At 44.4% G+C, this 515,247-nt stretch overlaps 21 protein-coding genes, 3 long non-coding RNA genes, 1 other non-coding gene and 2 pseudogenes across 98 annotated transcripts; 12 read left to right on the top strand and 15 right to left on the bottom strand.

Moving 5' to 3' along the window:
• Positions 1 to 8,239: 8,239 nt before the first annotated feature.
• Map3k12 (mitogen-activated protein kinase kinase kinase 12) lies at positions 8,240 to 15,711 on the top strand. 2 transcript variants are annotated; one of them, XM_023567740.2, is made up of 14 exons: positions 8,240 to 8,577; positions 9,075 to 9,556; positions 9,992 to 10,175; positions 10,352 to 10,543; positions 10,800 to 10,958; positions 11,095 to 11,253; positions 12,254 to 12,362; positions 12,596 to 12,705; positions 12,826 to 12,942; positions 13,047 to 13,184; positions 13,329 to 13,950; positions 14,129 to 14,199; positions 14,293 to 14,566; positions 14,975 to 15,711. In XM_023567740.2, exons 2-14 carry the CDS (start codon positions 9,112 to 9,114, stop codon positions 15,071 to 15,073), a joined length of 2,679 nt encoding a protein of 892 aa, XP_023423508.1. In that variant the 5' UTR covers positions 8,240 to 8,577; positions 9,075 to 9,111; the 3' UTR covers positions 15,074 to 15,711. The 2 variants fall into 2 exon arrangements, with proteins under 2 accessions (XP_023423508.1, XP_023423507.1); XM_023567739.2 differs by lacking the exon at positions 8,240 to 8,577 and having other exon boundaries at positions 14,293 to 14,558.
• A 471-nt stretch (positions 15,712 to 16,182) lies between these two features.
• Pcbp2 (poly(rC) binding protein 2) lies at positions 16,183 to 53,275 on the bottom strand. Of its 28 annotated transcripts, none has more exons than XM_005006445.4 (15): positions 40,963 to 41,097; positions 38,648 to 38,789; positions 37,703 to 37,726; positions 37,577 to 37,609; positions 36,780 to 36,896; positions 34,469 to 34,600; positions 32,518 to 32,646; positions 30,848 to 30,922; positions 28,913 to 29,005; positions 27,779 to 27,820; positions 26,485 to 26,557; positions 25,946 to 25,984; positions 24,987 to 25,042; positions 23,076 to 23,245; positions 16,183 to 16,728 (listed from the first exon to the last, which is right to left on the bottom strand). In XM_005006445.4, exons 2-15 carry the CDS (start codon positions 38,714 to 38,716, stop codon positions 16,692 to 16,694), a joined length of 1,089 nt encoding a protein of 362 aa, XP_005006502.1. In that variant the 5' UTR covers positions 38,717 to 38,789; positions 40,963 to 41,097; the 3' UTR covers positions 16,183 to 16,691. The 28 variants fall into 28 exon arrangements, with proteins under 28 accessions (XP_005006502.1, XP_003476305.1, XP_063110923.1 ...); XM_003476257.5 differs by having other exon boundaries at positions 24,987 to 25,039; XM_063254853.1 differs by having other exon boundaries at positions 30,848 to 30,935; positions 32,519 to 32,646.
• Prr13 (proline rich 13) lies at positions 50,317 to 55,007 on the bottom strand. Of its 3 annotated transcripts, none has more exons than XM_063254866.1 (4): positions 54,913 to 55,007; positions 54,341 to 54,379; positions 53,087 to 53,463; positions 50,317 to 51,016 (listed from the first exon to the last, which is right to left on the bottom strand). In XM_063254866.1, the coding sequence occupies exons 2-4, from the start codon at positions 54,357 to 54,359 to the stop codon at positions 50,978 to 50,980; spliced, it is 435 nt and encodes a 144-aa protein (XP_063110936.1). In that variant the 5' UTR covers positions 54,360 to 54,379; positions 54,913 to 55,007; the 3' UTR covers positions 50,317 to 50,977. The 3 variants fall into 3 exon arrangements, with proteins under 3 accessions (XP_063110936.1, XP_005006504.1, XP_063110937.1); XM_005006447.4 differs by having other exon boundaries at positions 54,905 to 55,003; XM_063254867.1 differs by lacking the exon at positions 54,913 to 55,007 and adding an exon at positions 54,729 to 54,874.
• A 29,317-nt stretch (positions 55,008 to 84,324) lies between these two features.
• On the bottom strand, positions 84,325 to 93,504 carry Amhr2 (anti-Mullerian hormone receptor type 2). Of its 4 annotated transcripts, XM_003476025.4 has the most exons (11): positions 93,297 to 93,485; positions 92,828 to 93,010; positions 92,404 to 92,586; positions 92,036 to 92,110; positions 91,739 to 91,851; positions 91,405 to 91,635; positions 88,684 to 88,798; positions 88,369 to 88,541; positions 88,028 to 88,175; positions 87,468 to 87,604; positions 84,325 to 84,825 (listed from the first exon to the last, which is right to left on the bottom strand). In XM_003476025.4, the coding sequence occupies exons 1-11, from the start codon at positions 93,343 to 93,345 to the stop codon at positions 84,517 to 84,519; spliced, it is 1,716 nt and encodes a 571-aa protein (XP_003476073.1). In that variant the 5' UTR covers positions 93,346 to 93,485; the 3' UTR covers positions 84,325 to 84,516. The 4 variants fall into 4 exon arrangements, 3 of the variants coding, with proteins under 3 accessions (XP_003476073.1, XP_063110904.1, XP_013014595.1); XM_063254834.1 differs by lacking the exon at positions 92,828 to 93,010 and having other exon boundaries at positions 93,297 to 93,491; XR_010049294.1 differs by lacking the exon at positions 88,028 to 88,175 and having other exon boundaries at positions 84,637 to 84,825; positions 93,297 to 93,504.
• Positions 93,505 to 94,437: 933 nt separating this feature from the next.
• Positions 94,438 to 140,885, bottom strand: Sp1 (Sp1 transcription factor). Of its 2 annotated transcripts, XM_003476026.5 has the most exons (6): positions 140,630 to 140,885; positions 139,441 to 139,601; positions 137,522 to 139,031; positions 111,484 to 111,652; positions 106,359 to 106,558; positions 94,438 to 106,063 (listed from the first exon to the last, which is right to left on the bottom strand). In XM_003476026.5, the coding sequence occupies exons 1-6, from the start codon at positions 140,634 to 140,636 to the stop codon at positions 105,750 to 105,752; spliced, it is 2,361 nt and encodes a 786-aa protein (XP_003476074.2). In that variant the 5' UTR covers positions 140,637 to 140,885; the 3' UTR covers positions 94,438 to 105,749. The 2 variants fall into 2 exon arrangements, with proteins under 2 accessions (XP_003476074.2, XP_013014769.1); XM_013159315.3 differs by lacking the exon at positions 140,630 to 140,885 and having other exon boundaries at positions 137,522 to 138,887.
• LOC111753373 (U6 spliceosomal RNA) lies at positions 124,493 to 124,554 on the top strand (annotated as a pseudogene).
• Positions 140,886 to 150,379: 9,494 nt separating the features above from the next.
• Sp7 (Sp7 transcription factor) lies at positions 150,380 to 184,242 on the top strand. Of its 5 annotated transcripts, XM_063254837.1 has the most exons (9): positions 150,380 to 151,742; positions 153,598 to 153,701; positions 156,487 to 156,512; positions 157,367 to 157,455; positions 163,207 to 163,336; positions 171,284 to 171,436; positions 175,347 to 175,605; positions 176,093 to 176,120; positions 181,367 to 184,242. In XM_063254837.1, exons 8-9 carry the CDS (start codon positions 176,100 to 176,102, stop codon positions 182,630 to 182,632), a joined length of 1,287 nt encoding a protein of 428 aa, XP_063110907.1. In that variant the 5' UTR covers positions 150,380 to 151,742; positions 153,598 to 153,701; positions 156,487 to 156,512; positions 157,367 to 157,455; positions 163,207 to 163,336; positions 171,284 to 171,436; positions 175,347 to 175,605; positions 176,093 to 176,099; the 3' UTR covers positions 182,633 to 184,242. The 5 variants fall into 5 exon arrangements, with proteins under 5 accessions (XP_063110907.1, XP_063110906.1, XP_063110905.1 ...); XM_063254836.1 differs by lacking the exon at positions 153,598 to 153,701; XM_063254835.1 differs by lacking the exons at positions 153,598 to 153,701; positions 156,487 to 156,512.
• A 5,344-nt stretch (positions 184,243 to 189,586) lies between these two features.
• Aaas (aladin WD repeat nucleoporin) lies at positions 189,587 to 200,749 on the top strand. Of its 2 annotated transcripts, none has more exons than XM_063254830.1 (16): positions 189,587 to 189,885; positions 190,504 to 190,631; positions 193,089 to 193,144; positions 193,429 to 193,520; positions 193,666 to 193,712; positions 194,220 to 194,318; positions 194,634 to 194,777; positions 198,529 to 198,649; positions 198,954 to 199,078; positions 199,215 to 199,275; positions 199,389 to 199,479; positions 199,652 to 199,745; positions 199,819 to 199,886; positions 200,124 to 200,205; positions 200,309 to 200,393; positions 200,504 to 200,749. In XM_063254830.1, the coding sequence occupies exons 1-16, from the start codon at positions 189,763 to 189,765 to the stop codon at positions 200,720 to 200,722; spliced, it is 1,635 nt and encodes a 544-aa protein (XP_063110900.1). In that variant the 5' UTR covers positions 189,587 to 189,762; the 3' UTR covers positions 200,723 to 200,749. The 2 variants fall into 2 exon arrangements, with proteins under 2 accessions (XP_063110900.1, XP_063110901.1); XM_063254831.1 differs by lacking the exon at positions 189,587 to 189,885 and adding an exon at positions 191,087 to 191,200 and having other exon boundaries at positions 190,295 to 190,631.
• A 593-nt stretch (positions 200,750 to 201,342) lies between these two features.
• On the bottom strand, positions 201,343 to 208,279 carry Myg1 (MYG1 exonuclease). Of its 2 annotated transcripts, XM_003476028.5 has the most exons (7): positions 207,926 to 208,199; positions 207,660 to 207,772; positions 204,176 to 204,335; positions 202,201 to 202,350; positions 201,942 to 202,064; positions 201,674 to 201,855; positions 201,343 to 201,553 (listed from the first exon to the last, which is right to left on the bottom strand). In XM_003476028.5, the coding sequence occupies exons 1-7, from the start codon at positions 208,139 to 208,141 to the stop codon at positions 201,370 to 201,372; spliced, it is 1,128 nt and encodes a 375-aa protein (XP_003476076.3). In that variant the 5' UTR covers positions 208,142 to 208,199; the 3' UTR covers positions 201,343 to 201,369. The 2 variants fall into 2 exon arrangements, with proteins under 2 accessions (XP_003476076.3, XP_063110902.1); XM_063254832.1 differs by lacking the exon at positions 202,201 to 202,350 and having other exon boundaries at positions 207,926 to 208,279.
• A 118-nt stretch (positions 208,280 to 208,397) lies between these two features.
• Positions 208,398 to 212,846, bottom strand: Pfdn5 (prefoldin subunit 5). Its single transcript, XM_003476261.5, has 6 exons — positions 212,672 to 212,846; positions 212,351 to 212,453; positions 212,068 to 212,099; positions 210,557 to 210,631; positions 210,344 to 210,449; positions 208,398 to 208,752 (listed from the first exon to the last, which is right to left on the bottom strand). The coding sequence occupies exons 1-6, from the start codon at positions 212,801 to 212,803 to the stop codon at positions 208,676 to 208,678; spliced, it is 525 nt and encodes a 174-aa protein (XP_003476309.2). The 5' UTR covers positions 212,804 to 212,846; the 3' UTR covers positions 208,398 to 208,675.
• Positions 212,847 to 212,999: 153 nt separating this feature from the next.
• LOC134477319 (uncharacterized) lies at positions 213,000 to 217,543 on the top strand. The gene is made up of 2 exons (XR_010049293.1): positions 213,000 to 214,446; positions 215,113 to 217,543. It is a non-coding gene; the product is annotated as an uncharacterized LOC134477319 (long non-coding RNA).
• On the bottom strand, positions 215,345 to 247,498 carry Espl1 (extra spindle pole bodies like 1, separase). Of its 6 annotated transcripts, none has more exons than XM_013159373.3 (31): positions 247,263 to 247,498; positions 238,874 to 238,965; positions 237,649 to 238,710; positions 237,289 to 237,393; positions 237,019 to 237,139; positions 233,466 to 233,602; positions 232,001 to 232,194; positions 230,468 to 230,707; positions 230,114 to 230,258; positions 229,852 to 229,990; positions 229,546 to 229,685; positions 228,049 to 228,183; positions 226,661 to 226,780; positions 224,848 to 225,019; positions 224,352 to 224,480; positions 224,062 to 224,218; positions 223,449 to 223,558; positions 221,339 to 222,327; positions 220,504 to 220,876; positions 220,183 to 220,335; positions 218,911 to 219,124; positions 218,624 to 218,814; positions 218,021 to 218,148; positions 217,769 to 217,891; positions 217,286 to 217,441; positions 217,048 to 217,218; positions 216,859 to 216,963; positions 216,561 to 216,676; positions 216,303 to 216,386; positions 215,995 to 216,159; positions 215,345 to 215,708 (listed from the first exon to the last, which is right to left on the bottom strand). In XM_013159373.3, exons 1-31 carry the CDS (start codon positions 247,279 to 247,281, stop codon positions 215,507 to 215,509), a joined length of 6,387 nt encoding a protein of 2,128 aa, XP_013014827.1. In that variant the 5' UTR covers positions 247,282 to 247,498; the 3' UTR covers positions 215,345 to 215,506. The 6 variants fall into 6 exon arrangements, with proteins under 6 accessions (XP_013014827.1, XP_013014829.1, XP_063110899.1 ...); XM_013159375.3 differs by having other exon boundaries at positions 220,183 to 220,296; XM_063254829.1 differs by having other exon boundaries at positions 220,183 to 220,296; positions 220,714 to 220,876.
• Positions 247,499 to 247,669: 171 nt separating this feature from the next.
• Mfsd5 (major facilitator superfamily domain containing 5) lies at positions 247,670 to 250,361 on the bottom strand. Its single transcript, XM_003476263.5, has 2 exons — positions 250,001 to 250,361; positions 247,670 to 249,454 (listed from the first exon to the last, which is right to left on the bottom strand). Exon 2 carries the CDS (start codon positions 249,439 to 249,441, stop codon positions 248,089 to 248,091), a length of 1,353 nt encoding a protein of 450 aa, XP_003476311.1. The 5' UTR covers positions 249,442 to 249,454; positions 250,001 to 250,361; the 3' UTR covers positions 247,670 to 248,088.
• A 2,592-nt stretch (positions 250,362 to 252,953) lies between these two features.
• On the bottom strand, positions 252,954 to 257,615 carry LOC134477318 (sperm mitochondrial-associated cysteine-rich protein). The gene is made up of 2 exons (XM_063254826.1): positions 256,799 to 257,615; positions 252,954 to 254,091 (listed from the first exon to the last, which is right to left on the bottom strand). The coding sequence occupies exon 1, from the start codon at positions 257,593 to 257,595 to the stop codon at positions 257,080 to 257,082; it is 516 nt and encodes a 171-aa protein (XP_063110896.1). The 5' UTR covers positions 257,596 to 257,615; the 3' UTR covers positions 252,954 to 254,091; positions 256,799 to 257,079.
• Positions 257,616 to 260,379: 2,764 nt separating this feature from the next.
• LOC111753360 (U6 spliceosomal RNA) lies at positions 260,380 to 260,486 on the top strand. The gene has a single exon (XR_002788167.1). It is a non-coding gene; the product is annotated as a U6 spliceosomal RNA (small nuclear RNA).
• Positions 260,487 to 266,578: 6,092 nt separating this feature from the next.
• On the top strand, positions 266,579 to 288,479 carry Rarg (retinoic acid receptor gamma). 7 transcript variants are annotated; one of them, XM_063254821.1, is made up of 12 exons: positions 266,579 to 266,806; positions 267,218 to 267,400; positions 267,554 to 267,620; positions 267,731 to 267,841; positions 270,801 to 271,126; positions 282,182 to 282,330; positions 282,548 to 282,689; positions 283,380 to 283,540; positions 283,732 to 283,908; positions 284,458 to 284,662; positions 285,423 to 285,581; positions 287,205 to 288,479. In XM_063254821.1, the coding sequence occupies exons 5-12, from the start codon at positions 270,943 to 270,945 to the stop codon at positions 287,393 to 287,395; spliced, it is 1,368 nt and encodes a 455-aa protein (XP_063110891.1). In that variant the 5' UTR covers positions 266,579 to 266,806; positions 267,218 to 267,400; positions 267,554 to 267,620; positions 267,731 to 267,841; positions 270,801 to 270,942; the 3' UTR covers positions 287,396 to 288,479. The 7 variants fall into 7 exon arrangements, with proteins under 7 accessions (XP_063110891.1, XP_063110892.1, XP_063110890.1 ...); XM_063254822.1 differs by lacking the exon at positions 267,218 to 267,400 and having other exon boundaries at positions 267,557 to 267,620; XM_063254820.1 differs by lacking the exon at positions 267,218 to 267,400.
• Positions 276,290 to 277,008, bottom strand: LOC134477317 (uncharacterized). Its single transcript, XR_010049292.1, has 2 exons — positions 276,885 to 277,008; positions 276,290 to 276,639 (listed from the first exon to the last, which is right to left on the bottom strand). It is a non-coding gene; the product is annotated as an uncharacterized LOC134477317 (long non-coding RNA).
• A 3,102-nt stretch (positions 288,480 to 291,581) lies between the features above and the next one.
• Itgb7 (integrin subunit beta 7) lies at positions 291,582 to 308,509 on the top strand. The gene is made up of 16 exons (XM_003476029.5): positions 291,582 to 291,679; positions 298,995 to 299,042; positions 299,417 to 299,620; positions 301,546 to 301,747; positions 301,827 to 301,997; positions 302,670 to 302,911; positions 303,270 to 303,428; positions 303,731 to 303,826; positions 303,953 to 304,042; positions 305,531 to 305,674; positions 305,958 to 306,157; positions 306,592 to 306,815; positions 306,994 to 307,213; positions 307,359 to 307,567; positions 307,901 to 308,061; positions 308,234 to 308,509. The coding sequence occupies exons 3-16, from the start codon at positions 299,420 to 299,422 to the stop codon at positions 308,312 to 308,314; spliced, it is 2,400 nt and encodes a 799-aa protein (XP_003476077.1). The 5' UTR covers positions 291,582 to 291,679; positions 298,995 to 299,042; positions 299,417 to 299,419; the 3' UTR covers positions 308,315 to 308,509.
• A 478-nt stretch (positions 308,510 to 308,987) lies between these two features.
• On the bottom strand, positions 308,988 to 321,613 carry Znf740 (zinc finger protein 740). Of its 3 annotated transcripts, none has more exons than XM_013159219.3 (7): positions 321,431 to 321,613; positions 320,106 to 320,616; positions 316,353 to 316,502; positions 314,648 to 314,737; positions 314,073 to 314,196; positions 313,675 to 313,793; positions 308,988 to 312,238 (listed from the first exon to the last, which is right to left on the bottom strand). In XM_013159219.3, exons 2-7 carry the CDS (start codon positions 320,112 to 320,114, stop codon positions 312,149 to 312,151), a joined length of 582 nt encoding a protein of 193 aa, XP_013014673.1. In that variant the 5' UTR covers positions 320,115 to 320,616; positions 321,431 to 321,613; the 3' UTR covers positions 308,988 to 312,148. The 3 variants fall into 3 exon arrangements, with proteins under 3 accessions (XP_013014673.1, XP_003476078.2, XP_013014672.1); XM_003476030.5 differs by having other exon boundaries at positions 320,305 to 320,616; XM_013159218.3 differs by lacking the exon at positions 321,431 to 321,613 and adding an exon at positions 320,851 to 321,019 and having other exon boundaries at positions 320,305 to 320,616.
• Positions 320,925 to 353,948, top strand: Csad (cysteine sulfinic acid decarboxylase). Of its 8 annotated transcripts, none has more exons than XM_003476264.5 (15): positions 320,925 to 321,023; positions 340,000 to 340,136; positions 340,533 to 340,659; positions 340,744 to 340,834; positions 341,723 to 341,829; positions 342,229 to 342,344; positions 342,790 to 342,869; positions 343,169 to 343,223; positions 350,581 to 350,697; positions 350,774 to 350,838; positions 351,085 to 351,166; positions 351,516 to 351,715; positions 351,840 to 351,891; positions 352,023 to 352,112; positions 353,206 to 353,948. In XM_003476264.5, the coding sequence occupies exons 2-15, from the start codon at positions 340,011 to 340,013 to the stop codon at positions 353,377 to 353,379; spliced, it is 1,482 nt and encodes a 493-aa protein (XP_003476312.1). In that variant the 5' UTR covers positions 320,925 to 321,023; positions 340,000 to 340,010; the 3' UTR covers positions 353,380 to 353,948. The 8 variants fall into 8 exon arrangements, 7 of the variants coding, with proteins under 7 accessions (XP_003476312.1, XP_013014667.1, XP_013014668.1 ...); XM_013159213.3 differs by having other exon boundaries at positions 320,944 to 321,050; XM_013159214.2 differs by having other exon boundaries at positions 321,007 to 321,191.
• Positions 353,949 to 365,515: 11,567 nt separating this feature from the next.
• Positions 365,516 to 366,975, top strand: LOC100728167 (large ribosomal subunit protein uL6-like; annotated as a pseudogene).
• A 20,536-nt stretch (positions 366,976 to 387,511) lies between these two features.
• On the bottom strand, positions 387,512 to 403,538 carry Soat2 (sterol O-acyltransferase 2). The gene is given in 17 exon segments (XM_063255573.1): positions 387,512 to 388,211; positions 388,467 to 388,493; positions 388,496 to 388,592; positions 389,368 to 389,460; positions 389,860 to 389,957; positions 397,149 to 397,278; positions 397,473 to 397,509; positions 398,144 to 398,180; positions 398,183 to 398,227; positions 398,920 to 398,994; positions 400,069 to 400,152; positions 400,155 to 400,187; positions 400,190 to 400,311; positions 402,008 to 402,115; positions 402,415 to 402,477; positions 402,760 to 402,896; positions 403,524 to 403,538. Coding segments are annotated over 17 exon segments (1,545 nt in total). The 3' UTR covers positions 387,512 to 387,867.
• Positions 403,539 to 405,263: 1,725 nt separating this feature from the next.
• Positions 405,264 to 410,172, bottom strand: Igfbp6 (insulin like growth factor binding protein 6). Of its 2 annotated transcripts, none has more exons than XM_005006452.4 (4): positions 409,051 to 410,172; positions 406,416 to 406,582; positions 406,195 to 406,314; positions 405,264 to 405,598 (listed from the first exon to the last, which is right to left on the bottom strand). In XM_005006452.4, the coding sequence occupies exons 1-4, from the start codon at positions 409,382 to 409,384 to the stop codon at positions 405,476 to 405,478; spliced, it is 744 nt and encodes a 247-aa protein (XP_005006509.1). In that variant the 5' UTR covers positions 409,385 to 410,172; the 3' UTR covers positions 405,264 to 405,475. The 2 variants fall into 2 exon arrangements, with proteins under 2 accessions (XP_005006509.1, XP_003476314.1); XM_003476266.5 differs by having other exon boundaries at positions 406,443 to 406,582; positions 409,051 to 410,150.
• Positions 410,173 to 418,930: 8,758 nt separating this feature from the next.
• Positions 418,931 to 432,693, top strand: Spryd3 (SPRY domain containing 3). 2 transcript variants are annotated; one of them, XM_003476268.5, is made up of 11 exons: positions 418,932 to 419,082; positions 420,516 to 420,662; positions 421,804 to 421,879; positions 422,305 to 422,429; positions 422,710 to 422,845; positions 423,656 to 423,841; positions 429,369 to 429,518; positions 430,151 to 430,208; positions 430,829 to 430,948; positions 431,032 to 431,204; positions 431,468 to 432,693. In XM_003476268.5, the coding sequence occupies exons 1-11, from the start codon at positions 419,060 to 419,062 to the stop codon at positions 431,600 to 431,602; spliced, it is 1,329 nt and encodes a 442-aa protein (XP_003476316.1). In that variant the 5' UTR covers positions 418,932 to 419,059; the 3' UTR covers positions 431,603 to 432,693. The 2 variants fall into 2 exon arrangements, with proteins under 2 accessions (XP_063110888.1, XP_003476316.1); XM_063254818.1 differs by lacking the exon at positions 423,656 to 423,841 and having other exon boundaries at positions 418,931 to 419,082.
• Positions 432,694 to 432,895: 202 nt separating this feature from the next.
• Positions 432,896 to 449,294, bottom strand: Tns2 (tensin 2). Of its 9 annotated transcripts, none has more exons than XM_063254808.1 (29): positions 449,137 to 449,294; positions 444,719 to 444,827; positions 444,229 to 444,266; positions 443,316 to 443,354; positions 443,020 to 443,058; positions 442,826 to 442,875; positions 442,469 to 442,640; positions 442,159 to 442,209; positions 441,581 to 441,703; positions 441,433 to 441,497; positions 440,530 to 440,613; positions 439,540 to 439,652; positions 439,391 to 439,451; positions 439,020 to 439,095; positions 438,654 to 438,783; positions 438,476 to 438,541; positions 438,287 to 438,400; positions 436,921 to 438,120; positions 436,624 to 436,774; positions 435,930 to 436,516; positions 435,730 to 435,819; positions 435,056 to 435,181; positions 434,770 to 434,862; positions 434,517 to 434,594; positions 434,285 to 434,362; positions 433,978 to 434,146; positions 433,816 to 433,884; positions 433,676 to 433,722; positions 432,896 to 433,523 (listed from the first exon to the last, which is right to left on the bottom strand). In XM_063254808.1, exons 1-29 carry the CDS (start codon positions 449,212 to 449,214, stop codon positions 433,150 to 433,152), a joined length of 4,470 nt encoding a protein of 1,489 aa, XP_063110878.1. In that variant the 5' UTR covers positions 449,215 to 449,294; the 3' UTR covers positions 432,896 to 433,149. The 9 variants fall into 9 exon arrangements, with proteins under 9 accessions (XP_063110878.1, XP_063110879.1, XP_063110881.1 ...); XM_063254809.1 differs by lacking the exon at positions 449,137 to 449,294 and adding an exon at positions 446,358 to 446,564; XM_063254813.1 differs by having other exon boundaries at positions 433,176 to 433,523; positions 433,676 to 433,705.
• A 3,918-nt stretch (positions 449,295 to 453,212) lies between these two features.
• Positions 453,213 to 482,890, bottom strand: Eif4b (eukaryotic translation initiation factor 4B). 4 transcript variants are annotated; one of them, XM_013159158.3, is made up of 15 exons: positions 482,707 to 482,890; positions 473,645 to 473,782; positions 472,946 to 473,154; positions 472,464 to 472,580; positions 469,177 to 469,231; positions 468,454 to 468,588; positions 462,613 to 462,756; positions 462,155 to 462,328; positions 459,843 to 460,071; positions 459,193 to 459,305; positions 457,799 to 458,012; positions 457,326 to 457,381; positions 456,286 to 456,388; positions 455,927 to 455,999; positions 453,213 to 455,461 (listed from the first exon to the last, which is right to left on the bottom strand). In XM_013159158.3, the coding sequence occupies exons 1-15, from the start codon at positions 482,717 to 482,719 to the stop codon at positions 455,381 to 455,383; spliced, it is 1,854 nt and encodes a 617-aa protein (XP_013014612.1). In that variant the 5' UTR covers positions 482,720 to 482,890; the 3' UTR covers positions 453,213 to 455,380. The 4 variants fall into 4 exon arrangements, with proteins under 4 accessions (XP_013014612.1, XP_013014613.1, XP_013014615.1 ...); XM_013159159.3 differs by having other exon boundaries at positions 456,286 to 456,385; XM_013159161.3 differs by having other exon boundaries at positions 459,208 to 459,305.
• Positions 482,796 to 497,044, top strand: LOC134477316 (uncharacterized). Its single transcript, XR_010049290.1, has 3 exons — positions 482,796 to 482,860; positions 493,182 to 493,423; positions 496,097 to 497,044. It is a non-coding gene; the product is annotated as an uncharacterized LOC134477316 (long non-coding RNA).
• The last annotated feature ends 18,203 nt before the right edge of the window (positions 497,045 to 515,247 follow it).

Here is a 515,247-nt window from a genome sequence, read left to right as displayed (position 1 = left end):
CCCCCACCCCACATTACACCTGGGAAGGAAGGCAGACATCAGCTTCTTTGGGACTGTGCTGGGGCAACAGGAGGGCACTGAGTTTCAGGAGTGGTGGCCACAGAGATAACCTGTCTGATTCTCTTGCTCCCAGAAGACTTGGGGTCGTTCATGTGTCAGGGAGGCAGCAGGCCTGTTCCAAGGAGAGAAAGGACTTTCCCGAGGCAGCCCTTGCCCCTTTGGCTTCTTTCTTTGCTCTTCTCCTTTCTCTCATTTCCCCTGCACCCTTTCTGCCTATAACCTCTCTACTGTGGCTTGATTTGAGGAAGAAAGGGGAAAGAGAAGGAAATCACTTTTTTTAAAAAGTCTGCTACTTCGTGTTAGACTCTGCCCATTGGGCTGCTGTTTATAGGGGGCTTCTGTGTGCCAGGTGCTGGGCCAGGAGCTTTATTTCAATTACCTCAGTAATGTTCATAGTGAAACTAAATTAGTGTTGTCATTTTCGTTGCTCTAGGATGTGGAAACTGAAACTTGTTATTTATTCAAAATCAAATCCTTAGTGTGCAGCAGGAGTGAGGACTTGAACTCAGGTCCGTCTGACCTAGAGCAGTGTTCTTAGCTGCCGTATTGTATCTGTACTACCAGAGACAGAGTCTCATACAGGCCCAGGGAGGTGGCTCAGCACCCCTGGGGGAGCGAGGCACAAGAAGTGCAAGTCTGAGCCCAGCTTGGGCAGTTAAGCAATTTAGCAAGAGCCTGGCTCAAAAAACTGAAAAAGGGCTGGGATTCAGGTTCAGTCCCTGGCAAAAAAGGAAAAGCAAAGTAAAGCCACAGAAGGAAGGAAAGAAGGAGTCCGTCTTACAGCCTCTGGGCTTAAGTGGGAGAATCAGAAGTACAAACCCAGCCTGGTCAGTGTTAGTACGTAGCAAGACTTCATTTCCAAAACAGAAAGAAAGGGCTGAAGATCGGAGGAGGATGTAATGAAGGCCCTAGCCCTCCCTGGCTTCAATTCTCAGTATTGAAAAAAAAAGTCTCGGACAGTCAGGCCCTGTAGCACATGCCTATAACCCCAGGAGAGTTTCGAGTTCAGCCTCTTCAACGTGGAGAATCCAAGGCCGGTCTGCACTATATAGTAAGATCAGTTCCTACTCCACCCCCCAGCCCAAAAGTGGGGCTTGATGGCACATGCCTGTAATCCCAACATTTATGAGACTTAGGCAGGAGGATCGCTCTGAGTTCAAGGATGGCCTATGCTCGCCATCCCTGAACTCAGGGGATATGACTGGGAGGCACAGTGACTGCCTGACAGGCACACAGCCTTGCGTTTGATTTCCGGTATGAAAAATTAATTAAAATATATTTTATATCTTAACACTTGGGAGGCTGAGGCAGGATGAGCGCTGAGTTTGAGGCTACCTTGGGCAATACTGAGTTCAAGGGCAGTCTGGAATATCAAGACCCTGTCTAAAGAAAGTAAAATATATTTGGCACAGTGGCAAATACCTATGATCACAGCTGCTCGGAAGGCTGAGGGACAAGAATCACAAGTTCATTCCTTCCTGGGAAATTTATTGAAACCTTAGCTGAAATTTTAAAAACAAATAAAGGGCTGGGGATGTATTTCAATGTAAAGCACTCTTGGATTCAATCCTCCAGTACTGCTAATTAACTGTCATATTCTAAAAGCAATTCGAAACTGGGCTTGGGGACACACATCTGTAATCCAATACTCTGGGAGGCTGAGGTAGGAGGGTCACAAGTTAGAGTCAAGATTGGGCAACTTAGCAAGTTAGTGAGACCCTGTCTCAAAAGAAAAAAGGCACAGGAACTAGAAATGTAGTCAGTGAAAAGGTCTTGGATTCAAACCCCAGTACCACAAAGTAAATAAATGATATAAAAGCAATTCAGAGTTATTACTGAAGTACTAGAAAATGTAAGTAAGCCAAAAGAAGAAAACTAAAAACTTCTGTAATTCCACCTATATAGCAATGTTATACTTGGGTATCCTTTCAGGATTTTGGTGGAGTTTTGCTTTGTTTTGTTTCGTATCGCTTTTGGTAGGTTGGGTTTTGTTTTTGTGGTGCTGGGTCTTGTAAGATACTAGGCAAGTAAGTACTCTATTTCTGAGCTGCATCCCCAGCCCAGATCTTTTAAATGCACATCCATTTCAGGAACTATTAAAATGTACATAACTTCGAGCTTCCATAATGGATGGCTGGGTGTGGTGGTGCACACCTGTAAATCTCTGCACTTGGGAGGCTGAGACATGCGAAGGACCACAAGTTCAAGGCCCACTTGGGCTACATAGTGAGTTCAAGGCCAGCCAGAACTACATAGCAAAACCCAGTCTCAAAAAAACAGAATTTCTTACCTCACAGCCACAGGAGGCAGAGCAGCAGGCTGCAGAGCAAGGACAGATGATCTAATAGGGAGCAACTGCAGGCTCTAGCACAACCTCTACCACTGTGACCTGGTTCCACTGAAAAATTGCAAATGGTTCTGTGAAGCAGAAGCTTGGAGACCAAGCCTCCCCTTTTCTGGTCATGCAGAAGAGATTGCTGCTCCAGGTCCTCAAAGACAGCTAATGTCCAGCCACCTGGGAAGACAAAGCCGAGGCTGGCTCAGTGTATCAGGGCCCCTCACCTCTGGGGTCATGTTAGGAGTCAGGGAGGTGATGCTCCTTAAATAGTGGGTGGCACTAGCTCTACTCTCTTCAAATTCAAAGCTTGGGACTAGGCATGGTAGCACACCTGTAATCTTAGCACTCTGGGGGATAAGGCAGGAGGATTGCTTCGAGTTCAAGGCCAGCCTGGCTACATAGTGAGTTGCCTAGCCTGAACTACACAGCAAGACCCTGTCTGAGGGAAAAAAAAAAAAAAATTCCAAAGCTGATTCAAATTTTTAAGCAGAACTGCCCTCCCTGAGCCCAGTGACCCACTCTACTGGAAGAGGTGTGCCACCAGAGGTCTCAGGGCCTGACTTGCTGGAGGCTGAGGACGTGGGTTTTGGGGTAGCTCCTCTTCACAAGGCTCTCAGGGGAAGGCAGGCAGGCCCCCCCACCCCCGGAGGCACTGAGAAGCACTGTGGTCCTTCCCATCCTAGGGAAGTTCTAAAAGAAAAGCTGTGGCCAAGTAGACAGGACCCATGGCTGCCACCCTCAGGCCTGCACCCTCTCAGGATTACCAAGGCTTCCAACTCTAGAGAACAAAAGGAACCCTTCCTCCTTCTTAATTTAATGTGTGTGTGTGCGTGTGCGTGTGTGTGTGCGTGCGCGCACACGCACATATGTGGGGTACTGGGAATTGACCCCTATCTGCACCTCTTGTAATTTTTTTTTTGTTTTGTTTTTAGTACCAGAAATCAAATTCAGGACCTTGTCCTTGTCGGACAGGCACTTATGCCACTACGCTATATCCCCCGCCCTTCATCTTGTTATTTTGAAACAAAGTCTTGCCAAATTACTCAGGCTGTGCTCAAACCTGTGGTCCTCCTGACTCAGCCTCCTAGAGAGCTGGGATTACAAACGGATAACCATGCCTGCTGTTCTCCCCTTTCCTAAGTGGAAAATGAAGTCAGACAGTGGAGAGCTTTCAGCGTATCAGCCTGAGATTTAGGCAAATCGCTAGGCTCCTGAACTGAGCCTCCCAAGACGAACAAACAAGCAGCCTGGCCCTGAGATTTAGCTATTAGATCAGGAAAGAGCCAGAGAGCATTCAGAAGGTTCACCTGCCACAGGCCTCCTTGTCTCACAATAAGAACAGGTGGAGGTGACTTCCTGTTCCCCTTCCCCACTATCACAGTGCATCTCTTTGGGCACTGCAGGGACCACCTGCAAGGCAGAGAGCTCTCCCAGCTGAAACTGAATTAAGCGCTCCAGGGGTCCACAGAGCCTGCTACCTTGCAGAGACCACTGTGTCCCTCATGCATCTGAAGACATGCAGTCAACACTAGGTAAATATGGTGGACAGAATGATGAACAAGAGATACCACCCCTCTGATCACATGGCTACCCTGCCCCGCCTAGCTCTCCGTAATTGATGGCCAGGGAGACAGCTCCCCTCCCCCAGGGTGACAGAATGTCTGGGCCAGGGGCTCTGATCCCTGCTATCCCCCAAAGCCCTGGCGCCAAGGCCTAGCTGTGGGGGCAGTGAGCCCCAGCTGGCAAGTCTGGAAAAAAGGCAACAGGATGGGGTGGGAGTGTTTACTAGGAATGAGAAATCTCCAATCTACTGTGGCTCCCTGTGGACCCAGCTCCCCCACCCCCTTTCAGGTCAATCTGGAAGGGCTGTCTAGCCTGAAATGGAGTGGGGGTGGATGGACTGGGCTGGATTCTCCACCTCTCCTGTGGTTCCAGCGCCTGCTTCTTCAACTACTTCCCACTGTCCTAAAAGCCAAATAGGTGAGCCGGCTTCTGGCCCCAGCTGCTGGTCTTGGATACCAGAGTGGCCTCTGGGGAAGCTGATGAACTGGATGGAGGGAGGCTTGCTGCGAGTGTCCCTGAGCATGTCACTCTCTGTGTACCTAGACCTAGTTGCTCAATGACTAAGTGACAGCTGAAAAATGCCTTTAAATAGCTAGATGTTGTGCTCTCCAAAGCTCATCTTCTACATAGAAAACAAATTGAGGTGGGGACAGGTGATCCCGTGTTTTTTGGTACGCTTTCATCTCCATTTTCTAAGGGTCCCCAGCCTTAAAAAAAACAAAACAGAAAGAGCTTTTCAGCCCATCCTTCAGGCTTGATCTTCCTGCGCCTCACGCTGTTGCCCTGTGTCTTCCGCTACTCCTGGTCTGGCTATGCTCTTCGCCCTTTCCGTGTCCTCTGGTCATCTCCGTTGCCTGCCTTCCGGTTCTGAGTGCATCCCCCCCCAATCCCGTCTCCCCAGCCCCTGTTTTGCCTTCACCCCATGCCCCAGCCGAGGATCTCGGCAAGCAGGACAGGGGACAGGTATAGGAAGCAGGGCAACAACTACGCGCATGCCGTGGGAACCCCTCTGCACCTGCTGTGCCCGCAGCCATCCAGGCAACCAGCGGCGGGCGGCTCGGAGCGGGGCGGGCTCAGGTGTGGCCCCGCCCCGGCTCGGTCACGTGACCCCGGACTAATCTTGTCCTGGTGACTTCACATGCCGCCGCGGGCCCTGGTCGTCATGGTTACTCCGCAGCACCCAGCGCTTCCCCTAGTCGCTTCCCCTAGTCCGCTTTGCCCCCTCTACTCGGACCCCCCTCCTTCTGGCGGCCTGCCACCGCCCCCCAGCTCAAGCCACGTGACTGTCGGGAAAGGGGGCGGGGGCGTTGTGGTCATAACGCCTTCCCATGAGCTTCGAAAGGCTTGGGGTCCATTATTGAAGTCCTAGCTGTCCCTCACTAAGCGCCCCAGTTGCGCCTGCAGCCCTACTCCCTGGTTGGCAGCCCAGAGTCTCAGCCTTAATTCTGAGGGTCTCCAAGGGAAGCCGAGGCTTGGGACCCGAGCAGGAGATGCGGAAGGCCTCAGGTCCTCCCTCAGAGGAAATTTTCCCCTGTGTCGGAGCGAAGCTAGGCCTGTGTTTGACTGTAATTTGCACTACGGTCAACATCTTCGCTCTCTAGCTGCAAATACATTTCAGGGGATGTGTTGGGCTGAATTTGGTGGTTTCTGCCTTTTGGGCCTCAGTTTCTGAAAAATTTAAGGGAACCAATGAGAATACTCTCTTTGGCTGGGATGTACTAAGGATTGAGTTTATATACTTAATAGTGCTTGTGCGATCCTGAGGCAGTCCCGGGCAGGCAGGGGAGCAGGTCCACTTTACGCTGCGGCGGCTGCTGCCGCCAACAGCCCTGGGTACCAACTGTGTACAGTGTATCGTGTGAAATCGTTCTACAGAGGTGCAGGCTTGACCACACTCAGCTTCCACGTAGAAGCCATGATGGAGGGAGCACAGCCGGGTATGTAACAGCTTAGAAGTCTGGGCTGGTGAGCAGACTTCCAGGATGATGTGAGACTTAAAAGATGGGAGAAGCCCTTCTGCGTGACTAGCCTGAGGGTGAAGCTTGAGCTTCTTGCTATGGCACCAGGAGCAGGGTAATACTTCTGTGGCTTGATCTGTAAAGTGGGACTCATCATTTGACGATTAAATGAGCCAATACACGTATACCAGAGGCTAACAGGTATAGTAAATCTTTCATAAAAGTTAGCTGATGACAGCCACACAGGCAGTGGTGCACACCTGTAATCCCTCAGCTGCCCGAGAGACTAGGAGTTCAAAGTCGCCTGGACAAGACTGTCTCAAAATTTTAAAAAAATTTTTTAAAAAGTGGCTGAGGGCATAGTTCAGTGGTAGAGTGCTCCTGACTTCACCAGCATTGCCAAAAAAGACAAAAAGGAAAGGCTGTAGTCATTGAAGACTGATACAGCTCGCTATCAGGCTATTATGTTCAGTTCGGAATGGCAGGGGGCCCCCAGCATGGAACAGAGGCTTATGGGGGTCAAAAGCAGTGGGCTACTAAAGGGTCTGACACAGAAGTTGCTGGCCAATTTGTTTCTTAAGTCCTTCTGAATTGTCTTGGGCAAAGTGACAACAGCTAATGAGGCTTGAACTAAGCACAAAACTAGTGAGATTAGAGCTAAGTGTGACAATGGGCCAACTTTTCAGAATCACCTGGGGTTCTTGTTAAAATATGCAGACCTTAGGCCCACCACCACACCCACTGAAAGTCTGGAGGAAAAAGCCTGGAAATTGTTAGGGGAGCTGAAACTATGTTTCCCAAAGCCCCTTGCCCTTTGCCTCCTCATTTGAGCTTTTTTTTCATGGTGGGAAAGTACTTGTTTGTGAAGCCTGAGGACAGCATCGTGTGTGATCAAAAGGCCCACCATGTATGGTGGGGATTGAACTCACAACCTTGTGCTTGCCAGGCAGGCACTTATTATGCTGCTGAGCTAAATCCCCAGCCCCTTGTTTGAGCTTTTTTTTTTTTTTTTTTTTTTTTTTTGTCTTTTTCCTTTTTATCGGTACTGGGGATCAAACTCATGACTGCCTGCTTGCAAGGCAGGCACTTATGCCGCTGAGCTAAATCTCCAGCCCCTCTTGTTTGAGCTTTTGTAGTTGTAGATCCCTATCATTCTCTTCCACTGATGCAGAAAGTACAGTGATCAATCCCCAGTACTGCAGGATCTTGGAAAAGGTCGTATTTGAGGATAAAGGGATAATTTTTTTTTCCTCTGAGACAGGGTTTCACTAAGTAGTTCAGATTGGCCTAAAACTATGTAGGTTGGCCTCAAACTTAGTGATCCTCTTGTCCCAGCCTCCTAAGAGCTGGGATTACAGGAATGCATGGACCACACCTGGCTCCTGGAGGGATTCTTGTTCTCCACAGTCTCAGGATTTGCTAACCAGCTAGATGTAGAGATAGGAGACTAGGATGACTTTTTTTTTTTTTTTTTTTTTTTTAAATGAGAATCAAAGCTGGTACTTGCCAAGCAGGTGCTTGTGCTACTGAGCTATATTCCTGGCTAGGATGATTCTTGGTTTCAAGTTCTAGAGAAGTCTGGTGCAGATCTGCTGTACATTCCTTTGTCTAGCTCTTCTATAGCTTGCACAAGGTCACACAGGCACTGTCAGAGACAAGTTGTAGATACACAGGTGCACAGATGTGTATTGGTGTATGTGTTACTAGGGATTGAACACAGGACTGTGCGCTGACCTCCATTACTAGCATTTTTTTAAAAGCAGAGTCTCCCTCTTTTAAGTTGCCCAGGTTGGATTTGAATTTATGGTTCTCCTGCCTCAGCCTCCTAGAGTGTTAGGATTACAGGAATGCACAAGTACACTAAGTTACTTATTTATTTCCAAGCTGGCCTCAAACTTGTGATCCTCAACCTATTAAATAGCTAGTATGTCAGGCCACATACAATTGGTTAGTGGACTGATATTTTTTGTGATGTGAGGGATCAAACTCAGGGCTTTATGCATGCAAGGCAAGAGCTCTACCACTGAACCACATCCCCACCCAACACCAGTGGTTGTTTTTTAAATAGCACACATTACTCAGCTGGATCTTGGTTTGCAGACCTGAGGATGGGGCAGCGGAGAAAAAAAAGAGGGGCTCCTTTCATCCCTGGAGAATGACTGGTGTAGCGCACTGGTGGCAAACCTATGGCATGTGTACCTTGGCAGATTGTATCACTGAAACCTCTAAAAGGTTCGCCATTACTGGCATAAAGGATGAGGCAGTAGGCACAGCTTGTCTGACACTGCTTCTGTGTCTCCAACAGATGCTTTTGTTATCAGTTGTGCCAGGGGATAGTAGAATTGTGTGGTTCGACTTTGCTTCAGAGAGGTCTGAGAGCACCAGGATAAAGTGGTCACCTGAGTGGTGTGCTCCTGAAAGGAGTGTAGTGTGCTCCTGAAAGCTCCTCAGTGGAGTCACGTGGAAGTACTTGTTTGTGAGGCCTGGAGGACAGCATCTGAGTGTGTGTGAGCAAAAGGCCCACCATGTATGTGCCTACATGTGCATCAATGTGAAGATCTAGGTGTGTTAGAGAACTTCGCGTCTCACATGCTCTCGTTCAAATGTGAACCTCAAGTGAAAGAGGCGCTGCAAGGATTACAGTACTTGTATAAAGAGGTCAGTAATCTGTTACTACTATGCTTGACCATTTTTTTTTCTTTTTTGATATTGTGGATTGAACCCAGTGAGCTTTCCACTGAGCTATAGCAGTATGGCCCTTTTTCATTCTTTGAAACATGCAGTCCTCTTGTCTCAGCCTCCTAGAGTGCTGGTATTACAGGGGTGTGCCACCACACCTGGTGATCTTGTTTTTGTTTTCATCTTTGAGATGCTGGACTTTGTGCATGTTAAGTACTCCATTCTACCAATGAGCTAGTCCCAGTCCCACTGGAGTTAAGAGACGTATTCTACCAGCACTAGAAAGGGCTGTTCCTTACATCTACCTAGTAGTACTCAAATACATTACCTGTAGACAGATTACTATTTGTATTAAAAGGAATTGCAGGTCACGTAGGATGGTTACTCGAGGGCAGAGTTCAAGTGTCGCCTCCAGCAGGGCATTCTAAGCTCAGTACCCAGTTCTGACTGCGCCTCCCCATTTCGTTCATTTCCAGGGCCTGCTGCTCAGCACCACACCAAGGCCCAGAGGACATGGCCTGCCTCCATGAGACCCGCACACCCTCCCCTTCCTTTGGGGGTTTTGTGTCTACCCTAAGTGAGGCATCCATGCGCAAATTGGACCCAGACACTTCAGACTGCACACCTGAGAAAGACCTGACCCCCACCCAGTGTGTACTTCGAGATGTAGTGCCTCTTGGTGGGCAGGGCGCGGGCGGACCCAGCCCCTCTCCGGGTGGAGAGCCACCCCCTGAGCCTTTTGCCAACAGCATCCTACAGCTACATGAGCAGGATGCAGGGGGTCCAGGGGGAGCTACTGGGTCACCTGAAAGTCGGGCATCTAGAGTTCGTGCTGATGAGGTACGGTTGCAGTGCCAGAGTGGCAGTGGCTTCCTTGAAGGCCTTTTTGGCTGCCTGCGCCCAGTATGGACCATGATTGGCAAAGCCTACTCCACAGAACACAAGCAGCAGCAGGAAGGTAAGCCAGACCCCTGTGGGCATCCACCTCTTATCTCCCTGGGTCCAAGATCTATTGGACAAACCCATGTAAGTCACCCAGTGGTCCCTTCCTGCCTCATGGCCCAGACCTTGCCCATCCCATTCCATCAGCCTAGCTTCCTGCCCTTTCTTCTCCCCCTAGGGGGGTGGTATGGGGCAAGGGACCAAGGTCCTCATACATGCTGAGCAAGAGCCCTACCACTGAACTACTACACTCCTAGCTTCTTTTAAAGTCACCCAATTACTTCATGCTGTCCCCTATACCTAGTCTTTTCAGCCTAATTTGGCTACCTTTCTTCCCTACTCTTGAGTCATTTCAGCCAACCCCATGCTGTCCTGACCCTGGCCTTGAGTGTCACAAGACCTTGAGTGAAGCTCTTTCTGAGCCTTGTGGCACTGTGCCTCCTGCCTACAGACCTTTGGGAGGTCCCCTTTGAGGAAATCTTGGACCTGCAGTGGGTAGGCTCAGGGGCCCAGGGTGCTGTCTTCCTGGGGCGATTCCACGGGGAGGAAGTGGCTGTGAAGAAGGTTCGAGACCTCAAGGAGACTGACATCAAGCACCTGCGAAAACTGAAGCACCCCAACATCATCACATTCAAGTGAGATCCAGGGCAGGGGCTTGGGATTTTACACTAAGGCCAGGGACCCTCCTGGGCAGTGGGACCTACCCGATCTTCCCCAGAGGGGACCTCCCCTAGCATGGATGGGAACTAAGGTTCCAGGTGCAAATCAAGTCAATGGTGAGCTGAGGGTTTCATACCATTATCTGCCCCAGGGGCGTGTGTACCCAAGCACCATGCTACTGCATCCTCATGGAGTTCTGCGCACAGGGCCAACTGTATGAAGTGCTGCGGGCTGGCCGCCCTGTCACCCCTTCCTTGCTGGTTGATTGGTCCATGGGCATCGCCGGCGGCATGAACTACCTACACCTGCACAAGATTATCCACCGAGACCTCAAGTCTCCTAAGTGAGTAAGCAAGCAAGCAGGGAAAACACAACAGGCCCATGATTGCCCAAGGCAGTCGGTACCTTCAGACCTGTCCTAAGTCCATGTGCCCATCTCAGAAACCTCTTCCAAGTGACAGACCTATCGTGGAAGGGCTGTGGTGAGCATCTCACCTTAGGATGTCCCAAAGGAGGTCAAACAGGAAGGCAGAAGAGCCACATGGTTAGAAGGGTGTGAGGAGGGGATTAGACCCCAGCTCACTACACTCTTTTATCAGCATGCTAATCACGTATGATGACGTGGTGAAGATCTCAGATTTTGGCACTTCCAAGGAGCTGAGTGACAAGAGCACCAAGATGTCCTTTGCAGGGACAGTAGCCTGGATGGCCCCTGAGGTGATCCGCAATGAACCTGTGTCTGAGAAAGTCGATATCTGGTAAGGGCCAGGCTGAGGACTAAATTGGGTGGCCAGCAGGGGAGGAGGTATTTTCAGGAATTCAAGAAAATGGGTCTGTGGCAGCCAGGGCCTCTGGAGGGGCTCCCTCCCAGATGATGTCCCATCTGATCTGCAGGTCTTTTGGTGTGGTGCTATGGGAACTACTGACTGGCGAGATCCCCTACAAGGATGTAGATTCCTCAGCCATCATCTGGGGTGTGGGAAGCAACAGTCTGCATCTACCTGTGCCCTCCAGCTGCCCAGACGGCTTCAAAATCCTGCTTCGCCAGTGTTGGTAAGGATGGACCAAGAGACAATCCCTGGCAAAAGTTGTGTAGCAAGGGAGTTTTGCTAGAGGATGGCCAGCCCTGAGCAGTGAGGCACCTAGACCCAGAATCCTTACTTAACAAGGGGTAAAAGCTCCTGTTTCTTAACCAGAATGGCTGGGTGTGGTGGCACATACCTTTTGGGAGGCTGAGGCAGGAGGATCACTTAGTTCCAGGCCAGCATGGGCTGTATAGTGAGTACAAAGACAGCCTGAACTACATAACACCTGGTCTCAAAAAACAAAACAAACCAGGGTGTAGGATGTGGATTAAGAGAACTGTAATGTAAACTAAAGGTTGGACTGCACCTTAATTGGCATGGGTCGTTAGACTGACCTGAATCTAAATGCAAGTATACTACCTTCTGAGCTGAGGAGCATCACCCCTAAACCTGCTTCCTCATCTAAAAAACATCTGCTACCTGGAGTTGCTGTAAGGCAACATGAATACATAGAAGTACCAAGAAAGAGCATCAACACTAAGTAAAAGTAGCTCAGGTTCAAAGACAGTTTTGGAAGGCAGGAGAGAAGGTTAAAGATTTAATCTTTTCCCAAAGTTTTTCTTTTAATGAAATTACTCAAAAAGGTTTTTGTCAGACAAGTTAGAAAACGGGAGCTAAACATATCTCCTTACCCCAGGATGTTGATGTACCAACAGACATTTAGGAATGTGTGACATTTCCTAGAGAGTGGAGCATGGAGTTTTTTTGTCATAGAATTCACACAGTTCCAGGTGTCCTGTATCCCAACCCAAATTGGAGAATCATGGTGAGGGCAAGGCCAGCCTGGGCTACACAGTGAATTCAAGGCCAGCCTGAACTTTGCAGCAAGACTGTCTCAAAAAAACAGAAACAAACCCAAAAACACAACCAAAATTCAGTCTAGGACTAGATTTTCTGATACACTTTGTGAAAGGATGATCTGGTTCCTCTCTAATCTGAAATTTCTCCCTCAATTCCATTCCCTTCAGGAATAGCAAGCCACGAAATCGGCCATCATTTCGACAAATCTTGCTACATCTGGACATTGCCTCAGCTGATGTACTCTCCACACCCCAGGAGACTTACTTTAAGTCCCAGGTGTGCTGTGGGTAGGAAAACTGAGTACCTAATTCCCCCTCTTTACAGAGATGATGATGCACTCTAAAGAGGGAGCTGGGAAAAGGGTTGATTTGAGAGGATGATACCCTTGGACAAGTAGCATACCATTTTGGTACCCACTCCTTCCTGCTCCAATATAACATCTGCAGTGTAGTCACCTTTAAGACCCTAGAAATAAACACTAAATCCCTCTGCATTCTTTCCACTCCCAGGCAGAATGGCGGGAAGAGGTAAAACTACACTTCGAAAAGATTAAGTCAGAAGGGACCTGTCTACACCGACTAGAAGAGGAACTGGTGATGCGAAGGAGGGAGGAGCTCAGGTGTGTGCCTGCCTGGGGAGGTGGTTTTACTACCTGGGTAGACTGGACATCACCAGGTCCCAGACTTGGGACTGTTGTGGTTCCAAATGTTATCATTTAACCTGGAGGTACCCATTCCAGACATGCCTTGGACATCAGGGAACACTATGAACGGAAGCTGGAGAGAGCCAACAACCTGTACATGGAACTGAATGCCCTTATGTTGCAGCTAGAACTCAAGGAGCGGGAGCTACTCAGGTAACACCACCTGCCTTATTGCACTGACCCTACCACAAGTCTAAATGGAGCTGGCTGACCTTCGAGGATCCCTTCTTGTTTGTATCCCCAACATGTACCTTTAGGAGGGAGCAAGCTTTAGAGCGGAGGTGCCCAGGCCTGCTGAAGTCACACCCTTCCCGGGGCCTCCTGCATGGAAACACCATGGAAAAGCTCATCAAGAAGAGAAATGTGCCACAGAAACTATCACCCCATAGCAAAAGGTAGGGCTCAAATTCATAAGACAGGTTAAGCAGGCAGCAGGGTTGCTGGAGCCTGCATGTGATATACTTGCTCTGTCCAAGTTTAAGAAATACTTTGGAGTATACGAATTCATTAATCTCAACTTTGTACTTTTCCTCTACCAGGCCAGACATTCTCAAGACAGAGTCTTTGCTACCTAAACTAGATGCAGCCCTAAGTGGGGTGGGGCTTCCTGGGTGTCCTAAGGGCCCCCCCTCACCAGGACGGAGTCGCCGTGGCAAGATGCGTCACCGCAAGGCCAGTGCCAAGGGCAGTTGTGGGGACCTGCCTGGGCTTCGTGCAGCTGTGCCACCCCATGAACTTGGAGGACCTGGAAGTCCTGGAGCCCTAGGAGTGGGACCCTCAGCTTGGGAGGCCTGCCCTCCAGCTCTCCGTGGGCTTCATCATGACCTTCTGCTCCGCAAGATGTCTTCTTCATCCCCAGACCTGCTGTCAGCTGCACTGGGAGCCAGAGGGCGTGGGGCAACAGGAGCTGGGGATCCTGGTTCACCGCCCCCAGCCCGGGGTGACACCCCACCAAGTGAGGGCTCAGCTCCAGGCTCCACCAGCCCAGATTCACCTGGGGGAGCCAAAGGAGAACCACCTCCACCAGTAGGGCCTGGTGAAGGATCAGGGCTGCTGGGAACTGGAAGGGAAGGGACAGCAGGCCGGGGAGGAAGCCGGGCTGGGTCTCAGCACTTGACCCCAGCTGCACTGCTGTACAGGGCTGCTGTCACTCGAAGTCAGGTAAGTATGGAGAACTTCCTATATTCTTCCCCTTTTTCCTTACCTCCAGTATTCAAGGCTCACCCTCCATACTACATTCAATCTTAAGCCATGCCCTCTCACCCTTTGTAACTATGTTCCTTTCTGCATTCTTAATGACCTCTTCCCATTATTGACTACAGCCCCCTGTCTCCTGCAGAAACGTGGCATTTCTTCAGAAGAGGAGGAAGGAGAGGTAGACAGTGAAGTGGAGCTAACATCAAGCCAGAGGTAAGTGGTACAGTACCAGTAGTAATGATATTCTTTTGCCTTCCAGGCTCCAAAGGGCAGAAGCTGTGAATGCCCTCCTTCTCTAACTCTTAGGTGGCCTCAAGGCCTGAATATGCGCCAGTCATTATCTACCTTCAGCTCAGAGAACCCATCAGATGGCGAGGAAGGTACAGCTAGTGAGCCTTCCCCAAGTGGCACACCTGAAGTGGGCAGTACCAACACTGATGAGCGGCCAGACGAGCGATCTGATGACATGTGTTCCCAGGGCTCAGAAATCCCACTGGACCCACCTGCTTCAGAGGTGGTCCCTGAGCCTGAACCTAGCTCCCTGGCTGTCCCACACCAGGACCTACTCAGAGGTGAGCAGGTAAGTTAAGAACCAAGAATAGGTATTAGGAACAACCAGAAGCATCTGCATAACCAGTTGACAGTTTTTGGGAGACATGCACAAGCCAGTAAGATTTCTCAGTTTCTGAGCCAGTTTTTTCCCTCTCCAAAGAAACCAATATCCAACAAGGTAGAATACAAGGCTTATGGTAGTGAGCAATTGATAAAAGGGTCTGGCACGTAACTTGCGTGACAGCTATTAAATACTGCTATGGAAGGATCAAAAAACTAGTCTGGTGCCTTGGCAATTAAAATCTAGGAGCAAGAAAAATCAGCAAGTCAGTGGCTATTTAAAAAAAGATGGCAACAAGGAGCCCTGAAGTAAATCTATTTGTAATACCAAGAGATGCTGAGCCCCATCTCACTGCACGTCTACTCTTTCTCACAGGGCCCTCCCAATTCTGAGGACTCAGACTGTGACAGCACTGAATTGGACAACTCCCACAGCGTTGATGCCTTGCGGCCCCCAGCCTCCCTCCCTCCATGAAAGCCACTCTTATTCCCTGTACATAGAGAAATATTTATATAAATAATATATATGCGCCACATAATCAACACAGAAAGATGGGACTGTCCCAGCTTTTAAGTCTGACTTGAGGGAGAACTGACTCCCTGACCAATTCACCTGATAAAAACTCTACACTGGCAGCTGGAGATTACTGCCCTAGAGCTGTGCGTAAGGAGAAACCGACCTTCTTGCTTCATCCCATTCCTTATGTACTGCAACCAACTAGGCAGTAGAAAAGCCAGAATTGTCTCTTAAGCTCTTAACCCCTACACAGCTGGGGGGGAGAGGGGCAGGAGAGGGAACCACTAAAGACTGCACTTTTGTTTTCTGTTTACACATTTTTGCACTTAGGAGGAGGGAAACTAAGGTTGGATCCTCCCCCCTGAGGTTTCTCAGGTGGCAATGTATCTCATTTCTTTGTTTCTCCATCTCTGCCTGAGCCCTGACTTAGGGCCCAGGGGGAGGCTGGGAGACTGATAGCATGTGGATGGCTCAGGCTGAAGAACTGGGGTCCTGTTGAAGTCCCTGCTTTTATCCTGGTGCCAGATTGGGGTGGGGACTGTCATATTGTAACCCCTGTGAAAAACCTTCAAATATAACCACTCCATGCAGGCCCAGCTGTTGAGGGTTTTCTTGGTGAATAAATGGGGTACCACATACGGTTAATTTAAGTAGGGGCCTTGGATTCAAAAACTTCTGAGAATTTAGGACCAATTACTTTCTACCTTTCCTCACCTAATAAAAATTTTATCAAACCAACTTCTTAAAATTATAAGCATGAATGGCAGCAACCACTTTCTAAATGATAGGAACAGAAGTGAAATATTGTTGTAAGACCATACATGGACAGTTATTAACATCAAAATACTAAAGGCTTTAGTATTAAAATAGGTAAGCTTGAAAAAAGGGATGGACTACTACTACATATATGCAAGGGGAACCCCTCTCTAAAAGTGCTTGCCCTAGTCTACAGAGCAGTCCTAAAAATCTAATGCTGACTCTGGGCATAAAATTTTATAAGGGCCAACTAGTATAGGAAAGAAAAGATAAAGGGCGAATAAAAAACATGGAAGGCTAAAACAAGAGAATTCATATTGGAATAAAGGCTTCTATTCAAAACCCAATTAGGGTCCTGTGAGGGATAAAAGGTACAAAAATAATAGCAAGACAACAGGAATAAAACCCACATGGATCACTGTGGCATCCAGTTTCTATTCACAAAGAAAAAGCTCCAGTCCATCTTTTAATTTTTTTGAAAAATTCCTGACATTACAGAACTAAACTGAAATGTATTAATATTCCACTCTTACATTTTCATGACAAACAGAAAAATTCATGAGCCAAAAAAACAAATGGAAAAAAAAAAAAAACAGGGAGAAGCTTATAAAACTAAATATGGATCTCAGCATTAACAGCTGAACAGAGAAAGGAATTAAAACGCTTTAATTAAAAAATCACGAGTGGATGATAAAGTGTGTAGAAACTGAAAATTTACAAACTATTTAAAACCTGGAATCGCTGACTGTTCAGAAACTACACAGATGGATCATGGGTGGTGGTGAACAGCAGAAAGGGTTATGGATGAATCTGCATTGTTCTAGCTGCTCCCCATGCCACCCGTCTCCGAGGAAAGCCTGTAACACAGAAACAGACAAGAACTCCAAGTTAGTTTTCCCCGTGCCCAACTACCCTTCACTTCTAGAACTTTTAGCCTGCTGGTAAAATGAAAAGGAGTACAAATAAGCACCTCAGTATCAAGGAAGACATGTCAACATTTTCGGGATTAACCTGAATATGCCATGATCCTTTTTAAAACTTGTACAATCTAAGAACAGAAGGAAGAGAACCATGGAGGAGTTCTTCAATCTATGTTCTCTGAAACATCTACTAAAGGCTTTCTGAAGACAGCCACATTATTAACAAAGGTCATTTTTGGAGGATGTACATATATAAATATGATGCCATAGATTTATTTAACTTTCTCCACACATCCCATTTTGGAAAGAAACATCTGAAAATAGGTTTGTGAGCTTAATACTTAAGATATCGCCAAAAAAAAGCCTTTAGTATAGTGCCCTATACTTCTATCAGGATGATTTCTATTACTATGAAGATGTGATATAATTTTAAATGCTAAGGGATATTAAAGAGGGAACAGCAAGTACAGTGACTATAGGCCAATAATTTATTGTTCTCATGCTTAGATTAGATTTTAAGACTGAAGAGTAAGAGAAAAAATTGTTTTAATACTCTAGAACTCACTTTCAATAACTCCTTAATCTACGGTCTTGTTGAGCCAAATTCTCCACCCAAACGCCTCATGGACTATATTTAAAATACAATCATTCCGTTCTTAAACAGAGGCACCTTCTTAGCCAGGTGTGGTGGCAAAGTTATGTAAACCCAGTATTCAGGGAAGCTATGGCAGGAGGATAAGGGAGTTCAAAACCAGCCTAGAACACTGTGAGACACTTTCTCAAAAAACAGAAATCATACTACAATCAAAACAATGGGGTTGGGGGCATGTGCCGTTCAGTGACAACTGAAGAAGGTCCAGGAAGTTCCAAGAAGATGCTAGCACTCTTCTAGCCCGAGTTCAAAAGAACTGTCCAGAATATACACCAATCCTGAACGGGGTTTTGGATGGGGAGAGTATTAGGGCAGGAGGCAGGGAAAACAAAAAGCCCAATCTGAAACATATTAAAGACCTGAGAGACTATGACTCCCTGGCAAAGCACTTGCCTTGTAGGCATGAGACTCCAGGTGGACTCCTCAGACCACCAACAAAAAAGAAGCACAGTAAGGACTCTTAAGACACTAATCTTTTAATCAGAAACTGGGTAACATTTAAAAAGACCAAGCCCTGTCGGGAGAGAAAGGTAGCATCAGTATACCAAGTCCTAATTACTGAAAGAATTCTGGGAGACCATGATACAGTAACGACTGGAGAAAAAACTTCTGTTTGCCTCTCCAATTCTTCATTCAGACTTACAGCATATACTACTACTAATATTAATAGGCTTAATCTGTGAGTGAAGAGCCAAAACACAAAACAATGAGATAATATATTGGACTCTTAGTGAAAGCTAAGTTTTTTTGGTACCAAGAATTGAACTCAGGACCTTGCACTTGCTAGGCAGGCGCTTTGCTACTAAGCGTACATCCCTGGCCTGAACAGTTAGGTTTTAACAACGAAGATCAAAGGTGATATGGGAAAAAGGTCATTGGAGGGAAAATTCTGCACACCAAGTTATTTTCTCTAATACCAAGAACATATTTTTTCAGGACCTTGCAAATAACATACTCTGGGTGAATAACAAAAATCAGACTCTGTGTGTGTGTGTGTGTGTGTGTGTGTGTGTAAAAGACAGACAGACAGATAGAATGAATACTGGCGATTAAAACCAGGTGTTCATACACTGCTAGGCAAACGCTCCACCACTAAGCTATACCTCCATAGAGACAGACCTGTGCCATCTCAGAATAAGTAAACACGCAGCTGAGTGTGCTACTCAGTAGTACATTGCAAAAAGTTCTCACTCGGGGTCAGGGGATAGCTCAGTGGCACAAGTGCCTGCCTGACAAGCATGAGGTTGTGTTCAACACCCCCCAAAAAACAAAACAAACAAACAAAAAACCCAGTTCAAACCTTAACACCAAAAAATAAAGAAAATGACAAACTTCATGGAAGTAACACACTGAGTAAAAGCAAAGCACCAACTGAAAACACAAACTGAACTGTTAGCTCCTTCTAATAATAATGATCTATAAATTTAAATTCCCCTATGGCTCTTTTTTTTTGATAGGGTAATTCAGGCTGGCCCTGAGCTAAGTAGCCCAAGTTGGCCTCAAACTCACTGCAATATTTTTGCCTCATCCTCCAGAGTGCAGGATTACAGATGTGCATAGATGTGCACCACCATGCCCAGGGGTTAGCTCCTTCTAATCATATAATCTACAAATTTTTAAATTCCATCGCGTTTTTTATTTTTATTACAAGGGGATGATTTGATGAGTTATAGAATGGCTGATCCCTAAGATTCCTTCAAATCAAAACGTAATTTCCCACTTATGATAGTGTTCATGGGAAAAAGGAGGGGTAGGCAGGAAATAATAGGGTACAGGAAATTGGCTGACTATGCAAGAGTTGGTTTAGGATGACCAGTCAGCATCTGAGAAATTCTGGGCAATGTCACAAACTGGATATTCAAGATCTTCCTACTGTCATAAAAGACGGACAGTACTCATTCCCAGCAATGTGGACTGACCTACTGAACTGATTTAGCCAATCCCACCCTACCACTCTGGGTAGAGAAATATGCTCTTTGTATGTATGCCTTGGAAGAGATCCTAACAATAATCACTCCCCAGAGGAAATAGCCTGGGACAGACATCCTTGTTCCCTGCTATGATTGGTAGGTAAAAATTCTGAGAAACTTTCTACCTGGCTGATTATCAGTTTTAAAGGACCTTTTACACCTACCTAGGCACTCCTCTGAGGGAATATTGACAAAGGATTATAAAAGTAATCTGGGAAACTAAAAGGTCAAAGCCAGTTGTGTATACTTCCTAGTTGAATAGCCACAGGTATAAGTTCCCACCCCTTTACCCCCCCCCCCCCGCACAGCACACCATGAACTAGGGTTCTTACTCTGTCAACTTTATTACAGCTAGAAACACAAATCTGGCCAGGAAGGCCTGTCAATAGCTTAACCATTAAATAATTTAAAAAAAGTCATCGAAGAAGCTTTTATTCATTAACACAGAGCCTAACACATTGTTATATTGCAAGGCAGAATAAAGCTACAAAAAAAGATAACAACAAGAAAGGAGATCAAGAACTGTGGCTCTAGATAAAGAATTTGACAAGTCAGACTCTGAAACAGGCACTCAGCTGAAATGGCCTAAACCTAAACAAAGGTTTACCATTCCCTCCCCATCCCCCACCCAATTTTATCCCAAGTAGTAAAAAGAAACCAGTCACAAGCTCACAATAGTTTGGTTCTCGACAGTATTAACAAAGGAAAACAAAATGAACCAACAACACTTGAGGATGTGCCTCAAGATATGCGCTCAGTAGGGGGAGAATCTCTGTTTCTCACTTTTCAGTTTGTTAGTTACACATGGCACCGCAGAAGTGGTGGTGGTGGTAGCTGAAGCCCCGGTACCCTTAGCAGCAGACACAACATTTAGAGCCAGGAGAGGGATGGGTTTCATGCCAAGCAGACTGGAGACACAAGGGGCGGTCGGAAGAGGGTTGGGGAGGCTGGAGGGTGCGTCGGAGGTCCCCGCTGTGGCGAGCGAGGGGGTGGTGGTGGAGGAGGAAGAAGAAGAAGAAGAAGGGGTGGAGGGTTGAGAGAGGTTGATGCTGAGGTGATCGGGGATCGTGACGGAGGCTGCCTGGGAGGAGGGTTTAGCGTTTTCTAAACTGTAACAGAGGAAAAAAGGAACAAAAAAAAGGGTGGGTGGAAGGGAAGACCACAAAAGGGAAAAAAGTACAGGACAAAACCTCTTCAGTTCTATCAGTAAGTGCCTTTGGCTGCTAACTAAGAAGACTTAATATCAACTGGTGACAAGCTCTCTCTTAGACTCTATCCCACCCTCTAAATATGTGTAGTTTGCCACCTTTCATTCCACAATGCTATTTAAAACTCCTTTAGCCAAGAAAAAGCTGACAGGTTGACAAAAATCATACATGGCATACTTTCTAGTTTTGACACACTGACCCAACCCAGAAATTAGGAGTGATTTTCGGCAGAGAATGATTTCAGGAAAAAATAAAAAAGTACTCAATCTCCAAACAGGGAGGAAAAATGCTTCACTTACCAATCAAATGTCAATTTTCCATTTTAAAAGAAAAACCAACTATCAAGTAATTACTTGCAAAGCTCTGATGTTATGTGGAGTCTTAAAAATTGTTTTTCTTTGTAGGTAATATAGAAAGATGGCAAGAGTTCAAAGTAGGTCACTAATTTCAAGGAATGTAGCATTTTCAAAGAAAAACGCTGAGAACACAAGTGTAGATAAGAACTGGAGCTATTCTAGTAGGAGGTGGCAGAATATAAAAGACTCTTTGTTTTTACTGAACATACTTCTAATGTCTAATGTTGCCTTTAAGAGAGCTGGAAAAAACTCAAGCACTGCCAAAACATTCATGTTTTTTAAAACAATCAAAAATAATGCTTCTACTCTTAAAATATGCTCCAAACAACAGTAACTCTTCAAGAGCAGGGAGACTCCTCTTAAAGATTCCATTTTGTTTATCTTTGTTCAGAATCAGTTGCAACCCATAAAGGCACAGTAGTTAACTACAGAAAGGCCCCAGACTACCACCATGAAAACTAGAGAGGCACAGCAGAAATGTTCAGAATCCATTAATGAAAGATAAATCCTTCTTGTCTAGTACTAATACAACCAGTCAGATTGTTACAACCAATTTGGGCCAAGATTAGAAGATGAAGACCAAATTCTATGTATACATAGTCTTTGTTTGTTAAATGAAGCTTTGAACGTTCTGACACAAAACCACAGCCTCAACGGTATCATTAAAGGAGATGATTCTAAATAGGCAGATATCAAATAAGAAATAACACTGAACAATGACTCCAAGCAAAACTTTTCTGCTTCTTTACAGTATGGTCATTAACTTACTGTAACAGCAACCAGGCAAGCAAGTCACAACTAAGAAGTCACAATTCAAACTTATCTGGTAATACACTAAAAGGCAAAAAAAGTCTTCTGAAAGCAGAAAACACTTCATAAATTCCAAGAACATGATTTTTGGCACCTAAAACTCCCCTCCGCCACTCTATAGTTAGAAACAAGAAAGGTAATTCTTCACAAACAGCCTCTGTGAGAAAGCTTACTCCATTTTACTCTAAATATTAAGGACTGGATATGCTTGGTTGGTAAGCAAAAAAACAGATCTAGACACAGGAACATTTTCTACATAAAGACTAACAACAGTACCTCAAAGAACAAAAACACATAAGGAAACTCAGGACCACTACTGGGGAACTAATAGCATTTTTAGCTAGGAATAAACACATGATCAATATAAGCATCGGAATACAGACCACAGTTAGGAATTCCTTTCCCCTGTACTAGATTTAGGAACTCACATAAAACTTTCATGATGAAGAAACTGAAAACTTAAGAGAAAGGCTGATGATGAAATAAAACTCCCTTAAAAAAAAAAAAGACAACTGAAGCCCCTAGGGAAGTGGGCTGCTAACACTGGCTTGAAACATTAAACAATTAAGACTGTGACTAAAGCATGTAAACTGAGAGAATTAAAAAAAAAAAAAAATCCTGAAGATGTGCTCATCTAGGACAACTGTCCTACAACCTGAGTGTAAACATTACCTTCATATGGCCTAAGGAAAACAACACCTCAGGAAGTGATAGAGATGAGACTGAAGGAGTAAGAAAAAAATATATCTGGTATTTCTGAAACATTTCCATATTTCTGCCTCCCCTTTCCCACAAGTTCTGAATAACAGAACGTACTTGCAATTTGAGAAAAATAGATATTTTCAGAATAAATGGTGTGGATGTTAAAAATAAAAATTAAACTGCTCTGATGTCTCTTTACTCCTTTATTCTTAATTAAATATGCTCTGGACTTTAAGTCAAACCATTGAAAAATATATTGTCCTATAAAACATGAGTAACATGAGAAATGCTTATTTGGGTTTTTCCAGTATTACTGCTGCTCTAGCCAGAACACTATCCTATTAGTGAAGACATGTCATCCTTTCCACTCCCCAAAACCCCCAACCAGAAAAATCAAATGCAAGCAATCTATACCACCCCATGCAAACTGACTGCTATCTTTTTACTGCTACACTTAGGACAGAATCAAAAAAAACTAGAGCACCCACCCCTGAAACAATTCCATAGATGGTAATCTAGTGCAATACTCTCCAACACACACATTATTGTGTTGGCATTCATAAGGTAAAAGGCAGGGCAACCTTACCTGACATTGATTAGATACTGAGCCAGGCTAATGCTGGCAGCAGATCCAGTGATGGTAACCTGCCTATCAGTAGATCCTTCCACTGGGTTCGCAATTTTGATCTGCGCCCCAGACATCTGACGGATCTCATTGATTTTGGCGCCTTGACGGCCAATTATGCAGCCAATCAACTTGAGGGAGAAAAAAGAAAACAAAAAAGGCACACCAAATTAAGATTCACAGAGACTACATGAAAGAATCACATTGCATCTTTTAGAACCTAGGCCTAAGAATATGAGAATAGAAACTACCACTTTCCCCATAAACTCCTGATCAAAACACTTGAGTTGTAGATCCCAATTCAATTCTTCACCCATCCTTCGGACAACTTCACATCACAGCCAACTGTGAACTTCTAGACCAAGTATTAGCTTTTCATTTCTTTTCTCAAAGTATTAAGTCCAAAGACAAAACAGAATCAAGATGATACTATAAACTAGAGAAAAAGCTTGGAATAAAAAAAAGCATCTTCAGTTTTGGCCATTAACAATTCTTTTTTAAACAGATATTATTGTAGTTTGTTCTTAATTGCCCATATCTAACTATGACATTATTTTATGTATCTTTTGACTATACTTTTCTTTTTTTTTTTTTTTTTGTCTTTTTCATTTTTATCGGTACCAGGGATCGAACTCATGACCGCCTGCTTGCAAGGCAGGTGCTTATGCCGCTGAGCTAAATCCCCAGCCCCTATACTTTTCTGCTGAATGTTCAAGACCAAGTTAAACTGAGACCTGTACTAATTAAAATTAATCTCTAGATATCTCTGATCAGGAATCATAGAACCTCTCAGTTCTTGACAGTGTCAGCCATCATGATGAGTCACAGCCACTGCTTGACCAAACTGCTCTCTGTGAAAGCTTGGGACATTTTTCTTCTCCTGGTGACTCTCCTTAGGCTGACATTGTCATATTATAGATCACTTTTTTTGTAGTCCCATTAACAATTCTTAAAATTCAACCACCATTGTTAACATTTTACTATACTTAGTAGAAGAATTTTTTTCTGTTTTTTTTGAGAGAAGGTCTTGGGGCTGGGGATTTAGCTCAGTGGCATAAGCGCCTGCCTTGCAATGCAAGCGCATGATGGTTAAAAAAAAAAAAGTGGTCTTGCTATGCTGGTCAGGCTGGCATCAAACTCGCAAGAGTCTTTCTGCCTCATGCTCCCAAGTGCTGGGATTATAGGCACGCAGCACCACATCTGGCAAGAATCCTTGCCTTTGGAAAAGAAAATTTACTTCAAATTTGCATTGTCCAATTCTATAAACAGTAATACTTGGTCTCTGTACACCTGAAAGGTGTTTAGTGAAAGTGAAAAATTCTAAATTATTTTTGCCATTTTCAAATAGTCAGGTGGTCCGTAACTATCATGCTCAACAGCAAAAATCTACTGTTCAAGGTCCACTATTCCCAAAGACAGAGCTTTGTACCTGAGAGACAAAAAGGTTCTTTCCATTTCATGATAATCTCTACAAAAGTTTTATCCATTTTCTCCATGAAGTTTGTGATCAGAATTTTGTACTCTTTGTTTTTGAGACACGGTTGGTCTTGCTATGTAGTTCAGGCTGGCCTCAATTTCAGTGATCCTTTTGCCTGAGCTTCAGTGATGGGACTACAAGTGTGAACCACCCAGTCTGGCAGAGCTCTATAGTCTCGTTTCTTTCCAAAACAGTCCAGGTTGGCCTCAAATTTGCAGTGATTCTCCTGCCTCAGTCTCCCAAGTGCAGGATTACAGGCAAGCACCATCATGCCCGGCTTAAATTCTTAATATGATGTCTAAAACTTCCAATTCTGTTTTCTTAGGGCGTAACAGGACATTTCTGTTTAAATCCAACTCTCTTGTTTTCATCCCACACAATCCCACTACACTTACATCATTTGGAATGGTGAGTTCGTGAGAAGTAGTCTGAGCAGAGGCATCCAAACCTGCTAAAAGACAGAAGAGAGCAAGAAAGTTCAATGTACAGCACTCAAAACCACATGATTTGCATATTAAACTAACAGAAAGAAATTAAAACTGGAAACCCAGCATTGGCTGTTGGGATTCATCACTACCTTGGAAGCCTCCAAGGAGAAAAAGATGGGGAGAGGGGGGTGTAGGAATAATGCTGCAATGTTCTTCTGTACACTCAGAAGAGCTGATTTCATGCCATTTCCTGCAAAACCCAGTCTATTATCGATACGGGGATGGAAGCAAGGGGTCAGGGAATGTGGTATCCTCAAACAGGACCAAAATCTAAACATCAAGTTCTTCTGTACTTTCACCCCTTATCTGCTATTGTATTTTATCACACCCAACGCTCACTAGCACCTATGCCAGTATCATGCCTGCTATTGAGTACCATGGACTTTTGGCACACATACGAAGTTGCTTTAAATATACCTGTATCAGATTAACATCCTCCACCTCTATCCTCCCAACATAGACTTAAAAGGTCAGAAAAAATGCAAGGGTTGTCAGGTGAGGGGAAGCTCATTTCTCCAGATTCATTCCATCTTTTGCTGAATTTGTTCTGGCTTTTGTTTGGTTTTCCAATGAAAAAAGAAAATCCCATCAGGAAATACCCATACCCATCTGTAATGACACTTGGACTGGACCAGATCAGTTGGCTAACGCTTACAATCCCAGTCCTGCTCTCAACTATATTTTAAAAGGGGGGTGGCCAGATCCATCAAGGGACCCTCAGGGGCACCAGGCCCACCCCTTTGCTCTCTCAGCTCCTCTCTGCCATGTGCATGTTGCTGGTATGGTTCATGGGCAGTGAAACAAGACTCCCACCAGTTTATTAATATAACAGTAGAATACTACAGATTTTTTTTTTTAATCATTACCCCAATAGCCTTTCACCTCTGGAGAGCTGGATTCAATGCCTGTTAAGATACAAGTGAAAATGAGTTTGGTGGTCTCATCCTAACCCTATCGGACAAGTTATTCCTTATACAGAAAAAAAAGCCCAAAAAACAAAACAAAACAAAAAACAAAACAAAACACTATACAATTTGGCACAATGGATTGTCTCTACCCAGTTTGTGAATAGCTGGTGGAGAGAAAGGGGATGCTGATCAGATCAAGGGGGCAAGAGTTAGGACACATTACAAGAAATATTAGCCTACCCTTTGCCTGACAAGCATCCCCAGACCTCACCCCCAAACATTCCGGGCCTTTTTTTTCTTTTAGAATAACTCACCCCAAATGAAAACCATGTTAACAAACACATTACCTCCTTGGGTTTAGCCATGGACAGGCTAAGTTTAAACCAGCAGGATGCTGGGTAACGAAGTTTGTTTTAAACAGATGTCAAGCTGAGACCTTGGGACTGGCCTCTTTCTTGAACTACACCTTACAAAAATAAACACTGAGGTATCCATACCACTGAATCCGGTGTTGCCATGCGTCATGGGAAAATGAGACTGTTGCATTGCCAACTGGTGCAGCTTGGTCAACTGCAGAAAGGAATACGAGAGGGTGGCATTAGAAGAGTTATAAAGCCAGGGCTCAAACATGTTAAGTGTGAAAATGTAGAGCTCCTGATCCAAACTCTTACTATTACTACAACACAGGGCAGGTACCGAGTTTACAATACAATTCTAGGGATGGGCAGAATATGAAGAGTAAGGGTTAAAACAAGTATAACTTTAAAAAAATGAATGTATTTTGGGTACGTGAAAAAAAAAAGTTAACAGCTCCAGCCCAACAACTGTCCCCTTGTGGGCTATTTAATGAAGGTGTTTGCAGCCATTGCAACAGTTGCCCGAGGGACAAGCAGAGACAGGCTAGGTAAACAAATTGTGCAGTGGTGCTAGGGAAAACACACCATGCAGGGTTCTGCCAGTATTAGGGATAGGGAAGGAAATGAGGAAGACAGGGAGACTGCAAGAAGAAAATATAGGAAGAAAGCAAACCGGGTTTAATCTACACCACTGATGTGTATAGCTGTTTTGATTCACTATATAAACTGTCCTACTGTAAAATAATCCCTCCTCAGGTCTACTCTCTCTCTCTCCTGGGGCCAACCACTAACCAAGAGCCAATCTCAACTTTCCAAGTCTAATGCTCAGCATCTGAAAAGATTAGTAAAAATAAACGAAGAGTGCAGGAAGAAATGTCCTTAAACAAGGTCTAAATACCAATACTTTTAAAAAAAATAATAGTTTTTAGTGTCAAGGAAAGTTTTACTGAGTCGAATCCCCACATGTTCAACTTCCTATCTTGCCCTGGATCAGTAAGGCCCTCCACCCCCACCCCAAACATTTTTTGTTACCTGAGATAGAGGAGTACCCAAAGGCACATCCAACAACATCTCACCCCCCCCCCATGCAAAGGAAGACTCTATTCAAGGAAGCATAGTTCACTGCCAACTTAAACTATGCCGAGATGACAAATGACAATATACCATGGAACATCTTTTAGATTAAAGTAATCTGAAATATGGAAAAAAGTAGAAGGCAATAACTTCCAGGGATTAAATGTCAAAAAGCATACAAAGTTTTACTAAACACTGGTTAAAAATTACTTAAGGGACAAAACAGGTGGTTCACCTCCAAAGGATAACAATATTGCTAATATTTAAGACCCAATTCATTTCGGGATACTTGAGAGAAAGGAGTCAAGACAGTTTTGGATGGGAGAGGGAGCTTTTCAAAATAAGTAAAAACCAAACTTACATCTGGCTGTGGAATGGCATACTGTCCTTGAATGGTATAGGCCTACAAGAGGAGGAAAACAATTCCTATTAAAAACCAATCACGGACAGCCACCCAGTGGGAGGGGGAAAAAGGGGACAAGATTTCAACTAGCCAGGAAGCCAGAGTTGAATTAAGAGAATGGAGAGCCAGATTGAGGCAGCAGGTAGAATCTCACATATATAGTCAGACCCAAACTGGCTTCTTTGAATCCTTAATGACTTTATTCCAGGGATCCTATAAGGTAGCCAAATTCCCAGCAATCAAGGCAAAATATACTGATGTGCTTTTTAATGACAATGTGGAAAGGTTAAGCAATGCCTTGATTGATCAAGCCCCCCACCCTCCTCCCTACATAAAGACAACCTAGGAGGGAAAAGTTCTTTCTTCCCCACCCTAGCCCTTCTACCAATTGTGGTGCTGTGAATGATTTATACCTGCACAAACTTACATGACACATTTTGAAGTACTTCCCTTTCTTCTATTTTTTTGTAACATCTGCCTAATGACCCTGAGTACACTAGAAGCTAGCTGGATCCCTAACACTAGGGAGCTAACCACAGAACACAAAAATCCCTATGCTCTAAATCCTGACTTTCCCACCTCCCCTCCACAAAAGGCACTTGCAGCTCCCACTAAGCCCTCCTCCCACCACACCATGACCTCCCGAAAAGGGAGCTGGGTCTTCAGGGCAATGGGGTGTGGGACAAAGAGGGAAAGGTAAAGGGGAGGGGAAGGAATGAATGGCTGATTAATAGGATGTGAAGAAGCTTCTCACATCACCATGGCCAGTATCCCCACAAGTGCACCCAGGTAGGGGTGGGAAGAAGGTGAAAATAGGGTGGGAGGAGTGGGATGGGGAGGAGGGGTTGAACCAAAAATAAAAAAAAAAAATAAAAAAATAAAAATAAAAATAAAAAAAAGAGAGTTGGTGTTACCATCTGGTGGGCTACGCGGCCTGTGTGAAATGAGGTGGGGGGGTCAGTCCAGGTCCCCGTGGACAGGTGGTGTCCACAGCACAAAAATCACCAGCGCCACTGGCCCCCCCGCGTGTTGGCAGTCTCGGCTGAGGCGGAAGGATTGAGTGAGCCTTGGAGACTGAACATCCCCTCTCACCTCTAGAGGTGGTCCCTCCAGGTCAGGGTTGAGGCACATGGACGGGGTGGTGTGGGGAAAGCTCGCACTGTCGCTGCCTGTGCTGTACCTGTCCTGTGGATAAATAGAGGATTTCAGTCTCCAGGGCTGTCAATCCGGCACCTTGTCACCAGCATGAAATTCACACAAAAAAAGTTGTTTATTTTTTCCTCTTTCCTTTAAAAAGGAGCTCACGACACAAATTTGAAACGAGCTGTAATCAATAAATTAAAAAAAAAAAAGTTACCTAATGGCAGATTTCACACTGCACAATTTTGGATTATTTTCAGTAAGAATGAAGGGATGGGACAACAGCCGATGCCAGCTCCTGGAGTGTGGGACTAAGTTGAATCCCTACAGAGCTCACTTTGCCACAAAGGAACAAAAGATACAGGTCCATCAGTGGACACTGTATGAACTGGTCCGTACAAAAAAGGCCATGGGAATGACCCATGACAGGGTAACTCATGGAAGAAGCTGCCAGCTTTCTTAGAGGGTGGTCAACTGAATAAAAGGGAGGGTAGGGAAGCAAAGTGGTATAAATGGGGAAGAAGAAAAGGAAAAGGAAAAAGTGGTATAAATGGGGAAGGGAAAAACTTAAGTATAAGAGGACTACTGCCACACAGTGTGGGACTTCTTTGAATTCCACATGGGAGTGGGAGGATCCTGCAGAGCAGGAACCTGGAGTTCCAGGTGAAAAGGGAAAATTCCTAATGCTAACCCTCCTTGCTACACTGACTAAGCCCTTGCTTATTCTACCCAATATATACAAAATGACAGCCCTTTCCCCAAACCAACTTACACAAAGCTACTGCTAATGCAAAGTATTATCCTGCCTCAATAACACCGTCACACGATTAACTTGTGATAGCTCCCAGAACTATATAATGAACTTAAATTCCCCAACAGTTTTATGCCAATTCAGTTAAATGTGGATGAAGTGGACTTCAAGTCTATGCTTCTCTCCTAAATAGCTTCTGGGTCAATATATTAAAGGTTCTTATTCTAACAGTCTAGATAGACCCAAGTGAGAAAAGGCACTCTGAGCACTGCATTTGCTCATGCAGCTACCAAAATAAAGGTCACTATTACAAACTGAATCTCCGTATTTTAAAAACTGACCTACCTATTCCTCAAATACTAACCAAAGCATAAAATGACCATGGTGCTTCTGCATGTTGTTGTCATACAAATCTAATCTGAGAATAAACCATGTGTCAAAGATGAAGAGTTTAGGCTGGTGAGGAAGGAACACAGGAAGTCAAGGGTATGCTTTGGTGTTCTTGCTCTAACACCAAAGGTCACAGCACCACAACCCAACAAGCTATCCCCCCTATTCTGGCACACTGAATTTTCACCCCAGCTGATTTCAGTTATGCCAAACGGGTTCAAATGAATGTTTACAAGAACCTGAGGAACAACACACTGGAGTTTGGGAATGAAGGGGAAGGAGTAGGGGAGGCGAGGTGCAAGGAAGGGGAAGTTTGTAGGGCACTCAAGTTCAGGAGTCCCCAATTTGAGACCAGCATCCAGATCTCCTTCAGAGGTCCAACTCTGCTACATTTACTCATACCTCTGAAGATTACCCCATACATACAAAAACACGGACAAAGTGGAGGCAGGGACAACAGTGACACAGAGGCAATTTAACTGTGCTCTAAATCATAACCCACCTTAAATTAACAGGTTAAGTTACCTCTTCTGAGTGCCTACAAAACTTCCAATGCCTGCTAAAAATTAAGGGCTTGGCATTCAAGGCTTTCTCCAGTACAAAACATGAAACTATAAGCAAGTCACACTATGGCCAGAATACAGGTCTCAGCAAGCATGCAGAGTGGATTTGGTGTACTGCTGGCAAAGTTGACATTTCAAATATAATCTCTGTTCATTCTAGCCCATCAATAAGAATTTTCTTACCTGACCACCTGCAAAGATGACTGGAGAACTTGATGGCTTGGGCCGGTACGGGATGGTCACGCCCTTCGGAGGGGACTGGGAGAGAGTCAGAGGGGGAAAAAACAAAGAGAGATAAGGTTTCAAAGCTGCTTCAGCTGTGTGGCTTTAGCACACACAGTTCAGTTAAATTAAAAACTTTCATCCCCTTGCCTAGCAAGTTATCTCCAGCTAAATATAACCTCAAATTACACGTATCTCCTCAACCTTTCTGGTTTTTGAAATAGGCTCTCACCTTTTCCTTTTAGTTCTGATTGGTTTTAAACTCTTTATGTAGTCCAGACTAGCCTTTAACTCCTATGATCCTTGTGCCTCAACTTCTCAAATGCTAGGATTATATGCATATGCAACCACACCTGGCCTAATATTTGTCTTTAAGATGTAAAATGGTCCATGCACTACAAAGCTTGCATTTTTATATTGAGTTTTATTCATTGTTTTGGTCTTTTTTGAGGCAAGGTTTCACAACGTAGTCAGGCTGGCCTTGAACTCAATTATCCTGCCTTAACCTCCAGATTGCTGAGATTACAAGCGTGTAATTCATACCCAGCAAACCTTACACTTTTTCATAAAAGTAAACATCCCGGGCTGGGGATTTAGCTCAGTGGCATAAGTGCTGCCTGGCAAGCATGAGGTCATGAGTTCGATCCCCAATATTGCCAAAAAAAAAAAACCATAAACGTCCCTTAAATAACGTTAACACCACTTCATATAGTTTTGGTCAGGAAAAACTTCCACATGCACATTTTAGTTGGCAATTTTTAGGATCTTATATTTTATACTGAACAGGAAATAAGGAGCCCAAGTGTTACAGCTTGGTTGATAGAATACCATCTATAAATAGCTCAAAGACTTCAAAGACTATTTTTCTATACTTGGAAATTAAAACTTTTTCTCTGAAAGGACCAACTCTGTGGAATGCTAAAAAGAAGCTTAACTGCTCTTAATTTCACTCTTCTTTTAACAGACTAATATTAGCAGGAACTCATAAGGCATTTAAAAACAACACTATGGTAGCATATGCTTGTAATCTAGTACTCTTGAAGGCTGAAGGGAGGAAGAACACAAGTTCAAACCCAGCCTGAGCTACACTACAGTAACTTAGCAAGCCTGCCTCAAAATGGGGTTAAGAGGGCCTGGGCTTACTGTAGTTCAACATGAAACCCCTGGATTCAATGGGGGACCAGGGGGTGATGATGACACATTATGGACACATTTCTTAATTCAATATAACTGCCATTTTGACTAAGTCCTGCTTCAAAATAAAAATTAACAGATGTGTAAAAGTTTCTTAAAACCAAACACTATAAAAGGAATTTAGCTTCCCAAGAACCCAAAGGCATCTTTTCTCCAAAGTAATCAATCTTTCCATCTTCCCCTACCAAATGTTAGAATTGCTATGAACCAAAAGTTCACTGATACTTAGCCTTCTCTATTTTTGCACACAGACCGTTAAGTAAAATCAAAAACGAGGGAAGGAAAATATGAACTTAGGAAACCTCTTTCCTTACCCCACCCCCTCCATTGGAAGCTTCCAACAGCTTCACCTAATTCTAGTCTTACTAAATTTAGATCAGTTCTTCTGTCCTCCAAATCACCCTCCCTCCACTCCCAGCATGAGCCTGAGGGCTTACCTCCAACATGACCACGCAGATCTGTTTGACACACTCAATGATGGACTGCGGGATGCCAGCAATAGTGATGGCCCGCTCAGTAGAGTTGGGAAGCATATCTCCTGCCACTTGGACCTGAGCCCCTGTACTCTGTTTAAGAAAAAATTGAAAATAAGAAACAATTCATGTTTTTCCAATTCCTTCCAGTAACAAATTTATCCCATCTCCTTCTTCCTATTATTCCCTTATTTCAGACAATAGTGGAAGTTAAAAATAAATTACCCTCTGAAAGACAAGACTACTACTAAATAACAACCTAAATTTAACCTACTCAAGAAAAAGGTCTTGGACAGTTTTCTCTCAGCTACTGATATGGGCCAAACCAGGCATGGTACAGTCCTGTCATTATGATACTTAAGGAAGCTCAGGCATGTGGATCACTATAAATTTGAGGCCAGCCTGAACTACATAGCAAGAACCTGTGTCAAAAAATATTTTTTGGAAAGGTAGTTTTATGGGAAAACAAAATCCTCACAAATACTATTTCCCTTTCATTTGTTTATCAAACAAATACTGATGTCAAGCCTATTCTACATATCAGGCAACATTTCAAGTACTTTCTGACATTAATTAACAAAATCAAGACCTATTCTTACATTTAAAGGCTCCCAAGGTTCTGATTAAATTTGTTTTGTTTGGATACTGGGACTGAACTCACAACCTTGCACTTGCCACGCAGGTGGTGAGCTAACCCCCCAGCCCTCTGATCAACCACTTAAGGCCTCATCCCCACACCAACTCTGGTAATCCCTGGATACAATGAGAAACATCCACAGTTCAATCCAACTTTCATTATTAAAAAGGGAACAGAATTACAACTATATATACTATATGTCTCCCTTTCTCCTTGGTGCTTAGTTTGGCCAAGAAAAACATTGATACAATTACATATCAAACTATAATCACTTTTATTATGAAAAGTATTATAATCTCATAAAAAAGTTACCAAACTATGCAAAGTTACAAAAGAAATGGAAATTACACGCAAGAGTTGGAAGTTTTGGCTAGCTTTCCCACATTTTGGTCACTTTCTGTTGTTTTGATAGTGGGAAGTGAACTCAGGACTTTCACACTCCATTACTATATACCCAGCCCTTTTTATTTTTGAGACACAGTCTTGCTAAATCACTAATTGCCCAGCCTGGGCTGGAATTTACAGTCCTCTCGGGTAAGCCGCATAGAGAACAGGTGTGTCATGACTCCCAGCTGTGGCTATTAAAACTTATGAATTGAAAAGTCTGACATGGTGGTGCATCCCAGCACTCAGGAGGCTGAGGCAGAAGATCGCTCTGATTTCAAGACCCATCTAGGCTACACAAAGTGAACTCATGGCCGGCCTGAAAAACGTTAAGTGAGATTCTGTCTCCAAATACATACATATATAGAGAAACTTGATGAACTAAGCCAGGCACCATGGTGCTAACATGGTGTCTCAGATACACAAGAGATTGAGGTAAGATTGTTTGCTTCCAAGAGTTCAAAACTGGACTAGGCCACGCAGCAAGGCACCCTTTTTAAAAAGGGAGGGAAGAAAAGGACTGAGGGTTAAGTAGCATAGTACAAGAGTGCTTACCTAGCATGCTTAGGACCTAGGTTCAATCTCCAGCACTACAAAATTAATATCTATGAAGTATGTTAAGAGTCATCAATTGTATAACTCTTTCATTATCAGTATACATTGTAGTCCTCCCAGCCTGTTACTTTAGTAAAAGTCTTCTTATCTAATGCTAACTATTCCTACCTAGCTACTTTAAGAGTAAACAAAGCCACATTTGGAAGAAATACTAACAGGCATGGTGATGCATTCCTGTAATCTTAGCACTTGGGAGGCCGAGATAGGACTGCCATGAGTTTGAGTTCAAGGCTACCCTGAACTACAGTGAGATCTGCCTCAAAAGAAAAAAAGGAATACCTCTCTTATTTCCTTGATCTTGCAACCGCCTTTTCCAATGAGAGAGCCACACTGACTAGCAGGTACCACCAGCCTCAGAGTGACTGGAGGTCTACTGGCAGCTGTGCTATTGGTCATAGAGCTGCTGATGTCCTACAAAAAGAAAAAATTAGGATACCAGAGAGACATACAAGCCAAAGCAGATCCCCAAGAGCCCATGGCTTCTATAAAGAATCATAATTGTGTACAAGTCACATCATTAAACTGACAGAGGTTCAAATACCAAATTTCCAACTAAATGAAGATAAAAACTTCTACGAACTTCCTCAGAAATAGCATGTATTTTCTTTTATTCTGGGAAAGCGCACTTGGATAAAGAAAAAGCAACTATTTTACAAATTATTGGAAAAGCAATGGGAAAAACATTTATGTTACCATTAAATCAATGCCAGGTGTGGTAGCACACACCTGTAATTCCAGTACTCAAAGACATGGAGGCAAGAAGACTGCCGTGTGTTCAAAGCCAGCCTGGGCTACATAGTGAGTACAAGGTCAGCCAGAATTGCATAGTGAAACTCTGTCTCAAACTTCCACGGCAAAAGGGAAAAAAAAAAAAAAAAAAAAGGCAAAACATTAAATTGAACAGTGAAAAAAGATAAGCTGAGCTTGCTGATGCACGTCTTCAATCCAAGCACTCTAGAAGACTGAGGCAGGAGAACTGAAAGGATTACAAATTACTCACCTGGGTAATTTTACAAGACTGTCTCAAAATTTTAAAAAAAAGGACTGAAGATACAGCTAAGTGTGAGATCCTAGGTTCAATCTATACAGTATTACCAAAAAAAAAAAAAAAAAAAAACCACCACCACTACATACAGGGCATGGTGGTACATGCCTGTCATCCCAGCACTTGGAAAGCAAAGGCAGGAGAATCATCATGAGACAGAAGCTACCCGAGGGTACCTAGTAAATTCAAGGTCAGCCTGAACTACCTAATGAGACCTTGACTCAAAAAAACAAGTAACCTTCTTAAATAATCTTCTTAAGATTATGTGAAGCCAAGAGTAGGGTCATATGCCAGTACTCCCAGCACACTGGAAGGATGAGGCAGGAGGATCCCTCAAGTGTGAGACTAATTTAAGACAACTTTAGTGAGATCGTTAAGTCAAAATAGCAAAAAAAGGCTGTGAAAATAGCTTAGTGCAAAGGACTTCGGTTCAATCTTGAGTACCAGGACAAATAAAAAAAGATTAAGTGGGTTTAAAGACCACTTCTCAGCCTCCTCTTTGGGTAGCAGTTAGACCATGAAACTGCTTAAGCCCCTGAAATTAAGGATGTTTCCTTCTTAAATAATAGTACATTTTCTAAGCCACCAGCTCACAGGGTCCTGCATGTCAAAAGACAACCTTTCTAGGGCTAGAATATAATTTAGTGATACTGCACTTGTCAGCATGCACAAGACTGTGGGTTTAAACCTCAATTAAAAAAAAAATTTGTTTCTGATTTGGGTAAGATTTCAGGTACCATTAAGTACCAAGCACCTACCATGTAGTACTTCTGCCTCTGCTATTAGTTGCACAATTAGCTGCATTACAACAGAAGGGTGAGAAGAAAGCTGAGCGCAAGGAGGTTTGATGGGGACAGAAACTTTTCTAATAAAATCCCTGGCACGGTTATTTTGCTCGATTAATCTACTGCTCTCTATCCAAGCAAAATCTTGACACATTACTAGTGTCTACATTTTTTTAAAGAATAGACATATAGGGGCTGGGGATTTAGCTCAGAGGCATAAGCACCTGCCTTGCAAGCAGGCGGTCCTGAGTTCAATCCCCAGTACCGATAAAAATGAAAAAGACAAAAAAAAAAAAAAAAAGACATATTTTTTGTACCAGCACCCAGTTGGAAGTGTATTTGTGTTTGACAGGACTCCTAACAAAAGTGCATTAATTAACTTCTAAATTAGCTGGTATAAAGTTTGCCAAAAAAGCAATGATTTATCTTCAAAACCACTGGCCAAGATATTTAAAAGGGGAAAGAAAAAAGAAATTTAAAGGGTCTGGAGCTCTCTGTGATGGACCATGTGCATAACATGTGGGGGCCTCCAGCCACAATTTAAAAAATAAAAACTAAAAACAAAACAAGGAGTATCAGGGAAAAAAACAAAGGTTACCTGTTATGCTGGATAGAGTGCTACATTCTTATAGTTCCAAGTATAACAATAATAATAATAATATCAATTAAAACACAACTACAAACAACAACAAAAAAACCACAGGGAAAAGGAACAAAAACAATAATAATAAAAAAAAATATATAGCGAGAAGGAACAAACCTCTTCCAGTTTGTCAATGATCATAGCAAAGGCTTTGAAGATGGCATTAGTGGGTCCAGCCAAAGTGATAATTCGCTCAGGACAATTCCCTTCTGAGATGTTAATACGTGCACCACTCTGGATAAGGAAAAGTAAAAATATCTTAACAATCTGAAAAAGATCTGACAGTGTACAGGATAGATACAAGGACAAAAACTGCCTACATATAGAAGTCAACATCATTTCTACAACTGTTCCATGTTTGTCACTGAATACATCTAGACCAGCTGCCTCAAGGACTTGAATTACTTTTGAGATTTGTCAAAGAACTGTATTTCCCAGTATACTATTTGTCATTACAAAAATCCTGAGCCATCACTGAGTGTGGCAGCACATGCCTGTAGTCCCAGTACTCAAAAGACTGAAGCACAAGGATCGCCCTGAGTTTGAGGCCAGCCTCAGCTATGAGTCCCTGCCTCAAAACATTCCCTTGGGGATTTAGCACAACAGCACCAGCATCTGCCTGGCAGGCACAAGGTCCCAAGTTCAATCTCTGGTACAAAAAAAAGGAAGAAAAAATTTCCCCTGCGCCCCTTCTGAAAGAATTCTTGACAGAAGACTGAAAATACAGCTTAGTGGTACAGCACTTGCCTAGCATGGTTAAGAGCCAGGTTTAATCTTTAGTGTAGTAAAAATAAAAAACCAACGGAACCAGAAAAAGATAGGCTTTTCCTACTGAGATTTCCCCACAGAAATCTCACTTGTGGTTAAAGATTTTTCACTTCTCAAAGTTAACTCTAAAGTCTCTCATAACTTACCTCCTCGCGCATCTTCTTAACAGACTCTCCTTTCTGCAAAAATAAAAGTCAAACATGAGCTCCAACTGCTATTTCAAACAGAGGTGACTATAAATAGTTATTTGAGTTCAAGAAAAGTTTCCTTACCTTTCCGATGATACTGCCAACTTCCTGCAATGGAGAAAACTAGGGTCAGTAAGTAGAAACTCAGAAGTATTCATTATTATGAAAATCAAAAGTTATTATGAAAAGTAGTTTCAGACAGGCATGGTGGCACATGCAAGTAATTCTAGCACTTTAGAGGCTGAGACAGGAGGACTGCTGAATTCAAAGAACTATATACCAAGAACCCTGTCTCAAAAAAATAGGGAGGGTGGGGACTTCTAACTGTTCAGCTAACTGCGGCCTGTACTAACTAAATACTACCTTCAAGGAACAAAATGATTTTAAAATATGTGGAGAGGCATCTTGTTTTTTTTCTTCACTCAAGATTTAAAAGTGAGCCAATCATTAACAGTGAAATTGTCTGCTTTGTGTAGTGTACATGCCTGTAATTCTCACATTTCAGAGGCTGAGACAGAAGGATTGCTGCCAGTTCAAGGCCAGCCTTGAACATAGTGAGTTCAAGGCCAATCTAAACTGTATAGAGAAATCTTGCTTTAAGGACAGTGGAGGGGAGTGAAGCTGTCAAAGAATTTTGAGGAACCAACCATGTAAGAGTGACTAAATATATACTTTTGTATTTAATATAAATTATTTCTAAAATATCAACTAAGTCTCTCCCCTTTCAAGTTTCTTAAAATTATTTGGGAAATCTGTTACAAGCCATAGCAAGTTCTATTGAAAAATTTCACCACCCAGGTACAAGGCAGTCTTTGGTTTTAATCTCTAGCTAAGCCTTTCTTGCTCAGTGGACCTTCCTACTAAAATCTGTCCATTTCCCCACCACTTCCACATTTATTTCACTAGAGGACAGTGCTTATAGCCAGACACCCCACAGGGCTAATCTGATGAGCTCCAAGATGCAGGTCTGTTTTTCCTGGCTCCTCCCATAGCAGTTACTATGACCCAATTTCCCAAATTGGTGCATACCTTCCCATGCATAAGTAGCCGGATGGTGAGAGTGACATTTAATCCACCTTCAATCACACCGGTGTCCATGTCGAGTATTATGGGGAGCTGGACTTTTTGAGTGGTCAAGTCTTTGGTCACTGGTGGGGGTCAAAGCCAAAAACTGAAATGCAAACATGACCAAAATCAAAGAAGAAAAATAGGTATTATTTCCCAGTTATTTTCACCATAATCAGTATTTTCCAATTGATTACTCTCCTTAACAACCTACCAAACTCAAATACACTCAACACAACTGCACAACATTACAGGTTCTGTTACAACATAAAGAAGACAACTTTCCAGTTTGCTCTCACTTAGTTTCCACTGACTCTGAGGATGAAGATACTCCCTTCACTGGCAATAGTTCTAAAGTAACTGCTGAATGTGCACCCAGTTGTCCTTCAGCAGAATAGACTTCAAAAAGGATTCAGAAATACCTGGGCAAACCTCTAACTAACTACAGTAGGAAGCAAAAATCACCTTTGCTCCGCTATTGGGCAGCAGAACAGAAAGCGGAGGAACACATGTAAATTTTTTTAGTGGTACAGCAATTTCTAGATAAATTCAGATGTATCCCACATTATAAATTCCAGATAGTAACGGATAATATTAAGCTTTTAAAAATTTAGGTCAACCACCTCCCTGAAAAAGGCATTATCTGTGATATCACCTATTTATGCCAGAGTTCTGTACCGTCCTTTGGGCCATGACACTATATAAGTACAATTGAGTCCTTTGCTCCTAAACCAACTTGACTGTCAAGTCATCTTCCTTGCTTTTGTGTACTTTCATTACCATTCACTTTTTATTCAAAAATATTAAATCTTGAACCTGTTCCCAAAGAAAGCAATCAGTACTGATTATAATGCAATGTTTTTCCTATCCAGGACAGTTCTTTCCCCACTCATCTTCTGAAACAATGTTCCTAAAAGTTCTGCTCTGGAATAACTTGTGATGTGCAGAAAGACATTTTGGGCATTTCTTTTGCCTTCCATATTTTCTTACACTTAATCCTGATAACTGTAAAACAATCTCTCCCAAGTTGTTAACTTTCTCCAACACCATGGTAAATTGCCATCCCTTCAAAACTGAACATCAATGACCTCTCTCCCTCTATAGCTAGTTTCCAGCTTCACAAAATTAAACTTTCAACTGGGCTGTTCCACAAAGTCCATACCTACTGCATATGCCAAACTGTGCACTGGCTACTGTAAGTGATTATATAAGTACATTCCTGAGTACACCATTCCTAAGTACACCATTTCCCTACTTTTCAAAATAGTTAATTGTTGCCAAAATCCCACAAGCGGCACTTTTCACTCATGAAAAAAAAAGTACTTTTCACTCATGAAAAAAACAATGCTTGGCTGCAAGTGCGATTGTTGGGTCTATCGGTATTATTTTCTTTTTTTAATAAGACATGGTAAAAATCTGGCAGGTCAAATCCTGTTCTTTCAGTTGTAATAAGCAGCATTTATAAATACAATGCTGCAAGTTCAAAAGCACGAAAACTGAACATCTGAAGCCCTTTCTTGGACATAAACCACAAAAGTGGCATTTTTAACTCTGAACTACGTAAGTACTCCAAGAAATCTGTCATATCTCTCCTGACTAGGTCAGTATACGTGTATCCCGTCCCAGGAATCTAGCTGTTAATTCTGCAGTCAATTACTCTTCTATAAATAGCTCGGTTTGGGTTTCGTAGGCATTTTGTCATTTCCAAATTCGTTACCCAGAATGTCCCGAATAACTCGGTAAGCAGGAGCCCCCCTCCCCTCGGTCATCCAAGCATTTTCCACATAAAAAAAAAAGCTCCCCCTTCCTCCGACTAGAAAAGAGAAAAATAAACGGTTCGGTCGGGGGGGGGCGCTGCGATCCAAGGGGAGGGGCCGAGCGAGTAGCGCCTCCTCGTGTGGCTGCGCCAGCGCCTGACCCCCACGGGGAGCCGCGCTCACCCGCCTGGCCAGCAAGCCGGCCATCGCCTCCCCACCCCCCTCAACCAACAAATCCACCGCCGCCCCCCCTACCGCGCGCGCGCCCTCCTTGACTCCTGCGCAGCCGCCACCGGGAAAAGGCGGGGGGGGGAGGGGGATAGGCCTCACGCGAGGCCTACTAGGCCGCGCCGGAGCCGGGGCCTCGCGTGAATGGCCAGCCAGGCAGAGTGAGGCGCTAGGCGCATACACCGGACTACGAGAGTCCGGGGCTCCTGACGAAGGCCAGAGACCACTAGAGAACACGGCACGAGAGGAAATAGGGGCTATAGCTGGAGGCGAAGGGAAAAATTTTAAGCTTACCTGCAGGCGCGAGGCGACTGAGGGGAAAAGGGGAGCGGGCGGGAAGGGGAAGGGCGGGAGGCCGGGGGCGGAACAATAGGGGCGGGCGGGAAGGCAAGGGGGGCCCCGCGGGCGGGCGGAGGAGGAAGGGGGGGGTGGAGGAGGAGGAGGAGGAAAGGGGAAAGAGACCCCGGGGCGGGTGGAGGGCGGCGGAGGGCGGGTGGAGGGCGGCGGAGGGCGGGCGGGCGGGCGGGAGAGGGCGCAGGCTGCGGCTGTTCCGGCTGCTGCCTCTGCTGGTCTGGGAGGGGGACGGGGCGGAGCGGCCCGCTTTCAACCCCGCGCACCCTTCGACCCCGGAAGCGCTAACCGCCCCGGGGGCCGTCGAGGCGACTGCGTCGTCCAAACCTTCCCCACGCGATGTGAACGGGCCTCCTGAAAGCCTAGAGCGGCTCCGTGGATGCGCCAGTACCAGCGAGACCACAACCGGCAGTGAACGATAAATTGTTAGATAGAGTGACAGCGTGAGTGCGTAAGGGAAGCTAGTGGCCCCTAGCGACCAGGTTGAAAAGCTCAGGCGTAAGTGCGCAGAGAGGTGGCAGTCGCCATGGACTAGGGAGAGGAGAAAAAAGGAATGGGCTTTGGAAAAGAGCTGAGGAAAACCTATTGAGTCTATAATAACACTCAAAAAAAGAAAGGTTAAAAAAAACTAATCCAACACATTGAATGACTATTACACAAACTTCTTACTCTGAAAATTGGTAGTTAAGAAGAAAAAGTAAGCATTTACCGTTACTTTTTAGAAAGTACTATAGTTAAGTAATTGATAGGGCAAAGCCCATTTTATGAAATATCCCATCTAGGAAATGTAGAACTGAATGAGTTAGTAGTCACCATCGTGAAACCAAGAATGTAATAAATGAAACACTATTGATTCAAGCAAATATCATTAAATTTTTAAAATATTATTAATGAAAAGTATTATGATGGCCAACCTCACCACAAAGATTACTTGCAAATAATCTTTTTTTAAAAAAAGTAAATTCAAAAGGTGAGTTCAGACAGTCACTACACAAGTGACTGAACTTCATCACTAATAGTAGAAAAGTTTGACATTACATGTTTTGGATAAGATACAATAAGAGTTACACAGCATCGGGGCTGGGGATTTGGCTCAGTGACATAAGCACCTGCCTTGCAAGTAGGCAGTCGTGAGTTCGATCCCCTGTACCGATAAAAGGAAAAAGGAAAAAAAAAAAAAGAGTTACACAGCACAGGTTGGCACAGTCCTACAAGCCTATAATCCCAGCACTTGGAAGCCTGACGGAGGGGGATAAATGCTAGCTCAAGATTAGCCTGGGCTACAAAATGAGTTCAAAGCCAGCTGGAACCACATACTGAGACCCTACCTCAAAAAACAAAACAAAACAAAAAAAAACCCAGCGTGTTTAGAATTAAACTATTAGATCTAATAGATCTAATTTGCCATTTACAGAGGATGAAGGAACAAGTTCAACAGCAACACAATATTAAGATGTAAACCCAAAAACGAGGAACGTGCCACAAAACAACTAGGCCTAGTCACTTCACACAAGTGGCCTAGTCACATCAAAAAGGCAATGAAATATGAAATAAATACATAAAAGGAGGCCAGGAATAGTGGTCCACACCTATAATGCCAGCACTCTGGGAAACTAGGCAGGAGGATCTTACATTTCAGCTGAGCCTGGAACTTAGTGACTTAGTGAGACCCCAAAACAGTGGAGGCAAAACAGGACACACAAGACCCCTCTTTATTGGTACATGAGCCTAGTTGGCTTAGGCCTTGAAAATAGGCAGCTAAATTATTTTTCAAATCTGAAAATCCATTTAGAAATTTCTGGTCGGGGATACAGCTCAGCTGCACAGTGCCTGCCTGGCAAGCCTAAGGCTGTGAGATTGAACCCTGGTACCAAAACAAAGAAAGGAAAATTCTACATTTACAGACAATCCTACAAGCCATCAGAAAAGGTACAAGGAATTTTCTAGCATTGTAGCAGCTTCAAAGGAGAATTTTAATATATTTTATACAGTTCCATAAGATGGAGACATCCTTGTATTTTAATCTCCAGATAGTCAAATTTCAAGAACTTGAAATTTCCTGCTTATTCTGGTTAGATTTTGGAAATCTGGGAATGGAGCTATTGGAATTTCAAGAGAACTCTATCTGGAAAAATAAACTCTATGACTTGCATGCAACACTTGAGAAGCCAGAGTGTGAAGGAAGGACAAAGGACAGTATGGTTGGTAGTTCTGAAAGTGAAGTCCTTAATATGTGGAATTCTCTGTCAAATAATTTTAAATCAATGAAAGCACTTGGGATTGCTTTTCTTACTTTGTTTGGATCAGCTTATGCTTGTGAGCACCTGTTTTCACTTTGAATTATATCAAATCTGATACAAGTAATAGACTAATAGATAACCAGAATGCTGCATGTGTTGCACTCAAACTAAGGAAGCATGAGCCAAGGTTTGACAGACTATCAGTGTGCATATACCAGCAACGCTGAAATTTATTGTGAAAAGCATGACAAATGCAGACTTTTACCTTTCAATAAAACATGCCTTGTATCACTGAAAGCTCTGTTATTGGGCTTTTTTTTTTCTTGGTACTGGGGATCAAACTGACAACCTCATGCTTGCCAGGCAGGTGCTTATGCTGCTGAGCTAAATCCCCAGCCCTGAGCTTTTCTTATAATACAAAATATTCTAACATATAAGTTGCTTTTTCTAAACTAAAATCTCAGTATTCAGGTTTAACTGTAGTGTTGGCAATTTGTGGCAATGGGTCTCTAAAAGACTCCCTATAAGTGCCCTAAGGCAACTTAGCAATTAGAAAGACCCTATCTCAAAAATCATGAAAAGAAGGGGCTGGGGATTTAGCTCAGCAGTATAAGCGCCGGCCTTGCAAACAGGCAGTCGTGAGTTCGATCCCTGGTACCGATAAAAATGAAACAAACAAACAAACAAAAATCATGAAAAGAGCTAAGGGTTTAGCTCAGTGGTATAACCGCCTGCCTAGAAAGTGAAATGTCCTGAGTTCGATTCCCAGTACAAAAAAAAAAAAGCATCATGAAGAGGGGCTGGTAATATAACTCAGCAGCATAAGTGCCTGCCTGGCAAGCACAAAGTTCTGTGTTTGATTCCCAGTGCCAAGAAAAAAATCATAAATAAAAAGTCTCAAAATAAAAAATAAAAATGGGCTGAGGATCTACTTATAATTCAGTATAAAATCCCTAGTTTCAGTCCCCAGTATGGATGGGGGATGTTCAGGAAAAAGGAAGAAAAAAATCTGAAAGGCAATAACAACCTAATATAACGTGTGGATTTTAGTTGGAGGAAAGAGCTGTACAAGACATTTTGGGGACAACTTAGCAAATTCAAACATGAACTGAATAAAGAGATAATATTAAGAAGTATTAATTTTCTTAAGTGTGATAATAGAATTATGATTACAAAGCAAAATGCTTTATTTGGTTTGGTTTGATTCTTTTCTCTTTTGTTTGTTTATTGGAGGGGTTGTTTTGTTTCTGAGATAGGGTCTCACTATGTAGTTCAGGGCTGGCCTTGAACTCACTATGTATCCTAGGATGGCCTGCAACTTATTCAATTCCTTCTACCCCAGCTTCCTGAGTGCTGAGATTACAGGTGGGCACTACCATCCCCAGCTGGAGAAATGCTTTCTTAAGAGTACATAATGAGCCTGGCTCGTTGGCAAATGCCTTTAATCCCAGCACTTGGGAGGCTGAGACAGGATTAAAAGTTCAAGACCAGCCTAGGAAATTTAGTGAGACCCCTCTTGAAAATAAAAAAAGCCATGCACAGTGGAACATACCTGTAATTCCTGGCCCTGAAAAAAAAATTTAATAGACTGGCCTATCTCAAAGTCTCAGAGCAAAATATAGCCATGGACTCCCAATTTTTCAACCTCCATTTCCTAGAGCAGTGTATATTAAGCCTGTAATCCTAGCACTCTGGGAAATTTAGCAACTTAGTGAGGCCACACTTCAAAATTTTTAAAAAGTTGGGCATGGTGGTAGATAGTTGTAATCTTGTATTCAGAAGGCTGAGACCAGCCAGGTTTGGTAGTACACGCCTGTAATCCCAGCACTTAGGAGGCTGAGGCAAGAGAATCATTGTGAGTTTGAGGGCAGCCTGGGCTACAAAGTGAGCTCAAGGCCAGCCTGAACTGTACTATGAGACCCCGTTTCAAAAAGACAGGAGAGAAAGAAAGAAAGAAAGAGGAAAAGAAAAAAGGTTGAGATAGGAGCACTGCTGTGAGTTCAAGACCAGCCTGAGACTACATAGTGAATTCATGGCCAGTCTGATCTATACTGTGAGACCCTTTCTCAAAAAAATTATTTTTAAATTTTAAAAAGGACTGATACACAAAAATTGGTTGAATATTATTTTGAGTATTATTAAAATATACATCTACACATACTATGTATGTATATATGTGTGTATATGCTTATAGTTCTACATATCTACACACAGTATATACATATAGTCATGGATTGCTTAACAACAAGGAAATGGTCTGAAAAAAATGTCACTAGGTGATTTCAACCCTGTGGAAACATTATAGGGTCCACTGACACAAAGATGGCTACCATGTCACTAGATGATATAATCTTTGTGTGTGTGTGTGTGTGTGTATAGTATTGGGATTAAATCCAGAGTTGCCTTATGTAAGCAATTTAAGACAATATAATTTTTTTTCAGCACAGGAGATTAAACTGAACTATGTCACACCCTATTTTATTTTTTTTGAGACAGGGTCTTGCAAAATTGCCCAGGTTGGACATGCAATCCTCTGTGTCTGGCTGAAGCAGTATGTTTTGGAAACATCAAAGTATGTAGTCTATCCTTGACTGAAATATCATTAAGTAGCATATGATTCCCCTCCATCTCTATCTCCATCTTTCTGTGTGTATATGTGTATATTATATGTATGTGCACAGAACCCATTCTAAGTAAATGAGAAAATTTTAGAAACAAAACAGAGCCAATAGCATGCTCCCATTTGCTATAAAGCAGAGAAAGGAGCAATAGTAACAATGTAAGGTAAAAATGAAGAGGCAGTTGACTGCACAGAATAGCTGTGGAGGTTTATAAAACAATCTGGTACTCATGGTTGCCTTGGAGAGAACCTAGGGTGAGAAGAGAACCTTATTTTTTGTTGAACATACTATTTAAAATGTTGCAGGACTGGATAGTAGTGCAGCTCAACAGGAGAACACATGCTTACTATGCACAAGGCCCTGGGTTTACCCTCCAACACCACCCAAAATGAAAGAATGAAGAAAAGAAAAAATTGTAATTTTCTTCCCAAGTGAATGTACAGTATTACTTTTTTAATGGGGTGAGCTTTTTTGAGATAAAGTCTCTCTGGTAACCCAGGCTGGTCTCAAACTCACAGCAATCTTCCTGTCTCAGTCTGACAAGTGCTCCTACTAAGATGTGTACTAACTACCACACCTATTTTATTTTTTTGCTTTTTTTTTTTGTCTTTTTCATTTTTATCGGTACCAGGGATCAAACTCACGACTGCCTGCTTGCAAGGCAGGCACTTAAGCCGCTGAGCTAAATCTCCAGACCCTATTTTTTTGCTTTTTAAAACTTGAGTGCTGATACAAATTCCCTATGTTGAATATTCTTATTTATTTATTTCTTGGTACCAGGAATCAAACTTCCGACCTTGGGCTTATCAGGCAAACTGAGTTATTTCCCCAGCCCCCTATGATGAAAATTATCACTATGTATATCTAAAGTATACCAATTTAAAAAAAAGTTGAGAGCCATCTGTAACCCAGCACTTAGGAGGCTGAGTTAGAAAGATCCTTCCTAAGTCAGCACTTAGGAAGGCTGTCACAGATCACTGTGAGGTTGAGGCCAGCTGGGTGACACAGTGAGTTCAAGTCCAGCCTGAACTACATAGCAAGGTCCTATCCCAAGAAAATCATAGGAGAGAGAGAGAGAGAGAGAGAGAGAGAGAGAGAGAGAGAAAGCAAAAACCAAAAAAAAGTAAAGCACTCTGTATAAGGTTCAGAGATGCCAGTAAGGAAGCTGCACTCTCCCATTAGAATTAGGTAGAAGGTCAGTGAATTTTCTTCCTAACTTCTCTTTCTTATGTTTATTTATCAGAACCCAGGGCCTCACCCATACTAGACAAGGGCTTTAGTACTGAGCTACACCACAGCCCCTCTCTCTTCCTCTTTGGGATTTCTCCTAGCTCCCTCCCATTGCCCATTTCCAGCTTATGTTTTCAAGGTAGGCGCTTATGCCGCTGAGCTAAATCTCCAGCCGAGCTTATGTTTTCAACATCTATTTCTCTTTACCTCACAATCTCCATCCCCAAGTCCATATCTTTGTTCTCAGCAAGGAAGAGCTGATAAATGAAAACACATTAACTAAGGGGGGAAAATTAGAATTGCAACCAAATCCAGGACACTGGAAGAGAGGGTATTTGGGTTGGATATTCTGATAACATTACAAGGCCAGAGTGGTGGCATACGCCTGTAATCCCAGCACTTGGGAGGCTGAAGCAGGAGGATTTCCTTGAGCTCAAGGCCAGCCCGTGCTACATGGTGAGTTTGAGGCTAGCCTGACTATATAGTAAGACCCTGTCTCAACAACACCAAAAAATAATAAAATAATTAGAAGGCAGCTATAAAATATAGTAAGACCTCTACCATGGAGCCTGGTAGTGTGTGGCTATCGTTCTTCTGCTCCTGCCTGAACCATTACTGCCATACACAATGTGATCTTCAGCTAGGAATGGAACACAGGTGTTCACACTCACCTATAATACCCACCCTTTTTTAAAATTGGTATTTAAAACAGGGTTTTGCTAAATTTCCCAGGTTGAGTTTAAATTTTCACTCCTCCCACATCAGCCTTCCACAAGGCTGGGATCATAGGAGTATACTACCATAACCTATTTATAACCTCTTAATAGTTCAATTTCCCTCAACTACAAAATGGGAATACTTCGGCCTACTTCAGAGAGTTGCTGTGAAGACAATGCAAGTTACAAAGCATGCAGCACCTGGCACGACATAAATAGCTGATATTTAGTGAACAGGAAACTCCTGCTCAGCAGAGTAGACCTAGCTTATTCTCTGAGACTAACACTCCTCCCGTTTTGCCTTGCTTGATTCCTGTCCTTGGAGGTTCTATATTTTCATCCCATTTGCATGTTTCTCTGCTCCATTAGATCTTTTTTGGATTATTTATTTTTGTTTTGTTATGTTCTTTTTGAGATGGGGGTCTTGCTATGTAGTTCAAACTGGACTTGAGCTCACTTTGTAGCCCAGGCTGGTCTCAAAAAAAAATTTTTTTTTGTACCAGGGTTCAAGCTTATGATCTTGTGCTTGCTAGGCCAAGTGCTTATACCACTGAGCTAAATCCCTAGCCCATGGTCTCAAATTTGTAAGATCCTCCTGTCTCAGCCTCCCCAGTGCTGAGATTATAGGCATGTGCCACAACACCTGGTTTCCATTAGATAATGCAGGTAACAAAGAGAAGGGACCATTTTATTCAGCTTTCTATCATCAGCACCCAGAACACGGTATTTTCCTCAGGAGACAACTTTCCAGGAATCCAGGTTTTCTCCTTGAAAACTTCCGAAACATGGGTTACCGGGACTTCCTAGACATGCTATGGAGTTCCATGACTCTACCTGAACAATGGCTTCTTTAATCTCTACCATTCACTTGGTAAGTCTATTTTTAATCTTTTCTATCTATACTTTTCACTTAACAGTCAAGAGGTACAAACTGGGCACAGTGGTGTAAACCTGTAACTCCTGCTACTTAGACGGTTACCAATTCAAAGCCAGGAGCCAGGAATAGTGGTAAACTTCTGTAATCCTAGTACTCAGGAGGCTGGAGCGGGAGGATTGTCATGAGTGCGAGAATGAGTAGGACCTAAGAGAGGACACTGGGCTTACAGAAGGGAGTTCAAAGCCAGCCTGCACTACATACTGAGACCCTGCCTCAAAAAGACAAAAGAGACCAAGAGGTTGTCAAATGTCTCTTTTTCAGGTGAAGTCATCTCTGTTGCTTTCCTCACTTCTTAGAATTGTTATATCCTTCTGGTACTTTTTCTTCCTTTTTTCTCCTTATAGTACTAAGGATGGAATTCAGGGGCTTGCACTTGCTAGACCACTATTCTACTGCTGAGTTACATCCCTAGCCCAACTTTTTGAGATTCACTAAGTTGCCAGTGCTGGCCAGGAACTTGTGATCCCCCGCTCCAGTTTCTTAAATAACTGGGATTACAGGCATACAACACCCCTCCTGTTCCTCTGGTACTTTGAAGAATCTGATTTTATTATTTCTCATATGTGACTTTTCCCTCCACTCAACCAATCTTTAAGAACCAAATGAGTAGGGGGCTGGGGATTTAGCTCAGCGGCATAAGCACCTGCCTTGCAAGCAGGCAGTCGTGAGTTCGATCCCTGGTACCGATAAAAAAAGGAAAAAGACAAAAAAAAAAAAAAAAAAAAAAAAAGAACCAAATGAGTTGCCAGGCATGGTAGTACTTGCCTATATCCCAGTCCTTGGGAGGCTGAGGCAGGAAGATTGCTGTGAGTTTGAGACCAGCCTCGAATGTAGAGTATCTCCTCCCCTCAAAAACAGCCAAACTATGTGCTGAGGTCAGTCTAGTCCATATAGCAAAAACAAAGCCTCAATGGGTAGAACTGTGTATGTCATATAATCAACCAGAGTTCTCCCAGGCTTTTTTTTTTTTTTTTTTTTTTGAGACAAGGTCTCACTACATAGTTCAGGGGTCTTAAACTCACTATGTAGTACAGGCTAACCTCCAATTTATGGGAATGATCCTTCTGCTGCAGCCTCCTTGGTGCCAAGATTATAGGCATGTGCCTCCACGTCTACCTTGATTTATCACCCAGTTTCTTTAAAGTACTCTTTTGTTGGGCCATATCTATAAAGATTCTTATTCAGTAAATATGGACCTTAAATTACTCTTCATAGTCGATAGGCAGGCAGCAGTGAAAACCTGTGTATCAGATTGAAAACAAAATTCCCAGCTATTTGGGAGGCTAAAGTTTGAGGTCATCCTGGGGAACTTAGCAAGTCTCTGTCTTACAAGGGCTGAGGACATAGCTCAGTGGTAGAGTGCCCCTGGGTTTGATCCACAATATCAGAAAGGGAAAAAAAAAAAAAGGAAAGAAACATAAGAATCACATGATGTCTTCCTTACTGATAATCTGGTTCCTTACTGTAAAGACTCATATTCTGTGAGAATCTTCAGAAGGATAGCAAAAGTAGTCCAATCTGCTGGGCCCAGCCAAGGTAATGGTGAACAGAGACCAGGAGAAATAGCTTTATTTGCACTGAAAGCTGGAGTATGAGCAGGACTTCAGAGAGTATACTGAGCTAAGGATAGAGATCAGCTTCTAAAAGGGCAGTCAGGAGCTCATCAAGTAGACTGCTTAATCTCCAAGCAGGCATGTGGTTAGTACAAAAAAGGGTGCCAGGTGTGGTGGCACAGCCTGCAATTCCAACACTCAGGAGGCTGAGACAGGAGGACAGCTGTGAGTTTGAGGCCAACAAAAGACCTGCTGGGAAACATATTTGTCACTAAATCACCTAAGTGTGCCACCATTACAACAAAGGTACAGGTTTTCCATTATAATGAAATTTCCCCCAAACTTCCCAATTGTGTTACAAAAGAAAATGTGAAAAAGATCTCATTTTACAGATTTTAAGCTTGTCTTCAGCATTCAGCTCAAAGATCTCACCATCTTCAAACATTGCTCCCTGCTACTCTTCAGCTACGGATCTATCAAGGAGCCTTTGCTATCCCATGGGATCCACTTCCCACGTCCCTAGAGGACAGGGCTGAAGAGCAGGGTAAGGCTCGAGAAGGCAGGGGACAAGAGCTAATTCCCCCCAGCACAATGCACGGCAGCTGAAGCTTGATGGGAGAGCAGGGCTGGTGAGACTTGAGGGAGGGTCCAGGCCCTGTATTCAGTCAGAGTCACTGCTGGAAGAGGAGGAAGAGGAATGCTGCAAGGGGAAAGGGGAGAGGACATAGCATCAGATCCAAATGACCTTCGATCACTTCCTGGGCCATTCTCAGGTGCCCCACCCCTCCACCCAAAGAGCAAGAATCTTGAGCAGACTGTCCCTTAAATGGAAAAATCCAGGGTTTCCATCAGCAGTGAGCAATTTAGGATTGGACTAAACCATCCTACATCACTGTACAGAATTTAACATATCTTTGGATCAAGTTTCCACATTTTCATACCAAGGCAAGGAGTACATTATAGGCACAAGCACAGTATGATGTTAGAAACAGCTGTTACCTTATAAATGCCTAGAGATTAGTTGCATGCAAAGTCCCTTCCAATCCAACAAATTAGATCATAGGACTCTAAAATGAGTACAAATGGCAGCTGGATGTGCCGATCTCTATTTTTACCCTAAGCCCCAACAAAAGAAAGTGGGGAAAGTGGGAGAGAAGGCTGGGGAGTTCCATTGAAGATTCTTTACAGACATACTCTCATCAATACTACCACTACATTTTTAGCTGGCCATGATGATGCATGCCTGTAATCCCAGCACTTAGGAGGCTGAGGCAAGAGAACTGTGACAAGTTCAAGGTCAGTATGGTTACACAGGAAGTTCAAGGCCAGCCTTGCAAAACCTTGTCTCAAAAAAAAAAGGAAGGCTGAGGCAGGAGGATCTTCTCAAGTTTGAGATCAGCTTGGACTATAGTGAGTTCAAGACCAGCCTGAACTACACAATGAGACCTTGTCTCAAAAAACAAATGAACAAAAAGATTTTTTTGTTTTGGGTTTTGTTTTTGTTTTTGTTTTTGTTTTTTTTGGTACCAGGGATTGAACTCACGGCCTAGCAATCACAAGGCAAGCATTTATGCCATTGAGCTAAATCCTCGGTCCCCAAAAAAGATATTTTTTTTAGGCCCTGCAGTATAACTTTTCCCTCATTCAATATGACCTTCTTCTTTCCTCATCAACTTTTCAACCAAAAAGATCCAGAATCAGGAACTAGAGCCCAAGCCCCTTAGGATGGCAAAAGCCTGTAATTCTGCATTTCAGAGGCTAAGGCAGCAGGATCACCATGAGTTCAAGCCAGCCTGGGATACTTAGTGAGTTTAAGACCAGCCTAAAATCCACAAAAGGAGTGTGGAACTTCAAAAACTACAAAATCCGGGCATGATGGCACACACCTGTGATCCTAACACTCAGGAAGCTGAGAAAGAAGGACGGTCCAAAGTTTGAGGCTAGTCTGGGCTACATAGTGTACTCAAGGGCTGGTCCACATTAGCAAAACTCTGTGTGTGCAGGGAGAACAAAGAAGGGGAGCCCAAATCCACAAAGCAAATAAGTACTGAGTGGTAAAATATAGTTTAAGCCTCTTCAAGATTTAGGTTGGTTTCTTCCTTTCCTAAATCCTCAGAGCTGCTCCTATTCTTGCCAAAGAGCACTCCTGCAGAAAGAACATACTTTTCTTTGGGGCTGAATATGAAACCCCTAAGGCTAGGCTTTGTTTGAGGTTGAGTCATAAGTGGGACCAGCCTATGTACTTAGCACAACGCCCTGAGAACTTTGACAGAGAGAAGAGGATCAGGGCCAAATTATTATTGTTAATTATTACATAAGACTTTATCAAAAGACTGACTCATCTGTCATTTGGACAATTTTGGTGGGTGTGTCCAACTTGCCAAAGCCTGTACCTGAGAGGGGGGCAAAGTTCTGAGCCAGTAACACAACTGAGACCGGCTTTTGACTGGGCCTACCCATTCTAGGGTTTCCCATGGCCCCTTCCAGATAGGAGGGGGCCCACACTGTATTTCTTCTCAAGAAAGAAAGAACAGGGCCTGGGGTTTTAGCTCAGCAGCATAAGCTCCTGCTTTGCAAGTGCATGGTCATGAGTTCGATACCCAGTACCGATTAAAAAAAGAAAAGAAAAGAAGAACAAATTTCCAAAAGAACACAATTGCCACCTGCCATAGCCACAGACTGACTCCACAGACTGAAAAATAAATAAGACCCAACCTGCCCCTCTGGAGGGCAGCACCCTTCCACCAGCCAGACCCCTGCAGACACTGACCTTGCCATGCTTGTGGTGTTTGTGGGCCTTTTTATGAGCTTTCTTCATTTTCTTCCGTAGCTTCTTGTCCAACACCTTATCAAGGCCCACAGGCCCTGGAGGAAAGGCAGGGCCCGGTGGGGGGCATGGAGGAATGCCAGGGCCAGGTGGGGGGCATGGAGGATAGGGACCTGCAGGTGGGTATCCTGGACCCGGTGGTGGTGGGTGGGGCACAGGACAGCCAGGCCCACAGGGTGGGAAAGCCGGATTCCCCGGGGGAGGGCCTAGAGGAGGTCCTTGGGGAGGAGGACAGGAGCCTGGAGGAAAGGCTGGATTGACATGTGGTGGATGCGGTGGACAGGTAGGATTGGGTGGATATGGGCTTGGCCCTTGATGCCCTGGTGGAAGAATCAGAGAATAAGGATTAGAATTGCTCAGAACCTCTGACAAAGAAAAAAAAAAATAAAAGATTGACTTTTTAGATAGGCATGGTGCATATGCCTGAAATCCCAGCACTCTGGGAGGATGAGGCAAAAAAAAAAAAAAAAAAAAAAAAAAAAAAAAAAAAAACCAAACCAAACCAAAACAAAACAAAACAAAACGCAAGTTGAAGCTTAGCTTGGGAACACAGCAAGATTCTGCCTTTAAAAAAAAGGGGGTGGGGGCAGGTTTAGGGATGTAGCTCAACAAAGGCCCTGAGTTTAATCCCCAGTATGGGGGCAGAGGGGAGTGGAGTTGACTTTCTCACCTGGTACTTAAAGTGAAATGGAAAAGGTCAAAGACAAATCTGAGTTGGGGAGAAAAAGGTAAATGTTCCTGATAAGGCCTGAGAGAACTGGGCTGAGGAGAGGACTCTCTATAGTGAACTCCACAAAAGTGAAAAACGTGGTAGCAGTGGTCTAAAGACTTGGCTTTTACAGGTTTGAGAAAGGATTGGGGGATGACACAGAAATTTCCTGTTCTGTAGTCCACAGGAAAAAGATGGAGCCGGGTGGTGGCATAGGCCTATAATCCCTAGGAAGGCTGAGGGCAGAGGATCACGATGAAAATGCCAGGAGTGGTGGAGCACACCTATAGTCCCACACTTGGGAGGCTAAGGCAAGAGGATCGTTACAAGTTTGAGACCAACCTGGGCTACATAGTGAGTTCAAGGCTAGCCTGGGCTACACAGTTCAAGATCAGTCTGGACTGTATACCGAGATCCTATCTCAAAGAGACAGCAAAAAAAATTTTTTTCTTAGTGGATTGTACGGCAGAGATCACCCAAATACTCACCGGCATTGGGATTCCACATGTTCAGGTGTATCCCCCAGTCTGAGGAGATAAAAGAGGCAAACAGCTCACAAATTTGGAGGTGAGAAGGGAATTTAAAGCCGAGCACAACCCCGGCTTCCGCACCTCTTAGGGAACTACCACAACCTCCACCTAAGAATGTTTCCACTTCTTCACATCCTACTCTAGTTCCAGTTCCCTAACCACAGGAATCTAGTTCCCAGGGCCCCTCCACCTTTTCCCTATCGCCGGCCACACCCGTAGGTGTCTAACTTCCAGCAAAGGAGCGGAGTCCGAGAATCTCACATCCCCATCTCTCCTGTCCCTGTCTCTCGGCCCTACCGCCTACAATGTTCTCGCAAACCTTATGGCTCATTGGAGAGGAACCCACCTCAGGCTGAGACCAGCCCCTGGAGGAGAAGCGGGAGGAAGGAGCCCAAGATCCTCAAACGCTTAAGTAAGCCGACACGCCCCCTTTCTCCAAAGAAAGGGCAAAGGAGAGCCTAGCCCATAGACTGCAAAGGGACCCCTAGCCCGCAAAAGGGAAAAATTAAAGGTTGCAGATACCAGGTCACCTTTCTACCTCCGATCTGGTTCAACCCGTCCTTCTCTACAGTCTCAGCTCTCACTTCCTGGTCACCCGCAGCTTATACTTCTGCCCCCGCCTCTGTTATCGCCTACTTAGCCACTCGGCAGGATGATTGGAAAACTGATCTGTCAATCACTGTGGTCCTACTAGACTAAGAGGAAACGGTTGCTTGGGGCGGAGTGAAGCCCTTTAGGGCTAGGTCTGCACTGAGGAGCCACCCAGGTCGAAGCCTCTGGGGGCGGGGGCGAGGGCTGGGGCTGGGCTCCAAGGAAGTCGATCGGGCGTCAGGCAAAGTCCAAGTGATGCCAAAAGGAAATTCAGTCAATGGGTGTGACGTAATATAACGTGACAATACCAGAGTAGGTGCCGTAATACAGATACTCACAGATCTCTGTAGAAAAAGAAAGGCAACTGCTGAATCTCAGCCCCAGCTCCCCCCTATTGTGTCCCACAAGAATCAAACACCCTTGGGGAAAAACAAGAGATTTCCTGATTTCTCCCAGGTATTTTTCTCTGAGTTGCACAGCGTTGCTACAGTGAAGGTCCCTAACGCAGACCAGGAGGGTCCTTTCCAAAGCCTCTTTCCTTCGCTTTTCCTTAGCCCCAACCCAGCCCCAAAGCCACACCATTAATTAATCCTTTTTTTCTCCTAATACTTGTGGAAACCCACTACTTCTGTCTTCTCTGTACCCACCTTACCATTACCTCTCCTGGACTGCTGCCATGGCGACCGTAAAAAGAACACCAGTACTATAGTGGTAGTAAAGGCCTGTAATCCCAGCATACTGGGAGGCTGAGGCAGGAGGATCCTTGCAAATTCAAGACCAGCCTGAGGTAGAATGAACTCAAGACCAGCCTGAACTGCATAGTGAGATCTTGACTCAAAAAGACAAAAAAATAAATACATACATACAAAAACAAACAGGGCCTTGGGGATTTAAGTCAGTGGCATAAGCCCTTGACTGGCAAGCGTGAGGTCGTGAGTTCGATCCTGAGCACTAAAAAACAAACAAGCAAAACAAAACAAAACCTGGGCCTGGTGGTGCATGCCTGTGGTTCCAGCATTCTGGATGTTGAGGCAGAAGGATCACTGTGAGTTTGAGGCCAGTCTAGCTAGACAGTGAGCTCAATTTCATCTTGGACTAAATAGGGAAACCCTGTCTCAAAAACAAAAACAAAAAACCAAAGGCACACAGAAAACTTGATTTAATGAACATGCACAGAACTATGCACCCAAAACTTAAGAATTCTTCCTCTCTTTTTTTTTTTTTTAACACTTTTCGTCATTACACATTGTAACCGTGGGTGTGTCACACCTGTGTTTATTCTTTAGAATCTTTTTATTGATGAATTATTTATTTTAATTTTATGAGTTTTAATATGTTAAACAGTAAGTGCTTCACATGAGAAAAAAATCATAGAAATAAAGTATTTTTAATATTTATTGAGTTTATAAAATGTAAAAATTTTCAACATTGGCTTTGGTGTACAAAGTGTAAAAAAAACAACAGAAATAAATTCCTTTATGTATTTATTTTTAATTTTTTGTCTTTTGAGACAAAATTTCACTATGCAGTTCAGGCTGGGCTTGAACTTACTTTGTAGCCAAAGGCTGGCGTCAAACTCACAGCAACCCTCCTGCCTCTGCCTCCTGAGTGCTAGGATTACCAGCATGTGCCACCACACCTGGTCAAAGTCCTATGTAACTACAATAAAAACACCAATAGCACTCTTCTTTAAAAAAAAATCTTTACTTCAATTATTACACCTAAAACAGTCTTCACATATGACAGCAGCATTTTACACACACGTGTATCACTTCCACTGACAGCACATATAGTTTGCTTTCCTGGCCTTTTAGTAGGACATAGTTGACAGCTTGCTAGTCTTGCTGTTTTGTTTTTGTTTTTTTGTTGTTTTTTAATTGGTGCCGGGGACCGAACTCACAACCGCCTGCTTGCAAGACAGATGCTTATGCCGCTAAGCTAAATCCCCAGCCCCTAGTCTTGCTGTTCTGTAAGAAGGTACTCCTTTTTTTTTTTAAAAAAAAAGAAGATTCGTATCATATTATGTAATGTGTAATTAATAGGAACATATCAGTAAAATAAAGTATTAAATTCTTAATATGGGCCAGGTGTGGTAGCACACAACTGTGATCCCAGCACTCAGGAGGCTGATGCAGGAGAACTGCTGTGAGTTCAAAGCTAGTCTGTATTACATAGTGACACCCTGCCTCAAAAAGAAAAACAAACCAACAACAAACAGCAAGGGGGACTTTCTGGAAGATGGCAGACTAATGAGCAGTACAGAAAGAGCATTTCAGAGATTTGGTGTCCAGATTCTGGAATATATCAATGTGAGGAAGAGAAGGAAAAAGGTGGATCATTGGGACTCCAGAAGGGTCTGAAGCAAGAATTGAAGCCCACAAGGAGAAAGACTTCAACTAAGAAGATGGAGGTAGCTGATGGTGCTTTCCCCGTGAGCAGGGACTCACAATGTGGCCTCAAACCTGCAGGCCCATAGTGGCCACTGGTGACTCCAGAAACCTCTAAGGAGAAATGCACCAGTGGAATGGAGCAGTGGATAAAGCAGACTGCAGCAGCTGGTAAGTTATTCGGGTTAAGATGTCACCCAGAAGAAGGCACTTGTCCAGGGTCAGTGCAGAGCAACTGCTGGCTCTATCTAAGCAGCTCCCAGTGTAGGGTAAGGGAGCCAAGTTCAAGTTAGCAGGAAGTCATGAAGCTAAAGTTGAGCTGGAAGGGACCCAAGTTCAAGCTGTAGGGGACACCCAGACTGCTGCAGATTGGACAGGTGTGGTTCCAACCTCATAGCCAGAAACCAGAATTAAAGGCGTAGTCTCACTGGCATTATCAAATAAGTCTTGCTGTTATTAATCAACTATATCTGGACTCTGGCCACATTTCAGTGGGATTGCATTGAATCTTAATAACAGTTTTGAAAGTATGGCCATTTTCACTATATTGGTTCTTCCTACCCAAGAGCATGAAAATCTCTCCATTTTCCAATATCCTCTTCAATTTCCTGTTTCAGAGTACTGAAATTTTCAATATAAAGGTATTTTACATCGTTTGTTAAATTGGTTCCTAGGTATTTCACTTTTTTGTATGCTACTGTAAAAGGTATTTTGCCCTGATTTCTCTCTCAGCCAGTTTATTATTCATGTACAGGAAGGCTCAATAGCCTTTTTGAGTGTTGACTTTCTAACCAACTACATTACTGAATTTTCTTATTAAGTCTATTATTTGGACTGAGGATTTAGCACAGTGGCATAAGTACCTACATGAATTCAATCCCTGGTAATAACCAAAAAAAATCTAGTAATCTTTTGGTGGAGTTTTTGGGGTCTTCTAAGCAGAGTATCGTGGCATCTGCAAATAGCTATAGTTTAACTTCTTTCTGTCCTATCTTCATTCCTTTTATTTCTTTATCTTGTTTCATTGCTCTGGCTAAAGTTTCCAGGACTATATTGAATAACAGTGAAGACAATGGACATCCTTTTCTTTTTCCTGATTTTAGAGAAAAAGCTTTCAGTTTTTGACCATTTAGTGTGATACTGGCTATTGGTTTGTTATAGGTGCTTTTTATCAGATTGAGATAAAGATCATCTATTCTAATTTTCTGTAGGGTTTTTATCATGAATGGGTGCTGGACTTTGTCAAAAGCTTTTTCTGCATCTGCTGAGGTGATCATGATTTTTATCCTTGGCTCTGTTGATATGGTGTATTACATTTATTGATTTATGTATGTTAAACCATCCCTGCATCCCTGGGATGAATCCCACTTGGTCATGATGTATAATCTTCTTGATGATTTGCTGCATACTGTTTGCCAGTATCTTACTGAGCATTTTTGCTTCAATGTTCATTAGGGAAATTGGCCTATAATTATCTTTCTTAATTGGGTCCTTCTCTGGTTTTTGTATCACGGCAGTGCTTGTTTCCAGGAATGAATTTGGAAGTATTGCTTTCCTTTTGATTTCATTAAAAAGTTTGAGAAGTAGTGGTGTTAGGTCTTCTGTAAATTTCTTGTAGAATTGAGTAGTAAATCCATCAGGGACTGGGCTTTTCTTTGTTCATGGATTTTAAATTACCTCTTTAATTTTATTTATTGATATTGGGTTATTTAGGATTTTTTATCTTCTTGATTCAGCTTAGTAATTCATATGTATCTAGGACTGTGTCCATTTCTTCTGTCTTTTCTATATTATCAGATTGCAAATTTTCAAAGTAGGTATAGATGATTTTCTGGATTTCTTCAGGGTCTTTTGTGATTTCACCCTTTTCATTTCTAATTGCATGGATTTCAGTCTATTCTTTCCTTTTTTGATATGATTGGATAAGGGTTTATCAATTTTATTTAATCTTTCAAATAACCAACTCTTCAGGCCAGGGATTTAGCTCAATGGCACAAGCACCTGCCTGGTAAGCATGAAGTCATGAGTCCAATCCCTGGTACCAAAAACAAAACAAAACAAAACAAAAAAACCCGAATTCTTCAATTCATTTATTCTTTGTGTTGTTTTCTTAGTCTCCAGTGTGTTAATTTCTGCTCTGATCTTTATAATTTCCTCCCCTGCATAAACTTTTAGCTTAGCCTGCTCTTCTTTTTCTAGAAGTCTGAGGTTTAACATTAAGTTGTTTATATGTGCTTACTCTGTTTTCTTGATATGGATATTTACTGCTATAATTTTCCCTCTTTTTATTATTTTATTTTAAAGAGGATAAAATCAAGGAAAATAAAATAGAATAAAACCAATCAAAACAATGTAAGTTATACAGGACCTCAAAACAATACAAAATCAACAATAGTTACCATAGTGCCTTTTGTTGTTGTCAAAATAGCTGCAGATACCTTCAGACATAGTAAAAATCAAACAGAACAGAACAGAACAGAATAGAACCAATAAAAACAAAATAATGAATATAATAAAGGACTTCAAAAAAAGACAATGAGTCCAAAATGGATACCATAACATATCTTGCTATCTATGAAATACCTGCTCATGGCATCAAATATAACAAAATCAAACAAAACAAAAGAGAATAAAACCCAACTCAAGGCCAAGGGTTTAGCTCAGCAGCATAAGTGTCTGCCTGGCAAGCGTTAGGTCATGAGTTCAATCCCCAGTACAAAAAAAAAAAAAAACCTAACTAAACAAAAAAAAATGAAAACAATAAGGACGACTCCAAAACCAGACAGTAGAGAATCACCAGTGGCCACCACCGAAGGAGATCCCTCCAGATGCCACACTGAGTACCACTATCTCCTCAAAAGACGACCAGATTACTGGTCCCAGACTGGTAGGTCAGGGAAACACCAAAACACCGCAAGCATCAAATTGCATTTCACTTTAATAGCTATCATCAAAAAAATACCTATCATCACAGCATGTGTGTCTCTGGATCAGCTGGTTGCTTACAGGGGTGCGTGGTGGGGATTGGCTCTTCTTCTTTGCTAGCCCACACACTGGAAGGGGCTGAGGTCTGATGTCCCCACCCTGGTGCCAGCCCATGCATGGTGCTTGTTTGCAGGTGGGGCTTGCTTCTTGGTGAGTCCTTGTTCTCTGTCCCCACAGTCTGTGAATCTAAATTTCCCTCTTAAGATTGCTTTCATTATGGCTCAGATGTTCTTTTATATCATATTGTCATTATCATTCAGCTGTAAAAATCATCTAATTTCTTGTTTAACTTCATCTATGACCCATTGGTTGTTCAGTAGGGTGCTTTTTTTTTTTTTTTTTTTTTTTTTTTTTGCACTGGTAATCAAGCTCATGACTTTGCACTTACCAAGCAAGGGCTTGAACCACTGAGCTAAATCTCCGGCCTTTTGTGTATGTGTGTGTGTGTGTATGTGTGTGTGTGTGTGTGTGTGTGTGTGTGTGTGGTGCTGGGGATAGAACTCCCAACCTCACACTTGCCACGCAGGCGCTTATGCCACTGAGCTAAATCCCCAGTCCTAGTAGCATGCTATTTAATTTCCATGTGTTGGTGATGTTCTTGTGATTTCCTTTAGCATAGATTTCCAATTTCATTGCACTGTGGTCTGATAGTATGCAGAGGATAATTTCAGTTCCTTTGCATTTACTTAAGCATGTTCAAGGAGCCAGTAGATGGTCTATTTTGGAGAACATTCCATGTGCAGCTGAGAAGAATGTGTATTCTGATGTGGGGTGGAACACTCTATAGCCACCTATTAAGTCCATTTTTTCAAAAGTTTGATTTAGTTCTAATATTTTTATTTTTTTGTCTTTTTCGTTTTTATCGGTACCAGGGATCAAACTCACGACTGCCTGCTTGCAAGGCAGACGCTTATGCCGCTGAGCTAAACCCAGCCCCTAGTTCTAATATTTCATTATTGATATTTTTTGTGTAGTTGATATGTCTTTTTGTGACAGTAGGGTATTGAGGTCTCCCAATACAATTGTATTAGGGCTTATTTGATTTTTCATGTTGATTAGTAATTGTTTTATGCAGTTGAATGTACTGGTATTTGTTGCATATATATTTATGATTGTTATCTCTTCCTCTTGATTGCTCCCTTAACAATGATATAGTGACCTTCTTTATCTCTCTTAATTAGTCCTGGCTTGAAATCCACTTTGTCTGCAAACAGAATAGCTACCCCTGCTTTTTCCTGGGTTCTTTTTGCATGGAATATTGTTTTCTATCCTTTGACTTTCAGTATGTGAATTTCTTTATGAATCAATGTATTTCTTGTATTCAGCATATTGGTGGATCTTGTTTCTTGAACCATTCTGCCAATTTGTGTCTTTTGATTGGTGAATTGAGGCCGTTAACATTGATGCTACATTGGGGCTGGGGATTTAGCTCAGTGGCATAAGCACCTGCCTTGCAAGCAGGCGGTCATGAGTTTGATCCCCAGCACTGATAAAAAAAGAAAAATTGATGGTTATAACTGATATGTATTGATTTATCCTTGTCATGCTGTTTTCCTGTTGTTGGCTCTTCTCTCCCCCCCCCCTCTAATTGTTTGCCTTCCCTGGTAGATTCCTTCTGTTGGGATTCATGAAGCTGTAGTCCTTCAGAACATTTATTGAGAAGACTTCTGTAATTCTGATGGGCTTTCTTTTATAGGTGATCCGTCTCTTCTCTCTAACAGCTTTTAATATTCTGTTCTTATATTGAATTTCTGGGATATTGATTTTTTAAAAATTTTTTTTTTGTCTTTTTCATTTTTATCGGTACCGGGGATCGAACTCACAACCACCTGCTTGCAAGGCAAGTACTTATGCCGCTGAGCTAAATTCCCAACCCTTGGGATATTGATTTTTATATGTCTGGGTGTTGTTTTATTTTGATTATGGCTATTTGGAATTCTACATGCTTCACTTATCTGTATGTCAATTTCCATTCTCATGTTTGGGAAATTTTCAGCTATTACTTATGTAAATAACCTCTTGATATCATTTGTGTTGTCACCTTCTTTTTTGTTTATACCTATCAATCTTATGTTGCTTTTCTTTGCATCATCTTGTAGTTGTTGAATTGTTATTTCCTGATTCCTTTTATTTTTTAAAAGATCTTTCCTTTCCTGATCACGAGCTGCAATTTTGTCTTCAAGTTCTGAAATTCTGTCTTAACTTTCACTGAGGCAGTTTTGCCAACTTTTGATGGAATTTTTGATTTCTTGGATATCTCTTTGAATCTGCTTCATGCATTCTGTTTGTTTCTTATATTGTTCATTCAAGGTTTCCATCTTTTTGCAATGTTCCTCTATTTTTAAAAATTATGTCTTCTTTAAATGTGTTCAGCATTTCTTTCATTACACTTATCATTTCTTCCTTTACTTGGGAAATTATTTCTGATCTGAGTTCCTTTATAGCTTCCTGGAGTTGTTTCTTTACTTCAGTCACTATCATTTCAGGGGTTTTAGGTGTATGGCTTACATTTTCTTCTATGTCTATGTCGCCGAGGCTTGCTTGGGATGGATTGGAGATTTGAGATTGTACTTTTGCTCTTTCGTTTTGTCATTTTCTTATATTTCCTTAGGGAAACTGAAAACAAGGTCTCAGTTGTTTCTTGTATTACGAATATCTGTCCAAAAAAAAAAAAAAAGAATATCTGTCCATACTGCAGGGAGTTTCTCCAGCTGAGTGGAGGTTCTTAGACAGGCCTTACCGGGTGGCTCATGAGCCTCATGAGCCTACATAGGCTAAAACCAATCAAAACAGAATATTAAATAAATCAAAACAATTAGTCAGAACAAAACAAAACAGTTAAAACAATACTTGACTTCAAAGACGAGATAGAAGAAAATCCCCTATATATTTACTATATTGCATACTGTTTTCCTCCTAAGACATGCTCAGACTGCTGACCTCAGACCTGTATAATCAACCAAACAATACAAGCATTTGGTTGCTTTATATGCCTTAGTTGCTATCAATTCAGCCTGTCTTCCAAACCGTCCGGTTGCTTATGGGGGCGAGGTGGGGGAGGATGGTGTTTGATTCTCAGCCCATGTGCCAGTAGGGTCATGGGAGACAATATCTGACTTTTCTCTCCCTGGAACCCATGCATCTTGTGCAGCTTGCCAGGAGGGCTGGCTACTTGATTTCCTGCTTGGCCCCCCAAGTCCCCACATCTCTCTATCAATTTTGAAAGATAGTTTTTCAGGGTACATCAGTCTGGGTTAACAGTTGTTTTTCTTTAGAGCTTGGAGTACTTCAGTCCAAGCTCTCCTTGACTTGGGAATTTGTGCTAAGTCAGCTGTAGTTCTGATGGGCTTTCCTTTATAGGTGATTTGTTTCTTTTCTCTAACAGCTTTTAGGATACTATTCTTGTGTTGAATTTCTGGAGTCTTGACTATGTTATGCCTAACTGTAATTTTTTTTAATCATTGCTAACTAGAGTTTTATATGCCTCATTTATCTGTATATCAAATTCTTTTTCTCTGCAAGAAAAGTTTTCTGTCATGATGTCTGGGAACCTTTTGTTTAATATTATTTATGATATCACTTGCTTGTTCATTGACTCCAATTAATCTTAAATTATTTTTTTATGTCTCATCTTGTAGCTGCTAGATTGGTATCTTTGAGAAATCCTTCTTTTCCTGGTCACTGACTGCAAGCCTGTCTTTAATATCGGAGATCCTGTCCTCACATTGGCCTAATCTGCTTGGAATACTTTTAGTGGAGTTTTTGTCCTCCTGGATATCTACTTGAATCTGCTTTATGGATTCCATTTATTTCCTATGCTGATCTTCCATAATTTTCTTAAGTTTGATTTTTAACTGTGTCTGCTCTGATTTTATCTGTCTGCTCTAATGTCATTAAGCATAATGTGTATTTTGATAATCTCTATATTTATCTGAGATTATTTCTGATTTCATTTTTTCTTTTTTTTTTTTTTTTTTTTTTTTTTTTTGTCTTTTTCATTTTTTATGGGTACCGGGGATTGAACTCAGGACTGCCTGCTTGCAAGGCAGGCGCTTATGCAGCTGAGCTAAATCTCCAGCCCCATGATTTCATTTTTTCTAGAGCCTCATTCAATTGCTTTGTTGGTACCACTTCAGAGAGACTTGGTAGGCGGCTTTTGGATTGTCCCAGCTCATTGCCCCTTGGATTTGCCTTTGGTGAACTGGATGTCTGAGGTTGCATTTTACTTAAGTGTCTTCTTTATTTTATTTTCTCTCTTTCTTTTTTTAGTTAAATTCCTGGGGTGGTACTTGTAAATTGCCTATGGTGGGTTGCTTTATTGGTAGTATTTAGGACATTTATGTGATGATTACTTGTCTGAGATATCTTCTAGGTGTAGATAATATATATATATCTTTTTTTTTTTTTTCCCAGTACCGGGAATCAAACTGACAACCGCATGCTTGCTGGGCAGGCACTTATCCCACAAGGCTAAATCCCCAGCCAGTTAGCAAGATATATTATGGTAGGCATTTTAGATTCACTGTTGTCTTATTTTGAAGTCCTTTATTGTAGTCATTGTTTTGTTTTTATTGGTTACATTCTGTTCTGTTCTGTTTGATTTTTACTATTTCTGAAGATATCTGCAGCTATTTTGAAGACAAGAGGGATTATGGTAACCGTTGTTGATTTTGTATTGTTTTGAAGTCCTGTGTCTCTTATACTGGTTTGTTTTGATTATCTTTATTCTATTTTATTTTCTTTGGTTTTATTCTCTTTAACATAAAATAAATGAGTTCAATCCCAAGTACCAAAAAAGAAAAGGATTAAGGAGGAAATAGAGAAGTGGAAGATGAGAAAGAGATTAGAAGTAAGGTTGGATAGGCCAAGGATTTAGCTCAGTGGCCTAAGTGCCTGCCTGGCAAGTGTGAGGTCATGAGTTCCATCCTCAGTACCACCAAACAAACAAACAAACAAAAAAGAAATATGGTTGGAGGACGAAGGGGGATCACACCAACTTGGAGAAACTGATGCAGAAGACTGAAGGAAAAAGGAGACGGGAGGGATAGAAGGAAGAACAGAACAGAGCCACACCCACGAAAAAGGTTAGGAGCCAGTTTCACACTCATATAAAAACAATAAAGGAGAAAGAAAAAGGAAAAACAAATAGCCCACTTCCAAGATTCTCTGTGGCTTCACTAGTAGATAACCTGTGGAGACAGAGTCCCAAATCATGTGGATCTATCCCAGCAGGCCAGCAGTTGGTTTACAGTGAAGTAGAATAACCTCAGGAGGCCTGCTCTGAGACCAGACTCAGTGGGCTTGCCACACTCCAAGCAATTTCCACGGGTCTGTGCCCAGCTAGGAGCTGCTAGAGAAAGCCAGCAGCAGTTCTGGATTCTGGGCTTAGTCTTCAAGTGGCTCCTAGCTAATGGCTTTCTCCCAGCAGGAGGACTAAGTTCTCTGCACCCACTGCCAGCCAGTGTAGTCCTCCACATCTGCCACTTCCCTCCACTGCAATGTCTCTCTGCAGAGCTTCTGGGGTCACCAGCCATCACTGTCACCATGAGCATTCATCCCCAGGTTCAAACATTTCCTCTCATGCAGTGAGCCCAGCCTCTGGGCGAAGGCACAGCAGGCTATGCCTTCTTCCTTGAAGTTTTTCTTTTCACTCTCTCTGTGGGCTTCAGTTCACACTTCAGAGTCCTTCTGGGTGTAGGGAACCCACTTCCTTCCTTCCTGTCTTCCATCCAGCATCTGGATGGTGACTTGCAGAGAGGCTGTTTTCTCTGCTGCTTACCACTCTATCATCTTTCCATGATGCAATGTGACAGCAGAAGTACCAATTTATTTTTCTTTGCCATATACGAGCCCAATGTAAATCTTTCTGAAATCCAAAGATTATACTATACATTCTCTGTTTTGAAATTGCAACATCTCATTTAGAATTTCTGCTTTGTTCCTGCCTACATTTCCTGGGCTGATCAACTTGTACTCTGTGAGCAAATGTAACATCAATTGGAAACTGGTAAACCAATAGTTGAATGTCATATTCTGATTAGTTTAGGAGATGGAAGCAACAAGTCTCTTCAGAATATCATCTGCTTTTTGTTTTGTTTTGTTTGTTTGTTTTTTAGTGTTTGTTCTGTTTTGTTTTATCTTTTTTTTTTTTTTTTTTTTGTCTTTTTTCCTTTTTATTGGTACCGGGGATTGAACTCACGACTGCCTGGAGGCAGGCACTTATGCTGCTGCAAGGCAGGCACTTATGCTGCTGAGCTAAATCCCCAGCCCCCTTGTCTTATCCTTTGAGACAGGGTCCCACTATACAGTTCGATTGGCCTTGAGCTCACTTTATAGGCCAGACTGGACTTAACCTTGCAACTGTCCTCTTGCCTTAGCCTCCTGACTGCTGAGATTACAGATGTGCACCATCATGCCCAGCTCTTTTGTTTTGTTTTATTGAGACAGGGTCTCTCTATGTAGTGAAGGTTGGCCTTGAACTTGCTTATGTAGTACAGGCTGGCCTCATATTTATGACAGTCCTTCTGCCTCAGCCTCCTGAGTGCTTGGATTATGGGGATGACCACTATGTCTGGCCATTGTTCAGTTTATTACTGTATGAATAAGGACATATGACTGAGTTCCAGGATAGATTTCTAAACTGAGAACATAATAGTTCTTCAAATCTACAAGGGCATAAGTTTTTATGCCATAAATTTTTATGTCAAAACCCATTTCTTTTCCATAAATCTTTTACATTCCAGTGATTACCATGAGAAATCCCTGATAAGTAACAGACATGAATGCTTTCAGTTAGGCTAATGAGGTGCCATAATAAAAACAATTTTTAATGGCTATTGGTGCATACAGAACATTATACTTGTATCTCACCCTTTGTGTATTTCACAGCCCTTAGAAGCATTGAATCATTCCACTTGGTTGTGCAACCATTTTGCAACAGTTTGACTAGTCAATGTAGTCATATTGTTTTTTGTTTTTTGCTTTTTTTTTTTTTCACCTGAATCAAAGAGGTCTGCATCACCTGTGTCTGTATCTTGCTCTGTTCCATTGTCACAGGAACTTTGGCTCATATTGCCAATGCCAAAGTCATCATTATCATCATCCACCCACACCGCTCTTCTGCTGTAAAAGCTTATGGTTCACCATTATGGATCATTCTCATCATCCATGCATGAGTAATCTGATGAGTCACTTTTGACTGCCTCCATCCTTGTAAATCAGTTTTTCATGTGCCACTGTACTTAATTGGCCTTCATCTATTACAAAAATCAAAAGAAAGGGGCTGGGGATTTAGCTCAGCGGCATAAGCGCCTGCCTTGCAAGCAGGCAGTCATGAGTTCAATCCCTGGTACCGATAAAAAGGAAAAAGAAAAAAAAAAAGAAAGAAAGAAAACTTATTAAAACTCAAAAAAAAAAAAATCCTGAAGTATGTGGGTGTATTATACCCTCTGTCTGTGATGCTCAGGTAACAAAACAAAACAAAAAAACCAGTTCCATGGAGCATAATGTGAATGTAAATCTTGGTCTGACACTTTTGCACACATGCACACACCTTGACTTTTGTTGTACTACATAGGTAAATCCAAAGATTTCCTCTTGTGTCCTTCAGGGAAAGGTGCTGAGACACACAGATGGCTACTATTATGGTAAAGCAAAATTTAAAGTAGAAAAGTATGGGGTGAGAAAGTGGCCCCCTCTGTTATGCTTGGTGGGTGTAAAGACAAGGTCTTGCTATGTAGCTCAGGCCTCGAAGTCACTAACTCAGTATATATCTCAGGCTGGCCTTGAACTCACAGCAATCACCCTGCCTCATTCTCCCAAGTGCTGAGATTAAAGGCCCATACCACCATGCTGAGCAGAGTGCTCATTCTTCTTAAGCACACCGAGAACATTTTAAATAAAATCAGTCAGATTTTAAGCCGAGTGACTTAATCAATTTAATTCAAATTCCAGACTTTTTAAAAAAAAGTCTCACTAGGTAATACAGACTGGCTTTGAAATGCCTACGCAGCCCAGTGGGCTCAAACTCAGAATCTCCCTGCCTCAGCTTCCTAGCTAAGCAGTTTAGCTAAGTATTGTATAGTAGGTACTATATTATTGACCACAGTGTTAAATACAATCATGTCCCTATAATTTAAAGAAAAAAGAAAAGAACTGAGCATAATGCTTACTATACCAGTACTCTGCAAGTTTGAGGCAGGAAGATCAAAAATTTCAGCCCAGCCTTAGGCAACTTAGTAACTTGCAAAAATCTACCTCAAAATTCAAAAGTTTTAATAGAGGGCTGGGGATGTGGGCCCTGGTTCTACTCCTTAGTACAAAAATAAATAAACAAATTGAAAAAGAGAGAAAAAAAAAGAAAAACATCTTCCAAGTAACTCAGTCAAAATTAAATACCTACAACTAACCATATTAAAAATATCATATACAAAATTCATGAGATATAAAAAAATAAATTTTAGAAAAAGTCTTTATTTTAGGTGGGTGTGACAGCACACATCTCTAAGCCCAGGATTTTTGAGGCTGAGGCAAGAAAATCACAGTGAGTTTAAGGCAGCCTGGGCTCCATAGTGAGTTCAAGACCATCCTAAACTATATCACTAGACCTCGTCTCAAAATTGAACAAAGAATATGTCATCTTAAAATAATGCTTTTGGATCTGGGCATGGTGGTGTATGCCTGTAATCCCAGCATTCTAGAGGCTGAGGCAGGAGGATCATTGCAAGTTTGAGACCAGCCTGGGCTACAAAGGCTGGTCTGAACTGTATAGTGAGACCCTGTCTCAAAAAGACAAAAATAATAATAATAATAATAATAATAATAATAATAATGTTGCTTTTGGTCTGGGAATATACATCAGTGGTAGAGTATTTGCATGGCATGAGCAAGACCCTGGATTCAACTCCCAGCACCACAAAAACTAATGTGTGTTGTGTGTGTATGTGTGTGTGTGTGTGTGTGTGTGTGTGTGTGTGTGTGTGTGCGTGCGTGCTGGGGATTGAACTCATGACCTCATGCTTACCAGGCAAGCGTCTGAGCCACTGTGCTAAATCGACAGCCCATAAATAAACTTTTGATAATTTTTTTCCAATGCTGGAGATTGAACCCAGGGCTTTGAGCATTTTAAGCAAGGACTCTACTACTGATTTTTTTTTTTTTTTTATCGGTACAAGGGATTGAACTCACAACCACACACTTGCAAGGCAGGTGCTTATGCCGCTGAGCTAAATCCCTAGCCCCATACTACTGATTTATTTTTTTTTTAATTTTTTTCTACTACTAATTTATACCTTTAACAATACAATTTTATGAGGCCGGGGATATAACTCGGCAGCACAAGCACCTGATTAGCAAAGTGCAAGGTCATGAGTTCAAGTCCCAGTACCAAAAACATATATATAATTTTATGTTAGTTTCATACTAAATATTTGATATTTTTTTTATACCAGGGATCGAACTCATGAGCTCATGCTTACCAGGCAGGCACTTATGCCACTGAGCTAAATCCCCAGCCCTGTATGTTTTAAATATATATTCTTTTTTTCTTTGTTTTTTCTTCTTGAGACAGGGTCTTGCTATGTAGCTCAGACTGACCTTGAATTCACTATGTACCCTAGGCTTGCCTCAGCCTCCCAAGTGCTGAGATTACAGCATTGCACCACCATACTGGAAAATACTAACCAGGCCTGAGCCCTCTTAGCTTCAGATATCAGACAAGAGCAGGTGCATTCCGGGTGGTATGACCCTAGATGTAGTATGGCAGTAGACTTCTTCCTTGTAAAGTTATATTTGAAAGAAACATTGATGGGTCCATTTGGGTATGGTGATTTCAGAAGCTAAATATTTCCAACTATTTCTTTTGTTTTTTTATTTAATTTTTGTGCTGCTCCTATCAAACTCAAATAATCCTCCTGCCTCAGCTTCCTGGATAGCTGAGATTATAGTTACTATACATAGAGTATTTTTGTTTTGTTTTGCTTTCTAGTATTGGGACTGAACCTAGGACTTTGCACTGAGTTACGTCCCCAGCTGTCTTAGTCACTTTCTCATTGCTATGACACAATACCTGACACACACAGTTTGAAGATACGTGTGTTTCGGCTCATGTCCCTAGTTGCCTGGCACCAAGGCAGGTAGGTGTGACAGAGGAAAGTTACTCACATCAAAGTGACTGGGAATTGAAGCAAGAGGGAAGGAGCCCGAGAGGTAGCTAGGCACTTCCAGATTATGCCCCTCAGCTACACATTTTTAAAGAGGCCTCATCTCCTAAAAGCAAGTCAGCCATAGCTCCTCATAATTCAGGCACCTTTCAAAGCGCCGCCTCTTAGTGCATGAGGTTTTTGGGGGACATGTAGCTCTAAGCCATAACATTCTGTCCCTCCTCCCACAAAACTCATGCATATCTCTTTAGGCAAAATGCATATATTTAGTCTACCTCTAAGAGTCCCAAAAGTCTTAACAGTTTTAACAGTGCTGAAAAGTCCAAGTCTAAAGTCTCTGAAAATTGAAAGTTGTGAACCTCTACAAAAATCAAAAAGTCATCTGGGCATGGTGGTACACATCTGTAATTCCAGCACTCAGGAGGCTAAGGCAGGGGGATTGCTGCAAGTTTGAGGTCACACTGGTCTATGTAGGGAATTCAAGTCCAGCCTGAACTGAATAGCAAGATCCTCTCTCAAAAAACAAAGCAAAATAAACAAAAATAATCAAAAAGTTAAACAGATAATATATAATGGTACAGGATAAATATTCCAAAAGGAAAGAATAGGAGCTAAAGCCAGTGGGACCAAAGCAAGACTGAAATGCAGTAGGGCAAACATTAAATTCTGTAGATTCATGTATAGCATGTGGGCCAAAGATATGAACACTAAGGAGTTTGGGTGGCCTGACTCCTACAGCATTGCTGGTAGCAGTTCTCATAGATTCTCTCTCAGACTGGCTTGGCTGATTGCCTGATGCTTCCTCAGATGCTCCACATTCCTGGCTTCTCCACTGTACTTTCAGCTTTCCTTGCACCTCCCAGGTTACCTTCTAAAATCTGGGTGGGAGCCTCCCTGATGCCACAACTCTTGCACCTCTCTGCCTAGAAAATCAGCACCACATAGATGGTGCCAAGCTCTGCCATCAGTGCCTGAGGCCTTTGAATCATGGCTCCAGTGGCCCCTGAGTGCCTAGATGGCTGAACTCTGGGAAACATTTTCCTCTTCAACCCAAAAAGAGCAGAGTCCCAACTATGAGCACATGCAGGGCTCTAGATAGAAAACCATATCTAGATATAAAACCATAAAACCAGACTTTTTAATTTTTAAGGGACTTCTGGGAAGATGGCAGGGTGGTAAGCAGCAGAGAAAGAGCCTCTCTGAGAGTTGCCATCCAGACACTGGAATATAGCAATACAAGGAAGACAAGAAGGAAAGAGGTGATTCCTCTGGATGCAGAAGGATCTGAAGTGAGAATTGAAGTCCATTAATTAAAAAAAATCATAAGGGAGATATTGATAAAGGGGAAAAATCAAAAAAATTAGCAGGATATATTATGGTAACTTTTTTGATTTCCTGTTAACTTGATTAAAGTCCTATAATACTCCCACTATCTTGTTTTGACTGATTAGACTCTGTTCCATTCCGATGATAGTATCAAGTTTGAGGGTAAGGCAACTACTTTGAAGGCAATAAGATTCACTATGATGCCCATACTGGTTTGACTATTATCTTCTTTGGAAGTCCTGTAATGTTTATAAGGTTTAGGTTTTATTGGTCTTATTCTCTACTGTTTTGTTCAACTTTATAGGTAGACAGTTCTTTCTTTCTTTCCTCTTTTTTTTTTTTTTGTCTTTTTCCTTTTTATCGGTATCGGGGATCGAACTCACGACTGCCTGCTTGCAAGGCAGGTGCTTATGCCACTGAGCTAAATCCCCAGCCCCGACAATTCTTTTTAAGGAAGCAAGAGGCATTATGGTAACCATTGTTGATAACCTTGTACTCTGTTTTTACATCATGTGCTATGTCTATCCTTGGTTTGTTTTGTTTTGTTTTGTTTTGTTTGTCTTTTTCCTTTTTATCGGTACTGGGGATCGAACCACAACTGTCTGCTTGCAAGGCAGGTGCTTATGCCACTGACCTAAATCTCCAGCCCCTATCCTTGGTTTTGACTGACAGTTTTGTTTTGCCATATTTGACTTTATTCTCTTCCAAAAAAAAAAAAAAGCAATAAGAACCAAGGAGTAATAAAACCCAAAATGTGTAAATTTTGTTGTAAAAAAGAAAGGGAAAAAAAAGTGCTCTAAAGGATACAACTGCAAATGTGTTTAGGGGTGTTAAATAGATGACCATATTAATGTTTTTGGTTGGATCATTGAACACAATTGTTTGCAGTCTCACTGTTTGAATGTCTACTTTGTATGCTTTGATACTGTGACTTGAGCAACTATCTCTAAGATGATAATGTGTAATCTATTAACTGATGATTTCTTACTATTTTTTTATGTAGTTCTGTATTACTTATACCCTTACACCGCTTTGTTTTGTTTTGTTTTTCCTTTTAAATAAAATAAAATAAAATAAAGTAAGAGAATTGAAGCCCACAGGGAAAGAGAATGAAGAAACTTTAATGAAGAAGAAGGAGATATCTGGCACAGTCTTCTACCTGAGTTGTGACCCACTGTGTCAGGGGAGCAGGTGGACACATGGTGACTGCTGGCAACACCAGAGGCCTCCGCAGAGAGATGCAGCAGGGGAAGAGAGCAGTGAATATGAAGGGCTGCACTAGCCGGGAGTGAATGCTGAAGGCTCGGCTGTCCCATGAGAGAGAGAGAGAGAGAAAGCAATTGACTGAGAGCCATCTTGGAGAGAGGCCAACTGAGCTCAAACCTCAGAACGACTTCTGTGTCCATCTAGTAGCTCCCAGCTGAGTTCAAGCCTGCAGAAGGTATGCTGATGACTGCAAGCTGGCTTACTGGGATAAATCAACTCAGATCTGGGTTCTGTCTCCACATGTTGTCTACCAGTGGCAGCAGAGACAAACCTGAGTAAACATTTTTTTTTCTTCTCTCTTTTCTTGTTTTTATCTTTTCTCCTTCATTGTTTGATCTTGTGCGTACATGAGTGTGAACATGGTTTCTAGCTGCCTTGCGGTTGTTGTTCTGTTCTTCCATTTATTTTTTCTTTCTCTCCTTCCTTCCTGTCTTGTGCACTGGTTTGTGTGATCCCTCTTTGTCCTCCAGCCTTGCTTCTAATCTCTTCCTCTTGCATTTCTCTATTTTTACCTGACCCCTTTAAAATTTTTCCCCCTGAAGGTAAAATTGGCTTATGGATGACTTATTCACTGCATATAATATTCTGGTTTGTTTTAGATTTTGTTATATAACCACAAATCTAGTTCATACAATTAAACATGGAAAATTGAGTGTTAACTCAGTTTGTCATTTTCTAGGTGTGTTAGATGCTGTTGTTATTGCTGATTGTACCAATTTAGCCAGTGACATAATTGTTCTAACCAGTTGTCCTTCCTGGCACACCAACACTGAAGTTGTCTAAGGGTCATAAAAAATACTATAGACCAGTGCCTAAGAACCAGGGGCTTGGGATAGGGATATAGCTCAGTGGTTAAGTGCGTTCCTGGCAAGCAGAAGGTACAGAGTTTGATTTCTGGTACTAACAAAACAAATAGAGGCTGGGCCACATAGGCAGCAACTCCTCAGCCTCAGTAAATTGGAGAGGTAGGATCTTGCAACAGATTCAAATCTCAAAAACCAACTATACCTGGAAGACACCTCTTAGAAATAGTCATTTCCTCAGGGTTCTAAATATTAGCAATAGAGCATCTCACTGTAGGCAATTTACAAGCATCAACCCAGGAATTAAACTGGAAAAAAAAAAAGAAGAAAAAGAACAAAATGAGAAGACACTTAAATATGCTGCAACCCTAGACATCGAGTTCACCAAAGGCAAACCAGGGAACAATGAGGTGGAACAATCGGAAAGCCACAAACCTGGACTCTCTGAAGTGGTGAGAACAAAGCACATGAATGAGTCTAAAAAAATCAATTCAGAAATAATTTCTCATATAACTACAGAAATGGTAACCACAATGAAAACCATGCTTACTAACTCTACAGAAGATACAGCAGATTAAAAAAAATAGAGGAGCTTAGGAAACTGATGGAAACCATGAATGCCCAACATAGGAAATAAAGGGAATCCATGAAACAGATTCAAACAGATATCCAGAAGAATAAAAATGCCATTGAAAATATATGCAGCAAAAAAAAAAAAGAAAGAAAGAAAGAAAGAAAGAAAAAGAAAATATATGCAGCAGAATGAGCCAATGTAAAGACAGAATCTCAGATATAGAAGACAGGCTTGTGCTTAGCACTTATGAAAAGAAAGATTTCTTAAAAATAGCAAGGGACTATGAGAATCAATCTAGCAGCTACTAGATGATACAAAGAAGAATAACATAAGATTGATTGAGTTGAGCCAAACCCAAGCCCATCTCTGTAAGTCAGCACCATTTGTGGACTGAGAGGGGAGAGAACAAGGCTTCATTAGGAAGTGATCCCTGCCTGGAAACCATATCATTTTCTTTGTTTTGTTGTGTTGGGTTTTATTCTCTTTTGTTTTGTTGGATTATGTTAAATCTGATGGCAGGAGCAGCTATTTAAAAGTTATCAAGACATATTATGGTAGCCATTTTGGATTTACTGTTGGCTTGTTTTGAAATCTTTCATTGTATTCATTGTTTTGTTTTGTTTTTGTTTGTATTATATTCTGTTCTGTTCAATTTTTACTATGTCTGAAGGTATCTGTAGCCATTTTGAAGACAACAAAAGGCATTATGGTAACTATTGTTGATTTTGTAAGGTGTTGAAGTTTTGTATCGCTTGTACAGCTTTATTTTGATAGATTTTATTCTGTTTTATTTTCCTTGGTTTTATCCTCTTTTAAAAAAAGATTGATCCCTACTTTTTTCTTTTTTGAAATTCTAAGTTATTTCTCTCCTTTTCATCTGTTTTTCTTTTTTAAAAAAGAGATTTATCAAGTCAATGAAAAGCAGGAGATACCATAAATGACATTATAATATTTCACAGATGTCATGGCAGAAAACTTCTCTGGCAAGGAAAAAGAATTTGACATGCAGATAAATGAGGCATAGAGAACCAATTAGCCATGAACCAAAAAAAAAAAAAAAAATCTACAGCTAGGCATATTATAGTAAAGATTCCAGAAATCCAACAAAAGAACATAGTATTAAAAGCTGTTAGAGAAAAGAAATAAATCATCTGTAAAGGAAAGCCCACCAGAATCACAACTGTCTTCTTAATGGAAATCCTCTGTTAAGAAGAGGAGAGCTGGGGCTGGGGATTTAGCTCAGCGGCATAAGTGCCTGCCTTGCAAGCAGGCAGTCGTGAGTTCAATCCCTGGTACCAATAAAAACGAAAAAGACCAAAAAAATAAATAAATAAATAAAAATAAAAGAAGAGGAGAGCTTAGAGGAGGGCTTAGAGTAAAGTATTTTAAGTCTTCAAGGAAAACAACCTCTAATTCAGACTGATACATCCTGCAAAACTATCTTTCAAAATTGATGGAGAAATAAGATACTTTCATGACAAAGAAGACCTGAGGAAATTCATGAACACCAAACCAGTATACCAAAATGTCCTGAAGGACATTCTAGAAAGAGATAACAAAAATTACATCATTAACCCAACAGAAAAAATCCACCAGGTAAGGCAAACAATTAAACAAAGGGGAGAAAAGGGAGCCAACAATAGGAAAATAACATGATAAGGATAAGTCAATACATATGAATTATAACTGTCAATGTTAATGGTCTCAACTCACCAATCGAAAGACATAGACTGGCAGAATGGATCAAGAAACGAGATCCACCAATATGCTGCACACAAGAAGGATATTTAATTCAAAAAGAAACTCATAGACTGAAAGCCAAAGGATGGAAAACAATAATCCAGGCAAAAGGAACCCAGAAAAAAACAGGGTAGCTATTTTATTTGCAGACAAAGTGAATTTCAAGCCAAGACTGATTAAGAGACGTAAAGAAGACACTATATCCTTGTAAAGGGAATATTCCAAGAGGAAGACATAACAATCATAAATATATATGCAACAAACACCAGTGCACCACTATATAAAATATTAACAGACATGAAAAATCAAATAAGTACTAATACAATTATATTGGGGGTTCTCAATACCCCACCATCACAAATAGGCAAATCAACTAGACAAAAAATCAACAATGAACTATTAGTACTGAACCAAATCTTTGAACATGAAATTAGTAGATGCCTAAAGATTGTTCCACCCTACAACAGAATACACATTCTTCTCAAACACACAAGGAAAATTATCTAAAACAAACCACATACTAACTCTTAGAACATGCATAAATAAATGCAAAGAAATTGAAATTATCCCATGCATATTATCAGACCATACTGCAATGAAATTAGAAATCAATGGCAAAAGAAACCACAAGAACTTAATAAACACATGAAAATTAAATATCACTCTACTGAACAAACAGGTGTAATTAAAGAAGAAATTAAACAGTTTCTACAAGTAAATGATAAAGACAATACAACATATCAGAAACTACAGAACACAATGAAAGCAATCGTATAAGGGAAATTTATAGCTATGAATACCCATATCAGGAAAACAGGAATCTCAAATAAATGACTTAATGTTTTATCTTTTTTTTTTTTTATCAGTACTAGGGATTGAACTCACGACCATGCAAGGCAGGTGCTTATCCTGCTGAGCTAAATCCCCAGCCCAAATGACTTAAAGTTAAAACTCAAACTTCTATAAAAAGAAGAGCAGATCAAGCCTAAAGTTCATACAAGGGAGGAAATTATAAAGATCAGAGCAGAAATTAATGCATTGGAGACTAAAATAAAATATAAAGAATCAAGGAACCAAAGAGTTGGGTTTTTGAAAGATCAAGTAAAATCAACAAACCCTTAACCAGTCTTATCCAAAAAAGGAAAGAAAAGACTGAAATCCAAGAGTGAACAGGCCTGGCTATCTGTCAAGTGCGCTCCCTATCTGGCCTCAGCCCAGTGAATCTATGTCAGTATGACCAGTGAGTAGAGGCTGGCCCACCTAATCAGTAAGGGGTGAAGCCCCAGCCTAGGGTAGGCCCAGATGTTCAGCTACAGTGCTTGTACCTGTGGTGCATCTGCCCCATGGCTCATCAACTTGGCACAGAGAAGTATTTCTTGGGGTCACGTTCATATACTGGTTTTAGGAAGGCTTGGGACCTTTGAAACTCAGACTCTGCACAGAACCTCTCTTACAATCTTTTCAGAAGCACAAGCAAGGGCCTGGGATTTAGCTCAGTGGCATAAGTGCCTGCCTGGCTAGCGTGAGGTCACAAGGTCGATCTCCAGTACCAAAAAACAAACAACAAAAAACCTCACAGAAACACAGGAATACTTTGCCTCAAAAGATGGAACAAATGAAGAAGTCTCTGGAGATAGAAATATGAAGTCAGTAAGTGAAAGAAGCAGTAAGAAATCAGGCTCTGGGAATTCTGGGAAAGTGGAAACCAGCTGAGTTGTCCTAAATGTGGTGACTTGTACACATATCTTGTGTGTAAATTTTACTTCATATGATGGTCCTTTTCTCCATCTCTTCTGTAAGTCATTAAATGTATAAAAACATAGAAGTTATATAAACTGACTTTTCATTTTAAGCTTAAGTGATTATCTTAATGTTCAGTAGACACTAAAAATCATATTGATTGGGGCTGGAGATTTAGCTCAGCAGCATAAGTGCCTGCTTTGCAAGCATACAGTCGTGAGTTCAATCCCCGGTACCGATTAAAAAAAATCATACTGATTGTTAATACTTTGCACTGTTGTATAAGAAATGAATTACAACTATTTACCTCTTTTAAAAAAAGGATTCAAATTCATGAAATTAGGAATGAAAAATATGAAATCACAATGGATCCTGCAGAAATCCAGACCATCTAGACCTACTTTGAGAACTTATAGTCTAATGATAGAAAATGTAGAAGAAAAGGACAGATTCCAAATATACATGAATTACCAAAGCTGACTCAAGAAGATATAAAAATCCCAAATAAACCAATACCAATGAAATCAATTAAAAACTATTAACCAAAAAAAAAAAAAAAAAAAAAAGCCCAGACCCTGATGGATTCACTACTCATTCTGCAAGAAATTTGGAGAAGACCTAATACCACTACTTCTCAAACTCTTTAATGGAAGTGAAAGAGAAGCAATACTTCCAAATTCATTCCTGGAAGCAAGCATTACCCTGATGCCAAAACCAGAAAAAGACACAACTAAGAAACAACTGCAGGCCAATCTCCCCAGTTAACACTGAAGCAAAAATGTTCAAAGGTACTGGCAAAGAGAATGCAGCAAATCATCAAGAAGATTATATACCACGACCAAGGGAGAGTCATCCCAGGAAGGCAGGGATGGTTCAACATACATACATCAGTAAATGTAACATACCATAATAACAGAGCCAAGGACAAAAATCATATGATCATTTCAATAGACACAGAAAAAGCCTTTGACAAAGTCTAGCACCCATTCATGATAAAAACCCTACAGAAAATTGGAATAGATGGTCTTTATCTCAATCTGATGAAAGCCATCTGTGACAGACCAACAGCCAACATCATACTAAATGGATATCCAGGTTTGGTGCCCAACCTGTTATCGCAGCACTTAAGAGGCTGAGGCAGACAGATTTCTGTGAGTTCAAGGCCAACTGGGGCTATCTAGTGAATTCAAGGCCATCCTGCTGAACTACAGAGCAAGATTCTGTCTCAAAAAAAAATAAAGCTTTCATTCTAAAATCAGGAACCAGACAAGGATATTCAGTGTTACTACTCTTATTCAATATAGTTCTGGAAACTTTAGCCAGAGCAATTAGACCAGAAAAAGAAATGAAAGGAATACCATAGGAAAAACAGAAGATGAATTGTCATTATTTTCATATGACATGATATTCTACATAGAAGACCCCAAAAACTCCTCCATCAAACTTCTATATTTAATAACCAAATTCAGTGGCATAGCTAGATATAAAGTCAAGACTCAAAAATCAATAGCCTTCCTGTAAATGAATGACCTTCCAGTTCATTGAGAGAGAAATTAGGGAGACAATACTTTTCACAGTGGTATACAAAAAAACAATGAAATATTAGGAATCCATCTATGAAGGAAGTAAAAGACCTTTACATGGAAAACTATAGTACCCCAAAAAAGGAGATCAAAGAGAATATCAGAAAATAGAAAACTAGCCAGGGATTTAGCTCAGCAGCATAAGCGCTTGCCTGAAAAGCTCAAGGTTATAAATTCAATTCCCAGTACCAAAAAAAAACCATATCCCTTGCTCTTGAGTAGGAAAAACCAATATAGTGAAAATGGCCATAATTCCAAAGTGTTATACAGATTTAGTGCCATTCTGATGAAAATTGCAACAGCATATTTTACAGAATAGAGAAAACAAACCTAAAATTTATTTGAAACCAAAAGAGACCTAGTTCTTTCTGAAGTTACTGGAAAAAAAAAAGGGACCTAGAATAGCAAAGGCAATTCTGGGCAACAAAGGCAAAGCCAGGGGCATTACAATCCGTGACTTGAAATCATACTACAAAGCTACTGTGACTTTTAAAAAAACAATATGGCACTGGGGGAAAAAACACCAAAAAACAGACCCAGGGATCAATGGAACAGATTAGAAAATGCAGAAACAAATACAGACACACTGGGGGCTGGGGATTTAGCTCAGTGGCATAAGCGCCTGCCTTGCAAGCAGGCAGTCGTGAGTTCGATCCCCAGTACCGATAAAAAACGAAAAAGACAAAACAAACAAACAAAAAAAAACAAATACAGACACACTAAGTCATCTTATCTTTGACAAAGGTGCCAATCTCATTCATTGAAAGAAGGAGCTTCTTTAATAAATGGTGCTGGAAAAGCTGACTTTTCGTATGATGAAGACTAAAATTGAACCTATTTCTTTCACCATGCACTAAACTAAAGTCAAAATGGGTCAAAGATCTAAATACTTAAACAGAAACATGAAATCTGCTGGAAAATAGAATAGGTATTAGTGTAAAATAGAATTAACATTGGTGTAAGTAAAGACTTTATGAACGAAATCCACCTTGATCCCACAGGAACTATCACAAAGAATCAACAACTTGGACCTCATCGTATTAAAAAGCTTCTGCACAGCAAGAGAAACCACAGAGTGAAGAAAGAACTGACAGTGTGGGAAAAATGTTTGCCAGCTTTTCCTCAGACAAAAGATTACTATCAAGAACATACAAAGAGGGGCTGGGGATTTAGCTCAGCGGCATAAGCACCTGCCTTGCAAGCAGGCGGTCGTGAGTTCGATCCCTGGTACCGGTAAAAATGAAAAAGACAAAAAAAAAAAAAAAAAAAGAACATACAAAGAACTGAAAAAAAAATCAGATCCCCCCAAATTTAAAAATCCAATCCAAAAATAGGCGTCTGAGATGAATACACACTTCTCAAATACAGCAGTACAAAGAGCAAATATATGGAAAAATGTTCAATATTACTGGTCATTGGAGAGATGCAAATTAAAGCAACACTGAGTTTCCATCTTGAGAAAGAATGGCTACTGTCAAGAAATCAAACAGTAACAAATGCTGGTGGGGCTGTGGAGAAAAAGAAGCCCTTCTCCCCTGTTAGTGGGAATGTAGACTGGTGCAACCCCTGTGAAAATCAATATGGACATTCCTCAAAAAACTAGAGGACAGGACTAGAGGTTCTGTTTGACCCAACCATTCCCTTCCTAGGTATCTTCCCAAAAGAATTGAAAGCACTGGCTTATGGGTTAGTTTAGTGGCATAAGTGCCTGCTTGGCAAAAGCGAGGTCCTGAGTTCCATCCCCAGTACAAAAAAAAAAAAAAAGAATTAAAAGCACCATACAACATAGATATATGCACACGTATGTTTATAGCAGCACAGTTTATAATAGCCAAATCTTGGAAATACTCCAAATGACCATTAACTAGTAAATGGATAAAGATGTGGAGTTTAGGGGCTGGGGATTTAGCTCAGCGGCATAAGTGCCTGCCTTGCAAGCAAGCAGTCGTGGTTTGGATCCCCGGTACCGATAAAAAGGAAAAAGACAAAAAATTAAATTAAATTAAATTTAAAAAGATGTGGAGTTTGTTTTTATTATAATGGAGTACTACTCTGCCATAAAGAAGGATACAGTCAAGACATTTCTAAGAAAATGGATGCACCTTGAGACCATACTCTTAAGTGAAAGAAGTTAGATACACATGTGTAAACACTGCAATGTTTCTCTGGTGTGAGAAACCAAAAGTGTAAACAAGGACCAAAATGTGTAATGGGTATTGTGAAATAGGAAGAAATGTTCAAATGGGAGGAGAACGAGGGAGAGGAGAGGGGGAATGGAAAGACGGGAAAATAAAAAAAGAAGGAAAACATGGAAATAAAGCTTTTGCAAATGGAGAGGAGAGGAAGAGTTAAAGAGAAGATAAGGGAATGGGGGAAAATCGAGTTAAGTCATATACAGGTACACATTCTTTATGATGAATGTGATCTTTATGTATATTCAAAAGGTAACAATAAAATCTGATTAAAAGTAAATAAAATTTTGAGCCAGCATCTCACTAACTTCCAAAATTGTCCAAGATGAGCTCAAACTTTAAATCTTCCTTCTTCAGCCTCCCAAAGTTCTAGAATTATAGGCCAGTGCCATCATCCCCTGCTTGTATGTGTGCTTTGTTACTTGCAGTATTTGTTACAGAGCTCAGGAGCACTCTGCCACTAAGCTACATTTCAGCCCTTTTTATTTATTTTTTTAATCTTGAGACAAAGTCTCACTAAATTGCCCAATCTCCCCTGGAATTTAAGGCTTCTCTTGCCTTAGCCTCTCAAGTAGCTGGAATTATAGACATGCACTGTGCACCTGGATTAGGTTGTTTTGTTGTTATTGCTGTTGTTGAGACAGGTCTCATTGTGTGGTTCAGACTGGCTTCAAACTTAACCCTGTTCCAGGCTGGACTGGAACTCATCCTGCTTCTCCAGCTCCTGAGGGCTGGAATTGCAGCCACTACACTCATCTGGTTCTTTCTCTTTCTCTCTCTCTTTCTTTCTTTCTCTCTCTTTCTTTTTACTCTTTCTCTCTGTCTCTTTCCCTCTCTCTCTCAGCCCTCTCTCTGCCTCTGTTTGTCTGTCAGTCTCTCCCCCACCCCTTGTAGTAAGGATTAATCCCAGGGCCTTTACACAGAGCTATGTCCCCAGTTCTTTTTTAAATTTTTTAAAAGTTGAGATAAGTTTTCACTGAGTCGCTAAGTTGCCCAGGTTGGGCTTGAATTTACGGTCCTCCTGTCTCAGTCTCTCAGAGTTCTAGGATTACAGTCATGTGCCACTGCACCTAGGTGGTGGTGGTGGTTTTAAATAAAGCTTATTTTTTACAGTCTTAGAAAAATTACAGAAGTAGTATAGTTTCCATAAACCCCACACTTATTTCTCTTTATTAATAAACTTCTCACAGCACTAAGAAAGATATGTTTGTTACACCTAATGAACCAACTGTGTAGTGTTGGGGATTGAACCAACTGCCTGGAACATGCTAAGCACAGATTTCAACACTAATGTCATCCCTGGCTCCAATGAACCAATGCTGGTACGTGATTATTAATGAAACTCCATTCTTTAGTCAGCTTTCTTTAGTCCCCTTTCCACAATGATATTCCAGAACAATCCAGCCCTAGTCCACGTGCTGTAAGACAGAAGAAAATCTAAGGCTACAGAGAGTGCAGTTTGTTGAGGGACTTCCTGAAGAAAGTGTAGTCCTGAGTGGTCAAAAGATCAGCTGGGTCCCTGCAGTTTAGATGGGAAGGAAGGGAGGATATTTGGATCTATGACAAAAGTAACTTCATACTAACTCTAATGTACCAGGTTTATCTTTCTTGTCTGTTTTCCGGGGCAGAGTCTATTTGTAGTTCAGGCTGGCCTTGAGCTCACTGTATAGCCCAGGCTGTCAAGTGTTGGAATTCCAGATGCACGACTACACCCAGCTGTACTGGGTTTAATTTAAAATAATATTAAAGAAGCAGGCACATGCCTGGGGTCTAGGTCCAGTTATAAAGTTCCACATACCACAGGAATGGTTTTGTCCATTTATAGCTCACTAGGAAACTATGCAAGAAAAAGTAAGGATTATTCCAGAGCAGTCATGGCAAGATATCTGCAGCCAGGCCAATCCTTTCCATTACTATACTGTGTTGAGTTGTCACACCTCCTCTTGGTTGTGATAACTTCTCAGACTTTTTGTTTTGAAAAACTAAACAAACAATTTTGAATAGTTAGTTGGGCATTTTGCAAAATGCTCCATATTGGAATTTGTGTGTCTCTCTTGTGATCATAGATTTTTGTTTGGTTAGTTGGTTTTGATTTTGTTGTGCTGAAGATTCCATCCCAGGGCCTTTACACATGCTAATACTGGTGCTGGTCTATCACTGAACTCTATCCTCAGCTCTTATTTTGAAACAGAGGCTCCTAAATTGCTCAGGCTGGCCTGGAATCTCTTTCCACTTTGCACTTTTGCTACCCAGTTTACTTGGGGTCTCTTCCTGCATTGCATACTGCTCTCCCCTCCTTTATCTCCAATCCCATTCTCAGAAGGCCATGGACTCCCTACTGACCTGGGAGTTTCTTGAGAAAGTGCTATGCAGGCACAAGCCAGCTCCAACCTCCAGCGCTGGGCTCACCTTACACTGCACAGGAGCTGAAAGTGGGAGCTGCAGGTCCCTGAGCACCTTCAGGGCAGTTCCCTCATTGTGTTTATGCTTTTTTCTCCAGTGCTCCGGGGGAGATCCCACCATTTAAATGCTGGGAGGAGGGAAGAGTGAGGAAGGCCTATGGTCACAGGAAGGGTGGAAAGCTGAAAAGAAGAGTCAGGAAAGCTGACTTTATTCTCTTTCCTATGCATGCAACCACTATATTACTGGTCAGAACCACTGTGGACTTGATACCACAGAAGAATCCAAGGGTTTAGTGAGTGGGAAAGCCATGAGGAGGCAAACCACACAGTACATGCTAACCACTTTTGCACTCGCAGGTACACAGATTCCACATAAACTGTGCGTTTACACATGAGGGTTAGCATTGGCAGGCTGAGGATTCCTGGAGCCAGGGCCTTGCTGAACCCTAGAGTACACATTGGAGTGGCAGGCACTTAGCTGAGGCATAAAGGGGAGGATGACAGGGGCAGGAGGAGAGGGACAGTCTTCTGGGCAGAGAGGAGCACAGCTGTGTTCACAGCCTTCTGGGAGGCAGTCAGCCTCCCCAGGATAGGTCAGGGTTGCCAGACGCTGCTGCACACACTCAGCTGTCAGCCGGGCTTCTGGGTCTGCATCCCAGCAGTCTTCTAGGAGCTCTCTCAGCCCACCGGGGTCCTGTTAGGAATGACCAGGAGGCAGGGTTGACCCTGGAATCTCTTTTTTTTCTTTTCCAATACTGGGAGTTGAACCCAGGGTCACTGTACTACTAAGCAACTCCCCAGCTCCTTTTTTCATTTGTTTGTTCAGTTGTTTTGTTTTTTTGAACTGGGGATCAAACTCAAGACTTCATGTTTGTCAAGCAGGCACTTACACCGCTGAGCTAAAACCCGGCCCCTTTTTTTTTGAGACAGGGTTTCACTATGTATTTCAGGTGGGCCTTGAACTCACTATGTAGCCCAGGTTGGCCTCAAGCTCATGAAAATCCTCCTGCCTCAGTCTTTTGAGTGCTGGGATATAGGTATGTACCACCATGCCTGGTCATCCCAGCCCTTTTATAAATATTTTATTTTGAGACAGCGTTTCCCAAACTGACCTAAAACTGCCAAGCCTCTTGCCTCAGCCTCCCGAATAGCTGGGATTATAGGTGTATACTACTGCACTCACCTAAACCCAGGATCTGGAGTGGACTCCAGCTTTAAGGGCATCTTCAGTGTTCACTACTCCTGGGTTTTGGTGGTTTGGGGTGGGTTTTGCTTCTTTTTCCCAGTACTGGGCTTGAGCCCATAGCCTTACACATGCTAAGCACATGCTCTATCACTGAGCTATCACAGCCTTGTTACTCCTGTTCCCAGCACTCTACTTCTGACTCTTCCTTGAGTCTCCTTCCCCTCCCCACCCTGAAATCCAGCCCTGAGGCTCATTCACTAGGAAGGGGGCTTCCTGAGTCCCTTGCATTGGGATCTGCCTTCTCCTTTGAGGAGCTAATTCAGGCTATTTAACATGCTACTGAAAAGTTACCCTCTGTTACAGCTTGTGTCTAGATGTCCCCCCAAAGCCTCATGAACTCATCGGCGGAGGTTTTCAGAACTGGCTGAATCTAGAGCACGTCATACTAGGATTAAGCCCCACATCCCAGCAGTCTTCTAGGAGCTGGGTGTAGGTGACACCAATCAATAAGCTTGAAACCTGTATGGAATGTAAAGGAACAGAAAAAGAAGGCTTTGCTGTTTCTTACCTGCTTTGCCATGCATTATTTGTCCTGTGCAGTGCCCCTCTGCCATGCCATGCTCTCTTGGAGCTAGCTGACTAGAGACTTAAACCTCCACAAACTGTGAGCTGAAATAAATTTCTTTTAATTTTTGGTGTACATTAGTGGGGCATGATGGTACACACCTGTACCAGCACTTGGGAGGCTGAGGCAGGAGGACTGCCAAAAGTTTGAGGTCATTCTCCTGGACTGCATAGTGAGTTCAAGGACTACCTGGACTACACAACAAGACCTTGTCTCAAAAAACAAAAAGAAAAAAAGAGAAATTATTTGTGCCACTGAACTTTGTGAGGCTTCTGATCTAACCCTTCATACATAGAACTAGTTTTAATGGTACTTCAGATTGAACCAAGAGGCTGCATCATGCTAGGTAAGCATTCTACCACCAAGCTACATTGCCAGCACCTTAAAAAAATTCTTTTAATTAGTTAATTTTGTTTTGGTTTGTTTTTTTGGTGTTTTTGTTTTGTTTTGTTTTGTTTTGTTTTTTTACCGGTACCAGAGATCAAACTCACGACCCCGTGCTTGTAAGGCAGGCACTTATGCCACTGAGCTAAATCCCCAGCTCTGATTTTTTTTTTTTTATGTGTGACAGAGTCTTATTATGTAGTCCAGGCTGGCCTTGAACTCACTGTGTAGCTTAGGCTGACTTGTGGCAATCTTCCTGCCTCAGCGTCCCAAGTGCTGGGATTTCAGGCATGTACCATCATGTTTCACTAAAAAAATTTTTTTTTCCTTTTTCTCTTTTTATCAGTACCAGGAATCAAACTCACGACTGCCTGCTTGCAAGGCAGGTGCTTATGCCGCTGAGCTAAATCCCCAGCCCCCATAAAATTTTTAATTAATTGCAATAGTGGTGATTGAATACAGGGAGTGCAGAGCTCTATCTCAAATCCTTTTTTTATTTTTATTTTACTTTTTGTGGTGCTGGGGTTGAACCCAAGCTTTCACACTGAGTTCATTTTTACTTTTTTTATTTTGGGACAGGTGCTTGCTGAGTAGAAAAGGAGCCTGGGCTGGGCTCAAATTTATCTTCTTGCCTCAGTCTCCAGAGAAGCTAGGGTTACAGACATGTTCCACTGCATCCAGCCTAGAACTGGCTTTACTTATATCACAGCAAAATGTAGTACTGAACAAGAAGTCCCTGGTTGAGTTTCTGGGCTTGGCTGTATCAGGAGAGGCACCATCGTGAGGACAGACCTCAGAGAAGGAACAATCAGGGAGGGTTTCCTGGAGGAGAGGACTAAGAAACTGGGCAAGTAATGGTGGGAGAGGACAGTCTGGTCAAGGCTGAGCAGGAAAGTGGGTGTGTCTGCTGCATGGAATGGGCATTGTGTGACTTAGGGAGAAAAGAGTGAAAAGAAGGCCAGTGTAGTTTCCCTACTTCCAGGAGTGGTAAAAGAAGGGAGGAGGCAGGAGTAGGTAAATTGACCCAGGCAGAGAGGTCTCTGAAGCCCATTAAATCTCTCCCTCTTTCTCTCTCTCTCTCTCACACACACACACACACACACACACACACACACACACACACACACACGCTGGCTCTTACCCTGATAGAGCAGCCCCAGGTGGATGGGATGTAGGGGCGCCTCCTCTGCTCTACTGCCAAGGCCCAGAGCTCACAGGTGGTGGGGGCACTGCCCAGCTCTGCCTCATAGGCCAGTTGGAAGGGTGGTGATCTGTGGTCTGTGGAGAGGCAGAGGACTAGGTGTCAGCTTGCCCCAGGGGTTGCCCCCCACATCAAGAAGCTAGAGACAAAAAAAAGAAAAAAATTTAAAAATAAAAGAAGAAGAAGAGGGGCTGGGGGTTTAGCTTAGCAGCATAAGCACCTGCCTTGCAAGCAGGCGGTCGTGAGTTCGATCCCCTGTACCAACAAAAATGAAAAAGACAAAAAAAAAAAAAAAAAAAAAGAAGAAGAAGAAGAAGAGGAGGAGGAAGAGGAGGAAGAGGAAGAGGAAGAGGAGGAGGAGGAGGAAGAAGAGGAAGAAGAAAAAGAAGTAGAAGCAGCAGCTAGAGAAGGTGACAGCCTCCTGGAAGCAAGTCAGGAGGTAAAGTGAGCCTAGAGTGGGTGGTCCCCCCTAGACAGGGGACTAGGGGCAGGGACTTTACCAGGGCTTAGATCTGGGCAGCGGCTCAGGATCTCCCATAGGAGCAGAGCTAGAGAGTAAACGTCTGCTCGCTGGAGGGCTGTGCCCCAGTCCTGTAAGTCCAGAGTCTTGTCCAAGAGCTCTGGTGCCATGTACCTATAGGTGCCAGCCTAGAGAGAAAGGTGTAGAGGACCATGAATCACCTCTGTGGTGACCGTCACTGCATCCTGGGTCCACACAATGCCCTCCCCACTACAGCATGGGCTCAGCAATGTCCCTGCAGTTACAGGCGCCGCTGCACTAGTGCAGATTGCCCCAGAAGCTCCACCATCATCCCTGCCCAACCACATCCAGAGTACTTACCTCCATGATGGCAGCTGGGCCTCGGGGTGGAGTAGGAGCCCAAGTGGGAGGCTGGGAAAGGCCAGGGAGCGCTAAGGCAAGGCCCAGATCTCCAATGACACATGACCGGTCTTCCCGAATGAGCACATTTTGGCTGCTCAGATCACGGTGGGCAATGCCTGGTTTATACTGGCCTGTGGGGAGATCCAAGGCTGCAGGCACTCGGGTCTTCTGCTCATTTTTGGACCTCATCCTTCCCTTCCAAGCTAAGGGAGAAGTAGACACACAGCCATTTGGCTCCTGAACCCCTTGGCTTCCTGCAGCCAGCTTACCCACCATGCTGCCAGCGCTCCTCATGCAGAAATGCCAGGCCCTTGGCCAGGGACAGTGCCATCCTCAAGGAACTTTCCCAGTCATTGGTGTGCTGGGTCAAGTAGTGGCACAGAGAGCCCTGGGGGAAAGCAGAGAGAAAAGGGACACACAAAACTAGAGGCCACTGATTTTGAGCCCAGAGAGCAAAGTTCACTAGATAGATTCTCCCCGTTCCCTTACCCATCCCCACAGACAGACATCCTGATTGATCCAGGTCAAGACAACTGACAGGGGAAGAGTAAGGAGGCACAACAGTCAGGTGGGTGGGAAAATAGTGACCCTAGGTCCATTGTCCCAGGCAGAAGCTGTGACCTACATTCTCTGCTTGCAGCCTTTTAGGTCTCTTCTTTTTTTAAATTAAAAAAAATTTTTTTTTGGTACCAGAAATCCAACTCATGATCTTACACTTGCCAGGAAGGCACTTATGCCACTGTGTTATAACATCAGCTTTTTTGTTTTGTTTTGTTTTGTTTTTTGGTGCCAGGGATTGAATTCATGACCTTGCACTTGTGCCGCTGAGCTAAATCCCTGGCCTTTCCTCCTCCTCCTTCCTCCTTCTTCTTCCTCCTCCTCTTCCTTCTCCTCCACTGCTGCTACTACTACTACTACTACTTTTTCTTCTTCTTCTTCTTCTTCTTCCTCTTCCTTTTCTTCTTCTTCTTCTTCTTCTTCTTCTTCTTCATCTTCTTCTTCTTCGACGGGATCTTGTCATGTATTTCGGTTGGCTTTGAACTCACTAACTCAATATGTAGTCCAGGCTGGCCTCAAAGTCCTGGCAGTCCTCCTGCCTCAGCCTCCTGAGTGCTAGGACTACCAACATGGACCATCACCTCCAGCTTTAACTTGATTCATTTCTGTGTCTCTTGCTGGTCTAGAAAACTTGTAAAGGCAGAGACTGTGTGTGATTTTCTCAGCATCTAGTGCAGTACCTGCCATATAGTTTGTAAATGTCTGTAAAGTGAACATATGAATGGTTGGAATGCTATACCTAGAGGTATAGGGTTTTTTTCCCTTTCTTCTTTGGGCAGTACTAGTGATTGAATTTAGCCCCTTCTCACTGATCTACATTCTCAGCACTTCTATATTTTATTTTGCTTTGAGACATAATCTCACTAAATTACTAAACTGTACAACCGGCTGGACTCAAATTTGAGATTCACCTGCACTACCCTCCTGGGATTATAGTATTGATCTGCTACACCCAGCCTTTACCTTTTTAAAATAACATTTGAAAATTCTGAGACAGGGTCTTGCTAAGAGTAAGTTGCCAAGGCTGATTTTTGTTTTGTTTTTTGAGACAGGATCTTGCTATGCAGTTCAGTTTGGCTTTAGTTTCACTACATAGCCCAGGGTAGCTTTGAACTCAAGGCTATGCTGCTCTCTCAGCCTCCTGAGTGCTAGGATTACAGGTATGTGCTACCTACCATGACTGACCTCCAGACTGATTTTTTTTTTTTTTCACTAGAGGTGGTTTGTTTGGTTGCTTTTTGAAACAAGTTATCACTATATACAATATTCTAGCCTGGCCTTGAACTTTCTACATATCCCAGGCTGGCCTTGAACTCATGATCCTTTTGCCTCTGCCTCTTGCATACTGGGATAACTGTCATGTACCATCACACCTGGCTTCATATTAATATTTATAATCTATAAAATGCAGATAATGGAAGTAGGACATGCGTGGGATGCTTGCAATCCCAGTACATGGGAGAGTGAGGCAGGAGGATCACCATAAATTTGAGGCTAGCCTGGGTTACATACTGAGACTCTGTCTCAAAAACCCAAACTTGTGGGGTTGGGGATTTAGCTCAGCGGCATAAAGCGCCTGCCTTGCAAGCAGGCAGTCGTGAGTTTGATCCATGGTATCAATAAAAAGGAAAAAGACCAAAAAAAAAAATAAAAACTTGGCAGGCATGGTGGCATACTCCTATAATCCCAGCACTTGGGAGGCTGAGACAAGAGGATTGTTGCAAGTTTGAGACCAACCTAGGCTGCAAGGTGAGCCCAAGGCCAAATTGAACTGCATAGTGAGACCTTGTCTCAAAAAGAAAAAACAAAAACAAAAACAAAAAACAACCAACCTAATAATAAAGGCTCAAAAAAAAAAAAAAAAAAAAAAAAAAAAAACAAACGATCCAGTGTGGTGAACACCTGTAATGTCAGCACTTAGGAGGCTGAGATAGGAAGATCTCTATGAATTTAAAGCCAGCCTTTGCTATATTGTGAGTTCAAGGCTAGCTGAGCTACATAGTGAGACCCTGTCTCAAAATAATAATAATAATAACAACATGAACTGAGCAAGTGGTAGTGCATGTATAATCTCAAATACTTGAAAAGTTGAGGAAGGGGCTCACTTGAGCCCAACAGTTTAGGGACCAGCCTGGAGAACACAATGCCACCTAAACTCAAAACAACAACAAACATGTATTGCTTCTATAATGAAAAAATTAGAAAACAATAAAAACTGGTTTAAGTGTCTAGAGAAGAGAAATCCTAAAGCAAAAAAATAAGTGTGGAATCTCTGTACTCAGGAGACTAAGACAGGACAATTACTGTGAGTTAAAGGCCAGCTGGACTACATAGATCCTGCCACAAACAAACAGCAAAAAAGAGTAAGTGTGGGTAGAGCCCCACCCTTATTTGCTCTAACAGGCATACACATAATATACATTCTTTACTCCTCACCTTAGGGTATAGTTCCAGTACCAGCAGGGGCCCAGGAGGTAGAGGGCCAGGGCCTCCCTGGCCAGCAGTGATAAATCGGACAATGTGGTCGTGCTGTAGGCCTGGAAGCTCGTACATTGCCTTCTCAGACCGGAATTGGGCCACAGCCCTTGGAGGGAAGGCCTTGATAGCTACCAGCTCACCCTGCAGCTGCCCGGCCCATACTACTGCATGACCTCCTTCCTGGATTACCTGGAGGGGACATTGTGCTAGGTACAGGCCTAGGAGGTGGACTAGGCTTCCCAGCACAACCTTAGCAGGGCCTAGAGGGTCCCTTCCTCCTGCCCTGGGGCACCTGTGTGAAACACAGCTGGGGAAGCTCCGGCAGCTCTTCACTCCAGTCTCTCTCTGAGTCAAATTCTGGCTCTGGGCCACCTTGCACACTGTGGGCCTTTCGTTGGAGTAGGGCTGGGTCAGAAAAGGACCTTCGGGTCAGAGTCCATAGGCATAGGGATGGGGAAGGGAACCATGGGCAGGGGGCTTTGAGCCAGGTAATGAGAGGCAGGCTGGGGGGGGGGAGGGTCCTGGAGAGGTGTCAGTATTTTGGGGCAGGATCTTGGTGTAACAAGGGAAAGGTGGGACAAATTAGTACCCAAGACAATACTGCCCAGCAGCAGCAGGAGGAGGAACAGCCCCAGGATCACCAGCGCCATCCAGATGGACTCACCTGGACATCAAAGCAAGAACACAGGTGGGAAGCACACTGTCACAAACAGCCTTTGGCCTCTCTCCCCTTCTCAGAGAGCTTGCTTTGCAACCACCCCCATTCTGGTCACAGCTGCCTTATCTCCTAGTCACCAGGCAACCAACTTCCCAAGGTCAGGAGGAGGAAAGCACAGGACGGGTGGAACAGGACGGGGGCAGGGTGAGAACCGGCCTTGATTCTCTCTCTCATTCTGGCTCCATCCCCTGGGCTCCAGCACCCCCACACCCCCACATCCTCCCCCCACAGGCAGCTACCTGGGGCAGCCTGGGAGCCAGGAGCCCCCAGGCTCCCTGGAGGAGGCAGGTGACTGTAATTGGCATTGCAGAGGTCAGCACCACAGGAGCAGGTGAAGAGAGTAAAGCCAGGGCCAGAGTGGGCTCGGGGTCTTGGGTCACAGTGGAGGGACTCACAGCCTGGCTCATCACTGTCTCGGCATCCTGACGGAACAGGATTAGGAGAGGAGGAGAGAAAGAGGGTGCAAGCACAATAGGGCCTGGGAACAGGGAGGACAAATCCCTTCTCTATCAGAGGCATCCCTTCCATCTCACAGGGCTTTCTCCCTGTTCCCTTTTCTCATATGTTCTGCTTTTCCCCTTGCCCCTTGGCTGCCACCCGTATACCCCAGGACATGTTTGTCTCCCACCCTGGCTATCACCTGCTGTGTACTTTGCCATTCACCTTGCATCTCCACCTGGGCCCGGCCTTGGGTCAGGTTCCAGATCCCAAAGCAGCAGCGGCTGTAGAGGCAGCGGATAACCCTGGGGGGCCCTGCTCCTGCATCTAGCAGCTCCCCCAGTGTCTTTGTGCTTCCCTGCACTCCAGGGGCCTCAAAGAACACACAGGTCCGCCTGTTTGGGGGTGCTGAGGCCCAAGATGAAAAGGGAGGATTCAAGAAGGGAGTGAATGCAGGGACAAAAATAGTAGTCTAAAGGATAGACGAAACATGGTTTTCATATCCCAGGGTCAGTAGTAAAGCCAGAGGAGGACGCCCAGATGCCCAGACCGCAGAGTAACTTGACCGCCCACCCCCGAAGACACATGGCTCTCTACCCTTCACCCTCATGCATCCAGCCTCACCACAGTTCCAAAGGGTGGCTGCTGCTTCACTGGGTGGAGAAACATCCTGCCCCTCCTTATGGATGCTTACCTTGCACAGATACAGGAAGCCAAGTCCAAAGCCCCAGTGTCCCCAGCATCCTGATGAAGGATGGCTGGAGGAGGAGGACCGGATAAACCAGGACAGCTGCCCCTGGCCAAAGCTTCTTCAGATACACGATACAATGGGGCTTCCAAGCCCAGTCCCCAACTCCACCCTCTCTGTCCTATCCCAGTTTCTGTGGGAGAGATGGCTGCTGTGGGGGAGAGGGTGGGTGTGAGGAAAACAGGGAAAGACAGGGAGGAGCAGAAAACCAATCTCATATCCTCCTCTCTTTAGCCACCTCCTCTTTTCTCTGCAGTGCAGGAGGAGGGGGCCTACAGGCTTTGTTTAGAATCTAGAGATATCTAACTTCAAATTTCTGCCCTTTGTTGACCTTAGAAGGAGGTGCTAGAAAGGAAAGTTAGGTCAAATGCTTTGAGACATTCAGCTCTGCCCAAGATCCCACTTTTTTTTTGAGGGGGAGGACCAAACATTGAAACAGGGTCTTGTATATAGCCCAGGCTGACCTCAAACTCATGAGAATCCTGCCTTAAGGGCTGGGGATTTAGCTCAGCAGCACACGCACCTGCCTTGCAAGCAGGCAGTCGTGAGTTCGATCCCTGGTACCGATAAAAAGGAAAAAGACAAAAAAAAAAAAAAAAAAAAAAAATCCTGCTTTAGCCTCCCAAGTGCTGAGATTACAGGTGCGTACTACCACACCTTGTCCAATATCTGTTGTAACACATACTACTCACGCCTCAGATCTGTAGCTCCCTGGGCAGGAGACTTCACAATCCATTCTAGAGTTGACTTCGTTTTCCAAACTCAAGAATCAGAAAGTATACACTTAATTTCTCAGAGTTTAACAAAAATCACATCGAAAATGGTTATAGAGTTAGGCATGGTGTCACATGCTTGTAATCCCAGCACTCACTTGGGAGGGATGAGGCAAGAGGATCACCATGGGTTTGAGATCAGCCTGGGCTACAGAGTGAGATTCTGTCTCAAAGGAAAAAAAGTTACAATGGCAAATTTTTTCATGTATATTTTACCATAATCATAATAAAAACAGCTGGACATAAACCTCAGTGGTACAGCAACTCCCAGTACCACAAAACGAAGACACACTGAGCAAAACGAAGACACACCATTATTGAGGTTATAACAACTCTTTATTGAGCACCTAGTGTGTTCTAGGGCACATCCAGGGTTATGCATTTTACAGTTATCTACTTCTCCCAATGAGGCATTTATCTTACAGATAAGAAAACTCAGGTTAGGTAAATCGCCTAAGGTCATTCTGATAGAAAATAGCTGAGGTGTGACTTGAACCTGGATAAATTTAATTCCAAAACCCTGGATGTGTTCTCACAATGCTACCTGAAAAAAAATACAAAATCCAGCAATGAAAAATATTTTCATTTAATACAATATTCAAATTTGAATTTGTATCCTTGACAAAATATAAAGGATTATCTGCCAGCAGACCACTTATTAGAAAGGAAGCACACAGTTCAAATTTTCACCACCAGGGGTCAGCAGATATAGGAACTCGGGTTGTGGCAAAGGGCAGGAAAAAACGCCTCCTCTGATGACTGATACACATAGTATACCTCCTATTAAGCATTTTTTTCCTAGTAAGTATTAAATTGCAGGGCTATAAAATGTGAAAGGCGGGCATAGGGTGTGTAAAGGGCACATTAGCACGCAGATGGAAGAAAGGCTATGGTTTGCATTGCAATAGAGACAGAAACCCAACTCCGCCAGATTCTGCCCCAGAGTAAGAAACCATAGTTATTTCCACCTCTGTGAGCAGCTGGTTCCCATAAAAATTAGAGTTCTGTGTTTTCCTAGCTTTCTGTCCCTCTAGCGGCTACCTGGAAACCTTTCTCAGAATGATCTGGTTTGGGCCTGGGATGAAAGTCTGAGGACTACACTGAGTCTGATGCTGGATTTTTTCTCCTGGGGAGTCTGCATGAAAGGAGGAAAGAAAGAGAGCTCCAATAGTTGTAAACAGCAGCTGGAAGAATGACTGGAGCTAGAGACAGCTACCCATCCTTCCTGCAGGGCCATGCCTGGGTCGGAATGTGGTGCTTCCTTCACCAGCTCTCAGATCAGATAAATCTAGGGTGGTGGTGATGGGGGAGCTGAAGATGAAATAGCTTTTTTGTCTGGAATGTCTCAAGAGACTGTCTCCTTTAGAGTGGGAGCAGGGTTAGGCTGAAGCAAAAAGGCAGGGTCACCTCAGCAAAAGCTTTGAATAGCTACTCCTTTGGATGATGGAAACAATCCAGTCAGGTTAAGGGGAACTGCTCTGCACAGTTAGGGTTTAGAGTAGGAATGGTAGGTTTGGGGCCTCTGTGCCACTCTGTGGCAAAGTGCTCCCCTAAAAACATATGAGGTCCTGGGTTCAATTCCCCAGCACTACATAGAGTAACAATCTGAGAATTGAAGGATTAGGAAGGTCCTGAAAGAGAACCACAGCTTAGAAGGAAGAAAAATGTGACTAGATTCTACATACACAGTGACTTTCATGAGGGCCCCTAATTCAAGTCAGCAGGGACCCAATGATTTACCTTTGATCCTGCTGGCTGCAGAGCTAAAATAAATTCTTTATTCAGTTAATTCAGCAAATATCTATTGGATCCCAGTCTGACAAATGTATTTTGTTAGATGCTGGACTTTCAAAGATAGAAATTATTTCTGCCTTCCAAGATCTTGTAAGTTAGAGAGGCAGCCTGGTGTGGTGGCACAGGCCTATAATCCCAGCACTCAGGAGGCTTCAGCCTAGGGCACATAGTGACTATAGTGAGTTCAAGGCCACAGAGCAAGACCTCATCTACAAAAAGAAGGAGGAGGAGGAGAACGAGGAGGAGGAGGAGGAAGAGAAAGAAGAATAAAAACATATATCAATAAGCAACCAGAAAATTATGTGTCCTACTAGGGATATGAACAAAAACTATACAGGAAGAAAACTCATATAAGCTAATTATGTCTAAGACATAGAAGATAAGGGAAGAAAGATACCAGGAATACTTTAGAAAGAATGGATATTTAAACCAGGCATGGTGGCACACACCTGTAGTCCCAGCACTTGGGTGGTTGAGGCAGGAGGATCACTGTAAATTTGAGACTAGCTTGGGTTACAATATGAGTTCAAGTCCAACCTAAACTGCACAGCCAGATTTTGTCTAAAAAAAAAAAAAAGATATTTAAATCATCTCACATAATGATTTTAAGAGGAGGTGGTGGTTTTAAGCAAAGGGGACGGTAAGAGTTAAGGCATAGAGAGGTAAATGCAAAGCATGTATGTTGGGCAGTGAGGGGGTGAGGAGGAAATAATAATGGGATATGAGAAAGGAAATCACCATAAAGATAAACTGGGACCAAATTAGAAAGGTTTCCAATTCTAAACCAAGAGGCTTAGAACTTTCCCAAAAGCAAAGGATTTTAGGCAGGGACCGTGGGGCAGTATAAAAGATGGACAGCTGGGTTTTAGGGAGATTAATTACAAGACCTGACCAATAACCATAGTACATGGGACAGTGGGAGAAAAGGATGAAACCAGGCATGTTCCCAGCTACTCAAGGCTAAGACAGGAAGACTTAAGTCCAGGAGTTCAAGATCAGCCTGGGTTTGCTCTTTTTGACAGAAAAAAAAAAAAAAAAAATAGACAAAAAATTTGAAATGCATTTTACAGGTAATATCGATGGACTGGTAATTGAAATGAATGTTGATAGGCAAGAGAGTAAAAGATGATTCTTAGGCTTCAAGCATGACTGATCAAGGGGTAGGCAATATTGTTAAGAGAGATGTGGAACAGAAAGAATTATTTCCCTTCTAATATGGTTTTTTTTTTTTTTTTTTTTGACTGGGAATTGAACTCAGGGCCTTCCCACTGTAATAAATCTCAGTTTTGGTTTATTTTTTTATTTTTGGTACGGGGGACTGAATTCACAACTTCATGCTTGCCAGGCAGGCACTTAAGCTTGCTGAGCTAAATCTTTTTTTTTTTGAAGACATGCTCTTGCTAAATTGTCTACACTGGTATTGAATTTGTGATCCTCCTGCTCAAGTCTCCCAGAGACTGGTTTACAGGGATGTGCCTTCACCTTGTTTTGCTTCTTACATTCAATTTAATTTAGTGTCCCATACAAATTTAACTTAGTACTTCATACATAGTAAAGTCTCAATAAATGTTATGTAAATGAATGGATGATGCAATGATTAGGAACTTAGCATGCAAAAAGAAAACCACACACACACACACACACACACACACACACATAGTAGAGGAGTAATTTTCAATAAGAAGTAAATTCTCAAATAAAATCAAATATTAAAATGTTATATTGATGGAGTTAGAGGTGATAGTGTACAACTGTAATCTCAATACTCAGGAGGCTGAGACAGGAAGATCACTTCAAGTTTGAAGTCAGTCTGGGGGATACATAATGAGCTCAAGGCTAGCCTGAACTAAATAGCAGATCCTGTCTCAAAATATAACATTTTTTAAAGCCTTTTTGCTGATGGATATAAGATTATCAAGCCAGGCATGATGTCATGTACCTGTAAACAAATGACCAAGATTTCTCTGTTAGAAAAAAAGTGAAACCATAGCTTGATGGGGAATGAGGAAAGCTGTCAGAATAACTTAAACTCAGAAGAGGCTTGAATTCAAATTTAATGTTAGAGACTGGTATTAAGCATAAAGTATGTTGGTGCTAGATATTGGCTTCTAAATGTCATTACTCCAATAAAAGAAACTAAAGGCTCCTAGGGCTTGGACAGGGAAAATACAAGAGAATCAGAAACATCTTATATATTAGAAAGCAAGAATATAGCAGGGCATAGTGGCACTTGACTGAAATACTAGCTACTTGGAAGGCTGAGGCAAGATCATAAATTCAAGATCTGTCTGAGCCATTGAGTGAGACTCGAATTGTCTCAGGAACTGGGGGAACATAACAAATACAACACATGCAGTGTTGTACCCTAGAATGTATCCTGAAAGAAAAAGAAGTCATAACCAGACATAAAGGCTAAGGATGTAGCCCAAGTAGTAGAGTACCCTTGGGTTTGATCCTCAGTACCACAAAACAATACAAGAAAGTGCTCAAAAAGGCCAGGGATTTAGCTCAGCAGCATAAACGCCTATCTAGCAAGCTCAAGGTTGTGAGTTTGATCCCTGGCACGGAAAAAGAAAGTGCTCAAAAACCAAAGCAAGAGCCACACATGGTGGCACACACCTGTAATCCCAGCATTCCAAAGGCTAAGGCAGGAGGATCACAAATTCAAGGTTGGCATAGGCTACAGTGAGTTCAAGGTCACCTTGAACTGCATAGAGAGACCTTGTCTCAAAAAAACCCAGCCAACCAAAAGGAAGCGATGTGTGGTGGTATATGTTTGTAATAACAGCATTCAAGAGGTTGAAGCAGGAGTTTAATTTTGAAGCCAGCCTGGATTAGTGAAATCTTCTCAGGAAAAAAAAAAAAAAAGCAAGAGATAAAGGATGTATACATACTGTAGATAGCAGAGGAATACAGGAGTCAACCTAAAAGAGCCCATTATCCAAATTTGGTGACAAATTGAATGACAAAGTAATGTATTAGATTATAACCCGAGTGAAATAAATACCCATTAACATACAAATATAAATAACAGACTAAATAAATGGGAAGAGATAAAAATTCCTTACAGAATTCCAAATACTAGATGTATACTATTCTCTTTAGAATGTGAAGTTTAATTCCCATCAATCCCATTCAGGTTTGTCTAGATTTACTAATTCACTAAGAGTAGGGAAAGAGAAAAATATTAACTTTCTAGTGGAGAAATCTAGCAACACTAACATTGTAATATCATGTGGATATCATACAGCTTCAGATAGGGTTCCATGAGATGGGTACTCTTTTATCTCTGTTGTGTTCTTTAAAACAACAGCAACAACAACAACAACAAAAATAGTGAAGGTATGGCTGCACACACCTGTAATCCCAGCACTCACTTGAGAGCCTGAAGCAGGAGGATCACTACAAATTAAAGGCCAATCTGGGCTACAAAGTGAGATGAAGGTCAACCTGAACTGCAGAGCAAGACCCTGTTTCGAAAAGACCAAAAAAAAAAAAAAAGCCAGTCTGGACTACATAGTGAGTTCAAAGCCAGTTTAAACTATACAGTGAGATCCTGCTTACAAAAACCAACCAACAAACAAACCAAAAGCTAAATCTGACATTGCACAGACATCAGATAAACCCAGATTCCCTTCCCATCCCTGATGCAGCCAGGTTTTTTATACAGGAGTGGCCTCTAACTCACAATCCTCCTGCCTCAGCCTCTCAAGTGCTGGGATTACAGGCTTCAGCCACCATGCCGTTAAGTCTAGGGGCTGTTCTACAGGTTATTTGGCCAATATTCCCAGGTCATCTAAGTCATTAAAAAAAAAAGGAAAAAGAATTGACGTTTTATATACACATACCAACTCCCCAAGAATGTAATCATTATGTATGGCAAACACGTACTACTGAAAATTTCTATTTTTAAAAAATAGTTTCAGAAAAAGGAAAGACTAACAGTCCCAGAGGAATTGGGAAAACATGACAAGTATATGCAGTGCAGTACCCTGGAATGTATCCTGGAAGAGAAAGAGGACATAAACGGAAAAATCTGAGAAACTCATAGTCTGGAGATTAGCTCATGTACCAATGTCAGCTTCTTTGACAGTGTACTGTGGTTAACACATGAAGAAGTGAGAAAACTGGATAAGGGTTCATGGAAACTCTCAATACTATCTTTTAAACTTTTCTAAACCTAAAAATTACCCCTTCCCCTAAAAGAAGGAAAAAAATACTCCAAAACAAAAAGTGTATTTTTAAAAACGTTTAGGCTGTCCCTGATCCTCCTGGACCTTTTTTTGTTGTTGTTGTTTTTCCTTTTTTCCTGGGTATCGTAGCTGGGATCAAACGCAGGGCCTGTCACTAAGCTATGCTCCCAGGTATTTTTTGCCCTTTTCTTACAATACTGAAAATCGGACCCAGGACCTTCACACTAAGCTATTATCTCCATCCTACACTTTTTGACACAGACACTTTTGTCTCTAAATTGCTCAGGCTGGGCTGGAACTTCCAATCTTCTTGCCTCAGCCTCCCAGAGTGCTGGGAATATACCTCACCATGGCCAGCTGGCCTCCCACATTGCTATATAGTCATGACATACTGATCTGATCATAATAACTACTTGGGGTTAAAGTGGAGATTAATTGCACTAATTAACATATATGAGAACAGTGTAGTGCATGGATGGGAACCTCTACTGGGTTCACAGGGAGAAGTTATAACTATATATTCCCCATTCCCAACCCTCTCAATACACCAGAGACATGGCTTTTTATTAAAAAAAATTTTAATTGGTTTACAAAGGAGCTACAGACTACATTGAAACTAGTCTTTGTACAAAAGGCCCCCCAAGAGCGCCCAAACACCCAGAAACAAAAGATTGTGAGAGAAACAAGACAGACAGACACAAAAAGAACAGGAAAAAACTGAAGAGACAAGAGATTAGCATCATACATACACAAGACTAAGGGGAGAAAAGAGCAAAGATGGGAGCATTTATTTATCCACACAGCCCTGGTGGTAACTAGAGTGGAACCAACAAACACAGCATGAGATTATTAAGAGGCTGAAAGGCAACAGTGGTATGGAGACTGGTTATTGCCAGTGTTAAGGAAACATTTTTAGGCACCAGAAATTGGAGCACCACCCCTTGCCCCAGAAGGATGACAGACTTGGGAAGAGAAGGCAGGCCCCAGGGCAGCTACCATCAGTGTGTGTAGAATAGGTCTCTCCCCTCAAACCAATCTCATCATATTCTCCCCGTAGTCTTTGTACCCTAGACTCTTAAGGACCACAGGATGTCATCGGAGAAAGGGATGATCAGAAATATGAAAAGCTACCCTTGCCCACATTGTTCAAGAGCAGTTATTTACAAGGAAAGGTGGGTAAACGAAGCCCATTCCCCTATGGAGAAGGCACAGTGTGATTACTGAAGGCAAGAAATAGGAAACCCGCACACACCAGGGGTGAGGGTCAGGTGTATCAACAAAATTCTTACTTCCTACAGCCCAGTCTAACCCTATTTCTCTCACTTTTTTCTGACACTGAGTTGGAGCTTAGGAGAGTTGGGAGACAGATCATGGCACCTCTGCTCCCTAAACCAAGACAAGGAAGGTAGGGCTATTTGCTAACAAGGTAGGAGCAAATGGGGGAAAAGTACTTTCTCTTAAATGTTGTGGAGAAAATCCTTTTGGGTTTGGAAAAGTCAAGAGGGGAGAAGACCAAGGAGAGGAACAAAGCCAGGGACTCCCATTTTCTTTTCCCAGTCTTCAGTCTAAGGCGAGCAAGCCAACTGTGGAAGAGGGAGTAAAAATTTAAGCTTAAGGCTGCTTAATGTCTTCCTGGGGGCGGGTGTTTACAGAAGGCAGACAAAAGGAATAGGTCAATCTCAAAGCTGGTCTGTTCATCCTCCTAGAAGTCTGTACCCCCGGAGTAGTGCCAAGAGAGGCACCAGAGAGAACAGTCTCCCAAATAAAATAACCTGTCCATTTTTTATCAGCACTTTTCAAAAGCTAAGTTTTCCGGAGTTGGAGAAGTGCCATATCCGCTCCTCCCTTTCCCCAAAGCTACTGCTGCCACCTTTCATCCTTATGCGTAAGTTATTGGCTGTCTTCTAAAGGAAGATGAAGATTTGAGATTTCACGTTTCTCTTCCTAACCTCAAGAGGGTACCCAGTTTGGGCTAGGGGGAGAAAGCTATGCAAAGAGCCTCTCATTAGAGGTAGCCCGACTGTTCTCATTTCCTTGGTACCTATCTCTAAACCCTTCTGATCCCAAGGTCCAAAAAGGCATCAGGGTATTTACAGCTGAATGAAAATAGCATATAGCACCAGGGCTCCCCTCAAGCTAAATGGGGCTTGATTAGCACCCCCAGAACCCCTTAAAAAGTATGTAAATGTATTGCGTCCTAGCAAAGATCTGCAGCTTCCAGTATTCACACAATGTGAACATATTAACAATACAAAATATATTCTGAAAGTCAAACACCTGCAGTTCATAGTGCTTTCTCAGATTTGTTAAAAAAATACAACGCTTAGTTTCCTATATAGGATGTACAAAAGCAAAAAAATATATATATATATGTGTATAGTAGAAATAAATCAGCCATATTAATTTACAGCTTTTGTCTCCAACCCTCCCCCAATCATAATCTTTATCCCATACTTTAGTCTTTATGTTTCTGGGATCAAAGGTTCTATTTATTCTGAAATCAGGCTGAGAAATATTCATTAAATTGTACAGCACCCACAGAATGCCAGCCAGGAAGTCCCTGAAGGAAAATGGTGTTGGTTGTTCTTTGTGTAAAAGTTAGAGGGTCAGATGTTAAGCAGATAAATGTGAATGGGCATCCTGAAATGACAAGGAAATGAATGTTGTAGTATTACTATTCCTGGCCATCACCCACCCTGCAAGCTTTGCTCATTAAAACATTTTTTAAAACTTGTGAAAAAAAATTTTTCAGAATCAATGTGTATCAGCTACATCACTTTCTGATGGCCAAAGAGGTTCAGGAAAAGGAGATTTTCAGTAATAGGCTCCTCCTGACTCAAGGAATATAGTCTCCTAACTTCCCATGGGAAAGACTGAGTGACTCACTGCTGCTGATACAGAAATGGAAGAAGCTGCTTCCATTTGGGGGCTAAAGAAGATACTGAATCTGGAGTTTCCTTTATAGAAAAGAACTGTAGATACAGTAAATTCACTTACGGTCAGGCCAATGAAGGAGTGCGGAGAATAAACCAGCAGCTTTTCACTCAAACACTATCAAATAAGGTTATATAAAAGCTTACAGTTCTCAGCATCATTAAGTTGCTCTGTATCTAATAATTTCATACTGCAGAAGATTCTTTTAAACATTCTAGAAAATACTGCCATTCCAGTGAGTCATCCTGCCCTGTTCCTCCAAAAGATGTCAAAATACATGATTACAGACATAAAATAACGATTTCTGAGTTCTTATTACAGTGGAATAAGGGTGGGATGGTGGCTGGGCACTGGTGACTTTTATTTCATCATTAATAGAAATTGATCTGGGGAAAGTTTCTTTGCAATAATTCCTGAGTGTTGAAAACAGTATTACATCTGCAGAGAAAGGACCAAGTGGCATGGCTATTGTTAACAGCTATGTATATTTCAGGTTGACATCAATACAAACTTACCCAAAACTTAATTTGGTTGGATTTTATATAAAAGGTATAGTAGAACCACAGCATCATCTCTTTGTAGCCAAAATAAAAGCCTTTAGAACAAGGACTCTGCTATATATCTGGATGTTCATTTTACTTTCAAACACAAAAATAGTTTCTTCTTCAGAAAGTGCAATAGAATATCCCCCATTCATAATTGCAAGTGTTTTACCATAAGCAGAGAAATGACCTCAGGAACATACCTAGGTTTTAAGAAACTTCTAGGTAATGGCCTAAAGTCATTTTGATCTGAATTTATTTTCTAACAATTTCAAATATAATTTCTCATCTGTACGCAGATATATACAGGCACAAACATACATTCATTCACACACACTGTCATGCACAAACACTTCACTTTCTGTCAGATCAGGGTAATTTTTATTGCAGGTCTCTCTTACTATTGGCTAACAGAAAACCTATCCCCAACCTAACAGATTACACACATCCACACAGCCATTTCCACACTTCCTCACAGTGAAAAGCTCTCTAACAAGATACCAGTAAATCAAGAGAGACAATGTTTTTAATGGCTGGGCCTTGAGGACAATTCTGGTTTCATTTAAATCTCAGTATCAAATGCACTGAGAGTTCCCTGCCGCTACAATTTTTGAATCAGTCTCTTCTGGAATCAGAACATGGAGAAAGCAAGATGATTTCTCCCAATCTCTCCTATAAACCACAGTGGTAAGACAAGATTTCTTTTTGTTCTGGGCTATCATTCCCATGATCATGTGCTTCCTTTTCCCTTAGGAAACACCCAAGTACATACAAGGAAGAGTTACAGGAGGAAAAAAAAAAAAAATCAAAAAACCACTGTCTTGCCATTAGCAATGCTCTGGAGTTCTGCAGAATGGAAACCTCAAACAGATCCACTGACTGATGCTCTTCAACAATTGAAAAGAAACTACTGGGGATGTTCAAAAGAGGAAGTATACTTTCTTTCAAAGTGTGTTAACTCAGAAGCCCATTTGTCAAGGCTTAGAGCTACCTTGGAAGACTATGGTAACAAAGTCTAAATACTCCAGTTACTCCTGCACCCAACTACCAGTGACTTCCTCTTCTGAGCATATCTTTTTCTCACTTTAAGCCCTTACCTATTTGACCATTTTTTGATAGTTTATACAAACAGATCCGAGATTGTTTTCTTCAAAGGAACTCTTGGACATTTCTACAGAAAGACATCTAATACTTGATGCTTACAGAAGCTCATGAAGGGCGATGCCTTTGACTCTCCAGCACCAAGGTGCCTGCGTCGTTAGTATTTTAAACATTCCCCCCACAGCTATTTCAAGCACCAGGCTGGGCTTCAAGGTTTTCCACTCTGCTGCTGGGACTAAGGTCTTACAAAGACTGACAGAAGTGCCTTATCCAGGGATCACTGCCAAAAACAAAACATGAAGTGATTAGTGAAAGAAGGGAAGACAGAAAGGATTGAGCCAGGAAAGGAGTACAAGAAGCTGATCCCAAATAAAAAGACAAAATTAAGAAAGGAAAATCATTATGTATGTACTGTATATATAAACTAAAAGCACAGCATATGAATGCTTACTCTGGTGGGAAGCCAAGACAACATCTAGAGAAAAGCCTGATGTGTCACAACAAGGCTCAGCCATAGGGAAATAAGGCAATATATATATATTTTAAAAAAAAATGACCAAAGTATTTTGATCACAGAATGGTCTCCTTCCTCCTCCCAGCCAACCCCTCTGAATGCATCTCAATATATCTTTATATATATATATATATATATAATATAGAATCTGTTTTTTGTTAAAAAGTATTTCAATGATCATATATATTTATCAAGGCATGATGGCTTTAGGAAAGGGAAAATCCACCATGGGAGAGCTGAGAAGGGGAAACATAGGAAGGGGAGGCTAGGGTAAGAAGTATAAGAAGAAACCGGGATCAAATGAATGCTCATCAAAGGATGGCACCAACAGAATTTTCACTAATATTTCCCACCTTCAAGGAGGCACTGATGATATAGTTGGGTTCTAGGACCCCATCTCTTCTCTTGTATTTCTCCCCCAATTCCCACCACCATGGATTTTAATGCCTCATGGCTCTCTTTCCCACACGTCTCTTGGACCCATGCTAACTTGCATCCCAACGTTGATGGGTATTAGCCCATAATGTCTCTTGCCCTGGTGCTTCATTTCAGAAGCCATTGCCGCTGATATTAATGGACTGCAGATCTGCGACCTGCATGACATTGATGCCACTGTTGGCAAGACGAGCAATACCCTCTGGACAGATGGCTTCCATGGCTACCATGTTGGTGGTAATAAGAGCTGAAGGAGTAGCAGTGCCACTGCCTTCTGAACCTGTTCCACTGTCCAGGGGCAAAGTGCCCACACTCAGGGCTACACCTGGGCCTCCTTTTTTATTCTGATGGGTCTTGATATGTTTTGACAGGTGATCACTCCTCATGAAGCGCTTAGGACACTCAGGACAAGCAAACTTCTTCTCACCTAGAAAGAGAAAGAAGGTAAGAAGCTGACATGCCAGGAAGTGGGAAACCTGTCTAATGTACCACCTTCCAACTACATTATCAGAAGGTGATAAGAACAAGAGCAATCTGGTTAATTCCTTTTTTTGGTGGGGGGAGAACAACTCAGATAAAGGTTGGGGAACATGCTGTAAGGACAGCAGAACTTTGCAGAAAAGTAGGCAGGACAGAGACTAAGAAAAGTAATGGGGTCATTAGCCCTCCTTAAAACCTGGCTCCTTCCTTGTTATTTCTCTTTTCCCTGCTCTTTTGCTCACCGGTGTGTGTGCGCTTGTGTCTCTGTAGCTCATCCGAACGTGTGAACCGTTTCCCACAATATGACCAGGTACACATGAATGGCCTCTCGCCTGTATGCCAACGCAAATGTGCCCGCAGATGTGAAGTCTTGCCGTACACTTTGCCACAGCCTTGGATGTGGCAAATATGCTGCTTCTTTTTGCCAGGATCCCCAGAACCCCTAAAAGTTACAACACACTGTTACTCAATCTGGAAAGAGAAATTAAAGAACCACAACGTATCAATAGTAATTACTTAATCCACTCAAAACTAACCTAATCTTTAATTTTTCCAGTACTCGGAAGGGTATCCAGGGATCATGCACACTACATAAATGCTCTACCACTGAGCTATGACCACGATCTCAGACTCTCAACTTGCTTACTCCTTGTTTCCTTCCTCCCTCTTTCCCTCCCTCCATTTTTTGAGACAGAGTTTCACTATGTAGTTCATTTTTGCCCTAAACTCACTATGTAGTCCAGGCTGGGGTTGAACTCTTTATTCTTTTTTGATTTTTGAGATAGGGTCTTACTAAATTGTTCAGGCTGGCCCTGAGCTTACTATGTACCTCAGACTGGTCTCAATTGTGGTGATCCTCCTGCCTCTCCTTCTTGAGTAGGGGATTTACTGGCATGTGCCAGCACACTTGGCTGGGGCTTTGATCCTCCTACCTCAACCTCCTGAAACCTGGAGTCACAGGTGTATATCACCATGCCCAGGTCCCAAACTTACATTAATTAATTAACTTACTTATTGGTTGATTGGGGGTTTTTTTAGAGACAAGATCTCACTTTATAGTATAGGCTGGCCTTGAATTTGTGGGGGATCTTCCTGTTTTACCACCCAAGTGCTGGGATTACAGGCACATGCCATCATACCCAACAAATAAATCTTCTTTAAAATAAATAAGTTTGTGCCTGGCACAGTGGTACATGCCTGTAATCCAAGCACTCAAGAGGCTGAAACAGAAAGATCTCTCTGTGAGTTTGAGGCCAGCCTAAACTATATAGCCAGACCCTGTCTCAAAAAATTCAAACCAAGGACAGGGGATTTAGCTCAGCGGCATAAGCACCTGTCTTCCAAGTGTGTGGTCTTGAGTTTGATCCCTGGTTAAAAAAAAAAAAAAAAAAAAAAAAAACACCAAAGAAACAAAGGACACATTTGTAGCTGATTCTAATTCCAATTTTTTGGGGGGGGCCATATTGGGGATCAATCTGGGCCTACATTTCCAGTCCTTTATTTTGGTTAATTCCCCAAACTCTAGGTTTCCTCTCTATTGTTCTCCTGCCCTTAATGAGTCATATAGTGACTTGGAAAGTTTCGAAGTATGTTTTTGTATTTTTCTCAGATGTTTTACTTCCATCCAACTTTTTTCCAAAAGAAATAATGACATTGGGCTGAGGATTTAGCTCAGTGGCATAAGTACCTGCCTTGCAAGCAGGCAGCCATGAGTTCAATCCCTGGTACCGGTAAAAATAAAAAAAAAAAGAAACAATGACATAGGGGGCTGGGGATTTAGCTCAGCGGCATAAGCGCCTGCCTTGCAAGTAGACAGTCATGAGTTCGACCTGGTACCGGTAAAAAAGGAAAAAGACGACACCAAAAAAAAGAAACAATGACATGGAGACATGGAGATATATCTTTTTTTTTTTTTTTTTGGTCTTTTTCTTTTTTTATTGGTACCGGGGATCGAACTCACGACTGCCTGCTTGCAAGGCAGGCGCTTATGATGCTGAGCTAAATCCCCAGCCCCCTACATGGTGATATTTCTTCCTTTCCTTTCTTTCTGCTTCTCTCTTTTTACAGTAATAGGGATTGAGCCTAGAGACTTTCCACTAAACTAATCCCGAATCTTTTTTTTTTTCAGGTAGGTCTCACTAAATTGCTATATCTGGGCTGGGACTTTATTTGAGACAGAGTCTCACTATGTAGTGCAGGCTGTCCTCAAATTTTTGAGAATCTTCCAGGCTCAGCCTTCTGAGTGCTGGGATCACAGATGTGCGCTGTCACACCCAGCTAGAATTTGTGATCCTTCTGCCTCAGTTTTCCAAAGTGCTGGAATTATAAGTATGTACCACTTCACAAGATGACATGGTGAAATTGTTGGCTAGAGACTTACTGAATGAACACAGGATCTATCCTTTTAAAGACTGATAGAGAATCTTAAAATAAAATATAGTATGAGTATTTTATAATATGAAAACTTTTCAGCCAGGCATGATGGCACACACCTGTAATCCTAGCACTTTGGAAGCTGAGGCAAGAAGATTGTTGAGAGTTCAAGACCAGCCTGGGTTACAAAGTTCAGGGCCAGCCTGAAACATATAGCAAGATCCAGTCTTAAAAAGCCAAAAAAAATAAATAAAATTTTTCTATTAGATTAAGAGTCAATAGTCTTATGTTACAGATTAAAAGATGAGTAGCTACAGCAGTCTCACAGATGCAAGAATGGACTGGATAAACATTAAGAGAACAGTCAGTTTGATGGCATATATCTGCAGTCTCAGCTAACCAAGAGGATGAGGCACTGAGCCCTGAAGTTTTAGGCCAGCCTGGGTAATATAGCAAGATCCTATCTCAAAAAAAAAAAAAAAAAAGAAAGAAAAGAAAAGAAAGAACTGGGGTGGAGTGACAAGGATCTTAATTAAATGAAGGGGGGAAAAAAAGAATTCTTATACAAAGCAGATCCCAAGCTCCTCTGAGGTATCAATTCTCAAAATGTTTAGTTGACAAACCAATTTCTTCTATGTGTCATCCCCAGTGGACACTGGAGAAATACCAAGAAGGAATTTTCTTGGGTTTTAACAACACATGTAAGTAGTACATATGAGCAGAGAAAAAAATGTAACAGAAGTGAAGTTATACTTAGGTAGAATCGAGAACTTCCTTCAAAAATGAGCACTTGCCACTTGAAGCTTTGTTAAGAGCTACACGTACTATACTCAGTGCTTCTCACTTCACATCTCATTGCTTTTCCTATGTGACACAGGATAACCTGTTATTAAACTCAAATTATTTTCTTTTTTGGTATTTTTTCTGCTTTTCTACTTTTGTGCTTATTTTATTGAGACACCACCCAATTTTTTCAAAGGCACTTAAAAGACTAAGTGACTTTCCTACTCTTTAAAAAACTTTTCCTCTTTCCTCCTTTTTTTCTTGTCTTTTTGAGACAGGGTTTTGCTATGCAGTTCAGGTTGGCTTTGAACATACTTTGTAGCCCATGCTGGTCTCAAACTTGCAGCAATCATCCTGCCTCCACCTCTTGAGCACTAGGATTACAGGCATGCACACACCACCATGCCCAGCTCTACTCTGTTTCAAAAGCAGTGGCTTCAAGGAAAAGAATATAACTTGCCAGAGATAAACAACAGGTGCAATTAATGAAAAGTCTGTCAGAACTCTGCTCTGTAGGACAGTTTAGAACTACAGTAAGCATTATTACTGTGTGCGTGTGAGGCTAAACCAAGGTATGCTCTACCACAAAGCTACATCCCTAGCCAATCCTCACTTCCTCTCTTCCTCCATTCATGCTGTGGTACACAGAAACAACCACAAGGGCTCTACCACTGACCTACATCCCCAATTCTCTTTTTATTTACAGTGGCTCCTCAAGTTATAACTGGTCTAACACATAAACAATGTGGGTTATGACCAGAGCTTTAACTTACAATCTAACTCTTGAATTATGACCGGCATGCCAGCCACTTGTGCTTCCAGATGGTCTCATTTAACCCTTTAAGAGAGTTCTGGAAGAAATATTACAACATTTTTTTTTTTTTGGTCTTTTTTTTTCATTTTTTTTATCGGTACCAAGGATCGAACTCACGACTGCCTGCTTGCAAGGCAGGTGCTTATGCCACTGAGCTAAATCCCCAGCCCCTATTACAACATTCTTTTCTGTATGGGGTTAATCGAGAAATCATAGGCTATTGTCTCTCTAAGGACACTGAGATCTGCCTGTATACAGGAGAGACTTTGAAGGCTTTACAGAGGAGCCAGAGCCTTCAACTGAGAACCTGAACTACAACCAGCCCTCAGGAATGAACTGAGTTCTTATATCAAGGGTCCACTGTACTCAATTTATTTTTTGAGATAGAATCAAAATTTTAATATGTAGTCAGAGCTGGCCTTAAACTCCCAATTTTCTTTTCTTCATCCTCCTGAATGGTTAGCCCATTTTAAAAAATTTACCTTGAGGAAGAGTCTTGCTAAATTACTGCTAGGCTGATCCCAAATTTGCAATCTTCCTTCTTCCTGTCTCAGCCTCCTCCTGAGTAGCTCAGACTACAGATGTGAGTCTCTTAAGCCTGGTGCTAAATTTAAATTTTCAAAATTACCCTTCATGTCAGGTGTAGTGGCACATGCCTGTAACTCCAGCACTTGGGATGCTGAGACCAAAGGATCACTGCAAGTCTGAGACCAGTATAGACTACAAAATGAGCTCAAGGCCAACTTGAACTGCATAGTGAGACCCTGTCTCAAAAACTAGCACCCGGCTGCTGGGAGAAACCAGCACCTCTACCAGGCTAAATGCATACAGGGGGGTCTGGTGCCTAGTGAGTGTCCTGCCTCTGTGCCTGTATGGTGCACCTCCCCAGGCTGCCTGCCAAGTCTGCAGCTGCTATGTTGGTGGAATACAGGAGATGTACGTGTACATACAATATTGGATGGTCAGGCAGGGAGATCAGACAGCAAAGGGATTTGACGAGAACTGGCTTGGGGCTGGAGCTATATGGGTTTAAATTATGGTCAAGGCGTAGTCATGGCATACAAATGAACTTCACCTCAGGTAACTGTGACAACCATGGACTTGTAACTTAGCTGTCCAGTTAGCTTAACTTCATAGTTACAGGACAGCTGTGAAGATGAAATGACTTTTGCAGGGTAACTTTCAGATTTTACAGTTGGCCTTAAGTGAATGTTCACCTATGTTGAGGGGCAAGGGTGCAGAAGTGAAGGAAATATTTGATGCGTGGATATTAAATAAATGCCCAGGATTAAAATGAAAAAAAAGAAGAAGAAGAAACAAAAATTACCCCTTTTACTTTTACCTCCAAGTTCTTTAGTTTTCTTTTATGCTAAGAAGAGTCTACTGGGTCAACTCACCTTCCTTCACTGTCTTTACAGTAAGGACAGGTGCATGCTTCTCGCCGGGTCCTCCGACCAGCTTGGGGTTGTGGATCTGGGCTGTTCTCTCCTTCCTCTCCACCTGCTGTATCATCATGCATCCCATCACCACCTGCTCCATGGAGGCCCAGCTGAGCTCCATGATCACCTAAAATTAAAAGAAAAGGGGGTCAAAGTACAAAGTGGTAAAGTCCTGATGTACAGGCATCTCAGTGACATTTCTCTTTATCCTGTCTCTTTGGACACAGGATCTTACTATATAGATCAGGTTGGCCTCAAACTCCAAGGTCAAGTGACTCCTATCACAGCCTTAAAAGCAGCTGAGACTAAAGGTGCTGACCATTGTGCCTGGCTCTTTCCAGGCTCCAAAGCCATGTTCAAATAGTAACACTCATACCTGAAATCTCACACTGAAAATCTAAACAGCTAGTACACAAGCGAAGATCTAAAAAATCTCATTCAGTATTTACTGGAGGTGCAAGGGATAGAACCAAGGACCTCACACACTAGGCAATTAATTATGTGAGACACAACAAAAGTTATTCTCATAATTTTAAAAACGACTCTATAATAAATTTTTAACTTTTCACTTATTACATTACCACAAGTTATAAGCCCTGATAATACTGGCACATGGAAGGACCGAGGAAAACAGACACTTTAAAATATAGATGAAATAAATTCCCCCAACCTGCGTGTATGTGTATAGTGCTAGTGATGGAACCCAAGACCTTGCACATGCCAGCAAGCACTCTACCACTAAAAAAAATACCAGTGAACACAACTTTTTAAATTGTAGATATACATGTACTTTCAGTAAGCACTAGCCAGTAGATATATGCCTAACTATACAAAGACTGTAAGACAATTACATTTTCTGCAGTTGTATAACAAGAAAAAACAAAATATTCAAAGTGCTTCAAATTTCCTTAAAGAAAATAATTAAGTAAATTTCGACAAACTTTTCCAAAGGACTACTGAGCAGTGACTAAAAAGAATGAGACAGCAGGCTGGGGTGGACAGAGCTACAGGCCATTACAGAAACATGTCCAAAAATCCTTATTCATTATTCTCAACTATCTCCAGAGTAAAATACGATGGAAGTGACTGCAAATAAGACTTTAAAGCGGGACAAGCCACGCATGGTGGTACACTCCTGAAATCCTAACACTTGAGAGGCTCAAGCAGGAGGATCTTTGCAAATCTGAGACCAGCTTGAGCTACAAAGTGAGCCCAAGGCCAGCCTGAACCACACGGCAAGACTGTCTCAAAAAGACAAAAAAGTGAGCTGGGGATTTAGATCACTAGCATAAGCGCCTGCCTTCCAAGCACGCAGTCATGAGTTCGATCCCTGGTACCAATTAAAAAAAAAAAAAAAAAGACAAAAAAGAGAGAGTTTAAAGCTGGGTGCATGTGAGTAATCCCAGCACTTGGGAAGCTGAGGCAGGAGGATCATGAGTTCTAGTCTAGCCTGAAGGTACACAATGAGACCCAGTCTCCAAAAAAGTCTTTAAAGTATTAACTAATTAATTAGCTTATTTATCTTTGCAGTACTGAGAGCTAAACCCAAAGCTTTTATGTTGAACCACATACCTGGCCTTTTGTTTTATTTTATATTTTAGACAAGTCCTCACCATGTTGCTACATTGTCTACACTACCCTAGAACTCCCAAATCTCCTGCCTCAGCCTTGATAGCAGCACTGGTGAATCTATGTAATGTGTGCTTTAGCAGGCTATTTGTTATCTAGAAGGTTCGCTATAACAGAATTATAGGCTTGCACCACCATACATGGCCACTTTATTTTACTTTCTTTCTTTTTTTGGGGTGGGGGGGTAGGTACTGGGGATCAAATTCAAGACCTTGCACTTGCCATGCAGGTACTTATGCCACTGAGCTAAATCCCCGGCTTTACTATTATTTTTTCAGACAGGCTCTTGCTATATAGTTCAAGGCTCGTGTTAAACTCACTATGCAGCCCGGGTTGGCCTCAAACTTAATGTAATTCTCCTGCCTCAGCCTCGCTAGTGCTGGGATTAGAGGTGTGTAACACCATGCCCAATTCCAGCCACTTACTGTCTTGAGCTTTTCTAGACAGGATCTCCCTTTGAAGTGCAGGATGCCCTTGAATTTATTACGTGGCCAGGCTGACATCAAACTACTGGCAAACACGTGTTACCATGCCTGCTTTCCAGCCACTTTAAAGAATTCTAAACTAGAAACTACAAAATCTGAGAAAGTTCATAGGGCATATAGTATAGAAGGGAAACTTTCTGAAATGAATCAAAGCCATTCTGAAACCACACATATTTATAGTATTATAAATTCTGACATGAAAAAAAAGGCCTGAAGTCCAAGTTAATTCTGTACAGCTAGCTATCCTACCCAGGAAAAATTTTAATTTGGGACTATAGTCTTTTCAGAATGCTAGAAAGAAATTATTAAACTGAGATCCTATTACACCAGCTAATGGCATTTGCCTGTTTTCCTTTATAATACAGTGTTGAGGATTAAACCTGGTGCCTCACCAGAGCTAAGCACAAGCTTTATCAATTAGCTTTGCCCTAGCCACTTATTTGAATTTACTGGGCTAGCACTACTCAGAGGCTGAAGCAGGAGGATCACAAGTTCCAGACCAACCTGGACAACTAAGTTAGAACCTAACTCAAAATAAACTGTAAAAATAAGTAATGATGCTGCATATCTGTAATCCCAGCACTTGGGAGGCTGAGGCAGGAGAAGTGCCAAGAACCGAGGCCAACTTGGGCTACAAGTGAGTTTAAAGCCAGCCTGAACTACATAGCAAGACCCTGTCTCAAACAAAACAAAACCATGTAAAAAGCAGAGGGGGGGATGGGATCTAGCTTAGTGATATAGTACTTTCTAACACACAATGAAGCACTGTGTTTAATAACCAGCACTCTAGCAATCAAAAGAAAGAAAAAAAAGAAAGATGGGTAGATAGGTAGATTTGTGTAAATCACATTATAATTTCTTTTCTGGGCAAACTATTAAATACTACAAAGTTCATGGCCTGTGTTTTTAAAACTTTCAACTCTGTAATCTATTATATATACATAAATGGAAAAGAAAAGCTTCACAAACAGTATGTACTCTCACTATAACATATAGAATTTTAAATTTTTTATTATTTTTTGTGGTACTGAGGACCAAATCCAGGGACTATGAACTGAGTGGTACCCCAATCTCTTTTTTTTGAGACAGAATCTTACTGTGTAGTCCAGCTTGGCCTTGGACTCATGGCAATCCTTCTGTCTCAACTTTACAAGTGCTGGGATTACAAAAGTGTGCTTTTTTTGGTTTCTTAAAATAGGGTCTTGCTATGTAGTTCAGGCTGGCCTCCAACTGATGCCAATCCTCCTGCCTCAGCCTCCTGAGTATAGGCATGCATTACCATGTTCAACCTTTTATTCTTTTAAACAATAACTTTACTAACCTGATTTCCTAGTCCAAAGTCAATCAGAAATAGAAAATTAGAAAAGGAAGAGACTAGATGAATTATACTATTTCTTCTTCCATACCCAGTTTGGCACTGATGCACAGGAGCTTATTATGTACTCTGCCACAGAGCTGATTTTCAAGCCCTTTAATTTTTTTTCTTCTGTGATAAGTTCTCAGTAAATTGTCTATGCTGATTTCGGACCTTTGATCCTCCCACCTCAGCCTTTTGAGTATCTGAAATTACAGACATGTGCCACTGTGCTTGGCTGAAACTACTCTTAGTGACAGAGAAATAGACCACTGGGAGTACTAAAATGTAATGTCAAAAAATTCATCTTGGCCACACATGGTGGTGGTGCACACCTGTTAACCGGCACTTAGGAGGCTAAGGCACGAGGACTACTCACAGAGGATTGCTCAGGAGCCTGGGCTCACAGTGAATTCAAGGCCAACCTAAACTATCTAATGAGACCCTGTCTCAAAAAAATCAAACAAACAAATGCCAAATACTTCACTATTGTGAAATAAAATTAACACAGGAAAGAGAATAAATGCTTAATGATAATTAACAGTTTTTTAAAAAATCTTCTAGCGGGTTGGGGATTTAGCTCAGCAGCATAATAAGCACCTGCCTTGCAAGCAGGCAGTTGTGAGTTCGATCCCCGATACCGATAAAAAGGAAAAAGACAAAAAAAAAAAAAAAAAAAAAAAATCTGGGCGACGGATTTAGTTCATTGGCATAAGTACCTGCCTGGCAAGCACGACATCGTGAGTTCAATCCAGGGTACCAAAAAAAAATAAAAACAACCTTCCAACAATGAACAATGAGGAATTTTTTTTCTGAAAAATCATTTATTGAGTTAAAATTCACATCTGGCAAAATTTATCCATGAGGTAAGTTAGATTTGGAGTTATTTTGCTGTATAGGAGACAGCTGGCAATGTCAGAAGATATTTCTGATTATCACAAATTTGGTGACTACTGCCACTAAGCTTGTTTTGTTACTAGGGACTAAACACAAGGCTTCTGCACTATGGCACACACCTGTTACCCCAGCACTTGGAAGCTGAAGCCAGAAGACTGCAGTTTGAGACCAGCTGGTTTACAAAGTAAGCTCAAGGCCAGCATGAACTGTATAGTGAGATCCTGTCTCAAAAGACAAAAACAAAAACAAAAACAACTGGACTGGGGATTTAGCTCAGCGGCATAAGCACCTGTCTTGCAAGCAGGCGGTTGTGAGTTCGATCCCCGGTACCATTAAAACAAAACAAAACAAAAACAACCTTCTGAAATAACCTACATATCCTTTTTTTCTTTATTTTTATTTTGAGATGAGGTCTTACTAAGTCACTAAGTTGCCCAGGCTAGGTTGGAATTTATGATCCTCCTGCCCCATCCTACCATACTGCTAGGATTACAGATTTATGTCACCATGCCTGGCTAGGATAGATGTTTAAAGAAGAAAAACCAGGCTGGCCAGGTGTGGCAGAACATGCATGCGATCCCTTGAGAGCCTGAGAGACAAGGATCCCAAATTTGAGCTTAACCTGAGCAAACTACTGACTTAACCAAACTGTTTGAAAACTTAGAGGCCTGGAGGCCTGGGATTTCAGCTCAGTGACGTAAATGCCTCCTTGGCAAGCACAAGGTCATGTGTTTGATCCCCAAAAAAAGGGGGGAGGGGCTTGGAGCCACACATGGTGGTAAATACCTATAATCCCAGAACTTGGGAGGCTGAAACAGGACAATCTCACCCTGATTTTGAGGCCTACAACTACTACGTTCAAGGGCCACCTGAGCTAGAGCTAGAGTGAGAGCTGGTCTTTAAAAAAAAAAAAAAAGGGCTAACAGCCAGGTATATATAGTAGTGCATGCCTGTAAGCACAGCATTTAGGAGGCTAAGACAAGAGGATTGCTGTCAATTCAAGGCCAGTCTGGGCTACAAAGTGAATTCAAGGTCAATCTGAACTGCATAGTAAAACCCTATCTAAAAAAGACAAAAAAAAAAAAAAAAAAAAAAAAAAAAAACCAAAACAAAAAAAAAAAAAAAACACCAAGAAATTTGCAGATGTAGCTCAGTGCAAAGGCCCTGGGTACAATCCATAGTACTGAAGAAAAGAAAAGACAAGACAAGACTAGGCTTTTCCTCCTTTATTCAAACTTCATTCCCCCAATCTTTATCTTGTCTAAAATGAGGGTATAATGTATAATGACCAGAAATGAAGCAGCTCTTCTTGCAAGCATGACACTGTTGTACATTAAAAATAAAATTACAAGAGGTCAGTGATTCTACATTAAGCTGCTATTATCAACTCTGAATTGACTAATATCTTAACGTCATGTAAAACAATAAACTTTCAGCAAGTATACTAAGTTTTATGATACATGCTGCTAAATAGATTCCCTAGCTATGCAAAAAAGAAAAAAAGTTTATTTATTTTTTTTACCAAGCACTGAATATTGCACCACTCATGACCTGAGGTATATTAGGCAAGAGCTCCTGCCACTGAACTAAATCCTTAACCCTTCTTAAAACCGTTATCATTAGGCCAGATGTGGTGGCACATGCACTTGGGAGACTAAGGTAGGAGGCCAGCATGGGCAACACAGTGAGTTCAAGGCCAGCCTGAACTACATAGTGAGAGCCTGTCTCAAAAAAATAAATAAATAATTAAGTTTTTATTTTCAAACTGTGATGGTACATACCTGTAAGCCTTGTAATCCCAGCACTCAGGAGGCAGAGGGAGGCAGATCTCCAAGATTTCAAGGCCTTCCTGGGGGCTATGTAGTATGTTCAAGACCAGCCTGAGATCTTACTTTGAAAAAAAAAATTTGTTTTTGCTGGGGATTTAGCTCAGAGGCATATGCATCTGGCTGGCAAGCATGAGGTCATGAGTTTGATCCCCAGTACCAGAAAAAAAATTTTTTTTATTTTAATTTTCAGACCGATTATCATTGAGTTGCCCAGGCTGGCCTCAAATTTATAATCTCCTTTACTTCAGCCTCCCAAGTAGCTGCAGTTACAGTTGTGTGCCAATAAGCCCAGCTAGACTGTTTTTCTTAAGTAAGTTATTACAATACTGGGTCTATCAAATGCTCCTGAGCACTCTACATCTCAGTGTGTCCTACCAGTTGCTATCTATATGTTAAATAGTTAAGACCTTTCATTTTCTTTGTTCAAATGCCAAAATTATGCTACAAGTAGGTACGGATCTCAAAAACATTTTGAGATAATTTTTAAACCACATGAAAAAATAAAATAAAATATACCACACAAGACCAGGTAATAGAGATCAAAGACTGATTTCCTTCTGTTCTACAAGTCAAGGCTTTGTCATTCATCCATAATTTGTGCTATATTAAAAAAAAAAAATCTGTGTAGCCGGGAATACAGTTTAGCGGCACAAGCACCTGCACGGCAAGGGTGAGGTCATGAGTTCAATCCCTGGGGTACAATCCAGGTATAAAAATCCTGGCATAAAAAAAAAAAATGTAAACTGGGCACAGCCCAGTGGCATATGTCTATAACCCCAGCAACTCAGCAAACTGAGACAAGAGGATTGCTGGGCGACTAACCTGGGTTACAGAGTAAGTTTAAGGCCAGCCTGAACAGCACATGAAAACTGTCTCCAAGAAAGAAAGAAACAAAAAATATAACTCAATTCTAAACATTTTCTTTTGATGGTGCTGGGGATAAAACTTGTAACTGAATTATTGCCAAGTGCCAAAGTGTTTGCCTAGCATTACTGGACACTTTGGGTACAATCTCTGATACCAGAAAGAAAAAAAAAATCTACTGAATTCACAGCCTAAATGTAACCAAGAAAAATGTAAACATATATCCAATCAAAAACTTGTACACAGTACATGGCGGCATGCATGTGTAATCTCAGCTAGTCAGGAAGCTGAAGCAGAAAGATCTAAAAACCAGGCAAGCCTGGACAACATGGAAAGACCTAGTCTCAAAAGCAAAAAGCAAAAAAAAGAGAAAAAAAAAAAAAAAAAAGAAACAAACAACTATGCCTTAATATTATGTGTAGTAGCCAAACAGTAGAAATAACATAGGCAACAGGCAAGTGCAAGGTCCAGGGTTTGATTCCCTGTACAAAAAACAAAACAAAACAAAAAAGACAACCCTATTAGACAAAGAATATGTGGTATATTCAACACAACAGAGTTTATGCAATGGAAAAGAATAGAGTACTGATACATGCTACAGCTTGGAGGGGCTGTAAAACATGCTAAATGATAGCCAGTTAATCAAATAATATATGATTCTACTTTAGGAAATATGTAGAACTTAGACATTTATAAATGTGGAAACTAGATTAGTGGTTGCCTTGGGCTTGAGGTGACCATCATGGAAATGAATGCTAATGGAAATGGAGTATTTAGAGGGTGATAAAAATGTTCTTCCACTGTGACAGTGGTAGCCTAATTCTGAGAATATACTAACAATAAATGAAATATACATTTTAGTTGGATGAATCACACAATATATAAATTATAGCTCAATAAAGTTATTTCGAAGAAAGAAACTAGATAGTATGCAGGCAGATGCCCATAATCAATCCCATACCATCTGAGACAGCAGATTGCCAAATTCAAGCCTAAACTGGGCAACTTAGAGACTGACAAAATTAAAAAAGGACTAGGGGCTGGGGATTTAGCTCAGCGGCATAAGTGTCTGCCTTGCAAACGCATGGCCGTGAGTTCGATCCTTAGTGCCACCAAAACAAAAAAAGTATTCTATAAAAAAAAAAAAAGGACTAGGGATGTAGCATAGTGCAAGGGCCCTGGGTTCAATCCGAAACAGTGAAGGAGGAAAAATCCTGGAAAAATAAAGTTCAGTTTCCTGTTTCAAAAAAAAAAAAAAAAAAAAAAAAAAAAAAAAAAATTAGCATTTAGGGCATTGTGGTGCATGCCTGTAGTCCCAGTGCTTAGGAGATTGAGGCAGGAGGATGATCGCTCAAGTTTAAGGTCAGCCTGGGCTACAGTGAGACTCTGTCTCCAAAACAACCCCATAAAATAAATAAGGGCTGGGAATCATGTACTTCATAGGAGAGGTTTTTTAGAACTGCCTATATCGATAGCATATGATGGGGGATGGGCGAGAAGGAGGGGAAGGATCAGAAATTAAAAAGACTAGTTTCTTTAAATGATAAAATTGGCATTTAGGCCAGGGATTTAGGTCAGCGATGTAAGTGCCCACCTTGCAAGTACATGGCCCTGAGTTCCATCCCCGGTACCAAAAAAAAAAAAAAAAAAAAAAAAAAAAAAAAAAATGGCATCTAGGATGGGGATGTAGTTTAGTGGTAGAGAGCACTTGCCTAGTAAGTACAAAACTCTAGGTTCAATCACCAGCACCACAAAAAATTCAAAAGATTGTTATCTAGATTTTCTTTTATATTAATAACAAAAATGCAAGGGGAGGGAGTTAAACAAATAAAATTTATCAAATTTTTAGAAAGCATTCCAGTGTTATATGACTTGGAGGCAGAAGGAGCAGGGATTTAACCCAGTCTTTTGTTTTGGTTTTGTTTTTTGACACTCGGAGTCTCGTTATATAGTGCAGACTAGTCTTACTGAACTCACTATGTACTATGCAACCCAGGCTGGCCTCAACCTCAGTGATCCTCCTGCCTCAGCCTCCTGAGTGCTGGGATTACAAACTTAAGCCACCATGACTAAATTTGAACACTGTTCTTCACACTGAGTTATATCCCCAAATCTTTTCAGTTTGAGACAGTGTTGTGGTTCTCTAGACTGGGCTGGAACACATAACCTTTCTGCCTCAACCCCTCAAAGTGCTAGAATCACTGATTTGTGCCACCATGCCTGGCTAAACTTTTAAAATTCATCAAAGGAAGGTGGGCATGGTGGTGGACACCTGTTATCTCAGCACTTGGGAGGCTGAGGTTAGGAAGACTGTTACAAGTTTGGGACCAACCTGGGCTACACAATGAGTTCAAGGCCAGCCTGAACTATATAATGACACCTTGTCTCAAAAAAGACAAAAAAAAAAAAGGGAGGGCAGGGAGAGTGCACAAGAAAAAAACCATCAAGGTAAAGGAATATAGCTCAGTAATAAAAGTTTGCGTTTGGCAGGTCTGAGGTCTTGGGTTTAAACCATAGCATAACACTATTAAGAAATCACAAAACAGAGGCTGGGGGTTTCGCTCAGCAGCATAAGCGCCTGCCTTGCAAGCGCGTGGTCGTGAGTTTGATCCCTGGTATCGATTAAAAAAAAAAAAAAAAAATCACAAAACAAATTCATTTCACACATAAAAATGAAAGGCTTCTGTATTCAAAAAAGCAACAGCTAGGGGCTGGGGATTTAGCTCAGCGGCATAAGTGCCTACCTTGCAAGCAGACCGTCGTGAGTTTGATCCCTGGTACCGACAAAAACAAAAAAGGCAAAAAAAAAAAAAAAAAAAAAGCAACAGCTAGAAGTATAGCTCATTGGCAGATTACCTGCCTTACCTATGCGAAGTCCTGGGTTCAATCACTGTGCCACAAAATAAAAGTGGGAAGGGGGAAGTATGAAAAAAGCAAGTAAGTTATTGCTGGTCTTGAACTCACTACATAGCCCAGGCTGGATTCAAACTAGAAACAGTCTCACACAAGCCAAAATAAAATAACAACGCCACAGCAAGCTAATTTGGCTCTTTTTTTTTTTTTTTTTTTTTTTTTGGGGTATGAGGGATTGAACTCATGACCTTGCATTTGCCAAGCAGGCACTTATGCCACTGATCTAAACCCCCGGCTTTTTTTCATCATTTTAAAAAATGTCAAAAAATATACCCAGACAAGTTTTTCATATTAGTAATTCCACACCAGGATATAACCCAATGGCTACAATTTATAAACCAGAGGAACATCATCATTCAACCCCACTAGTAAACAAATACACAGAAACTTAAACTTTGAGAAAAGGTTAGGATCCATAAAAATGTTTATCAATAAATAATAGCAGCAATAATGTACAAGAAAATATAAACAATAAGAAAATTGCTGGGGCTGGGGATTTAGCTCAGCGACATAAGTGCCTGCCTTGCAAGCAGACAGTCATGAGTTCGATCCGGTACCGGTAAAAACGAAAAAGACAAAAAGTAAAAAAAAAAAAAGAAAAAGAAAATTGCTGGGTAACTTGATAAAATATTAGGTAGGCAATGAAATATACGGTAAATGAAGTATAACAACTTATGGATTTTCTTTTTTTTTTTTTTTTTTTAATCTTTTTGAGACAGGGTTTTACTATGAGTTCAGGCTGGTCTTAAATTCACTTTGTAGCCCAGGCAGGGATAGAACTTGCAGCATCCTCCTGCCTCAGTCTCCCAAATGCTGGGATTATAGGTATGCTTCACCATGCTCATAATCTCAGTACTCCAGAGGCTGAGACAGGAGAATCGCCATGAGTTCAAGACTAGCCTGTGCTACAAAGTGAGTTCAAGGCCAGCCTGAACTGTACGGTGAGACTCTGTCTCAGATAAAACAAAACAAAAAAACTTGTACTAAAAACAAATGAAGGCAACAAACTACAAGCATACTAAGAATTAAGTTGTGGGTTTTTTTTAAATTTAAATCTATGCTTAGAATAAAGTAAGATACACATTAAAATTTAAACAAAGCAGAAAAAAAACACACCACTGAGATAGTGAGTATAGTTTTTTCACTCCCTTTTTTATATCCCATGTTTTGTATACTGTAGCTACATAAATTTTCTCATTAAAAATATCTTCATAGTGCCACGCATGGGCCACTGGGGGGACAGCCAGATGCCAACCTTTTCCTGAGCCACTGACATTTGCATACTGCAAGGGAAGGGAACAAGAAGTCACCAAGAAGCATACTTTCCCTGCATATCAGCACCATGCTCAGACCACTGGGGGGACAGCAGGATGCTGGCTCCTTCTGATATACAGGTTGAGAAACAAGAACCAACACCTTCCACCTCCATCCCACCCCACCCCACCATAAGCAACCGGCTGATCCAGAGAAACATAGGCTGCAATGATAGCTATTGAGGTAAAATACAATTTAATACTTGTAGTGTTTAGTGTTTCACTGACTTTGCAGGCCTAAAGCAGTAGTCTGATCATCTATTTAGAGGATAACAATACATATAGCATCTATGGGGGGATCTCCTTCTGAAGGTGCTGGCCACTGTTAATTCCCTCTAATCTTGTTCTGAAGTCTTATATCATTTTCACTGCTTTACTGTGTTGTGTTTTATTACATTTTGTTTTGTTCACTTTTATTATATCTGATGACATGGGTAGCTATATCAAAGATGACAAAATATATTACGGTAGCCATTTTGGGTTTACTGTTATCTTGTTTTGAAGTCCTTCATTGCATTCATTGTTTTGTTTTTATTGGTTCTATTCTGTTCTGCTTTGTTTGACTTTTACTATGTTTTAAAGTATCTGCAGCTATTTTGAAGACAAGAGGCATTATGGTAACCATTGTTGATTTCCTATTGTTTTGAAGTCCTGTTTCACTTACACTGATTTGTTTTGATTGGCTTTATTTTGTTTATTTTGCTTTGTTTTATTCTCTTTAAAACTGAATAAAATAAAATAAACCAAACATTTTCATATCCTGGTTTGGTGGTGCACGCCTGTAACCAAAAGACTCAAGAGGCAGAGGCAAGGGGCCTGGGAGCACAGTGGAACAAGCGCCTGCCTTGTAAGTGCGCAGTAGTGAGTTTGATCCCTGGTACCAAAAAAAAAAAAGAGAGAGACAGAGGCAAGAGTTCAAGGCTAGTCTAACTACAAAGCAAGACTCTGCCTCAAAAAAAGACCACAAAAAATAAAATAAAGCAGTCCAGTTTTCCTGAAGTAAAAAGGCAATCAGCACAATAATGACAAACCCTCACACCAGTAGGTGTCACTGTAAGGAAGTGAGAGGAGTTTTGAAACACCACCAACCCAGGCAAGTGTTTTAAAAAAGGAAAAAATATATGAATTTATTCTTTCTTTCTTTTTTGGTACTGGGGATTGAACATATGACCTCGCGCTTGCCAGACAGATGCTTATGCCGGTAAGTTAAATCCCCAGCCCAAGAATATACAAATTTAAACAATACTACAGGGGATATCCCTTCATCAAAACTAATTTTTTATCAGCTTTGTTAACCTTTCCTTACTAAATACTCTAGTTTTGTTAGTCATCATAAACCTAAAGACAGAACCAGGAATTTAGCTCAGCAGAGTAAGAGCCTGCTTGGCAAACACAAGGTTGTGAGTTGAATCCCCAGTACCAAAAATAAATAAATAAATAATACAGATTGTTGTAAAAAGCATGTAAATATATTGCATATACATACCAGAGAAAAATTTGGGAGAGGGGTATAAAAGTTAAAGAGAAAGGGCTGGGGATTTAGCTCAGTGGCATAAGTGCCTACTTGGCAAGCACAAGGTTGATCCCTGGTTCCACAAAAAAAAAAAAAAGTTAAGAGAAAACAGTCACTTTGGTTTAGTAAGGATGGTAATATAACAGAAATGGGAAAGTAGGACTGGGGATTTAGCTTAGTGGCATAACAATACTAAAATTGGAATGATACAGAGAAGATTAGCATGGCCCCTAGCTAGGGTTTTAGCTCAGTGGCATAAGCACCTGCCTTACAAGTGTGCTGTGGTGAGTTTGATCCCTGGTTACTGATATTAAAAAAAAAAAAAAAATTAAAAAGATTAGCACAGCCCCTGTGCAAGGATGACATGCAAAGTCAATGGTAGAATTTTGAGGGAGATTAGTGGCAATGGGTTTTTTACCATAATAAAATTTTTAAGCACCATATTTTTCTATCATACCTCATTTTTATGTATCTATGAATGTATATCACTACGAGAAGATGAACAATCAGAATATGCATCTTCATTCTATGAATAACAGAAGTGAAGAAATTCTGTTGAGCATGGTAGTGCACACCTGTAATTCCAGCACTGAGGAAGCTGAGGCAGGACAGTTGCAAATTCCTGGCTTCCATTGTGAGTTAAAGAGTAGCCTGGACTATATATGGACAACAGATGTTGCTTATTTGTCCTCTGCTTTTTAGCAGAAGACAGAGACAGAGACAAAAAATTCCAAGATCACTAAATTCAGTTTTGACTTAAATTTTTAACTTTTCATTTTGCACTAGCAGATTACAACAGGGATATGGCTCAAAGGCATAGTGCCTCCTGCCTGATAAGCGAGGTCCTGGGTTTGACTCCCAGTATCTTCCCCCAAAAAAGAGATTAAAGCAAACAAGTGTATACAAATACAAGCAAGTCATTATTTGACAAGATCACATAGTTTAGAGGCATATGCCTATAATATCAGAAGGCTGAGGCAGGAGATTTATAAATTTGAGACCTGTGTGGAACATAGTAAGATCCTGTCTGAAAACAAACAAAAAGAACTACGTGTGGTAGTCCATGCCTATAAACCCAGCACTCAGGAGGCTGAGCCAGGAGGATCAACCAAAATTTGAAGCCAGCCTGGGCTACTGAGTGAGACCGTGTCTCAAAACAAAACAAACTAACAAAAAACACAGAACAACAACAATAAAAACCATATAGTTCAGTAGCAATGAATGAAGAAGAGTATCTGTAGGGCAAGTTCTGAGGCTGCAGCTTTATGAGAGTACTTGCATAAATTCAGAAGGGTTCAATTCCCAAACAACAACAAAAATTAGGGAGGGCAGATATTTTGGGGGCTTTACTAGTATTTCTAATGTTTTAACTCTAACATGAGTAAAAAAAAGTGTCTACTGTGCTGGATACTGTGGCTCATTTCTATAACCCCAGCACTTGAAAGGTTGAGGCATAAGGATTAGGGAAAGTTTGAGACCAACCAAAAAAAAAAATTATGTTACCCTTGATAATTTTAACTTTTTTTTTGAGGTACTGGAGACTGAACCCAGGTCTTTACGTTAAGCCACATTGCAGCCTTTCCTACATTTTGAGATGGGGTTTTACTAAATTACCAAGACTAGGCTCAAATTTGAGCTCCTCCTGCCTCAATTTTCCACAGTGCTCAGATTTTAAGTGTAAGGGGCTGGGGATTTAGCTCAGCGGCATAAGCGCCTGCCTTGCAAACAGGCGGTCGTGAGTTCGATCCCCGGTACCGATAAAAAAGAAAAAGACAAAAAAAAAAAAATAAAAAATAAAAAAATACTGTAAACTCCCAAGACGACAGAAAAATAATTTATTAAAAAACTAATGCTGGGTGTGGTGTTGCATGTCTGTAATTCCAGCACCTAGAGGTTGAGGCAGGAGTATTACTGCCAGCTCAAGGCCAGCCTGGGCTACAAAAATAAGTTCAAAGCTAGCCTGCAATACACTACATAGGGAGACCCTATCTCAAAAAAAACAAACACCTGAGAAATTAGATTACCAATGATGGGGTGTCAACAAAATGTTCAATAAAAAAATTTGCTAGCAAAGGGACTGAACAGAAAATGGCATACATGGTAATATGCTAACAATAACACTTCAGTCAAAAGCAAATGTATATACAATGGTATAAGTGATGCAAGCATATATATACATACCATCTAGGTTTGCGTAAATACACTATGATGAAACTCTCTAATGACACATTTCTCAGAATGTACTTCATCTCTAAATGACATATAACTTACTCTGCACCTAGTTTACAAACAGGCCACTGAGAAAAAAAGAAATGGAAACCCACAGTTAATCTTAAAATCATCTACTGTCAATAGTCATTCTTACCAGAATAAAAAGACCTCTAGAAAAACAAAGCATGTTAATTGAAGCTTACTTCCTCCCATAGTGTGGTGGCCACATAGTGTGGTGGCTTAATAACAATACCAAAGAACAAGGAAAGTACAGGGTGGTAAAGAATATAAAGGATTTTTCTATAACTTGGCAGGGCAGTCTCAGGGTCCCATATCCTTTTAATATGAGCAAGAACTTAAAGGAATAGAACTTTCACTGATGAATGGGTATCAGTGTGTTGTACACATACTATATGCCCTTATGCACCTCAACCCTAATAATCTCATAGAGGTGAACAGTAATATTAGCCCTCTTTTACAGACTTAAAGCAAAAACGCTTTAGTTTTCATATGATGTGATAAACTTCTTCACCTAAATCACACAGCTAGGAAGAAGAAAAGCTACGATTTTGGAACCTATTGGATCTGCCTACAAATTCCATGTTCTTGCTCCCCTCCCCACATATTAAACAACCAACCAAAATAAGCTTTTTCTTTCACAAAGGATTTCCATTAATTACTACTAGTTTCAGAGCTGGATTTACTTTACTTTTTCATTCCATCATATTAAGGATTATACTGTACTGAGTTAAACCAATTAACCATGTTAAATGGGACCTAATACATTTATCCAAGAGTGGATTATATAAAGAAAGAAAAATGTATTTTGGGTTTAAAATCACACAGCCAGTCATGGAAGTACACACTTATAATCGAAGCACTTGGGAGGCTGAGGCATGAGGATAATCCCCAGCCTGGGCTACCCAGTGAACTTAAGACTGGTCTGAACTACATGGTAAGACCCTGTCTCAAACAAACATCAAACACTCATCTGCAACTTTAAGAGAGTAGTACTAAGCAAGTAGGAAAATTCATTCCTACTAATTTCCCATCAAAGTTTTACAATGCACTTTCAAAAAAACCACTTAATTTTTCCTCAGTGAAATTAAAAAATAGGGGAGTAGTGCTCTTTAACAAGTTCCTAAATTTATTCATAATATCAGTATCACGTAAGTAAGAACAAAAATGGAGGGTAGGTGAAAACAGGAGAGTAAACAAAAACAGGAGGGTTGGGGATTTAGCTCTGTGGTATAATGCCTATTTTGCAAGCAAGTAGTCATGAGTTCTATCCCCAGTACTAAAAAAAAAAAAAACAGGAGACAAGACACAATACCATTCACTTATAAACTGAACCATTCATGTGCAGTATTATAATTTCATTATTAGTCATAAAATTTTAGCAATCAGCTCTGTGGGCCTTATTAGGGCTTCTGAACAACCTAAACTAGAAAAGCTTCTAAACTTGACTTCTAAATCAAACAGAGAACTAGATTTTTCCATGCATACCCTTTAAACTTTTATTAAAATAAAATAAAAAGGCTGGGATATAGATAGCTCAGTGTGAATGTCCAGGGTTCAATTCCCAATACTACCAAAACAAAAGAAAAAACCATGACAGAACCACAGAAACTTGGTAACTTGGGACTTCCAAAGTTAGGAGCTTTTTTAATTCCTTGTTTTTTGTTTTAAGTCAGGTCCCCACCATGCAGTTTAGGCAGGCCTTCAATTCACTATGTCGCCCTCAAATTTATGGTGACCATCTCACCTCAGCTTTCTGGAGCGCTGAGACTACAGCACGCACCACCACATTTGTCTGAAGTTATTATCTTCAAAAACAAACTGCAGGGCTGGAGATACAGCTCAGTGGCAGAGTAATTGCTAGTACATGCAAGGCCCAGCATTCAATCTCCAGCACCACAAAAAAATGGTACATATTTACTGTTTTAATCATTTTGAAAAGCCAGTCAAATATATATCAACTATCAGATTTAACTGAAATTATACTTAGTGCGCTGTTGTCACATCACTAATTTGTACTGCATGGAAATATTGCTGCTTAAATTTAGGTAACTTGTTACTGGTAGTTGTGGTAATTAACAAAATGAATGCCTCTTGGACTGAATGATTCATTTGTTTTCATGTTTGCATGGTTCTTTTTTTTTTTTGCTTGTTTAAAATGCACCTCATAGGGGCTGAGGATTTAGCTCAGCGGCCTAAGCACCTGCCTTGAAAGCAGGCGGTCGTGAGTTCGATCCCCGGTACCAACAAAAATGAAAAAGACCAAAAAAATAAATAAATAAAATAAAATAAAATGCACCTCATTTGTGTTGAACTGTCTGGCAAGTCTTTGCAAAATCTGTGATGACCGACCAAGGTTATTAAGTGTACCTGAGCTGAATGGACCAGAGAAGACTGTGACAGCCGGCAAACATTGTACACCTAAGTGTACACATACTGTTGTGGATAATGTTTGGATACTTTGAAAAGCAAAAGGTAATTCAGTATGTTTTGAGGGGTTTTTTAAAAGTCATTTAAAACTATTCTCTGCCAGTAAAACTGCAAGGAAGTAGTTTTCTATGTCTGCTTTGTTCAGATATAGTCTTTTTTACCTATAACTTGATATAGTTCTAAAACTTAAAAGCTGGTGTTCTAAAGGAATGTGGGAATGTTAAAATGACTGCAGTTATGCGAACATTTTAATGCTGTTTTCTGCACTGCTGTTTTTAAATTTATTTAAAAATTTTATGAACAATATTTTGGTTAATGCTTTTATGATGAATCATTAAAATTTGTTCTCTAATGCAAAAAAAAAAATGGCACATATAAAATTAAACATCTTTTTCCAGCCAGGCATGGTGGTGCACGCCTATAGCCTATAATCCTAGCACTCGGGAGGCTGAGGCAGGAGGACTGTTGTCAATTCAAGGCCAGTCTGAACTACAAAGTGAGACCCTGTCTCAAAAGAAAAGACAAGGACAGAAAAGAAAAGAGTCAATAAAACCAAGTATGAGAGTACATGCCTATAAGCCCAGCACTTAGGAGGTTGAAGCAAGAGAATCACCACAAACTACACCTACAGGGTAGCCCAGGCTATATAGTGAGTTTGAGACCAGTGTGAACTAGAGACCCTGTCTCAAAAAACCAAAAGGAAAAAAAAAGTTCAACACAAGCTGGGTCACTTATCCAGACTTTGTCTCAAAATAAAAAACATTACTGGGTCTTTTTTGGGGGGTCCGCAGTCCCAAAAAAGTTTAGAAAGGGCTGAGGATGTAGCTCAATGTAGAACACTCCTGGATTCAGTCTCTAATAACAACAACACACACACACACACACACAGAAAGTTGTTAATTAACTCAACCATTTGTCTTACCATCTATCTTAGGCTACAAAATTAAGAACCTTTCAAAATAACTGAACTGTGATGTGGACAAAATGCATTTGAACACCCGACAAAAACCTTGATAATATAAAGCAATGTATTAAGTGTAACGTAAAGGATACTGATACTCAAGTCAAAAAGACTTAAGAGGTCAATCCAAAAGTAAATAAATAAAATACCCTGTTTGACGTGTTTTCAAATTTTGTTTTCTTTTTTCTTGAAATAAAATGGATTTAAAAATAAATAACAAAAATAAAGTGTGAATGACCTTTGGCAAGTCAAATCTTTCTACACTTTAGGTTCTGTCAAAGTAAGAAGTACTGGAAGCTGGGCTTGGGGACACTTACCTGTAATCCTAGCACTCAAAAGTTGAGGCAGGAAAATCACTGGAGGTTCAAGGTCTACCTGGGCTGCATAGTGAGAACCTGTCTCTCAATCAATCCATTGATGAGTAAGAAAAAAGTATTGACAGGGCTAGGGTTGTTAGGGAGTGTAGCTCAGTGCAAAGGCCTTGGGTTCAATCCATTGTGCCAAAAAAAGGACAAAAGAAATCAATGTTTTGTGTTTTTTTTAATTTCCAAGATATACAAATTTGTAATTCAGTTCTCCTTTCTCTTGAAGAACAAATCTTTGTTTTAACCTTTTTTGGTTTTTTGAGACTGTCTCCGCTATGTAGTACAGACTGGCCTTGCACTCACTAAATGGCCTAGGCTGACATTGAACTTGAAAGGATTCTCCCGCCTCAGCCTCCCAAATGCTGGGATTACAGGCATGTGCTACCACATCCAGTTTATATTTTAACTCTTTCAAAGTAGTTAAACCAATTTAATTAAAGGATTCTACAAAAGATTGCCATATTCTTGTTTGTACCGGAAAATTGCCACAGTTGTGTTGGTCACCTGATGCAGTTTGCAAACAAAAACAAAAACAAAAAAAAAATTTGTTTTTTTTGTTTTTTTGAGACAGGGTTTTGCTACACAGCTCAGGCTGGAATTGAATTCACTTTGTAGCCCAAACTGGCCTTGAACTTGCGCTTTTTGCCTCAGCTTCCAGATGCTGGGATTACAGGCATGCGCCACCATGCCCAACCAAAATCAAACTTTTGCCAAACAATTGTTTGCTAATCAAATTATTTGCAAACATAAGCATTTGTGAACCAAGGTACCACTGTATTATTAATTTTGTACATAGGCAAAAAAGGCAGATCCACATACACAATAATAGATACACAGATCAAACCTGTTAAACTAGTAGTACTGCCTTGTTTCTACAAGCCATTCAGAAAACACTAAAGCAAAAGCACAAATTCAAATTACAACACAGAGTTGCAACTAACTCTGAAATACTTAAAAACTTTCCTATAGGGGCTAGGAATTTAGCTCAGTGGCATAAGTGCCTGCCTTGCAAGCGCATGGTCATGAGTTCGATCCCTACTACCAATTAAAAAAAGAAAAAAAAAAAAAAAAAACTTTCCTAGAGTTAGGTAAATGGCTCAGGGCTATAGTCCCAGCACTTTGATAGGGTGAGGCAAAAAAAGTCACAAATTTGAACCCATCTTACCAGTTTAGCAAAATATGGTCTCAAAATATTATAAAAGAAGACTGCTGGGGTGGCACATGCCTGTAATCCCAGCACTTGGGAGGCTGAGGAAAGAGAATCACTGAGAGTTCAAGCCCAGCCTGGGTTACAAAGTGAGTTCAAAACCAGCCTGAACCAGTCAAAAAAGATCAAAAAACAAAAACAAAAGAATTTTAAAAGGCTGGCAATGTGCCTCAGTATAAATGCCTTATGTTCTATCCTCAGTACCACCAAAAAACCAACAAATTCACCCCACTCCCCAAAAAACCACCATAACACTAACAATATAATCACAGTGTGAGGGGCTGGGCATGGTGGTGCACGCCTATAATCCAGCACTTGGGAGAGTTAGACAGGAGGATCACTATGAGGGCTGGGGATATGGCTCAATTGCACAGCGCCTGCCTGGACAGCAGTCATGAGTTGATGACTGTGAGTTCAATGCCAGCTTAAACTGTATAGTGAAACCTTGTCTCAAAAAAGACAAGAGTAAAGAAAGACGTGTCCAGGATCTTTTACATTAAAATGATAATTTTGAAGCTATTTTAATTATCTAAACTTTCTTGCTACTAATGTTCATGTGACCTAGCCAAAACACAACTTTTTAACAATTTAGGTCTCAGCAATCTGACCCCAAGTTTAGTAACACTACTGGAAAACTAATCTTGGCATCATATTTAATTTAACTTCTAAGAGAAGACATTTTCCTGACCCCAATAAAACCTAGCAGATGTTAATTTTTTATTTTTAGTGCCTGAAATTTATTTCTTGAGTGAATTATAGCCATGAAGGAAATGTTTTATTCTCCAGCCAAAGCCCAACCCTGCATTCTTTATTAGGCAAAACTCCCAAGAAATCATCCAAACTCAGTTTTTCAAACACCCCATCTCCAATCTGGGGCAAATTTTCAGTTCTACCCCAGAGCGATGGCCCATGCCTGTAATCTCAGCATTAGGGAAGCTAAGGCTGAAGGATCATGCATTCAAGACCAGCCTCAGCTATACAATGAGTTCTATGCCACCTGACCTACATAAGTGAGACCCCATCTCAAAAAACAAACAATAGGGGGCTGGGGATTTAGCTCAGCAGCATAAGTTGCCTGCCTTGCAAGCAGGTAGTCATAAGTAAGACCAAGAAACAAACAAACAAACAAACAAACAAACGTTTTTATTGCTGTGCATTGCAGTCCAGCCCTGTAATCCCTGTACTTTATAGAGGGCGAAGCAGGAGAATTACCATAAATTCAAGGCCAGGCTGGGCTACACAGTGAGCTCATGGCCAGCCTGAACTACATAGGGAGACTCTTGTCTCAAAAAGAAAAAAAAAGAAAAAAAAAAACAGGGTCAGAGATTTAGCTCAGTGGTGTAAGGGCTTGCCTGGCAGACACAAGGTCGTGAGTTTGATCTCCAGTACCAAAAAAAAAAAGCCACAAAACATAGCGCCTCCCAGGCAAGTGCAAGGTCCTGAGTTCAATTCCCAATTGGGGGGGCCTCCAATTACTGATGTCTTAAAACATTTTTTAAATATAATCAGGAGCCCACAGATCATTTTAGTCTTGAAAATAAAATCAGTTAATCACATAGTCTTTCTCTTATTACCATCTATTAGGGAGGACATGGCCATTAAAATACAAGAACACAGAAGGAGCTGGGTTATTTTGGTTCTAAATATATGCCTTCACTTGTATATTCATCAACAAACAAAACAGAAGTGAACAGGAGAACTTCAAGACTTTCTAAAAGATGATTTAAAATTGTCCCAAAACTGCAATACCTCATTTTGTAAAGTAAAATAGTGAGGGATGTGGGGGTACATGCAGCTTACATGATTTCACATTCAGTATAATTTCTACTACATCATACTGCCAAGAGGTTGAACATATTACCAAGTAGTTTAATTTTTCCAGTAAAATAATAGGTCATAAGTTGAGGATATAGTTCAGTGGCACCGCACTTGCCTGGCAAGCACAAAATCCTGAGTTCCAATTCCTGGTACCAAAAAATAAAATAAAATGTCAGAAAAAGAGATGAGATCTTCCATAGCTAGGTAACAGCTGCTGAGTCCAAGATTCCAGAAAATGATTTTATTATCTCAGTATTCATGATTCAAGGGGAAAAAAAAGATTAACAATTATTACTAGCCAAAAAAAAAAAAAAAAAAAAAGCACTGGAGAGGCTAAGGCAGAAGGATCACAGTAAATTCAAGGCCAGCCCGAACTATATAGTGGGATCCTATCTCAAAAACAGCAAAAAAAGAAACTTTTATCTTCAAAAGACACTGGTTTTTTGTTTTGTTTTGTTTTGTTTTTTGTGTGTGTGTGTACACTCAGGTGTCTGTCTTTTTTGAGACACGGTTTCACTGTGCACTTTAGGCTGGTCTTGAATTCATTTTGCAGCCCAGGCTGGCCTCAAACCCACAGCAACCCTCCTGCCTCAGCCTCTTGAGAGATGGGATTATAAGGATGTGCCACCACATCCAATTCAAAAGATACTGTTAATACAGAAATTTTCTTAATTTTTACAAAATGGCCAAAAATGAATGCATTTCCTTAGTTCAGAGACCATCTAGACCAACCAGCTAGCACTACTACATGACAGTTTAAGTGGTCCACTTTCCTAGAGCTTGATTTAGCATTGACAGTGTCACATAAGTGTTCTCTAGTACCTAGTAAACCTTTTAGAAACTGCAAAAATCCTTATTATTACCATGAATAGTGTGACTCAGTCCTGCTTTCCTCTGAAGTGCCAAACTGCTATATAAAACAACTTTAGAGCAATAAAAAAACAAACATTCTGATGTAGATTACTCAAGAGTATCTTAATTTTCCAGGCTGTTAAATTCAGTTCGTAATACTTTTCTCATTTCTATTTACATAAATTTGTAATCTAGGGCTGGGGATTTAGCTCAGTGGCATAAGCACCTGACTGGCAAGTGTAAGGTCATAAGTTGGATCCCTGGTACCAAAAATAAATAAATAAATAAATAAATAAATAAATAAATAAATAAATAAATTTGTAGTCTAAGCTGGGGAATTAGCTCAGTGGCATAAGAGCCTACCTTGCAAGTACATAGTTGTGAGTTCGATCCCAAGTACCAAAAAAAAAAAAAAAAAAAAATATATATATATATATATATATATATATATGTATATTTTCAATTTGTAGTCTAACAGGATTGCAGGATTGTCCTAGACAAAGAGAGCTAACATAAATCCCTGTCTCTGGATGTTATCTCATTACTGAAGTATTTCTTTGTATCTCAATTTCCTCATCCAGAAAATAAGGTAGTTGTACTAAACAACTTCTAGCTCTAACTTTCTACTCCAAGTTCTCCAATTCATCATAAAACAAGTTAAACAGATAAGATGATGCACACCAGCAATTCCAACTATTCCAGGAGACTAAGGCACCAGGATCCCAAATGTGATTACAGTCTGGGCACGCAGGAAAACTTAGTCTAAAAATTTAAAAATAACTATAAGGAGCTGGGGATTTAGCTCAGTGGCATAACGCCTGCCTTGCAAGCAGGCAGTTGTGAGCTCAATCCCCGGTACCGATAAAAAGGAAAAAGACAAATAAATAAATAAATAAATAAAACTATATATATAGTAAAAGGGCTAAAAGTGCAGCTCAGTGGTACAGTACTTGTCTAGCATGCATGAGAACCTGGGTTTTAAGCCAGGAGATAGGAAGATTAGGTAGATAGGGAGCAGATCCTGAATAGTTAAAGTAAAAGTTGGGCTCCAGTAAATTAAAACATAGAACAGACTATCAGGGCCTAATAAAATGCAAGAAACAAAGAAAGAATAGGTCTTTAACCAAATGGGAGAGACAGACCTTGGAGGAAATGAAATACAAATAAAGCACCTTGCTTTCCAGACATCAAAGGCCTACTAGCAACAAGGAGCACCCCTGCTTTCTGTCATGTACACCAGCCCCAAAAATTGTATAAAAAGCCAACAGAACTAAACATCTGTAGTGTCTGCCTTATGAACCTCTACACTTTCCAGACTAGCAGGAAGCTCCTCTTTTATTCTAACAAAGGCACACTTGCCTAATCCTCACCATTTGCTGTTTGCTGTTTTGTCAGTTTCAATCTTCCTTACCCCAAAACAAGGATCTAAGATCCAGTTATGGTACCACAAAAAGCAAACAAAAAATTGTCTTGTCAAAGCTTAAGATGTAGTTATTTTATTTTATTTTATTATTTTTTAAAGTGTAGTCATTTTAAATATATAAGAACTGCCAAGTGTGGTGGCATGTGCCTGTAATCCTAGCACCTGCAGAACTCAGGAAGCTGATGCAAGAGGGACTGACAGGAGTTCAAGGCCAGCCTGGACTATACGGTGAAACAAAACACTAAAATGCGTAGGTAAGTACTTAAGAATTGAGAAGTTAAGGGAACTTAAAGAAAAAAAAAGAGAGAGAGAGAGAGAGAGAGAGAACTTAAACAGACCTCCCCTCCTAAAATTTTCAAAACTCCAAAAGACAAGAACTATGGTTATCCCCATATTTGTTACCCCTGTTTATATAACAACCACTCAAAATGAATGAGAACTTTAAAGTAATTCCAATCAGGTATGGCAGCCCATTTCTATACAACCAGGATCTGAAAGACTAAGACAGAAAGACTGCCAAGTTCAAGACAAACCTGGACTACAGTATGAGATCCTGACTCAAAACACAGAAGACAACCAAAAAAAGGACATGCCTATAATTCTGGGATGCTGAGACAGAAAAGTTACAAACTGAAGCCCAGCCTAAGCAATTTAACAATTTAGCCAGACAGTCTCAGAATTAAAAAAAAAAAAAAAAAATTAAACCTTGATTTACCAGTTTGCATATAATGCAGGATTCTGATTAACTAATCAGGAAGGACTGAGGGCACTTGGGAGGCTGAGTCAAGTTCGAGTTCAAGGGCACCCTGAGCTACAAAGCGGAGACCCTAAATAAAAAAAAGGAAGCGCTGAGAGGATATAGCTTAGTGTCAGCACCCGCCTAGCATGCACAGGTTCCCCAACCTTCCCCTCAACAAATACCCAGGGTATTTGTGTCGCAAAAAATTTTTTTGGAATCATTAGATCACTTGTCCCTTAATTACGAGTTATACTTCATAGGTCATATCTCAACATTTAAAAACTACTCATAAATATATCAAATTCGTAATAAACTTTTTTCAGTACTGGAGGTTGAACTGTGAGAGCCTTTTAGAGTTAATCTCTAGCCCTTTTTATTTTACTCTGAGACAGGGTCTTGCTAAATTGTTACCATATTATACAGAATACACAATCCTCCTAACTCAGCCCCCCAGAGCACTGGAATTTTTATAGGCAGGCACCATACATCCAACTAATAATCAGTTTTTACGCTTAAGAAACACCTCAGAATATTTATTTACTTACTTACTTTTGTTGAGTTGGGGACCGAACTGAGGGCCTCACAATGCTACAAGAGCTATACCACCAAACTCAACTGTAGCCCTAATTTTACATTTAAAAAAAAAAAAAAAAGCCTATGCATAAGTTTGCCAGCTTTGCTCTGGAGTATGAGACGCACTACAAAGTACATAAACCCCAGGACACTGACCACAAGTATATATTCTGCTGTATCAGATGAACTAAAAAGTTTTTGTTTATTCAGTTCCAAATTAAATAAAATTATAGGTACTTTTTGATTCGCTTGTCTAAATGATTAGTCCTTGAAAAAGTGTCACCCAATATATACTTACATTCCCTCTTTTGACTTAATAATTTCAGCTAAGTGCTAAAATCAGTTCATAATAAAAGCAAAAGATTAGGGCTCAGTGGCATAAGCGCCTGCCTGGCAAGAACAAGGTCATGAGTTCGATCCCTGGTACCAAAAAAAAAAAAATTAGAAGCCTTGCTGGGCATCGTGAATCCAGCACTCAGGAGGCTGAGACAGGAGAAACGCCATGAGTTTTGAGGGCAGGTTGGGCTACATAGGGAGTTCAAGGATAGCATGAATTACATGAGACCCTGTCACAAGAAAGAAAAAAAAAAAACACATCTTACCTGGGGTATTTGCGATAGCTGCCAATGGCAGGCCTGGAAGCTGGTGCACCTGGATTCCTGGAGTACCCAATGCGCTGAGGTTAATGGTCTGGAGGCCTGGCATGGAGGAGAGCTGAGCAGCATTCACAGTGACTGTGCCGGCAGGGATGGAGGCAGCTGAGGCAATAGGTGTCAGGGTGGTGTTGCTGCTGCTGGTTTGACCCAAGGAAACACCTTGCATTGGAGCCAAGGTGATTGTCTGGGCTTGAGGGTTCTGAACCTGGAGGTTTTGCAGCTGTAGAGTCTGCCAGCTGACCTGTCCATTGGGCCCCACTGTTGGCGTCCGGATGATGATGGGGCCAGAGTTTGGAACAGCTTGAAGCTGGAGGTTCTGGAGAGTTTCCTGGGAGATAGCTTGAGTTGTAAAGCTCTGACCTGGCAATGGTGCTGTTTGAAGGGCCTGAAGGGCTTGTCCCCCTTGAACTAGCTGAGGCTGAATAAGAATTTGTTGCTGTGTCTGCTGGTTTTGCTCTCCCTCCTTCTGCTGATTTGCTTGCAGTGAGCCTCCGGATGTCTGGTTCTGTTGGATGTTCAGAGCATCAGACCCCTGCAACCCACTGACCCTCTGGGATGTCTGGCCTTGAGAGTTGGTCCCTGATGATCCGCTGGTGGTAAAGTTCATAATTCCCATGTTGCTGGTAGTAGTAGTTGTTGAGTAGCTATTGGCATTGGTGAAAAAGGAACTGGAACTGGCTTGGGATGATACCAAGCTGGCAGAACTGCCAGTCCCTGAAGTGACAGGCTGTGAGCCACTTTCCTGGGACCCAGAGCTGCTAATCGTGACTGCCTGAGAGCTGGGAGTCAAGGTAGCTGCAGAAACACTGTTGACAGGTAGCAAGGTGATGTTCCCATTCAGGGCCACTGGTACATTGGTCACATACTGAGTCTGTCCTGAGAGCACATTATTAGTCAGGCCTTGAAGAGGGACAGCCTGCTGAAGGAGGTTTGGCATAGCAGCAATGATGTTGCCGCCACTTCCTCGATTTGTAATGATCTGTTGGTTTGCACCTGGTATAATCTGTATTTGACCAGAACTATCCTGTTGCACTTGGGCTCCAGTAGTGGCAAACTGCAGCTGCTGTCCATCAACTGTCTGGAACTGTGGTATTACTTGATACTGAATGTTAGGCATCACTCCAGATAATCCTGTCAGAACTTGCTGGTTCTGTAAGTTGGGGGTAGCAGCCACAACATACTGGCCACCAGAGACTGTGCGGTTCTTGGAAGATTCACTGCCATTACTGCCATTGGTACTGTTGCCACTCTGTTCCTTTGAGGTAGGAGTAGCCCCAGAGGAGGAAGAGATGATTTGCCAGCCATTGGCACCCTGTGAAAGTTGCGTAGCTGTGAGGTCAAGCTCACCTGTGCCCCCTGACTGGCTTGGGCCCTGGGAGTTGTTGCTGTTCTCATTGGGTGACTCAATTCTGCTGCAGGTTGCTGCCAGCAGAGCCAAAGGGGATGGCTGGGATTCCTGGCCAGGAAATAGAGGAGAGGAAAGGAGTTAGTGACACCCATCTGCTAGCCTAGGGGGCAGTATACAACAAATAAACAGCAACACAATGCAAAAAAAGGAAAAAAATAAAAGAAAGACCAGAAACAAAAATCTGACCTGTCTGGGGCTGGGAGTATAACTGAAGGGTAAAACACTTGCCCACAGAGGCAAGAGGCTCTGGGTTCACCAAAAAACAAAAGCTGACCTTTGTGTATTGCTGAAACTCATCCCTGGGGAATTTCCAATTCATGTGTCTCTGGGCTTACTTCCCTATTTATTTGGTTATTTCCATCTTTTCCTAAAAAGTTTCTATTAAGACTCAGGCAATTTCTAAGAATATTTATATCCTCTCAACACCTTCCCTACTTTATGATGATCACTCACTCACCTGCCCTCCTCCTCCTCCTCCACTGCTGCTGGTACTGCCTGTGCTGCTGCTTCGAGTCTGAGAAAAGGCACCACCACCATTACCACTGCCCCCATTATTGCCACCAACTCCTTTCTCAATCTTCACCACTGGCGTCATTTCATCCATGGAGTGATCTTGATCTGAAAAAGAATTAAAACATGAACAATTTAAAGTGGGGGAAAGAAGAAGGATTAAGTCAGAAAAGATAAAAGGAGGCTACGATGTGTCAGTAATGATTAACAGGAAGAGGATCGGTGCAACTATAAAGAAAATGAATTGATGCAGGGCAAATCCTAGGGATACAAGACACAAATGGGTTCAATGGTGGCAAAACTGGGCCTTAATATTCCCACAAACAAAATAAGACTCAAAAACCATTGAACAAGTCCTTCAGGTATAGGAAATGCGATAAGTGATGGGCAGTGCTGAGTTTTAAAATGAGAAAACATATTCTTGGGAAAAGGATACATAAAGCAAAAATAAACATGTGAGTGGACAGAAAGTATGCTGAAATGAAGGCTGAAAGGGTGGAAAATACAACTGTAGAAAGTAACAAGAGGAAAAGAAGGGAAAGAGGAAAGAAAGAAACATTGCAAGGAGACATTTGTGAATACTGGTAAGGGGCTAAAATGTTCTAGAGGTTGGCAATCAGATTTCGGGGCCGAGGCAGGGCGGGCCCTAGTGAAAAAGGGCGGTTTCGGGGTGAGGGGCGTGGAAAGGGCGGGACGGTGGGGGGGAGGGGAATGCATTGGGTGGGGGGAGGAGGACCTTGGGGCAGGCTGCGACCAGAGGGCGGACTAGCGAGGCGGTTGGCCCGGGCGGGGCTTGCGCTGTTCGGGCCACCCCCGCGGCGCCAGCCCCCGTCGGGAGGAGCCTCAGGCGGGCGACCGGGTACTGGGGGGTAAGGCCCGTCCCCCGTGGCCGGGGCGGGTAGGGGGCGGGCGAGGCCACGCTGCCCCCTCCCCCGGGGCGGGCGGCCCATCCCCCTCCTCCTCGGAGGCCCCGCCACTGCCCCTTCTCCCTCCCTTCCCTCCGCCCCAGGCGGGACCAAGGCCGCCGCCGCCGCCTCCCGCCCGCCCCCCCTCACGGCGGGGACCGCCCGGTCGGCCCTCGCGCGCGCCCCCTCACTCCCCTTCCACCCCTCAGTTTCAAGTGGACTCATCCTTACCGCTCATGGTGGCAGCTGAGGGACGAGCTCAAAGGGGTCCTGTCCGGGGGGGGTGGGGGGGGCCAGGAAAAACGCGGACGCTGACGAGGCAAGCTAACCCGGACCGGACAGGGAGGGGGGGGTAAGGAGGAGGGAGCAGCGCGCCACAAGCCCGACCTAGGCTCCACCCCTCCACTGCTGCCCCGCCCAATGAGGGAGGGGGAAGGGAGGAACTTGCAGAAAAAAGGCAGGCAGCTTGCCCAATGGCAAAACTCATTCCTTCTCTAAGGCGTGTAAGACAAAATTGCGTACCTAGTGTACGCCCAAAAGGGCCGCCCTCTCAGTTTTAAAAACCAATGAAGTATATAGGAAGTAAGGAAGGGCGGGATCTGGAAGTGATAGGCTGGGCAAGAAACCAGTCAACCGCCAGGCGGGATCACCCAACGACAGGGATAGGAAGCGCTTTGATAGGAATGACAGAACAACGACCAACCAGAACTTTGGACATGCCTGGGCAAAATCCTGGTTGGGAGGCGAGTACGAGGAGAGCAGGAACAGCGTAGGATCAGGCTGATCTAAACCAATCCGAAATCAGGCGGGCAGCCAAAAAAGTTATGATTGGATTAACACTGAAAAGAGGCAGAACAAAATTCATATTGACGTGAGCTAAAAGCCAATTAAACGCCGAATGAACTCTGAGGGCGGGAACTTGGAATGTGTATAGAAGAAATGGCTTCTCCCTCAGGTACTTAGTCCAATGAAAGAGCGAAGTAAAACTGGTACCTCCTCCAAATTAACCAATGGGTGGTATTGGGGCCGCCTATCAGGAGGGAGGGATTAGGGCAGTGCCAAGAGAAGTCTGTCGCCATATTGGCCCTCCTCAGGGGATGGCTTAACAGCATTTAGATGATGTACTTCCGCAGAACCCTGAAGTTCAACAAGTGTCAGGGTCGAGGTACTTGGCGTGCAGTTCTGCGTCAGTCCCGTTTTCGCCTTCGCGTAATGGCTCTCAACAGAGTACTTTTCGAGCCTCGTCTCCAGCCCTGGTGGTTGTACAGCCGGGCGGATGCTTCTCAGTGTGGGCGTAAGCCTTGCGAATACGGATGGGACGAGATCTGGTGACAGCGCTCGCAAACTCAGTTCTGTGCCGGCCCTTTCTCAAGGTTTTTGTAAGACACAGTAAACGCCATTTTATTAAGCTGTTCCAGACAAAGGCGCTATCCATTAAACTTAAGCCAGTTAACTTTTCAGGGGTTCGTTGGAGAACGTACTGGAGTGGAAACACTTTCTTTTCCCCCCACATAATTGTAAATACTGCCTAAGCATAAAGCAAAATAGCCGAGTTGTGCGTTTTGCAATCACGAAGACTTTGACCTCCATTTTGCTCCTTTATCCTTGCTTTAGTGCAAGGCTTGTCGATGATATGTCATTCTCTTTAGCATCAGTACTGTACTTTATATGCTGTCTTTTCATTACCTACAATTCTGCTCTTCAATATATATTTACATGTTACAGAATCTGGAGTCTCCCAAGGGATCATAAGCCCTTAAATTAGGAATGAGGCCTGTGTTGCTTCAGGCAGGGCCTTAGAAAGGTGAAATGGTTACTTACTGGGCCATGTACCTAAATTAGAAGTTTGGCATTCTTTATGTCATCCTTATAAGGAAAATATTAAGTATTAGAGATATTCTGTATCATTATAATTGAGGTTTAGGAAAAGAAGTTACCAAGATCACAAAGGTAATGAATTGGATCCCACAAAGTATTGAATCTTAAGTGAATAAACAATATCTTGCATAATCATTTACTTAAATAGGCTTAATAAAAATTTTTATTTAAAAATTGTTTTTCCGGGGATTTAGCTCAGCTTGCCTGGCCTGTGCAGGGGTGTGAATTCAATCCCCAGTACAGAAAAAAATTACAGTGTTGGAAATAGAACCCATGGCATTATGCCTGTTTAGCATATCCTGTACCACTAAACTACATCTCTAAAACAAGTAAGATTAATATCTATTGATACCTTCTAGCTCCTGAAAGAAAATCCTGCCCGGACTCAGGACAGCTCAAAATTTTTTTTAAAACCTCCATATTTTTCTTTAAAATTTTACTGGTTTGTGCCAGGCGTGGTGGCCGGTGCCTGTAATCTCAGCACTCAGAACCTCAGGAGGCTGAGGCAAGAGGATCACTGAATGTTCAAGGACCAATCTGGGCTACAAAGGGAATTTAAGGCCCACTTGAACTACACAGTGAAACCCTGTCTCAAGATACATATATATTAGTTTGTGTTACAATAAATTACATCAAGGTTTTTCAAACTGCCATTCTATTCCCAGCATAACAAAAAAAAGTAATGAGGGAATTTTTTTTTTTAAATTAGTACCAGGGATCACAATCACGACCACATGCTTGCAAGGCCCGCCGCTTATGCGCTGAGCTAAATCCCCAGCCCCAGCTTTTTTTTTTTTTAAACTCTTTTAATAGGGTTTTTTTTTTTTTTTTTTTTTTCAGGCAGGTTCCAAGAATCACATCCCAGACATTATAATAAGTCAGAATCTCTGGAGTGGGACTTGAACCCAGGGCTTTGTTAAGTCTTTTGTTTTGTTTTGTTTTGGTACCGAAAACCAAACTCACTACTTCACGCTTGCAAGGCAGGTGCTTATGCCACTGAGCTAAATCCCCAGGCCCTTTTCTTTCTTTCTTTTGGAGCACAGTTTCCTTAATTCCTGAACTGCCCTTGCTGACCTCAAATTTGTATTGTTCCTGCTTCAACTTCCCCTATAAAGGACTGGGATTACAGGTGTGACCACCACACCCAGCTAGAACATCTATCTCTAAATAGCTTCCCCCTGTGATGCTGCTGGGCCTGTAGATCTATGCAAAGCTGCAGTATTGGGTCTCTAGTACCCATAAAGGTTTGTTAAAGTCAAAAATAAGGCCTACTTTAAGTGACACCAAGTTTAGAAAATAAGAGGGCAAAACTGATTACTATCTCCAAAACGCTAGGTGATCCAGGACAAAAATAAGTACAACACACTTAACATAATAGTTGGTGTAACTAAGGGAGGTATCACTTGTCAGATTGAGGATGATAGTCTATGCAGCATATACACACGAACTACGGAAATATAGAGTGTAAGCTGACCTAACAAATTATGCTGTAATATTTTGGTGGTACAGTGGTGAGCATAGCTGCCTTCCAAATTATGCTGCAACAGGCCTACAAGTTTCTCAGTAGGTTTGGCATGGATGAGCTACATGAAGACCAGGTGGAGGTGACTGGAGATGAATACTAAAAGGGTTTTGGCCCAGATGGGACACTGTAGCCAGAAAAGACCTCAGCCGGAATCAGGGAGCTCCTGTCTCTCCCACCCCTGGAGATTTACCTGTAACTCTATATCCCCCCAACCTTTGGAATCTGCCCCTGGCACCAAACGTGTGCCAATGAAATACCTGTGCATCTCTAATGGCCTTAGAGCACTGCCCTAAGCTTAGGCTGCTTATATCCCCCCCACGCCACGTGTCCACGAGAGAGATCACCAGACTTCAGCGGCTGGGGTGCCAGTCATCTCTCTCCGTGTTCTCAGAATAAAGGCCTCTTTTTGTTTTACACTTCTCATCTTTTGGAAATACTTTTCATCTTTTAAAATAATCAAATAATCAAATACAAAGTAGAAAGCATTGATGGTCAACTTAGTGCTTTCACCTGCAATTTGGATGCAGGCCTTTACCGAACTACAACTGATAATACATACAGCTTTGGGAGCCCTGAAGGCAGGCGCTTATGCGCTGAGCTAAATGCCCAGCCCCTATGGATGGAAGGTTGTTTATACCTCACAGTATCAAATGATTCCCTAGTTAGGTTCTGAAAGCAAGGAGTTCAGTTCAGCAGTACATCATAAGCACATCATGGGTCAGGGCATTACAGGTTATATGTATTACCTAATGGAAGACAATAAAGATGCTTACGGGGCTGGGGGTTTAGCTCAGCGGCATAAGCAACTGCCTTGCAAGCAGGCGGTCCTGAGTTTGATCCCTGGTACCGGTAAAAAAAATAAAAAATAAAGATGCTTACAAGAAACAGTTCTCTCAGTAATAAAAGAACAATGTAACTCCATATATAGAGGAGATGTATAAGAAAGCACATACTGCTATACAAGAGAATCCAATTTCTAAAAAGAACCTGGAGAAGTTAAAAAGTAGAACTGTACCAAAATGTTCCTTGTCTAGAAGAATGATCAGGTAGCTCAAAAGAAGGCAAGCTTCCTCAGACCTCAGGAGTAGACTGCTGAGAGTTAAACCAATTTGTTATTCCTTGAGCTAGGTTCTCATTATGTAATTTGGACTGGCCCAGAGCTCACTATATAGCCCCAATTTGTATCAATCCTCCTGCCTCATCCTCCAAAGTGTACACCCATCATAAACCAAATTTTCTATGAAGTTTTTCAGATAAAGATCATTAAACTTTTTTTTTTTTTTTTTGTCTTTTTCGTTTTTATCGGTACCAGGGATCGAACTCACGACTGCCTGCTTGCAAGGCAGGCGCTTATGCCTATCATTAAACTTTTTGTTTGTTTGTTTTGTTTTTTTGTCTTTTTCCTTTTTATCGGTACCGGGGATCGAACTCACGACTACCTGCTTGCAAGGCAGGCGCTTATGCGCTGAGCTAAATCCCCAGCCCCAAAGACCATTAAACTTTAAAAAAAAAAAAAAAAAAAAAAAAAGACCATTAAACGTGTACTACACAGGGGCCAAGGAAAGGAAAGGAAAGGAAAGAAAAGGAAAAAGTAAGGAAAGGAAAAAGGAAAGGGAAGGAAAGGAAAGAAAGAGGGGGCTGGGGATTTAGCTCAGCGGCATAAACACCTGCCTTGCAAGCAGGTAGTCGTGAGTTCAATCCCTGGTACCGATAAAAAGGAAAAAGACAAAAAAAAAAAAAAAAAAAAAAAAAGAGGAAAGGAAGAGAAAATAAAAAGAAAGGGATATGGGGATGTAGCTAAGCACCAAGGCCCTGGATTCAAATCCTAGTACCAGGGGAGAAACAGAGAAAAAGAAACATCGGTGAAGAAACTGGCAAGAAGCCTTCGGAAGGAAAGAAACTTCTGGGAAGATGCTGCTACATTACTTATCCTTGTAAACCAAACTCAGAGGATTCTAACAGCTGTTTAGTATATTAAGCAATAGGCTACACCAAACTCGCTAAGGAGTGATGGGGGAGAAAATAACTCTGGAGCTATACTCGAAAAGCTTCATGTTGACTGACTATTCTTTGGGCAGATTCAAGAGACTGAGCTGAGTGATATAGCTTAGTGCAGAGCAGTTGCCCAGCATATGCAAGGCCCAGTTTTTTTGTTCTTTTTTATAGGTTCTTTTTTTAAATCCGTACCAGGGATCCAACTCATGACTGCCTGCTTACAAGGCAGGCGCTTATGCTGCTGAGCTAAATCCCCAGCTCTTTTTGTTCTTTTTTAAAGCACGTTTACAGTATAATGATTATATTTATCATTGAGTTGATACATGTACACAACTTAATTTTTTTACAGTGCTTTCTTTTACCTTCCTCTCTCCATGACCCTAAATTTGATCCCAAACACCACCAAAAGAAAAGAGCACAACAGTCATCCTCAGAGAAGGAAACTGAGGGTCAGATGCCTAAGTTATGACTGCTCTGTATTTCCAACGCCTCTGTTTATCCATTTTTTTAGATTCCTCTATGCCCAAAATTGGAACTAGAGCTTTTTTTTTTTTTTTTTTCTTGAGACAGGGACTCACTATGTAGTGCAGACTGGCTTTGAACTCACTTATATACCCTAAATTGGCCTTGAATTCACTGCTGTCATCTGCCTCAGGCTCCCAAATGAGGGATTATAGGCATGTACCACCAGGCCCTGCTTAGAGTTTGCTATTATCCCAGATATTAAGAAAAATGCCTAGATTTAAAGTAAAATTTGTGGGGGCTGGGGATTTAGCTCAGCAGCATAAGCGCCTGCCTTGCAAGTATGTGGTTGTGAGTTCGATCCCTGGTACCAAGAAAAAGACAAAAAAAAAAAAAAAGTAAAATTTGTGGGACCGAGGATATAGCTCAGTGATACAGTGTGCCTACCTGGCAAGTATGAGATTGTGAATTGGTACCAAAAAAAAGTAAAATTTTCTGGGCATGCTGTGCGCCTGTGATCCCAGCACTCAGGAAGCTTGAGGCAGAAGGATCATGGTGAGTTTGAGGCCAGCCTGTGCTACACAGTGAGACGCTATCTTAAAAAAAAAAAAAAAAAAGCAAAATTCAGTAGCATTATCCTTTTCACAATCCTTTATCTTTACTATTCCAGGACAGAACTGTACCTGGCTATTAAGGTATGTGCTAGATGTATGCAGTTTACTGACAGTCCTTGAAAGTAAAGGGTTCTAGCCACAATCATCCAATTCCTCTGAAAACCTGAACAAATTTTCTTTAAACCAAAATAAAAATAAAGGATCAGATTTAGCTCAGTGGTGTAAGTGCCTGCTTGACAAGCATGAGGCTGTAAATTCAATCCCTGGTACTGAAAAAAAAAAAAAAAAGAAAAGAAAAGAAAAAAGAAAAAAGAAAGGACCAGTGTAACTCACCTGACCAGTAAGCACAAGGCCCTGAGTGTGACCTATAAGGAAAAAAATAATCTTTTTTTTTTTTTTTTTCTAAAAAAAGAAACCAAAATTGTTGTGGTGGTATATTCCTATAATCCCATGAGTTCCAGGCCAGCCTAGATTATACAAAGAGACTCAGTAGGGACAACAAACCAACAAAAAAAGAAACTAAACCAGGTATGGTGATGCATGCCTATAATTTAGGAGGCTGAGGCAGGAAGATCATCTAGAGTTCTAAAACAGCCTGAGATACAGAATGAGTTCAAGGCCACCCTGAAATATATAACAAGACCTTTCCTCAACATCCAAAATAAAATAAAAACTGGCTATTGTGAATACTCAAGATAACCAACCCTGTGCCTCCTGGGTATATATATATATTTTTTTTGAGACAGCATCTCAGTATTTAGTTCAGGCAGACTTAGACTATATTGCCCTGGCTGGCCTCAGACTGGAGCCAGTCTTTCTTTCTCAGCCTCCTGAGTGCTAGGATTACAGGTATGCATCTCTGAGGTGTACTTTTATCTTGATATTTCCTCTTTTACTAGGCCCAACTTTACTCTCTAGAGCCAGTTTCTCCCTCATGCTTCACATTTATTTTTTTTCAAATAAATCCTGTCACCGTTAAATAAATAAATTAGTAAATTAAAAAGAAAGAGCTGGGATGTAGTTCAATACTCCCTAGGTTAAAAAAAAAAAATACTCCCTAGGTCCAATCCCTGGTCCCACAAAACAAAAGCAAGACAAAGATAAAAACTTAGCAGTATGAATTGTGTCTGTCATTGATGTGGTATACCTCATTTGTGCTAAGTGGGAACAGTCTAGAAAGACAGTCAAGGGTCTTAATGATTTGCCTTAAACTTAACCAGGCTCATGGCCATTACTGTCCACTGTGCTTTGTTCAGCGTTGGAAGCCATGCTTTCTTGGGACTTCAAAATTTAAAACTATAACCCACTTCACTCGGCCTGTCTTCCTCCTGGACAACCCCAATCTTACTTTTTTCTTTCCTTTTTGTACTGGGGATCAAAACCAGAGCCTCACTCATTTTATTTTTATTTTATTTATTTATTTTTCTCTTTTTCATTTTTATCCGCACCAGGGATCGAACTCACGACCGCCTGCTTGTAAGGCAGGTGCTTATGCAGCTGAGCTAAATCCCCAGCCCCACTCATTTTAGGCAAATGCTCTACAACTGACCTACAGTTGTAGGTCTGCAGGCTTATCATTTTTTATTTTGAAATAGGATCTTTTTTTTTTTTTTAACCTCAACTTGTAAGAATGGAATTGAAATAGGATCTTGCTAAATTGCCCAAACTGACCTTGAACTTTTGATCCTCCTGTCTCATCCTCCCCAACAGCTGGGATTACAGCTGGGACAGTCATCCTGCCTTGCTAATCACACTCTCCCTCTTATCTTTGATAAGAATGAAGTTTTTCCAGTCCAGTGAGGCAGTCCATACCTATCTACAATCCCAGCATTCTGGGAAGCTTAGGCAGGCAGACTGCAACTTTCAGCCCAGCCTTGCCAATTTTTTTGAGAATTTGTCTCAAAAAATTAAAAAAGGGTTGGGAATAGAGCTTAGTGTAAAAGTGCTGGGTTCAATCCCAAATACTGATAAGAAGGGTGTAGGAAGGAACGAAGTCTTTCCAGTTTACCTCAAAGTATAGAATATTCTGACCACTGTGCTCCTGTCACATACAGGTGCTTACATCTGAAGTATCTAATGTCCAGTCCTACCCTCAACACCTTCCCTAGTGCCTTAGCTGCACTACACATTTTGAGGGTTGTGTCTATGTCTTTTTATTTTGCATTCTCAAAGATGGACATATATTACATATAGTACATACCTGTTAAGTGGAAGAAGAAGCCTAGTCCTAAATGTATTTCCAGATACTGTAGTAATGATGGCTGGTCTTTCAGCCTTCATTTGGTTGCCATTGATTATTGAGACAAAATCTCACTATGTAGTCCAGGCTGGCCTTGAACACACTGTGTAGCCTAGGCTAGCTTCCAACTCATGGCACTCCTCCTGCTTCAGCCTCCCAAGTGCTGGGATTACGACATTGTGCTACCCTGCTTGGTTGCCTTTTACAAATTAAATCTTTCCTCCTAACCTTGAAACCTCTTTTCAGCTTTCATAAATTTCCTAGTTAATCTGATGAAGAGTAACACTGTATACATTAATAGATTAGCTGCTCAGGTGGCTAAAACAGCAAGATCACTTGAGCTAAGTGTTCAAGGCCAGCTTGGTAATATAACAAGACCCTAAAGAAAACACACACCCTCACACACACACACACAAAATAAAGTAAAATAAAATAAAAACTAGCCAGGTAGGAGGTTGACGCAGTGTGATTACCTTGAGTTAAAGGCCGGCTGGATCTACATAGCAAGAGCCTGTCTCAAAAAGCCAAAAATAGGGCCGGGGATTTGCTTCAGTGGCATAAGTGCCTGCCTGGCAAGCGCAAGGTCATGAGTTCAATCTCCAGTACCGCAAAAAAAAAAAAAAAAAAAGCCAAAAATAATAACAATAATAATTGGGCAGGGAGTCCCATTCCTGTAATCCCAGCATTGGAGGAGGCTGAAGTAAGAGGGTCACAAGTGAGAACCTAAGTTTAGCAATTTAGGAAGGCCCTGTCTCAAACAGTAAAAGAGCTGGGGATGTATCTCACTCAGCACGAAGACCAAGGGTTCAATGCAAGGCAAAAAAAAGAAAGAAAGAATAAAATACATAGTTGAGCTAGGGGTGGTGGGGCATGCCTGTAATCCCAGCACTCAGGGAGGTTGAGGCAGGAGGATCACCATAAACTGCAGACCAGCCTGATCTTCAGAAGTGAATTCAAAGCCAGCCTGTACTACACTGCAAAACCCTGTCCCAAATATAAAATACACAGATGATTCCCCAATTTTTTCACATCATCATGAACTTCCTTCTCAGTAAACTGTGAAGTATTGTACAACTGTTAAGCAAAAAATAGATAAACTGAAATTTCTTTTATCTGTCCTACCTATTGCCTATAGGATAAAGACTAGCTAAGAAAAAATAAACTAGGTGCATATTTGTAACAGCAGTGTAGCAACGCATCATCATGCCTCTTTCACATATATAAAACCCCAGCAGGTGGGAGGCTAAGGCAAGAGTTGGAGGCTAGCCTCAACTACACAGTGAGACTATGTTTCAACAAAACAAAATATAGTAACCAAAAAAAGTGAAAAACCTTTGGACTTTTGTGAAACCAAGAATTTATGAGAAACCCAAGACCAGGTACAGACAGTCTTTGTAATTATTATCACGGCCCATTCTCCAGTCTGACTTTCGTCTTTTTTGCTTCCCTATCTGAGAAGCACTGTGACTCATAGCAGCTCACACGGTAACTGGTATTAGAAAAGGATTCAGTCCTTCAGATAGCCAAGGGCAGGTGGTCTTTTAGGCCCTGCAGAAGGATAAAGGCTGGGGCGTTGGATGTTGTGTCAGGGTTGGGGCTGAGTCAAAGAAAACAATTTAAGTTATTGCTGGAGCCAAACTCTGGCCCAACCTCCTCGAGAATGTTCTCTTCTGAAAAGGGCTGTAAGACAGCCCTGACACCAGGCTAATGGTCTCTGAAGCTTAAAGACCCTTTCCCTTATAAAAGCCAGAGTGCCTGTACGGTGGAAGCTGAGGCAGGAAGACAGCTGAGCCAGAGCCAGTGCCAGGCCAGCCTGGCTACATAGTTAGGCTCTTGGGGGTGGGGGTGGAGCAAAGAGGAAGAGAAACTGTTGAGAACCTCGCAAGTTCAGGATCCATCTGTATTTCTGAAAACTAAAGAAACCAGGAGAGACAGGGACGTAACTAGACCAAACAGCAAACGCAAAGGCTTTCTGAACATTTAAACCCCTGGGGATTCCAGTTGGGAAGGAACACCATCAAAACACTTCCCTTCCCCCAAAACCCCAAACCCCCTCTGGCTCCTCAGGGAGCCTAAGCTCACCGCGACAGCTGGCGTCGCTTCGCGTCATGTTACCCTCCCTGTCACGCGCCCACGCGCTCAGGCCCTGAGGGTGACCTGTGCCTTTGTTTTTTAAGTTCCTCCTCCTTTAACCAAAATTGAGCAGCTCTCCCGCCTCCTTCCTCCACTCCTTAGGCACCCCTGAGTCCTCCCCAGAGCCCAGAGTCCAGAGCGGGCGACTACAGCCCCGCGGTCCCGTTCCTGGCGCCCCGGGCCAGGCCGCGGGACAGCAGGGGGCGCAACGCCGGGCGCCCGGGGCAGCAAGGGCGAGGCCGCGGCCGCCGCAGTAAACAAGCCGGGCCGCCACGCGGCGCCCGGAGCAGCGGGGCGGAGCCGCCGTCTCTCGGCCTCCCCGCCCCCCGCTTCCGGCCCCGAGGCGGCGGCCGCCCGGATCGCGAGCGCCTGTTCCTGGAGTCCCCGGAGCAGCTGAGGCCTGAGCAGGCGGAGCTGGAGTCTCCACCGAGCTCTCGCTGCTGCCCGGGAGGAGAGCTCGAGTGGCCGCACGACCTGGGGCAGTGGCAGTGGACAAAGGTGGGCGAGGCCCGAGTTCCGCAAGCTTCGTACCTTCTCCTGGGGCTTCTGCGGGGGCGGCCCGCTGGTCATCAGCGCAGCTGGACAAAGGTCTCCGGCAATCTTCCAAGAACAATGGCTTCTCCAGCCCTGGCAAGACCTTAGGACTGTATCATCTCCCCATTTTTTAAATTTTATTTTCTTGGGGGCTGGGGATTTAGCTCAGCGGCTTAAGCGCCTGCCTTGCAAGTGTGCAGTTGTGAGTTCGATCCCTGGTACCGATAAAAATGAAAAAGACAAAAAATTTTTTAAAAAATTTTATTTTCTTGGGGCTGGGGATTTAGCTCAGCGGCATAAGTGCCTGCCTTGCAAGCAGGCAGTCGTGAGTTCCATCCCCAGTACTGATAAAAAGAAAAAAAAAAAATTTTTTTTTTTTTAATTTTCTTGAGACAGGATCTTGCTGCATAGTCCAGGCTGGCCTCAGCTTTCTTGAGGACCCTCCTACCTCAGCCTCCATGGTACTGGAATTACAAGGCGTGCTCCATCATGATAAAATGAGAAAATAAATCCGAACTTTGAAATGTATGCAATCAAAGTCTCAACACTCTAATTCCTCAAAAAATTAAAATTAGGGGTTCCCTTTGATCCAGTTACTCTGTCTTATCTTCCCAAGAGAATTTAAAAGCATCCACAGTGATGCACACACACTCATGTTTATGGGGACACAGTTTGTAATAGCTAAATCTTTTTTTTTTTTTTTTTTGTCTTTACTCAGGACTGCCTGCTTGCAAGGCAGGCGCTTATGCCGCTGAGCTAAATCCCCAGCCCTGTAATAGCTAAATCTTGGAAATAACCCAAATGCCTATCAATACCCGTGAATGAAGATGTGTTTTTCATATACAGTAGTGTATTACTCAGCCATAAAGAAGGATAAACGAGAGATGTTTCTAGCTAAATGAACCTTGAGACCATTCTCTTGGGTGATACAAATTGGACACATGTTTAAATACTGCCTTGTAAAAAAATACTGCCTGATATTTCGTGTGAGAAACTGAAAGTGTTAATAAAGGTCAAAATGCATAATGGATATTAAATGGAAAGAAAATGTTCAAATAAGAGGAAGAGGGAAGGGGGAGAGGGAAAGGAAAGGACAAGAAAAAAAGAAAAAAATAGAAACAAAGTTTTTGTAAATACAGAGGGAAAGAGTTTGAACCGAGGGGAGAGGAATACAAAAAAAGAAGCAAAATATATCATATGCAGGTACAAACTTCTTTTGGTGAATATTCTCTTTAGATTTTTTTTTTTTTTGGTACCGGGCATCGAACTCCTGACCTTGCACTTACCAGGCAGGTGCTTACGCTGCTGAGCTAAATCCTCAGCCCAGAATATTCTCTTTTATCTAAAATGTATCACTAAAATTTTCACACACACACACACACACACACACACACAGGCACAAAAAGACTCACTGGCTCTAGTTCCACTTTTACAGCATTTTCCAAAGTATGTGTCACTTAATACTGGTGGAATTGGATTATTTCTGTATCACAGTTGTGTATTTTTTTTTGGGGGGGGGGTCCCAGGGATCAAACTCACAACCTTGTACTTGCCAGGCAGGCACTTATGCAACTGAGCTAAATCCCCAGCCCAGTTGTGTATTTTTTGGTTGATATTTTTGTTTATGGCTTTTGTTTTGAGACAGAGTCTTGCTTTGCAGTTCAGACTGGCCTTGAACTCATTATGTAGCTCAGGCTGGTCTTAAATTCATGGCAATCCTCCTGCCTCAGCCTCCAGAGAGCTAGGATTTTAGGCATGAGCTACCAGGCCTGGCCTACAGTTCTGTATTGCTGTTCTGTTTTGTTCTGTTTTGAGACAGGATCTCACTATGTAGTTCAATCTGACCTTGAGCTCACTGTGTCACCTAAACTGGCCTCATGGGGCAATCCTCCTGCCTCAGCTTCTCAAGTGCTGGAATTGAAGGTATGTACCACCACACCCAATTTTGTGGATTTTTTTAAATTTAATTTTTTTTTTTTGTACTGGGGATCAAACTTATGACTTGCAAAGCAGCTAAATCCCCACCCCACCCTTTTTTTTTTTTTTTTTTTTTTTTTTTTTTTTGTCTTTTTGAGACAAGGTCTCAATGTGCAGTTCAGGATGGCCTTGGGCTCACTTTGTAGCCCAGGTTGGTCATGAGTTTGCAAGGATACTCCTGCCTCAGCCTCTGGTGTCTGGGATTACTGCAGTGCGCCACCACACCTGGTTTGTTTTTCTTTTCTTAAAACTGAGTCTTGTCGGGGCTGGGGATTTAGCTCAGCAGCATAAGCGCTTGCCTTGCAAGCAGGCAGTCGTGAGTTCGATCCCTGGTACCGATAAAAACAAAAAAGACAAAAAAAAAAAAAAACTGAGTCTTGTCAAGTTGGCCTCCAACTCGTGGCAATTCTCCTGCCTCAGCCTTCTGAGTGCTGGGATTACAGGTATGCACCACCATGCCTGGCACAGTTAGGTTTTTGTTTTGTTGTTATTTTTAATCTGTGCATTTTACCCCTGTGCTGAGACATAACCACTAGTCCCAAGGTGGTATGCAAGCGGTCTGCCACTAGAGGCTGACATCTCTAGCCCTGGTTTTTTTGTGTGTTTGGCCCTTTCCCCTGAATGCAATGTCACTATTTTACTCTGTTTGACCTCAGACTTCTGGACTCAGTCCTCTGCCTCAGCCTCCCAAGTTGCTGGGATTCCAAGAACATGTGTCACCGCCCCTGGTTTGTCATATGTTTTTCAGTGACTTTAGAAAGAAATTGAACTACACAGCAGAATACCATTTCACAGGGCTTCTAGTTAGGGTAAAGAAAAATAATAGTATATCATGGAACAAGCTGAGCCAGGCTAGGATAAAGTTACGAAGGTGGATTGTGACAGATTGAAGCCAGGGAAGGAGTTTCTCAGTGAAAGGCTAATCTTACGGTCGTCAAAGTTCCTTCCAGCACTTTTTTTGTGTACTAGTATTGACCGCAGGTCTTTTATGCTAAGCTACACTCCTACCCCCTTTTTTGATTCTTTATGTTAAAACAGGGCCTCCCTAAATCACTAAGCCTCAGGACAAATTTGCCATCCTCCTGCCTCAGCCTCTCAGTGTTGGAATGATAGGCCTGTGCCACCATGACCTGTTCAGTGCTGACAGTCTTTGTTTTTTTTTTTTTTTTTTTTTTTGAGACAAGCTCTCTCTATGTAGTTCAGGCTGGCCTTGAGCTCTCTTTGTAGCCCAGGCTGGTCTTGAACTCAGTGATCCTCCTGCCTCAGCCTCCCGAGTGCTAGGATTACAGGCGTGAGCCACCAAGCCTGGTTGGTCTTTTTTTTTTTTTTTTTTAAGACACAGTCTTGCAAAAAAAAAAAAAAAAGAAAAAAAGACAGGGTCTTGCTATGAGACTTAAACTCTCTGCATAGCAAAGGCTGGCCTCCAAAGCCCAGCAATCCTTCTGCCTTAGTCTCCCAAGTGTGCGCTACCACAGTTAGGTACAATGACTATTAAGTACCAAATTTAAATCAGCTAATATTTTAAAGTGGTGCCTATAATCTCAGCATATGAGAGGCTGAGGCAGTAGGATCACAAAGAGTTTAAACTGATGAGCTCCCCAGGGAGCTCATAGCCAGCCTAGACTACGTATCGAGATCTTATCTCAAAAAACTAGAAAAACTAATGAGTAATAATTAAAATGCCCACTGGCTCCTTTCTCATCCCAGGTCTGAAGCCTTTCCTTTCCGCAGTCCCTTCTCAGCTGCCTTCTCTTTCCTTCCCTGCCCTGTCTGCCCAGATTACTTGCGGAAGACAGGTCACCTCTTCTTGCCCATTTCAAGGACTGGAAGGTTTCAGTTTCTTACGGAGAGGGGGGAGGTTGGAGGTCTGTCCCACAGCAGGAGCCTTTGGAATCTATTTCTGGATAGCAGTAACAGAACTGGGACGAGACCCTTTTCCAAATCCTAGCTGTCAGCTGCACCCAACCCAGAGAATGAGAGGATTCAGGGAAAAGTGAGCAGTTTCCCTGAGGCAGCTTGTGACTCTGGGGCAGTCTGCAGAATTTATACTTTTCAACTTTTCAACTTTGTCTGTCCTCATCATTCTCCCCAAACCTGATGAAAGTCACCTTTCCCTGTCCACAGGGGGCTCTTTTTTTATTTTTATCTTTTTGGTTATAAAATGGTTTTAATCATTTCTTCCTTTTACAAAGCATTGGGGCCAAGGGTAGGGGCACACGCCTATAATCCCAGCATTTGGGAGGCTAAAGCAGGAGGATGGTTGAGAGTTCGAGGCCAGGCTGGGCTACATAGTGACACCTTATCTCAAAACAACAAAACAAAGCCCTCATTTTTCCGGATGAGAGGTGTACTAAACGGTCAGTTAAGTACTTGCCTGGCATGCGTAGGGCCCATCCAAAACCACAAAAACAAAAAACAAACAAGGCCTTGATTGATGACTTTAAAATTTTGTTATAGTGTTTTTTCTTCTTCTTCTTCTTTTTTTTTTATCCTACCAGGGATCAAACTCAAGACCGCCTACTTGCAAGGCAGGTGCTTATTCCACTGAGCTAAATCCTCAGCCCTTTATTTTTCTTTCTTTTTATCTGTGAATAAATTGGATTTTTTAAAAAAGGGGAAAATCATTTATTCTTCTAATCTTAGATCAAGTTTCAACTATGCAATCTTTTCCAGAAACATCTCTCTGTTCCCAGTTACAGAGACCAAAATTTTTTTTTTTTTTTTTTTACAGAGACCAAAATTATGAAATTATAAAAGGTATGTCTTCCCTGGATTTTTTTTTTCTTCCCTTTCCTTTCTTTTTTTTTTTGGGGGGGGTGTCTTTTCCCTTTTTATCCGTACCAGGGATTGAACTCACGGCTGCCTGCTTGCAAGGCAGGCATTTATGCCGCTGAGCTTTATCCTCAGCCTCCTCCCTTTCCTTTCTTTTCCTTTTCTTTTCACTTGTTCTCTCTCTTGCTCGCTCCCTCATCTTCTTTTTTGAAAGCAGGGCCTAAGCACTGAGCTATGTTCCCTACGCCCTTTTCTTTTTAATTTTGAGACCAAGTCTTACTATACTGCCCAGACTGAGCTAGAATTTTTATCCTCCTCTCTCAATTTCCCAAAGTGCTGGAATTATAGGTGCATCACTATGCCTAGCTCCTAGCTCTTTTTAATTTTAATTTTGACACAGGATCTCATTAATTGCCTAGGTTGGACAACAAGGTCTTTTTTTTTTTTTTTTTTTGTCTTTTTCGTTTTTATCGGTACCAGGGATCGAACTCACGACTGCCTGCTTGCAAGGCAGCCACTTCTGCCTGCTGAGCTAAATCCCCAGTCCCGGACAACAGGTCTTTTCCCTGCTCCTCCTCCTCCTCTTGCTTCTCTTTCTCCTCCTCCTTCTTCTTCTGGTTCTGCTTCTTTGTCTTTGTCTCTGCCTTCTTTTTTGACAGGTCTTGTTCTGCTGCTTTTGAATTTACCATGTAGCCCAGGTTAGCATTGAACTCACAGTGATCCTCCTGCCTTAGCCTCCCAAGTGCTGGGATTACAAGCATGAACCACCACATCAGGCTTTACAATTTGTTTGTATAGATTGGATTCATTCATCTTTTTTTCAAATCCTTTTATTCAAGGATAAAAAGAAAGAGAAAAAGAAGAGGAGGAGGAAGAAAAAGAAGAAACTACAACAAAATTTCAAAACGTGAATCAAGGGGCAACAATGGTACATACACTTCCTTTTGTATCTTGAGTTGCGTCTTTTTGTTTTTGTTATTGTTGTTGTTGAGTTGAGCTTTATTTATCATCATATCCCCACTATGTGGATGTTATGGGCACAAAAAAGCAACCCAATGAGTACTTAATAACTCCATAAATGTGAGAGTCCCACTGCTATTCTGATTACAACACCCTTCAGACAATGTCCCCCAATTTAACTTGGTCATCCAGTTTTCATCAAGTGTGACCCCTGCCTTCTCCTTTCTCTCCTCCATACATTTTTTTTTTTTTTTTTTTTGTCTTTTTCCTTTTTATCGGTACCAGGGATCGAACCCACAACTGCCTGCTTGCAAGGCAGGCACTTATGCCGCTGAGCTAAATCCCCAGCCCCCCCATTTACCTTTTATTTTACATTCTCTCTCTCTCCATATATATATGGATTAAAATATATATTTTATATTATATATTGGATTAAAATATATTTTATATATATAAAATTATATATAATATATTAAATATAATATATATATTATGGATTAAAAACTGGTGGTCAATTTAACATCAGCTGAATTAAATCAGCATGGTGCTGATTGTAGATGGCCCACCTGAGGATAGTTGCTGCCATAAAGACATGTGGAGAGGAAGAATGGCCATTGTAAGTTCTCCTAAGTGTTGTTGGTTGGAGCTGCTGGTTCTTCCCTGATGTGGATTCAGCCATTAGGAGTGTAGGAGCTCAGGACCTTGTCGATGAAGATGACTGCACTTTACTTTGGGGAGCTCTGGTCCTTACTTTGAGCATTTCTTCCTGGCTCCGGATGGGAAGATGTGTACTGCTTAGTCTCCAGAAGTTTGTCACGCTGGCTTCCTGATGTGAACCTGGCTGTTCTCATCGTTGGAGGAGTGCAGGACCTCACTGTCACTGAAGATAGCTGTGGAACTTTTCAGGGGATCCCTGGTCCTTGTTTTAGCATCACTTCTAGGCTCCCGTGTAGAACCCTAACCTACTGGCACAAATCCTTCGTTCAGCTGACACATTTTCAAGCTTCCACGGCTGACCTTTTGGGCCTTCCCAGCACAGATCTGTAAAACAGGACTTGCATGAGTCATTGTTGTGGGCTCTAGGTTTCCAGCTAGACTCCTGCAGGACATTGCTGTGGGATCCAGGCCCTCAATTAGATTTCCTTGGGTCTTTAGTATTGAGCATAGATTTCCTGCATTTTCTTGTATTTACCTCTGGGTGACCATCATAAAATAATGCTATAAATTCTTTTTTTTTTTTTAATTTTTATTTAAGGACAAAAGAAAAGAAAGAAAAAAAAAAAACAGTGAAGGGGTACAAGTTATACAGATTTACAGAAGAAAAAAATGCGCAGTAGGAAATCACTAGTTAATGGATTACATATTGCCATCTTAGAAATAATTGTTCCAGTCACAAAATTAAAGCTTGTAGAGTGAACATTCCAACAATGATACTGCAAACAGTTCTGTTCAATGATCCAATAAAACTCTGTGATATCATTTTCTATCTTATACATTTAAATATACATGCAGTTATATAGTTTAGAGCACTTTCTTTTCCTCTCTTTTGTACAGTGACTATTACACATTTTGGGTTTCATTGCTCCCACGGTTTGTATTGCTTTTTTGGAAGAGAGTAAAACCAAATGTGACATAACAGAACAGAATCGGTCAAGTCAAAAGGGTGGACATAATAGATATTATAAAAACATAATACAAGATGATCAACAATGGTTACCATAATGCCTCCCGCTATTTCTAATAGAATTGCCTATATCATTAGTTGTAATACAATTGAACAAAACCGTAAAGAATAAAACCGACAAAACCAGAACATTGGAGATATTGTAGGTCTTCAAAAGTAGATAAAAGTCAACGAGAATGGGCGTTATAATGAATCTCATTATCTTAATGCTATAAATTCTGTGTCCTGTATATAATTATTCCCCTTGCAATCTCTGACTACTATATATATATATATATATATGTATGTATATATATATATAACATATAGGTTTCTTATATAGAATTCATGTGATATTTATGCTTGTGTATCTGATTTATTTCACTTAACTTTATGTTCTCAAAATGCATCTCTTTGCCTACAAATTTGCCTTCCAGTTTATCTTCACGGAAGAGTGGTACTCCATTGTGTATATTCATTCTCTGTCTCTTTCTCCCTGGGGGAGACGGTTTTGTTTGTTTGTTTGTTTTATCGGTACCCGGGATCGAACTCATGACGGTCTGCTTGCAAGGGCAGGTGCTTATGCCACTGAGCTAAATCCCTAGCCCCGGAGAAGGGATTTTGCGACAGGATCTTCCTATGTAGTTGAGACTGGCGTTGAACTCCCAGCGATCCTACTTCCTCAGCATTGAAAGTGCTGGGATTACAGCTATGTGCTGCCATGCCTGGTTTGGACTGGTTTGGATTGCGTTCTTTTTTTTTGGTGTCCAGAATCAAACTCACGACCTCACGCTTGCCAGGCAGGCGCTTATACCGAGCTAAATCCCCAGCCCCCCCCCTTTTTTTCCTGTCCTTTTAAACTACTGTATTCTACATTTCTAGCACATTCATGGGACACAATAGACACCCAGGGAATTTCTTTAAAAGGCAGGCAGGTAGACAAGCATATCCATATCAGACAGGAGTAGAGGAGCACTGCTGAATTCTGGCCTAGGAGTTACAGGAGCTTTGTGTTTTTGTTGTTGTTGTTTTGTTTTTTTGAGACAGGGTCTCCCTATGCAGTTCAGGCTGGCCTTGAACTCACTTTATAGCCCCAGGCTGGTCTTGAATTTGCAAGACTTCTCCTGCTTCAGCCTCCCAAAAAATGGGATTACAGACTTGTGCTACCACACCGGGCTAGATCAGGGCATCTTTGGACCTTTGTTTTTGTTTTTGTTTTGTTTTGTTTTTAGTCTTTAGGGATCAAACTCACGACTGCCTGCTTGCAAGGCAGGCGCTTATGCCGCTGAGCTAAATCCCCAGCCCCCATCTTTGGACCTTTGACAAGCGCTTCACCTTCTCTGAGCCAAGGGTATGGGAGGTTAGAGCCAGTAACATAACACCTAGTCTTTTTTCCCATCCCATCCTTCGCCTTCACCCCAAAAACTCTGTCAGTGTTCCCTGCAAAGGTGCCAACGCTCTGCGGAAGTCCGGAGCGTCAAGGAGAGCACAAGGGAGTCGCCGAGCAGCTCACTGCTGCCACCTGCTGCTTCTGAACAATATCGCTCGGTCTTGTTTTCCAAGGGAGGGACTGGAGGAAGGTGTGTTCTGGAAAAGGGTGGGAACGTTTTTGTAAGTTTTTTCCCTCCCCTCTGAACTCTTGTCTTACACTTAGCTTACCTAGACTTTTCTACTATCCCATTCCCTGAGCAGAGACACGAACTTACGACCTTTTAAAGACTTGATTTTGGCCAGGAATATAGCTCAGTTAGACAGCTCCTGCCAGGCAAGCATGAGGTCTTGAGTTTGATTCTCCATAAATTACCCTCTTCCTGCAAAAGACCTCATCTCTCAAAAGACTGGGCTGCTCTCTTCTACCATGAAGGCTTCAAAACGGAAAGAAAACTAAAAGTGAAATAAACCTAAATAAGGATGAATCACAAAAATCTGTTATTTTCTGCCTGACTTTTTGTTTGTTTTATACCAGGAATCAAACTCACAATCTCACACCTGCCAGTTAGGCACTGTGCTGCTGAGCTGTATTCCCAACTTCATGACTATTTTAATGATTTTATTGTGAAAAATATTAACTATCAAACGATTTACTTAAAATTTCTGTTGTAAAAAAATTTTTTGTTGTTGTTGTCTGTTGTGTTTAGCAAGCAGCCTGGCTTCAGTGTCCTCTATTCTGAGCTCCTGGTGCTGGGTACCACTGAGTACCACAATGGGACCCCCACTTTGGAAAAAGTCTTCCAGGGCCAGGGATTTAGCTCAGTGGCATAAGTGCCTGCCTGGCAAGCACAAGGTTGTGAGTTTGATCCCTGGTACATCTAAAAGAAAAGAAAAAGTCTTCCTGATGTAAACCTGTACTTCCATAGCCAGGCTTGGTGGCTCACGCCTGTAATCTCAGCACTCAGGAGGCTGAGACAGGAGGATTGTTGAGAGTTCAAGATCAGTCTGGACTACAACTTGAGTTCAAGGCCAGCCAGAACTGCATAGAGACCCTGTCTCACAAAATAAATAAATAAATAAAAATAAACCTATAGTTTCCTGCTTAACTGCTGGGCTGTTATATATATAGTCTTTTTCCTTTTTATCGGTACCAGGGACTGAACCCACGACTGCCTGCTTGCAAGGCAGGTGCTTATGCCACTGAGCTAAATCCCCAGTCCCTTGGGCTGTTACATTTTATAGCTCTGTCCTACCTGGGATCTCACCCTACCTAGGAATTAATAGGAGACAATAATGTTTGGTTGCTACCTGAAATGAGGGGCTGGATGGCTTTGGGGTTAAGAGTTCATTTTTGCCTTGTCACAGCCTTGCCAACGGCCAGCTCCTATGTGTTTACCTCTCTATGTCTTTAGTTTTTTTTCTTTCAAAATCAGAACATGGCCCCCCTCCAAGAAAACTTATTTCGGCTCCAAGGAAGGGTCCCAATATAGTTATCCCTACCACTTGTTGAATATTGTTTTTCCTAGTGGGTTTATTAAGAACAGACATCAAGGCCAGGGGTTTAGCTCAGTGGCATAAGTGCCTGCCTGGCAAGTGTGAGGTTGTGAGTTCAATCCCCAGTACCAACAGACATTAGCCTATGATGACACACCAACAATCCCAGCACCATTGGAGGTTGAGACAGGAAGACTGATGTTGGAGCCCAACCCTAACAACTTAGTGATTTAGCAAAAATTTGTCTCAAAAAGCAGGGCATGGAAGCACATGCCTGTAATCCCAGGACTCAAGGAGGCTGAGGCAGGGTAGCAACAAGTTTGAGGCCAACCTTGGCTAGTGAATTCAAGGACAGTCTCAACTACATATTGAGACTATCTTTAAAAAAAAAAAAAAAAGAATTATTCTAGCATCCCTGAGATAAATCAGGAAAAAAAAAACTTAGAAATCACTGAGGTCAGTGGTTCTCAAGTGTACACAGTTTTGCAAGCTCCAACTGCACTGTGTCACTGGTGCCAGCTTAAATAAAGTGCTCCTTTTTCTTTTCAAAGACTTTTTGCCCTGTTTTTTTTGGACGACATCTCAGGGTCTTATTTTTGGGATACAACATCACTAAATTCTTTCATTTTCAGACAAAGAAATGGAAGCATTGAGGATAGACACAGTGGCACACATCTATAATCCCAGCATTTGGGAAGCTGAGGCAGGAGGATTGCCACAAGCCAGCCTGGATTACATAGTTAGTTCAAAGCCAGCCTGAACTGCATAGAGAGACCTTGTTTCAAAAAGAATAAAAGCAAAACAAAACAATGAAATGAAATGGTGGCATAGAGAAATGAAGAGTCATCTATGCTTTTAAACATGATCTGTGGTATTTTCATGTGTCTCTTCTCTACCCATACTAAAGAGCAAGGACTGGGGGTTGTATGTGTTATTTGCTCCCTAGTATTTCACTCATGGAGCTACTTCATGAATGCTATTGACTACTGAATTAAGTACCAAGCTTTTCAGGCTGGGGTTTTAGCTCAGTGGCATAAGTGCCTGCCTCACAAGCACATAGTTGTGAGTTTGATCCTGGGTACCACTAAAAAAAAAAGTACTAAGTTTCTTTTTTTTTTTTTTTGTACTAAGCTTTTCTACCGCAACTAGAGCAAAAAGTTACTGGCTAAAATAAAGAAGAAAGAAAGAAAAAAAAAAAAAAGAAGAAGAAGAAGAAAGATGACTGTTGTACCAGCCAATGGACTTCTGGATAGTTGGAGAGGTAAACCATTAACCAGGTCAGGAAAGACATCATCAGGTGTCAGCCAGGTGAACTTAAGAGCTGCAAGACTGAGGAGAGAACTCAGTGACTTTGAGGCAGCTCAGTAAGCTTTGGTTCTTCTTGTAATTTATGTACCTTCCTATCCCTCTAAGATGACCTTGAATCCCAGATTTTTGAAACTTTGGAACTTTTCAAATTCAAATGTTTCCTCTAAACCAATGAACGGTTTCAGAAAAAAGAAGACTATGTTCTTCTACCCTCAGCTTTTCTTTTTTCTTTCTTTCTTTTTTTTTTTTTTTTTTTTTTTTTTTGTCATTTTCCTTTTTATCCATACCAGGGATCGAACTCATGACTGCCTGCTTGCAAGGCAGGTCCTTATGCCGCTGAGCTAAATCCCCAGACCCAGCTAAATCCCCAGCCCCTACCCTCGGCTTTTCTGTAGTTCTATCCCATGCTGTATCCATGCACAAATTTTCCCAGCAAAGATAAACATGGGGAGCAAAAATGAGTCACCTTTCCTGGAGAGATAGGGAACAGAAAAGGGTGAGAGTGAAACACAAGCTGAGCTGGGGACACAACCCTTACCCTCTTCTCTATCACCAGGGCTTCCACAGAAGAGGTATGGCGAAGGGGCTGGGAATTTAGCTCAGCAGGCATAAGCACATGCCTTGCAAGCAGGCAGTTGTGAGTTCAATCCCTGGTACCGGTAAAAAAAAAAAAAGAAGAGGTATGGCGAGCAACAGAGAGGAGTGGACTGTCACTGGCGAGGCCACAGTACCTGGTCCTGGCTCCCTGCCTATCCCCAAGAGGTAGCCTCATGGTCATCTGAGTCTTCCAGGTCCCCAGTATTGCCTGCAACTACACATTCTTGTCCACTATGTCCCCCAGCCATCATGAGTGAACCTAGTGAATACCATACCATAGACTTTTATAAGAATCTGGAAGTAACCAGAAAGTACTCTTTCACCCAGAGAAGTGGCCCAGACTTCCTCTACTCTGCTTCCCAGATCCTGCGGAGAGGAGTCAGACCTGACCCAGAAGAGGAAGTGTGTGGTGGGCCACATTAGATATCACAATCCCCTGTTAATTAAGGCTTCCCTGCTGTCCTACTGTACTATATGTATTCTTAGATTCCTAAGGTCTCCTTATTTGGCAAGAAAGGGCCAGGCCTGAGGAGAGTTTAGAGGGTCAAAGGTTGAATGTAGGAAGTGTGATCATCTCTATCTCTGACTGTGCTGACTTTGTAGGTCTCTAAGATCTGGCCTCTATGTTCCCATGAATGCCCATGGGTCTGTGTGATACTGGCATGGGGTGAGTGCCTGTGTCAGCCCTTGTGTGACGGGGCTCCCAGTGGTGTGCACATGGGTTGGGAGGGGGTGATGGTGAGTGCCTGGTTCCTTCTTCCTCCCCCATCCCTGCTCCCATCTGGCCTTGATCAGCCTGTCCCTAGGGAGGGAGCCGCGGTTTCGGATACAGGAAAATGTTCCAGGAAGCGGCCACTGTGCTGAGCCCTACTCAGGCTCCCCTAGCGGAAATTGTTCCAAGAGGGAGGAGGGAAAGGAGTGTTGAGATAGGATTAAGGGAGGAGGAAGGATGCCTCTTGGCTACCCTCTTCACGGGATAAAGCTGGATAAGTTAATGGGAAGCCCAGGTCAGCAAGGAACCTGAATGCTACTACCTAAACAGAAGGAACTAAAGCCAGAAAGAGAGGGTCCCCTTTCTTCTCTGGCTCTCTCCGTAGTGAAGTTTTATTATCAAAATGTTGGTGGCCCTTGAAGGTCCCTTTTCTGGACCTACTATCTTATACATGAGCTGAGGACCAGGACACCTGGGTCTTGTCTGAAAGTGGTGTGGTCTGGGAGGGCATGGAGTCAGCCCTCTCTTCTCCCCACTGAGGGGGCTTTGAAGCTTGGATCCAAGACCGGGAGAGCTGCCTAATTGGTATAATGGAGGTTAATGGGGCGCCTGGAGGGGGTGGCCACGCTCCTAGATCAAAGCGGCCAGCTCCCCACCACCACCCGACCACCACAGCTGGAGGTCACAGCTGGAGGGGGAGGGGCAGGGCTCGCGGCCAGCCAGCAGGGGGTGCTCTGGGCCCGGAATGCTGGTCCTCTCCAGTCTCTGATCCCTTCTTTTGTAGCTGTAGAGAGTGATCCTGGAGGACGTGGACATAAAGGACGGGAGCTCTATGATCTAGACTCCTCTTTGGGGCTATGAGGAAGAGACTAAGCATGATAAGCTGGCTGCCTGGCATTAAAAGGATGTCAACGCCTTCGGGACCTCAAATTCTGCAGGGTCCAAAGGCAGAAGCCTTAGCAGAAGGCTCGGCCATACCAAGGCTGGGGAAGCACGATTTGGTCGGCCGCTGGGGGCGCCGGTCAGGGCGGAGGTTTCGAAAGGGGCACCGATCTCCCCTACCGCCGCCCCCACCCAGCCTGGCGCTCCTTCTCGGGCTCTAATCGGCGCGGCGGCCGCAGCGGGCAGAGTCAGCGCCGCCAGTCTCCGGGACGCGACTCCCAGCAATTGTGGTCGGGACCGCAGATATGCAGCTGCCTCCTGCCCGGGCGCCTGGCCCAGCCGGCCCCGCCCGCCCCTCGGCCTGCCCGCGCGGGGACAGGGAGGCTCTAGCAGGAGCTCGAGTCCCGCGTGGCTCCGAGCCCTGCTTTGGAGCCTGAGGACCCACCGGTCTGAGGGTATCTATCTCCACGGCGGCTGTCACCGGGGCTGAGACCTCCGATCTTGCCTTTGCTTTAATAGTGCACCCTGACTCAAACCTCTAAGCCAAGCCGTGTTAGAGATTCAGATCCAGAGGGGTGTGCGAGGGTTTGTGGGGAGGAGGGATTAATGGTGGGGACCGCGTCCTAGGGTCGTTCATTAACCCAGGTAGTAGGAAAAGGAAGGCTAGCGAGGGGGAACCAGGTAGGCTCCAAACAGAGCTTTCTTTGGGGATGTTCCTTCTAGGGGAGAGGAAGGAGAGAAAGGGATTAGGCAACAAAAGGGAAGACAAATGGTTCTCAGGGATTAAGACAATGCAAGGAATCCTCAGATCCTGTGCTACCCTTCACCCTGTGTCCAGACCCACCAGTCCCAGAACAAAGACCCCAAAAATGCCTCCTGGCCTGCTTATTCCTCAAATCCAATGAGGCGGTAGAGATGTCTACTCTAACTTCTAAACGTCAAGTTTCAGTTATTGCTTACCTTCTCGGCCTGCAGGCGCATCTTGCTGTTCCCCGGACTGCTTCAACAGATTGGTCTCCTTGCCAGTGATTTTTTCTTCTAGGGTACCAAGACACCAACAGGCACCGTTTATGGAGCAACTACTACCTGGCAAACACTGTTAAAAGTCTGTGTGTAAAGGGTTGGGATGTAGCTCAGTTGTACAAGTCTCTCCTAGCATGCACGAGGCAGTGGATTCAATCCCCAGCACTGGAAATAAAGAGTCCAAAACCAGGCATAATATGTGTGCCTGTGAGACCAACACTGTGGGAGACTGAAGCAGGAGGATGCCAAGTTTAAACCCTGCCAGGGCAAATTAAACTAAAGAATAAAAAGTACTGGGAGGTGGTTCAGTACAAAAACCCTGAGTTCAAGTCCTAGTACCAGAAAAAGAAATTTGAATTAAAAAAAGAAGAAAGTGGGAGCTGGAGCTTTAGCTCAGCGGCATAAGCGCCTGCCTTGGAAGCAGGCAGTTGTGAGTTCAATCCCTGGTACTGATAAAAAGGAAAAAAAAAAAAAAAAAAAAAAAAAAAAAGAAATTTGCATTTTTTAAAATAGTATGTTGGATCAAACCCAGAGCCTGGCACACATTAGCCAAGTTCTCTACCTTTGAGCTACACCCTCAACCCTTATTTCTTACCTTTATAACAACCTTAGGAGTTGGCCATGTTGTTTTCCTTTTACTTAAGCAGAGGACTCTTAGGCATCAAGGGTGAAATAACCTGCCTGAGCTTGCACCATAGTAAAGGATTGATTTACCCAGAACTCCCTGGCTCTGAGCCCTTACAGTATCTCATTCTCATCTCTGCAGCCACGGTCATCTTTCTAATACACAAATGTTCCCTTGTTTTCCTCTTAGGGTCAAGCTCAGGCCCCAGCATGGCTAATGAAACTTTCTCCATAGCCTCCACTGTCTATGGTCCAGTCAACTATTGGCGCCTCTAAAGTGTTGCTAATCCTTCATGCTCTGGACATTGCATATTCTTCCCTTTATAGGTTACCATTCCTTTTGTTCTGTTTCTGAGATAGGGTCTCTCTATGTAATTCAGGCTGGCCTTGAACTCACTGTGCAGCCCAGGATGGCCTTGACCTTGTCTTGATCCTCCTGAGTCAGCCTCCTGAATGCTGGGATCACAAATGTGAGTCACCATGGTGGGCTAGGGATTAATCTTTCAGCTTCTTTATGTAGTCACCCTTTCTTCCAGAAAGCCTTGCTCAACTCCCCCTACACTGGCTTAGGTTCACTGTGTCTCCATTAAAATCCTGTATTTACTGAATCGAGCCAGAAAAGGCAGCAGGATCACAAGCTTGAGTCTCGCCTGGGGAATTTAGCAAAACTCAGGGGGCTGGGGATTTAGCTCAGCGGCATAAGTGCCTGCCTTGTAAGCAGATAGTCGTGAGTTCGATCCCCAGTACCGATAAAAAGCAAAAAGGCCAAAAAAAAAAAAAAAAATTAGCAAAAAATAAAAAACAGGGGCTAGACATGTAGCTTAGCACTATGAAAGTCCTGGGTTGAGTCCCCATGCGCATGCGCGTGCACACACACACACACACACACACACACACACACACACACACATATATATACACACACACACATACCACCACTCCTACCACTTTCCCCTTAGCCATAGTGGTAACCATCTCAGAAAAGATGGGTATAGGGCTGGAGATGAGGCTTAATGTGAACCCTGAGTACTGCAAAAAAGAAAAAGAAAAACAAAAACCGATTTTTCCCTTCTTTTGTGAGAGTTGCTGGTTAGTACTGCAGAGGACTGTCTGTCTTGTTCTTGGCTGCATATTCAAGTCTAGCTCCGTGTGCCTGGCACCAAATAAGTGCTCCCTGAACATTTGTGGAATGAAGGGATGTTGTAGTGGTCCATTCCATATCTCATAATCTTGTGCTTTCAAGAATAATCCAAACTGGGTGTGGGAGCACATACCTGTAATCCCTGCAGTTGGAGGCTAAAGCAGAGGATCAGCAGGGAATTCCAGGCTAGCCTGGCTATTGTAACAAGAACAATCAAGCAGGTCAAGAGACAACAGGAAAATGTGTTTATCTAGGATTTTAAAGGAGCATTCCCAGCTGGGTATAGTAGCACACACTGTAATCCCAGTATTCTGGAGGCTGAGATAGGATTGCTGTGAGTTTGAGGCCGGCCTGGGCAACACAGAGTTCAAGGCCAACTTGTACTATATAGTGAATGAGACCTGTCTCAAGAAAAAAAAAAAAGGTTATTCAGTCCCATTCCTATGGATAGATTGTATGTTCAGGACTGTGTCACCCTAAATTTTGTTTGTTTAAGAAAACTTCTTTTCTTTTCTTTTTTTTTTTTGGTCTTTTTTGTTTTTACTGGTACCAGGGATCAAACTCACAACTGCCTGCTTCCAAGGCAGGCGCTTATGCCGCTGAGCTAAATCCCCAGCCCCAAGGAAACTTATTTTCTAGGCTGGGGATTTAGCTCAGTAGCATCAGTTCCTGCCTGGCAAAGGCAAGGTCATGAGTTTGATCCCCAGTACCAAGACAAACGAACAAACAAACAAAAAACACTATTTCCTGTATCAGATTCCAGATTCTTTCTTTCTTTCTTTATGTGCTATGGGGGCTTAAACCCAGGACTTCATACAGAACTACATCCCTAGTTCCTTTTTATTGTTTTTTTCTTTTTTTTCCCCCAGTTCCTTTTAAAAAGTTTTAGAATCATCATCATCATTTTTTTTTGTCTTTTTCCTTTTTATCGGTACCAGGGATCGAACTACATTATCCTGTTGGTCCCTGCCATCCTTTCTCCCTCTCTTCTTCTTTTTTTGTACCAGGAATCAAACTCACAACCTCATACTTGCCAGTCAGGTACTGCTAAGCTATATCCCTAGCTTTCTCTCTCTTCTTTTTTTTTTTTTTTTTTTTCTTTTTTCATTTTTATCGGTACCAGGGATCAAACTCACGACCACCTGCTTGCAAGGCAGGTGCTTATGCCGCTGAGCTAAAACCCCAGCCCCCTCTCTTCTCTCTTCTTATAGCACCTTTTTTTCTGTATCTCTGTCTCTCTCTCTCAGACAGGGTCTCACTGTGTTGATCAGGCTGGCCTTGAACTTGCTTATATAGCCCAGGCTGGCCTTAAACTCATGGCAATCTTCCTTCCTCAGCCTTCCAAGAACTGGGACTGGGACTTACTCTTTTTTTTTTTTTTACACAGGGGCTCACTATGTAGTTCAGCCTGGCCTTGAGCTTTCCTCCTTACCTGTGTTACCGGCTTGCCTCCTAGATCCTAAGCTCATTGAGCCTAGCTTGTGAATGCTGGGTAGGGCCCAACAGTTTTTTAATCCTGGGCCACATTTTGTGGATCTTTGCTGGACCCACAACTCTCCCTGGTCACCAGCCCTTTGCTCTTGGAGGACCCTACCCAACAGCAGTTGTCCCGCAGGTCTCCTGTCTGTATCCCACCATCTCTACTTCCCCTTGTCTCTCTCCCCTTATCTTTCTGGATGCCTTCTTTTCCATCCTTTTTGTGTTCTCTGTCACTAGAGCCACCACAGGAGATGAGAGGGCTGGGCCTGAGTGCATATTGTGGGGGGGTAGTGGCCAGACCGGGCCCGGGACATGAGTGCAACTTTCCAAGCTTCTCTTCCAGGCCCCTGTGGTTGGGGAGCTCCACAGAGGGAGAGATGAGTCAGCAGGGTTGAGGGAGGGCATGGGGAGGTGGGTACGTGCCGGGGCTCCCCAGGGCCAAGGAGTTTGCTGGGGCCATTGAGGTCTCTGAACTCTGGTAGGAGTGAGGAGTAAAGGATCAAAGGTGCCCAAAGGTACACTAATGGCTCCTCAACTAGTAAGAGGTGCAGGCATCAGTGTTAGGACTGGAAGAAGCCCCCACATGACTTCATCTCCAGATTTTTGTAGGGAGAGGGGTTCTCAAATACCCCTCAAGAAATGTCCAGAGCTGTAAAGTTGTGATGATAGGCCTGCATGTATATTTGTGACATTTGCCATGTGTGGAGACGTATTAATATGAGTCTGTGTGAATTCCTAAGGGGAACTAGGAGACTACAAGTGCATCATATATGTATACTGGTGCATGCTTTTGGTTTTTTTGGGAAGGTTTATTAGTAATTGAGCCCAAGGTCTTCACGCTGTGTTACATCTGCAGTTCTTTTATTTTATTTTAAAGAAAATAAAACCAAACATAATAAAATAGTATAAAGCCAATCAAAACAAAATAGTGAAAGTGATACAGGACTTCAAAACAGGACAATAGAGGCTGAGGATTTAGCTCAGTGGCGTAAGTGCCTGCCTGGCAAGCACCAGGTCATGAATTCAATCCCTGGTACCAAAAAACAAACAAACAAAAAAACTCAGGACAATAGGAAATCAACAATCCAGCCCTTTTGTTTTTATTTATTTATTTATTAGCCCTTTTATTTTAAGAAAGGGTTTTAGTAAGCTAAATTTCACAGGCTGGGTTTGAGCTTCCAATCCTCCTGCTTCAGGCCTCCCAGAGTACTGGGATTACAAGTGTGTGAGTCACCACACCTGACGATGCATGCATTTTTATGATGGAGGTTAGGAGGTTCTGGGGTAAGCATCATGTGTACAAGACACATACGTGCCAGAGGTGTCTGCATAGGACGTATATGTGAATGAGTTATGTGTTGCAACATATGTGCAAGTATGTGTATCTGAATGTGTATCATTCCTTAGGGACATATTAGAGTGTGTGTACATCTCTATTTCAGGAGTTCTGTTTGCACTGGTGATTCTCTCTTGCATGACCAAATCTTCAGTAACACCATCCAGGGGAAGCCTTGAAGTCCTTGGGATTGGAGGCCTGAGGCTCAGAGGGAGCCCAGCCTAGCAGAGTGGATAGAGGGCAGTGGATATGGAAGGAGGTAGGTTCCCAAAGGAGCAGGAATAGAGGTCTCCCACTTGGCCCAGGTTTTTTTCTCACCACCACACACTCTGCTTTTCAGAAAGATCCAAAACAATTGGAGAGAACTGAGGCAGGTTCCAGATTCAGCTCCTCTAGCCTAGGAAGCCCCTCTAGCCTAGGAAGCCCATCCGGGGTTGTCCTAATGGAGGGAGGGAAGGGAGTGGTCCCTGCGGTTCAGCCCAGTCCTGGCATTGGGAGATCAGAAAGACACCACCCACTCCTTCCTTCAGGGACATCCATCTCATAGTGTAGTGTCTGGGTGGCCATGGGCGGAGGCTGAGGGGCCCCCAGGGTGGTGGTGGGGTGGATAGAAACCAGATGCCTAGGGGGTTTATACTGGAAGGACCAGAGCCCGCAGCCTCTACCCGCCCCTGCCACATGGCGCCTCTTGGTGGGGGGGGGGGGTGGCTGCCCCACCCCCTGGGAGGCAGGGTTGAAGGAGGCCAGAGAGGGTGGAGGTAGGTCCTTGCTAGGGATGCAGTTGCTGCCCCAGTTCCTGAGGGACCTGGGAAGGCGGGTGGGAGCAGGACCCAGGAATATCAGGTCTCAGCTGGGTTGAGGGCTGTCTTTAAAAAAAGGTATGGAAGAAGTCAGCATCTAGCACCACAGCTGGGCTGAGGGCTGAGCTGGAGGCCTTGCCTATGTCTCTGACAGGGACCCTCTATGTAGCTGTGGCTCTGCCTCTGTAGTTACTTGGCTGGGGTTGACACAGTAGGCATACTCTTTTTCCTGGGACCAGGTCCTCCTTTTTTCTGTTCCCTAGCACTCTGGGTTTGAATATTCCTCCTTTCCTTTCAGGTAGAATTAGGGATGAAACCCCAAGAGGGCGGTGAAGAAGGTTGACCCTTCTCCTCATGTCCTCACTCTAGCCCTGTCCCTCCTTTCATTTTGCATCCTCCTTTTTCTCCTCAATTTTTTTCTTCCCCAATCTAATTTGAATCCCAGTTCCCTTTTCTTTTCTTTTCTTTTCTTTTGTTTTCACCCTTATCTGCTGTCTTTTTTTTTTTTTTTTTTTTTTTTTTTTGTCTTTTTCATTTTTATAGGTACCGGAGATCGAACTCACGACTGCCTGCTTGCAAGGCAGATGCTTATGCTGCTGAGCTAAATCCCCAGCTCCTGCTGTCTTTCATAGTCTAGACTTTTTTACTCTGCCTCAGTTTCCTGCCTGATCTGACTGATCTCAAGCTCTTCTATTGTCAATACAGTGATAGTTTTTCTAAAACCCAACCTTCCTTTCTCTCTTCTTTCTCCCTCCCTCTTTTTCTCTCTCTCTTTCTTTTGACAAGGTCTCCCTATGCAGTCTAGGCTTTGAATTTATAATCTTCCTGTCTCAGCCTCCCAAGTTCTGGAACGGCAAGCATGAAGTATGTGACATCATGTTCAGCTTCTAAAGTTTGCTTTTCTTCCCAACTTCTGAGTTAGGGTCTCTAGAAATCCAAGCAGCACCTCAGGCTTAGACTGCCCCCCACCAGGGGGAGACTGCGAGGTCACGGGGACACCCCACCACGGGCACTTCCTCTTGGGCAGACGGGCGGGGTGGCCCTTGTAATTATGGGCTATTTATACTCCATCCCTGCCCCCCACCTGCTGGCTGCTTAACCCTCCACCTCCTCACTGACCTGGCCAAGCCTCTAGCTATTTTCTCTGTCCTTCTGAAGCCATTGTCCCTGTTCCAGTGGGCCTGTTTCTGCTCTTTTTTCGCTTTTTTCTTTCTGTTCTTTTTGGTTCTTCCCAAGCCATATATCTGGTCTTTTGTTTCCCTCTTCCTCTCTTTTACTTACAGCCTCTAATGGTTCCTGATTCCCTTGAACTCTTCTACTTTTTGCTCTCTGTGTCTTTTGGTCCTAACATGTTCTTTTCCTATGTCGGACAGTTACCTGTTCCATGACCCTTTCTCAAATATTGTGTTCACAGGGTTCTTGGGGGAAAATCAAATCCTAGAAGTGGCACCTAGAACTCCTGAGTCCTACCCTGAACTTTGTTCCTGCCTGCTGTTTAAACTGCTATGTAAAACAAAACAAAACAAAATTGCTTGTAACTCATCTCTCCTCTCCATTCCTTTCACCTCCCAGCTTTTTTTTTGTACCTGGAATAGAACTCGACCATGTACTTGCAAGGCAGATGCTTATGCCACTGAGCTAAATTCCTCCCCCCTTTTATTGACACAGGGTCCTGCTATATAGTTCAGACTGGCCTTAAATTCACTGTTTATGTAGCCCAAGCTGGCATGAAATTTTTTTTTTGTTTTGTCTTTTTCTTTTTTATCAGTACCAGGGACTGAACTCACGACTACACACTTGCAAGGCAGGCGCTTATGCTGCTGAGCTAAATCCCCAGCCCTGGAATGAAATTTGTGTTCTTCCTATATCAGCCTCCTTGAGCACAGGCATGCATCATTATACCTTCCTGGCTCTACCTCCCACTTTTCCTTTGGAAAGCCAGGAGAGTCAAAGAAGCTGAGGACTTGGGTGCTCAAGAAAGAAAATGAGGGCTCTTGAGGAGTAAGGAAGGAGAGGAAAGACAGGTAGGGCAGGGAGCAGACAGAGAAGTATTTAAGGGAATAATTTGCAAAACAACCTGGTGTCCATGGAACAGACTGTGGTCCTACCACCTGCCTGCTCAGTCCTTTCTCTCCCTGGCAATTGGTAGTGGACCTTGGGGGATTCCTTCTCCCAACTTGATTGACCTTCTTTCTTCTCTTTTCCATTTTGGTGGAAAGTCAAAGTTGGGAATTCCCATTAAGTTCTTTTTTTTTTTTTTTTTTTTTTTTTTGTCTTTTTCTTTTTTATCGGTACCGGGGATTGAACTCACGACTGCCTGCTTACAAGGCAGGTGCTTATGCCGCTGAGCTAAATCCCCAGCCCTCCCATTAAGTTCTAACTTCAGTTCTTTCTCCTGTGGAGGGAATTACTGCTTGGTAATAAGCAAGGGAACTAGGAGCCCCCACTAAGGGAAGTGTGGTCACTCATGGGAAGAACCATCTATCAAAGGTTGGAGATTAAATCCTCCAGCCAAGAGGGGCTTGGAATGGTACCTGGGTAACTGGTAAGGAATGATGGAGGCCAGGGCATTTGTTTTTTGAGGGATTAGCACAAAGGGGTTAAGTGCTGGCATGAATGAGCTGACCCAGTGACCTCTTGCCCCGACCCTCATCTTACTTTCCTTAATTTTCTGCCAGTGATATGGCTCAGTGATACAGCACTTGTCTAGGATGTGCAAGGCCCTAGTTTTGACCTCCAACATTGCAAGAGAAAAAGTTGCTTTCTCAAATTTTTTTGTCTTATATTTTTTCAGTTCAATTCCAATTCTGTCATACAAAACAAAGTAAGCTTAAATATTGTTTCCCAGCAGTGAAACTGAGGCACAGGGAAAAAAACGAAAGGACCCCACACTTGTGCTAAGTCCCGTGCCACTCTCCTCCCTTTCTTCCAGGCCTGGCTCTGCAACCTGCCTCAGTGACCCTAAAAGTTTGGGAGCAGGAGTCTCCACTACTGGATATACTTTTCCTCCCTGTCCTGAGTGGTATCACACACACACACACACACACACACACACACACACAGCTCTCTGTGTTGTGGGTGAATGAGGAGGCAGGCCTCTTCCATGGCCAGTGTGCATGTGGTGTGCACCCAGCATGTCACTGTGTCCCTCTGTGTGTGTTTGTGTTGTGACAGTGGCTGTACTACTGGGTAGTATAGCATGTGTGTACGTGTGCATGCATCATCCCCCGTGTCTGTCCATGAGTGTGTATGTCAGTGTGTTCCAGTCTGTCTGTGTGAGTGTCGTCCCCGATCCCCCATCCCCCCAACCCTGGATCTCTAATTAGTGGTTTGGGGTTTGTTCCTTTTCCCTCCTGTTCCTTCCCTCAGCAGCGGCGGGCGGGCAGCAGCAGCCTCGGCAGCAGCAGTAGCAACAGCAGCAGAAGCAGCCGCTGCCAGCATCGGTGAGGACACTGGAGCCAGAGTAAGATTGCAGGACCAGGATCGCAGCCCGTGTAGGAGCCAGAGTGCAGCTGGCCTGGGAAAGGAGTGGATCCTTCCCAGCACCCGTAAGCCACCGGTTGCCTGCTCTCTCCCTGCCAGACCTGCCGAGAGGAGAGCCTGGGACAGCCAGCCTCAGGTTCCCCAGGTACGGGTGCTGAGGAGCTCTGGGAGGGCGGCCCACACATGCCTAGGGGATTGTTGGGGGTGTGGACACCTGGACCCACCATCTCCTTAACCTTTCGCCAGACCCCTCCCAAGCCCTGACAACTTGCCCAAGCTCCTATGCCCCTTTATGCTTCCCATCTCTGCCCTGGGTGCCCCCTTTTCTCCTCTCCCTCCCAGATCCCTTCTTTGGGGAGCTCAGCAAATGGAGCAGGAAATTTGGACCCTCTGCCTCCCTCTCTCGCCCTCCTCATTGGATCCGAAGGCTTCTCCGCTGGGAAAGCTGTAATTAGAGGGTGGATCCCTACAGACAGAGAGCAGCCCCCCCACCCCCACCTCCCAGTCCCTTCTAACTTTAGATCTCTTCTCTCCCATTCTCCCATTTTCCCTCCCTCTCCCCTCTCCCTCTCTCTCCCCGACTCTGGCTCGACTCTCTCCATCTGCCTGGTTCCTTGGGACCCGGTCCCCAGCCTCAGGATGGCGTCCTCCCTGCTTGAGGTAATGGCTCCCTCCTCCCCCTAGAAACCAGTCACAATTTTAAGGTCCTAATCTCTGCCCATCCCACCCCTTCAACTCACATAGAGAGTAGCTGTGATGCTTGTCACTTCTAGGGTCCTTCTGAGGAGGAGAAGGTTAGGAAGAGGGATGAACAGAGGGTAGAAAGACAGGGAAAGAGAAGAAGGCCAGCAGGCAGGGCCTTCAAAGGATTAGGTCCAAAGAAGGCTCGGACCCCTAAGGTCAGCTGAGCCACTAACTGGGAGGAGTGGAGAAGCAGTAGAGAAAGGAGGGAGAAGACAGGGCCAATGGGAAGAGAAGGATGGAAAGAGAGAGATTCCACAGTAGCAAAAGGGCAGAAAAGACAGGGAGCCCACTAGTTGACTGGGCTCCCCGGGGGTCCTGAGCCTGGGACTCCTATCCTAAACTGGGTCTCCTCCATCTTTGTCAGGGAGGCCTGGCCTTAGAGCGGGTCTGTGAAGGAAAGGAGGTTGCCTGTGAGGGAGAGGAGGAGGGCAGCCTTGTGTGCAGTGTGGCCGGGCTGACCAGAGGAACTGAGCCCAGGCCTGAGAGGGAACCAAGGAGGAGGGACAGGGTCTGAGGCCTCCTGCCCAGCTCACAAATATTTAGCTTTCAGCCAAAGACAAACTCAGCTCTATTTTGGGAGTGGGAGGCTCCAGGGCGGACTGGGCCATTTCCCTTTCAGGCTGGGACCCTATCATCCCTTGCCTCTGGAGCAGGAGACAAGGGAATTAGGGTACTGTTGGGGTTTGTGGTCTTGAGAAATCACTGGCTCAACTAGGGTATCTGGAGGGCCAAGGCACAAAATTCAAAAGTGAGAGCCCATGATCACTCAGAACTGAGTTCTCTGTGGCTTTGAGTCTCTGATGCTGTTTCTGTCACCATCTCTGTCCTGCTTTCTGGGTCTCTGCAGGATTTGGGGGCTGGAGAGCCCTGTCTTAAAGGTCAACCTCCTGTTGTGGCTTTGAATCTTTCTTCTTCTCTGTTTCTAGTGACTAACTAGGTCTCAAGTCTCAGACTTCTTGTCCAAATAAGACAAATTTGCCAACCTTTGGAGAGGTGTGTGTGAGATGGAGCAGGGGCCTTTTGACACCTGTGTCCTCTGGCCTGCATGTGCTAGGCAATGGAGGATGCCTACATGTGGTAGAGTACAGATGTGTGTCTGGGTGCTAGACCATCTGACTGCTCTTAGTTCAAGTGAGGAATGGCATCTGTGTGAAGCTGTCAGGTAGTCAATTTATGGCTGAGTTTGAGAGAACAGCATACAAACCAAGGGATGGACATCATGCTTCTTGTCACGCTCTGTGTCCAGCCAGGAGTCCCCAAGTGATGTACACTACCCTCAGCCACAATAGGGGTACACTGTCATCCTGTCTCTTTCCTCATTAGATTCTATTGAGCCATCATTGAAACACTGGTCTTGAGGAAGCTGAAAGCATAAGGGATGTGGAAATCCTGGGTCCACCCAGGGCAGGGGCAGTTTCAGTGGGCATAGGCATCATGCCAGCTTGCCAGCGTGGCACTATGCTTGGAGGAGGGGTGGCCCAGAGGCCTGGTGGGAAGACATGGGATTGGGGAAACACTTGGGAAGAGGAGTGTGCTGTGGAAGCTAGTCTTAGAAGTCCCCTCACTCTCTGAGCTGGAAGTGCCTTTAACACAAAGGGAATCTAGTCCCTCCATTCCTTCTCTCTCCTTTCAACTACTTTTGGGTTCCTGAGCCCTCTTTCCTCTATCCAAGCTCTCAGGCAATGGGAAGAACATGGTGGATCAGAGAGGGATGTTTGACGGGAGGGTCACCTGGATTGAGCAAGACACAGGGATACAGAGAAGGGAAACAAATGGAGCAGGGGCTAGATGGAAATGGAGCCATGGGAAAGCCTGATGGGGATATAGCTTACTGGTAGAGCACTAGCCTAGCATGTGCGAGGCCTGGGTTCTATGTCTATACTCCATACCCAAAAACAAATAAAAGAGAAGTCAGGAGAATGAAGAAAGTTGGGGAGAAGGCTGAACTAGGGACTCTGGCACTCAGAACCAAGGTCAGCCAGCTGTCAGATGTGCAGCAGGGAGGTGTGGGGAGCACTGCACTGTGAACTCTGAAAGCGGGAATCCTCTTGCTGTCTCCACAGAGCTGGGACAGCTCCTGTCTTGTTCTTCCTCTGAAGACTCGCCCCTCCAGTACTGCATGTTTTGGTGGCTATTGCTTTTCTTTTTCTTTCTTTTTGTAAGGATGATGGGGTGGAGGTAGAGGATGGGAAACAACTAGAAGGTGGGAATTCTGGGTCCTGGCTGATAACACATTTCATCAGGTATGGGGACAGATGCTTAGACCCCTTTAAAGGGGACCCTCTCCCCTAGTTCTCAGGAAAGAGCAATCAGCCAGAGAAGGAAACTGAGGCAGTTGTGAAACTTAACCATATGCCCACCTCTTCCCCAGATCCAAGTCTGAGTAGGTTGGGTCTCTGGCTTCTCTTTCCCTGCCCTGGCGCCCCGTGGGCCTCTCCGTGCCCGGCTGGGGTCTCCTGTTGGCCTGAGGCTGGCTGCCTTCTTTCACCCCAACCTCCCTCTCCACTGCTGGGTGGGGTCTCTGGGCTTGGCTGAGGCCCCTGTGGCCACAGTGTGAGGGCTGGGCGGGGGGATGGCGTCGGCGTTTTTAAAAATAAACCGACCGCAGGGAAACCATCGGAGCCGGAGCTGGGCCGGGCTGGGCAGAGGAGGAGGGGGTGGTCAGGGGGAAGAAGGGGGGAGTAGCCTGGTCTGGGGGTTTTCTGAGGCCCAGCGCTAAGGTGGCTTTTCTCTTAGGGAGAAAGTTCGCCTTCTCCCCCGCGGCCTTTCTTTCCCTCATCTTTTCTCTGTTCTCCTTAGCTTTCCTAGCCTAGCTCTTCTCCACCACCTCTCCTTTGTTTATTTTGTTTTCCTCTGTCTCTCTTTCCCTTTTGTCTTTTTAACTTTCTCTCTTTTAGGTCCTTGCCCAGTTTTGCATCTTAATGCAGGTTTTCCTTTTCCTGGTCTCTCTTTCCCTGTCCCCATAGAGTTGTTATGGTAGCTACTCATCTACTGCAGGGTTATTTGCATCCCATGTTCCTGCCTCTCCTGCTGTGATTTGACTCCTGCCCACCAGTTTTGCTGCCTTAGTTCACATTCTGTTCAGAGAATCAGAGGAAACCCTGACTGGGAAACTCTGGGTAGAAAGCTGTCTGTGGCTGAAGTTTAGGAGCCTGCGGGGTCAACAGGACCTCAGGGATGGAGGTAACTAGGCAGGGGAGCAGCAGTCATGATTGCAGGTACCTGCCTCTAGGCAGGGGAGCAGCAGTCATGATTGCAGGTACCTGCCTCTCTTTGCAACCCTGAGAACCTAGACCCACTTCTAGGATTGGTGTCACACACACATAGCACAAACTAGGAGCTGCTTGGTGGGTCTGAGAACCCTGAATTCTTGGGTTCTTTTTTTTTTTTTTTTTTTTTTTTTTTTTTTTGTCTTTTTCATTTTTATCGGTACCGGGGATCAAACTCACGACCGCCTGCTTACAAGGCAGGTGCTTATGCCGCTAAGCTAAATCCCCAGCCCCTTGGGTTCTTTTTTTAGCTTTACTAGGAAGATACCAGCCACTTGACTTTTGAGGCTCCCAACCAAGGAACTATACAGAGACAGCTTCACATGTCCTTTTTTTTTTTTTTTTTTTTAAGATAGGGTCTTGCTATGCAGTTCAGGCTAGCTTTGAACTTACTTTGTAGCCCATGCTGTTCTCAAATTCCCAACAATCCTCCTGCCTCTACCTCTCAAGTGCTGTGATTACAGAGGCGTGCGCCACCACACACTTCAACAAGGCATTTTTAAATGGAATTCTTAGTAACAGATGTTGGAGGGCATCTCCTGGGAGCATCTAGGGCTGAATGAGGGAAGGGTGGATGTCATGAGCTCCTGAAGGGTGGTGGTCTTCACCTGGAATATGGGGTGAAGGCAAGAAAACCTGGAATGGGGGCAGATAAGATCTCTTAATAGTTCTTGTCCCTCTGCTGGTCCGGCTTGGTAGCAGCAGCATGATGGGACTGAGGAGATATCACTGCATTTCTGAGTCTCCCAGGCCTCATGTACACATCTTTCTTCCTTTGTTGCCCTTGAAGTGTGAAGCTACATAGCTACACATTTGGAGACACTGAGGCATGAAGGGTGTGACTGTGAGAGAGTATCCTAGCCACCCCAATTCATGCCTTGGAGGGGCTTGATGGTTTGGGCTCTTCCATTCACCCCAAGGGGTACCAGTTGGTACCACAGATCAGGAAGTGCCCACTGCCCGCTTGAAAGACATTTTTGCCTCAGCCACAGTCCTGGCTTGGCAGCAGCCCTGTTCCCTCTCAATGTCCCAGTGTCTCTGCCATTGCTTCTTTTTGCTCTCCAGCCCAGAAGTCCCTGCCAAGAGATTTCTTACCAGAGACAAGCAGACTGGATCTGAGGGAGACCAGGCCACTGCATTAGTCAGGAGCTGAAGCAGAGACAGGAAGTGGAATATGGGGCGAAGCCAAGAAAATCTGGAATGGGGACAGATAAGATCCCCTAAAATTTCTTGTTCTCCCTGTCCTGTTTTTGTCCCTGCCGCCCACTACTGGGGATTGAAATCAGGGCCTTCACCCTGAGTTCTTTCTTTTTTTTTTTCCATTTTTTATTTTAAGATAGTATTTCACTAAGTCATTAAGTTGCCCGGCCTGGGTTCAAACTTGTGACCTTCCTGCCTCAGCTTCCCAAACTTTTGGGACTACAGCCAGGCATCCCCACACCTGGCCCCAGACTGCCCTCTCTGCTCTTTGAGTGACATTTTTCCCCTTTGAGCCCCTGACTGTGGCTTCTATTTTCTCCAAACTCATTTTCCAGGGGTCAGGACCCTAACTGTCCCCTCACCTGGGTGCCTGGATGCAGCTGCTATCCCAGTTCTTCTCATAGCCCTTTAAGGCCCTCGAACACCTCTAGGAACTCCACAGTATGCTCGGATGTTGCTGGGTTGAGGGAGCAGGCCATAGTCTTGTGCTCTGCTCTTCTTCTAAGACCCTGTGTTAGATGTGCCCTTATGGCAGGCCTCACCAGCACAATCCGTTCTCTAATTCCCTGTCCTCTTCAATTCTTCCCTGACCAATCTGTTCTACTCTCCACATCTCCAAGTCTGTCCTAGAATTTTGCCCTTCATTTTCCCTCTCTTTCCCTCCCCCTAAGCAGTGGTTACTTCTTTTCACAGGAGGAAGCTCACTATGGCTCCAGTCCTTTGGCCATGCTGACAGCAGCGTGCAGCAAGTTCGGTGGCTCCAGCCCTCTGCGGGACTCAACAACGCTGGGCAAAACAGCCACAAAGAAGCCATACTCTGAACTTTCAGCTCCCAAAACCATGGGGGATGCCTACCCAGCCCCCTTTTCAAGCACCAATGGGCTCCTCTCACCTGCAGGCAGTCCTCCAGTGCCCACGTCCGGCTATGCCAATGACTATCCGCCCTTTTCCCACTCTTTCCCTGGGCCCACAAGCACCCAGGACCCTGGGCTACTAGTGCCCAAAGGGCATACCTCTTCTGACTGCCTGCCCAGTGTCTACACCTCTCTGGACATGGCACACCCGTATGGCTCATGGTACAAGGCAGGCATCCATGCAGGCATCTCACCAGGCCCTGGCAACACTCCTAGTCCTTGGTGGGATATGCACCCTGGTGGCAACTGGCTAGGTGGTGGACAGGGCCAGGGTGATGGGCTGCAAGGGACACTGCCAACAGGCCCTGCTCAGCCTCCACTGAACCCCCAGCTGTCTACCTACCCAACTGACTTTGCTCCCCTTAACCCAGCCCCCTACCCAGCCCCTCACCTCCTGCAGCCAGGACCCCAGCATGTTCTGCCCCAAGATGTCTATAAGCCCAAGGCAGTTGGCAATAGTGGGCAAATAGAGGGGAGTGGTGGGGCCAAAAACCCCCGAGGTGCAGGGACAGGAAGTAGTGGCAGCTATGCGGGTAGTGGGACAGGGCGCTCCTCCTGTGACTGCCCCAACTGCCAGGAGCTGGAGCGCCTGGGGGCAGCAGCAGCCGGGCTGAGGAAGAAGCCCATCCACAGCTGCCACATCCCTGGCTGTGGCAAGGTGTATGGCAAGGCCTCGCATCTGAAGGCCCACTTGCGTTGGCACACAGGCGAGAGGCCCTTTGTCTGCAACTGGCTGTTCTGCGGAAAGAGGTTCACCCGCTCTGACGAGCTGGAGCGGCATGTGCGCACTCACACCCGGGAGAAGAAGTTCACCTGCCTGCTCTGCTCCAAGCGCTTTACCAGAAGTGACCACCTGAGCAAACATCAGCGCACTCACGGAGAGCCAGGCCCAGGCCCCCCTGCCAGTGGCCCCAAGGAGCTGGGGGAGGGTCGCAGCGTGGGGGAAGAGGAGGCCAGTCAGACACCTCGAACTTCGGCCTCACCAGCACCTCCAGAAAAAGCCCCTGGAGGCAGCCCTGAGCAGAGCAACCTGCTGGAGATCTGAGCTGGGTGCAGGGTCTCCAGCCAGAGGCCTTTTGCCAGCCTCTCTGGCTCTGTGGACCACTGCTTGCCCTCATTCCCTTCCCTATGCATGCTGTCTTTTGGGGCTTTCTCTGCTTCTTCTCAGCATTCTGGCCTGGTGAGTCCTTGCATGTCTCTTCAGCTCACTTCCTCCATGTGCCAGGAGCCCAACTCACTTCAGGCCCTCATGTTGTATCTGATTCCTGACCTCTGGCTTCCTAAGTTTTTTCTTGGTCCCTGTTCACAGCTTCTGTCCCGGGTCTTGCTATACCAAACCACTTTTCTTCCATCTGGATTCCCAGCACTATTTCTCTCTTACACAAACTCCATTGCATCCTTTCTGCTTTCCAAGCTTATTTAGTGTTACCCCTCAGCTTCCAGCCCTTATCTTCCCAACTTCTTACTTCGCTCTCCACCCTCCAGAGCTTTTTTCCCTTTTCACAAACACAGCTGATAGTGATTATTTATTGCCCCCTGGTGGCCTCTTCATTAGGGACCAGTTTTAGGGGGATTGGGGTTAGTGACCTGGCTGGGAGCAAGGTGCCAAGAGGGGGGCAGACCAGTGGGGATCTGACCCCAAAAATGGGATGACCCCAGGGTCAGGGAGGCTGCCCCCAGGCCTGTACAGTTAACCCCTGTGCACCAGGAGTAATGAATAATAATAATAATAATAATAATTCTATTTATCTAAGTTATGATGACGGGTCAGGTAGAGTGAGCTGGGGAGGGAAGGGGATCCATTTCTGCTATGGAAATTCTAGCCAAATGCATCTCTGTATAGACAAAGTGATAGCAGAGGTCATCTTAATAGAATTTCTATCATCAGGGTTCAGTTAATGGGGTTTCTTTTTCAGTGAAGTTTTTACAAATTGGGTTGGTTAGCTAGATCTCTGTAAGAGAGTAGATGTGGGTATTTCTCAGTGAGGAGATCCCTAATATTCCCAGCCCCAGCCAGAAGCTGTGAAACCTCAAGTCCTATGTGGGGAGGACTGGAGTGTACTCCAGCTCCCTTGACCCCAGAGCAGGTCCTTCCACTGCCCACTTCAGACATCATGACCCTATCAGGGTAATACCCTGTTGCCATGGTTACAGACAGCTTGCAGCTGCCATCTTAAACAGGCTTTTTGGGGAAGCCCATCTAACAGGAGGACATTGGTTTGAAGGTGCCTCTCTTAAAGAATGGGTGGGGAAGACTCTCTGGGACCAGATTCAAATAAATCAAGTATTTATTGAGTGCCTACTTTCTACAAGGCACTGTATTAGGCCTGGTGCCTAGAAGCCATGAGAAAGAATTTTACAGAGCTAGGAGGACAGAGGTCCCCAAACAGATTTGGGGGTGTATCCACAGGCCCCCCCAACCTGGGACTTCTGACTCCACTTCCAATGACTTTTAAAGCCGCTTGTGCCTTTGAATGCTTTTCCTGAGACTTTGGATCCTCCTTTTCTATCCCCTGCTCCCTCAGAGCCCCAAGTTAAAGAGCAAAGCCGCTGGAACTTGGGGTGAGGGTAACATTGTGGAGGGGAAGAAATCATCCCCTCGTGGTCTTTTTTTTTTTTAATTTTTAATTTAATAAATAAAAGTTTGATTTGAAATTGTGTCCTGGTGAGAAAAGGAAAAGAGGAAGGGGCAGAAGATGGGCCACAAGATTTTTGAAATTCTATTGTGCACGTTTGCACTTCAGGCTTGCAGTGCACCTAAGTTCGTTGACCTCTCCAGGGGAGATAAGGTTTTTTTTTTGTCTTTTGTTTTTGGGAGATGAGTTTTGAACCTCCCCAGTCTGGTCCATAGAGGCAGGAAGTCGGAGTCGTTGCTCCCAAGGCCCTTTCTCAGACTGCACCACCGACCATGGCTGGTCCATTGCTGGGCACTGCCGTGGCCGCGTGCGCTAGTGCGTGACCCCAGCGCCGCGGAGATGCGGCACCCGGCGGGCGGGCTCCTCCTGGCAGGTCACCCGCCCGCTGGCCTGGGCCTGCAATCAGTTGTGCCCGCCGCAGAGTTAGCGGAGGAACAAAAGCCACTCTGTGGCGGCCCTTGCAAGGTCACAATAGTGCTTTGTGCGGCCCGCGCCCCCCAGGATTCCCCCGCTAGGCTAAGGGGGCCTGACCCCGGTGCGCGCTCCAGCTGTCCCGAGAGGAGCAGGAGCCGGCGGGAGGGGGTCGGCGGCCGGCGGTCCTGGAGCCGCTGCCCCACCGCTGCCCCTCCGGCGGCTGCCCAGGTGCGAAGCTCCAGCCCGCTGGTGGGCGGGCGCGCGGCTTCAAAGGCGCTTTGAAGAAATCGAATTCGGGCGACGTCTCTAGTGGCCGGGGGCAGCGGCGGAAGGCAGATCCAGGAGACAGGGCTGGGGCGCCTAGGAGCCGAGGGCCGGGGGGACCCTCCACCCCCACCCTCCCCGCCGAGGCAGCTCCCCAGACCCCCCAGGGTCTGGCCCTTTCGCCTCCCGGTCTCCGCCTGTCCGGTGCCAGCTCCAGCTCGCCGCAGCCTCGCGGTCCTCCCCTCCCCGGCCCCTCGGCTCCTTTCATCTTCCCTAGACTCCGCTTGGGGTTTTGCTGGTTTCTGGGAGATAAAAACCGCCTCAAATAGCGGCGGCGCGCTGCCAGGACAAACAGGGCCGGGCGGGCCATGTGCGCCTGGTTACCGGCCCCGGCCGGGGCGCCGGGGTTCGGCGGGCCGAGCTCCAGGGACCCAGGTTCCAGCTATGCCTCCCAAAGTGTGTGTGTGTGTGTGTGTGTGCGCGCGGGGGGGTCCCTTTTAGAAGTCTCTGGCAGCTGCCTCGGTTTCCCGCCCAGGTCCTAGGGAAGCGGCTGCTGGAGACCTCCCGCTAAGCTGTCTGAGACCTTGGAGCGGCGGGTCACAGTCGCTCTGTCACCGGGGCCGTGGCGCCCCCTGGTGAAGTTAGTGAGGATAAGTGCCTTTGGTTTTTTCCAGAACCCCCGCAGCTTATGAAAGCTACTCACTAGGTAAATAATAAGTATGAAAGAAGGGGCATTACTTGGGCCAGGCCAGAGTGGGAGCAGGCACCAGAATAGCCCTGTTCCTTCCACCCTGTTACAGGGTAAAGAGGCAGGCACTTAACCGATGATTATAACATACAGCCAGAGGCTGTGGAAGGCACAAGGAGGAGTGATTTCTAGTATATGTCTTGGGTCAGATGGCATTATGATAGAGGTACAAAGTCTTTGCCTGTGGGCCTCACTGCTGTCCACTAATCTATCAGGGTCCTCGAATTTCTTTCCTTTAAACTTCTTTCCCTTCAGAGGGTGCGCTTTCCACGACAGGTTCCCTCAACTGCCCTCTTTACACTTGCTGGGACATCCTCAGTGACAGTGAATTACTGTCATTTTTTAAAAAATTCTTTTTCATTTTTATCGGTACCAGGGATCGAACTCTTGACTGCCTGCTTGCAAGGCAGGTACTTATGCTGCTGAGCTAAATCCCCAACCCCTAGTGATAGTGAATTAAAGTAACGAGTTAACCTGGGTAGTTAAAGACTTAAAGCAAGAAAGAGTAAAAGCTTGGCTACTTAAAATGTGGTCTCTGCAGTATCGTAAGGATTCTCTGGAACTAAAACCTTTAGAGTCACCCCAGAATGTGAATTTTAAAAAGCCTCTAGGTTCCCAGGATGGTAGTCGAGGACTGAATTGTAAGTACTTTGGGAAGCTGAGGCCGAATACCCTTGATTTCTTTTCTTTTTTTCTTTTCCTTTTCTTTTTTTTTGAGACAGTCTCAGTATGTAGTCTAGGCTATCCTCAAACCTCACTGTGTAGCCCAGGCTAGCCTCAAATTCACAGTGAGATTCCTGTCTCAGCTTCCCAAGTTCTAGGATTATAGGCTTGTCCGCCATACGTGGCATTATTACCTCTATTTTAAAGTCAATTGGGTTGCAGTATGAGGAGGTTTTTTTTTGTTTTTTGTTTTAATCTGCTGCAGAATGAGCTCTGCAGTACAGCATCAGCCTGGCAAGTGTGAGACCCTGAATGTGAAGTCCTGAGTTCAATTCCCAATATCCCTCCCCACAAAAAAAAAGGGATACACACCAGTAGTCCCAGCACTGGGGAGGTTGAAGCAGGAGGATTGCAGGGAATATGAGGCCAGCCTGAACTATATAATAAGTTCAAGGCTAGTCTGAACTACATAGTGAGACTCTTTCTTTTTTTTTCTTTCTTTTTTTTTTTTTTGTGAGATCCTTTCTTTAAAAAAAAAAAAAAACCCAAGTAACTCCTATGTTTCTTTCTTTTTTTGGTACGGGGATTGAACTCATAACCTTGTGCCTGACAGGCAGGCGCTTATGCTGCTGAGCTAAATCCACAGCCCAACTCCTATGTTTCTTAACATTTTTTGTCTTCCTTTCATTTCATTCTCTCTTTCTCTCTTTCTTTTTAACACTTGAGTAGTATTAGGTTTGGGCAAACCATCTGTTTTCTTTTAGGTAAAATGCATTTTTAGGAGCCTTTAGTCCTTTGTTTTTTAGCCCAGGAATAACCTTTTTGGAAGGAACTTTTGGTAGAAAGAAGGGGCAGATACAGGATTTAAGAAGACAAGAACTAGAAAGTCTTCTAGATTTTTTTTTTTTTAATCGGTACTGGGGATGGAACTTACGACTGCCTGCTTGCAAGGCAGATGCTTATGCCGCTGAGCTAAATCCCCAGCACTCTTTTTTTTTTTTTTTTTTTAATTTTTTTGGTGGTACCGGGGATTGAACTCATAATCTCACTTACCAGGCAGGCGCTTAGGCCACTGGGCTAAATTCCTGGCCCCTCTTTTTTTAAAAAAATAATCATAATTCTTTTTTTCCCCTGATACCAGAGATTGAACTCACAACTTCACACCTGCTAGGCAGGCATTTATGCAGCTGAGCTAAATCTCTGGCCCTGGCCTTGGATTTTTCAATGAGCACTGGCAGCTTTTGGTATAGGGACTGTGTGCCTTAATATAACTTTGATTTTTTTCCACAAGGAGACTGAACTCAGGGCCCTTGATATAGCCCTGTTTTTTGTTGGTATTTTTTGTTCTTTTTGGGGGGGATTGTTACTGGGAATCACACTCAAGACCTCACACTTGCCAGGCAGGTACTACACCACTGAGCTAAATCCTCAGCCCTTGTTTGTGTTGTTTTTGCTTTCACAGATTTTTTTGTCTTTTTCATTTTTATCAGTACCAGGGATCGAACTCACGACTGCCTGCTTACAAGGCAGGCGCTTATGCCGCTGAGCTAAATCCCCAGCCCCTTTTCATAGATTTTTTTAAAGACACGATCTCCCTAGGTTGCTAAACTGCCCAGGTGGATTGGGTTCAAGTTGGAGATATTCCTGCCTCAGCTTCCCAAAGTGCTAGAATGATAGGCATCAATTACAGTGCTCAGCAAACTCTGACATTTGTATAGAACTTTACAGTTCATCAAACAGCTTCATTTCCATTATTCTGTATGGGAAACAACAATATATAACTAGGACAGTCTGTATTTAAGGAAAATGAGATTCAAATAATTCAAGGACTTTTCTAGTCACTCAGCTATGAAATGAGGAGTCCCCATTTTGCCCCAGACTCCAGATTTTGTTTTGTTTTGTTTTTGAGACTGGATCTCGCTATGCAGTTCAAACTGAATTTGATCTCACTATGTAGGGCAGGGTGACCTTGAACTCACTACAATCCTCCTACCTCAGCCTCCCAAATGTTGGGATTATGGGCATGCATCACTACATCTAGAGAGACTCCGATTTTAATACTATACCTTGGAATTAGAGTAAGATAAATTTGCCGTGGGGAATCAAACCCAGGGCCTAGCGTATGTATGCCAGGCAAATTCTCTGCCACTGAACTATACCGCCAGCCCCTTCCTTTTTGTTCTTTGGATCCAGGGTTAATTTTCCTGGGCCTCATTTTTCTGATGGTAGTATAACAGTGCAAGCACTTATGGTAAAGTGCTCAAAAAAATGCTACTGTTTTCCAGCTGTCCTCACCTTCTCTTCTGGGATGCCTGTGGGCCCTGGATTCTGGGCAGCACAGCATTATCCCTCCCAACAGCTTTCCTGAGCTGCCAGTCAGCACTACTAGTGACATGGTCTGGATTTTTCTCTGGGTAATGCACAGGGCTGAGAGGGGTTCATTAGGTCTAACATGTGAATTAGATAAAATACTGTAGGCAGTCAGACAGGGCTCAGCCCTCAAGTCAAGGCAAAGATGAAAACTCATTACAACTGTGGCTGGAGATGCATCTATTGAAGGCCAGGCCTCAAGATAAAGAATGACCAGGTCTGACATAAGTTGTAACACCTGATCTAATGAAGTCTAGGTAGACATCAGTCATCTCGATGGATGAGCAAGACCCTTTGACACATCATTTCCTAAAAAGTTCTTTATTCCTTCCATGTGCACTTGCTATGTGGCCTGCTTCCCTACTGGCAATACTAATAATCTTATTGGTTGATCATAGGTGTAACCTAGGTTTGTACACACCTGGTTATGCTCTGTAAAACTTCCCTTGAGAAGCAGAGTCCTTGGCAACCCACTTTCAGGTACCCTCCTGCCGTTCAGGAGTCATATCTGTCTCCCTCAATAAATATTTCCTACTACGAACCTCTGTTGTTCCTTAGAATTCATTTTTTCACTGTGGAGAACACGAACTCAGAATATGGGACATCTAGCAGGAAGTTATAATATTTACCTTTTATTTGCAAGTCCTGATATCACTTGCATATCAGTGCTTCCCTGAACATGGCTTATTTTAGGATTCCTCTGCTGAAAGAATGAGTGGGAGACGGTGTTGGGGAATTTAACGTTGGAAAATAGAATAGTCTGTCTCAGAAGAAACAGACCGCTCCGCTCTTAACCAAAGGTTGGCTTTGTGGACGTGTATGCGCTCCACAAAGCGCATACACGTCCGTTTGCTCGCCAGGAGGCGCGCGAGGAAGCTCCGGAAGTCTATTGCGGGACTGCGCGCCGCCGTCTCCGCGTGATCCTTCTCTCGCATCCGTTGGGCTTCGCGTAGCCGTTTGTCCTGCGCGGCTCCCCGTCCGCGTACGAATCTAGCCCGGGAACCAAGAGTCGGAGGAGCGTGTTCTGTGCGGTCGCTAGCTGGGAACTTGCGGACTCTAGACGTCGTTGGCATTGGCAAGATGTGCACGCTAGGATTGTTCCCCTCGCCGCCTCCTAGGGGTCAAGTCACTCTATATGAGCATAATAACGAGCTGGTGACAGGCAGTAGCTATGAGAGCCCGCCTCCCGACTTCCGGGGCCAGGTGGCCTGGGCGAGGAGGGAGGGGACCTGCTGGATGGGGATAGAGTCGGAGAATTTGAGGGACAGAGGCAGCGTGACGGGGATGAGGTCACAAAAATTGGTGGAGTAGAAACAGCTGTCTGGGCGGGAGACTAGAAGAATGGGAGTACATTTTAGGCCTGGTATTGACTTACAAAGGATGCTGCGGTGCTGTGGGGAAGTCCTAGGGGAGATGGAGAAAAATCACCGCGCAGTGTGAATCTATAACTGACGGTGCTGGAGCCTGATAAATTGAGAAGAATGTCCAGGAGAATAAGGAAGTCAGCCTGGGACTTTTTTTCTCCCTTGCAGAGTTCCTGAGAAGGAAAAGAAAATGAAGTTGACATTTACTGAACCTTTACTATGTAAAAAAGGGAGGCTCTAAGGCAGGTGTTTTCTCAAGTGACTCCTGTAAAAAATTATTCTAGAGCTAAGACTTGTTTACTTCTCTCACAGATGTTAACTTTGTGGAAATGGGAAACAGGTCTATGGAGTCCCTTAACGCTTAGCCCAACCAGGGGTTAGAGTTGAGATAATGGGTTCATGGAAGATTCGGGGAAAAGATTAACTCATTGACATACTCTTCACTTCTGGGCACTAGTGGATCAATCTTCCAGTACTACACCTGGCTAAGGATCCCCTAAAGACCCCTGGGAGGCTGGACCATGGCACGAGAGTTGCCTTTATCCATCACCGGGAGCAAGTGTGGAAGAGGTGCATCAATATTTGGTGAGGAAAAAAAAAAAAATACTTGGTGAGGCACGACAACGGGTTTCCTGGATCATGGTTTACAGATGCTGGAGAAAATGATTTTTTTTTAAATTTAATTTTTATTTTATTTTATTTTTTTGTCTTTTTCATTTTTATCGGTACCGGGGATCGAACTCACAACCGCCTGCTTGCAAGGCAGGTGCTTATGCCGCTGAGCTAAGTCCCCAGCCCCGAAAATGATGTTATTACTCCCTTACTTCGGGTTGCTTTTCAAAAAGCTGTTTCATTTGGGCTTTCTCCTCATGAGAATTGTATAATCACAAATTGTATCAGATTTTCAGTCCTCATTTTGGCCCTCAGGACGGTACACCAGTACTTCCATTTCTCACCTTGCTTTCTGGTTGGTTATATGAACCTCTTCTTTGCACCATTTAATGTCATTATTACTTCTGAACTTTTTTTTTTTTTTGCAGAACCGGGAATTGAACTCAGGACCTCGTGCTTGCCAGGCAGGCACTTATGCCACTGAGCTAAATCCCCAGCCTTACTTCTGAACTTTTATCTGAAGCTCAGCAAGGTTATCTGCTGTAAGGCTGAACTGGTTAACCTCATACGTAGGTCCTTCATTTTGCATATGTAGGAGAAGAGCCACACTAGCTGTGTTTAGGTTTTGGCTGTTGCCACATTTTAGCTGTGTGGCCTTGGGCAAAGTACTTAATTACTCTGTTCCTAAATTTTCTCATTTTATAAGATTACAGTAATGATTAATTGAGTTAATAGGAGTAAAACACTTAGAGAACAAGGTTGGTACATACTAATCTTTTAAAGAGTTAGTAATTTTCATCATCATTATTGCCATTATCATACCTCCCCCCCCCCTACTGGGGATTGAACTCACAACCTCATGCTTGCCAGGCAGGTGCTTATGCTGCTGAGCTATATCCCCCGTCCTGCCATTATCATCTGTAGGAAAAATTCCTAGATGTGTTTATTTTATGAATGGGCTAGGCATGGTGGCAAATGCCTGTAATCCCAGCACTTGGGAGGCTGAGGCAGGAGGATTGTGAGTTCAAGACCAGCGTGGGAAGGGGCTGGGGATTTAGCTCAGCGGCATAAGCGCCTGCCTTGCAAGCAGGCAGTCGTGAGTTCGATCCCTGGTACCGGTAAAAACGAAAAAGACAAAAAAAAAAAAAAAAAAAAAAAAAGACCAGCGTGGGCTACCAAGTGCCAGCCTGGGCTACCAAGGCCAGCTTGAACTGCATAGTGAGACTTTGTCCCAAAAAGACAAAAAAAAAAAAAAAAAAAAAAAAAAAAAAATATATATATATATATATATATATATATGGTGAATGTTATCAAATAGTCCTCTGTCAAAATTGTGCATATGTATGGTCCCACAGGCAGTAAATGTATGAGTGCCTGATTTCCAATATAAGGGTTTTATATTATTTATATATGTATATTTAATTTATATATTTATTTCAGTGCCTTGCTATATAGTCCAAGTTGACCTTGAAATTCCTACATAGCCTAGGCTGACCTCAAACTCTATTCTAAGCCTCTCAAGTGCTGGGATCACAGGCCTGTGCCACCCTTCCTAACCCTAACATAAGTGTGATCGAGTTTTGGTATTTGGAGGCCAGGCATGGTGGCACATCCTGTAATCCCAGCACTTGAGAGGCTGAAACAAGAGAGGATTGGTTCAAGTTTGAGGCTATTGTGGGCTACAAAGTGAGTTCAAGGCCAGCCTGAACTGCATAGTGAAACCCTGTTTCAAAGAGACAAAAAATATATATACCAAATTTTAATATTTGATGTTATAGAACAATTTAATTTGCTTTTTTGGGGGGTAGGTGTTTTTAGACAGGGTTTCACTATGCTGTTCAGACTGGCCTTGAACCCTTGTAGCTACTGTGGCCTTGAATTTGCAGTGATCTTCCTACCTCACCCCTACCTCACCTCCCTAGTGCTAGGATTATAGGCATGTGCCACCATGCCTGTTTTTTTCTTTCTATTTTGGTCTCCTCTCACCTCAGTCTAGACTTCTCTTTCTAATTTATCTTTTTTTTTTTTTTTTTCCTGGTGCTAGGGATCGCAAGACCTTGTGTTTGTCAAGCAGACACTTACACCCCTGAGCTATACCCTCAGCCCTTTTTTCTTTTTAATTAATTAATTTTATTTTTAAAAACTTAAATGCTATTGTGATTAACAAGTTCCAATTTTTGATTGGTTCAGAAGGCCCCTAAAGACTCCTGAGCCTTAGTCACCTCATCTATGATGGGCAGAATGAATTTTAAAAGATTAGTGTGATATATAACTATAAGATCAATACACAGTGTAAAGTGCTTGACCTGTAGTTGCCACTCATTAAATATGCATTTACTTATATGTTTATTGAATGAATGGATGAAACTTATAGAAGGGGACTGAGAGAATCAGAATACTATCTGATTCACAACTTCCTCTCCTTATCAGGCGTGATATGGGCCTTTTTGGGGTGCTGAATGAAATTGCAAACTCAGAGGAAGAGGGTAAGTGTTTTGCCTCCAGCCTTCTCTAGCTCCATGCTTGGTCTTTCCCCTTCATATTTTCAGGAACTCATCTGAAAATCTCTTAGTCTAGTCTCTTACCCTTTAACCCTGTTTTTTCCCATTGTCTTCTCTTTTCCTTTTACTTCCCCAAATTCCCAGAGTAGGTGTATACTTGTAGGTAGGTGCTGGGCAAAAGTATCTAGAGAGTACTTGTCCTCACCTAAGAGGTACTCAGTAAGAAACCTGTGAATGAATTACTCAGCGCTGTTTCCTCAACCCCACAGTGTTTGAGTGGGTAAAGACAGCATCCAGATGGGCCCTGGCACTTTGTCGATGGGCCTCCTCCCTCCATGGATCCCTCTTCCCCCACCTGTCTGTAAGTTTGGCTTCTTCCTAGCCCTCCCCGGGAATGTTTACCCCATCCTCACACCCTGCTTATCCTTTCCAGTCAGGTTGGGTGGGATGGTTGCAGAGGGATGGTCTCCTCTTTGTCCCTATGTCCCCATATCTTGTTCTCCTAGCTCCGGAGTGAAGATCTGATTGCTGAATTTGCTCAAGTCACAAACTGGTGAGTACATAAGCCCAGGGCCCTTGTGGAAGGGAAGTGCTGAAACTTGGAACTTTTGAGGGGAGAGGAAAGTCAAGGAAGAGACACCTTTCACACCTTTCCTGACTGCACATCACTTTTTCACTCCTACCTTCCACTCCTCCTGACAAAAGAGATAAAAGAAGCAGAGCAAAATACTTAATAAAGTATTACGCTCCTGTGCTGTGGTTGTCCTGTGTGGTTGTACACTCCTGTGATCTCAGCTATTCAGGAGACTCAGGCAGGAGGATTATAAGTCCAAGGCTGTCCTGCACCATGTAGTTAGACCTCATCACTTAGAGAGACAGACAGATAAGACCGAGTAGAGTGTAGCTTAATGCTACAGTGCCCCTGGCTTTGATCTCCAGTACTGAAAAAACCCAGACAAAACACACAAACCCAATTATATCCTTATGTGAAAGGGAATCTTAGCTTCTAAGGTGGGTATGGGAAGAGCAGGTTCCAACTCTGTACTTATGTCTGCCTCAGGTCCAGCTGCTGCTTGCGGGTCTTTGCCTGGCACCCTCATGCCAACAAGTTTGCCGTGGCACTGCTGGATGACTCCATCCGAGTGTATAATGCCAACAGGTATGTGGGTATAGGAGGCTGGCCTCAACCTATCAGTCTCTCCTTCCTTTCAGCCTTGGTTCCGAGGGAGTCCCAAGAGTGTCTGTAGGTCAGGAACCAGGTCCCGTGACTTCCTCCAATATGGGGTTAGAGGTGCTCCATAAACGGAGGGGTCTTTTTTTCTAACCTTTGTCCTGTCTGTCTGTCTGTCCCTCATTACCCCTAGGAAATGAGGGCCTTGGATGGGGTGGTTTTCTTCTTTGTGTCTTTCCCACTTTAAATGTGTCCAGGCTCAAAGGCTTAGCATTTTAACTCAGTGCCCTGCTTCTTCACCAGCACTATAGTCCCTTCTCTGAAGCACCGGCTACAACGAAATGTGGCAGCTCTGGCCTGGAAGCCTCTTAGTGCCTCTGTCTTGGCTGTGGCCTGCCAGAGCTGTATTCTTATCTGGACCCTGGATCCTACCTCCTTGTCTACCCGGTAAGTCCTGGCAGCTGTCTTGACTTGGCTTGAGGCTATGGCTATGCCAGGGTGGTGGGTGGTGAGGGGAAATTTTTGTCCTTGGCACTTCTGAGGACTGTGGGAAGAGATGAAGGTGAAGATGGGGTACTGGGATATTCTTAATCTAAAGAACAAAACAGAACCAGGGGCATCTGGATTGTGGGAAGTCACGGGAAGGAGAGTCTTTCAGAGGAATAGAGATATAGGTTTATTTGTTTTCTTTGATTTTTTTGGACACAATGCTCTGTTACATACTTCAGGCAGGTTTTGAACACAGGTTTAAAAAAAGAGGAAGGAATAAATACCCATGAGAGTAGAAGCCACCAAATTGGAGCTGGGCTGGTGGTGTACTCCCATAATTTCACACTGTGGGAAACTGAGGCAAGAGGATCAAATGTTCAAACCTTGACTGGACAATTTAGTGAGACCCTGTCTCAAAAAGGTGGTGGTGGCAGTAGAAAGAGGTAGGTGTAGCTCAGAGAAAGGCCCTGGGTTTAATCCCTGGTAGTGCAAAATAATACAATAAAATTTTAAAAGGGTGGGGATGTAGCTTAGCATTCTAGCTCAGAGCTTACAGAGTTCAGTCCACAATATATATATATATTTTGTATCAGGAATCGAATTCAGGACTTTGCACTTGCCAGGATGCACTTATGCCACTGAGCTTATATCTTCAGCCCCACAATATTTTGAAAATAACTAAGTAAAGCTTATACGAATAAATGCTCTTCAAACCAGGTGTGTTGGCACACACCTGTAATCCCAGCACTTGACAGGCTGAAGCAGGAGGGTTGTTGGGCAGTTTGAGACCAGCCTGAGCTACAAAGTGAGCTCAAGGCCAGCCTGAACTACATAGTGAGACCCTATCTCAAAAAGGAAGAAATAAATAAGTAAAATAAATGTTCTTCTCAAAAAGCAGACATTCCGGTTGAAAATAAAAATAAGAATATAAAGAAATGAGCTAAACATGAGTAGTTCCTCAAAATTAATAGTATAAAAGAATGAACTGCAAAATACTAAAGGTATTTCCAGGTAAAAGAAAAGCCAAGTGTGGTGGCACACACACTTAATCCCAACACTCGGGAAGATTGAGGCAGGAGAATCATGAAGTTTGAGCCCAGCTTGGGTAATTTAGTAGTTTAGTAAGAACTTTTCTCATAAAAAATAAGAAAGGGCTGGGAATGTATTTCCATGTGAAAGCCTGAGTTGAATTCCCAGTGCCACCAAAAGAAAAAAATTTTTGATTATATCCAGTACTAACAAAACTAAGAAAACTAGTACTGTTATGTCAGGTATTATTGGACAGTTGGTGAAAAAAATATATTGTAATACAACTTTTCCAAAAGATAATTTGTTGGCCCATTCACCCATCCATCCATCCCTCTTTTCATCTATCTAATTTCCATACTGGGGTTTGAGTTTAAGGCTTTCACATTGAGCTACATCTCTACTCCTCTTTCGAGACATTTCCTTAAGTTGCACAGGGTAGACTCAAACTTTCGATGGTCCTTTAACCTCTCAGGGTTCAGGGATTATAGGCATGTGTTCCCACACCCAGCTGTTCTTATTGTTACTTATTTATTTTTGATTTTCTTAGACAGGGTGTTACTATGTAGTTGAGGCTGGGTTTAAACTCACAGCAGTCTTCCTGCCTTAGCCTGCTAAGTGCTGAGATTACAGGTGTGGGCCACTGCCCCCAGCCACATCCGAATTTATCTTAAAAAAAGATGTAGTAATTTTTTACTGCATTGTTTACAGTAACAAAAAATTATAGCTGGATGTGGTGGCACATGCTTATAATCTCAGTTACTTAGGAGGCTGAACTGGGAGGATCAAAAATTCAAGGGATGGAGCTGGATATAGAGGCTAATGCAAGAGGAACTCAAAGCCAGCCTGGAATACATAGCAACATCCTGTCTCAAAACAAACAAAAAAAAAGTTTAAGGGTAGCCTGGGCAACTGAGACTCTGTCCCAAAATCAAAAAATGAAAAGAGGTGGGGAATATAGTTTGGTGGTGGAGTCTACCTGGGTTTGATCCTCAGTATTCCCAAAATACATAAATAAAAATAAAGGGGTAGAGGGCTGGGGATTTAGCTCAGTGGCGTAAGTGCCTGCCTGGCAAGCATGAGGTTGTGAGTTCGATCCCTGGCACAAAAATAAAATAAATGGGTAGAGATGAAACTTAGCACTAGTGCACTTGGCTAGCATGCACAAGATCCTGAGTGCCACAAAAAGGAAGATTTAAACATTGCAGGCAACCCCAGTGCCCACTTGGAGAAGCACAGCTGGATAGGATTTATATACCCAGCAGAGCCATTGAAAAGAATGAAATGACCTGACTTGGAAAGATAGCTGTGATTGGGGCTGGGGATTTAGCTCAGCGGCATAGGCGCCTTGCCTTGTAAGTGTGTGGTCATGAGTTCAATCCCTGGTACTAATAAAAAAGAAAAAGACCAAAAAAAAAAAAAAAGATAGCTGTGATTTGTTGTAAAGTTGAAAAGCACTGTGCATGTGACCAAAACCTCACCAGAACCAAAAGGAAGCATTAGGAGGAGAGGCTGTCAGTAACTCAGTAATCCAGGCCAAGTACATGGCTCTGGCAACAAGCGCTGAGACACAGCAAGTGCTCTCAGGTGGTCCCAGTCTAGGTTCTGTCCCCACCCTGCATGTTTGTGGAAATCAGAAAACAATATGGGAGCACAGAGGAGGAAGGTGCTGTGACACGAAAGGCAGAAGGGTAGTCATAGAGCGCACAGTGTTTTGGGAAGGGTAGGTAACTGGGAAGACGAGAGCTGGGAGTCTTGGTCCTAGTGATGTCAGCACAAGCTGCAAGGCCGGCTGGAACTGAACTGTGTTTCAGGATGCAGCAGGTTTACCAGTCAGGTGTTGCCTCTTGGAGACCGGAGTGCAAGCTTAGTCCTTTTCACCCTGACCTCAACATTGCACGTCATCTGCTTTTTTTCTGCAGCCCTCTTGGTGACTTCATTTCCTCCGACCCTTTCCCCTTTGTCTTCCATAATTATTCCTTCTCCCCTAAACTAGATTTGTTCTCAGAGGAGCCACAGGAAGTAGATTTTATTTATTATTTATTTTTGGTCTTTTTCATTTTTTATCGGTACCAGGATCGAACTCATGACTGCCTGCTTGCAAGGCAGGCGCTTATGCCGCTGAGCTATATCCCCAGCCTCAGGTTTTATTTTTTTGGTCTTGTTTGTTGTTTTTTTGTTTTTGAGATGGGGTCTCGCTATGCAGTTCAGGCTGGCCTTGAGCTCACTTTGTAGCCCTGGCTGGTCTTGAACTCACAATGATCCTCCTACCTCAACCTCCCAAGTGCTGGGATTACAGGCATGAGCCACTACAGCCCGGCTATTTTTTTGGTCTCTTTGAGGCAGGGTCTCACTATGCAGTTCAGGCTACCCTTGAACTTACTTTGTAGCCCAGGCTGGCCTCAAACTTGGAGCAATCCTGTGCCTCAGCCTCCCAAGTGCTGGGATTACAGGTGTGTGTCAGGGAAGTAGGTTTTAGAAATGAGAATGTGGAATCATAGGGCTTATTGCTATCCATTTTTTTTTCTTTTTTCAGACAGGGTTTTGCCATGTAGTTGAGGCTGGCTTTGAACTCATGGTGATGTTTCTGCCTTAGCTTCCCAAGTGCTTGGATTACAAGTGTGCACAACCACACCTGTGTTCTTGCCATCTTCTAACTCTACACCCTGTTACTCTTCTGCAGACCCTCTTCTGGCTGTGCTCAAGTGTTGTCTCACCCTGGGCACACACCTGTCACCAGCCTAGCCTGGGCCCCCAGTGGGGGGAGATTGCTCTCAGCCTCACCTGTGGATGCTGCTATTCTGGTGAGTGGTCCCTACCCCCTAGTCATTTCAGCCACACCTGTCTTGAGGCAGGAGAGGTCTTCACGTAATATTGGAAAATACCAAGTAGGATCACTGTCCTTTTCATTCTGCAGCTTACCTGGGGCATCCAGACTCCTCCTTAAATCTACAACTGTCCGTTGTCATTGTAAACGTAAACTCGTGTCCATGTGGTTCAGTCCCTTTCTTGCCTCTGCCCTGATTCTTTGTACGTGGAAGAGAGTAGCCCACTGTGAGCTTATAGGGTACTTGTGCTTCTTTCTCTCTCTCTTGCCCCCTCTCATAGGTATGGGATGTGTCAACAGAGATCTGTGTCCCTCTTCCGTGGTTTCGAGGAGGTGGAGTTACCAACCTGCTCTGGTCCCCAGATGGCAGCAAAGTCCTAGCCACCACTCCTTCAGCTGTCTTCCGGTGAGTGGGAGAAAGGTAGAGGTAAGACCTTCGAGAAAGCCACTTTGCTTCTGGAACCTCACTGTGGACTGCCAGAGGGAGGCCAGGGCAGGTTTTGGAGTTGTAGGCCCTAATCCCTTTGTTGCCCATGTCTCAGAGTCTGGGAGGCCCAGATGTGGACCTGTGAGAGATGGCCAACTCTCTCAGGGCGCTGTCAGGTAAGGGGGCTGTGATTCACAGAAGCTGGGAAGAGGTGATTCCAGTGGGCCCTATCCTCAAGCCTGGCTTCCCACCTCATCTACTTCCTGTGGCCTCCTTTCCCTAACCATAGACTGGCTGCTGGAGCCCAGATGGAAATCGACTGCTGTTCACTGTATTGGGGGAACCACTGATTTACTCCTTGTCATTCCCAAACCAATGTGGTAAGTTACAGCATCACTTCAGAAAGCAGAACATCTGGGGTGTTCAGAGCGAGGCAGCAACCCATACAATACCACTTTGAGGAGCCTTCAGACACACTGATGGTATAGTAGGGCTGACCAGACTGGCGGGAGGCCTGTTTCCTGCCCTGAGAACCTCTGCTTTCGCCCACAGCTGAGGGGAAGGGGCATGTTGGAGGTGCCAAGTCGGCAACAATTGTGGCAGATCTTTCTGAGACAATAATACAGACCCCAGATGGTGAGGAGAGGTGAGTTGAGTGTGGGAGGGGTGAAAGGTAGAGTGGGGTGGTCACAGTCCTCCTAATCTGTTCTGGCTTACAGGCTTGGGGGAGAGGCCCACTCCATGGTCTGGGACCCCAGTGGGGAGCGTCTGGCTGTGCTCATGAAAGGTAAGTGTTGAGGAGGAATGGCTTTGCTCAGGCCAAGGATGCCTGCCCTGAAAATGTGTGTCCTTGCTCTAGCCTGGGGTTTAGCTCTGCGCCTGCCATGTGACTGTCTCCAGATTTCCCCTACTTATAGGCTTTTTCTGTGTGTGTGATGCTGGGACTGAACCTAGGGCCTCATACATGCATCAAATGTTCTACCACTGAGCTATACTCCCAGCCCAAACCAATGTCTTCCTCCAGGAAACTCCCAGGTCCAGGATGGGAAACCAGTCATTCTCCTTTTTCGTACTAGAAACAGCCCTGTGTTTGAGCTACTTCCCTGGTAAGTGCTGGGTGGGCACCATGCCATCTTCTCACAGCACACCCTCCCCCCACCACTCCTGACACCTCCAGGTGCCTTTCACCTGTCCTTCTGCTTCTCCTAGTGGTATTATCCAGGGGGAGCCTGGAGCTCAGGCCCAGCTCATCTCTTTCCATCCTTCCTTCAACAAAGGGGCCCTGCTTAGCGTGGTAAGTAAGCCAGGCTATGGCGTTGGTAGGGAGTGAAATTTAGGTGCTTGGCTGCTGCAGACCTCTGCTTGGGCCCACAGCCTGATACTTTGCTTTTCCATTCTCTGCAGTGCTGGTCTACAGGCCGAATCTCCCACATCCCTCTGTACTTCGTCAATGCCCAGTTTCCACGTTTTAGCCCAGTACTTGGCCGTGCCCAAGAGCCCCCAGCTGGAGGTGTAGGCTGTATGCCTGACCTGCCACTGTTCACTGAGACAGCCTCAACCTCTGCCCCTTGGGATTCCCTCCCGGGGCTGTCACCTGCTCAGTCCCACTCCCCTCACATCTAATAATTAAAAAAATTGTTCTCCATTCAACTGTGTTTTCTGGAGAGCTATATTGGGGTATAGTCTGGAGAGAGGTAAGGCATAGATTTTAGGATAAGATTCCACCCTAGAGGCTGAGAATATAGCCCAGTGGCACAAGTGCCTGGCTGGCAAGGGAAGGCGATTCCCAGCGTCAAAAAAAAAAGATTCCACTTTTTTTTTCTTTTTTGAGACAGGGCCTCACCACATAGTTCAGGCTAGTCTTGAAATTGCCACAGTCCTCCTCTTTACCCTCTCTAGTCCTGGGATTATAGGTATGTACCACTATACTCAGCTCAGACTTTTTTTTTTTTTTAAATCGGTAGCAGGGATCGAACTCATAACCATGCGCTTGCAAGGTAGGCACTTATGCCGCTGAGCTAAATCCCCAGCCCCTGAGACTTTTTTTAAAAAGCCTTGTGAATTTGGCCAATGTATGTAATCCTAGGAACTGGATGACTTTTAAAAGATTCAGGAAGCAAAACTAAGAAGTTGGTGGTGAGGAACATACCTAGCATAGGGGTCTCATAATAGATGTTTCACTTTTGTCAGTTTGAATAAGTTGTCAGGATGGTATAAGGCAGTAATAGGTCAGAGACTGGTCATTAAGAGATAAGAGAAATTTTATTGGACTAGGGATTTGTGGCAGCGACTGAGTGTTGGGCCAGGGTGGCACGGGCCATGCTCAGTGCACCTTCTCGAGTGCGGTGCCCACCAATGAAGCCACTGGCATGAACAAAGATGCCTCCAGGGATCCCACTGACTTGGTCCAGGGCTTCATCCCGAAGGCCACGCCATGGCTCTGGCAGGGGCAAGCTACAAGTGAGCAGAAAGAGGGAACTGAGAAACCCACGGAGCAGAGGTCAAAGTTGGCAATTTGTTCATACTGGGCTGAAGCAGGCCTGAGAGTGTGCAGGGTGGTTCTGTGGGTCTTACCGGCTCTGAAAGGAGTGGAGCTCCTTGGGTACACACTGGACTCGCCACTGTCCAGCCTGGTCAGTGTAGATAACAAAAGCAATGGTCCCGGGTGGGGACAGCACAGATTCCAGGTGGTATAGATGTTCCTTCCATGGGCACCCACCTTTTGCCAGTTCTACTATCTTACCACTTGGATCCACCTGAAAGGGAAGTGTAGGGTGTGGCTATGTTTAGGGGAAAAGTGGGATCTCCCACTGACCACCTGTCCATCAGCTATCAAGTTTACCTGGAAGCGCTGGGCTAGGGCCTCTTCCACTAATGCCCGGGCTGGCAGCCAGCTGTGCTGGTAGAAGTCTAGTCTCTGCAGAAACTCCTCTTGAACCAGATCCATTGCACGCCTGAATCCTGCCTGGGGATGGTGGAACTCAGAACCATGGCTCTGGCCCAAACTTTACTTTGTTAGGGCTTAGGAGAAACCAGTTTTTCTGCTTCCTTCTCTAGGTTCTTATGTGTCTCAGGATCTCTTTCCTGGGGTTCCTCCTTACCTCAGTGTCCTGGTTGGGTTGGTTCCAGGTGGGATTAAGTCGAGCAACTCGGGCACTCAGATTAGTGGTCAGGGCATAACGAGGCTCCCCCTCCCACTGGGAGATCCCATTGTCCACTGCATCCACCTCCTCCACAAAGTTCTCGTATATCTAATGCAGCAGCAGAAAAAATGCTGTTGAGGACACCGACCATTTGTGCAGTTACCTAGGTTTGTTTTTGGTGGTGCTGGGGACTGAACCTAAGGCCTCGAACATGCTCTACCACTGAAATACACTGAAGCCCTTTGTCAAGCTTTCACTTAATTCTTACAATAGCCCCATGAGGATCCATGTAACCAGCTACTGGACAAAGTGAGGGAGAAGTGGGATGTTCGGTGGCTTGCTTAAGATCCAAGAACTAATAGTGCTGAGACTGGACTTCAGGGCTCATTCCACTGCACAAAGTTCAAGCCAAGCCCAGCATGTGTTTCAGGGGTGCTGCTGACTGAACTAGGAAACCTCAGTTCCCAGAGGCCCTCATTAGAGTGGATCCCTGTGGCTAAGGGCAGGTAGATCTCTAGGTGGGCTAAGTAGGCCATTCAGGGGCACACTTAATTAGGTGGGTCTGGCTAAACATACATTACATGGGAAAGAACTGATTTCTAGGGCAGACACTAAGAGCTGAGATGTGGAGTTTGGTTTCCAGGGCAAACTGTAATATGCCAGGTGACACTGGTAGCTGTGTTATCTTGTAAGCCTGAAGAAATGGTAGAATGATTCCTTGGGAGTGTTGCAGCAGAAATAATTGTGAATATTTTATGGAAAACCACCCTAAAAAAAAAGGCCTTCATGTAGTTATATGCTCAGTACTGACCATGGCCTGAGGATTTAGCTCAGTGCAGGCATAAGCACCTACATGGCAAGTGCTATGTCATGAGTTCGATCCCCAGTACCAAAAAAAAAAAAAAAAAAAGTACTACCCAGCACCTCTTGGATTAGACCCAAACCTATTAACCTTGGTTAACACTGGTTTAATTTAGTTAGCCTCTTAGAAAATCTTAAGTAGTGGAAATGAAAACTGTTCCATCTAAAATCTTGGTATCTTCAAAACTCTAGTGTTGAATGCCATGTTGTAGGGCAAGCCATGCCTGGACAATGAATTCAAAAGCCTACCTGCAAAACAGCTGATTAAATCTAAGATCTGTCTTGTGAACTTCAGAAGGTCAAGTAGGTGCCCTCAAGTATTACTTGACTTGCTATTTGAGAGCCAAGTTCTGTTCTTTCCCCAATAGGAAGCTGCTTGCAGGGGACATTGGTAGAATACCATGATTTCATAGCCAGTCCCTTCCCAACTGAGCTCCCAGCACCTGTGTGTTAGTGGTACCTAAGATATAGTCAATCTTTAAGGCAGCAAGAAACTCTAAGCTCAATGCTGTCACATAAGCACTATTCTGTTAACAAAAAGATACCAAATAATTGCTTAAATATATGTTAAGACTACAAAGTGCTTTATGGTTTCCAAACCCTATCTCAGAAAGGTGCAGTGGCACATGCCTGTAGTACCAGCACTCAAGAGGCTGATGCAAGAGAATCACTTGAGCTAGAAGCCTGAGCCCAGTCTAGAGAACAGAGCAAGATGATATCAAAACCAAACCAGACTGAAAGGACTTTCTCATATAGTATGTCATCTACTGCTCATACCCACCTAGGATGTAGGTGGAGAGATCACCATTCCTTGGCATAGGACCGTTGGGTCCCCTATTTACTAGGAACCCTGACCTGAGACCCTGTCCAGAGCTACATGTGAGAGCCAGGGATATAGCTCAGGGGCCTGCTTGGCAAGTGCAAGGTCCTGAGTTCAATTCCTGGTACAAAAAAATTAAAAAACAAAACAAAACAAAAAACCCCCAGAGCTTCATTAGAGTCATTCCCAGCTGACTTGCTGGAGGGTGTGTATGTGTTTGCAGGGGGGGCGTCTCTGTCCTCAGGTCCCCACCTTGTCATAGAGGGTGCCCACCATGCTGTCCTCTTCGTTAGTGCCCAGCAACTGGGCCAGCAGCTTGTGCCCGAAGTGCAGATAGATGAGTCCTGCACTGCTCAGCTTGGTCTGCCACGGCTTCCCAGGGGATAGGGAACTCATGGTCTCTGTGAAAGACCTGAGGAGCACAGAGAGGCAGGACTGAGGTAAAGGAGCGGGCCCAGTTAACCCAGAGAGAAAGAGGGAGAGAAGGAGGGAGGGAGAGAAAAAGGGAGGGAGGGAGACAGGGAGGGAGGGAGGGAGGGAGGGAGAGAGAGAGAAAGAAAAAGAAAGAAAGAAAGAAAGGAAGGAAGAAAGTGTGTGTGTGTGTGTGTGTGTGTGTGTGTGTGTATGTACATGTTGGGTAGGGGATAAGGAAGACTGCCAGAGTTGGGGTGGGAGAGCCAGAAGGGAAAGGCTTTGGTTTTTTCTCAGGAGTCAACATAGACTGTCACTTGGCATCTCTATTCATCCATTCACTTAATAATAGTTAAAGTTCAATGCCTGGTTACTGTATGTTCCATTTTGTGTTTAGAAGTTATGGAGGAAAAAACAAGACCCTCAGGCCAGGGATTTAGCTCAGTGGTACAAGCACCTGCCTGGCAAGTGCAAGGTCGTTGAGTTTGGTGAGTTTAATCCCCAGTACCAAAAAACCAAAAAACAAACAAAAGAAAAAACCAAGACCCTGTCCTTGCCTTTCTAATTCATCTGCTAGAGGCAGATAAAAAATAAGCAAGTACAGTCCAAATCTAGGAATGGGGTATTTGCATGCACAACCTTTTTATACTTAAACCGTCTCAATTACTTATAATGCTTAATATAGTGTAAGTGGTATACAAACAGTTGTTATACTACATACTATTTAGGGAATAATGCCAAAAAATGTCTATGTATGCAACACAGGCTCAGTTTAAAAACATTTTCTGATCTCTGATTGGTTGAGTCTACAGTGGTGGGATCCACTCTAGCCCTAAAATTCATAGAACTGTAAGAAAGGCAGCTTCTGGGGCTGAGGATGTAGCTTAATGGTACAGCACTCATTTGGCATGCATAAGGCCCTGGGTCTGATTACCAGAGATCTAAATGGCAAAAGATAAAGCTGTGAAGGGAAGGAAGGGGCCAACCTACGGAAGGCTTTGCATGCCATGTCCTGAAGTCTGGGCTCCATCTGTAGGTAGTGGGGAGTCTCGGGGGGATTACATAGACAGGTGCACAGTAGAAAGAACTGCACCAGCTAGCCTGGACAACAGAAGCAAGGAGACTGCCTTGCAGTGGTCCAGGTGAGTAAGGCAGAAATCTGAATTTGAATAGCGGTGACGTAGATAAGACTGGGAAAATGTTAGGATATTTTAGGAAAATAGACATTACAGCTCTGGTGTCTAATCAGGAAACAAATGTTTGGGGAGCCAGGGATTTAGCTCAGTGGCATAAGCGCCTGCCTGGCAAGCCCAAGGTCCTGAGTTCGATCCTTGGTATAAAAAAATGTTTTGGGGGTTAACAGTTAAGGATGGGATCCAGGGCCTTTTTTTTTTTGTCTTTTTCATTTTTATCGGTACCAGGGATCGAACTCACGACCCCCTGCTTGCAAGGCAGGTGCTTATGCCACTGAACTAAATCCCCAGCCCCAATCCAGGGTCTTTTTAAGTTAAGCTTGTGTTCTACCTGTGAACACAGCCCCTCTTCAGCTGTGACTTCCAAATACCAGTTCATCTCAGAATCACTTAACAAGTTCATTTTTAGTTTTATGACTTTCATTACTAAATACTGAGTAAATAAATACATTCACAAAACATTATACTCAAAAGGTATAAAGACAAACGATAAAAATAACCCGTTAGGCAAAGTTTCAAAAGAAACAAAATGAATACACTGTTGATGAAAATAGACCTGTACCCAACTATACATGAAAACAGAAGTATGAATTTATGTTTTCTGGCATTTTGGGTTTTTTTAAGGGCCTTGTTATATAGTAGCTCAGGCTAGCTTGAAACTTGCTTCTAAGTGCTGGGATTACAAATGAGTACTACATGCCCTACTAAAATTTTAGATATTAAATTTAGACTATTAACTGGGTATGGTGGTACATACTTATAATTCCAGCATTCAGCAGGCTGATGGCAGCAGAAGTGCCATAAATTTCAAAGGCCAGCCTGGACTCCAATAGCAAGACCTTCTCTCAAAAACCAAATATGCATGCCTGTAATCCCAGCAGCACTTGGAAGGCTGAAGTAGGAGGCTCGCCATGAGTTCAAGGCCAACCTGCACTACATAATGATAACCTGTCTCAAAAAAAAATTAGGATATTGCTTTATTTTGTGGAAAATGGGAATGGGATAGGTAAGAAGCACATAGGAATAGCGATTAAAGATAATGGTAATATTTTAGCTATTAGGTTGAGAGACTGGTTCATGGATATCCATCTTATGTTTGATATTCTGAAAAATTATATTTTCTGTATCAAGTACTTTATACGTGGCTGTAAACAAAGCTACCTGAAAAAATGAATTGGTCAGGACAAGGGACTTAGCTTAGCAGCATAAACACCTGCCTGGCAAACCCAAGGTCGTGAGTTTGATCCTTGGTAACAAAACAGAACAAACAAACAAACAAACAAAAAACCGAAAAGAAGAATTTGTCACTAATGCTAAGTACCACAAAGGGTCAACTCATGTAAAACCCTGTGCTGGCCCCTGGTTTGGTCCTGACATCCTTAGTACTCTTTCATCAGGCAATGCCAGTGAAGAGACTGGGATACAGTGTGCTAGAAGAGAACAGGTTGGAAGAAAAAGGTGGAACCAGGGACAGCTAGCTACTCTTTCTATATTTTGAGATATGGTCTCACTATGTACCCCAGGCTGGCCTTGAATTCATGGCACTCCTACCTCAGCCTTCTCAGGGCTGGGATCACAGGTATATATCACCACATGCAATTGCAGCCATTCTTTTGAATAGTAGTGTCAAACAAGGGTGAGAGACTAGGGATTCTTTATAACATAATTTATAGAAGTAAAGCTGGGTGTGGTGGCGCGTGCCTGTGAAAGCCTTGGGTTCAATCCCTGGTACAGGACAAAAAAAAAAAAAAAAAAATCTATTTCATTTCAAGGAGAAAAAGAAAAAAAAACCCCAAACTGCTCACATCTGAACTGTCATCAACTTGACATAATTAATATGACCCCCAGCAATCTAAGATGGGGCTGCATAATCCCACATGGGGTATTGGGGTGATGTTTGAGTTGGTGGAGAAAACCTGACATAAGCCATGGAAGCAGAGGTAGGAACCTAGGGGACCAACCCGGAGCCAAGGTAGGTCTGAGGCCATAGAGACAGTGAAGAGCAGATACTGCAGTTCGAAAGGCTGCAGTGGTCCCAAGAATTTGATTTCCTTCGCAGTTTCCTTTGCTGACTAGAACTTTAACAGCTGATGGCTGAATTGGATTACAAAACAAAGTCAAAGAAAAGTCACCTCTGGTGATGGTCATATCGGTGTCTCTGAGGGTCGTACTCGCCACCCACGTCCACTACGATGTCACATGAAGCCAATTTTTCTGGGTCTCGAGTCCGCACTATCTCAGCATCCTGCAAAGTACAGTCAGTCAAGAGGTTGCCAGGCAAGGGTCGCATGGGTATTGGATCAGTGTTGGGTTTCTAGGTAACCTGATGCGGAGCTCTGACGCTCCAGCTACCAAAGGGACCCAGGTAGGAACACAGGCTGTCCCAAGGTGCTAGTACCTGGTATTCCGGCAGGAGGCGAAGCAAGGCGCATGCCAGAGCCTCGTCGCAGTGGAAGGTGCCGTTGTGCGTCCCGATTCGGGGCGGTGCCATGAGATTGCTACGGGGCTTTTTCTGCGGCGGGACTGACTCCGGGCTGAGCATGCAGTGATGGGTTCGGAGCGGTGACGAAGGTAGCAGGAGCACCAAGAGACCTCGAAGGAAGCGCTGTCCCATGTGGCTCCCCCCACCCGTGAGGCGCGAGCACTGACCCGGAAGGGGAAGCTCCCGTGCTTGCTTCAACTTCCGCTTTCCTTGGTTCCCGTAGCAACCAGCAACCAAGCCCGCAACCATTTCAACTAGCTTCTAGCTTTTCACTGGAGGACTGGGGCCTCCACGGGCATAGGGTTTGTTCCTGCCTATCAGACTCTGAGCTGGGGCGCACCAGCCATCTCATCACCAGTCCGTTGCTTAATCCAAGAAAAGACCCATATTCTGCCCAGTAGGCACCTTTATTAGCATTAAACACAAGATGCTTCCTTCAGGACACCAGGAGGCCACAGTCACAAGGTTCCAGACCCGCAAAGTGCCCCTCTGCCCCATTTCTTCTTTTTTTATGGAAACGGTCTCACTGTATTGTTCAGGCTGGCCTTGAACTCAATTGTGGAGTCCAGACTGGCCTCGAACTCGTAGTGATCCTCTTGCCTCAGCCTTCCCAGTGCTGGGATTATAGGTGTAGGCTACCCTCTGCTTCATTTCTACAACATACTCTCAGGCCTTAGCAGTAGCCTGAGCTGCCCCCAGGGCTGTGAGTTGCTGAATCTTCTGGCTCATCATTTCCATGACAGCTGTGGAGAAACAGAATTACACCATGTGAGCTCGAGAGAGGACCTAGAGTTAAGAAAGAGTGGCAGGTGGATAACCAACTCTGATTATTGATTAAACTTTTTTTTTTTTTTTTTTTTTTGTCTTTTTCCTTTTTATCCGTACTGGGATCGAACTCACGACTGCCTGCTTGCAAGACAGGCACTTATGCCACTGAGCTAAATCTCCAGCCCCCTGATTAAACTTTTTTAAAAAAGTGATGCACTGTGGAAGATACACACTAACACATTTAGATTCTACAATGTATCAACTAGCCACTAGGAAATAAAAATGTATCTTACTAAATCAGTTTGAGAGTTCACTGAAAAGAAGGATTTGTGCTGATATTGTTTGTTTGAACAATTGAATGCAGATGTTTTGTGCTCTGTAATGATTTGGGGATGATAATGCTCAATATATATATCACTGTTGGCCCTGATTGATGTGTTTTGAAAAAAAAATTTTTTTTGGTACTGGGGATCAAACTCCCGACCTTATAGCAGATGCTTATGCCACTGAGCTAAATCCCCAGCCTGATTTTTTTCCCCTCTCTTTGAAATAAAATGAATTTGAAAAAATAAGTCAGTTAGAGATAACTGAAAAATAGTAATGTAGAGATTTCTAGAGGCTGGGGGTTTCAGCTCAGCAGCACAGCACCTGCCTAACAGTCACAAGGATTTGGGTTCTACTCCAACTGTCACCTTCAATTTTTTACTCCTCTATATAGTCTTCCATCTTGCATAATAATCACCAGGTGAATTTTTCACATTTGCAAAAATTTTTTTGTATCAGAGATTGAACTGACAACTTTGTGCTTGCCACGCAAGTGCTTATGCCACTGAGCTAAAACCCTGGATTTTTATTTTTTACTTTTGTTAATACTTTGAGACAGGAACTAAGTCATCCCGACTGGTTTTGAACTTGTGATCTTCCCATCTCAGTCTCCCAAGTAGTACCTTTATTAAAAAACAAACAAAAAATACACCCCAGGGATCACTCCCCATACCCCCACTTCCAAGTTGAATGGACCCAGTCTTTCCTTGGAAATTTCCTAAAGGATTCCAATGTGCAACCGGGGTTGAAATTTCTAGTACTTATTTAGTTAAGTTTAGGTTTCCTTCCTGTGTTTATGTATATCTCATATCCCATCCTATCCTTGTTAAATAAACAGAAGCTTCATAAAAGCAGTCATGACTTCTTTCCTCCAAAACGTCTGAAACACCCAAATCAGGAATCTACAAATCATGGGTATGTAACACAGAATCTAAGGAATAAGATAGCAAGATATCAAGATACCAAAGACAAACATGGTTTTAACAAGTTCATGATGGGAATATACTTCATGTCTGGCTGCCAGGTGGCTTACCCCACAAATGGTATGTACGTGACTATCCCATCAGGCAGCTTGTACCACTGGTGGTAGAAGCAGGACAGTCATGTGTACTCAATACTAGTGGATCAAGCCAGCAGGAATTTGTTAATCCAGCAAAGGGAACAACCTCAAGGTTTCTAATACAATCTACGTTCTTTATTATAGAGCTAGAAAGGATAAAGAGGTGCCCAGGCAGAACTTACCTTGTTTCATGGTGTGCTTCTCCTGTAGAGCTGGCTGGATTTTCTCCATCTGCTTTGTGAGGAAGTCTATTTTCCTCTTGAAGAAGTCCTTAGCATCCTCGGCTGTCTGCAAGATTGAATAAAGGGGTAAAAGGAGCCTGTCCTACCATGTAAATTGTCCTTAAACTTCCTTTCCCTACTGGAAGGGACATTCACATGCTTTCTCACACTCACCTTCTCCACATAGTAGCCAGTCCCCACATCGATGAGCACATGTTCCACATCATGTAGCTTCCCTGGGACATACATCTGAGAAGCAGCAATTAAGGGAAAAACTAGCCCGGCATGAGACATGAATCCCCGAGACATAAATCCCTGTCAGACAATCTGACAGCCTGCATAAGACCCTCTTTTGCTCAAAGGCACAAGATATGAGGACTAAATAATCTAGAAGCCTTAGAACTGTTAACTCCAAATGTTGAGAGACAGAGAAGTTGGTTCCTCATGCAGAAAATGATGTATGTTGAACGCTCTTGTCAGGATCCCACCTTTTATGTTCAAGCAGTTCTTGTAATTAGCCCATCCAGAAATGCCAGAAACAATGTTTCCTTACTGCTTTGGAACAGTGTAGGTGAAAAACCAGCCTCCTTTCCCCTCAACCATGAAGTTGTAAGTCTTTTTTTTTTTTTTTTGGTACTGGGGATTGAACTCACAACCTTGTGCTTGCAAAGCAGGCGCTTATGCCACTGATCCCCAGCCCGAAGTTGTAAGTCTTGAAAAATTTAATATTTAACCTTCTCCATTACACTGCCATTTCTGCACTATGCTACCATTTCTGTTTCTCTTTAGCCTCTCAGTTTTGGTTTGTTTTTGAAGTATTAGAGATTCAACCAACAGCCTTTCCACAACGCTATGTCCCCAAGCCCTTTTTAAATTTTTAGACAGGAGCTTGCTAAATTGTCCAGGAGGGACTTGAACTTCAGATCATCCTGCCTCAGACTCCCAAAGTGCTGGGATTACAAGTATGTGTCACCATGCCTAGCTAGCCTCTCAGCTCTTTTTTTTTTTTTGTCTTTTTATCGGTACCAGGGATTGAACTCTCGACTGCCTGCTTGCAAGGCAGGTGCTTATGCCACTGAGCTAAATCTCCAGCCCCAGCCTCTCAGTTCTTAAGGCTTAACTTGTTCCTTTAAGTAAAATGTTGCCATAACTTGTTCCTTTAAGTAAAATGTTCAACAGATGTACACAATCCAGGTTTCTTTGTGAAAGTAATCAGAAATGAGCCACAGTTAAGCTGAAATTCAGTATTTACTAAATAAAGTCAACTTTTCCATTTGTATATACTCCATTCTTCTATTGCTTGTCTTCTAAATTATTAGTACAAGTGTACATTCCAAGTTCACCTCCATACTAATTAATACCCTCAAGCAGCAAAGGGAAATATCGCACTTCAACTCTACACTCTTTAGTACTCATAATATGCAGAAAAGCGATGAAGCAGGGGCTGGGGATTTAGCTCCGCGGCATAGCTGAGCTATGCTGCCTTGCAAGCAGGCCGTCGTGAGTTCGATCCCTGGTACCGATAAAAATGAAAAAGACCAAAAAAAAAAAAAAAAAAAAAAAAAAAAAAAAGAAACGCGATTAAGAGTAAGAGTGTTCTCAAAATTACGGGGAGACTGACTCTAGAATAATCAGAGTGGGGGGTGAGGGAGAAAGCAGGGTAGTGGTTTCTGTGGAAAGGATACAGAACTCGTCAGTGGGACGAGTAATTCTTTCCCTGTGAAAGCAATTAACATAAACACCCGCGGAAGGCTGGTGGCAACCATGCCAAGACATTAAAGGGGGCTCCACCAGGGCACAGCGCCCACAATGTGATGAGAACTGAAACAAGTGACAGGAGCAGGGAAAGGTCCTGTACATTTCAACTCTCCATAGGCAACGTGCAAAGGCTGATGAAGCGGCACTCGACACGGAGGGGATTGCCCTCGCCTAGTCCTCCCCAGGCTGCCTTCAGCCCCTACCCCATACCCTCGTTGCTCTTGTTCAGCACGTTCAGACAGTCCTTGGCTTCCACGTACTTGGTCTGCACCACCTTGAGCTGGGCGATGGACGTGGACAAGAATTCCACTTCCTGCAAAGGTCAGGAAAGAGGGTCAGCGCGGGAGCCGGGGAGCAGAGGGTCACCGCGGGCAGGGGCGGGGTTGGGGGGGCGGGGGCGCGGGCTGGGGCCAGCGGGGGTCTCGCAAGGCAAAGGAGACCTCCCGAGCTGGGACGCAAGGGGGCGAAGGTGTAAGCTTGGGGAAGGGGTAAGTGAGGGGCGAGAAAGTTGCCTCTCGTGCCCGCCCCAACCTGGTCCAGCTGGTTCTTGAGCATTTCTAGTTGTGGCAGATTCAGCTCCGTGATGTTAATCGACTGCGCCATGTCGGTAAGGAGGACTGCTGAGGCGACTACCGAGGAGGAAGTCGGCTCAGCGATCAACATTCTAGCCGCCCTCGGCGCATCTCTATGGCTGCGTCGGGAGGTCGCGCTGCGCCACACGTCTCTATGACCTAGATCTTGGAGGGTGGGGCGGGGGTAGACCAGAGATTGAAGTGGATAATCGGAATCACAAAGTATCCTAAACCTAGGGGAGTAACAGTGTAGCTACCGTTACTTCCGCTCAGAGGAATTAAAATCTTTAAGTCCTTAGAATTTAACTACACTTTCTTTAGTTTTTTGAGACAGAGACTTGCTCTGTAATTCAGGCTGGCCTTGAACTCACTGTGTAACCCCGTGTGGCCTTGAACTCAGCGATCTTCTTGCCTCAGTCTCCCGAATGGTGAGATCATTGGTGTGTATCCCTACACCAGACTCAACTACCATATTGTAAAGCAATGTGTGCTGCTCCACCTGGGTGGTACTGTTGCCCGGACAGTTCTGGGGAAGTTGGCAAAAATGAGATTTAGGAAACCACCGGCCACCTCACCAGTAGAAGAGGACTGCAGGTTCATTTGTCGCAAAGAAAAGAATTTCAAGATGCGTCAGTAAGAGGCTCAAGAAGGGTTTATTAGGCAGAAAGCGGAAGTTTCGCAAAGAAATAGTGGGGTATGAGAGAGAAGGGCAAGAGAGAGAGAGGGATTAAGATCATTTCCTGGAACAGAGGATAGCTATGCTTCTCTTGAGGGGGTGGAAACCCTGAAAAAAGTGGCCTATCCCCTATTCTATTCTACATAGTTAAACCCAAGTCGGGTTTTATTAAAACAAGTAGTTCTGTCAATCTGTATCATAGGATAGGACCCTCAGCTCTTTCTCAATTAGGCCAGTTTATGGACTTTCAGTGCCGAGGAATTTCGAGTACGATGAATTTTCAGGGAAAGGAGCCTAAATTTAACCCAGGGAAAGTACGTATGGATCACCTTGGGTGACTTTAGAAATTTTATTTATTTATTTATTTATTTGTCTTTATCCTTTTTATCAGTACTGGGGATCAAATTTACGACTGCCCGCTTGCAAGGCAGGCGCTTACGCCTCTGAGCTAAATCCCCAGCCCAATTTATTTTTGTTTTTGGTGTTTTTTTTTTTGTTTGTTTTTGTTTTTGGCTTTTTCGTTTATCGGTACCAGGGATCGAACTCACGACTGCCTGCTTGCAAGGCAGGTGCTTATGCCGCTGAGCTAAATCCCCAGCCCCAATTTATCTTAAAAGCATAATTTTTGTGTTTCTTAGTTATGATTTCCGTGTTTCCTTTTTACCTTTTTTTTTTTTTGCTTTCCTCAGTCCAAGCCTAATGGCAAACGCCAGGCCTGTGAAGTTCTTTGAGCCATGAGAAGTGTGGAAACAGTACTTTGGGTAGATGAGGTGGAAAGAAAGGTAAGGAGTCACTACTGTCAGCCACCCAGCACCACGCTCGTGTACTAGGACCTTGTGCTAGATGTGGCAGCACCTGAGAGTGAAAGGGCCAAGCTTCCCTGGAGTTTAGGAGTTTAACGTTTGGTTGGAGACACACACCTGGCACCAGAACCCACAGAATGTGCTGCTCAGGGACTGGCCTTGAGGATCCAGCGGCTACAGAAGAGAACACTGCATGTAACCGGGCCTTTAGAATAAGGCTGAGCAACTGAGGCATGAAGATAACTTCAACAAAAGGTATTGTGAAATATGGGGAAAATGTTCAAATGGGGAGAACAAGGGAAAAGGGAGAGGGAAAGGAAAGAAGGGGAAAGTAAAAAGAACGAAAACATGGACTAAAAGGGGATTTAGTTCAGTGGCATAAGCGCCTGCCTGGCAAGCATGAGGTTGTGAGTTTGATCCTCCATACCAAAAAAAGAAAAGATAGAAAACATGGAAACAAAGCTTTTGAAAAATGGGGAAGGTAAGGGGTTGGACTAGAGAGGAGTGGAGAAAAAAGCTATATCATGCACAGGTACAAATTCTCTGATAAATGTGATAATTATGTGTATTTAAAATGTACCAATAAAGTCTAATTTAAAAAACCCTCAACACATACCACTGCCCTTTCTGGGACCTGTTTCCACTTCTACTTTTCTCCCTGATGTTGGAGATTGAACCTAGGCCTTTGAACTTACCTATATCATCAGCCCTTTTAAAAATTTTGTTTCATTAAGTCACTAAATTGCCCAGGCTGGGCTCAAATGTACAATCCTCCTGCCTCAGCCTCCCAGAGCGCTAGTACAGGCATGCGCCTCCATATGCAGCTATTTGGAGCATCTTGATGGCCCTCTCTCCTTCAGCTTGGTTTGCCAAGGTTCAGCCGGTTCAGCTTTATTCTGTGGCTTTCTGTTTCTTCCCAAGGTCTCAAACTTGAATCCTGCAAGCTGTTCCCATCTGCCTACAGTAACATGTGAGTGTCTTTGTGTGTGTCAGTCTTGTCTTTAGATGTTCTCAGGTTTACTACATAAACAAGAATTAAGTGATATAGGGCTGGGGATTTAGCTCAGCGGCAGGCAGGCAGTCATGAGTTCGATCCCTGGTACCAATAAAAACGAAAAAGACCAAAAAAAAAAAAAAAAAAAAAAAAAAAGAATTAAGTGATATATCTTTATTACATTCAGGTTAAATTGAAAGTAAATATTTCATATAAAACACAAGGGAAAATAACTTTACAATATTTATCCTGAGGGTAAAATTTAAGATTGGATGTAGAACAGTCACAATGATTCTACCAGCAATAAGATAGCTCAAAGTGTCACCGAAGGAAGACAGGTAAGCCATAGGCAACAGGTGCAGCTCCAATAAGAGACTTGAGTCGGGGAGCCTGGCGGGCCTGGCTGACATAGTGGAGCAGAGGGGCCCCTGGGCCTGCTGCAAGCCATCCCTGCAGGAGAGCTTCTGTGTAGCGGTCAATGTCACGGTCAGTCACATCCCAGAGATTTCCCAGAAACAGGGGGCTGGGAAAAAAGACACCCAAAGTGAGGGCCCTGGAACAAATGACCCCGGAAGAGAAGCAGTAGCAGCAGTGGGTGAGAGGGAGGACTGAACCAACAAGGAACTCCCTTAGCTCATGGTTCGAGAACAGAAGGGGATCAAGGGTACAGGGCCAGGAATGCTCAGGGAACCAGGATGGGAGGAAGGTGAGGCAATACAGGAAGGAGTCAAGGCTTGGAGCTGGGAAAGAACTGGGGTAGGTGCAGGGATTTTAATGTCCTAGGACAGGTCTCGCCCCTCGAGCCTCACCAGCCAGCCATGATGTACTTGAGCACAATGCCAGCCCCCTCCAGGTTTCCATGCACGGCCAGGGCTGCGCTGCTGCAGCCAAACAACAAGGCCACTGCCCGGCAGCTTAGCCGCAGTACTGCCTGCCCATCAAGGAAGCGGGCACCAGCCCCGTGACCTGCATAGCTAAGGCAGAAGGAAGTGAGATAAGCACTGATCTAGCAGAAGAAGCCTCAACCTGCAAGTCCAGAGGCTCAAGGTGCCAGAGCAATCCATAGTGACACCATCCTCCGGGCTGCCCCTCTCCTCAACCCACCCTACACACTCACATATATAAGTCGTTCTTTGTCAAGGCCATCTGCATCTGTTCTGGGCTTGGCACCTCCCCGACCACCCCTCTCCAGCCAGCTTCACTGCAAAGAAAAGGCAGGAGTAAGAGTACAACCTGTACAGCGGTGATCATGCGGCAAAGTAGGCAGAAGGTACAGCAGAATGAAGGCGCTGCAATGCCTGAGTCTGCACAGGCACAGTGTCCTAGCAGGCTGTCTATGCTTCACCACCCGCCTCTGTGCCCTCACCCCTCTGACCTGCTAAACTTGGCTCGAAATTGCTCCTCTGTGCTTGCCAGGTTATTGTGAGGGTTCAGGACGTAAAATGTGCTCCGAGGATCCACCCCCTGGCTCAGCACTGATGCAGCCCCAGCCTGAGGGGAGACACTGGTTATCAGGACCTGGTTTTGCTGCAGGTCAGACCTTCAGCAGGCTCCAAGCTGATTTCCATATCTCACTGCTCCTGAGAACTGCTGCTATCCCTCAGGTCTCTCCAAGTCTCTCTTCAGTTCCCCTCCAGTCACCAACTCTCCCCAGACTGACCCTGGCATCCTACCTCTTTGAGGATGAAATAGCTGAGCAGGAAGTGGAAGGAGGGCAGCCGGGTGACAGGCAGTGCTCGCAGGCAGGGTATGCTTTCCCATGGCAGCTTCTGCAGGTCCTGAGCAAAAAGTATTCCAAGGTTACTATCCTTAGCCAGGCCCCAAAGATAAGCTGGTGCCCACTATCCATTGCCTCCTCTTACCCTGTCCAGCACCAAGACAAGATGCTTATTGCTTGGTGCTGACTGCCCCTGTAGACGCCTGGCTGCCTCAGTCAGGAGTTCCTGGGCTCTGGCTGGCTGGGTCGGGCACAGCCCATAGGCCAGGGCCTGAATATCCTGGGTTGTGAGGGTGCTGGCACCACTGAGCAAGACCTATGGGGGAATGGGGTTAGCAGGTGCCGTGTCCAGCAGCTTCCCCTTCCCTGCTTCCTGAACTCACTTTTAACAGAGTCGGGTCGGGATACTGCCAGCCACAGTCCTGCAGCAACTCCTGCAGGCGGGTGGCCTCATGCTCAGGGCCAGGTTCTTCACTGGAGGGCAGCAGCAGCCCTCGCCAGCAGCCCAACACATGCTTCTCCAGGGAAGTGATGAGGTCCTGGGAGCAGGGGTGGAGCCCTCAGTCAGACAGAAAGCCAGACTCCCAATCCTCTTGGCTTAGCCTCCTGGAAAGTTACATTAAAGGCCTGCACCACTGTAACTGGCTCCTCTGTGAATCTTTTTATGTTCCACTGCCATAACTCCTTTGAAGTCTGGTGCTCTTATTATTTAAAATCTTCCCCAAATGAAGTTGTATTTCTTGAGGCCTACATTTCCAGAAGGGACTAGAAGTAGCTGAACACTGACCTGAGCCCTTTGCTGGGGAAGATGCTGGCACCCCAGGGTCACTTCTGGGGAAGCCCTGAGCACTACCCCCAGCACCCACCTCCATTCTGTGGTCCAGGGCCAGTCTGCCTGTCCACCAGGCTCGCTTGTCAGTGCAGCTGCTGTTCTCTTTCTGTTCCTTCTGGATAGCGTCAAATTCTCTCAGGGCTGAACTCAGAGGGAACTGTGGGAAATAGGGTTGTGAGCTATTGGCTTAGCTAGCAATCACCATCTCCATCCCTAACCATAGGATGTGAGTAGCCTGACCAAAGGCCACCATGGCCAACACTGCTTCTTGGTCCTGGGGCCCTACCTTATCCTGGGCAGTGGGGATCTGCACAGTGACTGGGGGGTTGTCCTTTTCCAGTCTTGTCAGTAGGAGAGTGTTGCCCACAGTTCCAGGCTGGAGGGTGGACACAGCCAACATGCAGACAGTCACCCCTGACACAGAGGACACACCCAGAATCATGTTAAGAGGAATTCCCGGCCATCCTTAGCAAGTCGTCCCTATCCATAACTCAGGACATCTCCAGCTGGGTTTAAGGAGCCTTTTGCTGCCCTTCTGGCTTTCTGAGGACAGGCAGCCCCCACTTCCTCACATCCCTCAACACAGCGAACAAGGGGCCCACGCAGAGTGAGGCACTGGGATCCTATGCCAACGGGCCTCATGGTAGTATAGGAAGACAGCAGACAGCTGAACAAGAACTGAATTTGCTGTTAACAACTTTGAGGGTAAGCAAAGCCTTGTTGACTCAGCATATGTCTATCAGGTGAGAAAAACATGGCTCACAGACACAAAGGTATAAACACAAGGGGCACAAATCTACACAAACAATCAGTATCTCAACTCTACCACCCAGTGAATTCAGAAAGATGCAATCAAGGATAGAAGAGCCAGCTAGAAGCTACCCCATACCCTTGGGGAGCAGCACCAAGAGCTCCTGGAAATGCTGCTTCTCGGGCTGGGGAAAGGCACCAGCTCCTGAAGCCCTGAAGGAAAAGAGGCGCTGGATGCGGGCCAGAGGGACATCATCAGGCATCTCCTGGAGGGTTAGCTGCTGCAGCTGCTCTGTCAGTCTGAGTGGTCCTTGATGCTTCTGGGCCTTGCTGGAGGCAACACGAACAGGGGTGAGTCCCATCTCTGAAGCTGGGGCCCTCCTCACAGCATCACTGACATGAGCCCCAGTAATGGCGAGCACTTACCTGAGCAGTCTGTGGAGGTGAGTGAGTAGCTGGTGGCGACAGGTAATAGAGATAGACTCGGCAACGAGGAAGGCAGTAGCATAGGGATCCCGGTGGCCCAGGCACAAGGCCAGGAGGCGGCAGAGGTGGGCATAGAGCCCACTAGCAGGGCAATGACTGACCCCACGGAAAGCAATGCTCAGAGAGTCGCGCATGGAATCCAGGGTAGAAGAACCTAGAGGAAGGTTAAGACCCTCACTAAAGGTCAGTCTCCTGTTTTCTTTCTTTTCTTTTCTTTTTTTTTTTTTTGTGGTACTGGGGATCAAACTTATGACCTCACGCTTGTCAGGCAGAGTCTCCTGTTTTCAGTGGACAGAAATTTCCAAGGAATCCCAATCTGTCTCCTCATGAAAAAGAAGCTACTCTTTATGAAGGGATGTACCAAGCAGAATGATATGCAACTAAAAGGCATCACCTCGCTCCATCTGCATCCCTTCTTTTTTATTATTACTATTGTTTTTTTGAGAGTCTTTTTCTTTTGAGACAGGGTCTCACTATGTAGCTCAGGCTGACCTCACACTCACAGTTATTCTCCTGCCTCAGCCTCCTGAGTGCTAGGATTACAGATATAAATCAGGGTTTTTTTTTTTTTGTTGTTGTTGTTGTTGGTTTTGTTTTGTTTAGACAGTGTCTCATTATGTAGTTCAGGCTGGCTTTAAATTCACTATGCTTATGGCATAGTGCCTCAGCCTCCTGAGTGCTGGGAATTATAAACCTGTTGGGAGCTGTTAAAGCTAAAAACTGACCACACATGCAAGGCTGCAGCATGACCATCCCCCAAAAAGAGCATCCTCCAGCAAGCCTTGTGAAGAAGCTGCTTCAGCCCAGAGAACACCTGGCCCCAAGACAATCTGAACAGTGGGTTTCTAGGACAACATGGTGTCTGTCATATGACAGTAAATTGCTAAAAGGTATAAAGAAAGGCCCCTACAGTGAAGGGGCAGTTCCTTTCCTCCCCTAAGGAGAATAAGGGCTCCACCTGTCCCCAGCTTTGTGTCTTTATTTTCTCATCCTCTTATGGTCCTTCACCTCAAGAACCTCAAGAGCTGCACTGGTTGCTACACAAACCCCATTCAACAGTGAAGGAAACAGAATCTCAGAGAGATTACATAACTGCACAGAGTGCTAAGATTTAACCATATTCTAGACTACTTGATCCATATGGAGTCTCAAAGCCAAAACCATACACAGACTACACAGACCCAAATAAATGGACGTCAGTAGCATACTCACCAATGGTTACGGGGGGTTGGAGCCAAGCACCGACGTCCCTGTTGCTTTCCTTGCCTGGTTCCAGGATGGGTAGCTCCTCCTTGCTGGAATCCCGTCTCAACACCTCACATTCACCTACGGGGGGATCAGCACCTGGAACCAGTGCCTTCCCACCTGAGCAAAGAACAGGACTTCCTCACACAGTTCTCCCCTGCCACCTGCTCTGGACCTTCTACACATCAGCTCTGCACAGCCAGCACTGGCTCTCTCCTGGACCCCCTTGGCACCAATTATCAGGGACGTCCCCACCATTCCTTTTCCCACTCACCCTTGTCACCCTACCTGAAGCTGAGTCTTCTCTGTCAGAGGCTCCAAGGGTCTCAAAGCTCATTTCCGTGCACTTGTCAGTCAGTTTCTCCTCAGGGATAGTCCTCATGAGCTCAGGGCCCAGCTTGTTCTGGCCACAAGGGGCTGTCTGGGGACCCTGCTCTTCACAGAGCCTTGATGCCACCTTCTTGGTTCTACGGTTCTTACCACTCATTGGGGTATTACCTGGAGCAGCCACTGTACCTATCGCCAAGCTTGGGCTCTTCCTAGCCCGGCCCCGGCCCCGGCCCCGGCCCGAGGAAGCAGTGCCCCGTCTCTTAGGTTCCTCAACAAGCGGTATCTCAGCAGAGACAGGGTCTTCCAAGTCACTGTCATCGCTGAAGTTCACCTGGGATCAGAGGAAGGCAGAAGGGCCTTTAGAGATGGCTTCTTCTGACAGCAGGTGGCGCTGTAGAGCCATGAAAGGAACCATCATAAGGGAAGACAAGAATTTCCCATTACATCAGCTTTTACTTATTTATTTTGTATGAGACAGGGTCTCACTATGCAGTCCAGCTGAACTCCTAGCGCTCCTCCTCAGCCATGAGAGCTGGGATTACAGGAGTGCACCACTACGCTTGGCAACACCAGCTACTTTCAGTTCCAGCGATGGGTCCAGTGCGAAAGGTGAAAGGAGGAAGAGAAAATAGGAAGAAGCACAAGCAAAGACACCAGAGTAAAGGGACATGTATAGTCCTTCAATAGCAGATCAAGGTTCCATTCAGCCCAGGGAGCTCTTGCCAAGACCACTGCTCTTCAGAGACTCTTCCACCCTTGTAACCAGCACCATCCAGCCACTGTCCCACCTCACCTTAAGGCGTGTCTGGACCCTCTGATGTACCCGGGGGGCCTGGGGAACCTCGGGCTTGTTCTTCGTAGGGCAGTCATCTTCAAACACAGTGAAGGGGACACGAGGGCCAGCCGGCCTCACTCGGCCTGCAGGCTTAGGTGTACAGGGTGGTCCACCACCTTCTGGGCTTCTGTGAGAGGCATTATGGAGGGGCAGGGGAGCAGAGGCTACTTGCTGGTGGCCTCGTCCACTATGTTTTTGGCTCTGGATCTTAGAGGACTCTGAGCCCGGGGGGCTTTTGATTAATGGTGGCTGCCAGCCCCAGGAGCTTGCAAAAAGTTGGGTAGTACAGGTGCTGAGGCCAGCCAGCTTTACGAGGGCCTGAATCAAGAGCAGGCTGGCTCGCCAGGGCTCCAGCTGTTGGATCCGCGCTGCTGTGAACTTCAGCCCTGACTCTAAGATCTTCTGCAGGCTCTTGTTTGATGGCTGCTTCAGGCCTGCCAGCGCCAGCTGTGTGTATGCCTGAGCCAGGAGCTCATCAAGAAGGCTTGGGTCAGGAGAGGCAGGGGCTCTGTGATTCAGGGAAGCCTGGAGAGTTTGGGTGAGGCGCTTGGTGGCTGCAGGGCAACCCTTTAGAACAACCTGCAGCAGCTCTAGACCCTGAGCCTGATGGCCTGTGGCCAGCCTCACGCCTGCTGTGACCAACACCCAGCGCAGACAGACTGCTGACAGGACAGGGCTGGCACAGATCGAGCAGTCACATGAAGCAGAGTGAGACAGGAAGCCGGGGCGGGGTTGGGGCTTGGTTTTCAGGATGGGGGAGGAGTTTGTCGAAGGTGCAATGGGCCCAGGTTCCTTGGCTACAGTGGCCACCAGCTCCAGAGCAGGACCTTTTAGGAAAGGCTCCTCCTCCAGGAGCTGCGGGGGCCAGGGGACCCTGGCCTGCTGCTTCCCCTTCTGTAGGTGGACCTTCTTTATAGTATCTGGGTGCTGGGTCACTCCGGCAAACTCTAGGGAGAAAGTAGAGTTAGAATAACAAAACCCTTGGTGTCAAGTCCTTCCTGAGCTATCCTAGGGTTCAGCTCCCTAATATATGTGTTATTTATCTACAAATTATTCACATGTATTATTGTATAAAACTCAAGTCATATCAGTGCAACTTACTAGCTTTTAAAGAAATTCTCTTAACATTTTCCTCCCATCCAACAAGGAATCAACAGCACACACGATCCACACCTGCAGCTCTGAGGACTATGGCTAGAAGAGCACACTGGCAGCACCAGGAGACCCATTATAATCCTGCCTTCACCCCTGACTGGCCCAAACCATTGAATTTCTCAATTTTTTTTTCTCTAAAAAAAATCTGAGGGCTGGGGATTTAGCTCAGTGGCATAAATGCCTGCCTTGCAAGCATGAGGTCATGAGTTGGATCCCTGGTACTGATTTAAAAAAAATCTGTGCGTCCACCTAACTACGTAAGAGTTTTATGGGGGCAGCAAATGAAGTAGAAGTTCAAATGGCTTAAGGTGGACATGGTGGTACACGCCTGTAATTCCAGCACTTAAGGAGGCTGAGGCAGAAGAATAGCACCTGAGTTTATTATGAGCAGAGTACTGAGACCATGTCTCAACATGCAAAAAGTTAAAATAAAGGGTTGGGCATATAGCTCAGTAGGAGAGAGCTCTTGGTTTGGACTCTAGTATAGAAAAAGAAAAAAATTGTTAAGAGAAAATGTACCACAAATATAATGTTTCAGTCTTAAGCCGCCCTAGAACACTATACTTGTCCTATCCTATATAGCAGAGCTACATATGCCACTGAGCATGTAAAATGTGACAAACATGACTGAGGACCTGAATTATAAATTTTATTATTATTATTTTATACCAGGGATCGAACTCATGACCTTGTGCTTGCCAGGCAGGCACTTGTGCCGCTAAGCTAAATGCTTGGCTATAGATTTTATTTAACCAAATTTAAATTTTAAAAGCCCAAATAAAGTGGGCAATGCTGAAGACAAGAATCAGGGAAGGTTGGTAAGGGGCAGGCCATGTGGAGGGGGGACACTGACAGTATACTGAGGACAAGAGGTGCTGCCTGGTAGACATGCATGTCACACCCTATTGCTTACCCGTACAAGACTCAAGCAGGAACAGAACCTGCTGCAGGTCCGACTGACAGAGGTCAAGGTCGCTGCGGGCCAGTTCCAGCTCACCTTTCAGCACCAGGAACAGGGCACACCTTTTTGGAAGAGGAGATGAGAAGCAGTCAGTGGAATACTGTTTTCCTGCCATCTCTCTCCTTGCCACTTTGACACACGGTCATCACCATCTTGTGTCCAAAAGGCCTTCCTCATTCCCTAACGTCTTACAGGCTCCCTGGGAAAAACCCTCTGTAATTCTCTCTCTCATCCCAACTCATCCCTGTGCATGACAGGATTTTCTAACTGCAATCCTAAAAAAACAAACAAACAAAAAAAAGAATCCTGTCAGCAAATAAACTTAGGAAAATGCAGTACTAGATATTTTAAGACGTATAATTCTATTAGCATTCTGAAAGACACGTGAAAATTCCACTGAAAATAAAAACCTCTAACCTTGATTAAACTTAGCATTCCATGGAGTGCCTTCCACCGACCCCCTAAACATAATGCTCCTTTCCAGGATGGTATGGGCATCTACGATCTAGAATGGGTGGCTGTCTAGGTCAGTCAGAATAGTGATCCTCTGGGGCTCTGCACTCACTGGCCCGGGAGCTGCAGCTTTGTCGTCAGTTTCAGGGCATCCAAGCAAAAGGCCTTGGCTTCACTCACACTCCCTAAGTGGCCAAGAGAGCAGACCAGCTTCTGTGAGCAGCTCAGAACCTCTGACAGAACCTGCCATTTTTGTACCAGATTTTCACCTGCAGCAAAGGAGAAAGAGGAGACCTTATCACTTAATGATAGCCCAGGCCACTGGAGACAAAACTGCCAGCCCCACCTTCACCATCTAGCCATCCATCCCTGGCAGGGCTCTACTGTCCTCCTCAGACTCACCACAATCCAGAAATGGTGTCTCCACAGCTGCTTTCTGTAGGGAGAGGACATCGCTGCCCATCAGCAGGAGGATGATGCTTCGAAGGAGCTTATGAGAATCTATGAGTGCTGTCTCAGGTGTCTGCCAGCCTGTGGGGAGTGAGGAGAAAAGAGGGTAGGTGATGTGGCCTGGCTCTCCACCAGCTACTAAGACAGCAGGTGCCGAGTCTGCTGGGGCTCTTCCTTTTGGACCTGAGGCAGACAGAGCAAGTCAGGCATAGAATTCTCCTCTGAGACCCCATGGGTTCTCAGAATTCTTTTCGGTCTGGTCTTCCAAGCAGTTAATGGTCAATCAAAGAGGTGGTGGGTGAGACCTGTTTGCTACCCCAGGCGTCTTCTGTGTAGCTCCTGGTTTTATGCTGCTCCACTGAGCTGGGCAGCCGTGGGGACGAGGGTGGGAAGAGCTCACAGCAGACAACACACCCATCCTCCAAGAAAGACATGTCCTCTCTTTCACCTTGAGCCCAAAGCTGCTCTCGCAGAGCATCTGAGAGGCTGTTTGATGAGAGGTTAAGGTAGATGGACAGTAGTTGCAGAGCCTGGACTCGAAGCAAATACCAAGCCTTGGATGACTTCTGGAGGGCAGGATCCCGAAGGACAGTCAGCAACAGAGAGACACCCTCAGTCACCTGAGAAACACAAAGAGTGGATGGGGAGCAGTCAGATAATGCAATTCAGAGCTTGAGATCCACCTGAAGTCATGGGGACCAACCCTGCTCTTTTGTTTTGAGACAGGATCTCTGCTATGTAGTTCAGGCCCAGGCTGACCTTCAACTCATGGTAATCCTCCAGTCTCAGCCTCCCAAGTGCTGATTACAGGTGTGTGCCACCATGCTCACGCTTTTAAAAAAATGAAAAAACTCTGAGAGAAGAACTACAGCCCGAGAGGGTATAAGAGCTGGCCTGCCTATAATCCCAACACTCAGGAGAATGACAAATTTGAGGCCACCCTGGGCTATCTCATGAGATCCTATCTCAAAAAACTTAAGATTTGGCCAAAACACACAGCTAAGCAAGGCATAATGGCACACACCTATAATCCCAGCACTCTAGGATACTAAGGCAGGAGGACAGCAAATTCAAATTCAGCCTAGGCAGCAGAATGATTTAGCAAGACCATATCTCAAAACAAAAAACAGCTAAGGATGTAGGTCAGTGCAAAAGCCTTGGATTCAGCTGGGTGTGGTGGCAACCCTGTGATCGCAACACTCAGGAGGCTGAGGCAGGAGGATCTCTGTGAGTTCAAGACCAGCCTGGGCTACAAAGTGAGCTCATGGCCAGCTGAACTGCATAGCAAGATCCTGTCTCAAAAAGACACACACACGGGCTGGGGATTTAGCTCAGCGGCATAAGCGCCTGCCTTGTAAAATAGGCAGTCGTGGGTTCCATCCCCGGTACTGATAAAAAGGAAAAAGACAAAGAAAAAAAAAAAAAAAAAAAAAAAAGGATAGTCTTTTGGAGCTGGGGATTTAGCTCAGCGGCATAAGAGCCTGCCTTGCAAGCAGGCAGTCGTGAGTTCAATCCCTTGTACCGATAAAAACGAAAAAGACAAAAAAAAAAAAAAAAAAAAAAAACATACACACACACACACAAAAAAAGCCTTGGGTTCAATGCTCATTACCACAAAAAAAAAAAAAAAAAAAAAAAAAAAAAAACAGAAAAACAAAAAAAACACTTCACTCAAAGCTAGTTTGAGAGAAAACTCAGGTCTTTTGGATCCTCCTAATTTTCTAGTCGAGGACTCTAGCATTTTCCCAGGATCACTGTCTTCCTGATTTCTGGTTTCCACTGCCCCTGTGGAAACTGGAAAAAATGAAAAGGATAATATCTCTACTAGAAGATGAGTGACACAGGGGCAAAGTCAGGAAATTTCCACCACTTCACAGGGTCAGGAATATTCTACTCCAAGGACAGATCAGAACCCAGACAAACACCCTGAAAATCCTAAAATCCTCCTGATGCACAGAACTTTAGAAAGTGAAAAAATAAACTGGGGACATAGCTCAGCAGCATAGGTGCCTGCCTGGCAAGCACAAGGTCCTGAGTTTGATTTCCACTACAAAAAACAAAATAAAAAGAGTGAGAAAATGAGATCTGGGGATATAACTCACAGACAGAGCACTTGTCCAGCATGTGTGAGGTCTTGAGTTTGATATTCAACATTAGAAAAGAGAGAGAGAGAGAGAGAGAGAGAGAGAGAAGGAAAGGAAGATTGAGACAAGGAAAGAAAGGAACAAAGGAAGCAAAGAAAGAAAGAAAATGGGAAATACCTTCTGTTGAGTCCAGCAGAGCTGACTTCGAAGGAGGTGACACGTCAGAGAAAGCAGCAGTCGTGTGTCCGTGGTCTCACTGAGATGCATCAGGGCGGATTCAGCCTCTTCCAGGTAAAACTAAGGAAGCAGTCAGCAGAGAGCGGGTGAGCACTTGGCAGCAGAAGCCAGATTTTTCACATTCAGATGGAGTTGACCATGTGCAAGTCAACTCCTGAACATGACCAATTAAATATTAAATTATTTCTAGTTTTATAATCTACATAAAAGTTATTACCATGATGTCCATTTAATACTTTCCGTTAACTATCATCTAGAAAAACAAAGCTAACTAAAGAGCAAACAAGCTGCTGTGTGACAGATGCCAAGGAGCAAGAACAACACGGGCACATCAACTGAACCAGACAACTGTGCCACGGCCACTGTCCTAGGGTAGGAGGATCCAGAAAGTAGCTGGTAAGGCCCTGAGGAAGCAGGTGTAAAAAGTGCTTCATGAAGGAGGCAACAACTGAGCCAAGGCCTTGAAAAGAGCATAGAGGTTTGCAGAATGAGAAAAGGGGAAGCAGGGAGAGGTGTTTCCAGTGGAGGGACTAAGCCAGAGACAGAAAGGTACATACAGGGAATAAAAAGTAATAGGTATGAATTGGCATAAAGTACATGGTAGCAAGTGGCAGAAAAGTTGAGTGTGGACAGCATGCTTCAGGTAAGGGAGAAGCAAACCACAGAAATCTTTCACATGGGAAAGAGGCAAGATGAGACCTGTGCCTCCAAGTGGTAGTTAGAAGACGAAATCAGAAAGTGAAAAACTGGAGCTGAGTGTGGTGGCACAGTCCTACAAGTCCAGCATTTGAGACACTGAGGCAGGAGGATCACCATGAATTCAAGGCCAACCTGGGCTACATAGTGAGTTTAAGCCCAGCCTGAACTGCATAGTGAGACTGTCTCAAAAAGAAAAAAAAAAAAAAAGGAAAAAGGGAGAACCTGGGACTAGTGATTATAGTGATTGTAAGTCAGTGGTAGAGCACTTGTCTAGAATGTGTGAGGCTCTGGGTTTTGATTCCCCCGTACCACAAAACAAATAAACAAAAAAGAAGAAAAGCAAGGAGACTAACTAGGAGACATTGTGACAGCTGCATAGAAACAGCTGGAAAATGCAGCATGGACAGCAGATTCCTGGAGCAGAACTGTAAGACCTTACACCGAGAAGGAGAAAGAAGCCTCCTCTTCCCATAGCTGCCTGCCACCACTCCACACCCTCCAGTCCTCTACCACTGTAGGGGCAGGAGGCAAAGAAGCTGCCCCTTCTATTTCCTATCTTGTCAGAGGGAAAGATGGAATTCTAAACCATATGTGAACCCAGGCTCCAGGTGCTGCTTGCTGCCACTCACCTGGGCATAGGTGGGACAGCCGAGGCTCAGGAGGACCTGGGTGAGGTGGCAAGAGGAGCTAGCTGCCTTTGCGTGATCCTTCAGTCTTTCAGAGATGGTCCGCAGGAGCAGGAGAGCCTCCAGGGCCTGCAGAGGCTGGCCGGCCAAAAGCAGTAAGTTGACTCTGCTCTTAAGCAAGCTTTCATTTCCATCCTTTGCCCCTTAGCCTGGATGGAGTGTGGCTACACACAGAGAGATCATCATCTGCAAAAGCAGCCTGCAGAGCACCTGCCCTTGTGTTTAAAAGTCTAAATGCCAACCATCAGCAGCAGCCAGGACTTACTGTGCCTATTATGTACCAAGCACTTCATCAAGAGGCTACGTGCAACCACTCTCATTTAATCTACAGAGAAACTCTAATTCCCATTTTTTTTTTTTTTTTTTTTTTTTTTTGGTGCTGGGGATCGAACTCACAACCTCAAGTTTGCCAAGCCGGTACTTATGCCGCTGAGCTAAACCAGCCCCTCTAATCCCAATCTTATAGCATAGGAAATAAGAACTCACACAGGTGCCAGGCGTGGTGGCTCATGCCCGTAATCCCAGCACTCGGGAGGCTTAGGCAGGAGGATCGTTGTGAGTTTGAGACCAGCCTAGGCTACAAAGTGAGCTCAAGGCCAGCCTGAACTGCACAGCGAGACCCTGTCTCAAAAAGAAAAAAAAAAAACTCACAGGTGAGGTTGCTAGTCTAAGCTTGTTTTTTCGTTTGTTTGTTTTACCAGTACCAGGGATCAAACTCACGACCACGTGCTTGCAAGGCAGGCACTTATGCCGCTGAGCTAAATCCCCAGCCCACTAGTCTAAGCTTACATATCAGGAATTTGGTAGAGCCAACATTCAAATCTAGGGCTGAGGTACCTTCCTAGTCTCCCTGTGCTAGCATATGGCCTAAAGACCACATACTCAAACCTTTATGTGAAACATTTTTTGTTTTTTGCTTTAAATTTCCTACTGCAGGGTCCAAGAAACAGCTCCACTGAGTCTATAAAGCTCCCTGAAATTGTAGGTAAAACTGTTCATTTTTCTAAGTACTTAGGCCAGAAGTTATCTCGTTATTAATAATTCCTGCTAACATTTGAGTCTTCCGTTTATACAAAACATCTTCCATGTATTACTGAACTGAATAACAATGCCCTGAGATAGTACCACTATTGCCCCTCTTTTTTTGGAGTAGGGCACCAAGAATCAAACTTAGGACTTGCCAGGCAGGCACTGTGCCACTGAGCTAAATCCCCTTATTGTCCCTCTTTTAAAGATAAGGAAATTTGGGCTTAGAGGGTTAAGCTACTGGCCTGAACCCATTTATTAATAAAGGATAAAGACTGGATTTAAAGTTGGGGAGCCTGGTGATGAAACCCAGCTCTGAATCAGAGGGTTACTGAACTTCTCAGCAGGTTCAGAGGCTGATGAAGGGGGAAAGAGCTCTGTTTCCAGGTAAGCCTTCGACACTGTCCATGTTACCTTGGCCACCAGCTGATAGAGGGCCACAAGGATCTGCAGTGAGGCTGCTGTCTGCTGGAGACATCGCACAGCTGGGAACTGCCCCTCTGTAAGGACCTCCTTCCACAGAGCCAGGGCTTGGTCCAGGGCTTTAGAGTGAGCTGTAGGCCAGAAGAAATGAGCAGTCTATCTTCATGGGCTATCTGGAGAGAACTTGGTTTCTCCATAACATCCCCTGCTCCTCCCAGCCTCTCCCACACCAGGGGGCTCTGCTCTGCTCTTAGGACACAGAGGAGACACCCAAGTCAGGCTCATTACTGCTCTTACCTGCATCTGCAGCCAGGTTAAAGGCAATGTTACTGTACAGGAAACAATCTTCCTGGAGTTTATCTTCATAGTTGAGATCATTAACTTCAAATTCCTCCAGGTTACTAGGAGCCTGGGCTCTCCGATCCCGCTCAATACCCTGCAAAGGTAAAATAAAGATTAAAAAACAAACAAACAAATAAAAAACAACTCAGCTGGTACCAGCTTTCAGGGATCTCCGGGAAAATTACTGCTACACTCAGTTCTGTTCAGCCAGACTCACTTCCCGCATTTTGGCCTCCAAAGTGCAGATGTAGAACCACAACAGTGCCTGTGCTTTATCGTCCAGAAGCCGATCCTTGGCCTGGGCCTCTGGCTTAACAGCCTCCAGAAGCTGCAGGGCTTCCTGGATAGCATCCAGGGCAGAGCTGTAGAGAGAAGGTGCATATAGCTGGACCCATTTCAGCTATCATGCCCTGGGAAAGGCCTGCTGCAAGACAGTAGGTAGCAATGAATGAACTTTCCTGGCCACAAGACAAATGGGGCACTCAGCAACATCGAGAGGGAAACTGATCTCCAAAAGGGTAAGAGGATGTGGAACAAGGAGCAAGAGTATCCTCCCCAGCTCCCCACTCACCAGTCTGTCTGCTGGGCAAAGTCGTGGTAGCAAAGCACCTGAGCCAGTTCCACCAGGTAGGTGGCTCGAGCCCAGGCCCCAGCTGGTGTCTCCTCAGGGCTCAGCTCCAGCAAGTCACAGATGACATTGAAACGTTCCTGCCCAGTGTCAGCCCGTACTGCCTTGTAGGCCTGCAGCTCCTCCCTTAGCAGGAGGGTCAGGGTCTCTGGGTTCCAGTCACTCAGGCTGTCTCGCAGAGTCCTGTGAGAAAGCAGGCTCAGCACTGGGGTACAGCCTCTGTTCCCATGTCTGGGAGCCCCAGCCCTAGCCTAGAGCTCATTGTGTCTAAGTCAGATTGCACCATTCTTCTGTTTAATACACTGAAATGGGCTGCCACTAGGAACTGCATCCAAACTCCTACTAGAGCAGCTAAAGTTGGATGTGGCCTGGGCCCCCGCCCACCTTACCTACCACAGTGTATCAGTTTCCAAGCCTGAGCCCTCATCTTTCCAACTTGCTGGCTTTCATAGCAGCCTCCAAGCACCTTTCCACCTTAGAGATTTTATGTTTATTATCTTCTATTTTCACTTTGAAGAATTCTCCCCAAGGTGTTTGTTTGTTTATTTATTTTTGGTACTAGAGATGGAACCCAGGGCTTTTGCACTGAGCTACATCCTCAGCCCTTTATTTTATCTTTATTTCACTAAGTTGAACAAGCTGGATTCAAACTTGTGATCTTCCTGCCTTAGCTTCTCAGAGTGCTAAGGTTACATGCATGTGCCACCATGATTTTCCAAACCCCAGTATCATTAAAAAACCCCAAACTAACCAAACAAAAAAACTGGGCTCTCTAAGTAACTCATATAAAGTTGCCCCTCTTCAGATCCCCTTGTCTTCATGAAGCATATATGAAATGTACTTAGAGGACTTGGAGATGGGGGAAGAGGAAAGGTAAGCAAAGGGGAAGTAAAAGTGATTATCATGCAGTATCTATCAACGTCAGTACCCTGAGATGGAATTACGTATCACAAGAATATACTAATTTTGGGGCTGGGGATTTAGCTCAGCGGCATAAGTACCTGCCTTGCAAGCAGGCGGTTGTGAGTTCGATTCCTGGTACCAATATAAAGAAAAAAAAAAGAATATACTAATTTTGAAAAAGAACAAAATTTAATTTTTATATCTCCCCAAGAAAAATATAAACATGCTGGATGCCGGGTATGCACCTGTATCCCAGCACTTGGCAAGCTGAGGCAGGAGGATCACCATAAGTTCGAGGCCAGCCTGGGCTACATAGTTAAGTTCAAAGGCAGCCTAAGCCTAAATTACAGTGAGACTATGTCTCAAAAAACCAAAAACCAAAACAACGCCTGTTACTGCTCTAGCCCCAGTACCTAGCACAGTGGCTGGTACACAGTAGGTACTCAATAAGTAACTAATGAAGGAAGGAAATCACTGCCTTTTCAGACCTAAGTATTGAAGAACATGACCATAAATACAACAGCCACCCTATCCACAGGGCAGGCATGATTGTCTTTCTGCCCACCAACTCACTTCAGCTGTAGCTCCTTGTTTCCAGCCCTGGTCGCATCCATCTTTACCCGAACCCAGAAAGAGACGGGCTCAGCCATGTGTTCAGGGTTGCAGGGCTGTAGAGCCGCCAGCCACAAGGTCACCATCTCACAGCCCTGTGCCTGTTTACCCAGTTTCTTCAAACTCTCTACGTGTAGCCGGAAGTACCTGTGCAACTGATCAGAGACAGGAGACAGACCAGGCTGGAGCGAGGAGCCAGAGTGTCCACGGCACACACACAGCACGTGATGAGAGGCTGACAGGAGGCCCCTTACCTCAGCCCAACACCTGGTCACTCAGCCTCCAAGGCTCCCACCTACTGGCCCAATAGCTATCATTCACATCCTCAGAGTGGCTTCTCTTCCTCTAATCCTTCCTCAGCAACAGGCACTGTTCTAACTCAGCACTGCAGGAACTTCCTAGCCTTTCTTCTCTCACCTCCTTCCCAGCCAGTTACTCACCAGGTTAAACCTTGACCTCCTGTGCTCACACACTTTTTTCTGTCCCTCAACAGCTGGTTCAGTTCAGCCCACCCTTTCCTGCCTGGGCAGCCACAGTGGCCTGATTACTCAGTCTCATTCCTTCATTCCACTCACCACAGTGCAATGCAAATGCCAGTCTGAGGTCACACCTCCAGTCAGTCCTTCAGGGCCTCACCAACTCACTGGATAAGAAACCCCAGAAGCCCCCCCCCCCGCCCACTCTTCTCTCTTGTCAATCCAGTCAGCCCATCATTTCACAGGGAAGCCTAGTTAGGACTCTGGTTCTCACTCTGGTTTTGCAAAGGCCCAATTTGAGGGGAATATTTATTTATGTTTCTAGTACTAGGGCTCAAACACAGGGCACTCTACTGCTGGTCTACATCTCCAGTTCCTTTTTAAAAACTTTGTAGGGGACCTCAGGATTCAAACTTCTGATCCTCCTGTCTTAGCCTCCCTCAGAGCTGGGATTGCAGGAATGCAACACTGCACGCAGCTGGGAACTTTTAAAATATATGGCTGCCCTGGGCTCCTGGACTGGAGATTTGAGATGCAACTAAGTTGAACCAGGAATTAGAACTTTTTAAAAAATTCACTCAGGTGACTCTAATGTGTAGCTAGGTCGCAAACCACTGACTTAGAGATAAGGCTAAGTATAAAAAAAAAAAACAAATCAATCTAAATAACAAGATGGGGGCTGGAGATTCAGCTCAAAGGCACAAGTGCCTGCTTGGCAAGCACAAAGTTGTGAGTTCAATCCCCAATACCTAAAAAATAAATAAAAAGAAAAAGAAAAATATAAAGAAAGAGATGAAGCAACAGTAAAGGTGAGGAAACCCTACCCTACATACTAGGATCAAAATGAAGTTCCTAATCCTCTACTGAAAAGTAGGGTCCTGCGAGAATCTTTTGCACTAATCCACCTCCCACGATCCAAGCTCCCCACCTCCCTTCTGATGCTCTCTTACCTTCTCAGAAGGCACCGCATGGTAAGTGCCTGGCTTAGCAGAGCCCAGGTGCTGACAGAGTGGCTCAGAGACGGCACAGGCCTCGGCGTACAGCTTGTGATTGTAGAAGCTATAGGCCAAGTTACTGGTGTAAGAGGCTGCAGAGAGAGAAATGTCAGTTGACTAGAGGAATGGTTCCTGCTACCCTCTCCTACAGGAAAGGTGGTAGACAGGGACACAACCTGGAGTCAGCCCAGCAGCTTGCACATCATCAGGTACTTGTCCCATCACCAGGAAATGAGGGAGGAGCCCTCCTTTTCCTGTTCAAGGCTAGCCTCAGCCTTCCTTCCCAATAAGGTGACCCTCACCAGCCCTCCCAATCTTGTTTTATAAGGACTAGGCACTCATTCCCACACAAGGTCCATCTCTCCTCAAAGCCCAATCTGTCTGCATTTTAGGGGACCCTGGCCTATCTCTCACCTTCTCTCTCCCTGTGGCCCCTAAAGCCACAGTGGTTTTTCCTCACTATTCCTCAGATACCAGACCTTCCTCTACCCCAGCACTGACCACTTCCTCTGCCTGGAATGTTCTTTCCCAGGCAGCTGTATGGCTGACTCCTTCAACATGCTCCAGGTCTTTACTCACATCACCAGAATGAGGCCTATCCTGATCAGGCTAGGAGGACAACTTGCTCCTCACTTAAGCTAAACTCCTAAATCCCTTTCTAATCTTGCTCTACTTTTCTCCCTTCCCCCTACATTTATCTCTTTCTAATATATTGTTAATTCACTTGAATTGTCATCTTTTCATCTTTTTCCCAAAACTAAAATGTAGCGCCATGAACCCAAAGATTTTTTTTGCGGTACTGGGAATTGAGCCCAGAGCCTTTCCACTGAGCTGCATCCCTGACCCTCAGGGTCTGAGTCACTAAGTTGTCCATGCTGGGCTAGAACTTGTGATCCTAGTACCACAACACCCCAGAGTGCTGGGATTAAAGCAGGCACCACCATGCCCAGCAGGACTTTTATTTTGTTCACTGAAATCCAAGTACTCAGAATAGTGCTTAGCACAGTTTTGTTGAATGAATAAATTCCATAAACTTGTTTATTGTAGCTTTTTGGCTATTAACAGAAATGGCTGGGAGAAAATAAAGTCAGTCTTCAGACTCCATGGGAGAATTTTCATAATTAACAATTTTTGGGAAGCTGGGTGCGGTGGCACATCTCTACAGTACCAGCTACTCAAGAAGCTGATACAAGATTAGCACTTAAAATCAAAATTTAAGACCAGGCCTGGGCAACACAGTGAGACCTGTTTCAAATAACATTTTTTTTTTTCTTTTTGGTTTTTTAAGACAGGGTCTGTGTAGTTCAAGCTAACCTTGAACTCACAGCAATCCCCTTGCCCCAGCCTCCAGAGTGCTGGAGTACAGGAATCTACAACCATACCCAGCTCAATTGTTAATGATACTTTCATTCCTATGAGTAGTGTCAAAACTGAGAATATGAAAAGTCCCAAGCTGGGCATGGTGGCACACACCTATAATCCCAGCACTCAGGCGGCTTGAGGCAGGAAGACAGTCGTGGATTTGAGCCCAATCTGAGCAACAAGGGAATTACAGAGAGACCCTGAATTAGAGAAAAACCCGATCTCAAAAAAAAAGTAGTATCCAGAACTGTCTCTTAACTAAACTCCTTGGCATTGTGTAATTTAAAGTGGAAAGGCCATGCTTTTTTAAAATGAAGAGGAAACCAAGTGTGGTGGTGTACTCCTGCAATCCTAGCACTTGGGGGGCAAGGCAGGAAGATCATTTGAGATCAGCCTGGGCTACAAAGTGAGCCCAAGGCCAGCCCAAATTGTATAGTGAAATCTTGTCTCAAAAAGACATTAAATAAATAATACAATAAAATGAGGAAAATAAATAAAATAAAACCAGGGGTTGGGGATTTACCTCAGTGGCACAAGTGCTTGCCTGGCAAGTGCAAGGTCATGAGTTCAATCCCTGATTCCCACCACCACCAAAAAAAAAAAAAAAAAAAAAAAAAGAGGAGGAAATGTGTTATGAAGTACTAAGTTAGGCAATGCTGTAACAGTGGTTGCTGTTGAGGTTGGAGACTGGGAGGGGACACAAGAAAGGTGTTTTTCTGGATCTAACTCATGGTGTTACTTGACCTAGATGTTGGTTACAAATGTGTTTGCCTCATTGCAATCCCCTGGGCTGTATACTTACAATCTATGCACTTTTCTATACGTGTATATCAATAAAACAGGTGGAGAAAAGTATACGTATGTATTAGTTTACATACACACAGAATATCTCCAGAAGGAAATATAAGAAATTGTAATTAGTAGCCTGTGCAGGGGGAAACTTGGGGGATTAAGAGTAGGAATTTTTACTCTATGTCCTTTTTTACAATTTTAATTTTGAAACATGTGAATATTTTACTCAGTTTAAAAATATTTACATCATATATATCTTTTAAAATATAAACACAGGGTTGACTTTAGCTCAAGTAGTTACTTCCTCACACCAAACTATCCAACTGTCTAAAATTTAAACATAATAGGAAGGGATGGGAAGGGACAGAAAAAGAATTAAAATGTTAGGAATATGTACCAACTATGTACCACAGTAATTACTACTGCAAACATGTACTAACAAAAACAAAAATGTTAAACAATTTCAACATAAATTGGTATGATCAGTTAACATGTTTGGCTGTTAATTAAAAGGTTGAGGGGCTAAGGGACATAGCTCAGTAGCATAAGCATATGCCTGGTAAGCATAAGGTTGTTTGATCCCCAGTACTTAAAAAAAAAAAAAAAAAAAAAGAAAGGTTGGTGGTTTGAGGCACTCAGGGATAGGTGTATCTACTGACAGGCACCAGTTATACATGCCTGTGATCCCAGCAACAGGAAGATTACCCTACAAGGTCAGCCTGGGGCAGAGTTCAAAATCAGCCTAAAGTGTATAAGACACTATCTCAAATAAACAAACAAGTAAACAAGAAAATAAAAGCTAGGCATGGTGCTGTACACTCGTAATCCTAACTACCAGGAGGCTAAGGTTGCAAGATTGCAAATTCAAACCCAACTGGAAATGTAGGAAGCCCTGTCTCAAAAAATAAAACAGGGCTGGGATGTAGTACACTGTGAGGCTCTGGGTTCAATCTTTAGTATCACTAAATTAAATAAATATATTGAGGTCATAAAGTTGCATCTCAGGCACAAACTTTTTTTTTTGGTACCAGGAATCGAACTCATGACCACACACTTGCCAGGCAGTCACTGTGCCGCCGAGCTATGTCATTGGCTAGAAGCAAACATTTTTGGGAAATACTTATCAAATTGAATTTCAAAGTCAACGAGGAAAAACTTAGTGCAGGTTGCTAAGTTAATCCAGTTACTTCTCTACTTAAGTGTTATAGTTCGGCTGATTCTATAAACATCTATTTCACTGCCTCCCTAAACCACAAGGAGCCCCTAAGCATGAGAGCATCACCCAGCAAGGACTATTCTTCTAATGAGTCATGACCTCCAAAGAACCTCATTATCTGATCCCCAAGAAACTAACCAGTCATGGCCATGTAGTCAGTCAGCTCCAGGCCTGACAGGCCTTCCAAGGCTTCCAGCATCCAAACAGCAGTAGATCTGCAACTGTCCACTAGTTGAGCCAGGTCAGCCAAATCAGCTACCTACAGAGACAAGACATTGACAGTGAAAGGCATCACGCTAGGTCCACAGCCCACCCCACGTCAAAAGCCAAAGCAATTCCACAATTCCTCCAAGGAGCAGCCCCAGGCTCTTGGGCCCAACACAGCTCTCTGGGATTCCTAGGTAATACCTGACAGCGCTGGGCAAAGTCATAAACCATCATAGTGTAGAGGTGAAGACCCTGAAAGTGCGTCTGCACCAAAGACTGCTGCTGTTTGGGAGAGTGCACACAGGCCTGAGGAAGAAAGCAGGAGGTTGGGTTGAGGGGCAGAATCAGAGTAAGCCCGAAGACTGCCCATATCCTAGAAAGCTGACACAGCCAAGGGAAGATGAAGGAGGACACTGGGAGGGGTCACTGGCTTCTCAGGCTAGACTAGACTGATTGCCAGGCACAGTGCAGGAGCAGCTTACCAAAGGAGAGCCAGGGTTTCCAAGGCTTGCAGAAGACTCTAGAACTACACCCCACCTTATTTCTAGGTCCTTAACTCACACCATCATTCCGTAGCTGCTGGATAATTAAGCAGTATCCTCCAAGAAAAGTGAAGAGGCTCCCAATAGCATCAGGTCCAGAGTGTCTTTTGATGCCTCGTTCCAGGCCTGAAAGGAGGAACTGGGAGGTCTCAAACAATGCCCGAAGTGGAGGTGATGGGGCCTTCAAACTGTTATTCAAGACAGCTGATGCCTTGATGAGAAGCTGGGCCACTGCCTGGGATCCTTCCACCCCAACATGTAGCAGCTCAACCCCCAACTGGCATAGCTGGAGGCTGGAGGCTACACTGGTGTCCCTTAGGTAACCACGAGCCTTCTCAACTGCACTGGTGGCCTTGTCATAGTGGTGGCTAAAGCAGAGGCGACGGCAGTGTTCTAAGGTGAGCTCCAAGAGGCAGAGGGCCCTTTGGGAAGAAAGAGGACTGGGAGAGCCACTTTCCTCACCCACCAAGGTTCTGATCACATTTTTGGAGAGCAAATCATATAAGAAATCAGCATCTGCTTTGTTTATACCACAACCACTGCGATCAAACAGCTGATAGGCAGCTACTGCTCGACAGGCTGTTGGAGAAGCAAAGTGAGGAATCTCACACGGGGTACTTTCATCCTCCAGGAGGACAAGGAAGCTCAAGGCCTTCATCCGCGCTGAGAAGGCATCTCTCTGCTCCAACAGTGCTTCTGCTCCCTTCCAAAGCAGAGAAAAGCTGCCCCAAGCCACAGCCTCATAGTCCTGTGAGGCAGCTTGGCGAGAGCACTGAACGAAGCAGGCATGGAGAGGCTGGGCAAGGTGGAGCATGGCCATGGGGCTTCCCTGAGCAGCAACATTCCGTAGTAAAATGAAAAGAATGCGTTCCAGGTAGAGTGGAGGGCGCTGGGGAGTGGACATCACATAGCCATCACAGGCCAGCTCTGCCAGCTCCAGCAGGCTCCCCAGGTGTTGAGGGCAAGACAGCTTGGCCGTCAGCTGTTGGTTGCAAGCCCTCAGGATGGCATCACAAGTTTGTCTCCTCTCAGAGTCAGATCGGCTACTGGGAAAACCTGCTGGAGGCTTGGACAAGAACTCCTAGGAAAGAAAGATAAATGGAGTTAACTAAGACAGAGATAGGGAGCACAACTAGAAAGTTGCTCAGAGAAGGGTCTCCTTTCCCATTTCTTCAAAATAAGACAGAACTCAAAACAGCTGTGCTCAGAAAGGCAGGTGTGTCCTGACCAGAGAGGACCCTCACCTTCAAGTCAGACAGCAACTCTTCAGCATCCTTCTGGCTTCTAAGCAGAGTTCCAAAGTTGACTCCTTTGAAGTTCCTCATAGCACAGAAAACTAGGGAAAACCAGACGGATCAGAGAGAGCAGGGAATATCTGCTAATTGGAGAATCTGCTAATGCAGTAAACTAGAAGGAGGTAGAAGGGCGTCAGGGGTGTGGAAGGTGGCAAAGAATCTCATCAGAAATCCTATCTGGCCGAGTGTAGAGGCACATGCCTGTAATTATAGTACTCAAGAGGCTGAGGCTGGGGTTGGGGGTTTAGCTCAGCGGCATAAGCGCCTGCCTTGCAAGCAGGCATTCGTGAATTCGATCCCTGGTACCGATAAAAAGGAAAAAAGACAAAAAAAAAAAAAAAAAAAAAAAAAAAAAAAAAAGAAGAAGAAGAAAAAAAAGGCTGAGGCAGGAGGATCATTGCGAGTTCGAGGCCAGACTAGGCTACATAGTGAGTTCAGGCCAGCCTGAATTACAAAGTGAAAACAAAACAAACAAATCCTATTTGAAAAATACTCATACCAGGATGCAGGGCTCTGGCTCCTGTTATAAACTGACGCTTCTGCTCTCCTTTCCTCCAGGCGATTCCTGCGCTACTCCACCACCCCACATCCCAACTCTGGAGGCCTCTCAACCCTTTTTGGAGCTCCCACGAAACTTCTCCACATCCTCTCTCGCCGAGCCGTCCCGTCTACCCGCAAATCAGCGCTAGGAACCCCACTCACCCGGGCGTAAACACGGACTCGCGAGAATATCCGAAAACCTGCTTCTTTGCCAGGTCTAGGACTTACTCCAGGATACTCCAAAAGGGTGATCGTTTTTCCGCGCCAGCCCCTCCTTTCAAATGTCGCTAGCGGCCAATCAGTGAGAGTGCGTACCGCCGGCGGGCCGCGTGGCACGCTGGGAACTGTAATTTATAGGCCGCTCTTCACCACGTGACGCTAACGAGGGCGGACCAGCTCTCTAACACGAAGGCCTCTAGGAGGCGCGAGTAGGCCCCTTTTCCCAGCCAAGACTGTGTTCCTCGGTCGCCAGTCACCGCTACTGAGAAAACCAATATCCTGTCTCCTGTACACTTTTTATTTCTGAGCTCAGACAGGAGTTTAAATTTCAAGAGAAGAGAACTGGACTGGACACATGGAACAATTTACTGCATTCGGAAACTCGTGCTCTTTGAGTTACGAGAGTAAGAGGGTGTAACCTTCTATGAAATTAAGACAGTTATTTGGAGACACCGAAATAAGTAAAATGACAGCATCCAGCCCATTTAGGCGCTACTCTCTCTATGCTTTCCAGTCCTACTCCTTCGATTGACTGTGGATTAAAATAGGATCTAGAGGGCTGGCTTTAGCCCAGCGGTTCCTTCGAGTCTGGCTTCCCAACCGCCCGGGCCAATTGGTCCGGTGGTTCGAGACCCGCGAGCGCTCTCCAGTCCTTTTGAAAAAAAAAAAAAAAAAAAATAGGATCTAGAGCTGGGCATGTTGGCACACTCCTGTAATCCCAGCACTTGGGAGGCTGTGACAGCAGGATCGTTGCAAATTCGACACTGGCTACAAAGTGAGTTTAGAACTGAACTGCATAGTAAGACCTTGTCTAAAAAAGACAAAAAAAAAAGGGGGGGGGGTCTAGCACTCTAGTGCTCTTTGGTGAAGGATAAAGGGTAGAGTTGAGTGGAGACTGATAGAGAACTAGGAAAATTTATTCAGTGATATCTTTTAGTCATGTGTCACCACCGTCATCCCACTCCCTGCACTGGGGTTTGAACCCTGGCCTTTCACACTGAGCTATGTCCCCGGACTTTTTTTATTTTGAAACAGGGTCTTGGTCATGCTAAATTGTCTACGCTGAATTTGAATTTGTAATTCTCTTGTCTCAGCCTCGCATAGTACTAGGATTACAGGAGAGCTCCACCATGCCTGGTTTTACATAGTCCTTAACAGTAAGTACTAATCACTTCCCCAAACACATAGATTGTTGGCTCTGCTTTTTTCCTTCCTCCTTCAAAGAATTCAGCTCAAAACTGTAGTCTTCCAGTTAGCTTTTCCCTGATCAACTCTACCAGATAACTTCTCTGCTCTTTTAGAGGCTGAGAATCTGGCAGGGAAGACTACTCATGAAGAACAAAAGGGGAGGGGGAGCAGCCAGAAATTGGTGGCACATGCCTGTAATTCTAGCACTCCGGAAGGCTTAGGCAAGAGAATCAATCTGAAGCCAGCCTGGGCAATTTAGCGATTTAAGGAGGCGGTCTTAAAATAAAAAATAAAAAAAAGGTTGAAGTTGTAGCCCAGTGGAAAGGCCCTGTGTTCCATCTCCAAGTACAGGAGTGGTGCACATGATAATGATATCACTAATGAATCTCAGCACTGGAATAATAAATTTTGGTCTTTTTTTTTTTTTTTTTTTTGTCTTTTTCGTTTTTCCCGGTACCGGGGATCGAATTCACGACTGCCTGCTTGCAAGGCGGGCACTTATGCCCCTGAGCTAAATCCCCAGTCCCATGATTTTCTTTTGGTCTTTTTTTTTTTTTTTTTGGTCTGGAATAATTAATGTAGCCAAATGTGTGTCACAGACATTTCATGTTTTTATCTTGTTAGGGAAAGGGACACAGGACACAGAAAATGCCCATAAAATTTTTTAAACCAATAATTACCAATTTTTTAAACCAATAATCAATTCTCTCAGTACTCATTTCCCTTTCTTTACATTTTAACATCATGTGCTTTTACATTTTTTAAATTCAGTGTTCAAGGCTTTTTTATTGTTGCTGTTGTTGGTACTGGGAATCAAAATCACACATGGTAGGCAAGTGTTCTGTCACTAAGCTGCACCCTTACCCTTTATTGATTTTTTTAAAGTTAATTAAAACAGAATCTCACCCAGGTACCTGGTTTTGAACTGACAAGCCTTCTATCTCAATCTCCCAAGTATCTGGGATTACAAGTGTATAACATCACTCCTGTCTATTTGTTCTTTCTCTAGGAAAGGACAGCATAGGTTGAATATTCCCTGTCCAAATGCTTGGGACCAAAGCTGGGGATTTAGCTCAGTGGCATAACTGCCTGCTTGGCAAGTGCAAGGTCATGAATTTGATCCCTCATACCACACACACACAAACAAACACACACACACACACACACACACACACACACACACGCAGTGCTCGGGACCAGAAGTGTTTTGTATTCTGGTACTTTGGAATATTTGCTTGCATGCAAGCAAATATATATGGAGAGAGACAGAGGCAGAGCAACTGAAAGAATCAATTTTACGGGTAGTGCCCAAGTCTAAACACTGATTTTCTTTCTTTCTATTTTTTTTTTTTTTTTTTTTAGCTAGACTTGGTTTTGTAAACATTGATCTGATTTATTTTCAATGCTTGGAATTAAACCCAGGACTCATGCATGCTATACCAGTGCTTTATCATTGAACTGCATTAAAAATATTATCTAGGGGCTGGGGATTTAGCTCAGTGGCATAAGCGCCTGCCTAGCAAGCAGGCAGTCATGAGTTCGATCCCTGATACCAATAAAAAGGAAAAAGACAAAAAAAAATATCATCTAAAATTACTTTTAGGCTATGTGTATAAGAAACAACATGTGAGGGGCTGGGGATTTAGCTCAGTAGCATAAGCGCCTGCCTTGCAGGCAGGAAGTCATGAGTTCGATCCCCGGTACCGATAAAAATGAGAAAGACAAAAAAAAGAAAAAGAAACAACATGTGAAGCCTGGGATGGTGGTGCACACCTATAAGGCCAGCACTTGGGAGGCTGAGGCAAGGAGGATCTCCATAAATTTGAGGCCAGACTGGGTTATACAGTTCAAGGCCAGCCTGAACTACAGTGCCAGGCCCTGTCTCAAAACAACCAATAAATAAATAAAGAGATGAGGGCTGGGACAAATGTGTGTATGTGTACTGAAGAGTGAACCCAGGGCCGATTGAACTACATTCCCAGTCCTTTTTTATTTTTTGTATTTTGAGACAAGACCTCACTAAACTACTAAATTTCCCAGGCTGGGCTTGAACTTGTGACCCTCCTGCCTCAGCCTCCCAGAATACTGGGATTACAGGCATGCACTACCATGCCTGGCTGAGACTTTATAACTTTATTGTAAAAATAGAACATCAAACTAAATATATTTTTACACTTTTTTTTTTCTTTTTTCTTTTTACCGTAACCAGGGATCGAACTCACAAACCGCCTGCTTGCAAGGCAGGTGCTTATGCCACTGAGCTAAATCCCCAGCCCCACTAAATATATTTTTGAGGGGCTGGGGGTTTAGCTCAGCGGCATAAGCACCTGACTTGCAAGCAGGCGGTCGTGAGTTCGATCCCCGGTACCGATAAAAATGAAAAAGACAAAAATAAATAAATAAATAAATATATTTTTGATAGTATCAGTTCTGATTCTAATCATGACCATTTTCTTTGCTTTATATTTCCAGTCTGTTGTTCTGTGGGATGATGGTGGTGGAAAATAACCAAAGGGCCTGGCATCATAGCTCAGTGCTTGCCTAGCATGTGGGTCCAGGGATAGAGCCCTAGCACCACACAAAAGGAAGGAAGGGAGAGAGAAAACTGGCATGCAGTGCACCTGTGTAGTCCTAGCACTCTGGGAGGCTAAGACAGGAGGAGCAGAAGTCTAAGCCCAGCCTCAACAACTTAGCAACTTGGTGAGACCTTGCCTCAAAATAAAAAGGTCTGAGGATGTAGCTCAGTGTGAAGGCCCTCGATTCAGTCCTCTGTACTGGGGTGTGTGTTAGCAGGGACAGCAATGAGGTTAGAGAAATGCAGTGCAGAATGGGACCCACACCTAGCTGATCACCAGCTGGCAACAGCGCTCTCCCCTCACACAGCAAAGACTGAATTTCCAAGAAGTCGCAGGGGCAAGGTGGCGCATACCAGTACTCAGGAGGCTAAAGCAGGAGGATCACTGTGAGTTCAAGGACATTTTCGGCTACATATTGAGACCTTGTCTCAAAAACAAAAGACAACAAAAAACAGCAAGAGGTTGTTCTGTAAACCACATAACCAGCACTGTCTCAAGCCCCAGTCCTGCTTCCTTATCCAGTGGCTCCTGGTTCCATGGGATGGATGTTTCTTTTCTGTCCTCAGATCACTTAAAAGCTACAGTTGGGAAGCAGTAAAAGTGATCTAGATAGCTTTTTTTTTTAATGGCTTTTTGAGACAAGGTCTAACTATGCAGTTCAACATGATCTTGAGCTCACTTTGTAGTCCAGGCTAATCTCAAACTCACAATGATCCTCCTGCCTCAGCTTCCCAAGTGCTGGGATTACAAGTATGTGCCACCACATCTGGAAAAAATGATTTAGATGTGGTATGCGTATCTATCAAACCCCAAAACTGAATGTAATCACTCTGTATTTTAAACATATACTAATAAAAATGTTTTCTGGTTTGTTGAGACTGTCTCACTATGTAGCTCAGGCTGGTCTTGAACTATGGGCCCAAACTGGCCTTAAACTCACAGTAATCCTCTGGTCTCAGCCTAAATACTGGTATTATAGGCGTGGTTCACCAAGCCTAGCTAAAAATTTTTTTCTTTCAACTGCAGATCAAATAATCATGTGTTTAGCTGGATGGAAATTGAAAAAATCAGGAGCTTCTTAGTGAAAGATGATATATAACAAGTCTGACCCCAAAATGACTTTCCCACTTGAGGAAGAGGAAATAAGTTCAAGTGGAACATACTGACACCCAACTCAGCTGCTCACATACACCCAAAGCAGAGGTCCCTCGGACAGCCTGACACTTCCATCTGGGCCAGTGCCAAGATAAACACTGCCGGGAATCCCCCTGCCATGGAGACATGTTGGAAGGTTCTGCACCCCATCTGCAGCCACATCCACTCACTTTTGCATCCAAATCCAGACAGACTTGGCTAGATTGGTTAGTGAAAATACAAAAGCAAAAACCAACCACAAGGCTGGGGCTCAGTACTAGAGTACACACTTAGGAGTGTAGTATGCTTGATGCCCTGGATCTAATCTTCACCACCACCATCAGAAACAAGAAAAACACTTCTATCATGTTTATTCTGTGGCCCCAAGTACTGTCCTAAGCCCTTCACTATAGTAATACATTGGATCCTCCGGAGAGCCCTGTGTATTATAGGGCAGAAGCTGTACCATCTTCCATTTTTTTAGATAAGGAAACTGAAAGATGGAGAAAGATGGAGTCAGATTTAAACCAGATAGTTGAGGCTGGATCTGTGCTTATTATTGTTGTTTTGCCCCTTTAGTGCTGTGGATCAAACTCAGGCTACATCATACAGAGCATGCAAATGCTCTATCTTTGAGGCACACCCCAGGGGTGAATCCCTGCTCTGAGCCAGCTCCTTATGCCGTCTCAAGCAAGCATCATAAGGAGTGCTTCATAAGCAGTGTGCAGGGCATAACTGGTGAGCCTGGCAACCTTGGCTTCCTTTTTTTTTTTTTTTTTTTTTTGCAGGGTTGAGGGCCAGTGTCTTACTATGTAGTTCAGGCTCATTTTGATTTCACTGTGTAACCCAGACTGGCCTTTTGGCAACTTCAGCCTCCTGAGTGTTGGGATTATAGGCATGGGCTACCATCCCTGGCTCTTTTGAACCATAAAGATATTTGAAAATGGGCCGAATGCCCAAAGCTAAATGCTCCCACCCTCTTGCCTATCTCTAGGGACAGGATTTGGGGGTTGGGCAAGGCTTGAGACTAAAAATTCAGATAGGACACAGGCAGTATGTCAGACAAGGGGCCTTGGTCTGGCAGCAAGTGGTAAGGTTCAGTTTGTGTTGCTATTCACTTGCTACAAGCCCTTGGGCAAGTTTTTCTTAAAGTGGATTTTCCTTTAAAATAGGGGCTCCTATGTAGCCCAGGCTGGACTTGAACTCCTGGTAACCCTTCTGCCGCAGCCTCCTGAGTGCTGGGATTATAGGTATGTACCACCATACCTGGATCTTTTGGGTTAAAAAAAATTCACCAGTATCTAATAATATAATGCATGGCATATAGTATGCAGTCAATCAAAAAAATTCTTTAATTTTGAAGAGAGATCCTTAAACTGTCTTCTAGCTCTCAACACACTGAATCTGATAGGAAAGAACCCACTCTGCTACCAGTCCCTTTGTATACTCCACAGGGACAAAACTAAAAAAACTTCATCAGTCTGTCTCTCCTGCCCTCTATTTACTTATCAGTTAGGAATGTGAGGTCCCTGCATGGCTCCAACAGTAATTACTGTCATCCCAAACAATAAATCATTAAGTAGGTCATAGATTCTAGTCTAATAGACTTCCACAAGGGTGGCTCTGTCTCCCCTCCAGACATATACTAAGCTCAGCCACAGGCAGAGCACCCCCTTTTGCATACACATATACAGTATATGGATGAGAAAGTTTAGTTTGCTCCCTTTCTCAAGAAGATAATAGTATCGGGGCTGGAGGTTTAGCTCAGCGGCATAAGCGCCTGCCTTGCAAGCAGGCAGTTGTGAGTTCGGCAGTTGTGAGTTCGATCCCCAGTACCGATAAAAAGGAAAAAGACAAAAAAAAAAAAAAAAAGATAATAGTATGATACGATGACAGGAATGTCTACAAATAACCATAAAATATACCTTGGCCAGGGCCGAGGATTTAGCTCAGTGGCATAAGTGCCTGCCTGGCAAGTACTGTCATGAGTTTGATCCCCGGTATATATATATATATATATGCCCAGCTCAACAAGGCAGAAAAATGAAGTGAAGTTGCTGCAACTGACTGTCTAGCCTTAAAGCAACAGGGGAGAAAGAGACCTGTTTTCTGTACTTCAAGTGGGAGGGAGAACACAAATTTTCTGTCCTGAGTACGAACGTGAGACCACTGTAATTCACCAGCCTTCCCCTACAAGAGTCCTTCTACTGCGCCTTCCTCCTGCACCAGCTGATGCTATCTCTCTATACAGGCTGATACCTGCAGGGCTTAGGACATCCACAATCTTCCTGTCCCGGAGTAGTGTGAGGCCAAGTAAAGGTTCTCAATCCCTTTGCAGAACAGGTGGATCCCCCAAACTGTCTCAAGCACATTCCAGGACACTCCCTTGAGCTACAACCCCACCCTTCCTAAAGCTGGCTCTGCTTTGTTTGAGAAGTCCAAGTTTTGGTGGGAGGAGGAAAAGCAGATAGAATCAGAGGTGAGGCAGGGAGGGGCCCACTTAACTAGTGTTCCCACTGGTAGCATTTCCTGCCCCTTGGCTCCCTTGCTGTCACTCAGACTGGGTGGGGGAAAGTCAGGTACAGAAACGACATTCTGGTTGCTCAGCCTTTCACTTAGGCTTTATGCAGGGACACAGGACCTGGTGGGCCCAGATAATGCTGGACAAATGGTGCACTTACAGCCACAGGGGAAGCACATATGTGCTGAGCTGCAAACTTATTCCTGCAGGAACTGCCTGGAGTTTGCCTTAAGGTGTAGTCACAGCAGCAGCCAAAGCATCTGGAATTTGTGTTCAGAGACCTGGCACACTGGGAATTTACCCTGTGCTTTCTGGAGATCTTCTCATCCTAGGTGTGGAGGAAGTGTTTTGCTTAATAACTCAGGAGAACAAGAGATGAGCTTCAGGCTCTTTTACCCACTTCTTCTGAGGGGCAACCCCACAGTTCTCAGCTTGAGCTACAGACTTGAAGAAATCAGAAATCCAAGCCTTTTGCTGGTAATCCAATGTGTATCTCAAAATCTCCAGCTGCCCACTCACCAGAACTACTCACGTGGGTACGGGTGAGGCTGAGTAAATCAAATCAAGGTCTGTTAAAAAAGTGTTTATTTAAATGGTGAGGGAGAAGGGATGACAGGATCAACTTTTGGCACATTCTTTCCAGTCCATCACCCTTCAGTCCTTCCCAACACAAAGCACTGGCAGGAAGAGGTGCTGCGAACAGTCACAAAGTGAGTCACAAAGAGATCTGTAAACCCTGGAAGGTGGGATTCAAGAGTCCATGCCAAGTCAGGCATGTTGGTGCACTCCTGTGATCCCAGCACTCTGGAAGGCTGAGGCAGGAAGGTTGCTTGGCAACATAGCAAGACCCTGTCTCAAAACTAAAATTTAAAAAAAAAAGGTCTGGGGATATAGCTCAGTGTGAAGGCCCTGGATTCAATCCTTAGTACCAAAAAAAAAAAAAAAAAAAAAAAAGTCCATCTCAGAGCCTATGTCCTAGAACAAGCCTAGAGCTCAGGGGCATAGGGTTCCCCAGTAGGTGAGGGTACCCGAAGCTCAGCATCATGCCTTACCACGGTGAAAAGTCCCACCACAGCCAATAAAGCCATCACCATGACGGCAGAGCAGATGCTGAACATATTCCGAGTGCCTGTCTTTCTGTCACTGTCATGGAGGACAAGGAGGCCTAGGCAGGCCAGTAAATGCAGGGGCACCCGGAACCAGTTTAGTACACCAGCTTGCTCTGTCTCAGGGATCACTTTTCTCCGCAAGAAACTCATGCTGGGAAAGTACAGCCCACAGGCCAACTCAATAAGAAGAAAGGCAATGAAGGACTCCGCTGGACTCTCCTGGCCTGGGCTGGTGGAGAAAGTCAACATGAAGAGAGAGAAGACAACGATGAGGACAGCAAGGGAGAGCAGGTGCATGGGCTGAAGGTGGTACCTCTTGGAGGTAGCGAAGCGGTACAGGGAAGAGCCCAACAGACTAGCTGCCATGAAGCTGGAGAAGACAATGCCCAGTGGGGCTCCATGTGGGTCCAACACAGGTGTCCAGAGGAAGACAAAGATGAAGATGACACTCTCAAACAAGGCCTGTATGGTACCCAGCAGCAGCACACGGCGGTCTGATAGGAGGCAGCGCAGGCCTCCAGCGCAGGTCCTCGAGAAGGCACGCTGCCGGTCATAGTTCTCTCCCCAGTTTCGAAGGATCAAGGCCCCAGCCAGAGCCAGGAGAGGAATGGCAGCCACAAAGGGTGCTACAGGCCCCAGTCCAATCCAGCTAGCCACAGCCTCAGCTGCCACACCTGCTACCACAGCCAGCACATGGTTCCAGAAGGCGGCTCGGGCAAAAGTAGCTGGGATCCACTCAGCAGGGAAGTCATGCCGTTCCACATGTTCATGGATGTACCAGGCCTCAAAAGCTGAGAAGAGGAGGGCAGTGGACAGCCCACCAAGTGCTCGGCCCACCAGCAGCACAAAGTAGTCCTGAGAGAGTTTGGTTAAGCAGCACAGAGAGTAAGTGAGGGAGAAGAGAACACAAGACTTCTTTCGACCCAGCCAATCCACAAGGGAGGATGCTACCAGGCCAAAAAGGACTGTAGAGGCAAGGCCACAGACGTACAGGATGGCAATCTGACCCTCCAGGAAGTGGTAATGCTGATAGAGTTTATACAGGTAGGGAGCCTGGAGCCAGTCAGCTGCCAGGGCCAGGAAGTAGACCTGATAGAAGTCCAGTTGAAACTGAAGGAAGGAGGGATTGCTGCAGGCCCTTCCAGGGGGTTTAGCACGGCATCTTGATAGCTCCAGCCCCAGGCAGAAGGCCAGGAGGCCCACAAAAGCCAGGTAGGCAGTCACCAGCATGGTGGGCGGGGGCCTGGGGAAAGATAGGGGTCAGAGTCACATCCAATGACTAGATAGCAGAGTCAAGGGGTTGAGTGTCTAAGCAGAAGGCAGCTCCACCCAGCCCTCCTTGCCAACTTCACCCTCCCAGAGCTAAAACTCGAGGGACCAGTTGGGTGGGTGGGAGGAGTGGCCCCACCTGAGCGGTCTCCTAGGACACTGCGGGGCAGGGAGGGGTAAGAACGAGAGGGGAGAGACCTGAACATTCGTCCCACGCTTGCCTGCCATAGCAAGGAGGGAGTCCCTTCAAAATCCTGGTCCTGCGAGTTCTAAAGGGGCTGCTGCCCTCTTCCACAACAGCTTCTGCACGCTTCCTTCTGTTACCTTCCATCCTCGCCAAGGATTTGCCCTCAACAGTGTCTCGACATCTATCCTAGGCATCCTCCCCCTCCCCCGCGCGCGAGCCTCTCCAATGGCTTCACGATCACGCGCGTGCATCTCAGATTCCCCTCCTTCAGGTCATCCCTATGCCCTGGGCCTCCTATCCCTCACCCAGCACCTCGCTCAGTCCGCGTCTCACCTGCTGCCCCGGTCTGCGGGGACACCCCGGACAGGTCCGGCTCCAGGCCGCCGGGCAGCCCTCCCAACTCTGGCTACGGCTCAGCTCAGGTTCCAGCAACGCGCCCGCCCATCACAGCCCGCTTCCGGGAACCCGCCAGGCCTCCGGCCGCCGCCATTGCCAGGCGCGTCACGTGACGCGGGCGCCCCTCCGAGACCCCGCCCTCGCCCCGCCTTCCCGCCGGAGCCCGGCACCTTCCTGCGGGAGAGTGGCGTAGGGTACTACAGAGTGGCGTAGGGTCGGGAAGGGGCGAGAGGGCGCGGCAGCTGCTGCCGGTGCTGGTGACGTCTTTCCTCCTGCCTTCTGGTGACTCTTAGATGCCTGCGAAATAAAAGCCCGTATTCTGTTTTCCTCTGTGTGTTGTCTGGGAAAGATGCCTGGGATGGGCTTCTTAAAGAACTCCGCTGCCCTGTGCCAAGATGGTTTGCCTCTGCCACCACGGTGACCTCCAGGCAAGAAGGCAGTATTGTCCAGACACCCTGAAGGAGGCAGTGTAGTGTAAAGAATTTGGACTGCGGACAGACCAAGGCTCCAGTCCGACCTACTAGTCAGCTGTGTGGCCTTAGGCAAGCCACATAATTTCTCAGCGACCCAGATTCTTTTTATGAAGTCAGAAGAGAGCGGTGCCCAAATAAAGAAGGTTAAAGTTCACTGGCAGCACAGGGTTAAGAATTTAAGCTCTAGGAAAAAAAAAAAAAATTTAAGCCCTGGAGCTGAACTCCCACTTTCTGCCACTTGGGTGCTGTCCTACCTTGGAAAAGTTACTTAGCCTCCCTCTAGCCTCAGTAGGTCCCTGCTCATAAGGGTGGAAGCCAAAATCTTAACGATAGTCCACGGAACCCAGTCGTCTGGCCCTGTTATTTCTCTATGGCATCTCTACCACTCTTCTTCCTACTCCATCTACACTACTAGCTATCTGCTTTGACACACCCACATGGTTCCCTCCTTCACTCTCTCCAGTTTTCTGTTCAAATGTCACCTTATCAAAGGCCTTCCAGGGCCATCTTTTTAAAAACAACATGACCACCTCCAAAACCTGCTTTCCTTCCAACTTTATTTGCTTTTGCTATTTTTGTCTCAATAGTGTTGAATATCATCTGGCACACTGTGTTGTTACTTATTTACTGTTTCTTCCCCCTGCAGATATTTATGTTTTCTTCACCACTATATCCAGTATTTATTTAAAAGTCATTGGTGGGCTGGGGATTTAGCTCAGCGGCATAAGTGCCTGCCTTGCAAGCCGGCAGTCGTGAGTTCGATCCCCGGTACCGATAAAAAGGAAAAAGACAAAAAAAAAAAAAAAAAAAAAAAATTAAAAAAAAAAATTTAAAAGTCATTGGTATATAATAATTCATAAATATTCTACAAATAAATGAATAAATTAATCCATATAAATTACTATAGAAAGTATTGGCCCATGTAATTACTAAGATTTGTCAAACAATTGGTCTGCCAATGGACCGGGGTTATAGTTTAGCAGCACAAGAGCCTGACTGGCAAGTGTGAGTCAGGCAGGCACTTACACCACTGAGCTAAATCCCTAGCCCCCTGGATCAACTTTTTTTATAGATAATATATCTCTATCTCTAACAACCTTTGGGCTGGGGATTTAGCCCAGTGGCATAAGCACCTGCCTGACAAGCATGAGGTTGTGAGTTCAATCCCCAGTACTACAAAAAACAAAATAACCCCCCCCCCCACAACCTTAAGGTAATGAGTACTATTTTTAGCCCCCAGAGTTGGACCGGCTAGGTAACATGTCCAGAGTCCCATGGTAAGTGGTAGAACATGAATGGGGATCCAGTTGCATTTCCATACTCATATGGTTTCTGAGTTTAAATGAGTTTGGTCATCTGTATAGGAATTAGTAAATCTGATTTTGTTTATACTAAAACATGGAGAGTATAGGATAGGAGGATCTGGGATTACATCTGAAAGAAATATATTCTTTTTTTTTTTTTTGAGACAGAGTCTCACTATGTAGTTTAGATTGGCCTTGAACTCACTAATGTAATCTGGCCTAGAACTCACAGTGATCCTGCCCCAGCCTCCTAAATGCTGGGATTGCAGGCATGTGCCACCATGCCCACCAGCTTCTGAACACAGGACATTAAATTGTTGGTGGATTTGAAATGATCTTTATCATAGTACCTATTTAAAATATGTACACTAAGGATTTTAGCTTAGCAGCATAAGCACCTACCTCAAAAGCACAAGGTCCTGAGTTTGATCCCAGGTACCCAAAAATAAATAAATAAATAAAATATGTACACACTCTTTTTTTTTTTTTTTTTTTTGAGGGGGCAGTACAGGGAATCAAACTCAGGATCCTTGAATTTGTGGCAATATTGTAAAAAAAAAAACAAAAAACAAAAAAACTCAGCATCTTGTGCTTGCCAGACAAGCACTGTGCCACTAAATTGTATTGCTGGCCCCCTTTTTCACTTTGTTTTATTTTGTTTTGGAACCAAGGATTGAACTCACAACCTCATGCTTGTCAGGCAGGTGCTTATTGCTGCTGAGCTAAACCCCCTGTTTTGTTTTAAGCTAGGGTTTTGCTATGTAATTCATGCTGGCCTCAAACTTGCAATGATCCTCCTTGGCTCAGCTTCCTGAGGGCTAATACTACAGATGTGCACCACCATTGCCCGCCAAAAAAAATATGTGTACTCAAGGTTGCCCTGGCCTCTTGGAAGGGGGAAGCACAGGTGGGAGAGATCCTGATGGGTCATTTGTCAACAGAGAATTGGAAGGAATAGAGTACCCTGTGAGCACATCCATTCTGGGACCTGCTTTTGGTGGCAAGCAGGGCAGCTGTGATCTGCATGAGATGAGCCATGGAGAAGTCTTGACTTGTAGCACAGATGGGGAGAACACTCTAGGAGATACTAGAACCCATTCATATCAGAGGAGCTTCATTTAAAACTTTTATTACAAAAACGTTCGAGGGGGCTGGGGATTTAGCTCAGCGGCATAAGCGCCTACCTTGCAAGCAGGCAGTCGTGAGTTAGATCCCAGGTACAGATAAAAAGGAAAAAGACAAAAAAAAAAAAAATGTTCAAACATACACAAAGGTACCATAGTTCTATGAAACCACCACTTAATTTAACAATTATGGAATTTGTGACATTTGGTCCTTGTGGTCTTTTTTGTTTGTTTGTTTCCTCTGCTGAAATTAAATAGGTAACTTTGCTCCATAGTTGAACCTACATCTCTAAAAAATGAAGACTTTCCATTGCATAACCTCAGGGCCATTTTTACATCTAACAAAATTAACACTGCTTCCTTGGCATCATAAACACCCAGTCCACAATTAAATGTCTCCAACTGTCTGAAAATGTGTTTTTACAAGTGGGTTCTCCAGTCCCAAACCAAAGGAAGTCTACATGTTGCAAGTAATCATATTTTTTTGTCCCCCAAACCTAGAAATTAAAAAAAAAACAAAAAACTGGAGATTGAACCCAGGGCCTTGCACATGCTGTGTAAGTGTTCTACTGGGCTTATCTCACCACTCTCCCAGTAGTTGTTTTTATAAGTCCTTTCTCATTTTGCTTGCCTGTTGACTACTTGAGGAGATTATGTAGGATTTCCTCAGGATGTCCCACATTTTGGATACGTCTTCTTATTTCTTCATGTCATTCACTTCATGTGTTCCTCCATCTGCCAGATTCCCATTAAATAGAAATGAGCACTAGAGGTTTGAGTAGATTCATGTTCAGTTCCTTGGTTGTTTCTTTCTCTAGCAACAATCCTTCCTCAGTTGTGCTGAATGCTTCAGATTTCATTATATCCAGAGCTACATGATGTCTATGAGTATCCTTTTTTTAGGGATCCTGAGATACATCAATGGGCTTAAGTGGCAGCAGCTTGGTTTGTCCATAAGGTTCTCTATCAACCATCCTCCTTGATTCATCCATGTGTGATTCTTGATTCGATTATTTCACTAAGAATTGTAAAATGCTGGTTTTTCTCACTCTATAATCCTTTCACATTACCTGGAATTCTTCTTTAAATGTGAAATTGTCTCCACCAGTTAGAACCATCTGGTTATCCTGAAATATAGTTTATATAAGAACAAGTAGCATAAATGTTTACTTATTTTTAAATACCAAATTTCATATCAAGAAGTTGAGAGAAAAAAATTTTCGTATCAGGAATTGAACTCAGGACTTTGTGCTTGCCAGATGGGTGCTGTACCACTGAGTTGTATCCCCAGCTCAAGAAATTTTATTCATTTATTTTGCATTAGTTTTGTTTTTTATTTATTTATTTTTTAACTTTTTATCAGTACCAGGGATCGAACTTATGACCGCCTGCTTGCAAGGCAGGTGTTTATGCCACTGAGCTAAATCCCCAACCCCATTTAGTTTTATTTTTTTTGGAGGGGGTTGGACCCAAGGATTTTTCACTGAGCTACATCCCTTTACCTTCCATGCCTTATTATTATTATTATTATTATTATTATTAGGTACTGGGGATTGAACTCACAACCTTGAGCTTGCCAGGCAAGTGCTTATACCACCGAGCTAAATCTTTGGCTGTTGTCTTGCTAAATTATTAAATTACCTAAACTGTAATTAAAATTGCAATCTTTCTGTCTCTGCCTCCCAGAGTGGTAGGTTTACAATCATGTACCATCATGCCTAGCTGGAAGTATCTTTCTTTTTCCTTTTTTGTTTTTTATACAGGGTGTTGCTATGCAGCTTCAATTAGCCTTGAACTCACTATGTAGCTAAGGTTGGCTTTGAACTTGAAGTGATCAGCTTGCCTTAGTCTCCTGAGTGATGGAGATGTGTGCCACCATCCCTGGCAGAAGTACCACTTTTTTTTAAAGTTGTGGGCTTATAGTTAAACAGAAAGGGATGACATGGAGAGTAGGGGAAGGAAGGGATACACTGACAGCTGTGCCTACTCCTAGCTCACACAGGCTGTGGACTACATACAAGACTGACAAACACTGAACTGTGTCCTGGACCTTGGCTAGCAAGAGATACATTTCTTTCGTAACCTGGTGTGCTGACAGCTACAAAACCTAAGAGATTCATAGGGACACAGAGAGAGAGGGAAGGAAATGACAGAGAGAGGAAGAGCACACCAGATATGGGGAGACAGAGAGGCATCAAGTGAAAAAACATCTGGACGGGCCAGGGATTTAGCTCAGTGGCATAAGCATCTGCCTGGCAAGCTTGTAGTCATGAGTTCAATCCCTGGTACAAAAAAAAAAAAAAAAAAAAAATCTAGACACAGAAGACAGGAAAAGAGACAAAGACAGAAAAGGAGATAAGGGGGTGGGGGTTTTAGCTCAGTGGCATAAGCACCTGCCTTGCAAGCAGGCAGTCGTGAGTTCGATCCCCGGTACCGATAAAAAGGAAAAAGACAGGAAAAAAAAAAAAAAAAAAGAAAAGGAGATAAAAATGAAAGAGAATATTCTGGAAACAGAATAGATCAAAACAGAGAGATAAGAGGTGAATCAAAAGACCAAGGGAAAAAATAATCATGAAGACATGGCTTAAAACAGGGAAAGGGGAAGACAGGCATGGTGGCACATGCCTGTAGTCCCAGGACTTTGGAGATTGAGGCAGGAGGATCATTGCAAGTTCAAGACCAGCCTGAGTTACAAAATGAGCTCAAACTCAGTCTGACCTGCATAATGAGACCCTGTCTTAAAAAGACAGCTGAAAAAAAAAAAAAAACTGACAATGACAACAAAAAACAAGTAAAGGGAAAGAAAAAGCAAAAGCCGGGGCTGGGGATTTAACTCAGAGGCATAAGCGCCTGCCTTGCAAGCAGACAGTCGTGAGTTTGATCCCTGGTACCAATAAAAAGGAAAAAGAAAAAAAAAAGCCATATATATGTTTAAATTAGGACAGGGGTTGGGTTGTGACTCAGTGGTAGAATGCTTGTTTGCTTGCTTAGCTTGTGTGAGGCCATCGGCTCAGTCCCCAGAAATGATAAATCAATCAATAAATACATAACAAAAATTTTTTTAAAATACATAACAAAAATTGAGAGAGGATAGAGAGTGGAGAAAACATATGTAGTGATGAGTTAGGTAAAGGCAAAAGCTCCCAGTGGTAGAGAAGAGAGGCTTGCAGAGAATGAAAGATAGGAAGGAAAAGAAAGAATAAGAACAAAAGTTCCTAAATAAGAAAACTGAAACAAGAGGCAGAAAACTTTAGAAATGTGGAGTGGGCTTAAGGACATGGTCCTAGGAGACAGCTCACTTCCAGCTACCTGTTGTGGTTTTTCCCATTTCCTGGTCCCACCTCCAGAAATAGGGCCTTCCACACGGGATTACTGGGAACTCAAGTCAGGGGTTCCTAGCTTCTTTATACCCATGCCAGATGAGCATGGATGTCACACATGGGATTACTGCTACAAGATTGAGGTCAAGAGGCCTAGAGAGCGCTCAGAGATTTGAAGACAAGACATTTCGGCAGTGTTCCTGGCTAGAAGCAAAGTACCACAAAGACTGTCAAAGCTATCCAAGTGGAGGGAGCAGCCAGAAGCCCTCTGCTTAGCCACATCTTCTGGTCCAAGAGCCACTGACCTTTTCCTGACTTAAGATGAGAGGTCAGGGGTCCAGAGATTCCCGGGGCAACCAAGGATATGGACGAGTAGGTCCAAGGGGCCCAAAGTGCCCTCTGGATAAAGGCTTCTCCACCTCCTCTAGAGGAGGAATCCACCTTATTCATGCAAAGTGCAGAGGGGTCTCCATGAGGGGCTAAGTAGAATGAAGGAAAAGGCCAACTTGCTCACCTTCAGAAGTTACGAGGGCGACTCTGAGAAGAACACTTTCCATTCTAGAAGTTGCAGATGAGGAGGTTCTGGAGCCAGCAGGAATAAGACCAGAAACTAACTTCAGAGAAGATGCCCTCTGTCCCCAGTAGGACTTGTAGGAAGGTGCTCTGTGTAGCTGCCTCTCCTTCCTGGGGACAGGGTCCAGCTGATCCCTCTCCCCCTCCACTGAAGTGACCTCCTGAGAAAGGTTCTGGAAGTGCTCCAGGAGGCTGGCAGTTTCTCAGGGAACAGCAGTCTGCCTAGACTATCATACAGCACCTCTGAGAAGTGCGCTGTCCCCTGAAGCAGAAGTTGCAGCAGCCAGTGGAGCCTTGAGATACCCAAGCAGCCCCTCGACTACAGCTACAGCGGTCACTACAGCCCAAGTAGGGGCTCCGACAGGCAGCTTGGCCCTCGGAACAAGGGTAAATGGGGCAAGGTGACAGGTGGCAGCAGGTCGGGTGTGGACCAGAGCAGCTGACACAGTAGGTATGGGGACAAGTCAAGGGAGGACAGGCAGGGCAAGGAGAAGAGCAGGTCCAGGGTGGGCCGGGGAGGATGGGACAGAATGGGCAGGTGGCTCTATAATAGGGACAGCCAGTGCAAGGGCAGGGGGGAGGGGGACAGCCAGGGCAGGGACTGGCACAAACAGAGAGCGGACAGGGGAGGCAAGGAGAGGGAGCTGCCAGTGGGCCATGCCCAGAGGGTGTAGGGGGCTGTTGGTGGGCAGCTTTCGTGTTCCGAGGCCCTAGGCGTAGGCCCAAAGAGAAGTCCATTCAGCTGCAGGAGCAGGCAGGCTGGGGGCTGGGTGCAGGGGAGGGCTGGGCAGGAGGGGGCTGTGGGACAGGATTAAACCAGAGACACGCTGAGCCTTGCTGATCCTGCAGGGAGCTCAGACCTCCTTCTCCACCCTTCCCCCTCAAGATCTGCCAGGCAAAGCTCCTCTACCACCCAAACGTCTACCTGTCCCAGACCAGAACATGTCTTTGAAGAGGACGTGCACTTTCATGCCTCCATTCCTTTGTTCACACTGTTCCTTCTGTTTGGAATGTCCTTTCTCATTTCACCTGGCCAGGCCCTGTCATTTTGGAAGTCTTCCCTCTATGTAATCACAAAGCATTCTTGCACTGTAAGTCCTGACACCTGCCCAGGTCCCTCCAACCTTAGCGGTCAAGGCTATAGCTGCCAGCTGCCAGCTCCCAGAAGGGGTCAGGTAGGCAAACCACAGCAGCAGAAGCTGCAGGGGAATGGGGACTGAGGCTCCCTGGGTTCTGGGAGTTTCCAGAAAGGAGTCCAGGGGGGGGTGGGGGTGTCTGGCTGTCCGGGAAACTGACAGCCAGCCTGGGCAACTATTATTTGTGGACATTCAGACACATGCCCATGGTAGTGACAAGTGGGCTGAGTTTTCTTTCTTAGGGAGCTCCATAAAAGTGAGGGGTGGAGAGCTGGGGACTTAGCTCAGCGGCATGAGTGCCTCCGTGGCAAGCACTCAGGAATGGCTACTGTGATTATCACAGGTGATTTGATAAAAGGTGACTGGTGTGGAGCTGGGGATTTAGCTTAGCGGCATAAGCGCCTGCATTGCAAGTGTGTGGTCCTGAGTTCAAATCCTGGTACCAATAAAAACCAAAAAGACAAAAAAAAAAAAAAAAAAAAAAAAAAAAAAAAAGGTGACTGGTGTGAATCAGTTGGAGGGTCAGATAGACAACCCCAAGCAGTGAAGTGCTACAGCCCCCAGGATTTGGAGGGGATGCACACACTTGCTTAGGACTGGGAGCTGCCTGGGGCTGAATGGAACCCAGACGACTGGGTTAGGGACAAAAATAAAGCTGAGAAAAGGACAGCAAGACTCCAGTTGTGGTCCCCAGTATAAAATAAAACAAAAGAGAAAGAGAGAGAAACAGAGAGAGAAAGAGGAAGGGGAAGGGAAGAAGCAAGCTGTAGTCTCAGATTCAGTGGTCAGGGAAAGACCCGAGAGAAGGGAGGGAGCAAAGTATGAAGTGTCCTTTGGAAGAACATTCAGCAGCTTGCAAAGGGGAGGTTCCTAACTGCACCAGTCAGGGAGTAAGGCCGAGCTCCCATCATGCCTGCTGGCTTTGTGAGCCAAGGTAGGGACCTGGATCTCATTCCAAGTAAAAGGGAAAATTACTGATGGTTTTAAACCAGAATGTGGGTGGGTCTTCTTGCTCCAGTCCCTCCTTAGAATGTTTCTTTCTTGCTTGCATTTTTTTTTTTCCAGACAGGGTCTCAGTATATAGTTCAAGCTGTCCTTGAACTCACCATGTAATCCAGACTCCCCTTGAATTTATCGCAGTCCTCCTGCTTCAGCTTCCCGAGTGCAGAGATTATAGGCACTGAGATTGCAGATATGCTAGAATGTTCTGCTTCCAATGTAACATGGTCATTTTGGAAAACACTGTGGTAGAAAGAAAGAAAGAGAAAGAAAGAGAGAAAGAAAGAAAGAAAGAAAGAAAGAAAGAAAGAAAGAAAGAAAGAGAAAGAGAAAGAGAAAGAGAAAGAGAAAGAGAAAGAAAGAAAGAAAAAAGAAAGAAATCCCAGGAAACAAATTCTTGCATGTTTGTACTGGGAAAATGTTGTACAAGAATGTTCATAGCCATATTGTTTATGACAACTTCAATTGAAACAATTTAGAATTCTACCAACAGTAGAATAAAAAAACAAATCCTGGTGTTTTCAGCAATGAACACTACGCAACAAGAAAAACAGCTCTGTGCAGCAACTTGGATGTATCTCACAAACAAGAAGGTGAGCAACATAAAACAGAAGAGTCATACAGTATCATTTCATTTATATGAAGTTCAAAAACAAGCATAGCCAAGTGTGGTGGTACAGGACTGCCATCCTAGCACTCAGGAGGCCAAAGCAGGAGGGTCCCTGGAAATTCCAAGTTAGCCTGGATTGCACAGTGAGTATAAGTCCAGCCTGAGCCTACCTGAGCAGTTTTTTAGGGATGCAGACACAAGTGCTAAGACTTTTTAAAAATCAAGGGGCCAGGAATATAGCTCAGAGGCACAGCACCTGCCCGACAAGCATAAGATCCTGAGTTTGATTCCTAATGCCAATAAAATAAAATAAAGGTAGAGTCTGCAATCCCAGAACTTGGAAGTTGAGGCAGGAGGCTTACTGTGAGTTTGAGGCCAGCCTGGGCTACACAGTAAATTCTAGGCCAGCCTGAACTGTAAAACCCTGTAAGTAAATAGGTGTATACCAAGGGAGTTTCTTGTTTACAATTATTACCAAATTTTATTATTTATTTAGGGGAGAGAGGGAAAAGTAGAGAACTTCAGAGTACAGGAGAATTTCCATTTCTTAACAGGATGATGATTAAATATGTTTTCTTTTTTCCAGATCATTTTTTTGTTTGTTTCAGACAGAATCTTGTTGTGTGGCTCAAGCTGGCCTTGAACTTAGAGCAATCCTCCTGCCTCAGCCTCCCATGTACTGGAATTATAAGCATGTACCACCATGTCCAGCTTTTCCAGATCATTCTATACACTGTTCACAATATATTTATGTATTCCATAAAGGAAGAGAAAACTGTGCTCACTTCAGCAGCACATGTACTAAAATTGGAACAATACAGAGGATATTAGCATGGCCCCTGTGTAAGGATGACATGCAAATTCGTGAAGCGTTCCATATTTTTTTTTAAAAAAAAGGAAGAGAAAATTAAAATACCTCTTTTCTATGCTCCATGTCACTTTGATCCAATCATGCTAAGATTTGACACTTTCTAGTTCATACACTCATCTTTCTTACCAGACTTTCTCTTTATTTCTGGTACCTATCAGTGTCTGGCATATACCAAATCCTTAATAAATGTTTTCTTAATTGTACTGAATTAAATTTCCCAAGTCTCTCATCCCCAAGAGAGGTGGACAGTTACAGGACAAAAGTAGGAAGCCTGCTATGGTGAAGAGAGCTCAGGATCAAGACCTGAGTTTCTGTCTTATCTCTGCCACCTCCTAGCCATGTGATGCTGGCTGGGTCACTGATCTCTTGTGAAGCAGGGAAGGAATTACTGTTAGTCTTAGCTGCCTTTTCTGTGGATTAAATGGGAAAATGTATATGCCTAAAAGTAGGTTCTCAACAAAAGACAGCTTCCTCCAAGCCTCCTCCCTCAGAGCCATAGCTTTTCTTCAAAAGAGTTCATCAAAAGGGGCAGCCAGACATCAAAGGTGGTCCCAAAAAGTGGGCCTACATTCTCAGGGCTCCTTAGTGCCAACACAAAAATATAGTTTGGCAGAGGGCTGGCAGACAAGGAGATGTGGTTGAAACTAAACTGAACCCAGGCAGCTGGTGGGAGCTGGCAGAGCAGGCAGGCAGAACGCCGGGTCCTGGGAGTTTCCACGCAGGGGAAGTCCCAGCTGCAGGTGCAGGGGTGCCAAGCTGGCCCCACCCAATACCCTGGCCTCAGGGGATGTGGGCACAGGGAGGAAAGTGGGTCAGAGCAGGCCTGGAACTTAACATAGGTCTCCTGACCTCTCAGCCAGCTCCAAAGGAGACACAGCCAAAGAAGCCTGTTCCCTTCTCTTTCAAAGGGTCACCAATTCTTTTTCTTCAGAAAGGAAGAACCTAGGGAGTTGGGGATGTAGCTCAGTGTTAGAGGACTTACCTGGCATGTGCAAGGTCCTGGGCTTACCTCCCAGCACTAGAAAAGAAAAAAAAAAAAAAAAAAAAAGAGAAAGAAAGAAAGAAGAACCTTAGAATTTTGGTGCCTGGGCAGGAAGAATTGGAAAGCTCCCCAGTGGATAGAAGAGAGAATAGGGAACCCACTACCCCCTCCCTAGTAGTTCTGTACAAAAACAGACAACTACACCCACCCACATGCAGGCTGGCAGACACCAGGAGCATTCACCTCACACACACTCTAAGCAACCGTGGAGGCAGACATGCTAGCTCCTGGGAGTGGGACAGGTCTGGGCTGGATCTATAAAAGGGGGAGGGTGCAGGGAGGAGAAACTGCAGCTGGGTAAATGTAAGACTCTGCACCCTGGTGGATTTGCCAATATGGAGCCTTGATTTCTGTAGTATAATCTCAGGCCTAAACCTGTAATTCTTATTCCCACTCTGTGTGTCAGTTTCTGTTTTTGGAGCAGCAGATGCAGGAATGAATAGAATCATTCTAGGACAAAATCACCAGGAGGCCCAGGGCCTTGCTTTGGCCATGAGAGATTGCTTACTGTCAAGATCCAGGTGGACCACAGGTGTGGAGTGTCTTTTTCTTTCTTTCTTTTTTTTTTTTTTTTTTTTTTTGTCTTTGAGACAAAGTCTTTCACTACACAGTTCAGGCTGGCCTTGAGCTCACTTCATAGACCAAGCTGGTCTTGAATTTGCTACAATTCTCCTGCCTTGTCCTCCTGAGTGCTGGGATTACAGGTGTGTGACACTTCACCTGGTGCAAGGAGCTCTATTTCAGGACCTTTGCACACACTGGTTTATTATCCTCCTCTTCACTGTCCTCCATTTCTTCTCAGAAGACTCTTGAGCTGGGGCAGTGGTGCTTGGGAGGGAATCCTAAACTCCATCTTCATGGCACCTCAAGCCTTTCCATATTGGTTGTCCTGGTTGCCATTTTGTGGACTCTTGGATCATTCCCTGGGCCTAGCAGAGTGCTTAACACATAGAGGATATTTAACACAGATTTACTCAGTTAATGAATGGTGCATGTTCAGGAAAAGAATTCCTAGAGCTGTGTAGGCTACTCCTAAAATCCTGTGTTCAAAATCAAGGTTTTATTCTACATGGAGATCTGGATAGGGCTGGGGTTAGATATACCTTCCACACACAAACTTTTTCACCAGGAGGGCTAACAAGCTGGTAAACAGCAGAATGGAGTTGGCACAAGGGGTAGAACTGAGCAAGCACTAGGAGAAGGGCTGGCATCGGATTTGGCACAGAGCAGGCCTAGGGGAAGGCAATGGGGGAGGAGGGACAAGGGAGGACACGTGTTGTACAAAACATGTTTTCATCATGCTCTCCCTGGATGCCCTGGTCTCCAAGCCCCCATGGCACTTCTGTGTCTTAATGATGTCCTTGGGGGCTGTAACAGAGCTCCCCCATCCCCCACACACATCTGCCAGCTATCTCTAAACATGGCATGGGACATCCAGCAGAAGCAGACTGAGTATGGGGAAATGACCTATTCTATGTCCTGATGCTGGTGGGGAGGAGGCAAAGGTGCAAAATAGGGATGGGTAATAAGGCAAATCGAGGCAGCAGGACAGATTCCTATATCCTTTCCCTCTCAGTAAGTTCTTTTGCTCTTTGCTTTGTGTTGAGGGGAGCAAAGGAAGCCTGGTCCTAGGGTACCCAAGATATCATTTCTCCAATTTGTCAGGGTGGTGCAGCCACAGAGCAAAGCTCAGAAATAGCCAGTTTGGGTCAAGGATTTAGCTCAGTGTCATAAGCATCTGCCTGGCAATCATGAGGTTGTGAGTTCGATCCCCGGTACCACAAAAGAAATAGACAGCTCTATAGCTGGGCATGGTGGCATGTGTCTGTAATCCCAGGTCTTAGGAGGCTGAGGCAGGTGGATTGCTTTGAGTTGGAGGCCAGCCTGGGCTACAAAATGACTTTAAGGCCAGCCTTAACTGCACAAACAAACATATATATATATATATATATATATATATATATATATTCAGCTCTGAGCAAGTACTTTATTTTATTTAATTAATTAATTAATTGTTGGTACTGGGGATCAAACTTGTGACCTTGCACTTGTCAGGCAAGTGCTGTGCCACTCAGCTATATCCTCATCCCTGAGCAACTATGTTAAAGATAACAACATGAAATGTATTATCTATAGGGTTGGGGATTTAGCTCAGCGGCATAAGCGCCTGCCTTGTAAGCAGGCAGTCGTGAGTTCAATTTCTGGTACCAATAAGAAAAAGAAATGTATTATCTATTGTTATTCTTCTATTATTTTGTTATGAAATTTTGTTTTAGCCTTTTTCCATGGGGGGGGGAAGGAAAGAAAGAAATAGCCAGGTGTAGTGGTACACACCTATAATCCCAGCATTCAGGAGGCTGAGGCAGGAGGATCACCACGGACTCGAGGCCAGCCTGAACTACATAGCAAAACCCTGTCTCAGAAAAATAAATAAATAAACCTAGAAATAGGCACAATCTCAGGCAAAAGAATACAGGGCATGGGGCTGGGGATTTAGCTCAGTGGCATAAGTATCTGCCTTGAAAGCAGGTGGTCGTAAGTTCAATCCCTGGTACCCATAAAAAGAAAAAAAAAAAAAAATAAGAATAGAGGGCAGCTCCTTCTACCATTTTGCAAATGGGAAGTCATCTTTCCAAAACTTCCTCCTAGATTCCCTGAACAGAAACCTAGCTGTAGTGGAAGACTAGAGGTGGAGAGAGGGGAGAGGATTCTGAACTTGTCTTGTTTGTTCCCTAATCTGCTCTGTTTAGGTTGACTGCCACACTGTTGCAGTGTACAGAAGGGAGTCCCTGGGTAGGACAGCAGAGGGAATGGGGTGGAGGTGGTGGCAGCCCAAGGGGAGGGGACTGCAGAGGGTGGGTCTTCCTGGCTGCTGTCCTTGGTTGGGGATCAAGAAGGAGCTACAGGGGGCTGGAGATTTAGCTCAGCGGCATAAGCGCCTGCCTTGCAAGCAGGCAGCCGTGAGTTCGATCCCCGGTACCGATAAAAAGGAAAAAGACAAAAAAAAAAAAAAAAAAAAAAAAAAAAAAAAAAAAAAAGAAGGAGCTACAGTTACTCCAGACAGATGGATGGACAAATGCCCACTAGAGACAAAGACAGAGCAGACTGGACAAACCAAGACAAAAAGGAAGGCAGTCACATGGAATTCTAGACACTCTCTCCCAACTGTTTTGTTTTCTGTTTTAGCTTCTCTGTCCCCATCTGCTGCCACAGCCTCACAATCTCAGAGCTCCAGTTCTTGATCTCTGGGACCAGCCCCTGACCTCCTCTAAAGGAGAAATGAGCTGAGAGAGGTGATGCCCATCCAGGACAGCATTATGGGGTGGTGTTTGGGTCTGTGTCAGAATGCCCAGCCAGGGAGGGAGTGGTGCCCTTGCCTGGTTCTTGAGGACAGGAGTCTCATTCACTGTAAACCAAGTACAGATGTGCTGGAAGGAGGAGGGGAGATTAAGGCCACATTCCCAAACCGCAACTGGGCCTGCCCTGCTTCTGCCAACCACCACCAGGGAAGGCCAGGAGGGGTTAACTTTGTAGCCTTCTGGTAGGATCCCTGCCACACAGGCAGGGTGCCATCCCACCCCAGCCTGGACATCATGGTCCAACTCCCTGACACTGCCCCTCCCACATTGCTAGGAGTTGCTCCCAGGGCAACCAGCAAAGTCAACAGCAGCCAGGCCACCTGGGGACAGGGCCCTGGAGTACCTATTCCCAGATCTTTCCAGCCCTGGAGTGAAAGAGGGGGCTTATGTGTACCCCATTGACATCTCTGGTCTCCTGAGATAGCCACAAGATCCTTCTTCTTTCACCCTCATCTTCACTTAACTCTGGCCACCAAAGGTAGCCTTTCCCTCAGAGAAGGACACTGGGTCTGAGTGAGGCCAGAGGAGAGTAATGAGATGTGAGGACAGAGCAGAGTAGTTCCAGGATGGAAAATGTGAGGTGGCCCAGGAGTCCATGCCCCAGATGCTGGCCACCCTGGGAGCACTGGTGGAAAGGTCCCTCGGGTTCCAGCTTACAACTCCTATAATGTCCCCTTTTCTTCTCTTCTTCACTCCCAACCACAGTCTCTGTGGGAGTGGTTGGGGGTCCAGGAACAGACTTTGGACTTTAGACACTTTTCTTTGGCTCTCAGCTCATCAGAAAGGGCTGAAAGTGCCGGGTTCCCATTCTAGGGTCAAGTCTGTCTCTGTTGGTCAACTGAAGTCAAAGAATATCCCATCAGACACAGACGCTTGGCACATGGAGCACAGAACCTGGCAAGCCACTCTGGATGAAGCAGACACACACCCTTGCCTGGGCTTTCTCCCGGCACCCAGCCTAAGGCTCCTCCCACTCCCAGCCACAGCTCCTCCTGCCCTCTTCTCAGCCTCTCCCTCTCCAAACCCAAGCGTGAAGGTGGGGACCATACTGGCAGCCAGGGTGCCAGTCGCCCTGATTTTTGAAGCTTGCTGCAGGCAGGTGAGAGGGAGGAGATCTATGAACCCACGTCTCAGCACCCCCACAACTCCACTAGTTAAACCAGTTTGCTCCTGGGGCAAAGGACTGGGGCGGCAGGGAAAAGGGAAAGACTACTTCGACCTGCAGGTGGAGGCTCAGTGAAGGAGAAAACAGTGACATCTTTGACTCCTGCCCCATCACTCCACCCTTGGGAGGTTTAGGACACAGCCCCCCTGCCTACCCTGTGGCCATGTGGAACACAGCCTGGTTAGACACAACTCAACTAGGTTCCCCAAATGGCAGAAAGGTGAAGGGCGCCAGAGTGGAAGGGTTGGCATCACAGGGCGAGGACACTGACCTCCTCTGCCAGCCTAGCCCGGCCTCCCCGGGGATGGAGCCACGAAAGCCAAGCAAAAAAGGAGGGGCAGAGACCTAGGCGTCCCGGGCCGCCCCGCCCAGCCCCCCACCCATCTCCCGCCCCCCCAGCCCCAGGGCACCAAGGAGGGACCGGGCAGGGGCAGGCGGCAAGGAAGGGAGGAGCGAGGGCGGGAGGGGGAGGAGGGAGCCGGGCAGGGAGGGAGGTGGGGGGGTAGGGAGGGAGAAAAAGAAAGAAAATATTTTCCGTGTCCCCGCCTGCAGAGTCAGTGTGCGGTTTGGGAGAAAATGTGTCGGATATTTTGGGGCGGTCACGTGGGCGGGCGTGCTCCGAGAGGCCCCGGGACAGTCCCAGCCTAGAGCCGTGCCCCCCTGGAGCCCCCATTCCCGCAAGCCCCGGACGCGGCGACGCTGCGTCCCGAGACCGCCCGCGCCCGGATCTCGGGGCTCCGCGGCCTCCCTTCCCCGCCCCCCTCCAGGTGAGTCAGGCGGGGAAGCCGGCTCACCCGCCAGGTTGGCCGCGGACGCCCGGGTCGCCGCCAAGGTGGGCTGGGGGCCTGGCCGGCGCCTGTCCCCCCGGGGCTGCTCGGGCTGCCGTAGTACTCGAGGGGGCGCTTCCCCACCTCGGACTTGGGATCAACCTAATGTGAGACGGGAATGGGAAGAAGGTAGTCAGACTGAGGATGGGTTGCCTGCCCTTGGTGTTGGTGAGTAATGGGGAAGGGCATTTGGGGGAGAGGCTGCAGGCGTGGGGACATCTGTCCTCTCGGGCTTGGAATGTGAGGCGAGACCCTGTTCCCCCTGTGTGGAGAAGCGGCTGAGCTCTTCCCTTGGGGGCTCTGCTGGATGGATGTGACGGGCCAAGCTGGTCCAAGTTCCGCCTTCCACAGTGGGATAGCAAGCCTGGACGTCAGAAGGGCAAGAAAGAGATCCTGTAGCAAGTGACCCTGGCTGTCTGGGCCCAGGAGTGGTGAGGGACAAGTGAATAGGAGCCGGGTCTGTGAAGTTCCCTTAATCTACCCCTTCGGGATTCCCTCGACACAGACACATCCAGACACATCCCCAACCACTTTGTAAGTTGACGTCTCCAGCCAACTTGGGAGGGGGAACTCTCCAGTATTTTGAAGGGGAGCTGGAGTGGAACAAAGGAAGAGCTGGAGGACTGGGACAGGGACCCAGGAGTGCTCATCCTGGAGTGCCATTGACGGCTGCTTCTCTGTCTTCAGCAGTTACTGCCTAGTGCCCCCAGCCTGACCCAGCATGTAGGAGGGAATCTCTGCAGGTGGCTAGAGGGTAAGAATATGAATGGCTGCTGTTGGTGGTGGTGGGGGTGAGTGGGCAGGGGCACCTGAGGAGGGGTCTGTAGGGCAAGAAGCTGGAATTCTGTCGTTGTTTCCCTTTAGGGCTTGTGTCTGGGCAGCTGGAATCCTGGTCCTCAACTCTGAAGCTCCAGTCATTACAGTCACCTCCCATGCTGAGGAGTGGGGTGGAGGAACACAGCCTATATCCTTGAGGCAAGTGGAGAGAAAATAGGGTTGAGGGGAGTCTGTACGACTTGGAGCTTGAGTATCTCAATTAGATGTCACACACACACACACACACACACACACACACACACACACACAGAGTAGCTTAGAGCCTGGAAGGCAGCAGCAACACGGGGCACGCCCCCCCTTCAACCCCAGCACACCCCTGGCTCAGAAAGCCACCTAACTGGCACCTCCAGTTCCCCCCTTTGCCCCACCCTGCCCGTGCCCTCCGATGCCCACACACATTCCACTGGCATTGCCTGCCTGCCTCCTGGGTACTGCCCCTCCCTGGGGCGAGTGGGGTAGAGGAGGGAGGGCACCTAGGGATGAGAGGTGGAGACTCAAGGGTCTGTACTCCCCCCAGGGTGGCACAGGGCCAGGGAAACCAGGCCCATGACTGCCTCCTGGGGAGCAGGCTGGGGGCCCAGGCTGGAGTAGAGGGTGCCTGGGTTCTCTGCCCAGGCCGGCGATGGGGTCATGGAAAAAGGTGGTCGTGTTTATACAGAGGGGAGGGGGGCAGCCGGTGGAGAGCAGCTGACAAGAGCAGCTTTGTTTCAGGCTTCGGAGTGGGCAGGGCAGCAGGGAGACGCCCCCCTTCATCCAGCAGCCCCCTTCATCCATGCCTTCCCCTCAACTCCACCTTAAGAGAAGCAGCTTTGTAAGAGCCCCTCTTCCTTAGCCCCGCATCCCACCTCATCACCCGAGTTGGCATCTTGGGAAGAGTGAAGAGTTCTTCCCCTTCCACAAGTCTCCCCAAGAACCAAGACATCAAGGACTTTCGTTTAGGATTTCCTCTGACTTCTTACCATCTTCATTTTTCTTGTTCTCTTCCTTTCCCCCCCCGAATTGAATCCTCTCCCTTTCCTTCCCAGCCATAGCAGCAGACAAGGCTCAGGAAGGGGAGGCATCTTTGCCCCCTTCCTCACTGACTCATAGGTCCCCTCTCCAGGTCCCTTCTCCCAGCAATATAGGCAGAGGGCCAGGGAGAGTTGGCTTGTCCTCTGCTCATTTACAGTCTCCTTTTTAGAGGAGTCTGAGCATCTCTTTCTGGGACCTCTGCTGAAGATCTACTCTCAAGGTCTCCTTTCCAACTGCAGAGAGACAAGAAGCCCTGGAGCAGAGGACTGTTCCCAGGCTAAGCAGAGTCTAGGGAAGGTGTGTGTGGGGTGAGGAGGCTCTACTAGCTTCTCACCCTTGGCATTGGAGGGGTTAATCCACCTGGAATGTGGCCCAGCCTGTTGAGCTATGGCCCAGGGGCCTCAGGGGCCCGAACTCCTGGCTCTACCTGGGTTTAACCAGGATAAGCACTTCACTGGAATAAGGGAAGGAAAGAAGGTGGGACCTTGGGAGCTTGGAGTTCAGACTTTTAGGGCTGGGGAGACACTGTGTTAGAGTTGGGGGGGGTGTCCTAGGGGCATGGGTAGCACCTGGTGAAGGGCAGGGGCTAGTTCATGCATGAGTCTGAGTGAAGGCTAATGGTATTGGGGTATGAATTCCTGTAACCTCCATAATAATTTACATGAAGTCCAAGGTAAACAAGAGAAAAGAAAAAAAGGTAGGAGTAGGGGAAGCAGAGGTACAAATAAATAGAGATGTTGGTTTGATCCTAGAAGCAAGTAATGATGGAAAAGTTCAGAAATGCTCATCACCTGGGGCTCCCCACCCTACTGGGTCTCTGTGCTTAACTCTTGTGGTTGGTTCTTTTCTGCTCTTCTTCATGTTGGTCATGAGTCATAATTCTGACTAGAGGAGGGATCTAGGCCAGGGTGACCACCCCCATCCCCAGCCCATTGGCTTCTTAGAGGAGTAGGTGGTTTTCAGGCTCTTGGGAAGGCCAACCTTCTCCTTGTCAGAGCTTCAAGAAAGGACCACCTGCTAGTTCTGGGATTCCCATACATCTCTTTCCCTCCTCTTCCTGCATTTAGGTTAAAAATCTTGGAGTGTGTTTGTGTGTGTGTATGTAGGGACTGGCTCAGTGGTAGAGCACTTGCCTAGATGTACAAAACCCTGGGTTCTATGGGGGTGGTGGTGGAACATACCCTGGGGGTGGGGAAATCTGAAGGAGAGAGGATGCAAAAAGAGCTTTCCAGAGACAGGCAGCCAACAACAACAACAAAAATGAGCTGGAGAAGCAAAGTAAACTGAGGGCAAAAAGAGGAGTTTTCTGGGGTCACAGTTGTCTAGTTCTATCAATGTCCCTGATTTGAGGGAGAGATTAGGGAGTGAGGGATGATTGGTGACAGAGACAGAATTGGGAAGGAAGATGAAGACGTGTTGAGGAAGACTGAGAGAAGGAAATACTAATTAAAAGATGTGTGAAGAAAGAGAAGGTAAAAGACAAATAGTATGAGACATCTACCTAGCGTTCATAATGGGCTCTATATTACTCTAAACAGAAGTACCTGTCTCCAGGTGGAGACAACAAATACTTCTTTGTTGTAACTTTGGGACCATGCACAGCATATATGTTATAGAGTGTGTGTGTGTGTGTGTGTGTGTGTGTGTGTGTGTGTGTGCGAGTGTGTGCATACTGGAGATGAGACCCAAGGCCCATATATGCCAAGCAAGTGATCCACTCTGAGCTATATATACCTTCTAGCCTGAGAGTTTGAAGTTGCCTTCATCACTTATAGCCATGTGACTTTAAGTTAGTCAACCTCAGTTTCCTCAAAAAAGGAGTCACAATTTGCAATTCACAGGACTAATGTCTATCCCAGTTCTTGCGGTGCTTATGATCACTTCTATAGAATTCCTTCCCATTAGAAGTCCTCATATCACCTTTCCCTAGAACTAATCTGGAGAGTTTCTGAGAGTCTGAAAGACTGCCTACTCTGCCCTCTGGGCCATACTGCTAAGGCAGTATAGACTCATCTGGGGAGGGTCATGAGGTTTGGAACATCAGAGTGACCATTCTGTCATCTTCTTTTCTTCTCTTTCTCCCTAGGACCCTTGGAGTCCCAGTGGGCCAGCCAGGCAAGGCGGGCACGGAGCCTCCCAGGCTGGGGCAGTGGGCATGGGCAGGGGCTGTGGTTGAAGACCAGCCCCGCCCACTGCAGACCCCAGGGAACTCCCACACTGCAGCTACCATGGCCACCAATAAGGAGCGACTTTTTGCAGCTGGTGCCCTTGGGCCTGGATCTGGCTACCCAGGAGCAGGCTTCCCTTTTGCCTTCCCAGGGGCACTCAGGGGGTCACCACCATTTGAGATGCTGAGCCCTAGCTTCCGAGGCCTGGGCCAGCCTGACCTCCCCAAGGAGATGGCTTCTTTGTGTGAGTCTCAGGGATCTTGGGGGATGACGGCGAATGGAAACAGGAGGGGATTGGGAGAGTGGTTGATATGGGAAATTGGTGTACCAGTTAAGAAGGTGGGCAGGGGGTGGCATTTGTTCTAACCAGTAGTGGTGAATAGTGGGCTGAGGAGGGGTTTTGAATGTGGACTAAAGAGGAGTGTTTGCAAATGAGAGTTCTGCTCAAACAGGATGAGCAAGTAGCAAACCTAAAATTGGGAGGTCTAAAACTGTCTCCTAAAGTCAGTCAAGTAGCAGAGGGGAACACCTTTGTTGGGTGGTCAAGGGTGGCCCTGGTACAGTCTGAGGCTGCAAGTAGAAACCAGTCAGCTGATTCTGTGATCAAGAGGTGATTGTTCTGAAGCTGCAAAAAGAGGAAGACATGTAGTGCCAGGTGCCCAAAGATGCGTGGGCTCCAGAGGTGCGCCTGCTTGGTTCTGGGGAGGATGGAAATAGCCACAAAGAAGGTAATCCTTAAGTAATCCAGAGAGGTGGAGGGGGTGTTGCAGAAGCGTGGTTGTGGACTCTTCCCCTCCCTCCAGGCTTGGCAGAGTACCACATGCCATGCAGATCCCTACTTGTCCCCCAGGCTTGCCCTCTGTGGGTTAAGCCTTTGAGTGTCGACAGCAGGCACCCTTCTCTACCCATTTGGTTGTTGTCACTCCTGGCCAGGCTGTTCCAGATGGGGATGCCCCTGAGCAGGATCCTGGGGAGGGGGCTCTGTAGGGTAAAGATCAGCGCATAAACTGGTGAAGGGAAGGCCTCAGCTGGAGAAAAAGGAAGCTGAGTAAAAACAGAGAAAGGGAGAGACACAGAGGCGAGAAGGGACAGAGGAAAAGATAAAGACATCCTTTATAGGACTAAAAACTCAGAAACAAAAATGGAAAAGAGGAGGCCCTGCCTTTAGGAAGGGGCACTCAGGGTTATGTGTAAGGAAGGGGTTACTGGATTGGTAGCTCCACTGGAAAGAGTATGCTCATCTGGAGAAGTGGTGTGTGTATGTACATATACATGTGTGTATGTCCAGACTATAAGGAGCTCTGTGTGCATAGCATCACTAGAATATATAGAATTCCAATGTGTGCAACAAAGAGTCAGTGTGAAAAATGAGGGGTATTTAGTAGGGGGGCTGACGATGTGTCTGGTGTTTAGTGAGCCCTTGTGAGGTCGGGAGCCCAACAGGCGTTACTGAGTACATGCAGGTGAATGAGGAAACACAAAGCTCCCTTTTTGGAAATTTCAGCTAGGCATCCCCCTACCTCATTTCTATGCCATGAGTCTGTCTTAAGAAGGAATCACTCACTCCTCGGGAAGGAACTCCTTGCAGAGAACCATACCACTTAGTTTTGGGATTTGATTTTGCCAGGTACTCAGAGAAGCAACTTCAGGAACTGCAGTAAAGAGGGAGAGAAGAGAGAGGGTAGTAGTAGGGAGAATGTGGAGAACCAGTGGCCAGTCCTCAGTGAAGTTCTCCTTGTGCCTGTGCATGCTGGACATATAGGAGATCAAGGTCAGGGTTCAAAGTGAGGTCAAGGTCAGAGACTGGGGCAGGCTGGGTTCCACCTTCAGAGGCTGCTCAGAAGGAGGGAGGCTGAAAGGAGAAATCCCAGGGAGGAGCCAGAACCAGGGCAGGTAGCTGGGGAGGGTGCGGCTAGCATGGAGGGACAGGCCTGGGCAGAGAGGTGGCAGGTAGGGTGGGGAGGAGGGGAAGACTTGGATCCAGACAGCTTGCTTGGGGGTGGGGCAGGCAGCACCTAGTGGTCGAGTAAGGGAGAGGAAGAACCCTGGAGTCTGGGAAACCTCCTGGAATGGGGCAGTAGTTGAAGGGTGAGAGTGCCATCTCCCATTTCCCTAACCTGCTGTCTCTTTTTGGATGGAACCTTCTAATGGTAAGGGACTAGAGACTAGAGGCTTAAATTTGATGCCAAAGTCATCCTCACCTTGAGTCTGTGTGTCTCTCATGACTCTTATTCTCACATCCCATACGAGGGTGAGCTGGGCCTTGGCACACACCTGGAACTCCAGCACTCAGGAGGCCGAGGCAGGAGGATTGCTAGGAGTTCAAGGTTAGCCTGAACTACATAGCACAGTGAGACCCTGTCTCAAAAAAGAAAGAAAAAGAAAAAAGAAAAAGAAAGAAAGAAAGAAAAAGAAAAAAGAAAAAGAAAGAAAGAAAGAAAAAGAAAAAGAGTTGATGAAGAACTCTGGAATTTCTTCCAGGATCTTGGATCTTGGCATTTAATGCAGAGTCTCTGGCACCTTAGGGACATCTTACTTGAGAAAGGAGGTCTTGCTCCACCTCAGTGGGTGAGGCAGGCATCTCAGAACCTCGTGGTGGTGGAGGGGAGAGGTGAGGGGAGCATGTGCTGCCAAGGCAAGCATGGGCCTGTGTGTATGGAAAATAGGTGTGTACGTGCATTCGCCTGTGTGCACACCATACATGCATGTACATGAAAGCCCTGTTGCCTATGTCCCTGTGTATCCCTTGTGTATCAGCTTTACTATGTTATACATTTGTTTTATCAAGGCTACAAGGGACAGACTGTGCTGGGAGGGAGGGGAAGCTTTGCCTTTCTTCCTCTCTTTTTAAAATTAAGTTTATTGGTACATTTTCGATATATATAGTGATCACATTCATCATAGGGAATTTGTACCTGTACATGATATATCTTGCTTCCTTTTCCCCATTTACTTCCTCTCCCTTCAACCCCGATTCCCTTCTTTATTTACAAAAGGTTTGTTTCCATTTATCCTTTTTCTTTTTTCCTTCTTTCGGTACTCTCTCCCCTGACCCTACGCTCTTCCTGTCTTGAAGAGATAGCTGTAGTTCTTAGTATCTGGCCCAATTTGTCCTCTGGCCTTGGGGACAACTGTCCTGGCCATGGGGCTAGAATTGGGAGCCCAGATTTCACCACAGTCAACTCCAGGGGAAACTGGGAGCAGGCTGGCAGAAGGAGAAAGAGTCTTATTTGGAAGAAACTGAGACAGAGAGACTCCTAGACCTAGAGATGAGGGTCCAGACACAGAGAGCCCAAACACTGGAAGGAAGAAACATGGAGAGCAGGCAGTGGGTAAGGGTGTGAACAGACAGCAGCAAGGCCTCCTCCAGGAAAAAACCCAGTGACTGCCTCCTACCCCTCCCTTCCCAGTCTGTCCTCCTCCGGCTCCAGCTCAGGCTCCAGCTCCGGGCGGGCGGACACAAACGGGGCTTTGATTGCAACAGGAAACCTCTCTGGTGTGTGTGGGGGTGCAGGCGGGCAAGCACCGCTGCTGGGGCCCAGGCTGTACCCCCCTCTTCTGGCCCCCTACCCAGTCCCAGCCCCCATCTTGCCCAGCACTCTCACATCCTCCCTTTGGGCCCCATCCCATATTCACACCTCCATATTCCCCCTTCCTCTGCACCCCCTCAAAGACCCTTCCCAGTGCCCTTCAGGTGGGACTCAGGATTTACCCCTCTGGGTGGGGCCTGTTTCACTTTGAAATGCTGCTTCAGCTTTGTGAGGCAGAGTTTTGGAAGAAAAGGAGAATTTAGCATGAGGAATTCTGAGCCAGTTATCCTCAGCTCTCATCCAGAAGGTGGCAGGAGGAGGGAGAGGAGGAGGAACGTATAAGGAATTAGCTATCCTGGCTACCCCTAATCCTGGCCAAAACTCATCCTTGCCAGGGTGGTAGGGTTCTGACTCTGAGGGTTGACTGCTCTGGTCTGTGGCAGTTGTCTTGGGGGATGGGGTACACTCCTCTTGCCTTTGAGAGTGTTCCTTCGTGGGGCTCTAACTAGGAGGGGTGTGCCCTGGTGATGGGGATCCTAGGGAAGGGGGTGAGTCAGGCAGCAGCACCCCCCACTCCCACCAGGCTGGCGGAGAACATCTGGTTCCCATGAAATGCTAGAAGGCTAATGGGTCTAATTGCTGCAATAAGGGCTAGGGGGACTTTGGGGAAAAGAGGGGGCACTAGATCCCCCCATCTTCTACCCAAGGCTGTACTAAATCTGTCTAGAATGGAGGGTTGTCATTGATGGGCAGGGTGGGCATGACACCTTAATGCCTGGTCCTAAGGCTCCCCTCCTTGCAGTGGTTGGGAAGCACACACAGATAGGGTGATGAAGAGTGGGGTGCATCTGGTAAAGAGAAAGGGGGGGCTATTGAAGACTCATGGCTTTCTGGAGCCCTCCCCCCATTCCTCCTGTGCCCTTCTCCCAGCCCCCTCCCTGTGGCCTGGCCACTTCTGGTTCTAATTACCAACCAGGCAGGCCTGACTTAATTGGGACCTTTCAGATTTTGGAGGAGGAAGGGGGGGGGAATGACAGCCTGAAGTTGACTAATCAGGGTTCTTTCCCCCTTTTTGGGGGGTGCTCCCCATTTTGTACTTTTCTTGGTTACTGGCCAGATTCTAATTCAGAAACCTATCTCCTTGTTTTTCTTTTTTTCTTTTTTGGAGGAGGAGCAGCAGTTTTCACAAATTGGGTATTGAGGTTGGAGCGTGAGGGGTACGTAGCTCACATTGGGTTGGAAGAGCCCTGCATTCCCTCTCTGTTCCCAGTCAATCCTGCCATCCCAGCCCCCCACCCTGCAATTCAGGCCCTACTTCCCAGCCCTGCCCCCCACCCCCAGTCCCTGGCAGCCACCCGGGCTCCTCCTCTGCTCCCGCCTTCCCTGCCTACTCTGGCACCCCTTCCAGCTCTTTATTCTTCAAACAGGCGCCCCACTCCTGCAGCACCCTAGTGCGCCCCCCCACCCGGTACAACAGATTCTTAGAAAAGCGCGCCCCACCCTGGCCCAACCACAGCCGCCAGGAGGGGGAAGGGGTCGGGCCGGGCGCCGCTGCTGCTCCCCCGGCGCTACCCGTGTGAGGGGCGCTGACAGAGCCGGCTGGGCCGGGCGGCCGGGTGGCCTGCGGGCGGGGCGCGGGGGAGGGGGTGGTTTCCGGGAGGCGCCGCCGCCGCTGGCGCTGTCCCGGGGCCAGGGTCCCGGACTCGGCTCGGCCTGGCAAGGGCAAACTTCTGACGTGGCCGGCCCCCCTCTTCATCCCCTTCGCGGGCGAGGGCGCCCAGTGTGCCGAAAGGCCAGAGGGGCACTCAGTGTGGCACTAGAGAGGGGAGGGGGGCAGTTACTGCCTACGATGGGGGTATAAACGACCCTGGGAACGGTTAACGACTAGCAGCAGCGAGGTTTATGGCCCAGAGGACTAGTTGGCACGGCAGAAACTCCAAGGGAAAGGAGTTGGCATTTAGGGTCAGATTCATCGGAGGTGCAATCGGCACTGCAAGGACCATTTGGGGGGTAGTTTTGTGTTTTAAAAGTGAGGGTAGGTTTGAGGGGATGGCAACGAGAGAGGCAGTCGAGGCGCTCGGGGAGTGTCAGTCGCGGGATGGGGATTCAGGGACTTGGAGGGAGGCGGCCCCGGACGCGGCGGAGGACGGACAGCTCGGGCTAGAAGGGGTAGCCTCTCGGCAGCGCTGAAGGGGGCGGGAGACTCCGCTGCGGCGCTGGCGACGGCCTGGGCGGGGTGGGGCGGGGCCGGGTCAGGAGGAGGTGAGCGCGCCCGGCCACCCGCCCCGAGGGGGGTTCCCGGAGAGTTCACGGCGGGAGCGCGCTCCGGCCCTTGGACCGGGGGTGGAGAGAACGGGAAGGAAGGAGGAGGCTGCGCGGCCCGAGCCACAGGAATGTACTGTTCGGCTCTGAAGCGCGCGCGCGCGCAGGGTGAGGGAGGAGCCAGGCCTGGGAATGAGGGGGGTGGAGTACCTCAGCGGAGCCGCAGCTCGCCGGCACCTCAGCGTTCCCCTCTTCCAGTCTTCTTTAACACCCCGGCTTGTGTTGACTTGTGTGAAAAAGGAAGGGTCTAGGGGAGGAGGAAAATGCGTGTTTTAGGTTCCTCAGCTCCTTCCTCCAAACCGGGACCTGGGCACGCGCCTAAGTGCAAGTGCGTGCAAAGCCTCCGTGCTGTGGAGAAAGAATGCTTGCAGGCATTTTCCCGAGCCAGGTGTGTTTGCACGGACATGTGTGCACAATGAATTTATGCGTGGAGACATGCATGTGCACTGTTGCATATTTACAAATGCTTGCTGCCAGGACAAATGCATGCACGAATGTATGTCTAAACAAGCTCGCGCGCCGTGCAGCGAGCATATGTATGTTTTTGTATGTGCTTTCCATTCCCAGCTCTGTTCTTGGTGACCGGCCCCCTTCGCGCTCCAAGCCCCACCCCCACCCCTTCAGGCTCCGCTTTTACAAAAGGTTTCCCCGTTGCTAGCTGCCGAAGCGCCCAGAGTTAGCCTGACCAAAGCCGGAGCTGCAGCCCCGGCTTAGCGCCCCGCCCAGTCCCTTTCCTTTGCTGGGGATCCCCTTCCCCGCCCACCCCTTACCCCCCATGCAGCCCAGCGCCCTATGCTAGCCCTCCCCCTCCCCCTCCAAGAGCGGGGCGCCGCCGGGGGAGGAGGGGGAATCGGCAGCGGGTCCTTGGTGTTCTAGCACCCAGCTTCCCTCCAAGTCGGGTCGCAATGTACGACTGCATGGAATCGTTTGCCCCGGGTCCGCGACGGCTGTATGGAGCGGTCGGGCCCGGAGCCGGCTTACTGCGCAGAGCCACCGGCAGCTCCTGTTTCGCAGGACTTGAGACTTTTGCCTGGCCGCAACCCGCCAGTCTGCAATGTAGGTACTGGAGCTTCGGGGTGAGGTGAAATGTAGGAGAGGGTGGATTTATAATTTCTGTGTGTATATAGCGAGCGAAGATTCTAGTCTTTTCTTTGTAAGGTACTGGCCCTTTAAATACGGGGGCTTCACCATCCCCTTGCGTGTGTGCGGTAGTATTTGAAGTGTGTGGTTTTTTTGGTGGGCGTTTAGTTAGGGGTTGTGGTTGGTGCCATGCCAGAGTTCTGAGGACTGGGTGAGATCGAAGTGTGAGGGTAGTTGATGCCCTCCGGTGCCTGGCCTCAGAGGGATATGGCACCCAAAACTGCTGGTGGCGTTTATGAAGTTCATGTGGGAAGTTGCGAGCGTAGAAAATATTATTTGCAGAGCATGTGGATTCCTGGCAAGCGCAGCACCCTATCTAGGTGGTGTGGGAGGGGGAGTAGAGGTCTTACGCGCTGTCTCCCTCCAACAGCGTGGGCGGCTCCGCGTGGGCCTGCGTGGGGATGTTTGTGGCGTCAGGCCGGGAGGGCGTGTGCCCCTGTGTGGCTGCGGGGGCGGCTCTGGAAAGTGCTGCGTCCCGGAGTGCATCCTGTGTGCTCTGCGTGTGGAGACGAGGACTCCTGCGCGTGAGAGGAGGTCGGGCTCTGCCCTCTCCCGCAGGGGAAAGAAATGTTTGGGAATCTGTAATAGACGGGTTGTATTCGAGGGATGACTTTTTTCTCTCTATGGCTTCAGCACAACTTTAGCAAGAGGCAAAAAAGTTTAAAGCAAAGTCTGTGTGGTGGTGGTGAGATGGCCGTGAGGTGACAGTGGCAGGGGAAGTACGACTACGGTGTCCCCAAATCTCCATCTTTTCCCTCTATGAAATGGGAGATGCCAGGCCTGGGGCCCTGGAACCCCTTTGCAAAGCAGTAATAAAAAGCTGGGGACTGAGAGGCTGTAAAAATGAAGTCCAGATGAGACGCGGCTTTGAAGCCTTGGGCTGCAGTGCTCCGGGGGTGGGGTGTGGGGAGGGGCCAGGAGGGGGAACCTAGAACACCCCCCAAATTTACCAGAGACTGAGATTGCACTCCCAGCCCGGGTGCGGACTGCTGGGGACCCGGGGCTCGGGGGCTCGCTGGGAGGGAGCGGGGGGGGGGGGCGGGCGTCGGGCGGTGTGGCAGGCGCTGGGGGAGTGCGCACGCCGGTCACCGAGCCCCCGCCGACGCGCCTCGCTCCTTGGCACTCGGCAGCGCTGTTTACAAGTTGGGATTTTTTTTTTTTTCCTGGTCTTTTGGTTTCAGGGCAGAGCTGCTCAGATTTAACAACTCAGAGACTGGAAGAGGGAGGTGGCAAACAGGAGACCATACTTTGGGATGGGGTGGGGCAAGAAGTAAAGTGTGCTATTTTAGGGGTGGAGAAAGCATGGAACTATTGCTTTGCACCAAATCCCTGTAGGATGGGGAATTGGTTTGGTTTAGGTTAGTTTGGTTTTTTAAAAATTTTATATATAAGAGGGAGCGGAGTGTTCCAAAATGGAGAGATTTTCCAGGAGGGATTTGGAGCACTGAGGGGGTGGGGTGTTGGTCAGGAACCATGTCCTTATTCAGGCCCATGCAAACCCCTTGGGCTTGACTGGCAGGATATTTTTCTGCGCAGTAATTTGGACCAATGATTTTGGCTTCTAGAACCCTGCTGGAAGCACAGAGTCAACTTCAGGCCTGTCTCCACGAGACAGAGAAAATGGTTTAGAGAGGAGGGCAAGATGGTGTGTTGGTGTGTGCTTGGGGGCTTTGGTGTCCTGGTGCTGTGCTGGCAGGCTGTGTTGTTCGATGCTGGAGCTATTCGCTTGTAAAGGGGTAGCTGAGTGCTGGGTGTTGTGTGTCTGCTTTGTGACTTGACCTCTAGCTCTAGTGTGGCTGGAGTAAAGGTGCCTGGATGCCTGCTCCTGAGTCCTGTGCCAGGACAGCATCAGGGTTAGCAGAGTGCTCCTGTGCCCTGTGCATGTTGGCCTGTGGGGGTGTGTGTGTCCTACGAGGTGTGTGCTAGATTGAGTCTTGAGTCCAGGCTGCTCAGGTCTGGGCCTCGCAGCTGGGAGCGTTTACAGCCGGTTATAAAGAGTTTGTTTGAAGCTCCGCTCAGCCTGGCCAGGAATTTCCTCAATTTCAGCAATTTGGGCTTTAAAAGGAGAAAACCCCAGAGCTCACCCTCCTCCTGCCCAGCAGGGTCCCTTGCCTAGCCCAGGAACAGCATCTCAATGATGGGGTCTTTGCCCAGGGCTGAAGAGGGTATCGGGTCTGGGGTCAGAATTGACAGCTTCCAACACCCCCACCCCTGCTAGCCTTACAGCATCTTCCACCCAGAGATTGACCTGAGTCACTGCCCAGCACTGCACTGCAGGGTCAGGTTGCTGGGGTGTGCCACAGAGGTGTTGAGAGTGGGTGACAGTACAACTTTAGATGGGAAATGCTGCCCCTAGGCCTGTCTCCTTGGGGCCCCCAGTCTTTAGTTGGCTGGCACTGCCCCATGCCAGTCTGACCGCACCCAGGTCTTGCACAAGAGAGGAAATGAAGCAGCGCTCTGCGGGCAGGGAGGGAGGGTATCAGTGCTGCAGAAAGCACCGCCCCACACATTGGTCTGTAGGCTGGACACAGATGCCCCAGAGGACAACAGGGTGGGCCTAAGAATCAAGGAGAGGTCCTGAAAGGCATTCCAGCCCTCCCCACATCTCTCAGGGCTAGCTCTGCTGGAGTCCCCCACCTCCTGTCTTCAATAGAATCCCAGCACCCTTTTCCTCAGCCCTCCTTTCAAGAGGAATCTTTCTCCAGCAGGATTCTTATGCTAATTGAGCAAGTGTGTGCTAGGGCCAGAGAGGGCTCCCCTCCCGTGGGGTGGGTGGAGCTGTCTTAGAACCCCCCATCTCTGGGCAGTCCTTGGCTCTTTTGACTTTACCTTAGAGTGGGCTTGTAACCAGGTGGGCTGCAGAGGATAAGGGAGGAGGTGTCCATGAGGTAAGTTTATGGAAGGTCTCTTAGGGAGGGCCTTAGAAATTTCTTTTTTCTTTTCTTTTTTTTTTTGAAATTTCTTGAAATAATTTGGGCTCAAGAGGCATGGTGGCGCACACCTATAATCCAGTGCTTGTCAACTGAGGCAGGAGGATGGTTGCAAATTCGAGACCAGCCTGGGCTACAAAATGAGCACATGGCCAGGCTTAACTGCATAAAACTCAAAAAGACAAAGACAAACAAACAACAACAACAGGAAAAACAATTTGGGCTCTCCACGTTTGAGCAGGTCCTACAATTTAAATAATGTATGCAGCGTAAATAATAATGTATGAAAGCTCTGAGTATCAGTCCCACACTTACATAGGATTGACTTAGCAACATTCTGTATGAGGCCCATTGTGTGTGTGTGTGTGTGTGTGTGTGTGTGTGTGTGTGTGTGAGTGTCCTGCCTACCTGAGACACCTGTGCACCATAGTGAGGCATTTCTGAGGCAGTTCAGGAGTGAAGTCAGCCTCTGAGAGGATCTGGAGCTTGGTCCCCTCCCCCACTGTCACTTGACTTTCCAGTTTACCACCTTCAAACAGCTTCTAGACCTGAGAGTCTGAGCAGCTACCTCAGTCTCCCTCTTCCTCAGCCTTTTTCTCTCACAGCCACAGAGATCTGGTCACAGGACCTGAGGGCCTTGGCTGCACCATCATTTGGCAGTGTGGCACTGAGCCTGGCATGGCCTTGTCAGACTTGGCCTCAGTTCCTGCTAGTGTGAAATTGGGCTGATGCCTGTCCTCTAATTTCTTTTTTGTTACCTGTGCCCCATGCTTTGCAGTCTTTGAAGCTTCTGAAGAGAAAGATTTGGGTGGGGGGGGGGCTGGTTTGAAGGAAAAGGTGGAGGATTATATTATATCTCCTGTACCACTTCAGAGAAGGGAGGTCCTGTTCTGCCTAGTGAGTATCCCAGTATTTCATTTAGCCAGATGCAAGCTGCAGGTGGTCTGCAATTGCCCTATCTACTCATGTTTTACCCTTCTGAAGAAGAAGGGTGCTGGTCGACTGACTGCCTGACAAACATCTGCCACCGGGAGGATTCATAGGTGCAGGACCCTAACCTTTCCACCACACTCACTTTATAGTTAGGGAAACTGAGGCCCCAAGGAATTAACTCGGAGAATGACCTGGTCTGGAGACATGAACGGTGTCGTGCAGAGCTAGGGCTGGTGTTACTGTGGGAAGTTGGCCAGGCCATGGGAGGTGCTAGGGTCCTGAGTAGTTGCAGTGACAGTGGCTGCCTGGGCCTTTCTGGCATTGTCCACTGAGGGCTGATGTACTATGAGGCTTTCACTAGTGGGCCACAGGGAGCAGTGGGGGTATGTGTTAAGGGGTCTATGAGGGGCTTTCCCCACCCTCACACCACTGCTTCCCCTGCAGCGGTGGAGACACAGAGCACGAGCTCAGAGGAGATGGTTCCCAGCTCACCCTCGCCCCCACCGCCTCCTCGGGTCTACAAGCCGTGCTTCGTGTGCAATGACAAGTCCTCTGGTTACCACTATGGGGTCAGCTCATGTGAAGGCTGCAAGGTGTGTAATGGTGAGGTGGGGTGGATTGGTTACCTGGGAAAGATCAGAGATCAACACAGGTGCTGTGTGTGAGTGGGTGTGCGTGGAGCTGGAGGGGGTCCCTGGCACACAGGCAGTGAATAGATGGGGTCAGGTCTGAGGTCACCCGTGTGGCCTATGAGAGGTTGCTCTTCCCAGTATCCTGCTGCATGACATTCCACCTACCCCCCAACTCCAGGGCTTCTTCCGACGTAGCATCCAGAAGAATATGGTGTACACATGTCATCGGGACAAAAACTGTATCATCAACAAGGTGACCAGGAATCGCTGCCAGTACTGCCGGTTACAAAAGTGCTTTGAAGTAGGCATGTCCAAGGAAGGTAGGCTTCTATAGCTGGTCTGAGCAGAAGCACTCATGGTCCTACTCTGTGGTTTCCTGTCTTCCCTATAGCCACCCCATTTCCTTGACTTCTGACACCTAGCCTGCCTGGGGTGCTGTGTCCTCCCAAACCAGTCCAATTTGATTAGCTCCTTTCAACCAGGAGGCTCCACCCTTTCCCATTGTCCCACTCCTTAACTCTTCTTCTGAAGGAGTGAATGGAAGTTAGGGTTTCACATTCCCATGTTTCAAGGGGCAGAAGGGTGGGCTTGCCAGTTCCCTTCCCTCCCCTGTTCCCAGGGCCAGCCTGAGATGGATCTAGGGTGGCCTCTCCTTTCCATCCCCCCTCATTGTGCTGCCAAGGCTATAAGTGGATATCCTGTCCCTGCATATCCTGCCCCCCTCTCCCCAGCTCCTGCAGGGTGACAGGAAGGGCAGGATGGAGCCGAATGGCCTGGGGAGGGAGCAGGGGCTGCAAGACCTGGGTGGGGTTGAAGAGAGCCAGCCTGGGAATAGGAGTTAATGAAGGAGATGGAGAAACTGAGGCACTGTGCCCTGAGGGCTGGAGTACACTGGTGTCAGGAAATAGATAGTCATGACAAACACCAAGCACATTAAGCTAGGGTGAGAGAGGACATCGAAAGGGAGGTTCTGAGGGTCTTGACCTTCTCCTTGTGCCTTTATCCCCAAGCTGTGCGGAATGACAGGAACAAGAAGAAGAAAGAAGTGAAGGAGGAAGGGTCACCTGACAGCTATGAGCTGAGCCCCCAGTTAGAAGAGCTCATCACCAAGGTCAGCAAAGCCCATCAAGAGACCTTCCCCTCGCTCTGCCAGCTGGGCAAGTACACCACGGTGAGGAATAAGCAGAGCCCCATTGAGGACTGCCTTTCGGGACTGGGTAGGGGCTGTGTTGGAGGTTGTGCTCTGATGCTGGGAACAAGGAAGGCATCAGCATGGAGAGGAGAGCCTGGGGTATTGGCAAAGAGGGGAGCCCCAGGGTGGCCTTCCTTTGTAGTCTAACCTCTGTGTCTTCTTCCCTGCAGAACTCTAGTGCAGACCACCGGGTGCAGCTAGACCTGGGGCTGTGGGACAAATTCAGTGAGCTGGCCACTAAGTGCATCATCAAGATTGTGGAGTTTGCTAAGCGGTTACCTGGCTTTACAGGGCTCAGCATTGCTGACCAGATCACTCTGCTTAAGGCTGCCTGCCTAGATATCCTGGTAAGTTAGGCCCAATGGGCTGTGCCACAGCCTGGTCTGCATAGGTGACTCCTTCCTCAAAATCCTTCAACCATCTGAGACTCCACATGATTTATCCAAGGTTTTTTACCATTTTCCCCCAGATCCTGATCTGAGACTGTGTATGTGTGTTTCAGGCTTTGAACCAAGGGGTTTTGCAATGGGATACATCCTCAAATCCTTTATTATTATTATTATTTTTTATTTTTGAGACAGGGTCTCAATAAGTGGCTAAATTGCCCAGGCTGGGCTTGAAATTTTGGTACTCTTGCCTCAGCTCCATAGAGTGCTGGGTTTACAAGTATGCAGCATCACAGCTGGCTTAATCCTAGACTTCCAAAACCCTTGCTGTATCCTGATTTCTGCCTCCACCCCCAAACCTTCGGTCTCACTGTCTTCCACTCCATGTCTACTTCACGTTGCATTTATTGCGCTCTATCTTCATCACTAGTCTTTCATTTTCTTTTTCTCCCTCTCCTTATGAGCTCCTCACCAGAGGCAGCACTAACCTTCCTTCTTCTCCATCTCCAGATGCTGCGAATCTGCACGAGGTACACCCCAGAGCAAGATACCATGACCTTCTCTGATGGACTGACCCTGAACCGGACCCAGATGCACAATGCTGGCTTCGGGCCCCTCACAGACCTTGTCTTTGCCTTTGCTGGGCAACTCTTGCCACTGGAGATGGATGACACAGAGACAGGGCTGCTCAGTGCCATCTGCCTCATCTGTGGAGGTGCGAGGGCGCCCCCTGGTGTCTGCTTGGGCTCCTTTCCCACCACATTCCACATGTGATCTCTGACCAAGTAGGGGACTTTGGTCTCTTCTCCTGGGATTGTTTCACCTGGCCCCAGCCACAGACTTCTCAAATCTGTACAGGCAGCCGGGCATGGTGGTCCACACCTGTAATCCTAGCACTCAGGAGACTAAGGCAGGAGGATCACTGTGAGTTTGAGGGTAGCCTGGGCTACATAGTGAGTTCAAGGCCAGTCTGAACTACGTAATGAGACCCTGTCTAAACAAAACAATCACACCATATGGGCTTCCCAGAAACCTAGAACATAGGACTGAAAAAGGGGAGCAGAGCTGGGGTGGTTGAGCCACTAGGTACTGGTGCTGAGATAAGAGTAGTTTACCAGAGAAACGCCCTTGCTGAATGGGAGAAGGTAGAACTTACGGTCCTGGATGAATCCTAGTGGGGCTTAGGGACAATAAAGAAGGGACTGACGGGAGAAGAAAAGTGGAGTCTGAGCCGAGCATGGTGGTTCACGCCTGTAATCCCAGCGCTTGAGAGGCTGAGGTGGGAGAATTGTTGCAAATTTGAGACCAGCCTGGGCTACAAAATGAACCTGAACTGCATGGTGAGACCCAGTCTCAAAAAAGACAAAAAAAAAAAAAGAAAAGTGGAGTCCCGAGGCTTATAGCACAGGGACCATTGAGGATCAGCCACCTGTCACCGTCTTGCTCCTCTCATACCAATATGTTTCTGCCCATAGACCGCATGGACCTTGAAGAACCTGAAAAAGTAGACAAGCTTCAGGAGCCACTGCTGGAAGCCCTGAGGCTCTATGCCCGGCGCCGGCGGCCTAGCCAGCCCTACATGTTCCCGAGGATGCTCATGAAGATCACTGACCTCCGTGGCATCAGCACCAAGGGTTAGTCACGAGTGAGCCTTCCTTCTCTGTTTTCTCAGGGCTGCAGGTCTTCTGGGCCACACATGTGGACAAGCAGAGACAGGAACAGTGTGACTGAGAACCAGGTGACCTACAATGGAGATCTAGTTTGGCTCATCCTAGTGGGGAGAAATTGGGCAATTTCTTTTAGGGATTGAACTCAGGACTTCGTGTGTGCTCAGCAACTCCTTTACTTTTTTAGTGTGTCTTGTTTTCCTGTTTGTAAACTAGGTTCTAGTTATTCCTATCACATACACTGATAGGACTAAATGAGTCCATACACAGTATGCTTAGGAATGTGAATTAGTTTGGTGGTGTATATTTGTAATCCCACCATTCTGAGAGACTAGGGGATCAAAAGTTTCAAGCCCGGCCTGGGGAATTTAGCAAGACCCTGGCATGGTGGCACATACCTGTAATCCCAGCACTTGGGAGGCTGAGGCAAGGGAATCGTTGCAAGTTTGAGACCAGCCCAAGGCCAGCCTGAACTGCATAGTGAGACCCTATCTCAAAAAGATACACCCCCCAAAAAAAGGGGAGGAGGGGAGAGAGAGAAAGAGAGGGAGAGAAGAACTGAAGATTTATTTTTTAAATGTCTATGAAGTCTTCGTTTAATTTTTTTTTTTTTTTTTTTTTTGGTCTTCTACAGTTGTCATAGTTTTAGATTTTATGTTTTGTTTTGATAGGAATTGAACTCAGGACCTTGTGCTTGTCAGCAGGCATTGAGCAGCTGAGCTATATTCTTTATCCTTTTTTTGGTCTTTTTGAGACAGGGTCTCACTGTGAAGTTAGTTCAGGCTGGCCTTGAGCTCACTTTGTAGCCTCCAGTTGGCTCAAATTTGCAACAATACTCCTGGTTCAGCCTCCCAAGTACTGGGATTACAGGAGTGTGCCATCACGCCTAGCTGAGGACCTATTTTAATGTGAAGATCCTGGGTTTAATCCTTACTACTACAAAATAAGAAAGGGGAGAAGAAATGTGAATTAAAGCCATGTGTTGTGTGTACCTATAATCCCAGCTACTTGAGATGCTGAGGTAGGAGGATTGATAATACAAGGTCAACCTGGACAATTTAGCAAGACCTTATCTCAAAAAAAAAAAGGGAAAAAAGAGCAGAGATGGTAGTGCATTCCTACTATAATCCTAGTACTCTAAAAGTTTGAGGCAGGAGAACTGAAAGTTCAAGCCCAACCTTGGCAATTCATTGACTTAGTGAGACCCTGTCTCAAAAAATAAAAGGGGCTGGAGTTGTAGCTCAGTGGCAGAGTATTTGCCTTGCATATGTAAGGCCCTGAGTTAAATCCCTAGGACTACAGGGTGGTGGGGAGGGTGGTGTTAAAAAATTATTAAAAATTCAGCCAAGTGTAGTGATGCATACCTGTAATCCCAGCAGTCAAGAGGCTGAGGTAGCAGGATCATTTATGCAACTTGGAGACCAGCCTGGCCTACGTAGTGAGACCCCATCTCAAACAAACAAACAAATAAAAGGTCTGGGAATGTAATTCAGTGTGAAAGCTGGGTTAAAAAAAGAGGCGGGGAGGGGGGTGCTGGTTCAAGGGCCATGTGCTTCTGCCCTTCTGAGATTCTTTGCCTGTTTGTTGTAGGTGCAGAAAGGGCCATTACCCTGAAGATGGAGATTCCAGGCCCGATGCCCCCACTGATCCGAGAAATGCTGGAGAACCCCGAAATGTTTGAGGACGACTCCTCACAGCCTGGTCCCCACCCCAAGGCCTCCAGTGAGGATGAGGCCCCTAGGGGCCAGAGCAAAGGGAGCCGGAGTCCCCAGCCTGACTAGGGCCCCTGAACTCCTCCACTGTGGGGTTGGGCTCCAGGCAGCAGACTGACCATCTCCCAGACACCACCAGTGACTGGGAGAGGACCTGCTCTGCCCTCTCCCCACCCTTCAATGAGCTCCTTGTTTTGCCAAAGTTTCCAGGGGTGCCTCTGAGTTCATCCCTTTCTGTTCTGATGGCACCCCTCCAGTCCTGGGAGCCTGCCCTGCTCCCAGCAGGAGAGAGGGTAGAGGGGTGAGCCTGGGTCTGGATTGTAAAATTGCAGCACTGCCCCTCAGATCCCAGGGACCCTGGCTCCCCAGGGTAGGAGGAAGGCCCTGTTATCCCACAGCCCCTTCCTCTGCTCTGTGCTTGGGCCTCTTCGAGCAAACAGGAATTATACAGAGAGCACAAGGGGGCCAGGTGGGCTGAGCCCATCCTCTTGCCCTGCCCTTGGTGTCTAACGCTGTGTGATGCACGCTGCCCTTGTGCCCAGTCTTCATGCCAGGTTGGAAGGCTGGGGGCAGGCTGGGCCCTGCATTTCTGGAGTGACACTTGAGGATGAAAGGGCCAGATGCAGGTCCATTCTGCACCTCTTTTCTGGGGTGCAGTGTTTACCCATGGCCTCCGTTACAAACCCCTCTCCCAGCCTTGTCAAGTGCCTTGGGCTCTTCCTGACCCCCATCTCAGCCATTGGGCAGGGACCCTCTACACTACAGAAGGGCCAGGGATCCCTCTCCTCCTAGTGCCTTCCATCTTACACCCCCAAAGCAGCTTGGCCCAGGAGGGGAGTTGCTGTTTAGCTGATCCCACCCGGACCCAAGAAAGCCTCTTATTTATTTATTAGCTTTTGTTTACACCCTGGAAAAACCCCTTCCTCTAGGGGTCTTGGGAGGGGGACTCCAGGACCTCTGACTTCTTCCTTCTTCCTCTAATCCCCAGTTTGTATTTAGCTGCCAAATAAGATTCCCGCTGGCTCCCCTTTTTCTCTGGGGGGTCAGGGTGCTGTTCCCCACCCCTCTGTTTACATCTCCCCTTCATCCCTCTGTATCGCGTCTGCATATTGCTGAGTTTTCTATTTTTGCAAAATAAAGTGATAGAAACTCATTGGATGTGGCTCCCTCTAGGTGCAGTAGGCTAAGTGGTAGTAAGGGAAGTGGCCAGTTGAGCTGGGGAGGGACCTAGATGGGAGAGAGTGAGTTCCTAATCTGCTAGACTTTGTAGTTTTAGAGGAGTAAGGAAATAGGATGAGGAGGGAAGGAAGGGAGCCCCAGGGCCAGACATGAGTGCCTGGCCTTCCCCTGGCCCCCAAGGGTGTTGCTAGGCTCTGATGGGCCTTGTGCTATGTGTATGTGCATATCTGCCCTCTCTGGAGAGTGTCCACTCAAGTTTCATTTGATGTGCGTGGTTGTCACTGGCCTCAGAAGAGACAAACCACAGCCTGAGTTTAAGCTACAGTTTAAGTTTCTGTGTGAGTTCACCCTCAGTGAGCTTTCCTATTCTTTGTGACCACCTAGGACCCTACTACTTGCTGCCTCTACCCAACATCTCCACTCACTCCCAAGGACACACAGTGACTTTCTAGCATCTCTCCCTTTTCATCTCTGCAGCACCCTTTTTAAAGGCCCTGCGTATTGTATTGCTTTTCACTTGCCCTCTGGGATTTCCTCTGCTGCTGCTCCCACTTTGGGATGGTGCCTTGTATTGTAATTCCAAATACTGTGTACAGTCATGCAAGTATGATAATCCTTTTTCTAGTTTTCCTCACAATCCAAAAGGTTATATTTGTAATCCCAGTGAGATGTTATTGGATTTTTTTTTTTGTCTTTTTCCTTTTTATTGGTACCGGGGATCGATCTCACGACTGCCTGCTTGCAAGGCAGGCGCTTATTGCCGCTGAGCTAAATCCCCAGCCCCAATGAGATGTTATTGGAATCCCAGTAAATTAATTTTAATCTACCACCACCAACGCATCCCATGGCAAGAGTATAGATACCAACGCATATTCCAAGTGAAGGGCAGCCAAAGGGTCCTAAATCCAATCCCTGTGAGGGTATAGGGACAAAGGCCCTGATCCTAGGCCTCTCCCAGAATTTATTATCTTGTGAAGAAATGGGTGGCTCAGCAGGGGTGGCTCAGGGATGAGTGACAGTGAGGATGGTGGGAGTAACTTGAGCTGGCTATCCAGGTAGGGAGAAAAGCATCCTGCAAAATGGAGAGATAGGGCTGGGGATTTAGCTCAGCGCATAAGCGCCTGCCTTGCAAGTGTGAATTTGATCCCCCTTATGATAAAAAAAAATGCAGAGATAAGGATATGCAGAAGGATCAATTTGCATAATTCAATTAAGGTAGCAACTGGATTGTTTTAGGAGGCTGTTGCTTCAGTTTCTGATATGTAAATTTTTGTGCCCTGGGGAGTCATAGCCTCTTTACCTTGAAGCTCCTACCCAGTTGACATTCTGGGAGCTGTTGGCTCTAACATCCCGATGTGCTCATATCCTTTACAGAGGGCACTAAGGGAGGAAACAGGACTGTCTGTTGGCTATAGAGATTGCATGTTAGCACCTCTGTGAGCCTTATTTGCAATGCTTAGAGCCAATTGAAGAGAGAAGGAAATACCATAGCCAGCTCTGTACATATTAGTATAAGGAAATAAGTCTCCAAATAATCAAAGTTGCAGCAATTGTTCTCATTTAAGGGGAAATACTGGAGTTGTCTCCCACACGTTGCCTACTTTGTCCCTGGCTTGCTTGCCTTTTTTTTTTTTTTTTTTTTTTCTTTTATTGAGAAAAGGTCCCTGTAGCTCAGGCTGGCCTCGAACTCACTGTGTAGTTCAGGCTGACCTCAAACTCCCGGCAGTCTTCCTGCCTCAGCCTTCTGAGTGCTGGGCTCCCAGGTGTACTTCTGTCATCCTTGGTTTTCTTCACTGGTGAGCTGTGTATATGGGACAGAGCTGAGAATGTAGGATAGGAGAGGAGTGAAGGAAAGCAGAAGAGGAAAGTGAAAGAAGATTAAGAGGAAACCAAGGCCTGTGGGGGAAGAGGGTCATTGCTATGGTAACAACCTCCAGTTGTGGGGGAAGGGTAAAGGTCTTAGGTGTCCAAAAAGCCTAGGGACACCCAGAGAAGGGCCCTCCCGGCAATTCCACTTCCAGAATCCTTGCTGCATACTAAACATCTTCTGTGAGACTGGCACTTTGCTAAGTGCTGTGGCTACAGCTGCCAGCCTCACGGCCCCTTCTTGCCCCTGGTAGTGCTCCTGGTAGGGGAGAGAGCTCTGTGAACACAGACTTCTGTCCAGGAACCTCTTAAGCTCCCTGTGGCCGCGCATGCTTGTGACAAATCCCATACATATCTTCTGCAATCAGTTCCTCCTGCTCCTGCCTCAGCTTCAGTAACTTCTTGCATGCTGCTCCTTTCTCCTCCACCTTCCTCAGGTGCTACTACCCTTGTTCCTTGGCCCCATATCATATTCCCCAAGCCTGGCCCTGTGCCCCTCTTCAACTTTCCAGGTGTCTGGACCACAGGTTTCCCAAGCCTTGCCCTTTTTCAACCCTCTTGCTTCTCATTCCTGCTAATTCTCTTACAGAGACACCAGTATATGCCAAGTACCCTTGTGTAATGGATATGCATTATCTCATTTAATTCTCACCACAGCAGCCACAAGAGAGGTTAAGAAACTTGGCTAAGGGCTTTACTAACTTGTAAAAGAGAACTGGGATAGAGCTTCGGCATTTTGGCTCCAGAGCCTGTGCAATAAAGCACATGGATACAATCAGTGGCCCTTGCATTTTAAAAATGCATAGTAATCTCTAACTTCCCCTCTTTGCAGTACTTGTTGCCTCCATATTGCTTCCTATTTTGGTCTTTCCTACCATATGAGGAAGTGGGAGATCATCAGTGTTGGAGAGAGGCAGACTTGCTTGCAAATCCAAGACCAGCCACTTGCTAGATGCTTGACCCTGGGCAAAGTTCTTTACTCCTTGCATCCAAATCCTCAATCTCTGCATTTATAAATTGGCGTTGGGGAGAGGGACTGACCTCTGTCTACTGAGGTTGTTAGGTCCACTAACTGCAACATGACACTGCTCACACAGCAAAGCCTCACTAGCTGAAGAGCCTGCTTCTAGATCCCTGTATCATCCACTCTTGGTGATCTAGCCTCTCCCCTATCTGCTCCACTTTCTCTTAGATCAGTCACCCAGGGTTCCCCCACCCCAGGGTGTGTCACTTCCTCCTCTGCAGCCTTCCGATCAGTGCACAAAGGCTGTGGCTGCCACCAGAGGAAGGGCTGCTCTGCACACACCTGTGAGTACTAGGGCCCTGGGCCCTCCTGTCTCCTCTCCTTTCAATCCCAGCCACCTGGTCCCAACCCCACGGAGAGAAGGCTGTAATCTGGATATCAGGATGCTGCCTGTCTTGAGAAGGGCTCTGACCTTTCTGCATTTCTAAGATTCCTGCTCCCTCCTCTTAATTTCACAGATCGCTTCTTTGGTTGGTTTCCCAAGAGAGAGGCTGCAGGGAAGGGAGAAGATGAGAATGTGTGGTGCTATCCTTGGTGCCTGCTATGTGCCAGGGTTATGCAAAAGTAGGTTCCTCCCACATTCCCCCAGCTGCCATCCCTGCTGCCAAAGCTTTGTTCTTAGCTCAAGTTGTTAGTCAGTGCCTTGGCTGCAGACCTCACACTCCCAGGGGTCAGTTCTGTTCCCACTTTGTGACTCTGAGTGGGTTCTATTTGGTGTGGGAGATGTGGATGGCTTGGGGAAAGCCCTGTTTCCCTGTATCTGAGGCATATTACAGTGGCTCATCCAGGCTGGCCTGGTTCCCCAGTAGTGAGTAACGGTTTTACTTCAAGGGTTATGTTTCTTCCAAGAAGGACAAGTGCTTTTATCCTTTAATCAAAGAACAATCCAAGTGAGACAAAGAGTTCCTGAGTGAACTGGTTTATTGCAATGTATAGAAAAGTGGGGTAAGCGAAAATTGCTAAAGGTGGTATATGAAAATATAGGCAAAAGTAGATTTTAAAAAAAGTAGATAGAAAATTACTGTGGTGCAGTGTTAGTAACAAACCAAACACTTTGCATCTATGGAGGAAATTGTCCAAATGGTCTAGGCGGCACTTTTACCATCTTGAGTGCCATCCAGCCAACAACAATGAAGTTAAAGCACCCTGCTCTCAGGCAAGGTCTCCAGTGGCCACCACCTCTTCCGAGTGTGTATCTGTAAAGAGTAGGGTTACCGCAAGATATGCTTCAAGTAGCTGTCTGAAGACACTGGTATTAATAGTTCCAGAGGATGTGTTAGCTCAGCTTCCAGATGTCAATTTTTGGAGGGGAAGGTCCTGAACACCACTTGCTTATTTACGTACTGGCACACAGTTGTCAATGTAGCTATAGGTCAGCCAGAGGACTGTCAGCCAACCACTAGGTCTGTTACAGCTTGTGTTACAAGAGAAAGCTCAAAACGGACTTAGTGTTATCAAAGGATATTTGTATTAATCATTAAAGTGTCAATTTATGAACTGGGGATGTAACTTAGTGGTAGAACAATGGCTTAGTATGCATGAGGCCCTTGGGTTCAATGCCTGGCACCAGAAAACAATTTTACTTTGATTCAGGAGTCATAGCAAAGCAAAACATGTGTCATAACAGGGGGCAATGAGGTATATACTGGAAGCAGAATTGAGTCCCGGGAGAGAAGGAAACACTGATGACCCCCAAGAAAGAGAAATGGATTAGGTGGAGCCCACTGAGGTGAGTGAGTAGATGACACCCTAGGATGGTGATGGTGCTGGGGTTCGAGAGGAGCAAAGCAGCAGATGTATACAAAGGCCCGACTTGTTTCAATCCCTGATCTATTTCCTGTTCACTGTGCGACCTTGGTTTGCACTTGGGGACTTAGGTTTCTTTCTGAAAAAGGAGGAGGTTGAAGCAGAAGATTCTGCCATTCTACAGTTAGGATCAGACAGGAAAAGGAAGTAAAATAAAGAACTGTGAAGAAGCAGAGAAGAGAAAAGCCACAGAGAGATGTAATGGATTATATTTTTATTTTTTGAGACAGGGTCTCCCTATGTAGTTCAGGCTCGCTTTGAACTAATTAGCTTAGGCTGGCCTCGCCTCAAACTCGTGGAGATTCTCTTTCTGAGCTGCCCGAGTGCTAGAAGTACAGGCATGTACCACCACACCCAGCTAGAAGTTTTGAATGAATAGGAGAAAGAAGAAAGAGGGAAGAAGAATCGAGAGGAGAGGGCTAAGGAAGAGCAGTCTACAAGTCCAGGGCCCCTTTCAGGGACATGGGCAGGCTTGAGATCTCTGGGTTTGCCCTCTCCCAGCAACCCCTGAGGCAGTGGGGCCCCACCTGTGAGATGAGTCAAAGCTGGGCTTTGTGCGGCAGCATCTCCAGCCTCCCTGACCACAACAGGCGAGGCTAACAGGGTTGAGGTTACACTGGGCTGGCTTCTCTCCGTGGGCGGAGCTCCGTTTTGTATCTAACCTTCTTGAGGTCGGGGGCAGCAGGGAACAGGATGGGGGTGTTCAACGACTCAACTTGACACCCCACCCTCTCCCCACACTCCAGGCATAGAGTCAGTGTCTCTTCTCAGGATAGAGGAGATGCCTGCCTATTGACCCCACAACTCTTTCTCCTCTGGGGATTTATCTCACAGAGTCACTTCCACGCATGTAAACTGATAAGCACGCTATTTTTCCTTGCAGCATTATTTGTAATAGGGAACAATTATAAACAATTTAGTTGATTACTTAGTTAAGATTTTTTGGGTGCTGGGGATGGGACCCAGGGCTTTGCACTCTACTAGCTACATTCCCAGCCCCAAAACAATTTAAATGCTCTTCATTAACTACAACACGATGTGCCCATGCAATGGAAATCTGTACGGGTGTGAAGGTAAAAAAGTGGACAGATCTTTAAGAAAAGTAGTAAAAGTATAATACACAAAAGGCAAAATTGTGTATGTTCTATCATTTGTAGAATTCTATCACTTGATCATTTGAAAAGTATAGATATTAATATCTGTAAAAAAATTTCTAGAAAGCAAAGAGAATAAGCTAGAGTAGGTGTAAAAATGGGTTGAATGGGTCATGAAACTTAACTTTTTAATTTTTAATGGTAAAATATACACTGAAATTTATCATTTTATTTTATTTTTTTGTCTTTTTATCGGTACCAGGGATCGAACTCAGAACTGCCTGCTTCCAAGGCAGGAAGCTTATGCCGCTGAGCTATACCTCCAGCCCTGAAATTTATCATTTTAATTATTGTAAATTCATAACCCTTTAAACCATTCCTAAAAGAAACTGCTCTTAGCTGACAATGGTGGCACACATCTGTAACCCCAGCATTCTGGGAGGCTGAGGCAAAAGAATGACAAATTCAAACTCAGCTTGGACAATTTAGCAATTCAATGAGGCCCAGTCTCAAAATATAAAACTAAAAATGGGAACTCGGTGTGGTGGTGCATACCTGTAATCCCAGCACTCACTGAGTTTGAGGCCAGCTCGTCCTATACATAGTAAGTTCAAGGTCAGCCTGAACTACACCAGTAATACCTGTCTCAAAAAAAAAAAAAAAAAAAAAAAAAAAAAAAAAAAAAAAGAATGAGTTGAGTAGCCAGGCACAGTGGCTCATGTCTGTAATCCCAGCATTTGGGAGGCTGAGGCAGGAGGGCTGTTGTGAGTTCGAGACCAGCCAAACTGCACAATGTACTCAAGACTAACCTGAACTTCACAGTAAGACCCTGTCTCAAAAAGAAAAAAAAAGAGAAGGAATGAGTTGAGGATGTAGCTCAGTGTGAAGGTTCTGAGTTCAGTGCTCAGTATTGCCAAAGGAAAAAATAGAAGATATTAATCAGTCACGCTGCATTCCCCACTCCTCCATGTGGTTCCTTGGTAATCACTAATCTATAGAGTTTCTTAGGTTGGATGTTTTCATACAAATGGGATAATAGAAAATGGAGTCCTTGGGGCTGGGGGTTTAGCTCAGCGGCATAAGCGCCTGCCTTACAAGCTGGCAGTCGTGAGTTCGATCCCTGGCACCGATAAAAAGACAAAAAAAAAAAAAAAAAAATGGAGTCCTTGGCTGGGAGTTTAGCTCAGTGCATAAGTGCCTGCCTTGTAAGCCTGTGGTCGTGAGTTCAGTCCCCAGTACCAAAAAAACAAAGAAAAAAGGAAAATGGAGTCCTTTATGACTGGCTTCATTGCACTTAACATACTATTTTCAATATTCATCTATTTTTTAAAATATTCATCAATTTTGCCAGGGACTTAGCTCAGTGGTGTGAGCACCTGTCTGGCAAGCATAAGATCATTAGTTCCATCCCTGGTACAAAAAAAAAAATCATCAAATTTTTTTCTTTTTTCTTGGTACCGGGGATAGAAATCATGACTGCCTGCTTGCAAGGCAGGTACTTATGCCGCTGAGCTAAATCCCCAGCCCCCCAAAATCATTAATTTTGTAGCACACATCAACAACTTTTTGTTTCTTGTGGTCTAATAATATTATAATAGATATACAATACCTCTTGTTTACCCATACACCAACTAATGGATAACTGGGTTGTTTTCCATCAGATAGCTGTTTTGAATAGTGTGGCCATGAACATTCAAGTACACATTTTTGTCTGAACACTTGTTTTTTCTTTTTTTGAAAGAGGGTCTCACTATGCAGTTCAGACTGGCCTTGAACTAACTGTGTAGTTTAGGTTGGCCTTGACTCACAGTGATCCTCCCACCTCTGCACCCCCAAATGCTAGGATTTACAGGTGTGGGCTGCCATGCCTGACTAAACACTTTATTTTGTTTTTTTTTTGTACCAAGAATCGAACTCAGGGCTCATGCTTGCTACATAGGTGCTGCTTGAACACCTGTTTTCAATTATTTTTCCTTTTCATCTTTTGCTTCACAAATGACATATATTCAAAGAAGGAAAAATTTGACAAGATGTCCATTCCATGGCTCCTTTTCCTCCTCCTTCCTGTTGCTCCTCAGCTCCCCAAAATTGAATTGTGATTGAGGGTATTTCAGTTCTTTTCTGCTTTTTTTTCCTGGAGATTGAATCCAGGAGCTGATGATGCATGCTGGAAGTGCTATACCTGGAACTCACAAGTGAACCTCCTGCCTCCTGGTGCTGGGATTACAGATGTGCGTCATCAGGCTTGGCCTTTTCTAAGAGTTCACAGTTTTAGCAGTTATACTTAAATTTTGACAAAAATGATTTTTAGTTAAGTTTTGTATGCTATAGAGTTCTAACTTCACTCTTTCATATATGCCTATCCAGTTATCCCAGCACCTTTTAATGAAGACTATTATAGTCTCATTGAGGTTTTTGTCCACTTTGTTGAAAATTGGTCATAGGTGAATAAGCTTCCTTTTAGGAATCAGACTCTATTCCATTGAGTTCTGTGGTCTGTCCTTATGCCAGTACAACATTGTTTTGATCAATATGGCTTTATAATAAGCTTTGAAATTGGGAAATGTGAGTACTCAATTTATTTTTTTCAAGATTTTTTTTAGGGGCTGGGGATTTAGCTCAGTGGCATAAGCACCTGCCTTGCAAGCAGGCAGCCATGAGTTCGATCCCCGGTACCAATAAAGACAAAAAAAAAGATTTTTTAAAAAAAGGGCCGAGAGTATAGCTCTGTGGCGTAAGAGTCTGCTTGGCAAATATGAGGTTGTGAATTTTATCTCCAGCACCAAAAATAAATAAAATAAAATAATTAAGTTTATTGGTACATTTTATATATACATAATGATCACATTCCTTATAAGAAATTCAGACCAGTACATGATGTACTTTGATTATATTTTTCCTATTTCCCTCCCCTCCCTTCAACCCCTTTCCCCTCCTTATGACTACTTGGGATTCTGTGTACTTCCATTTGAATTTTAGGGTCAGCTTTTCTGTTTCTCTCTTTTTTCTTTTTTTTGTTGTACCAGGGATCAAACTCATGACCTGTGCTTGCCAGGCAGGAGCTTATTCCATTGAGCTAAATCCCTGGCAGTTTTTCTATTTCTGAAAAAAAACAAAGACCCAGTCGGATTTAACATTTTGATTTTTGAAGCATGGTAATGAACTATCTAGTCAAGTGGGATTTTTTTGTTGTTGTTTGTTTGCTTTTTTGGTACCAGAGAATCAAACTCAGGACCTCGTGCTAGCAAGGCAGACACTTAATGCTGCTGAGCTAAATCCCCAGCCTATTGTTGTTTTAGAGACAGGAGCTCACTATATAACCAGGCTGGCCTAAAACCAAGAATACTCCTGCCTTAGCCTCCAGAGTGCCTAGCTTTTGTCATTTTGTGGTGTTGGAGATTTGACACAAGGCCTTGTGTGTGATAATCATTCTTTCTACCACTGAGCTACAATCCCAGCCCTTTAATTATTTTTTTATTTGTCTTACTCTGTAATTCAGGTTGACCTTAAACTCATTATATAGCCCAGGCTGGCTTCAAATTCAGTGATCCTCCTGTCTTAGTCTTCTTTTTTTTTTTTTTTTTTTGGTGCTAGTGATCGAGCTCATGACTTCGAGTTTGCCAAGCAAGCACTTACGCTGCTGAGCTAAAGCCCCAGCTCCTCCTTCTTTTTTTCTTCACCATAATATTTCTTGTTTTCTTCCAAATAGTTGTCCATGTCTTCATATATGATAATATCAAACATAACAAAATAGTATAAAGCCAATCAAAAGAATGAAAGCATTATAGGACTTCAAAATCAGATAACAGGAAATGAAAAGTGGTTACTTGTTTTCTTCAAAGAAGTTGTCCATACCATAACACATAATAAAATCAAATAAAACACAACAGAATAAAACCAATCAAAACAAAAGAATAAAAGTATTATAGGACTTCAAAATAAGACGATAGGAAATCAGCAATGGCTACCATAATGAGTCCCAGCCTTCTGTGTGCTGGGATTACAGGTGTGTGCCACCATGTTTGGCTCTAATTAGGTCTTTTTTTTCTGATTATTTTTTTAAAAAGTTTTTTTTTTTTTTTTTTTTTATCGGTACCAGGGATGGAACTCATGACTACCTGCTTGCAAGGCAGGTGCTTATGCCACTGAGCTAAATTCCCAGCCCCTCTGTTTATGTTTTTAAAAATCAGGAACTGCATGGTTTTCCTAGAGGTCTTCCCAGGAATTACCCCATGTCCAGGTTTTTTGTAACCTAGAGTTCATTTGTGCAAAGTACAGAAATGAGGAAATTTTACCAACCTTGGTATTCTTCCCTTGTCTGGGACCTTTAGGAAGTTCTTCACCAGGCATGGTGGCATATTCTGGGAGACTGAGGCAGGAGGACTGAAAGTTCAAGCCCAGTGTGGGCAACTTAAGTGACTTGATGAGACCCTGTCTAAAAGTAAAAAGGGATGGGGATGTGCTCAGGTGTGAAGGCTGTGGGCTGCCAAATAAGCAAAAATGGAAGTTTTCCTGATCTAATCTTCTTTCCTCACCAACAAATAGAACAACGATTGCCTGACTCTCACACAGTCCATCTGCTCCAGCCTTTTTTCTTTGCCTTTCTACATAGCGACGTGCTTTCTTATTTAGAATCCAAGACTGTGCAAGCAGTGAGGCTGTCAGCTTAGATTGTTTACACAGCTCCCTCACTTTACAGATGCAGACGCTGAGGTCCAGAGAGAAAGCCTGAAGTGCCATACATCCAGTGAGTACGTGGGCTGGGACAGCAGGACAGATCTAGTGTTCCAGTGCTCCCTGCGGTTCAGTTCTACTTCTACTGTGGTGTGGAGTCTTGATGGGGAGACTCAGGTGGGGTCCTGGGTGCCTCCAGCCCAGCCCTCAGATCCTTTGGGGTCTGTGTCTGTGAAGTCTGCACACAGGAAGGACTGGTCTTCTTGAAGGCTGCTATCCTGGCCTGGTTCAACCCCTTCCTGTCATTTTGAAGAAACTGCTGAATCCACAGGAGAATGTAAAACTGAGGAGAAATAAACTTTTGGGAGTGGAAACACAGTGCAGTTTAGAGGACTGAGAGCTTAGTAATCCTGAGGATCCATGTGCCCCCTTTCTATCCTTGTACAGGCCATGGTGGTTTGGTCAGTGTCTCTTGTTTTCCTGCTGGTGCTGGGCAAAGGTGAGAGTGAGCTGGATGACAAGATCTCCCCCCGAGGGAAGGCTACAGAATGGGGGGATCCTGACCTGTCCTTGCCAGAGTCCTGCCAGCCAGCCCCTTCCTGCAAAGAGTGTATCCTCTCACACCCGAGTTGCGCATGGTGCAAACAACTGGTAAAAATGGGCCTGCAGCCTTTGAGTCATGTGTCTGTGTGTGCATTGCCTAGATGTACATATGTGGCTGTGTGGGCATACATGTGTTTTTTCTGGGTACACTGCAGTCTCAGGTATAATTGAGTGTGTGCACACAGGACTGCTATATGGGACTGTGTGAATTTGCTTTCACATGCTTACAAGTTTCCTGTGCATGCATGATTAGATTTATATGTTTATTGTGTATGTGTGTGTGAAGAGCTTATGATTCTGACTATAGAAGGGCACATGTCTGTGCGAATTCATGCTTGTATATAGATAGAATGGCCTGCTGTGCCTGTATACATGTGAAAAAGTATGTTGGCTATTTCAGGGTGCCATAGCAAGATACCACAGATTAGGTGGCTTAAATCATATAACCCAGGTTGGCCTTGAAGTCATGGCAGTCTTCTTGCCTCAGCCTCCAGCATGCTGAGAATTCAGGCATGTATTACCATGCCAGACAAGAAATATTTCTTTCTTTTTTCTTGGTACCAGGGATTGAACTAATGATGTTGTGGTTGTTAGGCAAGCACTTATGCCACTGAGTTAAAGCCCTGGCCTTTTTATTTACAATCTTTTTTTTTTTTTTCTTTTTGCTTTTTATCGGTACGGAGTTTATTTACAATCTTGAAAGACTGAGAAGGCCAAGATCAAAGTGCTGGCTGATTTAGTTCTCTGGTGAAGACCCCTCCGCCTAGCTTGTTGTATCATTATATAGCAGAGAGAGACAGGCCCAGGTTCTCTGGTGTGTCTAAGGACACTAATCCCATCACAAGGGGCTCACACTCATAAGTTGATCTAAATCTAATTACTTCCCTAAACCCCATCTCCATGAACATAGGAATTTGGAGGAGAGTACAGTCTAGTCTGTAGCAGAAAGTGCCTGGGTTCCTCAGTCTCAGTTCCTGGATGTATTCCTGAATGTGAGCAGGAGGAAGGGAAGGCCCCCACAGCTCTGTGTGCTTGTGGTGGAGTGTGCAGGAAACCTCGAGCTCAGTGGCTAGCAGGCTGCAGAATAAAATCTCCTTGATTATTGTTGCACAAGGATGTTCTTTGTGGATACAGTAAAGAGGCATGGTTCACAGTAGAGCCCTCCCGGCTACTAAGCTGGTGGTGGTGGTGGTGGTGGTGGTGGTGGGGGACAGGACCACTATCTCTGTCACAGAAAGATGAGTTAGATCAGTGTAGGCTCCTGCTATGGGGGAGAGGGGCTGGCAGATTCAGAGGGCCATCAGATGGGTCCAGGAGAAAGGCAGGTAGTGTATCTGGGAGAACAGGGAGAATAGACACAAATTCAGGTCTGCAGGAGGCAGGGAACCAGAGGTGCCAGGCTGCGGTTGGGAAGATGAGCCTCAGGACAACCAGGTCTGCGTCTGCCTTTGCCAATCCCAGACCAGAGGCTGGCACCCGGGCCAGCTGAGAAGCCACTCTAACCATTTCCTTCCCCTGTGGCTTGCCAGTCAGTGCAGGGGGACCAGGCACACTGGGGAAAGGCGGCTCCTCTTTGACCCTGTCTGCCTCTCCAAGAACCCTGGGTCTTACTTAGCCTGACCCCTTCTCATTCTGATCTGAACATGCAAGGGACTCTTTCTGTGGTAGTGAGGTCAGAGATCTCAACAGGAAGTTTGTGCTCTAGGGAGAGGGGAAGGATGGGTGGCTGGGGGAAGGGGGAGGTAAGGGGAGACGGGGAAGGACTGGTCTAGGAAATGGGGTCTCTGAAAAGGAAAAAAAAGGCCAGAGTTCAAGGTCAACTGTAGAAGAGGGAGGAGGGAACCAGACGGGCTCTGGGAGTTGACTAATAGCTGAGAAACAGGCGACTGGGGAGACCAGGTTCTCAGGGTGGTTCTGAGGGCAGGCAGGGGCCGACCACACTGGGTCCCGACACGAACCTCCTCGCCGCCCAGAATTTCACCGCCTCCGGAGAGGCGGAGTCGCGGCGCTGCGCGCCGCGCAAAGACCTGCTGGCTCGGGGCTGCCCAGCACAGGAGCTGGAGGAGCCCCGGGGCTGGCAGGAGGTGCTGCAGGACGAGCCGCTCAGTCACGGCTACCGCGGCGAGGGGGCCACGCAGCTGGCGCCACAGCGGGTCCGAATCACTCTGCGGCCAGGTGAGTACCAGGCGGAACGGCCGAGGGAAGGTCCGGGCTGGGGACCGAGTGTGTTGGCTGATTCGCGTGCACCCGCCAGGAGAGCCCCATCAGCTCAGGGTCCGTTTCCTCCGCGCGGCGGGATACCCGGTGGACTTGTACTACCTTATGGACCTGAGCTACTCCATGAAGGACGACCTGGAACGCGTGCGCCAGCTGGGTCACGCCCTGCTAGTCCAGCTCCAGAAGGTCACCCACTCTGTGCGCATCGGTGAGCGCGCGGGCCATCCTAATCCTTGCCTCTGCTGCTACCTTCCGCCGTTGCCTGAGCTTTGCCAAATCCTAGAATCACAACTCCACCCCCCTGCTCTCTCCCAGTGTTTAACAGACTTGCCAGGCCACGGGATTCTCACTTCTTTCCATAGAAACACCATCTTTTAGGTCATTCATAGCTGGAGAGGTCATAGACTGTCCAGTAGGACCCCTCACTTTACAGGAGGGCTGAAGCCCAGTGTTGGAGCAACAGTGTTCACACAGCTGCCCAGCATCATACAGCTGCCCTGGACCTAACAAATTGGACAGTCCTCTGATGCTACCGTCTCAGCCCGGACTCCTGGCAAGGCCTTCCTGACACTGTCCCTACTTTCCATTCTGTGTGCACCTCTCCTGCATTCCAGAACCTCTGCTTTGCCTCCAGCGACTTCTGTGTCCTACATTCTGGGTTACCTCAGCCTTTTGGAAGCCCCTATTTGCCAGTTGTGTCCTCTTTTTAATTCCCCTGCGCCATTGCCAGCCCGGGGGGTCTCACTCTTTCCTGGATACTGGGTCCCTGATTTCTAGGTGCACTGCCCATTGCTTCTCTAGGACCAACCTTTCCCTTTCCATGGACTTTTCCTTCTGAGTCACCTGTGATTCCTGGCACAGCCTTTTTGCCCATCCCCAGGTTTTGGCTCCTTTGTGGACAAAACAGTGCTGCCCTTTGTGAGCACAGTGCCCTCCAAACTGCGCCACCCTTGCCCTAGCCGGCTGGAGCCCTGCCAGTCACCTTTCAGCTTTCGCCATGTGCTGTCTCTCACGGGGGACGCTCAGGCCTTTGAGCGAGAGGTGGGGCGCCAGAATGTATCTGGCAACCTGGACTCACCTGAAGGCGGCTTTGATGCCATTCTACAGGCTGCTCTCTGCCAGGTGAGGAGGCGGGCTGGGAGAAGAGTCTGAATGACTATCATCAGTAGTACTGCCCCGGTGGTTGTGTGGTGCCTGATTCTCTGGAGGTGCCATTCATATCATCTTCACTGTACTTTGTGTATTTATTTTAATAACTACTTGGTGGATTGGAGTGAAACATGGTACCCTGAAGAAGAGGCTCCTTTTTCTATTTCCCTCCTTTAATAGTAGCAGCCCTGTTTTGGGAGTGGGGAGGGCAGAAGAAGCAGGGAGATGGAGGTAGAGAGATGGACAACTGAGATATCTGTGGCTCCCAGGGCTGGCTGAAGTGGTTCTAGGACTGTGCACAGGTCCACAGCCCAGTGCCCCCTTACCACAGGAGCAGATTGGCTGGAGAAACGTGTCCCGGCTGCTGGTGTTCACTTCAGATGACACATTTCACACAGCTGGGGATGGGAAGTTGGGTGGCATTTTCATGCCCAGTGATGGGCGCTGCCACCTGGACAGCAATGGCCTCTACAGTAGCAGCTCAGAGTTCGTGAGTGCCTCCTCACTCCAGCCCTCTTCATTTGAGCCCCTTTGGCCCCTACTTCCCACCCCTTGGCCTCCCATCCTCATTGTCAACCATCCTATAGACATCCTCCTGCCATCTTCCCTTGTAGATCTCGATCCTAGGGCAGGAAGCCTGTGTCTCACACTCCTTACCTCTTTTCTCTTTACTAAGCCTCCAGGACTCCTCCAGCTGGTGGAACCCTGGGTCCTGGGTTTCCTGAGCTGAGGGCGCCTGGCACATTGTGGGGAGACCCATGGCACTCATCTTGTCCCCACTCCTTGCCTCAGGACTACCCCTCTGTGAGTCAAGTAGCCCAGGCCCTCTCTGCAGCAAACATCCAGCCTATCTTTGCTGTCACCAGTGCCACACTGCCCATCTACCAGGTGAGAGCTGAGTGCAGACTTTCCCTGTCCGCAGCCTCCTCATTTCTTCTACACCAATCTCTACCCTGCCATGTGCTTCCTTTCTGGGCCACTGGTTCTGTCCATTCCCAACTTATCCTAACTTAGGAGCTGAGCCAGCTGATTCCCAAGTCTGCAGTGGGGGAGCTGAGTGAAGACTCCAGCAATGTGGTGCAGCTCATCATGGATGCTTACCACGTGAGAGCCAGTCGGTGGGGGTGGGGTGGCGAGAGTAGGCACAGGGGTGAGGTGGAAAGGAAGCCTCAGCTGAGGTGATAGAACCAAGAGCCAAGAGCATTCTTTTTTTTTTCTTTTTCGTTTTTATCGGTACCAGGGATCCAACTCACGATTGCCTGCTTGCAAGGCAGGTGCTTATGTCGCTGAGCTAAATCCCCAGCCCCACCAAGAGCATTCTTGATAGATGTGTTTTGAAATTTTGTTTTCTTCCTCTTTGTCTTCTTCCTCCTCCTCTTCTTTTTTCTTTTTATTCTTGAAATAAAATGGATTTGAAATATGAAAAAAATAAAAAATCAAGGGCATGGCTACTTTTTGATTCTACCATTCCACAGCTGCTCCTGCAGTTTGCATGTGACTGTCATGGGTAGATCACTGTAACATTCATAAATTTTGTTTTTGTTTGTTTTTGGTTTTTTTTGAGACAAGTCCTCACACGTAGTTCAGGCTGTCCTTAAACTCATGGTGTGCTTGCCTGTAATCCCAGTACTCAGGAGACTGAGGCATAAGGATCACTGTGAATTTGAGGCCAGCCTGGGTTGTGTGATGCCTGAGTCTCTGGAGGTGCCATTCATATTATCTTCACTGTACTTTGTGTATTTATTTTAATAACTACTTGGTGGATTGGAGTGAAACATGGTACCCTGAAGAAGAGGCTCCTTTTTCTATTTCCCTCCTTTAATAGTAGCAGCCCTGTTTTGGGAGTGGGGAGGGCATAAAATGAGTTCAAGACCTGCCTGAACTGCAGAGCAAGACCCTGCCTAAAAAAGAAAAAAAAAAAAGTAAAATAAAAATAAACCCATAATTATCCTTCTGCCTCAGCCTCCCAATTGCTGAGATTGCAAGTGTGCACCACTGTGTGGTCAGAACCAGAGACTTTTGTAAGTGGAATAAAAAGTCCAAAGTATTCTTTAGACCTCGGTTGTATTTTTGCATCTAGATCGTAGGATTCTTTTTTTTTTGTACTGGGAATCAGGATCTTGCACCTGCCAGGTAGGCATTGTGCCACTGAGCTATATCCCTCACCCTAGGTTTATAGGGTTCTTGACAGGGGCCACATCCTAAACAATGGTGAGAGAATTTCTGAGACAGCATTAGATTTCCCAAGGCAAACTCCATGTAATGAATCTGCCTTTAGACCACATATGCTGTGCACACAGATTACATGTCCTGACCTGGGGTTGACAAATAGCCACTATATATTTATGGTGCTTGACAACCTGTGGCCCTTGCTGGCAGCTGGGCTGCCATGCTGTAGGAGAGGTTCCCAGAGACCCAGAATTCCTCATTTCTCTCAAGGTCCTCCTCTAGAATTGTCTCTTCATTGGGCAGGAATGGAAGGAGCTGCTGGTGGCAGGAGGCAGATTCAGACAGAACTGAGAATCACTATCGAGGATGGGGGGTATGGTCAGGAGTTCTGCTCTTACATGGCTCCTTCCTCTCACCTTGCAGAGCCTGTCATCCACCGTGATCCTTGAACACTCTTCACTGCCCCCTGGGGTCAACATCTCTTATGAATCCTACTGTGGGGGTACTGAGACGAAGGTTGAGGCTGGGGTCCGGGGACAGTGCAACCACGTTCGCGTCAACCAGACGGTGAGCACCAGCCAGCGGTCGCCAGGATGGAGGTGGGGAGTGGGACACTGACGCAGGTGGTGAAAGATGGGGGCAGGCACAGAGCACGTGCAGGGTGGTCTTCCACTGGACCTTTCTGAGGGGCTGTAATGCATGGGTTTCTTCAACTATGTATCTGGGAGATGGGCGTTAGCATGATTGTGTATGTTAACATTTACTGTGAGGTGGTATCTTGCACCATCAGGGGCTTGGGCTCATGTGTGCATGTATCACTTAGTCTTGCTCCTGCCTGCCCTGTTCTCAGGTGGATTTTTGGGTTACGCTCCAAGCTAAGAGTTGCCTCCAAGAGCCCCATTACCTGAGGCTTCGAGCTCGGGGCTTCTCGGAGGAGCTGACTGTAGAGCTGCATACTCTGTGTGATTGTAACTGCAGTGACACCCAGCTCCAGGATCTGCACATGCACTGCAGCGGCGGCCAGGGGCAGCTTCAGTGCGGGATGTGTAGGTGAGGGCCTCCTTGTTCTTTCACCCAGCTGATTTGCATAGTGACCTCCCTTCATGTTCCTTCAGTTCTCACTCTACCACTGGGGTACCCTAGACCCGTAGGACTCCTGACTACTGCGCCCGTTTCCCTGATATGCCCAAAGACCTGCTTGGAGCAGAACTCCTTCACTCTTCCCTGTGTCCACCCTTGATGCTCCATTGGGTTCTGGCACTTCAGCCACTTGTCTTTTTCCAGCACTTTCAAAAACCTAGACTTAGCCAGGCTTGGATTATAGCACATGCCTATAATCCCAGCATTCAGAAGGCTGAGGCAGGAGGATCTCCATGAGTTTAAGGCCAGCTTGCACTACATAGGGAGACCTTGTCTCAAGAAAAAAAAAAATCCGGATTTACAGGAAACCTTGGACACAGGTCTCTCCTGCCTTCTCTTTCCAGTTGTCTCCCTGGCCGCTTGGGTCGGCTCTGTGAGTGCTCTGAAGCTGACTTGTCCTCCCCAGACCTGGAGTCTGGCTGCCGGGGCCCCAATGGGACAGGGCCTTTGTGCAGTGGGAAGGGACGATGCCAATGTGGGCGCTGCAGCTGCAGTGGTCAGAGCTCTGGGCGTCTGTGTGAATGTGATGATGCTGGCTGTGAGCGACACGAGGGCAAACTCTGTGGAGGTACCTAGATCCTTTGGGAGGAAGGCAGGGTTAGGGGGTCTTCCTGAGGGCACTTGACTCTGGGAATCTCAGGCACTGGGGGCCTCAGAGATTATGGTGTGTAAGTTGGAGGATGTGCCTGGCATACTTGAGAGGAATTTGGTGCATGGTCTTCACCCTGTGGATGGTTCCACCCCAGGCTTTGGCCACTGCCGATGTGGAGTGTGTCACTGTGAAGCCAACCGCACAGGCAGAGCATGTGAGTGCAGTGGGGATATGGACAAGTGTATTAGCCCTGTAGGCGGCCTCTGCAGTGGACATGGACATTGCAAATGCAACCGTTGCCAGTGCTTGGATGGCTACTATGGTGCTGTATGTGACCAGTGCCCGGGCTGCAAGACACCATGTGAGAAACATAGGTGAGGGCTCAGGTCTTGTCTTGGGAGCAGATCAGTATGGCTTGCTGAGTACCCTGTACCCCACCTGTTCTCCCTCCTGCACGGGATGTGAGGGCTAAGGGGTAATAACTTCCCAGTTAGTAACTTACTGGCATCCACTGGACAGGGACTGTGCAGAATGTGGGGCCTTTGGGACTGGTCCCCTGGCTGCCAATTGCAGCATGGCTTGTGCCCATGCCAACGTGACTCTGGCGCTAGGACCCATTTTGGATGACGGCTGGTGCAAAGAGAAGACACAGGACAATCAGCTGTTCTTCTTCCTGATAGAGGACGAGGCTGGTGGTCGAGTTGTGCTGACAGTAAGACCTCAAGAGAGTAAGTGAAGAAAGGTGCCTGGGACATCTGTAACAGAGCCTTCGAAGTTTAATGGCAGGGCCTTGGAAGTGGGAATGGGGCTGTAAGAAGTGAAAGCAGAGCTGTGACTCCTGGACAGAGGCAGAGATGATGCAGTTAAGGCTCTGGGCTAGAGATGGCAGACCCTTTAGAACTTCCAGTGGTAACAAATGGTCCGCTACAGCATGTGCACCATAGGTCGGCCACCACTGGGAGGACCCTACTGGTTTTCCTCTGAGTTCGAAGCTGGAGATGCTGTAGGCAAATGCTGACATGTCTGGGCCGCCAGCAGTTCAAGTTGTTTCTTCCTCACAGAGAGAGAAGACCACACCCAGGCCATTGTGCTGGGCTGCGTAGGGGGCATTGTGGCAGTGGGACTGGGACTGGTCCTGGCTTACCGGCTCTTGGTAGAAATCTATGACCGCCGGGAATACAGTCGTTTTGAGAAGGAGCAGCTGCAACTCAACTGGAAGCAGGTGAGGAGGCCCCCTCCTATCCCACTGGGCGGGTCCCTTCCTTGCTGCTTTCCCACCCCATACTTGGCCCTGACTCTGCTCTTAGGATCCCGCAAGATCCAGGCTCTTAAAGACTAGACAAAGAGGAGGAATCCTGAGATTTGCTCTCATCATTTACCCCTTTTTCCCACAGGACAGCAACCCTCTCTACAAAAGTGCCATTACAACCACCATCAACCCCCAGTTTCAAAGAGCAGAGAGTCCTGTTCTCTGAGGGGGAATTTACCCAAGCTCTGCCCTCTGGAATGACAGAATGGAGGTGGGACCTAGGAGGCAGCAGCCTGGCTGGGGACTAATCTGCCATCCTACTTCGGTTTTAGTGACAAAGAGCAGCTTCCTCCTGCTGCAACCCTGTTCTTCCATGCCTTGTTCTTCCATCCAAGTATTCAATAAAGTGTCTTACTCCAAACCATAGCTGTCTTCTCTACCCCATCAATGCTTTCAGTCTGGACTTCAGGAAAGGTCAGGTCCACTTCTTTGGGCATCTCACAGCATGAGATCCAACTCTCCAGGTTTGCAGTGTGCTGTACTCTCACATGAACAGACTGCACCAACAGATAAGCCTTGACTGGTATCTTTCCTCAGAACTAATGCCCTGTGTTTGCTTCTACTTTGTTGCTCCTTGGTGGAGAAGAGGGAATTTTATTTTATTTTATTTATTTATTATTTACTTGGTGGTACTGGGGATTGAACTCATGACCTCAGGCTTGCCAGGCAGGTGCTTAGGCCACTGAGCTAAATTCCCAGGCCCCGAGAAGGGGGAATTTTAATAGGGTGCTGGAAATTGAGGGATCAGTCATATTAGGGAGAGGAAATGAAAACCATTAAAACCACTCCGGCCCCTAGTGAAAAAGCTTCACCAAAGGATAGTCTTCTCAAAAAGCAGATGGAATGTAGAAAAGCCCCCCTCTTTTTATTTAAATATCCTAAATATATCACGAAGGAACGTACACTGCACTTTAATAGTAAAAAGATACAAGTTTATAACATCTTATAAAAACTACCATTTAAAAGTGATCCTGTTCATTTAACAGTCCCTTCCCCCATAGCAAAATAAGTATATTAAAAAAAGAAAAAGGTGGAGAGGGAGGGTAAAGGGGAATTCTTGAAGACAAAAGCTCCAGGGCCACAGCAGAGGCAAAGAGCATCTGGGAGAGTTAAAAGTTGTGGTGGGCTCCACTCATTTAACCTCTCCAATACCAAGCCATGGGGCACATCAGTAGCTAAGTGATGACAAGAGGCTGCTGCAGACAAAAGAAAAGAAAAGAAAAGAAAAAAGATAGTGTGCTGGGAAGGGCACAGCTGGTTGGGCCTGGTACAGGAATCCACCCAGAAATGGGCACTATCTTTCCCAGGCCCCCCAGCTGCATGTCCTGCTCTCAGAGGCTGCCCTGGCTTCACTTCTCTGCACTCCAAACACCCGCTAAGGCATCTTTCCAGCTAAGGAAGGGTGGTCCTGGTCTGTGGGTTCTCTGGGGTAGAAGTGGGAGCTCCTGGGTCTCCTCACACACCCATTGCCCCAGAACATCAGCACCTGAACTGGACTAATCATCTGCTCCTGAGCCTTGGCAGGGCCAGCACTGGTACAGCCATTTACACGCATGCTCAGAAGCTCTACCCATCCACCAAGGCAGGAAGTTGACGTCCTCGGGAGCACACTCGGACTCAGCACATTCATATACTTAGGGGTACAAGTCACTCATGATTCTCTTCACACACCCACCATCCCAGAAAGATCAGTTCTAAGTGGCAGGGACAGGGCTTCTACTTTCTTTCTTTTTTTTTAATTGGTACTGGGGATCGAACTCACGACTGCCTGCTTGCAAGGCAGGTGCTTATGCTGCTGAGCTAAATCCCCAGCCCTAAGGGCTCCTACTTTCAAAAGCACTTTTGGGAGAATAACTTTCTCAGTTATCCTCCTTCCCAGAGTTGAACGACAGAACCATAGCCTTAGCAGAGCCCTCTAATAGGAAGGGGGCTGGCTCACTTGCAGACATATGCCCCTGCTTACAAGGACCACAAGCGGATCCAAGAACCAGGGTGTAGATTGTGGACATTAAATAGGAGTGTCAACATAAAGCTAGAACACATGGCAGCAAACATTCCTCAGCGTCTCCTCCAAAGGAGCTCAGATACCATCAGAGACAAGCTATAAAGGATACCACATCTCCTCCACTCTTCTCTGAAATATTTCTCCCTCAGAGGAATGATCTCTTCTCTACCCTTACGAATCCCTAGAATGGTAGAGCCAGGAGTTCACTGCTGTTGCCTATTCCCTACATTTTCTAGGCGATGAATCATACTTCCTGGTGCCATTTCAGATACCATCAAGAGTTTGGGGCTCAGGTTTAACCAGTCTCCATGATTACTCTTAGGACAGTCCCCCACATCACCTGTGAGGGTAAGCCATAGGGGGAGGTCAACCAAACACTGGAACCTGTTATAAGGATCCTTTTTTTTTTTTTTTTTTAGTAGGAAGAAAGAGGGTCTTTTATTTCATCTTAGAAAACTCACACACGCAAGTTCTGGTTTGGGTCATAAACACCCACCCAACTAGCCTGATGTACTGATCTGAAAAAAGCCTTATTGAACAAAGCTCTTCTGCTCCCTAAATGAATTCTTCAGCTCCTGCTGGCACCTCAAGCTCCTTTCAGGTGTGGGTGGGAGGCAGCTGTTTAATGTTCATCTCCCTTAGGCCAAGGGCCAGAGAAGGGTCTGGTTCCTTTTGTATCTCCAAGCATACAGATAAGAACACTCATGTTCCATACAAACACCTGATCACTTTTCTTGGGGGGACATGGTGGTGGTTTTGGAGCAGAGAGGAACAAAGAATATGATTAAGAATAAAACCCACATTAGGTTTTCCCCTCTGGTCCTTTCTCTGCAACACTCTTCATGCCCCATTCTTTGCTGGGTGCGACAGCTGCTAAAGAGGTGGCCAAGTTCTTGTTTTTTGAGGCCAAAGGCCACATCCCTACCTCCTTTACCTGAATACAGTGATAGGACTTGGCAGGAAGAACTGTACCTACTGCTCAGCAGATGGTCAAGGGCTGCCAAATTTGTTTCCTAAATAGCTGTAAGCCAACTTGGGACTAGTCCTGGGTTGTCTCTAAGACGGTACAAGGAGAGAACTCCTTTGAAAATGACTCCTTGCTCAACATCTCTGTCTGGCTTTAGGAGTCAATGACAGTGAGGTAGCCACAAACCACATCCAAGACCAATGGCCCAGAGAGAAGGAAAGGGCTTTGTCGATCCCTCTCACCCAAGTTTCCTCCAAAAGGCACTTGAGCTGACCTTATCGGGTACCAGTGTGGCACAGGCCATTACAACACCCATGGGCACAACTCTTGCTCTTCTGAGGAGGTAAGAGGTACTGCCCACTCTTCTTGGATCCAGCCCTTGTCTGCTCTTCCCAGTTTTCCTTTTGTTTCTACAGTGTATATGAAGGCCAACTTAAGTTCGGCTGCCATCCCTGATCCTATTCTCCCTCAAAAAGGAGATGAGATGCAGGTCTGTGGAATACTGAGATCTACTGCAACTAAAAACTCAATTTGGGGAGAGGGCAACTATAGTCCCTACTTTGGACCAGGACTTTATGCCTCCAGATTACCTGCATCTACAGTTTACCTGCTGAACCTAAAGAGGCTTTTGGATAAACAAAACAAAACAAAAAGAAGACAACAAACTCCTTTCCCCAATTTTTTCCACTTCAGCTGCCAGCTGGAGTCCAATGTTGTGGGAGCCACACTTTAGTCTTGGTCCTACACCATTAAGTCCCCATCTATGACCTCAGCCAAGGGTCCAGGGACTAGCTCCCTTACACCCAGGAATGCCGTAGGAACTTGCCGAGATACTCATAGTCTCAGATTATTTACAGAGCACAGGCTCTGGAGTCACTGTCCCCCGAAGCATTCTTCTGGCCTCCTGGGTCCACTCTGCCAGGAGGGGGACAGGTCAGATGAGGTGGTGGTGGGACCATCAGACCAGAGAGGGTGCATTCTTCAGTAGGTTCTTCTGATCACTCCCACCACCCAGGGCCCCTTTGCACCTATAGAGAAAACTGCCCGTCGGAAGTCTTGGACTGACACCCTTGGCACATCCGTTTGTGTCTGAGTAATCGATCTGTCCGAGAAAAACACTGAGAAGAAAGGACAATAAGTGCCTGAGAGAAGAAACAGCTGTCTGTTAATCAGCTTATACCTCACCCATGCAAAGCACATGTGTAACATTCTACGTTCCCTTAGGATGTGCATAGATGCATGAGCACAAAGTGGTTAAGAATGTAGGTATAGGGCTGGGGATTCAGCTTAGCGGCATAAATGCCTGCTTTGCAAATGCATGGTCGTGAGTTTGATCCCTGGTACCGATTTAAAAAAAAAAAAAAAAAAAAAAGAATGTAGGTATAGCAGCTGGGTATGTTGGTGCACACCTGTAATTTTAGCCCCCAGGGGGATTACTGCGAGTTTGAGGCTAGCCTGGGCTATATAGTGAGTTCAAGTCTAGCCTGAACAATTAAGACTTTGTCTCAGAAAACCAAAAACAAAACCAACCAACCAATAAGACACTGGAGCTAGCATGCCTGCTTCTATCATTTAAGAGTGATCCTAAGTAAGTTAAAGGTCCTTACTCTGTATGATCACCTGTAACATTAATCCCTACTCACAGCAGAGCTGCTTTTTCAATGAATACTGAGTATCTATCTCAAGCAGATATAGTTCTTGGAACTGAGGACTGAGTGGAGACCAACAGACACAAAGCTTTTCTCAAGGGAGTTTCACTCTAATGCTCTGAAGATTCAGTAGGAGTGTGAAACAAAGCTTAAAACCTAGAAAAGCAACCAGAAAGTATCAGCTACTATTATTTCTTATTTCTTATCTTTCATTCTTATCTTATTTTGATCATAACACCATTTTCTAATCAGATCAGGCACTGACCCTGAGGGCAAAGATTCTATCTCCTCTTCCAAACTACATGAGTTCCAATGTTGGATTGAATTCTGACTCTGGGTCTGCAGAGTCCCTAAGAAGCTTAACTTTTCTGAATTCCAATTTCCCCATATGTCAAATGAAGGCAATACAATCACCTTATGGAGCCAATATGAACTTTAAAAAAAAAAAAAAAATCTGTGAGGCTGAAGATACAGCTCAGCTGTGTAAGAGTCTGCTTGGCAAACACAAGGTCCTGAGCTCAATTTCTGGTGCCAAAAAACAAAACAAAATAAAACAAAACTCAACACTGATTTGCTAAAAAAAAAAAAAAAAAAAAAAAAAAAAAAATCTGTGCAAAGCACGTTCTCACAAAGCCTTCCTCAAAGGAGTTGCACTCTAATCTTGTGAAGATTCAGTGTAAGAGTGTGAAATAAAGCTTAAAACCTACATAAGCTTAGCAGTGTTTAAGAAATGCTATTATTATAATAGTCCCATGACCCTATTTCTATGATCTGTTGCACACAGTCAGAAATGCATTTCACATTGAGATATAAATCTACTATGCCAGGTGGCCCCTTCAGACAGCAACAGGGATGGAAGTTTATGTGTGGTGCTATAGTGGAGATGGCTGATGTGTAAGCTTTACCTGATGACATCGTTCACACTGGTAAGGCTTTTCACCACTGTGTACACGCTTGTGGCGTTCCAGGTGGTACTTCTGGATGAAGCGCATATCACAAATATCACACTCAAATGGTTTTTCACCTGGCCCAGGTGGAGAAAGAAATGTCAGGAGGTATATATGACAGGGATTGCATCCCAGTTATCTTCCCATATACCTAGCCTATCATATATGTGGAAGAGTCCCCAAAGCTGCTATCTTGAGATAGTGGCACACAGTCATGCATTTTATTTCCTTTGCTTATCCTCTTCCTCCACTTCTAATATTTCCCCTGGAAAATAAATCCAACTAGGCAGTAACATATCCACATGAAATACAAGCTACAGATTATCTGCCCCTTTGAATACAAGCTAGAGTCTTACCAGTGTGAATAAGGATGTGCCTCTTCAGGTGATAACTGCTCCTAAAGGCTCCAAAGCAGTGCTCACAAATAAAATTTTTTGGAATCTTTACTTGGAAAGAACCATTTTGTTCCACTACCACCACCTGGGGGCAATAATCAGGCATGTTATGTCATGTTGGTGTCTTCCTAGAGACCACTGTACTATGGGTTGACTTTAAGCTGCCAGATGAAGACTCACTCTGATGTGATCCAAAGGGGCTACCATCACTCATCTTCCTTAGAGTTAAAAGCTCTTCCGGGGAAGGAGGTGGAGTAGGTAACCTGCCTTCATCTTCACAGCCAACACGCTGAGTGTGACCTCAGCTTGTGCTGGCATACTCTTGCCATAGGGCCACAGTGCAGACACAATCCTAATCTGTAACCTGTACCAAGAATGTTTCAGCAAGGGTAGGTATCAACTACCGAAGTGGTCTCTGGCTGAAATCGAGGGATACACTCACTGGCTATGAGGGACCAAAGTGTTCAGAGAAAGTTCCAGGGTGAGTCAGTAGGAAGATTACCCCAGCCCAATTGGCAAAGTACCCCATTACCTGCCTTTTTAACAGTCTTTTTTGAATGAGAGGCCTCAGCCAAGCTGTCATCATCTTTGCGGCTCCGGGACTTATCACTGTCTTTTCGGTGGCCCTTCAAAGACAAATTAAATCTAAACTCACAGTCCATTTTAGAAAAACAAACCAAATGCTTCTTTTGCTCTTCTCCTTTTGTTCTTGTTGCTTTTGCTGTCTTCCACTGCTATGAACTGTTGCCTCTCTGCCATGTGCCACCCTGCCTTGTAGTCAGCTGATTATGGACTGAAACCTCTACAAACTGTGTTTGAATTGTAGGAGGTCCAAAATAGTGATATCCTGGATGATGAAGTGTCTGTGCCAAATGCTCTACTCCTGTCTATAGACTGCAGGTCCAGAAAACGAGGGAGTATTTAACCCACCTCCTCTCAGCTGGGCAGCCCCACTCCTTTGCATAGGTAATTCTTTAACTGTGATCCATTGGGAAGGTATGGGGCTTAGTGTTCCAGAAAGATACCCTGCACTTCTCTGAACTGCTGGGCTTGTCTATGGCCATACCACCCTGAACGCGTCCGATCTCATCTGAACTGCTGGGCTCAATGAGTCCTTTAATAACAGCTGGAACAACACAGGCTAAGAATTGTATTCTCAAGTGTATAGTCTATTATGTCTTCTTTCTTTCTAATACAAATATTAAAGTATTCTGAAACTTCATGAAATAAAAATCTTACAAATATCTAATGAGATACAAATATTTAATGAAATGAATATTCATTAAAGAAACTGTCTACTTCCTCTTTCTCTAAGGAAGTGTATCGAATCTGCAAGCACTGATTAGCAAGTTCTCATCTATCACACTAGTTCTTTTCTCTTAGAAGAATGGAAAACATACACTATATCATGGAACCAAAATATAAGTAAGTTATATCATTGATTGTTTTTAAGTATTTTCAGCCAAGTCATACTCAAGTATCAATTTTCAAAAAAAATCATCAAAGCATTAAGCTTAGATTTGTAACTGTACTTTGAAATTCATTGTTTGCTGTAAGTCTGAAAAATCTAAAATTCTATATTCAATATATATGTACACGTGTGTGTTATATATATACATATATATTTTTTTCCCTCAAAGCACTGAAATTGAATGTTTATTTTTTATTTATTTTTTTTGGTACCAGATCAAACTTGTGACTTTACGCTTGCCAAGCAGGTGCTTACACCACTGAGCTAAATCCTTGGCCCTGAATGTTTTTTTATTTTTTTATTTTTATCAGTACCAGGGATTGAACTCATGACCGCACACTTGTAAAGCAAGCGTTTATGCCCCTAAGCTAAATCCCAAGCCCCTTCAATGTTTTTTTAAAAAGTGACTTTTTTCTCCCTTTTTTTATACTGTTCCATATTCAAATGAAAGATTCAATATGGTACAAAGAAAAAGAAACCAAATGTTACTGACAATTTATAAATGAAAACAAAGCAGGAGGCCTAAAGATGAAGAGCAAGTACTCATTCACCTCCGTTCTGTGTGCCCTAGCTGCATGTAGGGGCTGGGGATTTAGCTCAGCGGCATAAGCGCCTGCCTTGCAAGCAGGCAAGTCGTGAGTTGGATCCCCGGTACTGATAAAAAGGAAAAAGACAAAAAAAAAAGAGCTGCATGTGGAGAGATCTTCCTTCACTCTCTAAAATGCCATTTACTTGCTAGCTGGCTACCATATGGGACTCAAGTGCTGTACCTGGCTTGAGCACCTCAACACATCAGGGCTGCCTGCCCGCTCGCCATTCTCAGTTTGCTTGTTGGCGATTGGGCTGAGCATCATCTTCTTGCTGGCTGCAGTAGGGACCAAACTCACTCCTGCCAGGCCTTCACAAGCCAGCAGACTTGCCTGTGTGAAAGAAGATGAATATAGGTCAGGGTCCTGGCGGGGCGGGGTAAGACCAATTTCACACCCAGCATCTCTCCAGGAAATGTCCCTCCTCACCAGCTAACCTTGCACTCTGGAGGAGTTATCCCTACTTCATCTCACCAGGATTCAGGGTTCCTTTCTGTTGTAATGACCACTGAGCAGTTTGAGTTGATAATCAAGGGGTATGGGTATTATCTACCACTGGTACTGTGACAGTACAGTGTCTGGCTACACATTCTTCTGAAGGCGTTTCTACATTTCACCTGTAAGTGGGTACAGGGTCTGTCCAGCTGACCCACTGAAACGGGAGACTCCTCAGGGATTCTCCTCCTCTTTCTTATAGTCCTCACCTTTGAAATGCACTTCTGACTGGTGGACCTTGTTGGACTGGTGGACATGTATCTGTATTTCTCACCCACCTTCAGATTTTAAATTCCTTAAGTTCTTCTGATTACAGCTGATATAAATTTAAATTATCTGGAATGACTTTGGAGTTAACACACAATTTCTTTTGACCTCTTTAGGTTATTACTATGTGCATGTATGCCTACATTTTTTCCCTTGCCCTACCTAAAACTAAAAATATTACTTAAGGGTTTGAGACAGGGTAGCCTTGAGCTTATTATTTAGCCCAGCCTGGCCTTGAACTCAGTCATCCTACTGCCTCAGCCTCCGAGTACTGGGACTGCAGGCCAATGCCACCATGCCTGGCTACTTAAGGGATATTTAAACAAATAATATAACCCCTTTTTACTACTACTGTCTTCAGACTTGTTTAACTATCTCAAAAGCAAGCAAACAAAAAAACCAAAAAACCAAAACACAAACATGTTAGTAAAAAAAATGTTTTTTTGGTACTGGGGATGGAACCTAGGGTTCTGCACTGAGTTACACCCCCATCACTTTTTAATTGTATGTGTGTGTATTTTTTTCCATTTTGAGACGAGGTCTCACTATGCAGTTCAGGCTGGCCTTGAGCTCACTTTGTAGCCCAGGCTGGTCTCGAACTCGCAAGGATCCTCCCACCTCAGCCTTCTGAGTGTTGAGATTACAGGCGTGAGCCACCACGCCTGGCTATGTGTGTGTATTTTTGAGACAGGGTCTCTTTATACAGTTCAGGCTGACCTTGAACTCACTTTGTAGCCCAGGCTGGTCTTGAACTTGCAATGATCTTTCTGCCTCAGCCTCCCAAGTGCTGGGATTACAGGAGTACATCACCATACCTGGCTTTAGAGTTGGGGTCCTGTTATGTAGCCCAGGATGGCTTTGAACTTCTGGCAATATGTCTGCCTCAGCCTCCCAAGTGCTGGGAATTACAAGCATGTGCCACCATGCCTGGCTTCCCCAAGGGTTTTTACAAAGCTTAATTTTTAGCCAGGTATGGTTTCTCAAACCTATAATCCTAATGCTCAGGAAGCTGAGACAGGAGCACCCTGAACTATAAATTTAGATTTTTATTTTTTTGAGACAGGGCTGGCCTTGAACTCACAACTATCCTCCTCCCTTAGTTTCACAAATGCTGGGATTACAGGCATGCATCACCATGCCCTGCTCAAATTTAGGTTTTTTTTTGGTACCGGGGATTGAACTCATGACTGCACGTGATTGCAAGGCAGGCACTTATGCTGCTGAGCTAAATTCCCAGCTCTCAGATTTATATTCTGAGACAGGGCCTTATTAAATTGCTCAGGCTGGACATGAATTTGTAATCTTCTTCAGCCTCCTGTGATGCTGGGACTATAGGGATGATCATAATCAGCTGAAGAAAAACTTTAAAATGTATTTTTTCTTTTTTTGATACCAAGTATCACACTCAGGGCCTCACTCTTGCCAGGTGGGTGCTGCACCAGCCCAGGAGTTGAAAATCTTAATTTTGTAATCTTGGATGGATTATTCCATCTTTTACGCTTCAGTTCGCCTAAATCAAAGATGCCTGTCATAGTGCCCATCCTCACAGGGTTGATAAGAATTGAACTGAAGATGTAAAATGCTTAGCAGTGCTTAGCACAAGGCTAGTGCTTGATGAAAGGCAGCCTTTTCAGAGCAAGGTCCAATGGAGTTGGCTGCACACAGACAAAGGAAAAAGCCAAAGGGTTGCTACGTGTGTGGAGAGGAGGAAGCTGTATATGCAGAAGCAGCTGGAAGAAAGCCAATTACATGATAATCAGGCTGCCATCTTGGTGAGGCTGGTAGGGACATTCCTTGGAAGAAAGCTAGAAGCAGCTCTGGGGATATGTACCTAGCAGCTTTTCTGCCCAGAGGACTATAATAGCCTGTGTGTCACCTTGGATCACCAACTCAGTTCTCTCCACAACTGATCGCAAACTGAACTGGACCAGAACTCAATCAAATTTCTCCATGAAGTCATCAACAGTGAATGTGATGCAGTTCTCACTCAACTCAGTTTGTGACCAGAATTGTGGAGAATCAAGTTTCTGAACTGAAGCACCACTGTATTTTGTTACCTTGTCCTCTAATCCACCTTCCACCTCCATGACAATACTTTCTTTTTTTTTAATGGCAGAGATTAAATGGATTTTTTTATGCAGAGATTAAACAGAGTCTTATACACGCCAGGAAAGCACTCTGCCACCGTGCTATACCTTTAGCCCTTTTTGAGATGGCGTCTCATTATGTTGTCTAGCATAGCCTCACACTTTTGATGCTTTTCCCTGTCTTAAGAAATGAAAACTGCAAGTGTGCAGTCACTCACAATTACCTTCTAAATACAAAGATTTGATATTCTGTTGCTTAACATTCTTTGCAGAGCTTCTTTTTTTGTCTTTTTCTTTTTTATCAGTACCAGAGGTCAAACGCAGGACCACACACTTTAAAATCCCCAGCCCCTGCAGAGTTTCTATCTCCTACAAAACCTAATTTCTTAGCAAGGTATAAAAGGCCTCTGAATTACACTCTGCCTTCTCTCACCAAGAAACAACTCTCTTGCCCATTATCACAACTGCCATTACATATTCCATTGAACTACCTCCAGTACCGTAAAGCTCAGTGCATCCTCCTATACCTCTAAGCCTCTGCTCACAGTTTCCCTTGGGTGAATGACCTTCTCTGCTTGTTTAGAAAAGTCCTATGCATCCTTCAAACAACTTCTCATTCTTCCATCTAGGCAGAAGTGCCATTCTGTAGTATATATAACTCTACTCTTACACATTCCTTCAATCAACACTATGCAAGGCCTTGTGAATATAAAAATAAGTACATTATCTTTCCACTTCTCAACTCAGCTAGCCTGGAAGCTTATTGGGAATTAGGACAATCTTACTCATCTTTGTAGCCTCACAATGTCTTGCATGTAACAGTTCAATAAATTCTTGTTAAAAAACAAAAAACAAGGGGCTGGGGATTTAGCTCAGCGGCATAAATACCTGCTTTGCAAGCAGGCAGTCATGAGTTCGATCCCCGGTACCGATAAAAATGAAAAAAAGACAAAACAAAACAAAAAATGAAACGTATACCCAACTATCCACCACTCCCTTATTCCCAACATTTAATATACCAAATGGACACTGAGTACATGTTGCTTTGCCAATGTCCCCCCAGTGCCTGTGATGCAGTATGGCCTACCTCCTTCATTTGACTGGAAGCTCCCTGAAGGCAGGGGCTGTGGCCTGTCTCCTTTCCTTCCTCTAGATTTCCCCCTGGTGCTTAATACAGAGCTTGGCTCACTGGGGTTGGTCAATATTGTTGACTAAGGCAGCATTCAAGAGTGAATCTGCAAACAGGCTTCCCAGTGATCTTGAAGGAGGACTCTAGAGCTTTTTACCTGAGCCATGCTGATTTTTCACTTAATGGAACCCAAAAGTTCAGGAGTTCCTTGAACCAGCTTTCCTTAAGACTCTGCTGTTTGAAGAACTGTCACCAAATCACGGTAATAGCTCCATGTCCTTTCAGTCCTGCTGCCATATTGACCTGCGTTTGTCTTCCAAAAGAACTTAAGTGTCCTCTGAAGGGAAAACAGGTGTTTCAAGAATCCCTAGTTTCTGTCTGGTTTCTGCCTATTGTTTGAAGAAAGCAAAGACTGTCTTGGTTTTCCAGTTAAATTCTCTTGATGAAGCTCCTGATGTGTTCCAGAAACCTGAAATCAGAAAGGGAGACAGGTCCCTGAAATGCAACATCCTCAGGTCAAAAGCCCTGTAACTTGCTTTTTTTTTTCTGGCTAAGCACTCTGTGATGTTCAGAAAGAGGACTAGTTAGGAAGTTTCCTTTCTAGGTCAGGAGGTCTCCTGGGCAAGGAGACTCTAACAGAAGCAAAAGTAAGTGGGTCTTCCTATGGAAGAACTCTGCCAACAGGCCAGCTGCTTGGATTTACCATCTTAGGACTTGAAGAAAGGGGCGGAGGCCCTTCAGCGTTTTTGTGCCAAGTGGGCAGGTCTGCAAAGCTGGTACTCCCGAGAGGCGGGCAGAGCCGGGGTGGAGGAAGGTTCGGGGGCCATTGCTGGGTGCCGAGGCGGTGGGCAGACAGCGGACTAGCAGTGCCCCCAGGTGAGCGTTCTCCAAGTTCACCTGAAGGTACGAAAATTCGCTGCAGAGGTGGAGGGCGGGCAGCTGAAGCCGAGAGCTGCGCGGCACGTCCCTCCCTCCTGCCAGCTAGGCAGCCGCAGGACGGGCCACGCCGATCCGAGAGCCAGAAAACGCAGAGCACCACGCGAGGTGCGTGCTCGCGCCCGCGTCCCCTCCAAGCGAGCCCCCCTTTCCTGGGCCGGGGACGCGGCGGCACGCGCGGGCGGGCGGGCGAGAGGCGGTGCGCGCGCGAGGCTCCCTCCCTTAGCCACGCGCCCTTCCTCTCTTCCCCTCCCCTCCCCCTTGCCGCTCCGTGTCCACGGCCAGCGAGCAGCTGAAGCGCTGCCGTCCGCCCGGAGGACGCTGCGCTTCCCGAGGCTTGCGCCTACCTGCCAGGCGCGGCCTCTCGCTGTCTTCCCCGCTGCGCGGCGCCTCCTCCAAACCCCAGCATACAGTGCCAACCCCGCCGCCGTCGCTGCCCCCGCCGGGACCGAGGCAAGTTTACAAACACCAACCCGGGGCCCGTTTCCCCGGAAGCACTTCCCCCTCCCCTTCGTCCTCTCCGCCGAGCGGCAACATCCACTTCCGGGCTCAGGAGCCTGGACAGGCTGGGGCAGGCAAAAAGGAGGTGAGGTTGGGGACACGCAGAGCGCTGCAGCTGGCGAGTGGGTGGGGCGGCGCACGGGAAGATGGGAGGGGGCGTGCTGAAGAATTGGCGCTTGCGCAGTGAGGCGGACGAGCTCTGACCGCCATTTTGAATGAGGGCAATAATTAAGGCCCGGAAATCTCTGGGCACCAGAGGCTGTTCAGTGTGGCTTAAAGGTTGGGGAGCTAGTGGAAACTCCTGAAGAAGCTCTATTTCTCAGCCTTCAATCACGGGGCCAGACGCCCCAAGTAGAAGCCAGCATAGTTTGTACTCTCGATTTTTTCACTTAAATCTGCAGGGTTGTCATCATTCTCTAAGCTTGCCATTGGAATTATCTTCTAGATGTTGAGGTCTGCTAGTGCTTTTTTTTTTTCAAAGCCCTGCCCATTGCGCTCAACCACAACCTGAAAATGAGTGCTTTCTCAAGGGCTGTTCTTCAGTTTTCCGAGGCTGCCCAGTTTGTGTCCCCACAAAAGCTAGAAGCCTCCTACATTTACACCTTTATTTCAGGCTGTCTGGTTGTGGTCTCCTCACTGCAGCCCTCCTGCCTGCGGGACTCCCCGCAATAGCAGGCTACTCTTGTTGGAGACTGCCCTGCAGGTTGGACTGTGCCAGCTTGCACTGGGATAAGGGAAAATTGAGCCTATCTCACCTGTAGGCCTTAGGAGGGGCCCTCTTAGAGATGGAAGTGTCGATTTAAGTTCCAACTTCTGCTGTAGATGGTATCATGTTGTGAGTTTAGCAGAACTAATGGTAATATTGAAAGAAAAGTAATTTTAGCCGGGCGTAGCGGCTCGTGCCTGTAATCCGAGCACTTAGGAGGCTGAGGCAGGAGAATCGTTGCGAGTTCGAGACCAGCCTGGGCTACAAAGTGAGCTCAAGGCCAGCCTGAACTGCATAGAGACCTTGTCTCAAAAAGACCAAAAAAAAAAAAAAAAAAAAAAAAAAAAAAAAGGAAGAAAGGAAAAGTAATTTTATAATGAAAAAAGACAAGGATTTCCAACAATATTTTGTACCCAAATTTTGTTTTCCTAAGCCCTGTACACTGGTAAACAGTGAAAGGAATTTTCTTGTGCTCTTAGGATCATCCTAAAGTTGAGACAAAATGAAAAGAGAAAGAAAAGTCACCACAATTTTTTTTTAAAAGATGGTCTTGCTATGTAGTTCTTGTTGCAACTTGAACTCACTGTGTTGTCCAGCTGGGACAACTTGCTGCGATTTCTCCTCAGCCTCCCAAGTGCTGGGATAACAGGTGTGAGTCATCACACCTGGCTAGAAATTAATTGAAGAAAAAGTTTATACGTTTACCAGTCCAGTAAAAAAATATAAAAGCTAAAAATGTTTATAATCTCCCTATTATTCTATGCTTCTGATAATCTTGTTAGCTTGATATACTCTATACCAGACTTCTGCTTATATAAAAACATTTTTTCCTCAGGGATATTTGTTGAGTACCTATAATATGCCAGTGTATTTTTAAATTTTTTTTTTTTTTTACTTTTGGGAGGGGTTCTGGGAGTCAAACTGAGGACCTTGCACTCACTAGGTAAGTGTTTATGCCACTGAGCTATATCTCTAGCCCTGTGCCAGTGGTATTTTAAACATGTATACCAGTTCTTTCCACTCCCAACCTTTTGTGGTATTGGAGAGGAACCCAAGGCCTCTCTTGTCTGCACATGGTGCTAGGACTGTAGTCCATCAGTTCACTGTTTCTTTTTCTTTTTTCCCCACCTGTGCTGGGAATGGAATGGTAGGAATCAATCCCAAGCTTTGCTGATGTTAGACAAGAGGTCTGCCACTGAACTATATCCCCAGCCCCATGCATAATTTTTAAAAATTATTTCATAGGGGCTGGGGATTTAGCTCAGCGGCATAAGTGCCTGCCTTGCAAGCAGGCAGTCGTGAGTTCGATCCCTGGTACCGATAAAAAGGAAAAAGACAAAAAAAAATTATTTCATAACAAGAACTGAGCAAAGCTGGGACCGGTTGAGGCAGGAGGGTTTTTGAACCAATGAATATGGGCAATATAGTGAGACTGTCTCAAAAAAGACAAAAAATCTGTAAAATTGTACAGAATTGGCTAGATTAGGGTAGTGCACACATGTAATTCCAGCACTCAGAAAACTAAGGCAGAAGGATCTCTGTGAGTTCTAGGCCAACCTGGTCTTCAGGTAAGTTCAAGGAAAACTTGAGCTACATAGTGAGACCCTGTTTCAGAAAGTCAAAAACAAAAAGAATTGCACACATTTCCAATTTATGTTTATTTTATTTATATAGTTTCATCTAATGAACTTCTAGGTTCTTGTTTTTTTCTTTTAAACAATGCTATAATGAACTTCCATGTATAGTTTTTAATTTTTTTGTATTTGTAGATATTGCCTTTAAAATTTTAAGAGTCTGAAATTGAATTTCAAAAGTTTGTAGCAAAACTGAATGTACACATTCATTTAGGACCATGTGTGAATGTCCCTAATTCTACTAGGTTGGCAATATTGGATGTTGTGCTTTGTGTAGACAGTTACTAATTTGATAAGTGAAAATACTATTTTATTGTTTTAATTTCCATATATTTAATAGTGAAGTTAGCCATCTCTTTTCCTACCTGCCCCCCAATCAAACCCAGGACTGTTTGCCATATAGCTACATCCCCAGCCCTTTTAAAAAAAAATTTTTTTTTTTTTGTGGTACCAGGGATTGAATTTATAACCTTGCACTTGCCAGGAAGGCGTTTATGCTACTGAGCTAAATCCCCACCCCCTCCTCTTTTAAAATTTTGAGATGGAGTCTTGCTGAGTTGCTTAGGCTATAGCCTTCAACTTGTGATCCTGCCTCAGTCTCCTGAGTAGCTGCTCATTTTAATTGTTTTTATAAACTGCCTGTTTATATTCTTTGCCCATAAAAAAAAAGAGTAGACTCTGTGTTACTGATTGACAAAAATCCTCTTTATCTTGTACCTATTACTCTTTTTATCTGTCTTTCAACTTCTTTTATTTATTTATTTTTCTTTCAACTTCTTTTGAGAGCAGAATAGGTGGGGTGGGGCTGTGCTTTGGGCTTTGAATATGCTAAGCAAGTGCTCTACTACTGTGTAATCCCCAGCCTTTTTTTGTTTTTTCATTTTGAGACAGGGTTTTGCTAAGTTGTCCAGGCTGGCTGGCCCCATGCTTGTCATCCTTGTGTCTCTGCTTACTGAGTAGCTGGAATTACAGGCTCCTGGTATTTGTTTTTTGCAGTACTGGGGATTAAACTCAGGGATGCATGCTTACTGGGCAAGTACTATACCACTGAGCCACATCCCCAACCCTTAAACTGGTTTTTAAAATTTATATTGGAAAGGATTGCAAGGAGAGCAAAGACCATCTTTGTGTGTGTGTGTGTGTGTGTGTGTGTGTGTGTGTGTGTGAGAACTCACTATGGAGTCCAGGCTGGCCTTGAATTTGTGATGATCCTCCTGCCTCAGCCTCCCAAGTGCTGAGATTACAGATGTGTACTACCAAATACTGCAACCTGCACCTCACCTTTTTTTGGTCTTTCTGAGACAAAGTTTGGCTGTACAGTTCAGGCTGACCTTAAACTCCCAGTAATCCTCCTGCTTTAGCCTCCCAAGTGTACCACCATGCCCAGATCTGTAAAGACCATTTTGAGAACCACTGGGTAAAATGAGTGAGAAATATAAAACTGAGAGTTATCTTCAACCATTTTAATGCTGTCTATCCTTAACACAGAAATTTAAAAGTTTTATGTTGCTAAATCAGCCTGTGGCTTTTTAGTTTTTTTATTAAAACATTTCTCTGTACTTCCTTCTGATAGTTGTAGATTTTCAGTGTACATCTTCACTTGATCATAGCAAAAGGCTGAGAAGCAACTCAGTGTACATCTTTGTCATAACCATAATTTATTTTTGTACATGTGAAGTAGTGAGAAATGTCATATTTATTTATTTACTTATTTTAATATAACAAAAGATATTTTATTTGGGGAAAAAGATGAGAAAAGAAATTGAGCTTCAGAGCTGAAAGCCCCGAAATGTCAGCTTTAAAAGTGACCAATACTATAGAGATCTGAGCCTAGAAGTGAGAAAATCTGTGACCTAGGGTTGCTCCATGCCACTTTGTAATCTTGGACAAATTAGTTCATTCTTTCTAGCCAAGAGGCAGATAGGAATGAATAAATAAATATTTATTCTAGCTATCTCTAGGAATTTTTTTTTTTTTTTTTTTTTTTTTTTTTTTTTTGTGGTACTAGAGTTTGAATCCAAAGACTTCACTTTAAGCTATATCCCGGCCCTTTTATTTTTTGAGATAGGACCTTGCTTAGTTGCTAAAGGCCCAAGTTGGGCCTCCTGCTGCATTAAATGTACACCACCACACCTGGCTTCTAATGCTTTGTGAGGATTAAATGAGGTAATGGATGAGAATAGGTTTTTTTTAAAGAGAAAAAAAAAAAAACAAAAATCAAGGAATGAACAGTTAAAAAAAAAAAAAGCAAAATGACAACAACAAAACGATGGCAATATAGGATTTCACAATGCAGAGTACTAACCACTATATGATCATGGCAGCAATATAGGATTTCAAAACAAGATGATCGATGATCGGAATTTAACAATGGTTGTTATATTGTATATTGTTCTCAGAGTAATTGCTCAGGCTGAGAAGAGTTTAAATAGGAAAAAAAATCCTTCTCAAATCTAAGTTACTGTTAGTAGAGATTCTTGGTTTATTTAAATCAAATTTAAGCAGAATGGAACATTATTTTCAGTTTGCCTAAGTATGTTCAGCAAATGTTTATAAACTACCTTCGTGCAAGACCCTGAGGGTAGGTTGTATGCACTAGGAGGCTGAGATAGGAGGATCACTGCAAGTTAGAGACCAATCTAGACTACATAATTCAAGGCCAGCCTGAACTACATAACGAGACCAAAAATCACAACAACAAAACAAAACAAACCCTGGGGGAGGGAAGAGGAGAGTGGGGAAGATGGAAACTAACATTTTGGGGGATGCCTATTTCAAATTTGGTGCTTTACTCAAAGATACTCCGTAGTCCTTATTTCCTAGGAATGTACCCTTTAGAACTGGGATAAACCTGCGCATAAAGAGGGTGGTGGGGTGTGTGGATAGTTAGCTAGCACAGAGGCCAGTGTTGGATTTTTTGGTACTGTTTTTTAGTGCCAGGCCTTATGCATACTGAGCATGTACTCTTCCACTGAGATGCACTCACACCAGGCCCAGTGTTTTAAGTTTTCTTTTCTTTTCTTTCATTTTTTTGCAGGGTGGGGGTGAGATAGGGTCTTGATGTGTAGCCCAGGCTGGCCTTGAGCTCATCGTGTAGTCCAGCCTGGCCTCTTAACTACTGAGATTCTCTTGTCTCAGCCTATTTAGTACTGGGATTACTGGCAGACCAACTCTTCACATTCTGATAGACCTGGTTGAAAGCATTTATGAAGCTGAGTGTTGGTGATGCACACCTATGATCTCAGTACTCTGGAGGCTAATGCAGGAGGATTGCCTTGAGTTCAAGGTCAGCCTGAATTACATAGTGAGACCTTGTCTTACCCCTCCACCAAAAAATAAAGCACTTAAGAGGCAGCTGCCCACATCCTTTGCTGCGGGCAGGCTCCCCCTTCTGTGAATGTCCCTATTCCATCACTTACTCCAGTAGTGGTATAATGACTTCTGACCAGTCTTCAACAGACAGCCTCTCTTTGCCTTAGGGAGAGCCTGAGTCTTTTCTCTTGGAAGCCCAATCATGGAGCAGAGTGCAGCAGTCCTGCCAGTCTGTGTGGTGGCATTCATGCCTTCAGTCTCCTTGAAGGCCTCCCTTGCTCGCCAGCTAGCTGCAGCCCCAGGCAGAAGCAGCACCTGGGGCAGTGCCAGGCAGGTAGCAGAAGTAAGCAGTCTGTGTTTGCTGAACAAGCTGAACTCTTTCCCCTCGAGTGTCAGCACAGATTGTGTAATAGAAACGAGCAGGGTCCGGCTCCCTTTGATACTCGTTAGGCCTTTGATGATGGTGGACATTTGTGAGCCTGGCAATGTGTATATTTTGGCATTGTTTTCTTTTCTCTTCCACTACTGGGGATTAAACCCAGGGCATTCTGAACTACACTCCCAGCTCCTCTCATCCTTTTTTGAGGCAGGGTCTCAATAGACAGCCCAGGCTGGCCTGAGTAGCTGGGCTGGTACAGGGATGTACCACCATGCCTGTGTTATATTTTGGTATTTTTGTGGCTCCTTAATTATTCTGTGATCTTTTTTGTTCTTGTTTTAAAATAATCTTGTTTTAAAATTATTTGGTGCTGGAGATTTAGCTCAGTGGCATAAGTGCCTGCCTGGCAAACATGAGGTCGTGAGTTCGACCCCCAGTACCAAGAAAACAAACAAAAAATTCCTTATTTTAGTTATACAAAGTTATTGTATAAAAATTATAAAAACATGGACGTATATAAATAAAATTACAAATATCTATAATTCCAATACCCAGTAACAACCACAGTTAATATTTAGAAGTCTTTTGATCTTTTAAAAAACATGCATGGCAAGTCCCTGCTGATAGGCCTGGTTTCTTCTATGGCTGATGAAAATGTTCTGGAATTAAATTGTGGTGACCAATGTACAACTTGGGAAATACACTAAAAACCACTAAATTACTTTTAAAAAGTGAACTTCAGCCAGGCATGGTAGCACACGCCCATAATCCCAGCACTCAGGAGGCTGAGGCAGGAGGATCATTGCAAGTTCGAGACCAGTTTGGGTTATAATGTGAGCTCAAGGCCAGCCTGAACTGCATAGTGAGACTCTCTCAACAAAAACAAACAAACAAAAAAGTGAACTTCATGGTAAGTAAATCATCTCAGTAAATTTATTCTTTAAAAAGTATAGCATTGTCTTTAAACTGTCTAAAACTATTTCAGACATTCTGCTCTTTTATGGCTAAATGTTTCAGCATATTTTTAAACAATAGGAATATTCTTTTGCATAAGCACAATATAACTGTCAATTAGGATATTAACACTGATTTAATATTGCATAAGCAAAATACAATTGTCAATTAGGATACTAACACTGACTTAATACTAATATTTATGATACTATCCAAGTCAGACTATGTACCAGTTTTTGTTTTGTTTTGTTTTGTTTTGTCTTTTTCCGTTTTATTGGTACCGGGGATTGAACTCAGGACTGCCTGCTTGCAAGGCAGGCACTTATGCCGCTGAGCTAAATCCCCAGCCCCATATGTACCAGTTTTTGGAATGACTTTTTTTTTCTTTGGTTTTGAGACGGAGTCTCACTGCATAGTCCAGGTTGGCCTGAAACTTATAACCCTCTTGCCCTCATCTCCTGACAAACAGTAGTCTTTTTTTTTTTTTTTGTACTGGAGATCGAACTCATGACCATGCACTTGCAAGGCAGGCGCTTATACTTCTGAGCTAAATCCCCAGCCCCCAACAATAGCCTTTATAACAATTTTTTCTTCTTTGTCTAGGAGCCAATCTCAAATTTCAGGTTCGTTTTGGTTGTAATACTTCTAGTTTCCTTCCATCAGGAACAGATATTCAGCTTTTCTGCTATTTTCATGACTTTTTCGGGGTGGTGCTGAGACTGAACCCATGGCCTATCCCATGAGAGACACATGCTGTCCCACTAAGCTACATCTTCTGTCTCCGACATGGATATTTTTGAAGAGGACACGCTAGTTGTTTTCTAGAATGATTCCTCTAGTTTGGGTATAGCTATTGCCTTAGATTTGGATTGTTATGTCTGTGGCAGAAATGTTACGCTAGTGATGTGGTTCTCTGTGCCTCACAAGGCCCATGGTGTCAGTCTGTCCCACTGTTGGTGACGTCAGTTTTTTTTTTTTTTTTTGGTACCGGGGATCGAACTCATAACCTCGAGCTTGCCCAGCAAGTGCTTATGCCGCTGAGCTAAAATCCCCTGCCCGGTGATGTCGCTTTTGATCATTTGGATAAAGTAGTATCCACTAGGTTGCCACAGTTAAAGTTACCATTTTCCCTTTGAAGTTTTTTGTTTGTTTTAAGACAGAGTCTCTCTATGTAGTTTAGCTGGCCTTGAAGTTAGTTATGTAGCCCAGGCTGACCTCGAATTCACAGAGATCCTTGTGCCTCAGCCTCCCAGGTGTTGGGATTACCCACATATACTACCATGTCCAGGTCTTTGAAGTATTTTTAAGAGGAAAAAAATATTGCAACATAGTTCAGAGATAAAAAGTGAAGCCTTTTCAGGTTTTTGTGTTGTTAATGATAGATTTTAGGGTTGTGCTGAAGGACAGAAAGTTATAACATCCTTTGAAAATTAAATAAAAAGGTTAAATGAAAAAGACCAAGGGCCAGGATATTAGCTCAGTGGTAGGGTGTTCCATTAGCTGGCAGGATGCTCTGGGTTCCATCTCCTATCACATGCACACGCATGCATGGATGGACACACACACACACACACACACACACACACAGAGGAAAAAAAACAGCTAAAGATCAGTTAGACTCTGGTTTGAGCAACCAGTAGGAGTGTGCTATGCACCCAGCTGGAAACCTGGAAAAGAAGGGTGGGTTTAAATGAGCTGTTTGGGGTTGGGAATGACAGGTGGCTTTAGGGTTCTGGGGCTCAGGAGAATGATGTGAGACTATTGCATTACCTGCATTCGGCCTGGCAGGGGAGAGATTACCTGGTGACATGTGTGGAGGGTAGAAGAGGTGGGAGACAGAGCCTGGGGGACACTAGCATTTTCAGGAGGGCAGAGGAAGCCAGGTATGCTCAGAGAGAGGGACCGAGCAGGAACATTTCAAGAAGAAATGTTGAAAGAAACATTTCAAGAAGATGTGGCACATGCTGTCAGATGGTTTCGGAGGGGTCACAGAGGATGAAGATGAGCTGTGTCCGTTAGGTCTGGAGGCAGGGCAATTCTTGGTGACTGTGATGGAGGAAACTGCATGGTACTGGACAAGAAAACATGAGAGAAGTAAAAATGGTGAGTCGTGATACCTTTCCAGGATGTGAGCTGTGAAGCAGAGGTGGCTGGGGGATTGCTGTGAAAAATGAGCAGTATAAAATGCTGTGAGGCGGAGGTAGAAGATGAGAGTTGAAGAAATGAGAGGGTATAATGAAGAGATATCCATGATGGTGGCACTTACGTGTAATCCTAGTAACCCAGCAGGCTGAGGCAGGACGACTGCAAGTTCAAGGCCAGCTTTGGCAACTTAACAAGATGACACAGAATAAAAAGGGCTTGGGGCGGGGGCTGGGGATTTAACCCAGTGGCATAACAAGCGCGAGGTCATGAGTTTGGTCCCCAATACCAAAAAAAAAAAAATAAATAAATAAATAAAAGGGGGGCTTTGTATATAGCTCAGCAATAGAGCTCCTCTGGGTGTGTGTGGGTGCCCCTGAAGGAGAGAGAGAGAAAAACTTTGTTTTTTATTCCTTTAATTTTTTGACTATTTATTTATTTTTTATTTTTTTGGTCTTTTTCGTTTTTATCGGTACCAGGGATCAAACTCACGACTGCCTGCTTGCAAGGCAGGCACTTATGCTGCTGAGCTAACCCCCAGCCCCAACTATTTATTTATTTAAAAGAATTTTTTACCTGTATATGAATTGTTTTTCCCCCTCATCCCTTACCCTCCCTTTATCCTCTCCTCCCCTCCCCATTTACAAAAGCTTTGAGAGGAAAACCTTAGAGCAGTGGTTCTGATTCACATACCTACTGGGCCAGGGAGGGGGGTGCACACATGAGCTAGGATAGACTGAGGTGGATCAGAAAGCAAAAGCCCCCAGGGCCTGTGCCCAGCCGTCTCGGCAGGAGATTTCAGTCCTCATCCACTGCCATAGGCTTTTTGGTGCCCTCTTGCAGAAGGGGCACACACCCTCATCCTGCTGTTCAGGGATCAGTGTGTGACTTAACAAAACATGCTAAAATGCCAAGTTTGAGAGAAGTTTTAAGAGTGAGTATTGGGCTCCTCTGCTTTTGTCCTTTCCCCTTCACCATAGTAGCATGCCCCTGACAGGGGCTGTTCTTTCAGCCTGGAGCTTGGAATAACATATCATGAGTCCGCTGCAGTTGTTACCTCTACCACTGCAAACCAGCTACTTGGTGGCTGAGACAGGAGGACCACAGTTTTAAGTCCAGCCTAGGCAGTTTAGTGAACTCTGTCTCCAGATTAAAAGATCTGGGCTTTAGCTCAGTGGTAGAGACCTTGCTTGTCTCTCATGAGACTATGGGATCAGATCCCCTAGTACCTCAAAAACAAATAAGCAAAACTGTACTGGGATATCTTTTTCTTCCACACAGCTGGGGCTCAAACCTAGGGCTTACATCTGCTGGACAAGTTCTAACCCACTAGCTTCTTTGTGCCCTGAGATATCATTTGCCACCCCTCAATTTTAGAAGCTGAACAGCATGCTGTTTTGGGGAGGGTGAGGGCACAGGCATTTTCATACATCAGTAAAAGCTTAATGGATGCTGGTAACCCTTATATAACCTAGACATGCAGATGGTGCTGGTGAAAACATAGTCATGGCTATCAGTAAGGATGTGAAGAAAAAAGAACCCCCATGTCTTGCTGGTGGGAATATACACTGGGGCAGCTACTTTGGAAAATAGTTTGGCTGTTCCTCAAAAATGAAACATACAAGCCAAGTATGGTTAAACATTCCTGTAATCCCAGCACTCAGGAGGTGAAGGCAGGAGGATCACTGAAAGTTCAAGGCCAGCCTGGCTACACAGTGAGTTCAAGTCCAACCTGAAATGCATAGCCAACCCATGTCTCAAACAAAACAACAAAAGTTGAAACATAGAGTAACCTTATGACTTAGTAATTTTTTTTGTCTTTTTTTTTTTTTTTTTTTTTTTTTTTTTAATCAGTACCGGGGATTGAACTCACGACTGCCTGCTTGCAAAAGCAGGCGCTTATGCCGCTGAGCTAAATCCCCAGCCCCATGACTTAGTAATTTTGCACTGGGCTCTACGCAGGAGAATTGAAGACATACATCCTCCCAAGATCTTGCACACAAATGTTCACAGCAGCATTCATACTAGCCAAAGAATGGAAACAATGGAAATGCCCATGAACTGATGAATGGATAAATTAAATGTAGGTTATTCACACACTGGTATGACTCAGTCATAAAATGGAAAGGCACACTGACCTGCTACAGCCTGAATAAACCTGGAAAACGTGTTAGATGAAAGAGGCCAGCCACGAGACACCATATGCTGACTTCTTTTATGTGGTGCATCCAGGCAAATCTTTAGAAATAAAAAATAGTTAGTGGTTACCAGAAGTTAGGAGTGGAGGGTACAGAACTCTGTCCTGGGATGAGGAAAATGTCCTAGAGTTAGTGACAGTGGTTGCACAGGTTTATGAATATTGGAAATCCCCTGAATTGTACACTGTAAAGGGATATATTGGGCCAGGGATATAGCGCAGTGGTATAGTGCCTGCCTGGCAAGTGAAAGGTCATGAGTTCAATCCCTGGTACCAAAAAACAAAAAAGAAAACAGGATATACTTTGTGCTATGTAAATTATATATCTCAGTAAAGCTGCTAAATTTCAAAAAGAATGAGGAAGCCCCCACACACACATATAAAATCACCCGTATTTTGTTAACTGAAAAAAAGAATGTACAGAAGAATGATAATGTCTTTTGTGTGAAAAGGGAGAAATAAGAATATCTATTCATATTTATTAAAATGTGAATCAAGGCAAGGTTGTAGCTCAGACAGCATAAGCACCTGCCTGGCAAGCGCAAGGTGTTGAATTCGATTCCTGTCACCTAAAAATAAAAATTAAAATAAAATAAAATGTGCATTAAAACCTCTGGAAGAAGCTGGAGATTTAGCACAGTGGTTATATGCCTGCCTGGCAAGCATAAGGTTATGAGTTCAAGCCTTGGTACCAAAACAAACAAAAAGAAAAAACAAACAACTAGAAGGACATCTAGGGAACTAATAAAAATGGTTAGCTGTTTGAGTTATAGTGAGAACTGGGGATGTGGGGTGGTGTGGGAATTGGGTTTATTACACTTTTTTCTTTTGGTACTAGGGATCAAATTCATGACTTGCCAAGCAGGTGCTTGTGCCACTGAGCTAAATCCCAGCCCTGGGTTTCTTGCTATATTAATATTTTTGTGTTTGATTTTTGAACTGTATGATCTTAGAAGCTCCAAGTATAGCTTCTTGTGTCTGTTTATTAATTCAGGCTCATTATTGCCGTGTCTTCTGTGTTTTTTTTTTCATAAGAACTTGGGTGTCATTTTTTTCTGAAATATCTTTCATTATTGATGTTCTTTTTTATTTTTTTGATGCTTTAAACAATTTATTTAACTGACATGGACTTCCATTTATTTAACTGAAGTGACTTCCATTTTATTTTGATACACCTTTTCCCCATGGTGATTTACAGGATCTTCAACCAAAATAAAAATTTCATAAATATTTGTCCATTTGGGTATATACCTACACAATACCTCAGCAGTATCTCTTAGCAAGAAAAACACTGAAGAGTAAAGACCTGACACAGTTAACTAGATAGAATGAAAATCTGCTCCAAATGTTTGTTTCTGAGGTAAGGGCACCACACCTGTTCAATTAAGAAAACTATCCTTATAACACAGAATGATTTTTTTTTTTTCTTGCAGTACTGGGGATCGAACTCATGACCTTGTGCTTGCCAGGCAGGCACTTATGCCACTGAGCTAAAAGAATGACTTTTTTATTTTAAAGTAGGGCCTAGAACCCTTAGCCGCCAGTTAGGTACCTAATGGCCGGGCTCCATCCCCAGCTTATGTTGTGAATCCATAGGGAACAGATTCCAACAACTCAGGCTCCTTCCCATTGGTCCTCACAAAGTGCGCTTCCCTGGGCGGGGCAGGCTGGTGCTTTAGTTGATCTGGGTGCCTTTCTCTTTGGCTTCTTTCTTTTTCCTGATCATTTTTCTTGACATGTTTCAGGAAGCTATTGTGATTCTTTGCATGTTTAATATGCTCAATACACACATGAATCCTCTTGGCTTAGTATCTTTCCCTTAACTTGCTTGTGTACAACAGTGCCAACAGCACGCTGGGTAACATTGTAGATTCTTACTGTTTTGCTATGGTAACACTTGTGTGGCTTTTCCTTTGCACAGTACCTATTTCCTTAATGTTTACAATATCACCCTTTTTGTAGATTCACATGTATGTGATCAGAGGAACAACTCCATGTTTTCTAAAAGGCCTAGAGAACATATACTGGGTTCCCTTCCTCTTTCCTTTTATGTTAATCATTTTGACAAATTACTGGAAAATGGTAGTTCAGGCTGAAAGGTCTTTATTATTATTATTATCATTATTTTTGTGTGTGGTGCTAGAGATCAAACCAAGGCCCTCCTACATAGTAGGCAAGTACTGTACCACTGAGGCTTTTTGAAGGTCTTGCTGTGTAGTTTAGGCTGGCCTTGAATTCACCATATAACTCAGACTGGCCTCAAACTCACAGCGAGCCTCCTGCCTCAGCCTTCTGAGTGCTAGAAGTACAGATGTGTGCAGAATGAGTTTTGATGGCTTCGATCTTTTGTATAAAATTTGAGAAATGAGGGAAAATTTCTGTGAGTCAGTAATTCAAAAGGTATGGACATTTTTTTTTTTTTTTTTTTTGGAGCTGAGGACCGAACCCAGGGCTTCCAGCTTGCTAGGCAAGCGTTCTACCACTGAGCCAAATCCCCAACCCCGGTATGGACATTTTTTGAAATAGCCACTAGCATTTGAGAATTTCAGCCGTCAGCTGGAATATAGAAGTGTTGCCAGGTGGTATTGCATTTCTGGCTGAGTAGCCACTACTCTTCCTCTGAAGACAGTTACTAACTTTATTACAGTCCTGGGAATTCTCTCACTTGTCTCCATATTAAAATGAGAAAAATGTGATCCTCTGATCGTCTGTCCTTTGCTTGTTACCTGGTATCTGTTTTGTCTTGAAAAGTCTTTGGGGCTTCAATGGTCTCAGGAAATCTTGGATCTCCCATTGTCCAGAACTGATACTATAATCTGCCTTGGGTAAGGGAGACAGGAGGAGGAGAATGAGAGTCTGTTCCAAATAGATTTTCATCTAATCTCCCCAAGGTGGACAAATAAGCAAAGAGCCATGAACAGAATTAGGAACTTCACATTGGTCCCCAGCTGAGAAAATGCTAGTAGGACCAAGAAATGTTTGTTTTGTTTTGTTTATTTATTTTTAATTTTACTAGTGCATGTGTTCAGTTTGTGCAATTTGTTTGGTTGTAAAATGAACAAGTTTTTTCTGGCTTATGGGATCTCTAGCCCGTATTTGTCTAGCCACAAACTTCCTCATATCTTTTCTAACTTTGTATATCCAACCTAAATTGCATGATCCCTTATTTTACCCATTGTCTTCCCAATATGTTGAACTCCCTGGTCCTACTGTCCTTCCACCACCCAGCCAGCCAAACCCCCATCCAACTGGCTCCTCTTTGTCTCACCAAGTTCACCAGGTGGATGATACTAGGAAAAACCATCCACTGAAGCCAGGTGTGATGGTGCATACCACTAATCCCAGCATTCTGGGAGGCTGAGGTAAGAGGATCAAAAGTTCTAGCCTGTTCTATTTAGGAAACTTAACAACTTGGCAAGACTCTGTCTTAGAATAAAGAAATAAAAAAGGGCTGGTGATATAGCTCAGTTCTGTCTTTTGTGCTGAAATATAAAAAATAATACAGCAACATAAAATTTCAAACCTGTATCATTATAAATTTGTGCTCTATGTACTTCTTCCAGTTAAACACAGCAGATTACATATATAACATCTGCCACCACTCTTTCTAAAAGCTCACAAAGATTACACCAGCAAGAGTTTAGATCCAGAAAAATAAGGTAAATGAGAAAAGAGATAAGAGGCGAGAGAGCTGTTAGTCATCATTGAAGACAGAAGGCGGCGGCAAAGTGGTACTTGGTTTGGTCCACAGCAGGAAGTCAAGGCTGGTACAGTGTATCTGCAGGGGCCCAGTGGGAGAAAAGCTAGTGCTTTGAGAAGAAGGCTAGAAGGATCAGGAAAGAGAGCACTAGCTCTGTTGGAAAGTAGAAGCAGGACACAGTTAAACAAAAGGATATGACGTAAGGCAACAGAGCACGACGGTTAGAGGCCTCAGAGCCAGACACACTTGTGTCTCAGCCCAGCTCTGCTATGTACTAACTGTGGGACTCGTACAGAGTACATGGTATCTCTCTGGAAGTCAGTTTCCTTCTTTAAGTGCTAGTAGGAAGTTGACCCTAAACAGCTGTGAAGATTAGCATAGTGTCCTCTAAGTACAGAAGGTGTCGTATGGTAAGGACTGAAGTGGGACTCATTTTTTGTTTGTTTTTACAATGCCAGAGATGGAACCCACTAGCCTCACACTAGCAAGGCAAGCTTTTTACCACTAAGCTGCATCCCAGCCCATAGGGCCTATTTATATTTATATTTTTGTGGTGGTGGGGATTGAACCTGGGGCCTTTGCACTGAGTTACATCTCCAGATCTTTTAAAATTTTGATGCAGGGTCTCACTAAGTCTCTAAATTGCCTTTCCTGGGCTCTATCTCACACTCCTCTTGCCTCAGGCTCCTGGAGTGCTAGGATTACAGTCTTTTTTTTTTTATTTAAAGATAGAAAAAAACCCAAAACAAAGCAGTAAAAGGGTACAAATAATACAGAATTTCAAGAAAAAAAGATACAGTAAGAAATCACCAGTTAACAGATCACACATTGTCATCTCAGAAACAGTTGTCCAAATTATAAAATTAAAGCATACAAAGTGGACTTCATACAGTGAGATTGCAGACAGTTCTGTTTAATGATCCAACAAAAACTTGGTAATATGGTTTTCTATAGGGTTACAGTCTTGTTCCATCATACCTGATTTATTTTTATGTTTTTCATATACTGTGGACTGAACCCCAGGATACTCTCCCACTGAGCTATCTTACCACCCATTTTTATTTTGAGACAGGGCTGGCCTTGAACTCACTAAGTTGCTCAGGATGGCCTTGAACTCCGGTCTCAGTCTCTGAATAGCTAAGATTACACACACATGCCACCAGGCCTGGCTCCCCATGGGCGAATCTGTATTGGCCTCTTGACCTCTACCATCATCAGGGGCACTGCCCTGATTGCTTGGGAAGGACTGGCTTCATTCTCAAGGCCTGGGCTGGTGCTGCAGTTCTCCTCAATCCCACCAGGCTTCCTTCAGCTGTCTTTCCTCCTAGCATGAGTCCCAGTAGCTGTAGCTGTTGCCAGTGGACTGTGTTTGTGCAGCCCACCTGTTCTGGGTCTCTCCTCTTGGACAGAGTCCTCCAGACCTGGTGTTTTCCTGTCAGTCCCCACCATCCCTGCTGATGGGTGGAACCCATCCCAAAGCTCAGCTACCCCCGAGTCTCACATTCGTGTTCCCTTCGTGTCTCAACAGAACTCTAGGCCTGACTTTCCCCTGTGACTATCTATAGTCCCAGAAAGCCTCCACTTGGACAAATATTTCCAAGAAATCACTGTTTCATTTTCCATCTAGTTTTTCCTTTCTGGATTCGTATTTTAGGCATACTGTTTTCCCAGTCACCCAGGCACAAAACTCCAGTGTCACTGTTGACTCTTTTCTTCTCTTTCAACATAGATTCTAAAATATGCCCATGCACTGGGTCTGGTGGCACATGCCTGTAATCCCAGCACTTAGGAGGCTGAGGTGGGAGGATTGCTGCAAGTTTGAGACCAGCCGGGGGAACACAGTGAGTTTAAGGCCAGCCTGAACTTCATAGGAAGACCCTGTCTCTTAAAACAAACAAACAAACAAAAAAACCACCTTAAATGCAATTCAGAGAACTACCTAGCCTGTAGTTGCAGGTTCTTCTGTGTGCTATCCTACCCACCCTACCCTCATGCAAGTGTGGATCATCTCTTCCTGTTAATTCTCCTGCATCCTGCTACTATAAAGCAGTCCTCTGAAAGTACCCATTTGATCACATTATTCCTTGACACAGAATCTTCTTGGTGACTTCCCATTTTCTGTAGGTTAAAATTTAGATTCCTTAGCCTGGCTGGCATGTAAGACTCACCACAGTCTCAGGCAGCTCTGCCCACTCTGCAAGGGCTCCCATAGTCCTGCCAGTGGCACCTTCATTGACCCCAGGACCAGCTTTCCTCTCTTGCCCTGAAAGGTTACAGCAGACTGATCCCTACCCTGCATGCTTTTTTCTCCCTTTCATCTGTTCTATTTCTCTTGCTTGCTCTTGAGACTCTGCTTCCATCCTGCTGTGGGTCTTCCTCTTCAGTTTCCTAGCTTAGCTGAATTTTGAGGATACAGGGTGTGAATTCAGACCTGCCCTGGCCTGTAACTGCCGTGCATGACCTGTATCCTCAAGAGACAAGAGTACTTGGTACCAGCCTAGATGGCCCAGGATTTGTGTAATAAAATCCATCCTCCATCTGATTCTTTCCTTCCTCCTCTAGGAGAGGGCCTTAGAAATCAGGACAGTTGGGCTGGGGATTTAGCTTAGCAGCATAAGTGCCTGCCTTGCAAGTGTGCAGTCGTGAGTTTGCTCCCCAGTACTAAAAAAAAAAATCAGGACAGTTGTGAAGACTTTGGGTTGGGGTACAAAAGATATTGCCCTCTAAGGACTGCTTAAGTTGTTTTATCTGAGTCAGGCTCCCTCCCCCAGTATCCTGGGCAAGCTGCTGGACCTTGTCCTCCAGATGTCTCCCGTGCCCCACTCTGGGTGCCAGCATTCACATTGGTAGCCCCTCTTCTGTGCTGCACACAGGCCCCCTCCCCGTCTTGACCTTGAGGTTAATGTGCTACCTGCCCTTTTTTTTGCCTTTCTTTTGTTCCCTTCTCTTCTTCTGTCAGCTAATGATTACTCTGGGAACTTAACCTACTATCCCTGTCTCAAGTCTGTGAAAGTTCTCTTTTGGGGGCAAGGGTCATGGGTGTTATGCCACGGCCATGTGACAGCTGGCTTTTCCTCACTCCCTCGGCTGTCTGGGTCCTTGTGGTCTGGGAAGCTCATTGTGTACCTTGCCTGAACAGAAACCTGATCCTATAGGTAAGCTTTTCCTCGCTGCCTCAGGAGGACAGTGGCCACTCAGTCCACCTGCTTGGCATTAGCTGCCTTTTCTCTCCTGGCTATTTCTACTGGTTTCCCTCTGGATGTTGTCCCTTGCCCTTATCTGTGCACTGAAGGGCAGGACTCAGCTGCAGGCTCTGGGCCCTCTGGCTGGTTGGGGTGGAAGGTGTTCTTGTTTAGGTACAGCCTGAGTAGGAAGTGTCTCTGCTCTACAGATTTTATCCTAATGGCTGACTCAGAACCACTGCCCTCCCTCGATGGGGACCCAAAGGCTGCAGAGGCCTGGCTTCGAGATGTGTTTGAGATCATTATGGATGAGGCTATTCATAAAGGGACTAGGACCTCTGAGAAGGTATGTCCTTGCTCCCTCCACCTGCACACCAAACCTTCCCTTTTTCTTGAAATCCTGGCTTAGAACTTTTCTCCTTTGATGTGCTGTTCCCTAGAATTCATCCCTGTCCCTGTGTGTTTCAGGAATTTGTATCCTGTCTTACACTTTTTACCTTCTTTTTTTTTTTTGTCTTTTTCATTTTTTATCGGTACCAGGGATCGAACTCACGACCGCCTGCTTGCAAGGCAGGTACTTATGCCGCTGAGCTAAATCCCCAGCCCCTTACCTTCTTGTAATGCATCACTTCCATAATGTTCTTGAATTGTTAGAAGTACAAGTTGGTGATGTCTTGAGCTGTAATTGGGGCAACCATTCCATAAGGTGTGATGTTCCTGAATCCCTGGCTTTTTCTCCTAGGTCTGTGAGTGGAAGGAACCTGAGGAGCTGAAGCAGTTGCTGAGTTTGGAGCTGCAGACCCATGGCGAGGCACAGAAGCAGATCCTGGAACACTGCCGGGCTGTGATTCATTACAGCGTCAAGACTGGTGCACTGTGGGTTCTGGTGGGTGGATTCTGGTGTTTGCACCTGGCTCCAAGCTGAGTTCTCTTTTCCCCTTCCCCTTCTCCAGGTCACCCCCGGTTCTTCAACCAGCTCTTCTCAGGGTTGGACCCCCATGCTCTGGCCGGGCGCATTATTACTGAGAGCCTCAACACCAGCCAGTGAGCCACCCCAAAACTCCTCCTTCCATCCCGCAGAGGACTTAGGTTTGCTGGGAGGTGGCTCAGGGGTAGGAGAGGAGATTGGTTTTTGCCCCTGTTGTTTTCTGGGAATGTCTGCTGGCAGTATTTTCTGTTCTGTCCTTTGAGCTTCCATTCTTCAAGTTTCTGTGGCCTCCTGAGCCTGGGTTTTTCTCATCTGTGCTTGCCACTGCCTCTTTCTGCTTCTCCTCCTCTTTTTTTTTTCCCTCCAAAAAATTTCCTCTGTTGGCCTAGAAGAATCTATCTCCCACCCACCCTATTAGTCTGTTCCCACAGTCAGCTCATGAGTTGTTTCTCCTCTGCCATGTACCTCTTCCATGCCAACCTATGCAGTGAAATGTAAGATGAAATAAAGCTTTCATCTCTGAAAAGAAAAATTTCCTCTGTATTCTCAAAAAAGTGATTTCCTTCCTGCAGGCTTGAAATCCAGCAAGTCACAATCCTCTTTGCCCAGCCTTATAATCTGTGGGTTTGTGAGGTGACCCCTGCTCCAGAGGCCACTCCGTCTATAAACCCCAGACTGTGGCCAGCTTCCCAAGTCCAGAGCAGGTTCCGGCTCATGTTGGTAAATGGAGAAGCAGTCAGACCACTGGTCTCTGCTGGATGTAGGCAGCGGGGCAGAGGCTCAATGCCGTCATCTTCAGATCCAGCCACCTCTAAAAGCCACACCTGCTGGCCTGGCCTCCCGGCACAGAGCGCACTTGCCTGCTTCTTTGTCACCAGCTAATTCTCGGCTGGGACCCTTCCTTCATTTTTCAGTGTCTCCCCTTTCTGACTCCTGTAGTTGAAGGGCCTGGCTTGGAAGTCACTCGTGTCTCTTTGCCTTTCTCATCGGTGCTCTTCTGGCAGGTACACATATGAGATCGCCCCTGTGTTTGTACTCATGGAAGAGGAGGTGCTGAAGAAACTCCGGGCCCTGGTGGGCTGGAGCTCTGGGGATGGGGTCTTCTGCCCTGGTATGTGAGAAGGAAGGGGCCTCTCTTAGGCCTTCTCAGGGCTCCTCCTCCCCATGGTTCTTTTGCTCTAAGCAGTGGGCAGGGAGTGGTGATTTCTCTCTTTCCATGGGCCCAGGGCCAGACCACAGAGCAGGCCACCCAGTCCCCTTTATCCTTGTATTTGCCAACAGCCACTGGCATGTGTGGTTGAATGCCTTCTCTCAGGGTGGGAGGCATCTCTTGGGACAATACTGTGGTGGTCAGGAGGACCTGCTGATCTTGGGCCATTGTGGGTTCCTGTGCATTTGTATAACCCTGAGATTCACAACGGGGGAGCCAGTCACCCTGCTGCTTTAATCGATGTGTGAGCCCCAGTCCTGATTCGTAAATGCTCCCTTTTGCCATCCTTCCCCGTGACAGGTGGCTCCATTTCTAACATGTATGCAATGAACCTGGCCCGCTATCAGCGCTACCCAGACTGCAAGCAGAAGGGCCTCCGGGCACTGCCACCCTTGGCCATCTTCGCATCAAAGGAGGTGGGGAAGAGAGAGGTGCAACCCCAGGCTCCTGATTCTAATCATGAGGCAGCTCAGTCAGAGACCCTTCAGAGCTTCCTCCTGCCCCTTTCCACATCCCTAAGTAGATGCGTTTCTTTGCAGTCAGGGAGCCCATGCACACACTGTCTTTTTGCCTTCCAGGTGGGGGAGGGCAGGGGATTCAGAGTGTGGTCTCTGCCCATTGCATCAGTGCTGCCTGGGAGCATCTAAGAGACGCGGAATCTCAGGCTCATCAGAACTGAGTGTGCCTGTGCGTGTTAGTTAGCCTCGCAGGCACTTTCTGCACATGCACATTTAAGAAGGCCTGGCCTGCAGGTCCTGTCTACTGCAGCTCACACTTAACCTTTACCAGTCTGTCTTCTCCTTGTTGCCTTCTTGCCCCTGGCCTGGGTCTTGCTAACTTGCCCTCTGTATTCTTCCACAGTGTCACTACTCTGTCAACAAAGGAGCTGCTTTTCTGGGATTTGGCACTGACAGTGTCAGAGTGGTCGAGTCTGACGAGAGGTGAAAGTCCTTCTGCCAACATGACCCTGACCTTGGCACAGTATACCTTCCGCTGCTGAGAGGATGCCTCAGGCCAGGCGTCCTTGTGACCTTTTCTTCCTGCAGAATTGCCACTCCTGTCTCCCAGTGCCTGACAGTCGCCCACTACCCTAGTGCCCTGAGATCTATTGCATTCCTCTTAGCAGCCATCAGCATAAAGGCTGTGCATTGCTGGCCTCCCACTGCCCTGCCTTCCTCAGGGTGATGCTTGGTACGCAGGGTGCCTGTGTCTTCTCTGCTCACTCAGTTTTCTTTTTCAGAGGAAAAATGATCCCTGGCGACCTGGAAAGGCAGATCAAGCTGGCAGAAGCTGAGGTAAGTGAGCAAGGGGCAGCGGGATGAAGTGGGACCCCTGGAGTGCTGTTTGGGCTCTCCTGTCTGTCTTGCAGTGGCCTGAAGCTTGGCTTCAGCCATCTGGGAAGGTGGTTTAGCACTATCTGTACTTAACTTTTGGTGGTGTTGTTGAGAATTGAACCCAGGACCTTGCATGTACTGGGCAAGCTCTCTGCCACTGAACCACATTCCCAGCCCCTCTATACTTTTTAAAATTTTTTCTTTGTACTAGGGATTGACCCAGGGCTTTTCTACATCCCCAGCCCTTTTTAATTTTAATTTTCATTCATCTATCTATCTAGGGCTTTTTTTTTTTTTTTTTTTTTGAGACAAGGACTCTGTGTAGCCCAGGCTGGCCTTAAACATATGCAGTCCTCTTGCCTCAGCCTCTCAAGTGCTGGAATTACAAGCAGATGGCACAACCCATGGTTTATACAGTTCTTAAATACATATATACCGATTCAGAGTTCCACTACTTAGAATTTATGCTATAAACCATCTTCACACATCTGTAGAATTCTGTGCATGAGAATGTTTCCTGGAACAAAGTCTAAATTTTTTTTTTTGACTTTTTGCTTTTTATCGGTACCAGGGATCGAACTCACAACTGCCTGCTTACAAGGCAGGCGCTTATGCCGCTCAGCTAAATCCCCAGCCCCAAACCCCAAAGTCTAAATTTTTAAAAAATTTAAATGTTCAACAGCAGATAAAATGAATTATGGTATATCTGTTTCAGTTTCTTTCTCTGTAAAATAAACATATGTAGAGTTTAAAGAATTAAAATAAATTCATATATAAAACCCTGAGAGCCGGGCATGATGGTGCGCACTGTAATCCCAGCGCTTGGCGCCTGAGGCAGGAGTGAGGCCAGCCTGGGTTACAAAGTAAGTTCAAGGCCAGCCTGAACTGCATTGTAAAGCCCTGTCCCAAAACCAAAGGTTATAATAATAATAATAATAATAATAATAATAGCCCTTAGAACATTGCCTGACATGTAAATGCTCTGTATAAACATGAGCTGCCATGTGCCACCATCTATTAAGTACTATGTAGCCATTTAAAAGAATAAGACAAGATATATATATATATATATATATATTTGAATATGAAAATTTCTCTAATATATATCAAATATATATTGCAATTTGCAGTGTAGAATGGATACTATGAGCCTATTTTGTTTTGTTTTTTTGTACTTCAAATCAAACTCAAGACCTTGCACTTAGCAGACAGGTGCCATACCTATATCCCACTGAGATATATATATTTGGTACCAGGAATTGAACTCATGATCTTGCGCTTACTAGTCAGGTGCTGTACTCTGAACTATATCCCTGGCTTCTCCTATTTGTTTTGTTCTTTTTCCTTTTCCTCACTGTAGTTCAGGCCTGTCTTGAACTCATTATGTAACTCTGGCTGGCACCAAACTCACAGTGATCCTCCTGCCTCAGCCTCCTGAGTACCAGGATTACAGGCGTGTACCACTAACGCTCAACCTCTTGTTTTGTTATTTAGCACAGCATGCATTTATTGAAATATGGCTACTACCTCTAGGTGGCAGTACTGATAGCAATTAGAAGAGTGGAGCTCTGCTATTTTTGTTTTGTTTTGCTCTTTTTGTGGGATACTGGGACTCAAACTCATGACCTTGCACTTGGCAGGCAGTGCTGTGCCAGTGCGCTGTATCCCTGGTTCCTTGTTTTACTTTTGAGACAGGGTCTGGCTGTTTAGTTCTGGCCTTAAACTTACTGTGTAGCCAAGCTGGCCTCAAGCTACAGTGATCCTCCTGCATCAGCCTCCTGAGTGCTGGGATTACAGGTGTGCACTTCCTTGCCCAGCTTGCCCATTTTTATTATATAAACTTATTTGTAGTTTTGTGGTACTGTAGATTGAAAACAGAGTCTTCACATGAGCTGCATCCCCTGCTTTTTAAAAATTTTGATATACTGAGTCACTAAAATACTGGGCATGAATTCATTTTCCTCAACCCTGCAGAGTTCTGGAATTATAGGCATATGCTACCATGCCTTGCTTGAACTTCTTTGGTAATAGTTATATTATTGAGATATAATTTATGTAACAAAAAATGTGGTACCACTGTGTTTTTGTAGCATATTTACAGAGTTGTACCATCATCACTATAATTATTATTAGAACATTTTCATCATCCCCCAAAGAAATGCCATATCTGGTAGCCACCACTCCTGTTCTCACTCACTGACCTCTCAGTTGGAGGCGACTGGTAATTCTTTTAATGTCTCTAGGTTTGCCTGGTCTGGAATCTGGAATCACACCATACATGGCCTTTTATGAAAGGCTTTTTTGTTTTTTTGAAACAGGGTCTTACTATGTAGTTTAGGATGTCCTTGAACTCACTTTGTACCTAGGCTGGCCCAATCTCACAGTAATCCTCCAGCCTCAGCCTCCTGAGTGCTGGAATTACAGGTGTGTGCCACCATGCCTGGTTTGTGATAAGCTTTTTTATTTAATATAATGTCTGCAAGGTTCGTCCATGTTGCCACCATACCACTTTGTTCTTTTTTCATGGTTGAATAACACTCTACTTTATGAATGTACCCGATCATTAGTCAGGGGACATTTGCTTTCTTTCCACTTCTTGCTTATCGTGGATAAACTGATGTGAATACTTGTTTACAGGCTTTTATGTGAACATGTTTTTCATTTCTCTTGATCATATACTGGTAGTGGAATTGCTAGGTGATATGTTACTCTATATGCAACCTTTGTGGAACTTCTAAATTGCTTTTCAAGGTGACTTCACCAGGTTTACTTATTTATTTTGGTACTGGGGATTGAACTCACGACCTCTCACTTGAGAGGCAGGCACTTAGCCACTGAGCTAAATCCCTGGCCCATGTTTTTTGCTTTTTGAGACCAGATCTTGCTATGTAATTCAGCTGATTCTTAAGTAAAGGAGCTAAGTTAGTCAGTATCCTAATTCTTTTTGTTGTTGTTGTTTTTGTGGTACCCAGGATTGAACTCTCGACCTCTTGCTTGCCAAGCAGGTGCTTATGCTGCTGAGCTAAACCCTTGGCCCCAGTAGCCTAATTCTTGAAAGCTTGCTCTGAATGTAGTTTTTCAAAGTTTTTACATTTTAACTGTCATTGTTTATGACTGTTTTGGCTACCTGTTCTACAGTGCATAATGCTGGTTTCATAATGTATCTCTTGTGCTTGTCTTTTTCATGAAACGTTTTTGTCTGTTTTTAAAGGAAGCTTTATATATATATATATATATATATATATATATATATATATTTTTTTTTTTTTTTTTTTTTTTTTTTTTTTTTTTGGTCTTTTTCACTTTTATCGGTACCGGGGATTGAACTGACGACCGCCTGCTTGCAAGGCAGGTACTTATGCCGCTGAGCTAAATCCCCAGCCTCCAGCTTTATATTATTTATGATCTGGGTTGAAAGTTATTTGCTATTAGGGTTTGAAACATTTCATTCATCCCAGGGTATTCTGGCATGTCAGTATTGCGTTGAGAAGCCTGTGTAATAATCATAGGTTTACCTTTATGTGTGATTTTTTGTTTTTCTATGATTGCTTTTTAAATTCTGTTCTGTTTTGGTGTATCTGGCAGTTTAATGAAGATATTCTTGGTCAGGTTTTTTTCATCATAGTTTGACGTTTTGGTAGCTCTTTTACTTGTGTGTTGAATTCTTCTCATATCTGGGACATTTCCTATGATTTCTGTAAACATGTTAATTCCACATGTCATCTTCTAGCTTCCTTGTATCTCTAGTTAGCCTTAGCTTGGTCTTTTTAGTGTCTTCTAGTAACTGTTGGATGGTCTTTTTTTTTTTTTTTTTCTTTTTTTCTTTTTCCTTTTTATTGGTAACCGGGGATTGAACTCACGACTGCCTGCTTGCAAGGCAGGTGCTTATGCTGCTGAGCTAAATCCCCAGCCCCCGGATGGTCTTTTTTTGTCGTCTTTATTTTTTCATGGCTTCTCTGAGTACTTCATAATTTACCATTTTGTTTTCCATTTTTTTTTTTACATTTTTTTTCTTTTTTCTTTTTATCGGTACCGGGGATCAAACTCACGACCACCTGCTTGCAAGGCAGGTGCTTATGCCGCTGAGCTAAATCCCCAGCCCCTTGTCTTCCATTTCAAATACTTGCTCTTCGTATCAGTCATTTTGACAATTTACTAGTTCTATACAGTTTTTATTTCAGGTGTTTCTGTCTGGCATCTTTTTGAGGACTGTAAATCTTTCCTAAATTTGTCATTCATGGTTTGAACCAAAATGAACTTTTGGTTCATTTCCTTTTCTTTATTTTTTTGGTATTGGGGATTGAACTAACAACCTCACACTTGCCAGGCAGGTGCTATACATATCACTAGCCCCAGTTCATTTTTTTGAACTTACCTAATTTATTTATCTTTTCTGTAATCTTTTCATATAGTTTTACTATGTGGTATTTTGCGAGATCTTGGGGATCTTCTGTTGCCTTACTTCCCCATGTTCCTGTGTGAGTGTACACCTGTTTTTATTGCTTATGATCCCCAAAATCCAGATACTAGCATAGAAGAAAAAACCATGTGCCATCTACTATTGCCTTATTTCTCCCCCAAATAAGACCTACCTGGAAAATAAGCCTGAGCATGGTTTTTTTTTAAGGAAGCCTGTAATGTAGACCATATATTGACAGATCCTGGGAGCCATTTGCGAACACTCCTTAACCAGAACTAAGAGGATTGTGATTTTAGTGGAGACAGTTACACCACCTGTACATCGACCTGTTGTACTCCAGGCCACCAGTAGGCAGCAGTGCCACAGCAAAGCCATCACTAGGCTGAGTACCTTCTCCTTCAGGATCTCTCCAAGCTTGGTCTCCCACAATGGAATACAGACCCTATAAACTTCTGGGTCTGATCACAGGCCTCCCAGGGCATTCCTGGAGATCCCTTTTGAGCTCTCTCCTCTCTGAGCTTGTCCCCAGGCTGTCTCTGAAGGAAAACACTCTTCCTGTTGGTGATTTCTTCCTCTCAGTCAGGTGTTGGTTGACACCTCTGTTGCTCTGTATTGAGGAGACCCTAGGAACAGGGACAGTGTCAGCTGGGGGTGTTGCTGTGGAATTCAGATTAACCTTGAACTCACTTTGTAGTCCAGGTTGCCCTTGAGCTTGTGATCATCCTCCTGCCTCAGCTTTCCAGGATTATAGGCATGTGCCACCATGGCTAGCATAATTTGCGCCTGTGGATTTGAATTTCACGGTGGTGGTGGTGGTACTGGGGTTTGAACCCAGGGTCTCACACATGCTATGCAGTTACTCTGCCATTTACATTTCTCTATGGTTAGTGATGTTGAGTATCTTACCTTTTATGTATTAGGCATTTGTGTATCTTTGGAGAATGTTTATTAAGATTCTTTCCCTAGTATTTCAAATTAAGTTTTTAAAATTATTATTGATGGGGCTGGGGATTTAGCTCAGCGGCATAAGCGCCTGCCTTGGAATCAGGCAGTCGTAAGTTCGATCCCCGGTACCGATAAAAAGGAAAAAGACAAAAAAAAAAAAAAAAATTATTATTGACTTGTAAAGAGTTCTTAATGTGTTCTGGACATGAGACCCTTACAGAGATATGTGATGTGCAAATCTTTTCTGTTCTGTTGATTATCTTTTATTTCCCTGGATGATGTCTTTTGAAGCACAAGTTTAAATTTTGATGAAGTTCAAGTTTTCTATTTTTTTTTTTCCTTTGATTGTGGTTTTGGTATCATCTCTAACCTAACTCAGGCTCACAAAGATTTACTGCTGTGTTTTCTTCCAAAAGTTTAGGATTAAAAAAAAGAGTTTTAAGTTCATTTTGGTTCTTACATTTAGGTCTTTGTGTATTATGAGTTAATTTTGGGATATGATGTGAAAAAGGAACTAAGCTTTATTCTGTAGATGTGGGTACCCAGGTTTCCCATATTCTTGGGTTGAAAAGACTGTTTTTCCTCCAATGAAGTTTTTTTGTATCCTTGTTGAAAATCAGTAGACTGGGCTAAAGGTATAGCTCAGTAATACAGTGCTTGCATTAGACCTAGGGTTATTCCTGGCTCTGAGACAAAACAAAACAAAGCACAATCAATTACCTGTGAATGCGAGGATTTATTTCTGGATTCTCAATGTTATCCTATCATTCTACATGATATGTCCTTGACATTGTCTGTAGCTTTGTAATAAGTTTTGAAATTGGAAAGGGTAAGTTCTCAACTTTGTATTTTTTTTTTTTTTTGTCTTTTTTATCGGTACCAGGGATCAAACTCACAACCACACACTTGCAAGGCAGGTGGTTATGCCACTGAGCTAAATCCCTAGCACTCAACTTTGTATTTTTTAAAGATGGCTTTGGCCATTCTGAGTCTCTTGAATTTCCAAATGAATTTAGGATCAGCTTCTCTTTCTTGCTCTCTCTCTTTTTTTTTAAAGAAATTAGGATTGTTTGTTTTTTGTTTTTCGAGGCAGGGTCTTGCTATACACATAGTTCTGGTTGATCTTGAAGTCATTTGTAGCCCAGGCTAGCCTCAAACCTGTGGCAGTCCTCTTGCCTCAGTCTCCCAAATGCTAAGATTATATGCTACCATGCCTGGCCCTTTTTGATGGTCTTTATAAACGAGAGTGTATCTTCTCAGTTTTATTTTAAGAGATCATTCATTTTAATAGGAATACAACTAATTTTATATATAGTGTTATGTTTTTTGAGAGAATTTCTTAAATGTTGGACAGAATTTATCAGTGAAGCCAGCTAAGCTTGGGCTTTTCTTTGTGGTAGGGCTTTTTATGTTATTTTCCCCTAATTCAATGTATAAACTTTTGTAGCCTTTGAATTTTTCCAGTAGCATTTAGATCTTCCAGTAAGACATTAAAATTTTTGACAGAGCACAAGCTTTGGAAAATTGACAGACCTAGGTTCAAATTCCATCCCTGGAGCTTCTGCTTGAATCTCTGAATCTTAAGTGTCCCTCCTTGAAAAGAGGGCAGCAGTGCAGTATTGTAAAGCTGATAGCCCAGGTTTGTCATGCAGAGAGCTTACAGCTGGGCCTCAGTACCAGGCCCTGGGTAGTTTTTTTTTTTTTTGAATGAGGAATCCAGCTCAGGACCTCGAGTTTGCCAAGCAGGTGCAATGCTACTGAGCTATATCCCTGGCCATTTTGGGTTTTTTGTTGGGGGGAGGGAGGGTTTCTTTATAGAGTCCAGGCTGGCCTTGAACTCACTGCCTCAGGCTTTTCAGTGTTGGGATTACAGGCATGTGCCACCATGCCTGGCCCTAGGTAGCTTTTGAGGAGGCTCTGAAACCTTTTTCTTCTTCCACATTTTTGCAATAGGGTGCTGTGCCGTTCCTGGTCAGTGCCACCTCTGGTACTACTGTCCTGGGGGCATTTGACCCCCTGAATATAATTGCTGATGTGTGCCAGCGCCATGGACTGTGGTTACACGTGGACGTGAGTAGGACCTGGGCCTGGGGGTGAGATGAGCTGAGCCAAGGCCGAGACCTACGTTGTTCCTCCTGCTCCACAGGCTGCCTGGGGTGGGAGCGTCCTGCTGTCACAGACACACAGGCATCTCTTGGATGGGATCCAGAGGTGCATATAGCTCCCTTCTTTCTTCTCCCATCCTCAACCCCTTGATCCTCAGAAGAGTCAAGGACTGTGGGGCTCAGAGTTGGGGTAGAGAAGGTGGGTGGGGTGGTGGGCCCAGGCTGGGAGATGTATTTGACTGGGGCTTGGAGGTCAGATGGGGGTGGGGTGAGATCCCCTGCTGGGTGTCTGAAAGAGGACGAGGGCAGTGGGAGGAGGAGCCTCTGACCTGGCACTGCTCTGCCTCACCAGGGCAAACTCCGTGGCCTGGAACCCCCACAAGCTCCTAGGCGCAGGTCTGCAGTGCTCTGTTCTTCTTCTCCAGGACACCTCGGTGGGTCTGCCCTGCCTCTGCCCAGCCCCAGCCTACCTCTGTCTCTGGAAGCCTGTCTTCTTCCCTAACCCGCTTAGAGGGCATCCAGGCCATACTGTATTCCCTTTGCCATCCCATCCCTAACCCCTGCACAGGCTCCCTCACTCTCCCAGTGGCCTGGCCTCTCCACACAAAGGAAAAGGCTTCTGTCTTGAAGCTGTGGCCCAGTTCAGGAAAGAGCTGTGGGTGCTTGGCTCTGCAGAGGGAAAGGGTGGGCCAGGCTGAGACCCCCCTCTAATGCCCTGTGTGTGCTGGGAGAGCCATGGAGAGTAGTGAGGCCAGGGTTTGACAGTTGCCTGCTCTCCCACAGAACCTCCTCAAGCGCTGCCACGGGTCCCAGGCCAGCTACCTTTTCCAGCAGGACAAGTTCTATGACGTGGCTCTGGATACTGGGGACAAGGTGGTGCAGTGTGGCCGCCATGTGGACTGTCTGAAGCTGTGGCTCCTATGGAAGGCACAGGGCGGGCAAGGGCTGGAGCGGCGGATTGACCGGGCTTTTGCCCTTGCCCAGTAGGTGTGGGGTCCCAGTTCCCCCCTCTCAGAGACCACGCCTCGCCTTGCCTGCCCTGAGGGTCACCTTCCTCTTGGTGTCCCTGCCTTTCATTCATCTGTCATGTGTCTCCTCTGACCCCAGGTACCTGGTGGAGGAAATCAAGAAGCGGAAAGGATTTGAATTGGTCATAGAGGTACGACCATAGGCTCTTTTGCATCTCCTGCCCAGGCCAACACCATACAATGAATCCAGGTGGAGCAAAGGGAACATGTGAGGAAAAGTGTTTCCCTCTGCTGACATCTTACCTTGTCTCATTTCCCTTAGCCTGAGTTTGTCAACGTGTGCTTCTGGTTCGTGCCTCCCAGCCTTCGGGGAAAGCAGGAGAGTCCTGATTACAGCCAAAGACTGTCTCAGGTAAGTCTCTCCTCCCAGCTCCTTTGAGAGCTGGTTCAGTAACTGATAGAGCTGGTGCTTTTCTGCCCCCTGCTGGCCTTGACTGGTATGGCAGGTCCTTGCACAGATCTCTGGTTCCTAAAGTGGCATCAGCTGGAAGACAACAGTTTGTCCTTTTTTGTGAGGGGAGGGACAGGGAGCAAGATGTATCTCTTTAAGAGAGAACAAAGGAAATGTTACAGGAGTGAGAGAAGTCACTAGGTGGAGAAAAAAGACTCCTGTGCTGCGAGTTGTCCTGGGACAGTGCTGACAAACCTGTGGCATGCGTGCTGCAGCAGGCTGTTTGTATCATTGAAAGCTCTAAAATGTTGGCCGTCACTGGCCTTGGAGCTCAGGCTCAGTGAAGAGATGAGAGGTATAAAAAATCAGGAAGACCTCTGTCACTGGCGCTGGAGAGGTTACTCTGTCCTCGGACACACTTGCTATAAAAGGAGGTGTCGTGTTTTGGTCGCAAGATTGGATTGATACTAGGTGCTGTGGATGACCAGAAAGGATAAGTATTCTGGCCCTTGTGCAGATGTATATAGAAAGCAAGAGTTACCTTTTTTGGTTTTTAATTTTACTGGCACATATTTGCAGTACAGTGGTTATGTTCATCGCAGGGAGTTGGTACGCGTCCATAACATCTAATTCTTCTTGCTTCCCCTCCCCCTCCTTCCCCTCCTCAGAGAGTTATCTGTTTGAAGCCAGTGAGCTCAAGGCAATTTTGGAAATTACCTGCTAGATCAGACTTCACAGATCAAAAATACTACAGGAATTAAAAGAGAGGAGAAGGTGTTTGAGATGATTAGGACTTGTAGTTACAATTGAAGTAGTGTTGGGAATCAGAAGATGGCCCCTGCCATGGTTTTTTGGGAATAGGAGAAATGAAGAGTAAAGCAGAAGGCAGAGAAGGCCCAGCAGGTTGGATGTGGTAGAGAAAGTAAGCTGGGACAAGGTGACAGTCTGAGCAGAGTGCTACCTCAGAGAGCAGAGGGCAGGCGGGCAAACAGATCTGGGAGCACCCCTTCCCCACCCGCGCTCTGGCTGCAGCTGAACTCTGCCTCTCCCTCAGGTGGCCCCTGTACTCAAGGAGCGCATGGTGAAGAAGGGCTCCATGATGATCGGCTACCAGCCCCATGGCACCCGGGGCAACTTCTTCCGCATGATCGTGGCCAACCCCATGCTGACCCGTGCCGACATAGACTTCCTCCTCGACGAGCTGGAGAGGCTTGGCCAAGACCTGTGAGCCTTCGCCCTCTTGTGGCTGCCTAGATGCCATCCCCGCCCCAAGTCTGCACTGTCTCTTGTGCTTTCCAAATAGCCTTTCTAGGAAACAAAGTGGCCTTAACCATGTTTACATGCTTTGACCCTCTAACTCTCTTAACTAAACAGTTGTTATTAGGAGGATGTTTAAACTATAGTATATAATTATGATGGACTGTTACTCTTTCATTGAGATATTTACAAACAGAATTTTTATTGATAGAAGAAAAATTAATATAATGTTATATGGAAAAAGCCAAATATAAGACTTTATATATAGTGATAATGGAGATATATTAAAAACATAGACAGGGACAGGTGTAGTGGCACACAACTGTAATTCTAGCCTTGGAAAGGCCAAGGATTTGCGCAAGACCCTGTCTCCAAAAACTATGAACTGTGCCAAAATTTTAACAGTTTTCCCTGAGTGGGATAATAGGCAATTTTAAAATCTATTTCTCTATATCTTTTGTGCTCCTCTCTTTTGATATGTAAGGAATATGAATTACTTTGTAATAGGAAAATAATAAAGTTAAAATTTCAAATATTTTACTTTGGTGTATCTTGAAGTTCATTACTCTCAGACCAAATAATGGATAACTTTACTATTTAAATTTTTTTTTATGGTACTGGGCATCAAATTCATGAACTTGCATCTGCCAGGCAGGCACTTACGCCACTGAGCTAAATCCCCAGCCCCAAACTTTATTTTTAAAAAATGAACAAAAAACAGGTAAGAGAGGATAAATACAGCTATAATTTTGTTTTCCAGAAATCTTTAGTGAGCGATAAAAAGTCCAAAAGTACAGTCTCAAACTAATCATACTTTGGTGACATTGAAAACAAAATGGATGGGGCTGGGGATTTAGCTCAGCAGCATAAGCGCCTGCCTTGCAAGCAGGCAGTCGTGAGTTCGATCCCCAGTACTGATAAAAAGGAAAAAGACCAAAAAAAAAAAAAAAGAAAAAAAGAAAACAAAATGGACACAGATTAAATCTTTAAACCAGATCCTTGTTCATGCACTTACACTCTAGAAAATAAAATCCTTACCCCTTACCAAAAAACAGGTTGTTTAGTAACTTAAACAACAGAAGGCAAATTTGAAAAAAAAAAAAAAACAGCAGCGACAACATATGATAATCAAATCACCATTCAGTCCTCTGGGATTGCTGCTGTTTTGCCTGAAAACATTCACGAAGGGGTGGGATGTGGCTCAGCGGTAGAGCTCTTGCCTCACATTCCTGAGGCCCTGGGTTCAGTCTCTAGCACGCCCCTCCCCAGATCCCAAAGCAACATAATTCCTATCCACGTTACACTTAAAATCCAGCCTGTTATACTTCTCCGTCACTTTTGGGGAAAGAGGAATTTAGCTACACAGGCTACTATGAACAAGTGGCAAATCTACCAGAACTTTTTGTTTTTTCCAATCCCTAAAAATATCGTTCGTGAAAACAGTAATGTGGTCATGTAAAAGTCATCCAAAATTACTTGAAGAGGCAAATACAAGCTGTGCAAATCATAGCAAAGGAACATCCAAATCTCAGGCACAGTTCTCTTGATCATTTGCACAGCAGCAGCGGGAGGGGGAACTTTCCATTAATAAATTCCTAGTAATTCCCCAGTAAACTTGTGTTTTTTTTTTTTTTTTTGGTCCTGAGTATTAAACAGGGAGCCATGAACATGCTAGGCAAGTGTTGTGCCACTGAGCTATACTCCTAATCCCCGGAGCCTAGTCTGAAAGAATTCTGTGTGCCTGCAAAATGTCTCAAATGTAGTTAAAAAAAAAAAAAAAAAAAAAAAAAAACAACAACAAAAAAGAGGGATTCTGGTTTTTTTAACTTAAAGCTATGAAATCAAAATTTTCAGGTTTGTGCTTCATCTGTACTTGAAAAATATTTTTAAGAGCAGGTCGGGGCTGGGGATTTAGCTCAGTGGCATAAGCGCCTGCCTTGCAAGCAGGCAGTCGTGAGTTCAATCCCCGGTACCGATTAAAAAAAAAAAAAAAAAAGAGCAGGTCAGAAGAATAAGACACACAATCGATTAATCTACATTTTAAAAAACTTCATAAAACCGGTGCTGCTTCTCCTGATCCCAAATGATCCCAAATTCCAGTTTCATATCTCTCTACCCACTTCCTGGTGTAGAGCTCCTGGTGTGCACGGCTCTGTCCTGCCATCTTATGTCAGTCATCCCTTAGCGGAGTGATGTCCCTGCTCCAGGGTCTTGCACATCTGGTTCCTTTTGCCTCTGTGTTCCTTCATCTTCTACCTTTAGGTTTTTGTTTGGATGTCACCTCCTCTGTGAAGGCTTCCTTGACTACTTAAAATTACATTTTCAGATAAGGGATATAGCTCAGCGGCATAGCGCCTACCTGTCAAACACAAAGCCCTGAGTTTTATCCCTAGTACCAAAAACCAAAATGAAACAAAAATTACATTTGAATCTCTTGTTCTTGCATGTCCTATATCCTTATCTTCCTACTTTTTCTTCATAAAATGTGTGGGATTTGTCCTACTTTAATTTTTTTGGTACTGGGACTGAACTCACAACTTTGTGTTTACCAAGTAGGCACTTACGCTGCTGAGCTAAAGCCCCAGCCCTGGCCTACTTTAATTTTTGTTAGTTTTACATTTTCCGTGTCACTCAGTGAGACTGCAAGCTCTCAGAGCAGAGGTTTGTATTGCCCCCCCCCCCCCCGCCATGGTGCTTAATGCTTCCCATGGGGTACTGGTACATGATCTCTAGGTACTAGTTAACTTGCTTTTAGTCATGTAACTTTTAAGTGATGGAATCAGGAATTAAAGTCAGACCTTACCCTGGTTCTTAGCCTTGGAGGTAGCCTGCTTCTGTTAACAGGTGTACATAATTTGCAGGTGTTAAGTGTTAGGACTGCTTTACTCACCATAGATATGAAAATGATCGAAAAGGAATAAGCTAGTTAGGAGATTCTGACATACTCTTAGGAGTTCTTAATTACCCTAGGTCTTCACTTACCTATTTCTCCTCGTTTATGTACCTTTAAAAACTGGGGCTGGGGATTTAGCTTAGCAGTATAAGTGCCTGCTTTGCAAGTACATGGTCGTGAGTTTGATCCCTGGTACCAGTTAAAAAAAATTTATAATTTCAGAGCCAGGTGTGGTAGTGCACACCTGTAATCCTAGCATTTGAGAGACTGAGACAGGAGGATCACTGTGAGTTTGAGGCCAGCCTGGACTGCATAGCAAGGCCCTGTCTCAAAACAAAACAAAAAACTATACTTTCAAACTTATAGAAATATTGCAACAACAGGTAGAGTCCTGCCATATACTTTGTCCAGACGTACTAATTTTCACATCTTGACTATATTCATTTTTAAAAATTCTTTGAGGCATATTGCCCAAGTACAAGAATATTCTGTTATATAATCACGATACAATTATCAAAATCAAGAAATTTTTTTTAATCAAGAAATTTAACATTGACTTTCTAAGTTCTATGTTCTAGAATTGTGAATTTTATCTTCCAGTTGAAACCTCACCCAGCATCACAGATTGGATTTTATTGCATTTTAGATCAATCCTTTAAAATAGTTCTGCAGGGGCTGGGGATGTAGATCAGTGGTAGAGCTCTTGCCTTCCATTCATAAGGTTCTGGGTTTGATCCCCAGCACAAAACAAAAATTAAAAAAAAAAAAAAAAAAAAGAGTTCCCCAGGCAGACTTTGTTATTTAATAACATTGGCATGAAAAATACAGACTAGTTAGTTATGTTATAGAATGTTTATCAATCTGGTTTTTTCTGGTTGTTTCCATATGACTAGAGCTGGGTTATGTATTCTGTGTTATAGTTTGGCATATGGTATATGCTATATTGTATTTTCTTGTTTCCCTTCTTTTTTTTGTTTCGAGACAAGGTCTCTTGTGTAGTCCAAGTTAGCCTTGAACTTGCAGCAATCCTCCTGCCTCAGCCTGCCCAGTGCTAGGACTACAGAAAAGCAGCATCATTTTAGTTTCATGAGAAAAGGCCAAAACAGTCCCTTGCTCTTATTAGTGGTGTTAATTTTTTTTTAAAGAGATCTCTTTATGTAGTCCAGGCTGGCCTTAAACTTGCAGTGAACCTCATGCTTTGGCCTCCCGAGTGCTGGGATTACAGGTGGTTTTTTTTTTTTTTTTGAGACAAGGTCTTGCTAAACTGTCCAAGCTGGTCTCCAACTCATAGGCTGTCCCAGCCTCCCAAGTGCTGGGACTGCAAGTGTGAGCCATTGCATCAAGCTAGTATTAATTCTGGTCAAGATCAAATGGGTCAAATGGATCAAATTTTGGTCAAGATTATATCTGGGTATGATGACATATTCCTGTAACCCCAACACTTAGAAGTCTGAGGCAGGAGAATTGGTGCAAGTTCAAGGCCAGCCTGGGCTACAAAGTAAATTCAAGATCAGGCTAAACTGCATAGTAAAATCCCATCTCAAAAAAAACAAAAAAAGAAAAAAAAAAAAAAAGAGCATTCCTTTCTCCTTACTAAGTCATCGACTTACTATTTGTATGGGTCCTTGTTTTATTCAATAAATTATGGTTTTCTGTCCTTAGTTTTATACTCAGCTTTCCTAGTTTTTACAGTGTTTGCAGATTGTTTTTAATCTGCCTTTCTTATCCTTTTGACATGACTTATTATTTATTTTATTTTCTTAGAACTACTTTAATTCCTGGAAAAACACAAATACTCCAGGCTTATTTTGTACTTTTTCTGCCCCCGTTAAGAAACTACCCATCTCCTGAAGGAGCCTGATTGATTCCTTTCAGTACAAGAGTACTTAGAAACCAGAGTGGAGATGCCAGGTGTGTTCATTATTACTGCTTATGTAGCACTTTGAAAATATAATGAGTATTCTTTTGGATCTCCTAATCCTTCTTAATTGTGCTAAAAAGGGTCGGGGCTTTATTTTTACTTTTTGCTTTTTGAGACATGCAGTTCAGGCTGGTCATGAGCTCACTACATAGCCAAGGCTGACCTCAAACTCATGGCGATCCTCCTGCCTCAGCCTCCCAAGTGCTGGCATTACAGGTGTAAGCCACCACACCCAGCCAAGGGTTAGAGCTTTAAAAGGACAAAGGATCTGCCCAGAACATTGGGCAAGGATGAATGATAAAAGCTATGGAGGGAGGTAGGGGATGAAGTACAGTGCTGGGGCCTGGTTGACTTACCTTCCTTTTTGAGAGTAAAATATTGAGAAGCATCAAGGTTGAGTTTTGCATAACAATAGTAATGTTCTTACAACCCCGGGTTTAGCATTACAATGACAAGTTTCATAGAATTATAGCTCTTGGAGTTGAATTGCCAGACAAGTACTCACTGGGTGTAACCTTGGCCTTCACGCTGACTTGTTGATCTGTATTTTTTGCAAAACAGGCAGCCAAGACTGGGCAAAAGCTGAGGGTCTGACAGGGTCACAAGCATCTGTCTCTTAAGCAGAAGGTATGTTTTACTATAAAACAGTCATTTACCTGTAGAAGCCACCATGTCTTTAATTTCACCCACAAATGCAATCATTCTGTTGCTTTCTTTTCAAGAGCAATATTTTGTCAAGTCTTGAAATGCAGTTTCCATGGGGGATGGGGATCCAGTCAGTCTGATGGCCTAGGCTTGAAATTATTCCTGAGTTCATTTTTAGCAAGTTCTCTAGTACTGACATAATTAGCTTGCACATGTCCTTAATTTGTAGCACGTTATTTTTAGCTTTTTAAAATAGCAGTGCAGGCCAGGCATGGTGGCACACACCTGTGAGCCCAGCACTCTGGAGGCTAAGGCAGGAGGATTGCTGTGAGTTTGAGTCCAGCCTTGGCTACAAAGTGAATTCAAGACCAACCTGAACAGAAACTCTGTCTCAAAAACACAAAAATAAATAAAAATTTAAAAAATAAAAAATAAAATAGGAATGCATATTTTCAAAGTAGCTCAAGAATTGAAGTGTTCTAACGTTAGCTGGAGAGGGTGGTGCTGCTGACCCTCTGTCAATGTAGAAGACTTCAGGTAAGCCAGGTATTGACACTAGCGTTTTCTTTGAGGGTAGACTTACACCTGGAAATTCAATATATATTTAATAGATAAAGGGTACTTAGGAATATTCTTCCTTAAGTAACTTTGATAGTTTCTGTCTTTTTTTTTTTTTTTTTTTTTTTGCGGCACCGAACTCACAGCCTTGTGCTTACCAGGAGGCCCTTATGCCACTAAGCTAAATCCCCAGCCCCATTTCTGTCTTTCAAAAAAGTTGTTTATTCAGGAGGCTGGGGCAGGAGAATCACTGTGACTTTGAGGCCAACCTGGGCTACAAAGTGAGTTCAAGGCCACCCTGAATTATGTAGCCAAACTGTTAAAAACAAACAAACAAACAAGAAAAAAAAAAAAAAGAAAATTGCTTAAATCAGGCATGACGCCTGTCATCTATAATCCCAGTACTCTGGGAAGCTGAGGCAGGGTCATTGCAAATTCAAGATCAGCCTGGGCAATTTAGCAACTTCAGGAGACCCTGATTCAATTAAAATTCTTTTTGAAGTTTATGTTCATGCTTATTTTTTAAATCAGATTTTATTTGTACATTTTAGATTTACATAATGATCACGTACTGACTCAAAATTTAAAAAATTAAAAGGGCTGAGAATGTAGCTCAGTGTGGTGGCCCTTAGTATACAGGGAAAAAAAACCTTCCATCTAAATTATGGGATTTATTTATTGACAAACTTTTCCCTTATTATTCTTTTAGTACTTGCAGAATCTGTAGTATTGTTACCTTTTTTATTCCTGATAGTGATGTGTATTTTTTAAAAATTTTTTTTGTCTTTTTCCTTTTTATCAGTACCAGGGATTGAACTCACGACTACCTGCTTGCAAGGCAGGTGCTTATGCCGCTGAGCTAAATTCCCAGCCCCAGTGATGTGTATTTTTTTCCCCTCCTGTTTATTTTAGTTAGAGGTTTATTGCTGTGATGCTTCATCTTATGTATCAACCTTTCTGGGCTAACAGATGTCTAGACAGCTGGTAAGACATTGTTTCTGGGTTCATCTGTGAGGGTTTTCTGGAGGAGACTGGCATTTCATCAGAAGACTGAATAAGATCCACTCTCAACAGCATGAATGGCTGTCATCCAGGTGCTAATGACCTGACAGAGCAAAAAGATGTAGACAGGCAGGGAATAAGAATTCTCTCTCTTCTTGAGCTGGGATATCTGTTTTCTCCTGATTTGGAAAGCTGGAGCTTCTGGTCCTTAGTCCTTTGGACTCCTGAACTTACACCATTGCCTCCACTCACTTGCCCTCATTCTCAGAACTTCAGCCTCAGACTTGGAGTCATACATTGGCTGCCCTGGTTTTAAAGCCTGTGAACCCAGACTGAATTATAGCCAGGCTTGCTCACTTCCCCAGCTGTTATGGCTTGTGTCTAGGTGTCCCTCAAAGCCTCATGTACTGAGGTGGGGCTTTTTGGAGGTGGCTGGATCTAGGGTATGTGAATAAGAATTAGGGGTGCAAAAAAAAAAAGAATTAGGGGTGCATGGTACTAAATTAGTGCACTGATTGATTTAGGATAGCTCTGGGTGTGGACAATGGGAAAGCCCACTGTCACTGTTTATGTCAGTGGCCCCCAGGTCTCATGGGATTACATTATGCATCTGTGATTGGTTCATTATCTAGAGCTTGGATTGATGGTGTCAGTGCTATACCCACATAGGGGTGGAGCCAATTGGGTATGGATTGAAACCTCCAAAAGCTGTAAGAAATAAACCTTTCCTTTCCCAACTTTGGGCTTCAGGTATTTTGTCTCAGTAACAAGTAAAAAGTAACTCAGAGACCCACACTGGGTGTGGGTGGCACTCACCAATAGGCTTGTAGCCTGGGTGGGAGATAAAGAGACAGATGGAAGTCAGGCTCACTGTGTGTTCTGCCTGCCACGTCACGAACTGTTTCTCCTCTGCCATTTCACCCTGCCTTGGAACCAGCTGACTATGGACTGAACCTTTACAAACTGTGAGCCAATATAAGACTTTGCTTCTGTAATTTGGAATTTTGTCTTAGCAGCACAAAAAGTAACTAAGGGACCGACTTGCATACACCATGTCATGGGAATTCTCAGCTACTACATTGTGAGTCAATTCCCAAAATAAGTTTGCTTTTACAGATCCACATTTATCCTTTTGGTTCTGTTTCTCTGGAGCATCCTGAATAATACAATTGCAGTTGATTCAAAGGACCTGCTTCATTGTTCATAGGTTCATTGAGTTTCTTTTTTTTTTTTTTATTTCAAGGAGAATAAAACAAAAGAGAACAGAACAAAGAAAATAAGAACAGAATAATGCAAGCAACACAGCACTTCACAACAAGACAACCGGATTTCAACAGTAGCTACCATAATGTCTCTTTTCTTTGAAATAGTTGAACAGAGCTTCACAAACAGTAATATCAAGCATAACAAAATAGTATAAAACCATTAGAGAGAATGAAAGTATTACAGGACATTCAAAACCAAATAACAGAAAATGAACAATTTATATTATCACATATATTAAAATCTAATAAGACACAACAGGATAAAACCAATGGAAACAGAAGAACAAAATCATGGTAGAACTTCAAAGCAAGATGATATTTAAATCAGCAATGCCTGCCATAATGTCTTGTATTTTTCAAAATAGCTGTTCATACCATCACACATAATAAAATCAAACAAAGCAGAATAAAACCATTCCAACCAATGAATGAAAACATTATAAGATTGCAAAGCAATATAATGGGAAACCATGATTACCCTGAGTTTCTTTCTTTGTTTCTCATATTTTTTTGAGACAGTGTCTTACTATGTAATCCATACCAAACTCATATGTAATCCATATCAAATTCATGATATTCTTTCCTCAGCCTCCTTAGTGCTGGAATTACAAATGTGTATCATCTTATCCATCTTCTTTGTTGTTTTTTAATAATTGGTTTCTAATATCGCACTTAATGGTAAAGATATGAACCTTTTACTGTTAAGATCAGGAACAAGATGAGGATATTCATTCTCCCTACTTTTGTTCCACATTCTAGCCAGAGCAATTATGCAAGAAAACAAAATAAGAGAGATCCATATTGGAAAGGAAAAGCAAAACTATTTCTTTTATAGATACAATAATACTATATATTAAAGATCCTAAGGAATCCACTAAAAATTATTAGAACCACCAAAAAATTTGCCAAATTTGTAGAACATAAGATAAATATGTGAAAATAAACTCTGTTTCTATATATCAGCAAGTAATAATCTAAATGAAATTAAGTAAATAAATTCAAGCCAAGTATGGTGGCACATACTTGGTAATCCTAGCTACCTGGGAGGCTGGACCAGGGGATCATGAGTTTGAGGCCAGTCTGGGCAACTCAGTGAGACTCTGTCTCAAAATAAAACTAAAGCTGGACATGACAAGGATAAGTTAATATATCAGTTATAACCATCAACATTAATGATCTCAATCCACCAATCAAAAGACAGACTGGCAGAAAGGATCAAGAAGATCCAACAATGGGTAGCTATTCTATTTGCAGAGAAAGTGTATTTCAAGCCAAGACTGATTAAGACAGATAAAGAAGGTCACTACATCCTAGGAAATAATCCAGAGGAAGAGACAACAATCATAAATATATATGCAACAAATATCAATGTACCCAACTATACAAAACAAATAATAACAGGCATGAAAAATCAAATAAGCACTAATGAAATTACATTGGAATCTCTCAATATCATACTATCACAAAAAGACAGATCAACTGGACCAAAAAAAATCAACAATAAAATATTAGATCTGAACCAAACTTTTGAACAAATGGACTCTTATGTCTAAAAAGTGTTCCACCTCACAACAGATACATATTCTTCTCAGCTGCACCCAGGACATTCTCCAAGTTAGACCACATACTGGCTCATAGAGCATGCTTTAAGTAAAGTACAAAGGAACTGAAATTATCCCATGCAAATTATCCCAGACCATAGCACAATGAAATTGGAAATTAATGACAAAAGAAACCATAAGAACTTTACAAACACATGGAAATTAAATAACACCGTCCTGAACAACTGATGAGTCACAGATGAAATTAAAGAAGAAATAAGACAGTTTCCACAATTAACTGATAATGACAATGCAACATCCTGGACCTTAAGGGACACAATGAAAGCAGGCATAACAGTGAAATTTATAGCAGTTGATACTCATGCCAGGAAAACAAAGCAAGTGCATATAAACAACTTAATGTTGAACCTCAAACTTCTAGAAAAAGAACAGCGGCTAAGCCAAATGCTGGTATGATGGAGGAAATTATAAGGATCAGAACAGAAATTAATGCATTGGAGACTAAGAAAACAGTACAAAAACAAAACCAAAAAAAAAAAAAATACAAAAGAAGAAACAATACAAAGAATCAAAGAGTTGGTTCTTTTAAAGATTAAATAAAACTGATAAAACCTTAGCCAATCTTATCAAGAAAAGGAAAGACTCAAATCCATGCAATTAGAAATGAAAAGGGTAAAATTACAATGGACCATGCAGAAATCTAGAAAATCATCTATATCTACCTTGAGAATTTGTATTTTAATAAGATGGAAAATGCAGAAGACAGACAAATTCCCAGATACATATGAATTATCAAAGCTGAATCAAGAAGACATAAAAATCCTAAATAATCCAATATCAATGAAATCGAAGATGTAATTAAAAACCTAACAGCAAAGAAAAACCCAGGCTCTGATGGATTCACTGCTGAATTCTACAAGAATATAGAGAAGACCTAATACCATTACTTCTTAAACTCCAATGAAATTGAAAAGAAAGCAATACTTCTAAATTCATTCTGGGAAACACGCATTACTTAGACACCAAAACCAGAGAAAGACCCAGCTAAGAAAAATAACTAGAAGCCTATCAAGATAACCTGAACATAGATGCAAAAATACTTGATAAGACACTGGCAAACAGACTGCAGCAAATTGTCAAAAAGATTGTACACCATGATCGAGTGGGATTCATCCCAGCGATGCAGGATGGTTCAACATACATAAATCCATAAATGTGACATACCATATTAACAGAGCCAAGGACAAAAATCATATGATCATCTCAATAGATGCAGAAAAAGCTTTTGAAAAGTCCAGCACCCATTCATGATAAAAACCCCAGGGAAAATTGGAAGATGGTCTTTATCTCAATCTGATAAAAGCCATCTGTGACAAACCAAAGGCCAACATCATATTAAATGGACAAAAACTGACAGCTTTCACTCTAGAGTGAGTGTCCACTGTCTCCACTCTTATGCAGCATAGTTCTGGAAACTTTAGCAGAAGCAATGAAACAAGAGAAAGAAATAACTAAAGAAATAATGATAGGAAAGGAAGAAGTGGGGCTGGGGATTTAGCTCAGCGACATAAGCACCTGCCTTGCAAGCGTGTGGTCATGAGTTTGATCCTGGTACCCACAAAAAAAAAAAAAAAAAAAAGGGAAAGGAAGAAGTTAAATTATCATTATTTTCAGATGACATGATACTCTACATAAAAGACCCCAAAAACTCCACTAAAAAGCTGCTAGATTTAGTAAGCAAATTCAGTAGGGTATCTGGATAGACTCAACACTCAAAAATCAGTACCTTTTCTTACACAAATAACAAACTCACTGAGGGAAAAATTAGAGAAACAACACCCTTCACAATAGTATCCAAAAAAATAAAATACCTAGGGATCAATCTAAAAAAGAATCTAACTAGAAAACTAGAGTACTCTGAAAAAGGAGATTAAAGAAGATACAAGAAAAAAGAAAGACAACCCTTGCTCTTGGGTAGGAAAGACCAATATAGTGAAAATGGTCATACTCTTAACACTGTTATATACCTCGCAAGTGCAAGGTCATGAATTTGAACCCTGGCATCAAAAATAAATAAAAAAAATAAAACTGTTATACAGATTTAATGCAATTCTGGTCAAAATTCCAACAGCATATCTCACAGAAGTAGAGAAAACAACTCTAAAATTTATTTGGAACCAGAAGACACCTAGAATATATTGCAAAGGAAATTCTGGGCAACAAAGGCAAGGCAGGGGGCATCCCAATCCCTGACTTGAAATTATACAATAGCCCTTTGCCGCATCTCCTGCGAGAACGAAGACCACTCTCAGCAATTAGACTGTGGCATTCCAGAAAATGTCGACATCACTCAGAAGGGACGCACAGTTATTGTGAAGGGCCCCAGAGGAACCCTGCCGAGGGACTTCAACCACATCCATGTAGAGCTCTGTTTTCTTGGAAAGAAAAAGAAGAGGCTCCGGGTTGACAAATGGTGGGAAACAGAAAGGAACTGGCTACCATTTGCATGATCTGTGGTCATGTGCAGAAGGTGAGCAAGGGTGTTACACTGGGCTTCCGTTACAAGATGAAGTCTGTGTGTGCTCACTTTCCCATCAACATCGTTATTTAGAAGAATGGGATTCATGTTGGAATCCAGAATTTCTTGGGTGAAAAATACATTCGCCATGTTTGTATGAGGGCAGGTGTTGCTTGCTCAGTATCTCAAGTTCATGCCCAGAAGCATGAACTAATCCTTGAAGGAAATGACACTGAACTTGTTTCAAAGTCAGCTGCTTTGATTCTGCAAGCCACAACAGTCGAAAACAAGGAAATCAGAAAATTTCTGGATGGTATCTATGTTTCTGAAAAGGGAACAGTTCAGCTGCCAGATGAATAAGAGCCTAGAGTTATCCAGCCACAGAAACAAGGTTCTGGATTGTAAAACCAATCTGAGATATTTTAATGAGACAACAAAAGATCTTTATTGAAAAGAAAAATAAATTATATTATAAAGCTACTGTGATAAAAACACCATGGTACTAGCAAACAAAAAGACCAAAAAACCAGACCCAAAGAACAATGGAATAGATTAGAAGATGCAGAAATAACTGCAGACATACTTAGCATCTTATCTTTGACAAAGGTGCCAAACACATTTACTGGAAGAAAGATAGCTTCTTTAATAAATGGTGCTGGACAATACATGTGCACCCGTGTTTATAGCAGCACAATTTGTAATAGTAAATCTTAGAAACAACCTAAATTCCCATCAACTGAGGAATAGATAAAAAGATGTGATCTTTTTATACAATGGAGTACTACTCAGCCATAAAGAAGGATAAACTGGAGCTTTTTTATAGGTAAATGGATGCAACTAGAGACCATACTCATAAGTGAAACAAACCAGACTCACATGTGTAAACAGCATATTGTTTCTAGTGTAAGAAACTGAAAGAGTAAATGATATCCAAAATGTACAGTAGACACTGTAAAATGGGGAGAAACTGTTCAAAAAGAAAGAGAAACTGGGATAGGGGCAAGGAGAAAAGAAAGAAATAAAAAGCAATATATATAATACACACACACACACACACACACACACACACAAAATAGTTAAGATAGTTATACTTGGGGCTGGGGATTTAGCTCAGCGGCATAAGTGCCTGCCTTGCAAGCAGGCAGTCATGAGTTTGATCCCCGGTACCAATAAAAAGGAAAAAGACAAAAAAAAAAAAAAAAAGACAGTTATACTTCTAATTTTTCTTAGCTCATAGAAAAGAGAGGTTTGTGCTAATACTGTCTGAAAATTAAATGACTACATCTTATACTCTGAGTAACGAATTTAAAGATAACAACATGCAATGTATTTACCATTGTTACTTTCCTATTATCTTGTTTTGAAATTACGTTTTAATTTTTTCTCTTTAAAATAAAAACAGTAAAAAAAAAACAACAAACCTAAACCTGGGTGTGATGGGCACACCTATAATCCCAGCTCTTGGGAGGTGGAGGCAGGAGGATTCCTTCCAGTTCAAGGCCAGCCTGGGCTACATGGTGAGTTCAAGGCATTCTGAGCTACATGGTGAAACTCTGTCTCAAGAAACAAAACAAAACCCTAAAAATGGGCTGGAGATGCAGCTCAGTGCTCCCTGTGTTTAATCTCAAATACCTACCCCTCAACATGCATACTGTAGGGAGCGGCTCAGAATGGCTACTGCTGTCCTGCCCCTTCCACCTAAGGGCATTTTGTGTGTCAGCCTACATTTCCCATGATCCTCCCCTTGCCTACAATGCGCATGACATAAACACCTTCCTGCTTCAGCCTACATCTCCCATAATCCCCTCTTGTTGACATCACTTCCACTTCCGCTTACCTATGTGCCTACGTATGACTTCCTGCTAGTCTGATAGGCCCACCGCATATGAGGAGATCCAAGCCGGCCCATCCTGTAAAGCCACATCCCCTTTGACTCTATATAAGCTATGTATACTCCCTGAATAAATGGGACTTGATTGGAATTGGTCATCTTGTCCTCGTCTCTCTTTTCTCTTGCCCAGCCCTCCATCTCCGTCCCCTCTCCAGGCCAGGCCTATGGACCGATCTACGGGTCAGATCAGCACAAAAATCTCATTTGGCTTTGAAAACCTGACATGATCCTAAATTTGTATGGAAATTCAAGAGACTTAGAGTAGACAAATCATCTTTTAAAAAATAACAAAGAGAACTCACACTTTGTAATTTCAGACTTCCAGGAACATGGCGGAGCAGCAGCAGGCCGCAGAGAACACAGCCTCTCTGAGAGTCACCGTGCAGATGCTGGAATATACACAGTGAGACAGGAAGGAAGAAGTGGGCCCCAGACTGGGAGAACCCAAAGTGTGAATTGAAGCCCACAGAGGGAGTGAAAAGAAAATCTTCAGTGAAGAAGGCTGCAGCCACCTCACTGTGTGCGAGGAGTTGTTAGAACCTGGGATGCAGGGTGACTGTGCTGGTGGTGGCCGGTGACCCCAGAGCCTTGCAGAGAGGCGGCAGTGGAAGGAAGCGGTGGACGAGGAGGACAGCACTGGCTGGCAGTGAGTGCAGAGGACTCAGCAGAGGAGAAAGCGGTTGGCTGGGGCCATTTTGGAGTTGGGCCCAGAAGCCTGGAACCAGAACTGCTGGCTGGCTGGGCGCAGACCCTGGGAACCTGCTTAGACTCTGGGGAGCCTAGTGAGTCTGGTCTGGAGCAGGCCTGCTAAGTTACCTACTGATAGAACTGTGGGGGACCAGCGGTGGCTGAAAAGAAGTATGAAATATAAATGACCTTTATTTTGAGAATGTGGGGAGAGACACCCCCGATCCCCTAGGGTGTGGCATCTCCCCCTGGGGTTGGTGATCTCTCCGTGGAACACAACACATAGAATAGGGGGATACATGTAGCTTAGGTTGAGGGTGGAGCCTGAGGGGGCATTAGAGATGCACAGGTAGCCCATTGGTCTTTGTTTGGCACCATAGGTAAATTCCTAGGGGTGGGGGAGATGGAGTCACAGGTAAATTCCTAGGGATGGGGAAGATGGAGCTCCTTGGTCCTGGCTACAGTGTCCTGTCTGGGCCAAAACTCTTTCTTATCCCGTCTTATGATTATTATTATGAAAAGGGGCAAAGATTTCTCTCTTTACTGATTCCTGCTGTAAAGGGGCCCTGTACTGGGGTCTAGGGGAGTCGACAGGATGACTGTTGATGCCAGGTAGAAGCTGGTGCCAGGTGTTTTAGCTAGGACAACTTCACTGGTGAATGCACATACATTAGACTGGAAAAACAAAGGGACAAGATGTTATGAGGAGGCATGGCACTGTCATATTTAAGGACCCAGGTAAGGTAGAGGGAAAGGTGCCTTTGATTTAGATATGTCGTTATATCAGGACCATGTTGAGGTAGGATCATTGTCATGGTAAGGTAGAATTCTGAAAAATAAATGTGGGGTTAGGAGGAGTGAAGTTATGAGAGGTGATTACTCCCCCATCTGAAAGGGTAAAAGTTAAGACAGTAGGTAGGTAAGGCTTGTTTCTGGTATGCATGACGCTGGAGTCTTTAGGAAATACTGTTAAAGAGTCCTGCTGTAAAAAAAAACAAGAAATTAGAAACCAAATTGGATAACAAAACATGACAACCTGAGAGTTGTGGCTTTGGGGCCTTGGTAAGGCAGAGATGAGTAGGCAAAAGGATGGTGAGATCTAGGGCTGGAAGGGCACCACTTAGCCTGAGTGATGTGAAACCAAGATGGCAGTCTAGCAACTCTGATCACTGTTGAGGTTGCCAAGAATATCAGGTATGGGTCGCTGTAACCTGGTTGTAGTCCTTGGAATGATTTGCTGTAATAGGACTTTAGTAAATATATCAGCAGTCTCCCAGGATGTGTGAAAGGCTTTTATGTATCCTGAAAAAGTATAAACAAAGTGAGAAGACAAAATTTATCTGTCAGTCTTGACTGGGGTTGTCTGAGAAATTGGTGAATAAGAAAGGAAGGGGGTGGTCTCATATCACTGAGGAGAGGTTTACTAGTGATAACAGGTGTAAGCTGTTGAGACCTTAGTATCTGGGTCACAAGGGAATAAAACACATTTTTAAGATTGAGGACTGTAGAGTGAGTGGTGGAGGGAAGATTTGGCACCACTGGGTGGATAGGGAAGAAGCAGTCTGGAACCTGCATGAAATAGGCCCTGTTTGCAAATGGCATGGGTTGACTATCAATACTCCTAGAGGCTGAAGATTTAATATAGCAGCCTGAAAACTCAGGAAGAACTCTATATATATGGCCTTTACGTCCACAAATATAGAGAATGTCTTACCTGAGACTTTTAGTGGGACTTGGATTCTGAGGCGGACACCCATAAAGGGGGCTGTTGTTGGGCCTGAGCCCCGTCAGTCTTTATCAGCAAGTTTAAGCAGATCTGTCGGTGATGAATCTGGCAGTGTTGGCATTTCCTGTGAGGGCTAGAAGTTAGGATGACTTACCCACTCTCTGGTGGCTAGGATAGTCCAGTAGGCCTGGGGTAAGGTCTCAAAGAACGCCAGGATGGGGCACTCTCTTGCCCAATGTCTCCTGCTGCATTTGAGGCATGGTCCATGGGGGGCTGGCCCAGGCAGCTCCACCTTGTGTCGGTTTACCTGTCTCAGAACTCCAAGTGTCACAAGTGTTATCTCTGTTGTTGAAAATATGAAAAGCCATATTAAGGTCTCTATGAGGTTTGAAGGTCAAGTTTTGCCTTTTTGATTGGGATCTGGACTACAGTAGAAGGTATCTATAAAATTAAGTAAGTATGCAGGAGTCAAATAAAATCAACAGGGTATTTATAATTTTAGTAATGGCTTCTCATAAGGAGGACAGGTCCAGAGAATTTTTTTTTAATTAAGGAGAAAAAGAAAAAAAAAGCAGAAATAGGGTACAAGTTACACAGAATTTCAGAAAAAATAAACAGTAAGAAATCACTAGTTAATAGATTACATATTGTTATCTTAGAAATAGGTGTTCAAGTTACAAAATTAAAACATATAAAGTGGACTTTCAAACAGTGAGACTGGAAACAGTTTTGTTCAATGATCCAACAAAACTCAGTAATATGGTTATTTATCTTATACACTTAAATAAGGTCCAGAGAATTTTAGGAACTGACATGTTATTTATGTCATATATGTGAGTATCTCTTTATGTTATTAAAATGTCTAATGCCATCTGATTTTTAGAGGATGGCCTGTTTAATTAATTTTTACCTTTTTATTTAGGAAAGAAATCAGCTAGTGTTATTTAATATCAGTTGAATATAGTTAATTATGGCTTGGTGGAGGGCTGAGCCAGGGCAGGCAGATAGGCTGGGAAAGGTTTAAGTTTGGCTTCTGCTGCAGGGTTGGTTTTGTTGTTTTGCATATATCATAACGAAAAGAGCTAGTGGTTCCTAGCAAAAGGAATGTATAATTATTTTTTAATTTTAGTTGTTAAACATCTAGGTTGTACATCTCTAAGCATATATCTGGATCTAAAAGAAAACATTTGTCATGGCTGGAACACAAAAAAAGGCAGCAGAAACAATCTGAATTTTATATATGAAAACACGAATACAGCATCAGATCAGCAATATAATGAGTTGTCTGCTGCGCCTGTCTGCACAGCAGACAGAGCCACACTTGAGCTTCGGGGCAGGGACTGGTCTAGCGAGGGTGCAGAGCACGCCCAGTGTGGGGGTGGTGCACGCAGGGTGAAGGCAGGGCTAGCACCAGGATGTAGTGCCCAGGGAGGGCTGGGACTGCCCCCAGAAATGTGAGCAAGGCAGCAGCAGCACACAGGGGGCGGAGCTGGGATGCAGCCCCATGCAGCATGAAGATGGGGCTGCTCTTGGAGGCGTGGCCAGTAGCCAGACCATCAGGGAGCTGAGCTGCCACATGGAGCTAGAACTGCTCAGGGGCCTGCGGATTAGGGGGCGGGATTAGAGTCGACCCTGCGTGGACCTGGAGAGCCGAGATACTGCGCTGACTTGGGGCGTGGTGTGAAAGCTTAAAGCAGCAGTATCTGTTTGAGCACACCTCCCCCACCTCGGCAGGGGAATGGGTCGGCCAGTGGTGGCCGGGAGGGAAAGTGGCCAGGAAACAAAGGGGGCGGGGGATGCTGGCAGGAAAGGACACACATTCTCAAAACAAAGGCTTAAAGATAGAGAGTTTTTAAATTTGTCAGTGTGATAAGCTATAAATAGGTATGGTTTTTTGGGGGGAATAGGATGTGGTCCCCAAGATAAAATCTGGTGTGGAGTCTGGCCCACGGAGCTATAGCCAGATGAGGCAACGGACCATGGTCTACTAAGTGTAAGTTGTCACTTTTTACTTATTTTAGACCAATCGGTATTGTATGGTTCCAAAGCTCGTAATAATTGGCCATCACCAGTATATACGAGTGGATTTCTTGTGGGTTTTAGTAACAGCTCTGCCCACGAGAACTTAAAAAGCTCTGAAGGACATGAGAGTCTTTCATTGTGGACACAGGCTGGCCCAGGAAAACTCTGCCTTGGGCTATCCAAACCCAAAGGACGTGAGAGTCTCCCAGTGTGGACACAGGTTGGCTCAGAAAAACTCTGCCTTGGGCTATCTAAGGATGTGAGAGCATCACAGGAACCCACAGAGGGGGGAGAAAACCCACCTGGGGCCTGGCCCAGCGGCAATCTCCAGGGGTTGCTCACCTGTGGTAAATTGGGTCAGTGTTGTTTGCGAGCCAGCAGTGACAAATTTACAGCTCCTGAGTGTAGAAGTGAAGAATTAATGCAGGATGTAGTCTGGTCCTGGTCCTGAACAGCAGGGGACTGAAACTGGGAAAGCCGGAGGAGTCTCTCGTCTGCCATTCCCAGTCAGGGAACCATATGATAGAACTGTGGGGACCGGTGGCAGCTGAAAAGATAAGTATGAAATATAAATGACCTTTATTTTGAGAATGCAGAGAGAGAGACACCCCAGATCCCCTGGGGTGCAGCATCTCCCCCTGGGGTCGGTGATCTCCCCGTGGAACACGTGGGGTGGGGGGCATACATGTAGCTTAGGTTGGAGGTGGAGCCTGAGAGGGCATTAGGGATGCACAGGTAGCCCATTGGTCTTTGTTTGGCACCATAGGTAAATTCCTAGGGGTGGGGGAGATGGAGCTCCTTGGTTCTGGCTACAGTGTCCTGTCTGGGCCAAAACTCTTTCACCTACTACTCTGCCATAAAGCAGCAGTGGCTGGCTGGCTGGTGGGGATACAGTAGCACAATTCAGGACTCTGACTCCAAGGGTACTAGTGAACCCAGAGAGAATTCTGGAAGTGGACTATTTGGTTTTTTTTTTGTGTGTGTGTGTGTGTTTTGTTCTATTCAGTTTGTTTTTTTATTTCTCTCTCTTTCTCTCTCTCTCTCTCTCTCTCTCTCTCTCTCTTTTAGGGACAGTGGTTCCTAACCTCTTTGTGAATGTGGTTCTGTTCTACCTTTTATATCTCCCACCTCTCCTCTCCTTTAATCTTCTGCATTCCCCAAGTTGGCAGAACACATATTTGTCCTCTAACCTTACTTGTAATCTCCTTTTTCTCACTTCTCTGTTTTCTCCTTTGGTTTTTTTTTTTTTTTTTTTTTTGCTTTTTTGAGATGGAGTTTCGCTATGCAGTTCAGGCTGGCCTTGAGCTCACTTTGTAGCCCAGGCTGGTCTCGAACTCGAAACAATCCTCCCCCTCAGCCTCTTGAGTGCTGGGATTACAGGCATGAGCCATCATCCCTGGCTCTATTTTCTCCTTAATCCATGGTAAATTATAACCCCTGAGGGCAAAATTGGCACTTTATGGATTTATATGTTGCATATAATTATCTGGTTTGTTTTACATTTTATTATATTATCACAAATCTAGTTCATACAGTTAAAAGTTATAAATTAAGGATTAGCTCAGTTTGTCATTTTAGAAACTGTGTTTGATGCTATTGGTACCACTACAGACAAAATTGACATTTGAGTATAACAAAATAAAGTCACATAACTTCATTCTTGCCAGATGTGGAAGCATACACCTGTAATTCCAGCACTCAAGAGGCTGAGACAGGAGGATCGCCATGAGTTCAAGGGCAGCCTGAGATTTGCTTAAGCTCATCTAGTTTTTTTTCTGTGTCTGTGTCTGTGTCTGCTCTAACATCGCTAAGCATGGTGCGTATTTTGGTAATCTCTGTAGTTACTTGAGAGATTATTTTTGATTTCATTTTTTCTAGAGCCTCATTCAATTGCTTTGTTGTTTCCACTTCACAGTGGATAACAGACCTAAGTGTAAGAGCTAAAAGCATCTCTTTTAGAAGAAAATGTAGGAGTAAACTTTTATGAGCTTGGGTTGGGTTAGATTTGACACCAAAAGCAAAAGTAATAACAAAACCACTGAACTTCACCACAATGTACATCTTTCATGTTTCAAAGAACATAGTTAAGGAAGTAAAAAGACAATCTACAGAAGAAGTGGTTTGCAAATCACATATAAGGAATGGATCTTGAATATATGAAGAATTCTTGCAACTCACTAATAAAAAGACAACCTAATGTGAAAAACTGGACAAGGGATCTCAATAGACTTTTCCTGAAAGGAGATCTATAAATACCTCATAGGAACACACACACACACACACACACACACACACACACAAAATGCTAAGCATTGAGACTCATCAGAGGAATGCAAATCAAAACCCCACTTCACATTCCATAGCATGGCTTTGGGGGAAAAACAAGAGAGGGAGAGAAGAAGAGAAAGAAAACATTGGTCAGAATGTGGGGAGATTGTAAGCCACGTACATTAATGGTGCCATTGTACACTGGCACAGTCACTAGGAAAACAGCGTGCAAGTTCCTCTAGTGATTAGATATAGGATTATCATGTGACCCAGTAATTCCATTCCCTGGTGTACAACAAGGAAATGAAAAGCATATGTTCACACAAAAACTGAACACATTCTTTGCAGCATCTTTCATAAAAGGCAAAAAGTAGAAACCCTCCAAATGCCTCAAATCCAGCATTGATATAAGATACATAAAATGTGATATTTCTATTCAATGGTTTTGAATGCCACACTAGAAGGAAAGAAGTTGTTACATGCTGCAACATGGTTGAATCTTTTTTTAAAAAAATTTTTATTTTTGTCTTTTTTTTGAGATAGGGTCTTTCTATGCAGTTCAAGCTGGCCTTGAGCTCACTTTGTAGCCTAGGCTGGTCTTGAACTCACAATGATCCTCCTTCTTCAGCTTCCCGAGTGCTGGGATTACAGGCGTGAGCCACCACATCCGGCTCAGCATGGTTGAATCTTGAAAACGCTGTTACGGACTGGGTGTCCTGGGCCAGGTCTGTAATCCCAGCTGAGGGAGGAGGATCGCTATGAGTTCAAGGCCAGCCTGAACTACAATATCAAAACTCTGTCTCAAAAAACAAAAACAAAAGACAAAGAAATAAAAAAAAGAAGCAGCACATTTTAGAAGACCACATACATAGTAGTATGATTCTGTTTATATGAAAAAATCCAAAATAGGTGAATCTATAAAAATAGAAAGCAAAGTGGTTCCCCAAAGCTGGGGGATTTGAGGGAAATTAGGAGTGACAAAAAATAGATCTGAGATTTTTTGGAGAAATGTATTAAAACTACATGATGATTGTTGCATATATCTGCAAACATACCAATACTAATAATCTTGACTTGTATACTGTAAGTGGATGAATTAAACTTGAATAAAGCTGTATGTGAATGGCATGTAAATCACTTTGTGTGTGTGTGTGTGTGTGTGTGTGAGAGAGAGAGAGAGAGAGAGAGAGAGAGAGAGAGAGAGAGACTGGGGATTGAATGTAGGACTGTCACACTGAACTACATCCCTAGCCCTTTATTTTTTGACGCCACCATCTCCCTAAATTGACAGTTTGCTCCAGGTGGGCTCAAACTTGAGATCCTCTTACCTTTAGCCTCCCAGAGTGGTGGCATTATAGGGGTGCACCCCCATGGCAGGCTCGATGTGACTGTTTCTATTGAGCACTTTAATGAAAGTACAAAAAAAGCTACCAGAGCCAGATGTGGTGGCACACAACTGTAACCTAGCAGGCTGAAGCAGGTGGATTGTTACAAATTCAAGGCCAGCCTACAAAATCAGTTAAAAGCAATGTAAACTACAAATCACGACCTTGTCTCAAAAAACAAAACAAAACAAAAAAAGCCTTCTAGACCTTGAATGGTAAGGTTGTAAGATACAAGATCATTATCCAAATATCAACTGTATTCCTTTCTCTTTCTCCTTTTTTTGTCTTTTTCCTTTTTATCAGTACCAGGGATCAAACTCACGACTGCCTGCTTGCAAGGCAGGTGCTTATGCTGCTAAGCTAAATCTTCAGCCCCTGACAGGGCCTCATTTTGTAGCAATCTGGCCTCGAACTCACTGTGTAGGCCTTTTTGGTCTCAAACTTGCAGCAATCCTCCTACCTCAGCTTCTTGAGTGCTGGGATTACAGGCATATACCACCACACCCAGCTCTCTTTCTCTCTATCTATGTATCTTTTTTCCTTCCTTTTTTGTCTTTTTTTTTTTTTTGGTACTAGGGATTGAATTCAAGACCTCACACTTGCTGGGCAGGAGCCCATGCCACTGAGCTAAATCCCTGGCCCTCTTTTTTTGTCTTTTTGAGACAGGGTTTCACTATGCAATTCAGGCTGCGCTTGAACTCACTTTGTAGCCCAGGCTGGCCTCAAACTCAAAGTGATTCCCCTGTCTCAGCCTTCTAAGTACCAGCTCTATATTTCTATATACTGGCAGCAAATTATTGGAAGTTTAAACTAAAAGACGATGCCATTTACAAATCATAAAAATTTAAAATATTTAAGGTCTGCTTTAATGAAAGATATGCAAATTCTGTATACTGAAAACTAAAAACATTGCTAAGGAAAACTGAATAAGTCTTAAATGGAGAAATGTACCATATTTCTGGATTGAAGGACTCTATAAATGTTGGTTCTTAACAAAATGATCCATAGCTTCAGTGTAATCTCAGTCAAAATCCTAGCATGTTTTTGGTAGGAATCGACCAGTTGATACTAGAATTCATCAGGAAACACAAATGACCTAGACTAGCCAAAACCAACTTTGAAAAAGAAAGTTGGAGTACTTATATTACCTGATTTTGAAACCTAGTATAAAGTTTCAGTAATCAAGACTGATATTAGCATAATGATAACAAATAGATCAATGAAGTAAAACTGAGGGTACAAAAAATCTGCGTATATATGATCAGTTGATTTTTTAAAAGCTTTTTAAAAGACAGAGTCTCAGTATTTAATTTTCTGGTTTTGAACTTACTGCATAAACACAGGCAGGCCTTGAATTTGTGGCAATTCTCCTGTCTCAGCTTTCCAAGTGCTGGGATTACAGGCCTTTGGCACAACTGAGGACTTGATTTAGAAAAGTGTATTGTATTTCCTGGGTCCCCCTTCTCTCTGCTTCCCAAACTGCCTTGATGTGAGTTTTCCTCTGCTGGGCCCTTCCACCATGGCATTTCTCTCTTGTAGCTGGCCACCATGAACAGAACTCACAGAAACAGCCAAAATAAACCTCCTCAAAAGTGTAGGTGTCAAGTATTTTGTGCCAGTAATGAAAAAGTGACGTATATATGCCCCGTCACAGTCTCAGTACTAGTAACAAGCTGAAGAACCAAACATGAAACCAGAAGCTAATACTTCCCTGATATCAGGTGATCTCTTTACCATAAAAAAAGAAAACAAAAAAAATTATATAATTTGGAGAAAGAAAGGGAGAGTGAGAAGAGAGCTTAGTTGAGTGTGTTCTAAAGCAATAGGTCTCAATGTGTGGTCCATAATCAGCAGGATCAACACTGTGGCTTGTATCTGGATGTCCACCCAAAACCTCATGTGCTCATACCTGGGACTTTTCGAAAGTGTCTGGATTTGGGGTGTGTGGCATGTGCTCATTTCGCAGCATATATACTAAAACTGGGTATGTGGTCCTGGGATTAAAGGTGTGTGATAACTAAATGGGTTTATCATAGTTCTGAGTATGAATAGTGGAAGCCCCACCCGAAGTGCAGGTGGCACCAATCAATAGGCTTATCGCATTAATAGAACATAAAGGGAGAGAGGGAAGTCAGTCTTGCTGTTGTTACTACTTGTTGCGGCTTGCTACTTTCTGCCTGCCATGCCATCAGCTTCTCCTCTGTGATTCCTTCCTGCCATGCCACTACCTTGGAGCCAGTTGACAAACTGTGAGATAGAATAAACCTTTCCTCTTTTAACTTGGTGTTGGATATTTTGTTCCTGCAGTGCAAAAAGTAAATAAGACAATCAGCCTGTCCTGGAAACTTGTCAGAAATGCACCCTCTCAGGTCTCACTCCAGACTTAATGAGTCAGAAACTCTGGAGTGGGCCAAGGGGTAGAACTGTCGCTGATCAGTGTGGATTATAGCCTCGAGTAAGACTGAAGTTAGACATAGGCTGGCTCTTGAACCTGAAGACAACAGAGGCCATTGTGTGTCTTCCTCATGACCCTGTAAGAGTAAGGTTCCTCCTATTGGCTTCCAAAATGTTGCCAACTGACTCAGAGTTCCTGCTCAATTGGTACAGAAATCATGAATTGGCAAAATGTATCTCTTTTAGTGTTAATAGACCTCCTTGCTTCCTGGAGCAAGTAGCTCCTGGCAGGCCTCAGGATTGCAGGCCTCAGGAACTCATCTGATCACCAGAGGTGGCAGCTCCCACTGATTCTCCCTTGCTCTCCATCACTCTCTGCTGCTAGCTGTCTTTGGTGATCCCAGCTCTGGTTGCTGATCACCTTGGATGCCAGTGGCCCTTAGTGTTGCCAGCACAGTAAATACTGCTTGAGACAATAATCACAAAAAGGCAAGAATATATCATCCAGAAGCTAAAAACCTCTCTCTCTGTCTCTCTCATTTTTTTCTCTCTCTGTCTTTGTCTGTCTGTCTGTCTCTCTCTCTCTCTCTCTCTCTCTCTCTCTATATATATATATATATATATATATATATATATATCAAGGTGACCTTGAACAACTATGTAGCCCAGGTTGATCTCATGGTGATCCTCCTGTCTCAGCCTCCAAAATTCTGGAATATATAGGGGAGCAAACACCATATCTGACTGTGAGATTTTCTTAAAACTTACATCACAGCACTGCAGTTTAACAGGGAGCAGTGCACAAATTGATCTAGGCTGATTCATGAGAGTTTGTGTGTATGTCATGGTCACAGTAAGGAACGGGCCCCAGGTGGACCTGTGTGAAGATGGATGCAGGGAGACAGAGTCATCCAAAGGGACTGCAGGATGGAGTCATCTGTGTTAGTACTGGGACTGAAGCCTGCTGCGCCAAGCAAATATCATTTGAGTGCCCATGGGGTGCTTGACAGAAGCATAGTGGCAGAATAAAAGTGCATTTTAGGGGAGTGTCAGGGCCCTCCTCTGGATGAAAGTGGAATCCAGCAGTATATATTAATAAACCCTGGAGGTGGGTCTTGCGGAACTGCTGGGCAGGATTGCACAGAACTATATGTAATCCCAGTGCCCTGGAAGACAGAGACAGGAGGATTGGGAGTTCAAGCCCAGAATCAGCAAATTAGCTATTTTGGTGAGAACCTATCTAAATATATATATATATATATAAAAGAGTTTGAGTGCTATTATTCTAAGGGAATTTCTACTTGCTTCTACTCCAGTCTGTAAATCCCTGCCTGTCCTCAGCCATAATACCGTGGAGGCTCGCAGGCAGCGTGGTGGATTGTCCTTAGGGTTGGTGGCAGGAAGGCCTGGTGTGGAGAGCTCTTGAGAAGCTTTGTCACCTCACCACATGGAGACCAGCTTTGCACAGCTCCTGAGAAGAGACAAGGGCCATGGGAACACAGGAAGAGTATGACTCAGAGGATGGGTCCTGCGGGTCCGAGCTTAGTAAAACTGGTTCCCTGCCCACCAGAAAACACAGAGCTACCGGAGAAGACAGCTCAAGAAACGATTAAGAGCACTTACAGGAATCCAAATAGTGTACAAAACATGAACCCAAATGAAAGCTCCCTCCACCCAACCTCACAACTTTTTGGAACTAAAAACCATTTTTTTCATCCAAAAAAAATTAGTATATGTATTGAAAGAGAGAACAGTTACTGCTGGGACTCAAATTAGTGGCTTGGAAGAATGAGTGGAAAAAATATTTCAAAGCACAGAGCAAATAAAATGAAGAGATGGAAATAATAAGGAAAATATGAGACTTGGAGAATAGGTCCAGCAGTCCTAACATTGAAACATATGAGCTCAAAAAGGAAGAGAAAAATAAGGAGAGGCAATAATTAAGGGATAAAAGAATATTGTGCTGTGGTAAATTGAAAACTAGCGGTTAACTTGTAACACCCAGCTGAACTGAATCAGCAAGGTGCTGGTGTGGAAGGCGCACCTGAGGATTGCTGCCAAAAACATAAAGAGAACTAGAGAGGAAGAGGTGGTGCTTTTGATTTTCCTGGAGAAGCTTGTTGCTCTGGCTTTCCTGATTTAAATTTGGCTGTTCTCATCGTTGAAGGAGCTCAGGACCCGTTGTTGCTGAGGCTGGCTGCGGTTCACTTTTGGGAGCTCTAGTCCTTACTTTAAGTATCATTGCTTCCTGGCTCTGGAGAGGAAGGTATATGCTGCTGCTCCTCCTAGAGAAGTGTGTCATGCTGGTTTTTCTGATGTGAACTAGGCTGTTCTCATCACCAAGGAGCTCGTGCCTCATTGTCGCTGAGGATGGCTGCAGCTCTTTGCAGGGAAGCTCTGGTCTTTACTTTGAGCATTGCTTCCTGGCTCCAATGCATATACCTCAGCCTGCTGACACAGACTTTCTAGCTTCCATCACTGGCTTTGGGCCTTCTCAGTGAAGATCTTTGAAACAGGTTTGCATGAGACATTGTCAAGGTTTCTAGGCCTCCAGTTAGACTCATGGGGAGCCCTGCTATGGGCTCTAGGTCTTCAGCAGGACTCGTGCAGGACATTGCCATGGGATCCAGGCCTTCACCTGGATTCTTTGGGTGTCGACTCTGTAGGCAGATCTTTTGCGTTTGACTCTTGGGGTGAATACTATAAAATAATCCTATAAATTATGTGTCCTGTATTAATTTTTTCTTTTCCTTGCAAACCCAGACTACTTGCTGACCTGAAGAAAGTTTTGAGATCAAAGACTGAAAAGGCACAAGAAAATACAAGAAGCTGGGAATTTAACTCAGCAGCATAAGCACCTGCCTGGCAAGCGCAACATCGTGATTTTGATCCCCAGTACCAAAAAAAAAAAAAAAAAAAAAAAAAGATTCAAGAAAAAACAAACATGTAGACATGAAACTCCTAAATTATGAGATTGAAGGGAAAAAATTTTTCACATTTCTAGACAGAAAGAGCAAGTTATTTACAAGGGGAAGTAAATAAAATTGAACTTTTCAACTGCAACACTGGATGCTAAAAGTGAGAAAATGGAGGGAAAGGCTGGCTGTCCAGCTATTTCACTTCCACTCCGGTACAAAAATCATTTACCAGTCAGGGAAAAAGAAAAATATTTGGAAGTCCGAATGATATCAACCCCATACCTCACCTGAAGAAAATACTCATGAAACATTTGGCTATAAAACAGAAATCGGCGTTGCTTTTCCACCCTTAGTAAATGTACATCTTTGCTACCTTTTCCACGTCTTGTCCAGTTCTTATTCAGGACACCCATAATGTGGATTTCTTTGGGGCCCAAAATCTTGATAACACTAGAAATCCCTAAGAAATCCAGAGCTCTTTTGATTCTTGTTCACTGATTAGAAATTGATAAGCTGGACCAGGGATTTAGCTCAGCAGCGTAAGTGCCTGCCTGGCAAGTGCAAAGTTGTGAGTTTGATTCCTGGTACCACAAAAAAAAAAAAAAAAAAAAAGCTAGAGAGCTAGAGAACTCAGAGTACCAGATATCAAGAGATGTTGAAAACTATAATTAATCATATTCATATATATGTTATCTAATTAAGACAAGTGATGGTTCACACATAGATTTAATAACCAAGGGGACAGGATAGACAGTCCAGAAAGAGACTCAAGTGATAGATGCAGTAAGAAATGAATGGCTGCATGGATATCAACATGGGAAAAAGATATGCAATCTCCACAAAAATATATTTTGGGACTGTTAAACAGGAGTAAAACAATAAAGCCACTAGGAGTAATTATAAGAGACGGTCTCATTGGATGTTGTGTTGCATGCCTGCAATACTAGTACCTGGGGAGTTGAAGCAGGAGGATCATTGTGAGTTGGAGGCCAGCCTGAACAAAATTGTGATACCTTGTCTCAAAGAGAGAAAGAGACAGAGACAGACAGGGCAGGGAAGATCTCTGTGACATTGAAATTGACCATTATGTGTCTGCATAAGGACGCATGAACCTCTAGCCACAGAGGAGACATTGATATATTTGGCTAGATTAAGATACAAGAGTGGAAAAGCAATAAGACTGAAAAATTGACAACAATATCATAATACTAATAAGTCTGATTTCATTTTTTTGAGAGTTTGATAGCCAAAGAGTGGAATAACCTTAGACAGACATGAACATGTGCTGGGAGGTAAAAAGGTCCCAGAGATGAGAATCTGGATTAGCCAGAAGAACAAGATCAGAGGAAGAATTAACAGAATTCCTTCCTGTCACATGTGATATGAAAGATAATTATTTTATTCATCCCCTCAGATAACAAATATTTCCTGAGTGCCAGCTACATTCCAGGAATTATTCCAGGAAATGAGGATATAACAATAAATAAGACAGAGTTCCTCCTTTCATGGCATATTTACGGGATAAGCATTGCAGCAGGAAGGGCAAAAGAAAAAGTAATAAGTAGGTGAAAGAAATCATTCAGTTGTAAAAGTGCGAAATCAATATATCAGGTAATGGAACAGAGAGTTGCCAGGGAATTCCAACAGGTGGCACAGCTAGCACAAGGCTGGCTAGAGGGTAAGAACTGAGTTGTCTTCCGAATAGCAAAAAGAGCCAGACTTCAGTGCTCTGGAGGAGGAGTATTCCCGGTGAAAAGATCAGACTGTGCAAAGATTTGAGACTGAAAGAAAGCCTAGCAATTCAGGAACCATGATGATGTCACAAGCTGATACCTTGTGACAAAGAAGTGAGTGGTATTATTTGGTATTGCAGGGGTAATGAGGGCTTTGTGCCTGGAGAGTCTTGCAGGCTAAAATAAAGAGTTGTATTTTATTTATTTGCTTTGGATTTTTTTTTTTTTGGTACCAGAGATCAAACTCATGACTTTGCATTTGCCAGGCAGTTGCTTATGCCACTGAGCTAAATCCCCAGCCCTGGTTTTGAATTTTTTGAGACAGGGTCTCACTATGTAATTCAGTTTGGCCTTGAACTTACTGTGTAACTCAGGCTGGTCTCAAACTCACAGCAATCCTCCTGCCTTAGCCTCTAGAGTTCTGGGATTATAGCCATGCACCACTATACCAAGCTAAGAGTTGTATCTTATTAGGGCTGGGGATTTAGCTCAGTGGCATAAGCAACTGCCTGGCAAGCATGAGGTCGTGAGTTTGATCCCTAGTACAAAAAAAAAAGAAAACAAAAAAAAAAGAGTTGTATCTTATTATAAGGATAACAAGAAAGTATTAGAGTATATGAATATTCCTTCTTAATATTTCTTTATTATTATTATTATTATTAATTTGTATTGGGAATTGACCTTGCACTTTCCAGGCAGGTGCTATGCTGCTGATAATTTTTCTTTAGAAGACAAGAAATTTATGTCATTCCCTAGAGGGAAGAGACTAGAGTAACAATTCAAGCTTTTCTGTGCCTTACCTAACTGAAGAATTCTGTAGAAGAAACAGAGATCACAACATTAGTTTTCTTTTTTCGACTTTTTTTTAACCAGGTCTCAAACACACGACCTCACTCTTGCCAGGCAGGCACCTATGCTGCTGAGCTAAATCCTTGGCCCTTTTTTGTGGGCTTTTTTGAGACAGAATCTCACTAGTTAGTGTAGGCTGACCTTAAACTCTCTTATGTACCTCACGCTGGCTTCAAACTCACTGTGATCCTCCTGCCTCAGGCTCCCAAGTACTAGGCAATATTAGTTTTCTTAATATAGTAGGCTATGGTATTTTTAAGTACCAAGATATTGATATTCTTTTGATGAAAAATAATATTTAAATAGCATGAATCAATATTTTAGATACTTATTTACTACATTAAAATATTTAGTGGCACATATTTGATTGATTAAAAAACATTTTTCTAGGGGCTGGGGATTTAGCTCAGTGGCATAAGCGCCTGCCTTGCAAGCAGGCAGTCGTGAGTTCGATCCCTGGTACCGATAAAAACGAAAAAGACAAAAAAAAAAAAAAAACATTTTTCTATACTTCCAAAATTCTTCTTCTTTTTTTTTTGTCTTTTTCGTTTTTACCGGTACCGGGGATCGAACTCACGACTGCCTGCTTGCAAGGCAAGCACTTATGCCACTGAGCTAAATCCCCAGCCCTCAAAATTGTTTTTTGTTTTTGGGGTTTTTTTTTTTTGTATTTTTACCAGTACAGAGATCAAACTCATGACCACAGGATTGCAAGGCAGGCGCTTATGCCACTGAGCTAAATCCCCAGTCCCTCCAAAATTCTTCTTAAAAAAAACAACCAACAAAAATCAGTTGACAATACAAGCTTTTTTGTAAACACAACTCCTACTGTAGTTCAAAGCCTTTTCACCCAGTGAACTATGAACATGGTATAATTGAAATTAATAGATATTAATCAGTTTTTATGAAACTAAAGAGGCTGCCACAACAGCTGCATGTAACATGTGAAGATATTTGGTCACTAGGAAGAGATGCTACCTCAGCTGGGATGCGGGCACATGTGTACTTGCTGGACTGTGGAGTGATGAGTGTCACTGAATATGAAAGACACAGCTGTATGTTTCTTCTTGTCTAAAGTACTGATATGCGCCTGCCACAATCTCATCACACATGGCAGTGTTCCAGCATCCTCTTAGCTTCATTGTATCATCATAAAGTGCCCTGAAGGGTAAGTTTAAAGAAACCAAATTCTAACTTCTCTTAAAGGAAAAAAAAAAAAAACACCAGGGAAATCAAGTCAGGAGAAGATAAAGAGGAAGAACAAGTAGTAAGCAAGTAACTTGTTAATATTGTTAATGTGAAAAAATGTTACATAGCTAAATGCTGCTGTAAATTGACAGACTCTATCAAGTTCTATACAGAACCATAGCTAACATACTATCCTAATAGACTGAAAGACATAAATAAAAGTATTCCTCACTGCTGAATTTACAAGAAATTTAGTGAAGACCTAACACCACTGCTTCTTTAATGAAATTGCAAGGGAAGCAATACTCCTGAATTCATTCCTGGAAGCAAGCACTACTCTGATTCCAAAACCTGAGAAGGACCCAACTAAGAAAGAAAATTACAGGCCAGTCTTCCTAATGAACATCAACACAAAAGTCCTCAATAAGATATGGGCAAGAAGACTGCAGCAAATCATCAAGAAAACTGTACACCATGATCAAGTGGGATTCATCCCAAGGATGCAGAGATGATTCAACATATGTAAACCCGTAAATGTAATATACCTTATTAACAGAGCCAAGGACAAAAATCATATGATCATCTCAGTAGATGCAGAAAAGCTTTTGACGAAGTTTAGCACCCATTCATGATAAAACCCTATAGAAAATTGGAATAGAAGGTCTTTACCTCAATCTGATAAGATCATTTATGACAAACCAACAGCCAGTGTCATGCTAAATGGACAAAAACTGAAAGTTTTCACTCTAAAATCAGGAACAAGACAAGGATGTCCACTGTCTCCATTCTTATTTAACATAGTCCTGGAAACTTTAGCTGAAGCAATTAGAGAAGAGAAAGAAATAAAAGAAATAAAGATAGGAAAGGAAGAAGTTAAACTATCATTATTTGCAGATGACATGATACTCTATTTAGAGGACCCCAAAAACTCCACCAAAAGACTTCTAGATTTAATAAGCAAATTCAGTAATGTAGCTGGTTCAAAGTCAACACTTAAAAACCAATAGCCTTCTTGTACATGAATAACAAACTCACTGAGAGAGAAATCAGTGAAATAATACCTTTTACAATAACATCTAAAAAGATGAAATACCTAGGAGTCAATCTAACAAAGGATATAAGACCTTTACATTGAAAACTACAGTACTCTGAAAAAGGAAATTGAAGAGGATATTAGAAAATGGAGAGATACCCCATGATTTTGGGTAGGAAGAACCAATATGGTGAAAGTGGCCATACTTCCAAAACTGTTATACAGATTCAGTGCAATCTCAATCAAAATTCCAATAGCATGTCTCACAGAATTAGAGAAAACAATCCTAAAATTCATCTGGAACCAGAATGTATTAGTCAAGGTTTTACTAGAAAGAATAGATATAACACGAGACATACAGATGTAAAAGAAACAACAAGATTGGTTTATGATGGTCAGCCACAGAGTCCGATGAGGATGCGTGCAGAGGGTGTCTATGCACTGGAGGCCGAAGGATTCAACTCAAGGTCTGGAGTTCACTCGACTGTCTTGTGCAAGTCCACACCAACAGGTTGATGGGTTTGGACAGAAGGCCGAAGGCTTTACGATGAAAGGCTAAAGAGTCTACACTGGAAGCCAGGAGATGACATCCAAATGAAAGGTAAAGACTGAAGCTTCTTCCAAGAAGACATCATTTTCACTGTTGAAAGGAAAAAAGAAAAAGGTGTCCTATCGCTGTCTTAGGGACCTTGCTTTTTAGAGCTTGATTCTGCACATACTGTAAATTTTTTTTTTTTTTTTTTTTGGTACCAGGGATCGAACTCTTGACCTCACGGCCTCACGTGTGCCAGGAAGGAGCCTGTGGCACTGAGCTAAATCCCCAGCCCTGGCTTTGCCCTTAATAGCCACTCACACCCATACCCAGAGGTCTCCTCAGGGCTGGGTTTTACAGGAAATCTCTGTGGGAAAGACATCACAGAGTCTGGCTTCTAGAACAGTTTTGTATGCAAATATATATTTATTTACTTACTTACTTTTTTTCAAGACAAAGTTTTGCTGTGTAATCCAGGCTGGTCTTTAGCTCACTAGGGAGCCCAGGTTGTTCTTGAACTCTCTGTGATCCTCCTGCCTCAGCCCCCACACCGAGTGCTGGGATTACATGTGTTTGCATGCCATCACTGCCAGCTACAAGGTGTATTCTTGTAACTGGTTCCTCCCTTTTTTCTGCATTTTGGATGGCAGAGATGAAGCAACTTTCTTCCACTAGGCCTTTCCATCATGCCATTTCTGCCTTGGAACCAGCCAAACAGAGACTGAAACCATGAGCCAAATAAACATTTCCTCTCTTAAATTATGGGTGCCAAGTACTGTGTCCTATTGAGGGGAAAGTGACAAATATAACACTTGAACTGGAGAAAGAGTAGAGGTGAGAGAGGGGGTAGCACAGAAGCGGGAAGGCAGTAAACAGAATGTCCCCCCAGACTGGCTCTGCCGTGAAAGTTTTTGGAGGCAAGGTTCGGGGATGAACCCAGGGCCTCCTACATATGAGGCAAGCACTGTGTCGCTGAGTTACACCCTCAGGGCTCACCACAAAGTCCCATCTCTGCAGACCTCCCCTGTTCAACAATGCCTGTCCCCAGGGGCATGTCTGCAAAGGAAAATAAATTAATAAAGAGAGACAAAGACTTTATTGTGTTGAGAGGAGTACAAAGTTAAGAAACAAACACTTCTTGAGCCTTGGTGGCCCCTATTCCTCTGAGTGTCCCTGTTCACTACAACTTTATGGCCCCACAAATCTCCCCAAGTATACACAGCCATGAGCTGGGAGGGAGGGTGACCTCTACCCAATCTGTGGAGATGCGCTGAGAGTCACTTCATGCTGACCTGTGCTTAACCTTCCATATGTGTCTAGACCAGAGTCCCCATGGGTGCAGGTGGAGTGCTGCATGTAGGCCCTCGACTCAGAGCAGGTCTGGCGGTACTGAGTAGAACTCCAGCCCCATGCTGGGCAGGCAGAGAAGAGCTTGGTCTGTCATCTGTGCAGTGCAGTTGTCCTGACCTCTAGGGATGGCAGGACCAAGACCAAGGTGTCACCAGGTCCCAGAAGGTTGTCTGTGCCAGTGAAGGGTGGAATGTGAAGGAGAATGCTTCTGGTGACCCATGTTGTATATCCAAAGTGGGGGAGCCCATCCCTCCAGGCCAGACACTAACTCTGACCCTGCTTTGAAACTCTTGATGCAGCAGTGGTGAGGGCAGTTTCTGAGGCAGAAGACAGTGCCGCCGTGCATACCACTCCTGGCAGTACAGGCTGACCTGGATGCCCTGGCCCAGGAAAAGCAAGGTCCACATCAGCACGTTCCATGTGGGGCCTGTGTGGTGGTCATTCATTGTGAAGTTCAGCAGCACTGGTGTAGGGAAAAAGGTTGTCATTCCAACTGCAGGTTCCCATGGCCTGCTTTCTCTTTGTCTCAGGCACTAGGAAGTCATAGAACAGGAAATCCCCAGAATTGTCCCTTGCTGGCTCCCTTGATTCTCCCAAGGCTCCGTCCATCCTGTCCTCAAGCCCAGTAGCTTCCCCATCAATCTAGGTTGCCCAGGAGCAGGACCTTTGCTTCCTCTTCTGGCTGACTCCCCTCCAGTGACATGGAGGCCAAGCTCACCCCCACAGACAAGGAACAGCATCAGCAGATGGGATAGAACCCCAGGACAAAGCAGAAGATGTACACCACAGCAGAGACCAGAAACGCACCTATCATGTCTGCCTCTCGGGCCTGGCCACCAAGGAACTGGCAGGGTGAGGGGTGACCGGAGCCGCGGGAGACAGGAGACCAAACTCGAGCAGGATCAGCTCTCAAACTTTATTGCGTACAGCGAACCGGACCTGACAAGGTCCGCCACCCTCAGTGTTGGTTCCTCTTCCGCCCGTTGGGGGCAGGAACAACCTCTTATAAGGGGAAGCAGTATCCAATCACAGAGAAGCGCGCCTAACAAGCTGATAGGCTAGCGTCACGGGTAACTGGGCAGATATGACAATTTGGCGGGCTTGTTCAGGCCGGGAAGAACCCGGAAGCAGGAAATGGGCGCCATTCATAGGCGGCTTCCCACAAGGGGGAGCGAGGAGTGTCTTCCCCAGTCCCTCCATGAAAAGTCCCCTCCTTAAGGAAACCACGAGGGAGTATGGTGCGATGGAAAGAATATGGGACCCCAGGTCAGAAGGGCCAACGTCAGTCTCATTTAAGAACATTGTATTAGCCACGGAGCCTTAGCTACACTTTTTAAATTGGGATATATAATAAGCCTTATTTCTCAGGATCACTGTGCTGATTAGATGTATGTAAAAATCCTTGAATTGTTACATATATGCTCCTGTGAAAGCTATAAGGAAAAAATGGTTCTAAGGCAGACTTTCTGTACACTGTGTTGGGTAGAATGGGGACAGGTTAAATCAATAGAGTTCTTGGGTCTGGATAGGGCAGGTGGTACAGAGGCAGGAGAGGAGAGGGTGCCCCCAATAGCCTCCATTAACAGAGGCAGTGAAGGGTCTTCAGGGCCCATACCCACAGCCGTCCTGATACAGTAGCTATACAGCCGGCCGTGGACCACCACATTCCACGTGTGGTAGTAGTTGGAAAAGGACGTTGAAGTCCAACACTCCTGTGAAGGAATGGGGCCGGGTGAGGGAAAGGAGGTGAACATCCCAGGCCCCAGCTTCTCCCAAAGCTCCCTGCTCCAGCTGCCTATACCACGCCCCTCCGTGCCCCAGAAGGGCTGGCTTCTGGCTGAAGAGAGACATCTGCACTTTTCCAGCTCCCTCTTGAGGACTAGGGCCGCCCCTTCCTAGGAGAGAAAGATTCCATTGTTCCAGCCACACAAATGCAGTTAGCCCTGGCTGTCAGACAGTGGAAGGGTGGCATCAACTCACACCCAGAGTGAGCCACACTGCTCATTGCCAATAACACAGCAAAGTGACACCCAACACCACCACCAACTCCTCTTTCCCCTTCTCAGTCCTCCCTGAATCTAGCTCCCGGTTGGCCGTGGTCCAGGCCCCACTCCGTAGAACATCTGGTCTCCAAACTGTAGCATCTCAGTGAAGGCATTGAGCCAGCTGTGCAGGAAAGTGAAGAAGATGAGCAGCAGCATGAAGATGCCTGGCAATGGGGATAAGGATTACTGTCAAATCTTTTTAATTTAATTTTATTTATTTATTGTCAAATCTTATCAAGGGTTCGTCAGTCATCCACATATTCACATATTTGTTAATTTATCCATTTGCTTGTGAATATTTATTTGCCATTTACCTCATGCTAGATGTTCAGAATAGAGATGAATCACACAACCCCTGATCTTAGGAGCTCACAGACTGACTAGAGACACACACACACAGAGAGAGAGAGAGAGAGAGAGAGAGAGAGAGAGAGAGAGAGAGACATCAGATAGACATATCCATCTGTCCACCAAGGTCAGTGCAATGGGAATGAAACATGGCAGCCACTGATATGCTTGGCAGTGCAGAGGAATGGGTGGGTCACTATAATTCTTCTTCTTTTTTTTTTGGTCTTTTTCGTTTTTATTGGTACCAGGGATCAAACTCACGACTGCCTGCTTACAAGGCAGGTGCTTATGCTGCTGAGCTAAACTCCAGCCCCAGGTCACTATAATTTTTTTTAAATTTTTATTTAAGGAGAAAAAAAAAACAGAGAAAGGGTACAAGTTATACAGATTTACAGGAAAAAATAAACACTAGGAAATCACTAGTTAATGGATTACATATTGTCATCTTAGAAATAATTGTTCAAGTCACAAAATTAAAGCTTGTAAAGTGGACATTCCAACAATGATACTGCAAACAGTTCTGTTCAATGATCCAATAAAACTCAGTGATATCATTTTCTATCTTATACACTTAAATATACATGCAGTTATATCATTTAGAACACTTTCTTTTGTACAATGACTATTACACATTTTGGGTTTTATTGCTCCCACGATTCTTATTACTTTTTTGGAAGAGAGTAAAACCAAATGTGACATAACAGAACAGAGTCAGTCAAATCAAAAGGGTGGACATAATAGATAATGTAAAAACATAATACAAGGTGATCAATAATGGTTACCATAATGCCTCCTGCTATCTCTAATAGAACTGCCTATATCATCAGTTATAATAAAATTGATCAAAACAGTAAAGAACAAAACCGACAAAATCAAAACGTTGGAGACATTGCAGGTCTCCAAAAGTAGATAAAAGTCAACGAGAATGGGCGTCATAATGAATCTCACTATCTTCACAGCTGTTGCCTAAACTTTCGAACCTGGTACTATCCAGCAAAACAGAATAGGGGAACATCAGTCAAAAACAAGATGGTGAGAGTAGTACAGGGCTTTAAATCAAGATAATGGAAAGTCAAAGTGGGTTACTATAATATATCCTGCTATTTTTATTTTTTCCCTTAATTAAAAGGATAAAAATAAAAAAGTAAATAATGGAGTGGAGATTGAGATAAAAGAGGGCATAACAGCCAAACAGCGTAGATCAAAGCATAACCAGTTAAGCAGAATAGTGTTTCACCACAAGATAATCCTGACATAAAAGTAGTTACCATATTGTCTCTTTCCTTGAAATCCTTGAGTACAACTTCGTATACTGTAGCATTAAATATATCAAAACAATGTAAAACCATTTAAGAGAATGACAGCATTACAGGGTATTTAGAATCGACTAACAGAAAATGAATAATGGTTTCTGTATAATCTCCTTGTCTTTAAAAGTTTTTGCTTATACTATCGTACATAATAAAATTCAATCAGATACAACCTGTTTAGACCATTGGAGACAGAAGAACAAAAGCTTGATGAGACTTCAAAACAAGATGATACTAAATCAGTATTACCTATTAAGACATCATTTTCTCCAAAATAGCTGTTCCTATCATCCAATCTTCTCTGCCTCATTTCTGTTGAGCTCTTTTTCTGTCAGTAGCTGTCAGTTTGTCTTCTTCATTTTGTTCTCTGCTCCATTCGTTGTGGCCTCCCCGCCACTATTTCTGGATTCTTTGTATTTTTCTTTTTTTAGAATATCCTGCAATACTCTCTGTAGAGTTGAATTGGTGGTTGCAAATTCCCCCAGTTCCTCTTTATCCTAGAAGCACCTTGTTTTTCCATCAATTTCCAGGGACAGTTGTGCAGGATATCTCAATCTTGGCTGGAGATTATTATCTTTCAAAGCCTGAATTATTTCCCCCCACGCTCTTCGTGATTTGATGGTTTGTGCAGAGAAATCTGATGTAATTCTGATGGGTGTTCTCTTGTAAGTGGTCTGTTTCTTGTCTCTGACAGCTTTTAATATTCTGTTCTTGTATTGAATTTCTGGAATTTTTATTATTATATGCCTGGGTGTTGCTCTGTTTGGGTTGTAGGTGGCTGGGGTCCTGTATGCCTCATACATCTGAGTATCTTTACCTTTTGCTAAATTAGGAAAATTCTCCTGCATTATTTCTGTGAGTAGCTTTTGTGGTTCATTTGATTGTGTCCCTACTTCTTCTTTTATGTTCTTAATTCTTAAGTTATGGATCCTCTTATCATCTTCTTGTCTTTGTATTATTGCTGTTTGTTTCTTTGTTATTTTTAAGAAGTTTTTCATTTCATTCTCCCATAATACAAATCTGCCCTCCAGTTCAGATAGTCTGTCTTTAGTTTCTTTCAAGCTGTTATGCCAGTTTTCGATAGACTTTTTAGTTTCCTGGTAGTCCCTTTGAACCTGCTTCACGTATTCTATGCTTTCTCTATTTTCTCCATCAAACAATTCTCCCCTCTTTTTCTGTTCTTCCATTCCACCATCTGTTTTTTCTTGGGTGGTGCTTAGCATTTCTCTAACTATTCTGCTTACTTCTAGCTTCAGGTCATTGATAACTTCATTCCTGAACTGATCTATGAGGCTCTCTAGATGGCGCTTTATGTCTATTGGTGCGGTGTCCGCTATTACCTGTTTCTCAGGATTGGGGGCCAAGGAGCCTTTCTTGTTGCTGCCTCTCCCCATATTCTTTGTTCCTTATATATGCAAGCGTATATAGGAGGCCCAGCTTCCTTCCCTGTCAGCCACAGTCTGATTGAATTGCGCCGGTTAGGTGTTCCCGCCCACCGCAGCGCACCAGGAAGTTCCAGACCAGGCAGCCTACGCGGGGCCGCCCCTCAAGGCCACCGTCAGGCTCTGGGATCTGGGTTGGGCCAGCCTACTGGGTCCGCCAGCAGCGTCACGTAGGCTAGGCACTTCTCACCAATCCCGCCTGAGAGGGGGGGGTGTGTGGCTGAAGTCGCCACCGCGCCCTGCTCCCACAAGTCTGTCCAGTCCCAGAATGTCCTCTGCTGGAGTCAAACTGTGATAGAGTGTCAGTTTCTCTCACTCACCTCACCACAAGTCAGTGCACACCTCCCTGCCCGTCCTGTTTTCGACTCCGTTTGCAGATTCCCGTTCTCAGAGCTTCTGCGCGTCTCTCTCCTTGCTGAGCCAATGTAAAGGCAGCTGCCGCGCGGCGGGAAACCCAAATCGCGGCTTCCAATGGCGCGGGCTCCAGCCTCCACACTGAGGCTTTTCTGTTCCTGTTCTAGCACCAGGACTGCATTCCAAGTTGGTTTCTCTCAGCCCAGTTCGTTCCTGGGTCAGCAGAGCATATCTCTACCGGCTTATGTCTCCTTACTCCGCACCATTCCTGACTTCTGAGCCAGGTCTTTCAGAGAACCTCCATAGCTGCTGTTATCTGTCCGCCATGTTCTCCCGGAAGTCCCTTGGGTCACTATAATTAAACAAGGAAGACTTAGCCAGGCCAGGTGGTGTTCTACTCAGGGAGTGAGGCCACTTAAGTTAAGGACTTCAAGTCCAGCTTGAATGGAGCAACAAATTTTGAAGAAGACCACTTGATGAAGAGAAGGAAGGGAAGGAGAAGATGAAGGATGATAACAACAAGAATTAGAAGAAGGGGAGGGGGGCTGGGGATTTAGCTCAGCAGCATAAGCACCTGCTTTGCAAGCAGGCGGCCATGAGTTCAATCCCCGGTACCAGTAAAAAAAAGAAAAAGACAAAAAAAAAAAAAAAAAAAAAGAAAAAATAAAAAAGAAAAAAAAAGAAGGAGGAGGGGAGAAAGAAGAAGAGGAGAAAGGATTCCCAGAGGGGAGCTAATTCAACCATCAACTGCTAAGAAAATCGGAAAAAGCATTCCAAGCTGAGGGGCCCCTATGCACAAAGGTCCAGAGGTGGAACCACGTGTCTTTCAGGGGACAGCTGGGCTTATGGCAGGATGAGATGGCCTGGGGCCTTCAGTGCCACACAAGTGTTTAAGTTTTATCTGGACATTGCCAGCAGTGGAGAATCATTGGTGTCTGGAACAGTACAGGGAATGATTAGCTGATAGTACCATTAGGGAAGTGCGCCTGGGAGGCAGCGTCAGGAGCAGGTGGAAGAGAGGCTGAGCCGAGAGGGCAGCAGTGAGCACACAGGATGGGACAGATGGGAGAGGAAATTCAGGAGAAGGCCCTGAAACTGACAGCAGGTGTCGGGGTCGCTCCCGGCCGGCAGGAAAGACACACGACAAAGTCTGGCGGTGTGCAACCTTGCCTTTATTTGTCTCCGCGTGGGCCCCGCGAGGCCTCCTCTCTGCCACCAGCCCTTTCTCGCCGGTGGACTTTCTCTATCTCTCTTTGTGCTTCCTGTCTCGTGGCGGGAGAGGCATTCACTTTTATAGGGTGACAGTGGCCAATCAGTTCAAAGCGCGCGATGCGGGCTGATTGGCTAACATCAGTTGTTGCTAGGCAGACTATCTTACAGAGCGGGTTGTTTAAGTCGCCAGCGCAATCAGGGGGCAGGAAGCAGGCGCCAACTTGACTCACTCGATGGGAGGGGCAATCTAGCTCAGGCTCCGCTCCCACCCACAGGCCCTACGTCCGCCAAGTAAGGCGACCGGTGTCGGCGGCTCCCAACATCTCCCCCTATTTTATTTACTTTGAATGAATGTATGCATCGCAGCCCGCCCTGGATGGAGTGCAGAGGCTTATGCCCTGTGTTGAGGCCCACCGTAGGCCCTTGGCTTGGACCCTGGTCGGCCGCCCCCGGGTCTGCCAAGGCCTTGAGACCCTCGTCCTTTTTCCAGGGCCAGGAGTGAACTGGACGGAACCTGGATGCACATAGGCATGCACTCATGCCCCTCCGTGTGATCCCCTCGGAGAGGCATCTAGATCTGGGCAGATTCTAGTAATCCAGCGGCTTTCGTGCGCCATGGGGTAGGGCCTGGCTTAGGTCGAGTCATGCTGGGGAGGCACGCTCTTACCCGTCATTGACTCACCTACCCTGCTGTGTGGTGTCATTAGGGAAGGAATGCGGAAGACCCGCCACACCTAGACCCAGTCGTAGGCCAGTCGAGCGAGCCATGCGTAAGCCTGGGGGTCATTGTGCCCATCACGGGCTGCTGCCAGGGCCGCATGGGCAACCAGGCGTACTTGACGCCGGGCCGCCGCAAGGCGCCCATTAATAAATGATGTAACCCATCGGAGCAAGAATGGTCCTACAAGTAAGAGCAGAAGCAAGGAGCACAGGGGACCTAACAATGGTAAAACATAGGGGAGCAAGCCATTCCAGGCTCCCCAAAAAGGGATTGTCCTGCAGTTTTTTTAGGGCTCATCTTGTTGTTGGGTCTGCGGTTGGCCTCTGGTGGAACAGGCCTGATCTTTAGTCGAGGGACTTGTCGCAACCTCTCTGGGACCCACAGTGGTTCTCGTCCCGATTCCTGCAGGAAAACACAAACCGCGCCTCGGTTCCAGCTAACCACCGGATCCGGGCCCATCCATTGTCATGCCATAGATAACCGCGCCTTTGGAGGCAGGCCTTGGCTTACTCCCCCTTTTTGTTTTTTATTTTTTATTTTTTATTTTTTTTTATTTTTGGTCTTTTTCGTTTTTTTTTTTTTTTTTTTTTTTATCGGTGCCAGGGATCGAACTCGCGATTGCCTGCTTACAAGGCAGGTGCTTATGCCGCTAAGCTAAATCCCCAGCCCCCGTTTCCTCAACCGGCGTTTTTCTCAGCCTGCTCGGCAGAGTAGCCGCCCATGAAAATACCGTCCGCCCCGCGGCGCAACGTCATAGGACGGCGGTCACGACAGAGTGGAACGGGGCGTCACTTCCTGTGCCGGCTGAGAGAAGGGAGGGTTCCCTGTAGCGGCCTCTTGGCGGGGAGCCGCTTCTGGAGAAGAGCTCCAGGGCGGAGCGGATGGCTCTCTATCTCCTCCCCGCCAGAGAGCGCTCGGGGGCCCTTTTTCCTCTCTCTGCTTTTTTCGAGCGGCGCACGCACACAATTCGCGGCGCAACTCGGCATAGGAGTCAAGGCACGCATGTATCATTTCCCACAGGGGGCGAATAGCCGGCGAAATATCCCCTTCCAATTCCGCCGAAGCGAGGTCCCCGCCTAACTTCTCCCATGACGGCAGGTTTAAATGCCCCGTGGGTAAAAACCAGGGAGCCACCCTATCTACCTCTGCTATGAATAGTTTCAGTGTTTTTTGACCTACCCTGAGGTCTCTAGCTTTTAAAAGCTTCCTAAGGGCCTTTACCAAGGGCCGCGCCTCTGCGCTCGGTAAATTACCCATCCTCAACCTCTAAGGGCTGTAACTCACCGCGTGTGACTTAGAGAACCCGTCACCTACGCGTGAGCCTGAGGGGAGTCTAAAAGCCCTGTAGGTGCGCGCCACCCAGAGCCCAGGCTTATCCCCAACTCACCTGTCCGGCAGCACCACGCTGGAGCGTTGCACACCACCGCCGTGTCTCGGGGTTGATCAGTCCCCGTACGGGCCACCAAATGTCGGGGTCGCTCCCGGCCGGCAGGAAAGACACACGACAAAGTCTGGCGGTGTGCAACCTTGCCTTTATTTGTCTCCGCGTGGGCCCCGCGAGGCCTCCTCTCTGCCACCAGCCCTTTCTCGCCGGTGGACTTTCTCTATCTCTCTTTGTGCTTCCTGTCTCATGGCGGGAGAGGCATTCACTTTTATAGGGTGACAGTGGCCAATCAGTTCAAAGCGCGCGATGCGGGCTGATTGGCTAACATCAGTTGTTGCTAGGCAGACTATCTTACAGAGCGGGTTGTTTAAGTCGCCAGCGCAATCAGGGGGCAGGAAGCAGGCGCCAACTTGACTCACTCGATGGGAGGGGCAATCTAGCTCAGGCTCCGCTCCCACCCACAGGCCCTACGTCCGCCAAGTAAGGCGACCGGTGTCGGCGGCTCCCAACAAGCAGGTGCAGAGCGAGGCCTTGCCTGCCAAGCCTTCCCAGGGCCAGCCTCCTGTCTTCCTCAAAGGGCTTACCTGGCAACGTGCCGTGCAGAACAAAAAGCACCAGGGCACGGGGGCTGAAGGGCTCCCTGCTCATGTTGGCAAAGACAGGAACACAGAGGTGACCCAGAATGAAGCAGGCATAAAGCACACAGCACAGGGCCTGCAGAGGGAGCCAGGGTGCACAGCTTTGAGGGGACACTCGTTCCTCAGTCTAAATGGGACTGCGGCCCAGCCTCTGCCCTGTCCTCCCTTAGAACCAGCCTCTTTCTCTTCCAGGTGTCCCCTTTCACACTCCTGGGAGTAATCTCAGCCACTGTGGGTCGCAGCTGGCCACCTTCTAGCCCATCTTCTGACCTGGGAAAAATTCTTGGCCACATAATTCCACCTGATGCTGGAGCAATAAGGAAGTCCTGCAGCACCTAACATGATTCTGGGTCTTTTCTGTCACTCTCTGCTCAGGTCTGAGACTCTTTCTGCATGTCATCCATTGTTGAGGCCTGGGTAGACTTTCTGGGGAGATATGGGTCTAGAACACTTTCTATAACAAAGATAGCAACTGAATTTTTAGCATGGGTGTCAACTAAGATGACTAGTGATCAGGGATTCCTGAGATATGAAGGATTTTCAGCACTAAAATCAGAACAGAACCAGACAAACCAGGACAGTTGATCATTCTAGTGACATCACGGGCTGAATGAGAGGGATGGGCATCTACCTCCCACTCCACCCCCCCTTTTTTTTTTGTCCTTTTGAGACAGGGTCTCACTATGAAATTCAGGCTGCCTTGAATTCAACTTTGTAGTCCAGGCTGGGCTCCATGTCACAGCAATCCTCCTGTCAAAGCTTCCCAAATGCTGGGATTATAGGCATGCACCACCATGCCCAACTGCCTTCCCATCTTTATTGTGAGGTACTTCCTGAGCAAGTGGCCAGGGCCTAGAGAAGAAAGGACCTTGTGGAGAGGAGAATAGAAGAGCAAAGTTCCTGGTGGGCCTAGGAATTTGGGGAGGAGTGCAAGGTCTTACCTGGGGTAAGTCTCCCGATAGATGAGTGTGGGGCAAAGAGGAAATAGAGGTAACTGGACAAACTAGGGGCCCAGACCCCCTCTCCTGGAGAGGAATGAGAAGGGTGGGTCAGAAGGAGTGGGTGAGAACAGGAAGGGGGAGTGGTAAGCTGGCAGCTGAAGGGAGGGGGATTAAGGAGTAGACAGGTAGATGGGCAAGGGGCTAGATATAGGGGTCTCTTCCCACCCCACACGTACTAGGGATTAATTTAGGGCCTTTATAGTTATATTTCCAGGTCTTTCTATCTTTCTTTCTTTCTTTTGAGACAGAGTTTGGCTAAATTGATCAGGCAAGATTTGAACCAGTGATCCTCCTCCTCAGCTTCCAGAGTGATGGGATTACAGGCATATGCCACCACACCACAGCTTACAACACTTCTTTTGCTTCTAGTCCAGGCACCCTATTTTTTAATACAGAGCCTACTGTGGTCAGAGCTTCACTTAGCAGCTACAGTGCCATCACCTATTCTTTTGCCCTTCTTTCCTGACTTCCTCATATGTGTTGTGAATCCTGTGTTTCTCCAGGAAGTCCTGGGTAACAGAGCACATCTCTCAGAAGTGGGGCTTAGGAACCCTAATGACTAAATCCACAGAGCCCATCCACCTGAGAGCCAAAGCTGGGGTTGCTGGGTAAGATAGCCTGGGAAGGCAGAGCTTTTATGAGAACATTGCAGTTGCTGGTTTTATTCAACTGGCTAAGAGGACTGAGTTCATGACAGGGCTAGCTGAAGGTCTCACCTCCTCTGACACGAAGGGTCCCAGGCATGGTCTCTCTCAGGAAGGAGTAGCTTTTCATCAGGAGCCTGACCTGAGGTGATAGAGTAGAAGGCAGGCCAAGAAAATCACTTAACCTCTCTGTGTTCTTGTTTATCACAAAGACAAACAGATTTAAGATCTCTCTGGTCAGAACCTGTCCTCCCGGGTTTAGTCAGGTGGCATTATAATCTAATGCAGACAGGTGCTGCTGGGACAAAGGGTAGAAGAGGACAGGAGAGGCCAGGGTGGAGACTTCCTCCCACCAGATTCTATTTGTTTAGCAGCCCCTTTTCATTTACTTTCCTTGGAGCCCCTTCTGTTCTCTCAAATCCTCATGGTCAACCCCATCACTGCCAGTACTGTGTCCTCCATCCTCTTCACATGGGCCCCACCTCATAGTGCAGCTCGCCATCCCCTAGACCCATAGCATGGCTCCTCCCATCTGTTCAAAGACCAGCACGCATCCAGGGGGAGAACCAGCAGCAGCTCCTGAGATCTACACCATGTTGGAACTTAGGGCACCAGGAAGCCAAGCAAGTACCTCCCCTCCCTGGTAAGCAGTGGTGGTGTGGCAGACTGCAGCCCTTCCAGGGGGAGAACCAGCAGCAGCTCCTGAGATCCGCGCCATGTTGGAACTTAGGACGCTGTGAAACCAAACAACCAGCCTGCCTCCCTCCTAAGCAATGGTGAACCTACTGGTACACGGCCTAGGGTCAAACATCCCACTTCCCCTACCCAGCTTCACCTGCCCCCGCCCCCATTAGCAAATGAGAACCAGAAATCTGAGCTCTCCTGGGAGGTTGACTATAACAAATAAAGGGGACTTCCTCCTACTATCTCTTTGAAGGCAAATATTTTTATTACTGTTTTGCTCTATTCTGATTAATGGTACTGCTCTATTCAATATTCTGTTTTGATAAGTTCTATAATGTTCTGTATTTCATCTCAGTTTGATATACGTGATTGAAAGAACAACTATTATAAAGACAATGAAATATACTGCAATACCTATTACTGTTATCCTTGTAACCTGCTGTGAAGTTCTGTACCAATTTCACTGTATGATCTTAGTTGGCTTTATTCTGTTGTATTTTACCACTTTCAAAATAAAATTGAAAAAAAAAAAAAAAAAAAAGACCAGCACGCAGCGGGAAGCTGGCAGCAGCTCCTGCTTCAGGACCACGTGGATCAGCAGGATGCAGAGCATTGAAGCAGGGCAGCCAGCAGCACACAGCCCAGGCTCACCCCCGCATCCAGGAGCCCCTAGTCTTGGGCCTTGCCCATAGCCACAGGGCCTGGTAGGGCACCAACAGAAGGGACAAGAACATGGGGATCCACATTACCAGGCACAGTACATCAAACTCTAGCACCAGCCTTGGGGTAAGGGAGGTAGAGAGAGTAGACAAGAGTGTAGCCTATCCTTGTCCTGTCCCTCTTCAGTCACTGCTCTTGGAAGATAAGTTAGGTGTGTGGAAATTCCGTGTGGTGTATCAGCTAAGGTGCTGAGGGTGGAGCCTCTGTGACAATGGAGTCTCGGCAAAGGACATTGCCAGAGAAGACTCTAAATGACTGTTTGAGACCTCTGTGAATTCTATGGTGCTCCCAAAGAGCGTAATACTCTGTATAACACAGGCATTAGGGTATGAGGTACTTAGAATTTAACTTCAATTTATTACTAGTTTTGTTCCTCTGGAGTGTCTGTATTGTAGACTCAAGCTAACAGAGCATAGATTGTCCCTAGGTTAAGAGTATATGCTTTGTTGGGGTGGGGTGATGCATGCCTGTAATCCCACCAATCAGGAAGCTGAAGCAGGAGGATCATCACAACTTTGAGGCCAGCCTGGGATACATAGCAAATTCAAGAGCAAAATGAACTACATAGTGAGACCCTGTCCAAGAGAAATCATCCTGCCCTCCCCGCAAAATGTATACTTTGTAAAAGTGAAAAACTGGAAGCAACCTAAATATACATTAATAAAGGACTAAAGTGAATACAGTCTGGTACTACCATGCTCTCAAGTCATCAAGAACAATGGATTGACAAGGAAATATCTCTAAATTAGGGGTATAAAAACAAATTGCAAAGTAATAAGTATATACTTTATTTATGAAAACCCTTACAACATATATTTCTTTGGTTCCTATATCCTATATACATAGAGTCTGAAAGCAAAACAAACAAACAAAAGCTCTGGAGAAAAACTCACAACTGTTAAAAATGGTTACTTCTGAGGAGCAGTTGCAGACTGAGGTAGTGAAGCACTGTCACTTTACAATAAAAAGTGTAATTGAGCCCCCGTCTCCCAGGACAGGGCTTTGCTTGTGTTAGGCAAGTGCTCTACCACTGAACTACACCCCTATGTGAAGTTTTAACTAAGGTTTGATCTTTGTAAAATTCATAATCAACAAAAAGTTTAGCAAAAAGAAACAGTACTGGTGAACCTAGAGGTTTTGGTTCTCTTGCTTTTACTGCTTCCTGATCCCAAGAATAGATGCAAAACTACAGACCCTCAGGGGTCAACAGCCCTCTGAGGCTCATCCTCAGAATGCAGGGAGGTGTGTTCTGTGGGAAGAACAACCCACCCAAGGCACTTGTGTGCACATCTGTTTTCTTCACAATTTTGGAGCTGGCTCATAGTTGGGGGCAGGGGTTACCCCTTTACATCTCTGGCCTCCAGGGCTGGTACTCAGTAGGTACTCAATGGAGGTTACTTGTGTGAATATTGCTAACTTGGAAAGAACTATGTGTGTGGAGGTGTGTGTTGTGGGGGGAGTGCCTGTGTGTGTGCCTATATCTGTCTCAAGGCAAGATTGTCACTGAGAAGAATTTGAGAGGCATATGGTATCCTCCAAATAATTGACCCTCTAGGCATAGACCAATGGCCATCCAAAGCCAGGGAGGGAAGGGGTCCAAGAGTATTTTAGATGGGAAGTTGTTGAAGGCCATGTTGGTTGTGTGTCTGATAATCAAAGGGGGACATATGCCTTCTTGGCTCTAGAGGAAGGTGAGATACAGGGAACAAGTGGTCTGATTGATCTATGTCCCTGTTAGGGGTGGAACGGTGCCTACCTGCCCTCATCAATGAAGTCAGTGGCCACGGTGCTGATGATGAAGACACACAGGCCAGCAGCGAAGATGTGGTAGATGGTACAGAAATGCTGCACCTCCATCAGCTCACTGGAGGGATGGGTCGCAGACGTCAGTGTGGTACAATTCTCAAGGTTGAGTGCACTAATTAAGGCAACTGCACACATGAAGGCATAGGGCATACTGATCTAGAAACTTCCAGCTACAGGCTGGGTCGAGACTGAGACTTCTGATCCTGGTGCTTAAGTAAATGGGGGAAACAGCCTCAGAGACCCTCTCCAAACCTCTCCCACAAGTCATCTAGAACCTAGGCATGAGAAATAAGGTGTCCTAGGCCACTGCCTGAAGTCCTTTCTTTTCCTTCCATCCCATCTTCACCCTTGACTTACTCAATCAGGGATTTTCAGATGATGAAAACTTTCTGTTTCCCAAGGGGGACAGTATTCAAGGTCAGGCCCCAAAGGAAGAAGACAATGGGCGGAGGACAGGCCCATGTGATTGGTCAGTACTTCTGAGCCAAGGGTGGTAGTAGGGGAAGGTCAGGGCCAAGGCAGGACAAGGAAGACCCGGAAGGTGGAGACCAGTGTGAGGAAGACAGGGCCACAAGAGAAGTAGAGAGGAGGCCGAAGTCACAGTTGTGCCAAGGCTGCCGAAGGGTGCATGTTTATGGCTCATAACCTTACAGTGGAGGAGGACCCTGCATCCTTTCCAGCCTGCTAGGCCCTCAGACTCACTTGCTCTTTGAGTCAGAGGGAGTGGAGGACACGGGTCTGTCTTGTGTCGGGTAGGACTGTATGGCTTCCCTCCTGGTTTGATCCAGCAGCTCCATCAACTGCCCCTGTGCTCGCTCCAGCAATTGCCTCTTCACAGCCTAAGGACAAAGTGTCTTTCTATCCACCCAGCTATCCTTTCACTTGACAAACATTTATACTAACCTTCTCTCTATGCTAGATCTAGAGTTAAATGCTACAGATGAAAAATGACAGGCCATGGTTCCTGCCTGGGCACTCTGGTGCACACCTGTAATCCCAGCACTTGGAAGGTTGAGATAGGAAGATGGTGAGTTTAAGGTTAGCTTGAGCTACATAGCAAGACTCTGTCTCAAATAAACCACACGTACAAATAAACCACATGTACATGCGCGTGCACACATTCCACCCACCCACACACACAAAAGAAGCAACCTCTGGTTACATTACTAGGGAAATTACACTGTTTGACTTTTGGTCCTTGCCCTGAGGACTATGTCTCAAACATCTGAGCATTTGCCCTTAACTCTAAACTCAGCTTTGAACACAACACATCATCTTATCAGCAAGTCAGTCAGTCTTTAACCTGGACACCTATCACCCCATGACCTATACACCTTGACCTCTGACTTCTGAGAAAATCCTTTTTTTTTTTGTACTTAGGATAGAATTTATGACCTTGCTCTTACCAGGCAAGCACTTGAGCCACTGAGCTAAATCCCCAACCTCTGACCTCTGAGGTCCCTCACCTCCATTGCATCCATTGCGCCAAGTCTGGGGCTCTGTGCAGCTCTGTGTATCCTAGGTGGAGGAGGTCAAAGGACAAGCTCAAGGGGTTGGAGTTAGGGTTCTGCAAGCCCAGAGGCATTCTCTATCCAAGAAATGCTTTCTGAGTCCTCAGCTGCCTCCCTCCCCCTCAACTCCCCAACTGGTCAATATCTAGTATCATGGCTAGAACTACCAGAAAGGGAAGTTATTTTTGCAGGGTGTGAAGAGGCCATTAGAAGAGGGAACCTGATGATATTACTGGAAACAGGGTACCCAGGAAACAGGAAGTTACTCTATTTACCACCCACAGTTAAGGAGTCAGAAAGATAAAGCAAGGCCAGCCTTCTGAATATTCCTTTTTCCTCCTTCTGGCTGGGCAGTATGAGGCAGAGGCCAGCATCTGCCTTCTGTGGCCTCCCTGGGTGGCAGGAATATTTTTTTAAATTGGTGTCAGGGGATGAACCCAGGTGAGCACACTCTACCACTTCCCACTCTAGCAGAAAGGACTGGAGTCAGTAGTAGGATCCGTTCAATAGTGCATCCCTGTCCTGCCCCGGGCTGAACTTCATGCCTTCCCAACTTCTTCAAAGTGTCGCTGCCTCTGCTCCTGCTGCTGCACCCCTCTTAGCCCTTCTTTCTGCATGCAAATGGACCCCACCAGGCTCCATGGTGGGTCTGGGATGGCAGTGGGCAGCTGGCTCCCTTTGTTTCACAGCCAACCTGCCTGTCGAGCTCTTGCTCCACTCCGCTCAGCTAACAGCTCCAAAGACTAAAGTCCTTTCAGGAGGACAGGTTATCTAACTGTGGCGCTTGTCAGATTCAAGCTCTGCTCTGCTGGCTACCACAGGGATGGCTGCATCCCCTCAACACTCTGGGGCTAGGAGGGAGATTGCCTCTCTGGGGCTCACCCTCCAGCCCCTCTCCTGCACCCTAAGGGCCAGGGATGAGGGTGTCATTGTGTTCAGCTGCCTGAGATGGAGTATGTGATACAACCATGGGGACGGGGTGTGTGATACACGAGAAATAATATTCTGATGGGTGTGGCACTCATAACTTGAGTATCTTCAGGGCCCATGAACATCTGCCTTACCCTGCAGCTGCCTGGGTTAGTATGAGGTGGAAAGGAGGCCAAATAAAAACCATGGGAGGAGAGCTGGATGTTGTTACATATGGAAGAACTAGGCTCAAACCTCATGATTTCAGGCAAGGGACCCAAACTTAAGCTTCCTCTAAAAAGTGTGGGCAAAATCTTCCCTTTCACCAAGTTCTTATCAGCACAAAATATGGTAGTCTGGGTAAATCACACTGTCTGGGGCCTGGCCCATTGGATGAGCTTAGTAAATGACACTCTCCTTCCTTTTCCACAGGAAGTAACAGACACAAGTGTTTTGAGAGTTCCTCTTTGCTGAGTTTCTGCTGGGGCTTAACTATTAATCCTCCTTCTCCCTTATGTCCAAAGACCAATGTGGTAAAGAAGGTCACAACCTCTGAGGGAGGCCATGGTCTCTGTCTTCCCCCACCCAGTGTATGGCTGGGTGACATCTGAGGGTACAGTGCCTGTGTCTCCGTCTGGGTCTCCACTGTGTTCTGTATTCAGAGTGCAGTGGGAGGGCCTGAAGGTAACTGTCTAGGGAGAGACAATTCTCTCTGCATATACTGCCATGGGGGCAGAGAAACTGCCCAGGCTCCAGAACTGTGAGAGGTAGACAGAGAGACATAGGCCAGAGACCCCCACACAGCTTTATTAACACCTCAAGCTGACACCAGCAATTTTTTCAACTAGATGTGTAAGGGGCCAGGAATGAGGGGGACAATAGGACAGAGCCTGAAGGTAATCATGAGGCCCAGAGCCCCCAAGTTATTTATCACCCAACCAGTAACACTAGGGCAAAGCCTCATGCTCCTATTGGTGGTTCCACAGCCCCACTCCCTGTCAGCCACTGCTTCCTGCCGGGCAGTGTGAGCTTCTGTCACCTTCTGCAGATCCTGGCAGGGGCTGCCCCATTCGATCCACACACCAGCAGGGACCCCGGCGCTGCCTCTGTGAAGATCGACACTGGTGGGAGAGCACATAGATCAGGAGTGAGGCCCAGGCTTCCAGCAGAGAAGATGGAAGAGGACTCTGAGGCCTGAAAGTTCCCTTAGAATAGCATCTTGCATCTCCCTCTTCACCTGCTCAGAGTAGTAGTTTTCAGTGTAGTTCTCAAATCAACAGCACCAGCTCACACTAGAGACTGTATTACTCATCTTTTTTTTTTTTAGTTGGTACCAGGGATTGAACTCAAGGCTGCGTGCTTGCAAGGCAGGCGCTTATGCTGCTGGCTAAATCCCCAGCCCCTTATGCAAATCCTCAGGCTTACCCAGACCTATTAAGTCAGAAACTGCAGGTAGGGGAGGCTCAGCCATGTGCCATCCATGTGTTCACAAACCCTCGATGGGATTCTGAGGCTTTGGGTTCGAGAGCCAAGGAAAGGCCATTCTTCAGGGACTTTAAATCCTCTACTACAATTTTTGAGTGGTTATTCTTTATATTTGTGTGGGTTCTAACATAGGAAGATGCAGAAATGGAGGGCAAGTGTCTTTATGCGACTCTGTGAGCACCTTTCTCCACTGGCTGGCAGGCCCTTGTATTAGGGAAAAGAGTCATCTTACCTGCCGCTTCCGGTAGAAGCCTCTATGGTCACAATTAGGCACATACAGGGTCTGAGACCCTCGGAAGATCTCAGTCTGGAGTTGCTGCAGCACCGAGTCCAGGTGTTTGCGGCAGGGACCCTGGAGGAGGAAGAGTTGCAGTTCAGAACTCCACCAGCCAGGGTTCCAGGACTGGCCCTGAAGACCTCGCCAAGCCCCTGGAAGGCCGAGGGTGTCCCAACCTTCTCTCCCTCCAGCCCCAAATGCACCATTTCAGTGTCTTGGACAGCCCCAGAATTCGGCTTGGAGGGAGTGGTAGAAGTTCCTGGATTCTTGCGTTGGTCTCTGCGGTTCACATCTTGGGGGCGAGTGGCACTTCCGTGGGGTTTATTCTCCTTCAGAGTCTCCTCTATGGCCACAGGAGGGATGGGAGAAGAGTTCAGAAATCAGCCAGGTGCCAAAGACCAGTGCCACATGGAGGAAAGTCTTGCCTACCCCAACCCACTGCAGTTGGAACAATCGAGGGCTTCATATGGATTAGGAAAAAATGGATGGTTTAGAGCCTGACTTCTCTGGTACCTTATCCTGGCTGAAACTTCTTTATCTGAAAAATAGTTAAATTACTTTTCCTGACAGTACTCCCCAGAGTAATTTTAATTCTTATAAGGGGGGAGTATTTTGCTTTTAGGGTTTTGCTTTTTGGTGTTTTGTTTTGTGACAAGGTCTTGTTCTGTAGTCCAGGCTGTCCTTGAACTCACTATGTAGCCCAGGCTGGCCTTGAACTCACAGCAATTCTCCTGCCTCACCCTCCTGAGTGCTGGGATTAAAGGTGTGTACCATCACACTTGGCATGAAGGGAAGTATTTTGAAAAATAAAAATTGATTCATTTCTTTGAGTACCCCCACTCTGCCCTTGAGTATATCTGATATCTACCTCTAATAAATCTTTTTTGAGGGGTGTTTTTTGAGGCAGGGTTTCACTATATGGTTAAAAGCTGGCCTTGAACTCATTTTGTAGCCAGGCTGGCCTCAAACTTGCAGCAATCCTCCTGCCTCAATTTCCCAAGTACTGGGATTACAGGTGTGCGCCACCACATCTGGCCTTTAATAAATTCTTTTCAAGCCTTTAAAAAAAAGGAAAAGAAAGAAAGGAAGTAAAGAGGTAAGAAAGAAAAGAAAGGAAGAGAAAAGAAAGAAAAAGGAAGAAAGAGAAAAAAGAAAGAAAGAAAGAAGAAAAATAAAATTTGATAGAGAAAAACTGCAAACTGGTTATTTGGAGGCTCTGGATTTAGTGTAGAAAGAACTGGCTGTCCCACCAGTGGCCAGAAGAGGGTGCACCAAGCCAGGGAGATGAGGCAGAGGCAGACCACAAAAGGATGTAGGAGAAGGTCAACAGGGACCCCAGTGGAATGTGTGTCCTAGCTATGACCTTGCTGTGACTCAGCCCACCCCTCCCAGGCCTGAGATACAGTTACTTTTGGGTCACTGCAGTGGGGACCTCTCTCTTTTAGTCCCTTGTGGCTCAGACCAGTTCAACATCAGAGGTCTCAGGCAGGGGCATCTGGTTTCAGCCCTTAACCAGCCCTTAACCAGGATAGGCTGAAGCAGGATGCAGAGGTTCTGGGCATGAGAGGTTCTCAATGGTGCAGGTTGCTCCTGGTTCTGGAGAGAATTGGGTGGGTGGGATTGGAGGGACTGGGAAGAGGTAAGAAAATAGGGGTTAGGATAAGGCAGGGAGAGGAGCATGTACTGTCTGGAATTTGCCTACCCATATATATTTTTTGAGACAGGGTCTTACTATGTAGTTCAGGCTGGCCTTGAACTCACTATGTAACCAAGGTTGGTCTCAGACTTGTGTGAGTGATCCCCTGCCTCAGCCTCCTAAATGCTGGGATTACAGGCATGTATCATGCCCAGATTTGCTCAGACTGTAGAATTAGATATTAGAACCCCTGAAGGGACTTTCGCACACTTCATGCTCAGAAAGCTGGGATCCTTTGCCCTCTACTGGAAACCCAAGGGCAGGTTCCTCTGCAGTCCTAACCCTAAATCTTTCCCTCAGAGGACCCGCCTCACCTCACATCTTTCCCCTCATTCCCAGCATTTAGCATCCAATCATGACCACACTCCAAACTGTCTTCTCCTGCTCACTCATTACCCATTCTAAGGATTCCGATAAACATGGATTCAGGCTCTTGGGACTAAGGTTGTTCTCATCCCTCTCAGGACAGAAATCAGGAGCTCAGGTGCCTCTGCCGTGCGTTGGTTTGCATTTCCTGCCCCTTCCCATCTCTCGTTGCCACCCATCTTCAGCGTGCTGACTCATTTCTGTGATTCAGCCTCCCATTCTTCTTTAAATCATAAACCAGATTTGGCCTGTTCCCTCTTTTCCACACCACCCCCGGGTTTCTGGAGCCCACTCCTAATCTCAGTCTAGTCTGGCTCCTCCGGCATCTTCTCTTTTGATCACAGGCTCCCGCGCTTTCTACAGTGGCATTAAAAGAAGACACTTCTCAGCATGGACAGAACTGGAGAGTCTGGGATCCTCTTCCCTTCTCCAGGTGAAAACGGTTCTCTCTCTTTGGCTTAAGAGGCCAGGACACTCGTAAACCCCTACAACCCCCTCCAGCCCTTTTCCCTCATAGGAAGACAAAAAGGGAACCAAAACGAAGTTAGGATCCCCAGATCTCTTGCTTCATCTCCAAATCCCCTAGCCACACCCTAGCCTTGTTCCCTAGTCCTGTGTTTGCCGCTGCTCCCCAGAAGTTACCCACTTCCCCAGGGCTGCTCACCTCCGGGTTTAGGGACCCAGCAGGGACAGCTGCTGGGCTCACAGGGGCGGGGCGGGCCGGGGGCGGGGGCGGGGTGCGGACTCACCGGTGGGCGCTCGGGCCGGGCGACAGCGGCCTCGGCCCATTAGCAGCGCCCGCAAAGGCTCCTCCTGGCCTTCGGGCGGCCGGCATTGCAGTCCTGGGGCGCAGAACGGGGTGTAGACCCCGCATTGCTGCCCTTCTCTCCTCTCACAGCCCTTGGCTTCTGCACAACTCTCTGCTGGAGGCGGTGCCCCATCCTCCTCCTCCACGCAGCCCTCCTGACAGCCCGCCTGCACCCCCTGCCCACAGCCTGGGCACCGTGCCAAGGCGCCTCCTGGACAGGCAGCGAGCAGCAGAGTTACCAGCAGCAGTGGCGGCAGCAGCCCGTCGTGGGTCATAGTCAGGAGTTTTGCCCCGTTCACTCCTTGCAGAGCAACCCTAGCGCAGCTGCTGCCTGCTGCCGCCCCTCTGTCTTAAGTAGCCGCGGGTCAGGGGCTGGGCCCTTTAAGAGCCAGGTGAAGGGGGAGGGGGGAGAAGGCTGAGGCATTCCCTAAACTGGGTGGGACCAGAGAGTCCCCCACACCACCACCTGGGTCCTCCCCACTTTCCTCTTCCCACTCCTTTCCAGTTTCTGTTTATTTCCCAAATTGCTCTGATTTTTCTTGCTTTGTCCTGGGAATCTCGCCCAGAATTTGGGAGCTGTACAGCTGGCTGGAGGGACCAGAGGGTGGGGGAGGCAGGGGGAGAGAAAGACGCGAGCAAGTGGAAGGGTAGACTTGCGACCCAGTTAGGAGAGTGAGGGGTGGGAAGTGCGCAGTTGGGGGCCCACGGTGAACTGAGAAGGGATGCAGGCCTCCTCGAGGCATGTGGACAGGGGTAGAGACCAGGGAGATGGGGGAAAGCGGGCAGGAGAGGAGAGCAAGAGCAAAACTGGGCAAGGGACTGGAGAAAGTGGCCTAAAGTGGATCTGTAGAGACCCACTGTACCTTCAGACTGGGGTGCAAGGGGCTGGGGAGCCAGGGGTGAAATGAGGCCAGGGTGCAAGGAAGACACCTTGCATAAACCCAGGCGTGGTGGGAGGTCAGTCTGGAAGGGTTGGCAGAGAGGCTGCAGGCACGGAGGCTATAGCTGGCTCCATATCGGGGGTCAAGGGCAGCCCGGAACGGGCCAGTTGAAACTGTAGGGGTGGGGTGGGCAGAGTCAGAGGAGCCGGATATTCCTCCCTGTGCTGGGTGCTCTTGGGCAGGACGGGAGAGCGGACCGCACCCTCACCTCTGTCCTTCGGGTCAGCCTGTCCCTCCGTTCTCCTTTCCCCAAGACTGTTCCCTCTCAATCGCCCAGTGGGGTTTCTAGATTCCTCAGGCTGTGCTTTGCCCAGGGGACTCAGAGGAAGGACTGGTCCAAGCCTCCACCCATTTGCCTGCCCTTTTTCCACCATCTCCCTCAGCCGTCCCGACCCACCCTTTCCCAGGCAGTGCCCGCCCATCCCCAGCGCTCCCAGTCTCCAGCCAGCGAGGAAAAGGGACTGTTTCCTTCAGCCACCCACACCCGCCCCGCTCTGGGTTATGCAACAGCCCTCTCATTCTTTCCTAAAACAAGGGTTCTGGGCAGTGACTAAGTTTAAATTCTGGGCCCCCAAGCAAGAATGTCAGCAAGGACTTCCTGAACTTTTAGGCAAATACAAAATAAAAAGAGCCTCTGCGTCCTCACCCCCACCTCAGTATCTGCTTTTTTGTTTGACCTGAGACTGGATGCAGAGAGGGAAGAAAGGGTGAGCAGCAGCTTCCTTCCACCAGTGTTGTGCGGCCTGCTGCTCCAAGTTCTGATTCCCAGATGGGGAGCTTGGTTCCTGCCCTCAACTCCCTTTTTTTTTTTTTTTTTTTTTTTTGCCCCACACTGGTTCCAGCTAGTATCTTTCCCCTAGATTTCAGCCTGTTGCACCTGAATGAGATGGAAAAGCCTTTGGGAAATTGAAGGGGGAAGAGACAGCTCCTCACAGAGTCTCAGTATGTCTTCTGCGTTCCTCCACGGTGGGCCATGTTACAAAGAAAACCCAACACTAGATAGCCTCTAATATCTACCTCTCCGTTCTCTCCTCAATCCCCAGGTTCCCCCTTGCGATTGTCCCTCTTTGTTATCTAAGCTATGGGACAATCCCAGACATGCCCCAGCCCAGCACTGCACTTCCCCTGCTCCCCATTCCTCATGTATAAATGACTAAGACCCCTCAGTGCTGGGGATCAAACCCATGCATCTTCTCTCCTCACAGACTAGGACTCTTGAACTCTGTTTTTCTTCCCTTTGGGATGTCTTAGCACCCAGCACAGAAATCTGAAGCACATGCTGGGTACCCCAGGTTGGGGTATGGGTCTGGTCTATATATGAAGTGTTTGTTGAGAAGCTTCTGCTGAGGAAAGACTGAACAGCGTGGGCTATATTACTTGTTTGTTCATAAATAAACTCGGCCAGGACTTCTTCCACCTGCTGTATCCTATAACCTGATACCCTGATGCTCTGCACCCCTCAGTACCTTCAAATCCATGGCATCCTTAGCCATGACTTCCTTTTGAGAATAAAGGTAGGGGGATTGGCCTGCCTGGACCATTTTCAGTCCAAAGTTGGACAAGAGGGCTACATAAAAGAATAGGAAACATGTTACTCCTATTCTGTTGCAGGACACTCAGTGTCAAGAAGAATTACGTGGTGCAGTCCACAGATAGAAAGACCCAGAGAGAAAGAACAATGAGCACATGATGACCTAGGCCCTGAGTCTGGTGTGAGCCTGAAGGGAACTAAGTATTATAACTCTAGCTGATCTCTAGTCTGTTTTGTGGTTGTTGTTTTTTGTTTTTTTCCTGAGACAGTGTCTCACTAGGTAGTCCAAGGCTGATCTAGAACTCACAGCAATCCTACTGCCCAGCCCCCAAAGTGCTGGAATTGTAGGTGTGTGCCATCTTGCCTGGCTTTCAACCTGTTTTCTGCCATCTGTGCCCCCATACCCTCCAAACTGGTTCTGTGGAAGTGCAGATCTATATAATGAGACCCTATCTCAAAAAAGACAAAAAATAAATAAAATAAAATTTTGTTTACCTTTTTTGTGTCTTATATTTCCAGTTAGATTGTAAGTGATTTTTTTTTTTTCTTTTTTGAAACAGTCTTGCTTTGCAGTTCAGATTGGCCTTGAGCTCCCTCTGTAGCCCAGGCTGGTCTTGAACTTGCAATGATCCTCCTGTGTCAGCCTCCTGAGTGCTGGGATTACAGGTCTGCATCAACACATCTGGCTGGATTATAAGTGGTTAAGAATGTACTCCCCAACTTTATCTCTGGGGACCCAGCTTCCAGGCCATGTAAGAAGTCTGGAACTGCCACAAGTAAATATTAGCATTTTGAGGTAAGAACCAAGGCAGTCCTGAGGGAATCGAGAGGTAAAGGGACATTGGGACTCTTTTAGAGGATCCATCATTGCTCTTGGGACTCTGAGCTGGTCCAGCCGTTCAGTATCTTGGCTGTTTTCTTCCTGCCTTTGCAACAGAGTTAGAGGCCCAGGTGTGGCTAAGGCTCAACAGGAAAGGGAAAACTGCTCCCTGAATAAATCAAAGAGGGCTTTCCAGAAAATAGGGCTTTATAAGAGTTGGGAAAAGAAATGGGGTGCTGAAAAGAAGGGAGAGTAAAGGACAACTTGGCAAGAAGCGTACCTTCATGTAACAGAGAAGAATCTGAAAAGTAGGGGAGTGGGTGCATATGTATGTGTATGCGTGCGTGTGCACCTGTGTGTGTGCACATTAGTACATGAGCGCTTTCTTAGCTTTCCAGTATCTCCAGGATAATAGAGAAAGGAGGGTGAGGAAGTGAACAGAACATTTTTCTACACTGGGCCAAAGTCAGCCAGATATTTGGGAATCATTGGTGAACAAAAAGCAGCAAACAAGTATCTGGAATTTGTTTATTTTTGTATTTAAATGAGTAAGTTCATATCTAATTGTTCAGTAGATTTACAGAGTACCTATTTATGTAGATTTAGCTGAGAAACACAGACATAAACAGAGGGAATTGTGCTCTCAGAAAACTTAGTGCTAATATGTCTATCCAGCACACATTTTAAAAAATTAAATTTATTTTTAATTGATGCATAAGGATACAAAAAATACCTAATAGGGTACCATGTAATGTTTTAATACATGGGCAAATTATGTAATTAGGCTAAAGATATCTCCTCAAATACTTATCACTTATGTATGGCAAAACATTCAAAATCCTTAGCTTTTTGAGGTATACACTACCCAAACTATACTCATTAACACACAAACATGTACAAAAACCAGCTGACAGCACTGGGGATGTAGTTTAGCAGTGGAGTGCTTACCTGTCTCGTGCAAGACCTGGGTTTGATCCCGAGCACAACAACGACAGTGAAAAGCAAGCATTAGACAAAATGCAATTAGGAATATTATACAAGATAACCTGTCCGTGTTCTTCAAGAAAAACAAAACAAAACAAAACAAAAAAAACCTGTTCTCCAAGGAGGAGACTGAGGAGATTTAAGTAACTGTAATGTGGGATCCTGGATAAGAAAAAGGACTTTAGTTGAAAAAATTGTGACATTTGAATAAGGTGGGTGAATTATTACACTAACAGTACTGCATGTGGTAATATAATAACACATGCATGTATGTATGTGTATATGTTTTTAGTAGTACTGGAGATTGAATTTAGGGCCTTCACACTGATTTACATCCTCAGTTCAGTTTTATTTTTCCTTTTTTCTTTGGTCCTGGAGATTGAACTTACAACCTCACACTCACCAGGCAGGCACTTATGCCATTGAGCTAAACTCCCGGCTCTTCTTTCTTTTCCTGTCTTCTTTCTTTTTCTTTCTTTCTTTCTTTCTTTCTTTCTTTCTTTCTTTCTTTCTTTCTTTCTTTCTTTCTTTTTTTCCTTCCTTCCTTCCTTCCTTTCTTCTTTCTTTCTTTCTTTCTTTCTTTCTTTCTTTCTTTCTGAGACAGGGTTTTGCAAGTAGTGCAGGCTGACCTCGAACTCACAGAAATATTCCTGCCTCAGTTTCCTGTGTGCTGAGATTCTGTGTGTGCTACCACACCTGGCCTCATTTTACTTTTCTTTCTGAGACAGGGTCTGACTAGATCACTGCTGGCCTGGGCTCGCACTTGGAATTTTCCTATCTCAGCTTCCCAGAATCCTGAGATTACAAGATTTCACTACTATGCCTGGTTCACATCCTGGTTTTAAATGATTACACTGTGGTTGTGTAACTTGTTGATATTAGGCGACATCCGTTGTGGGTATATGCAACTCCATGTACTATTTTTGCAAGTCTCAAAATGTTTCAAAGTAGGGCCTGGGACTGGCACAAGTGCCTGCCTGGCAAGCACAAGGTACTGAGTTCAAGTCCTGATACCAAAAAACATGTTAGAATTCTATTTCAAAGATGTTTCAAAGTAAAAAAATAAAAATAAAAAGGTATTATATACTTAAATGAAAACCTAAAACACAAAAATTGTAGAAGAAAACAAAGAACAATATCTTGAAAAATATCTTAGTGGCTTTGGGCTAGACAACCATTCTCTTTCTCCATTTCTTTCTTTCTCTTTTTTTGTTGAGCAAACCATGTATCTACCATGTAACCCAGCAATTTGCTCCTAGATAGGTACCCAAGAGAAAATGGAACATATGTTGCACTATAGTTTGCAAAAGTGCCCCTCTAAAGGCTCACAGAGTAAAGACTATCCCCAGCCTGTGGGAAAATGAGACCTTAAAAAGGTAGAGCCTCATTGGAAGCCTGGTCCCATGAGTGCAGGTTGGATGAAGAGATACTGAGATACTGAGGAGGCCGCCTCTGCTGCAGGCTCCTATCATGATGGATGGTGCTACCACAGGCCCAAAGCAATGGGGACAACTGAGGATGGACTGAAACCTTCAGAACTGTGAGTTGAAATAAGCCTTTCCTCTTTTTAGATACATAATGGGGTACCATGTAATGTTTTGTTACAGTATCTGTTGTAGTCAGGGGTTCTACACAGAGAACAACTAGGATTAGGACATGGAGTTTATAATATTTTTATAACGGTCACTGGAAGTTAACACAGGAGATGCAGGAAATCTATCAGCAACACCAAAGACATAGATTATTTAGTCTAGAGCCTAAACCCCACGGCAATGTCCCATATGAGTCCAGATAAAAACCCAAAGCTCAGGACAATGCCTCCCACGAGTCCAACTGGAGTCCAGAGCCCACAAGAAGGACTCATGCCAGTCTCTTTTACGGATCCGTGCTGGGAAGACCCAAGTGTCAGTGGTGGAAGCCAGAAAGTCTATGCCAGCAGGATGAAGGAGCTGTGCTAGTGGGATGAGGGTTCTACGCTGGAGCCGAGAAGTCACACTCACAACAAAGACCAGGGCTATCCTGAAAGGCACCACCAAGAAGCAATGCTCGATGTGAGGACCAAAGCTTCTCCAGAACAAACAGCTCAGACAGCAACTTGTAGGAGAACCCACAATGCCTCCTTAATGCCTCAACCCTCTCAAAACTTCTCTTCTTCTCCACCTATTTATCCTGGCAACTTTCCTCAGGTGGAGTATCTTCTCTCAGTGCATGCTGATGTAATCCAGCTGGCGTTAAGTTGACCACCAGTTCTCAAACCATAACAGTATCTAAGAGCTGACTAATACCTGTCCATACTAAGACTTGTACATGAATATTCAGAGTATCTTTATTTTTAATAGCCAAAATTGGAAACAACTAAATGTTCATCAGCAGATGAATGGATAAACTATGATATATCCAAAATGGCATGCTATTCTGCAATAAAAAGGAATAAATTATTGGTATAAGCAACAACATGGGTGAGTCTCAAGATAATTACACCAAATAAAAGAAGACACCCCATGCAAAATAGCATTTCCCATATGATCCAGCTCATGCAAAATTTTAGAAAATACAAATGAAGTGGGATATGGTGGTACATACCTGTAATCTGTAATCCCAGCACTATGAGAGGCTAGACAAGAGGATCACAAGCACAAGCCCCCAACCTGAGCAATTTAACAACACTTAGACCCTATCTCTAAATAAAAAACAAAAAAGAGCTAGAGATGTAGTTTGTTACTAAGGCCCTAGGTTCAATCTCCAATAAGACACACACACACACACACACACACACACACACACACACACTCGCAATCTAAACTAGTATTAAAAAAGCAGTTGTGGGATGAGAGAATGAAAGGGAGGGATTATAAGGACCATGAGGAGACTTTCAGGACTGATGACATAAATGATTGTGACTATACTTTCATGGGTATTCACATAGCAGTTGTATTCCTTGAGTATGTATAGGTCTTATCCCATAAACTATTTAATCATTGGATTTCATACAGCTTGGGAAAAAAATAAAAAAATAAACTATTTAATCAAATGCACAGAGATGCCAAACACAAATTACCAATAGGTCCTGAGTATGCCAATGGACAGAGAATTCACAAGGGTCAGTCTCACTCCTGAAAATCCAAAACAAGGAAATCCTGAGTAGATTATCAACACTACTTTGTGGGATGGGTGATTCTAGCAGCTATTCAGGCCAGTTTCTCTCCAGTTTCGTTTCAGAAGACTACAGCTGAGACTTGAGGCTTGAGGTGTTTTCATAACTCAGGAAGAGGAGTGGAAGAAAAACAGTGAAGGACCTAGGACCCAGCGCCTGGGTTGGGCTGGGGGTGAGCTATTTAAAACTGTATAATGCAAAAGAAAAAAACAAAAAAAAAAAGAAAAAAAAACTGTATAATGCTGGATGTGGTGGTGCATACCTGTAATCCCTGGACTCAGGGAGCCGAGGCAGAAAAATTGCTACAAAACCAGCCTGGGCTATATAGCAACTTCAAGGCCAGCTCTACATAGGAAGACCAAACCCTGTCTCAAAACAAAAACAAACAAAAACATTGTGATACTAGGGATTGAACCCAGAATTCTGGCACCAAGTTACATCCCCAGCTTTTTTGTTTTTTAGTCTGAAGCAGGGTCTGAATAAATTGCCAGTCTGGGTTCAAATTTGCAGTGTTTCTCCCTCAGCCTCCAAGAGTGCTGTGATTCAGGTGTACACCACTATGCCTGACTACTTTAATAATTCTTTCCTCCTCCTCCCCTTTCTTCTTCTTCTTCTTCTTCTTCTTCTTCTTCTTCTTCTTCTTCTTCTTCTTCTTCTTCTTCTTCTTCTCCTCCTTCTCCTTCTCCTTCTCCTTCTTTTCCTCGTCCTTCTCCTGCTTCTGTTTCTGCTTCTTCTTCTTCCTCTTTTTCTCCTTTCTTCTCCTTTTCCTTTTCCTCTTCCTCCTCCTCCTTCTGCTCTTTCTTTCTTTCTTTCTTTCTTTCTTTCTTTCTTTTTGGTATCAGGAATCAAACTCGGGACCTTACGCCTGCCTGGCAGGCACTTTATGCTGCTGAGCTATATCTCTGGCCCAGTAATTATTGTTTATGGATGAGAATACTAAATCTTTGACCTTTCAGTTGCACAGTATTGGGCTGTTTCCCCAACTATACCTATTTTTACTACCCTTTTTCATTATGGCAAGTGGCCATACTTTACCTTGTTATGGGGAAAATAGGATAGGTCTAAGGCCTGACAGAAGGGAGACAGATCTACAACATGTTTTATATATTTATTTAGTTTTACACACTTATTTTTATAATAAAAGTATTGCAATGTATGTCATCAATAAAATGCTATAAAGAAGGGGGAATTTTTCTTTTTTACATAATTCACTTTATTATTAACTTTTGTTTTTTGGATAGGGTATTAGTAAAGTTTGGAGTAGCCTTGGACTCATGATGTAGAGTGTGTGTGTGTGTGTGTGTGTGTGTGTGTGTGTGTGAATGCTGGCTCTGGGGGTTGAGTTGGGGCATTTCTACGCCTTCCTTTGTACACCTTGCAGGGGATCTGTGAAGATCCTACAACTCTAGATGTTGGTAGTGTTTTATTGATAGCTTTAATTTTTGAAATAGGTTCTTGCTCAGGGTATGACAAATCTGGCAAGTCCTAATCCACGAGTCCAAACTCCCCACAATTAGTCGGGTGTGCTGGCGCACACCTGTAATCCCAACACTTGGAAAGCTGAGAGGTAGGAAGATCACCATGAGTTCGAGGCCTGTCTGGAATACATAGCAGGACCCTGTATCAAAAACAAAAACAAAACTCTCCCCACAAGGCTGGGCATGGTGGCACACTCGGGAAGCTGAGGCAGGAGGATCTTTGCAAGACCAGCCTGTGCTGCAGGGTGAGCCTAAACTGCATAGCGAGACCCTGTCTCAAAAAGACAAAAACCAAAGCAAACTCAAAAAACAAAACAAACACAAAACCCCCCAAAACAAAAACAAAACTCCACAATGAACAAACACCCTGTAGTAGGTCCTCAATTTACAGTTTACAGTCTCTGGCCGTTCCGGCCCATTTCCCCGTAGGCTCAACCAAATCTTCCTCAAAAGCATTGGTTTACATGTCACTGTGGTTTTTGCACGTCTCTGGTACTGACACAGAATGTCCTTCCCAGAATGACAGACCATTACAGGAAATGAAGCTCTGTAGAGAATAAAGCATATGACAACTGTTAAATGCACCGGCCATGGAGGCTACAGCCTCTGGCTCCTCACACGTAAAAGGTGATAAAAAGAATTCATCTCAGAAGGGTAAAAGGACCTTCCTGTAAAGATTACAGCATCTTTTCTAACACCGAATGAACACAAAGGAAATGCAATGTTCCGCCCCGCACAGGAGCAGCCTCTTGACTGTCTCTCCCGCAAGCTGGGTAACCGCCACGTCGCCTCCCCTACACTCTTGGGTCCCGGGTTTACAAGACCTGGGCCCGCACTAAGTACTCGGCTCACCCGGCCGCACCTCACACTCTGCCTATGCCCTGCTATTGGCTTTTACAGGTGCCCGTCGTTAGAGGTCGCTGATGATTGGCCAGAAAGGGTGGGGAAAGGCGGACCTCGTGGAGCATGGAAAGGGCGGGGACCCGGATGTGTGTGGTGGCGGTGGCCGAAGAGCTTGTGAGCGGAGCTGAGAGGCCTATGGATGAGGAGGACGCGGCGGCCCCGGTAGGCGGGGATCGGGGGCGGGTCCCGGAGGCCTCAGGTCTCCCGGGACCCCAAGGCAGGGGTCCTGGGCGGGGGCTCCAGGCTGAGGGGCGGGGCCTTACGCTCTGTTCTACGGTCTCCCTTGGAGTGTACCGTCGGTACCCGGTAACCTAGTGCAGGGCCTGATGAGAACGGGCGTTGTTACCGTGACAGGTTGGGGCCACGTTGTTCCGGAGTGTGGCCAGAGTGACCAGGCCGAGGTGGGGTGGAGGCAGAGCCCAGTGTGACTACCAGTCACTGGTGCCATGGTTATGGGCTTCCAAGCAGCCAGATGCCCTGAGGTCTCAAGCGCCAGCACGTACCTAGGGTTGGGCCCTGGCCCAGGACCTGGAATGGGACCACTCCCGGCTGCTCCACAGGTGTCTACTCTTCCAGGCCGCGTGATGGGTTGCAGTTTCTGCAGAAGAGTGATAATAGGGTATTGGTGGAACTCTGCCCAGTCGAGGTTAACTAAACACCCACTACGTGTGAGGCGTTTTTCAGGACTAAAACAACAGTACTTCACCTTTTTCTCTCACTTTTGGCACCTAGGAGGAATTCATTCATTCCTATCTTGGCACTCAAGGTTGTTTAAATAGCTGGATCATCCCATTTGTCTGCTTTACTGCCAGTATCTCAGTGGATGCCATCTCATCTGAACTGCTGCAGCAAGCACAGCCTAAACGAGCTTTAAGAGCTGATAAAGTTTAAAATCATATCATTACTTACTTAAAACCCCCGTAGAGGTTTCCCACCAGATAGAACAAAATCTAAACTTTTCCACGGTCTGTAGGGCCTCATTCTGGCTCCTGCCTTTTTATTTTACTCATTCTCACTCACTTTCTCTACACGCCAGGTGCCCTGGCCTCGTTCTTCCTTTACAACCCCAGCTTCCTTCCACCTAAAGATTTGTTCCTGGAATGTTCTTCCTTGGGCTGTCACAGGCTCGGTTCCTTTTCTTTTTTTTTTTAATCGGTACTGAGGATCGAACTCATGACCGCCTGCTTGCAAGGCAGGTGCTTATGCCGCTGAGCTAAATCCCCAGCCCCTTTGGTTCCTTTTCTACTAAGATGCTATCTCCTCAAAGAGACTGTCCATTCTGTTACCCTGTTTGTCACCTGACTTTGTTTTTTCCTCTACTGTCTAACATGGTTGTGGCCCTTTTTATTCTGTCTTGTTGCCCCAGCCTGTTAGAGTAGAAACCTCTATAACTATAGGAGTCTCATTCATTTTATTGTATAGCACATACAGTAGGAGCTCAGTAAATGTTGAATGATGGGATTGAAGATGGGATTATTGAGATCTGTCTGGGCAGTTCAGCTCAGGCCTAGTGCCCTCTTCAAGTTAGGGTTGAGCAGGCTGAGATGCTTTGCTCAGAATCCTGCTTCTTCCTCAGTCCCTTCTTTCCTTGGCAGGTTTGTTCTCTTGAACAAGATGGATGACCTCAACCTGCACTACCGGTTTCTGAATTGGCGCCGTCGAATCCGGGAGATTCGAGAGGTCCGGGCTTTCCGGTATCAGGAGAGGTTCAAACATATCCTTGTGGATGGAGATACTTTGAGGTGTGTTTAGGGGAATGGTTTCATGTTTTCCTTTCTGTTCCAGATCTTAGAAGTAAAAGGGGACTTTTCTTTCAGAGGAAGGGGATTATGTATACTGCACTGGAGGGAGCGTGCTCTTTTAACCTTGGAGGCCTGAGTGAAGCAGTATGTGTTCCTCTCTGCTTTTGTCCCTGGGTCACTCTGTTTTGGTTTGGCAAGAAAGGGACCCAGCAAGCTCCTGATTTGTTTGGGCACTGGAAGTGACTGTGTCAGGTATAGGAGGCTGCCAGGATATCAGGAGTTCTCCAGGTTCTTTGTGAAGACAGGTGGGTATGAAGGGTGCCTGAATCCCCTTCTGTCCATGTCTCAGCGACAGGGTTCAGTGAACAGTGGCTATTTCAAAGGTATTAGACTGGGGTGGGAGTGTAGTTCACTGATAGAGCAATTAGTTAGTATGTACAAGGCCTTGGATTCCCTCCCCAGTGCTTCCCTACTTACATATACACAAAAGTAAATAAAATAAATGATTTCAGAGGCAGTAGTCTTCTCCGGGGGGAATGACTGTTCTGTAGTGCATCCTGCCCACCACCTCTAGTGTTTTCTTAACTCTTTGGTTTGTGTGTTTGTTTTCTTTCTTTTCTGTTTTGAACCCTTTCCCTGACTCCTTCTGAGCCCCTTTCACGGAAGTTGTCACTGAAAGGGGAAGGAAGTAGTGCTTTGTATCCTGAAGGCAAGACAGCTGAAGAGTAGGGACTGAGTAACTGTCTTCCTACTCTGGAAAGGCTTTGGTACAGAAAACAGAGACCAGCTGCTCTCCAGCTCCACTGAGAGCAGAGCCAAAGGCAAGGGCAGGTGCTTCAGCATGAGGGACTGAGGTTAGATAGGGTTGTGGCACCTCAAATAGGGAGTCTCTGCATTCTTTCCCCTTGAAGCTGAAGAAGTCAGGCTTGTATCAACTTCCACGGTATAATGTGAATTGGACCCTGGCTGGAGACAGTGAAAAGGGTGGGTGACCTTGAGTATCTTGTGTGCAGCTATCCTGAAGTGTGACCTGATGCATTCTCTGTAATGGTCCTTGCAGGGTGGGGGTTGGGATGCTAAGGCCTTTCTCCCAACATGGGGCTGGACAGCTAATGGAATTCCCCTCTCATTCTTCCTTCAGTTACCATGGAAACTCTGGTGAAGTTGGCTGCTATGTGGCTTCCCGACCCTTGACCAAGGACAGCAATTATTTTGAGGTGATCATGCTGTGGGTGGGCAGAGCAGAGGGTGAGATGAAGGGTAAGAGTATTAAGTTTCAAGGAGTTCCTTTCCTAGATTCATACCCAGGCCTTTTAATGTTCCTTCTGTACTATCCTCTTGCTAGGAAAGGTGCAGGGTAGCATGGGCCCTGACCTGAAGGTAGGTATCTTGGGAATCCTATTGCCCAGTGCTTCTGCTCTTTTGCTCCTTACTTAAGTGGATTTTGACTCACATGCTTTCCTGCCCTAACCCAAGCCTGTCATCCACTCTGTCTCCCCTATTTCTTCCAGAACTTGGAAATAGTTGTCTAAATAATCATGGTAAAGTAGGCCTCTTCTCTGGCCAGTCCTTTGTCTATCTAAGCCTCAGTCTGCATTCTGTTTCCCATCCCTGCTAACTGTGCTTTCTCTCTTCTCTCCAGGTGTCTATTGTGGATAGTGGTGTCCGGGGCACCATTGCTGTGGGGCTGGTCCCTCAGTACTACAGTTTGGATCATCAGCCTGGCTGGTTGCCAGACTCTGTTGCCTACCATGCTGATGATGGCAAGTGAGTGGCCCTTGTGGAACCTGACCCCTCTCCTATGGATTTGGGAATCCTAGCTAGGAAGGGCTATTTGAACATTGCTTTTCCCATTGCTTCACCTGTCTTGGAGTATTTTCATAGACTTTTCTGATCAGGACAGGAAGTGACTACCCTTGCAGATATGCAGATTGGGTGCAGGGCGGAGCTCATGTAGGAAATCTAGAGTGATGGCAGGAGCTGGGGAGGGTACTGGAGAGAAGTGGGAGGGCAAGTATGGTCCTGTGTGTCTGCCATTTCTCCATAGGCTGTACAATGGCCGAGCCAAGGGTCGGCAGTTTGGGTCAAAGTGCAACTCTGGGGACCGGATTGGTTGTGGCATTGAGCCTGTATCCTTTGATGTGCAGACTGCCCAGATCTTCTTCACCAAAAATGGGAAGCGGGTGAGTGGGAAATGTTGGTTAATTGAGTGATTTGAAGCTGCACAAGGATTGTGGGAATGACTAGGGAGAATCTGCTGGCTGGAACTCGGCTGGGTACCCTTGCACTTAATCCCCATCTCCTTCAGTTCAGTTTCAGATGTGTCTGAGGTCCCCTGCATGTAGCACGAGACATTTTTCTTGCCTACCTTGAGGACAAGTTAGTGTAGCTAGTGGAAGATGAGCGGAAATTGTAGAGACCAGAACTGAGTGATTTGGGGGATGTTTTGAGAAGAAAAAAAAGAAAAGATTACAGCATGAGTATGTAAGCTAGAAGGGCTTCCTGAATTTTGAGTTGAATGCTGGCAAGAATAATGTCCTTTCTGCAATTTCCTTTTAATTCTTCTTCCCTTTCCTCTTCAAAGGGAGACTAGTAGTGGTGAAGAAAGAGGACAAGAGCAGATAGAAGATAGCTTTCTCCTCTATCCTAACTCCTTTGCTTACCCTGGAAAACTGTTTTCTCAGGCCTTGGCTGTAAGCTTCTGTCTCCTCAGCATCTGGGCTGCAACACTTCTCTGCTTCAGCACACTTGCATACATCCTGAAAGCACTTGGCAGCAAGTCTTGAGCCTTGTGTTAGCCTTCTAGCACAGTGGCTACCTTGCTCAGGGGTGCTTAGCAAAATTTTCAACTTTTTGTGCCTTTTTAAAAAATCTGACACTGTATGTGTGAAAATTATTGGTTGCATCATCTTGAAAGTACCCTTGTGAGAATTGCATAAGCTGTGGAAAAGTGAGCCACGTAGTAACATCCTCCCTCCATCTGTCTGCTGCAGGTGGGCTCCACCATCATGCCCATGTCCCCAGATGGGCTTTTCCCAGCAGTTGGCATGCATTCCCTGGGTGAGGAGGTGCGACTGCACCTCAATGCTGAGTTGGGTCGTGAGGACGATAGCGTCATGATGGTGGACAGTTACGAGGATGAATGGGGCCGGCTGCATGATGTCAGAGTCTGTGGGACTGTAAGTAAGGGCGCTGGAGTGGATGGAGTGGAGGTGGAGAGGGTTGGGGCAAGTGCTGTGGCCACATGAGCATGTCTACATTGCTTCCCATGGCAAGGAAGGACAGTGCCTTTTGTGGGACTCTGGGAAATGGAGTTTTGGCAGGCTACCTTGAAGCTTCAACATGATAATTGGAGTCCATATCCATTTTTCTCTCTCTCTGTCTCTCTTTGATTCTCCTCTGTCTCTTTCTCTGTCTGTCTGTCTCATGTTGGGGATTGAATCCAGGGCCTCTTCACTGAGCTATAGTCCCAGCTTTTTTTACTTTTTATTTTGAGACAAGATCTCACTAAGTTACTAAATTGCCCAGGCTGGGTTCATATCAGGATCCTCTTGCCTCAGCCTCCCAGATTACTGGGATTATAGGCAGGTACCACTATTCCTGACCACATCTTCTCTTTATTGCCGATTCCCTTGCTTTGCTTCCCTTCGGTTGAGAACTCAGGTTAGCTGTTGATTCAGAACGAGTGGAAGCTCTCTTGTTCTATTTGGGCTCCTTCAGTATCTGGCGTGCTCTGCCACTCCGACCCTGCCTTCAAAGGGTTAGGGGTTGCTTTGAAGACAGAATGCCAATATCTCCCTCTGATTTGATCCCAGCTCAACTGGCCTGGGCTTTCCGTTTATAGTGCTATGGAGCAGAAAGTTCTTGAAGATCTTTCTTAAGTTTCGGTGTGTCTCTCCTGTCTTCCTTGTGTATTAGAGAAGGTGAGGAGACAAAGAGGAAGAATCCTTGACCCTCTGAGGCTTGGTTTTTCTGTCTTCTCCCCAGACCTATTTAGTCTTTGCCAGAGATTTTTTGTTATCATTTTTTCTTTGTTTGTTTATTTTTTGACACAGAACCTCTTTACGTAGTTCAGGCTAGCCTTGAACTCACTATGTAACCCATGTTAGTCTTGAGCCACAGCAGTCCTCTTGCCCTAGCCTCCTAAATGCTGGGATTGCAGGCCTGTACCAGCACTCCTGGCTCTCCTTGGGTTTTAGAAGCAAATGGGCCTGGAGGGAGGGTGTTTTCTTGTCTGTTCTGTGCCTTGTGCTGTGTTGGAAATGTCTGAACAGTGAGTGTAGTCCTGACCTCTGGTGGGCCGCTTAGGCTCCCTACTTGGAATTGTCCCACTGCTCCCCCTTGCTCCCAGCCTGGCCTTTTTCTCCACCCTCTGGCCTTCTCACCCTAATCCAGTCTGCTTTCAAATAAGCATTTGATAGCAAAACAGAAGCATATGGGTGTGGGAGTGAATTAGTAGTGAGTCTTTCCCCCTTTTGGAGTTCAAGGTAAGTTGAGCTCAGGGAAAATGGCACAAAGTGTGCCCTCCTGCAGCTTCCAACCTAATGCACCCATTACAGCCCTACTTGCTGGGCTAGGAGCCAGAAGGTCTCAAATATCCACTTTTTGAGTACCCTCTTGTTCTTTTCTTTACCCCATCTACCATTATTCTCACAACATTTATGGAGTTGAACTTGGTCTGAGCCAGGGCACTGTTCCAACTCTCATCCCTGACCTCCACTCAGGAGTTTTTTCCTGGCATCCTTTTTCTGCCTGGACTGTCTGCTCTGCTCCCAGCTCCTCCCAGACATCTTTTCTAATTGATGTGGAATCCTGGAGACATTTATAAATAGCCTTCCTTCCTCTCCACCCTTCCCCCAGCATCCTCAAGCCACTCGGTTACCAATTTTTTTTCTTTCTTAGACATAAACTGTTGAGTTTAGCTCAATCTTGGACCCTTACCTCAGCCTAGGACAGCTGGGGGCATGGGATCACTGCTCCTGAGCATTTGCTTCTGTGGGGTGAGTTGGATTTGAGTCTCTTCAGTGCTGTGCCCCTTTTAGGTTACCAGCTGTCTCTTTTTCAAGTGAGTTGACTTACCTGATTTCCTTCATGGTCTTGGGTCTCCCAGGCCTGTTTGTCCCTGGCCTGTGCCCTCCAGTCGCTGCTTACCATCCACTGTATTTCTCGCCCAGTAGTCAGAGCTATGTCAGTCTGGAGGCTCTTAGAAGAGGTCATTTGGGCCATTCCTGTGCCACCTCTTTCTAAAGCTGTCTAGCAGAGTTGTTTCTCCTCTTTTCCTTCTCTGTTTTCAAAATCCCCATCTGAGTGGCAAGGGGGAATGGGCTCAGGGGCGTTAGTGCTATTGCAGCCTGTTTATCTTGGCTGGAGTGGTGTTCTCAGCAAAGGACCCTAGTACCAAGAAGGTTTTGGGAGAGCCTTGGATCTAACCTAGGCAAAATTTCTCAGCAAGAGCTTATTGGCATTCTAGTTGGGACAGTTCCTTAATGTGCAGGACATTTGGCACCTTTGCCCCCAAACAAGACTATGGTAACCCCCACACCATGCCCCCACATTTTTAAACACTCTCTTCTGCTGTTGTTGAAAAGGAATCCCCCCCACAAAAAAAAAAAAAAAAAAAAAAGAAAAGAAAGAAAGAAAGAAAAGAAAAAGAAAAAGAAAAGGAATCCAGAGAAAAGTAAGAGACTTGTTCAGATGTCAGAAGCTACTTTACAGTCAAGGGAGGCCCAGATACTTCTCTGACCCCTGTCAACTGCCTTTTCCATTGATACTAATAGTTCTTGGCTTATGATAATTTGACTTATGAATTGCCAACTATGATAATGTGAAACCTATATGCATTCTGTAGAAACCAGACTTCAAATTTTGAATTTTGAACTTTTCCTGAGCTAGTGATATGTAATACAGTATTCTCTTTCAGCCCTGTTCACGGTCAGCAAACTGTAGCCTAGTCATAAAGGAGAACAAACTGATTCTCTACAGTACAGTGTTGCAAGTTGTGGTGTTTGGTAGGTTAGATATACTAAGTGCATCTGTTTTTGAAGACAGGGTCTCACTATTTAGTTCAGGCTGGCCTTAAACTCGTAGTGTTCCTCCTGTCTCAGCCTACCAAATCCTAGGATTACAAATGTGCCCCACTATGCCTGGCTTAGTAAATGTATTTTTTATTTAAGCACTTACCAGTTCAATTATTTAATTAAATACAGTAGAACCAAAAATTGCAATATTTTTCTTTAGTTTTTATAAGATAACAAGAAATATAAAAACAGCAATTTTATCAAATTTATTCAATACAGCAATCAAGTGTTCTTGTTGATTGGGCACTGGTTGTGTGTGTGTTTTACTAAGGATTGTTGTTAGAGGTAGGGGTTGATAAAAAAGATATCCTTTGTGACTGGTATGTCATTTCTGTTATGATTTAGAGGGAGACAGAATGTGCTTTTATCACCTGGGTGGTAGGTTCCATGCCAAGCATGTGGCGCTCACTTTATTTTAGTCTTTCACCTGTTTTTGGAGACATAAGCAATTGTACCCTATTTTATTGATGAAGAAACGGAGCTTTAATGAGGTAAATGTAATTTGCTCAAGTTATTGGCTTCTAACTAATAGGAATTAGGATTTGAACTCAGATCTTTTTGGATTGTCTTTCTAAAACACCAAGAGGCATCTCATCCCAGATCAGGCTACTCACATCAAGAGCCTAGCAACTCAGGCTCTAAAACTTGCATAGGTAGTTGAAGGAGGGCAGGCTTAGGGAAGGATTTGCCAGGGAGGCTGGCCCTGCTCTACCCTCAGTGTTCTGAGAAGGTATAAGAGAGCTCACCTAGGATCTGGAGTAGAACAGGTGATTCTGGTGACTTTTCTCCACGGAAGGTGTCTCCATTCTAGAAGAACATATTCTGCACAGAGAACCCATCATCCAGGGCGTCAGCAGTGGGCCTGAGTGTTCTGTGGTGTGGGTGGGATGGGTTTTGGAGTTCCATGTCAGTGCCGGTCATCCTGAGCTTTTAGCCTTAGGAAGCACCCCCACCCGATCATAGACAAAACTGTAGCTGCTGCCTTCAGTTTTTTCCCAAGGATCAGGGTCTGGATCAGCTGCCTTTTGGCTGTGGGACGAGAGAACACTGTGTTTCCTACACTGAGGCCAGTTGGACAGCATGGGTCAAGGGCAGCTGTGGGGCCCCCCACCCAGTTCTGCAATGCTGGGTGGAGAGGATGGGCTGGGTGGAGTATAAATGAGCTAGTATGCACCAAGCCACTCCCCTCCCTGCTGACTGAGAAGACAGCAAGAGCCCAGGCTAGGGAACACACTGAGGGCCAGAGACAAAATGCAGAGAGGGGCTGGCTGTGGGCTTAGTTGGCCTCTTATGCACCTCGGACCCGCCCATCTCCCCCCACCTCTCTTTGGAGATGAGGGGAGGATGGACTTCAAGGGAAGCTAGAGCTGAACAGGGCAAACCCCTTTTTTCCCACTCTTTGAAGGATGATGAGCAGGCAGGACTAACCGCTGCTGGAGACACACACAGCCCTCCATGCTGGTGCGGGCAAGCATAATTCCTTTCCTGTTCAGGCAGGAGTCCTGAGGCAGGTGAGAGGCCAGTGCCCCAAGGCTTGCCAGGCATCAGTGGAAGAGATCCCCAGAAAGCATGATTTTTGCAGTGCTTAGGGGATGTGAGGGTAGGAGAAGGTCTTGAGGGGCAGTTGGGCTAATTAAAAGGGATTAAGGAATGCCAGGTGATGGTGAGGATGGGGGAAAGAAGGGTTGGGGTTGAGTCATAGACTCATTATTACCATGACAACTGATAAATAAATCCTCCCAGATTGGGGCTTGCTGCCCCATCATGCCCAGGCAGGACAACTGTGGGACAAGGAGCCCCAAGAACGTATCAGTCATCTCCCTTTTGCTAGCTCCACACACCTCATCCATCCCAAAAGGGCAACCAGGAGATAGAGAAGGAAAGTCTGCCTTCATTTTGACCTCTCTCTCCACATTAAATGAAGGGTAGGGCCGGGGATTTAGCCCAGTGGCATAAGTACCTGACTGGCAAGCACAAGGCTGTGAGTTCAATCCCTAGTACCAAAAAAAAAAAAAAAGAAGAAGCTGATCATTCTGAGTTTCTGGGTACTTCTTAAAAACTGACCCAATGATAAACTGTTCTTTTCACAGCCAAGTAAAGCAAAAACATTGAGAAATTACATCAATCCCATCCCAGGCAGATCCGTTTCTGAGTTTATCTCTTTCTCCCAAATAGCTGGGATTGGCAACCAGCTTCTGCATTCTTTAGTCCTCCCTAAGCCTCTGAGAAGCCTCCCCTTCACTTCTTGTCTTCCTTTTTCTGGCAGAGAAGGCCAGTGGGCTCATCAGAAAAGGGATGCCCTGCCTTGAGTTCCAGTGTGGTTCCTGGCACTCGGGATCAGTGTGTCATTTTGCTGCTTCCCCATGTCTCCCAGAATGCAGATGGGTGTCTTGACTCAGGAGGGTAGGCAAGGAGGCATCCAGCAGGGGGCTTCTTGTCATCATGCTACCCAAGTGTGCCCCCACTGCATCCCTGTTCTTCTGTGCCTGCCTAGGACTTTGAGGTCATACTATGTCTCTAGAATTCTTTCCCTGTCAGCGAGGAAAACTTGGTGCCCTGACTACCTGGGAAGCAGGTTTCCAGGGTGGTGTTAGCCTGTTCCTCATGTCACCTGGCTCTTCCCCCACAGCTACTGGAGTACCTGGGCAAGGGCAAGAGCATCGTGGATGTGGGGCTGGCCCAGGCCCGGCACCCGCTGAGCACCCGCAGCCACTACTTCGAGGTGGAAATTGTGGACCCTGGAGAGAAATGCTACATTGCCTTGGGCCTGGCCCGAAAGGTGTGCATAAATGCTGGGCTTTTTTTGCTGAGGGGCTGAGAAATTGTAGGATTCATATATAGCCATGTATTCCAAAAGATGGCAGTTTTGAATGCCAATCCGCATGTGTGTGTGTGTTACTAAAAATCAAACCAAGGGGTGCTCTACCACTGAGCTACATCCCAAGCCCTTTTATTTTTTAATTTTGAGACAAGTTCTTACTAAATTGCCCAGGCTGGCCTTAAACATGACATCTTTCTGCTTGAGGCTCCCTAGTGCTAGAATTATAGGCATATACCACTATGCCCCATTTCTTGTCTTTTTTGTTTTGTTTCATTTTTTTTTAGATAGGGTCTCACTGTTTAGTCTAAGCCAACCTTGAACTTGCTTTGCAGCCTAGTCTTGATTGTGATCCTCCTGTTTTAGTCTCAGCTCCCAGGGGCCAGGACTGCAGTGTACCACAACATCTGGCCTGTCTTCTTTGTTATATGTAACCTAATAGATTTTCTTTTTTTTTTTTTTTGTCTTTTTCCTTTTTATCCGTACCGGGGATCAAACTCACGACTGCCGGCTTGCAAGGCAGGTGCTTATGCCGCTGAGCTAAATCCCCAGCCCCGAAACCTAATAGATTTTCTGTTTTCTTCTTGGTGCAGGATTATCCCAAGAACAGGCACCCTGGCTGGAGCAGAGGGTCTGTGGCTTATCATGCAGGTAAGTAGACAGCTGCCCCAGGAAGGTGAGTAGGAGGGGAGGAAAGAGACAGAGATTCTCATAAATGGGCTCGTCTTCTTTCTTTCTTTCTTTATTTAGAGATAGGGTCTCACTATGTAGCCCATATTGGCCTCAAACTGTGGCATCCTCAGTCTCCTGACTGCTGGGATTACAGGCATGCACTACCATGTCTGGCCTAATAAATGGCTTCTTTTCCCTTTCCAGGCTGCTTGTGCTTTCTCCTCATCTTTGTTTTCCTTCCAGCCTTGAAAGCCAGGGAAGCAAGACTGCAGTGGGAGGACTGGTCCAAAGTGGACATTCCAGGCCTCTGAGTTGGCTCCCTCTGCGCCCTTCCTGCAGATTTGCAGATTCCTCATTTTCTTGTTTTGGTCTGTTTGATTTCCTTTAGGGCTTTCTTGAGAAGAGGGCTGAGCCTTGGCTCCCGATACCACTCCTCCCCTCTCTTGTGCGTCCCCCCATCTTTTGGCCAGTTTTCCCTTGCTCCCATGGGTGTTGTGTCCTCCTTTTTGAATCTGGTACCCCCTTTCCACATCTGTCTTCCTACTCAAGGAACATCATCAGTGCTCCTTCAAGTGTGTCCTCTCCCTTCCCTCCAACAGATGATGGGAAGATCTTTCACGGCAGTGGTATGGGGGACCCCTTCGGGCCACGCTGTTACAAAGGGGACATCATGGGCTGCGGAATCATGTTCCCCCGGGACTATATTCTGGACAGTGAGGGTGAGTAGGGTCTGGGAACAGCTTGGCTGCTCAGTGGTGTACAGTAGGGGGCACCATAGGAACTTCATTTTCTGGCGTTCTAGGGGACAGTGATGACAGTTGTGACACAGTGATCCTGTCCCCAACGGCCCGGGCTGTGCGGAATGTCCGAAATGTCATGTACCTGCACCAGGAAGGAGAAGAGGAAGAGGAGGAAGAGGAAGAGGAAGAAGATGGGGAAGAGATAGAACAGGAGCATGAGGGCAAGAAGGTGGTGGTGAGTAAGCAGATGATGGGGCTTGTTCTAGGGTTTCTGGGTGGGCAGGAGCTGGCAGCTAGTGGGAGCAGGGCTCTGGGCCAGGGTAGGCGAGGGCAAGGCTGGCAGGAGGCTGTTTCCCAGACTCAAGAGGCCCTCTCGTGGTCACTTCCTATATCACCCTAAGTCTCTTCTCAAGCCCATGCTGTGACTTCAGGTCTGTGTAACTCCAGAATCCTCAGAGAGGCCAGTGTCTGCTCCATTCTTCTTGCTTCCACCTCCAGGTTTTTTTTACACGGAATGGCAAGATCATCGGAAAGAAGGATGCCGTTGTACCTTCTGGAGGCTTCTACCCCACCATTGGAATGCTAAGCTGTGGGGAGAAAGTCAAAGTAGACCTACATCCCTTGAGTGGCTAGGAGCTTCCCATCTGCAGCTGCCTTCTCCCTCTGCAGGGCCAGATGCCCAGTTCCTCACTTCTTCCAGGATTGCTTGCCCAGTGGGTCCTGGGGTATGTGGTCACCTGTCAGCCCAGATCCTGTCAAGCTGTACCTTTCTGACCTGGAGCTATTTATCATCAGTCCCTGGTTGGATAGGAATGGACCCAAAGAATGATGTTGATATATAGGACAGGGGGACTCACCCTTCCTTTGGCCCGTGGGCATCTGGATACCCCTTTCACTGGCCCCAGGCAAGTAGAGAAGGGTGAACCCCTCATCCTCCCAGCTGCTTGTTGGGCAGGAGCTGTGCAGAGGGTGTAGGAGAGTCATCCCTGTCGCTTACTTCCCACAGTATTTCCCCTGAACTCTCTTTTGTTCCCTGTCTTCATTGTGTGAACCAGTTGCTGCTGTCCTCCCCACCGCTGGCTAGGGGCCACCCTTGGACCATTTCTTTACTGGCTGCTGCTCCAGTCCTTTAGGGTTTATTCTCTCCCTTCGGAGCTGGCTGCCCCTTACCCAACCCACTCAGGCATCATCATCCCACAGAGAGCCTGAGACTCTGGCTCCCCCACCTGGACACACCAATGGCTGCCCAGGGTGTGTGCTAACAGGGTTGTGGGACTGGGGCTTTTTCACCTATCTCCCTGTCCAGCCATGGTGCTGTTGTCTTGGGGTGATGCTTGTGGTGAGCCAGCCTAGAGGGGCAGCTTGGCCCCTCGCTTCCATTTCCTGCCCCATCTCTGCCTACCCCTACATTCCAGCTTGCTGCTTGTGCCAGTTGCCTGTTTGCCTCAGTGTTTGATGCTAGCACTTACATAGACTCCCATCTCCTTGTACCCTTTAACCCCTGAGCCCTCCCTGTAACAGTGACTTCTGCTGGGAGGAAGAGGGAGCAGGAGCCATTGGCCTCAGTTTGCACAGAGTGGGTAGAGCCATGGGGAAAGTAGGTGCACTGTGGTGCTCCTGGGACCCCCGTGGCTGTCCCTTCAGGCCCTGCACTATAATGTATGAAATGTATGTACAGATGAGAGATGTTTATACAGCCAATAAAAACAGAGTTTCCATATTTATCAGTATGGCCAGAATGAGAATCCTTCTCAGGACCAGAGGGAGGGGCACAACGAGGACCCTTGCTTCAGGGCGGACGTGGACACTGTTAGGGCAGGGATGGATGATCCATGTTCCATGGGCTGGATGCTCCCAGGAAGCTTAGGTATGCTCTTGGGCAAAGGGAACTTTGACCTTCCTGTGAGCAAGGTCTCAACTCGCATAGAAGTTCGTAGAAATTCTTTATTAGACAAAAATAGACTCTCTTTTTTTTCCCCCCTATCCATGTGGTCCCACTCTGATCTCTGCTCAGAAGGGAAGTACAGAAGGGTGTGACTTGCTCCCCCACCTCTCCCTTCTCCCCACCATGCTGGGACCTGCAGCTGGGTGGAGCTGACATGGCCTGGTTCCTCTGCAGGCTGATGTTCTGCAGGTGGGGCTGTCCTGAACCCCTTTGGGGCTTAACTGCTGATACCTCCTCACCCTTCACATGCCCGTCTCTGCCATCTGCTCACATGCCAGATCATCTCATGGGCCCATCCACTTAGCTTAGCAGGCTGGGTGGGGGAAGAGCAATGGCCCAGGTCAGTGCCTGCTCCCTTTTCTTCAGGGAGGGTGTTCCTGGGGTACTTGGGCCAGGCCAGAGGAAGTGAGGGCTGTGAGGTGCTGGGAAGGGTGCAGTGTTGATGGGGGCTCTGAGCTTGTGGCCTTCCTTCATTTTCTCTGGCCCAGTAGAACTTTGGTGATGAAGGTGACAATGGCACCTGCAGGTTGGTCTGGGTCAAGCTCTGCAAAGAGGTGGCACACATTCTCCCAGGGGCTTCCTGGCTTCTTGGCCACAAAACCAAAGATCCTAGAGGAATAAAGCCAGGGTAGGGTGAAGCCTTCACATCCCTTTCACAGGGGACTGACTGACCATGGGTAGGCTGACATTCTCCGGGGCTAAGGAGAAAAGAGGTGTTGAGGCCCTGGGGGAGAAGGGCTGGGCTTCTGGGCGAGGCTTACTTGGAGGTGGTGCCATCTGGGTTGGTCCATCTGCAAGAGGAGAAGGGCTGTGAGGGAGTACAATGCAGGCATGGCTAGTGAAAGAGCTGGGCTGGGGTTGGCAGGATGCAGGGCTGGGGAAGGCTTGCAAGGAGGCTCACCTGTGATCCTGAGGGTCGATGCTAGAGAAGGTGATGCTGCTCACTGGATAATGGCGGCGGAAGAAAAGCCTGTGAGGAAGCAGGGAGGGTAAAAGGTTCACACTCAGGAGTCTGGGTCACCAAGGCCCTCACCAGTTCCTCGAGGCAGACACCCAGACTCACTTCCTTTGGTTATCTGTTAGTGTAATCCCCTGGGCTGAGACCTTGAAGTGGACCACAGCTGGTGTCGGGCGAGGGCTGCAGCTCAGGGCTGCAGAGCTGGCCTTGGCCACGGCTTGGGGGCCTGTCAGTGACTCTGTCTCCACTGAGGTCAGGTAGAGCACACTGCAGGCTAGAGGGCCAGAAAGTGGTCAGTGAGAGTGGATGGCACTGTGGGCTCCCAGGTGCTTGGTTGCTCCCCACCCCCATCAGTCCATGCACTTTCCCAAGCCAGTGATGTCAGAATGCATGGAAATCTGGGTATCACTACCTGCACCTTGACGCAGAAGGTCTGCTGCTGTGCTCATGTTGCTGGGCACTGAAGCTTCTGAGGCCTCCTCCAGAGGATCTGGGGGGAAATGAAGGCCAACAGTGAAGGTGAGAAGGAGGAGGAGCTTTCCTAGGAGCTAGAGAACTCCCTCTGTCAAGAGAGTTGGGAGCTGGGCTCTGGATTTTACCCTGGCTAGTAGGGCAGGGAGAGGTGAGGAACACAGATTACCCACCTTTACTGGGAATACACAGGCAGCACGGCAGGGAGATGGGGGAGATGGAATGTTGAGAGACCAAGGCGGACAGGCTGCCTGTGGGAGAGGAGGTAAGTGGACCCAGCTGTGGTCCACTTCAAGGTCTCAGCCCAGGGGATTACACTAACAGATAACCAAAGTAGGTGCATCTAGCATTCCCTTTGATCCTAAACTCTTTTAGCTTCTCCAGCAGCCAGCCTGGTGGAACCTTTCCCAGGCTTGGGCTTCTCACCAAAGTAGGGCTCGCTTGGACAGCCCTTGATCTTCACCCCTTTGGGCCCAGTCTCAATGAGGAAATGGCGGACCAGCTGTTCCAAGGGGTCCCCTGATAGGAGAGGAAAGGAAAGTAAGGCTTTACCATATCCCAGGTCCTTAGCTTCTCCATTGATGGGACTCTCCTCACAGTAGAAGTCTTTTCCTGCCTATCCCTAAGTGACATGCCGCCTTACTCCCACTATCTGGCCTCTGCAAGTTTTTCCCACCTCCTCATGCCTCCCTTGGACTTAGGCATTCTGTACCTTTCCAGGGTTGGGCACTGGGTGGAGGTGTAGCCACCTTGAGGGCCAGCCCATAAGCTCCTTGGAATGAATGACTGTCCCTGATCAGGAAGGCTCCAGGGTCCTTGTCCTTCAGCAGGGCAATGGCTGTAGGGCAGTGGATAGGGATCAGAGAGAGAAGTTTGCACAGTGGTTGGCTGAGCTGCATGCAGCCTTCTGCTAACAAGTTTCTAGGCCCCTGGCTCTGATTGCTGTAAGTGTGGGAAGAGTTTGGGGACAAAACTTTATCTATCTATCTATCTATCTATCTATCTATATCTCTCTTATCTATCTTCCATCCTTCCTTCTTTCCTTCCTTTCTTCCTTTCCTTTTTTTCTTTGAGACAGAATCATGCTACATAGTCCAGGCTTGCCTCATACTTGTGACCCTGATGCCTCAAATTTCCAAATACTGGGATTACAGGTGTGTACTGGTACACCCAGCCAGGGACAGAACGTTAGAGTTAACACAAGCTTTGACAGTGTTGAGTCTAACCCCCTTGGGCCCAAAGCCCAGAATCACCTGCTGCTGAGAGGTTTGGCCAAGGTAAACAAGCTGAACAGGAGGAGCCAAGGGTTTTGGCTAGGATTGGATTTACAAGCCAAAACAGAATCCCTGGAAGTTGGGGCAGGATGCGAGCAAGCTGGCTTCTCACCTTGGTCACGGGACAGGTGTGGCTTGTACCAAAATTTGGATGTATCCTGGACGAATTTGACATTGCTTTGGCTCTCTTGTGTAGGGGGCTCTAGGACAGAAAGGGGTGAATTCAGATCCCAGAATTATCCAGTCCCTAATTCCCCTCTCTGAGAGAATGTGTTCAGTCAGGGTTGCCCCACCCTCTCAAGGCCCTCATACCTGGGAGTTGGGTGGCATCTAGAAGTAGAGGTGCAAAGGTGACATGGTGACTGGTGCCTCTGGCTGGTGGTGATGCCTGTTCTAGGCCCCAGGATCCTGGCTGTTGCCCAGGCCCAGGGAGGTGGCGTTTTTCAGGAAGTGGAGGCTGAGTTGGGCCACTGGTCTCATAAGATGTGGCCAGGGGAAAGGCAGGTATGGGTGAGCTCTGAGGTGGCTCTGGGCTGGCCACAAGCCAAGGCATCTGGGTAGGCACAGGAGTGAGGGGGGACCCATCCGGGCTGTCTGGGGTGCCTCGAGGTCCCTGCCAGGGTGCATGGCGTAGGCCAGGCAGTGTGGTGGGCACAGGGCCCCGGGGACTAGCACTGTCTGACTGGCCCCCTGGGCTCCTTTCCTGAGGCCAGTTATTGGGTGAGCTGGGAGAAGAGGTTAAGGAGAAGGGACTCGAGTCCTGAGGCTCTGGCCCACTTCTTGCTGGCTGCTCAGGAGACTTCTCAGGGCCTCCCTGGGAAACAGGGAGCAAGGCCTCACTGGGACTCAGTCTATGAGTGGGTGCCGAGATGGGGGATCTGGTGTCCTGTTGTCGGGTACTGTATGGAGGAAGGAAAGATGGTCAGCAGAGCCCTGCTTAGAGCTCCCACCCCAGCACTGCCTTCTTGGACAAAGAAGTTGCGGCTTGCCCAGCCCCTCTGTGTACCTCTCCTTGCCCTGGACTGGGCTGCTGGTGTGCAGGGGTGTAGAAGGACCAGACAACTCTGAAGAGGTGCTGCACTGTGCATCTCGGGGGGACCGAGGCAGTGTGCTGTGCCCACTGGGGCCCTCCCTCCAGGACAGTGGCTCAGGAGACTCTGTGGTAAAGGAAAAGAGGAGGGGCTGTGAGCAGGAACCGGCTCTTGTATCTGGCTATTTCATACCCTGTACCTTCTTTCTTGGCTTCCTATGACCTTCTAGACCCTTCCTCTGCCTTAGGCATATCCATTCCAGTGACTCTCACCTGTAGATGCCGAGGGTCCTGCTGAAGCCTGTGGGTATTTGTCTCCTCGTTCTTCTACAGGGATCTCGTAGCTCAGCTTCCTGGGTTGTGGGTAGGGTGGGCTGCCCGGGGAAATGGAGCCAGCCCGTGGTGAGTGGGCACCAGGGCTAGGATGCCCTCTGCCCTCACCTGGAGATCCACATCTGTGAGGTACTCGTCCATATGCTGGGCAGTAACTGGGAACTGCTCCTCCATAGCCATAGGTCACCAGGGCAGGGAATCCTGGATGCCCATACCTGCTTTCAGGGCACAAGGCATAGGAGCAGCCTTCATGTGCTTCCTCAGCTGCCTTGGGTGGCTTCAGGCAGCTGTAGTCAGGCATTGGGGCATGGTGATGCCCATAGGCTGGCACTAGGAGAGGCAGTGTGTGCCCAGGCCGTACTGGGTGCAGGAGAGGCTTGCCAGCCTCACTGCTCCACCCCTCTCCAGTCTCCCTCTCTAGCCGCAGTCCATAAAGGGCTGCTGTGGGTACTGCCAGCTTCTCCTCACAGGTTGGGCATGAGCATAAGGCAGATACCCCAGGGTCCTCCAGGATCACCACCTCCCGGTAGCCTGGGCCACGGTAGCTGAAGTCCCCGTTGGCTGGCTTTGCCAGCTCAGGTGGATAGGGGTATGGCCCCTCAGACAGCGATCTGCAGAGGCGCCTCTTCTCCACAGGGGCCTCAGAATAGCCCTGGGGAGGACCTTCATAGCTCACGTAGGGCAGCCGCCGCCTCTCCAGGGTTCCCTCTGGCCGGTAGTAGCCCCCATTGGAGACCCCACAGGGTTCCCTGTAGGCCTGGCGGCAGGAGCAGTGTCGGCTGAGACTAGGCCTGTGTGTTGAATACATTCCGACGTGGGGCCCTCCGCTCACAGAGGGCTGCTCTTCGTCGTCTAGGATGGCTGTCTCGCGCCCGGCTCCCCTGCTCCCACTGGCCAGTCCACAGCCTCCCAGGAGGCGATCTAGCTCTAGCCGCTCAGCAGCTGTCGGGGGTGGCCGGCCAGGAGACTCAGCAGCTGGCTCTGTGGTCAGTGTGGATGAGTGACCAGAGTCGCTGCTGACAGAGAGCATGGGGGGCGGTGGTGGCTCTGGAGAGGGAGCTGGTGGAGTCTGACGGGGGGCCCGCTGCACCTGGGCATAAGGACTACCATCCAGGGGTCCCCGTGTGTGGGTCAAGGAGCCTGAGTGGGAAAGAGGGGCAGAGTTCATGAGCAGGGGTACTCTGGAGATTCCAGTGGGAGTTCCCTGCTGTCTCAGGAGGGGAGTATTTCTGGGGAGGAAAGTGTGTGCTCCCCACTCCCTGCCAAGGCTTTTCATTTCCACCTGCTCCAGGGCCACCCCACGTACTGTCCACACTGTCCTCATGGTGTTGGTTGAAGTTCTCATAGGAGTCCCAGCGCACGGCAGGCTCTGCAGTGTTGTAGTCCACAGAGATTGAAGGGTCATTCCGTGGGGTGTTTCCTATAAGGGTCACCCAGGGGTTGAGGAGCTGGGCCATACAACCTTCAGCCCCCTCATCCAAGTCCCCACTTTTACCTTTGATCTTCTCAGGGCTGGAGGAGAAGACAAACTCCACAGAGGCTTGAAAGGGGAACCTCTCATCTATGGGGAGGGGACAGTGAAAAGTCAGGCCCCGCCCCCATGTCCCTTTCCTACCTGCTGTTACCTGGCCAGCCTCACAGAGCTCCAGCTCCCATACACTGGCATGACTTACCTGCCCAGGCCTCGTCCAGCTGGTCCTTGGGGAAGGTGAGTCTTGGTCCATGGATGGTGCACGTGTGGAACTGGACTCGGAACACAAGAGTACGGTCTGTTCCCCGGCTACCCTTGTGATAGCAGGTTACCTGGGGAGGGGGGAGGTGGACAGTCAGGCCTTCATGTACACATTGTTCTGCTCTGGGGACTGCCTAGTCACAGCTTCTGTCCTACCTCAAGCTCAAGGTGACCACTCCATCGAGGGGATTCCCCTTTTCCCTCTCTAGGCTGCCTTGCATAAGTTTCCAGGTGACCATGCAGGCCTCAGGATACAGCCCACCCCCTCTCTATTCCTGCGCTCTCTTTGTTGCTAGAATCCTCTCACCATAACATCGCCTTTGAGGAGGAGGGCTGGTTCCAGGCTGATGCAAATCTGCTGCGGACCAGGACCTGAGATGTGACTATAGGGCAGACAGAACTAAGTCAGAGGCAATGGGTAAATGCAGAGATGGCTCTGTAGTCATGAGGGAGCTGGGAGATTAGAGTGGACTATGCAAGAGAGATGGTCAGATGAGCCTCAGTCTTTCCATCTATAAAATGGTTTCTATGATGACAGTATTAATTTTTCAGATGTAGTGGTTGGAGCCAGGTCTGGGTAGCTCAGGTCTGGGGAGGCCAGAAATGCAGGCTTCCAGATAGCAGAGCAAGGGAGGCGTTGGCCATGGAAGGTCAGGAGCTTGGGAGCAGAAGACTTACTAGACTCCAGATGTATACACAAGCTGCATGGACTGGTATATTTTGAGGAAGGGCTGGAAGCCTGGAGGGATGGAGGAGAAGGTGCATGATGGGTGCTGAATGGAGGGAATGGGAGTGGCCTTCCCTGTGGAGTACTCAGGTGGACTCACCTGTGCTGGGTTCAAAGGCTGGCAGCATGGGCACAAGCACATAGTGAAGAAAAAGAGGGCTACTATTCATCCGGATGGAGCCGGACAGCAGCCCACTGAAATAGCTGATATACCTGGTGGAAGAGTGTCCAGGACAATGTAAGTCCCCTCCTCTGGAGGGCTCTTTGTGTCACTTCAACCACCCACACCCCACACAAGCCTCGTCAGCTCTCCCTTACCTTCCAGCTCACTGGAAAGTTCTTCCCTGCATCTGACTCAGTCTCTCCTGTTCTCAAAGGTTTTGTTTGTACTTGCCATTCCCTCTACTTGGAATGCGAGATCTCCTGGATCTCTGCTTCATGTTATACTGGCAGGCCTTCCTATCCCACAGTCTCTCTTTATCACAAGGCTAGGTTTCCTCCTTTCTTTTTTCTTCCTTCCTTCCTTTCTTTTTTCTTCTCCTCTCTCCCTGTCTTTTTTTTTTTTTTTTTTTTTTGTCTTTTTCATTTTTATTGGTACCAGGGATCAAACTCATGACTGTCTGCTTGCAAGGCAGGTGCTTATGCTGCTGAGCTAAATCCCCAGCCTCTACTAAATCCCCAGCCCCTTCTCCCTCTCTTTTTAGGTACCAGGGATTGAACCAAGGACCCAGGCATCACTGAGCTACATCCCTAGTCCTTTTTATTTTTTAATTTTGAGACAGAGTCTCACTAAATTGCCAGGCTAGACTCCAAATTTTAATCCTCCTGCCTGAGTCTCTCAAGTAACTGGGATTACAGGTGTGAGCCACTGCACAAGGCTTAGCTTCACAGAATTTATCATTATCCAGAATGATCTGATTCCCAGGCTTGCTGCCTTCTACCATGCTAACACATCAGCTCCACAAGAGCAGGGACCTTGTTTGTTCTGATTTCTCATCACTGAGGACAGTCCCTGGCACATACAGGTTGCCCAGTTAAGGTATGCGGCATGAACAAGAGAACTCATCTTCTACCTGGTCAAGCTACTTACCGGCGCTGAGAAGGGTGCAGTTCTGTGGCCACCTTGTCTTCACAGAATTTTCGCATGGTGAGAGTAGCCAGTGCCTGGTCTGCCCTGGGGAGTTTGGAACCAGTTTGGGGGTTTATGAATAGTTTTGTCCTGGTCACCCATCCCAAAGTCACAGGGAAGTGGAGGCCTAGAGTGGTGACAGAACTACAAGTACCATATAATGGTCATTTGACTAGTTGTTGAGCTTTAGGCAATTGTTCCCTGGACTTTACTTTTGTCATCTGAAAAATGGGGCAGTAAAACTAGGTTATGGGTCAAATTGTGTCCCCCCCCCCAAAAAAAAAAAAAAGATATGTACCTTAGAATGTACCTTCACCTTATGTGGAAACAGGGTCTTGCAGACATAACTAGTTAAGATGAGATCATGCAGGAGTAAGGTGAACCCTTAACCCAATTCAATTGGACCTTATAAGAAGAGAAGAAGTACCGCTTCTTGGCCTTTTGGCTAAGGTCAAGTGTAGAATAGAAGAGAAGAGGATACATAGATACCACGTGACAACAGAGGCAGAGGCTGGAGTGAGACAGCTACAAGCCGGGTTGCTGCTCCCAGCAGAAGCTAGAGGCAAGGAAAGGTTCAATCCAGAGTTACAGAGAGAGCAAGGGTCTGCTGACACCCTGATGCTGGGACTTCTAGTTTCTAGAATCATGAATTCTGTTACTTTAAACCACCCAGTCTGTGGTATTCTGTTATGGCAGTCCTAGGAAACTAAAAGAAGTCACCTGCTGGAGACTATGAGGAAGTACAAGCCATAAGGAGATGGGACGTCAAGTTTACAGAGAGGTGCTTTCTGAACACACAGGCAGCCTCCTACAGGAGCTCAGGATGGCCCCTGGGAAATTGGTGCTCAGGTGACAGAGCCTCACCCTGCAGAGATCTTGCTGTAGTGCATATAGGCAGAGACGATGACCCCGAGCTTGCCTTTGCTTCCCTGAGAGACAGAGAGACAGGGATGGAGAGGCTGTGGGGCCCCAGACTGAGGGGTCCCCAGTTGTGCCCGAGGCCTTAGCCCACCTTGCAGTACAGTACGACCACATGCTGCGCATCAGCACTGAGCCACGTCTCCATGGCTTTGCAGATGGAGCAGAGTTTGTCCAGAGGTGGGGCATGCAGCTCAGGCCAGCCAAAGTCCTGGACCTGCAGACACAGGGTGCAAAGAGGAGTGCAGGAACACAGAGAGATGGGTGGGGGTGCAAACAGACAAGAGGCAGAGGTCTGGGGCAAGGTTAGGGGCCTGCCCCAGCACTTTCTGTTTAAAAATTGCTTTCTTTGGGCCAGGGATGTAGCTCAGTGGCACAAGACCCTGCCTGGCAATGCAAGGTCCTGAGTTCAATTCCAGGTACCAAAAAAATTGTTTACTTTTATTTTTGGTCTGTTTAACACCCCACCCACCTCCAGTGCTTTCTTTACACATACGGTACGCTGATACCTGCTGCTCATGTTTTGGGGCAACTCAAGTGATTTCGGAGTCATGTGTAAAAATGTTTAAGAGTGAAATGCATGCCACCTGCTACTATTAATAATGAGGAGGCAGGGGTCTTCTTGGGCCAGGGTGGTTCGGTTCGGTGGCTAGGTAGGCCATTTCCCCTTACCTTAGGGTTTAGGCGGGTCAGGTCATGTCTTTTCTCTGAAAGGTTGAAGAGCTGAAATGGAAGGTGGGGCTCTAGATGAAAGTGGCCACAGATATTGTGGAGCAGGAGGTGGACACACAGTAAGAGTCCTTTAAAATAAGGAGGCAGCTAAAGCTGCGGCCCAGGATCCGCCCCCTCTCAAGACTTGTTGCCCTCTGGTGCCCTGCCCCTGGTCCCTTCCTTGCCTTCGGGCTGACCAGTGAGTAGCCTCGCCCGTCTATGGACCTCCCAGCCCTCTCATTGGCTATCTTTGATCGGTCCCGCCCCTTACCAGGTACTTGTCTCGGTGCTTGGATTGCAGCACGTGGGCCAGCTCCCGCAGGTGGCCCCGGTGCCTCTGTTCTTCTGGCTGCGCTGGAAAGGCAGCAGCCAAGATGCGCTCAGTCACATATGTGAGGTCCAAGTCCCAGCGCCGCTCCATGAGGGGGTCCAGGCTGAAACTCCTGGAAGGGAAGTTGAAGCGGCCGTAGGGGACACAGAGGCAGGGTGTCACAGACACTCTCGGTTTGGCCAACTAAGGGTGAGTGCATGCAGGAGGATACATTCTGGGCAGGGGGCTATCTCCGGGGCTTTGGAGGGGGCACTACCCTGGACAGAGGTGTGGGGCCACCTCCTAGCCCACACTGACCTGGGCAGAGTGCTGCGCTGCTTTGAATGGTTCAGGGACTTGGTGGATCCCTGGTGGGCGAGAGAATGTGACTGGACATCTCACTAGGTGCCCTCATTTTAGGCTCCTCGTCCAGAGTTCCATATTTTGTACTCAGGAAAATTAAGTCTCTAATCCCAGAACCACCTGTCCCCTCTTCCCCAGCATCACCTTACCAAGTGCTCTATGCGCCTTACTGGGGCTGTGTTTCGTCGCTAGAGAGAGATGGGAGGGGAAATGGGAGTGGTTAGGGGGGGTGGGACTAGGGGGCGGCCAGGTATGTCCACACCCTGGGAGAAAGAAGAGTCCACCCTGAGCAAGCCCAAAGGGACAAGAGCAAGAGGGCTCAGCTATTTTTTTCTTTCTGGCCAGAAAGACCACTACCCACAGCACACGATTTTAGGTAACCTCCATAAACCTTTGGACACCCACTCAGGAGTCCCTTGCTGCTCTGCCCATCCAGCATACTCACCAGCTCCGCGGGGGGCAAGGCCTGGCAGGACGAAGTCACCTGGAAGGGGATGGAATAAGGGGCTGAGCTCCAGTGAAATGGGCTTTCCTGGCCTTCAGTTTCCGCAAGAAGGTGGAGGGGCTGTCAGCAGATGGGTGCAGGCTCCAGCTGAGGTTCCTCTATTTAAGGGAGTCTTCCTTCTGGCCTCTCAATCCCCCACCCCGTGGGCCCCCAACTTGTTGCTCTTGGCTCTCAGCCCCCTGCCCACACAGACCCCCATTCATTCAGCCTCAGGACAGGAGTTATATATAGAGCCATACCGGCAAGCCATGGCCAGGGGCGGACACTGGCCTCTTTCACCGGGAGACCCCGCCCTTGGGCATACAGCTCCTCAAAGCCAGCTCCAAGGACCTGGGGGACCCCCCCCCCAACTACCATCACCACTTGCACACTGCAGGAGGAGGACTATCTCAGATCCCCAGTGGACAGTGAGTCATCTACCTGGGACAGTGGGAGGGTCCAGGACAAGACCTTCCCAGGCATCCTGAGGACCCTTTCCCAGAGGGGAGGCACAGCCCATCCGGCTGCCCTGTCTCTGAAATACTGCTCTCTCCCCACCCACCCCACCCTTCCTCCTCCCTGTTCTCCTCCTCTGTCCCACCCCCATTCTCACACCAGCTGCAGCCTGGGCACAGCACCAAGACAAACGCCACCCACCGCCACCGCCACACTGTCCACCCGCCTGCCTGCGCCTGGGCCAGCCCTCAAGGGGTGGAGTAGGGTGGTTCTTAAAGGGCCCAGCACAGCATCCCTTGCCACTTAGGAGGGGGTGCCCAGTGATGAAAAGGGAAGCCTGGAGAGTTGATGTCATGTGGCTGGGGAAGTGAAAGGAACCCCAGGGCTCACAAATCAGGTAGAAGAAGCAGATACTTACCTTTGCTTCACATTTTCTGTGTGTAGCCACCTTGCAAACTAGAGTGGAGAAGGGGAGAAGAGAGGTTAACAAGGGTCCATGGGGTCAATGGAAGGGGCCCTCTGCCATCTCCCCCGGTCCTAAAAGCAGACTCAACCTCAGCTATACCGGGTGGCCAGGTGGGGTAGGCAGGGATTTGAGTGTAGCAGTGGGTACTACTGCCCAGACTAGGGATGGCAGCCAGGGGTCATCCTCTCGGACAGACAGCAGCGAGGGAAGCCAAAAGGAAGTGCCCCAGTCATAAGTCAGGATGAGAAGTGGTAGAGTGTCTTGGGTCTCCTGGGTGGTACTTGGTGTGCCATGGGGAGGCAGGGTTGTCTCTTGGCTGCCGTAGTGTCCACTGGAGAAGCAGCTCACACTACAGTTTCTGTCACATGAGTTGACCCCAGGAGCTATGCAGCTTAGTGGTGCTGGACATAGGGTCTTATAGCCACAAGGTGTAGAGTCTCACCTCTGCATGAGACGCCTGTCCCATCGATGGTCACTTTACACACTGCGCACACTGGAGCTTTCTTCCGGAAAACCTTCTCCCGGAAGCTATGTGGCTCGGCTTTCTTAGGCTGTGGGTCAGGAGGCAGACCAGCAAAGGCATGAGTTCCCAGCGGGCCCATCTTCTGACCTTATCTCTTCAATACTTTCCTTCCTCTATTCCCTACTAGCTCTCAGACTCATAGGATACACTTGGCCACAGCCATTTCAGGGCAGTCACGGGCCTGTCCTCATCAGGGCTTGGAATGTGACCCTTGCATCACCTTTGCTGGGTCAGCTCCTCCCCAAGGGATCATTCAGAGCCCTCACGTGGCCCTGCTGTGTGATACCCTTGTCACCAGGGGGGAGTGTGCTCTGCTCTGACACTATCATCTTGCCTGCCCAGATGAAGGGCCATGTATAGAGTGAGCAGGAGTCTGGATACTTATGTGGTATCAGATACACAACCCCAGACTGAGCCCAGCCAGCCCAAGCCAGGAGTGGCCCCAGGCAGTCCTGCTCCCTGGCTCCTGCTGTCCCCAGCTCTAGGCAGCTGACGTTCCCCCTCCCTCCCCCACGGTCAGAACAACATGTTTACTCTTTGTGCATTGAGGCGGCAGACAGCAGTTGTGTGTGTGTGTGTGTGTGTGTGTGTGTGTGTGTGTGTGTGTGTGGTGGAGGGGAATGTAATGCAGAGAGAAAGGAATGACATTCAGAAGAGATGTCCAGCTGCTTTGTGGCCCTGGATATAGTTCCCAGTCACTTCTCAGGTGGGATTCACTGAGGAGGGGGTAGACAGATACCCTGCCCGGCCCTCCCCAGCCAGAGGCACAGTGGGGCAAGAAGAGGTTGGGATTCTTGACACTGTCTGGACCCATCGCTCGGTCCCATCCTGCTGAAGGTTCCCTCATGGACTCTCATTTCAGGCTCTTTCTCTTATCCTGGCTGAGAACACTTTTTTGGTATCTGTCTTTTCTATCCATTTTTCTTCTGCTGCCCAGTTCCCTTACCCAAACCTTCAGGAGTATTATCTCAGGTTGTCCTGCACTGCCTCTGGGTAAGGCTGGGGACAAGTAGGGAAGGGGAGTGACAGAGACCCAGGAACACGTCTAGTCTCTCGACTGTCCTTGGAACTTTCCTGGGCTGGGCCAGCCTGTAGGACCCACTTGATACCTGGGTGCAAATGGTGTTAATACATATACGGTAGGAAGCTAAGCACAAGTTTAAAGTACTGCAGACCTGGACTCCTTCCCGCCTTTCTCGCCACCCTTCCATCCATATCCCTGCAGGCTTCCCTGTCCAGGGAAGAGGCCTGGTCTCTTAGCTCTGCTCTTGGGCTCTAGGATAGTCCTTGGCTCAGGTTTGGGAGACCAGGACCCCCAGGGCTGGTCCAAGCTCCAGCCAGGAAAGGGACAAACAGATAGCAGGATACAGTCCAACCCAAACATCTGCTGGTCCTGTAGCCCTGCCACTGGGGCCCAGATGAATAGGGGCTGCAGGGCAAGGGGAGCGGGCTGAGGACTCTGGAACTGGGAAGAGAGTCTGGCCACAACTTGGCCCCTCCCTCCCCCACTACCCACACCTCCACCCAGCATGTTTGCCCAGTCACTAGGCACTCCTACCCTGCTGGTGGCCCGGCTGCTGTCCCTCCGCCCCAGGGCTCTGAGCAGCCTCTCCACGGGGCTGCTGGACTTCATGGTGTCCGGCTGGTTGGGGTGCCTGAACAATGCTGGGGCCTGGCCCGGGGCTTCCTGGAAGCTGCCTGGTGGGAGGCAGCTGCTTCCCCTGGGTGGAGGGCAGGCTGTCTGGCTGGTGTGAGAAGAAGCCTGGCCCTGGAAGTGGAGGGAAGTGCAGGCGGGAAGGGGGCAGGTCGCTGCTCCAGGAAGTGGGGGGGGGGGGAGGATGTGAGGGAGGCCAGGAGATCAGATTCCCAGGATCTACCCTGCTGGGAGCTTCAGCCCAGGATCTTTTGCTTCCCAATCCTGTCTTGGAGCTGCCCTATACTCTGTAATCCACCCTACCCAGGGATCTACAGGGATCCTTGGTCCTGAGATCGGCCCCTCTGGGGTTGGGTGGGACTTCAGGTCTCAAGAAAGGGCTCAAGGGCCAGTGGAGAACACTGTGTCCCAGCCGGCCTGAGCTTGAACTCTCAGGCTCCCTGGGGACTTTCCATAAGGAGGGAGTAGAGCTGGGAACCACTACCCAGAGTGCTCCAGAAGCCAGTGTCCTGAGGATCAGGGGACATGAGACTGAGAGGCAGTTTCCTGCCTCAATTTCACTGGTTGTGATGTAGGAAAAAGGGGATACACTTGCCTGCCCTCACCCCCACACACCTGTAAGGCCCAGTTCCAGCCAGAAGACTGCCTTGCCTAAAAGAGGGATCCATTTTCTTTCTGCAGCCCAAAGCATCCGAAGCCCTTCTCTTGAGGTTCCCCACCTGCTCTGCTCCACAGTCCCTATACTCCCATTCCTTGGCTTTGTTTCAGCTACACCTTGTAACATCCCTAGTCCTGCACCCCAGACTGCAGAGTTAGGTCAGCCCTGAGCCTGAGTCTACCTTCAAGACTCTCCTCGCTTTGCTTGCCTTCCTCACTGGACAGAAGGCTCCTTCCTAAAGAGTACTCTACCCCTTCCAGGGCCTCCTCCTGGGAACATGGCCAACTTCCTGTCCCAAGAGTCAAGGGAAAAGAAGTGGATGGGGCCTTGAAAAGGGGCAGTAATCTTCCTAATGCATACAGGTTAGTGACTTGGGAGTCCTCAGCCCCAGTCCCTGGACAGCAGCCTTTTAGACTGGCTGAAGCTGTCACTTGAGAGAATGTGCAGCTGGGCCCCTTCATTTGCATGGTATTTACTGAATGTTCCAGTCTCAGGCAGCTCCCCCAGATCTGGCTTCTCCCTTGGGTTCCTTCACTGCCCTCCTCCTCCCTCATGTGCATTCTGATGGAGGACTGGTATAATCCTGCATTTTCTGGGATCCCTGTTCAGATATTTCTGGGGACCTCCCTGCCTGGACTGGGCCTAGACTGCAGTTTCTCCTTAAAGCTCCACTTTTCTAGACCAGGAAATCTGTGCCCAGGGTATCTTGGCCAGGAGGTGGCATAAGTGGAAAGGTCCAAGTCTCTAGCCTGTAACTAGAGAAGGAATCTGGCTCTGCAACTCAGCCCCACATTCCCACCTCCCAACTGGCCTGGCCTGGTCCAGCACCCAGCCCTGCTGGGATGAGAGGGAGCACCGCGGCAGGTGGGGGTGACTTGTTTTTTCCCCCATTCCTCCTCTACTCTTCAGGCACACAGCCTTGACTAGGACCTCTAGCATGCTGCTTCCTATCCCTGCTGTCTCCAGAGGAGCTGAAAGCCCTCTCCCCAGAAGAGGTCCCCAAACAGCCTCCAACGGTCACTGGTCTCAGACCCTGACCATCCAGGCCCAGCAAGGCAGTGCCCAGCAGTGACTGCAGCAAAGGGGGTGTTGCTAAGTTGTGTGTTGGGTGGCCACCATCCCTGTGACTTTGAGTCCCTTCCAATACTGTGGAGCACCTCGAGGAAGGGTGGGAAAGGATCTCTAAGACCTTGTAAGGAAAAGTAGCTGACTGGCAGATGGGTAGGTGGGTATCACCAGACCCCCTTGGGCCCTCACATTCTGGTGGCTAGGTCTAGGAACATTCCAATTTGTCAATCTTTCCCCCAGCTGGGCCCCCTTTCTCCGAAGCTCAAGCCCCGTGGGTTTGTCTAGAGAAACCCTTCCGCCCACAACCCCCCTCCCCTTCCTAGAAATAGCTGTGGTTGGATGACAGGCTGGGAGCCTGGCCACGGAGGAGGGGTGAGGCCCAGGGAAGGAGAGGGGAAAAGAGGGCGGTGCTCAGCAGTATGCCCAGAGGAGTCCGGAGTTTGAGGGAAGCAGAAAAGGATTGGTGTGTGGGCTGGGGAGGAGATCAGACTCATTGGTGCCTGGTTTGACCTGTGCCCCTAGACACGAAGATGTAGAGGAAAACGCTCCTGCACCCGTACATACACTGCCCGGCCAGGGCCTGCGCACCGCTGCCAGCTGCAGCGGGCCGTGTCTACAACACGCGATCCGCGCCTGGCCTAGTGGGTGGTAGTGCAACCGGGCCGCCAAGCCCGACTGGGTGAGCGCCCCGGACGCGGAAAGGCGGGGCAGCCCGGGCGAGGGGCACCCGCTGTGCCCCGCCTCCTGATCACCTTCCCGGCCTTCAAGCATCCCCCAGAGCTGCGGCCCGCCTTGGGCCGGGCTCAGCCCCGGAGGCACAGCCTGTCCCACAGTACCCCCCGACCCCCGGTGTCCCCGCGCCCCCTGGCGCTCGCCCTGGGCACTGCTCCGGTGGTGCGACGCAGCGGCCGACGTCGGCCAGCCCTTCCTTCCTCCCTGCGAGGCGCGGCCACTCACCTGCGGGGGGCGCCCAGCGGGGCGGGGGCGCGGCGGGGCGGGGCGGCAGCAGCAGGGGGCGCCCCCGGGCCATCCCATCCCGGGCGACCACACCGCTGGACGGGCAGAAGGCGCGGTGCGGCGGGAGCGGGCGTTCGACAGGCTGCCTCCCGCCCCCGCCGCGCTGCTGCGCCCGCCCGCGGCTGTCGCCTCCGCCCGCCCTCGCGGCTCCCTCCTTCCGCGGCTCCAATCCCCACGTTCCGCCGCTCCCCGCCCCCGGCCGCCTCCTTTCTCCCTCTTCTCCCCACCTTCTCCCTCGAAGCCGCGCTCGCCGAAGGCTGGGAGGAAGAGAGCGCACAGACTGGCCGAGCCCGCTAACTCAGGCTTACCGGGCTCTTGCAGCCAGGGAATAGAGCTGGGCAAAGATTTGGAAGAACAGGGGACACCCGGAGACGGTGACCAACAGTCGAGAAAGAGATGGGTCAGCGGCGCAAGGGGAGAAGAAACACGTGAGCCAGACGCAGAAGGAAAAGAGCACAGAAGAGAAAAATGGACACAGAAAATGGCCCGGAAGCCTCAGCCTCTCCCTGCGGCCCCTCCTCAGGAGTTTATGTGAGATCTGGCCCGATTCGCTGGGACGCCAGAAGAGGTGAAGACACCTGGTTGTCCCAAGTCGCTGAACACCGCTCGTGGTCCTCCTTCTACCTCACGAGAGACTTCTGTGCCGTTTCTTCTCCCAAGAGGACTCAGAGCAGATTCAAGCTCACATCCCAGCCCAAAGCAACCCAAATAATCCTAATTCCGTCGCGGGGTTTGCAGTTGGGCCATCGCTAGGATCTTACTTTTAACGCAAGTCCCAGACTTCCCAGTGGAAATTCTTCTTGTATTATTTAATCTCATGCCTATCTTTTGCACTGTCTGTATCTGGTACTGGATAGGAACTTCTTGATCTGAGCTAATGGGCCACAGAGCTGGTTTGTGCTACTCTAAGTGGAGGACAAGGATGAAGTCCGGATGTCTTAGAAGCTCTGAGTCTGTTGCTATTCCAGATTTCCCAGCTTTCTTTAGCAGCATTTCTTTTTGCAGTACTAGGGCTTGAACAGGGCTTTGCTCATGCTAGGCAAGTGCTCTGCCACTGAGCTATGCCTTCCAGCACTGAGCATTTCATGAAATTCTCCCGATGTTACCCTCCCCATTGCGGTTTCCATGATGAAAACTGGAGGGGTAAGAGAGGATTCTGTGAGGCCAGTGCCCAGGGCTCCATGCCCAGTACCTGTCCAAAGCAGCCAGCACTGCTGGCTCCAATGTCCTCTGGGCCTCCTTGTCTCATCTCAGCTGAATCCCTTCTATGCTCTTCTTTGACAAAGGCTGGAAAGTCTGGTTCTGATTACAAAGGGGTGGAGTACCCAATTCATCTGGCTGCAGGGAAGAGGCTGTGAAGCAGGACGTGGTGACAGTGTGGATTCCTCTAGAGACTGGCATTGGGAGGGGATGGATATGGTGGGAATGGGAAACCTTGATTTTACTGCTGTTGGCCAAGTTAGTGCTCAGTGGGCAGTTTCAATAGCTGGAGCAGTGGGAGTCACTGGGGGGCTGGAGAAAGGGATGAGAGAGGATCTGAGAAGGTATGGGGGGGGGAGGTGCAGGGACAGACAGCAGTTGGGGAGAAGCCAGAGTGTGGCAGGGAATGGAAGCTACCAGGAAAGGGCAAGGCTGAAGGTCATGGTGTATTTTGACAAGCAGGCAGTCGTTTGATCCCTGGTACCGATAAAAAGGAAAAAGACAAAAAAATTCCTCATACTCAAATTTCCTCATACTCAAAAATTCCTCATTTGATTATGTAATCAAATAACATGACATGTGGAAATTTGTTCATTTCTTATGAGCCTGCAGCTAGCTGTTTTCACCTAGCCCTTCCCAGTGTTCCTCAGAGCCCCAGGGGTGCATGCCTTGGAAGTAGGTTCAAATCTAAAGGCACAGAGGAACTTGATTGGATCCCAGAGAGGTGGTTAGGGCTAGAACTGCATGTTCCTGCTAGTATTGCTACTCTGTTGGGCCAGCCAGGAGTAACTTTTCAGGAAAATAATATGACAGGGATAAGTTAATACCTGTCAGTTATAACCATCAGTGTGAATAGTCTCAATCAATTCTCCAATCAAAACTGGAGGGGATAGGAAGAGGGTCACAAGTTGGACAGCTGAACTCCCAGCTCAGGCTTAATTTCCACCCTCAGTGTGGGTATTGTGGGGAAGAATTCTGCAAGAACCTGATAAGATGGAGAGATTATACAGTAGCTCAGTGGGGTGGAATAAAAACAGGGGTTCTTGAGTATGAGGAATTTTTTTGTCTGTTTCCTTTTTATCGGTACCAGGGATCAAACGACTGCCTGCTTCCAAGGCAGGTGCTTATGCCACTGAGCTAAACCTCCAGCCCCAAGTATGAGGAATCTTAATATCAGCTCAGAGCAGCAAGTACATAAGAAGGGGAAGGGTTAATAGCCAAGCTGCTGTTGATAAAGGTGAAGCTGAATTTCAGAACACCCTCTGACACCCCTCCAGGCAGGCTTTCTTACCTTGATTATGCAGAGGTAGGCCCATCTTGGTACCAAAAATGGAACCCCTTCTTCCATGGCCTGGGGTGATCCCATGCCTAAAACTGCACTCAGGTCGCTGGGGTGGAAAGAGCCACAGGAGGGGGCTTTGAGAGTACAGGGCTGTGCTGGTTGGAAAGGTACAAGGCTAGAACTTTGTGGGGTTTAGGTGCCGGAAACCAAGAGCCGGGAGATGGAGCAGAGGCGGATCCCTTGGCTCTGGACTGTGTATTGTCCAACCAGAAGGTTGCTGCTGGTGGGTGAGGAGCAGTTTTTGGGGAGGTGGGGTGGGGCAAAGAAAATCCTTTTCTTGTGGCCCTGGGGGCTATAATTGTTGCTGAGAAACAAGGCTTATTTGACAAATACTGCTTTCCAAGAGCAGATGTGCAACTCTCACTTCCTGAGAAACCAGATGTGAGCTTGTACAGCACTTGATGTGACACCCTTAGAATGAACTGGGGCCCTCACTGGCTTAAAATCCAGAGCAGAGCTTGATTCTGTTAAGCCAGGCCATGTGGCCAGGAGTATACATAACAGCCAGCCCCATCTGGATTCTGCATGCTGCTGGAAGCCCCAGATTTGAAAGCTGCCGGCAGTGAATGCTGACCACTCAACTCTTTCTGCAGCTGGGCTGGAGGCCGTATCCACACATGCTCTTGGCTGAGCACTCAGCCATGCCACACCTAAGCTTTCCCCAGATTTCCAAGCACCCTCTTGGGATACAGTAGGAAGGTTTCTTCCTGCCTAACCTTTCTGTGCACCAAACATAAGCTGCTTTCAATAAACTTTTCCTAATTTGTTCTCTACCATCAATGAGGGGCTTTGAAAGGCTGGAGGATGCAACTATGCCCTATACCTGGGATACAGCTACAAAAAGCACTGTCTTGCAGGTGCTAGAGATGCCTGCACAGCAGAAGACTCTTTTCTTTCAACTTAGCAACACATTGAAAGCTTCTCACATTGACCCAGCCTCTGATCACTCAACTCTGCCAATTCTGGCATCCAAAGACTTGCTGAACACTAGGAAAGCAACTGCTTTAATTGGCTAGCCACTTTCCCTTTTCTTACAAAATCTCCTTGACTCCCACTAAACACGAAGTGATTCAGAAAGCCTCAGTCCTGGTAACCCAGAGTGGGCCACCACTCAAACCCCAGCCAGCAGTGTGGAGTTAACAGTCTCACACATTAAGTCAGGATGGAGGTTGAAGGAAATGCTATGCCAATGCCGTGCTCACCTTATCACTAATAAGGGAGTACAGGATTCCAGGTTCATGCAGGTGACAAAAGTTAGCATAGGCCAAACATACTGAAGAGGGAGCTGGGATTAATTCCTGCCCTTCTGGGCTGGGTTTCTAACCACTGAATTTCTCCTGTAGCGCCATCTTTGCACAAATCATATTCAATGCTGAATAAAGGACAGTACAAGAGGAGGAAGCTGTCTCAGGAGGGTCAAATAGAACACACTAGAGTGTAGAATATACCAAACAATATCTGCATTAACTAAAACGAGTTTTAAACATCAAATTTATTTGGAGAAAAACAAAAACAAAAAAAAAAACAAAACAAAAAACCCAAAACAAAAAAACCCCACAACCCAAAGGATGGGATTTTACATCTCAAGACATCTCCCAGGTAGTAAGTCTACAGGTTACAAATCATTTTCATAGAAGATATTTTTGTACAAATTTTACATGTATCCAAGAGACCTAAACCAGTCCCTGTTTCTATTTAGTGGAGGCAAGGAAGGGGAGTGGGACAAAATAGCTTTTTTGTATACAACTATTCAGAAGAGCAGACATAAAGAGAGTAAACTACCTTTTCATTATCTACAACCAACGGTTTTAGAAGAAAACGCGTTCAACTTTGGGTATGTCTAAAAGCCTGCGTCCTAATTACTTGCCAACCCCACCAATTAATGATAATTTACTTGGTATACCTTTAGTCCACTAGGTAAATGGCTCATTATGCCCACTGCCACAGCTCCCAGGCACAGGGCACACACCCTCTGCAGGGCCAGAAAGGCTACCCTAGGACCAATGGGAGAAAGGCTTGCAAATAAAGAGACCAAGCATCATCTGTCAGCAGCACCAGTACTGCCCAGTGAGAAGAAATCTTATTTACCAAGCTGACCCCCAACTAAAGCTATTGTGTTCCAAGAGAAAACAGGACCTTGTCAAATATTTATCATTTATTCTCTCAAGCTAAAAACCACATCCCCTCCCACAAGCAGAAAGCCACACACTGACCTAGGCCATATTATAACCCAAGCATTGGTGTGGGACTTCAGTGAAAAGTTATAAAAACAAAATAAACCCCCAGCTCCCCCAATTGAGGTTGTAAGAAAAGCTTCCATGTAACTGTCCCTATTTCTCTACTTATTCATCACCAAAGATCAACCTAGGGCATTCTGATCTATAAAAGGGGTCAGAGCAGGAGGGAAGGAATGAATTAAAACACATCAAAGAACTGATTTTTTTTTTTTTTGAGAAAAGCAGTGATTCTTCATGTCACAGCATCCAGTGGCTGAGATAAAAAATGCCTAAGAGGCTGCATCTTTAGATCTAGAGACTAGTTTTAGGGAGGTTAGAGCAGCATGAAGAACATGAGATTGTTAGGAGTCTGAAAAAAATTTTTTTGTTTGTTTGTTTTGTTTTCTGAGCCAGTCTCATTACTATATAGTCCAGACTGGCCTTGAACTCACTTTGTAGCCCACGCTAGCCTCAAACTTGCAGCAATCCGCCTGTCTCAGCCTCCTAAGTGCTGGAATGACAGGTGTAGGCCACCATGCTGGGCCCTAAGAGTCTGGATGTGTTAAAGCTTCAAGGTTTCCAAAGAATGTAAATGTATTTAAACTTTCAGAAATGGTAAGAGAAAGGGTACAACCAAGACACAAGAATGGAATTCCCATGACCCCTAAGTGCTTCCTGCTCTAGGAAACAACCATTCATGTGTTTATCAGGTCACACCACTTCCCCCTACTACCTGGTGCAAAATAATCCATCACCTCCCTAAATCTCTCCTCCAAGCACAATTTCCCCATTATTTTGGTCCCCAAGCAATTGTATTCTTCAGTGGCCTGTAGACACACTCCCAACTACCCCCCTAGGGGGTAAACACTAAAGGCATTTCCCCTAGGCTGGCTCCATCAACTCAGAATAAAAATAAGAGGAAGGGTTGGCAGCCTCCTGGAGACAAACAATTTAAAAGAGAAAATCTACCTTTCCAAGGATGGAAAATTTATTCAGATAATGCTTGAGAATTCATATAAGCCACAACAAGAATGAAAAGGTAGAAACCTCACTGTTCCTTATCCCTCCCCTACTGCTCAACCACTCCAGACATCATATCACTGTCATTACCATTTTTGCTAAATGGAGGCCCCTAGGCACTAATCACACAGGCAACTGCATGGTATCCTAAGAACACACCACAACTTTTCCATTAAAAAGCTGTAGTCTCTGTTTCTGACTATAATGGTGATTCTCCGGTTACTTCAATACTTTAAAAGGCTGCAGCAGCATGCAAAAGAATTTCATTAAAAAAAAAAAAAAAAAAAAGTTAAGAAAAGTCTCCAGGAGATGGTGAGCTTTATTTTGCCTTGACTGGATAGAAGTTTGATTTGCTCTTGAATTCCAGGGTGGAGAAAGACTAGGAGAAAGCACAGGATGTAGAGGTCTATTCAGTGTAGTCTTCTCCTTCATTATCATCTTCACCATCCATGCAGAGAGCAGCATACTTGCTTGCAGAACTGAACTTCTACAAAAGATGAGCATGACAAGATAATGAAGGCTTCTGATTCTCACGTCTAAAATCATGAAAGAGATAGGTGTGGTGATGCATACCAGAAACCCCAGCACCCGGAAGACTGAGGCAGGATTCCCATGAGTTCAAGCCCAGCCTATACTATGTAGTGAGACCCTGCCTCAATCCCCTCCCCAACAAGAGACTTTGAAACTTTGGCAAAGAAGGGATGATAGTTCACATGCCCACGTGCTGTTCTCCAGAGTAGGCAGGGAGAAGGTCAGCTATGTGTTACTTTTTACCCTGCAGGAGAGTTAAAAGTGAAGAAAGGTGGCCCTAGGGAAAAATCTAATCTAAACTTCCTTCGCTAGTTTGAAAAAACATCTATGTCTTATTTCTAGTTACTCTGCAATCCCAAATGTGAAGAGAAGTCCAATGCTAAGAGTAAACAAGTTGAAGAGTCAATCCTTTAACACTCACAGAGGCTGGATTTTCCTCAAGTTTCTTTGGCTCAGGTGCAGATCTAGAGTCTTGATCCTTTTTGCCATCTTTCCTGCAGATTTAAACATAAAAGTGCATCTCTGGAGGGGCCCCTTCAATGTACACAAGCACAGGCACACCTTTTAGGCACTAAACAGGCACCTCCCCTCCAGTCAACAATCTGTGCTCTCTGGTCACTGTGTTATTTCCAGATTCTCCCAATGTAACTGTATCTGCTGACTTTGATTTCTTTACAGTACAAGATGTGGTGCTTGGAGAACCAAAAAATTCCCAACTCCAAAGACCCATGCAACTAACATCAGAAAAGACTTACAAATTAAGAAAGAATGCATGCATACCTATCTGACTCTTTCCAATGGTCTTTGTTCCCTCCATCTCCTAGACCACGGATGGAGTTCCCAGTTTGGCCTTTTTGGGTACTCATTCCATTATTTTCATCTGCTTGAACAGAAATGCAGAAACAAAAGGAAAATGAACCAATCTGTATGTCTGAGATATGTTCTAAGCTAAGTAATACTGGGCCTACAAGTGCTAAGAGAAATTAAATCTCACACTAGTGCAGCTTTTCTCCCAAAGCCCCTCTTCTTTCTGTATCTTCTCCATTACATGGCATTCCCAAACCAAATAGATCCCATTAAAAACTGCCACTGAAGCCAAGTGTGGTGGTGTACGCCTGTAATCCTAACATTCAGGAGGCTGAAGTGGGATTGTTTTGAGTTTGAGGCCAGCCTGGGCTACAAAATGAGTTTAAGATCAGCCTGCACTGTATAGTGAAACTGTCTCAAAAAGACAAAAAACAAAATGAAAAACTCCAAACAAACAAGCAAAATAAACACAACAAAAAACCTGCCACTGAAGGATTAGGTCATCTTAAAAAGCAGACTGGAAGTAAGACTATGGTGTTCTGTAGCAACTCTGGCATACTGATGGTGACATAACTTGAATAGAACATCTTAATTTCTTTCCAAATTTGATTTGAAAGAATGATTCTTTCTAAGAGGACAGCAGTATTCACCTTTGTCTAAAGAGATCACTACTGCCCTCTACTGGCAGAAAAAGGTAGCTAATCAAAGTACTGTCAAAAAGGTTTAAGCCACAAGGAATGAATAGATTTCTTTTTTTTTTTTCTTTTGGTCTTTTTCGTTTTTATCGGTACCAGGGATCGAACTCACGACTGCCTGCTTGCAAGGCAGGCGCTTATGCCGCTGAGCTAAATCCCCAGCCCCCTAGATTTCTTGATTATTGGGTAGAGACCTTTCCTACACCATGACAAGGTCCTAGGTCCAACCAGCATTGCAGGAGAAAGGAATTTTAGATTCAGGTGTCTTTAATTAACCTCTAACTAGATGAAAACCTGCTTCCCTTAGTATAGTCTCACCTTTCCTTGCTGGTCCCTCCTCAGAAGGCTGAGCTGGAGCTAGTTTCCCCCCACCACTAGAAGAAAAACAGTTATCAGTTGTTTCAAAGAGAAAACAGGTAAGAAACTTATAATTAAACAGCAACACTCATTTTTATAAGAGAAGACTGAGTGATCTGAGACTTAGAAAAGTGAAGCGACCCCCAAGGCTATATATAATGTGGATAGGTGCAGGTGGAAAGAAAGCCTGATTTACACCGTCTGCAGACTTTGATAATTTCAAGCCATCAAAATGATGCTGACCAGCTAGTAAAGCTCTAGAAAACTGATGTTTGGCTCTAAACCAAACCAGCTCCAGGATAATACTGAATATAAACTAAGAGAACATAACTATAACATGCTGTATAAAGTCAACATCCTATAGGGCACTTTCCATCCCAACATCGTTATTTATAATTCTGGGCTAACAAGCTGTTGTTTCCAAGCTGACTTACCTTGTAGGAGATTGGTGCTCTGTGTCTGAGCTCTGAGATCGAGCAGAAGGGTTAGAACTTCGCTTCACCCATGCATTCTCCTTCGGTGGAGGCGCTGGCATTACTTTTAGAGGCTGATCAGGTTTGGGAGGCTTAGAAGTTGGAGAGTGACAGTCTTCCTCCTTACTGAGTGTTTCATTTTCTAGAGACTTCTCACTCTCTCTTCTTCGGGCATCTGTGAAATTAGAATGGAAAAGTGAGATTATTGGGGGAAAAACAAAGATGTAACACAATGACCTACCAGACCATAAAGGAATGAAAAACAGCACATAAATCCACGTTTATCATTATTCTTTTGTTTTGGCTCCTAACAGAATGAAATTATCCTTAGACCAGTGTTTTCCATATGAGCAAAATGCTTTACTGGTGCATAGAAAAACAATAATTGTGTATGTATCTTAAAGTACAGCCATCTGGTTTGTCCTACAGAAAATGAGTACTCTTTATTTTAGAATTACACCTTTTCTATCTGTATTTTCTTTTTTTGTTTTTTATCGGTACCAGGGATCAAACTCACGACTGCCCACTTGCAAGGCAGGCGCTTATGCCGCTGAGCTAAATCCCCAGCCCCTCTATCTGTATTTTCAACGTTCCAGTGGCCTTATGTGGTAAATGACATGTACAAATGTGGGAAGTCCTGTGGTGAAACCCCAATCTCTAGTAGCCATGTTCAACGTCAACCTAGGAAGTCAACATATACGTGATACAACCCCACATTTATATAATAAAAATATACAGGCATGCTAAGTTTCTCCTTAAAATGAGAAGCAAATTATATGTCAGAATCTTTCATTTTAAGTGCAAGCTCTATGAAAGTAGACATGCAAATCAACTCAGTAACATCGTGCTTCAATCCAACTGCAAAAAGGGGCATTATCTCCTTGTTACCGAGAGAGGACTCTGGCATAAACTATTTCCAGAAAATGAGTACAACACTTGGATGAATTTCCAAATCACTCTGGCCTTGATCCTTGTTTTGAATTACTGAAGTAGCAATCAAAATACTGGATCACAGTAAGGGAAGAGAGACACCATAACTGAGAGATATAACACTGCTCTAGTCATATACAATGTCAAAGAACAATTCACAGACTCTAGGCTTACTACCACTGCTCTGAATAAACATTTGTAAAATGAAGGAACAAATTTAGCAGTCAAGTATAGTCTTTAGCAGAAGATTATCAAACATTATCCAGGACTACTTTTGTACTCATTCCTCAGACTCTGGGGAACAAATGATTGAAAACTCACACCAATTCATACTAAGTCAGAGTTTACAACTGAATTTAATACTATAAAGTCTCTGCATTCTTTAGTTATGCACAATTTATAAATAATAATAATACGATACCCACCCTGATCTAACTTACTTCTGCCAGATGGGGCTGAGGTTCCAGTCTGTGATGATTCGCTTCCTGTCCTTGATCTTTCCCGTTCCTGAGTTTCTTCACTTCGCCAGCTTGGGTGTCTGAAGAGAGACTTAACAGTAAACACACTGTGTCCTGCTGAATGAAGGGCACTGTGGGGCCATGGGGATTCTCTATGAACCATCAATATTTTACCATACTTCTGCCATCAAGTAATACCTAGCAAATACAACTATCATACACACGGGTAAACAGAAATACAAAGTAATTTCTAGCCTACATTTAATATTACAAGATTTTCTATTTTACCCCCAATAATTTGAAAGTATGTTAATAGTTTTAATCTCATAATAATCAACAGAAATTTGATCCCATCTAACCACAGTGGGTTTTTTTCCTTTACACTGCAGCAAGAGCTAGCAAATTTTTCTCAAAGGGCTAAACTTCATATTTACAAAAATAGGAACAGACCATAATTTGCTCACTTTTATGGATTGTAGTTGTGACAGGTATATAGCGCAGTAGATGTTTGAAAACTACACGGTCAGGGAATTCTCTGTTGTGTCAAACTGTCCCACACACTCTCCTAAATGTCCCCATTAAACAGCACTGCAACTGCAGATGGAAGATAATCTCACCTTTCCCGAGGCCGTCGTTCTAGTTTCGGCTCATCCAGCTGACGTTGCAGCTTCTCCTGCTCTTTCTGTAGCCGTTCTTCCACTTCTCTTTCTCTGGCAGCCGTGTCAACAGGCTTTGCCCCTCCAAAGATAGAAGCCGCTCTACTGGACTGGGAGGTACTAGCAGAAGAATCATCTTCCTTAGGAGTACTCCGAGGCTTTAGGTTCAGTTTGGGTCTTTGGGGGGGACCTAAGTTAAATGAAACTCTAAGTAACAGTTTTCTAAAATCAGGAGGGCTGGGGATTTAGCTCAGTGGTGTAAGAGCCTGCCTGGCAAGCGCAAAGTCCTGAGTTTGATCCTTGGTACCAAAATAAAATAAAACAAAAAGTTCTATTACTCTTTACTCCTCTACAACATGCATGATATGGAATCAGAATAACGGAAAGACTAAAAATGATAAATGCTTAAGTAGTAAATTAATCATCTTATCACAATTACTTTTACTTGGAAAGAAATTTCCAACTATGATCAGTTTCTAAACAAAATTAGTGGCCTAAGTGCCTGCCTGGCATATGTGAAGTGTGAGGTCATGAGTTCAAAAAAAAAAAAAAAAAAAAAAGGGGATCTGGTCTCACCAGTATGGCGGTACGTATCTGTAATCCTAGCATTTGGGAGGCTGAGGCAGAAGGATCACCATGAGTTTGCAACCAGCCTGAGCTACATAGTGAGATCCTGTCTCAAAAGATAGCAACAATGAAACAAATCCAATTTGATGGGACAGTCAAGTAAAGAGAATGCTATAAACTAAGTTGTAAAGAACACATTCATTCATACAAAAGATACATGAGGGCTGGGGATTTAGCTCAGCAGCATAAGCGCCTGCCTGGTAGGTGTGAGGTCGTGAGTTCGATCCCTGGTAAAAAGAAAAGAGAAGGAAAGGAAAGGAAAGGAAAAGGAAGGATACATGACTAGGACTGTGTTCAGTGAAGGTGTGAAGTAGTAACTCTTGAGTAGTCCTGAAAGCCGAGCATGCATGCAGTAGTGAAGACCCAGTATGAGACAGGCTAAGGGAGACCTTTCAGGATCTGAAGAGACTAAGAAGGTCTAAATGGTGGCAAATTATCCCATTAGATGGGGCAAGTAGAAAGAATGAAGCAAGGCAGCTTATTTAGGAATATTAGGAGGTAACTGCCACTTAGCCCAAACAAAAGCAGAAGCAGTGACTATGAATGAACAGATCATAAAAAATTTTAAGACTAAAAAAAAAAAAAATTTTAAGACTATAAAATATGTGTACAAGCACACAGCCCACTGTTGGTCCAGAGTAGTAAATGCTCAATAAACCAATTGTGTTTTGTTGTCTTGACTAAAGAAATAGGTAAGAGCCATGCCTTTAAGAATGAAAGGTATTAGAAAACCAAAGGAAACAAAAAAATCTATCAGTAACAACAAAAAAGAAAATCAGAAACACTGAATTTTCTGTCCTATCCGAGGAAGAAAGTCTTCAACGCAGTAGAATTTCCATATGAGACTGACGGATTTTGTTGCCATGCTGTTTATTAGTTGCTAAAGTCTTATTCTTGTTTTGGTACCAGGGACTGAACTCACAACCTCGTGCTTACCAGCAAAGTGCTCGAGCCACTGAGCTAAATCTCTGGCCCCTCAAGTCTTGTTTTCCTTTCTCAGGGAATTACAAGAGACAGTACTTAAAGTCCCTGACACAAAGGACCAAAGCAAGGTATCAAATAATTCAAGACAAAGGTTTCTGAGACAGATCCTAACCTTTCTGATTGTATCACTGAAGTCAGAATATAAATGGTGGCTACTTATTAATAACTTCTGATAATCAAATTTAATAGCAAATTCTAAATTCTAGCATTACAGGCATAATTTTAGAATACACATATTAAAAATCTCACCATGAAATGATAAACATCAATTATCGTGGTACAATGGAACCAAAGTCAGCAATATTTCATTATTAACCTCAAAGGAGTTATGGAACTGTTTATCTGAATTTCACTTCTATCTCTTCAAAAAAGGCTTTAAACCAAGTATGGTGACGCACACCCATAAATCCAGCAATGGGTAGGCTGAGGCAAGAGGCTTTCTACCAATCTGAAGCTGGCCTGGACTACATAGTGAGACCTTGTCGCAAAAAAGACTGCTTTATCTCTGTTATCCTTGGCCAATGTTCTAACATGCTCTGTGCACATAACGTGTAAAGTATGTTTCATATTCCTCAAGTGAACACAAAGACAATTTGTAACTTCAACTTTTTCCTAAAAATTTCCAGTGTTCCCTAGACCAAGTAACCAGAGACAATGATTACCTCTGTCATCACGCCTATAATCGTCCCGTGAGTAATCATCTCTGGAGCCCCAAGGTCGATCATCTCGTCTGTCATACCGGTCTTCATATCGGTCTCCTCCTCCTCTGTAATCATCATCTCTACGGTACCCGCTACCAAAGGCTCTTCTGCCACTGCCTATTCTGGAATCATAGCCTGTAAGTATATACCAAATTGAAATTATCACATAAGTTGGGCATGGTGGTATATGCCAGAATTACAGTACTCAGGAGACTGAGGCAGGAGGCTTTGTTGTAATTTCAAGGCAGTCTGGGCTATGAAGTGACATCAAGTCCAGCCTGAACTTCCCTGTCTCAAAAAGACCAAAAAACCAAACCAAACCAAAACAGAAAACAACTCACATGAGCAGGAAAAATGTAAAAAAAGTGAGTTCCCGAAAAAGTACTCAACCTGAATTGTGTGTTATATAATATAATTACCTCTATCATAGTCTCTGCTGCCTCGGTCATCGTATCGATCTCGGCCTCCATATCGATCCATATCCCGGCGTGGGCCATCCCGATAGCCATCCCGATCCCGATACCCATCACGGTACCGGTCTGAATCATAACGATCTCGATACTCTAGACAGAAAATAAGACAGTAACTCCACCCTTTTTCTTTCACATGTTAACAAAGTGCACAGTAACATAGTGAATCACTTTTGTTTCACGTACTATTATTCAAGTTTGTCTAGTTTTTATAATATATTTTGGGGCAAGGTAGCACATGTACTTGGGGGGCTGAGAAGAGGATCACCTCAAATTCAAGACCAGCCTGAACTACACAGTGAGGCCTTGTCTAAAAAAATTTCCCTGGTGAAGCCAGGTGTGGAAGCACCTGTCCATAATCCCAGCATTTTGGGAGACAGAGACAGGATAATCAAAATCCCTGCCTTGACAGCTTAATGAGACCTTGCCTCAAAATAAGAGGCTGAAGATGTAGCTCAGTGGTAAAGTGCTCCTAGATTTGATCCTCAGTTAAGATAAAAGCTAACATTGGGAAAATAAGACATACCACAAATCTAAAAGGCAAATAAAATGAGAAAAAGATGTATACAACACATTTTAACTAAGATCAACTAATTTTAACTAAGATCAACTAATACTTAGTAGACACCTGGTTTCATTTTTTTTTTTTTTGTCTTTTTCCTTTTTATCGGTACCAGGGATCGAACTCACGACTGCCTGCTTCCAAGGCAGGCGCTTATGCCACTGAGCTAAATCCCCAGCCCCTCTGGTTTCATTTTCTATGGCCAGCATGACAATATCTGGAGTTGGCAAAGTTTAGGCATAAAGTTATTTCTATACTGTTCATCTTAAAACAGTACACTTTGAAATTATTTCACAATTATGTATTAGTAGACTTAAAAAAACCCTTGAAACTCTTTGGGAAATGCAATAATCCATATGGCCATGAGCACAATTATAAACTGACAGTAACTATGGTGGTCTATAAAGGAGAATAATAGTTCTTAGGGATTAACGTTGTAAAAAGACTAGTTTTCTTTTCATATTTGAAAAAGATCTGTGTCCCCTTACACAATATGAAGCTATCATCACATAATTTTTGTACCCGTACATGGTGTTGTGGAGTGCTTGATTTACTGAAATCACTGTAAACCATGTTATAAATCTGTTTAAAAAAATTCTTACAGCCAGTGTGATGACACATGCCTGTAATCGCACCACTCAGGAGGCTGAGGCAGTAGGATTGTTGTGAGTTTGAGATGACCTGAGGCTATATAGTGAGCTCAAGGCCAGCCTAAACTGCATAGTGAGACCCTGTCTCATAAACACCATCCTCTCAAATTTATTTATGTACTAGGGCAATAATTCAATTTCTGGGAATTTAGCCTAAGAAATTAACTTGGTGTATGATAAAAACACACATACAAGGACACTGACTGCAATGCTCTTTATACTGTTAAAATTGTGAAGCCCACAAGCCATAGATTAAATTACAGGGAATCCACAGAAAGTAACTACTAAAACGGAAAACTTACCTGTGTCCATGACACATAACATATGAAGAAAGTATGTTACAAACTATACTTTACATAAACATGTATGTTTATCAATACTAGAGACCCTGGGCTGGAGATATAGCTCAGCAGCACAGCACATGCCTCGCAAGTGTGAGGTGCTGAGTTTAATTCCTGGTACCCAAAACAAAACAAAACCCAACCCCAGAGACCCTTAAAATACCAGAAGTATCCATACAGGAATGTACCAGTTCTGGAGGCAGACTGGGTAAAGTAAGTCACTTAAAAAATAAAATATAGTCTTCTATATTTATTTAGCTGCAACTGAGTATTACCAGATCTTCCAATTTTCCCACATTTTTTTAAAAAACTGGGAATTGGATCCAGGGCCTCATGTTTTCCAGGCAGGCACTGTGCCACTGAGTTACATTTCCACTTCTTGCAATTTTCTAAGTTTAAAACCCCTTTTTCCACAACAAATAGCAATTTCTAAATATGAATCAATTAATAATACATTTAAACATTTGAGGGCTATTTCTGCCCACTGAACAGGGTTCTTATTTACAGGGTCGCATAGCCTAGGCTGGCCCTGAACTTAGTGATTAATCCTCCTGCTTCAGCCCCCAAGTACTGGATTAAACCACCACGCCAAGCTGATTATTGCCTTTCAAACAATGATTTCAGGGGTTATGAGTGTAGTTCAGTGATAGAGGAACTGCACAGCATGAATGAAGCACCACATATGAATCTTTACGCTGCAAAATAATCACTTTATTTTGGAAACCATGTAACTTTTTCTATATGACTGGTTGGCATTGTTTTACATTTAAATTTTATAATTTGAAAGAATGTTAAGTGAAATAATTATATACAACAAAGAGTCTAAAAAGAGTAAGTTGGTTGTGGTCCAGGCTGGACTACACAATGAGCTCAAGGCCAGCCTGAACTACAAAGTGAGACCTTATCTTTTTATTTTATTTTAAAGAGATTAAGACAAAAGAAGACATAACAAAGCAGATCAGAACAGAACAATGTAAGCAACACAGTAATGTACCACAAGCCACAAGACAACCCATAATTAACAGTAGCTACCATAATGTCTCTTTCTTTGAAATAGTTGAGCATAGCTTCATATACAAGAGTATCAAACATAAAATAGTATAAAACCATTCAAGAGAATGAAAGTATTATAGGGCATTTATAACTATCAATGTCAGCGTCAACAAGAACAGCAACAGAAGTCACTGTTACCGTTGCCGTCACCACCCCCACCCCCACAATAAGCCAATGAAAGGCTGGGCATGGTGATACAAGTGTGTAATCCTAGGACACCAGCGTTGAGGCAGAAAGATAAGTTCCAGGGCCACTCTGGTGACTATACAGTGAAACCATTTCTATTTTAAAAAAGGCAAGTAAACTGCCCATGCTGGGCTTGGATTTGTGATTCTCATAGCCTCCAAGAGTGCGGAGATGATTGCTTACGACACCAATACCTGGCAGGGTAAGCATTTTTGGCTGTCAATGTATCTGCTGCGGACAATTTTTTTCTGTTATTCCTAGAAGCTACCTGCTGGTAGCACTCAGCACATGAGCATGCTTAGAAACTTTGTTCTGCATAAGTACGTATGTAGATGCTGTGCCAGGGACAATAGCCAGGATTTCCTGCATGCTAAGCAAGTGTTCTGCTGCTGACTCTGCCTGCAGGATCTTTGTGTGTACATGAATTATGTTAGGATAAACTTTTCTGTATTACCTTTTACTTATTTTCAGTTACTTTTTTGCTGTGGTTTGAATGTAGCGCCTGGCCTGTATTAGGCAAGTGTTTTACACTGAGTCACATCCCCAGGGCCATGTTTTTTCAGTCTCAATGTTTTCAGGACAGAAAGAAGTAACAGTAATATGAGAGAGCCTATCTTATTTGCAGTGTTAATAGAAACAAATTTGGAGTTCCTTGATAGTTTTCTAATGTACTATTTTTAGATTTAGCCATTTGAATTACAAATGCAAAGAGGCTTGTCTATTTTGTTGTATTTTTTTCCCACGTTGTTAAGGTTATACATTGTTTTGAAATTAGGTCTCACTCTGTTACCTAGACTCCTTGGCTGAGCTTCCTTCCCAGTGGCAAGGACTACCAGTGTGGGCCACCATGCCTGGCTGCTGGTTGTTGTTTTGGCTTTATTTTTTTTGTACTAATACTTGGTATATGCTATTGGAACATGTATGTCAGAATAGATATAACATGGATGTGATTTTTTGCCCGTCCTGAGAATTAAACCCAGGGCCTTTGTAATGAGCTACTTACAGAAAGGTTAAGGAGGTAGCAGCTATGTTCAACATGATGTAAATGTCACATGATGTGTTTCTGTTATTGAAACATCACATGGTTCCCCAGTAAAACATTTTTTGTGTCCTGTATGGCAGTTAAAAAATAAATCTAAGTGGGGGCAGGAGGAAGCCCCATAGGTACCGGCAAATACCTATAATGCCAGTACTTAAGAGGTAGAGGCAGGATCACCAAAAATTTGGTAACTTTCTGGAGAGGTAGGTAAACTCTATACTTGACTTAAAATAAAATGAAAAACACAGATCCATAGTTAAGAAGCACATCAGTGTGCTGCTGAGATTTTATGGTGACATTTAGTAATATTTCCCTTCCTCCCACTTATCTTTTTTTTTCCCCTGTCTAATGCTTGAGGTAGGAGCCTCTGACCTCTGAGATAGTCTGATGTAACTCCCATTAATTAAAAGCTGACTTGGGCCAGCTTTGGATAACAGCACACTCACTTTCTTGTTATCCATCCTGCTTGCTCTAAATTCAAGATGTCAGGTGAGAAAATAGTCATGTCCCTTCAATCAAAACAGGACCCTTGGTCTGATTGCTTTTTCTTTCAAGAGCCATTTCTTCCTGTTAACAACAGAATTTCTTGCATAAATGCCTAAGTATACTTCTCCTCCAAGCTTTCTTCAATCACAAAGTTTTGATCATAAAATAATACATAAACTTCAGATTTAGTATTTCTTTTGACCTGTCCCACCACTGTGTTCTGTATTTTATTCTCCACTTGTGTTTTTTTTTTTTTGAAGACAGGTCCTCACTGTGTAGGTTCAGGCTGGCCTTGAACTCACTGTGATCCTCCTGTCTAGCCTTCTGAGTGCTGGGAATACAGGCCTGAGTCACACACCTGGTTCTCCTGCATTTTATGTCCTCATAAAATGTTAGAGAACAGGAAATGTCTCACACTACATGTGTAATGGGATTCCTAACACCCATCTATAACCATGAAAGTGGTTAGATAATGTTGTATTTTTACAGCTAACGCATTAACACTATTTAATATCATTTTCAAATTTTTGTATTTTTATTTGTTCCATAACATGATAGGTTTTGAATTTTATCCTTGAGATTACACATATGCAATGACATCTTATCAAATCATTATAAAGTGTTTTTTTTGGGGTACTAGGAATTTGGACCTTGTGCTTGCCAGGCAGGTGCTGTACTGCTGAGCTATATCCCCAGCCTTTTACATGTATTTTGATTGTAATTTTATTTTGTGCTTTATATACTTTTTGCAGATTTGGGTGATCTAAAACATAATAGTTTGTCCCTACTGTATCCCCATGATCTTCTCAATCTTTTTCTGGATAGTCTCCTACCTAAATTTTTCTCTACTGTATCAATATCCTGCGAAAACAGGACTTTTCTGGTCACTGTTTTTTCTTGAGCCTAGAATAGTACCTGACACATGGCAAAAAGATTTAAAAAAAAATTTAAAGAGTAGCCAGGTGTGGCCAGGCATGGTGGCTCATGCCTGTGATCCCAGCACTCAGGAGACTGAGGTGGGAGCGTGGGAGGATCATTGCAAGTTCGAGACCAGCCTGGGCTACAAAGTGAGCTCAAGGCCAGCCTGAACTACATAGTGAAGAAAGAAAAAAAAAAAAAAAAAAAAAAAAAAAAAAAAAAAAGCAAATGTCACTTTTGTCTTTGTGAAGGACTGAACTTTTACAAAATGAATTTTATAAAATTCTCTTCTGGTACCCAATTCTTTTGAATGCCAAAATTTTTAAAAAATTGGTTAAGTTGTTGGCATGTGCGTATAGTTGCAGCTACTAGGGAGACTGAGGCAAGACTGCTTGAGCTGAGGAGTTCAGGACCAGCCTGACAATACAGGAGATCCTGTATCTATATCTACTGTATCCCACTTTCTATCTGCTAATGTGATTCTCTACAATAATACCTTTGTCTTATTATCAAACAAACTACAAAAGAAACTTGACTTCATAAAAATTAACTTACTGTCGCCAAAGCTATCATCACCTCTTCTTGGTGGATAGTCATCAAAGCTGTCTGTGGCAGGACGTGCCCTCCAGTCTGTGTCTGTTTTGTCAGAATCTCGATTTCTATCTCGCCCGAAAGAACGATCATCCCGGTCTGTAAAGTAAAAAACAAAAAACTCAAAAACAAACAAAAAACCACAAGTTGACAAAATGAAAGACTTGCTCTGTCCACTGCCTTGTCTGCCTCTCTCCTTTCCTCCTGTCTCATACTCACATACAGAATCAATCCTCACACTAATTTCTTTACTACATCATATTATCATGAAGATGTTCCAGGTGCCTTAAGTGCAGGTTATTCTTTTCTTCATGCTGATTTCTACTGGCTTAGTACTTATTCATATAGGCCACGAATTTCTGAAACATGAATGAGGTCCCTGTTGTGTATAATATATGATCTGAAGCTAAACTATTTATTACAAATTTAATATCCATTTAGATCAGTCAGGGCATTTCAAGAATTAATCTATGGATTGTATTATCTAATAGAGTATCAGTAGCACTCACTTCAAATGCCCACAAACACTGCCAAAAGTCCCCTGGAGAGCAAAACTGGCTGAAAATGGTTACTTTATATTTAGGCTGGTTTATCACTTATGTCTATTAAAATATTCTGGGGAAGGACACCTGTGCTGTGTCATCCTAGGATGATTACTGAACAGGAAATTTTTTCCTGTTTTCTTACCTTTATCCTGTGCTTGATCAGCAACATCCACTCGAATTCTCCTGTTACCTAGAGACTGAGAGCACAGGACTCTATTATAATCAATCTTCTGCCCCATTTGCACAAATCCCATAAGCGACCATAAGTATCTAACCATAGCAGTAGCACTGCAGGAAGGCAGGTCAAGGAAAGATATTGTACTCTAGCTAACACTCAGTTTGCTGGCTAAAGAATCCTTTATAGGGGCTGGGGATTTAGCTCAGCGGCATAAGCACCTGCCTTGCAAGCAGGCGGTCGTGAGTTTGATCCCTGGTACAGATAAAAAGAGAAAAAGGAAAAAAAAAAGAATCATTTATAAACACTTGAAAACTAAAATAGTCTCTAAGAATTAACAAACTTAAGTTCACCTTAAATGAGTTATCAGGCCAATTAATCAGGCCATAATTCACAGAACAGAATAACTAGCCAATGCTATTTGTTAAGTGTAATGAATTAAAAGTAATTTCCAGTTAGCTAAATAAAAGGTATTTTGGCACTACAATAATCACCAAACATTTCTGATAGTTTTTCCTCATTTCATAGTAGACAAATTCTACAGGTGAAAAACAATGAATTTTGGTTAAAAACACCCAAGTTATATAAAATGTAAAAATGATACAATGAAAACTCAGGAAGGCCAGGGATTTAGCTCAGTGGTCAAGTATGAGGTTGTGAGTGTAATCCCCTGCACCAAAATAAAAAAACAAAACTCAGGAATAACCTTAGCTCTTTGTACATGTATAATGTGAATTTTTATTTTTATCTGGGTTCTAATAGTATTCAACTATGAGATGATAAATAATTTTTTAAAAGGCTTTTTTACTTTCAGTCATGTTAAATAGTAGATTTGATACAGAACAATGGCCAAAATGCCTTCCCAAGAAACAATGAGAAGTTTCTGGAGCCAAAAGAGAATAAAGATCTTTTTTCTTCCCAGACATGAACTCATAATTTCTGAGTGGGAAAACATTTATGCGCAGTGTAAAAAGCAGGAGCACTGGTCCAGGTATAGTGATACATGTCTGTAACTCCTCATCCTTGGCAAGGGCGAGATAAGAGGATTTCTGGCCCAAGTAATTTTTTAAAATTTGATTTTATTTTAATTTAAAAAAAGATACAGAATTTCAAAACAAAATAATTAACACTGGTTAATATATCGCATATTATCTTTAAAATATGCTGTTCAGATTATAAGATTGAGACATGAAAAAAATGATCAAGTAATTGAATAATGAAAGCATACATTTTTTTGGATCACTCAGTCTTTAGGAAAAAAAAAAAGAAAGCATACATTTTTTTGATGAAGAGAGATTAGTATTATAGTTATCTTACACAGTTTTTCTCCATCTTAGTTCTTTGCTTTTGAGCAGTTTCTTTCCCTTTCACAGTACCTGTTGTAGATTTTGAATCTTATTTACTCTTTCAACTTTTTTTTTTTTTTTGGTCTTTTTTTGTTTTTATCGGTACTAGGGATCGAACTCACGACTGCCTGCTTGCAAGGCAGGTGCTTATGCCGCTGAGCTAAATCCCCAGGCCTTTCTTTCAACTTTTTATACTAGGGAGACAATATGTTTACACATGCAAGTCTGATTTATTTCACTTGTAAGTATGGTCTCACGTTGCATCCATTTATCTATAAAAGCCTTGAGTTTATTCTTCTTTATAGCTGAGTTGTACTCCATTATATAAAACCATCACATCTTTTTAATCCATTACGTTGCTGATGGGCAAAGGTGTTGTTTCCAAGACTTAGCTACTACAAACTATATTTCTATAAACATCAGTGAACATGTATTGCTGTGGTATGTTTTATACCAGTCCACACTCGCACCAATAGTGGAAAAGGGTTCTTTTTCCCTTCAGACCCACTAGCAATGGTTCATTCGTCGATAGTCAAATTTTTCTGGAGATAAGACTCTCAGTGTTTTAACTTGCATTTCGTGAATGACCAGTGGTACTATTTTTTCATATATTTATTTGCTGTTTGTATTCATTTGAGAAGTGCACAACATTCATCTCTGATGCCCGTTTTTGGATTGGATCATTAAATCTGGGGTAGCCTGGGTAATTTAGCAGTGTTTCAAAGTTAAAAAAAAATAAAAAGGGCACAGGACATAGTTCAGTGATAGATTGCTTGTGTAAGATGTATGAAGACCTGAGTTTAATCTCCAGGTCTACAAAAAAACCAAACAAGACTAAATGTTTAGTAATTTGTCCTGCAAAACAGTACTAGGAGGGACAGGGATTTAGCTCAGTGGCATAAGCACTTGCTTGGCAAGCACGAAGTCGTTTGATTCCCAGTACCAAAACAAAACAAACAAACAAAAAAAAAACAAAACAAAACAAGGAACAATATAACCCTAACTTTTATTATTATTTTTATTGTATGTTTTAATTTTTTGAGACAGGATTTCAACATGTAGCTGAGGCTGCCCTTGAACTACTGGTAATCCTACTGCCTCAACCTCCTGAGTGCAGGGATTACAGGTATGTGCCACACCTACCTCTTTAATTATTAAAAACAAAAAGTCCCACATATTGCAAAACTCTGGGAAATTAAGACATTTTTCCACCTTTGGTGCTGGGAAGCAAACCTGGGGTCTTGAATGTGCTAGACAAGTGCTTTACCACTGAGTCACATCCCTAGCTGGAAGACAATGCCCTTTAATACTAAATTGATTTATCTTTACCACCCCTACCAGGGATTAAACTCAAAACTACATGCATGCTAGGCAAATGTCCTACCACTGAGCTGTATTTTCAGCCCTAATCATCTTAAATTTGATTTTTGAAACAGGGTTGATGCAATTGTCCAGCCTGGCCTTGAAATCTGTAATCTTCCTGTCTCAGCTGTTCACACAGATAGGCTTACAGTAAGTAGTGTGCCACTATACCTAGTTTTTCTTGTGTGCATGTACAGAGATTTTTAAAAAGCAAATACATAAAAGCTGAGGCAAAGCAGTAAATAAACTGAGACTTTATACTTAGTGTGTCTGGTTTCTTCCAAAATTTACCTATGTGATTGTGAATTGTTAAGAGATGCTGAACATTAAATAATCTGGGGTCTTCACTGTGGCCAGGGGAATGTTTAGTACCCCCCTCCAATATCAGTTTGAAACTGAGTGTTACACAGCACACCTGGAATCCCACCACTCTTTTGAGGATATAGGCCAGGGCAAAGGCCCTGGGTTTAATCTACATTTCTAAGAAAAAAAAAAAAAAAAATCAGTTTGATAAATACTAAATTTACACCACCCCAAATCCTTTACCTCTTCATTGAGACTCAGGGCACTGAGCAGGGAATCCAGGTCCTCAAACTCAGCATAACCAAAACCTTTCAACCTGTCTGGATTGCTGGGTTCACGTGGCAAACGCACTGCACTGATCTGAAAGAGTAAAGATAAGGAGTTAAAAGTCCTTTTTTTTTTTGGACTGCACAAGAACCAATGCCCATACTACAAATTTCTCTGAAGAATATCAGAGAACCTAGATGTTTCCAGGAAGAATACTACAGAAAAATAGAAGACATTTTATGCTCTATCACACCTTTGGATTTTCATCCATTTGCATTTAACTCTTTGAAAACAAATGAACTGTGAATTCAGTGTATTCCTGCTAACCTTAGCTTTGTTTCCTTTTATATGCTACATTTTTAATTTTGTTTCATTCACTTAAGAACTGTCCATTCCACAAGTACTTTTAGTTACTAATTGGAACTATCTAGTTAATGCCCTAAAATGATTACACTTACATTTAAGCCTCTAAAGAATTCCTTAATAGAGTCTTCTGTCACTTCATAGGGCAAGTTTCCTAGAAAAGCAGTGTAGGGTGGCGATTTGGGAAGACGGCTCCGGTCGATATTGGGTTCCCGAGCAGCCCGTGGAGCAGTGGGAAGGATGGAACGGTCAATTGGAGGTGCCCTATACACATCATCATCATTACTGTGCCAAGTGGTTGAAACTAGGATAGAAGAACCAAGAAAAAGGATTACTGTTTAGAATAAAATCTATGCCAACCTACATGTGTGGAAGACAGAGGCAGTAGGATCACAAGTTTGAGCTTAGCTCCAGAAACTCAATGAGAATAAAGAGCTGGAGCTGGGTGTGATGGTACAAGTCAGCAACCCTAGCACTTGGGAACCCAAGGCAGTAGCATCATCTGGCGTCTGGGCTATACAGCAAGACCTTGTCTCAAAACAAAACTAAACACAGAAAGAAAAGAAAAAGGAAGCTAGGCTTAGCATGGAGCTCTCTTGAATGTTCATTGCTGTTCCCATTAAAGTCTTGACAGCTTAACCCTGAGATGAAATCCTGAAGCCCAAGACTGTGTATGTAAATCCATACATTTCAGGTTTTACAAAGTTACATTCTTTCATGTTACAGTGAACCACAAAATAGCTTTTATCTAGTAAATAATGAAATTGCAAGCATCACAAAAAAAGAAAACTTACCATCTCCTTCCAGGTCATCTGTTTCATCAGCCCAGCTGACTGGTTTGGGAACATAGGTGGTTCCTCCACCGGTCCCTCCATCCTCAGCCAGAAAGTCGGTTAGGGAGATAGTCTTCCCCTTCTTATTCTTCTTTTTTGCTATTGTAAAAAGAAAAGGGATTATTCATAAATATCAAAGTATTTACACAACTGTACAATGCAGTACATTAAATATATTTATAAAGAAAGGAACATAAAAGCTCATCAAAGGACTAGATTACGGCACATTTAAGGCTGGGGATTTAGCTCAGTGGCTCAAGCGCCTGCCTGGCAAGCATGAGGTCATGAGTTTGATCCCCAGTACAAAAAAGGTCACAGGATACAATATATATTAACACATATTCACGTATGGAAAAGGGAAGGATGTCCAATACTCCCCTCTGGAAGTATAGCTGAGGTGGAAGGAATCTTTTACTCTTTATTATATTATATTATCATTGATTGTATGTTATTGGGAATTGAACTCAGGACCCTGCATGTACCAGGTAAGTAATCTACTTTTGAGCTAGATGCTCAGCTCTATTTGAAAATTTAAATTTACCAAGTACTTCTACTTAAGACAGGTTGCCGGGCATGGTGGTGTATGCCTATAATCCTAGCACTCAGGAGGCTGAGGCAGGAGGATCACCATGAGCTTAAGGCCAGCCTTGGCTAATAGTCAAGCCAGCATGAACTACATAGTGAGTCAGTCTCAAAAACAAAAAAAACCCCTCCAAAACAAAAAATCCATACTAAAAACAAGTCACTAAATTCATTGCTTTTTGGATACAAAAGTACGTAAGACAAACTTCCTCTCCCACATCATAACATTTTATGTAGTATTTTTTCTGGGGTAGCATCAGGGATAAACTTAAGGAGCACTAACTGGCCCTATATTTCTGGCCCTTATTATTATTACTTTTTTTGGTGGTATTAGGGATTGAACCCAGGACCTTGTAGGTTTGATAAGCATTCAACCACTGAGCACCGGTGAGCTCCATTTTAAAAAAATGTAGTTTGAGCTGGGTGTGGCACACACCTCTAATTCCAGTACTCAGGAAGCTGAGGCAGGAGTATGGCTAAACGTTCAAGGTCTGGGCTGGCCTACATAGTGCACTTGAGACTAGACGGAACTATACAGTGAGACCTTGTCTCAAAAAACCACTCAGCACTTGAGAGGCTGAGGCAGGAGGATTGCTGTAAATTCGAGGCCTGGGCTACATAGTGAGTTCAAGGCCAGTCTGAACTACACAGCGAGATCTTGTCTCAAACAAACCAACCAACCCTGAAAATACCCGAAAACATAGTTTGAGATAGGAGCATATAAAGTTGCCTAGGCTAGACCTGAATTTGTGATTCTCCTTCCTTTGGTTCCCCAGTTGCATGTCAATTTTGAGGGATTTGATAGGTGTACAAATAATCATGGGAGGAAAGAATCATAACTACCAATTTATAGGAGGAAAGTTTCATGTTAAAGGACTATCCTAAAGTTAGTTATTAGATGATAGAACTACAATTGAAGTGCAGGGCTCTTTCTAGTCTACCAAAGGGTCCCAGCTTCTAAGCAGCATATTAGTTTTTTGGAGGGTTATCATAACCATGGCAAACTGCTTTGTCGTACTCAAATGTTATTTGAAAATGTTTGAACATTTTTTGAACAAACAGTTGAAGTGTTTAACATATAGTTAAAACACATATACCCTAAATCTCTGTGCTATAACACTTCATACTGAGATATGATACTAAAAGGAAAACACAAAAAAACTAACAACCAATGTGTTTAAATGTTTTCCATGGCAATGAAATAATTAATAATCTCTAAATAGCTCCATTTAGTAGACTGATCTTGGCTCGCTAGCCAGAACACTTCTAAGATAGCAAAATCAACAATTAATTCAGAACGGGGGTGGGGGTGGGGAGGATGACTCAGTAAGTTCTATCACTAGCCCAAGAGCAAATACTACATGACAAAGAAAAAAGTAGCTGTTTAACAAAAAACAGCTTCATGACTTTTGTAACCATGATTTCCTTTTCCATGTTCCAATTCTCATCTAATTTTCAACCCAAGAGAGCTAAGTACCTGTAACTTGATGCACCACTTGTTTAACTGAAGGTTGTTCTCTCACTTGGTATATGTCTTGCTTTTAAAATTCAACTGTCAGGAAATTAAAGGTGACCTGTTTGCTACGAATGTTACAGCCTTCTGAACATAACAAGAACCTGAAGTATTATGGTCTCAAGGTGCAAATCTGATGAGCTTGGCTGCAATAATATGAAAAAAAGATGTTCATTAATGTGAAGTTTCTGTATTTCTCTCAAGTGATTTAATACTAATCTGGCTACCAAGAGTACTGCACGCGTCATGAGTGACCAGATCACAGCTGTTCTATTCTAGCTATGAATCTACTCTAAAGCTTTGAAAGAAAGCAGTTACTCAGAAGGTTGAGTCCTATAGCAGTGATTCTTTTCCAGCTCATTGCAAAGATCTAGGAGAAATTTTAAAGAGCTAATGTGAACAAGAGGTTGAATACTCATAGTGCATAGCCTTACTTTAGTCATTTTATATTTTTTAATTAAGCAAGTGTCTGGGATTAGTATGATGCTTGCCAGAGCTCTTACCCTCTTGGAGCTTAATCTAGTATCATCAGCTAATACCCAATTATTAACATGTTCTACCATTTGGAGAAAACAGAGCTTGTGGTCAGTCTACTAATGAGGTTAAAATTGAATATAAGAACAATTAAGCAAGGTACCCACTTTCTCTTGTTCTACAGACTTACAACAAAAGTGCAGAATCTACAATCTGCCCTTTGGTCTGATACAGCTTAAATCAACTTTGTAGATCAGGGTTTCTCAATTTTTAACTTGTTGATTCTTTTGACAAAATGACAGCCTCACACACTAACATTTAAAATTTCAAAATAAATTAGCATAACTGAAATATTAAACCACTGTTAATTTTAAACATTGTTGTAAGGACTTCAAGGATAAAATTCCTTTATAAGATCTTCAATTTGAGAGTAGCAACACTGACCTAGCGCCACAATGTAAATCTAAGTAAATATAATCCTTAAAAGCTGGGAACTTGAACAACTATTTCTAAGATGACAATAATCTATTAACTAGTGATTTCTTACTATTTTTTTGAAATTCTGTATTACTTGTATCCTTTTTGGTTTTTTTTTTTTCTTTTTCTCTTAAAAAAAAAAATGCTAGGAACCTTTAATCCCACCACTTGGGAGCCTGAATGTCGATCTCCCCAAACTGAGGTCAGTCTGGGCTATAGTGAGTTCAAAGCCAGCCTGAACAACAAAGCTAGACCTCATCTCAAAAACGCTAATAAACACTACAAAATTGATAAAGTGAACGCCAATATTTGTCCCACGTCATTTTATTCCAATAATACAAAATACGCTACCTAAATCCTCCATGCCCTTTGTTCCTCCAATACCTAGGCCTATACATGTCTGGGATTTCAACAGTGTTCCCTGGTTAATTTTTTGAGCTAAGGTCTCACTATGTAGTTCAGGTTAGCCCTGAACCCACTATTAGCTGAGGTTGATCTTGTAGCCTGCCTCAGCCCCCAAGTGTTGGGTTTACAGGCATGCACCACCATACCATGTCTGGGTGTTCCCTGCTTTTTAAGTGTTGTTAAAGATCAGGTAGGTCAAACGCACAGTGATTGGTAGAGTTCTTTTATTCTTCTTAAATCTTATATGAATTAACAACTTAATCATCACACAAAACTTTCCCCAATTATTAATGCAAAATGCAGAGTGGGTATCATGGTGCAGGCCTGTGATCCTAGCACTAGAAGCTGAGGAAGGACAGGGATAACACACAACCCACATATCTTAACCTCTTTAATATACATACATAGCTTAAACACAAACCTTAAAGCATTTTTCCAAAACTGTTATTAAATTCTTAAGTGAGAAACATTTATAGTTTTCTTAATAGGCTGCTATAAAAATATACCAAAAAAAATATACTGATACCTTGGTTGTTGAACTCAACCAGCTCAAAATTTGTGTTTTAACAAATTTCACAATGATTCCTTTCTTTAACTCATTATGGAAAAGCTTGGTTTTACTGCTGGTATCACTTTCATTGGAGCCAAGGTTATGTTACTTTATGCAAATAAAGCAAACACACACACACAGAGAACAATCAATATTTTAACACACTAGCACAAGCACTATATATAGATCGTCTCCTTGTGTTCAGGTGACATAACTCACTTGATTCCTACAGGTTTTTTCAAATCAGATTTTTGGTTGACTATTGAGCAAAGTTATGAACACAAAACAGATTGTTCAAGTAGTGCAAATGTGCTGGCTGTCCTGTGCACTACTGGATGGTTAACAGTATCTCTGGCTTTTACTTATTAGCCACAATAAACTCTTTATCACCTATACCTCATTGTGATCATCTAAAATGTCTCCAGACATTGCCAAATGTTAAAGGGGGGGAAGGGTCCCAGGGCACCAAGCACTGTGCTTTGCTGGAGAGCTTCTATTTTCACTGCAATAAATATTCAATAAATAAAAGGAAAAGGCTCAGAATGATAAGACACTGTAATCCCAGCACTCCACAAGGATGAAGCAGGAGGATCACAATTTCAAGGCCCGCTTGGGCAACCTTTCTCAAAAAATTAAACTGAGCGTGGTGGTGCAACATGTAATCCCAGCACTTGGAGGCTGAGATATGAGGATCACTGTCAAAAGCCAGCCTGGCCTACACAGTAGGTTCAAGGCAGCCTGAACTATCGATAGTTAAGACCCTATCTCAGAAAACAAAAACAAAAAACAAAATAAAGTGTGTCTTCAAGATGATCAGGCTTCAGCATGTATAAAGTAAGCTTTACTATTTTTGTCTCAAAAAGTTTCCCTATTACTTCTTCACTGTAGCAATAGTAAAATCACCAATTGATAAAATCCTGAGATTGGCAAAAATCTGCACTAGCAATTATTTCTGGAGGACATCTTAAAATATTTTAAAAGCAACAAAAGTTACTGGTAAAATGCAACCCTACTTCTGCATCTTTCTTAAACTATTTTATTTAGGAAAGGAAATTCATGAAGCTCTAACCATTCAGGTGCAGGTGTGGTGGCACACATCTGTAACACCAGCAGTCAGGCAGCTGAGCCAGGGGGGATCACAGCAAGTTTGAAGCCAGCCTGGACTACATAGGGAGACCCTGTCTCAAAAAACAAAGTTTCTTTTCTTGTGGCACAGGGGGTTGAACCAAAGGCTTTAGCTCTGAGCTGAATCTCCAATCCCTTTAATTTTTTTTTATTTTGAGACCGGGCCTTGCTAAATCACTATTGCCCAGGCTGTGTGAATTTGTGATCTTCCTGCCTTAGCCCTCAAAGTACTTTTGAGCACTGACATGCACCCGTATACTCAGCAGTTTAATTTTGGATCTTGACAGCTTAAGTCCCACTTTGGTGGGAAGGAGGCTTTTTGAGTCAGGGATTCACTCTGTAGTTCAGTCTGGCCTTAAACTTACAGTGATCCTTCTGCATGTGCCATTACATCTGGCGAGTCCCACAGATTTTATAGTTTTCGACTTCCGTGACTGTTTTGAGAACTAAATTACTAAGCCAAGAAACTAAGGAAGTATCACAAAAACTTCTATAAGAATGAATGTTTATAGCACCATTTACAATAGTTCCAACAGGTGAAATGATCCAAATGCTCACAAACTGATGAATCAATAAAATATATCATTCATAAAAAAATATCATTCATACAATGTGATATTATTTGGCAATAAAAAAGATATGGTGTATGCCTGTAGTCCCAGCTACTTGGGAGGAGGCAGGAAAATCCCAAATTCAAACCCCACCTGGGTAATTTAAACAAAATATTATTGCCTCAAAATGTTTAGCTGAGCAGGTGTGATGATGCATACTTTGTAATCTCAGCACTTGGGAGGCTTGGGGGCAGGACTGGGAGAATTCAAGGTCAGCCTGGTCTACATGAGTACAACGGTAACCTCAACTACCTAAGACCCCGTCTCCAATAAAATAAAATATTTACAAAGTAAAGAGAAGGGTTGGAGTGTGGCTCAGTGGCACAGTGCTTGCTTAGAATATGTGATGCCCGAGTTCAATACCTAGTTCTTGTGGGAGGGAGGAAAAAAGGGAAGAAGGGTGATGGGGATATGGTACATTCTATAACATGGATGAAAACATTAAAGCTAAGTGAGTGAAAGCTGCAAGTCGCAAAAGTTCATAGATTATATGAAACTACAACAAATGTTCAGGATGAGTAAATTCAAAGAAAAAGGAGAACAGTGGTCAGGCAGGAGAACTGACTGCTAATGGTTAAGGTCATTCTTTTGAAGTGATGAAAAATGCTTTCAAATTAGTGATAATGGCTGAATATGTTTTTTTCTTTCTTTCTTTCCGAGTCAGGGTCTCACTAACTTGCTCAGGCTGGCCTTGAACTTGCACCATTCTTCTTGCCTCAGTCTCCCAAGTGCTGGGATTAACAGCTGTGTGCCACCACACCCTGCTGACTATTAAAAATCACTGGGGCTGGGTATATAGCTGAGTAGTGAAACGTGTCTAGCATACACGTGACCCAGGGTTCAATCCCTAGCACCAAACAAGGGCCCACCCACCAAACTACATACTTATTGCCTTTTACCTGTCAGGGACACTCTCATAAGAGTAGTTACAAAAATACTCAATTAAAATTCTTTTTTTTTTTTTTTTTGAGACAGAGTCTCACTATGCAGTTCAGGCTGGCCTTCAGCTTACTTTGTAGCCCAGGCTGGTCTCAAATTTGAGACGATCCTCCTGCCTCAGCCTCCTGAGTGCACCACCACGCCTGACTTCAAATTAAATTTCCTGCTTTGGGCATTTGCCTACTATTGGAACTAAGCAATATTGTAAACCTAAGAAACTGGCTCTAAGTATATATTCCTAGATGTATAAACACACAGCTAATAATAAGTACTTATGTTGAGCTAATGCCTTTTTTCCACTGACATTACTTAGAAACACCTTATTTACATTAGCTGACAGTAGTTTGTGTATAGTATTTGAATTTTCATAAATTTTAGCCTTGGTCTTCTGACTATCCTACTCGCAAAATCACAAAAACAATGGTAAGGGATAGGATTAGGATTGGAAAACAGGAAATTTGTGTATAGTGGCAACCCTTTAACTATAAAGGGCTTCACTGTATGAAAACTAATGAACATCATCTTATCCCTATAAAAACCATACATTATTGTGAAGCATTATGCAAATGAAGAGCCTATACAGTGGTTCACACATTTCCAATGTAAAAGTTTTTTTTTTTTTTTATCGGTACCGGGGATGGAACTCTATCTTGCGCTTGTAAGGCAGGCGCTTATGCCGCTGAGCTAAACCCCCAGCCCCTTGTTTTGGTTTTGAGACAGGGTTTCACTATGTAGTTCAAGCTGCCCTTGAGTTCACATCACTCCTGCCTCTGTCCTCAACAGGAAAAAACCAACACACAGACTGCTATCATGCCTTTCAGTTCTACAACTTTCACAAAAATTAAGGAAAGGGAAATATGGCCCTTTCACCAAAGAATTCATCGATTAAATATGAATAGTTTTGTAAACTTCAAACACTTTTGAGCAACTTAAACTCAATGGTATCACGGTACTTCTAAGTCGGTAAAGTCAAGACCCTCGAGAATTCTGATCATGTTCTCGACGGTGAACAAATCTCTCATTTTCTTCAGCTGGGAGATGGTCATTTTCTTATATTAGAAAACATTAAAAAAAAAAACATTAACCTATATATACATAAGTGTTTGCTCCATTAAGTGCTACATCAGTGAAAGTTATCCTGATGAAATTACCTCAATGCTGTCAACATTTTTCCAAAGACATTCTTACACTCAACTCCCCTGTAGTAATAGGAAACATGAACTCCTGGTCAAGTAATGTGTCTACAGTTAACAGTTTAAAAAATGCTTTGCAGAATACAAAGTCATGTCAGGAAAAATAAAGCGTATCCTCAAAACGAAAACTAGTGCTACAAAAAGTTACAAAGGCCACTTCTGTTCTTATAAGCTCATCACATTCACAAATAAAAATTGCATGATAGTGATAGTTCTCGCAAAGAAGTCTTTAAAAACCCCTCTACCACTTTAATAGCATCTCCTAGAAGGTTCAGTTACCTAAAAAAGAGCTGAACCCTATCGTTAAAACTGTCAAAATTAAGCCTAAGTGTATCTCCCATACCTAGAACTGTACTGGCATATAGTGTGTGTGCCCAATAAAAAAATACTGATTGAATCAGAAAAAGGATGAAGGGAAATCGCTGTGCCCACACTTGCTTCCACTGCTCGAACACGTGGGGGAACACTAGGTTCCCATACCCTAACTCACTAACACACGTCTCTGGAATATAGGGGCCAGACATGGAAGAGCACCAAGTAGGACATAAATGAACGCCATAAACGCACGTAAAAGCTTTCCATCTGGACTCACCGCACGCTTTTAAGGCGCTCAGTCTCACGGTCCTCGTCAATCCCACCGCGCACGCGCACCGTGTCTCCCCCCCCCCGCCCCTCCACGGACTCGCGTTCGCGTTCTAACTGCCCCCCCCACCCTGTTCCCCTGCCCCCGCCCCCGGTCTGCAACGGCCTCGCGCCTCGGAAACCTAGTCTAATGTGCACAGTCCGCGCGCCAACCGCTTCTTTCCTCCCTCCAAGCCTTCACGTGGACCCAGTACTTTACGTCCACGAAAAGGCCTTGGGCTTTCCGCAGATCTCTCTGCACTTCCTCCTCCAATTCAAGCCAAAGTCCACCATTACTGCCTACTCCAACCTCGCGCAAAAGGGGTGAAAAGGGTGTGTGGGGGAGGGAAAGGGCACCTCCCCCCCCAAACATCCCGAGGCAGTAACCTAACAAGGCTACGCTGGCAACCTGGTGTGGCTGCCAAGCCACAAGAGAACCGGTGCCACATACACTCCGACTCCAAGAACTACCGGATCAAGAGGGAGAGTGATTTCGGACCTTGGTCCTTGGCCGCGCTCGGCCGCTCACTCACCTGAGGCCGCCATGTTGGGAGAGGGAGAGAGAACCCAAAGGACCCGGATGAGGCAATCACGTGATTATAGCGGGCGCGTCGTGGTAGGAGAATCTACAGTGAGAGGGGGCGGGGATGTGAGGACGGAGACAGGAGGCGGGGAGCCACAGTCTAGGTTCGTAAAGCAGCGCGAGGAGGTGGCGCGGCGTCCGATGGGAAGACCTGCGCCACATGTGGCCAGAGGGGTGGAGCCTGCGCTGTCGCGAAACCCCTGCGCTTTACGTAGGGCTGTGTACGGCCACTGGGCAGGATCTGAGCCCGGGGCGGGTTCTCGGGATGCACCGACTTCCGGTTGAGCGTTTGTGCTTTCCGTGGAATCTAGGGCTACTGGAATTAGGGATGAGTGTGACGCGATTTATTTTCTGAAAGGAAAGGTTCTGAATTTAAATCCCTCTTACTAAAGGTGAAACAAGATCAACATACCCCTGAAAATAGTTTTAAAGGGATTTAATTTTAAAAATATTTTTATTAGTGTATGTTTGCAGTACATAATGATTTAAAGGTGTTTTTAGAGGAAAAAGAAGGTAACATAGTGACCACGTAATTGCCATGGGCTTTTACTCATTTAGTTTTCCACTTTATTAACTAGGTTCAGAGCTCCAGCTATGCTCTGTTTTATCATTTTTCATTGAATGAAAATTTTTGTTTAACACTGTTAGCAAACATTTGTGGATAAACGGAACAAAACTGTCCCAAAGGAAGCTGTATTCTAGTGAGGGGAAGAAAGACAATAAACAACGAATGAAATATTACAAGTTATAAGCCCTCTGAAGTAATTAAAGGAACACAATAAAATATGGTTGAATGCATCATTATTTAGGTTAAGAAGGCCTTGGAGGGACATTTAGACTGAAATTTAAACCACAAACTTAGCCCTAGAAATGTCTTTAAAAAGAGTTTAAGGCCGGGCATGGTGGCTCACACCTGTAATCCTAGCACTGGGGAGGCTGAGGCAGGAGGATTGTTGTGAGTTCGAGACCAGCCTGGGCTACAAAGTGAGCTCAAGGCTAGCCTGAACTGCATAGAGAGACCCTGTTTCAAAAACAAACAAACAAACAAGAGCTTTAGGAGAAAACAGAGAATGCACATCTGAAGGAAAGGCTGCAGAGCAGGAACATTTTTGTAGTTTGAGTGCAGTTTGAGGAATTTAAAGGCCTGCATCTAGAGTGTGGTGACATAAGGGAAAGAGTGGCACAAAATAAAGTTTGAGGGATAGAGTCATGTGAGGCTTTGTAATTCAGATTTTCCAAGGGAGTTAGGAAAGCATGAAATAATTTTAAGCAAGGGTATGTCATGAATTGACTTTGGTTTTTGAAACAGGGTCCTACTGTATAGTCCAAACTGGCCCTCAACTCACTGTAACTCAGAGTGGCCTTGAACTTCAGGTGATCATTCTGTCTCTTTCTGAATGCTGGGATTACAGCTGTGTGCTGAAATAAAGCCAAGTGAAGTAAAATTTTAAAAAAGGATAACAATATTTTGATGTAAGCAGTAGTTACATGTATCTTTAGTAACAAACTATCAGATTATAATGTAAGATATGTGTACTTTATTGTATGTAAATCATTTAATTAGAATTGAAAAGATTACTCAGACTATTATTGAGTGGAGAGTAACTATGTAGATGCAATGATAGAAGAGAAAGACCAGTTAAAGGTTGCTGCTGCCAAGGCCATGTGATTTTTAATGAGCTCTAGGCACTTTTGCTTAGATAACTAATTATCAAAGATAACTCCCAAGTTTTTAGCATGAACACATGTGATGGCATTTACTTAGATGATAAAGCCTGGGGTAAAGCCAATTTGGAAAGGATGTGTGAAATGTTGTGGTCCCGTTAAGTTCGAGATGTCTAATCTAGGGCTTTCAGACTTTGATATGCTTTAAAAATCCCTTAGGAGCTTCCTACTATATTGCACACCATGCACATAGCAGGAAAATAAAATATCAAATATGAAATGAATGCTTAGAATAGACATCAGCATTCCACATCAACTGTTTACTTGCTTATAAAACCCTTTATGGGGGCCGGGGAAATAGCTCAGTGGCACAATGCCTTCCTGGCAAGCATAAGGTCTTGAGCTTGATTCCTAGTACATACAGACACCAAACAAACAAACCAACCAACCTATGTAGACTATACTATAAACACAAAAGACTACCACAGAAATGTTTTGCTTCAATTGTCACACCTGAGGCAGTCTCCACACGTGACAACTGCATGTTCCATACACAAGTATCACTTACACTGATAGTGTTTTTCTGTACATTTTTAATGGCAAAAAAGTAAAACAAAAATTTCATAATATAATAGAAAAACAGTAATTAATACATTGCATGTTATATTTAAAGTAGTTACTCAGAATATAAGATTTGGGCATAAAAAATTCTCCAAACAATATTAGCATAAACCTTTGTTTTTTTTTATCTCAGGAATTGAATTCAGAACCTCATGTTTGTCAGGCAGGTGCCATGTCACTGAGCTGTATCCCCAGCGCCAAACCTTTCTTTTCAATGAATATGAGAAGCTAGTAGTGTAATCATCTTGAATTTATTTTTCCTTTCCTTCTTTCCTTTCCTGTTTCTCCCATCCTGGTTTCTTTTTTCTTTTGAACAGTTTTTTGTCATTTTGCAATATTTTTTATACATTTTGGACCTTGTTTACTCTTTCAGTTTCTCATACCAGGAAGTCAATATGATGATTACACATGTGAGACTGATTTATTTCATTTATGACTGTGGTCTCAAGTGGTGTCCATTTACCTATAAAAGTCTCAAGTTTATCCTTTTTGAGCTAGGGATATAGCTCAGCAGCACTGTGCCTGCTTAGCGAGTTTGATTTCTGATACCAAAGAAATGTGGAAGTTTATCTTTCTTATGGCTGAGCAGTACTCTATTGTATAAAAAGACCACATCTTTTTTATAATCTGTTCTTCTGTTGATGGGCATTTGGGTTATTTCCATGATTTAACTATTACAAATTGTGCTGCTATAAACGTGGGTGTACATATATCACTGTGGTATATGTTTTTAATTCTTTTGGGAAGATACCCAGAAGGGGAATATCTGGGTTGAATGGGACCTCCAACCCTAGTTTTTTGAAGAATCTCCATACTGTAGGGATTGCATGAGTCTGCATTCTTAACAACAATGGAGAAGGATTCTTTTTTGCCCCCACACCCCATCCAGCATTTGTTATTGGTTGATTTCTTGATGATGACCATCCTTTCTGGGATGAGATGAAATCTCAGTGTTGTTTTAATTTGCATTTCTTCATTGACCAGTGATGTTAAGTATTTTTTCATGTATTTATTTGCCATTCATATTTCTTCATATGAGAAGTACATATTCATCTCAGATGCTTATTTTTGGATTGAGTCTTTGAATTTGGGGGTTCTGATTTTTTTCAATTATTTATATGTTCATCCTAAAAGAAGGAATCCACAAGGAAAGGCAAACAATTGGAAGGAGTAAAAAATAAAAAGAGGGAGCCAACAACAGGAAAATGACATGACAAGGATAATTCAATACATATCAGTTTTAACCTTCAATATTAGTGGTCTTAATTGATCAGTGAAAAGACACAGACTGGCAGAATGGATCAAGAAGCAAGATCCAGGTGAAAGGTTTAGCTCAGCAGCACAAGCACCTGCCTGGCAAGTGCAAGGTTGTCAGTTTAATCCTCACTACGAGAGAGAGAGAGAGAGAGAGAGAGAGAGAGAGAGAGAGATAGAGATAGAGATAGAGAGAGAGAGAGAGAAGCAAGATCCAACAATGTGCTGCATACAAGAAACACATATAATTAAAAAAATTCATAGAGAGTCAAAGGTTGGAAAACAGTACTCCATACAACAGAAATCCAGAAAAAAAGCAGGGATAGTTGTTCTATTTGCAGACAAAGTGAATTTCAAGCCAAGACTAAGGGAGATAAAGAAAGCACTACATCCTTGTAAAGGGAACAATCTAAGAGGAAGAGATAACAATCATAAATATATATGTAACAAATACCAGTGCATTCAGGTATATAAAACAATGACTATTGGACATGAAAAATCATGTAAGCCCTAATATTTGGAGGCCTCAATCCCCACTGTTGCAAAAAGACAGATCAACTATATAAAAAGTTAATAATGAATATTAGAACTAAATCAAACTTTTGAGCAAATGGGACTTAGTAGATGTCTATAAAATGCTACACCTCACAACATCAGAATACACATTTTTCTAAGCTGAACATGGGATGTTCTCTAAAATAGACCATATACTGGCTCATAAAACATGCTTCAGTAAACTGGACATGGTGGCACACTCCTGGAATCCCAGCACTTGAGAGGCTGAAGCAAGCAGATCGTTGCAAGTTCGAGACGAGCCTAGGCTGCAAAGTGAGCCCAAAGCCAGCCTGAACCACACAGGGAGACTCTGTCTCAAAAAGAAAAGAATATGCTTAAGTAAATACAAAGGAACTGAAATTATCATATGCATACTATCAGACCACAGTGCAATGAAATTGGAAACCCATGCCAAAAAAAACCCCACAAGAACTTCATAAACACATGAAAATTAAATAGCATGCTATTGAACAACCACTGGGTCACAGATGAAATTAAAAAAGAATTGGACAGTTTTTACAGTTGAATGATAATAACAATATAACATACCAGAACTTGTGGGACATAATGAAAGCAGTCTTAAGAGGGTAATTTATAAGCAATAAATACCCATATCAAGAAAACAGAGCAAGTGCATATAAACAATGTAATGCTGAACCTCAGGTTTCTAGAAAAAGAAGAGCAGGCTAAACCAAAAGTTCATACAAGGGAAGAAATTATAAAGATCAGAGCAGAAATTAACACACTGGAGACTAAAAAAACAATACAAAGAATCAAGGAATCAAAGAGCTGGTTCTTTGAAAGATTAAATAAAATTGAAAAACCCTTAGCTAACCATATCAAAAAAGGCAAGGAAAAACTCAAATCCATGCAATTAGGAATGAAAAAGGTGAAATCACAACAGACCCTGTAGAAATTCAGAAAATCATGTATGCCTACTTTGAAAACTTGTATTCTAATAAGATGGAAAACACAGAAGAAATGGACAGATTCCTAGATACATATGAATTACCAAGCTGAATTAAGAAGACATAAAAATCTTAAATAACCCAGTATCAATAAATCAAAGATATAATTAAAAACATATCAACAAAGAAAAGCCCAGGCCGTGATGGATTGACTGTTGAATTCTACAAGAAATTTAGTGATGACCTAACACCAGTACTTCTTAAATTTTTTAACAAAATTGAAGGGTAAGTGATACTTCCAAATTCATTCTTGGAAGCAAGCATTATGCTGATTCCAAAATCAAGAAGGACCCAATTAAGAAAATTACAGGCCAATCTCCTTAATGTATATCAACACAAAAATCTTCAATAAGATACTCTTAAACAGACTGCAGCAAGTCATCAAAAAGATTGTACACCATGATCAAGTGGGATTCATCCCAGGGATGCAGGGATGGTTCAATATACATAAGTCCATAAATGTAATACACCGTATTAATAGAACCAAAGTCAAAAATCATATGATTATCTCAGTAGATGCAAAAAAAGCTTTTGACAAAGTCTAGCATCCATTCATGATAAAAACCCTATGGAGAGCTGGGTGTGGTGGCTCACAGCTGTAATCCCAGCACTCCTGAGGCTGAGGCAGGAGAATCATTGTGAATTTGAGACCAGCCTGGGGTTCAAAGTGAGCTCAAGTTCAGCCTGAACTGCATAGAGAAACCCTGTCTCAAAAAAGAAAAAACTCTATGGAAAAATCTCAGTCTGATAAAAGCCATTTATGATAAACCAACAGCTAACATTATCCTAAATGGACAAAACCTGAAAGTTTTCACTCTAAAATTAGGAGCAAGACAAGATTGTCCACCGTCTCCACTCTATTCAATATAGTCCTGGAAACTTTAGCTGAAGCAATTAGACAAGAAAAAGAAATAAAAGGAATAAAGATAGGAAAGGAAGAAGTTAAACTATCATTATTTTCAAATGACATGATACTTTACTTAGAAGACCCCAAAAATTTCACCAAAAGACTTCTAGATTTTTTTTTATCGGTACCAGGGATTGAACTCACAACTGCAGGCTTGCATGGCAAGCACTTATGCCACTGAGCTAAATCCCCAACCCAAGACTTCTAGATTTAATAAGCAAATTCAGTAATGTAGCTGGTTACAAAGTCAACACTAAAAAATCAATAGCCTTCTTGTACATGAATAACAAACTCACTAAAAGAGAAATCAATGAAAAATAACTTTTACAATAGCATCCAAAAAAGTGAAATACCTAGAAATCAATCTAACAAAAGATGGAAAAAACCTCCACATTGAAAACTACAGTACACTGAAAAAGTAGATTGAAGAGGATATTAGAAAATGATGAGATATTCTATGCTCTTAGATAGGAAGAACCAATGTGGTGAAAATGGCCATACTTCCAAAACTCAATGCAATCTCAATCAAAATTCAAATAGCATATCTCACAGAATTAGAGAAAACAATCCTAAAACTCATTTGGAACCAGAAGAGACTAGAATATCAAAGGCAATCCTGGGCAACAAAGACAAGACAGGACGTCACAATCCCTGACTTGAAATTATACTATAAAGCTACTGTGATAAAAACAGTGTGTTACTCACCAAAGAAACAGATCCAAAGATCAGTGGAATATATTAGAACATGCAGAAACAACTGCAGACACACTAAACCACTTTATCTTTGAAAAAAGGTGCCAGACATGTTCACTGGAAGAAAGGTAGCCTCTTTAATAAATGGTGTTGGAAAAACTGGCTCTACACATGCAAAGATTAAGACTGAACCCATCTCTTTCACTATGCTCTAAGCTAAAATCAGAATGGATCAAAGATCTTAATATTAAGACAGAAACATTAAATTTTCTGGAAGACAGAAAGTAAAATTCTTGAAGTAAGTAAAATTCTTGAAGACATTGGTATAGGCAAAAACTGTATGAACATAACCCAGATTGCACAGGAACTATTTCACAGAATCAACAAATGGGATCTCACCCTACTGAAAAGCTTTTGCACAGCAAGAGAAACGACCAACAGAGTGAAGAGACAACACACATCATGGGAGAAATGTTTGCCAGCTGTTCCTCAGACAATGGATTACTACTGAGAAAATATAAAGATCTTAAAAAAAAATCAGTTCTCCCAGATTTAAAGACCCAACCCAAAAATGGCCATCTGAGATGAATACATACTTCTCAGATGAAGAAATACAAATAAATATGTGAAAAAATGTTCAACCAGTGGGTCATTCAAGAGATGCAAATTAATGTTTTAATACACTGAGAGTTCACCTCAGAAAGAATGGCTAGTATCAAGAAATCAAGCAATAACAAATGCTGAAAAGACTGTGGGGAAAAAGGAACCCTGCTCCACTGTTGGTGGGAGTGCAGACTTGTGCAACTACTGTGGAAGTCAGTGTGGAGAGTCCTCAAAAAACTAGGATTGGAGGTCCCATTTGACCCAGTTATTCCCCTTCTGGGTTTCTTCCCAAAAGAATTAAAAACATCATTACCACAGTGATATATGTGCCCCCATGTTTATAGCAGAACAGTTTATAATAGCCAGTTCTTGGAAACAACCTAAATGCCTGCTGAGTGAGGGATGGATAAAAAAGATGTGGTATTTTTATACAATGGAGTACTACTCATCCCTAAAGAATGATAAGCTGGACGCTTTTATAGGTAAATGTATGTACCTTGAGAACATACTCATTAGTGAAATAAGTAAGACACACGTGTTAACACTGTATTGTTTCATTAGTGTGACAAAATTAAAGAAAAATATATATGTATATGTACATAAAATAGTTCAGATCGTTATACTACTAATTTCTCTGAGTTTGCTGAAGAGAAAGATTTGTGTTGGTATTGTTTGAACAATTGAACACAGATGTCTTGTGCTCTGGGCGAATGATTTGGGGATGACAATGCACAATGTATGTACCATTGTTACTGCCTGATTGATGTACTTTAAAAGTTTGTTGTAGTTTTTTCTTTGTTTTTATGTTGGAATAAAATGAACTTGAAATATATATATATATATATATATATATACAAAAAATTATTTGTATATTCTAGATGGAAGTCCTTTGTCTGAGGCACAACTGGCTAAAATTTTTTCCCACTCTGTGTGTTGTATTTTCAATCTGTTGGTGATTTCTTTTGATGTGCAAAAGCTTTTTAATAAGATGGATTCCAGTTGTTGATTCTTTGAAATATTTCCCATGTGGTCTAAATTTTGTTCACGAACTCTCTGCCTACATCTATGTCAAGATTTATACCTACTTTCTCTTCCAGTAGATTTAGTGTTTCTGTTTTAATATTTAGATCTTTGGTCTATTTTGACTTTAGTTTACTATGTGGTGATTGACAGTGGTCTAGTTTTAGTCTTTACTCAGTGAATGTTTGTTCCCTTTGTCAACAATGAGGTGGCTGAATATGTTTGAAATTGTGTGGCGATCCTCAGGTCTGTTTTTGTACTTTATATTAGGGCACAGTTGACATCTTTTTTGTTTTCCTGTTGTCATAGTAGGTCTTTGAGATGCTGCACCTGCCTGTTCACCTGTCATTTCACCAGTGTGCTCCACAATTTTTTGCGTAATTGCCTAGGAAGAAATATTTTGTTTTTCCTCTGCTGCAAATAATCTCTTATGAGCTCTAATCCAATCCTCTAAGAAAATTTCTGCACAATACTTTTTACTTGTTATTTTCTTTGTAAATTATCAAACTATTTATGCCACACATTTAGGATAGAGTAAAACACAACTGTTGACCAATGGATTCTGTTTCAAGTGACATCATGGTTGCTGTGTAACTTATTAATAACATTTATCCCATGTTCTATTTTGTAGTTGAATGTTTCCATCCCAGGTTTCCATTTTGTTGAGGTTTCCCTATCAATATTTCCACCATGGTGAAATGTTGACCTCAGTAGTACCAGTTTGCTTTCCTTTGCTATATGCCAGGCCAATGTTGCATCTTCCTGAAATTTAACAATTATACTTATCTTAGTTACTTTTCTCTCCTTGATGAGACAAAACACCCAAAATTAAGAGGGGAAAGGTTTATTTAGTTCAGTTTGTAGAGGTTTCAGTTCATAATTGGCTGGCTTCAAGGCAGAGTGACACACAGCTGAAGGGCAACGTTCATGGTGGTGGAAGACTTGCAAAAACAACAAGAGCAAAAAGGAAGGGAGGCAGAGAAGGAGGGAAGGGAAGGGGAAGGAGAAGAGGAGGGGAGGAAGAGGGAGACAAGGTTTTTTTCTGTCCTTTATATTAGATGCAGGCACTGACCCTAAGGTGGGTGTAGCACTCACACCTTTAATCCTAGCATTGGACCATGAATCAATCACAAACCCTAGATTCAGCCACCTCTGAAAAGCCTGTCTCACATGAGTGCCTGAGGCTTTGGGGGGGATATCTAGATACAAACTATAACATTAGTATACAATTCTGTTGTGAAATGAGAACATTTCCTTTGGAATTTCTGCTTTGTTCCTGTGTACAATTCTTGTGCTGGTCAACTTGTGGTCTTTTAGCACATGTAACATCAGTTGGAAAGTGGTAAACCAGTTTTTTTTTTTGTTTTGGTACCAGAAATTGAACTCAGGACCTTGTGCTTACCAGGCAGTTGTTTATGTCCCTGAGCTATATCCCCAGCCCACCAGTTGTTGAACTGTCACATTCTGATTAGTTTGGGAGATGGGAGCAACAAGTCTGTTCACAGCATCATTCAGTTTTTTACTATGCAGATAAGCACCTGATGGCCTAATTCCAGGATAAATGTCTAAATTGAAAGCATAATTAAGTCTTTTCATCTACAAGGGCATAGAGTTTTATGGCATATTTTTACCCATTGCTTTTTCATAAGTCTTTTACATTCCTGTGAGCAGCATAAGAAATCCGTGCTAAATACAGCAGACCTATGAATGCTTTCAGTTTAGCTAGTGAAGTGATATGGAGGACCACTTATATGACTCTCCTTGAATAAAGAGCAGTTATTTCCATTTTGACTAAACTTGGTCCTGTCTCCTTGTATTGATGGTGGTGAAATGAACATGTGAGGTGTAGGGAGCCGCGCGACAGCCCCATTGCTGCCTCCCTGCCTCTCTCTCTCCTATGGGCACTGCGTCTGCTTACATTAACCATAATCCTCTCCTGCTTACGTCACATACCTGGACGTGACGGTGACCCTGTTGTATTCATCCCCTTAGCCTCTTCCTGTCTCGCCTCCCGCCCTTGGCCTATGAAAGATGTAATCAGTTCCGGAATAAACAGAGGGCTTGATCGGATTCTCTCAACTTGCTTCCATCTCTCTTTGTCTCCCCCATGTCTTCATTTAATCCCTGTTCCGCCTCCAGGTACACCCCATGGATTGATCTGCAGGCCAGATCAAGTGGCGCCCAGCGTGGGGGCTCCTGGCATGGAGGAGTCAATGAGGGAGCCGTTCGAGACAGCTGGCTTAAAGTGAAAGCGAATCGAACCAGAGACGGTGGTGAAAACTGAGCAAACTGAATCAAGGATTAAAGCTAAAAGCAGCAGGACATTAAATCAAGTACCGAGGCCTGCGCGGACGACTACCCAATGTCCTGCCTGAGTCATGGTGAGTGAACGGCAACCCCATTCCCTTTCCCGGACATGGGTCAAGCATTGAGCGAACATGAAGTGTTCATAGGAGGCCTTATAAAGGCATGAAAGACAAGAGGGGTAAGAGTTAGAACAAAAGAATTATTGCAGTATTTTCAATTTATCCATAAGGTTTGCCCTAGAGGGTTCTATAAATACCAAGAGGTGGAATAGAGTAAGAGATGCTTTAAAAGATTATTATAGGGTTTTCGGTCCAGAAAAGGTTCTGGTGACCACCTTTGCATATTGGAATTTAATCTCTGAGCTGCTTGCCCAGTGGCATGCAGATCCTCAGATTGAGGAGCTGGTCGCACAAGGCCCTCTGAGCTATACAGCCTTATAGTGCCCCTAAGATGGCACCTGCCTCCGGCAAGCCTCATGGCACTCTAAAATGGCGTTTGCTTCACTTCTGCCACATCAGCGTGGGTCCCTCCCCAAAATTGTGTTTCCGGTGATGGAAACAAATGTACCTCCTCAAGATCTTGCACCGCACAGCTGCAAGATGGCGCGGGCACTGTGCCGCTAGCTCCACAAGTCATTAGGACACATATGCCATTCACAGTGGCTGCTTTAAAAGAATTAAAGGCAGCAGTTGCCCAGTATGGCCCTCCAGCTGCTTTCACTCTTGCTGTTTTAAATTCTCTGGCTGACGGCTGGCTCACACCTACAGTTTGGCAAAGATTGGCCTGAGTGACTTTATTGGGTGGCGATCATCTTTTGTAAAAATCAGAATATATAAAAAATTGCAAAGAGACCGCCAGACGCAATACACAAGCCAGCAATGGGTTTGACCTTAATATGTTAATAGTAAAAGATGCCTATGTGTGCAGAGAAGCTCAAAAAGAGTTTAATCCAACACTTTTCACTCAAATTCAAACAGCAGCTACCTGAGCATGGAGAAAGCTGCCTACAAAAGATAATATAAGCTCCTCTCTCACTAGCATTAAGCAAGGCCCAGATAAATCCTTTTCAGAGTTTGTTGATTGTTTGATTGCTACTGCTAGCGGAGTCTTTAGCTGCGCTGATGCAGGCACTGATTTTGTTAAACAGTTGGTTTTTAAAGGCACCGGCACCATCTGCCGGGCCGCTATCAGACCTCGTAAAAATAGAACAGGCCTAACAGGATATATACACCTTTGCTGTGGCTGCTACCTTGTAGGAGTTTGCATTTGGACAGTTCTTGTCTCAAAAGCATGAACAGGACTGTTTTGCCTGTGGAGAGACTGGTCATTTTACAAAAAGACTCCAGAGATAGAGATTCCAATGTCAATTACTTTGACTCATTTAACTGATTGGAGTGATATTGGTCTGGTCTCTTAAGTTTAATTTCAGCATATATAAGGATGGGGACAGCTGCTAAAAAAATGAGAGACACTATGATAGTTATTATTGTCTTCCCCAATGTCAGATCTTAAAAACCTAAGGAGCCTTCATCATCCTGTAATGATTTGATTAGTTCTATAATATGCAGTGTGTATTTAATGTATGTGAAGATGGGCACAACTGTTTGGAGGAAACTAGAGACAATTAGATAAACAGTGAAGATCTCCAGTGGACTTGCTTTGAAATCTGTATTTCTTTAAATCTTTTTTTAAAAAACTGTTTTGTTCTGTTTTGATATGTTTGGTCTTGCCCTCTTTGAGATAAAAAACAAGTGTATAGGACTGATAGCCATATTACTAAGTTTTTGTTGGATCATTGAGCAGAACTGTTGGCAGTGTCACTATTTGAATGTCACTTTACATGCTTTGATTTTATAGCCTGAACAGCTATTTCTAGGATGACAATATGTAGCTTATCAACTGTTGATTTCTTACCATTTATTTTTCTGTAATTCTGTATTAAGATCACTATAAAACAAGCCAGACAGAGAGTAAAAAATTGCCTTTCTTGTGCAGTGCACCTCCTAGTTCCACACTTTGGGGTTAATCCTAGAGGACTTATCCTCAATGCATTATGGCAAATGGATGTCACCCACATTCCTGAGTTTGGCAATCTTAAATATGTTCATTTAACTATAGATATCTTTAGTGGTTTCATTTATACCTCTCCCCAGACTGGCAAAGCTACCAAATGTTGTTAGCCATATGTTAACTACCTTATCAATTTTGAGATGCCCACAACAATTAAAGACTGATAATGGTCCAGGCTATGCTAGTTCTGCCTTTGCTTGTTTCTGTGAACATCTTAATATTGATCATATAAAAGGCATACCTTATAACCCTCAAGGTCAAGGCATAGTTAAAAGGACACATCTCTCCTTAAAACTCACTGTTGATAAAATAAAACAGGGGAAATGGTACTGCACAAGGAGGACACCTAAAAATATTCTATCTCATGGCTTATTCATCCTTAATTTTTAAAATTTGGATGCTTCTGGACAGTCAGCAGCCATGCATTTTTGGCATTCTGAAACACAAAAGCAATTTGCTTCTGTACCATGGAGACCCGCTAACCAATACATGGAATGGCCCCAACCCAGTCCTTATCTGGGGATGAGGTTCAGTGTGTGTTTATTCTCAACAAGATAGAGAAGCTAGATGGCTACCTGAGCGCCTTGTAAAACAAGTAGACAGTTCTTCAAAGACTCCATGCAATGCCCAGGAATAATGTCATTTCCTGAGGCACAATCCCCTGTGTTCTTTTGCAGATGACAAACTCCCTGGAGCCCTATGCTGCCTACTCAGCCTTCTCCTTGAGCCGTACCACACCCATGGTGGATTTAGACCCCTGCCAAACAGACTACAACTGCTGACAGCCATGCACACAACCCTCTGTGACTGCGGAAGGGGCTCTTCTCGGTCTGGAGGAACATAAACCAGCCAAATAGACTGCGTCCAGTGTTATGCGAGGCAAGCTCCAAGACATAAAAAACGACTTCAACAGAGACAACAACAAATGGCTGCCAACCCCTTCTCCTCGATATGTGTGTGTGTGTGTGTGGGGGAGCTTTTCCCTTACCTAGCGCCCCTTTTGGGTCCCCTAGCTGCCCTATTGCTTCTCCTTTCTGTGAGTCCTTGTATTTTTCAGAGGATTATGATGCTCATTAATAACCAGATAGACGCATTTATGGCAAAGCCCATTCAGGTACACTATCATCAGCTGGAGATGGCAGATCAACAAACCTACGGGGAAGGAATTCCCACGAGTGGCCCATATGACAATGCGGCCTAACTGCCCTGGGGCAATAGACAGGCAGTCAGAGACAGGCAACTAGGACATGCATGTTAATTCCAACGGCCACCTAAGACAGGCACAGGACCAACTGCTGTTCTGCAAGCCCATGACGGGTAACACCTGGTTGGGTTCATGCAATGAGGTCCTTGATCTAAGACAGACACTGTCCGGCAGGGCCTGCCATACTCCTGATTAAATAATATAGAAAGGGAGGAGATGTAGGGAGCCAAGCGGCAGCCCCATTGCTGCCTCCCTGCCTCTCTCTCTCCTATGGGCACTGCATCTGCCGACATTAACCATAATCCTCTCCTGCTTATGTCACATACCTGGATATGACGGTGACCCTGTTGTATTCATCCCCATAGCCTCTTCCTGTCCCACCTCCCGCCCTTGGCCTACAAAAGATGTAATCACTTCCAGAATAAATGGGGGGGGGCTTGATTGGATTCTCTTGACTTGCTTCCATCTCTGTCTCCCCTATGTCTTTATTTAATCCCGTTCTGCCTCCAGGTGCACCCCACGGATTGATCTGCAGGCTGGATCAGTGAGGAAGTGGCCAGAGCTGAGCTAGCTGGTCTTATCATGCATCTGGGTCCTTTTCCTTGTGATCCTGTGACCTTTGGACCATACTTAGCTACAGGATCTCTTCTTTTTAAAACCTCAGTTTAGCATATCTCTGAGAGTGATGGCTGTTTTAGAGAGAAATCATGATAAGATAGAGAGTGTTCACTGGGGACTCAGGCTATGGTGATCCCTTAATATCTGTTTTTTTAATAAAAGAAGATGATTTACTAGATGATTAGGGGAAGGCAGAAGAAAGAGATGTCAGACAGCTGCTCTGGACAAGAAGGAAAGATTCAAAAGCGAAATACTCCTTTGTAGCTATTTTTGTTAGCCATTGAGTTCATTAGAATTTAGCCAGTGAGGTGACATCTTTTAACAAGGCATTTATTTCCCAATCAAAGAGAAAATCACTAGTGAGCAGTATATGATGTATATTTTGCAGTACTGTGACTTGGGAAAATTTAAAACAGGCCAAGTCATGGGAGGGCACTTGTCCAAAAAGGTAAGATTGTGTCTTAATGTAAGGAGTCTGAACATAAGATAATTCTGACCATTTCCCCTCCCCTTCCAGTTCAACACTAATCGTAACATAGCATCATAGTCAATATTTCTCTTTGCATGCTACTTTTTCTCTAGGGGTATGCAGGATACGCACAGGTGTGAAAGAGTATTAAACTGCTCTTTTTCCCTATAGGAGGACTGAACAAGTTTCAGTGTTTAAGAAGACATTTTAGACTGCCTTTTGGGACTTCTGCCAGCTGCTGGCCATGTGGGAAGGACTTGGGGACACCCGGAAGCCATGGAATGAATTCAATAGTAAGGAGGAGCTAAAGATGGCAGATCAGTAAGCAGCAAAATAGGGAGACTCTCTGAGAAAAACAGCTCAGATGCTGGAATAAAACATCCCGGAGAAGACCAGATAGAGAGAGATGGTTCCTCTTGACCCAGGAAGAAACTAAAGGGAAAAGAGCCAGTCAGATTCATGGTTGCAGCACTCTCGCTGGAGCTGCTCAGACTTGCAGTTGTGGTGCTCTCGCCACTAGAGTTGCAGTCCCACTGAAGTCGGAGGTTGGCCAGCCCAACAGAGAACAGAGCTGGTGTGGAGACCTGCACTAACCCATGGTGAGTGCTTGGAATTTGACCCTCCTGCAGGAAAGGGGTGACTGACTGGATGACATATTGATATTGGGCAGGACAAGTCTGAACCAAGAATGGCAGTGACTTCAGTTGATTGCTCCCTGCCCAGAGCAAATTGGTGGGATCTGATTGAGCTGGGTCACACCCCTTGCTGGGGCCCAATAGCCAGGGATGAAATTGTCCTTGAAGTTGTCCCAAACTGGTTCTGTCCACGCAGCTAACGTGATGAAGGCCCCTGCTGGTTGACTGGCTCAGAGGGGAGGAGCCAGCCTACATCCTTGTTTGCATCTCAATGGCCAACAGCAAACTGGAGAGGGAAGAAATCCCTAGTCAGCATGCTTCGGAAGACCATAACCAACAAGGAAAGGGGCTGGGACCTCTACCATACACCTGTGTGGAAGAAACCAGAAACATGACAAGAGAAAGAAATACAAAAAAACCTCCAGCCCCCAACCCATCAGTCCAGGAGAGGTAAATAAGGATTGAGGGTAGCAAACATGCAATATTGGACATGGCATCAGCTGACATAAAAAGATCTTCATGACATTATGGATGAACTCAAAACTGAAATATTAATACAAGTAAAGCAAGATATAAGAAAATTAATAAAAGAAATGCTAAGCACCCCTCAAGAAGACACAGATGGAAGAATGGAAGAACACAAAAAAGGAGAGAAACATTCAATGAAGAATATTTTTAAAAAACCTAGAATACATGAAATATTCAAAGAGATTACCAGGAAATTAAAAACTCCATTGAAAGCTGGCAAAATTGCCTGAAAGAAACTAGAGATAGATTAACAAGACCTGAAGATAGGTTTACAATGTGTGATCATGAAAGGAAAGATCTCTTAAAAATAACAAGGAAACAAGCAGTAACAATACGAAGGCTAGAAGATGACAAGAGGATCTATAACTTAAGAATAAAAAATGTAAAAAAAAAGAATAAAAAATGTGAGTGATGAAGCAGGGGTAAACACAAAGGAAATACAAAACTATTAACAGAAATAATTAAGGAAAACTTCCCAAGCATAGAAAAAGGAAATGACATTCAGATGTATGAGGCCTACAGAACTCCAGCCACCTACAACCAAAACAGAGCTACACCCAGACATGGAATAATCAAGATCCCAGAAATTCAGCACAAGAACAGAATATTAAAAGCCATCAGAGACAAGAAATAGATCATTTATAAAAGAAAACTCATCAAAATCACAACAGACTTCTCGACACAAACCATCAGATCAAGAAGAGCTTGGAGTGAAGTATCCCAAGCCCTGAAAGAAAATAACCTCCAACCCAGATTGATGTGCATTGAAAAATTGTCTCTCAAAATTAGTGGAGAAACAAGAAACAAAGAGGAACTGAGGGAGTTCATGACCATCAATCCAACCTACAAAAAATTCTGAAGGACTTTCTAGAGAGAGAGAAAAAATCACCAGGATTTCAGAAACAATGGCAGAGAGGCCTTAATGAATGGGGCAGACAGTGGAATGAAGGAGAAAAGTAGACAACCAATGGCAGAAAAATAGCATAGCAGAAATGAAGCAGAGAAGGTTGACTCTAATCTCTAATATAGATGGCCTTGGTACAATAACAAAAAGAAATACAGGGTAGATCAGGAGATAAGGCCCATTGAGATGCTCTGTATAGGAAATATAATCAACCTGAAAGAGGGTTTATGTACCAAAAGTCATACATGAGAAAACAATGCTTGGGCCAGGGATGTAGCTCAGCAGCCTAAGTGCCTGCCTGGCAAGTGGTAGGTCATAAGTTCAGTCCTGGTACTAAAGAGAGAGAGATAGAGAGAGACAGAGAGACAGACAGAGAGACAGAGACAGAGACAGAAAAAGAGAGAGAGAGAGAGAGAGAAAGAGAGAGAGAGAGAGAGAGAGAGAGAGAGAGAGAACAATGCTCTATGCTCTATGTGACAGGGAACCAGAGAGAAATAGGGGCAACTCATCCAGCACCTGCAGATAAGTTGGAAAGACACAATACTTTTGTGCAGTAGAGAACCATTCAGCTATAATGAAGGAACACCTTGAGGCTTTTGTAGGTAACGGAATACAACTTCAGATCAAGCCCAGGGGTAAAAAGGTTCAGAACCACTTAGGTAAATAGCGGGTTACCCCCCCCCCAATCTAAAAACTAAAGGAGTTAGTGGAACCCAAAATGTACAGTACACCCAGTGAAAGTGAAAGGGGAGGACTTGTCTAAACAAGGAAGGCAGAGGATATTGTTAATAGTGTATCAGGATTTAAAACCCACATTGTTCTCATTGCTCTGTTTAGTTTATGTTCTATTCCAGTTTGTCTACTTGTACTAGATTTGAGGGCACAAATAGCTATCCCAAAAATAGCAGCATATGTTATGGTAACCATCCTTAATTTCCTACTAACTTAATCTGAAGCCCTGTATAAATTACACTGTCTTATTATGACTGATCATATTTGAATCTGGTTTGTTAGATCACTATTTTGTATTGACTGATTTTATTTGAATCTGTTATGATTGATAGTATCAAGTCTGAGAGTATAGGCAACTACTCTGAAGATGACAAGATTCACTAGGATACCCACTCTGGTTTGACTATTATCTGCTTTTGAGGTCTTATAATGTCTCCAATGTTTTGTTTCTATTAATATTGCTATGTACTGCTATGTTCAATTATACTATACCTAATGATATAGACAATTCTATTGAAGATAACAAGATATCATAGTAACCATTGTAGATCACTTTGTATTGTGGTTTTATATGACTTTTTCGTTTCATGTTTTTCTAGGAATTTGTTTTGTTTTGTTTTGTCTTGCTGTGTTTTGTTTTTCCCTCTAATACAGAAAGGATAGATATACATGTAGAAACCATGCGTATGTAGAACTTCTAAACAGTTTATGAGAATTGATTATATGATGCATGATGAAACGAACAACTACTTTGAAGAAAAAGAAACACTATGGTACCAAGTGCTGATTCTGTAGCATCATGATGTGAAATCCAGCAATACTATTATTCTTTGTTCAGAGTGATTTTAGTGTGTTTCGTTTTGTTTAATTTCAACATACATGAAGGTATGGGCAGCTATTATGAAGAGAATGAGAGACACTATGACAGCCATTGTTGACTTCCTTATTGTCTGGTCTTGAAGACCTAAAATGCCTTCATCATCCTATTTGGATCAGTTTTATACTATGTTGTTTTATATGAATTCACTGTTTGTGAAGGTATGGACAACTATTTGGAAGAAAACAAGAGACAGTATGATAGATAGTAAAGATCTTTAGTTGTCTTGCTTTGAAATCTGTATCTTTTACGTTGCTTTCTTATGTTCTGTTTTGTTATGTTTAATTTTATCCTCTTTAAAATAAAGTTTAAAAAATACATTTTAAAGAAGTAAGAGAATTTGACATTTTCTCAAAAATAACAAGGGGAAAAATAGACAACCCCTTTTAGTCTCTACTTGGTTTTTATCTGCCCTGCACAGAGACATTGCCTTCACATGTGATCTCTTGGACCTGCAAAATTCTGTTGTTTCTTCGGACCCAGAAACAGAATATGTGTTCATCATCAAAGATGACTTTCCTGTCTCTGGTGTTAACATTCGTTTCCTGTGGGCTCAACTTTTGAAAGTTTTTAGTTGTTGTATAGGAAGGAAAGGTTGAGACAAGTTGGGACTGAAACCTTTCCAGAGTCTCTCTCTCTTTCTCTCTGATCTTTAGAAGAAACATGCCTCTAAAAAAAGGGAAGTACAAAGTGACAGAAAAAGATCAGGAATGAGATCAAAGAAAAGAAAGTCTTCTCTTCTCACACTCATGATGAGTTACTGAGATGATTTTCCCATGTATTGTCACTCTCGGCCTGGAAAGGCAAGAATGGGGAATCTTGAGAATTAAGATTGCCTCCCCACAAGTGAAGGTCAGCCTAGAAAGGAAACAAGCAGAACAGGCTTGATGTTCCCACCTATGAGCATGGAGAAGGAAGTCAAGCTAGACTAGTTCAGTAAATCTGTTTTTCCAGGGTTGATAGTCACACTGTCACAACTAACTGGCTGAGGGAGTTCCAAATTTATAAGAGGCATTTATATTTTATAAACTAGTTTTCATCAAGAAGCTCATTCTGCAACACTTTACAAATACACATTTTAGCTAGTATCGAAGTCTACTAGGGTACATTCTAACATTACTTTTCCCTAGTGCTGCTTGGCTGAGATAAGAAAATAACCCTAACAGCCAAACAAGTCAAACTGGTTAAGCAAGGAACACCAGTAAATTCATACACAAAACAGAAATACAAGACTCTTCCTGCAAAAATAAATGTCTTATCAAAGAAACATCATACTTCTCCCGTGTTTTCAACTTAAATTTACCATCACTTGACCAAAAAAAAAAAAAAAAAAAAGAGGCATAAAAAGACAATGTATAAGCAACAAGCAAACCAAAATGACAATGTCTGGATACCTAAATGAGTCTCAGGGCTGAGGGTATAGCTCAAATGCCTGCCTGGAAAGCACAGGGTCATGAGTTTGATCCCCTGTACTAAAAAAATATAAATAAATAAACAGTAAATGAGTCACAATCCAGAAACAAAAGCAGACTTTTACCTTCTTCCAAGTATCTTGGTGGAGCCTCCAAAATGAGAGAGGGAAAATAATATAACTCCTAAGTTAGATGTCTGATGTGCTCAGTTTGTGTTCTCTGAAGTCAAAGAATGAATTATAAGGAACAATGGCTGGTAAGAGTAGGAAAATGGGATTCTGGGAAGATGGTGGAATAATGAGCAGCAAAGTAAAAAGCCTCTCTGAGAGGAACAGCCCAGATGCTGGGATACAGCATTCTGGAGAACACCAGAAGGAAAGAAATGGACCCTCTCAACCCAGAAAGAAACTAAAGTGAAAAAAAGAGAAAGAAAGAAAAGAAAAACTTAAACATAAGTGGTAGCCAGACGTGCTCTTACTGGAGCAGGTCCCATTGTGTGTGAAGTGCCACTGGAATCCAGAGACGCTTGGTCACAGTGCAGTTGGAGGTTGGCAAGCCCAAAGGCCTCAGTGGGAAGATGCGGTTGTGAAGGGGAGCATCGGACTGGAGAACTGCACCAGCTTGCGGTGAGTGTGGGGGACTCAGCCCTCCCGCAGGAGTGGGCAATTGGCCTTGGCACCATTTTGGAGGCAGGATAAGCCCGGAACCAGAACAGCTTCATTCAGCCACTCGTAGCAAAGAGCAGATAGGTGAAAATTGCATGGATGAGTCCTGCCCCTGTGTGCAATCCAATAGCCAAGACCGAGGTTTCCATAAAGCTATCGCTAACTAACCCTGACTATACAGCACACACTAACATGGTAAAGATTCTCAGTGGTTAACCAGCTCAAAAGAGAAGGTCCAGCCTGTCCTGCCCCTGCTTATACTTCATTTGTGACCAGCAGAGTGGGGAAAGCAGCAATCCCTAGCCAGCACACTTCAGAGTAATTATAACCAATACAGGAAGTGCAGGGACCGCACTATCCACTTGACTGGAAGAAACCAGGAACATGACAAGAGGAAGAGACAAAAGGCAGTCTCTGGCCTCCAACCCAAGCAGTACTGGCCTAGGAGAGGCAAACAAAAGAGATCAGGAGTTGCACACCTGCAGTTTCTGAAGAAACAGCATCTGAAATAAGAAACAGTTTCATGAAACTATAAAAAAACTTAAATAATACAAATAAAAAAGATACAAGAAAAATAAAAGAAATGCTAAGCACCTCTCAAGAAGATATAGATGAAAGAATAGAGGAGTATAGAAAAAGGAGAGAAATCTTCAATAAAGCATATAAAAAATTTAGAATACATGAAATAGATTCAAAGATACAGGAAATTAAAAACTCCATTGAAAACTGGCAAAACTACTTGAAAGAAACTAAAGATAGACTATCAAACCTTGAAGACAGGTTTGCAACTTGCAATTGCAAAAGGAAAGAGCTCCTAAAAATAACAAGGAACCAGGAAGTAACAATACAAAGGCTAGAAGATGACAAGAGGATCTATAACTTAAGAATAAAAAATGTGCTCCCCTCCCTGGTAAGTGGCAGCGGTGTGGCAGACTGCAGCCCTTCCAGAGGGAGAATCACCAGCAGCTCCTGAGATCCGTGCCATGTTGGAACTTAGGACACTGGGAAACCAAGCAAGCAGCTCCCCTCCCTGGTAAGCAGCGATGATGTGGCAGACTGCAGCCCTTCCAGGGGGAGAACCACCAGCAGCTCCTGAGACCAACTCCATGTTGGAACTTAGGATGCTGGGAAGCCAAGCAAGCACCTCCCCTCCCTGGTAAGTGGCAGCAGTGTGGCAGACTGCGGCCCTTCCAGGAGGAGAACCACCAGTGTCTCCTGAGATCCACGCCATGTTGGAACTTAGGACATTGGGAAACCAAGCAAGCAGCTCCTCTCCCTGGTAAGTGGCTGCAGTGTGGCAGACTAAGGCCCCTCCAGGGTGAGAACTACCAGTGTCTTCTGAGATCTGCGCCATGTTGGAACTTACAAAGCTGGGAAACCAAGCAACCAGCCTGCCTCCCTGCTAAGCAATAGTGAACCTACTGGTGCACGACCTAGAGTCAAACATCCCACTTCCCCTACCCCAGTTCTCCTGTCCCCCCACCCCGTTAGCAAATGGGAGCCAGAAATCTGAGCATCTCCTGGGAGGTTGACCATAGCAAATAAGGGGGACTTCCTTCTACCATCTTTTTGAAGGCAGATATTTTTATTACTATTTTGCTCTATTGTGATTAATGGTACTGCTCTATTCAATATTCTGTTTTGATAAGTTCTATAATGTTCTGCATTTCATTTTATTTTGATATACATGATTGAAAGAACAACTATTATAAAGATAATGAAATACCTATTACTGTTATTCTGGTAACCTGCTGTGAAGTTCTGTACCAATTTCACTGTACGATCTTAGTTGGCTTTATTCTGTCTTGTTCTGTTGTATTTTACCACTTTCAAAATAAAAAAAAAGAATAAAAAATGTGAGTGAACAAGAAGGGGTAAACACAAAGTAAATACAAAAGCTATTTACATAAATAATTAAAGAAAACTTCCCAAGCATAGGAAGAGAAAATGATATTCAGATATACAAGGCATACAGAACTCCAGCCAGCTATAACCAAAACAGATCTATACCCAGACATAGAATAATCAAGAGCCCAGAAATTCAACACAAGAACAGAATATTAAAGACTGTCAGAGGAAAGAAACAGATCACCTATAAAGGAAAAGCCATCAGAATCACGACAGACTTCTTGACACAAATCATCAAATCAAGAAGAACTTGGAGTGAAGTATTCCAAGCCTTGAAAGAAAATAACCTCCAACCCAGATTGATGTACCCTGAAAAACTATCTCTCAAAATTAATGGAGAAACAAGATGCTTCCATGGCAATGAGGAACTAGGGGAGTTTGTGACCACCAACCCAACCTACAAAAAATCTTGAAGGACATTCTAGAGAGAGAAAAAAAAGACCATGGTTGCAAGAACAGCAGCAGAGGGGGCTCACCAAATGGGGTAGTCAGTGGAATGAAGGGGAAATGTAGACAACCAGCAACAAAATAAAGCATGGCAGAGATGAAGCAGAGAAGGTTGGCCACAATCAGTAACGTAGATGGCCTTGATACACTAACAAAAAGAAACACAGGCAGAATGGATCAGGAGATAGGGTCCATCAAGATGCTCTGTATAAGAAATATAATTAACCTGAAAGAAGGCTTATGGACTGAAAGTCAAAGATGAGAAAATAATGCTCTGATAGGGAACAGAGAAAAGTGGGGAGAGCTCACCCAACGGCTGCAGATTGGTTGGAAAAACATAACACTTTTATACAATGGAGACCTACTCAGCTATAAGAAAGGAAAACCTTGAGGCTCTTGTAGTAAATGAATACAACTTGAGATCATGCTCAGGGGTTAAAAAGGTTCAGAATCACTTAGGTAAATAGTGGGTTGCCTCCCTAATCTAAAAACTGAAGGATTTAGTGAGATACAAAATGTACAATGCACCCTGTGAAAGTGAAAGGGGAGGAATTGTCTAAAAAGAGAAGGCAGTGGACGTTGTTAATCTTGTATCATGAGTTGAAACCCATATTGTTTTCATCACTCTGTTTAGTTTGTTTATGTTCTGTTCCAGTTTGTCTACTTGTATTAGATTTGATAGCATGGGCAGCTATTTCAAAGATAGCAGGATATCCTACAGTAACCATTTTTGATTTCTTATTAACTTAATTTGAAGCTCTGTCTTACTTACACTGTCGTGTTTTGACTGATTTTATTTGAATCTGTTTTGTTTGATCACTGTCTTGTTTTGACTGATTTTATTCAAATATGTTTTGTTTGATAGTATCAAGTCTGAGGATATAGGCAATACTTTGAAGACAATAAGATTCACTATGATACCCATTCTTGTTGTAGTATTATCTTCTTTTGAAGTCCTATAATGTCTCCAAAGTTTTGTTTTTATTGATTTTGTTCTGTATTGTTATGTTCAGTTTTATTATGCATGATGAAATGGGCAATTCTATTGAAGATAACAAGAAACATCGTGGTAATCATTGTCGATCATCTTGGATTTTGGTTTTAAGTCATGTACTATGTCTATCCTTTTGTTTTGACTGACCCCTTTTTGTTTTCTCTCATTTGGTTTTATTCTCTTCAAAATAACAAATAAAAAAAGAGTAGGAAAATGTACTGGGGACTAGGAATGGGAACTAGGAATAGCTCTTGAGAAACAAGAAGGGATTCTGAATAAATTGTCGATAAACCTACTTGTCTGAGAAAATTTTACAGAGTGAAATAGTGAGGTGGGTACAATGTGAATTAGGAACATAATCAACCAGTAAGATTACCAACATAGAAACTTGGCTAACATTGACCTAGTAGTAGCACGGGCATATGGATGACATCATTAACCTTGGTCAGTAATCTACAGTCTTAGTCTTGTCTTTATTTTTTTTTATTTAAAAGGAAAAATAGAAAAAAACAGAACAAAACAGTGTAAGGGTACAAGTAATACAGAACTACAGAAAAAAAACCCAGTAAGATATCACCAGTTAATAGATTACACACTATCATCTTTGAAACGGTGATTCAGGTCACAGGATCAAAGCATACAAAGTGAACATTCAAACAGTGAGACTGCAAATAGTTGTGTTCAATGATCCAATCAAAAATATTAATATGGTCATCTATTTAACACACCTCAACACACTTGCTGTTGTATCCTTTAGGGCACTATTTTTCCCCCTCTCTTTATTACAACAAAATTTACACATTTTGGGTTTTATTGCTCCCATAGATCTTATTACTTTTTTTGTAAGACAATAAAATCAAACATAATAAAACAAAGCTGTCAGTCAAAACCAAGGATAGACATAGCACATGATGTAAAAACAGAGTACAAGGTTATCAACAATAGTTACCATAATGCCTCTTGCTTCCTTAAGAAGAATTGTCTATCTCATTAGGTATTATAAAGTTGAACAAAACAGTAGAGAACAAATCCAATAAAACCTAAACATTGTAAACCTTACAGAACTTTAAAAGAGGATAATAGTCAAACCAGAATGGGCATCAAGTGAATCTTATTGCCTTCAAAGTAGTTGCCTATATTCTGATACTTAATACTATCATACAGAGCGGAACAGAGTCTAATAAGTCAAAACAAGATAGTGGGAGTATTACAGGACTTCAAATCATGTTAATAGGAAATCAAAAAAGTTACTATAATATATCTTGCTAGCTTTTTTGATTTTTTCCCCTTAGTTTAAAAAAGAAATAAAAAAATTAAATAATTTTTTAATGAATAAGGGAGAGGTTGCGATAAAAGAGGGCATAACAACATAACAATACAGGTCAAAGCATGACAGTTTCAGCAACCTAGTGTTTCACCACCAAATAACCCGACTTAATAGTAGTTACCATAGTGTCTTTTTCCTTGAAGTATTTGAATATAACTTCATATACTATAGCATCAAACATATCAAGACAGTGTAACACCATTCAAGTGGTTGAAAGCATTGTAGAGTATTTAGAACCAGCTAACAGAAAAATGAACAATGGTTTCTATATTGTCTCTTTGCCTATAACAATTTTTGTTTATACTACCACATATGATAAAATCCAGCAAGATACAACATGATAAAACCAGTGGAGACAGAAGAGCCATAGTTTGGTGGGGCTTTAAAACAAGATGGTATTAAATCAGCACTAGCTATTATGATGTCTTGTTTTCTTCAAAATAGCTGTTCATTTTGTCTTTATTTTTAGTAGTCTTAATTTTAGTTGGTAAGAGAGGATGGTCTGCCCTAATGAGAGAATAATTTATAATTAAACCCTTTTTTGGCACTAGGAATTGAACTCAAAACCTTGTGCTTGCCAAGCAGGTACTTGTGCCACTGAGCTATATCCCAGTGAGACAATGGTTTATATATATGCAAAATCTAAAAGAGTGATACAAATAATCTGAAGCTGTTGTTTATTTTTAGGTAAGTATGTAAACCTGGTCACCATGATATGACTTTAATCTTTTTTAGATGTGCCTCTAGCCATGGTTTTGATGTGGTGGTGGTGGTGGTGGTGTGTGTGTGTGTGTGTGTGTGTGTGTGTGTGTGTGTGTATGCTGTCTTCTTGAAACAGGGTCTCACTATGCAGTTCAGACTGGCCTTGAGCTCACTTTGTAGCCCAGGCTAGTCTCGAATTTGCAATGATCTTTCTGCCTCAGCCTTCCAAATGCTCGGATTCCAGGAGTGCACTACCATGCCTGGCTAGACGTGTTTTTTTTTTTAAATTTTATTTAAGGAGAAAAAGAAAAAAAAAAAACAGAAAAAGGGTACAAGTTATGCAGAATTTCAGAAAAAATAAACAGTAGGAAATCACTAGTTAATAGTTTACATATTGTCATCTTAGAAATAGTTGTTCAAGTTACAAAATTAAAGCATATAAAGTGGACATTCAAACAGTGAGACTGCAAACAGTTCTGTTCAATGCTCCAACAAAACTCAGTAATATGGTTATCTATCTTATACACTTAAATATACATGCAGTTATGTCCTTTAGAGCACTTTCTTTTCCTCTCTTTTGTACAATGACAATTACACATTTTGGGTTTTATTACTCCCACAGTTCTTATTACTTTTTTTTTGAAGAGAGTAAAACCAAATGTGACATAACATAATAGAGTCAGTCAAATCAAAAGGATGGACATAATACACAATGTAAAAACAAAATACAAGATGATCAACAATGGTTACCATGCTAGATGTGTTTTTATCTTTTTTGTTCATTTGTTTGAGAGTCTCACTATGGAGCTATGGAGTATAGGTTGAGCTTGAACTCACTTACGTAGCCCAGAGTGGCCTCAAATTCACAGAGATGCTCCTGTCTCAGCCTCCTGAATATGAGGATTTCAGGTATGTGCCACCACACCTGGCTGATATGTTTTTATCTTCTGTACTGACTCTTTTGAGGCCCTAACCCCATCTGACTGCCTATAATATATTTTTTACCTAATATAGCTGTGTGTAATACTATCACTGGGACAAAATTCTCAGCTCCTGCAACTTAAAAGAGGAAAGGTTTATTTTGGCTCATAGTTTCCCAAGGATTCAGAATGGCTGGCTCTAAGACAGAAATGGCATGGTGGAAGGTCATGGTGGAAGAATGCTGGTCAATTTATGGCAGCCAAAAAGCAGAGATAAAAGGGAAGATCCAGCGTCAAGAATACACCTTTCCAGTTATATCCCCTATGAGTGTCCTCAACCTGGCCCTAGCTCATAGCAGGACATTTAGCCATGAATTCATCAATGGAGGGATGCACTGATGACTGACACCTCTATGATCCACTCAGCTTCCAAAATTCCCACCTTTGAATACATGGAACTCTAGGGCGACATTTTAGATCTAAACCAGAACATCTGGGATTACAGGCACACACCACCATGCCAGGCTCATTTCTTGTTTTGAGACAGACCTCACTAAATTGCTCAGGTTAGATTCTAATGTGTAATCTTTTTGCCTTAGTCTCTTACAGCGATATAATATACCTGGTTTCATCTGTTTTTTTAAAATTATAAATAACTGTACTTGACAGTTTAAAATATTTAAAATCTGTTAATTAATACATTTTAATTTAAGTATTTCCTCTTTTCTCTCAGTGCCTCAGACTTTTAGTTTGAAAAATGAAGGCATTGCTGCAGGGCATGGTGCTTCCTGCCTGTAGTCCGAGCACTTGGGAGGCTGAGGCAAAAGGATCACTGCAAGTTTGAGGCCAACCTGAACTGCATAGTAAGTTCAAGGACAGCTTGAGCTACATAGTGAGACCTTGTCTCAAAACACACACACACACACAAATCATTAAGTGAGATATCACTTTTTGTCATTTTATGAATGTAATGCTGAGTGTGGTTATTATGACCATCTTCCTAGTAAAGCTGGCAAAGGTATTCTTCAGATAACCAAGTTTAAGCTAATCTATTAATAATAGAATATGGTTTATGTGCCAATCATATCTAGTTTGGTAAGCTTGGGTAGCTAAATAATCAATTTATTATTGTTTTCATGCTTTATAGCTACACAAGCCAAGCAAAATATATTACTGCTTTACAGCAGCCATTGTTGATCACCTTGTATTTTGTTTTCACATCATATACTATGTCTATTCTTAACTGACTCCATTTTGATTTGTGACATTTGGTTTTATTCTCTTCAAACAAAGTAATAAGAACTGTAGGAGTAATAAAACTTAAAATTTGTAATTGTTATTATAAAAAAGAGAGGAAAAGAAAGTGCTCTAAAGGAAATAACTGCATGCATGTTTAATTGTGTAAGACAGATAACCATACTAGTAAATTTTTGTTGGATCATTGAACAAAACTGTTTGTAGTCTCGTTGTTTGAATGTCCACTTTGTATGCTTTAATTTTGTAACTTGAACAGCGACTTCTAGGATGATAATATGTAATCTATCAACTAGTGATTTCTTACTATTTGTTTTTTTGAAATTCTTTATTACTTCCACCCTTTTTTCTGTTTAGCTTTTTTTTCTTTAAATAAAATTCTTTTTTTTTTTTTTTTAATCAGTACCGGGGATCGAACTCATGACCCCGTGCTTGCAAGGCAGGCGCTTATGCCACTGAGCTAAATCCACAGCCCCTGAATAAAATTCCTTAAAAAATATATTACTGTTGGGGCTGGGGATTTAGCTCAGCGGCCTAAGTGCCTGCCTTGAAAGCAGGCAGTCATGAGTTTGATCCCTGGTACTAATAAAAAGGAAAAAGACTAGAAAAAAAAAATATATATATTACTGCTTAAAATACTTATATTTCTAGGGAGCTGGAGGTATAACTTGGTGGTAGAGCACTTAGCATGTATCAGGCCCTGGTTTCAATAATTTGTACTAAAAAAAGTTTATTTCTCAAAATAAAGTCTTTTTAATCAATTAGTTTTTTGAGACAAAGTGTTGCTGTATATTCTGGAGTAGGGAAGGACTTGCAGTCACTGTGTAACCCAGGCTGGCCTTGAATTTGCAGCGATCCTTTTGCTTCAACCTTCCAAGTGCCAGAATCACAGGTGTGCACCACCATTCCTAGCAAGATCTTTTTATTGCTGTGTTTTGACTATATAGGGTGAATTTTAAGTATATATCAAGATTATTCAGACATGGGTGGATTCTGTTTCTCATATAGTAACTAAATGCCCAGCAGATTCATTTTCAAATAAATATAACAATCAATTCTGGGCAATAATACAGGAAACAAACCCTACAAGTATCAGGGCTATGGAAAACAAAGGCAAGAGTAGAGAAATTAGAATTTGGAAACAAGCTCTGCTGTGGGATGGCTCAGCCCATGTTGTGCACGGTGGCTAAAGCATTACTAGGAAAGCTTAGCATATTAAAGGCAGCATCAGCCAGGAAGGCCTTGGCTATCAAAGAGTGAGGGAAAATTTTTGAAAAATCAGAGTTCTGCATATGGATTCTGTCCAAGTATCTGGCTGGTCCTTAGGCTATGCTTGCATGGATCAGGATATAAACAGTTTGCTTATGATAAAGTGTCAAACTAAGATCTGAGCTGCTACAGTTTGTAATAGCCAGATCTTGGAAACAACCTAAGTGTCTATCAACCGAGGAATCGATTAAAAAAGCTGTGGTATTTTTATACAATGGAGTACTATTCAGCTATAAAGAATGATTACACTGAGATATTTATAAATAAATGGACGGAACGTGAGACCATACTCTTGAGCGAAATAAATCAAACTCACATGTATAAATACCGTATAGTCTCAGTATAAGAAATGGTAAGAGTACATAAGAGTTTATAGTAATCATGATTCCCCATTACATTGCTCTGAAGCCTTATAATGTCTGCATTCATTAGTTGGAATGTTTTATCCTAGTTTGTTTGATTTTATTATCTGTGATAGTATAAACAGCTATTTTAAAGAAAACAAGACATTAGAATAGCCAGTGCTGATTTAGTATCATCTTACTCTGAAGTCCTACTATGCTTTTGTTTTTCTGTTTCCTTTAGTTCTATCCTGTTATATCTTATTAAATATTATTATGTGTAATAGTATAAACAAATTTTCTATGGAAAATGAGATAATATAGTAGCCATTGTTCATTCTCTGCTATTTGGTTCTGAAAGCCCTGTAATGCTTTCATTCTCTTGAATGGTTTTAGATTGTTTTGTTATGTTTGATACTATCATATATGAAGCTATGCTCAACTATTTCAAAGAAAGAGACATTATGGTAGTTACTGTTATGGGTTCTCTTGTGGTAAAATGCTGTGTTACTTGCATTGTTCTGATATGATCTGCTTTATTATGTCCTCTTTTGTCTTATTCTCTTTAAAATAAAAAAATTTTTAAAAAGATCTGAGCTGTTGTCTACTTCAACTGACAATAGTTTGTAATCTGCATACATCCCTTTAATGGCTTGCTAAAATAAAAATATCAGCATCTTTGACAGATCTTTTAGCTTTCTGTTCTTGCTATAATAAAACGACACAAACATGGAGGCTTTAAACAGCATAGGTGCTGGGCATAGTGGCACTCCTATAATCTCAGCACTCAGGAGACTGAGGCAGGAGGATCATAATGAGTTCAAAACCAGCCTGGTCTACGTGGTGAGCTCAAGGCCAACCTGAACTGCATAGTGAGACTCTATCTCAAAACAAAACAAAATGAAAAGAAAAAAATCTTTCAGGTTTGTTCTCTTAGCTCTCTGGAGGTCAGACACCTGACATGGATTTCACTGTTGGCAGGCCTGCGTTCCTTTGGGAGGTTCTAAGAGAGAATTTGCTTCCTTGCATTTTCAACTTCTAGAGTTGGTCTCTATTCCTTAACTGTGGTCTCCTTCCTCCATCTTCAAAGCCAGCAGCAGAGGTTTCATTCTTCCTTATGTGGAATCCACCCCAAAGCATTTCACTTTTTAAGTACCCTGTGATAGGGTCAGCCCACTTGGATGACCAGCATAATCCTTTTACCTGCAGTCATTTGATTAACAATCTTAATTCCATTTGCAAATTTAATTCTCCCTTGCTATGTAAGATAACATAGATTCCAGGGATTCAGATTTGGGTATCTTTAAGGGGAATACTATTCTGTCTGCTACAAAGAGATATAACAGAACTTTGAATCTCTGCAACACAACATTCACACTGTCTGGGATACAATGGAAGATGTTCAACATATGAAGAACATGGAAAAATGTGATCCTGCTGAACTCAAAAGACAATAGACACTGTAGCCAGTAAAGCCTTAGGGGCGGAACCAAGGAGCTCTATCTTCCCCACCCCTAGGAATTTACCTGTGGTGCGAGATGAATACCAATGGGCTACCTGCACATCACTAATGCCCCTTAGGCACCATCCCAAACTTAAGCTACATGTATGCCCCCACTCCACGTGTCCAACAGAGAGATTGCCAGACCCCAGAGAGATTGCCAGACCCCGGAGACAATGCCGGACCCCAGTGGGTCAGGGGTCTCTCCCTGCATTCTTAAAATAAAGGTCATTTATATTTCGTACTTCTTTGCAATTCTATCAGATGGTGCTGTATGACTCAGATTGGCAGGCAAGTGACTTTTGGAATTCCCATTCCGAGTCCCCTGCTGATTCATGAACTGGACTGCATCCTGGATTAATTCCTCACTTCTCAACACTTGGGAGCTGCTAAACTTGTCACTGCTGATTTGCAAACAACACTGGTCTAGTTCATTTACCACAGGTGAGCAATCCTCGGAGATTACTCGGGCCGCTGGGCCAGGCCCCACGCGGGTTTTCTCCACCTTCCGTGGATTGGTGTGATGCTCTCATGTCCTTAGCCCAAGGCAGAGCCTTCCTCTGTGGGCCAGGCCCCACACTGGAAAACTCTCACATCCTTTAGAGCTTTAAGCTCTCATGGGCAGAGCCGTTACTAAAATCCACGGAAAATCCACTAGTGTGTTGGTGATGGCCAATTATCACAAGCTTTGGAACTAAAATACTGATCACTGCTCGGTCTAAAAAAAGTACAGCTGATGATCTAAACTTAGTAGACCATGGTCCACTGCCTCACCTGTGACTCCCTGGGCCAGGCCCACACCAGATTTTATGTTGGGGACCACTTCCTGTCCCCCCCCCAAAAAACCATACCTATTTATAGCTTATCACACTGACCACAAGTTTACAAAACTCTCTATCTTTAAGCCTTTGTTTTAAGAATGTGTCCTTCTTCCCCTTTCTTTCCTCCCCGTTTCCCTGCGCTGATCCATTCCCCACCGAGATGGGGGAGGTGTGCCCAAACAGTGTTGGGAGGTATGTGCGGGCTGCTCTGGGCTCTCACACTGTGCCCCAGCTTGGCACGGGTCCCGGCTTCACGCTGTGCCCCAGCTCCATGCAGGGTCCCGGCTTCACACCGCGCCC

The sequence above is a fragment of the Cavia porcellus genome, unplaced genomic scaffold (assembly GCF_034190915.1).
Source record: "Cavia porcellus strain 051 isolate PalLab524CR breed Dunkin Hartley unplaced genomic scaffold, mCavPor4.1 scaffold_8, whole genome shotgun sequence".
In the NCBI taxonomy this organism is placed as follows: Eukaryota; Metazoa; Chordata; class Mammalia; order Rodentia; family Caviidae; genus Cavia; species Cavia porcellus.
Note: the sequence above shows the minus strand (reverse complement) of the source record. Positions and strands in the feature narration are given on the sequence as shown.

Excerpts from the sequence above, each read along its gene's own strand:
- Map3k12 (XM_023567740.2), top strand. The coding sequence starts at position 9,112 with ATGGCCTGCCTCCATGAGACCCGCACACCCTCCCCTTCCTTTGGGGGT. Across the intron at positions 10,544-10,799 it reads CGAGACCTCAAGTCTCCTAA|CATGCTAATCACGTATGATG; the intron begins GTGAGTAAGCAA and ends CTCTTTTATCAG. Across the intron at positions 12,943-13,046 it reads AAGGAGCGGGAGCTACTCAG|GAGGGAGCAAGCTTTAGAGC; the intron begins GTAACACCACCT and ends ATGTACCTTTAG.
- Pcbp2 (XM_063254842.1), bottom strand. The coding sequence starts at position 38,716 with ATGGACACCGGTGTGATTGAAGGTGGATTAAATGTCACTCTCACCATC. Across the intron at positions 37,610-37,702 it reads TTGGCAGTATCATCGGAAAG|AAAGGAGAGTCTGTTAAGAA; the intron begins GTAAGGAAACTT and ends TTATTTTTGCAG. Across the intron at positions 36,897-37,576 it reads TTAAGAAGATGCGCGAGGAG|AGTGGTGCACGTATTAACAT; the intron begins GTAAGTTATGAG and ends TTCCTTATCCAG.
- Prr13 (XM_063254866.1), bottom strand. Across the intron at positions 51,017-53,086 it reads AACACCACAAGCATGGCAAG|CATTCCTCTTCCTCCTCTTC; the intron begins GTCAGTGTCTGC and ends TTCCCCTTGCAG.
- Amhr2 (XM_003476025.4), bottom strand. The coding sequence starts at position 93,345 with ATGCTGGGGACACTGGGGCTTTGGACTTGGCTTCCTGTATCTGTGCAA. Across the intron at positions 91,636-91,738 it reads CCCAGCTGTGTTTCACACAG|GTAATCCAGGAAGGAGGTCA; the intron begins GTGCCCCAGGGC and ends TGTCCCCTCCAG. Across the intron at positions 88,542-88,683 it reads TGAGGAGCGCTGGCAGCATG|GCCAGTATAAACCAGGCATT; the intron begins GTGGGTAAGCTG and ends ATCTCCCCACAG.
- Sp1 (XM_003476026.5), bottom strand. Across the intron at positions 111,653-137,521 it reads AGCTATCGCAAATACCCCAG|GTGATCATGGAGCTCAGCTG; the intron begins GTAAGATGTGTT and ends TTTTAATTTTAG. Across the intron at positions 106,559-111,483 it reads TGTAAAGACAGTGAAGGAAG|GGGTTCTGGGGATCCTGGCA; the intron begins GTGAGTTGACCC and ends TGTAACTTTTAG.
- Sp7 (XM_023567693.2), top strand. The coding sequence starts at position 176,100 with ATGGCGTCCTCCCTGCTTGAG. Across the intron at positions 176,121-181,366 it reads TGGCGTCCTCCCTGCTTGAG|GAGGAAGCTCACTATGGCTC; the intron begins GTAATGGCTCCC and ends TTCTTTTCACAG.
- Aaas (XM_063254830.1), top strand. The coding sequence starts at position 189,763 with ATGTGCACGCTAGGATTGTTCCCCTCGCCGCCTCCTAGGGGTCAAGTC. Across the intron at positions 193,145-193,428 it reads TGCAAACTCAGAGGAAGAGG|TGTTTGAGTGGGTAAAGACA; the intron begins GTAAGTGTTTTG and ends TCAACCCCACAG. Across the intron at positions 199,746-199,818 it reads ACCCCAGATGGTGAGGAGAG|GCTTGGGGGAGAGGCCCACT; the intron begins GTGAGTTGAGTG and ends TCTGGCTTACAG.
- Myg1 (XM_003476028.5), bottom strand. The coding sequence starts at position 208,141 with ATGGGACAGCGCTTCCTTCGAGGTCTCTTGGTGCTCCTGCTACCTTCG. Across the intron at positions 204,336-207,659 it reads CGATATGACCATCACCAGAG|GTCTTTCACAGAGACCATGA; the intron begins GTGACTTTTCTT and ends TGTGCTCCTCAG. Across the intron at positions 201,856-201,941 it reads CCCTAGCCCAGCGCTTCCAG|GTGGATCCAAGTGGTAAGAT; the intron begins GTAAACTTGATA and ends CTTCCCTTTCAG.
- Pfdn5 (XM_003476261.5), bottom strand. The coding sequence starts at position 212,803 with ATGTTGATCGCTGAGCCGACTTCCTCCTCGGTAGTCGCCTCAGCAGTC. Across the intron at positions 212,454-212,671 it reads TCAAGAACCAGCTGGACCAG|GAAGTGGAATTCTTGTCCAC; the intron begins GTTGGGGCGGGC and ends TGACCTTTGCAG. Across the intron at positions 212,100-212,350 it reads GCTGAACAAGAGCAACGAGG|GGAAAGAATTACTCGTCCCA; the intron begins GTATGGGGTAGG and ends TTGCTTTCACAG.
- Espl1 (XM_013159373.3), bottom strand. Across the intron at positions 230,259-230,467 it reads TTTGCCCAGCAGACAGACTG|CTCTGCCCTGGATGCTATCC; the intron begins GTGAGTGGGGAG and ends TTCTCTCTACAG. Across the intron at positions 216,160-216,302 it reads ACAAAGAACGACTTATATAT|CTATGCAGGTCACGGGGCTG; the intron begins GTGAGTGTGTAG and ends CTTCTGCCTTAG.
- Mfsd5 (XM_003476263.5), bottom strand. The coding sequence starts at position 249,441 with ATGCTGGTGACTGCCTACCTGGCTTTTGTGGGCCTCCTGGCCTTCTGC.
- LOC134477318 (XM_063254826.1), bottom strand. The coding sequence starts at position 257,595 with ATGGACTTCTCTTTGGGCCTACGCCTAGGGCCTCGGAACACGAAAGCT.
- Rarg (XM_063254819.1), top strand. The coding sequence starts at position 277,096 with ATGCTTGCAGGCATTTTCCCGAGCCAG. Across the intron at positions 283,541-283,731 it reads AGCTGGGCAAGTACACCACG|AACTCTAGTGCAGACCACCG; the intron begins GTGAGGAATAAG and ends TCTTCCCTGCAG. Across the intron at positions 284,663-285,422 it reads CATCTGCCTCATCTGTGGAG|ACCGCATGGACCTTGAAGAA; the intron begins GTGCGAGGGCGC and ends TTCTGCCCATAG.
- Itgb7 (XM_003476029.5), top strand. The coding sequence starts at position 299,420 with ATGGTGGTTTGGTCAGTGTCTCTTGTTTTCCTGCTGGTGCTGGGCAAA. Across the intron at positions 299,621-301,545 it reads GCGCATGGTGCAAACAACTG|AATTTCACCGCCTCCGGAGA; the intron begins GTAAAAATGGGC and ends CTCGCCGCCCAG. Across the intron at positions 301,998-302,669 it reads CACCCACTCTGTGCGCATCG|GTTTTGGCTCCTTTGTGGAC; the intron begins GTGAGCGCGCGG and ends GCCCATCCCCAG.
- Znf740 (XM_013159219.3), bottom strand. Across the intron at positions 314,738-316,352 it reads TGTTGAGGTGCTCAAGCCAG|GGCCACCGAAAAGACAGTGA; the intron begins GTACAGCACTTG and ends TTGTCTTTGAAG. Across the intron at positions 312,239-313,674 it reads AGTGTGAACGATGTCATCAG|TGTTTTTCTCGGACAGATCG; the intron begins GTAAAGCTTACA and ends CTTTCTTCTCAG.
- Csad (XM_003476264.5), top strand. The coding sequence starts at position 340,011 with ATGGCTGACTCAGAACCACTGCCCTCCCTCGATGGGGACCCAAAGGCT. Across the intron at positions 351,716-351,839 it reads CGGGCTTTTGCCCTTGCCCA|GTACCTGGTGGAGGAAATCA; the intron begins GTAGGTGTGGGG and ends CTCTGACCCCAG. Across the intron at positions 351,892-352,022 it reads GATTTGAATTGGTCATAGAG|CCTGAGTTTGTCAACGTGTG; the intron begins GTACGACCATAG and ends CATTTCCCTTAG.
- Igfbp6 (XM_005006452.4), bottom strand. The coding sequence starts at position 409,384 with ATGACCCACGACGGGCTGCTGCCGCCACTGCTGCTGGTAACTCTGCTG. Across the intron at positions 406,583-409,050 it reads CCCGGCCCGAGCGCCCACCG|AGGAGACTCTGAAGGAGAAT; the intron begins GTGAGTCCGCAC and ends CTGTGGCCATAG. Across the intron at positions 405,599-406,194 it reads GCTTCTACCGGAAGCGGCAG|TGTCGATCTTCACAGAGGCA; the intron begins GTAAGATGACTC and ends CTCTCCCACCAG.
- Spryd3 (XM_003476268.5), top strand. The coding sequence starts at position 419,060 with ATGAGGAGGACGCGGCGGCCCCG. Across the intron at positions 423,842-429,368 it reads ATGTCAGAGTCTGTGGGACT|CTACTGGAGTACCTGGGCAA; the intron begins GTAAGTAAGGGC and ends CTTCCCCCACAG. Across the intron at positions 429,519-430,150 it reads CCTTGGGCCTGGCCCGAAAG|GATTATCCCAAGAACAGGCA; the intron begins GTGTGCATAAAT and ends TTCTTGGTGCAG.
- Tns2 (XM_063254808.1), bottom strand. The coding sequence starts at position 449,214 with ATGGGATGGCCCGGGGGCGCCCCCTGCTGCTGCCGCCCCGCCCCGCCG. Across the intron at positions 444,828-449,136 it reads CCGCTGGGCGCCCCCCGCAG|CCTAAGAAAGCCGAGCCACA; the intron begins GTGAGTGGCCGC and ends CCTGACCCACAG. Across the intron at positions 442,641-442,825 it reads CAGCGCAGCACTCTGCCCAG|GAGTTTCAGCCTGGACCCCC; the intron begins GTCAGTGTGGGC and ends CTTCCCTTCCAG.
- Eif4b (XM_013159158.3), bottom strand. Across the intron at positions 473,155-473,644 it reads AGATGACCTGGAAGGAGATG|TTTCAACCACTTGGCACAGT; the intron begins GTAAGTTTTCTT and ends CTTCTATCCTAG. Across the intron at positions 469,232-472,463 it reads CCCTGAGTCTCAATGAAGAG|TCTCTAGGTAACAGGAGAAT; the intron begins GTAAAGGATTTG and ends CTGTGCTCTCAG.